We start from the raw sequence: 526,063 nt of genomic DNA, 5'->3' as shown, positions 1-526,063 counted from the left end.
CCAGGTGAAACGTGTTCTTAGAAAGTGAAAACTCGCTTCTATAGATTGGCAAATGCTCGCCTCTGCGTCACCCGTAGCTGTAGCTGGATTTTCCCACTCCCAGAGAGAGACATCTTTTTGGCACCAACGGCCGGACCTGCCGTGCCAAGACTACGGGGATTGCTTGTTTGTAGCTCACCAATAACCATGAAACAATCCCCCTTCCTTTCTGGGAGATGGCTCCAATTTCTCAGCTGTGGTTTACCGGTCTCTCTAAGGTTCAAAGCAGGTTTGGGCATCTCTGAGCTTTAGATCATGATGCCACGACCGGCTGTGCAGTTCCAGTGCTGCTTGGGCTCGTTCAAAGTGCGCTGAATAGCTAAGGTTTGTGTTGCTATGTGACTTATTTTTGACCACCGTACAAAAAAAAGGGGGAGAGACGAAAAGAGGAGATACCTTATTATATTTTAGGCACACAATTATTCAACGTGTTTGTGGCGTTGTGCGTTTTTGAAGTGTGTAAATGTTAACGATCTTCGAGGTCCTAGTATATTGTACTCGGTTCCTATAGAAAACTGCTTGGATTGTCTATTAACCCAAAACCCTTCCCACATGAGTACAAATCATTTCCAGTTGTTCAATCCTTTTACAAATAATAATCTTTATTTTAACATATCGGAGCAGCATTTACACTGTTGGTATGTTTGTTTGCCGTGTGTTGATTTCACTGTGTTTAATCCTGCGTTGAAGTCCTAGTAAATAATCATACCCTGTGCTGCATCTTGCATCTACAGTGCGCTGTTAACGCAAGCACCGTTTTTAGTCTGAGAATAATAAATTAAGTTGACAGATGTGTCTAATCTCATTGTCGAGTCATCTTTATAGCCAGTCTGTCACGATCATTTAAATGACTCTGGCGTGCAGAGAAATAGCTAATGGTGTATACAAATATATTGGTATACAATTGAATTGACATTTAATTTTCATATTTACAATGCTTAAGTGCATTTAAGATCAGGTATTTTTAAAGGCACTATCCTTTATTTACCAGACATGCTAAGGCACCAATAGTTAATGGCTATGTTAAAACGCTCAGGATTTTGAACTCTGCTACTGGTGTCAGTGCACTGAATATCGTGACACATTTGATGAATCAATGAACTCGTTGAATCTTCAGTAAGCAAAAGCCGCAGTGAACCAACAGAGATACTTTTCAGTCGGGTCATGTTTGGGATGTGAAAAGAAACTGGTGTTCCAAAACAATACACATCCAAACAAGACATATGTCAATAGCTCTGCCAGAAAATAAAAATCGCCCATCATGCCCAAAACATCACCCATATATAACACAGTATATATTGTATTAGGGCAGCGTGATTGACATATGCATTGCGTTTTTTTCTCGATGCGTATGCATCACTGCCAATGCATTAGAACAAAAAATGCATGCAAACAAGAGAGCATGCAATCTATACACATGCTGTGCAGAAATTGCAATTCTCCACAAGCCCAAGTCTTGACCAGGGGATGGCCGTGTGGCATCAGGGAGCTAAAACTGCGTCATAACGCTGAGCAGCAATTACTTAATCCAGACAGCCCTGATGCATTTAATTTGAGAAAAAATTTAGGATGCTGGCTCCGCCATCCCAGCGTATGTTAAAGCACTTGCCCCAACACTCCCAAGGGTAGATCTAGATGGAAAGGGTGAATTTCACATTTGTAGGGGTTTCTTTTATTGTTGCTTTTTGTGTGAAAGGTTCAGAAGCCAGGGCTTGTAATAATGCACAAATTCTCATGAATCTCAAAATGGAATGAAAAACTGGAACAGTCCGAGATGGCCTGGTATCTTCTTGGTTCTTTCGGTAAAGTCACGTAGAATGGAAATAATAAAATAATCAAAATAAAACATAATAAAATAATTCTCACGACGTTTCGGCCACAACGCAAGCAGCCGTCCTCAGGTGGAGAACAGGTTTGTCGAGAAGACATTCAGACTCTGTCTTCTCGACAGACCTGTTCTCCACCTGAGGACGGCTGCTTGCGTTGTGGTCGAAACGTCGTGAGAATTATTTTATTATGTTTTATTTTTATTATTTTATTATTTCCATTCTACGTGACTTTACCGAAAGAACCAAGATGATGAATCCCTGCAGTCACGAAAGCTTTAAATCGAAATTTATGGCCTGGTATTTTTCTCTTCACTCAGATAAATCCCAAGCCGCAGGAGGCCGAGCAGCTCCGCACCGAGTTGGCACCTCTTAGATGCTGGGTTTGAATGTGGGATAAGTCACCCGTGAGTTGATGGTCTCAAATCTTGACTTAAAACTTTCGTGACTGCAGGAATTCATATTCTTGGTTATTTCGGTAAAGTCACGTATTTTAAATTGATTTTATTATTTTTATGGTCTCAGCCTGAATGACAGTTTTTTGCACAAAATGTATATATTTAACTTGGTTATTTACTTAATTTGGTATATTTTGGTTTGATTTTGGTTTTTACTACGATGGAACACTCTACGAAGGGCAGAGTGCAAACATTAATCTCCTGACATGCCAACGGTGGAATTTATATATAGGTGAAAGTAATAAGACATTTTTCAAAGACCAAAATGATTATCCCAGCTCAGCATCACAGCTGAGGTCCATCACTCTGGCTTGTGTCAATTGCGTGGTGACATGCATGAGTGGTAGGGCGTTTTGCTGCTTGTTGCAGAGTTTCATGGATCAAGCTTAGTGGCCACCCTTGTTCAGGCCTACTTCACAGTGCGCTCTGCTTCAAAGTGTACGTTAAAGATCCCGTGACATCAAGAGTAGGCCATGCACCTCCGTTTAGCAAGGTTGGCAACGTACGGTGCGAAATAAGTTAAATATATAGACACATGTGTGCTTGCGTCATCTAAAATTGTATACATTACTTGAAAATTGCTAAATTCGGAAGCCTCATGGCAACTGGCAGACTAATTTCCACTATGATGGCCGGTGCTGCTGTCACCTTCTGCTGCATAGGGGCAACTGCTACTGGGGGTTCCCTACCGAAGGGCACCTCATTATGTACTGCACGGGAGGTGTGGTGTGTAAATATGAAGTGATGATGATGACAATGACGGTGGTGGTCGTTCACCACCCTGAGTATCACGTGGGACATCGTTGAGTCGCGGAGTCCCCGCTAAAGCAGGGGAAGCTCTGGTTCGGCGAGGAGCTCGGCGGCGACAGGAGAGTCGCACGGCACGAACAACGTCACGCCCGACTTGTAGGCGGCTGGTATGGTGATGTGCGTGGGTGCTGCTGTCGTCAGAAGGTCTTGGCCCTCGCCGAGGGCACTCTGTGCACACAGCATGCGCTCCACTTGTTCTGGATGGGGAGTTGCGGGAAGGAAGGAAGAAAAGGGTGGAAGGGATTTAAGACCGAAACAGGAAGACTTCTTCACAATTCTGGCAAATCGCCTGATGAAAGCTGGTTGTGATCACCAGCAAAACGTCGTACTCAAATTGTAAATGTTCTGGGTTTACTCTCCAATACACCGGTGTGCTGACGTAGTCACTAATTGGCACGTTCTGTTTATGTGACAAACCTTACTAATTGGATATGCTGGATGGTGGTGGGTTAATGACACATTTATATTTACGCAATGTAACCTAAAAAAAACATTTATTATAAATATTGGTCGCAAATGCCTATGTGTTAAACCATACGGCACCCTGTACGAAGCTATGTCCACTCGCTCATGTACGTATGGCAACGTTCACTTACAGTTACACCTACGTACACGTGCTAACGGCTGCATATGTAAACAATTATGTTTTCACAGAACATCAAGCCAGTGTCATTTAAAAACACAACTTCCACAACAGTTAAATTATCCAGGAAGTCGGCTTTTGTTGGGAGAAGGCAGATTAAGCGGATGAAAAAAGAATATTATGAAGTTCATCTTACGGTCATCTGTGGGCAGATGATGCATTATATGAAACAAGCATGGGTTATCTTAGAATATGTGTGTGTGGGTAAGCAAGTCTTACCAAGGACATCTCTCTAAAGTGAATTACTTATTCAAACTTAGACTGTAAAGCTGAATTTAAGCACACATTGAGGTTATCGTTTAGCGTTTAAATTCCACATTTTAGTTCAAGGACACAATAAGTTTTATGAGTCCATTATAATTAGTGTGCATTTAATTTTCATTAAAAAACTCTCAATCAAAGATATTTTATTTTCCTCCAATTATTGATGACATCTCTTTCCATTCATGCCCTGCCTAAGCACAGGTGGAAGCCTATTGAGACAATAATCCTATTTGCAATGCAGATGTGGAACAAACACAAAACACCGCTGAGAAACAGGAACACCTTTTTCAGTGGAAAGTTGTACAAAGATAATGTAACCTCGCTTGAATTTGCTTTTAGGATTCGATGAATAGTAAAAAAAAATGCATAGTATTGCATTTTTTGTCTGCACAAACAATATACCACCATCTGCTGCTTAATGTGATAAGGGTTTTTGTACTGTGCCACCAGGGTCACACGCACAGAACCTACAAACCACAGTGGAAGGCCACGGGGTGAGAAGAGATGTTTTGGGAATGTATCCCCAATGTTATCCTGATCCATGTCTCTCGCAGAGCAATGCAACCCCTTGTGTTAGAGAATGACCCACGGAAGTGGATATCAATTTCAGTGACCTCAGCTTACACAACAAAGGACAGCATTTTAACAAATATCCAGCCAATGACAGTAATGTTCATTGCATTACACTCAAATATTTTATATCCCAAGAACTGGAATTTAGCCCAATCAAGCGCAGAAACAAATTGAATTTGTCCAGTCATGATACACTAGAGAACCCAGTTTAATCTCAGGTGGCTACCTGGATCCTGGGGATAGACGTGGGGATAATTGTGTAAAGGTCAGCAAGTGTTGATCGGCTCCGAGACGAGTGGTGTTGCCTTGTCCGTCCCGTGACCCCCTCCTGCCAGCGGGCATATGACACTTCACGTGGCCTTAAAGTGCACATAGCCTGACACAAGGCCGTGGTGACGTTACCAACACTTAGTGGCGACGTCACCGACACTTATTGGCAAATGGCGGTTTTTGTTGTTGTTGTTGTTGTCTCACCAGCGACGTGAAGCTCGTGCCAGCGCGGGTCGTCCTCCAGGCGTGCGATGGTGCCACTGCCTCCGGCCACGCGCGCCTCCACGTCCTCGCGACGCACCAGCAGCTCCGAGGGGCTGCTTAGGCGCTGGCTCAGCACCGCTGTGCCCACTGCGTGTGCCGATACGCAGCAACAGGAGAGAACAGAGTGACGTACTGCGTCCTGTGTAGGGTTGCGAAGCCATTATTGGTAATTTGACAATCATCTTCAGACTCGATTATCTAGCATAACAAACGAACGTTAAAATCAGTCACCGTGTAGTACGCTCCAACAGATACACAGACATAAACAATGGGGTGGACTTTTGTCTTTATTGTTAGACATCATATTCATCAGCCAAAATCAATTCACTGCTGGATGAAGACCTACCCAAGCCTTCGCCATCTCTGACAGCTGTTTGATAAATAGAAGCTGATTCCATCGCTCCATCTCAGCAGCGATGTCCTCGTGAGAATATCACTATATTGGCTGCCACACTGATGTAGTCCGAACAACCACCCATCATTCCCTCTTGCCATGAGACGTTCTGCCAAAGCACACTTACCTTTATTAAAAGTAAAATGTCTAACTTGCATATGTTCACTGATCCATGTGTTCCTCTCTCAGTGTATTGCCATGCATGTAACTCTCCATGTTTCATTGTGCACTTTCCACCATGTTACATTCTCTTCGTCAATGGCCTTTTAATTACAATAGAATAATACTCATTGCCTTTAGATAATACTTGGTTTATGTGAGAGTGATGAACGATCAACACTGATGTTATGTAATGAGAGAAAAACTGAATTTAACGTTCGGGCAACGACATGGCCTCGTGGTAGTGTGTTCAACAATCGTTGCAGATGTTCCGGTTCGAATCCAGGGGCACGAATGGTCAAATCCACGATGGGCAAAGTTTGAGTGTACATACAATCGTTGTTCACTGCTGCAAAAAATTGTCAGGATCCTCCTCTAAAAAACTTATGATACTCAGCGAGTATTTTTCCTGGATAAATAAGAGTAATAATATATATATAAATGAAAGCCCGTCTGTCTGTTCCAAATACAAATCCAGACCGTTAAAGCTATCGCCACCAAACTTGGCAGGGTTACCTATTAAAACCCCGCCGAAAACCTTAGCTACATGGCGAGCCGACATTTTATATAGGGGGGCCCGGAGGCACCCACTCGCTCCCAGTGACATCACCATCCATAACCCAGCACATATTAACCTGGTCCTGCACATCTAACAGTTACATAATGACCCCCTCATAAAATGTATGTAAAATTGCCGTTGATTACACCACCAAAAAACCGTTGATGATCTCAATGAAAGGTCAACCTCCTTGAGCACACCCATCTTTCGGTGCGAGACAAACAAACGGCATCATTCACACTTCAAAAAAAAGCTTCGTTATATAATTTCGTTCCCCATTTTGGCACGTTACATTATATTTATTACAGGCCCCATGGCACAGAAAAATATTCACAGTGGCTGTAACGCCATTAACCCCTCCTTCTGAATACAGTGATTAGCCCACTCTACATTCACAAGTACCCGGGCAACGCCGGGTATTTCCTGCATGTAAATAAAAAAAATGAAATTCAAAACAAGTCAAAGTGGTTTCCTGCTCAAATGGGCATATGGTGGGAATTCTATCCCATTCATAGTCCTAAGCCGGTGGTAGGATTTCCACATTCATATGGCAGGCATGACAATGTTAAATTTTATTGACCCAAGAGTATATGAACTACCAATCTCTAATTGTGAAATGTGTATTCTATTATGTGCACCATATGGCCAAATATAATAGAATCATGAGTGTTTACACGTAAGTATCCGCATGAGTTTGGAAAAAAAGGAGCAATAAAAACGTACAAGACAATGGTAATAAGAAAAATAAAACGAAGGTTTATAATAAGGATAAAAAGAGTACCTAATGCAACAAATATATACAAAACAATTGGATCGATATAGGGTCTACTCGATAATGTATCTGTACAAAACAGTGGGCATATTTATTATTTAAGCACTCGAGCACTGGTTATAGGAAGGATTTGCCGATACTCTCACATGACTTTGTCTTGTCCGCTCGATGGCTCGGACAGGAAGAAACATTGGATGAAGTACACAGGTAATAGGAAGTGCTGATAACAGGGTCAGATAAAATGAATGTCAATATATTAGGTATATAATGAAGCATTAACTCTTCAATAAAAAAAATATTATTACACTCATACATTTATCAAGTTGTTAATTTGAGAACAGATTTTTTACAATTTGTATACAATATGCATATGATATGCAATTGCTACATTTAGGCTAATGTAGGGAAGACAACTGTGCAAATGAGACAGAAAAACAGGAATCAACATAAACGAGACGGTGAGACCAAAAAACTTGATTCTTAAATCACATCGCCACCCTGAATTGTGACCCTTACTCAAATCACTGGTGGGGTTATTCCCTACATGCCTACATGGTACTGCACGTATGTGTGGGTGGGCTGTGGTTCGATGCTCACAGATGACCTACCAAAGTCCAAGGGGTTGGCCATGTAGATGCCCTCTCTGCCGACTCCGAACACCATCTGGTGGTGCCAGGCATCGGGCACTTCCTCTCCGGGTGGCACAGCCACCTGCATGTTCATGGTGACAACGGGCACGGCGCCACGTCTCACCCAGTGCCGCAACCAGTGCGCCAGCGGCACCGCGCGTGCCGGGTACATGTGGAAAAACCTGCCGAGTACGTGGCCACGCGATGCCTCGTGCGCGCCCACCAGCAGCTGCTCGTGCGTCGCGCCTGCAAACGCCCAAGTGGCGGAGACAGAAACAAATGCGGTCATATATTTGTGATACCCAAACGATAAGAGCAACACAGAAGATACTGCTATCATTAGCATTGTTAGCATGTTCTAATCGATATCAGTGGAACACTTTATTAAAGATTTCCAACGATGCTTGAAAGTGTTATTGCATTGGCTATGTCCGTATGTCCATACTGGAGGGGGAGGCTATAATGTTTGTAAAGATGATCCAATATGAAAACATCTGTAGTACAAATACAGTGTCGCTATTAGGGACTTAAAACTATTAAGAATTTGACACTGTAGTATCACTGTCGTGTCACTACTCTGTGTCTTATGAGGGATAAAAGGGGTAATTTGGAAGTGGTATCCAATTATTCCTATTATAATAGGAATATAATAGGAATAATTGGCTGCCACTTCCAAACATTTTATCTGCAGTAAGCACAGATAATTATCTGTGCTTACTGCAGATAAAATGCTACCGGAAGTGGTTTTCTCTAACTACCAAATCTATCGTGTTATCTGCGGGTAAGAGATATAACCCAGAAGAGGTGGGAAAATGCACCCTTTTGCTCGCGATTGTCCGAGGATAGCTGCAAAGAGAAAAGGGGTAATTTCCATGGAAGGGTATGACCAAGAGGATCCATCAACAGCGCCAGTGTCCCTACATTTATTTATTGAGCTATGTCTTCCTTTAGGGTGACAATGCCAAGTCACTTCCACGTTTATATTAAGCCTGCGATTGGATTCAAGTGTGTGGATTCGCCTGAACGGACCTGCCACGCTGCGGGAAAGAAGGTACTCCGTTAATGGGGCTTCGTTGGCACGTAGCTTCGTGCCGACGGCGCTCTCAGCGATATCGGCCTCCACCGGGACTCCGAGCGCCTGCATAACGTTCACCACGGCGGTAGCACCGCACGCCGACACGCCGATCTGCTCTGTCTGCTTCTCCAGTGCCTCCATCAGTGACCAGATCATGCAGGGCTCAAGGCCCGCATCAGAGTCATCAGCAGTGGTCAATGACTCCTGGCTTGATCTGTCTGACGAGGACTCGGGAGTCACTCGGAGTCCATTGGCTTGCTCCATTGGGCAGCTTGCTTGGCTCGGCAGTGAATCTTTAACTCGGTTGGCTTTTTCTGCCACAGGCCCTGTCACCTGTGCATTTTTTTCATCCATATTTCTGACACCTAAAATAAAAAGAAACATAAGGGTGAAAACCTGGCAGAAGCTCATTCATACATACAAGTGAACATTATTAAAAATGTAAACGTTTAATCATTTACATTGCTTGCATAAGTAAACGTTTTAGCCACCATGAAGATCCTTGTTGAATGATGCTTTGATGTTTTATTTTCTTTAAAGCTTAAATTGTTTTTCAACAGAGATTGGCAGTTTTCATGCCTTACAAAGTAGACATGGGTTATGCCTTTCCACGGCTGGTTAGTTTTCTCAGCTGACGGATGTTAGCAAACAAAACAGACACGACTATAGTTGGTTGGTTGATGCACAACACCATATCTTAATGATGGCAAGGCGCACGAATGTCAGCTCTGTATATAAGAGCATCACATCACAGAATAGATTAGAAGGGAAAAGAACACAACTTCCCTACATCAGAAATCTAGGAATTGACCATATATTAGACAAAGTGTATGTTTAGAGTTAAGCCCGCTTTGGGAATCGTGACTTTCACGCAAATTACAAACTGTTACACCTCCCTGTAAGAAAGCGTCACTTACATTACTTCCATGAACAAATACTGAATCACAATGGTACATCTGCTGTGCGTGTTTGCGCTTTGTCCATTGTAATGTAAACAGCATCAGCACTGCAGGCTTCTGGGTGCGTTTGCTTTGTGCACTGTCCATGTTATACAAACACAAAGTCTAAAGCATGCCCCCCTCCCCGTGTACAAGTACTGTATTTACTTTTTAAATTGTTGCATCTAAAAGGTACACAAACACACATTGCCCACAGTATGGCGCTTCATCAAACCCAGGCTGTGAAGCTAACAACACGGCTCTGGGCTGCACTTCAGAATTCCCTTTCTCGTGTGACAGACAGAACGGTAGATTCAAAGATATTTCCAGAAGTACAGTTCTGTACTCTCAAATTAGCACGTTTCAACGCGAGTATGCTACTGCGTTTATGTATGTGAAACTTCTTTCGCGCCGTACGTAGCCAACCGTAATAATCGGAGGTGCAGGGGAGAACAAACTAAACAGAAAAAGGAGTTCTAAAGAAATTAGTTTTCAATACATCAATGTGATGATCACCGACTCGTGTAAATGTTGCAGGGCCAGGAAGTTATGCTAAATACTCTGCAGTTGAGTCTTCTGCTTATCACTAGAAACATTTAATAAACGACGTTTTTGAAGATGAGCCTCAAAATATGACCCCAGAGGTTGAAGATTGGTTTTATTCATATGGAAAGGGGTTAGCCTCCAAACACGTTATGCTTGAGGTGTTTAAAAAATATAATTCCAATCGTTGAACCAAGTAATATGCCTCCAATGTCGCTTGATGTTTAAGCACCGCGCATAAGGAAATTAAGTGGTCTCTCTTCAGGCATGTCTCATCTACTGGTCGTGACAAGTGGCATTCACCTACAAACGTAATCTTTTAAGTCGAGTAAACCTACGGGAGGGCCCCTGACTTGTTGAGTGAGATGCCCCCAGTTTCCCATGGCAGGAACAGCCACCAAAGGTAGTTAGTTGGTGGTGGGGGGACATTGCAGCCTCAGTGCGCTTGGGGTAGATGCACGCATGTGCAGGCCTCTTGTCACCACTGCATTGCACGTGTGGAAGGTCTTAAACTTGCTATGTCGCTGCGTGGAGAGGTTGCGATGCACTTCACCGCACTGTTTGGTGAAGGCGGGGAGCATAGTAGTAGAGTACAACGTTGGAGTTCTGATTCTGATGTTCGTGGCAAATTTTGGTTTCAAGATTTACAATTTAATGACTGCCACTTACGTGTGTGGATACCATTATAATGTGGTTATTTAATAAATTCAAAATAAATTTGAGATCAACGCAATCCATAAAACTATTTTACACAGGTAAAACTAAACAATGTTTTGATATCACCAGATATTGTGGAAATGTTATAGCAGCCAAATACTCTAAACGCGTGAAGTTGATTCTAAATGTGGAGGGAAAATAATTCGACATGACCACGGGGAAAGACAGAACATACAGCAAGCTTCGTGATTGTTACCAAACAACCTCCTGCACACCAGGCGAGGTAGTAAACATCTCGCCGGTTAAAGCCTCGTTAACGACAGTTTAGCAACGTACGGTGCGAAAGAAGTTCAACATACAATGTTAAGTAGTTTAAAGTCACTGCAGTCACGATTTGTCAATACAAGTGGCGTGTGCCCGTTACAAATACGTTTGATTTTGTCACGAAGGTTCAAAGCGATGTTTGGGGGCTAGCCTGGCACGCACGATAATTGTTAAAACACTAAATATTGATCTGAAGCTTTTGTGAATCCATACTCTTTGGTTCTTTCGGTAAATTCTAGATTTGAAGCTTTCGTGACCTGATGAGGGAGGCTTGTGTTGCCTCCGAAAAGTCGTGATTTAATTTAGTTGTTTCTATTTTATTTTATTGTTTTACCTACGTGACTTTACCGAAAAAACCAAAGAGTATTTTTCGGTACAGTCACGTAGGTATAAAATAAATATTTTTACCGAAAAAAACAAAGAGTATACAAATATGTATATATCTATATTCTTGGTTCTTTCGGTAAAGTCACGTAAAAGGGAAATAATAAAAATATAAAATACTAATTCTCACGTTTCGACTGCAACACAAGCAATCATCATCCGAAACGTCGTGAGAATTTTAGTTTTATATTTTTCTTTTTTATTTCTCTTCTACATGACTAATTTACCGAAAGAACCAAGAATATCAATCCCTGCAGTCACGAAAGCTTTAAATCAAAATAAATATCAATTTTGTTTACAGGGACACGGCACGTGGAGTTTCCGTCACCTCCCCAAGCACCCGACAACCGACAAATCGATCGAGGATGATGACTTACAGTTCGCGCGCATTTTAATAGTGTCACATGTTAGATGTTGGCTTTAGCGCAATTATTAGAAAGGATAATTATGTTCATTTTACTCGCTACCGACGTCAACGCCACTGTACAAACCGGGGCACAGTCCCCTTTCGGGGTTCTATTTACACTTACGTCATCGAATCGGAATCGACATTTCAAATCGATAACAAATCGAAACCACCTTTCGATTCCGCCGTTCCTCATAGAACCCCCACGTTGGTCGAGTGGGTGAGTAAGCGGTGTTGGGAATCGATTCGAAGTTCAAAGCGCGCGAGTTTTTTTGGTCGTCGTCTTCTTCTTCTGGAAGACCGTGAGAGGGGATGGGGGGGAGGGGCTCGACGTCCACCCACCCCCCACACCCCCCGCCCCATTCATTTAGATTTCCTAGCGCGGATTAGGCGCGGACCAATCGGGCACGCGCTTCCGTCCCTCGCAGGGGGGGGTAGGGGGGGGTGCTGAGCGTTGACCAATCGGAGGGCGGCGTCGCTCACAGAACGCCTCGTCTCCTCGTGTCTATGCGGACTACGATTTACAATACGGCGTGTACGCCGACTAAACTCGTTGGTGGTGCGGAGGCGGCGGAGGCATCGGCGTTTGCGGCTTTCGCTTTAAGGGTTTTTTTTAAATACATCAACAAATAAGACGCAGAAAATTAAGAAGTACAACGTTGGGTTGATAAGGCGCGCGGTGTGGGGTTTGCTGGAGGAGTTGTCATTCTGCAGGCGTATCGCTGTGAGTAGTGGTTCACGCACGGGCCCACGGCCTCATGATGATGATTCGCCGTGCGGGTTTTAACTGGATGGAGGAGGGTCAGGCAATTTAATCGCAAATGTATAGCTTGTTAAAGTGTCGTCCACCACGTACACCTGGTGCTTTAATGTCACGAGCGGTTTGCTGCTGAAGGGTGTCTGAAGATGCGTTTGATACGAGTCGCTTGTGGCAAAGCGCTCCTCAACGTGTCTCATGGAGCCCACGTTTGACCTACCTACCTACCAGTTACTGTACAATCATTGTCATTTGCATTCACTCTTCAACGTTAATGTGTCACGTGTATCGAATGAGGTCGTTACAATGTTACACTGGCGTGAATTATTAAAAGTGGTTAGTGGTTGTTGGGTCGTGATCGCAGTTCAAGGATGGGTTTTGTGTGTCTGCCTATGAGCGCATGCAGGGTTGGAAGCCACGTGTTTTGATATGTAAACATACAACAATCATAAACGTTTAATTATATCACAAACGGCACTCATTTTAATATTGCTGAGGAATATTATTGTTCGGTAACGTGGTATGTGCCCATTTGAGACTAAACTTTGATACGCGTGGTTTGAGTCTTAAGTCGTTGGTTTGTGACAGACCCATGTCACTTTTTGCTATTTGTGGCTAATTCTAAAATATGATTTGAGACAATGATGGGCCTTCGCTTTAGGGTCAGGGTTTTTTTTCTTCCTCGAGTGGAGATACTACGATGTTTTAACATAAACAAAAGTTTATACTTCTTTAGTCTGTTAACAGGTTAATGATAACAGGTTCATGAAACAAAACTAAAATTTTTTTTTTACTGCCCCTGAGGTTTCATGCAGGAAGTCTATTGACCTAAAACATCAAAACATTACAATCTTTACCCTAAGTCACAGTAAAAAAACCCCACGGTATTAAAAGTTAACCTCATTTAAGGCTTTAGTGCAATTTATAACCAAAGAACGAGCAAGGGTCACAATAATAGATGAATATTCGAAAGTGAAAACGATGATAACGTGTAATTTACAAACTGAAACGCAACTGGCCAGGACATCTAACGGGGACATCCGACACAAGCGTTGGGTAAATTTGAAAAAAAATGGAGGTCGATGGGGAAAATAAGGAAAGTGGTAGACAGCAAAGGAAGGAGATGTTGGGATGATGATATTGGAGGAGCACGCAACTTGGAGGTGACGAGACATCGTGAAGAGTGGAAAACTTTGTCCAGAAGTTTGGGTGTTCATGGCGAAGAAAGACATTGACCTCTTGCAGTCGAATGCAAGTGTGGTGATTTCTCTTATACGTTGCATGGTTGTCTCCTTTGCAAATGTAGTGTTAACTGGCAAAGTAACAAGTGCGTTCGTTTTTATTTTAACATAACAATTATACTGTTCATACTCTTAGTTCTTTCGGTAAAGTCACGTAGGTAAAAAATGAAATTAAAATTAATAAAATAAAAAATAAAAATCACGACGTTTCGGAGGCAACACAAGTCTCCGTCATCAGGTGGGACCGTCACAGCCAGAGTATGAATCCTTGCAGTCACGAAAGCTTCAAATCTAGAATTATACTGTTACTTTTGCGAGAGATATAACTGGGAATAGGATTCTCACATACGGTAGTCTTGGTGGGCTCCGTGGGTTCTCGAACCTGCTTTGAATGGGAATTGATTATTCCCATTTGCTGAGTCTGTGCTGTTTCCTGTTCCACACTGGGACGCGTCTCTGCTACGCAGCTGGAGTAGGTGTGGTGGGGGGCATCGTGCCTTGAACATGCACAATGTCAACGCGGCCCTCTTTTGTCGCTTTGACCCAGTGCGTTCTTTCATTTTGCTGTTGTAGCTTTGTTGTGTCCATCTGTGTGCGGTTTTTCATTCATTCTCAACTAAAGTTCTTGTGTTTTTTTTTAAAGAACAGCGCCTTCTCTTGCAGTCCTACGACATGAGCACATGTGTGTGCCATACTCGCGAGGGCTGATGTTTTTAGCGAGGCTTAGTTTTAGTGTGGACACTGTGGCACCGTTCCCACGATGGTAAACATTGCACACAATGCTGATGCAGCCTGGGGGCCAGGATTTGTTATGGGGGTGGGTGCGGTGCATCGGCAATTGCAGCACTGTACAATCTATTACTCAAGACTCAATAAAATCTGTAATTGGATGTCCATTGGATGCATCTTAAATGTTCAACTCAACGCAAATGATTGATGTATGTGTGTTGAACTTCTTTCTCACCGTACGTAGCCAACCGCGATAATTGGAGGTGCGTAAATGCAAGACGACAATTCCCTTACAACGGGAGCTTTGTTTGTGTAGGACATTATTTTACGTGTTTTGACTAACAGAGTAGAACACGTGTATGTATATGTGTGCACAAAATGTTCAACAGTATATGTTATATCTATATCAATTCTGTATTTCTATAGCACTATTTCGTACAAAAGATGCAATTGAAAGTGATGTACAGGTTAAATATAACATTATTAAGACTATATCTCAAGAACAATAAAAACAATTTCCATACAAAACAAAATTGCGTTACAAGAAATTGCTAGCGAAGGCATGTCAAAAAAATAACACCATTAAAGTAAATCCGTATAAAAGTATCTTAAGTAAAAGTAAGTTTATAGATTTCACTTAAAATTGCTTCATGATTGTGAAGTCATCAGATCCTCTGGCAGGCTGTTCCACAGGCGAGGACCATACACTAAAGGCTGCGTCTCCGTGAGTTTTAGTCCTGGCCCTTCGCACGACTAAAAGACCGGAAACAGGATCTGAGGGATCTTGACAAAGAAATTGCAAAAGCTGAAAATAGTGTAGCAAGGGAGGCACATGCTTGGAATTGCACTAAGAGACAGAAAAAAATAACACTGATTGTGGAATATATGTCAGTTAGAGACCTCATATTGGCATCCTATTAAGAAAAGAGGATGTGTGCTGGACACATCATGGATGGAAGTGCTGATGGCCGGTGGTTGAAACTTTATATGTAGTGGCAGTCAAAGTATGTACAAACTCGAGAAGCTGTCCACCATGGTGAAGGATTTATTAAGTCAACTCGTCTGCATGTGGAATGTTTGCATAACAGCACTATGAAAGATGGCGACTTCTTGGGGAAGCCTTCAACCAGCTGTGTGAAAGATCTTGCCTGGTTATCATGATGATTACTATGTTGGAGGACTGCTTGATAGTGGAATGCTGCACACTGACACTTTACCCACACTTGTAAACAATTCCTACCAAAGAATATAAGGTGGTTTTATTAATGATCTAAAATGCAAGCTCGGCTCAATATCTTGTACAAATATTGGTCATACATTGAGACTTCAGTGGCTAAAGATACATTTGCCAATGTGTGTTTTAGCCAAACATATTTAAATATTTTTCAGCTGAATTATGGTTGAGTGGTTTTAGCTCACAATAAAATGTAATCTTAAGCCTAAATACATGACCTTTAAGGGCTTTGTAGAATGCCTTTTCTCTTTGTGTCTTGTACTGTACTTTTATTTGCATTTTATCTTCATCTTCCATGCTTCTGACATTGGGCTTGGAGCACACGCCTCAAGAAAATATGTTAAAACAATATTACCATATAACTTTTCCCTGGAATGTATTCAATTTAAATATAGGCTTCTTGTGGACATTTGCTTGATGATGAAACAGGCAGCAACCACTCTTTCTCTCTTGCAGGTAAATATCGCTCCAGCGTGCCGAAGTGAGTGACGGAGAATTATTCTGGCTTCTTCCTGGATTGCTCCTGAACAATCCTGAGGAGTCTTGGAGTCGAACACACATTAGCCCAGTATAGCGTGTGCCTGCAACAGCATTCAACAGTGGCAGAGATACAATGGACAGAGATACCATGGAAGAAGCAGAAAAAAATCAATGGTGATCGGTTCCTCAATGGTGAAGTCAGTCAGAACAATGCTGGAACAACATGTGATGATGCATAAGACTGAAGGTGGGCTATGCTGGAAAAATGTATAAAGACTGGTCAGCCATGCCTCTTTGATTTTCAGGCTTCCTTCTGGTCACTGGCCAGGGAAGCTTGGCATACTTGCAGCTGAAATGAATTGTGTGCGGCCAAAGTGATTCTTTGCTTGGAAAAGGGAGCCAAACTTGAAGGGGGGGGAAAAAGCGCATCTCGAGGGCATCGAGCCATGAGGCTGCTTGAGGGAGGTGCCTCCCTGAGGGTGCTCCTGCTCGTGCTGCTGCTGTGTCCCGGGGGAGGGCGAGGTGCCGGGGATGGAATTTTCATCGTTCCATCCCTGCCGCCCGAGCCCTCTCGTCCCCCGTTCAACTGCAACCACACGTCCATCAAGCTGGACTTCTCGTCCAGCGTGGTCAGCAATGGTAAGTGATCGCAAGACCCCCCGGCTCGATGACATTCAGCCAGTGCTGTCACAAAGTGTACCTTTACTTCATAGATTTGACTGACCATTTTGTGGGCATACAACAACCCCCCTTCATTTCTCCACCCATTTCATCAGGTGTGGGAGTCTAACATTCTGTTTTGGTCCGCTACTTATGGAGGTTTTTTTTGTTGTGTGCTTTCAAAGGTCTTTCAATGTCATTATGAGTGAGCTCTTCTGAAATTGAAATGATAGCTCGCTCTTTCTGGTAGATTGGTGCTTGTACATTTCATGAGCACACCCTTTTAAAATCATAGTAAATGTGTACCTGCCAAACAGCTACATACTTGTTTGTCAAACATTTTCATGATAGGTTTTGACCAGTGTGTCTCACTTAACAGTGAGAGCTATGGGTTTACAACTCATGTACTGTACATATAAACAAGTAATATAGCTTAGCACACAGGGTTATGGTTGCTCTTTGTGGTATTTGTTTTAACCTTAAGACACCTACGCATCTGTTTCACAGGATGTGTTTTTGATTGTATTTAAAAGTACATTTTAAAAGGCTGGATTTTATTGTATTTGCAGTAACGGAATGACACGCTCCTACACATATTTTTTTAGTTAACTCCTGTTTCTTTGTATAATTTCCAGGGATAATTCAAACCTACCAACTTGCACTTACCACTGTGTACTCTGGGCAGGACTGTCAGTGCAAAGTGGATCATTGGTGGAAATGTTTAAGTCAATGCTCAAGCACTCCGGCATAGCCGGATGCGTGCACGCCCCGGTATTAAGGCTGCCTCTGCTATGCGTGCGATCTAAACTTAAGCACTGCCATGTGCTTAGTTTAGCGGATTTGACTTTCATATTCAACCTTTTTATATCATACCCCTTGGAGACGACCATTGCGTGCGTTTATCTAAGGCACTCCATCTGGACGAACCAAGCACAATAGCGATAATTAATTATCTAAGCCGAGACATGTGGTGAATTGGAAAATGAATGTTCCTGCAACAAATCCGGGGACATAATGCTTATCACTCTGATCACAAAACTGCAGTGTTGTAGCATACATATAATCTGCTTAATTTTTACAGCAGCAATGTTGTAATTGTTGCCTGCTTTCATAGGTCTGGTTGGTTACTCTATCAAAATGAGACCGGTGCACAGTAATGTTCGTGTGTAAGCACAATTTGCCTCGCTTAAGTTGCCTTCTCACCTGTCCAGTTTATCGGACCTCAGCAGTTCAGTTCATTGAATGGCACTGTTATGTAGTCAGGGCAGTGTTGATGTACACAATGGCATGTGTGTGTTGCACCAATTACCTTGAAGAATACTCAATGCATATATAAGATTACCACTTGCTACTTAAAGAAAATGAGTCACTTGTTCCCCCCCCCCCACCACCTCGACTGGCAAGCTAAATGTGGAGGCACACTGTGGCTTGGTTTTATTTTGCAACTTGTGAAGGGATGGCATTTAATGTGGATCAGTACTCATGATGTGCATTCCCAGTGGCTGCATCGCTCCCAACCCATGAACATCATTCAGATCGATAGAGCTAAATCCTGCTCACAGCCCTGCAGATCCTGTCAGCCTCTTGAAGTGGGATGCTTATGTGTCATTTGCATGCTCAGTGTTAAAACAGATTAAATACTTTGCGCTGCCAATTTCAAATGTTATTTTATGCGTTGTGCAACAGCTTGGTTTAACGAGTGGCTGCTGTTACATAATCTCTTTATACACACTAAAAAACGTTAATTACAGTTGAATATGACAGTATATGGTCTTATTGTACATCCTGTGCGCATACCACTCATTGTCAGTGACAGATTCTTTAAAGGCCAAGGTTAAGGCTGCGACATTTTGAAAGTCTAGAGTGGAGCATGAGGTGCCGATGGGCCCTCTCGACTCGAGGTATCCCTCGCGTGAAACGGGCGGCACAGTGATGCGCCAGATGCACTTCGCATAGATTTTGTTAGAATTAAAGCCGCCCCGCGAATGGCTGCAGTACAGAAGTGTCTCACTGGCAGCAGCTGCTGCTTGTGACCGACAGTTTGAAAGAACACTTCTGTTCCCTTCTGAATGGACACTTGTCATTTTAGTGCTTTATATGGACGTTTGAAACTTAATTTTTTTGCTGTTATTTTCAAACATGAATGCTTTCCGTTTGTTTTGTTGTATGAAATTAAGCTACCAGACAGTCTTCCTGTGTAGCTGATGTATTGCAATCAATATTTGTTTTTCATCAGACGTTTACACACACGCACAACATTATTTCTATGAATGTAATATTAAGCCAAATACTCCACATTCTGGAAATGTATTTTGGAGTTTGATGCTTATTTTATTTGGCATTTCATATGTTTTTGGATAAGTCAATAGCTTTTTATTGGAATTGTATAATACTTTGGAAGGTTTGGCTGTTCATAAAAAGATAAATCCAGCACAGTGACACATTGCTCTTTTTATGACATTTTACACTCCACTGTTTTTTGTCTCTTGCAAAAACAACTTAGCAGGGTGGTGGTAATGTTATAAAATAGATGCTGTCTTGTACCTTTCTTATCAGCAATCATAACTTCAAATTGTGAGCCAGTTTCCAATTGACTTGTTTTGGTCTCGTTCACAGCCTGGCATAAAAGCAGCTCTTGGTTGCAATATGTGGCTGAATAAAGTACTGGGTGTGATCTTGGCTTCCATACTCCACCCATGAGCCAGGCCAGGAAATAAGCCACCTCTTAATTTGTACCACATTGAGATGACCACTTGCTATTTGTGAAGAGTTCAAGTTAGCACAATAAATGCACATTTTTTGCTCACGTTTCACTTGTGGATGGATGTGATGTAGAATATATTTGTTGGCACTTTTGCCCCCTCTTGCCTCAGAGGACATTGCAGGATGATTTCATCATCAGCATATTATTCTGTACTTTTACAAATTAGTGTCACAGTTCATTCTCAGTAACAATGGACAATATACAAAGTAGACATTACTATGCAAGGGTCTGGACCACACACTGTATTTTCTTGAAAATTCTAAATCCACTGAGCTGCGAATTGCCGAGGAAATGGCAGTACACCAAGTTGGTTCGTGAAAGCATCTTTGCAGTCTTTTTATTACTATCTCTTTTATATTCCTGGATATTCTTTTGACGCTTAGGTTTCTTTTCACACACAAAACACTCATTAAAAAGGAATTGGCCACACAACCCAATGTATCGCCCTCCTAAAAAATATATAGAAACCTGGTGAGACTTCCCTGAATGGATAAATAAAGGGCATGTTTATTATTAGAACAATGATAATTGGCACCTCCGATTAGCACGGTTGGCTACGTACAGTGAGAAAGACGTTCATACAATCATCAGTGCAGAGCAGGTATTGAGAGTGCGCGCATGAAAGATGGTCGCAAACGAATCAGAGGACACAGCCCACGTGCTGCCTGTGACCCCTTTTGACCAATCGCTGTGCCCGTTGCAGAATACATCGTGACGTTCAACGGGTACTTCACAGCGCGAGCGCGACACTCCTTCGTGGCGGGCGCCTTACGGGGCGCCGGCGTGTCGTCGTGGCACGTGGTGCCGCGGCACAATGCCGCCAGTGACTTCCCGAGTGACTTCGAGGTGGTGACAATCGGCGAGCGGCGAAGGCACGGCATCGTCGCTCTCGAGCGGCACCCAAGCGTGCGCCGCGTAACGCCACAGCGCCGAGTTGTACGCTCGCTCAAGTTCGTGGACGGTGAGTCTCCTGTCAGGTGCCATGGGCTATATCGTGCTGTGTCATGTGATGCGATTGTATGTGATGTGAAGTTGCCCCTGTGTTGTCTGTTAAACGGAGATGCATCCAATCAGTCACGAGGCAGATGGCTCCAGAGGTCAGTGCCGAGCTGGCACTGTTGAGTATCCTTGAGAACCCGATTAAATCTGTTTCTCAAGTTTAGTGAGTTCGTCTGAGCCTGATGTCGCATGGATCAAAAACATGGATATTGACAAAAAATAAAACAAACTTAAAAGTGCGCAAAGAAGCATAGGGAGGTACATGCTTGTAATAATGAAATCTGGAGTTGATTGTGGTTACATCTGCAAAATACACAAATGTTAGTGTTTTGTCAATTTTAATGCATTTTATTTTTCTTTCAGTTGAATGTGTATTTAATATGAACAAAACTACAATCAAGCGTTATTTCAATTTGCTAAAAATTGTATACATTTGATATACTTTTTTAGGGTAAAAAAATCTGGCTAGCTGTCTGACTGGTGTGCGGTGTCGGGTATGATGTTAGCTGCGTTTAACCAACCGGGTTCGTGCATCGCCCTCACCCATCCCCCCATCCTGGCCATGTATCCCACGCAAATACGCAGGCAGTGCATGTGTACATGGAATATTTTTTAAATGCCCACTGTTGCCTCTTAACATATTTATCTCTTAGCAGCGATTTTATTTTTTACATGTTTGTACAGAGCTCTTTGCCACTTTGTTTTTCATATTTAAAAACTGATGCTTTCCCAGTAAGCCTCTAAAGCATGCATTTATAAGACATTAATCCACTGTTTGCACACAGACCCACCTTGGAGGCATGCTTGCATACACAGTGCTTTTTAAACGGTTCTGTCAAATGGCGGCTCTTTTGTGACCATTCTGTGAGGCACATGTTTCATAGATGATTGACGTAGTATTTGTAGTGTAAAATAACAACTGATATTACGTTATTTTCTTTTGTTTAGACAGACTCGCTTGACTTGATTCCCCCACCCGCTTTACAGAGTCACCGTGCAATGGCTCTGCGGGGTGGCCCCAGAAATGGCAATCTTCGCGCGCCCTTCGCCGCACCAGCCTCTCGCTGGGATCCAACTTCTGGCGTTCGACAGGACGCCACTCGTCTCGGCGCCTTCTGCGCGCCATCCCGCGCCAGGTTGCGCAGACCTTGCAGGCCGACTCGCTCTGGGGCATGGGCTTCACAGGTGTGCGGTCGGCTTGGGCGGAGCGGTGGCGAGATGCTTAACTACCTCGCCACAGGAGGTCGTTGGGTTCGATCCCGACCCTGACGCCTGCTGTATATTTGGAGTTTGCGTGTCTCTCTCCCCGTGGTCGTGTGGATTTTTCTCCAGCTCCTCCGGTTTTCCCCTCCACATTTAGAAACATGCGTTCAGGGTATTTGGCTGCTTTATATTTGCACATAATAAGCCACTTTTTTGAATTAATATTTGTGACAGGGTCGCTTTTGATAAAGAGCTATATAGCTCAGTGGGCCTTACCTGGTAAAATAAGAAGAGCTTTTTTAGTTTAAAAAGACTGAAACCTCAGTTTTGTTGCCAGAAAAAAGGGGAAAAACCCTATTATTTTATTTTGGTACTGGCAAAGGAGGTCTAATGATGAAGACTGTAACCGTATGGGCCTGTGTGAGCTGTAGTTGATTCAGTTAGCCATACCTCTCTTCCACTGCAACTCAACTGTGCCAGAACCATGCTGAGCCAGCCTGCTGATGCTCGGGGAAGCGACAGGTTCTTTCGCCGCAAAAGCCGAGCCGTGCGGCTGAGTTCGCATGCATTGAACGTATCATTAGCCCTACGCCTAGGCCCTGCTTGGCTCCAAATCCGATTCACATCTTGCAGGACGAACTTATTAAGGTTTGGTTAGACTCAGTTTGGCAAATTGTCAGTGACAATACCATGAGGGCCCCAAAAGGGCTTGACTTTGTTTTGCCTTTGGAAAAAGGGGCATCAGTCAAGTCATTGTTAGCCTTGTTCGCCAATTACATTGCCATAGAAACGTTGCCATCGGTCAATGTCAACCGTAATCAGTGTAGCCTCTTTCTGAATGTCAATATAGTTTTTAAATGTCTCGTATCATAATGAGGTCTGAGTCGGACCTCTGACCCAATATCAGTGACTACTACATCCTTGAGATGCTATGATTGCCTGTCAATCTGCTCTGTAAACCCTCGAGAGGCTTTGTAAATGGTAATAATATAAAAAAGCCCTATCTAATATTTCATTGGTTGCTAATTATAAGATTGATTAGTTAATATCATTTGTCTTGAGAGGTTGAAAATAAAATAAAAACTGTATTTTTTATGTAAGTGAACTATTTAAAAATAGGTCAACTGCCTCAAAGCATTGTTCTGCTGTTTTCCACAGGAAAAAAAATGTAGGTTGGAATTTCTTCGACAAGTATTATGTCACATCACTTTGCATAAAATCGTAAATTACGATGTATATAAGGAATGCATAGAAAATATAGATGCATAGATTATTAACATATATTTGTAGGTATTGTTTAATCGGCATTACAATTCAGGTTTATCTTATTAAAGTTAAATAAATTGTCGCCTTTCTCGAGAATTTGTCAAACGACTTGTGAAAACTAGATGTGCGCAATGATCACTTTTTGAACATTTGAGCCTCGGTATTTAAGCAAAACATCTTTTGCTGACCCTGGGGTTTCTAAAAATGCATCTTCAGCACTGTTACTGCGCGTAAGCGTGATTGCAATGACACGGTGTGTTCCATCGGTAGGAGTTCACTCAAGGTGTCATTACGTAAACTATGACAGAGGAATTTAACCTTTTAATGTCAGTTAAACATGTTTGCCAACCAAACTGAGTAGTGATAGGAGTAATTGCAGCTGTCTATCTTCTGATCTTTATTTAAAACATGAAGTTGCAAATGGTGTTTTTTTCATGGTAATTTATATGCTTAGGTTATGAAATATGGTGTGGAAGGAGGTGCTTAAACGATAAATATATGCTGCTGTATTTTCTCAAGTTATCCAAAATGTAGACGGCACACATCGTGTTACTTGCCGGATAATGGTATTTCAAAATAGTAAGCAATTTTATTAAAGGCATTCACCTACATTTTAACTTTTTTTGGGAATGAAACATGAAATAAAATCAGTTCTTACACTCAGTAAATTCCTTAAAATTACATTTTTACAGTTCATATGAAGTTAAAACTCTTAAAAACTGTTTCTATATCAATTGCAGGGGCAAAATAGAAATAGATCTGTAACTGAGCGCCAGATATATTTCACCAGGATGAGCCTGGCTAAATGCATCTGCCAATGTCGAATCTCCACGACTGGGCTGGGCTGTCTCCGAAGTTGTACGGTGGTGGTGGTGGTGTTGTCTGTGACAGGAGCTGGTGTGCGGGTGGCTGTGTTTGACACGGGATTGAGCGAGCGACACCCCCACTTCAAGAATGTGAAGGAGCGCACCAACTGGACTAACGAGAAAACACTCGACGACGGTGCGCGAAAGCACGTCGCCTTCCTCGTTTCTGTCACTACCTCGGTGGTGGCCAGCTTGAAGCAGACTTGCATCTATAACCACTGTTATGTATATATATTTAGGTGGAACCTCTTTTGCCACCGTACATAGCTAACCGTGCTAATCGGAGGTGTGGCGGGAAGACGACAAACTAAATGCAAAAAACTGTTCTAGATTTAAAAGTGTGTTCCAGTGGAGTTCTAATATTATGGCCAGCTGAAGCAAGCTTGCATCTATAACCTTGATGGCTCACTTAATTTGAAAATCATTAAAATAATTTATCTGAATTCTCTAAGCATTGGATAGAGGTACGATGTATTTGGAGGCATCACAAGGAAATTATACTTGAGGATTTCACCCCCTTAAACATTCTTTTGGGACTGCATTTGTGTTGGATTGTAAGTGGATACTAAAATAACATCTTGCTTGAGCTCACTACATTTTCCAAAGCTCCTGATGCCCTTGTGAGGTAGTGTCTAGTTGGCAGCCCTCCCACGCATGCTATTGGAGTTTGATTACCGTTTCCATAAACAGCAAGCGTGTTTCCCCAGGGTAACGCATCCTTCCTGAGATAATTGAAGCCGTGCAAGAGTAGTGTATCCCAACAACACGTCTTCCACATGCTCCTCAGGGGATATGCAAAATTGTGTCTGTTTTCCCCCCGTTGTGTTAAAATCACAGTTGAGCCAGCATGTGGAAAGTGCAAGATGTGTTCTTTATGCTCATTGCATCTGGGTGCCTGTATAGTGAAATGGTATTCTTAACCAAAATAATGGAACATACTTTGTTCTTCTTGGTTCTTTCGGTAAAGTCACGTAGAAGGGAAATAATACAAATTAAATAATTCTCACGACGTTTCGGCCACAACGCAAGCAGCCGTCCTCAGGTGAAGACCAGGACTGTCGGGGAGACAGCGTCTGACAGACCTGTTCTCCACCTGAGGACGGCTGCTTGCGTTGTAGCCGAAACGTCGTGAGAATTATTTTATTATGTTTTATTTTTATTATTTATTATTTCCCTTCTACGTGACTTTACCGAAAGAACCAAGAAGATACTTTGTTTTGTTTGATATATTTTAGTCTTTGCATGCCTATATTTCACCTCTTTTACTTTTTACTTAGGAAGGTGAAACAAAATTACATGAAGAGCCTTAACTGTTGACTACTATAAAAAAAAAACTGTAGGCAAAAGCTTTCGACTTAGTTTTCTTTGGTATTCATAATATAATAGGCACACTCCAGTCAGGGTAACATTTGTGGCATAGCAGATATCACTGTTTCTTAACAGATATGCTGTGGTGTTTAGTTTCTACGTTAAGGTGAAGTTTTTACTTAAAGGACAGATAATAATGATTCTTAAATGTTGAGCTTGTAGATAGTTGATTAATGGAGTTAGGCTGCCAAGCTGCATATTCCTTTGAGCACCTGAAGTCAATGATACCATTGATTATAGAATGGCACGACATTTCAGGAGGGGGGGGGGGATGTCTTTGATGTGTTCCCAGGGTCATGCCTCACCCAGGAGGATGCTTACTGTGCACATCTCTTAAATGTAATCGTTGAAGGAGTGGTTGTTTTCCCCTGCAGCCCTGAGGGGGAGAGTGAGTGACTTGAGTGGAGTGTTTCCCAGTTTGAGCCAATAAAATGCCATCACAGAGGAATCATTAACACTGTTGGCACCATTTCTCTCTTGCTGACACGAAACATTGTGCAGTGCTTTTAACTAGAGTAGCCCGTCGAGGTCCAGTCTTTGCAAAATTAACTCAATAATTTTCCAAATCACAGTCTAACTTGGTTGATCTTGATATTGAATTTGCCGCTGAGTTTCTTAAGAAATAGTTAAATGCCTTGGGTCTGAAAGACATTTAAATAAACATTGCAGATGCAGACAGATGGCTTCACCAGTACATTTGTAGGCAACATTTTTAAGTGCTATACTTTGAGCTTTTATTGTATATTTCAAAGTTATTGGCACCGTATTGAGATGGTGTTGGCTTTTGTCTAATGTGGTTCGATATCACTGTATTTTTGGCTCAGGATTTTTTTATGAGAAAAGACTGTCCATACCATTGAGTGTAGACTTTTGCATCTCTGCTAACACCCGCTTAAAAAATTACGTGAATAATCACTAGCACACATGGCACTTGTTTTACTTCTTACATGCTCAGCAGTGCAATTTCCCAATGAAGTAATTGGAACATGCATTCTTCTATGCTGACAGATATGCATGCTGAAAAAATGGGTTCTTTATTAACCTTGTCACTTTTTTCACCCTGATACACAATAGTAGATTTCAGTAAATACTTTGCTGTTGCTGTGCGATTGGTGCAGGACTGGGCCATGGCACTTTCGTGGCAGGGGTGATTGCTAGTATGCGGGAGTGCCAAGGATTCGCTCCTGATGCCGAGCTACACATCTTTCGCGTTTTTACCAACAACCAGGTAATGGATGTTGTTAATGATGGCCTTGTGATTAAAAGGTTACATGTATGTTTGGTTAAAAGTGTCGTGGTTGGGCAGAGGTTCTTGACTCAGAGATATAGAGTAGGTGGCCAGAAAAAGTTTTTTTACAGTGGGAGCTTGCACAGCTGACCTCTTTCATTGTTAAATAAATCACTCCTTTAGAAAGCATTGGCCAAATATCCCAATGTAGTAAAGTCCTAGGTCACCTCCCCCCACCTTCACTAGCCCGCACCGACGAGTGTGGAGAAGTATGGTCAATAACCCCTATGACTGACACGGCATGGGAAGCCTTTATTCAGTAGTTGATTGACGAAGAGGCTTTAATTATGTGAATCATCCTTGTTTTGATATGTATAGCTCGACAAATCGGCAACATAAAATGTTCCAATTTTGTTCTATAAATATGATGGTTCATGGTTTGATTGGTGGTACTCCGAGTATAGGGTCAGCCTAAAATAGTATATTGCTTCATTTCTCACACTAAACACTTCCACAAAAATGAACCGCAGCGTTCGTGAACCAATTCATATTCTACCCATGAAGTGTAATTTTAAAACTGGCATAGTAAGCTCACTCCTGTGTACTGACATAATTATTGTTGCTCTCTTGATAACTTAAATGAACTAAATGTTTGCACTGCAGTTTTTATGCACTATATATTTAGTACATTAGTAATAGTGTTTTAAACATGCACAAATGTAGTGTTATTGTTTTTTTTAATATTCAGTCATCCTCCAAAGATGTTTTTAATTTATGAATCAATTTTGAAACAAACCAAGCGTTATTTATGCTTCTTTGTTTGGTCAATGGCCAGCTTTACACCTTCATGGCAACGTACAGCAAGTTCTGTGTTTTTCAATTAAACATAAAATAGTGCCTTAGTCTTCCACTGCCCTTCCATCATTTGTTTGCTGTGCAGATGCTGTGATCTTCGAATTATTTTGAATGGCGTTATGATGAACAATTCAATTGGATTACTGATTTTTTTACAGAGTTAAGATGTAGCTGATTTTGTGCTGAGTATAAATATTACATTATCTCTCCACCAAATCATATCATGTTCCAATTGTTTTATACTGAGCTATATCTATCACCTGTGCAAATTTATCAGTGGCTTTTATTAAATTTTCCATCCCGAATAATGTGTCACCTTTAGTTTTAAAAATATAGGTGAAGAATGTTTGTTTTATGGTGTGATACACTGAAGCTTTGATAATGTATGTTCTACAGCTTGTTGATTATTTGTATTAGTATTATATTCGACCTGTGTGCATGTGTACAGGTATCCTACACCTCGTGGTTCCTGGACGCTTTCAACTACGCCATCCAGAAGAAGATCAATGTGCTGAACCTCAGTATCGGTGGGCCTGACTTCATGGACCACCCATTTGTAGATAAGGTGAGCAAGTCAGGAATTTGCAAAGCAGAAGATGGAGCATAGTTGCATCAGAGCACATGGGCAACACCTGCTAAGTGTAGTTGCTTTAAATCAGGAGTGGGAAATCTGTGGCCCGTGACTTAATCTCACATGACCTGCAGGCGCATGAGATCTGACACTTAAAAACGGCGCGTTAAACAGTATTCATCCTTCACTGAAAGCATCTTAGCCGCACTAATCGGGTACTGGAGTGAAATATTTTCTACCCAGCAGCACTGTTGATCGTATTAGTGCGCTGTCGCTGCAAGGGCCATTTGCAGTGCCAGAAGTAACCAAGTTGTGTTCGTTAATGTGTGGCCCACGAAAGGCATTTGAAAGTCCTATTTGGCCTTCATTAAGGAAAAGGTTTCCCCACTCCTGATTTAGGCCCTAGAGGCAATGTTGAAATGACAGTCTTTTATCATTTTGAATTATTTGTGGTAGTGCGGCTATTTACATATGGTGTTTTATGTATGTGTGTTCTTATGCTTTAAAAGCTAATCGGTTTCTTTTTTTTAAACCTGGTAGGTTTGGGAACTCACAGCTAACAAGGTCATAATGGTGTCAGCAATAGGGAATGATGGCCCTTTGTACGGGTAAGTGTGTTTTAATAAGTGAACCAGAATTGTAATATGGGGATCTTGTTTTATATTGAACCCTGGGGTGTATACATTTGGACTGCTTGTACATGAAACACAGCCTTCGACTGTGCATATTTTAAATATCCCCCCCCACATGAAGTGGGAATAAATTATGTTGTTGAACATACACATTCATTATATACCTCTTGTATAGAATTATCCTTTGCTTGGTGTGCCAGTAAGTAACGCCAGGTTATAACGTAAAGGTTATCTTTACGTTTCTTTAAACGTTTAACGGAGGCATCATCTGTGGGTCTGATTGTTCATTCTTTTAAATTGTGTACATTCATTACACTCAAGCTCTGTCAGTTTCCCTTTGCACTCATATTTTTTTTTGCATGCCTTGGTTAATTCCTAGAAATGCCATTCATACAATTTAGTCATTCCGTCCCTTTGTGAATATAAACGTGGAAATAAACACAAGTATTATTTGTGTTGTAAAGGATAAGTGTGGACTGACGTTTATGCACATATTTGCGTGTGTGCAGCACCCTCAACAATCCGGCTGACCAGATGGACGTGATCGGGGTGGGAGGCATTGACTTTGAGGACAACATTGCCCGTTTCTCCTCCAGAGGGATGACTACCTGGGTATGCGTGGGGCTGATAACTCGAGTTGAGCTAAAATGCCACAATGGTAGACTCAAAATAATAACTACACTAGATTCCTAGTTACTGACATCAGTGAGATTAGGCTTCTAACTCAAGTTAAGGTAAAATACCACCATGGTAGACTCCTACATACTGACTACACTAGACTCCTAGTTATTGAAATCAGTGAGACTAGGCTTATGATTGTCACTAAATGACCTCGTGTGCATGTACAACAGTTAATCAATCCACTGCTGGATGAACCCCCCCCCCATGCTAATATTAATGGGCAGAAATGAGTGAACCAGAACAGTTTCCAGGAAAGAAAACGTTAACGCTGTCATCAATAACACTGCCTCATCAGGTTATGAGAGCTTGGGAAAAGAGATGATGGGAGGGAATTCCAAAGTTGAGTCGGTGCCAGGGCAGAGGTACAACGAGAATTGTTTTGTTCCGCGGTGTGGTTGTTGATCACAATATGGATGAGGGCGATACAGTAGGATGTTGTGACGTCCTTTCCCATGAGCTGTCTTGGCAACAGAAAACACTCCTTGATACACTTTACCTTTTGCCGTTTGTCAGTATGACTATGGAGCATGCCGATGGCCACCTAAAAAAAATTGCTGTTAGATAAGTGCAAACCGAGTACTCTGCTGCTGATGTATGCTGTCCTTATAGCTCCTCCATCGTTACTGTTCCCCATAAACTTCACCCATTGATTTCTCCACCCATGCTGAGGGCTTGGAGAACCAGGCTGACTGTTTCGTCTCATTGGTGCTGTGTCCAATCACCACACCGCAGAACAAAGCAACTTCTTTTTCTGTTCCCTTTCCTTGCACTCCTCGACTTTGGAATTCTCTCTCATTGTCACTTTTCCCAAGTTCTTTTCAGCTTGCTCAATGCAATAAATGTATTAACGCCTGTCTATTATATGTTCAATAGTTCTGTTTGTGTGCTGGCCACGTAACATTCGGGGCTCTTGGACCTGTGTGCAGCAAACCGTGATATGAAAAGATTGTCCACATGACTGCCTGGTGGCTCTTTGAGCACAGCTACGAATTCCTTGAACTCGAGATAGAAGCCAATTGAAAATGTGTATGTGGCTGTGCAGGAGTTGCCTGGTGGCTATGGACGCATGAAGCCAGACATCGTGACATACGGCTCGGGTGTACGCGGTTCCGGCATCAACGGTGGTTGCCGCTCGCTATCGGGCACCAGCGTCGCCTCTCCTGTAGTCACTGGCGCCGTCACACTCCTCGCCAGGTGTGTGGTCTCTCCTCCGTAGGGAGCGGTAGTTATCGCGGTTAGCGTGCTGCACTACGAACACAGCCACCGGGTTCGATTCCTGCTCACGACCAACATCGGTGAGAAATACCTGAACCGTTCCTGGGCCTCCCCAAGGTCGATTCAGCCTCAAATGAGTACCTGCTGCGGTATGTAAATATCGCCACTTGGGGAGACAAAGGCGGCCGGGTGTGGTGCTCGTCACCCACCCCCTCGTGTGCCGTGTCGCCCTTCGGAGGTGCTCACTAACAGCACTTGCCCCAACAGTCTGTTAAGGCTATAGGAGGATCTTTGTTTTTGGTGTCTCCTCCCCATCTGGACAGGTGCTTATGTCTGTCCTTCCATCCACTGCTCTGCTTTGGATTACCTTTGGTTGGCTTCTCAGCCAACCAGAAAAGCTAGTGGTCTTTGCTGTTAATAACCATGTAAATATGCTTTGATTCAAATTGATTCTTACACTCAACGATATGTGCATTTAAATGTGGTATGAAAATTTTGTATTTATGATCTGTGTACATTACATGCAAATGATTTGTTATCATTACATTTAGGCTGAGGAAGCAGACAAAGCATTACACACCTCACAGAAAGATCACGCACATTGTACACAAGTAGGTAAAAATTTGAAGAATAAATTCTTAAATTGAATGGAGTAGTGGGGTAGTTAATCATCACCTAGCTATCTTATTGTTCAGGTTAGTCAGTTAGTGTGTTCCTCAGCCTTGTGGCCAGGTGGGTTGGTTGTTTGGGTTCTGTAAAGCAGATGGGTTGGGCTTTTTTTTGGGTTTGTTTACCAGATGGGCAGATTTGGATGTATTGAAGGCGGCGCCGTTCATCTTTGCTCATGTGTGCTTGCCTGTGTCTCGCCTTTGTCGGCATTGCCTGAGTGCAGCTCTGTGCAGAACCGCGACATCATAAACCCTGCGAGTATGAAACAAGCCCTGATGGCTTCCGCACGCCGGCTGCCGGGGGTCAACATGTTTGAACAGGGCCATGGCAAGCTCGACCTGCTGAGGGCATACCAGGTTCTCAACAGCTACAAGCCACAGGCCAGGTGTGTGTGTGTGCACGTGCGTGTCAATGTGTATTTTTGCATGGGGAGCGGTGGTCCAATGATTAGTGCACTTGGGGGAAGCGGTAGTGTAGCGGTTAGCGCGCTGCGCTATGAACCCGGCGATACAGGTTCGATTCCCGCTCACGGCCAACACCAGTGACGATTATCTGAACCGGTCCCGGGCCTTCCCTAGGTCGACTCAGCCTCAAATGAGTACCTGGTGCGGTGTGCAAAAACATTGCCACCGGGGAGATAAAGGCGGTCGGGCGTGGTGCTGGCCACCCACCCCCTCGTGTACCGTTCCGGCCTTCATAGGTGCTCGCTAACAGCACTTGCCTCTACAGTCTGTTAAGGCTATATGGGGGATCTTTGTTGTCAATGTGTATTTTTGCATGGGGAGCGGTGGTCCAATGATTAGTGCACTGCATAAGTGTGTGTGCCTGTGTATTATTCTAAGTGCTTAGGCGCACGCATGCACGTAACTTGCGTTACACAGACAAAAAGCGTCCTTGTTAAATGAGCAGCATTTTACAGTGAATGCTACTATGGCACTAATCTTCAATACTCTTGCTGTGTCTGTTAATCATCCTCATTGCTCGACTGCGCAGCCTGAGCCCCAACTACATCGACCTGACTGAGTGTCCGTACATGTGGCCCTACTGCTCTCAGCCCATCTACTACGGTGGTATGCCCACCATCGTCAATGTCACCATTCTCAATGGCATGGCCGTCACTGGCCGCATTGTTGACAAGGTGAGCCTGCCCCTGCATGATACGGCTTATTTATTATTTCATGGAATTTACTTTATTATCCTGTTATAAGTTACCCCATTAGGAAAATAACTGGTTGTTTATTAACAGCTTTAGCGTTTTCTTTTTTCTCCACTTGTACTTGGGGATTCGTTTAAGCTGATCTGTCCAGGTCGGCAAACCGGAAAACATTAATGCACCTGGCCCACCACATCCAGTATGTTTCACTCGGGCTGTGGATATTAGTCACATGTCTGTTCTGGTATAAAATGCTAGAATTAGAGATGGAATCATTCACCCAACCCCCAATGATTTGATAATTTTAGTGATTCGGGCTTACAATTCGATGTAAAAAATACATGTTTTTTTTTTGTCGTGGTATATGCAGCTGCCACTGGTGGTTGCAGGGGTCATGTAAACCCATTACATGAAACATTTACCAATCGAAAAAAATATTCTTACACACTCAAAATTCCACACGTGTATTGTGAGCTTCAGAATCTAGCTATTATTTTCTTCAGCAGTATAACATTTAAGCGAACCCAGTTGCTATCATGTAACTTATTTGTGATTAAACGTCACTTCAGAATTGATTAGATGGAAGTGGGCATTGGGCATAGATGTCGCTCTGAAAGGTGTGCTTTTGCGCGTATGCCACAGCCGGTGTGGCAGCCCTACCTGCCACAGAATGGGGACACCATCGAGGTGGCTTTCTCCTACTCGCAAACTCTGTGGCCATGGTCGGGCTACCTGGCCCTGTCCATATCTGTGGCCAAAAAGGCGGCCGGGTGGGAAGGGATCGCTCATGGGCACGTCTCTCTCACCATTGCCTCTCCAGCAAATTCACAGGTGGGAAGTTGCACAAGTTACGAACCTCACGGTCAAATGAAAATCATTCCAGTCCTACACATGGAGTATTACTTCGATGGTGATTATGATGGTTTTTGAAAAAAATATCTTTATTGGTGGAATGAGCCAATGGTTTGACGTACTCATATTGAATGCACCATCCCAGTGTGCATGACAAGTCAGTTCGTCTTGAGTACATCCGACATGGTGCTATTTTATGACAATTCCTCCCTTCAATGAAGGCAGTTGCGACTTACATATAATTTGTGTGCATTATGACACGAATGTTTGTTTTAATGTAATCTGGCTGGTGATGCTTTCTGTGGTATTTGCAGGCAGAGGATAGTAGCGAGCAGACGTCAAGCATCCGACTGCCTGTACGCGTCAAGGTGATTCCCACTCCTCCTCGCAGTAAGCGGATCCTCTGGGACCAGTACCACAACCTCCGTTACCCACCAGGCTACTTTCCCCGTGACAACCTGCGCATGAAGAACGACCCTCTCGACTGGTAAAACACACGCAACTTGTCATGACGACCTCCCCTGCTGCATTCGCTTTGAGAACCATATCTCACAGCAGTCACGTACTACAAAGCAAACAGCATTCGCGGAGAAATGGTGGTGAGGGAGCTTTGCCGGGTAGCTCAAAGGTCAGCATTGAGCTGGCACTGCTGAAATTCTAACTTCACATCCAGGCAGCCGCCTGTGATTGAACAATTTTCGTGACAGGATGGATAGTTTGTTTTTTGGACATGAACCTGAAATAAAAATCACACACAATCGGGAAAGAACATTTAAATAAATGGTGATGCGGTCAGTCTGGCATCTGTGCCAAGTTTTACATACATCAAGGCCATGTCAAGTTGTAAGTTTCAGTTATTTTGTTTTTGTCGGTGATAACGCTAGAGACCAGAATCGTGTTATTTGCAACAGTGACCCGGGGCATTAGTCTGCCAGTAGGGGGTAATTATTCTTACATATGATCCCAAATTAGTGATGTAAGGTTAATTTTAGAATTTGGACCCTGACCCCCGCACACTGGCCTACTCATGCGAATGACGTCAAGGCGATCTTTAACTTCCACTGTGAAGCAGATGGCGTGTAGTATTATGGTTATTACACAGTAATAATCAGGGTGACCGCTGGATTCGAACCGTGAACCTCTGCAATAAGCAGCGAATGCGCTACCGCTGAACCGTGTCACCGCCCATGAATTGGTGGCAATGCCTCTGACACAGGACAGGTCCAAATAGTTTGTGTCGACTATCAGTGTGGTCAGAATCTGTGCCAACTGTGAACCCCCACATTCTTGTGCCTCATTTGCATGATGCTCTGCTTACTGTTGAGTTGTTCTTCTCTGATCACACTGAGATACCTGCCCCAATATCTCACAATCAGTTCTACTGGTGTTTAAGACATGTATCGGTCATCTCCTTTTACGTACCATATCAGTTCTTTTACAAATTATAATTCTAAAACATTGCTTTGGAAAGGCGTCTTGCAACTGTCACGAAAAATGGAAACGTCCCCTTTAGGAACCCTCCATAGTCTTCCTACCAGAGTATAGTTTTATTGGAATAATATATACCACTAGCACTTAATTTCAATGCTGCTGTTCTAAAATATTAATTCTGCTCTGCCTTGCTTAGGAATGGAGACCACATCCACACCAACTTCCGTGACATGTACCAGCACCTGCGCAGCAATGGCTATTTCCTGGAGGTGCTAGGGGCACCAATCACCTGCTTTGATGCCAGCCAATACGGTGAGGTGTGCCTCCATATGTAGATATTATAAGTGTGTACATGTACAGCATATCAATCCATATGCTGAATTAGTTTCTCCCCTTGCTGTGCGGGTAGTTGGGGTTATTTAGCCATATTTCACCACACTGGTTAGTGCCGGCTAGTGAAGGTGGCGGGGAGCATAGATGTGAGAACTTGGAATCGCAGTACAAACCTTTTGCTTTACTGCCCTCTGCTGCCCACCACATTAACCATCATGAGGCCTTCATGGTGTGGGTAGGCCTTCATCCAGCAAGTGGATTGTAAAAAGGGCTGAACAACAACCAGCATTATGTATACGTAGCCATCCGTGCTAATCGGAAGTTTATCGCGTAGCTAATTGTGGTTATGCCATATGGCTTTCTGATGTGTTTTCGTGTTGTACCCACATATTGTTCAGCACGCAATCCGATGTTTCGCTCCACATCCTGGGTGTTTCTTCAGCAACTGCATCCATTATCACAAGAATGACTGTCCTTGGACCACACTGCTGTTACATGACGTGTTCGCGCTGGGAACATTTCCGAGCCTCTTGTCGTCGACGGGGCGTGCAGGCACGCTCGTGCTGGTGGACAGTGAGGAGGAGTACTTCCCCGAGGAGGTGTCGAAGCTGAAGCGCGACGTGGACCATGGCCTGTCCGTCATTATCGTGAGCGACTGGTACAACACGTCTGTCATGCAGAAGGTCAAGTTCTACGATGAGAACACCAGGTAAGCGACCTGCTCCAGAGACTTATATTTTGATAGGGTTTGATGAAACATGAGACATCGTGCCGAACAATACGTGGTACACCACGAAAACACATCGGAAAGCCATACCCCATCAGTTTTGCACACCAGTTATGAACCCAACGCTTCTCCTCTTTCGGCCTACAACAATTTTTCTTAATCGGAATTTCATGATTTGTCATGATTAGGCGTTTCCATTCGATTCGTGGTGTACCATTTTGGTGCACTTTAGCAGCTATATAGAGGCGGTAGGTGTTAAGTGGCATACAGCATACGAATGAAAAATAATTCATACATGCACAATTCCATGCAGAATCAGACTAAGAATATTTAGATAGGAATAATGCATAGATCATGAGCATATTAATTATTTTTAATAGATGACTTATCATTAGACCCTAAGAGATGGTGACACGTTTACAGTGGAGCAGCACACGCATGTTACAAATGTGTGTTTAGTGAGTCGAAGCCATTAGGCCCAATGCCATCTCGGTGTATTAAGTGCACCGGTATCTCCACATGATGCGTGCAGGCAGTGGTGGATGCCGGACACGGGCGGTGCAAACGTTCCGGCTCTCAATGACCTGCTCACGCCCTGGAACATGGCCTTCAGCGACCGCGTGTTTGAGGGCGACTTCACCATCGGCGACCACGAGAGTAAGTGTGGTCACGGGGAGACGGAGATTGCTCAAACCTGGGTGTACGCCCAGTGCAGGGACAGGCTGTTGCTTGTCAGCACATAGGTGCACAGGCACCAGGATAGGAAAGTAAATGGCCCCTTGTTTATTTTTGCACTTGATAGTTTCAGATGTGCTTCATCTGAAATATAGTTGGGAAAACTGTTATTTGCAGCCATTCCTTGCTTTTCAAATGAGCCACAGAAGAAGCACAATTTCATGATGCTTTGGTTTTATTCGGTGGCACCTCTGCAGTGAGAGCACAGGGTTTATTGATGCATTAATTCTAGATTTGAAGCTTTCGTGACTGCAAGGATTCACATTCTTAGGTTTTTTCGGTAAAGTCACGTAGGTAAAACATTCACGACGTTTCGGAGGCAACACAAGTCTCCGTCATCGGCCCCACCTGAGGACGGAGACTTGTGTTGCCTCCGAAACGTCGTGAATGTTTTACCTACCTGACTTTATTGATGCAATTGTAATTGGCAAAAGCAACAGCATAGCTTGCTGTGCTCATAGCAGTGTGTGCATTTGCTTGACCTGAGTGTCAACAAGAGTCAAACACAGATACTGCAAGGGTCGATTAAGAAGTGCATTGTATTGTACTTCATTAAAAATATACCTCATTACAAAAAATGTACAATGGGGCTTTGTATGTTTTCAACAAACTAATATGAATTTGTGTGTAAATTATGTTTTCTGGTTCCCGCAGTGTATTATGCTTCAGGCAGCAGCATTGCGCGTTTCCCCAAAGACGGGATTGTTATTACACAGACGCTGAAGGATCAAGGTAAGCTGCTACTGTTGATGACTATTACAGTCTGTTGCATTCATTCTTCATTTGCGGATTAAACAATTATGTAAATTAATTTATGTATATTCAGATTAATATATAGCGATGACAGATAGGCCTATCAGTTCTATTTATGTAGGCTACCAAGCGAAAGCGTCTGGTTTTACGTCACAATTTGTTCCCACTTGGTCGGTCTGTGCAGGCATGGATGTGCTGCGGCAGGAGGCTTACACGGTGGAGGGGGTGCCCATCTTGGGTTTGTACCAGGCGAGCGGGGACGGTGCTGGTCGCATTGTGCTGTATGGCGACTCCAACTGCCTCGATGACAGCCACCGACAAAAGGGTAAAGCCGGGGGCCTTGGTCGTGCCTGGTGTTGTTGCTGTCCAGTGCAAATGGAAAGAGAATTGCAAAGTTTGACGCTGTGATATCAGAACAACAACACTTGCTATTCATGTTAGTTTACTTTGTCTTTGCAGGTATGAGGGTGTGTTATTGACAGTGATGTTTTTTTCCAACATGCACTTTTGCATGCATGCACTCTGTCAAAAAAATGTATCCTAAATCGAATCGCAATCTTCAATCATGACAATTCATGAAATTATCAAACCTATTTTTTAAGTTGCCTTCAAAGTTGGTTATGCATGACGCTGATTCTACTTTTAAGTGCTTCTTTTACACTGATCGGATCTCTCTTGGGGACTCCACAGACTGCTTCTGGATGCTGGATGCGTTGCTGCAGTTCTACTTTTAAGTGCTTCTTTTACACTGATCGGATCTCTCTTGGGGACTCCACAGACTGCTTCTGGATGCTGGATGCGTTGCTGCAGTACGCGGCGTACGACGTCCTCTCGCCCGTGTTTTCGGAAGCGAATGGGCGTGGGGCCATCCAGCAGATCACTCACGAAGGCCCACTGCCCACGCGCATGGAGGGTGAGGCTTCAGTCCACGGTTTCACTGTCGCAGAATAATCCTTAAACCTGAATGCCCGTATGGAATATTTCCTTGTACTTTTTTCACACAGTGAAAGTCCTTTTAACCATATGATTATTTAGCCTTCCTATTATACACGCTTCCAAACAGATCTCTGCAAACTCCTGTTACCTAGCCGTCAAGTTTTTTTTATAATCCGATGTTAGATACGAATCAGAGGAGTCACACAAAAGTAGCAGTACATTAATTTTATGTGGGTCTTTGCAAGGTAAGGGTCATTTGGTTATTTGAGCCTAAGCACAGAGTGACCAAGAAATGACAGCAAATTCTTACTGGTGGTGTTTCTGCATGCTTTACTGCGTGAATAAAAGGAGTAATTTGTATAACCAAATGTGTCCTCACATTAAATTGGATAAGAAGACATTAAGTTTAGTGACACACAAAACTGTTAATATCGGATCATTTGGTGAAGTCAACAACAACACTGCCTTCTATATGTATACATGTTGAACTTCTTTCACACCGTACGTAGCCAACCGTACTAGGGGTGGGGCACCTATTGCCCAGAACTTCATTTCATATGCCCCATCTCCACTTGTTGTACCACTTCGAAGCAGTCTGCAAATGATATCCATCACTGCACACTAATTGGATACTAGAGGAGAAGTAGCAACACTGCGTTTCTAATTTTAGCACTGCAATCAGTCACTTGTCACTTTAGCAGTGACTTAAACTACTGACGTATTTGTTTAAGTGAGGCCCACAAAAGGTATTTGAAAGTACTATTTGGCCGATAGGGTGTAAAGGGTAACATACTTACATACTTCCTAAAGAATGGCTTATTTACTAATAGACCTCCCTGTGCAGGAAACCACCTGTACCGTTACTCCAAGGTGCTGGAAGCTCACCTGGGGGATCCCAAGCCCCGACCCCTTCCTGCCTGCCCCCACCTGTCCTGGGCCAAGCCGCAGCCGCTGAACCAGACTGCACCCAGGTAAATGCCCGTGCATAATTTGGCACTAAACATCTGATTAAACGCGTAAAGGTGCTTGCAAAATCCGTGAACATTAGCATAAGTTGTGTAATGCATAAAAGAGTAATTTGATGCAATTGTATTCCATCGGTAATGACGTGTTGTTCATCGTGTTCTATTTAAAACACGCTTTTCCAGTCTTGTAATGTTTGCACATTGTCTTCAGTTTTTTTTAGGTCCAGATAGTTAATTGACCAAAATGTTAGTTAATTTGCATATTGATGTGTTTTTTAATGCTTAGTTGTTGTATGCTCATATATTTAGCTTTGTTTTCACGTTATATACGAATACACATGTGGCATGAATTGACTGCACTTCATCGTCATGTACCAGTGGATGTGTACGCGTAATTCGGTGTCGTGTGCACGCACGTTGTATTTTCACGCCCCGTTATTATTTCAGCAATCTGTGGAAGCAGCCAAAGCTTCTGGCAATGGACCCTGAGCCAATCTCCTTCCCAAACCTGAGGCAGAACCGACCCCAGGTGCGGCCTCTTTCACCCGGAGAGAGCAGTGCCTGGGACGTCCCTCAGGGTAAGGTGTTGCTGAATCAGCATCAGGTGTGAGGTCCCTCGTTACAGAAGTGTAGAGGAGTAGAAGAGAGTAGTGGCGTCATGTGCGTTGTCCGGTGCGATGGCGTCACGGGGATAAAGGGGGGAACCCGTGAAGTAAGCGGGGTCGTAGCTGGAGAGTAGGGTCGAAGTAGGGTGGAATGGGGGGAGCCAGGGGCAAGAGGGTAGGAATAGGGGATAGACAGCGTCAGGGCTGGACGTGGCTGTGCTCCTCGGTCGGCCGTGTTGGCTGGTCCCACGGCCGGCGCAGAGGAGACGGCACGGGGCAGCCGGCTGTGTCGGGACCGAGTGGGACCTAGCCCGGGACCTCTAACCCCTGGGAAGTGGTTCACCCCCCCCCCCCCATGTGTTGTGTAGCCCTTAATAAACGGCGAAAGCCCTTAACCTTACCTGCGTCTCTGAGTGAGTCGTTGCCAACTCTTCTACAGAAGTATGGGATTTTCTAGCGATGGAACTGACAAATGCCAGTACTCTGAAGCAGACTGGTAGCGAATTGAAATCATCATATTCATTTTGAGTTGATCAGTCACCCATTAACTACATTCCACGTGAGTTACAAGTCGAAAAGAGTAAGAGAATGATTGCTAGAGAATAAGGTTCAGTGGCTTTGATTATAGTTGGTGGATTTTTGGTGCAGCAAACATTGTTTTTTAGGTAGTAAAATGTTCTATAATCTTAGGTGTCGTATAACCCTTGTGCCTAATTATTAGTTATTTTTAAAAAAATGACCATTTATGATGCAGGAAGTTTCCTCTATATGTAAACAATTTGTTGTTATGGCATAGGTATCTATGCAATTACAGGAAAATCTACTTTTAATACAAAAACAAACTTTGAAAAATATTGAGGATTATTGATATATTTTCGTGAATGTGTATGATGCTCTTCAATAGGTTATTTATTTATTTTAACTACCACAGCCTGACCCCTTCCTTTTCATCACTGGCAGGTATAATGCCGGGCCGGTATAACCAGGACGTGGGCCACACTATCCCCGTGTTCGCGTTCTTCGGCGCCACGGTGGTGCTCGCGTTCTTTGTTGTCAAAATCAGCAAGACGAAGAGTCGGCCAAAAAGGAAAAGGCCACTGCGTTTAAAACGGCTGCATCTCGCCGTCACCACCAAGCCATCTGTTTGATGACGTGGGCAGTCAAGAAAACACGGCTTTTGTTGACATTTAGCACCTCCATCCCAGTGTGCGTGTTTTACACCACTGGCAGGCAGTGCCAAAAGAAGGCCCCAGGACTTCTCCTGCACCGGCAGTTTTTTGATGCCACTGGTCACGCTTGGGATACCGAGGATGCTTTTCTGCGATCAGCTACATCACGCACAATTTAAGCGGGATGTGCAGGACTTGAGAGAGGTTTTTTTTGCGAGTTTGAGGGTTATTTTTTTAACTGCGATTTCCCAAGAAACACCAACGTGGTGAATGATGCTGCGTGATTTTGAAGAGAAAATAGCGGGACCCCCTATTTCCTTCCAAACGAGGTTTGAACTCTACAGTAATCCTCCACGAACTCTTGTGTTTACGCTCACAGACCAAACAAAAAATGTACAGTATATCAAGACGGATGCTGATTGGTAATCTTACAGGAAGATAGTTATTGGTGAACAGCTTTTAATTTGTTCACTGATATGTTGCATTTCTTCACATTCTTCACTACATTATTTTATTCTAATCTGAATTTTCAAAATTGTTATGTCTTGGGGAAGGAGGGAAAAATATGAATGCCTAAAAGTTAAGTCACGAAGAATGCGCACATACAAACACCTAAAATAATTGTCAATGTTTACTTTAAATGTTGCACCTTATGTTTATCACCTAAATTCTCTTGAAGGTAATCATTATCGTACTAATTGGCAGAGGTGGGACAAAGTCATTGTTATGCAAGTCCAAGTCGAGTCGCAAGTCATCAAATTCATGACTCGAGTCTGACTCGAGTCCAAGTCACATGACTCGAGTCCACACCTCTGCTAATTGGAATATAAACCATTTTTTTCTAGCTTATCCGGGACATTACTCAAATTACCTCTATTTATGCTGCTAGGCCTGCAAGCTAAATAAAAACATTTTGTTCAACTTTTGAGTGAGGAAACTTTGTTTTGTGTTCACAGGATTTTATAAAGTAGAATATTAAAGTTTATTTCAGTTGAAAAAGTGCCAAATAGTGCATGCATAATGAAATGTTGTGGAATAGCTCATGCTTGTTGATGTGTCAACAGAATTGCTCTGGATATTCTGGCTCAAAATCATAATAGTTGTCACATACGTTCTGTTAAGTTAATTTTACAAGCAATTTTTTTTTACATCCATTACTAGTAGGCTGGGCAAATTGAAATACATGTCTCTGCATTACATGGCACCAAATGGTGTTTAGCAGCATGTGTTAAATGTTTATCGTTTGACACGACCAGTGTGTGTGATTTTTTTTATATATATAAACGAATTTCTCTTGCAGCGTACATAATAAGCATTATCCTTTTGAAGAGTTCGTTGGAATGTGTTTTGTTGTAGTGGCTGGCATGAGTGATGTTACGTTTAAGATTCAATTTATTCAAATTGCGTGGAGCAAAAATGAACAGCAAAAATGGGTTTTCTAAATGATGTGCTTTACCTCTGCAACACTTTTTGCAGAAAAATGCTCAAACTTTTTAAATGACGTGTTTAAAATGGGAAATCTAAATGGTTTGAAATGTAATAAAAGTGGCACGTCTTATGCAAAGGTGGGACCGCTTTTGGTTGACTTTGCACAACATTATTTATTGCAGGTGTTAAGTGTTCACATCCGTTATTAGACACTTTTTTAACGTCTTTTTCTTTGTGTTGTAAATTTTTAAATACGATTTTGCTTTAATAGTTAAAAGTGAATGACCAGTGAAAATGTGGCCGGGCACTGAACTCTACTTACTCAAGGTTACAGAATGAATCTGGCTGCGTATGATGTATGTGCAGTTATGAAGATACCCATCACTGCCATTTGACTGTGCCTGCGATTTAATTCGAGCCAAATTAAACCAAAACAGCTGCCCGCACAAGGGCGTGATTCAATTGCTTTATATTGCACAACATAAAATATTTTCCTGAATTCCCCAATGACTCAAAATAACTCTTTTACAAATTCTTTTCAGACCTTAGAATTAAATTGGCTCTGAAAGTTAATTGTCTTAAGTGAAGCATCATCCCAACATGATGGATGTTTTAGCAATCATGTGTTCCACCTTGCATCAGGACGTATACCGCTATCCCTGTCAACTGAAGTGATTATTAGGTTCTATTTAAATCGTGTTGAAATTGCATTTCTTATGACTTTGTTAAAGCTGGAATTTCTACGAGAAATGGCCACCATTTTATCCAGAATATGGTGGAAAAAAAACCATCAAGATAAAAAAAGATTACTTAACAAAGTGTCATTGCCACCATGTAACATCAGGGGGAAAATATGGGGCCACTAATATGTTGAACAGACTGCTAAAAATCTGCAGAAGCAGTCAACTTTAATCAAAATGTGGCTCCGTATTGGAAAAAATACAGTGCAGTGAAACAGCTGCATAGAAATTAACTGGACTGCAATGTTCCATAGCTCTAATATAGCTTAACATGAACTTGTGCGGGGAGAGTAATTTTGCATGTTATGATGCTTGTGTAGACATAATGATGGTCCTGGACAAGTTTCATATTCATTTTATTGTGGCTTTTTTTGAAGAAGGAATTGCCACTCGTGGCCGTAAAATTTCTACACCTTTTTGTGGATGTAAATTGTCAAATTCTTTGATAGAAATATTCTGGTATAGTGTTTTTTCAACATTCCAAATTTTTGTTGGTGCTCTGGACATGTCTGTAAAATTAGTGGGAAACTAATATGGTGTAATGAAGAATGAGGAGCATGTTTTGCACTGCCCAGCATTTGTTTTACTTTTCTTTTCATCTTGTAATTTCTCCTGTTGCAAATGTACAGGTAAATAATTGTTTTCAGCATTCCTTTGAATAAACATGGTTTTGTAAAGTTTGAAATAAATCTATATGCTGCAAACAGAAATTTTAATGTGGATGTGTTGTGTTAATGTTCTACATATTACACAGACACAACTTCAACCGAGAGGATGGGTACAAACTGAGCAATTGGAAGGACGTTATTAACCAGGTAGTCTTAACTGACTGTGATGTTTCCATCCAACCTGCCTTTGTCAGCTGTTATTTCGACTGTGTCTCTCTATGCCTCTCTCTTAGATCTCTCATGCTCACATATCCGTTGCATTGCACTCTCATGCTCATATGTCTTTTGGATTGCACTCTCATACTCACAGGCCCTTTGGATTACACCCATTGGGTTGCACTCTCGTCGAGGAGGCCGATCTTATCCTTCTTTTCTTCCGTTGAATGCTAATTTCTGACATTAACATCATGCTAATTTCTCACATTAACATAGCCACTTCCGTGCCCTCTAATTTCTCACATTAACATAGCACTTCCGTGCATTCGTTTAGGAGGCCGCTCTCCTAGCTTACTTTTACATGATAATTTCTCACATTAACATCACTAGCCCCGGCCACTTCTTTATGACCCTTGGGCTACACCCATTTAAAACCTTTTAAAACAGTCTGCCTCAGCAGCAGACCATGCTTTCCCACCTGATGATGGACGCTTGTGTTGCGCCCGAAACGTGATTTATTTAATTTTATACCTACGTGACTTTACCGAAAGAAGCAAAGAGTATGGGTTCCTGCAGTCACGAAAGCTTCAAATCAAGATTCTACATATTAGTTTAGTACATTAACCCATTTTCATATTCATGAATGGTCTGCAACTCACGCACCCTTTTACATTCTTTACATTTCAAGAGGAGTTGAACTTCAAGGTCACCCCTCTGGCTGCATCTCTCCTTGTATTGTCCTCTCGAGTGAATTACTTCATTTATAACCAACACATTCTCTCAGAGCCAGAACAAGCTTCCTGGCCAAGCATTAACACATTTGTGTTGACATCTTTCTTTCGTATGACAGGACCGAAAAGCAATGGTTTGAAATGCGTGAGTTGAATCCTAAGTGTTTTCAACCAATCCAATGAGGCAACGGACGCTGTCTGGATCGCAGCGACACCGCCAGGAAGTGCATAGATGGCGCATTAGTCGGTGATGTGTTTGATGGTTTGAACTTCGCCCACAGTCGCAGCTCGGCGATTCTTTGAACTTCCAATTTTTGGAAGGTGGACGCGCGTCCTCCCATGTTGCGTTCGAGCGCGGTGCTTTCACGGTCGGGACCTCAATTAGGTCTTGTGTTTGCCACTTCCATAGTCGCCCAAGATCCCGTCCAGCGAGTGCCAATGTTTTTTTTTTATTATTTTCAGCCAACGTCGCGAGCACAAGAAGCCACGGGGAGTGGAGTTGGACTTCAGGGTGCCGCTGATGATACGAAGTGCGGTTTTGGTTTTGGTATCGACGAGGTTTGTGAGAGCTGGCACTCCACACAAAATATAGATTACATTTCTCTGGCCTCCCCTAGGTCCTCTCGTCCTTCAATGTTACAGTACCTGCTGCGGCTGCAATAAACATTGGGTGTTAAGGCCACGCTTCCTCAACAGGCATTTACATCACTCAATTGACATGTACCGGTACAGCCCCTTTTGTGAATCCATTGCTGGATAAGGGCCTCCCCGCTGCGTATGGGTCGTGGTAGTAATTTCACTATTCCCTGTACTGCACGTTAGGTAGTGCGGGTTAGTGGTGGGAAACATTCATGGCAGTAATCTGGAAAGGAAAATGCAACAATGGATTTTGCTTCGCTGCCCTCTGCTGCCCAACACGTAGGCTCACAGTCAGTTAAAAGCAAACTCGGAGGGAATACTTTACAAGGCACGCATGTTGTAGTTCTTTCGCACCGTACGTAGCCAACGCTGCTCAATCAGAGGTGCGGAGGAAGGATAACAAACAAAACACAATAGGAAATTCTAGCGAAATTCTTTAAAATCTAGATTTCAAAGTGCAAAGCTGCAGTGGCTTCCTAATATAGGACGAGAGCATTCCAGAGGGCTGCAGAAGTACATGATGCAGTGACCGTCTTTGTTCAATAGTTATCCAAAAACAATGATCATAATAATAATAATTTACACTTACAAATTGCGTTTCACCCAGAGGTCGCAAGGCGCTGCATCGAGCGAAAAAAAACGTAAGCAAATAACTCACGCAATTCTAAAGCACGCAGGCTCATGATTTAACCACATATACAAATACCCCCGCCCCCACACTCCCAAAACACCTAACTAAAATTAATCAGGTGAAAAGGCCTTTAAGAAAAATACGTCTTTAGGCGTGCTGAGCAGATCGAATATTTGATGGCCGTGAATGCCACAGCTTTGGGGCAACACGGGAAAAGACCCCCTGGTCACCCATTAAAGGAAGGCGTGACCTCGGCACACACAATAGCCCACACTCAGACAATCGAAGAACTGGCGTTGGGACATACGGGTGGAGGTCACGGATGCAAATGTAAAGTCACTTTAATAACCGGAGTACCTGTACCTGCATCAACAGTTTAGTTTCCGTCCTCTCAGCCATCGTTGGTCCATTGCTGAAGGCTTGCCCACCATCCAGCAGGCTTCTGTGACTTCACAATTCTTCTCGCACCTGCACACATTGACGGACTGGGACAAAAACAATCGGGCCAGGCATTTGTAAACACACCGGCCTCATTGGGCCATTTTGGATTTGCAGAATATGGGATTTAATGCCAACTGAGAGTGTAAATAAGTAATTGAGCGTACAAATTAGGAAGTAATTAAAATATTTCATTAATAACAAAAAAACATACTTTTTTCCCTCTGATCACATTTGCAATATCCCCATACATACATACAGACCCATCGGCCCTCTGAATGGACCGGCCCACCACTCATTTGCCCGGACTGCTGCCCGATGGCTAGTCCGGGCCTGCCTGCACATGAGCAAATCTCATAGCTCCATCTCTGCGGTGAATGTTTCTCCCATGTCGTGTTCCCTCCTTCATCTGCCACTCCATTACAACGGGCCAACATTCTGTCCTGCCCATAACCCACTTACGTTTCTCAAGACTTCACAATTATCTGTGTTTGTTTTCTGATCAACGTGTACTTCTCTCTGTGTAAATTCCCAATATCCAACTCTCCGTGATTATTTGTTTTCAAACATCATTTATCTACGTTGCAGATCCCTCGAAAACAATGAAACCCTATCCATTAGTTTTCTTTGCCCGACAATAAACATTCGTACTATAGCCATATACAGTATGTAACAAACATATTATGTGGTTCTTTCAGTAAAGTCCCGTAGGTATTAAATAAAATATGATTTATTTTTATTTAAATATGATTTATTTATAAAATATGATTTATTTTTATTTAAATTTGATTTATTTATAAAATATGATTTATTTTTATTTAAATATGATTTATTTTATTTTATACCTACGTGACTTTACCGAAAGAACCAAAGAGTATGGATTCCTGCAGTCACGAAAGCTTCACATCAAGTATGTATTTTTCGATTTAAAGCTTTCATGACTGCAGGGATTCATCTTCTTGGTTCTTTCGGTAAAGTCACGTAAAATGGAAATAATAAAAAAATAAAAATAAAACTTAATAAAATAATTCTCACGACGTTTCGGCCACAACGCAAGCAGCCGTCCTCAGGTGAAGAACAGGGCTGTCAGAAAGACAGGTCTGTCAGCGTCTTTCTGACAGACCTGTTCTTCACCTGAGGACGGCTGCTTGCGTTGTGGCCGAAACGTGAATTTTTTTTATTATGTTTTATTTTTTATTATTTCCATTCTACGTGACTTTACCGAAAGAACCAAGAAGATCTAGTATGTAACAAAACTAAAAGTTGTTTGCTGGGTGGCTGGCCACGCTGCGCGTTTCCGACTGGCTGGTGGAGGCGCGCTGGGGGTGCCGTGAAGGGGCGTGGTGGCGACTGGGACAATCATGAACATTATTGGCTGTCCACCGGTGCGCGGTATATCCCAATAAAAAACAAAATTTTCGCAAATAATTATTCATTTTATATATTTTTTCCCCCACGATTCGCAACACCGGTCGGAAAGGAAATCATGCGGGGTGCGTCAAAATCAGTTCTCGTGATGTCGAAGCGACGCTTTCACAGCCTGTTTGCCGAATATCAGCACCCAGCCTGAAGACGATTGGCTCCGTGTTTTGACTCGTGCCCGAGGCAGATTTGACTCGTGCCTTGGTCGGACGTTTAGGAATAGGTTAGGGTGAGAGAAATACGAGCACTGACCTTTTCATGAACATTTCTGCCGACATCGGAAAACCCTGTCCTTGAGTAGCATTTGGTTGTTCACGACAGATGCATATTTTGACCTAATTTCGTGTTTCCAATAAACGATCTCAAAGCTCTCCTTGCCGTACTTGTCCATCGGCGCTTCAAGATGACGACGAAGATGATGCTCCAGTCCCACCTCAGACTCGTAAGGCAACGCAAGAAATATGCTGCTGCTGTTGTTGTTGTTGTTGCTCCAGGCGCTCGCCCTCATCCTGGTCGGCCCAAAAATATCGCGAGTCCCGGACCCAAATCAACGGTCAATATTTACTTTATTTAGCAAGTCTCACGAGACTGAATAAACCTTCGAACCACGTAAAACTTGGCGACAGGGTCAATTAAAGACTTATAAACAGATTTGCCGATTCGAATTCTGATTTCAGACTGTTTTATGAAGACTGGTGTGCATACCTGTCAACCCATACAATTTACCCCCATTCTTGTACAGGGAAATTGAGTTTTCAGGTCCATACGGCGTACAGCCGTTTGAATGCTGGCAACATTTTTGTTGTCTGTTTGTGTTTCTCCCTTCTGAAGGGACTTTGTAGGATGAACTTTGAGATTTTTAAGGGCACTTGGTGACCAATAAGGTCTGAATTAGTCTGTAATAAGGTAGGCACTGATAAGGGGTTGACAGGTATGGGTGTGTTATGTTGCACCGGCGTACCGGCAATACGTCCATATGCTGGTGGGGAGGAGGGGACGTTTTGGGTGAGTGAAAACCGTCGTTCAACGACGGCTTGAGACTTGGTAGGGAATTCTTGGGTAGATAAAGAGGATGGCGAAGAAATATTGCTTGCACGTTATTTAATCGGCTGATTCATGTGGATTTGTTTGGGTTAGGCCACAATGATTGCCAACCCAATTAAGTGTACAAGTGTTTCAAGGTAAGTTGAAGAGATTTGTGAGCAACCTAATTTAGCAATTACACAATCAATCATGTGGCTCAGCAGAAGTGCATTCGCTGCTTGTTGTCGAAGTCCAATGTTCAAAATCAGAATCTGATGAGCTATGAAGCCCTTTTTAACAATGTTCAGTAGGGGTGGGTCAGCAAGTTGCATAAATCCGGATGGCTGTCCTGGGTTATACTGCAGGTCTATTAATGTAAAATACGCACCATCGGCTTCACAGTGGACATTAAAGATCCTGTGACGTTGTTCACAAGAGTGGGCAATTGTGTTCCAGCATCATCGTCCAATGTTGCTACATTTTAAACATCACCTGCAAATTACTTAATTGAAATTAAACAATAGCAGCATTGGACCCCTACTGTTAAATGAATGCAGACTGTCTGTGAAATAGTGTGCCTTCCTGATAACCTTACGTTATAACGTCAGAGGTGCGGGGGAAAGACAACAAACTAAATACAAAAACAGAATAAGGGCACTGCATCACGGGAATTCAGATGCGCTTCTGCAGCCGTCTGGAATGCTCTTCCTTTCTACATTATGAAGCCATTGGAGCGATGCACTATTAATTCTAAATTGAAAACTCGTTTCTTGGGAACTGCTTTTTGTGTTTAGTTTGTTGCCCTTCCCCCGCACCTCCGATTAGCACGAATGGCTACCTATGGTGGGGAATAAGTTTAACATACATCAGAATATTAAATTATACTGGAGGAATCCGATTAGCTAGAGAGCTATTTTCCACAGATGTCCAGCCGTAAATTATTACCAGGTGCAGTGAATTATCTTTATCATAATATTTGATACGCTCTGGTTCTTTCGGTGAAGTGACGTAGATAGTAAAAATAATAACGTAATTATTATTATGTTTTCTATTTACGTGACTTTACCGAAAAAAACAGAAAGTATGGATTCTTGCAGTCAAATCAAGATAATATTTGATGTAAATAATTGTCTATTATGAAAATGCCTGTAAAAAAAAGAGAGGGTAATTGGAAATTATTGTCTTATCCGTAAATACATCATCACACTCGGTGTGTTTTTAATCCTTCAATAACTTCCCCGGAGGGCAGCGTGGCGCATACCACACGCGGGGCATTGCATTGGGCCCTCTCTGCCCAGTGTCTCCCCTTAATAGGAGTTCTCAGGCTGCGCGTGACGTGTAAGGGTTTTGGGGGGGGGGGGCTCGGTGACGTCATTTGCATCACGTGGCCCTCCCGCCCCCACCCCGGCGACGGTTAAGTTCTCGCGCAGTCGCGCATCGCGGCGGTTCAGGGGGAAATTTGTTTTGTTTTGTTTTTATTTTTATTTACTTAAAAAAATATATAAATATTATAATAACTATTGGGGGGAGGGGAAAAAAATTGAAGTCGATAATTTATTTTTCTCTCCTCGTCGCTACGTCCACAGGCCAAGGTAAATCGTGGAGGTTGTTTTTTTGTAATCGCCAACAGTGCCGCCTACCCCGACTAGGTCCGAGCAGAAGCCTCGGTCTTGACTAGCAAGCCCGGCCGCCCTTCCTTTGACTCAGCGCAGGCATCGCACCTAGGCCAGTCACGGGAGTGCGAAAGCGGCCTTCCTCCGACTAGGCCTCGGTGTCCGAGTGCCACACTTACTTCTGTTCAACTCTTTCTCTCTTAAACATAAAACAAATTACAGGCACGACGATGTTACAGTCGTGTTGTCGTTAAGTCGTTGACGACGACAAGAACGACGTGGACGACGGCGGTACCACCGTGGGACGCGTCCGACTTGCACGGATGATGCCGGGGGTAGACTAAGCTTTGAAGCGAGCTCTCGTGCAGGTTGAGACGGCGTGGATTGTGGCCACCACGGCAGGGGAACGAGAGACGCCTTTGGGGGTGCGGGGTTTGTTTGGTGACGAGGGCCGCCTTCGTGCAGTGTGGATTATCTCATCGTCGGCCTGATGGTCGTACGGGGTTGTTGTTGGTGGTGGTGCTGTGTTGTTGATGTGTGCGAGCGTGAGAGTGGCGGTGTGTGTGTGTGTTTTTAACGTTGACTCGTTATTTTGTTCGCTGGGCTCCAAACAAAAGCCCCGAGGGGGTGACCCGAGAGGCGGTCTGTGCTGTTGCTTAGCCTGTCGTGATGCTTTTCGTGATGAGATGCTGGCGTTTGTTCATTTTTGTAGCGATATTGACGAGGCGTTTGCAAAGATGATTGTGATATTGATGTTTTTAGTGAATGTGATAGGCAGTGTTGGTGTTTTGTGTAAATGCCATAATGGTGTTGCTGTATTTGTTGTGTGGTGGGTTATTTTCAAAGATAGTGGTTGATCATGTTGTCAACGCGGGGATGATGTTGGTATTTTTTTTGTAAACGGTGATGTTGCTTAGTAGTGATGTGGATGTGTTTTAAGGTGATTATGATTCATGTTATTGTAACAGCGGTGAAGGTGATGCTTGATAATTATTGTTGATATAATGTCGAGAATGTGTCTTTGTAAGCATGACGTTAAATAAGGGTTGTGTTCATTATTGTGTTGATGTTTGTTTGTGAACGAGATAGTGGCATTGTAATAATTGCCCTTGTTTTTTTCTAATTACACTTAAAGTTATTTAATAGCGATGCGTTTGATCCACGCGTTTCAGCTCATCGGTGGATTCGTGTTCGCAGGAATGCCGCGACTGCTGAGATTAAATAGAAAATGTTGTTTACAGCACTGTACTTGGTATTGAGCGAGTGGGGGCGTCATACGCTGGACCAGTTGTGGTTTCTAAGACGAGCCATTCAAATCCTTGCTCATACACCAATGTTATTGTGCATAATAACGCTAATGTAACCTGCAGGTTAATGAACTACTGGGTGGACTTTATCATCACATTAATGGTATAAGTCCATGACCGAAAGTTGTGGACTTATTACTTAATCCGTCTCGTGCGTTAGGCTATACATGCAGCACAAAAATGCATGCGACATTTACGTTGGCATTGATGAAATTAATTGTAATATTTCCTTATGTACTGTAGAATCACAATGGTGTGTGGTGGCTGTTCTGTTCCATGGGTCAATCGTATTGATACTCGTCTGTAAGAGTAGAGGTTTATTCTGTTCGACAGAGAATGTATATTTCTGCAAGTACAGCATTGTAAAAAATATAGTGAAAATACTGTCATTTATAATCTACAGCACATGCATATGTGGGGATATAGACTGTAAATTAAATCATCTATACAAACCTAATTATTAATGGTATTGTTTGTGGTCAGTTTCAGCTCACTCATTAAAATTGCACATCACTCTGCGTGCACAAATGGCCAACACAGTAATTGTGTTTTTATTATATTCTACTGTAGTGATACAATTTGAATTAGTTACTCTGGTAAATACATAAACATTTGTGAAATCGTACTAATTGAACATAAAGTTAAAATTGTCTTTAAATGTTTGCAGGTTAATCACGTATTCGTGTAACCATATCATTGCACATTTTACACGGTAAATGCTTATAAGATAAATTAACAAAGGTGTTGATGTTTCCCCCAGTGCATTATTTTGGTGCAACTTAAACATGTACTAAAGAAATGTAAATTTGTTCCTGGATGAATTATCTTTGTTTTCTACATTAAATGTTACTTCGACTATAAATATATTATCAGGTGCAAATACTTTTCAGCACACATTAATCATGATACTGTCTAATTATATTAATCATAATTAAATTATGTTTCTGAGTATCTTCGTTGGACGAGTGAGCATACAAAAAGTAGCATCAAACCAGGAATTTACAGATGAACCAGAATTCATTTCCATTGAATGTTTTATGATAAAATGAATGTGAAAGTGAAATACAATTTGGCCCAAAAGTGAGGTCCACGATGTGTACAGTTTCAGATGTATAAAATAAGCACATTAGCTATGCATTAAGCTTCACTTTAATGTTACTGTCAGCCATTCCCAGTTTTTGTATGGGCAGTGAGTTTAGGATTTTCCATAATGCAGTCTAATAATAATGATTATAACTAACAGTTCATTGCTAAACCATTGCTGTTTGAAAGCATTCCTATGCCATGTCAATCATGGAGGTTGTTTTACCATGCCTTCAATTTGGCAGTGACTTGAGAAAGGGTGGTCCTTGGCCTTGCATTACTGTCAATGTCAATCGGTAACTGTCCATAAGAAAAACAAGGATACATTTTCATTTATTCTTGAGAAATTTGAGCAGTGTTGGAAGACGTGCCATTGGGTTTTTACTTTTTTTTTATGTTGAACATTAACTGATGCCAAAAGTTATTTTTGTTCATGTTATGCACAGGCTGAGTGAGGTAAATGGTTGCAGGTGTTGATCCCTAACCTTATCCCAAATTAATTTGACAGGATATAATGTAATAAAATAAGATTTCAATATAGTTATATCAAACTGCTATTTTCCTGCTTGGAAAAGTCACACATCTGTCTCCTACAGTTATATTCACGCTGTCTCTTGGTGTAATAAAACCCATACATGCGTTGGAAAGTTGGGGTGGAAGGTTGGATTTCACTTGCCCACAAATATATTTTTAATGACGACTCATTAGGGCTGTCCCGATAATGGTCCCCCTGTTTGCATTTCAAAACCGACTTGTGCCAAAAGCTTGTTTACAAATATCCACATTCGCAATGGCCCAGCAGCAACTGTAAGAATTGTATATATTATGCTTCCCTTTGTTTTTGGGAATTGCTTATGCGCCCAGTTATGTGCACTACAAAACTTTTTTTACTTTTTGTCTTTGTTGGCCATACATTTCAGGTGACGAGCGTTTGAATGTCAAGCAGATTATGGGGAGGAAAAGCCATTTGAGTTTTGGAATGTTGTTTATAATACATTAAGCACACAGCCAGTGCAGTGTTGTGGCTTACAACCTTTTTGGGATAGTCATGCGACATTGTGTCGTGTATTTTTCTGGAAATTACTGTGGTTTATATACTGTATATATAAATGACATGCTTTCATTGTATCCGTACAAGTTACTGTATGGGAAACCAGGGTGCAAGTATTGTGGTTAAAGTCCACAGATTTATGTACATCTTCAGTGTCCGTTGATTGCAATCATTGAGTACAAAACAAGCTAAATGTATCCGCTTAACACTGCCCTGTGCTGTCCTTAATTCTCCTCTGTTTCCCAGCAGACATGAGTCGCCAGACAGGAGCGGCGCTGCCCAACGGGGCATCGAAAACAACGCCGGCGCAGCGCGTGCCGGCACTCACGGGCACCACGGCCTCGAACAACGACTTGGCCAGTCTCTTCGAGTGCCCCGTGTGCTTCGACTACGTGCTGCCTCCCATCCTGCAGTGCCAGAGCGGCCACCTGGTGTGCAGCGCGTGCCGGCCAAAGCTGTCGTGCTGCCCCACGTGCAGGGGCCCGCTCGGCAGCATCCGCAACCTGGCAATGGAGAAGGTGGCCGCGTCGGTCCTCTTCCCGTGCAAGTACGCGTCTTCGGGCTGCGAGGTGACGCTGCCGCACACGGAGAAACCAGACCACGAGGAGCTGTGCGAGTTCCGGCCGTACTCATGCCCATGCCCCGGCGCCTCCTGCAAGTGGCAGGGCTCCTTGGAGACCGTCATGCCCCACCTCCTCCATCAGCACAAGTCCATCACCACACTGCAGGTGAAACTGGAACATAGGTGGTGCTCTGCCGCGAGAATGTAACAAATCGTCGGCTCCACCGGCAAGTTTTAATTGTTAGAAATTGGTGGTTGAGATTGCCTTTTTAGATTAATTTTTTGCTTCTAAATTTTATCGTCTCATTTGTTTTATATTTTTGTTGCAATACATTTTCACTATTAGCTCAACTTTAATTATAGACGGTGGAGCAGTGGCGCATCGGTTGGCGCTCCGCTCTGTGAACCCGGCGACCTCCGTTTGGTTCCTGGCCGTGGCTAATGTCAGTGACAAGTAATATCTGAACCCTTTGACCTCCTCTGTGCCAACCCGCATCATCGTGAAGTAGGTCAAACAATTCCCATGACTGATGAATCATAAAGGAGAGCATCTCCCATTGGATAGACAAAGGGCTGTATTTTGATTGCTGAAATGTAACATTTGCATATCAATTGTATAAAATCAGCACAATATACTAATAATGGATTCTTACATGTACAATTTAATGTATGGATGGAGGATATGAGGATTGATTGAAATATATATGAATGCATGTTTCCATATGAAGTCTAATAGTTATGGCTGTGGAGTCGTAATGATGAATGATTAATTACATCTTCACAGCTCCTCTAATTGGTCCTCATCATTTTGAAAGCATTCTGCAAATCAAGAAGCGTTGCTGTTTGAGCTTAATTGGCAAATTTGCTGGTGATGTTAAAGTGCTTACTACGCCACGTTTAGAAAGATGAGCACACCGTTAACATTAACTGAGATGGCACATTGGGTATTGCGCCAGCAAAAATAAACAAAAGCTTTTCATGTTGACCATTGCAAAATATATATGTATGTAATTTGGTTACATTTGTGCGGTAGAGAACGGAAAGACTGACTGTCATAGAATTTGCATAATTGGTGAACCTTTTGAGTATTTATTTGATTAAAGGAAAAACATTCGTGCAATATACATATCATTTGCAGATATAAAAAATGTCCCCCATGAGGTACAAAGGAATATTGCACTAATAACTTTTGAGCCAAAATTAATACCAACAAGGACTAGCACAATTTCACTAACAATAGAACACTAACACCTAACTATAATTCTCACTTGAACAATGACTAAAGCATTGATACAACTCTATCACAATATTGTCACATTAACTAACACTGATAATGCTATCTTTAAAAAAAAATTCCAATAGCACAACAAACATGAGTTCACCACTGCAAAAATACACTTCCACTCACGTAAAAAACATTACATGACACAGTGTTATATTCTGAAATGTAATAACCGTACAAATAAAGTCTTAACACTGCAACAACTATTTCCATTATTATTATTATACCACTATTACAACTACAAGGCACTTCTGCAATAATATTCTTACATCTATGGGACCTTTTTGTCAGGATCAAATGATCTGGCCAGTCGGACACGTCAGTTATTGTCAGAGAGGGTAAAGCCTTCTTTTCATAATATTCTTACAATAGCAAAACAAATGCTTTTAAAGTACAATACCAATACGTTGCTCTTAACCGTGACAAAACACGTGCAAAAAAACAATAACACTACCAGATGCCTATTAACGATAGGCCGAATACCAATACAATAATATTAAGTGATAAGCCCGTAAAAACCTGCACTAATAGTAATACAGTATCAAAACTACAGTTACCATTTGGATAACCTTGCCACGACAAACTCTGTAATAGCATGACAATAATCCTCTACCCTTGCACAAGCTATTACACTACTATTGCAATTATAGCAGGCTAATACTGTAAGGACAACCACGATACATAAATAATACAGCATTACAGATACTTGGCGTGCTGGAGTCGCGATTGGAGAAATTGATGGAGTTTTATGCTTGAGTTTATTTAATTGAACCAGGTAAGTAAGAGCTCAAGACCACTATAGGAGTCTCATTTGCAAGAGTAATCTAGGTCACGAAAATGACAAAAGAAAAATAAATATCATAAAGGTCAGCAAAAAGCAAATAGAAGTCGGAACAAAAATTCTACCATGGAAAATGTAACATACTACACAAACGCAAATGAATGTAAAATGAAAGTTAAATATTACATTTCCTGCCACGCATAGTCTGATTGGGCAGATTGTCTTTAGGCAGACCGCAGTACAATTACAAAAATTAAGTCGCAGAAAGATTTAACAGGCATAGGGTGACTATAGTACACATGTAAATACACAAGCATATATGTGACATGCAATTGCAACTAAAGTTGGCAAAGAATCGACAGTTTAGCATCAACACGTGAATTGGATGGGAGAACATCCCATGGATATCTTAGAAGCGATGCAATTCTAGGTGTGTGGGGCATGACTAGAGAATGAATGAGGTAAGATGGTGCGGTGAGGCTGTTTTAACCCACGTGTAACAGCACCAGACTTGGGGATCCAGTTTGGTTCAGATTGTAATTTTCAGCATTTCTCGTCATAACGGTGTAATTCTGGACATGAGGTTCCTCAATTTTGGGGACCAGATGCCATGAGTCTGTGATAATGATCTGGTTGCCAATTAAAATACAAAAAAATTTAACGAATCAATTTAATGGACTCATTCGCACAACTTTACTTGGTGGTACACTGAAAACTAAACAAAACGAGAATGTAACCAATATTTAATTGGTAAATTGGCAGCAGATATTCTGGTGTTGTTTCCAGCAGATTACTGGGTTTGAGAAATGCGAGTTGGCAGGTGCGTGTGTTCGCCCCCTGAGAACGATTGTTTAAGGGCGCTTCATAAATTTAAGTTCTTGTTGATGCTCGGCAGGGCGAAGATATCGTCTTCCTGGCGACAGACATCAACCTACCCGGTGCCGTCGACTGGGTGATGATGCAGTCCTGCTTCGGTTTCCACTTCATGCTGGTGCTGGAGAAGCAAGAGAAGTACGACGGGCACCAGCAGTTCTTCGCCATTGTACAACTCATCGGGACGCGCAAGCAGGCAGAGGGCTTCGCCTACCGCCTGGAGCTTAATGGGCACCGGCGCCGCCTTACCTGGGAGGCAACGCCACGCTCCATCCATGAAGGCATCGCCACAGCCATCATGAACAGCGACTGTCTGGTGTTTGACACAAGCATTGCACAGCTCTTTGCCGAGAATGGCAACCTTGGCATTAATGTCACCATCTCCATGTGCTGAGGTGCTTTTAGCTGTGCCCAGGAAGCAGTGCGACTGTGTACTGTGCGTGCATTGCACTTGCAAAGAGACTGAACATGGTTGCCACCATCGTCCTATGAACCTAAGGCAGTTTGGAGTGCGCTTGTCGCCGCCCCTCTGTGTGTGTGTGTGCGCACGCACGTGCACGTGTGACTTGTGTGGAGTCTCTTGGCCCTTCTTGTCTTGAAGTTTCCATGTTCTGTATTGTTCTCGCGGATGTCGAGCCCACGGCACGTGCCCATTTCCTTCAAGGACCTCGCTCATCCCCACACAGAGTGGTCACTTTGTTGCAATCTTGAAACCAGCACGTATTGGATTGTGTCCTCGTTCACTTGCCCTGAGAGCCGGACACGTCAAGTTTGCATCTTCATTCTTTTCTGGATCCTAAATTGGGGTGCACCCCGAGTATGTTCAACCAATGCCATCCTGAAGTACTGGGAATGTGCACACAGTATAAACAGTGCCATCTTTACACATCTGGACGACCAAACAGCAGGTGTAGCAGCCCAATGATGTGGCCAAGATGATGTGTGCAAATGAAAGGGAACTATAAAGATGTGCATTTCCATCTGCATGCGTGGAAGAGAGCTTTTGTTGGCTTACATTGGAGTTATCCAGTTCCCAATGAATGGCCACACGGTGATCCTAAAATGGCCAAGTCATTGGACATTCCCTGTCTGCGCATTATCATTTACACGTTATGTGCATGTTCACATTGTGATCATTACACCTGACGGCATGGCTGGTATGTTTAAAGTGTTCTTGACTGCTTCAAGACATTAAGTATGTAACCCCCCGCCTACACTCTGCGTTATTATTGAGTCTGTATTGTACTCATTTATAATCTGTACACCAATGTTACACTTTGAAGCAGTGGTTGGCCTCTCTCTCCCAGTGTTAAGTGAGTTTACTGAGCATTCCCAGTGTAAATCCCTGCGCAGAACTCAAAATGGAATAAATTGGACAGTTTTATAAATTCTCACAGTAAGCTGCCATTCCGATCTCTTTTGTTTTGTCTTTTTAATGTAGTGTGACAATGCTTTCACAGGTCGGTTGGTGTCTTGGGGATCCGTTTGGGAGAGGAAACAAATGAGGATGGAGATGCATCAATAAGAACTTGCTTGCCTGCTCTAAGCATGTAATAAGGCAGACCAGCAGTGTTGTTTTATTGAAAGAGTTGTGGTGGCGTATGACAGAAACTGCACTCTGTAAATATGTCTAAAGAGTGTGGGTCTTACACTACAAGTACCAGAAGCATTCATTTGGCTGTTCTATTTGGTATTTATCTTGAAGTAATAGTTTTGATAAAACTGACCTATATGAGAGAAAAAAAACAACCATTAAAGAAACACTTTTGTTAGGTTTATTGTGTTTCTTCTTTTTTTACTTTTTCCCCCACTTTGGTTTTGTGAGTAATAGAATGCATGTTCTGACCGCATTCATTACCCATTAAATGTGTAATATGTACTACATGTTTGTGTCACACAAAGTACTCTCCTTAATGGCCTTGTTCATACACTTTTTATTTTTTTATAAATAATTACAGTTAGAGTAGAGACTGTGTCCCTGTTTGAGACATACCCTTATTTAATATTTTAAAGATGTTTTGCTGAGTTGCATACATTTCTTGATTTCATTGCAAGGTAGCACAGATATTTGGCAAATGACGTAACGCACATCAAAATTAACACATTTTCTGGTTTGCAAAACTGGTCTTTTGAGTGGTGGTGCAGGGAAATTGCAGTGGGTACATGTCATTCTTGGAGCTTGACATAATTTAAACCAGAGTTGCATTTTCATTGTTGTCCATGTTCAATCTCTGTTTCCATACACAAAGCTAATTGGTGGAAAACAAATTCATGAGGAATAGGCAAGATTGCGCAGCACTCTTGCAAGCAAATACATATTTTATTTGCTGATAGCCTGCTCCTTTTGATGTTTTCATGTTTTTGCATTGAATTCTGAACACCTTTTGGCAGGAATAGTAACCATGTTATGTGAATGACAACAGCCTTTTGTGCAGTTGCAGATTGGCCAAAGATTGGCTATTGATGCTGTGTAGCAGCTGCTTTGTGGTGGCTAAAGGCACTTTTGACAGGCCACCATTGTTATGCATGCTCATAAGTCAAAACCTACACATGACTAGTGTCATCATCAACATGTTTCTGCTACTGTGTTCCCATAATGGTGCCTCAAAAGGGTCTAAATGCAAGGTTATCCTGCATTAGCTACTCACAGCAATATAGTAATGAAGTGAATTTCAGTTGACATTTGGGCTATTGCTTGCATTGTCTTTGATCTCCAAAGCACGTGGGCACAAAGCGTTCCTGTCAAAGCACTATTTTAAGCCAAGCCCTATTTACAGCTCTGAGGAGCAGCAAGATGGTCAAAATGCTGACTCGTGTTTGTCAATGTAAAGTTGCGACATGTTCACTTCACCTGGTATTGAAAATTACATCAAGATGTGTGTCCCTGAAGAGCGCATCTTTAGTTTGTTAGAGCAAAGAAAATGTGATGAAATAAACGACCAGTATGTAGTGCGGATGGGAGTTGATGTTTGAGGTGCTGTTGGTGTTGGGATTGTCCAAACAAAATGGATGACGATGTTAAACAGTCGCAAGTTAATTTTAGATATGCACATGCAGCCAACTCACATGAGCATCAGCATTGTTAGACACGATGACGTAAGGTGTGACCTATGTCATTGCGTGCCATTTATCACCGTTTCTATTTAAATTAACATTTGATACTCATTACTAATGGTGACTGTGTGGCATGGCAGTGTAAGGTTTACTAGTTGCAATTTCTATTTGCCGTGTATTGTGAGGGGCAGTGTCAGAAAACATGACGGTCATTTTCTAGTTTCCAATTTTCACGTCACAATGTATTGTTCCCAGAGGACCATTCACAGCCTATGTGCACTGATGTTGAACCATACTTGAGCACTTCCACCCTGTCCCCAAATTCAAGGTGTACCTCACCGTCATACTATACAGATGAGTTGACTTCCCCTTGGACAGTATATCAACTACACAATGAAAGAATGAAAGTGGTAGTTTATTCCAGGTTGCACTGTTTAAATTGTGCTTTTGACACATTGGGTAGTGTTGGTATTGACCATTGCCTCGCTGTAACACATTTGCCTTCCAGACCTGGCAAACATACACATGCTGGCAATCATTTGATTGAAATTCAGTTCGGTGGCGCTGTAATACCCAGAATTCATAGTTGCTTTGTCAGTTGTTACTAATCCTTTGCAACGGTGAAAGAAGTGAAAGTTGTTGAAAAGAGAATGGTTTCGATGAAGCCTGCGATACACTATGAATACTCTCAACGATATTGTTGGTCAACAGGAACTGATTACTTTTGGTTTATTGCTGATTTATTGTTAAGATACCTATCATTGTTTTCCGCTGGTCAACCATTGCATTTTGTTGAACGTAATGAATAGCTTTTCAAACAATATCACAGACTATTTTTGCAGCATGTTCAAAGGCTAGGCGGTTCATAACTGATGTACAAATTTCCGAGCATGGTATTTGTTCATGCAAACTTTAGAAGAGTATTTTAGTGTTGAGCAGAGAGAGTCTGGGCTTGGAAGTAGGCACCTTTATCGGATTGAAGCATGGTGGAACACAGTGAGAGCAGATGAGCAGTGGGAAAGGGGGAAGCCGATTCATTGACTTACCATGAGTAGCTAGCTGTAACAGTGGTTGTGGTCTTGCTTTTGGTGTTTCTCGAGGGCACGTTTAAAATAAATTACCTCTAAATTTTAATTTGGAATTGAGTCCCGTTAAAGAAATATGATTGCAATGTTAAAACGAGGATGTACGAGTTGGGTTCAAATGTTTGGGGACAACTGTAGTAGTTATTGGTTTTACAAAGACTGCAGGAAGAGTGATGTCCTCTTTGATGACAGCCGAGTGCTTTATTAACTGAGCAGTGCCCTTATTGTAAGCTTTTAACAAGCAAGCATATTTAGTGCATTAACAGTTATGATTGTAAAGCACAGTATTACAGGTAATGCTGCAGTTACCTTTTAATGGTTAAGTAGTTGAAATAACCTTTCCCATACTTCATTAAAGGCTTATTTAAATGTCATTTATTATTTCAATTTACTTAAACCTAAAGGAATTTCCGGGGGTAAATATTGCAGAATTTGGATGAATGGGCCATGTTTTTATGAAACGGCTGGTGTGCCGTCATGATGTCATTGCTCACAAAAGATCCCATTGAATGTGCCCAATCACGTTTTCGGTCTTTCACTCCCCTTGCACCCCTCTCCGTTCATCTATTAAAGCTGTCCTCGTCTCTATTACCCATTCTTTCTCTTTCCTTCCCTCGCCCTTCCCATCCCTCCCCTACCCTCTTGTGATCCCTAAGTAACCCTCTATCGCTGTCACTTATTCGTCAGCCCCTTTCACACCCCTGCCATCGAAATAATTCAATTCTGTCATCGTTTTTTAAGCTATGTTAATTTGAAATATTACATTTGACTAGGAAGCAGGTGAAGAAATGTAGATAAATGTACATTATAGCATGGCTTGGGGACAACCAGGCAATTGGTGTTAGGTCACGGAGAAAAGTGTTTATTTCAGCCTGTTGGACGGTGTTTCTACCTGCTTAAAAACAGATACATATATACGGAAGAAAAAAAAATCACAGAATTTTGATCATTTAAATGGTGTGAAAGTTAAGTAATAAAATTAATACAAAAAAATTGACAAGCATTTTAAATTGCATTGCATTTGGTTTGGCACGGTTAGGTTTTTGCTGTGAGCGATGGCTGTTCTTGGGCAGTGAATGAACACATGCACAGGCGGCGGTGTATGTGGCGAGCAGTATCCATTTCAGGAGTGAAGCCGGCTCGGTTGTATTTGCTTATTTTATAGAAAAAAAAAAGCATTGGCCACTGACAAGTTTCTGGTCCTTTATTCAGGCTGTCATCCACATTACCTTGCACTAAGGGGAAGTTCCCAGCAGCAATTCGTTTATCCAGAACATTTACCTATTTAACGGCACTTCTACAAAGAACGTCCCTAGCAGCCAAGTAAGGGACACCACAGGCCCATGACCAGTCACGGGATGCTTCGGCACTTGTGGAAATGCAAGGGACGTGGGCGCCAAACGAAGCCATCATGAACACGTAAAAAATATTGTGATTTGATGTAGTACACTTGAAAGATGTATACTTGGACGAATGCTGTCAATCACTTACCACACTCATTTTCCTTCAATTATATAAGTTGATAAGGTGGACAGGTGCTTCCGAATATCTATCAAATCTCCATGGGTATCTGCAACAAATGTGGTGTCTGTGTCAATGCCACTCAACATTTTTTTTTTTAAACCATTCTGAATGTGTTGGTTTTTTTAAGAGTTACATTACTGTGTGTTGGTTGTGCCTGTCGTTGAGGTCAGACCGTTAATAAATTCTAAACTGCATTTTTTATTGCCTAATTGTGACTTAACTGGCTTGGTCAAGCAGCTTCTTGCTACTTTGTGTCACGCATGCCTTTCCAAGCCAGATGTGCCTAAGAGGTGTTGTGTGGTTGAAATAAATCACGAACCTGTCACTGTTCCACCTTGATAACCCTATGATGAGAAACACTGGATCGCGATCAAAAAGTACATCAAAATTACATTACTTTGGTTACTTTTTGGGATGCACAGTATTGTCAGTGTTATTTTTTTCTGATGTGCATTTCATGCCTTGACGTTCATTCCTCTTATGCTGAGAGCTGCTTTGGAGGCCTGGTTCTTTCGGTAAAGTCACGTAGGTAGAAACATTAAATAACAAATAACATAGAACGACGTTTCGATCGCAACACAAGTGGTCGTCTTCAGGTGGGGAAAAAATCATCCAGCAGTGGAACTTCTTTCTGGATCAGCAGTTCTACTGCTGGATTTTTTTCCTTCCTTTTTCCGCCTGAGGACGACCGCTTGTGTTGCGATCGAAACGTCGTGATTTATTATTTTCTCTTTTATTATTCTACCTACGTGACTTTACCGAAAGAACCAAAGAGTATGGATTACTGCAGTCACGAAAGCTTCAAATCAAGCCTGGATGTAATCTTATTGTAAAATTCAAATGCTGATATGGACCAGCATCACTCATCACCACCCATAACAAGAGGTACATTTTGTTGATGATTATAAAGCCAGTAATGCCAAGGACCAGAAATCTTGAGCTTAACAGCATAAGGGGCATATGGAGGTGGCTCTCTTTGCGTTAAGCATGAGCTTGCTGCTGACCAGTATTTACTTTAAATGGTGACGTAAGTAACATTCACCCGGTATGCATTTTGTTGGGGGTGGTGGAATCTTTTTCCAAGTGGGTGGGAAGCCTTGATGTTGACGTGAAGATGACAGTACAGCATTGCACTTTGCCCTTTGCGCAGTGTGCCATGCCAATGTTGGCACACTTAAGCTGTACGAAGCTGCAGATCACTAGATAGCAGGCACGTTCACTATGAATTCCTTTCCACCCTGTATTACCAACTGCATTGCATGTATTCTACACACCTTTTAACGAAACAATGTTAGACCTCCATGTCCATATGCGTGCATTACTCTGTATACGATGCACATTAATGGTATTAACATGAACATAGTTGTTTATAAGCAGAGAACAGTCGAGGCAATGCAAGTTAGGTTTAAAATGTCATTTTGCATTACATTGCAAAGGTGGATGTGCAACTGCTCATTGGAAATCAACATAGATACAATGTTTAATAACCATTATAGCTAGGCTATTTGTCCATGGAAGAATGATCATAGTTTATATTGTCACATGAAAATTGTCTGATGAGTCAGCTCAATATGTAAAATCCATGTGGTATATTATTAAATCAAGTTGTAATTTTGCTGTTCCATTAAGCCATTTAAAAAATATATACCGTCTTACTTGAATATAATTCTAATGCCAACGTTGCAAAGTGTACTGTGAGTATGAAATGTTTTTTTTCTTTCTCGTGGCTCTGGGGGTGTGACCTGTCCTTCTCCACCTTTTTCCTCACAGCAGCGTCACGCCCCGTGCAAGCCGGGGCGTGACGAGTGAGGAATGTAAACTGCTGGTGCGCAATCATCTGACGATGCACATCTCGTGGGATATGCAAGCAAAAGTCATGTTGCCCGTAGGAGTTAGACAGAAGAGAGAACAGGTTAAGCACCACAAACATTTTCAAATATGTAATCCGAAAGTGAACATTAAATGATTAAAATGTTTTTTTATTAGGCACATTTTAAATTAAATTTCCTGCATTACACTCTTAAAGTTTATTTAAATCTATATTTTTACAATATTTATAACCAGCAGCTTGAAGAACGTGATTACTAAACAATTTTCAATTTGATTGCAATTGAAATGTGTAATCTTAAGCATTGTGAATATTCACCTTCATTGTTCCTTAATAATCACAATTGTTTAGCCATGTCAAGGGGGCGGTGATTGGCAGAAGGGAAATTACCAAGTCAGCAGTTTTATACCCCAAGCAGCTTGGAGCCCATCTGTGTCTTGGAGGCAACAGCAACTAATTTTGACCAAGCGCTTGGCAGGAAAAAGTTTTACCCATTTTAACAATTTAAACATATTCAAGCCTTCAGGTGCGGATGTTACTGTATTGGCCGAAAATGTCTCATCAGTGTGTAAATATACACAAACTTGTAAAATGTGCATAATTAAGTACGAAACTACTTAAATTAAGTGCTGTGATAGGCTCACAAATAATCTTAAAATAGACTATTCGAATCGTCATCTCAGTCATCAAGAGATGCTGTGATTTGCTGACCGTGGGTAAGTGACTTGAGTGTCGGTGAATGCAGGTGGCACTCGGGTGTCATTTACAGCTTGCTGTTAATGAGGCTGGGAGTCTGCGCGGGGAATCCCCCGCTGAAGGTGGCGTTGAGCACGTCCTCCAGCGTGCGCGCCAGCACCACGTCCAGCTGGTCACGCACGACGCGCGACACCTCCTCCAAGTCCTTCTCGTTGCGCCGCGGCAGCACCACGCGCTTGAGCCCCGCGCGGTGGGCCGCCAACACCTTCTCTTTGATGCCACCCACCTGCGATGCACGCACGCACGCACGAGCAGCACCGTTAAGTGTCACGTGGGAAAATGTGGAACAGCAATCGGCATTAATAAGAGATTACTGGTCTACTCAATAGCCGGGCATGGCTGTGGAATGTGGACATTAAACAGAGGATGAAAAATGATTGTAGCATTCGGAGATGAAAGCTTTCATAATGATTTCAAGGAGATTATACAAAGACCACGTTTAAAACCAGGACGTTTGGCCAGAATAAATGTAAATGGTCAAAACTGTGAGAAATTATAATAGACACAAGGCGGCCTATATATATGTGTAAAGAGGATGAGTGGTCATGGGCTAGCACTGCAAGGATCAAGAGGACATGGCACATCAACTCAGCAAATGACATCAAGGAATTGACCAAAAGCGACGCTAAAACAGCAAGAGACTTGGAACAGATGTCCGCCTATTGGTTTGCAAAGACCAATGGACTAGAGTAGAGCAACGCTGGAAGCAAATGTGTGGTGGCAGCGGTGACGTCACATGCAAGTGGTGGGTGGGTGTCGCACCGGCAGCACGAGGCCACGCAGGGTGATCTCCCCAGTGATGGCCGTGTCTGAGCGGGCAGTGCGGCCGCTGAGGAGCGAGGCGAGGCACACGGCTATAGCGGCGCCGGCCGACGGGCCGTCCTTGGTGACGGCACCCGCTGGGAAGTGCAGGTGAACGTCCCAGCCGTCGAGCGGGTCCGCCCCTCCGGACGCTGAGCGTACGCACGCACGCGAGAAAGACGCTCGTGTTGTGGATAACTCGGATTTTGCGTCAACCCATTCTACACAACAAAGACCAATTTCCTGGCAGCGATTTCAGCCGCACCACCTCTACATAATAATAGGCTCAGTCAACCATTCTACACAACAAAGACTAATTTCCTGGCAGCGATTTCAGCCGCATCATCTCTACATAACAAAAAGGCTCAGTCAACCATTCTACACAACAAAGACTAATTTCCTGGCAGCGATTTCAGCCGCATCATCTCTACATAACAAAAAGGCTCAGTCAACCATTCTACACAACAAAGACTAATTTCCTGGCAGCGATTTCAGCCGCATCATCTCTACATAACAAAAAGGCTCAGTCCCTTTCACACGCACCTTTACATCATCCGCACCTAGTTTACACAACAAAGGCTCATTCCTAACAGCGTGCTTCAGCCGCACCGAACCTCACAAAAATAAGAATATTCAGGGCCTACCGTGGCTCCTCCCACCCTCAACCAGTAAATATAAAGATACGGGTTTCTTGGAATTTCTCACTTGATACAGCTATCGTGCTGTGACTGTTCCACCTGAAGACGGAAGCTTGTGTTGCCTCCGAACGACGTGATTTTTATTTTATTTTTATTTAACTTTTATTAATTTTAATTTTTTACCTACGTGACTTTACCGAAAAAACCTAAGCATATGTCTAATGTGAGTTTGGTAGTTTTGTAATACTACCGAGTAGCTTTTCACTGTTGAGCTGTATCGTTCTGACGTATTTTTGGGGTTTACCGCGTGTTTAACAACTAGAAAATACATCGGAGAGCTACTTACGTATTGTTAATAAAAAAAACACTTTGACATGAACGGCCAAGTCTGTCATGGCACCCGAGTGAAGTGACTTCCAGACAGTATAATGTAAATACCGTGACTTTATGCTTGCACTACTTCAGACTGTTTGACCATGACTTAAAAAAAAAATTCCCCTTCAATAACGAAGCTTCAAACTTATTTAGGTCATACCAGGACACAACCTAGATACACAACTCCAACAGAACAGCCTTTTTTCATTTGCATCTTGAACAAAATTGCAATCTTCATCGGAAAGTTTAAATGCAAACTTAAGCACACAAAAAAATGCAATACTACAAATAAATGACCAATTTATTCTCTATTTGAACATAGGTGGGCATCAAAAGCTTTGACAGTGATATCTTGAACAAACGGATGAACACAACATGCTCCCGCACACTCATAACCAAGGGCGGCACTGTAGTGTTTTTTATTTCAGTACCGCTGACGAGGCCGTACGTGCGGGCGTTACTGCGGAGCCAGCTGATGGCCAGGTGAGCAGACTCCTTCATCACCTGTGGGTCGGTGGCGGGGAGGGGGAGGGAGTGGGGGAGAGGCGAAAGTGAACCAGGCTTGACTGAATTCACCCCAACTGCCAGCTCTGGGTAAGTAAACACAAGCTGGAAATACACCACTGCAGGAACAAAAAAATCCTTATAAGCTAAAAACGTATTCATAAAATTATTATTTATTACCTCACCCAGCTGGCCGGTCAGCGTGAGCTGCCCCTCTCCCTCTGCCCGCGTCGCCTCCACAAACATGATCTCCCCACCCACGGGGGTCCACGCAAGCCCGATGGCAACCCCGGGCTGACTCAAGCGCTCCGACACCTGCGATATCATTTTTCACAACACAATGCAATTGTTCAAAATGTGACGATTATGCTATCGGTTTTCCCATCACTTTTGTGATTGTGTTTCACAATTTTGTTCCACTTCACGATTGTGCTTTGCTGCATTTCCAGTATGAAGATTGCGCAAAAAACTTCAAGTGCAGTTCACTCACGACAAATATACTATAGGTCTTAAAATCATTCTAGTTATACAATCTGTAATGCTTATGATGGACATGCTTTCAGGTACTCAATAAATAATTGTATAGTTAAATTAACAATGAAATTATTAAAGAAACTACCACGCCATCAATTACTCTTTACATTTTTTGCAATGCCCTAATTTAATACGTAACGGCTATTTCGGACTTTCATTATTGTACTTATTTAATATATGATCAGGAAATAAAATATCAAGCACTTTTATACGAGCCACAATTATCACAATATAACTATCAGAACGTATGATAAAGTTAGTGTAGACCTCATCATATATCGTTTCGCCATATTGCCGCAACCCTAGTGACAGTGCCACTGATGATACGGGCATGGCACATCTCCCAGGGCATCTGCATTATCTGCTCACCTCCATCTCATAGGCAGCTGGCCCGAGGATGTCTTTGAGGGCTTGAGCGTCGATGACAATGGGCATTTCCGGGGGGTCACAAAGGTCAATGGGACGATGCTGCATCTTCTCCTGACTCTCTGCGGATCCAAGGTCATCCTGCAGGTCGGCTTCTATACACGGAAGACACAATGTCAAATACGGAGGCCATCGTGATGGAGAGGCTGATGTAAGTGATAATGTTCTACAAGGGCTAGTCTATGCATATCAAGATAACAATTTGAAAGCCAACAGTATAGTTTGGCCACCCAAACATTACAGCCTAGAAGTTGATCGGTTTTATTCATAGGACAGGTCAACCTTCGGTCATTAATCGCTGTACGACCTATGCTTAACACTTACACGTACAATCACCACCATCCATAATGTCCCGTGGAGTAAGATTCTCAAGCCAGTAAATAGGTAGTAATGAATAGAGAAATGAAAGGCAAGCGTGGTGGAGGAGTGTTTAGTGCACGACGACCCCAATATTCTTCATATGGCACATGTCGATAAAGAGCAACAACTATAATCTAGGATTAAAGCTTTCGTAAAGTCACGTATGTTTCACCCCATTTCCACCTGATGATTTTGCATTCGAAACGTGATTTATTTTAATTAAATTGTATTTATTTCATTTTATTTTATTTCTACATACGTGACTTTACCGAAAAAACTAGCAACAACTATACTTTTACATTGTGTTTGAGCCAGATAATTGCATCAGGAGTAGTGGAGACTTATTGCTGTGATGCCTCCTTCGTATGTTGTGGTAGGGGAAATTATTCCTTATATGTTCCATTGTCTCTTCTGGGCAACCACAGTCGCACAACGGAGAGTTTTTAACGTTCCATTTTTCACATCAAGTATCTGCATCTGCCATGAACCCAGTGACCTGAGTCCAATTCCTGGCCACAACAAACATAAATGGCAAGTGATATCTCAACTGGTCTTGAGGCCTGTCACCAACCCACACTGACCAGTTTGGTTAATAGTCCAAACACTGCCTCGGGATGCCTTCCTCCTGCAGTGGATTGACAAATGACGATCAATTAGAACGTAAAGGAATAGAAATGGGGTAAAGTGTGGGTACCACGTTCAAAACTTTCAGATGTTATTGTGTCAAGTTATTTCACCCTGTTCAAGTGCCTTAATTTGTCATTGGCTCTTAGGCATTTCCAAAGCACCCTTCTCCATGTTTAAAAACTACGTAGTCCGCGTGGAGGAATGCAGAGTGAAATAACTGCCTCAATAAGTGGCACTCAGAGGTGTAAAGGGCACGTATTTTCATTAAATACACAGCACACTTTCGCAGGCACTATGATTGACAGCTCTAACCCAAGTCTAGAAAAAAATCCTCCATGTAGACGATGCCGGTGTGTGTTGTTGAGGTTGAAAACTTACCTTTCAAAAAGCTTGTACAACACTTAGAATAGGCAAACAATGACATCACGATACACGAGCTCTTCTATGTATTCGCTTATTTTCTACTCTAGTGTATGCATTGTTTTTGGTTGTGCTTGGAATATCTTCCTGGTTCTTTCGGTAAAGTCACGTGTGTATCTGTGCGATGAGCACGGTCATGTTCGTCAAACTGATTCGAACACTCTGTAAGTGATTATAAACTCGTCAAGAGTGGGTGAAGGCTGAAAATAAATACGAGGAATAATACAAACACGTAACATACTTGTTCAGTACTATACTAAATGGCAGGTGTTTCTCAGCCTTCCTCCATCCTGTCCATTATGTTTGATTTTTATTATTTTATTATTTCCCTTCTACGTGACTTAACCGAAAGAACCAAGAAGATGAATCCCTGCAGTCACGAAAGCTTAAAATCGAAAAAATACTTGGAGTATGTTTGTGGTTCTACGTTTACATGCGCTACCGGTGTATTGCTGCATTTCATTGTACTTTTTACATCTGCTGCCACTTCAGAACTTAGACCCGTGTAAGGCACGCGACATCAAGTCACGTGATGATTCGAGTGGGCACTGTTTGTACTTGCGTGATCTTGACCTGGCTCATGCGACCCCGCGTCTCCAGACTTGGGCCTCCGGCTCTCGGCCACCTTGACGGCCACGGCACGGCACACGGCCGCCACCTTGCGCTCGAGTGAGCGCACTCCGGCCTCGCGCGTGTATCTGTGCGATGCGCACGGTCACGTTGGTCAAACCGATTCGAACACTCTGTAAGTGATGATAAACTCGTCAAAGAGTGGGTGAAGGCTCAAAATAAATACGAGGAATAATACAAACACGTAACATACTTCATTGGTACCTCATTTGCCAGTAAAAAATATGATAATTGGTTTTTTATCCTTTTATCTGGCCACAAAACTGACACTATTTTTTACGAGGAGTCATGTTTGCATAGACCACAATACCTGCAGTCATAATGCAAACAAAAAACATAACTCTGATAATGTATGCACTGTCCTTGAAGTTGAAGGTGTGGACCAATCAACTTCAAGGACAGTGCATACATTATCAGAGTTGTGTTTTTTGTTTGCATTATGACTGCAGGTATTGTGGTCTATGCAAACATGACTGCTCATAAAAAAGGTGTCAGTTTTGTTGCCAGATAAAAGTGTAAAAAACCAATTATCACGTAACATACTTATTTAGTACTCTACTAAATGGCAGATGTTTAGCTCAGCCTCCTCCATCCTGTCCAATCTCGAACTTTATTCTTCATTTCTCTCCATGGACCCTCCTTTTTCTTGGAGTTGTCAAGCAGAATTTTTCTAATTCTGCCTCTTGGTCTCTTTCTCAACATCCTGTGCAGAACTTCCTTCATCAAACTCTCATCTCTCAATGTGCCCAATCCACATCTTTTGACTTTTCTTTATTGTTCTGAGACTTCTCTCCTCCTGAATCTGCTCTACAACTTCCTCTCGAGCGGATTTAGGAAAGAAAATAATGCAGCCCAAATTTTCACTCTTGAGTTGGTGGTCCAAAGAAGACTGATATTATCCACGCACTATGGTGAGGCCACGTAACGTAATACATAACTTTCTGCGTGTATAATGTTTAAATGTTGGCAGGTAATAAAAACGAGGCTTGATGATGCTTATGATCACTAAGCATATTATTATTTTATTATATTAATTACTTAGAATCAAGTGTAATATATTTTTGCACAATATATATTCAACAGTTTCCTTTGCCTATGACCGAATCGCCCAGAATCCCACTCAATCTCGGAAGATCTTGGAAGCTAAGCAGTGTCGAGCCTGGATCATGCTTGGATGGGTAACCACCACGTACGCCAAGTTGTCATAGGCTGCTGCTGCAGGAGGAACTTTAGCTAAATCCATTGTTTTACTGTACTTTTATGTGCTCACGTTTACGCTTTCCACCTTCACCAACAACCCGCATTGACCAGCGTGGTCAAATGACCTTCATGACCCACGCGGTGTGGAGAGGGCTCTTATCCAGCAGTGGATTAACAATATGGCTGAATTCTAGATTTGAAGCTTTCGTGACTGCAAGGAATCATATTCTTAGGTTTTTTCGGTAAAGTCACGTAGGTAAAACATCAAAATTAATGAAAATAAAATAAAATAAAAACAAAAATCACGACGTTTCGGAGGCAACACAAGTCTCCGTCATCAGGTGGGACCGTCACAGCCAGATTAGCTAATCTGGCTGTGACGGTGTTTTACCTACGTGACTTTACCGAAAAAACCTAAGAATAATATGGCTGAACATGTTACCCTCATGCTCATGGCATAAATAAGACGACAGATGAGCTGAAACAAATTAGAAAACAAGACAAAAAATGTATAGATTTTTGTTTACTGATTAATGTGCCTGAATTATGACAATCTATAAAATTGCTGGGGAGGTGTGGTGGTGGCATTAATCATCACACACCTAATTCTATCCTGGCGCATGCCAATATGTTCAGGAACTAAATGGTAATGTCGAAGGCTGCTCAACACGAGCGGACTTCAGGGGAGAGTTCGTGCAGTTTTACGATTCCTCCGTTGAAGGAGCACAGACTACAGTGGTTTAAATTTCGATTTAAAGCTTTCGTGACTGCTGGGATTCATCTTCTTGGTTCTTTCGGTAAAGTCACGTAGAAGGGAAATAATAAAATAATAAAAATAAAACATAATAAAATAATTCTCACGACGTTTCGGCCACAACGCAAGCAGCCGTCCTCAGGTGAAGACCAGGTCTGTCGGGGAGACAGCTGTGTGATGATTAATGCCTCCCCGACAGACCTGGTCTTCACCTGAGGACGGCTGCTTGCGTTGTGGCCGAAACGTCGTGAGAATTATTTTATTGTTTTATTTTTATTATTTTATTATTTCCCTTCTACGTGACTTTACAGTGGTTTACTAACCAGCCCCCATAGTTTTGGTTGCATGGCCACAGTCGTGCTGTAGCTTGTCTTTAACTTTCCATTCATCAAAAGGTGCCCTTCATGAAGCCTGTTGATGTTCATAGACAGTTGATGGTACACCAATGTCATCGAGAAACATCTAATGTTTACCATTCTCATGACTGCAAACTGGGCAATCACCTGCTGACGATGAGGGCAACGGAGTCTGAAGGAATGCTCAGCTGGGCCTCTGTGAGTCCGTGCTGCTCCAGCTGTTTGGGCACCAGGTGGCGGCAAGCGATCTCCACCTTCTCCTCCTGAGTGTAGCCTGGCGCCCGTACACAGTCGCTCACATGTTTCTGGCAAGGCACAAGCCAGTCGCAAGCCATGAAGTGTGAATGCTTAATTGGCCGCGTGCATTATCAACAACTAAAGCAGCACCTTTTGGTGGTGGTCTCTTTACAATATTAGTGCCAGGCCAGAAGCGCTCTAAATACACCAACGTACATGTATGTATGTGTATGCAAAAGCTTCAAGCTACTGTCCAAGGCTATTTTGCCGACAGCCTTGATGGCGCATGTCTTTCATCTGGTTTTTGCAGTCAAGGGTTGGTGGATCATGTACGGATATGGAAAATTTCCAAACCTGCTTGGCTGCAAGTTGGTGACCAGGAATCAGTGAGGCTTTCGTAAATAAAAGGCCTTGTATTTTTTAGGAAAATGTAAAAACTTCACATTTACCGTAGTCACGATTGTAACGTAATTTTAACCATCCCAGAAGTAATTTCAGTCTAATTGTTCGGAGGCGTTCTTCACTTTGTGTAAATAAACAGCTTTCCTTTGGGACTGAGCCATGCTGCCACCAATGATGCTTCTTCTGTTGTCTTTCATGATAAAGACCTCCGATACTGAGATCAGGTCAAGGCATCAGATGTGTCATCTCTCCTGATATAATTGTGTCACGTGACTCTCGCCTCCCATAACATGGCTGCCCCCTGCTGCATGTGTTAAGTATAACAGATGGTATTTCTACACAGTTGCCTAAACAGCGACTCAAAAGGATATTTCAAGATTGTTTTGTCATTAGCTATGTTCTACGCACTTGTGGATGAAGACCTCTACACGTGATGCCACAATCCATCTCGCTCTTGCACCTGAGTTAATCTCATCACTCCATCTCTTGGGTGTGTTCCCTACCATCATTATATCACCAGTCTCCTCCATCAGCTTTGATCTCTTCTACGGATGAGTACTGCCCAAGATTACCTTCATTGAGTCCATTTCATTTATATCGTGTGATTATTCCCTGATCCACGTGTCTCTTTCTAGCTCAATTGAATTCCACGATTGCAACTTTGTGCTTCTTTGTTTCATTTAATCTGTCAATTGTACAAGTTATTTAATGATTTTGATCCCAATAGCCCTTAAATAATTATCCTACGAATACATACTCTACCGTGTTTGCTTGTTGTATCTTTCCAACAGTGATTTCGCCGACAACAAAAGGAAATTATTGTTTCATATACTAGTTTAACCCTAGCAAGCAATTCATATCACACACACAATGTAGCAGTTATTGTTTTAAGATATTCTTTGCAATATATATTTTTTTATGACAGCATTACTTTGTAAGCAGCAAAGCTGTGAAGAAAAGTATACACCACCTCACCTCCTGAAAGTCCCATTGAGAACTTGATCAAACCTAAATGTATTTTCATGAGTTACCACATATAGGGGAAGGGTTTTGGGAAAGTTCATGTTTTTTGCGAGCCTAACCTGGCACCTGGATGATCTCCATGCGGTCAAGCAGGGCTGGTGGGATGCTTGCTGTCGAATTTGCCGTGGCAATGAATAGCACCTGGCAGAGGTCGAAGGGTACGTTGAGGTAGTGGTCTGTGAAGGTGCTGTTCTGCTCAGGATCCAGAACCTGGGTGTTGATGAGGATGGGTGGGAGGCAAAATGTCGACATTTTAATAAAATACGACTTGAAATTTTCATACCGATAAACCATTAAATGGATGGCACTTGACATTCAACAAGATCAATTGACTGCAATCATAACTCTGGGTGGATGAACGACAATGATTGCCTGCCTGCATGCATATAGATTGTGCCTAAGCATGTGTGCGTTGTATGTATTTGCTGCGGTTGAAATGCTCTAAGTTCGGAGACATGATATGTGGTAGATAAACTCGTGGATGGCATACCTGCCAGTGATGGCATGAGACCATTAGTATAGAGTGGTAAAGGATATATTTAACAAGGAACTGTAAACTCCGTTTTATCCTTGCTGTGGGAATGGTGGATGTTTTGTTAAGTAGTGATTATTACACTCGTGAAATGCATAAACATTGACAATATCCCAGTGGAAGTGTGAGACATGTTGATTATGGGACACTTGAGAGGTTTGGTGTGTTCTATACAAGTTTGTATGGTGTGTTGCATATAGATTTGTGCATGTGTTTTTTCGCACGTAGGTTTTCATGCTGTGTTGTAAGATTGTGTCGTGTGTTGTGTTTCCACCAGTGGATGAAGCAGACGTAACAAGGGGAACTCTCAGCGGAAGGTTGCCAAGATGGCAGGGCGTGGAAGGGCGGTGCAGCTCCTTCGATAAACAAAACGGCTTGCGTGTTCCCTCTGCGTCCCCGCTAATGTGTACCACGAAGCGGCTGAAGGTCACCATTCCCCCTGTATTCTCCCCCCCACTGCTGCGTGTGCGTGTGTGTGCGTGCCTCGAGTAGCGCTGCGGCTGGATCTCCCTGCAGCCCCTTGCCCAGCTTGTCAACCTCGTCGAGCAGGAAAACCGGGTTGCGCACTCCCACCGCCTTCATCCCGCTGATCACGCGCCCCGGCATGCTGCCCACATACGTCCGCCTGCATGCGCCCACAGCAGACAGCACACGTGCACCCGGTGAATGGGATTTCATCTACTCGGCGTATTTTGTTGAACTATTTTTCAAATAAGGTTGGAAGCGTTTATGCATGAGCTCTGCATGTTATTCCCTCCCATCTCTAGGTGGGAGAGTACAATAACGTTTATAAAGTTGCTAACGAGATCCTAAATCATGTAAAACACATTGTGTACATTTCAAGAGCCACCACATATCCACAACCTTAAAAATCTTTGTATACAAATAAATTAATTAGGAAAAATAATCCATACACAGCACACATCATGTAACGCGTCTGTATATATGTTTGTCTTCGGAAGTATTTAGCAATATGGAAACCGACAGTCACAGCAAAAGTAATTTGCATGTTTTTCAAAGATATTTTTTTGCTCTGGATTGTGTCCACAAGTTTGGATCAAGTTGGCCAGTTTTTCAAATTGTCCCTGATAGCAACTTAGCTTTATACAACAGGTTTGTTCATATCGGATCTTCTTCATGAGAGTCATCATGCGCAACCGTTACACGAAAGGCGGACAGAGCTTTTTCAACCTTAGCTAAAAAGCGCAAAAATAAAAAATATCGGTGCAATATGGACTCGATCAAATTCCGTGCCTGTGCCCACGGATGTCGGACTGGTCGCAGATGCCCCCGAGCGAGATGCGGTGGAACTCCCGTCCGAGCGTCCGCGCGATGGAGCGCCCCACGCTCGTCTTGCCCACGCCGGGTGGCCCCACGAAGCACAGGATGGGGCCACGCAGGCCAGGCCGCAGTTGGCGCACGGCCAGGTACTCGAGCACACGCTGCTTGAGCCGCTCCAGTCCGTAGTGGTCGTTGTCGAGGAGGACCCGAGCCGCCGCCAGGTCCAGGCGGTCTGGCAGAAACGGTGGATATGGCGTCAGCGGTCGTGATCGTTTATGTACGTGCGTATGTTGAACCGCCTTCACACCGAATGTAGCCCACCGCACTAATCGGAGGTGTGGGGGTGCACTAATCGTTTATGGCCTTCCTGCGGTACTGTGGAGAAAATAAACCAGCCAGCATACTCTTTGGTTCTTTCGGTAAAGTCATGTAGATGAAAAATAATAATAAAAATAAAATTAAAATAACTAAATTAAATCACGACTTTCGGAGGCAACACAAGCTTCCGTCATCAGGTGGAACAGCCACAACAAAAATATATTTTTTATTTTTTTCATGTACGTGACTTTACTGAAAGAACCAAAGAGTATGGATCCTTGCAGTCACGAAAACTTCAAATCTAGAATAAACCAGCCAGCCTTTGAGGATTGTAATAATTGCTCTTGAGCTCCAATTGGGATACATATCTATGTATGTTGACATCTTTTCGCACCTTACGTAGCCAACCCTCCTAATCGGTTGTGCAAGGTATGTAGTGGCATATGGATATTGTAGATTACACGCATAGAATGGATTTCGTAGATTACACACGCCACATCGAGTTGTGTGCAAAAATGTATTATGATTTGTGCAAATTGAATGCTGTTATGTATACGTTACTGGAGGAATTTTAAAAAACTTAGACAGAAAAAACAAGAACATATAAATGAAACAGTAAAAATGTAACAAAATAATTGACTGTTGAACTCAATTATGACGAAGTATAACATATTATTGGTTCTTTTGGTAAAGTCACGTAGATAGAAAATAAAATAAAAATAATAAAATAATTAATTTTCTAAACATTAAAGCAAAAAACACACAACACAAGCGGTCTTCATCAGGCGGAGAGAAAAGAGGGCAAGCCTCCAAATGCAACTGCTTATGAGGGTTTCCAAAGTGAGTGGTGGACAGGGGATGAGATTTGGGGGGAGGAGAGCTTATGCAGCGTAAACAGCATGGGGGGGCAGCCAGTCAGACAATGGAGGGGAGGAAGGGGTAGAGATAGGGGTAGAGAGAGAGGGGGTAGAGATATGGGTAGAGAGAGAGGGGGTAGAGATAGGGGGAGAGAGGGGGTAGAGATAGGGGGAGAGAGTGGGGGTAGAGATAGGGGTAGAGAGAGAGGGGGTAGAGATAGGGGGAGAGAGGGGGTAGAGAGTGGGGGTAGAGAGAGAGGGGGTAGAGATAGGGGGAGAAAGTGGGGGTAGAGAGAGTGGGGGTAGAGAGAGAGGGGGTAGAGATAGGGGGAGAGAGTGGGGGTAGAGAGAGAGGGGGTAGAGATAGGGGGATAGAGTGGGGGTAGAGAGAGTGGGGGTAGAGAGAGAGGGGGTAGAGATAGGGGGAGAGAGTGGGGGTAGAGAGGGGGTAGAGATAGGGGGGGGAGAGTGGGGGTAGAGATAGGGGGAGAGAGTGGGGGTAGAGATAGGGGGAGAGAGTGGGGGTAGAGATAGGGGGAGAGAGTGGGGGTAGAGATAGGGGGAGAGAGAGAGGGGGTAGAGATAGGGGGAGAGAGAGAGGGGGTAGAGATAGGGGGAGAGAGAGAGGGGGTAGAGATAGGGGGAGAGAGTGGGGGTAGAGATAGGGGGAGAGAGTGGGGGTAGAGATAGGGGGAGAGAGAGAGGGGGTAGAGATAGGGGGAGAGAGAGAGGGGGTAGAGATAGGGGGAGAGAGAGAGGGGGTAGAGATAGGGGGAGAGAGAGAGGGGGTAGAGATAGGGGGAGAGAGAGAGAGGGGGTAGATATAGGGGGAGAGAGTGGGGGTAGAGATAGGGGTAGAGAGAGAGTGGGTAGAGAGAGTGGGGGTAGAGAGAGAGGGGGTAGAGATAGGGGGAGAGAGTGGGGGTAGAGAGAGGGGGTAGAGATAGGGGGAGAGAGTGGGGGTAGAGAGAGTGGGGGTAGAGAGAGAGGGGGTAGAGATAGGGGGAGAGAGTGGGGGTAGAGATAGGGGGAGAGAGTGGGGGTAGAGATAGGGGGAGAGAGTGGGGGTAGAGATAGGGGGAGAGAGAGAGGGGGTAGAGATAGGGGGAGAGAGAGAGGGGGTAGAGATAGGGGGAGAGAGAGAGGGGGTAGAGATAGGGGGAGAGAGTGGGGGTAGAGATAGGGGGAGAGAGAGAGGGGGTAGAGATAGGGGGAGAGAGAGAGGGGGTAGAGATAGGGGGAGAGAGAGAGGGGGTAGAGATAGGGGGAGAGAGAGAGGGGGTAGAGATAGGGGGAGAGAGAGAGGGGGTAGAGATAGGGGGAGAGAGAGAGAGGGGGTAGATATAGGGGGAGAGAGTGGGGGTAGAGATAGGGGTAGAGAGAGAGTGGGTAGAGAGAGTGGGGGTAGAGAGAGAGGGGGTAGAGATAGGGGGAGAGAGTGGGGGTAGAGAGAGGGGGTAGAGATAGGGGGAGAGAGTGGGGGTAGAGAGAGAGGGGGTAGAGATAGGGGGAGAGAGGGGGGTAGAGATAGGGGGAGAGAATGGGGGTAGAGAGAGAGGGGGTAGAGATAGGGGGAGAGAGTGGGGGTAGAGATAGGGGGAGAGAGTGGGGGTAGAGATAGGGGGAGAGAGAGGGGGTAGAGATAGGGGGAGAGAGAGAGGGGGTAGAGATAGGGGGAGAGAGAGAGGGGGTAGAGATAGGGGGAGAGAGAGAGGGGGTAGAGATAGGGGGAGAGAGGGGGGTAGAGATAGGGGGAGAGAATGGGGGTAGAGAGAGAGGGGGTAGAGATAGGGGGAGAGAGTGGGGGTAGAGATAGGGGTAGAGATAGGGGTAGAGATAGGGGTAGAGAGAGAGGGGGTAGAGATAGGGGGAGAGAGTGGGGGTAGAGATAGGGGTAGAGAGAGTGGGGGTAGAGATAGGGGGAGAGAGTGGGGGTAGAGATAGGGGTAGAGAGGGGGGGTAGAGAGAGAGGGGGTAGAGATAGGGGGAGAGAGTGGGGGTAGAGATAGGGGGAGAGAGTGGGGGTAGAGATAGGGGTAGAGAGAGAGGGGGTAGAGAGGGGGTAGAGATAGGGGGAGAGAGGGTAGAGATAGGGGGAGAGAGTGGGGGTAGAGATAGGGGGAGAGAGTGGGGGTAGAGATAGGGGGAGAGAGAGAGGGGGTAGAGATAGGGGGAGAGAGTGGGGGTAGAGAGAGAGGGGGTAGAGATAGGAGGAGAGAGTGGGGGTAGAGATAGGGGGAGAGAGTGGGGGTAGAGATAGAGGTAGAGAGAGAGAGGGGGTAGAGATAGGGGTAGAGAGAGAGGGGGTAGAGATAGGGGGAGAGAGTGGGGGTAGAGATAGGGGTAGAGAGTGGGGGTAGAGATAGGGGGAGAGAGGGGGGGGTAGAGTAGACAATGGGGGAGTTGGGAGGACTGTGCATACACAGCATGGGCGGGGAGACAGTGGGGGGGGGGGACAAAGGGGGTAGAGATAGGGGGAGAGAGGGGGGTAGAGATAGAGTTGGAGCTGAAGGCGAGGGCGCAAAGTATAACAATTCACCATAAATACCAAACGAGCTCGACTTTTACCAACTACATTGGTTTGTGAAATGCAATTACTTTAGTTGGGGTCAATGTCTATTCAATGCGAACATGGTGCCCGTAAAAGGCTGTAAGTAAAGTAGGATTAAATTTCGATTTAAAGCTTTCGTGACTGCAGGGATTCATCTTCTTGGTTCTTTCGGTAAAGTCACGTAGAAGGGAAATAATAAAATAATAAAAATAAAACATAATCAAATACAATTCTCACGACGTTTCGGGCCACAACGCAAGCAGCCGTCCTCAGGTGAACAACAGGTCTGTCGGAAAGACAGCGTCTGAATTTGCACGAATCATAATACATTTTTGCACACAATGAGCTCATTCAGACGAAGGAACCAAGAAGATAAAGTAGAATTCTGACTTGTCTTCATGGAAATTCAGATTTGTTTCTCCTTTTGCATCCGTTTACTTTTCTCGAGAATTCCTGGTTTATCAGCTGGGGGTCGGTGAGGCCGTGGTAGCACTGACCGGTCGTGCACTTGCTCCAGGGCAACTCCACCATGAGCTCCAGGTAGTTCCGAGTGAGGGCAAATTCTGGCATCGTCTGTGGCATCTTTCTTAGTCTGTGGAGATGGAACGGAGGGCTCTCTCGGTGCTATGCATCGGCAGAGGTCATGGAAACAAACAGAGGGAGCAACGATTGATGACCTTTATCTAGAAAGGGAGCGGTGGTGGCACAGTGGTTAACGCACTACGCTATGAAACTGGTAACCCGAATTCAATACTCGGTCATGGCTAATTTCAGATCCGAGTGATATTTAAATAAGTCCTGCTACCCCATTCACCCACCAGCAGTGACCAGCATGATGAAGTATGGTCAAACAAACCTCCATGGATATGGTTAAGGGAAGTCCTTTATTCAGCAGTGGATCTACATATGGCTGTAAATGATTACTCCGTGGCAAATGAGACTAGAAGGTTATTTTTCAGCTGAGATCAGAATTACTCTTTGGTTCTTACCGAAAGAACCATAGAGTGTAAAGCAACTCTTACTACTGGTATCCTGATGTTTTAAGTGTAAGTTTACTGAAGCAACAAATGTAGCGCTTACATTGTAGATATATACCAATGCTTGTCCGACAATGCTCTACGCAAGTATGAGATTTTGTCAATGTAAAAATAACATTTAGAGACTTTCAGAAAGGGGCTTGGTAGTATGTGATGTTGTCACTGTAGTGCCATTAAAAGTATGCGTGCAACGGTGCATCGATTCAATTAATACATTTGATCCTTATTCTCGCAAAATAATACAATTATACATGATGTCTGGATTCATTGCGTATTTATGCAAATTATATACAAATGTATTCCTGTGCTACATGTAAGCTAAAGTAGTGAACAAAACTATACAACTGAAACATAAGAGGAAACAAACGAGCCGGTAAAATTTGACACTAAAGAATACATTCATGAATCGAATTGCGACTATTCGTCGAATTACCAGAGGGGTAAACCATTAAGTGGCTCTTAAAAATCGTGGCAGTCACACGGTAGTGAACTCCCCAGAATGCACGAGTCAAGTTGAGTTTTTTTCCCCTTTTAACTCAACTTCAAACTTATTTTAAAAGACCCTGAACACACAAGCCAGGTGTGCGCGTGTTCTCTAGGAGAGATAAGATCTTACTCGTAGTTCTTTCGGTAAAGTCACGTAGGTAAAAAATGAAATCAAAATTAATTTTTAAAAAATCACGACGTTTCGGAGGCAACACAAGCTTCCGTCTTCAGGTGAAACTGTCACAGCAATTTTGATTTAATTTTTTACCTACGTGACTTTACCGAAAGAACTAAGAGTATGAATCCTTGCAGTCACGAAAGCTTCAAATCTAGAAGAGATAAGATCTATTTGGGTTGGATGCTGCGTCAGTGTGACCCCCACCCGGGCACCTTTTGATTTCCTTGGCGCAAACTCGGAGGGCGACGTCGGTCATGCCGCAGCTCCGCACCTTCCTCTCAAGGGACGCGATGTCGTCTTCCTCCTCATCCCCATCCTCCCCGCTCAGGTCCAGGAGGGCCTTCCTGCCACCCAGCGCTGCTGCACCCTCGCGCCGCACTAGCCTCCCCGGCAGCACCTAGCGCCAGTGCAAGAACACGAGAATGGCGATTCAACGTTTTGGATATTTTCTTTCATTTCCCCTCCCCCCTCCTCTCCCACCAGTTTTATTCCATTCGTGTTGCTGGCTTCATTTCATGAGACCAAGTGTCCATTTGGAAATTATCACAAAGAAGCTTCAAAATCACGTTGGGATAACCCATACAGCCTTACCCAAGCTTGCATTTGATCTTGATAAACCTGCAAAAATGTATATACAAGTGAAATTTGTACTTCCATGCGATATATATTGACTTGCCTAACTTTTTCCCATCTTAATCTTGTGGCCTTCCTTGTACTTTTTGTAGGTATCTCGCTCAGCCACCCCTACTGGACAACTATGAAAAACCGCTTCATATCTCATCAGATTTCTCCAATATAAATTAAGATGAGATAAGATGAGATAAGTCTTTTTTTCAGGAAGCGGTGTCGGGTAGCAGGCCATTGCCTTGCTGTCCAGGAGGGAGGAGTCACTCCTCCTCGCCTTGTTGATGAGTTTGACGCCCTCAATCTGTCGAACCAGCAGAGGGATGGTCCGGCGGAACCGCTCCTCCAGTTCCACCGCCTCCAGCACCTGATGAACGACACCACCCACGCAACTCTCAACCCAATGGTTCTCAAAATAAAAATGAGCAGGCATGAACTACGGTACGTCACGATTGCATACTGTTGGTGTGCAGTCATTGGTGACCAGGCCAAGGCAATCCAGTGATTTCAGGTGCTCATGAATGAGACAAGTACAATGAGACCTGGCCAAATCTCATCAGATCTCAGAAGCTAAGCAGGTTAGAGCCTGGAGAGTGCTTGGATGACCGACCACAATGCATAATAGGCTTCTGCAGGGCTATACTGTAGGTAGCCTAAGGCAGTACAAAAAATCCATTATTGTACTGTGCTCTAACATCTATATCCCGCTTCACTAAGCTGCACTGACCATACACGTGAAGTATAGTCAAGTAACTCCTATGGCCCACATGGTGTGGGGAGACACAACAGTGAAATATCAAATTACTGTATATGTACACATGAATCTAACACACACACTGTAGGTGTAAATCTTAACTTAAAGCTTTCATGACTGCATGAATACATATTCTATGGGTCTTTCGGTAAAGCCACGTAGATAGAAAAATAATAGAAATATCACGATCTTTCGATCGCAACACAAGCAATCGTCTTCACCTGAAGACGATTGCTTCAGGTGAAGATGATTGCTTGTGTTGCGATCGAAACGTCGTGATATTTTAATTATTTTTCTATCCACGTGGCTTTACCCAAAGACCCATAGAAAACTGTAGGGTGTGTTAAACTTGCCAATCTGAACTCAACTGCACAGCAGTGTTGCACTGACGGTGTGCAGATATTCATCAATCTGGATTCCTATTCACACACCTTACTTTCATCGTACATGCAGTGAGGAACATTCTGCGATCCCTTCTTCAGTCATTCCATCTCCCGGCATACCCATTTAGCTTTCAATTAATACAAGACCCCTCACATTTGTAATGAATAGGAAAGTGAAAACAAATCAATTGCACATTCTTCTTATATGTCAGAGCACAGGCAGGATGTGTTTAAACTAAGGAACATGCTGGCCAAAGAAACCTAGTAATGCACTGCGGGGTTGAGAGGCACCCTTTTTTCCATTCACCGCCTTAGTTTTGCAGTTCCCCCGTATTGCACATAAATGTAATGTTTTACCCGTTTGAAGTAAATTATGTTTCTCATGATATATCGTGCACCAAAGAACTGATTATTTACGATTTATGCAAATCATGCACAAGTTGTCCATTCAGCCTAATATGGCAAATAACACTGCGCAAACGAGGCAAAAGGAGAACGCTTATCGACAACACAAATGCTGGCGAGCAGAAATCATTACAAGCATTGCTAAGCAACCTACAAATGCACCTAGCCTGGCACAAGCGCCCTGATGACACCACCTCCACTTTAGTGTCGAATGGCGGCCGTGGCTGTGCGTCTCGTCACCTGCAGCTTCTCAGCGCGGGACGTGCGCACGATGGAGGCCACGATGTCGGGGAGGTCCTCAGAGGGCAGACTGTCCAGCAGACGGCGCAGCTGAGCCACCACAGGCACAGACATGTCCAGCATTCCTGCCAGCTGGTTCACGTGCAAAACGACGGCGGGCGGGGGGGGATTATGGAGTTTTAGCCAGGACAATGTCACATTCATTTGGGTGGCCATGTTACCCAGGGGCAGGACCACTTCTTATTTCCAACTAGTTCTAGGTATATTATACATTTTATGGTTAAAAGGCAGCGACTATTAAAGTATACTCCAGCCTATAAAATATATGGAGGCCATTGCAATAACTATGATCAATCAGACTTATGAAGTCCTACATTGCTTCCCACTATAAACATTAGGACTCGTCCCCGAGGTAAGGAGTTCATACATTGTGTGTCAGATAAAATCGTTTGTAATAACTTCCGAAGGGCTCTTAACTCCTTGGAATGGACTAATTTCCATGGAAACTTCAGCCTCATCTCGCTATCGTGGCTGCGATGGCAGTTGCCGTCTGTCGCAATGGATGTATGATGAATGGCATTCAATCACCACTCTCTCTTCGCCTTGTCTAAGCGTGCAATGTTGTGCACAATGGCATTCTCTCATCAAATCATTGTCATATTTCAGCACCACATCTCTGGAACAACACAATCGACTCCATCACTATATTCAAGTCACAACTCAAAAAATCATAAAATGCAGGCATACAACTGTATAGAATTGCTTCTTTTTATGTTCATGTGTGAAATGATGTGATGGCACTATGGGTGGCAGATTTGTGCCAAAGATAAATTGACTTGACTCATCTGTTGTTTTGATAAGCAGGTGGCAGTGAGGCGGTAGTCATTAAGCTGTTTGTTCCCTACATTGAATGCTGTTGCCCACTCTCCAGGTGAGAAAAAAAACCTTGCATTTTTTAAAGGAGATTTTTGGTTCTGGAGTTATCAGCAGCACGACATATTTTTTTGGATAAATGAATAGGAATGAGCAGTGGAGTACAGTGGTTGGTGAATTGAACTATGAAGCCGGCAACCTAAGATTGATTCCTAGCCGTGGCTAACATTAGTGGCGAGTGATATCCACCCCGGTACTGTTCCTTCCCCTAACGATCACCAACCTGCACTGACCAGCGTGGTAAGGTATGGTCAAACTACCCCAACGGCCTGCATGGCATGTGGTGGCCCCTCATCCAGTAGGGAATTGACACCTTGTATATTTCTCAGAACATGGCGTACTCTCTCCCTCAATTGTCTGGATTTGCGTCATAAACAGCTGTAAAAAAGAAGGGCAATGTACAAGGATCGGGTCCTCCCACAGTGCCTAACAGTTGCTACCTTGCGCGCGTGCTTGTAGAATGTCTCCGTTAGTTCCGTCAGCTCAGCGCTGCTCTCCGAAGTCTCGCGGCCATCACTGCCGGCTCCAGGCTGCCCGTTCTCGAGGTCGGGACCGGGCCCCAGACGGTCGAGCTGCTGCACGTCGGCTAGGACGTAGGGGTGCTGGCGGCGCACAGCGAGCACACGGAAGCGGCACAGGCCCGTGACGAGCAGCGTGTAGTGCGGGCGCGGCCAGTTGCTGCCCGTCACCTGCACCACTACGGCAGCAGTGCCCACCCTGCGGTGGGAGACCAGACGGATACAGTAGTAGGTTTTTACCCTTTTAACTGGTACAAAACTGGCACCTTTATACAAGGCATCATGTTTGCAATAACCGCAACACAAGCAGTCAAAATGCAAACAAAAAGAAACTCTGATAATGATATGCACTGTCCTTGAAGTTGACTGGTCCACACCCGAGACAGCTTTCCTTAGAGCCTAGTCTCCATTGGTGTTGGACCAGGTACGCCTTTTGGTGTCATCTGGTCCAACACCAATGGAGACTAGGCTCTAAGGAAAGCTGTCTCGGGTGTGGACCAATCAACTTCTCGACAGACCTGTTCTCCACCTGAAGACGGCTGCTTGCGTTGTGGCCGAAACGTCGTGAGAATTATTTTATTATGTTTTATTTATTATTATTTTATTATTTTCCTTCTACATGACTTTACCGAAAGAACCAAGAAGATGAATCCCTGCAGTCACGAAAGCTTTAAATCGAAATTCATTATCAGAGTTGTTTCTTTTTGTTTGCATTTTGACTACTTGTGTTGTGGTTATTGCAAACATGATGCCTTGTATAAAGGTGTCAGTTTTGTACCAGTTTAAAGGGTAAAAACGTACCAGATGGATACAGTTACACTTTCATATACACACACGTACGTACAGCCATCGTCAATCCACTGCCAGACAAGGGCCTCCCCCACACTTTGCAGGGTTGTATAAGTTATGTGACTATAGGACACTGGTCAGCGGGGAATGAAGGCGGCGAGCGTTATCAAAGAAGTACGGTGGAGCAACGCACTTAGCTGAACTGTCCTCTGCGGCCCACAGCGTAGCCCAGTAGCAGCCGCATGACACGTTTTATATATGTGGTCACACAGCCATGCGCTATCCCAGCTAAAACTTGCTTCTGATATCTGACGCGATCGGCCGCATTCAAGGCGATTTGGTGACGGGCAACATATACATATACACTTACATTCACAATACAGTCACACACAAACTAGTCACGCAAACAGGAACTCATGCACACATGTACACATTCAATACACATCAAGAAAATATTTCCCATACATAATTGACTCCTAGCGCAAGTGTTGTTAGAGCACATATTAAGCCAACTCCACGTTCGGCCACCTTTGTCTTCCCAGCGCTGATGTTTACTCACCCCACCAGACCATTATTTAAAGCCGAGATGACCAAGGGGAGGCCCAGGACAAGCTTCGATACCACTTTCCACTGACATCACTATGTAACACAATTTTCGTTCCTGGATAGTAAGTGTTATTTGGTAATTGCTTATGCCTAAAAAGTATAGAAAATGGCTATTATTCCCCATAAACTTTGCTTTTGTGACCAGCACAGTGATATTTTGAAATATACCTATTTTCAATGAGAAAACGGGCTATTTTGTGTCTTTTCGTTCACGTAAAGTCAGAAAAAAACTACATGAATCAAAATTAACATGTATTTATGCTAAAGTCATACAAAAAGGACTACAAATGATTTAGAAGCGAGTAGTTTTTCGAGATTTTACGGTTATACTGTAAATCACTTTCATGAATCAGCCCCCTTCCATCATGTTCTCGTGATACTGTCCTTGGTAGCGGCGTTCAAAGTCCAGTATATCCTGGTAGAAGCGCTCGCCTTGCTCCTCCGAGTACGCTCCCATGTTCTCCTTGAATTTATCAAGATGAGCATCAAGGATGTGGACTTTGAGGGACATCCTACAGCCCATTGTGCCGTAGTTCTTCACCAGAGTCTCAACCAGCTCCACGTAGTTTTCGACTCTGTGATTGCCCAGGAAGCCACGAACCACTGCGACAAAGCTGTCCCAAGCCGCTTTCTCCTTACTAGTGAGCGTCTTGGGGAATTCATTGCACTCCAGGATCTCCTTTATCTGTGGTTCGATGGAGACACCGGCTTTGACCTTTGCCTCAGACAGCTTGGGGAAGAAGTCTTGAAGGTACTTGAAGGCTGCCGACTCCTTATCTACAGCTCTGACAAATTGTTTTATAAGGCCCAATTTGATGTGCAGTGGTGGCATCAGCAACTTCTGGGGGTCCACCAGTGGCTCCCACTTGACGTTGTTCCTCCCCACAGAGAACTCGCTCCGCTGTGGCCAGTCCCGCCTGTGGTCGTGCACCTTCGTGTCCCTGCTGTCCCAAAGGTTTTAACGACGCATTTATATATTTACGCAATCTCACCCAAAAACCTCCATTATGGCATCTTAATGATCTTGTAATATTGTCGTAAGCGAATACAGCGTGAACTTTTGCTGTGCAAATTCGGATTAAAGGAAATCGTGTAATCACGCAAGTGAGTGCCAATGTAACCAAACACGAGTCAAAGGTTTACATCAGAACACGGTGGCCCACATGGACTTTGCACTTCAGACGTTGACCTCCCTCTGCATGCGCAAAGCTGTCCTGTACAATGTTCAGACCCCACTCCATGATAGGGGTTTCCCTGTCCCCCCCCCCCCCCGACAATTTCATTTTTCATTCTGCCTATTCATCATTCTGCCCATTCCAGAGCACCCGATCGAACAACTCAATATTAATGTATTTCTCTACAGCATGGGGATTTCACAGCACCTAACCCAGGGGGGTTGGCGAACCTGCGATCTCTTTAAGGACTGCTTGGTGACGTTATTTATTTACCGAATTCGAAACGATGGCTCTTCTTGTTATGTTGGTTGCGGTCTCCTGACCTAACCCCCAATCTCAACATCAGACCTGAACCCAACTAAAGCCCTGGTCCCCAATCACAACATTAACTTCAGCAGTTTTTCTTGCTGTGGTTGTCCCACCTGATGACGATTGCTTGTGTTGCGATGTAAACGTCGTGATCTATTACTTCTCTACCTACGTGACTTTACCGAAACAACCAAAGAGTATGGATTCCTGCAGTCACCAAAGCTCCAAATCAATTCACACCAATTCAAATACGTCCATCGATCCCCCTGCCAGTCATTGAATCAAGTTCCACGGCGCAGCAGACGAGTTGGAATGTTCACGAACGACTGACCACCCGATTGACCTCCGCTGCAACTCTCATGTTGTCCTCCATCCATTCATCCTCTTCTACCCAACCTCCTCTCGCCGCCCTCACCGCTCGTCCAGACCCTGCGCGTCCCCCTCTTCGTCGTCCGCGGGCTCTGCCACGTGGGGCAGGACCCCGATCACCGTGCTCCGGAGCGAGGCTCCACGCAGCAGCCGCGCCCGCACCATCCCCATGTTGCGGGCCGAGCCGACCCCGAGTCGGGCGCTGGCCCCCGGCAGTAGCACCGTGTCGGAGGAGAGCAGCAGCGGCAGCCGGTCTGGGATGCGCAGTCCTCCTCCATCCTTGTCCATGGCGGCACGTTGCTTCTAAAAAGACAATTAAGTTCAAGTTCGTTTATTGGTTCTTTCGGTAAAGTCACGTAGAAGGGAAATAATAAAATAATATAAAACAATAAAAATTCTCACGACGTTTCGACTGCAACACAAGCAATCATTATCAGGTGTGAAATCCACAGAAATAAATTTTCAAATAAAATACAAATATAAAACAATAAAAATTCTCACGTTTCGGCTGCAACACAAGCAATCATCATCGGGTGTGAAATCCACAGCAAGAAAATGTGTGAATTTTTATTGTTTTATATTTCTATTATTTTATTTTTATTTGACATTTTCTTTCTGTGGATTTCACAGCTGATGATGATTGCTTGTGTTGCAGTCGAAACGTCGTGAGAATTTTTGTTGTATATTATTTTATTATTTCCCTTCTACGTGACTTTACCGAAAAAAACAAAAATATGAATCCCTGCAGTCACGAAAGCTTTAAATCAAAATTTAAGTTCAAGTTCATTTATTAGGTATAGCCCTGTGAGTCATTCGGCTCTTGAATCGGGTGCAACCGCAACAAACAAAAAACATGAACAAAAAACATCTTAAAGTGAATATGTGACTAAGTGCAAACAGAAAATCCAAGAAAAGACCGCAAAATATTGCAGAAAAAGCACCGTACACCAACGCTGTGTGCACAAATCCCAGTGGGATGCAAGTCAAACAACAACCACAAGACAACTTAGATTAAGGCCATCAGTCTTACTCCGTACTACAACAAACAAACATGGCCAAATCAATCAACTTTTCGAAATCACCAAAATAAAACCATGAAAGCAATGAAACAACCCCCCCCCCCCCCCGGTGAAGCAGCAGTAGCGGAGACGTAGTACCAAGAGGCAGTACTCGTGTTGACGTTTCTAGGTTGTGTGGCTTTAAAAGAGAAGGCGGAACGTGGTGTGAGGTTTGGTTTTGTAACTTCGTCTTTGAGCTCACGGTCGAGATGAGGACGGAGCGGCCATGCTGGGTAGGGAAGAGGACGTCACAACCCAGTGGGTGTAGGAGGGAGTCGAGCGGACAATACGACTTTAAACAGTATACAGTAATGTTGTATCCCTCCACACAAACACACTTATATTTCAGTGGAGGGACATAGATATCGCCCGCTTAATTACTTTGTGACTTATATGGGCATCTTTAAAAAAAAAATTGTATAGCTCATCGGATACCTCCAGCATAAAAGATTCTGATATTCTCCAAGACGCTGAATGTGTCGTTGTGTACTACGTGGTGTAGCTGGCGACGTTTCGGGAGACGGCCCTTGAAGAGCAGGACACGTTGCGAGCGCGCGAGCCCTCACGCAAGATGTCCGCCATCGACGTCGCGTCCCGGTGACGACGTGCGGGGGGGGGGCGTTGTCCCGTGTCTACGCGGCTTCCCATTGGTCGGCAAAATTGTCAAATCAGATTGCGGTTGAGCTATGACGTCACGAACACCCCCCCCCCACTTCTCCCCACCTCTATACCCCCTCTACACCGCCCCCTCTACCACCCCCCTCAATCCCCCCCCCCATACGGAAGCCATCGCAGCCAAACGCGTTTCGTAAAGAGGCGGTCCACGTGCGTTTAGCCACAGTCAAGAGTTCTTAAGTAACTACAAGTATTTCGATTGCAGCCCTTTGTTTTTATAAATAAAAATACACGCCCTACATATTGTTGTGAATAGTGTACACATTTTGCGCGAATTTTAGCTGCTAGTGGTGTTTTTTTTTTAACAAGACAGTAAAAACTGTAAAAGTATGTTGTTTGTTAACCTAGTAAAACATCATCTAGATTTAGTAAGTCCGAACGTCAATGCTTACCGGGAAGTGACCACGTTTTCTCCTGCACGCGTATTGGGGAAGCGTCCATAGGTGGAGTCCTCATGGATGGGGGGGGGGGCTTCATGGAGAAATTCACCAGAACCCGTCCAGCAGCCGAGATGGGTTCAACCCACCTACGTCTCATCCATTCCGAGTGTCGGTCATCGGATTTACAAAACAAGTAGTAATACTACTCTTAAAAGTTAATAAAAATAATGGAAATACATGTATTATTTTATTTTATTTCCATTATTATTTTTTATTAACTTTTAATTATATTTTTTACCTACGTGACTTTACCGAAAAAAACCTAAGAGTATGAATCGTTGCAGTCACGAAAGCTTCAAATCTAGAATTAAAGTAGTAATTCGTTGTTCACAGGGGTTTCTCCTCGAGACGAAAGTGGCCAAATCGGAGAATTGCACACTTTGTCGCATGAAAACACGTTCCTTCGGAGTGGGCAGATAGGAACTTGGTTGGACGACAGACAGACAAATAATCCCTGGTGGGCAGTGTGGAACCTGTTGTTCCTAATTCTAGATTTGAAGCTTTCGTGACTGCAAGGATTCATACTCTTAGGTTTTTTCGGTAAAGTCACGTAGGTAACAATAAAAAAAATGATGAAAAAAATAGAAATAATAATTTATTTATATTATGATTTCTATTGTTTACTTTTATTGTTACCTGTTGTTCCTACCTGTAAAATCTCGACGTTTGAAAGCTCGCCATACCAGAACAACGATCTCGCCATCCAGCCACGAGTACCATCTTTCCCACTGCATTCCCCGAATGAGCAGAAAGTTCAACCGCGTTTACCACTGACTACTACACGACTGTTCCCCATGCCCTGAACCATAACTTTCAAACCAGCCACGAATATTCCTCGCAGTGACCCAAACCTGACCACATAAGCCTGACCCGCGATGCAGTCACGATCACTTCCACAGACATTCCTACCCTTTGATAATTGGTTTTTACCCTTCTATCTGGCAACAAAACTGACACCTTTTTTACAAGGAGTCATGTTTGCATAGACCACAATACCTGCAGCCATAATGCAAACAAAAAACATAACTCTGATAATATATGCACTGTCCTTGAAGTTGATTGGTCCGCACCCGAGACAGCTTTTCTTAAAGCTGTCACGGGTGCGGACCAACATGACTCCTTGTAAAAAAAAAGGTGTCAGTTTTGTTGCCAGATAGAAGGGTAAAAAACCAATTATATTTTTTACTGGCAAATTAGGTTCCAATGGTATTCCTACCCTTTCTTTATCTTGTAGTTAACTACAGTGCTGTAAGCTGTCCCATTTCACCCAAACCTTCCCAAAAACCTGCATCACAAGCTTTCCCATGGCTACTTAAAATTTTTGAAAGATTTCATTTTTGCTGTGCACAGCCTTGTATTATAAATGTCATCAGCTCTTTGACTTCAGAGGTCAGGAGTTCACATTAGACCACTTTGCATTTTGTGATGTTGACCTTATTGGCCCTTCACATGCAATTAGATTTCATTGTAAGCTCATGTTACCTGGGCGAAAAGGTGGCGCAGTGGTTCGTGCACCCGTGCTATGAACTCGATGAACCGAGTTCACAATTCCCCGTGAACATTCGTGGCCGGTTATCATTTCCTCTCCCCACTGAATCCCACAATCTCCCCGTACTGACCAGCCTGGAGTGACTGACGCATGACATGATATTAATATTAAAGTAAAACATTGCAATAAATGTCATGCTGACAAGGCAGAGGCATCAGCAGTGGAATAGCAATGGGAGTTAATGTATGCAGTGGCATTACAGTAAACTGTATTTTGCTACCTACAGCAAAGCTTTCCTGCACAAAACATGCTGTTTTTAATTGTATGTTTTTTTATTGAAACTTTAAGGGGAAATTTAACTCAACATAAAATGTGCGCTTGATTTTAAGTGGCACGTGGTTTGTTCTCTAATGATAATGATGCCAAAGAACACAGCCATGGAACACGTGAAAGTGATAAGACCTATATTCTTGGGTCTTTCGGTAAAGTCACGGAGATAGGTTCTACGTGACTTTACCGAAAGTCACGAAAGCTTTATGTCATGATAAGACCCAGTTAATTTCAGACGTACCTGTTGAAATGTATTGCTTATTTAGTAGATGTGTTGTGATATACTTTACTTTCATACCTCATAGGCACTAATGAACATGGCCCAATAATCCGAAAAAAAGTTTTTCGATTTTTTCTTCAGTTTGCCAATAAAAAGACCCAGTAACGTTGCAGCCCCGCAATGGATTTGTTCACTCGAAAGTTGGTGCAAGAGGCTCTCCCCTAGAGGGAGCTTCAGAGAGTTAATCTATTGAGCACAACACATTTTTTAAAGGTTTATTACCAATTCAGGAATGATTTTTGTAACTTGAAAAAAATAGAATTGGTATTCAAGGTCTTCCAAATTATATTTTTAATGGTACAATATTTGACTTTTATACTATCTGCATAAATGTGTTTACGTGAATTCATTAACATAGTTTTAAACAATGTTTAAGTCATAAACCACTTCAGTTATTCAAAGCATATTATCTGCAAACTGTTCTTGGATGTTGGGCTTCGAGACTTGCGCTGTGAATTACAAAATAAGAGCATTGTGATCGTGCAGTATTATGATGGAAACGACAAAATAATAGCGTGTTATACACGAACAATACATTTACTTTTGTATCTGATATGCTCACCCAATCTGAAGCACGGTTTAATACCTAATGTATGCCTGCATGCATGTCTGAATCTCATGCTGTATTTTTATTTTCATTCTTAGTATTTGGTAAAGGTGCACCTCTGCAACTGCCTGCTCGCGCAACTTCTGGCAGAAGGGCCTTCAACTCGAGGGAGGTCTAAAGGGTATCTTGACCTACTCCTCTGTCATTGTACCCATTGAAACTGGTGGAGCATTTAAGAAAACTTGCCCCATTGTTCAAACTGCCGCGCCGGGAGAAAGAGACGACGAACTTGTATTGCAAGTCTAGTGTGTTAACCATTAAATCACATCAGCATTGTTAGTATATACTGTGTATAAAAAAAATAAACCGTAAATAACATAAACTTGTTTACGTATTGTAGCACTCTTAAAATATAACTGTCACAAAAACACAATAAAATGCGGGTACTAAAATAACAAAGTTGCATTCGCATTGCTCAGGCGAGTCGATTAGGGTCACGCCATATTTGGCTGCAATAAATTTAACTTTATAAATTAAAAGTTTGGCTGCGATACATTTCCACATGATAAGCCGCTTCGTTGAGCTATCATTTATGGCCAGCTATATATCTCAGTGGGTCGTGATAAAAAAAAATGGTTTATATGCCACAGCACCAGGAAAGCAAAGAAGTTTTACATCTGTGATTGAAATATTCAGCAGGACCTCACATCGCCCAGGGCATAATGCACACCACTATATCTGTTAATTAGTAACTTCACATTATCTTGCCAATGTGATTATTACCTCGTTTAAGATTCTATGACCCAGGGCATGTTTTTTTAAACACATTACCTACTATAATCACCCAGAAATGTCTGTCCGTCCCGCACGTGACGTCACTCCACATGAGGCCCACCCCCTTCATTAATATTCATGCCCGCTTGGAAATTGACACTAACGCACAAGAAGGTCGCGCACTCCACATGGCGAACCCCTCCCCTCATTAATAATCATGAGTGGGTGACGTCACTCCACATGCCGCACCTTTCCACAATAACCGTTAGGGGGTGATGTCACTCTACACGCCGCACCCCTCCCCAATAACCTTGAGCGGGTGACGTCACTCCACATGGGGCACCCCCCCCCGCCCTCATTAATAATCATGAGCTGAACAATTTTTCTTTTGAATATTTCAGATATACTGCAATTTCCACCCGGTGCAAAAAAGCTAGTTACAAAGTATAGCTCATGAGATAACACTTCATGCTGCACGGTGCTGTTAATACATATAAACAAGACAATGCAAACGAGTTCTTTATCTTGTTAATATACGTACAGTACGTTCAGCCCTTTGTAAATCCACTGCTGGATTAATGTGTGCACCACGTTTGACCATATCCTTGCCTATACGTTTGGGTTGAGCGGGTTGGTGAAGAGGGGACCATTACCAAATCGGACATGGCTCCTGATTTTTTTTTTATATTGCTGCAGGGTGCTCACCGTTGTGCCACTCTTCCGCACAATAAATTGCGGTATTTTATATTGACACACTATAATTGCCACATCACGTTTAATTTCCCGTAAAAAACGAGTGAAAACTCTGTAAGTGCTCATGCCACAAATCATGTCCACGTTCACATTTTAAATTCATGGTACGGTAACCAACATCTCAGCTCCGCATCATCATCATGGTTTTTTTCAGCTTTGGCAAATGACTGCGCAGATATCTACTTTAGTTCAGCAGTAACGCAAAGGGGCCGTTGTTTCGATGAGCGGAGCAATCGGTTTCGTTCAACCTACTAAACACAGCACGGCCCAACACGATTTTTGTTCTTGGGTAGTGTTATTTCCTAATTGCTTATGCCTCAAAAGTATAAAAAAAATTACTATTATTTCCCACAAACTTTGCTTTTGTGACCAGGACTTTATGTGAAGGAATGACACAAATGCACACCACGTTTTCTTATTAAAAACAGGAAATTTTATAAATATCACTGTCCTGGTCACAAAAGCAAATTTTGTGGGGAATAATAGCCGTTTTCTGTACTTTTGAGGCATAAGCAATTAGGAAATAACACTTACTACCCAGGAACAAAAAATAATAAATGTGTTACACAGTGTTATTAATGGAGTGGATTATTAATTTTGCTGTTGTTTCCTGGTCCCAAAAGCCACGTTTGTAGGGAACAATATCCATTTTCTGTACTTTTGAGGCATAAGTAATTAAAAAAATAACACTTACTACCCAGGAAAATATTTTCGTTACACGGTAATCACCAGAGGTGTGGACTCGAGTCATGTGACTTGGACTCGAGTCAGACTCGAGTCATGAATTTGATGACTTGCGACTCGACTTGGACTTGCATAACAATGACTTTGTCCCACCTATGAGATGTGGACTCGAGTCATGTGACTTGGACTCGAGTCAGACTCGAGTCATGAATTTGATGACTTGCGACTCGACTTGGACTTGCATAACAATGACTTTGTCCCACCTCTGGTAATCACCAATGTTTACACTCGAGCAACACAACCTCGTGCACATTGCCTAGGCCAATTTGGCTGCGCAGATTTCTACTTGGGCCAGCCTCATCCAGCGCTGCGTGGGTGACGCCGCCTTGTGTTGAGATCCTCGATTGGCTGCGGGCATTCGTACGCTCACCAACGCCATCCGCACGCACGTGAACACCCCCCCCCCCAGCTGCCAAATCCGCTTCCAATCTCCGCTGCCAGCGTTCTAACGTCTTCCGAGAATAAGATGAAAGATGATTTACCAGGATGATGATGACGACGACAACGACGAAGATAATACTAATGGTGATGACGATGTCCTCTAATAATACGAGATAATACAATCCAGGCGCATTGCATTTGTCCGGCAGGCGACCGCCATCCATCCGTCGTGCCATGTTCAACATCATCATCATCATCCGTGTTGCCGTCCGTCTCTTTGCGAGGAGTGGCAGAAGAAGCGAAGCAGTGACAGCAGCAGCAGGAGGGAGAGCAGCAGGAGGAAGATCTGCGCTCCTGTATCTGTACGTGCGACATTGCTGCCGCTGCGTAGCCAGAACCATCATCTCCTCCTCCTCCTCATCCTCCTCCTCCTGCAGGAGATGATCGTTTTGCTCGCGTACGGCGCGAAAGAAGTCCAGCCGTACATGCGTACAGAACCATCACGGGCGCTGCCGGCAGAGGAAGTCGTGCTGCGTTTGCGCGTATTGTTAGGGAGGCACGGAGGGAGGGTGGTGGTGGCGAGTTAGGGATTGTTGTTGTTGGGTGGTTGTGATTGCTGTGGTTGGGTGGTTGGGATTGTTGTTGTTGGGTGGTTGGGATTGTTGTTGTTGGGTGGTTGTGATTGTTGTTGTTGGGTGGTTGTGTTGTTGTTGGGTGGTTGTGATTGTTGTTGGGTGGTTGGGATTGTTGTTGGGATTGTTGTTGGGATTGTTGTTGGGGTGGTTGGGGGGGGGGCAGAGATAGAGGGAACAGGGCCGGAGTGGGGGGCACGGGGGTCCCTGACTTGACTGTTAGTGGTGGTGTTGTTGTTGTTGGTAGGGGGTCGTCTTTGGTGCTGCTCGGAATATTGCTTGTGCCCTTGCCGGCTCTCTGTGGGTGCTCGCTTCAACATAGATTGCCCCAGCAGAGATCTGTGTTGTCGGTGTTCCTGCTACCACTGCTGCTGATGCTTTCTGTTGGTGTCTTTGTCTTCGCTGCTGCTGCTGTAGGTGATGTTGGTAAGCGTGTAATTTTGTGCCCGCATGCGGTTTGGTAGCTGTAATGTGGCTGCTGCTGCTGTTGTTGTAATAGCAGTAGTAGTGGTGGTGGGGGAGGCGACGCAACGGGAGGAAGAGGCTGGAGGGAGAGGGAGAGGGAGCAGGGAGGGAGGGGAGTGGTGGGAGAGAGAGAGGAGAGAGAGACGTGGGGGGTGGTGGTGGCGCTGCCTCGGTTGGCTGGATGAGGAGGGGTTGGGGATGCGGGAGGAGTGCTCAGCGGAGCGGGTATATAGCGAGGGGCACCACCACCACGACGACCACCACCACCACCACCGTCTTGCTCTGCTTCATTGCAACGGATGAGTTTGGCCAGACGGGTAGACGCTTGACGGAAGGACCCCTGGGCAAAGTGTGGCGGGGAGGGTTGCGCAAAAGTCAGTCGCAGCCTCTTTGTCTCGTTAAAACAAAACAAGAAAACTGCATCCCTCCGAAGAAGAAGAAGACGCATCCCACGGCTCCTGCCTGCTCCGTTGAGGGCCACGGGCATGCTGCTGCTGGAGGGCTGATTGAGGACAACCTCGCCGAACAGGTAGGGCAGACGGGGAAGACGACACTCACTCGGACACAGACGACAAGACACGGATCCCACGTGTGACAGACCACACGGGTTTTTTTTGGGGGTTGGGGTTGGTGGGGGGAGAGGGCAAGTGCTGTTCGCGAGCACTTGTGAAAGGCCGGCACATGGCGCACGAGGGCTGGTTTGAGGGGTGGTGTGTGGTCAGCAAGCATCCCGGACCGCCTTTGTCTCTCCCTGCCCCCCCGCGCTGATGTTTTGACATCGCACAGAGAGCTACTCATTTGAACCGACTTCTAGGGGCTCCGAATCGAACTCGGGGAAGGGGTCAGGGGGTTCGTAACTCAGTGCGCTAACCATTGCGCCACCGCTCCCCGTTCTCGGACACGCACGTGGACACGCATTGGCAGCAAATCCGCTGTGCCATGAGACCCCCTAACCTGGCCCTGGGCGGGTGCGTTGGGGTTTTTCTTGACAAGGAGAGGGGAAAAAATTAACCCGTAAAAACAAAGTTTTTCACTATAAATCCTTTATATGCGTGGCGGTTAGAGTCCTCTCGTCCTCTGGCTTGAGATGGCTGCCACCTATGGGTCAGATGATTGCCTGCCACCATTAAGCAATTGGTAATTAAATATAATTTATTTTTTCCTAAAAGTGTAAAGTTATGGGAAAAATTTTTTTCACGAAAATAAATTGTCACGCACAACGAGTCTGTGTGCAAAATGTCAGCTCGATTGGATCACGGGAAGTGGGTTAAAAAACGACCGAAAGATTTGCACGGTCGTAAGCGCGCAAGCAAGCAAGTGAACTTAATATAAAGGATTTAAAAAAGGCAAATTGGAGGACCGGTCAGTCGAGAAGAGCCACGGGCTGGCTGGCATAGCGGTGGCATCGTGGCTCAAGATCTCCTCCTGCGCTGAGAGATTTCAACTTTTTCCGTGGCAGCTTAAGCTTCGTGCGCTGTCGCTGCTGCGACGGAATATGCAGCGTGGTGTGGTGGACATTGTACTCTCTGGGTTGCCGGGTTATTATCAATAAACTCACAGGAGGAGGAGAGATTTTGTCGAGGCGTTGTCTGAACAGTTTGAACAGTTTATTTAGAATTGCCCCATGAGCTAAGGAAGCTCTTGAATCGGGTTTCATCAGCAACAAAAAGCTAGAAAATTAAAACGCAATGTTTGCAATAGGTCATGTAAAAATTATAAATACAAGACGTACAGCAATGATAAAAGTCAACAGATTTAAAACGTACAATATATTGCTTAATGATCAATTAAATATTTCACTAAAGTGAACATTAAGATTAGAGAAACGTACTGAAAAATAGTGCATCTAGAGCGAGGAATAAGATTCGATAAAATGTTGAGTTTTCAAAACGAGCAATACGAATCGCGTTGTGCGCATTTTTCTCGTGCGCGGTTTAGTTGCGTTATCATATTCCTCAGCGTTTCTGAATCGCGTATTGTACTTTGTATATTGTTGTACTTGTATGTGATGGATTTTTTTAACCGTGATAAGAAGTATTTTCGAATGACTGTTTGTAACAGTGCTCACACCGCACCAAGTTTAGCCACGTTCCTAAGGCTATATAATTCCCATAAACCTCATCCATTTACAAACTGTGAACACTGAAAAAGCAGTTCACGTGTCCCAGTACTGTAGCGTTTTTTTCCTTTCTTGTTTGCCTGTTTTCTACTCCCAACTCAAAATGAGATGGCTTAATGGAAAGCACATGTGTGCTCTCTGACACATGTGATCGTGTCTTGGGTTCACGTGCACTCTGGCGTTCTTAATAAAACTGCTTGTTTTGGGGGTGGGATGGCGGTGGCTTGTCTTGTGGTATGTCATCAACGAAGAGGCATCGTACAACAGCGATGTTCGGACACAGCCCTGCAATTCCTCGTTCCTATTGGGACGGTTACACTCCCAAACCAGAGGGAGATCTCGAGAAATGGACTCAAGCATCGTAATTCCACCCACCCACCACCACCACTCTTTCACGCTGGCTGGCCCTAACGTCTTGGAAGAAGAGGTGGGAGTTACTCGCACTGTTATACCACCAACAACTCCAAGCTGCCAGCCGCTCGACTGACTTGATTGAACCCATTTGGTTGTCCTGCTGGGTGGACAGAGTCTGGAGGGAGGGGGAATTCAGAATATTGCACCGTTGTTCCGACTGATGCGCGCTGTGTGGGCGACACTCTGGATTTGAAAGTCCAATGTGCCAACCATTTATACTACGGTGATGCCCCCGTCATATCGTGGCCTCTAGGTTATAACGCAGAGTCTCAAACTTTTTTTGTTAAGGAATGTCCTGCGTTGGGATGTTTGGCCACTTCCATTGTAAAGATTGTTTACACGTGGGGGCGGAAATCGTAGTACCCAGAGAGAAGCCGCCACGCGTACAAACGATATAACACACAACGGCCTGTAGAGTAGAGGGTAAAGAACCCACTTGCTGTACTGCCGTCTAATGACCACCAACGCAGCGCAGCACATTTGCGAATTTCACAAATCTGCGTGTGATCCGCCAACCTTTTTCTCCAAAGCGCAACCACCCCTGGGGTTGATGCCAGGACGTAATGATTCATGGGCGTCGCGTTATTTCTATCGGGTGCTATGTTGCCATCGTCAACTCTGGAGAGACAAAGGCGGTCGGGGTGGTTTTGACTCGTACATAGGTGTTCTCTCAAATACAGTACTTGCCCTTTACAGCTTGTGGGGGTGCAGCAGAGAGAGTTTAATTAGACAGACAGTGCAATGTACAGACTCGGACTGGTTAATTCCTTTCCGATGATGCTGTTGCGAGTCTGTTGAGCACGAACATCAAGTCCCGTTATTCGCCAGCGGGGCTCTCTGGCTGGGAGTGGCTCTCGGGGTGAATAATGGCTTTGGAATGGAACGGCGTGTGTGGTTTGTGTCCTGTTCTCTCTGCTTCTTGTATGAGACCGTGAGAGATCGTGTTTTTACAAATTGCTGGCATCAGTGGACGTATTAGACACGTGCATATCGCCATTCCTCCGCAGGGAATGATTGTTTTCAGACCATGTTACATATATTCCAGTACAACTACTTACTGTATCGGGGGAGAAAGAATAATACATCGTAATTGATCGTAAAATGTAAAGGTGCTGCTCTGTAATTGACTATGCACGCCACAGTCGGTGAAATGTCTTCCACGACAGGGAAATCTAAACTTCAAATCTAGAGGATATCCGCCCAATTCTTCCATGCTGGACAAATGTCTTGGAAGGGGTGGCAGTACCCACGCTTTAACCCACCACGAGCACCATGATGATTGACTGTACAGTCACAGAAACTAAACATTCATTTGTGCAGTGAACTGGCGTGCAAAGTGCTGTTGTGTGAGGAATGGCAGAAATCCACTATTCCGCGGTAATGTTGGGGATGGAATTGACGCTGATCATAAAAAATGACGGATAATGGATTGTGTGATGATGAGCTTCACTTATTCACATCTATTGCGGAAAATATGAAACAGTCTCAGGATGGAAAAAAAACTGTCGATAATGAGGACTACCTGGTAAAATAAAAACGAAATGAAAGTTTAGCTTATAGGATCATGGGTGGCATGAGTTCTACTGTAGTTGTATAAGAACCTATATTGGGTCCTATAATATCAATCATCGTTGTAGTTTGCTTGCTTTAGAGTCAGACATATGTGAGATTTCATTGCAGCCCTTTGGCCCACGTGCCAGCTCAGTTGTGTGGATTCTCACCACCTTATTACAAGTTCAACTATATCCCAGTTTATTTCTCCCCACTTCTTTCTCCAGTCTAACAAAGTCTGACTTTCCCGACGGAGTTCCCTGTGTTGTTGGTAGCAATGGTCAAACCAAGAAGGTGTCCTGTCTATATTGAGTGAGTCTTTGCGGCCCCTGGTCTTTTGTAAACGCCTGCTCTCATCGTGGATAATGGACCGATGGGGCTGTTGTTTTGGGCGTATTCGGTATTGTGGTTTTTGTTGTTGTTGACCATACTTAACCACACCAGTTCGTGTGGTTTGGCGAAGGGAGCACATTTTGGCTCGCCCAATCGCTGGCTGAGTAGATTGGCTGACGTGAGTGCCCCAGTGCAGTGGAGCTACTCGGCTCTTAAAATAAGCATTGGCAGATGCCTCTTATATAACACAAGGGGTTTAATGGTTGAGAAATAAAGCATGAATTGTGATTTATGTATTATATTAATTAATGCAATAGCGTACAGTATTTTAGTTTTATGTATTTGACGTCTTATATTTTCTATTGACAGCTGCGCAACGAATATACATTGCTTATTTTGCCCTAGTATTGACCAGCAATATTTAACATGTATCTTAATGCCACCATGTCTACAAAGACAAAGATTCCTCGCATAGCCTTTAACAGAGTGTTGGGGCAAGTGCTGTTAGCGGGCATCTATAAGACTGGCACGACACACAAGGGAGTGGGTGGCCAGCACCACGCCCGGCCGCCTTTGTCTCCCTAGTGGCAATGTTTACACACTGAACCAGGTATTAATTTGAGGCTGAGTCGACCTAGGAGAGGCCCAGGACTGATTCAGATAATCGTCTCTGGTGTTTGCCGTGAGTGGGAATTCAACTCGAGATGCCAGATTCGTAATGTTAACCGGCGGCATTCCCTATGCCCACACCATACACACACACACAAATATGTACACTTTAGCATGCAATATGTAGTACAGACCATTTTTAATCGGTGTATTTAATAGTGATTATGAGTTCAGTCCGGCGATTGTATAACCCACCATAGGCAATGCGACTCTTTACTCAATTACTTCATCGTGCTCAAATTACCAGCAAAAAAAACACATGCCGCCAGCCATTAGTGCTTCCTGCAATTTCAGAATCACGGTTCGGTTATAAACTAAGGTATGCGTTGCGCGAAAATAACCCAACGCGGATCCATATTTTAGTTTCCTTCAGTGGCCACGTCGCCCATTGCAAGTTGTGTAGATTTGTACGGTTAACGATCAACTTAAGTAAGGCTGCGTTGCTCGTCCGTGTTGTGGGCCAATTACACAGAGAGAAAGCCAGAAATTGCCTCCCTGTCAAGCACGTGGAATGCATTTGAAGCGATCTGTGATGACCTGGCACGGAAGTCATTAGTGCAGCTCAACCATCGCACATCTTGCACAAGCCTCAGGCTCCCTCAGCAGGAGGTAGAGGGACGGATTTCTTGTGAGAAGAAAAAAAACATGACAGAGGAAAAAAACATGACAGTTTTTTCTCTCTCTATGCGTGCTTCGTAATCAATGCGATGTCTATCCTGTAAAATATGATGATGTTAGGCATTTGTTTAGCTTGCATTAGATATCCCTTATTGGCATACTTTCTGCCTGTATTAATTTGCTCCGTAGTCCAGCGAGAATGGCAATAATGTGGGAAATTCCAACTTTTGACCTCGGGGCTTGTGAGAGAAACAGTCAATTTGGGTGTTCCCGTGAATGGCAACCCTCAGATTTTTCGCACACACTCTGTTTAAAACAAGCTGTATGGGAGGTGACTTTGTTGTCCGTTCGTTCCGAAATAAATGTGCTTGGCCTTTCCAATCGAAAAAAAAACCCATTTCTTTAGTCTGAGTAAGCAGTTGATGGTAGCTTTGTCTTGCAGTGTTATAAATAACTAGTATGTGTGCTGTGCCTTTTAACACAAACACGCAGACTTGCTATTTCACTTAACAAACTATTTGGTGATACCGTATTGGCATTGGTGAATAAACGCTAATAACAACAACAGCAACCTAAACATATTCATCACTAACACCGTGGCCTTAAAAGTAAAACATATATGTAATCGGTGACGTTTCGGGCAATAACCCTTCGCCATTGCACATACTAGAACACACACTTTGCTAGGCTTTGTTCCCGTTTCTCCACTGCCCCCCATCTTGCCTGTCAGCCACAGTCTCATTTCCTTCCGCCCCTGCGTTATATCCGTCACAGTGACATTTCCACGTCACGCGTCCTTTTTAAACACCAACAAACAGCGGGACAATGATGCTCGCGTACATATTTTGCGCCCCGTTACGAAACATTGCGGAGCGCACATTTATTTTCAGCTGTTGGGTGTTTTAGTTTAGCTGGACAATTTCCATGACGGTGCCCGTAACTGGCTGCCTTCTTGTGCAATGTCCTCAGTGTTTCGTTAACGGTGGCATAGTTCGTGAGATGTTGATTAGGTGACGCCGGCAGGCATGTCGCTGTGCCGGTCAAGTGAACCGAGTCACACACAGCAGTCGTTTGTTGAGCCTGGTTGCTTAATGACTGTCTTGTCCATGTGTCTTGCCCCATCTACTTGCGGTCACACGTGGGCCACCAGCTCTAGCCCCTGCTGTTTGACGCTGGGGTGTTTTTTTTTACGTTGTTGTTTTTTGGTTTCTGCCAGCCCCATGTTGTTGACGTCTCCCTGCTGGGGTGGAATTAAATGCATCCGTGTCGTTGCCCCTTTTTGAAGTTGTTGCTGTTTCTTGCAAAAAATTGTGTGCGAGCGAATGTTTCCGACGGTACGGATTGTGGTAAGCAACGCCCAACCCCGTAGATTGTGATTTTGTTTTAAAGGAAAGAGGGGGGGGGTGTAAGTTGAGTGAGAGGTCGTGACAAAATGTGAAGCGAACTTTTAACAGGAATGTTAGGGGCCGTCCATAAATGACGTAATGCACCTGGGGGGGGGGGGGTCAGATATTTGTGACGATGTGTGACGAGGGGGGGGGGTTGAGAAATGTGACGTCACATCAAAATGCCCAACTTTAAATAAATATAGACAACACGTTCTACTTAATTAAATAGACTTTTTAATACATGTTTTCTCCTACAACATCAGAGTGCAGCGGCACATTAAATACGCACGATGATGACAATAGTTTAAAGCGATTTGAAGCATGTTTTATTTGGTGGGGGGCAGAGCTTTGTGACGTCATATTTGAGGGGGGGGTCTGACTCTTTGTGACGCCATGTGACGATGGGGGGGGGGGGTCAAAAATCGTCCAAAATCGCGTGACGTCATTTATGGACGGCTCCTTATGAGAATGAGCAATGTTAGGATTGCCTTTCGTCTTATCGTGCATTCTGTTCTGGCTCCCCACTCCCTCTGTTGTTTACCACTAAAGTATGTTAATGCCAATTGTTTAACCTTTTCCAATTGTCTAATCTACGTCCAGCCAGCCCCGTTCAGCTATTGCCGGTAGATTGTATTCTTCAAAGAAAGCTCGCAAATTAAACAAATACATAGGTGTGGGGGAGGCGTGGTGTCCGGGGTCTCGCTAACGCGAAGCAGATTGTTGCTGGGTTGGGAACGTGCAGCTTTGAGCAGGCATCACGAACCTTCAATACGCATCTTTCTTTTGGCACGCAACCCACTCACTGCAGGCTTGTGCTTGATTTCACCTGCGAGTGCGCATATACACATTGTGAAATACACGACGTGCGTTTTGGTTACTTCATAAGTGAGTCAATATTTACCCAGTAACACCCTGTATCATGAACACGTAGACACGAATTCGTTTTGGATAGGGTTGCTCTACATTGCTGGGCGCTTTAGGGGCCGTCCATAAATGACGTCACGCGATTTTGTCCGATTTCTGACCACCCCTGCCCTCCCCTCTCACACGGCGTCACAAAAAGTCAGACCCCCCTCAAATATGACGTCACAAAGCTCTGCCCCCCCCCCCCAACCGTATTTCCATTTTTAACATAAAACATGCTTCAAATCACTTTAAACTATTGTCATTGCAGTGCGTATTTAATGTGGCGCTGCACTCTGATGTTGTAGGAGAAAACACGTATTAAAAAAGAGTCATTGGAAAGCGAAATTTAGCATAAAATTCACTTGAAAATATTCATCGTCTAGCTAAAACTGCAGATGTTCAGAATATTATATTGAAATTCTCTTACAATTATAAAATATTAAAAGTAATTATAACTATAAAAAAAATACTTTTCACTTTGTAGTAGAACGACAATCACATATTCATTCCACAGAATCAAAAGCCCTGGTAGAATCATTAAAATTAAAATGTTTAATAACAATAATTTTAAAAAAGTACAAAATGTATGCTTCGCCATTCTCCCATGGAGAAGCAAAATGCTCCTTCATGGAATAAATAAAAGGTGACCTTTGTAAATTAAAATAATCAAATAGTTAATAATGAAAATTAATCAAAATTAGTGTTATAACAATTATATTAAATTAAGTAGAACGCGTTGTTTATATTTATTTAAAGTTGCGCATTTTGATGTGATGTCACATTTCTCACCCCCCTCTCCCCCTCGTCACACATCGTCACAAATGGCTGACCCCCCTCCCCCCCTAGGTGCGTGATGTCATTTATGGACGGCCCCTTAGACGCGATACGATGTAATTGATTACAACTGCCAAAATGATGGGATGGTGGTAACAAAAAAAAAACTGCCACAATATTCATACTCTTTGGTTTTTTCAGTAAAGTTACGTAGGTAAAAAAACTAAATAAAATAAATTTCAGTGAAAACAACTAAATTAAAACAAATCACGACGTTTCGAAGGCAACACAAGCCTCCTTGCAGTCACGAAAACTTAAAATCTAGAATGCCACAATATTGTAATGATCCTCCCAACTTTATAATGTGCTGTCACATCAGTATCCGCTCACTCTCGTCGAGAGAGAACAACTCGCAGGTGTGAGGAGGAACTCCAGTTAAGCAGGAAGGCGGTCACGAGGTGAGCCGGTGCTATATCAACAATTGCCCAAGCTCTGGGCTCCTCTATATTTAGGCGTTATCAACCAATTAATGAGTATTTACAAGAAACCGGAATATTCTCAAAAAGAAAAACCCACGATGCGAGGGGGCAGCACTCTATCCCATAGAGAATGAACAGATGGAGTCCATCTTTGCTGTACTGTACCGCCTTCTTCTGGCAAGCCAGGGTATGGAACCTCGCCACGTGGGGGAAGGGAGTCTCACAACATTCGTACGATCCACAAACCCTCGCCTCCACAGTGCTGGATTGCAGGCGTGCATAGCCACCAACTGCCCAGCCAAATTATTACAATATACAGTAATTATATTTTTTATTTTACAATCATTATAAAGGGACCTTGCCATGGTGTGATAGTACACGCGACTTGCAATCCAGGGGTTGCTGATTCGGCAGTTGAAACAATGGGCAGGTTTCTTAAACTCCCTGGCCTCTGTTCACCAAGCAATATAATTGGGTACATCACAGTTCGTCACTGAGCTGGGCACGTGTGTTGGGGTAAAGTGTGGGTACTCCCACTTCTTCCAAGACGTTTTGCCAGTGTGGAAAAGTAGGCCAAAAATGCATTTTCTAGAGCTTCCTCCAATGGAAGTCCTTCCTCCAGCAGCAGTGTGTTCAAATAATGGCAAGGCCAGTGAGCGTGGGATATTGCCACTTGTGACCTCCAGGCTTGTGCTTCTATGTGGAGACGCCTGACATTGTTTAACACGCGCCACAATCCGAGTGGTTTAAAAACCGTATCGCTGTGTTGTCCGCGCACTGCTCTATGAACCCAGGGCACCGCAGTGGTGAGATGTTAACTACCTTGCGTGGTATACAGGAGGAGGTCATGGGTTCGATCCTGACCCTGACATCTGTATATTTGGAGTTTGAATGTTCTACTCGTGGTCGTGTGGATTTTTCTCCGGGTCCTCCTGGTTTTTCCTCCACATTTAGAAACATGCGTTAAGAGTTTTTGGCTGCTATAAAATTCCACGTGGTAACGCACTTCGTTGAGCTATCCATTTGTGGCCAGGTGGCTTCTGAAAAAAGAGTTATGTAGCTCAGTTGGCCTTACCTGGTAAAATAAAAATAGTCTAGTTTACCTAAGTTTGATTCCTCACCACGGCTAGCATCATTGAAGAGGGATCTCTGAAACCAGCTATGCCCTTCCTGCCTCTCCACCCCTTCATTAAACCGCAGTCACCAGTGTGAACTACGGTCAAACGAACCTGGAGTCTTGGGGGATGCCTTTGTCCAGCAGTAATTTGATGAAGGGCTGTACTTTCATCATTATTATACTCACTCAGCTAATTGCATGTGATTTGGCCTTTCCTCCGGAAATAAATGTGACTGGCAATGAAAGAAAAAACGAATGAACGATTAATTTATTTAATAATAACTGGCCATCTCACCAGTGAATAATCATATTTGTGATCTGGAAAATACTGTACCTCTGATGTGCAGATAATAAACTGCCAGGAAGTTTATCAACGTAGACCGCAGCACGGTTTTGACGGTGGATGCTCGTGAATCGGGAGCAAACACAATCATCTTTTTGTAAAGCGGTGATTGCACTTTCGAAAAGAAGGCCGCGGGCTACACTTTCTAACGTGCTAATTACCATTCCTGGATTGTATTGAGTGATTGATGCATGCATGCACATTATTCGGTCAATGTATAATCCCATCGACATAATTAGCACCACGGGAGACTATCAAGGGACGATCAAATTCAATTGTTGCAAGCACAAGCGACATACAATGCAAAGTATGTAATATTTTCACATGTCGTTGGTGTCCCTTTGAATCACGCGTGTGGCGTTAAGTGAGGTGCACCAATAAGGCGTTAGTTACCCTTTAAAATGAAAACATATATCTTTGAGCGCTAAAAACAGATGGAATGTTGTTAGGTACGTAGATATTTGCCGATTGCCCAAGAGTGTTTTTTTTGACGGCAAAAAAGACAATCTATGGAAATCTTCCAATTGGAATAAATATTCGTCGATGCATCTGTTCACGTCATGGGCCTGGCACTGGGTGCGTTCAGTTATTTGCGTGCGTTCTTGAACGTCTGAGCGAAGCTCTGCCAATCGCAATCAAATGATGCACTTGTGTGGGCGGCAGCGAATTTTTATTTTGGTTGCTGATATGCAGTGGTTTTTCAAGCCAGGTGTCCCCGTCCCCCCCTTTGCTGCATACCCACCGTACCCGCGGTGGTACAAGACATCTTAGGCCACAGGATTGCGTAATTGGCCGCAAAGCCAAATAGTTCCCCCGAAACTGGGTCTGTGGGAAACGCCCAAAACGTCTCCAAAAGCCAAACTTGATGCACTCCATCGGGATGGAAGATGCCAAAGTGCACGCGCTAAATATGCACGATCTCACTTAAGTCAAGGGCAATATCTTCTTGGTTCTTTCGGTAAAGTCACGTAGAAGGGAAATAATAAAATAATAATAAAACATAATCAAATAATTCTCACGACGTTTCGGCCACAACGCAAGCACCTGAGGACGGCTGCTTGCGTTGTGGCCGAAACGTCGTGATAATTATTTGATTATGTTTTATTTTAATTATTTTATTATATCCCTTCTACGTGACTTTACCGAAAGAACCAAGAAGATGAATCCCTGCAGTCACGAAAGCTTTAAATCAAGGGCAATACCTTGATATTGAACACAAATGTATTTCACTTATCATTACAGTATTTCGCGTGCAAGTTGCTTTGTTTTTAAATTATGATTGTACATTTTAACAAAGAACATGACATGGCTATGCCCATTTACCAATTAAATCCCTTTTCAAAAGAGGTCGCCAAGCAGTTCGCTCTCTTTTGCATCGGCAGTGTTAATTTTACCGGCAACTTTGACGGCGATTTCGTCGAAGGACGTCTCTGCCTCATGTCGGTGCTCTGCCGGCTCAGACTGGTAGGCAATTTCACGCACCGCACAGCCAGAGATGATTGTGCACAATGCCCATTTTGCTTGTTGGCTTTTTCTCGGAAGCCGCCAAAGGAGGACTTGCCGTTCCGTACCAGTGCAACACTTGAGCTGCTGCTTTCGAGAGAAGCCCTGCAGGTGTATTTCGCCGTGGATTCCGATGCCACAGCACGCAGTCTCGAAATTGCGTGATTAATGGGTGACTTAGAAGGAGTAATGATGTTTTTTTTATCATGAAGACAATATATGCCGTTATGCTAGAGCAATTTTACGCAGAATAGCTTGAATATTTTTTGTTGCCATCATTAAGCGTCAACGAGACGAAACGGGATTGCACCTGCTCGCATTATAAAACGTGACCTGTGGCACATAAACAGGTGGAATAAATACCTAGTCACTGATGGGGAGCCATTACAAATTTAGCTTCTAACAGACTCAAAATGAACATGATAATGTGATCTCGTGTGTGCTCTTCATCGTTACTGATTATGTGGGCGCGTTTAAAGTAGGGGGTTGTGTGTGTGTGGAGGGAAGCTACTCGCCCACCTTTCCCTGCTGTGTGTGTGTGGGTGTATGTATGTGGGTCGACTCAGCCTCAAATGAGTACCTGGTGCGGCGTGTAAACATCGCCACTGGGGAGACAAAGGCGGTCGGGCGTGGTGCTGCCCAACCACCCCCTTGTGTGCCGTTCCGGCCTTCATAGGTGCTCACTAACAGCACTTTCCCCAACAGTCTGCTAAGGCTATACGGGGATCTTGTCCTTGTGCATTCCTATGTGTGGTTAGCGGTGGTTAGCGTGCTTGTTACGAACCCAGTGACCCCAGTTTAATTTCCGCTCACCACCAATATCAGTGACGAATATCTGATCTCGTGCTGGGCTTCCCTTATGTCTACTAAGCCTTAAAATTTTTAGCTGGTGCTGTTCGTAAGCATGAGTACTAGGGAGACAAAGGTGGCCGGGCATGGTGCCAGCCACCCACCCCCTCTTGAACCTTGCCAGCCTTCATCGGTGCTCTCTAACAGCACTTGCCCCGAACGTCTATTGAGGCTATACGGGGCATCTTTGTCTTTGTGCCTACGTGCACATATTCACGGGCGAGGGCCTCCCATTACCCCCTAGGTCAAACCCAGTGTTGCCAGACCTCCGACAGGAGGAGGCCATCACACTGTCAAACCGGTGTCTGCCAGTTGCCAATGTAAATTGGACGTTGAGACCTTCACTTAGACAGGTACGCTGACACCAACAACATGTAGAGATGTGCCATGCAGTAACAGGGAGTACTAGAGTGCCGTGTGGTATTACATGGCTGTCGATGCCTATGCGATTGTTTGGCGTGCCTTGAATGGTGTTTAAAATGCTGGGTGAGATTATGTCATTTTTTGTAATGTTTTGTTTCGGTCATGTGTTTGTATCATTTTCTAGCCGGCAGTTATTATTATTATTGTTCATAAATGTGGTTTAAAAATGTCCTGCTTTTGCAGAATTACGTGCAAAATTGTCACTCACAGACATGATTTCTTGCAAAATGTTTCAGTTTTTTTAAACATTTTGAGGGTGAAGATTCCCATTATAACAAATAATAATGACACGTTCTTTAGATATATATATATTTTAGGTCTAACATACCGGGCTGAGTGCAGTTTATAATTTTACTGATGAACTATAAGGTAATGAAAAACAACCTTTGAAAATGATAATTATTATTGGAAGGGAGGTGAAAGTTTTAATTTTAAATCTCCCCGTGGAGCCAAATCACGTGGCCCCTGAAGGGTAACTGCTCAAATTGGGCCTGCATTCTTCCGACCATTTACAAGCTGTGTAATGGAACGCTCCACAGTTGCACATCACATTAGTTAAGCATTTTTAATATATTGTTTTGTTTTCTACTTATTTGTGTGAAATGTGGCCCAGCAGTGTGACGTATGCAACGCAAGACCACTTCTGCGCTCATGGCCAAGGATTTACATCTTATTCAGTCAAGCATCCATTTTCTAAAATGTCTGAACTGTTAAACACACGTTCATTATTGCGCGACATAAACCAAGCGTTGTCTCTTGGTGTGTGGCAACAGAGGGGTAGATATGTTTATTCAAAATGTACACGTGCAGCCCTTGCCAATCCACCACTGGTAGAGGGCCTCGCCATGAATACCAGCCATTGGGGGTTATTTGACCCGACTTCAACACACTGCTCAGTGCGAGTTTGTGAAGCCGGGGAGCATAAACGTGAGATCATTTAAGTGTAAGAGCAGCAAAACGATAGCACCTAAATGAGGAACGCATGCAGTCGGGGGGTGGGGGGGGGAAACACCCCATGCAAAATAAGTAAAAAAGAAACAGCCTGTGTGTAACACAAAAGCGAATCTACGAAATGTGTTTTACTGCAGTCTATGATTAAAACGGCTTGCTTACCTAGGTTTGCTTCACCTACATTGAAAGTAGGCCCGTGCTCAATTCCTCAGCAGCATTGCAATTGGAAAATAAATGGCCGCACAGGAATGTGTGAACGAAGGTGCATGGAGGTGAGGTGGTGGCGTGAAAAGTGTCTCTGTAAAGTCGTGGGGTGTTGATTTAACACATTTTTGCCCGGCGTGTTGTTAGTAGGTAACGTAATCCTCTTACGAGTTAACGATGTTGACCCTGACTTCACGAAAACTCAAAGTACACACGATTTAATATCGTACGTGTAGATACCGGTTCAAATATTGTAACGCTGTAGTCGTAATTCTGTTTTACAAATAAAGGTCGATCTAACATTTGGGGTGTCTTATGACCATGAGCAAACATGTTAATTTCAATGGGAAAGATGAACTCCACATTTGCACAAACTCAAATCCTGTGTATCTAGCGCATGCAGCGTGAACTTGCATACCCCCTACATTTCACAATCCCAGTTTCATTGGATCTCATGTTAAGAGTATAAGCTCGCATGTGCCAGGATAACATTCAAGGATGTAAAAGCAATGGTCAACTGGATTCCTGTAAATGCATATTAAAAACATTTTACAACATTTTTTTTTCTTAGAAAACTACCGGAAATTTGGTCTAAATCTAACGGAGAAAAAGTGGACACACGGACAACGTACAGTTTTAATCAGGCGCAGCTCACAAACTTTTGGGATTCTTTTTTCACAGTGCACAATTTCTTAAGTACCTTGAGCACAACACAGAAGGCTGCACTCCGATTTTAACAGAGAGCATTGGACCTCTCTCCTGCTTCAACATTCTACGCCTTGGCCAATTTATCACAATTTACATGCGCATGCGTGTGGGCTTTTGGCTCTGAGGGACCGGCACAGTGGAGCATAGCTTTGCAAATTGTGTGATGACGAACTGTGCTCCCATTCTCAAGAGGCACATCAACCCGCACAATTCACAACATTTACAATACTGTACAGTGCAACGTCTCAAATGCAACCTCCTGGTATATGTATATACTCTTCCGGTTTGTTTTCTTATTTCGTAGAAAGAACTCTCTTCCTGTTTTCTGCACCCACGGTTTGATTTGCAGAACCATCCTATTATATGCCCATTAGTTAATTCTATTAGTTGGTCGTATCCACGGGTAAACAGGGGCATGTCGAAAAGGTGGAATATTGTTTTGTTAACGACTGGCTGTGGAAAGCTGTGCGGATAATGGGAGTGATTTCCACAGATAATGCCTTTGAAACATCATCTGCCAAGAGTGCCCCGCACAGAATCCTGGATAAGCCTCGGTTGAGATATTTTTCTTGGAAAGGGAACCATTTGACGAAAATGTGGACATATTTTTGAAATGACAGCCAAGTGCCACCTGGCCAGGGCTTCGGCTCAATACGTCTGAGGTGCCCTTTGTGTGACACTTTGGCACTAAACTTCACGCGACTATATCGCGGTTGGAGAAGTACGGTGCGAAATAAGTTCTACATACATTCGTGATGCCACAATCTATCATATTACCCCCAGCTCCTTCACCATCCCCAGCCAACGCCATCACTCAGGGTTCCAGAACTGATGGAGACCGGGGGCTGCCATTTTAATTTAATCGGCTACGTGTGTTAAATCACGGTGTTGAGATGTTAACTACCTCACCTGGTATACAGGTGGTCGTGGGTTCGATGCCTACCGCGACTCCTGTATATTTCGAGTTTGCATGTTCTCCCCGTGGTCGTGTGGATTTTTCTCTGGGTTCTCCGGTTTTCCCTTCACATTTAGAAACATGTGTTTCGAGCATTTAGCTGCTATACATTTCCACACGATGAGTCACTTTGTTGAGCTATAATTTGTGGGAATGTCGCTTCTGAAAAGAGCTATACAGCTCAGTGGACCTTACCTGGTAAATAAAAAATAACTTTTTAATTGTTTTTAAATACTTCACCAAGCAGGGTCGTTGGGTTAGTGTAAAAATAATTAATAATTCAGAGAAAGGTCACGGAGTGTGGTAGGCTAGTGCTCCCGTCCCTTCTGATGTACAGCATTTTTTAAAAGAACGTAAAAAAAGTTCCAAATCTAAAGTGGAATATATGACCAGTTCAAAGATTATTAGGGACTTTAGTTATATCGACTATTTTCGTGACCTTAATTATACTTTTATAGTCAAGATTCGTTTTGAATATTTCAGTTTGTTTAGGAAAAGTATGTGAACTCGGAGATTCCACGTTGCTTGGCTGAGTTGAGCTACGATGGTGGTCTCGCAACCTAATCGTGGGGCGGCTTCAGAGACAAACTGTGATAACCAAACATCACGGGGCGTTTTGGTCCAATTTCAGCGCAGGTAGAATGTTTTTGGCGTCCCACGATAAGTTTGGGTATTTCGGAGAGACCTGGAGAATGCCCTCTTCCTCTTAAAGTCTTACTCAGCTGTGGCTTCCTCCTTTCTGTAGCTGAGAGAAGAGGGAGCCACAGAGATAACAGATGAGTGCGGTGGCATTAAGTCAGCCGCTTTGTCCAAACGTACGTTTATTAGGGGCCTGTTGGCACTTCGTGGTGTCAGGCTCTCGTGTACCAGTGCAATAGTTGTAATTAATGGCTCGGTAACACACACACAGGGTCTTCTTGCGGAGCGAGCCGCGCGTAATAGCTGTAATTCGGGCTGCCCTTCACAAATTGCATTACTTAAAGTTAACACGGCAGCTTTGTTAATGTTCCTCTTGGCATTTAATGTGGTGAAATAAAAAAAAAGTGAGAGAGTTATGGTTCATTTGGGTTCGTTTTATTGTTGTTAGTCTATGAGTCAAACTGACTTATTGCTCAAATGAGCATTGAGGTGGGGCTCATACCCTGTATTTTACGGCCCTGACACAGTGATGGGAATCATATTTTTAGGTTTTTTCGGTAAAGTCACGTAGGTAAAAAATTTAAATTAATAAAAGTAAAATAAAAAATAAAATAAAAATCACGACGTTTCGGAGGCAACACAAGCTTCCGTCTTCAGGTGGAACCGTCACAGCACGATAGCTGTATCAAGTAAGAGAAATTCCAAGAAAACAGTCCTTGTATATTTACTGGTTGAGGGTGGGAGGAGCCAAGGTAGGCCCTGAATATTATTATTGTGAGGTTCAGTGATGGGAAGTTCCACGTTCTGATGCTGGGTTTTGAGCCCATCCATATAATAGGACGACCACCGTTTTTTTACACCAGAGTAACGATGGGCTGAGTCAAGCCTAGTGAAGCGTTTGAACTCGAAACCTTCACTATTGTGCTGCTGGTTCGTTTAGCAGTTAAAAACAAACACTTATCTCTTCTTTTCATATGCGCAGCCCCATTGTCAAGCCATTGCTTGATGAAGGCCCCCCCCCCCCCCCGTGCCGTGTTGTCTGACCATACTTCGCTCCGGTCACTGCAGGGCTTGTGGTCACTGGGTTCAAAGCGTAGCAAACAAACAAAAGCATCGCATCTCCACTCCTTTTGTCAAGTGGCCCAAACACGCAGGTGCTAATCACTCCAAATAACGAAACAAAAACTCTTCAATAGGAAGCTCTCACCCCGCCACTCCAGTGAACCTTCATGAAACTTTTAGCTGTTCTGCTGCTCTTTCCTAAACTCGATATATAAAGATGTAGTTGGCGAAGACAGACGAGTGGGGAGTCTCGGGACACTGTAATCCTCGCCAAAGGGCATAATTTCTGTCGCGTGACCGGCCGGTCTTGGGTGTCTTGTGCTTGCGTTCTCCGTTACACAGAGAAGCCTTATTCCGTTTAGAGCCTGACATGCCACCCGGATAAGAAGAATGCCCTTCTCTTGCGTGAAACAGGAACCCGCTCAAACCTGAGAGCAATCTCATGAGTGGTACCAAGTGGTCTCCATCAAATTGAAAATCGTTAAGCGTCTCAACAGAAATGTTAAGCCATGCATTGATGTTGCGCAGGCGCCATGCCCTTGGAGTGTTAGTATACCGTGCACATGGCCTTGAAGTTCTTTGCACTGTGGCTCTTTTCATTATGACGCTCGTAAAAAAACAACTTGCATTGGTAAAAAAAAAATTTACGCCCGGTTTTTAGCTTGAACTTTTTAACAATCACTTCGTTTTGGTCGTGGTATGTTACCGCTCAGCATTCAGCTCAGTCCACCCTAATTTATTTCAGCAAAATGTGAAACCTATTGAGACACGTGAAACAATTGTTTGCTATTTTGTAAGGGTAACCTGGGTTACTTAAAGGCAGTTTGCATTGCCAGTCAAATGTGGGTATAGAGCTGTTGGCTACTTTCAAGCCGGCATGCTTTGCTGACAAGTGCTCGCTTTATCCCACAGTTGCTCTTTCACTCTTTGGGTTGTAACAGGCGTGCGGTGGTGTTGCTGTTGTCTGTGATCACTTGAGCACGCTGAATGTTTATCCAGGGATCAGGTTATGGGTTTAAATGGCTACTGTGGTAGATGTTCATAATGGTGTGCAGTGAAAACATTGAGCAGACTAAGTCATTCGGTCACTTTCACTACGCTGGCAATCTGAGAAGGATCCAAATGCATAGCTGTTGTTTTGACCTTAGAGATCTGCTGCCTGTGATTTATGCTTCTTGAATGTCATTACTTTCCTCTACGTAACGGCATTTTGCAGCGTGGAGTACTTTAAGGTTGTCCTGCTTTCTGTGTTACCCTTAATGCTGCAGTCCAAATTGTGATGAAAGTCTAACTGAAAAACATGCTTGTTTAATTTGGTTTTGTTGATTCAATTTGCTCTGTTCATCACATTCAATTATATCTTGATAGCAAGAAACTTTTTGTTTAAAGGAAAGGGATCTGTTTTTGTGGTCTCTGGAAATCTTCACTGACAGTAAAATATAAATGTTCTTAGGTTTTTTCGGTAAAGTCACGTAGGTAAAACATTAAAATTAATAAAAGTGAAATAAAATAAATACAGCTGTCGTGGCTGTGACGGTTCCACCTGAAGACGGAAGCTTGTGTTGCCTCCGAAACGTCGTGATTTTTATTTTATTTCACTTTTATTAATTTTAATGTTTTACCTACGTGACTTTACCGAAAAAACCTAAGAATATGAATCCTTGCAGTCACGAAAGCTTCAAATCTAAAATATAAATGGTCGGCCCCCGCAAATACTTGCTCATGCCACTTCCGCAGAAGGGTCTCTACAGAGGGAGCTCTAGAGAGCCACTCTAAGAGACTCCTTTGGCCTACTTGGTGCACCACCCGGAGGTGAAATGTTTTCTTCCTCGCCTGGTATGCAATAGGTCTGAGCCCTTATGCCTGTTAATTTAGAGTTTGTATGTTCTCCCTGTGGTCGCATGGATTCTCCTGATCCTCCAGCTTTATCATCCATATTCCGAAACATGTGTTTATATAATTTGGTTACTATAAATGCTGACATGATAAGCCACTTAAATGTGCTGCTTCGTGTGGCCAGGTTGCCTCTGAAAAATAGCTCATAGCTCAATGGGCTTTACCTGGTAGATACATAATTTACTATTCCACACTGGTCAGATGTCTTGGAAGAGGTGGGAGGGACCCACACTTTACCCCACCACGTGTGACCTGTCAATCTCCTATATGTGGTCAACCCATTGGGTGGTCAATGGGGTGGTAGGGGTGCGGATAACAAACAACAAAAACACCCCCATGCCCCGTTGTTGCAACTGCCCCTCCAAGAGATTGAACCGGCAACCTCTGAATTGCAAAGTCCAGTGCGTTGTTCATGAACACCACAACAGAGTCCCGTTGACAGTGAAACTTAGAAAACACAGAGAACCCATGTCTGTCATGAGCATTATTATGCCAAGGTTCAAAGTTCACGCTTGGTTTAGAGAGTGGAAATTTAGATTTGCTTTTCACAGCTCTCGTCCGGGCAGTTAAAAAATATTTTTTTAAAATATATCTCCAAACTAAGTAAACAAGCTAATTATTTTTAGATGTCATAGAGCTTTGCAAATCTCCAAAAAATGTTATGCACAGCTCTCAGATACGTAATTTCATATCTAAGTGATTCTATAATGCCGGAATGCGGAGATGTAATCTTTCGAGCGGCATTGGACCTTGAATATAAAAAAAAATAAAACCAAATACATTTGATTCCTGTATGGCAATTGAAGTCGCACTGCTCTGCTGCATATCTCAGTTATGCTAAAATGGATTTTGTTTTATTGGAACAGCTGGTGCCTGCTCTCCCAAATGCGCAAATGGGTTTTCTATCCCTACACCGTTGTGCCTATGCATGCAAGCGTGCTGCTCGAGTCGATATATTAAAAGTAGGATTCACTTCACATGTGTTCTTTTCGTGGCATTTCAGATTCATCCGAATGCGTCCAAAATGTTAGGTAATAAAGATCAAAATGGATAATGTGAAAGTACTGAATAATAATAAGAAGAATGGTCGGGATGCTGCAATGGCTAGCATGCTGAAATTGCCAGTTCGATCTCCTGCCGTGGCGGTTGACGTGGTTGGTCAGCGAGATTGAATCCTCAGCAGTGCAAATGGGCACGCGACAGTCGGTGAACTCGGCAGGTCCGTGTGCAGTGGGGTTCTCCATGGGTGCTCCTACCTCTCGCTAGACTCACCCGTGTTGACGAGTCGGACAAAACACCCTCTCTGGAGGGGCTCTCCAGTGCTTCCTTTAGCGGGGGGGGGGGCCTTCCACAAGCAGTGGTGCAAGCAAAGCAATTTGCAGGGCTGTGCCTTTGCCTTCATAAAACATTACGTAATAATCCATATTTATAATTTGCAGCCTAATTAGTAGCCTTTTGTCGTGTCACTGTAGCCAACCGTGCTAATGAAACCATTCCACGTCATGTAGGTCACGAGGACTGTTTAGCCATACTTCCCTCGGCTACTCAGTGCAGTGTTGTGCCCTATGAGGTGTGGTTTTTTTGGTACTAATTTCAGATGTTATCCGTGGCCAGGAATCGAACTCGGTCAGCAGGTCCATAGTGCAGTGCACCAAATACACGACCACCACTGCACACACCCAGTGAAAGTATAATCGTGCAGAAAATATGTTCTGATGGTAATGAGCAGTGTTTAATGCTCCATTGCAAATGAATTAGACGTGTAACAACATATCAATTTTAAATCACGGTTTTTTTTTGTGCTCAATGCACGCGTCAAATCATCCATGTAAGAATCTCTATTTAAGTCGCATGTGTCGTTGGTGATTTTAGAAAATCCTTCAACCATTGCAGAATCTATCTTGATTTGAAGCTTTCGTGACTACAGGAATCCATACTCTTTGGTTCTTTCGGTAAAGTCAGGTAGGTAGAAAAAATAATAGATCACAACAACAAGCGACCGTCTCCAGCTTCGCTTGTTGTTGCTAATGAAACGTCGTGATCTCTCATTTTTTCTATCTACGTGACTTTACCGAAAGAACCAAAGAGCACTGCAGAATATGCGTACACGATAAGCATAAAAGAAGGAATTGTGGAGTAGGGTAAATCATTAGGCACCTCATGCCTAGCTACATTAGTCATCTTCTATTGTTGGGGCCAGAGTATGCATTCACACAGAGGCTGCATTTGTACAAACACATGCGTACTCATGTTTTCCCCTTATATAAGCTGTTCTCAAAGCACAAATGTCAACGTCGAATTTTTCCCCCCTTTTCTGGATAGTTCCAATGGTATCCTGGTATCCAATTGATTGCAATGTTGGGAGTGGTGGTGAGTGATTGGCACATAACGCTATGCGCCTGGTGACTTAAGTTAAATGCCCAGTCACGGTGGCTAACATCAGTGCCGAGTCTTCTTGGTTCTTTCGGTAAAGTCACGTAGAAGGGAAATAATAAAATAATAAAAATAAAACATAATAAAATAATTCTCACGACGTTTCGGCAACAACGCAAGCAGCCGTCCTCAGGTGGAGAATTCTCACGACGTTGTGCCCGAAACGTCGTGAGAATTATTTTATTATGTTTTATTTTTATTATTTTATTATTTCCATTCTACGTGACTTCACCGAAAGAACCAAGAAGATGAATCCCTGCAGTCACGAAAGCTTTAAATCGAAATCAGTGGCGAGGTCCTGAATGAAGGCGCCCTCCTTCACCATCTTGCACTGACCAGGGTGGTGAAGTATGGTCAAGCAACCATGATGACTGACAAAGGTGTGTTGGAGGCTTTCATCCAGTCGTGAATTGACATGGCCGCAATTGTTTTTTGTACAATTTTTCTTTAAAATGCCATTTTACCATTTTTATTTAATGTAATGAAAACATATACAGTAAAATCTTGGATTGCGAGCATAATTCGTTCCGGAAACGTGTTTGTAATCCAAAGCACTCGTATATCGAAGCACTCGTATATCAGTTGTGATCACGTGACGCTCGGCAGACAAAGCGTATACACGTACTACTCGTATTGCAAGACCTCGCTCGTTCATCAAATTAATATTTATTTTAAAAAATTGCTCGTCTTGCAAAACACTCGCAGACCAAGTTACTCGCAATCCACGGTTTTACTGTACTCATTTTACAAACTGTTTCCCATGTAGATATGTCCAGCTAAGGCATTCCTGGCAATACCACATGTGCGCAGTGATCCATCACACTGTGTTACTTTGTTTATATCACATTGTGTGCTTCTTAATTTTTGTTCCATTCATAATCCTAGATTATTTTTTTTACATCTGACGTTAAATATTTGTTAGCGGGGACACGTGTGTGTGCGTGTCTAAGGCAGTAAAATTTGGCAATAATTCACCGTCTCGTGAATTAGGGCTTGTGTCCGATGGTCGTAAAACCCAGTGAGGTTTGGTGTCCAACTCTGCGAAGAGGCAGGGTGAGTAATGTTATACCTGCTCAAGAACCAGCTATTAGGCCACGTGGTAACTTTGATTTCGAAAAACTTACTTAACCCATATCAGTGCCAATCATGGCAAAGTGTGCGACCTTTTGAAGTCTCCTTGTTCGTTTATTTCTTTCTTCCTTCCCATCGGGATCCTTGGGTGCTCGGAGAAGCTGAATCAATAGGACGTGGCGATGTTATTTACCCAGAATAAAACTCTTCCAGCTGATCAGAAACACGAGTTTCCCATGGTGGCGGTGTCCTTTGTCATTTTTTTCTCCAAAGTTCAGTTTGTCATCCTGTTTGTGATGAAATAAATATAAATATGTAATGATTCATTTTGTATGGCGTCGTTCACACAAACTGCTTCTCAAAATCACCAAGGTACCACAGACAAGTTAGAAGGCTGCCAGGCGGTGAGCATAGCGCCAACAATTGCTCTGCTGTTCTCTATATAGTCAGATGTTTTCGGCCAATTAGTGAGTGTTTATTATGAATCTGGGAGGAAACCGGAGCGTACAGTGGTTGTCTCAGCAGTGATTCGTTTACCTTTCCTATCCTGTGCGCTGTATCGTCGTTTTGTATTGTTTGTTCGTTTAACGTTCTGACCCGCCCCTACTGGACATCTGCGAAAAAGAGCTTTACAAAGCTCATCGGATTCCTCCTCCAGTATGAATAGAGATTTTGATTCCTGAGCCTGGATATCACTTGGATGGGTGACCGCAGTGCGCAAAAACAGTTTATCCACTGGGCTGTGCGGCTGTGCGTTGAGCGACAGAAGAAGACGCTGTAGAACAAAAATCATTGCTGTGGCACGCGCCGGCGCACCCCGCCTTCACCAACCTGCGCTGACCAGTGTGGCAAAGCAAGCAATTCCCTCGTTATTCGTGACCAGGGATACGTTCCGGAGATGCGTGTGAACAGCAAATGTTGTGGATGATAATATTGGCCTACAAACACCTACCTTTTTGAGTGAATTGCCTTAAATAAATAAGCTATTAAATACATGAAAATGATCACAATAGCACAAAAATGAAAATTTGTTATAATCAGCATAAAGTAAATACAAAATATATTCAAGTATTAAATAATAGTTTATACGTGAACTTAAGAGGTGTATCGCATTACTTTATCTCTCATCACTTTATCTCATCACTTTCTCGCACCACATTCTCTCTCGTCACTTTACGTCATTACTTTATTTTTCTATCTCTCTCTCGATGCAATTGTGTAGCGTTCCCGATGCGATTCGTGGATAGCCATAAGCGCGGACAGCAAGTTCGGGAATAACGATGGAATACCGTACGCTCAAATGACCCCCATGACCCACACGACATGGTGAGGGCTTTATCCTGCTGCGGATTGACAAAGAGCTATCTGGTAAGCGATACGTGTACGTGATATTGTCTTGAAGAACTGGCCAGGCGTCATATGGTTTGCCCATTATATTTATTGCATTGTATGTATGTTGAACTTATTTCACACTGCACATAGCCAACCATGCTAATCGAATTCTGACGCGAGAGTTCTTGGTAAGGGTGGAGCCTTGCGGTTTTTATTCAGAGTTCATTGCGCGAGTTTTAGGACGGGGTCAGGTGCCGTGCTCTTCCACGTGGGTTGTAAAACGTGAGAGTCACGTGCTCGACCGTTTATAAAACCGAGGCCAGGAGATGAAGCGGACGAACAATCTCGGCCGACAAACTTCGGTCTTCGCTGCTTCCTTGAACAATGCCGCCGAAGGCTTAAAAGTTCGCAAGTTTGTCTCGTCCGTGCTGTGCGCTCGCTTCAAAGGAGTTAAACGGCGGATGCGTGTTTAATTTTCCTTTTATTTCGCGCTTCGGACTGAAGAGTTGCACGGAGCGAACCGACAGGTGAGACAGCTTCCCTGACGTGTCTTCAGTTTGTACGACGTCCAGTATTGGCTCCACATGCTCGGAGCTTTGGTTCATGACTCGGTTCCTGTGTGGCTGTTGGGAAACTACACGCAAGCCTCTGCTGGCGTCGTGCATTTGAACCGTCAAAATAAAAAAAACTCCGTGAGTAAGAAAAGTGGTCAGTAGGGGTAACATTGTGGCTATGATACGTGTGTGCATCAAGTTCCTGAATCAGTTCCCGGATCAGTTCCAGAATAAGTTCCCGTATCAGTTCCTCGAGAAACCCCCGGCGAGTGGAGAGAAAACGGTGGACATGGTGCCTAAAAGATTCGTGGTACAAACCCGAAAAAGACACATCGGCGAGTCGAACAGCACGACTGTGAAAATCTGACTGGGTAGGATATCGAGAAAGCATGATGGCCACAAACTAAGTTTTACTCGTGGAGATTTTTTGCAGTCGGATTGCAATGAGGCAGCACGTGCACACGTGTCGTGCCTGTTGGCCTCGGTAATAATACAAAAACATTGGCATGCGCTGGACTCTGTTGGGGAGCCGATGGCTTTCTTGGCTTAAGCCTGTTGTTTCAAAAGGTGGTGTAAATGTAGTGAAGGTGCTTGGATTGGCTTAACGTGTGATTTGTTTTACGAGTTTTTAATTGTTTTCTTTGGCACAATGAGAGGTTCCACATTGTTTATTTTGTTTAATTGTTAAGATAATGTGCGTATCCCAATGGAATTAAATAATTGTTTTTAAATACCGATATCATTCGCTCATTTTTTTTTTTCTCTTTGACCAGTACATCATAGACCCATTAAGCTACATGCAGGTCACAGCCAAGAAAGACCTCTTTTTCTTGAGCGAATGTTAATATTGTGGTATTGGTTTTATGTAGTAGTAGTCGTAGTAGTGGGAAATGTCAGCCAATCGTAAGCAGTGGAGAAGTGGCTGTCAAGAGGGTTGACGAAAGGAAGAAAAAAATTATCTGCAGCGTCACAACAGGAATCACGTTTGGCAGACGAGCAGCAGCTCTTGGCCACAGTGCGGCCGATGCTTTTCCTAAAGCAGAGGTCGCAACCGGGTACCCGATACCCGTACCCTACCCGATACCCGGGTACCCGTACCCGGCCGGGTACGGGTACCCGTTTGCGACCCTGGTGCGGCCGGGTACGGGTACGGGTAGGCCGTGAGTCACTGGTGAGTAACCGTTTGTCACTCATTTCGGGTAGGGTACGGGTACGGGTAGGGAACGGGTACCCGTACCCGGCCGGGTACGGGTACGGGTACCCATTTGTGACCCTGGTGCGGCCGGGTACGGGTAAGGAATCAAAACCCGTTTGCGACCTCTGCCCTAAAGAGCCGGCCTCTCATCCCACCGGCGCGCAGGGAAATGCTGCTGATCGCTGTTCTCCGCAGTCATCGTCGTTGGCGATGGACAGCCGAAGTGGAAAAAAAGAATGTTAATTCAGTGGTAGTGTCAGCTGAGCAATGCGACCTCTTTGAATGGTCCATACGGCTTCATGATGTCTCGTGCAAGTTCGCGCTTGATGGCGGATTGGCTTGTGAGGCTCTTGCCCAGCAGTGGCTACACAATGGCTAATGATAACGATGATTGCGAAAGAGATGCAATTGCACACTGTACAAGGAACCCCCTGTTTTAAAAACCGGGTTATAAAAAAAGATGTTTAATTATGGTGCCCTATCTCGCTGAGATAAGTACTTTGACTTCACCACAGTACGTGGTAGGTCGGTGTGGTTGCGCGTCAGAGCGTTGAACTGCTCGTCCAAGGTCTGCACTATCGACCTTCAACTTCAAGGACAGTGCATATATTATCTGAGTTATGTTTTTTGTTTGCATTATGGCTGCAGGTATTGTGGTCTATGCAAACATGATTCCTTCTTAAAAAAAGGTGTCAGTTTTGTTGCCAGATAGAAGGGTAAAAAAAAAACAATTATATTTTTTACTGGCAAATGAGGTTCCAATGGTGTAAATGCTTACCCCGAGCTCTCATACTCTGATGGTGCATTGTCTTTGAGTTGTGCGCCTTTTGGCGTCATCTGGTCCAACCCATGTGAGACTAGGCTCTAAGGAAAGCTGTCTCGGGTGTGGACCAATCAACTTCAAGGACAGTGCATATATTATCAGCGTTATGTTTTTTGTTTGCATTATGGCTGCAGGTATTGTGGTCTATGCAAACATGATTCCTTGTAAAAAAAAGGTGTCAGTTTTGTTGCCAGATAGAAGGGTAAAAACAACTATTATCACTATCGACCTTGTCAAATGCTGTGACACCAACCCCCTTAATGGCAAACACCGGGAGTGTGACGTTGACGGGAACATTGCATCTGGTCATGTGGACAACATGAGGGCCCGTGACATTCACAAGATGCGGCATTTGCTTAATTATCCGTGGTCTGGAGGTTGACTTAGTCAAGTGTGACCTTGGCTTTTGCAACTCGCTTTCTACCTGTGCCTTGACTCCTCCCCAACAGATTCAAAATGCCTCAGCCTGGATCATTTTTAACCTCCCCCCACAATTCCCACACTTCTGTTCTACTTTGCCAACCCCACTGGCTCCCTGTCCACCATCGTTGTCTGCATCAATTTCTCACCCTAGTCAATAACCTCCATGGTCTTGCCCCCATCCTATCTCGCTTCTCTCATATTTTACGACGTCCCATCCCGTCCCCTACGCTCCCAGTCTCCACCGTCTCTCTCCGTGCCTCCGTCGCCCTGCACCCAGTCTCGCTCTCGTTCATTTTCCCTTCTTGCTCCCCTTCACTGGAACAAGCTCCCACTGCACATACAACAATCATTTTCACTGACCTTCCATTCCTCCCTTAAAACAAGCCTCATCTCTTCTCCCTTGTCCACCCTGCTACTGCTACTCCCTGCCCCAGCCCTTCCCCCAGCTATGACCAGGCCTACCCCTACACCTCCTTAACCGCTCCCACCTGCCCTCCTGTCACCATAAGTACACCACCACTTTCAATAACCCCATTCTTTATTTTAACCGTGATAATCTTACGTAAATGTTATAATTGTTCGACAGCGCCTGGGATTAATGCGCTATATATATACCTACTATAATCACCCAGGAATGTCTGTCCTCAATGCTCGTGACGTCACTCCATGTCGACCAGCCCCCCTCATTAATATCCATGTGCAGGTGACATCCTCCAAATGGACACCCCCCCCCATTCATAATAATTAGCAGCTGACGTCACTCCACATGGGGGGGGGGGCGAGGCGCCTCCTCCCCCCTCCTCGGCGTCAACTTACAACCCTCACTACAAAGACAGAACCCTCACGTCACGTGATCTCCGTGACGCTGTTGAGACATCAAAGTAAAAAGGACGTCATGATGAACAAGGGATTATAACCTTTAAAATGAAATAGGTCTGTGTCACCGCGCCCTTACAAATTGCACACGAATTGATGCAATGAATATCACGTCGCGGTCTGCTCTTCGCTTGCAAGTTTCAGATTTACCGGAATACACCCGTCCTTGGACGTGCAAAAGGCTAGTACATCTATATTTAGATAAGAAGATGAGGTTGCGCGAGTAGGTGAGTGAATGGTTTGATGGTTAATATTCATGAACAGTTTCGATTTAAAGCTTTCGTGACTGCAGGGATTCATCTTCTTGGTTCTTTCGGTAAAGTCACGTAGAAGGGAAATAATAAAAATAAAGCATCATTTTTTTTATTTTATTATGTTTTATTTTAAGGGAAATAATAAAATAATAAACATGACCACAATAAAATACGTTTTTATTTATAAAAATAAAACATAATAAAATACTTTTATTATGTTTTATTTTTATTATTTTATTATTTCCCTTCTACGTGACTTTACCGAAAGAACCAAGAAGATTCATGAACAGGTTATTTAAAACAGGGGTTCCTTGTACAGTGTGCAATTGCATCTCTTTCGCAATCATCGTCGGGAGTGGGTAAGTGAATGGCTTTGATGGGGCATTGGTGGTGCAGAGGCACTGCATGCTGTTTGCTTGTCGTGATCTGTTTTTATTTTACTGCTGTGTTACTATGGACGTGTCATATTTCATCTCGGAGTAACATTGGCCTTGTTTCTTGGTCAAGCCTCGTAGTTTGACTCTTTTATTTCGAGAACCTTTGTGGAGGTGTTGCTCTTCCCTCAGCGCGGTTAAAGGTGTCCCCCATTGTTGTTAATACAAGTGAAAACTCAACGATTCTTATTCTACCAGGTAAGGCCAAACTGAGCTATGTAGCTCTTTTTCAGACACCGCCTAGCCACAAATGATATCTCAACGAAATGGCTTATCACGTGGAAATTTATAGCAGGCAAATACTCTAAACGCATGTTGCTAAATGTGGAGGAGAAAACCGGAGGACCCGGAGAAAAGTCCTCGCGACCACTAGGGAAAACATGCAAACTCCGAAATATACAGGCGTCAGTGGTTGGGATCGAACCCACAACCTCCTGTATACCAGGCAAGGGAGTTAACAACATCGCCACCATAAATGTTAGGTGACTCTTCCGTGCTTAGTAACCTGTGAGCAATGTGTTCCCTTTCTGCGGGCGGCGGCCAAATAATAGGCAAAGGTCATTTCCGTGCGGCGGGGGTTAACAGCGCCACGTGTCGAGCGCTGTTCAATTGGAAATGTGTTCATTAGCGACGCTCGGTCGCTGCCAATTGGTGACGGCTGGAACGTTCGGTCAGCAGCGCTTGCGTGTGAATTGGTTTCTGTCAAGCACACCCATTTGGCACATTTTTAAGACATGTGACAAACTCCAGCGAGTTCACACCTTATAATGTACGCCCTTAAAGGTTGCGCGATATGTTGCAAAGATATAATGAACGACTGAGTGGCAAAAAATAAATCCTTAACCCTTGAAAAACAATCACGGGCATTGATTCATAAACATTTATTTTTATTGCCGCATAGGTTTTCGCAGTTGTGCTCTACAGTTTCTGCGACGTGTCTTCGGGTTGTACCGCGTGGTGTTCATAAAAATATGCCAAGTTTTGCTCCGTGTGCTGGGAGCTTCGTCGGGAAATAAACGGAGCAGCTCATGCAGTCTCCCTCGAGCGGCGCGATGGCGAGATGTTAACTCCCTCGCCTGGTATGCGGGAGATCGTAGGTTCGATCCTGACCCTGACGCCTGTATATTTGGAGTTTGCATGTTCTCGCGTGGCTTTTTCTCCAGGTCCTCCGTTTTTTCCCTTCACATTTAGGAACAGGCGTTTTGCGTATTTAGCTGATCTAAATTTCCACACGATAAGCCACTTTGTTGAGCTCTCATCTGTGGCCAGGTCGCATCTGAAAAAGAGCAATATTGTTCAGTGGGCCTTACCTGGTAAAATAAAATAGTTCAGTTTATATACAGTTTCTAACTGCTGCTAGTGTTTTAACCTAGGCCAGAGCTTACATGCCTAAGCGACGAAGCAAATGAATAACTTTGGCAGGCCAACGTCAATCCTCAGCAGCAGCCCGCCAATTTATGCAATCCGGAGAGCTATTGTTAATTGCTCATATAGAGCAGGTTGGGCTGTCTCATCATTCGAGATAGATGCCAGGTCTTTAAAACGGGGCCCACAGCAGGCGTAGCCGATAGAAAATAATTGAACACATTCTCATGCGACCACCCTTCAATTACCCTGCTGGCGAAACCTGGATGAGGGGTATAATGGAGCGCCACTATATCACACTGCTTTATCACACTGCTTCGCCGTAAATGGAGTCTGCAACCGGCCCTGGGCAGAACGGGCTGCGGACGTAAATTGCTGCTCGTGTCGTCTCTTCACGGAGGAGGCATTACCATTTTTCTCTCCTGGCTGGGCGTCCGAGAAATTGCTGTGCGATCCCAACCAGCATGGATAGCGTGCTGCCTTCACAGATGACATTTTTCGTAAAAATGCATCGGAGAGGGTTTATGGGCAGCGCTGATGATGCATTAAGGCGTTAATTGGTGGAAGTGGCATGGAAGAGGCTGCTTCTGGTGATAAGCTGAATGAGGTCAGGGATTGATGTTTAAAGAAAAATAAATCACGTTAAATGGTTTATAATTAAGGATGGCATTGGATTGCAAATCAAGCCAGGGAGGGTGGTAAACTTATGGAGATGTCGGGCTTGGGCCAGGTTAAGCGGATTGTGTTTGTGACTCGCGTGTATGGCAACGATTATGAACATTGGCTCCTGCATCTCCCTACTCTGTACTAACGCTATTTACCAATAACATCATGAAACCTAAATAAATACGCTTGTATTTACCGAAAACCGCATTTCACTTGCGGTGATTTCTCAAAAGAGACGTTTGCAAGATTTCCGTTGGCTTCAACACATTGTGTTGTGTTCAGAGTGACCACGTGACACATTCAGTGTCGTCATCATTCATTTACAAGGGTCATTATCACATGGTGTCTTGTCAGCTGTGATGCTTATTTTATTGTTGTGTATTGTTAAACCTGTGCAATCGGCATGCAGTGAGTGGCTGGCCAAGGAACTAATTCAACAGGCATTGAATTATCTGGGTTAATTTTAGAGCAAAGATGATCGAGTATGGAATTGACCAATTAGTTTATTGGTCATTTAGTTAATCGAGAATTACAATTTTCATATTCTTAGGTTTTTTCGGTAAAGTCACGTAGGTAAAACATCAAAATTAATTAAAATAAAATAAAAGCAAAAATCACGACGTTTCGGAGGCAACACAAGTCTCCGTCATCAGGTGGGACCGTCACAGCCAGATTAGCTGCATCAAGTGGATTAGCTGCATCACTTGATGCAGCTAATCTGGCTGTGACGGTCCCACCTGATGACGGAGACTTGTGTTGCCTCCGAAACGTCGTGATTTTTGTTTTTATTTTATTTTATTTTCATTAATTTTGATGTTTTACCTACGTGACTTTACCGAAAAAACCTAAGAATATGATTCCTTGCAGTCACGAAAGCTTCAAATGTTACAAAAGCGAATATTTTCCATACTTGGGGCTCTCAAAACGTGTGTTAAGCACAGGGTTTAATGGCTATGATGACATCATTACCACCACTTAGGCGCATGTCCACGGAGGTGAAAACTAAACCTAAACCAAAACTATGTTTTACTCTACCAAGTAAGACCCACTGAGCTAGAAAGCTCTTTTCCACAAGTGACCAGGCGACAATTGATAGCTCAACAAAGTGGCTTATCATCATGTGGCTATTTATCGCATCAAAATACTCTTAAACGAACATTGATCCCAAATGTGCAGGGATAAACCGGAGGACCCGGAGAAAAATCTATGCGACCATGGAAAGAACATGCAAACACCATATATACAGCAGGTGTCAGGGTTGAGATCGAACCCACGACCTCCTGGATACCAGGCGAGGTAGTTAACATCTCGCCACCGTGGTGAGATTTCAGCATACAGGAAGCCGGATTCCTGGCATCCACTTTTAAAATGCCTTACTAATTAATCGGTAACTTGTGGCATTTATTTATAATTTATTAATAATTTTCATAGATTCTTCATTTCAGCACTAGTTCAGTCCAAACAAATATATGCTATCCCAACTAAATCCCATACTAATATCCAATAAAGACGGTCCATTTCAAATTGGTGCCAGAGGCAGAACTCATAATTTTGTATCAATGCCTGATGAAGGATGAACTATTTAACGCATTTTAGCACGTGTTCTTATGAAGTGTGTTATAGCTCTCGGTAGGATTAAATTCAGGAAATGGCATAATGACGACTAACCAGATCTGTAAGGGACTTGGCCAATAGCTTTCCAACACAACTTTCCATTTCCTTGCTTTTTAATGGCCGCATTTGACATTACAACAATGAATGCAGTCATGGAATATTCCACGGCATGTCGTCTTGACATTCAAAACATTGAACACAACATTACGGACAAGAACTTAGCAATTCATTTTTGCAGGAACTTTTAAATTACATCTTAGAAGAACATTTTTCATTGATGTTCACAGATGTGTATGCATATTTAAAGTCTTTTCATTTCCCTGTACTGTCAGTTCGATCATGCGTAAAACACCTCCAAACTATATAGCTGATTTTGACTTCATATCTATTTCGCAGCTAATATTCATCAGAGTAGAAACTCATAAATGGACATCTGTTTTCGCAAGTACTTGTAGAAAAAAATCCAATTCTATCATTACTCCGACTCAAAAAGTCTCACTCAATCTGGCAGCCAGAGTAACAGATGTAATTCAAAAAATGTGTTTTTTACAAATTTTGAAAACGGTAAATGTTCAAGACTACTCAGAATTTAAGGGCGCTTACAAGGTCACGTGAGGATGCTGCCGTGGTGTAATTGATATCACACTGGACTTGCATTCCAGAGGTCGCAGGCTCCATCTCCTAGTGCGGAAATTGAATAAATGGGCCAAGTTTCTTAAATTCTCTCATCTCTGTGCCACCTCTTCGATGATGTCTTGCCAGCGTGGAAGACCTAAATACCCTCAGAGAGCGGTGCTCTGGAGATTCCTCTGGTAGAGGAAAGACAGAGAGAGTTTATGTCAGCAGTTGTGCGAGGAATAAAGCGCAGGCCTGCGCTTCCATTTTTTAAAAACAGGGTCGCAAACAATATTCAAGTGAAATAAATACCTAACATTGACAGTATTTCAGAATTGTGCATACAAATGTAGTGTGCTAATTCAGAGACACTAGTCGGATGCACTCTCTCTAATTTATTCTGACTGTCACAGCCATAAGGGATGACTATACACCGGGTCAGGACAGCCAACATACTTCCTGACCCACAGCTCGAAGAGGATAAGATCATGACGATGGCAGCACGACGAGTTCCACGCCAGACCACGGCAGCCCCGGCTGTGAGTCGGACCTTGCCTTTTATCCTCCCCAGCATGGCCAGGCTCCGCCCTCGGCCACGCCTTCTTCTGGATTCCCCCAGAAGGCTCCGGGCTTCGCCCACGTGTCCCACTGGTAGACCGGGCTGTTACCCATAATCCCACTCTCTACCAGTCCCCAGCGCTATGCGTTCCAGTGACTCATTCTATGTCACTACACAAACACCGTACCACGCACAATGCTACGTTCCACGTTCATATCCATTGTTTTATTTCAGTCGGGCGCAATGAGCGTTCTATTTTTTATGAGCTCTAGACTTGCATGTACATTTTTTTGCCCCAGGAACTTCACCACTCCCATCCAATGGGGCAGCTTATCCAAATTGTATGAACACATGTATCTATTTTGGATCTGCTCGTGATATTTTTTTATACCAAAGCTGACCTAACCACGTTTGCCTTTTGAAATGGTTGGAGTTATTATTTCCTGATTTATATTGGCTTTTTAAATAGATTTGTTTCACGATGAGCTCATTTCTAATGATTGCTTGATGTAGCACACACACACAACAAATATTTTCGTATTCTCATTGACAATGCTTACGACTTTCCCAGTACATGTTTTACTCTCACATTGCACTCATAACCCAGCCCCCCTACATTCACTGATGAGGTGCCTGTGACTCGGAGTAGGTTTTATTTACATGGTTCTCTATTAGCACCAATAGTGTAGAATAATAAGTTAAAGGTGCAGCCCTGCAATTTCTTACTCATGCCATTGCTGTGTAGAAGGGTCTGCACGAAGAGGGAGCCAGCTCCAGAGATCCTCTCTAGAGTGCACTATGGCCTACTCTTCCACACTGCCAGACAACTTTCAATATGGACGAGTACGCACACTTTAGAACACCACATACGACCCACTGTGGTGTACCCAATTATAGTGTCCCGGTGGACTTAGCCGGGGATATTTAATAAATGTACCCAATGTGTCAACATCCACGCGGGGATATCGAACTGGGGACATCTTGATCTGCAAGTGCAGTGTGCTGATGATCACACAGCGGCGGATTCCCCACCAATGTTGAATAATACAGCATTTAATATATACATGAATGGGACTCCTTCAGTCATATTTTTGTAGTTTTGAATTTACACGAATCGGACTCCTTGAGTCAGATTTGTATAGTGTTACATCACCTTCTGAACTACAGATCATTGCGTGGATTTGACTGATTGCTGCTCCTGCGTGTATACGCGCGCTTGATGGTGAAATGTTGAATTCAATACTCTTAGGTTTTTTCGGTAAAGTCATGTAGGTAAAAATTTATAATAAAAATAATAGAAATCAATACGGTATCAATACAATAAATGTAGCTGTGATGGTCCCACCTGATGACGGAGACTTTTGTTGCCTCCAAAACGTCGTGATTTATAATTTTATTTCTATTGTTTCGATTGTTTCAATTTTTATTATTTATTTTTACCTACGTGACTTTAGCGAAAAAAACCTAAGAGTATGAATCCTTGCAGTCACGAAAGCTTCAAATCTAGAATTAAATTTGATAACTTATGGCATATTTTTCATGAGGGCATGCACCAGATGCAGCGAAATCCAGATAATGGTGTGGTATTGTAAGATCCCCTTTCTTACTCATGACTTTACTTCTTACCAGACCTAGCAGATCCCACCTGTTCTATCCACCACTCCCTTCTATGGCATGTGGCGGTTGCTATTGTCGGCCTGTAAGTTCTCACTGCTGGGTGAAGGATACCAATCCCTAATTTTGTCCCATTTTCTTCCTGTTTTGTAGTTGTACCCTTTCCAGCAGTGACCTTCGAATTCTTTGCATTCTTTCAGGTATCCACTCCGCAAGTTAATTTTGTCTATCTTTCAAGTAGCGAAGAAGTGTGTCAAAGCCACTTCTTAGCGAAGCTTACGTGACATGACAGATTACATACTTTTATTCGTGAATTCAGATGATGGCTTATTAGGTTATGTAACCCAGAGGAGAGGAATCAACTGGCATAGATTCAAGTCGAAGACAATGAAATGTATTTCCTTTACCTTTGCCCTGGTGGTCCATCGCTACAATATTTGACAGGCAAAGCATGTTTCTAATGTTTAAAGCTGCAGTAAACAAGATCGCGATATGGTTGACCAAAGGTCACTTTGCAATTCATGTGTTAACAATTGCAGTCCATTCAAAAGTTGCATTTTGTAATGCTAACATTAGGGTCTTGTTTGTCCTTTTCGATGCCATCTGATTGTATATAATTTTGTTACAAAGGTTTTAACATTCTCGGGCATGACAATATCACATGATGCACAATGTCAAATATAATATATCACGCGTAAAATAAAAAAAACCGCAGATCTTACAATGCAATACGGTATTACATTTTATTTTCATTCGAAAAGGTGGATGACAATGCGGCGAATAAACACACACACAACCTCATTTTAATGGAGTCACAGCCGATGTATAGATCATTAGATATTATTCTATTTCACAGACACCAAAAATGTTAAATAACGAATTTCCGTTTTGTTTGAAATTCTAATCGCACCCTCCTGGGAGGTGTGCCCATATTTGTCTTTTAAACGATCAAGTCTTCCATCCTAAATAGAGGACATGGCTGCCAAATTTGACATTTGAGTAGGGGATGGTGTGTTTAAGTGAATATGTAAACTACTATATTAAAAAAAAAGTTAGGTAAGGCCCACTGAGCTACATAGCTCTTTTTCAGGAGCAACCTGGCCACAAATGATAGCTAAACGAAGTGGCTTTTCACGTGGAAATGTATAGCAGCCAAACACTCTAAATGCGTCAGGATCGGGATCCAACCCACGACCTCGTGTGGTTGACATCTCGCCATGTATATGCAACGTGCTGACAAAGTGGTACTCATCAAAGGTGAAGGTGAAGCCCTGCGATTATTCACGAATGCCACTTCTGGCTGAAGTGCCTTCACTAGAGAGAGTTCAAGAGAGCCCCTCTAGAGGACATTCGGCCTACTCTTTTTCCACTAATCAGATATCTTTGGAAGATTTCGATTTAAAGTTTTCGCGACTGCAGGGGATTCATCTTCTTGGTTCTTTCGGTAAAGTCACGTAGAAGGGAAATAATAAAATAAGAAAAATAAAACATGTTTTATTGTTATTATTTTATTATTTCCCTTCTACGTGACTTATGTTTTATAATGTTTTATTGTTATTATTTTATTATTTCCCTTCTACGTGACTTTACCGAAAGAACCAAGAAGATCTTTGGAAGAGTTCAGGTTTATTTCGTTTCACCAGTGAGAACTCAAACGAACACGATGAGTCTCCTTCTCAGGAGTGACCTCGGTCACCGAAATGGCTAAAGCAATGCAAATATAAGGTGGGAATGTATCTACACTGACCTGGCGGTCATGTACCCATTTACTGCCCTTATTGTGCTGCGCTCGATCCTTGCCCTGTGTGACTCCAGTGGAGATCGTGGTCTGGCTCTCGCTTGGCATCTAGGTCAACTCATCTGGGGCGCCACGGTGGCGAGATGTTAACTACTTGGCCTGGTACACAGGAGGTCGTGGGTTCGATCCTGAGCCTGATGCCTGTGTATTTGGCGTTTGCATGTTTTCCCCGTGGTCGCGTGGATTTTTCTTCGGGTCCTACGGTTGTTCCCTCCACATTTATAACCGTGCGTTTAGAGTATTTGGCTGCTATAAATTTCCACGTGATAAGCCAGTTCGTTGAGCTATCATTTGTGGCCAGGTAGCTTCTGAAAAAAAACTAATATAGCTCAGGTGGCCTTACCTGCTAGAATAAAAATAGTCAGGATTGTTAGTATCTGAAACTGTGCACCTTGTGTGGTTTGGTAAACATTTGCACGACCAAATGTGGGGCCAGGTCAGTCATAATACGTGATGGCTGGCATGGCTTGTGCAGCCTACAGTGCTGAATGGGTAATATTTCTCTTTGACAATCATAACAATATTAACGACGACTTCTGTACCGAGTCACAACACCACAAGCCATCGTAGGGGCCCTTGTTGTAAAGTGCTGTTCAAGGTGGGGTTATTTCAGTGTAAGGATTCCAATTATATGTCGGAGAAATTACTCACTAATTTGAATAAAAAAACCTGCTTTTCAATTAAACCTAGTCTTAAGTGCAATTATTCGTTAAAAAAAGGACATGTGAATATACATCCAGGTTTTAAGTGGCATCTTTTAATCCTTGCTATACATTTTTCCATACTCTTATAATTATTGGTATAGGATGCACTTACAGAAGCAAAAAAAAAAGCTAATGCATTAAAAACGTCCCTTTCACAGAGATAAGAGTATTTATCAAAATGGTATTACGGCACTCTAAAAATGAATACATTCACCCCCAGCAGCCTAGCGTACACTTTGTACGCAAATGAAAAATGTTGACAATGTCCAGTAATCCACAACTTAAAGTGCGTGTGTGTGTGTGCACGGAGCTGCCTGTGGGGGAGTGGGAGTGCACATGGCCTGGCACAAGCGTCGTGGTGACGTCACCGCCACTTAGTGGCGAATGGCGGTTGTTGTTGTTGTGTCCTGGTTATGGCACTGCTACAAACCCCTGGCGACCTGAGTTTGATTCCTGCTCACGGCCAACATTAGCAACAAATATCCAAACTGGTCCTGGGCCTTTCCTAGGTCGATTCATCCTTAAATGAATAACCTGGTACGGTATGTAGACATCAGCTCCGGGGAGACAAAGACGGCGGGGCGTAATATTGACCACACCATCCCCTCGTGCACCGTGCCAGCCTTCATATCCACTCGCTAACAGCACTTGCACCAGCAGCTAGTGTCGGTTTAACAGGGAATCTGTCTCTGCGTATTTGAAATGAAACATGGTCAGAACAGAACGATGGTCCAGGTGACCCAGCTTATATTCAACACCATGCCACGTGAACTTATACTCGCAGGCAGAGGCTTTTAACTAGATATTGAACATAGATGGTCACTGCATCGCGCGCTTTCAGATGCACTTCTGCGGCCGTCTGGAACGCTCTTCCTTCCGATATGAGGAAGCCGCTGGAGCTATGCACTTCAAATCTAGATTGAAAACGAATTTCTTTACTTTTTGTGTTTAGTTTATTATCCTTCCCCTGCGCCTCGGATGAGCGCAGTTGCCAATGTACGGTGCGAAATAAGTTCAACATATATACATGTGACTCAGCTTCTATTTAAAGCCGTGCAATAGTCCGTATGACCGTGCGCGCGGGGTCTTTGTCCCTCTCTCTCTTTGTGTATGCAGTGTGTGTGCAGCCAGCTTGGCGGTTGCTCGCAGCAGCTGACAAGCACCCCCCCCCTCCGCGCCCGCAACCCGGGTGACCGCGTGCACGAGCAGCAGGCCGTGCGGCTGGTGCAAAAGACGATGGCCGCTTGGAAGTGCAGCCCGCGCGTGATGCTGCTCACGAGCCTGTCGCTGGTGCTCACGCTCACCACCGTCTACATAAAGCACACGCGCACTGAGCCGCCGCTCAGCACCAGGCTGCCCACCGCCCTCGTCACGCACAGGTACGGTTTTTAAAGTCGCGGTTAAACAGTCGGCCACTGCCCTGTGCCCCACGAATGAATTCGGGGGGCCGGCGATGATTGTGGAATAATGGAGGCGGTCGTGTGCATTGGTGTCGGCACGTGGCGTTGTGAACTGCGACAGGCTTTTCTTACAATGCGGATTGCGGAGCCATGTATTTTGTGGCAGAGGTTACATTCACAACGGGGTTACTATTTAAAAACAGACAACGTTAAAGCGGCTGCGATTCGAATCGTAGTTTTGCAGAAATTCGTTCGACTATCTCTGCATGCTACATTTTGCCGTGATGATACAACGTGTTTACGCGTGAACGGATTGGCAAATGGCAATTTCATAAATCGCGGCGCATTCTTTGACGTCCCGCTGCCTGGGTTTCAACATCTGGAGCATGCCTGCCGCTGTATGCATCTGGCGCGGTGCCTGCTTGTTTGAACGGGGCAGGCCCTCACCGCACGAGTGTCATGGTGTGACTTGACAAGACTTCGCCCCCACGTGACCGACACCGCGGTTATAAACTGTCATTAATAAGGCACGCGACAACAGGTTGGCGGGCGTCACAGATGTGTTGTTCAACTACGATATCGACCGGCAGGGGATCGCCAACGCACGTAAAACTCGCGCCCCAACGCAGCGTTAGGTGTGGGATCCTCCTCCGCTGACGATGGCGGCTGGTTAACCCCGCGCACGAAGTGTCCATAATGTGCTTAAGCCTTTCCCCGTTCCGATGACGTCCAGGTACGTCAACAGTTTTTCTTCAGATTCCGAAACCGGAAGAAAAAAAATAACTTTATCGTTATCGAGGCTCCCATCAAGGACATGCGGGAGGGCGTGTGCGGCACAGTTTGTCACCAGCTATCGTAGAGTGCGGTCGTGTCGCTACGGTTCTGCGCGTTAATTGTATTTATAGAGGCATTACGTCTCTATAAATACAATTAACGCCCAGCCGCTTGCGCGTTGCGAGATTCAGAGGTGAACAGGACCCCCGCTGGAACTTGCAGACGTCTCAGAAAGGGGAAAGGGTGAACTTCGTGGCTTTAATGCCCCGATCACACGTGAGGCGACGTACGAGGTGGGCGCCACTAGACACGGTGCTGTGCGGCTGAAGAGCTGTGAGCAAGCCCTGCGTGCTCGTTGCTTCAATACTCCTTGAAGGTTTTTTTTGTGAATGTTCATTTTTATGGACGTGTCGTCTTATGCTGCCACGGGAGCGTAACGCGCGATTAAACTCGGGGTCAGCTTTTGAAACTGGTCGGTAAGAAGGAATGGGCAAACTGGGGCATGTGGTTTCTGTGGTAGCTCTATTGAGTTTGTTTTTCCATTTCATGAACACGATTAAACACGCAAAATGATGCTGGATGTAATTACCAGCGAAACGTCGTACTCAAAAAAATTGTAAATGCTGTTGATTCACTCTTCAACAGACCGGTGGGCTAAAGTAGTGAACTATTTGTCTTTTGTAAACGTGACACATTTTTTTACTGTTTGGCCATGTCGGGTAGTGGAGGGTTACGACACATTTATAAATATCGCGATCTAACCCAAAAACCTTTATTATGAATAATATTGGTCGCGAAAGCCTACTCCGTGTTAAACCAAAATACATTAGGTACACTTTATTTGCGGTTTATGCTTTGGCAGCCCCCCCTGGCATGCTGTTACTTTGTCACTTCTTTTATTTTACAAAAGTATGATTCAGATAACATGCTGGCTATACCACCCGGCTGATTTATTGATCCTTCTTTTTGCCTGCTTCGCTCATTTACATTCTATCCAAGATATACATTTAGCATTGTAATTTAGGGGATGCCAATCAATCGTTCTGTGAGATATTGATCTACAAGAATCGTTTGGGCTTGCATAATAGCAATGGGAGTGGAGTTTAACACATAGGCTTTCGCGACCAATATTATTCATAATCAACGTTTTTGGGTTTAGATCGCGTTATTTATAAATGTGTCGTAACCCTCCACCACCCGACACGGCCAATCATTAAAAAAGTGTCACGTTGACAAAAGACAAATAATTCACTGCTTTAGCCCACCGGTGTGTTGAAGCGTGAAACCACAACATTTACAAGTGGAGTGGAGTGTCCGTGCAGTGGTTAGCACCCTGACCTATGACGCCTGCCACCTGAGTTCCATTCCCAGCCATGGCTAACATCTGTGGAGAGTGAAATCTGAACTGGTTCTGGGACACCCCTTCACCAAACCCACACTGACCATGGTGGCGAAGAATGTGTTGCGCCCGAAACGTCGTGATTTAATTTATTTTGTACCCACGTGACTTTACCGAAAGAACCAAAGAGTATGGATTCCTGCAGTCACGAAAACTTCAAATCTAGATTATGAACAAACAGCACGTATAATTTACGCGGCGTCGGTAGGCCTTAATGCGTTGGCGGATTAACAAAGAGCCGTACGAAAAAGCGTTGATAATTGTCTCGGCCAATTGGATAGGAGTATTTGATAGATATCGCACGCCTGGCCAACCACTGCAAGTAAGGAGCTCTAAGCATGCAGCACGTTGAAGGTCGCTTCTGAAAAAGAAATATAGAGCTCACTGGGCCTTACCTAGTGAAATAAAAAATGTGTTTAGTTTGTGGTGGCCGACACGTGGAGTGCATGCCGCCTGACAACGGGACACTGGCGGAGCGTGTTGCAACGGCTAAGAGGTGGAAGGAGCCGCCGATTCGCCAGGGAGGAGTGGTGGCGCCTCGCACCACGGGCTCCGGCACTCGGACGTCCATAAGGGCCCTTTCGCATCACCGTCTGTGCCAACTTTAAGGGGACGCGACCCACACGCTCGCACGCATGCTCTTCTTGAGACGTAAGCCTCCCGCCCCAAATGACCCTGCGGGGGACGTCTGCATCCTGCGACATCGCGCTTAGCGGTGTCGCTTTAATCCGCTGCCCTCTTGCTTCTCCGCTTTGCGAGAGATCCCGTTAAAATGGCGACAGGTGCGGCTTTGCTTTGGGTTTTTTCCCCCTTTCGCGGCGCCAGGGCCACTTTGTCGCCTGGCCATGTTTATTTGACTGTTGTGCAAAACCGGCCTCCCCGTAAATAACTCTTAATTTATTTGAGATCTTGTGCGCACGGGCGTGCCGTTAAGAGGCATTCGCGCGAGCGAATAATTCCAGTCCATCGGACCTCAATCGCGGCGACACTCGGAGTCACGGTCAGCCCCACGTGCATCCTCCGCCTAGATCTCTAATACCCAGACGCAATAAATCAGGCGACTCGGAGGCAACGGCATGCTGAGGTAGGGAGCTTGTGTTGCGGCCCCATGCTCTTGGATTTATTGCCCTACGGGTTTCAGGGTTCATGACTCTTTGGCACAATTTCTCCTTAAGCCTCTTACAATTTTTAAAGAGATTTTTTTAGTTTTCTGTGGGAAAAAAAGCGTAAAGTGCGCAGATAGACCTGGAGAGATGCATTCTGTGAATTACACTGAGAGACAGAATGATACGCAAATTACATTGAGGAATAAAAGGCAAGTCTATTCGAGAACAGGGGGCAGGTTAAATACGTAATTCAAACTGTTCGGAAAAGTGTGGGCTTTGAGGCGGGGAACGTCGCTATAAGGGACGATGGCCGATCATCGAGGCTAATGATGGAAGTGACGGCCAAGGAATGGAACTCGTCTTTGAGAACGTCTGAGGGGCTAGAGCGAAAATCCGCTTGCGTGGAGATACTGGGTGGATTGTTACTGTGACAGATCGCGGCAGCCTGGGAAAGCCTTCACCCAGCAGTGGATCGATCATGCCTGATGATGATTGTGAACTTAACGGTGGTTGGTTATGCTTAAGGCCACTAAACATTCGTCTGAAATTAATACAAGGAAGCCTGCACTGTGTGATGCGATATGGGGATGCAAGGTGAGTGCTTGAATTAGATTTTATCTAATGGATACGCATATAATTGTATATACTGGAGTGCGTGCGTGTGTTGTGTTTTGAGCAGTCATTATGCTATGGCGAGCATATGGCATTGCCTGGGTTCATATCAGGCCACCTGGATTCTGTTCCTGGCCTGTCCTAACGTTGGGTGTACAGTATAGTGCTGGCCTCTCTTGTATCATTGAAGTCATACCAGGAACCCATCAACAGCTTTTGTTTCAAAGTGTCAATATGACATTGGTGCTCGTGTGTGGGGAGCGGCGGCATAGCAGTTAGCGCGCTGCGCTACGAACTCGGCAACCCGAGTTAGATTCCTGCTCATGGTCAGCACCGGTGATGATTGTCTGAACCGGTCCTGGTGCAGTGTGTAAACATCGCCACTAGGGAGACAAAGGTGGCCAGGCGTGGTGTTTGCCACCCACCCCCTCTTGTGCCGTGCCGGCCTTCATAGGTGCTCGCTAACAGCACTTGCCCCAACAATCTGTTAAGGCTATATGGGGGATCTTTGTCTCTTTGCATATATATACAGACAGGTTCCCACATGTCGCATTATAGATTGTTTGGGTAAGTGCTGTAACCAAGTACGTATCATAGTTCACAAGCGGTGATGTTGTTAGCACCATGCCCAGTCACTTTTGTCACCCCAGTGTTTAGTTTGTTTACACATGGCAGCAGATACTCATTTATGGCTGAAATGACCTAGGCCGAAGCCCCCGACAGGTTCAGATATCACTTGCCACTGATGGTATTTATGGGCAAAAATCTAAACGCTGCGCCATCACTCCTCGTTGCAAATAGTTGTGGTTATTAGAGTGCTTAATTCACTGTGCCAAGATCCCAGCACCTGGCTTGGATTCCGAGCTATGGAAAACATTTGCGGCAAATGGCATATCCAAGCATGTCTCGGCACTCACCTAGGTCAGCTCAACCCAACGAGCCACTCGTTTTGCCGCACCAGCGTCGACAGGTGCTCGCTAGCGGCGGATTTCTATACGGCGGCAACGGAGGACCTTCCTCCTTTGTGTGCGCGCCCACGAAGTGTCGGCACGTATAAAGCGGCAATTGTTTGAAAATTCCAAATGGCATCGCCAATTAGGGGCGAGCGTGGGGGCGACATAACGAAGCCTGAAAGGGGGCTATTGTGGGTGCGGAGCAGGGCGACGCGGCGCGAGAGCTCTCCCCGCGTCGCAGCCCCCTTGTCCTCTGATTGATGGACACGAAGGGGATTGGTGGCGACTCTTGACGACGAAAGCCGTTCCCGTGCGGGCGTTCCGCCGCACATTCCCCCAGTGGCGTTCACGGGGAGGGAATTGCGTTCTCGCCACCCGCTTCTTAGTCTCTCCCACGCGGAGCGTCCACCTGGAGTCGTGTTAATTTGTGTGTGCGCGCGTCGCGGCCGCTCCTAAGCGCGCGCACGCGCAGGTGAGCTCGCTGCGGGAGAATAACAAATCAATTCCCCTCTGAGCCCGCGCGACAAGAGACGAGTGCTTTGAGTGGCCTCGCCTTCACTTCCAATGTTTCCTCTCCCACTGCCTTGTTTGTTTAAATATTTGCCTCAAATGCGAACTCGAGGTCAAGATCAAGGCGTCATCTCGGCCAAAGCCGTTGGATGCCACCGCGCCTCGCCAACGCTGTCAACCGCGTCCGCCATATCCCAGAGATGGCACAAAAGATACGCAACCTGTGAGATCTAAGCTGACAGCCTCCTTACAATTTCATCTTCGGTCTGCCCCTTGGTCTCTGGGCTAGTGGAGTCTCGGCAAGCAGCCCTCCTCCATTCTGCACACGTGCACCGACTCACCTGCTCCACGCTCTTGTGGGTTCCTACACTGCCGATCCTATCCTGCCACGAGATTTCTGGTCTCTTGTCAGACACCCGCTCTCAGCTGTCAGCCATTTACTTTTCAAGCCGCTTATTTAAACTTCAGTCTCGCAATCTCCCTACGTTACCATTAGCCAATCGTCCCACGCTAGGCCTATGGCCGGCACTTTACCCGTCCGTCTCGGTTGTCTTTCTGGTTGACTCGGCTTGCGCACACGAACGCCGCTGATTCTTTCCACATTTACTTCGCACTCAAACGATATTTCCACCGTCGGCATAATATACATTTCTTTACGCAAGCCGTGTGCCACTGGATGGAAAGGCATGGCCATGCTCCTATTGCAGGTTGAGACCATTAGCTGATCACCCTGACAGCTGCCCACCAGCACCGCACATGAGTCGTGCGATCCAGGCAGGGTGGGGGAGGCGGGGAGCAATTTATTTGCTTATTTATAGTTTGACATTTCAGGCGTAGTGCGGCCACCAACGCGCTCCATCGCTCGCCTCTGCCTTCTTTGCCAATCGCTCATCACATTGCAATAGCAGAGACCATGGCCTGGGAGTGCTTGGGAAGACTCCAAGGTGGGGGGTGGGGAGGGGGGGGACCTTTGTTATGCAGTAATTGGGTACTGTGCCAAGTGATGTTTTCACGTAAAATGAAAGATGAGAAAGAAAATGCCTATGAGTTTTGCGATGCAATCTCCCACGCTTGAGTCGGGTATCTTTTGTTTTAACTCTCCAGCCGCATTTTGCCCGATGAGGCAGCGCCATTATTGAGAATGCCTTCGCTTTGTGAGTCATTTCGTTCCTTGAATCTTTTTTTAATGCAAATGGTTTCTTTGATGGCTGCTGAATTGCTTGTGTTGCCACTCATTAAAGCTCACAATTCCTGCCCTGCCAATTTAACAAAACTTTAACAAACTATTCCGCCCGAATGAAGTGGGATTGTTGATTGACTTGTACTTCAATGCTCCCTTATGTTGGCGCTATTTCAAAGCATTCCCTTTCATTTTTTGTTGCGAGGGATGTGGAAGGGCTGGCACAGCAATTTTGTGCGAGTCCACTGTGTTTGCTGAGTCAAAGATTTAATTCCCCTGTTAAACCTCTTTGAAATCAATAAGCGCTCTCAAAATGCCATTTCTTTTGTCCGTCTGTACATACGCGTGGGGCGCTTGTGCTGGTTATTACCGTGGGCTTTTGGTCGGAAGCTACCGTTGATATATTATTGAAAATCTTTTCCAGGGGAAGGACATTGGCCATTACGGGCAATCGTTTATTTAAAAGTCTGCTCAGGTAGACGCTTGCGGTGAGGCGTTTTCATTAATGGCTTCGTCAAAATGAGTTTGTCCAAAGTTTTAAGACCCGAACTGGCCGTGGTACGAGCACGTGGCAAAGGGGGTTTTTCCGTCACGGTATTTTTGTATGTCTTTGAGGAGTTTTACGGAGGCGTAGTACGACACGAGAGAGGCTGCCAGCCATTTACCTCCGATTATGAGGGCAGCTGCCACATTCCTCTCTCTCCCTGTCCCGTGACAGAGGCTCGTGCCAGGTGCCTGGCATAAGGAAAAAAAAAGTTTTTTTTAGATAAAAAAATATATTTAATAGAGTACAAAGACTACCTGTTGCTACATTTCGTATACAGAAGAACCCTAATTTTTATCATGTTAAATTGTGCAAGAATGTGAGGGATGAATTGGTCATGGATGATGATGATGATGGAATTAAGAATGTTTATATATCCTTTCACACATTCACGTAGTGTTTTGGTAAGAAGCAGTGAGGGCAGTCTGAACGATCGCTAACCCCCTATCAGCCAGCGAGCTTGGTACAGATTGTCATCTGTCCAGCCCAGCTACATACACTTGTGTAAAGACTCGCAACGCTTTGGCTCCTCGTGGAGCCGCGTTCTTCCACGTTCATTTGTTGGCCAAGATAATAAACGTCCACGCGGTGCTTTACTTAGTTTTTGTTAACAGACGCTGTCTTCCCGACAGACCTGTTCTTCACCTGAGGACGGCTGCTTGCGTTGTGACCGAAACGTCGTGAGAATTATTTAATAATGTTTGATTTTTATTATTGTATTATTTCCCTTCTACGTGACTTTACCGTACGAACCAAGTAGAAGACTTTTCTTAGTTTGTTAACAGAAGCGCGTTCACTCAACGCAAATCTTTTAACCGAGATGGTAGAGGTCACACGGAGGGAGCACCGCCGCCTCGTGAGCGAGCGTTCGAGGCGGCGTGTCCATTCCCAGCGTTACACCAGTCATGTTGCATCGCCCAAGATTACAACATGCACACAAAACGAAGACAAAGATCCCCCGTATAACCTTAACCCGAGTTCAATTCCCGCTCACGGCCAACACCAGTGATGGTTATTTTTTTCGAACCAGTCCTGGGTCTGCTCTAGGTCGATTCGGCCGAAAATGATTACCTGGTGCGGTGTGTAAACCATCGTTGCTGGGGAGACAAAGGTGGCTGGGCGTGGTGGTGGCCACCCACCCCCTTGTGTGCCATGCCGGCCTTCATAGGTGCTCAATAACAGCACTTGCGCCAACAGTGTGTTCGGCATTTATGGGACTTTTTTGCAAGTATCAAATACGTTGAGGAGGTGTCAAGATGTCCAAGCACCAAATAGAAACCTTTCGCAAAGCATCAACTCTGCATTCACCGCGCACACTTGTGGTCAAAAAAATGTGCGAGCAAACTACACAATGGAGATCTCTGCCCATTTTTAAATCCTTTATATTAAGTTCACTTGCTTGCTTGCTTACGACCGTGCAAATATTTCGGTCGTTTTTTAACCCACTTCCCGTGATCCAATCGAGCTGACATTTTGCACACAGACTCGTTGTGCATGACAATGTATTTTCGTGAAAAATGTTTTCCAAAATTGTACACTTTTTAGGAAACAATAAATTATATTTAATTACCAATTGCTTAATGGTGGCAGCCATTCATCTGACCCATAGGTGGCAGCCATCTCAAGCCAGAGGACGAGAGGACTCTAGCCGCCACGCATATAAAGGATTTATAGCGAAAAACTTTGTTTTACGGGTTAATTTTTTTGTTGTTGTTGTCTCTGCGCCCCGTTGCCCGTTACGCGCAGGGTGAAGCTGGTGCCCGCGCGCAGCGGGGACGCGCTGCCGTCGCGACGCGGGGGTCTGGGCGCCGGCGTGAAGACGTGCGCGTGTGACAGCTGTGTCGCCGACTCGGGCCTCTCCGAGTGGTTCGACCAGCGCTTCAACCGAGACATCGTGCCGCTGTGGACGCGCGAGAACGCCGACCTTCCTGACACCGTGCACCACTGGTGGGGGGTGAGTCGCCCGTTTTCATTTCCAAGAAATCCCTCCCCACCCCACCCCTCCCCTCCCCTCCCCTCCCCCCATCCCCCCATCCCCGCCGCGTTGATGAATGTTTGATAGACTTGCGTTGGTGTAATGGGAGCAGCGGCAGCCTCCAAATGTTGCTGCCAAATGTTTTCTGACGTGAACACCCTTTTGTTGTCGTCGTCGTTGTTGTTCGGCGTAGAATGTCATCAGAAGTTGAGGTGAAGCCACGGCGTCGTTGAAATTTCTCAACTCGCACCACTGCTGGCGGCAGGGCCTGCACGATATGCAGCTCTAGAGAGCCCCCTATAAGTAGATGCTTTGGCCTACTCTTCCACACATTCCAGATATCTTGGAAGAACTTGGAGTATACCCGCAATTTACCCCACCGCACACGACCTGCCCATTTATACTGCTGTGTGTGGGCGCAGGCGCAGGAATATGAGGAGCTTGCTCGCAGTTGTAACTGCTCTGGCAGGAAGATCGAATTGGCACCCTCTGGATATTAAGTCCAGTTCTGCATACAGCGTTATAGGGATGGTTATATTTCGATTTAAAGCTTTCGTGACTGCAGGGATTCATCTTCTTGGTTCTTTCGGTAAAGTCACGTAAAAGGGAAATAATAAACCTGAGGACGGCTGCTTGCGTTGTGGCCGAAACGTCGTGAGAATTATTTTATAATGTCTTATTTTTATTATGTTATTATTTCCCTTCTACGTGACTTTACCGAAAGAACCAAGAAGAGGGATGGTTATATTTAACGGGAAAATCCTCGCCAAGTCTCGGCACTATCTTAAGGAGGGTGCCGCATTACTTGCATACGAGCATATCACACTCAAAGCTGTCCACAAATGCTGGATTAAATTCATTCCTCTGCCATACATTTGGCTACATCACTACCTGATCCACAGGTGCATGCAGTGGACATCTCATGCTCCTGTGAAGTTCTATAATTACTAAACAGGATTATGTGGAGGAGATGCAATCACAGGATTACAAATTAGGAGCAGCTACTTTTCTTTAGGGCCAGATTTAGAAATGCATGTGTCTCTGCATTGTTTCTGTGAACTTTTAAACGTTGAATAACCAACTCTTACCATCTTTAGACTCCCGCTCCCTTGTTTACTGGACACAAGAATGCGGTGCTTATTTAAAGCTTCCCAGAGCAAACATCCACGTCTCTTTTCCAAACTTGGTGGCATGGGATTTGAAAAAAGAAAACACCGTTGCAGGCTTGGGTCGCCAAAGAAAATGTAATCGAGAACTCTGTGAAGCGGCCAAGTCTGGTGCAAAACCTGCACAGTTGGTAACGTGTTAGCACTTTCATGAAGAGCCCCCTGGAATGAAGTTTTATTGTTCAGTTGTAAATTAGATTTGTTTTTTCTCTTTGCGGCATTGATTCACATCGTCTGTACAGTGCCGCGCTTGGTTAAGCTTGGCCCAGTGCAAGAGAATAAACAAATTAACGAATGCAAGGATACAAAATGTACGAGCACGAGGGTGGCGTCAGGTGATGGTGGTGCATGTTATAACACAATTACCGAGCATGGCTTGTTGGTTATCTGAACTATTACAACGTGTCTCAGAAAAAAACAAGTAAAACAAAATTTTTTAACATTTTATTTTAGCAGGTAAGGCCCACTAAGTCACATTCACTTTAAGATGTTTTCTTGTTCATGTTTTTGTTTTTTGTTTGTTGCGGTTGCACCCGATTCAAGAGCCGAATGGCTCACAGGGCTATACCTAATACATGAACTTGAACTTGAACTGAGCTATACAGTAGCTCTTTTTCAGACGCGACCTGGCCGCAGATGATAGCTCAGCGAAGTGGCTTATCATATGGACATTTACAGCAGCCAAGTCCTTTAAATGCATTTTCGTAGCATTCATGTACCTCTGAGATCCCATCAAGTGACCTCCAGTCCATGCAGCAGACAGCAGCACTCTCCCTCCCGCTATATATGAGAATCAATGTCAATGAATCGATGCATCGGTAACCCCCCCTATCGTATACATGAAGGGCATTCGTATAACCTTTCGCATGTGCATGAAAAGAGGTACGAAGATGTTTGTGTAGGCTGAGCCGGCGACTGTGAGATTCGCTTTCATTTCAATCGAAGTCTGTAAATGCCGCTCATCTCGGCAAAGAAGCTCGGCCCAATGCGCAAATTTGGCGAGGAGAGTCGCCCTGCGTTTGCTTTGGTTCATTCCCTTTCAATTTGGCTTTTCTTGGAAATGAATTTGAGCGCAAAGTGCGTGGCGGGGGGAAGTGGACTCCGCCGTTGTGCACCTCTCTTTGCGCGCGCGGCAACAACCCGGGGCCCACGGGGCAGGCCTTGTTGCATCGCGGCGTGTTCCCATCATTGTGAATAATTATATTCCAAAGGAGGCATGAACAAACGGCCGTGGCAGGCACGGCATGCTAAATATGAGATGCGGCACTGCGTGTTCTCCCCGTGGTCACGTGGTTTTTTCTCCGGGGCCTTCGATTTTTTCTTCCACAGTTAGAAACATTCGTTTCGAGTTTTTGGCTGCTATATATTTCCACACAATAGGCCACATCGTTGAGCAATCATTTGTGGCCAGGTTGCTTCTGCAAAAACAGCTACATAGCTAATTGGGCTTTATCTGGTTAAATAAATTTGTTTTTAAATACACAGTGATCCGCTTCTAAATACCCAACTAAAATACATCACGTAATCTGGAGAAACTAGAGCACGAGTTACTCTTTTAAGGGAGACGAGAGGAGAAATCCAATGCGAATGCATTAGGCGTGAAATAAAATTAATAATTGCAAGCGCAATACCGTAATAAGCATGCAAAATACCGAGTGTCATTATGCATAGTGTGGATTATAACTTTGTATGGAAATAGCCTAATGAATAAAACACTGCAACGTGTGTAAAGACAAATTACTCCTCTTAATTGCGAGACGAGATGCTTAACACAATGCATATATTGTAACTTATTTAGCTGAAACTAATTTCTTAAATATTTTTTTTATTCATGACGGGTTAATTGGTTAAATTGGTAAAAGAAAAAAAAATACATTCGTGTTGTCTTGAAATATGCTCGGTGCCTTTTTATTCCCCCTCAAGATGTGTTTTTTTTGGTGAATTTTAACAAAAGGCTGTTTTTTCCAAAGCTCGCGCAATGCGAGTTCTCAAGTGAAACCTGTGCGCTTGCTGACGACGGGTTGTGTGTAGAGCCGGGACAATTTGTCCGTCCAAGGAAATTCGTCCGCTACATTTTTGGTGGTCGATTACTCGGAAGCCCCTTTTAAAAATGGCGACCACTCCGACATTCAGCCTCCCGAAGGTGGGAAACCCCCCTACGAGCCATGTCCATCCATTATGATGCAGCTGATGATAACCTGTGATGTCACCAAGCCCCCTGCCCCGTAACCTCACCGGTTGGGATGGGTGGTTTTTATTGCCGAACCCTTTTAATTGCGATGTGATTGGTCAAAGTAATCGAAGCGGTCATTTGTGGAGTAGTTGTTCACTTAAATAATACGATGGGCGAGCTCTCGTTGTGAGCGCGTGTGGCATCGTAAAGCGGTGGGCATGCTGGCGGTGCCGTCGATTAATCGCCACGCGTGCATCGAGTTGCGTCTGCGAGCTTAATTACAGAATTATTTATGCAAATGTGATGCTCACGTTGTGTGTAAGCTGCACACGAAGCAAAGGAGCAAGTACCAAAGGAGGCAGAACAAAAATGTACGAGTCTGTAGCAAACGACACGTTGAGATGTAATTGTATTTATACGCCAGACAAATCCCAAATTGTCTTGTACAACTCGACCGAGGTTATTGTTTTAACATGCGTATTCTTCTTGCACTCCTCCATTAATATATTTTGGTTTTGCATTTATTACCCATGAGGATTCTGAGCTATTATGCTGTCAAAAGAAGACAACAGAGATTTGTTATTCAAATCGAATCGTGACCCCGAATCGTAACGAACATCGGCTCCATCATCCCTTGCTTAATTAGCAGCATTTGCTGCCTTGACATTCGGGAGAAGATACTTTGCTCCACGACGGTGAGTTGAACATTTCTACTTGCGGCTTTTCTGGCCCTGTTGTTTTTTGGAAAGTGACACAGACACACAGAAACCCCCCCACCACCCACCACCACCACCACATTTGGGCCGAGGAGCTGCAGCCCTGTTGTTCTGGAGGCGTTGGCGGTGTGAATGTTTGATTCCGAGATGCTCTGGGAGTCCTGCCTTTGTTTCTCTCCGATCGCTGGCTCCCTCGCGGCACGTGACCCCCCCCCCCCATCACCGCCCCCCCCCCTCCACCACTGCCAGCAGGGACCGCACAGTAATGAGATTTTTAGCGACTGGCTTGTGCACCCTGGCGAAAAATATTATTTCCCATAATCCAATAAATGGACCGCGGTCACCATGCCGTACGTCAGAATGGGTCATCTGCTCGACGGATAAACGCGCGTAATGTTTCGTGCGAAGCCCATTTGGAACATCCGCTCATGATGAGATGATTCTTCGCGCAGTCAGGGAACATTGCCTTTTTAAGTGTTGGGGACAGCCCGAAGCCCAAAGACGGTGTGATGTAAAACTGTCTGTCGAATGCTCATGTCCACCAGTGTTATTTAATTACTGGTTTGCATGCATGCATGCTTGCTTATTTTTATTTTATTTTTTCTTCTTTAGTAGGAGCGGGGTTTCACTTTTCTACCTGAGCCACTTACCTCTCTTTCGCCCTCGCTGTGCCTCGCTTTCGGAATTCATTAAATTCACAGAGAAGGAGCCAGCGTGCATGAAAAACCTACCTCCGAGGCGAGAGAGCCACTAACTCGCAGGCCCCGATCTTGGCAGATCGCAGGTGAACGCCATCGTTTCTGGCATTAATAAGCACATGATCTTTCTTCTGGCAATGCGGCACAGTGGCTCATTGTAGTAGCAGGTGATGATTAGCACCCAAGTCGCTGAGGCTGTATGCTCTGCCCTGACCCAGATACTGTCAGTGCCCTGTGTTCTGACAGTTAATGCGCATGATGAGCTGAGTGTTCACTTACGGTCTGGAATTTTAAATAAAATATTAAACAAGCCACAATTTAAATATTCATACAAATGAGTGCCCCTTGAGTGTTAGCCTGGCATTTTTACAGTACCCGAAATCACTGAAACAATGATTTTTCGGGAATTTGTTGATAAATATTTAATTCACATACCCAATATGCATTTACAAAGAAACAAAGCGTCTCATTAAACATTCTTTTAATTAAACCAAAAAAAACCCTCATGTTTTTTAAGGAAACCTATTTGGTTTCATGTCATGATTATACATTCCTAAAATAATTGCAGTATTTTCATTGGCCATTTTTACCCTTTTAAGTGATTGTATAGAATGTAATGAGGTGTTAGTGCAAGTTTGAGACTGAACATTTTCTAGGCGTGCACAGAGGCATTGCTAAAGATGTTTTGTTTCATGTGTATAAATCCATTCACGGTATACAAGCAATGTGCGTATGTTTCTTTAATATTAACAAAGAGAACAAAACTGTGTAAAAAAGATAGAACAAATGAGAAACAAGACGTGACGAGAGACAAGAATCCAATCTTGAATCAAACCGTGAACCCCGAATTGTGACACTTCACTTGCTAAATGGTTACATTCCAAACGTGTAGCCAATGAATCGACCTCTCGCCAGGCCGTCCCTTGCTTAGATCATTAAGTCTTCTTGGTTCTTTCGGTAAAGTCACGTAGAAGGGAAGTAATAAAATAATAAAAATAAAACATAATAAAATAATTCTCACGACGTTTCGGCCACAACACAAGCAGCCGTCATCAGGTGAAGACCAGGTCTGTCGAGGCGATAGCGTCTAAATGAAACACCACCACGCTTGGAGCGTCTATTTAAGCTGGGTTGGAAGGGGAGGGAATTGCGCCTTATTTGACCAAGTGTTGTATCCGTTTAGCTTCAATGTTGTGTCTGCCACGTGCAGACACGACATTGGCATATACAGAGTGCTTCATAAAATTGTTAACACTTCTGATAAATTGCAACAACACCACAAGAAATGTGCCTCTGGGCTCTGGAGACCACCTGGATTGGATTCCAGGCATGCTTACATTTGCAATCATGTTACAGTCTACTATCCGTTCTTTTTCCATTAAAAACGATAGTCCCATATAAGTGTTTAAAAACATTTTTAAGCATCCTGTATTATCAGAGCATATTTTTTGCAAGTTTTGCAACAGGTATGTGTGGTTAATGCAGACTTGAAGCTTTGCCAAAGGTATCTATTCGGTGTTTCAACATCTTAGCGCCTGTTTTATTGCCAGAAAGGGTGAAACTTAGCAATAACACTCGTCCATTGTGGAGCACACACCGCTCTCGGTGTGCATCATCATTCAGCTGCTGCTTGTCCTCTGTAGCGTCATGGGTCGACGTTTGATGGCGACTTCACAGGGCACCGTCGTTTAGACCGGCTCCCTCGTTCCCACGTCGATGCACATCAACTATGTATGAACCGCGAGGCAGCTAGGAGTTTCCCTGAGAGGCCGTTCGGTAGAAGAGAGGCCTTGGATGTGACAGCACGAGAGGCAGTGGAAACTCAACACATTCGTCAATAGAACTGCTTTGAAGAGGAAAACAAAAATACGGTGGTATTTGAGGCAGTTTAACACGCAGTCTTTCGCAACTAATATCATCCGTAATACAGGTTTTTTTGGGTTAGATTGTGAAAATGTATAAATGTGTCCTTAAACCCGCCACCACCCGACACGGCCAACTAGTAAGGGTTGTCACGTAAACAGAACGTGCCAATTCGCCACTAGTACAGCACACCGGTGTGTTGGAGAGCCAAGCCACAACATTTACAATCTGAGTACGACGTTTCGCCAGTAATTACAACTAGCTTCATCAGGCGACAGCCAGATTTGTGGAGAAATCCTCCTGTTTCGTTCATTATGTTTTTGTTTGTTGTGGTTGCACCCGAGTCGAGAGCCGCTTGGTTCACAGGGCTATACCTAATAAATGGAACTGAAATGAAATGAACTTAAATAGAGGGGTAGATGTGATGAAACACTTGTGATCCGTTTTTGAGCGAAGTGCTGTGGGGGGGGATTTAATGAATGCATATAAATGACGATGGGTATCCATTCTCGGTTGGGTTATTTGTATGGTTCACTCCTATTGTGCTGTATTCTCTCTTTTAGCAATAATTCACTCGCTTTATGGAGTATTTCAGACAATGAATGGCCCTTGTTAATAGCAGAGAGAGAGAGAACTCCTCATCTCACAAAAAGTGGTGTGTCGCACGTGTAGAAATTATCGAGCATTAAACAAACATTACGGTTCACAACCTTTTCAACGTGCAAAGGAATGGAGCCACCCTGATGTCATGGTCAGTACACTGGACTTGCAATCCAGAAGTCACCGGTTCGATGCCGCGTCCCGGCACGGCAGCGGACACAATTGGGGCAAGTCTCCCAAATCGGTTGCATTCATTACAAATATTCTACTTGGGGAACGGTCACTGCTTTCTGACTTTCAGAAGCAGTCAGTGATTCAACAAACAGTTGTCGCTTTACCGGTTATTGTTTGAGCAACCCTAAAGTGTACTGCTCCTCATGATCGTGTGCTCTTCTGGGAATGCCCTATTGCCATTAAAAAAAAAATGGGACACGAAATATTTTCCATTGGTTTATCAGGGGTGGAATGAGTCGCCCTCATTCCCCTACCTCCCCCCCCCACTCACTAGCGAATTGATGAATTGTCATGATTTATGACGTTTCAGGCGATGGCCCTTTTTCGTGACAAGAGAGAATGTCATCCGAAATGCCTCCCCGATTATATTTTTTGTCCTCCTTACGGCAGTGTTATTGACCGGATGTATTGAGTTTTTGTGTTATTTGTGGTTGCACACCAACTACCAATGTTGTATCCCAAAATGTTTTATCTCATAGGGAATGGACTGTCTCGGCAAGTGGCTAGGCTCCTTACAAAGTAATTGCAGTTATCGTCACTATTTCAGTTGGCACGACAGTCCGCATCCAGTACTGCTGAATTTCAAATGTGCAAATTAATTAGTAGTCCTATTTTAATTGCTCAGCCTAATGCAAATGTTGTACTTATTTTATTGCTAATTTTGTACTCTGATGGCAGTGTTTTGTTGTTGTTATTTCCCTGCAATAATGTTAATGCTGATAAAAGGCAGCAGCTCTTACGTTTCAAATCTGGTTCCCCTCCCAATTAATATGAAATAGCGTTTTATAGTTGCGGTTGCTGATGCACACATGCTTGTTATATTGAGTTTGTGTGCTTGGTGCAATTATTACAAAGTTGGTTTGTGGCGATATTGATTTGTTTCCCCCCTCCCCTCAGGAATATGATATTGACGGCGCTCCTAGATGCATAATTAGCTGATTGCACATTAAAAAAAAGAAATGTTTGGGGAAAATATAGTTTCACTCAAGCCCTTACGATAATTATATAATCAATGCAATTTCAGTCTTAGGCCAGAGATGAACATTTGCAAGCCTTTTGATTCCTTGTAAAAGGTTTCAGTTTGGTGTTTTAATATCTCAACACCTGTTTTATTGCCAGAAAAAAGGGGAAAACCTCTTCTCATCTGAAAGCCTTTTGAGCATTGTGTCACCCATCTTGCCATGATCGCCAATGTGTTTACCTTATAACTGTGTTCTTTCCATCTTACCTTTCTATTGTATGTATGTTTAACTTCTTTCCCACCGTACGTGGGCAACCGCGCTAATCGGAGGCGCTCACTCATCGAGGAAAGGTCTATCGTACTGTACCGTATCAGCAAACGTGCCATCCCTGATCCTGATGTGTATTCACAAATAAAGATGCAGTTCTGCAGTAGCTTGGTCATGCAACTGCTCACAGATGGGTATGTTGGCCTCGTCATCCACACTGGGCAGAATATCTTTCCCCACCACACATGTCCTGCGTATCATGACTAACTGTGGTGTACCCGGTTAAATTTCGATTTCAAGCTTTCGTGACTGCAGGGATTCATCTTCTTGGTTCTTTCGGTAAAGTCACGTAGAAGGGAAATAATAAAATAATATAAAATAAAACATACATCACCTGAGGACGGCTGCTTGCGTTGTGGCCGAAATGTCGTGAGACTTATTTTATTATTTTTATTATTATTTTATTACTTCCCTTCTACGTGACTTTACCGAAAGAACCAAGAAGATGTGGTGTACCCATTCACTGGATGGACAGAGGCAGCTGGAGGGGGGTGGGGGCGGGGGCAGAAAAAAAACACTGCCCATTGTTTCAAAGGCTGCACCAGGCGACCGAACCGGGAAAAACTCCTGGATTGCAAGTTGGTGCGCTCACCGTCACACCACGGCAACGTCCCCTCGCCCTGGTATGGACGACTTGAACGAATTTTCACCGACACGTGGTCGTTGGACGATTTGCACGGTCGCCATCGAATGGAGGACCTTAAAAGCAACCGTGACATGTGTGCAAAAACAATTGGCACACCGCACACTCGACGTGCATAATGAGACTTAGCCTGGCCATGCAGTTGACAATGACAATGGTTACTGCTTGTTGGCGGTTGCACTCAGCTGTGCGAGGGGAACAGTTCCAAAGAAATAATTCGCATTGTCAATGTCCTGTATACGCAAGCACGCATGACATCTCCATTCAATTGCCCCAAACGTTAAATGACAGTAACTCGTCGAAGACCAGTGTGACGTTTTTTCTTTTACTTCTGTGAGTAGGAGAGTAAAACGACAACGGTGCAACGTTTTAGCCTCGTCTTCTAGGCCACGGTGTCAATGAAGTCGATTGGCGGTCACTGCCAAATCGATCGTGGGAATTGATCTCGGTGAAATTGATCGCTTTAGCCGCTGACGGTTTTGCCACGCACGCAAGGCGAGATCGCGGGGAGATGTCGGTGCAGGGCAGAAGCGAGGAGAGGGGGAGGGTGAGGTGGGAGGATATGGTGGAGCGAAATGTGGCGGTGGATGCGATTTCGAGGAGAGGTACAGAAAGGAAGCACATGGAGAAAGAAAATCCGGGCAGCCGAGTGCAAACAACGATGGCACATTTGGCTTAGAAGAAGAAGGAGAGCTGTTTGTGGTGAGATGTTAACTCCCTCGCCTGACATGCAGGAGGTCATGGGTTTGATCCTTACCCTGACGCCTGTATATTTGGAGTTTGCACGTTCTATCTCTCCGTGGTCGCGTGGATTTTTCTCCGGGTCCTCCGATTTTTTCTCCACATTTAGAAACAGGCGTTTACAGTATTAGGCTGCCACTTTCGTTGAGCTATCATTTGTCGCCAGGTCGCTTCTGAAATAGATCTCTTTCGGCTCAGTGGGCCTTACCTGCCAAAATAAAAAAATATATATATATAGTTTTCGGTGGTATATGTATGGGCACGTGGCACGCCGATGCATCATTGGCTGTGCCGTGGTGCCGCCCTGCTGATGCATGGAGGCCGGTGAAAGGCAAAAAGGCGATGCTTAATGCATGTCGGCACAATGTTTATGGCTGGCCCTCACGGCGCCTTGGCGTCCGGTCACTTTTTTATATTCCACGGTGTGCCGCTGCTGTGTGCACATCGTTGACGAAGCGGCACGTCCTGGCATGGACGTGGAGGACACCGGGATGTGTGGACGCATGAGGCGATTTAAAAGATGAATCGCCTGCGCATACGAGAAGATAGCAGGCAGAGAAGAAAAAAATGACTGCCGAGTCAGAGAGCACAGGGGGGGGGAGGAGTGTGGGGTGGGGGTGGGCAGCCTAAAATAGACCGAGAAAGGACGCGTTGGCTGTAACTTAGCTTTTTAATGAGAGAGTGCTTCTGGTGGCGATAACATTTGAATGGTTGCAGTTCAAGAATCCCTATTTACATATCAATGAGATGAGAATATTTATAGAACTCTGTGGTGCGCTTTTGCTATTTTGTTTTGGGCCCATGAAGGTGCTGGTTGTGCGGGAATTAGCGTCCAGAAGATTATTTGCCTTTTGACGGTTTTCCTTCCATTTATCATCCCTAAAAGGATGCAGATGTGCCATGTGCTTGCGGTTACCACATTATCGGCGTTTCGTAATGCCCTCACGTTCAGGAATGTCTTGGGGAGCAGATAACTGCTGCTTTTTTAGAATCAAAAGTTACGTAACATTAGGTTCCTTTTTTTGCGAAAGTACGCGACAAAATATGAAAACTTCGCTTCATACAGCAATGCAGCACTACCACAAGCGTGCTATATGCTTTTATCGCAGGCCTCAGCCTATTTTCTCAGTGCCGTGTCTATTTACGGAGCGCCCATCCGTTGCCCGCTAACACTGTGGGCTCACGTTTGCTCACCAAACCTTCACCGCTTCGATTCCCTGTTTTTTTGTTTTGTTCTTCGGAGGGCCCAAAAATTTGCGACAGTCTTGACATCATGCCTGGCCGTGGCTATTTTCATCCGCAATCGCCCCGTTAAGGGCGGGCCGTGTCACCGCCCGTGACCTCGTCGATGTCTTTTTGTTGGGGGTTTTTTTCTCTTCTCCCATCAATTAATTGGAGGCGCCCCAATTCACCGGAGCTGCCGTGCACCGGCGTGCATTCGTAGGCGGCGAAGGCTTGGCTGTGTTGGCACCCGAGACGTAGCGATTCGCCGCCCTTGCCCAGATGCGCTGATTTGTCGAGGTTCCACTGTGACTCGTGTATAAATTTACCGCACTTGTGTTTTTTTTACCATCTCGTGTTGTGTTTGTTCTCATCGTTTTTTCTCGTCTCGTTTTTCCGCATTTTTTTTTCATTTTCTCCACGAGCGAAAATTGCTAAATTAGCATATCATTAGCATGTGATTTACGTACGCCGAAACACACACACACACACACGGTTGATGCGCGTACCTGTGGGGCCTTTAGGATCGATACGAATCTGAGTCGTCGAGCTCCTTTTGTTGTGCACCGACACTGGCCGAGAGGTTGCCTGCATATGCTGTGCTCTCATTCGCGTCATGTTGACTTCGTTGTTTGCGGCAAATGCACAAAGGCTTTTCTTAAGGTACAAACTTGAGCAGCGCCTTATTGTTGGCTTTGCTGGCAAAGTGGGATTAGCCGGATACTTTTTAAGGGTCAAGAAGGTGCTTAGCAACATGATAGATGCCTATCATTTTGCCATCTGCCAAACAAACAAACCAACAGTGTGCATGAGTTGCATAAGCTCTTCAACAACACACTTTCCTAAAATTACAACCACGTTTTAAAAAAGGCCTTTTTTTTTTTACCGCATTCTCAGCCGACTGCTGACGGCGAAAATGCCAGTCGGGTCGCGCGGCTGACGATGGTCTTAGCTCCGACTGCAGCATGATTCCTCTCCCGTCTTGCCCTGCTATATTCAGATTGCGTTGAGATTAAAGAGGGCCGCGTTCATCTTGTGGAAGGTCTGACACGCTAATGAAAGTAGCAGGGGGGGCTGTTTCTCGCCCCACTCCTCAACACCATCCTCAATCCCATCCACCTCCCCCCCCCGCCTTTCGCCATTAAGGTGATTTAAGCACCGCAGAGCTGTGCATTCCCGCTCCCTGCTCATGACTTTCCAATAATTCTCGTCTCCGGCCCCCAACGCTTTTGGCAGCTCATCTTTTATGAGTGATTAACCGAAGCCTGTTTAAGTGGCGGAATTTTCTCCGCAGCGTTAGCGGCAGAAGCAGCGGAGCTACTGGGGTGGTGGTGGTGGTGGTGGAACCACATCATTTTTAAATCTGTGAGAGACGAGAACTTTTCCAAATGAAATACTGGGAAGAAATATATTTGTGACCAGGGATTAATTTCCTTCAGTAACTAAATATTTTGGGGATTTAGCGCTGGGTTGCGTGCAGGAGAATTGATTCAAGTTCGTCTCGTCAGAATGGAATGTTATTTTAATACTTCAACACCGGCTGTACTTTACTCTACAACAGTATTTTGATCATTAACAGCAATCCAGTAAAACAGTATTGTATTTTACTCGAATTCACTCTCTTATGTCGTCTTTCTCTGCTCCGAAGGTATATTACTCTTATCACCATTGGTTTTGTGCACATTCAGTGTTACGAGGCAGTGCTTTTAAATTTCGATTTAAAGCTTTCGTGACTGCAGGGATTCATCTTCTTGGTTCTTTCGGTAAAGTCACATAGAAGGAAAATAATAAAATAATAAAAATAAAACATAATAAAATAATTCTCACAACGTTTCGGCCACAACGCATTATTATTTTCCTTCTACGTGACTTTACCGAAAGAACCAAGAAGATGAGGCAGTGCTTCTTCATGTTATATTTCAGAGGTAGACTGCATTCTTTCTTTGTATAAGTTTTTCTTTTCCTAAAATTACATTATTACAGTGCTATGTATGTATGTTAAACATCTTTTGCACCGTGTGTAGCCAATCATGCTAATAATCTGAGGCTATCGGGGGTCACGTCGAGAGTCTACTTGGACGAAGCAAAGCAGTGCCCCATGTTCGAGAATGATCCATAAAAAATTAAGCCGTAAAAACAAAGTTTTTCACTATAAATCATTTATATGCGTGGCGGCTAGAATCCTCTCGTCCTCTGGCTTGAGATGGCTGCCACATATGGGTCAGATGATTGCCTGCCACCATTAAGCAATTGGTAATTAAATATAATTAATTTTTTGCCAAAAAAGTGTAAAATTATGGGAAAAAATTTTCACGAAAATAAATTGTCACGCACAACGAGTCTGTGTGCAAAATGTCAGCTCGATTGGATCACGGGAAGTGGGTTAAAAAACGACCGAAAGATTTGCACGGTCGTAAGCGCGCAAGCAAGCAAGAAAGTGAACTTAATATAAAGGATTTAAAAAGAGATATTTTCTGACGTTGATGTTCCTTCAAATGACCATTTACCCACCAACTAGCGGGCGCTGTGCTTTCCCACTGCCATGCTACAGAGAAAGGTTTGTCGCTTTGTAGTCAAACTGACGCATTATGGTTTTTAATTCTGGGAGCTGGAATTTGAGCAAATTAAGTGAGAATCCACAGTTAAATGTAAGTGTTTGTGTGCGGTCACAGGTTATTGGGCTGAGATCGTCACCACGCTATCCACTTGGGAATACAGTTTAGACACAGGTGACTAAAAACCCGGGTTCGAACCCAGGATTGTCATCTTAACGGCCTGACCTCTGACCCCTGACCCCTGAGCCACATCTGGATCACTTATTGAACAAATAACGAACACCTTCCACTGAGCCCCCTGCGGGTTAATGTATGAGGTATGGCGCCGTTAGGCTGTTTGTTTTAAAAGAGAGCCCCCCCCCCCCCCCGTTACATTTCATGAAATGTGACTTGCACAGGGCCATTAATTTAGCGATGACAGATGTGCGCACACACATGTGGACGTAGGCATCCATATGCATCCCGTCCCACTGCACACCATTCCCAGGCAGCGGCATTGCATTAAATAACCCCCCCCCCCCCCTTCTATACCAAGCAGATGTCTTTTGTTTATAACCTGCGTCTTCAAGGATGCTTGTGACAGCCCTGAGTGAGGTAGATGGGGGAGTAGTTCATCTAACTTTGAGCGATCGATGGAAATACCGTGCCTCGGACACTAATTTTTATTCGCGTAAAAGTAACGTTATATTTTCTACGCTATAGTTATTTGCATGCTGTCGAAATGTTGTGTTTGCAGCACCGGTTGGAGCTGGTTGCAGGAGTGTCATGTTGTCGTCGCTCATTGCCTGCGTCAACTTGAGCATTCAGAAAAATTTTCATTGCACGGTTGTCTTAATTTTTTTTATTGCACACAATGAACTCATTTGATGGCAACGGTGAGAAACCGAACGTTTGGTGCCATCGTTTCGTCACCTCCCGTGTGTCCCCCCGGCCGCCTGAGACCGACTCAGGATCGAGTGCTTAGGGTTGGCCATAATGTCCAACCTGTTAATCAGTAACGTAAACAGTGATAAGGTAAAGCTGCCGCTTGACCTCCCGGCTGCAAGCAGGCGTTGCCCGTTTGTGCGGGACTTGGAACAGGATTTGAACGGTCGATCTCTCGTGAAGCTCGTCAGAAGAGCTGCCGTCCACATGTAATGGACCGGCAAAGCAAACTTTCCGTTGTGCGCAAATTTGAACGTGTTTTATGAAACATGGTGAAGTACACGCATATATATATTTGGCGTTCTTTCCATGCAGGCATTCATTTCTTTTTTATTTTTTTAAAGGGCATGAGCTGGCTACAGTCGGCTCAACACGAATACAACTGGAATAAAATGTTTTTTATTGGGAAACGTTGAATGAGTACAAAGGAATCGTTGAGAAATAATGCATGGTGCGGCACGTAGATGCCCCACGTTTTATTCATCTCTAAATATAATTATGTAATACCTACGTCAGCAGTTCTCCTGCTGTGTTTGTTTCACCTGGGCTGAGATCGTCACCACGCTATCCACTTGGGAATACAGTTTAGACACAGGTGACTAAAAACCCGGGTTCGAACCCAGGATTGTCATCTTAACGGCCTGACCTCTGACCCCTGACCCCTGAGCCACATCTGGATCACTTATTGAACAAATAACGAACACCTTCCACTGAGCCCCCTGCGGGTTAATGTATGAGGTATGGCGCCGTTAGGCTGTTTGTTTTAAAAGAGAGCCCCCCCCCCCCCCCCGTTACATTTCATGAAATGTGACTTGCACAGGGCCATTAATTTAGCGATGACAGATGTGCGCACACACATGTGGACGTAGGCATCCATATGCATCCCGTCCCACTGCACACCATTCCCAGGCAGCGGCATTGCATTAAATAACCCCCCCCCCTTCTATACCAAGCAGATGTCTTTTGTTTATAACCTGCGTCTTCAAGGATGCTTGTGACAGCCCTGAGTGAGGTAGATGGGGGAGTAGTTCATCTAACTTTGAGCGATCGATGGAAATACCGTGCCTCGGACACTAATTTTTATTCGCGTAAAAGTAACGTTATATTTTCTACGCTATAGTTATTTGCATGCTGTCGAAATGTTGTGTTTGCAGCACCGGTTGGAGCTGGTTGCAGGAGTGTCATGTTGTCGTCGCTCATTGCCTGCGTCAACTTGAGCATTCAGAAAAATTTTCATTGCACGGTTGTCTTAATTTTTTTTATTGCACACAATGAACTCATTTGATGGCAACGGTGAGAAACCGAACGTTTGGTGCCATCGTTTCGTCACCTCCCGTGTGTCCCCCCGGCCGCCTGAGACCGACTCAGGATCGAGTGCTTAGGGTTGGCCATAATGTCCAACCTGTTAATCAGTAACGTAAACAGTGATAAGGTAAAGCTGCCGCTTGACCTCCCGGCTGCAAGCAGGCGTTGCCCGTTTGTGCGGGACTTGGAACAGGATTTGAACGGTCGATCTCTCGTGAAGCTCGTCAGAAGAGCTGCCGTCCACATGTAATGGACCGGCAAAGCAAACTTTCCGTTGTGCGCAAATTTGAACGTGTTTTATGAAACATGGTGAAGTACACGCATATATATATTTGGCGTTCTTTCCATGCAGGCATTCATTTCTTTTTTATTTTTTTAAAGGGCATGAGCTGGCTACAGTCGGCTCAACACGAATACAACTGGAATAAAATGTTTTTTATTGGGAAACGTTGAATGAGTACAAAGGAATCGTTGAGAAATAATGCATGGTGCGGCACGTAGATGCCCCACGTTTTATTCATCTCTAAATATAATTATGTAATACCTACGTCAGCAGTTCTCCTGCTGTGTTTGTTTCACCTGATGACGGTTGCTTGTGTTGCGATCGAAACGTCGTGATCTATTAATTTTCTACCTACGTGACTTTACCGAAAGAACCAAAGAGTATGGATTCCTGCAGTCACGAAAGCTTCAAATCAAGATATATAATACCGTTACATGCTCGTGAACTGCATCTGTCTCGCTTATAAAAGTTTGAGCCATTTGCTAATCCACTGCTGGATTAAGCTTTAACCCCATGCCTTTTGGCATAAGCATTGATGGACCATACATCACCTCGCTGCTTGGTTCAGGTTCGTGGTGGGGACAGCCCGAGGAATGGTTCACATACAACCCTTGCGACTGATGTCAGGATTGACCGGGAATTCAATTGATGTGTGAAGGTTCATAGTTGCAGTGCTCCAACAAACAATTTCACCTCTGCTCCACCTCGGTTTCATTTCTGATGACGATTTGCAATTTAAAATTCTGAGCAATTTTAAAACCCACATTTTATTAATTAAAATGTTACATTAGGATAATTTATAATTCGATTAGAGTTTGTGAAATTTACATCCTTTTTTTTTAAAGCATTAAAAAGACATGTCGTGAAAATTGATGACAATTACAGTGAGCTAATTAAACTTGGTTGGGCTTTGGAAGCAATGACTTGTATTAGTCATCGTGACTTTCATCATGTGAGAGTGTGGGCTAAATATTTTGAATGTAATTGGGTCAATTCGTAACCTCTGTGTACACTGTTACTGCTACTGTGGCCACTGACATTCCACTTTAATGTTAAATGATTAATAATATTCGTAAGTGTTGAAAGATGTGAACAAGAATTTGATTTGTTTTTCTCACAAGAGCATCGCTGAGTCTCAAGACTCCTTTGCAGCAGGATCCTGTATGGGGATGTTTGGCAAGTTCCATGAATGAGTATTTGGCTTGTGGGAGGAACCTAGGTTGCACGAACTATCCAGAGTACCCGCACAGAAGGCCATAACAGACTTGTGAATCCATTACTCCACCACCATCTCTAAGCCACCTCACATCCCAAGCTACATTACTTGGGAATTCCTAGCCAGTGTCCCATTCAGGTACTCATAATTATCTTTATTCATATTGCACCTTTCATATCGAAATATCTCAAAAGTGCTGTACATACAAAAACAACTGTACTTAAGTATAGATAAAGCAAAGTAAATTAGAAGCCAATGATAACAATAAAAGCTACGCTTGCTATATGCAGACACGATGTGATAAATTCCAGTAATAATTACACTTGCAGGAGAGGTAAAATCCAATCGTACTACAGGAAAAGCCAATGGATAAAACTAGGTTTTGAAACTATATCTAAAAGAACAATTCTGGCTTAAATGTGCTTAGCTTCTGCAACCTGATGAGTTCAGGCCAATTGTCAGCAATATTGCCACGTTGAAGTGCATGCTCGTCTAGAATGCATTTGACCGTGAGGCAATGCTAAAGCTCTCCTTGCTCGCTCGCGGATGTCAACTTTGAAGAATGAGGACCACCCACGCCATGTGGTGATTTTCTTTTTTACCTTTGACCTTTGGTGCCATTTTTTTACGACCTTGCCTTTTTTGGTTGACCTTGCCTTTTCCTTTCGTTTCTCTCGCTTCAGTCGCTACAGTCGCAATACAAGGCGCAGGACCTGAGGACGGTGCTGAACCGTCTGTTTGAGATCATCCCGGGCCAGAACCCGTACCAGGACCACGGATGGGCGCGCTGCCGCCGCTGCGCTGTCGTGGGCAACTCGGGGAACCTGCTCGGGGCCGGCGGCGGCAAGGAGATCGACCAGCACGACTTTGTCATGAGGTACGCGGCACGCTGCGTCCGATCTGGGGGGGCTCGCTGTCGGCAAGGTTGACGGTTCAACCCTGGTCGGGGCTTGACTCGACCCAACATCCCCTGCGGGGTCAATAGAGCGAGTACCACGTTGCGCGGAAGTCAACGGTCGTTGTTCGTTCAATGGTTCGACTCGCCCCCGCCAAAGGAATGTGGAAACCCACCCACTGGCTCAGCATTGTAAACAGGAAATGAGTACCGCCTCCACGCTTGGGCGGTCGTGGCTATGCTACACGTGGCTGCCTGTAACCCAGTCCAGCCAGTGGATGAATTGCCATCTGTTTACATCTGTATGGGGAGGGAGTTTTACCCCCATTGCGTGCGTGGGTTATATCTCCGGGTGCTCTGGTTTCCTTCTACATGCATAAACAATAATTATTGAGTGGCTGCAAAAATCTTAAAATGAAAACCCAATGCAGGAACCTCCTGAAAAAGAGTCTTGTGAGCCAGTGTGGCGATACTGGACAGATTAGTTATGAATTGCTCTCATTACTATTTTTATTTCAGCAGGAAAAAAATTCTGGCTTTTTTTTACCGTGGGTGCAGGCCACTTCGGGAAGACATACTGTACTACAGTCATTAAAATAAATCATTATTCGTGCTCGGAAGACTTTTTTTTGATTTGGCGAGTTCCTTTTTAATACTCTCCAACCAAGGTTGGGCACTTACTCTTGAGATGGTTTCTTGTGTGTGAATTGTCAGTGTTGTGCAAAGTCTGTTTACATCATTACACTGGGCCACTTTACCATTGAAGGTGACCACATCGGCTCTTCGCGCACGCGCGAGTGTCAAGGTGACCTGGGCGATACAACGACACGCGATTGCCAGGAGGTTGTGGGTGATTCCACTGAAATGTAGTTGGTCATGTCTTTCCTTGCCAAGGGCCCTGTTGTAAGGCTTTCACTGAGCCCTAATTGTCTCAAATAATTGAATGCTTCACAACCCATCTAGAATCTCGTTTGAACAGAAGAGTTTTTCCGTTCGATTTTATTTCCACATTTTGTATTCATTTAAAATTGTCCTTCATTTGAAAAGTACGTAAACATCACTTGCATTTAACAAGGCCCGTTTTATGGCCATTTTCGCAAGTGCACAAAGAGCTGTAACCTTTTTTGGTCCAACCTTCTTTGAAAAGATATACACAAAACCACAACACCGTGAAACATAATCACATGCCGTGTTGTGCCCAGCTGCGTTATGTGTTTTTCATAGCACGCGCTCCAGCTACTGAGCAAAACGATTGGGCCCTACTCCCTGAGGGAAACACTGCAATTTAATGCGCTAGTTAATCTCACCGACCCTTAGCCGCTGATATTTGAACGCTATTACCGGTAGCCAACGTGTGTTCTGATATTCTGTGAATCTAGTTTTGCGTTACATCCCTTGCCAACATAATTGAGAATAGCACGCAAACTTAAAAGAAAAAAACTTTTTTTGTTTCTTGATTAAATTGTAGCTTTTTTTAATTCTTCCTTTGATCGTGGTCTTTTGACACACGTGCACACACTTACGCACAAAAACAAAAGTCGGTCCCGGTGTAAGCCTGCCAGTCTGTTTGGATGAGTGCTGTTCGCGAGCACCAGTTAAGGGCAGTATGGTGGACGAGTTGTTGTAGCTAGTATCATACCCGGTGGGTAATTGTCTTCCCAGCGCTGATGTTTTCACGCCAAACACGAGTCAACCTCGGGGGAGGCCTAAGGACAAGTTCAGATGTTTGTCATCGATCTTGGCGGTAACCGGCAATCGGACTCAAGTCACTCGGTTCATGGGGCAGTGTGCTAACTACTGTGCCACTGCTCCCACCTGCACGTGTATACACACACACTGTTGTGTGTTTATGAATATGGAGGATTACATGAAGGGAATTCGTATGAATTGAAAATTGACATCCATACTGTGGACTATGTACAGTATAATTACAATGGTCATTGCTCATAGGCTTACTGAAAGTGAAGAGCCCTTTGAACGTCATCCCTGGAGTAAACAGTTCATCTAAGCACAACTAAAAAAACATGTTTTTCCATGATTGATGAATTGCGCTTATTTGCTTTTTATTACTTGATTATTTTGTCATTGTATACGTGTTTGAGTGTGACTGCTAAAGCGTTCCTCTGAGCAGTCACGCTCAAAGATTGGTTTGCTTTTCGTAAAGGCATTGCCTTTGCTATGTTTGTTTTACGAACTCTGAATTTTTTTTGAATAATAATCAAAATAGTTAACCGTGCATTAAGTCCAGGCCTACGTTTTATGTAAGTTCATTGGATAATGGGAAGTATATTTTTTATCGTCAATTATTCCAAAGACATTTAACCTCATGGCAAAATAGTCTTCATAGGATGTGAATGAGCAAAATTAAACGTTAATACATTCGATTTTATGAATTCCGTTATGGTAATGCATTAGCCTTTTGCAAGTGACCGTGACATCTGTGGGGACTACTCCAGTGCGAGGGGGTTAATAAACACTGTGCAGTCGTGCACAGAGGGTCAAAGGGGCTGCATTAAGTAATAATCAAATAACGCAAAACCCGTCACGTTTCCATTTTTACTACTTAGCCCGGCTGCATTTTTCACACAAAGTGCCTGTCGCTATCTCTAATTGCCCCCAACACATTACCAAACACTGTGTGTTTTACTTAAGCTGCACTCGAGAAAAGCATTTCGGTGCGATGTAAATTAAGACTCATTACACTGAAGCAAACCTGAGCAGGTTAAGTAAAACAAACGCTGCAAGCAAAAAAAACGAACGCTAAAATTACAATGTTATAAAAAGAATGCTCATTTTGTCAGTTTCCGCCGTAGCAAAATTCTGAGAACAATGTCACGCTTTATTATACATTGTGCCAGTAATGGCTCTTTAATATGTCGCAACCAACTGCCTGTAACAATAGAAACATTTCTAAACAATTAATGTAAAAGCCCAGATTCACGCTTGTGGTGTGGGACGTTTCCTTCAATGGCTTCTCTCTCCATTGCATCATTTTTTTCCCGTGGAAATGGCCTTTAAGTGAAGTTTAATCGTTTGGCGTCGCACCGCGATTCCAGCGGATCATCGGCCGGGTCCGCACGATTGGGCCCAGCGGCAAGCGCGCCCTGGATGCCAGGCGTTCCCAGCCGCGTAAGTGGCGCTGGCTGGCGCAGCTGCTGACGCTCGTTTGAAATGCCAGTTTTCTCACTCGATTTACGATGGAGACTCCGAGTCGCCGTGTGCACGGGGGCATTGCGATGAAGGCGCGGCTTCGCAGGGCTCGCGTCCTTTGTTTCGTGCGGCGTTTGAAGAGCTACTGACAAAACGTTATGACTGTTGAGTTTGGGAAGACATTCGACATCCCTGTGATGTTTTCCTGCGTGCTTCGCAGCAGCGATGATCCGATCGACATGTCGGACCTGGTCCCCGCGAGGGCCGTTTCCTTCGTCGCCGTTGTTTTTTCTGGCCGGGAGGACGATCGTAGCGATGCTCGGTCGCCGATTTGATGGCGTCCGTTGTGTTTTCACACACAGCCGCGAGGAGTTTGTCATCGTCTTCCCCCATTGCTCACGTTAAAAGGACGTCACGCTGGGTGCTGTGTTGTTTTTTTAGAAAATAAATGTCCCATTGTATTAGTCTCTCTACATAAACAAATTCTTGTTTTTTTACACAACTCATGTATGTGTATATGTTGAACTTCTTTCGCACCATACGTAGCCAACCGTGCTAGCTGCACAGCCTTCTAGGAGGAGTGCACCGTGTCTTGCGACATTGGTTTGCCACAAGGAAACTGTGACCCGGTTTTGAAATGCAGTGTTTAATCAGCAGAATCTCGTTTGTATGAATCAATATCGGGGAACTGCCTGGTGTTTATAGGGAAGAACTATCTCTGGGAAAAAATGCGTCCCAAGTTCGACGCGAAATTACGTGATTATTTATGCCCAGGGGATAGTTTATTCTGCTAATATGCAATTTTCCATTGCAGTTATCTGCACAACAATGCATTTCTGGCCAACAATTGTGTAGAAGTGACTTTGGAACTGGGTAGGCAATGCCAAACTGATTTTTGAAAATAAATATCTGCTCCTGCAAGTCTGCCTTTGATCTGCAGCGTGATATTTTTTTTTATACCTAGCGGCAGGAACAAACAACGGTTTCTCCACCATAGTTCCTGTATGTGAATAAATAAGCCACCTGTCTTTTATGATCAGGTAATCATCTCCACGCCTGCCACAGTGCGCTCCTGAACAGCAGGTGATATTTGTATCCGGCTGCAACACAGTGAGCTATTGGTAAAATATTTTTCCTATCAGGTTTTTTTTTTTTAAAAGATATCCTTTGCAGCGCATGAGACGGTATTGGCCACGAGAACAGGCGGTCGAAATGTAACGGTACTCTAGAGACTGGAGTCTTTACAGTCGCAGCATGCATTGTGTCGTCAATGCCCAATTGTTTTTAAGGCTTAGTGCGCATGTTGAGCCTGAGGGCGGCCTTGGGGGACGTTAGCGCATTTACGCATAAACGGCGTGTGTTATAGCGTGCAAGTCTACCTATTCTGTGATTGCAGTTCGATTCTACAGTACTTGGAATTGCATTTCGCCACCCCTCCCCCTTCTCCATTACAAGGGATAGTATGGTGATGAAACACAGGTGGCTATGAATGTTATTTTGTACTTGAGCAGCACGAATGTGAGATATGGCACTGACGTTGTTTGAGATGTAGCACGTGTGTATATTGTAGCACTGTTTTTTTATGTCAGTGATTTGTCAATACAATGTTTAAACATCATTTCCTGAAGCTGAATTTTTTTCCTGACTCGTTAGTTTCTCCCCGATCTAAAAAGTGCTAAAACAAAAACGGGCCGATTATATTCCAGGCAACACCTTATTGATAAAGTTTTGAGACTAAATTACCGATGTCCCATTTTCCAATTAGGATTCCAGTTAAACCCCACAAATCTCACTCAACCTCAAAAAATAAGAGGACTCATCATGAATATCACGTGATCGCAGCAACTAATATGATTATTAATGCTCAAAGGTGTTGGCCCCTAAAATGAAAATGAACAACACTGTTAAAAACCAAACCCGTTTCATTCCATCTGACTCGTCCTTGACATACATTCCTTTTGCTGTGATAGAGGGAATGCTGAAGTGGAGCAGTTTTAAAAAATAAGCATGAAGAGAAGAGTTGTGATCTGCAGTGTGTGGATGACATGAAACAGTCAGTCTGGTAGACCGAGTCCTCAACATGGTTGGAGGAACCAACGAGTGAAGTTCATGGAACAGTACCATGGCATCTTCTTGGTTCTTTCAGTAAAGTCACGTAGAAGGGAAATAATAAAATATAATAAAAATAAAACATAATAAAATAATTCTCACGACGTTTCGGCCACAACGCAAGCAGCCGTCCTCAGGTGAAGAACAGGTCTGTCGGAAAGACAGCGTCTGCTAAATTCCTCTTGATATGCAAATTCCTTTGTCAAGGCGCCCCTTCCCCCCCTCCAACCCAGCTTAAATATACGCTGCCAAGCCTGGTGGTGCCTATGCGTTGGGGCCGAAACGTCGTGAGAATTATTTTATTATGTTTTATTTTTATTATATTTTATTATTTCCCTTCTACGTGACTTTACCGAAAGAACCAAAAAGATGAATCCCTGCAGTCACGAAAGCTTTAAATCGAAATTTAGTACCATGGCAGTCACGATGTAGCCATTCCACGATCTTGAACAACGATTTACAACAGAGCATTTTTCGTAATTAGAGCATGTGATCCATTTTAGAAATCTATTAATATCTAATTGGACGGCTGTGGGATCGAACCATCGACACGGCATGGATAGAATCATCGACGCAGCGTAAACCGGCTGAGCGGCGAGCGCGCTTGACCATAACCTTGTGAACTTTGCGTGTGTGTCTGCGTGCCGTGGCAGGATTAACCAAGCGCCAACCCTGGGCTTTGAGACTGATGTCGGGGCACGCACGACGCATCACTTCATGTACCCGGAGAGCGCCAAGAACCTGCCGGCCAATGTCAGCTTCGTGCTTGTGCCCTTCAAGGTGCTGGACCTCATGTGGATCGCCAGCGCCCTGTCCATCGGTGATATACGATTGTGAGTGTCACATGCACGCACCCTTTCTCGCGCCCGCCGCTCAGCGGATTCGTCCGCGTGAGTCGCCGTTAAGCCTGCAAGGAGCAGGGCTCAGAAGCGATTTTGAGATTGCCTTTGACGTGCGCGTGATAACAGGATTGACGGTGATTAAAACAATAAATAGGCGCAGACTTGTAATTCTATTTGTGAACCCACTGAGCCGTGCTATCTTGGCTTGGTATTAGTGCTGGTCTATTTGCATGGCCCTAAATCGTGCTCAGAAGCCACGCACCTTTGCTTTGCTTGAGATGTTTGTGCAAGGCTCAACTGTGTGTCATCGTTGTTGTTCGAGGGCCTTTGCTGTGCATCAAGTCGAATGGGGTGCGATTGACAAATTACTTTGTACACTCCTGTCCTTCGCCCATTGAGGTGGAAGCAAGCCTTGCAGGGCTGGTGCATGGAAATGGTGAAAGGAAAGCGTCAGCTGTTTGTCAGCACATTTTGAGTTGCATTTTAAATCTTAGCAGCTGTGTCCTGGCACAGAAGAAGTGAAATTTCCATTAATCAGATTCACATGAGTAGGACCTTGCTCTTGCATTGCATCCCTGATATTGCCCTTGTATTACGTGGTGGCCATGCCCGCCATTGTACCAATGTACATATCTGCCATGTGTTACGAGCAGGGTTTTCCAAACTCCAAGCTCTCGCGATCCACCACCGCGCCACGTCATCCCAGCGTTCACCAATTTACTCCCCATTAAATACAAATGAACTCGATCCACGCTGCACGCGCCCGATGATCGTCAGGCACGTCCCACATGACGTGCTGAGCAATTGACGCCGCACTGCGTCACGGGCAACCTGTGCACACGCACGCATGCCGAGATCTCGATCTTAATTTGAATCTGCTGTATTAACACAGAAAGACGGCGCGCAGCGGGTTGCAAGGACTGGGATTTGAGAGAGAAATTATTTTCATTTATAGGCATTGAATAATTAGCCTTTTCCGCAAGTTGATGAATCACCACAAATCAGGGTCGCGATTCAGATTAAAAAATTTTTATTTTTTACCTTTCTGGTGAATACGTAGCAACTAGTGCCTGCGTGAACATTTTTTTCATACAACACACTGGACCAAAATTCATCTATAAGTACAATTCGATGCCTGTGTCGTGAGCACAAGAATATTTTCATGAATGAATCAATGCAACGGTACACACCTTCATATTTCCTCATCATAATAATCAGCCATGGTCAATCCACTGCAGGATGATTGCTTCCCCAAGCCGCGACCACAGTTTACAATCTTGCGATGTCGCATCTACTCAGTAATCTTTAAACGATTCAACTATTACGGCATATGTTTTGACGCGCAGCAAATAGCGCGAGCGAGTCTTGCGAAATACATGCAGCCGATATTAAACGAGATCATCTCCTCTCATGCCGCCCCGTAGCGTAGCCCAGTGCGGCACGTGGAGCCGTGAGCCTGATGCGAGCTGGGAATGGCTCAATATATATTTTACAGCAGGGAGGGCATTTACTGCCAATGTAGAAATCGTATATGTCCTCTGCTGCCTTGCATGGTGCCGACCGTCTGTGGCCGGGCATCAAAACGACGTTAATCATCCCCAGCCAGCGGCCTTAGTTGGAGAAGCAGATTGATCCCTCTGCTCATCTCACAGTGAACTGGGAAAACAGTCGTGGCCGTTAATGGAAAATAAATGTTGGCTAGAGATCCCCTAATCCTTCCTTCACCTCGACTTAAAGGATTTAATTAAATGACAGTTAGCGTAGGTGAAAACGCGGGGCACACATTTTTAAAAAATGTTAATCCTTAATCCTGGTCTTTGATGGATTGTAATTCAGTAAAAAAAATAGTGCGGTCTTCTGTTGCTGTTATTTCCTCCCTCTGCCACTTTCTGTCCATGCGCATTGCTCACTTTGAAGTGGAGATTAAAAGCAGGCATTATTGGATGATAGGAGGGTTTGCTGCTCTCGCACTTGGCCTCTGTCCCGTAGAGGAATGGGTTAATGGGCAATGCCAAAGGGCCTGTTGTTCATTTGTCCCAAGAATTCCCTAAACTGCGACTGGACATCTGCATGGGAATTATCTAACCAGCATGCTGGGCAAAACATTTAAATTGTTTGTCATCAAACACAATTTACCATGGCGGGTTTTTCTTTTGAGAGGTGGCTTTTGCCATTATTATTTTGTTTTCTTAACGCCCCTCAGATTATTTTTTGTAAGCGAATTTATATATATTTTTTAATAACAAATGCAGCATGTTTGTGCAGAGCTATGGGAATAGCAGGAGGCTCAGTTCATAACCACATTGGACTTCTTGCACTGCCATACAAAAAAAACAACTCTAAAATACCGCTTTATATATATTTTTTACGTAACTGAAAGCACGCCTTTAAAGCCTTTTCATATTGCATCGTGGCTGCGGAAGACAGCGGATATTGAACGTGTTGGTCCTTAAAGAAGACCTTCGGTCCCAGCACATCGAGGTAGACACGTGCCGAGCTGCTGAGTCACAGATGTGAAGGCACATCTGTCTGTCGGAACACATATCGCGCGTGTCAGCATTACAGTCGTGATGTGGCAACATGAGAAAGTGCTCACTGGGGAAGTAACGATTGCCTCATCTAACATTTTGTCAGGGCCTTTAATCTGAAGCCTGGGTGAATGTCTGTTGTGTTATAAATGGTTGTAGGATGCGGCATTTGGCCTTGTGTTAAAGGCCTTGACTCCAGCCTTCATTGTCTCCTGTGCAGGGCTAGTTTAGTGTGATGGGGGCCCAGGGCTGTTATAGTTTTGGGAGCTGCTCTTTATATTCATTTCCTTCCTACCACTGTTTTCTCACCACCCATGCACAATGCTCAAACACCCCATTGTTATTTACCTTTAATATTTAATTTCTACGCAATCCAGGTTAAATCAAATACAGCTATATTGATTTCTGCCCAGGACTATAGCAATACACTTGGTGATGTTGTGACATTAATGACCAAATTACGTTTTAGGATTTATCATAGTGCTGCAGTATTGCAGTTTCAACCATTGTAAAGAAGTACGTGTGTATATATTTTCGAGGTCCCTCAAAATACAAGGCCCTGGACTGTGGCCCCTGAAGCCAGGCCTCCTTTAATCCTGCCCGGCTGCTCTAATGGTCCTCAGCCTCGCAACTGGAGCCTTTCCCAAAAAAATAAAAGAAAAAGTCAAGAAAACCCCACACATCAATTTAGTCTCGTAGTCGCGCTCACGTTTAATGTCTGTGCGGAGTCGTGCATGCGTGAATGTTCACGCGACACGTATTTCTTTACGCGACTCCTCATAGCGTCTGCAAGTAGAACCACCGCGGCATCCCGCGAGTTACATTCTTCACACTCTTTTCCGCTGCCTCTGCTCTGCTCTATTGAAGAAAACGTTTGCATGCCTGTGTACCAGGTTAACGATAGAAAGGAGAAAAAAATCGGGGCAGGGGGGGGAGGCGGGTGGGGGAAGGGATGAAAGAAACCGCGTAAATAAATTGCGATCTTCATGGGAATTTATAAATGTTGGCCAGGCGCAGTGGCTCTGATCCGCAGCTCTGTCCGAGTGTCAGACCATCACAGGCACAGTGTCTGTCAGTGGACAGTCATGGAGGAAGCAGCTGCCACCAAACACAGAACAGCTGCACAAAGAAAGCACGGGCTCGCCAAAGATAGTAAATGCGCAAAGACACGATTGACAGAAGCCCTTTTGCTTATTCTAGTGAACAAAAATAAGTATGTTGCCAGCATCATGGGACCTCCTTTGCCAGTACCAAAATTTACTAATAGGGTTTTTCACCTTTTTTCTGGCAACAAAACTGACACCTTTTGCAAGGAATCATGTTTACATTAACCACAATACTTGCAGTCAACTGCAAACAAAAAGCAATACTTTATGCATTGTCCTTGAAACAGATTGGTCCACACCAGAGACAGCTTTCTTTAGAGCCTAGTCTCATATGGTGTTCGACCAGATAACGCCAAAAGGCGCACAGTTCAAAGACAACTATACACTACTATACACTATACTACTATACACTACACGATACACTACACTATACACATACTCTAGCTCTTCCTGGGGAATTTCCATGTGCTCTTAGGCCAGCTGAGCGACATAGTCCCATCAGCGTGTCCTGGGCCGGCCCCTGGGTCTTCGCCAGTACCTGGAATGCAACATCTTTTAAGATTATTTTTACAAGTTTTATTTATCCAGATGTTGCCTTGCTGTGATAAAAAAAAAATCCCTGCTCCCTTAACACACCATAACTTTGTGAACAGAGAAAGTGAAGGATGTTTTTTTTCGTGTTAAAGACTGTCAGCCCCAAATCCTCTCCACCACAGGTTGACTCTTAACTTCCCGAGTGTATCGGCGAAGTTCAAGTAAAAAAAAATGCACAAAGAAAATCGTCAGGCATTTATATTTACACTGCAGTCTGCAGTGCTGGACAGTGCCATGTGTATGCACGCTTCTGCGGTGGGTGCTTGGTGGTGCTGCCAACGCTGCCACATCTGTCAGGTGGCACAATTACCCCGTTTGACATGCTGAAAGAGGACATGGAATAGAATAAATTGAGTATTGAGATAAAATAAGGACCCTGTTATTTTATGTCTTCTGACCGCTGCTCGTCAGTGCGTTTCTATCTTTGACCACAACAAATATTGCTGGAGACGATTACGATGTATTTATTAAATGTAGTGTTACTTTAATCATGACTACGTTAATAGATCATGTTGTGGTCACGTTTACTCATCATTATTGCATTGGCTAATACATCGGTATAATTTGCAATTTAGTTTATGTTAAAATAAACAGTCACGCCATACTCTTTGTTTTTGTTGAAGAGGCTGGTGTTGTATGTAGCAGAGGAGCAAACTACGTGCAACGGTGCATTGAATTTAGTATGTGTATGAATCAATGTTTTTAAAAAAGCCATTTACTGTATGTTGCAACTATGGTGTAAGTTGCTGCTGTGGTACAATGGTTGCACAATGGACTTGCAATCCAAAGGCCGATGCAGTTTAAAAATCGGGCACATTTCTTATCACCCACCCCCTCCATCCACACAGCAGTGTAAACGTGTGCACGACAGTTCATTGATTGGCAGCTCATGTGGTGGGGGGGTAAAGTGTGGTTGCTCCCGCCTCTTTCAAGATGTCTGATAAAAATGGAAGAGTAGACCTAATACCGTCCCGAAAGGGATTCTCTAGAGCACCTTAAACTAAACTTTATTTTATTTAATTTAAAGGCCCATTGAGCGATATCGTTCTTTTTCAGAAGCGACCTTGCCACACATGATGACTCAGCGAAGTGGTTTATCTAATGGAAATTTATAGAAGCAGCCAAATACTCTAAACGCATATTGATTATAAATGTGGGCAAAAGAAACGGAGGACCTGGATAAAATCCACACGGCCACGGGGAGAACATGCAAATTCCAAATATACAGCAGCAGGCGTCAGGGTTGGGACTGAACCCATGACTTCCTGTATACCAGGCGAGGTAGTTAACATCTCATAGCCACCGCGGCACCCTCTCTTGGAGGCCCTTTCACCAGCAGTGGCTTGACTAGTACATTACAACGCTGCACCTTTACCTTTCTACTGCATGATGTTTATGAAATCTATGAATCGCCGACGCAGGGGAGGTGATTCTCTGCACTGCTCGTGTGCAGTGACGGGGTTACGTGTGCACCGTGTGTAGCGTCAGTAACATGCCACTTGGAATTGGATTGGGTGTAGCGTGTCCGTGCATGTCTGCATACAGAATTCCCATCGGTGCACCGTCAGTGCGTCATGAAAAATGCAGCACTCAAAATAGCGCCGGGGATGGTCAATAAAAACCTGGACAAGTTTTGACTAATAACTTTTGAGGCCCAGTATTTCAAGGCAGACGGATGACACTTGCAAGTGGCAGGTGAATCGATGCACTCTTATTTATCGGCCGTATTTATTTATTTACCGCTGCATCAGCGCAGCCACGGATGCACATTGTTTTGAAGTCTTAGCTGCCGACGCTGCATTTTTGTTATTCTCATCATACGGGCCGCTTCAAAACATTGGCCCACGTAAACGTATTAAAGTGAGAGTCTGCCACGAGTGGTTGATGATCCTGACGCGAAGGCACGAATTCCGCCGCACTGAATTAGATTTTAAAATGAGCAACGTTCCTCCACAGGGTGATGGGACCCGGGAGTAAATCTTTATAAAGTAGGTGCCATTATTACTTGGGTCTAACCTTGAACAAATGGCTGGGATGCTCCTCCAATTTCTGCAGCCAATCGAGCGAGAGCTGGTAACTGCTCGCTCGGAGCGGCGGGCCAAGTGCTCAGCCATGCGGTGCCGCTGATGGCTCTTCTGCTTTGTGACCGTCTTTATGCATTCATCTGCATGGAAATCGCATTATGCATGCTCGCAATGTGATGTGCGCCTGAACTTAATCTACACCGAAGGGGGATAGATTTGTGTTGTTGATTTTAAGTGAAAAGTGGCAGTGATGTCTCAACAAAGGGTGATGGTGCCTATTGAGTCACCATGAGGCTGCGAGCCTCCCCTGTAAAACTTCTGGATATCTGTGAAAAAGAGCTTCGTAGCTCATCAGATTCCTCTGGTATCAATCACGTTTCTGATTCTGACCGAGAAGGAGTTGTAACTTGACGTGTGTGTTGCTGTTTGTTTTGGCAGTACGTACGCTCCGGTGAAACGGTTTCTCAGCGTAGACAAAGACAAGGTAAGACACACCGACACTTTAATTAAAATCACACTCCTTTTAAATGTATATGCTTTCTTTAGAAGCTTAATATTTCACAATAACACTGCCGTGTCTTAATGAACGACGACGTAATTGAAGGGACTGCCAAAGATTAATTTTCAACCAAATTGCTGGACCGGTCGAGGAAAAAGTACCGTACGTAATGAATGTTGTTGTAACTATACCCTTCTTAATTTTCTGTCTTGTCTTCTATGCCTAATACAGTTGGAGAATATTAAAAATAATGATTGTTTATTAAAAGAGGAAATAATTGTCGGAGATTTTAATGGTATGTGAATTATCCACGTGATATAATTTATTTTTGACAATATTTTTGTTATCATCATTGTAACCATGTTAATATAGATTTTGTTATTCTTAAAATAAATTTTGTAGAGCTAAGAAAGTAAACATAAAACAATGATGGTGTTGCTTGTGTGCATTCTTTGGCTAATTGGTGGAGATTTTCTGTAATCGACTAGTTCACCGTTCATCAGTTGGATTGCCCGCTTAAAAAAAAACGCAACAATAGTTGGGAAAACAAGTTTCACCTCTGTAATCCCACTTGTGACGCTGGACGGGAGGTGGTGGGCGGGGCGTGATGATGTCATCTGAACTCTAGGCCTCGTCACGCTCAGCGTGGCTTTTAGGGGATGGTCGTCATTTTTAAAAGGGCCCGAGATAATCAAGGACAAATAAGTAGCCAACGTTGAGTGGATTAATTGCCTAAACATCCGACACCTCGAATTTGAGGGCGGGCACAAGCCGGCGTGAGTAGGTTAAACGTTGAGTTTTATAAGGGCACCACGGGGTGACCAGCCCCTTCCAACCCCCCACACAGCCCCACTCTCTCCACCCAGCCCCTCCCCCATCCCAGCCCCTCCCCACCCTCCCCAACCTCTCCACCCAGCCCCACCCCTCCCATTTTTGGATGCACGACGGACGGACACAATAATCCCCTGTGGGCTGGTGTAAACAGGAGATTCCTACCAGTACAGATAAACAATCTTGCTAACATTCATCTCTCGGCATAAAAAAACACGTATTTATTTTATCCGATTGGACAACTTCGTCTTCTGGACTTGTGCAAATACACCAATGTGCTGATGTGTCCAAAACCGGTCTAGAAATTGCTTTTATGAATATTTGCCATTGTCTATGAGGCCAGTTGGCTAGGCAGGTGGGGTGTGGCGGCTAAAAATACACATCTTTCGACTTGGATAGAACAAATATGAGCGTGTAATTATTATAGTTCTCTGTGTTTCGGTGTTCATTGACCAAGGGTGTATGAAGAGCACGAGAAACGGCCAGATTTGCTGCTTTTCTTGTTTAGAATAAAACCACTGAGTGTGGATGGTCCTGTGGTGAGAGGGTCGTATTTTCAACAAATGAGGTTTCCGAAGCTGCTTGCCAGCAAAAAAAATGATTTCTGATAATTGTCTCCCTGGCTGCAATTTTTATTCAGGTCACAGTGATGATGTCTCATGAGTTACGTTGATTGGATGGTTACTCGAGCTGCAGTAATTTATTTTTGGTGCTTTGAGGAGCAGGAAAAGAGAAAATAAGTTAAATGAAATGGCAGAGGTTGTGTCCCATAGTCTGATAGTTCTGCTTTTCACGTTACTCAATCAATATCACCCAGCTTTTTCCACAGATTCACAGTAAAAGCAATCAAACGCTCATCTCTTCCACTGTGAGAGAAAAATTCAGGAAAATAAAAATGCAATTCGTGAATGGAATACAATCAAAATGTAATAGTGCTTTTGGTCCACGGTTATATATTCGAATGCCATTTGACAAAACATCAAGCCGAAAAATACAATCTGTATGGATGATACAAGCACGACACTTCTTTGTGGTGAGGAAATGAAGTGTCCTCATTCTTCATTTTTGTATTTGTCCAGATGCACATTTGGAAACGTAGGGAACCAACATTATTACCAAACGATGTGCCTTTGTGTTTTGCTAAGTAAGATTTATTACACTTAATTAATTGCATTTTATTATTTAATACTCTTTGTATAGCAAAACCAGTATCCTTCAGGGGTGGAATTCTGTACCTCCCTCAGCGATTTGATAATACATTTTTGGAATTTTGTATCACATTTCGATTCAAGATTTTTTTTTCAACTTGAAATGGGAGTTGGGGGTCTAAGTTGTTCCTGAGTTCAGAGCGAGTTTGTTCGTTCAGGGCAAGCCTGTAGAATGCGGAATACTGAATACAGATTGTAAATACTGTACAGTATTTACAATCTGTATTCATTATAGAATCCTTTTAGGATTAGGATTACTCGGTAGTTTGTTTTGAATTCACATTTGTCAGCTAGGCATTCATAGAATGCAGACAACTAATTATAGCGGTAATTGTGCACTACATAATTGTGCGCTTTACTTATAGATGTTCAAAGTGGTCCTTTAAATAAATAAATCGTGGAAAATAGTAATTTGCAGAAGGGGTTCCCCCCCCCCCCCCCCCAGTATAACTACCCCATCGAGATGTGTCATAAACATTCCTGCGGAGGGAGCTGGTAGGAACGTTGGGTTGCTCGGTCAATGGCCAGGGTCAACGGCGGCGTGGTGGATTCCGCAAATATGCCCGACTGTGAGGGCGGGCACAAGCCGGCGTGATTAGGTTAAACGTTGAGTTTTATAAGGGCACCACGGGGTGACCAGCACCTCCCCACCCTCCCCTCCCCACCCAGCCCCTCCCTCCCCACCCAGCCCCTCCCTGCATGACGGACGGACACAATAATCCCCTGTGGGCTGGTGGAACCAGTGGGTTGCTACCAGTATAAACATTGCCAGTGCCATTACAGGTAAGCGGTACAAATGTGGCAAGCGCGCTTAAGTGTTAAGCAAAAAAATACATTAACCTATAACAGTGCATCATTTTTATGCCAGTGGAAATGTCTATTTTCTTTACTCTGTTAACTTTGGAAGTGCCTATTACTCATGCAGTACTGTGTTTGCATGCCTGGCGGTAATTTCACAGCCCATAGTGAGAGCACAGCTTATAATGTTTTGTTCTGTTGAGACCCGCACAACAATTGCCCTTATATCCTGGCTTTGTTATGCTGTCAGTGTGATTTAAGTGAGGGCAGCCACCACAGAGGTGTGCAAATGTGTCTAGGAAACACAATGGCTTCAGGATGTGCTTGTACAGCCCTCACTCGTGATGAAAGCAGTCACAGAACAACCCCCTGAAGCCATTGTGAGCAGTGCAGATGATCACAATCCAACCTACAATGTGTGTATGTATGTTGAGCTTCTTTAACACCGTACGTAGCCAACTGCGCTAATTGGAGGTGCGGGGGAAAGACACAAAACTAAACACAAATAGCATTTTAAAAGAAATTAGTTTTTAATCTAATTGATTTAAAAGCGCATAGCTCCAGTGGCTTCCAAACGTCAAAAGGAAGAGCGTTCCATACGGCTGCAGAAGTGCATTCAAAAGTGCGCAAAATCTCCTTTTTTTAATAGAGGGCCCAAATGCATTGACCGTATTCTCCAGCTTATATGACACACATTCTCCCCTGTGTTTGAAAACAAACTTTGGGGAAGTGGGTGTGTGCTGTAATCCATAGGCATGTGTGTGTGTGACCATATTTGTGTAATTTTATGAACACTTGGCACACATTTGGTGCTTCTTTCTCCTGTTGGAGCATCTTGTACTCTGGAGAATTCCCAAGATGCCGTGCGATAAAGGCAAAAACTAGTTTATTATTTAAATGCGTTGTTCTGAAAGTGGAGATGGCATACATTTGATGCCGCATAAATACTTTCCGGTGCATATTCCATGGGCCATTGGTGTCGTGCGTAGCGCTAAATTGAACCTGTGTCAACTGCATCGTAGCACAATGTGCTAACCATATGTGCGTAGAATTACATATTCAAACAATCCAACACAAAGTCAAAGATCCCCTATAGAGCCTTTTTCACCTGTTGAGGAGAGTAGGTAGCAAGCACCTATGAAGGCCGGCTTGCCACACAAGGGGGGGAGGGAGGCAAAACCACCTCCACGTTTTTTTCCCTCCCCAGTGCCAATATTTACACAGCACACCAGGTACTCATTTAAAGCCGGGTTGACCTCGGGGAGGCCCACGACAGGTTCAGATATTTATCACTGATGTTGGCCATGCCATGTGTAACATAGAGTGTCAAACTCAGGTTTTCAGGTTCCATAGCACAGTGGACTAACCCCACTAGATTGCAGGTGCACACAACATAATTCAACACACGCACACACACCGTACTGCATGATTTATCATTATTGATCGTAAAATGGCAGTGTTGACTCATTTGTCTGCCCCTATAGCTAATGCCCCACTTATTGATGCCATCTGCGTTGGCTTCAGAGTCGATCACTGTGCCACAAAAGGGTGAAACTGTTCATTGTTTGTTATATCACACGGTCGCATGTATTGTTGCTCCGTAACTTGCCCAAAATGATAGACGAGTGCTTATATTTCGATTTAAAGCTTTCGTGACTGCAGGGATTCATCTTCTTGGTTCTTTCGGTAAAGTCACGTAGAAGGGAAATAATAAAATAATAAAAATAAAACGTTATAAAATAATAATAAAATTATAAAAATAAAACATGAAACATAATAAAATAATATTTTATAATGTTTTATTTTTATTATTTTATTATTTCCATTCTACGTGACTTTACCGAAAGAACCAAAAAAGATGAATGCTTATATGTTGGGTAAGATTACATCATGATAATGTACAACCCTTCTGTAAATCAACTGCCGGATGAGGGCCTCCCTGTCCTGTGTTGGTCATGGGGGGCGTTGTTTGACCATACTGCACGGCTCTGGTCACTGCCGGTTGGTGATAGAGGAGGCAGAGCCTAACCAGTATTCGCGTAATTCATCGCTGATGTGAGCCTTAGCCTGGGATGGAACTGACCAGCCCGCATTCGTAGTGCTATGCACCTCCCACTTAGCAGGGTTGGCTACGTAGGGTGCGTAGGAAGTTCAGCATGCATACATACAAGTCGCTAATCACTGCGCCACCGCTGCACCCCAATATTATCTTGTGTACTTTTATATTATAGAAGGAATATCGTTGGTGTTGTTGTTGTTGTTGAAAGCCTGACCTGCAAAAAGGACAGGTTATTTGTGTATTCAGCAGCAATTTATTGTGCAGTACATCTCTACATCGAGTGTAGCTTTCGAAATAGCACGGCCATATTGCTACGAGTTCTGTGTCCAGATAAGTAACGTACTCTCTCCCCCGCTTCAGTGAGTACTTTTGAATTTTGCCTCCATTACGGACATCCTGTGTGCGCCATAGAGAGACTTTGAATCTAACTGCGGCTGAGCCACAAGGGGAGTGAAAACTCCTCGTGTGAGCAATAAGTCCCCCAGGTTTTTTGGAATTGTCGGAGTGCACCTCGCAGCATTTTCAGCCTCGGAATTATTGAATTTCATGCATGCTCAAGGGCACGCAAGACACTCTGCGCAAGCGGCGCACGGCAGACAACCTCTTGAATATTTATGCGTATTCGTCTTTTTTGCTGGATTGTTTTGAATGCATCGGTGTGTCTGCAGTGTTGGCAAATAGGTAAATGAGCAGACACATATTAAACATGTCCACAGTGTATATGTGCACCAGGACTCTCGATTAATGATATTTGGTATGAATGGTTCAATTTCAGCACGTAATGTTGACATATTAGTAATGAATGTGTAGCCAAGATATATTTAATGTAAGAGTGCAAGATGAACGAATGCACAAATATAAATATGAAATTGGGAAGGAGCCGTGCATGTATGTACGTATGTTGAACTTCTTTTGCACCGTACGTAGCCAAGCGTGGGGGTGGGATAACAAACTAAACACAAACAACTGTTCTAAAGAAATCCATTTTCAACCTACAAATACCATGTGTATTAATGAAACGTTTAAATGCAACCGCAGGTTCATCACTGGGGAAAAAAAGGATAGATTTATATATTTATGATTTTTACTTGAGCGAAGAGATAGTCGGCCACAGGCAGGGGAGAAGACGAAGATGTGGACTTGAACAGGAGTGGAGAACAACTCCCCAGACTTACGTATGTTGAAATCGTTTCGCAACCGTACGTAGGCTACCGTGCTCGATGGCCGGTCAGAGGGAGTTTCCAGGCTGTGTGGACAGCAGAGGAGGGGAGTAACTTCCAACGGGCGTGTGAAGGTTAAACTGTGGGGGCCTTCGACAGAGCGCTTTGCTCGGTGGAGCAGAGGGCTTATGAATGGACCTTCTAAAGTGTACCCCCTGGCAGCCACCAACTATGAGTGCGCTCGCTTCTCTTGTGGCGGCGATGATAGAATTTCTGTCATCTCTAAAAAACTTGGCTTTCAAACGCTCGACCGTTATTCACAGACTATTTAGTTACGTGGAGCATCCTTCCCGTTCACCACCCACACGACTCCAACCGCAAAACTCTTATCATCTACCGCCCACCAATGCCACTCATTTCGTGTCTGCCTTTGCTGATATCTCAACCAGTCCTGGCCTCCACCATCCTGCCCTCCCCCCCACCCTCAACCTCTTCAACCAACCCTCAGTGACCAGCATGGTGATGTATGTCTTCATCCAGCAGTGGATTGACAAAGGGCGTTGATTATTAACATCATTATCATTACTATATTAAACGCCACTTTACTGTACCTACCGCACAAAGTTAAAACCACGTTACTACGGCGTGTGCATTCTGCGTATGCAGACCGTGACCTCGTGTGTAACCACAGAACAAAGGTCATTGACCGCTGTGTTGCGACAGCGGGACAATAAACGCACAATTGAGAGGGGGGAGTGGCACAAGCCCGCATTTGTCTTCCCGCTAATCTTATTGGCTTTCGGCACAGAGGCAGCTCCCGGCTTGTCTTCCCGTGGCCGTCTAGACGGCCCTCATTCATTTATTTAGAATCTCATCGGACGGCGAGGGAGGCTTTATTTGAGCGATAATGCCGAGGTCACCGCGCAGCGAAACTCAAGGACGGCAGATGTAACGTGTGCCTGAAAGTTGAGATGCGTTGCAGTCACGGTTGGTGGTCTCAGCGTTTACCAAACAAGGTCCCTATAAATATGCACTGTGACTTGAGCAGCGGCATTTGAATGAGCACCCAAAGGCATAATGGATCATGATATCGTCATCATCGTCGGCGTATGATTAAACCACTGCTGGATGAAGGCATCGCCAAATAGACGCCGCCTCTCGCATTTCTGCAGCACTCGTACAGGGGCTGCTTTAGTCGCTCCGTCTCCTTGGGGGACGTCCTTTCGAGTGCGTTACGTTCCTTGGCTGCCACTGAATCACTATTTCTGTCCATCGCCCATCGACCCCACCAGTGACGTGCCCCCTCCCCAAGGCCACTCAGTTTTGAATGCTCTCTTTAATCTGCCGACGATCTGTAATCCACGTGAACTTCTTTCTGTCTCTCAATGTAATTGCAAGCATGCATCTCCCGTCATATTAAAATGTAATCCTACTTGTCTTTTGAAATTCGGTAGCGGTATTAAAGGCCATACATGTGTGTTTGTATGCATGCCCCCAAGCCTTTGCGATTGGCCATCGTATTACCTGCCTAGCTTGTAGCACACCGTAGTGTAATCCTTTCCTCTCTCTGGCATCTGTGCGTTTGTCCTTTTTAAGAAAAGAGGTCCTTTCTGAGACCTTGGGAAAGCAGTGCCATGCAACCAGAATTCATTTGCCGTACCGGGGAAGGGGGAGGAGGGGGGGCTCTACTTGACAAATTGCGAGCGTGATCCGCCCTTCCTCAGCCACCCAGTCCCCTCTCTCCATTATCGCTCCGGTCCCACCCTGCAAGAAACCCAACGCTGTGCCCGCCCGATCTGTCTTCGTCAACTAATTGTTACACCCCTGTCTGTTGACTGTTCCCCAGGTTATAGAGCACCCCACCCCTCTGCCGTAGCTGCAGGCGCTTCCAAAACCATCACGATGTAAATCGGCAGCCGTGTGCGTGCGACTGTCTGCAATTACCTGAGCTGTTAAGTCACGTCACGCACATTAGAAACTGATTAATTGGTTAAACGTTCATTAAGATGTATCGTAAGTATCGTGTTGTTTTGAAGAAACGGCCTTGCGTAGAGCTCTGGTTTTTATCGGGTTCTCTGCCTCTGTACATCTACGAATTATTAGCTTTTAGTCGGAGCAGACATAATAGGCTATTTGGAACACGTTTGAAAAGCTCTTTCAGAATTACAAGTTTGGTTTTAATGAAGGGCGTAGCGGTGCGGTGTTGGGCGCGATGTCCGGAGCCTCCGCTCCATGCGCTGGAAGATTTTTCGGCAACTGAAGCTCCCAGCGTGTGCGTACCGTGCATCAAGGTGCTATAGGAAATGCTCTTTAAAAAAATAAAAATTCTTATTATGCCGAACTACACAGCACAACCCAAAAAAAACATATTGGGAGTGTTTCTACACCACAGCTGTGAAAACCTACCTCATTGAAAAACTGCCGTTCATTATTTTTGAGGATGCAATACAATCAGTAAATTCAATTGTCGTTTTGTTCTTCTGCATGCATTTTTTTATCGTTCCCAAATCCTGACTCATTTGCTCCTGCTTACTTGAAATCCATATCCTTGTTTTCATTTAGAGGTCAAGGCATCCTGTCTGTATGTGATTGCGCATATGTGCGTACGTGTGTGGAGGGGGGCGTGTTAGTGTCGTGGTTAGCGCTCTGCACTACGAAGCCAGCAACCCGGGTTCGATTCCTGCTCACAGCCAACGCCAGTGACGATTATTTAGCCGCTCCTGGGCCTCCTCTAGGTCAACTCAGCCTCAAATGAGTACCTGCTGTGGTGTGTAAATATCGTCACTAGGGAGACAAAGGCGACCGGGCGTGGTGCTGACCACACACTCGCTCGTGTGCAGTTCCGGTCTTCATAGGTGCTCGCTAACAGCATTGCCCCTACAGTCTGTTACAAGCTTTGTCTTTGTGTGGCGACCCAAATTTATTCCTGCTGACAGCTAACACCAGTGATGGATATGTGAATTGGCCCCGAGTTGCCCTTCCGTTAGTTTGACTCTGCCTGAAATGAGAACCTGGTGTGGTATGCAAACATCAGCACTGCAGAGACAAAAAAAAAGAGGCCGGGCATGGTGTTGGCCACACCACCACCCCCCCATATCACGGGAGTGAGCCAGGCGACAGGAGGGATCTCTCTGTCTTTGTTATGTGCCAGTGTGAGTGTACATGTTTAACGCATCAGTACAGTTTACATTCCTGCTCTTGTCCAATTTTGGCTGAATGCCCATTTGTCGCAGTTAGCCGCATGAACGGAATGCTCCCGTGTTGTGCCCTGACCTATAAGCCCTCCGCACCCCACTGGGGATTGCCGCTGAAATGCAATTCTGATAAGGTCCTCTGCCTTGCCGGCTGATTTTCTATGTAAACAAAGGACAATTACCTGAAATGAATGGCCATTGACAACAACAACAACAAAAATCATATTGTACTGCAAATAAACAACATTCATTGTATTATTGCAAACACGCATTACAATCGCAGTTGTAAGTCAACATTTATTTTAATATTTGTTTATAATTATGTATTGCTCATCAATTATATATTTATGTATTTGTATTAATTGCGTAAGCTTTTTGTGGTGGGGGGGGGGAGGGTACAGTGGTTAGCGTATTGTGCAATTAACCTGACCCGCATCTGAGTTCGATTCCTCGCCCTGACTACCATCAGTGGCGAGTAATATCTGAACCTGTCCTGGGCCTCCCCCTTTACCAGCCTGCACTGCTCAGCATGGCGAAGTACGGTCAAACAACCTCCATGACCAACACAGCGTGGCGCGACCTGCATCCAGCAGTCGATTGACAAGCGGCTGAATGTTTTGTTACGTAGCATGATGTAAGGCAGCACGGACCTTCGTCTGGCCTCCATAAGCTAAGCCAAACTGGCAAATTTGTAAGAGCAAACGAAATCTGTGCGTGAGCCGGGATCGATGAGGATATACCGCATCCTGTGTTTGGCATCCGCCACGGCGTTTGATGTGCGATCGGCTCCCTAGTAAGTGACCGTTCCCATCTCCAGGTGCTCATCTACAATCCCGCCTTCTTCAAATACATCCACGACAGCTGGACGGAGCACCACGGCCGCTACCCCTCCACCGGCATGGTGGCGCTTTTCTTCGCGCTGCACGTTTGCGACGAGGTACGGAAAAAAGCCTCTTGACGTGATTATTAAAGCAAAACCTCATTCCCGGTAAAATAAAAATGTAACGTTTTGAGTCACAAAGTTAGCGTGTGCTTGCTTTAAACGCGGCCGTTCCACCGCTCACGCACCCGCCCCCACCAGGTGGACGTGTACGGATTCGGTGCTGACAGCCGGGGCAACTGGCACCACTACTGGGAAAACAACCGCTACTCGGGCGAGTTCCGCAAGACGGGCGTGCACGACGCCGACCACGAGGAGAAGATCATCAAGCAGCTGACCGAGGCCGGCAAGATCAGTGTACACAGGGGCAGATGATGCCCCCCCCCTCCACCCACCCAAAACTTCCCCTCCGCGCACCACCCTCCAAGCGTCTTGCTTTCCGCCAGACTGCAGAGTACCCATGCGCATCGTCCTGCGGCGGGGAGGAATCGCGCGCCACGGGGGGAAAGGACGGCCGAGCAGCAGGGAGGTGTCTTGCCTTGGTTCGCTCGCGGCCGTCTCAAGTATCCTCCACAGACGTTTTTTTTCAATTTGCCCGTTGGAAAAAATTTCCGGCGTCGCAATTTGCGTCAACTCTCAACCGCTTCCCAAGTCCCGTGAACATGAATGCGAATGCACACACGTTTTTATTTCTTCGATCGTGTTATCACAGGATCCGCTGTGTGTCGAATTCGGTCTTGTGAAGGAAGTTTTGAAGCTTGTAAATAAGCCGGGCTCTGCGTGTTCAGAAGGCCGGCCCTGCTGGGCTCTCCCGCCTGCCGCTGTGTGAACGGATCTCCGCTTCTGTCGAAGGCTTTGTTTTGACCATGACTTCTTGTCCTGTCGGGAGATCAATATTTCCTGGATTGCCCCTTGCTCTGTCCAAGACCTGGCATTGTTAGAAGCTCATAACAGGCTATAATGTTGGATTATGGTGATACTTATTATTTAAATGTAATAATTTTAAAACATTTTCTAGTGGGGAATTTGTGGGCACCAATAATTTGTGTGCTCATGGTCTTCCATTAGCATTACATTTCACTGTAGATGTTTTATTGGTTTAGTTTTTATCAGTGTTTTCTTACCTTTTTTGCACATTTAAATTCTGTGAATGATGTTGATTTCACTTCCACTATCATTTACAACTTATTCACGACATTTCCGTCGGTGCAGCTGTTCTATAAATCACCGATCCTCACGGGCTAAGTGACCACAGGCAATAATCTTGAGCATAATCGTCGTGCGTACATCATGAATACAAATACAACTTTGGTAGTTGCGTAATCGTCTGTCGCTCACGGGGGAGCACAATGAATCAATTGGTCCACGTTTGTTTATCATAATTGCCAACGATGAATTATGTTGAGACAATGAACAACAATTAAGTATTTAAGACATTTTAAGAAACCTTTTACCCCCCCCCCACCCTGTAGACGCGGGAAACGTATGAAGTATTATTCTTTGGTTCTTTCGGTAAAGTCACATAGATAGAAAATTTAAATTAAATTAAATTAAAATTACAAATATAATATTTTATAAAAGCAGTCTTCATCCTGCAGTCACGAAAGTTTTAAGTCAAAATATGAAGGATTGTTTAGGTGAATTCAGTTTTCCATGATTTCCACCACACCCACCCGGTACATCGCCAGTAAAAGCTTCGTTCCACACGTTACGCAGTGGAAGTTATATTTCTATGGCCGAGTGTTGGGAAGGTGCCTTAATGTGCATGTAGCAGAGCCCATGCGAGCCTCAATATAGAAGGCAGAAACGGAAAGGAAAATAAATTTGCTTCAGTTGACATTTTCCAGCGTTCACTATTTCACGTGTATAAACCTTTGACTACAATAATATTTTATTGATTTACTTGTTTCCGTTGGATCATCCATGCAGTGGTCACCGACACGCTCCGTACGTAGACATGAGAACATCACTCCGCTGCCTAGCACTTGGAGAAGTTAGCTAATGCTTTAATTCGTTTCCATATGCATTCGTTTATTATACACATCTAGCCGTAGGGGCTCCCTCACCTCCTTAGAGGGGGCCAGGGATGGAACCCCCCACCCACGTGACCTCCCCGAAGCCCACGTTCCTCGGGTGTTTTAAGTTCCCTGCTCGAACGAGAAGGGACACGTCTTGTGAGCTCGGCGAAATAACTGCTTCTCGGCAGGTTTTCGTGTCGTTGACCACCGAAGAAATCCATATTTAATGTAATTCAAATATTGTTTTTTTAAAATATGTATAGGATACACATGCATCACGTACACAGACACACATGTGTGCAGGGTCACCTAACGTGACTTAGACAGTGCTTGCCTACCACTCAACGCTGAGGTTTAAATTATGAAATATTTTGAGGTAGCGATAATCCAGAAGGTATATGACTGTTTGGTCTAGATATGACATCCCTTGCAGGTGTGTTATTTTTATTCAGATTTGACTTGCTTGTAGTATGTACAGAATGGAGGACGAACTGCACACCCTGTGTAAGAGGTATGGAAATGTATTTGCAAGAGAAGTACAATTTGTATTCGTGTTCTTGAAAATGTCAAATCCATGCGACGTGGTTGAGTGTAAGCAATGTATTAGCGATGAGAGCGCAGATTTGTTGTGAGTAGAGAAAGTGGTTTGAATAATTTGTAGTGTTTATTTTTATAAAAATTGTCTTTTATTTGTTTTTAGCTATTTTTATTGCGTTTATAAAAATTTTACTCACTGTCACATAGGTCGGAGCCAACAGTGTCTCTTCGATACGTACATGAATTATTAAAATGGCAAGCGTCCCAGAGAAATTCCATGCAGGAGATGGAGCAATGAAATTTGGATCGTGTACAGGTGCGAGATGGATTTTTTTTTTCTCCAGTGGTATAGAAGAATCTTAATTGTCAATATTCCTATAGTGCAAGCACCAGCTCCCAGTAACATCGACCCCAACCAAACCTCCACTCCGCCCTAGTGGATGAGTGGGCGGGTGAGTAGGTGGTTGGGTGAGTAAGTGGGTGGGTGAGTTGGTGGCTCAGTGAGTGAGTGGTTGAGTATTTGGGTGGGTGAGTGCCCGGTGGATTGTGAACATGGCAGCAATGTGACAGATGGCGACGTCTCGGAGAGTCCTTCACCCAGCGGTAGATTTATCATGTGGATGGTGAAGAATGATGAAAATAATTGATTCGGATAATGAAGTGGTCCATGAAATTTTGTTTTCAGATATGGAGCTCAGAGCTGCACAGTTCTTTTTAAATCTGCACATTGGCAAGACTTCTGCAGTGGTTTCATAATCACTGCCTGCCATTTTATGACAACGCATGATTATTTTAAGTTTAGTTTCTCAAACAGCCAAATTAGATGTTTTATCAGTCACTTTCTTCCCCTGCTAAGTGCACCCATGTAAATGCTAAACGAAGCAGCTATTTTGGCGAATGACATGGGCAGTTTTGAGTCTTTAAAACAGGACGTGAAATTACCTTTCAGTATTTTATTGCGTATATAACTTTGACCTAAAGTTAAACACAATGCATTTCAAAATGTCTGTAAGCATACTGCTTGTGAGTAAGATCAGCTGTGCTAGCATATGAAGTCGTATGTTTGTATCAGCCATTGCCCCTTGCCTTCCCCCAACCAGTGAAATGTAACACACGAGAAATAAAATGCCCTTTCACGTGAACATTTTTTAAACAGCTTTCCAACATGACAGCTGTGCTGCAAGTGCACTGACTAATATTACCTTCAAGATGAACTCAAGGGCTCTGTTCAAGGGTATCGGGGTGCCGGTTTCATGTTGAACATCCAGTTGCTTGCAATGTTGAATCACATGCGTTGTATTAACCAATCAGACCCCTGCATGGGCTTTCGCGGTTGTGATGTATGATGTACGTCTTCGGATGTGTCTTCGGGTTGTACCGCGTGATGTTCGGTACGATGTCGAACATTTTCATCTACGTGCCGGGAGCTACTGCAGGAACTTAATGGGGCAGTTTAGGTTCTGCTTCAATTATTTAAAGATGCTGACTGCCGCTGGTGTATGATGTAGGTCGGCCGGTGTTGCTTATTTTGATTATTAATATTTATTAAATAACTTTGTCTGGCTGAGATGAAGTGCCAGCCATCAACTTTATATAATCGAGGCAACACGTGAACTACTCCGTTCAGTTCCTTAGAAAGCTTCCTGTATATGCAGTGAATCGTCGGACATTATGCCGAACAGCAGGTGGTATGAGTCGATACACACCGTAGAAATCTATATCAAAATCCTATATGCATCCATAAAAGGTTTTTTGGGTTAGATCGCGTAAATTTAAATGCGTAATTAAACCCACCACCACCATCCAACATCCAATTCGTAAGGTTTGTCACGTAAACATTACGTGCCAATTGTTACTACTTCACTACACCGGTGTGTTGGAGTGTAAACCCACAACATTTCCAATTCAAACTTTTATCATGGAATAAGATTGGTTGTAAAAGCCTACATGTGAACTCCTATATGCATTTCTGCTGTTCTAAGTATCATTATCTTGGGATGACGTCATGTGATCAATTATTATGCAAATGCGCGGCTCGTGTAGCCCTGCAGTTTGTCTTCAAGGTACAGAGGTGACAGGGAAAACCACTTTATTTCTTTTTCCCATCGCATTGAACCAGTATTCTGCTGGTGCCAGTTGTGTTGGGGAGGAATACGATGTCCAGCCTTTGTACGATGTGTGAAACGTAAAGCTCCACTCGTAGCTCTGTAGCCAACAACACGAGGGTTTCATAAGAGGGTGAAACGGTTGTGTGATGAATATTAATGTTAAGAGGGATTTTATTGTTTAAGTTCTCAAAGATGATGCTGCCTCGTTTTGCCAGATTCAATGTGACACTACAGTTTCTTTATGCATAAGAGGTTTGTTTGGGTTAGATCGTGTAAATATATAAATGTGTTGTTAAACCCGCCATGTAAGCAGAACATGCCAATTCGGTACTAGTGTAGTGTGTTTACGGAGGCACACACTGGATTTGGAGGCAACACGTTTATTTAACAGCTTCCCAACAGGGTAACTCTAAACGTAACTGGTTCAACATCTAAGTGATAACTATACGGTTAACTGTGTGAGTAGCGGATTAACTACACGAACGGGTCAGTCAGCGTACTCGCTGCCTGACCCACGATGCCGAGTGAAGACCGAAGACCTGGAGACGACGAGACCCCGGACCCCAGGATGATTCCACAGAGATTCCACAGACGAGCTCCAATCCCTGTCGGGGCTTCCCCTTTATCCCCCCTGGCCCCGCCCTTGGCCACGCCCTGCCCTTGGCCACGCCCCCTTCTGGATCATGCCAGAAGCTCTCGGCTCCCTGTCACGTGTCCCTCGAGCCCCCTATGGCAGGGGTCGCAAACGGGTTTTGATTCCTTACCCGTACCCGGCCGCACCAGGGTCGCAAACGGGTACCCGTACCCTACCCGTACCCGGCCGGGTATCGGGTAGGGTACGGGTACCCGATTGCGACCTCTGGGATGAAGCCATGTTGCAGGCGCGGGTGGGTTGAATCTAGGAACTTGAATTGTGAGAAGAGACAAGACGTTGGGAAATGAGTGACAAACGGTGACTCACCAGTGACTCACGGCCTACCCATACCCGTGCCCAGCCGCACCAGGGTTGCAAACGGGTACCCGTTCCCGTACCCGGCCGGGTATGGGTAGCCGGGTATCGGGTAGGGTACAGGTATCGGGTACCCGATTGCGACCTCTGCCCTATGGCCCGCTTGCATATCAACCCATGGTCTGGTGTAGAGGGGACTCCCGACATGCGCTTCCACTCGTGCGACAGTAGCTGGCGCTGAGCGTCATAGTGACACCCACAATGTCACTACACTAGTACAGCACACTGGCGTGTTGGAGAGCCAAGCCACAATTGTAAATGTTTAAAATGTTGTGGCCTGGCTCTCCAACACACCGGTGTGCTGTACTAGTGACGAATTTGCATGTTCTGTTTACATGGCAACCCTTACTAGTTGGCTGTGTCGGATGGTGGTGGGTTTAACGACATATATTTATACGATCTAACCCAAAAAAACCTCTTATGGACTACACTTCCTGTACTCTACCGTACTTCGAATGGCAACGGGTCACTGAAAGAGGGCACGAGATGAAATATTTGGAGTCGGACTAATATCCACTTGGCGAAATTGAATTTGCGATAGCTATGTGAACAGAAAGAAATTATACAAAATCTAATATAAGAGCCACTTGGTAATGGCATGGAAGTTTATTATGTAAGTCCAGGCCGTTAAATATTAAGATTCCTCTGAATTATATTTACACTTGGCAAATAATACAAAATTACAACCATTTGGCAATCCACTGCTAGACGAAGGACATCTCATGCCGCGTTGTCGCGCATGGGGGGTTCTTTGACCATACTTCACCATTTTGGTCTGCGCGGGTTGGCGAACGGCCCAGGAACAGTTCAGATGTCGCTCGCCGCTGGTGTTGGCCAGTGCCAGGAATCGAACTCCAGCTGCTGGGTTCACGGAGCAGGGCGCTAACCACTACACCATTGGGCCACTCGCACAGTGTGCATATGTCACAGCTAAATTAAAATCATGTAAGCGCAGTCACTAATTTTTTTTTTATTTTTTTTCCGAGACTGGTAATCCACATCTCCATGAAATGATTTAGCTTTCTGTCTTATGAGAGACTCTTCTGGTGTTAAGTAAATAAAATAATTGACCGAAATATCGACAAGAAAACTTTCCCCATATTTTAAAATGAATTTTTTTTTAAACGGACCCAGCCTGGATGACGGGTGGTTGTTCGCATGGGGTGAAGTAATTTACTTAATTCCGTATGTTCTTGTGTCATGTTATGAACATGTAATCAACATAACTGGTACCTGGCAATCTCACCTAAAATTGTGGATATTTGATGTTGGTGAGACATATTAATCATGAATAATCTTACGTCCACGTTCAAAGTTACTTTAGGAGGATATTTGGTTGATGACACGTTATGCTACCGAACCAATGCGTATTTTGCGTTGTTCATTTCGAAGTATTAGATTTCTACGTGTGCAGACAAATGTGTTTACATTGTTTCATTAGCCGCAGATCCTGTTAAATCGCAATAAGTAGTGCAGGTTTTCGCAATAGACCTCATCCTAGGCAATGCTGTGAATACACTGCGCTTTATTTTCTAGAAAGTGTTACGAGATGTAATTGCCAAACTTGATGAACTCATGAAACGAATAAACTCCGCATTTGAGATGCAAATTCTCAGACTTTGCCTCTGCGATGGAAGTATGTCCCCTACACGGTGCGCTCACGAATCTGCATTGCGCACTTTGAAATTGATAGCGGTTGACCCGAATCGCGGTCCGGGTGAGCCTCAGGTTGTTGTTGGAGAGGTTTGGTGGCTGGGTTTGAGCGCGGATGGGCGAGATGAGTGGCTCTTCCCAACCTGGTCCACTGGTGAACTGTAATGTACACCTGTTCATATTTTATTGTATTTCTTTTCAGGGTAGTTATTATTAAAAGAACAATAGGCTATTGGTGGGTACATGGGTCGTGCGTTGAGGGATGTATCACGAGTCCGCGGATCCTGAGAGGTTGCGAACCGCTGGTTGAGTGGATGTCCCGCTACGCAACCTACACGAGCCTCCCACAGGACTGTAGACGCTGCGATTTGATTGAACAATACCCTTACATTTGTCGTGTTTTATTGCCGTGTTGTTATTTGAAGAGTTTGTTATACGTCGATCGACCCTTTAAACGAGAGTTGAAAAATAATAGCGCGTTACTCAATATTGTTTCTTTACTTCTAGATTTGAAGCTTTCGTGACTGCAAGGATTCATATTCTTAGGTTTTTTCGGTAAAGTCACGTAGGTAAAACATCAAAATTATTTTATTTTATTTTTATTAATTTTGATGTTTTACCTACGTGACTTTACCGAAAAAACCTAAGAATATGTTTCTTTACTGTTGGGTGGATTCGAGGACTTTGTGCAGCGTCCGATGCTTCCCATTAGCGTCCACCTCCTGTGCAGTTTCCCCTCTCAAACTTTTTGTTCACGCTCGGTTGCTTGAAATCGTTCCACCAGATTGGCATTGTGATTGGCAGGAGGCCCCCGACTCTTGGCAACCCGGAGCGCGCTTGCAGCTGTCATCAGAACGAACTTCAATTGGACGGACGACTCGGTCTGTTTCATCAACAGTTGATTTAAAATGTTTGATTGGCATGTGCCGCTGCTGCTGTGTTGTGTGCACTTGCACTCTACTTAAAAAACAACAAATATTGTTTGCCTTTCAACTCGACGCATTCATGTTTTTTTTTTAAACTGCTGGTTTAAAAAAAAACATGATGAATGCTAATGCGATCGGAAATAGGGCAGGCGGTACGTATTGAGGATGACACACTAACAATGTAAAATCAACAACGTAAAGGTTATACTAAAGAGCCAAACATATGTACCATACTCTTATAATATAAATAATGGAAACATTTTAAGTACTCAACAGAAGGAACAGTATTAACAAACAAAAAAACATGCTGTACCTGTGAGTGTGTTTTTTCGACCTTGTAAACCACTAAAGCATACATGGATAGCGAAGGGGATGGAAGAGGTTCTGTGGCATACGTAGCAGATGCAAAACGGCAGACGCAGATTGTTCGCTTTGATTATTTTTTTTTGCGCGCGACCACATTGAGGCCGTCAGGATGTGCATGTAAGACGCCAGTGCAATTGAGGCACACGCGTGCCAGATTCATCGCGCAGGACGCCAACTGCTGCGCCTCCACTCCCACCCATCGTTTGCAGAATGCAGCCGTCTTCAAACCGCTGCCAGGGGGCACAATGCAGTGTCTTTGCAGAATGCAGCCATCTGCAGACCTCTGCCAAGGGGCACAATGTAGTGTCTTTGCAGAATGCAGCCATCTGCAGACCGTTGCGTTGTGTCAACACTGAAGCTGCTGCCCGGGCTGTGACGCTGACGCACTCAATACGTAATGAATATTGTGCAAATCTGTGGAGCGTTCATGACAAAACAAAAACACAATAGATTCGTTAATGACTCTGCCTTGAAGAGTAAATTATAAGTGACATTTTGGTCAGTGGGCCTTCTTCGTCACAAAAAAATGACAAAGAAGGGAGAGTGACTGTTGCCTGAAATGCTGGCTACGTTTGTTCATCTTTAGGTGGCAGTGTTATTGACTAATCATTGCCTTGGGTCTGCGTTATTGTGCTTTAAGACTACAGCATCATAAACAAATAATGTACGCACGGCCTAACCCAAAACCCAATTTATGAATTCTGATATCGGTCATGAAAGCCTACGTTTCGTGTTGTTTTTTTCTAGGGGGGGGGTGGGAATGTGTGACATATGGCACAGCGAATGAAAGAGGGGGAAAAAACCCCGATACGACGGACTCTCTGAATCGCGTCGTTACCAACAAATTGATCCTCATCGCTGCGCAACAATGGGACAGAAAGGGATCTAGCTTTGCATGCGGCACACGTCGTATTGATCTTGCGCACATTAACATCAGCAGAATGCCCACCGCTGCTCTCCCCCCCCCTCCATCGTCATGGAAAATCCCCACAATTGGCAATAACACCAGTACCTGTTCTGTGCCTGCAATGATACTACAGCTTGATTCGATGCCTAATGGCAGAGTTTGCCGTGGAGTGGCTGTTTGCATTTTGGCGAGAATCACGAGCCGGGCCGAGTCATCCCTGCATGGCACCTTGCCACTGGAATAAATGCGTGCTCGTATAATTATAGGTAGCGGCCTTTCTTTTGTTAGTACTCCAGGGATCAACGCAATTTTACTTGCTGTACTCGTGTTACAAGCCATGTGCCCATTTAGACACAATTGGAGGTTTTCATATTCTTTGGGTCTTTCGGTAAAGTCACGGAGATAAGGTTGTGTTGTGATCGTGACGTCGTAGTTTTTTGTTATTTTTTGTTATTTTCTTTGAACCTATCTACGTGACTTTACCGAAAGACCCAAAGACTATAAATTCCTGCAGTCACGAAAGCTTTAAGTCACGATTGCATTGGAGGTTTGTTTAACGAATGCTTTAGCTTTTGATTTCCCCTTCATTTGGCAAAAAAATAAAATAAAGTTTAATATAAATGTACATTTCGTATCACGAAGATGCTCCGGTTCATAGACAAGTACCGTATAGTCTGCCAGTAGAGAGCGACGTGGCTATATGTACCATAATGCCAATTGCCTAATTTGCGGGTGATTTCCCAAAATTGGGCAAATGTGAACCATGTTGCCACGAGGGGGTCGGTCACGTCAACTCCGAAGCAAACGGCGCGCAGCGTCAGTGTGGTTGTTACACCGGCGGTGATCGACTGGGCTGCCTGCCGCATTCGAAACCACGGACCTTTGCAAAGAGCGGCGAACACGCGACCACGTGTACCACCACGTGGCCATGTCACTGCAAAAAGACGAAAATTCGATGGAGCATTACCTAACTGCTTCACACTTTATACTTCGTGTACAATTTTTTTTTTCCCTAAGCGTGCCCCTCCCCCCCCCCCCCAAGTTTTTTTTCGCCCCCCCCTCCCATCTCCCAGATTTAATCTTGTAACATTTGTAAAATATGTGAGTTGGCAGGCAGTATTAGTGCATACACGGGCATTTTGTGTTTTGCAGTGGGATTATTCTCTGGAGTAATTTAACCTTATGCACACATGATCTCTACTGGCAAAAATTAAGTTTTCTTTCTTTGAGAAGAAAAAAAGAAGGAACTGCAAAGATATTTGATTTTGAAGATTCATGAAAGTTTTATTCACGTGAATAGAAGATGAAGTTATCGTGTGGAATCAGGTCACACGCAGTACTGTGTGATGCAAAAGACAGCCGCATCGACTTGCATAACCATGTGTATCGTCACTATGGGAACCTCATTTGCCAGTTAAGAATTATATTTTTTTACTGGCAAATGAGGTTCCAATGGTGTAAATGCTTACCCCGAGCTCTCATACTCTGATGGTGCATTGTCTTTGAGTTGTGCGCCTTTTGGCGTCATCTGGTCCAACCCATGTGAGACTAGGCTCTAAGGAAAGCTGTCTCAGGTGTGGACCAATCAACTTCCAGGACAGTGCACATTATCAGAGTTATGTCTTTTGTTTGTATTATGACTGCAGGTATTGCGGTCTATGCAAACATGACTCCTTGTAAAAAGGTGTCAGTTTTGTTGCCAGATAGAAGGGTAAAAAAACAATTATCATGTGTATCGTGTTCATTTACAAAACAACCACTATGACTCTGTACAGTATTGTGCATTTAAGTATTAACTGAGAGCAGGGATCGTGGGCCCGGAGGGTAAAAGTTATTATTTTGCACACAAGTAAAAACGTGTTTTTAAAATAATGAATTAATAAATGATTTAAGATAATTCGTGTAGCCGTCTACTTTCCTGGCGATCTTATGATGCATTTTTTTTTGTCTTTGAGGTTTTACATTTCGTTTTAATGAGTGATGTCGGTTTTTGACGAAAATTCGTACGATTCTTCTCTATTATGTACAGGTCGGCTTTAATGCTGGACAAAAAAAAACTTAGGCTTTATCTTTCAGAAGTAGTAGTCTTTGATTTCCAGTAGTTCAGAGATAGAGCATCACACGTTGCTGTGGTTGAGGAAAATACATCGACTGTGTTTAACTTTCCATTGGAAACGAAATTGAACGACATTTTGTTGACAATATATTTTCCAAATTTATGAAAAAGAAATGTCTTGAAGCATCTGACACTGAAGTTTTCTGCAAACTCACCAACATTCTGAGAGGTTTGTTGAAATTATAGTTTTAAATTCACAGTGGCAATGCTGAGTTCCTGCAGTGACACAATCCATTCAGCAGAGACATTCAGCAAAACGTGTACTGTGATTTGCAGTGCAGCTGATAAGCCTGATTATCTACGCCTGTTTGACAGATGCAATAAATAAAATGTGGCAGGTATAGAAATTGTGTCCATTCATGTCTCACTGATTTCAAATTTTGTATATGACCGTTGTGAACTAAATAAATAAAAAAATACAATACAAATGCTTTGTATTTCAAATTTAGTTATTTTGCCCCACCGGACAATCAGTCGTGTACTGGCTGGCAGGTTGTTGAAACACTTAAGCAAAATGTTAAATCGTAATGCCCTTCATTCAGTGCGTTCTCTTTAATTTATTCTGGTCAATGGTTTCTTGACAAAAGTTTGATTGCTGTGTGTTATGCACATACTCTTGTCACCATAATTTCTACATTACATTCACAAAGCCCTTTTTTAAAATAAAAAAATCATCTAAAAAGCACTAAATTGCATGGAAATTTTTTTTATAGAAGAAAAATGTGAGAATAGATTAAACGTTTTGCACATGCTATGTACCCTGATTCCTGGGTTTCACTCCTGTCAATAATCATGCGCTGTTCAATAGTGTGGCCCCATATAAATAATGACCACCAGAAAGCTGACTGGACGGTTGTGCTTTAAGTGAAGTTTGATTATAGTTTACTCAACAGCTGTCCATTCAATCTCGGAACTGCTTACTGCAGAATATTGAATTTCAATTTGACATTGCTAATCTCTGAGACATTAGTCATGTGAACATACAGAACATTTTGTTTGCTCATTTCGGGGTCAGTTTTTTTAAGCACAAAAAAAAAGCGGCACAGCATGCTTATTGAACAGTAATTTTCTGGATCATAAAACACCATTGAATATTATTTTTTATGTTTCACTCTCTTTGAAGTGTTGCCTCGTAACACGATTCGTCATAATTGAATGCGTCCATTTTTTGCGTTCGTGTATTTTTAGCGTTCACATTAAGCATACGCATGTAGTAATGCCTCTTTATGTTTGCGTTGCTATTATCATTTCGTTAGTTCGTTTCTCAATCCGCTTGCCCCTGGTGAGGGTCGTGACGGCAATATGTTTAGTCGGGCGATCTAGACCTCCCTTTCTGTGGAATTCCCAGGCGTCCCCAGGGCAGCCGAGCGATATTGTTCCACCAGCAGCGTGTCCCGTGCCGGTACCCAGGGGTCTTTGGCCAGCTATTATAATTTGCGTATTGTTATTGTAACCTTTTTCTTTGTTATTGCGCTAAATTCTATGAACGTGTGCTCATGGGGGTTATTTATTTTGTCTAGCTTTTAGAGTGATCAATTAAAGCACATCATCTAAGTTGGAAGTAAATTCATTTTATGGGGTTTTTTTCTGTATGATTGTTGAGATTCTTTGCGAGTACAGTATACGGTGATTCTAGATTTGAAGCTTTCGTGACTGCAATGATTCATATTCTTAGGTTTTTTCGGTAAAGTCACGTAGGTAAAAACATTAAAAAGTAAAATAAAAAATAAAAATCATTTACTTGATACAGCTGTCGTGGCTGTGACGGTACCACCTGAAGACGGAAGCTTGTGTTGCCTCCGAAACGTCGTGATTTTTATTTTTTATTTTTATTTTTTATTTTATTTAACTTTTTAATGTTTTTACCTACGTGACTTTACCGAAAAAACCTAAGAATAGTATACGGTGACTCATAGAGGTATGCGTTCCTGCAATAATTGTTCCTGGAAATTAATCAATGGCCTTCGGTTTGCTTATTTTGGCAGCGTTCATGGGATTAGGAATATGCAAAATAGCACCTGCAGAATGTACAATTTTCCAGGACCAGCTGCGACCAATAGAGTGGTGCTTGTTCAAGGTTTTAATTAAAAACCTCTAGCGCCGAGCAATCCCAGTCCTTGCGACTCACGCGCCACGCTGCATCCTTCCGCATTTACCAATTTACTCCCATTCAAACACAGTAAACCCTTGTTAATTAGACACACATGGGGCTCTGGCCTTGCCGAATTATCCAATATTCCTAATTAATATCAATGGTACTCCCCAGTTCCTCCTGCCCCAATAAACAAACAATTTCAAATTTGTGTCCCAAAAATATATTTTCCCAAAAAATAAATACTAACCATCAGTAACCAGCAGTGCAGGTGAAGGGCGATGTCGTAGGTTAACATGTGGTAGCTTCCACGTGGTAGGGGACAGGTTGAGGATGGGGGGGGGCTTAATACACGTAGTATGCACTTACTGTACTGTAGGTTCACTTTATTACTACATTATAACTTGAACAGCAAACTACACGAACTTACACTTTACACTTTTCACTTAACAATTAATGTTTTGCTCGAAGACTAGATTATTTTACACTTTTACACCACATTACTCGCTGTCAGACGACATCAGCTGATGTTGGTACTTCACTGCTGACAGAGGTGTCTGTGGAAGAATATGCAGAGATTGAAGGCACTGCACTGGAGGCTTCACTGCTGCTAGAACGTGGCGCGCGGCGTCGCTCCCACGTGCATTCCGAATCGGGCTATTTGGTACGGCAATTCGGCTCATGGCGAATTACGAATATACTGAAATATATGCCGAAAGCGCAGCCGTGCCGAATTATCCCCAATTACGATTGATCAAATACCGAAAGAACGAGGTTTTACTGCAAGGCCATAATTATAATATATACTGGGGGACACACATCCCCCCCCCCCCCCAATATTCAAATATGCTCAAAATGTCCCCCCCCCCAATATATTGCTATAAAATAGATTTATGTTCATATGATTGTGGTTATGGTTGTACATTATTAATCCATAAACTCTGCCATTACATACAATGAAACAAAAAAAGGTAAAAAAAGAAAAAAAACTGAGCAATGTTATACAATACACTATTAGACATTATTGTAAAAAATGAATGAAAAGTCCATCCCGTGTGTTCGTGATTTTTTAATATTTTAGGCAGGAAATTCGTTTTCAAATTTAGATTTTTTTTTCTGGGGGGGGGGGGGACTCCCAGACCCCCTGGAAGATGTGGTCCCCACCCCAATGTTGACTCCATGAGTCAACATTATTATGATAACAAGGGCCTTGTTATCATAATAATACTGCACCCAAAAGCAACGAGCTCGTCAATAAGACGACCCTTAAAGAAAAAAACATGTCGATGTTTTGGGATATGGCGCCGCTGCACAGCAGAACTTGCAACTGCACAAAGTTGGCTGTAGAAACCAAGCACAGCACAGCGTGCTCCAGATGTCTTGTGGCCCCCAATTAAAAAAAAGTTTTAGACAATTAAGTGGGGGGGGGGGGAGTGTCACATGACATCTGGACCACCCTGTACTGTACGAAGCTAACTTCTTCACAAAGTTGTCGCCAGGAAGCGCAGCATTGCACGGTAGTAATAACACACTGGGAGCAAGAATGTGAATTACTCATTTCCATGGCACGCAATTATAGTCGAACTGGCCATAGTTTCATCCGGTTTTTTGTCAACTGAAAAACCCCTGGTAACCCCCCCCCCCACACACACAAACACACACATTGCCCCCCTTCCACATCAATGCCAACAACAGCCAAGCAAGTCCCTTTGCCTCACAGCTGGTGCGATCCAACATCGTTTTCATCAGCAGCCACGGTCAATACACTGCTGGATAAAGGGCCCACTCAAGCCGTCGCCACCACCGCTTGGGATCGTGCCATGTAATTATCAACCAAAGCTTTTAAACTAAATCTTCCAGAAGCGACCTGGCCACAAGTGATAGTTCAACGAAGTGGCTTATCACGTGCAAATGTATAGCGGCAAGCCAAATACTCTAAACGCGTGTTGATTCCTAAATGTGGAGGGGAAAAAACCAAATGACCCATGGAAAAATCCACGTGACCACGGAGAGAGAGAGGGAGAGACATGCAAACCCCAAATACAGACGTCGGGATCGAACCAACGTCAAAATGTAATCATCACAATGCCCCATATTTACCCACTCAAGCGTCAATGAGCCTCAATACTTTTCTTTTCAGGAGGGTCCTGCATTGAGACGTTTGGTCAATTCCGTTGATGAGTGTCTTTGAACTTTGGAGGTAACTGGAGAAAACCCAGACACATGAGGGAGTAACACCCAAAGCTCCAGATAGATTCAAGAATTGACTGCTGCAATGCCATCGCAGCCTCAGTGCTACCGTCATGCATCGTGGGTGCAATGCAAGCATCTGCTGCTTGGAAAACACATTCTCATCTTTGCACGACCTATTCCAATCATGCAAGTGGAAACAAACCCATAAGGTGCCACAGATGCGGCTTGATTGAAAAACTAAATATTCTAACACGAAGCCAATGAAACACGGACAAAAAGCATGCCGTGTCGTCTCCCGATACCGACTGTAACTTAAAAATAAACATTCCACAGCTCTTATGAAATCTGAAAATGGAAAAGTGAAGTCATTGGCCGCACCCATTCCAGGTCCTGGACAGAACGGTGGGAAATGTAAGTGCGCGCTTAAGGGGACGGTCTTGTTAGACCTCTAGCGCACAAAACACGAGACGCACACTGTACCGTGAGTGTGCAGGCAGTGCAAGGGATAACATCTCCTCTCTCCTCCCTAGATACAAAACTGTACAAGTGCATTCATACATTTTAACCAGGCGCAGTGGTGCGTGTCTGAAATCCAGCACTCTCGAAGCGAGGGGTGGTGATTCGGAAGATGTCGGTACGGCAAGTGAATTGAATGCATCGGTGCAAGGCTTTTTCGTATTATGTCCATGCCAAACACTCATTAATGGAATTGGCAAACATTCAGTTGGCAAACATTCCTGACCCAAAAAAAAGTTATCCGACTAAGTGAGGATTTCCTGAATAAACAAAGGGCATTGTGTGGTTGCTTATCTTTTACAGGACACATTGTAAGAAGATGTTTAATGTACTGTGATGAGATTGTCCCAACTTTGTGAGATGTCACCAGAATTAGACACTGTTTACATCCCCGCATATGTAAACAATTGAGCTATCGGTATCATATCATGATGAAGACAAAGGAAGAGCCAGCACTCTGAATAACGGCATTCAGGGAGTTTTGCAAACTCTCATTTGCGATCTAACCCAGCAAACACGAGGAACCACTGCACAAGAAACTCATCTTATTAGGTGCGTGGCACATTCAATTTGGGGATTGCAGACTGGCTGCCATCTACACTCCCTTCCTGCCACTATGGCCCAATTGTGTCTGCTGCTCATACCACATTTGATTTTTAATATCGTGTAATGGGGAGAGAAGCAGACGCAAACCATTACTACCACCTCGTGTTGTCACCTCTCTTGGTTTCCCAGAACTGTCCCGGGAAATTATTGGAAGTTTTCCCAGAACATTAAAGGTCAACAGCCCCTTTTTAAATCCCTTATATTAAGTTAACTTGCTTGCGTGCTTGCGTGCTTGCTCGCTTGCTTACGACCGTGCAAATCTTTCGGTCGTTTTTTAACCCACTTCCCGTGATCCAATCGAGCTGACATTTTGCACACAGACTCGTTGTGCGTGACAATTAATTTTCGTGAAAATTTTTTCCAAAATTTTACACTGTTTAGGGAAATTAAATTAAATATTTAATTACCAATTGCTTAATGGTGGCAGACAATCATCTGACCCATAGGTGGCAGCCATCTCAAGCCAGAGGACAAGAGAACTCTAGCCGCCCGTTTCATGATGACGCAAATGTTGACTAACCACATGGCATGAAATCCCTGCCCCCACGCTGTACAATGGAGACTATTTATAGAGCAGTTAAATTGAAGCCGCCAGGTTCTTGAAAGTGGTAAAACGGGTCAAAACCGATGCCACGCATATAAAGGATTTATAGTGAAAAACTTTGTTTTTACGGGTTAATTAAAAAAAAATCCTTTACATTAAGTTCACTTGATTGCTTGCTTAGGACCGTGCAAATCTTTCGGTCGTTTTTTAACCCACTTCCCGTGATCCAATCGAGCTGACATTTTCCACACAGACTCATTGTGCGTGACAATGAATGTTCGTGAAAATTTTTTTCCAAAATTTTACACTTTTTAGGACAAAAAGATTATATTTAATTACGAATTGCTTAATGCTGACATGCAATCATCTGACCCATAGGTGGCAGCCATCTCAAGCCAGAGGACGAGAGGACTCTAGCCGCCACGCATATAAAGGATTTATAGTGAAAAACTTTGTTTTTACGGGTTATACTTGTTCGTCAGTTACATGAAGTTTCCTCCTCTTCCAGTATTGATATTTGTATTTCCACGTGTCCCATTTATTTTGCATCTCAAAGTTGGCAACCCTACCACCAAATTGTACGCATCATACATAATCTGTCATTTTTAATCTTTGGATTTTTTTTTACGTATTGGTGTAAAATTGCACATGCTGAAATGACAAAGAAAACCAATAATGCAGGCAATTTGTGTTTATTTATAGGTACGGAGTTTTGAATGTCATCAGTCTGAAATGGTAAAAATAAATTAACGTGGTTTACGCCAGCAAAAAAACCATGAACTTTACTCCCAGGATAACACTGCCCATGCTGCTCATGGTAAACATTGAGAAAGTGCAACTGATGTTTTGATGTTACCATCCAAATATTATCTGTACTGCTGCAGATTAATATTGTATATCTGAAGTAGTATTCATTAGCTATGAAATCTTTAAACATTTTTACGTGTTTGCAATTTACAAGACTTAATAGCATGCACAAAAACCTATAATTGACTTCATATCAATATCTCTTGGGAAAGTGATATATACAAATAGTAGTTTAACACGTAGGCTTTCGCGACCAATATTGTTCATAATCAACGATTTTTGGGTTTAGATCGCGTTATTTATAAATGTGTCGTAACCCTCCACCACCCGACACGGCCAATCAGTAAAAAAAAAGTGTCACGTTGACAAAAGACAAATAGTTCACTGCTTTAGCCCACCGGTGTGTTGAAGCGTGAAACCACAACATTTACAATTTGAGTACGACGTTTCGCTGGTAATTGCATCCAGCATCATCGGGCATCCAGCATCATCGGGCGAATTGCCCGATGATGCTGGATGCAATTACCAGCGAAACGTCGTACTCAAATTGTAAATGTTGTGGTTTCACGCTTCAACACACCGGTGGGCTAAAGCAGTGAACTATTTGTCTTTTGTCAACGTGACACTTTTTTTACTGATTGGCCGTGTCGGGTGGTGGAGGGTTACGACACATTTATAAATAACGCGATCTAAACCCAAAAATCGTTGATTATGATACAAATAGTACATGCATTGGATGAGCACACCAGGCATGGGACACACACGTGTCACAAGCTCAAGGACATGTTGAGGATATTGCTTTAAAAGGAAAAAAAATTAACCCGTAAAAACAAAGTTTTTCACTATAAATCCTTTATATGCGTGTTCAATGGGCCACAACCCAGCCCACATTGGTCTTTGAAACGGGCGGCTAGAGTCCTCTCGTCCTCTGGCTTGAGATGGCTGCCACCTATGGGTCAGATGATTGTCTGCCACCATTAAGCAATTGGTAATTAAATATAATTTTTTTTTTCCTAAAAAGTGGAAAAAAAAATTCACGAAAATAAATTGTCACGCACAACGAGTCTGTGTGCAAAATGTCAGCTCGATTGGATCACGGGAAGTGGGTTAAAAAAACGACCGAAAGATTTGCACGGTCGTAAGCGCGCAAGCAAGCAAGTGAACTTAATATAAAGGATTTAAAAATACGCTGGAGCCGCGTTTGTTAATTGTGCTTGTGCACCACTGCCAACGCAGTACCGAATCGCCAAATTGTTTACTTGTTGAATAAGGTAAACACATGCCAAGGCATGGCAGCAGGAAACTGATTTACAGGCCGGGCCATCAGAAAACCCGATGGTGTTAAGTTGCAGTTTTCCTAACCTGATTTAACTCTCGATTTAAAGCTTTCGTGACTGCAGGGATTCATCTTCTTGGTTCTTTCGGTAAAGTCACGTAGAAGGGAAGTAATAAAATAATAAAAATAAAACATAATAATAAAAATAAAGCATAATAAAATATTTATTATGTTTTAATAATAATAAAAATAAAGCATAATAAAATATTTATTATGTTTTATTTTTATTATTTTATTACTTCCCTTCTACGTGACTTTACCGAAAGAACCAAGAAGCTGATTTAACTCTCTGGTATATATATACTGTATGTGTGCTATGAAGAAGTGTTATTGCCCCAAAACGTCAACCATTATATACTTTTATTTTAAGACCAGTGTTTATTGAGGAATGTGGATTTTTTTTACAGACTTACTGGGCAATCGTACCCCCTGGTGGCGACGAGCGAGAGATGCACAGCTCCTCCACATTTCCATGGTGCAGTTCAATATTTACCCTTCACGAGATGCCGTTTAGGTCATCACCGCGATTGCGAGGAACTCGCAAAAGTGCCCATGGTTTACGTGTACGAGGTCACGTGGTGGCCCCATTGTTTTGTCATGGACTTGATTTCATTTAGTTAAATGTCGACATGAAGACCCCGTTACCGCACTTAGACGTGGAATGCCAGCAACATTGTGACGTCCGATCTCAAAGCTATGGAGGGTCAATGCTTGAAATATTGCCCATTCTACATTGTTCATTTTAAGGCAGCGTTATTTATATGGAAGTTTTTTAAAACATTAATTCTTCCAAGGTGAGGTCTGGTCACAACTTGTGCCATCGATATAAAGATTAAATGGTATGAACAGCTGTGTATGGCTCTCCTCTGGGCCACAGCAGAATTAAAGCCTTTGCGTGAGGCACATTCATGGCATATGCTTCGTGTTGTTTATGACGAGCATCATGAACACGCGAACCCCACTGCCAACTACATTCCACATTGGCTGAATGGGAAAACACCTGAAGGAAATAAATGGATTTTAAAAATGACAATACAAATTGGGGTTGAGACACTTATGAAGCATGTGTAAAATAAATGTTTCCAGAAAGCATAACGTGTATATCGATTTAAAAAGGCAGTGTTGCCATATAAAATAATGCACATCAGCTACGGATTGTCAAATGCGGAATCATTGTAAAGTTTGCCACAGTATTACACAGTAACTATGCATGCTGCAGGTTGAGAAGATGACTTCATCTGCAGCAGTGTAAGAATTATTTTCAGGTGCTCGGTCAACACGGGCGATGCGCGATTAGGTTAGATTGAATACAAGTGTGAAAAGTAGTAGGCATACATTTTGACTTAAAGCTTTCGTGACTGCAGGAATTCATTCTTTGTATCTTTCGGTAACGTTACGTAGATATAAAATAAGATAATAAAACTAATAAAAAACTCACGACGTTTCGATCGCAACAAAAGCGGTCGTCAGGCAGAGAAGGGGGGGTAAAGGGACCCTTTTTTCACGAGTTTATTTTAATTTTATTATCTACGTAACTTTACAGAAAGAACCAAAGAATCATAGTAGGCATGTATAATGATCCACCCCGCCTGGAAAATGAATTGCCACGATTCAAGAACCAATTATTTGCCTCAATTGTAGTTAACATTTTTTAGGTTTCGTCCTTGTAGTGCAATTTATTCTGAGCACGTGGCATTCACACAATAGGTTTATTACTCTTAATTTGGAGCTTTCGTGACTGCAGGAATTACTCTTTGGTTCTTTCGGTATGCTATTATTTCGGTATGCTATTATTATTTATTATTTTATCTTTATACGCGACTTTACCGAAAGAACCAAAGAGTAGGTTTATTACTATAAATGCAAATATTCATGAAACACTTGCACTTATTTCAACGCTTTACAATCCTTTTGATAGAAGGGTTTTTTGATGCCATGTTGGATAAAGATTGCAAGTGATTTCCAAATAAAACAGCCTTCATTCCGCATTTGATTAAGCAAAATGTAGAGTTTATAAACACGACAGATGCACTTTGCATTCAATTCGTTACGATCCAATCACTTGAGATTCAGAACTGCAAAAAATACAAATGACACTTGACATTATGATCAGCAATTCTTTATTGTTTTGGTATGTACATCACACCGATGTATCAGCACACTACACAAATAATTATAGCTTAAGTTTAATCTTTTGAAAGTAGCTGGACTGATTACTTATTGCCAACTTAAGTGCGACAGTTTACAAGCATTTATTTTTAATTGCCTCGTCACGAACAAAACCTCCCACCCGTGTGTTTAAAGTCAAATGCATCCTCACCCCCCCTACCCTTTTTCACAAGATTCTGTCAGCTTCAACAATGAAATTACTGAAATGTTGGTAATCAACTTAAAATGAGCTCTGCTAATACAATTTCATCAAAAATACTATTTCTGCATTTGCCATCCCTGTTGCCATAAGAGCAGGTAAATATTCCCACGATGCGCAGTATTTCACGACGTCGCATGTACTAGAAGGTGCTGTGGGTGCAGACAGATGGGCCCTGACGTTGCTGGGGCTTGCTTCTCCTCGGCTGCTCACTTGCTGACCTGGTGGATGGCATGCGCCAGGTAGCCCACGTTCCCAGAGCTCAGGCCAGCGATGGAGATGCGGCCGTCCTTGGTCATGTACACGGAGAACTCTTTCATCAGGCGTTCCACCTGCCCCACCACAATGACAAGTGCCGTTAGTGACATCGAATATGGCCAAAGATTAATGGTTGAACATTTGACACAGCGCTTTGTCGACTGACCTCTGAATGAAGGCCTCCCCCATGTCCGTAAATGGGGGATACTGGACCAAGCTGGTTAGTGCAGTTGATGAAATAGGGGAGGTTCAGATACCAAGATACCACTCGCCACTTCTGTTATCCGTGGCCAGGAATCGAACTCAAGTCACTGGCTCCATGCGATAATCACTACGCTAGTTTTATTTGAAGTGTATTTAGTTGGAAAATTGATCAGATGGATATATCTGGATATATCAGATGGATATAATTTACTAGCTTTTTTGCCCGTCCAAGGACGGGCGTTATATTGCAGTAAATCTGAAATATTCAATAGAAAAATTGTTCAGCTCATGATTATTAATGAGGGGAGGGGGTTGCCCCATATGGAGTGACGTCACGCACGGGACGGACAGACATTTCTGGGCGATTATAGTAGGTAAAAGGTTCTTCCATTATTTTTAACCTACTTTAATATAAAAAATATGTCCTTTATATTTAGTTATATACATCTAGAAAATGATGAATAGGGTTTAAGTCAAAATTGTTACACGATGAATTCCATCCAATTACAGTCATCATCAAGATACCACTTTAAAAGTAACGGCTTTATTCATAGCACACAACCTCAGTGCAAGTCCAATTCAATTTAAATTTTGGAAAATGGTAAAAAAACATGATGAAAAAAATACATTCAGATGCGGTCACACGAACAAATATGAAGTTGCTATATGTATAAGGAGTATTAATCAATCCCGTTTTCGGTCCATCTTCCCTCCTTGCACTACTCCGCTGGAATCAACTTCCCTTGTGCTTTAAGCAGTCCCCCTCCTTCAATTCCTCTTTAAATGCTTCCCTCGTTTCTCTACTGCCCATTCTCCTCCACTCAGTCCCTACCATTTTGTGATCCCTACGTACCCTCTATCGCGGTCACTCATTCCTTAATCCTTGTACACCCCTGTCAACTACATCATTACACTGTCATCGTTTTGTAAGCTATGTCAACACCTTGAGTGAAGGCGCTCTACAAATATAAATTAGATTAATCTAACTCTGTTTTTTTCGGTAAAGTCACGTAGGTAAAAAAATAAAATAAATGAAAACAACGAAATTAAATCACGACGTTTCGCTGTGGTTGTCCCCACCTGATGACGGATGCTTGTGTTGCGCCCAAAACGTCGTGATATAATTGAGTTGTTTTCATTTACTTTATTTTTTACCTACGTGACTTTACCGAAAAAACCAAAGAGTATGAATCCTTGCAGTCACGAAAGCTTCAAATCTAGAATTAAATTAATCTAAGCCGGGTACATTGGATATTCTTGGAGGGAGCAAACAATACATCTTAATCCCCAGTGGCAAATGTTTCATCTCATCAAATCAACAGACACCATGGAAATGCCAGCAGTGCAGAAGCACAATTCCATCGGACATTGTGAGACCCATGTCAGAATATTTATTTATCGTTGAGTAATCCAATAAACTGTGAAGCTCGCTTTCACAGATGTCAGATGGCAGTGGGGTGTGGGGGGGGGCTTGCAGGGTGCTGGAGTCTGCGACGGGGCCAAAACCGCCAGCTGACACGGACACAAGACTCGGCCGTGTGCCCACCTGCTCAGGCTTGAGGCCCGTGAAGCAGAACATGCCGATCTGGTCTGTGATGTGCTGCCAGTTGTGTGTGGAACCCTCCTTCTTCAAGTCATTGACCAGCTGACTGCGCATGCCAATGATGCGGTCAGCCATGCCCTTCAGCTCCACCAGCCTAAGCACACGCAAAGACAAAAGATGAAATTCCCATTGTTTAACTATGCAGACTTTCGGGGCAAATGCTGCGAGTGCCCATAATGACAGCAACAGCAAAAATTGTCGTTCACCAAGTGGCGGTGACATCACCACGGCGCTTGTGCCATGCTTAGGGTGCACTTTGAGCCCGTAGTGAGTACACACACACTGAAAATAGGACAGAGGTGAGATGGGTTTGTGCGATAATAGCAGATGATCGAAAAGGATAGATTAGTAGAGACAAATGGAAAAGATTACATTTGGTTGGTAAAATGTCACCAACTTCTGCCCTCAATCAGTGATTTCGTTTTGTGAATGCCTCGTGAAAGACCTTAGATTTTTACATTTCAACATAACTTGCAAGCATTAACATAAGCCGTTGTCACAAATATACCACTTTCATTTCAGGTCACTGGTTGAGGCTGAAGTTTACGTGTTCATGGTTCCGTGGACCGTACCACTCCTTGCGAAGGTCGGGGGTGTTCATGATGGTGGCGGCCAGTCGCGCTCCGGTGAGCGGGGGGTTGGAATACATGGGGCGGATGAGGATCTTCAGCTGAGACTCTACACGCTTGGCCTCTTCAGCATCCGTACACACCATGGTGAAGGCACCAATGCGCTCGCCTATCCCATGGGATATGGGGGTTGGGGGGTGCGAGGTGTGCAGTCAAGAAGAACACACGTTATCGGAGAATGGGCAAGACGATCAAGCTAATCCAGCTGCAGCATCTGCGCAAGTCATTGATATATAATGAATGCAGAGCAGGTCGGGGGCGAGCAACATGGTAATGGAAAGGTGCGTACCGTAGAGGCCCATGTTCTTGGCATAAGACTGGCAGAGCGCAATGTTGTGACCTTGCTCCAGGAAGTAGCGCACGGCCCAGGCATCACGGTTGGTGTCTCCGCTTGCAAAACCCTGGTACGCCATGTCGAAGAACGGGAAAAGGCTCCTCTTCTGCAGTTGGGGAACAGGAAGGACATTGCAGGGATAGCAATCAATACAATGTAATCGTGTAGTGAAAATTAACAAACAGCAATTCTCAAAAGCCATTGCAGATTGTGCTATAAGAAGGCAGTGTTGATGATGACAATTGAGGAATTTCAGGATTCCATGTAAATGACTGCCAACATACACCTAAATCTTCATGTGCACGAATTCCAACTGCTGTAAATATTATTGTAAAACTATGGCTTTATTTGATCATGCCGACAGGAGGCACGGACAGATTTTTCAAGCTGCGAGTGCAAATGAGAAAGGATTTTCTGTCATCATGACCATGTCGTTCATGACTGCAGACGGTGACGTCAAAGGCCCAGCGTGCGCGAAGGCATTAATGCAGTGAAAGCTGTTTACGAGTGGGAATGTCACATGCACACTTTCACAAAAGCAATTTTCACACATAAGAGACTTGCAGAATATTCACTGTCATAATAAATGTGCGTGTTAGTTGACTGAATAGATTGCAAAGAACTGCAGTTTATTTGCTCTATTAGCATCTGGCCTTTTAATGCTTAAAGCCACGTTTCATCTTCTGTGATATAAATTTAAATCCTCCCCTATACTTATAGTTTGACAATTTTTTTATCAGCGCTATCATGTACTCTGTTAACTCAATAAAAAGCACATGTAACAAGATATTTCGACCTTTAGTAATATATTATGCAGTATGAACGGAGGGATTCACATGCCCAAAACAATAAATTAATGAATATCTACGTCATAACTGGGGAGTCAAAAATAGCTTAACATTATGAACCGAAGTGCGTAATTTTCACCTGATAGTCTTGTTGACACTGCTTTACATTTATAATAAACATAAAAAAATCCCCCCATGTAGAAAAAAACAATCAACCACCAAGTGCTTCCATGCGTTAGTTTAACGGCACACAATTTGCTTTCGATATTTTCTGTTGATTGTTGAAAATAATGTGATAATTCCATCTCAGGAGCAAATTACTTTCCATTAGCACCTGAGAATGCCTCTCAACAGCTTATTAAATCCTTTATATTAAGTTCGCTTGCTTGCTTAGGACCGTGCAAAACTTTCGGTCGTTTTTTAACCCACTTCCCGTGATCAAATCGAGCTGACATTTTCCACACAGACTCGTTGTGCGTGACAATGAATTTTCGTGAATTTTTTTTTCCAAAATGTTACACTGTTTAGGGAATTTTTTTAAAATATTTATTTACCAATTGGTTAATGCTGGCACACAATCATCTGACCCATAGGTGGCAGCCATCTCAAGCCAGAGGACGAGAGGACTCTAGCCGCCCCGATGCCACGCATATAAAGGATTTATCGTGAAAAACTTTGTTTTTACGGGTTAATTTTTTTTACTTTTTTGTTATAGGTTCCATGGGATTTGAGCATTGGTGGCGAGATGTTAACTACCTCACCTGGTATGCAGGAAGTCGTGGGCTCGATCCCGATTGGCACCTGCATATTTGGAGTTTTCATGTCTCTCTCCTCTCTCATTATCATCACGGTGGCAAGATGTTAACTACCTCACCTGGTATATACAGGAGGTTGTGCGTTCGATCCCAACGCTGACGCCTGTATATTTGGGATCTGCATGTTCTCCCCACAGTCGCATGGATTTTTCTGCGCAGCCGGTTCGCTTATGAATAAGCGCTATAATGCTCAGTGCGTCTCTCCTGGCAAAATAAAGTTTAGTTTTAACGAAAGGCTGGCGGCAACTGTCCGGCTACAACGGCATGGAGACTGTGTAGGAGAAATTCCACGTGTGCGCAGAGAACGCCAGCGGCACGTTGTGATAAAAAACGAAACGTTGAAACGAGTGTGGGGCCTGGGGCGAGGGACGCAGGAACCAGTGGACTCGATTTGAGGACCCCTGCCATACCAGAAACATTGAGAACCATTGCTCCGTTGCATTCTTCACTCACCCCGGCACCTTTTTAATTGGTCTCGCTGCACCAACAGCTCATCTGATGGCGGCTCACCTTCACGACGGCAGCAATTTCCTTCCACTGCTCGGGTTTGGGATCCACGCCCGTGGGATTGTGCGCGCACGCGTGGAACAGGATGATGCTCTTCTCCGGGATTTTCTGCCGAACGAGAGAGGTAAAGGATTAACCGCGGTCTTTGACAAACAGAAAGGGAGGTCACGATGATGGCAAGCATTTCCTGGAGGCTCCGCACAAGGCGTCGTCTGCGGTATAATCGTTCCCAATTATATAGCCTCAGTAGTTTAATAAAAATAACACCAGTCTTATTTCCAATGAGGACATGGCTAAGAGGCATGCAACGATGCATTGTTTAATCGATTAAGAAAGCAAGCATCTAACCATGTGCAAACAATTATATGTTATTCATAGCTATTGTTTGTCGTTGGTTCATGTAAACCCTACTGCTATTACAGACACCGAATGCATCACAAATGCCCCTCAAACTTATCTCAATCGACTCGTGACCTTGAATCATGGAAATGTATCAAATCTCAAATCATCGCATGTATATGAATAAAGCCAAGTAATAAGCACAGCAAACACAGTACTGGAAACCCATATGCCTACAAAAGTGTTCCACACTCGATGGGCTTCATAAATGGTTTAAGTGCAAAGAAACACTGGACACTATCTCGTCACTTCTCAACTATCATTCTTGTACCTGTATGTGCTATGAACAGCAAAACCAGATACCAGAATGCCATGGGTGTGTGCACAGCAGTTAGGTCAACTATTCTTGCACCGACGCCCAGATGATTTAGTGGAATGTGACAGGGCTTATAAATAGAAACTTAGTAGAATAACATAACCAGGGTTCATGTTGGGTCATTAAATGTTTGTCATGTAACACTTAAGGATTGTCTTCATGCCATGTTTCACATTTGAAATATACTTAATAACAAAAAGCTCTTGCTACACACGATTACCTTATAAGTAGGGGTGGGGGAACCCCCAGCCCGAGGGGTTAAATACGGTCCACGATTTCACTTCATACAGCTCGTGCCAAAGGGTCTACCACTTCCAAATGTCCCGCAAACAATATTTATCCGTCACTACGGCCATCTCAGCACGCGTGTCTACTTGGGAATTACGACTCAAGATCAATGCGTTAGCCGGAGGAAATCAGTGCTGGAAAGGTGAGCCGTAATATTTTTGTTGCATTATTATTGAACAACAAACATGAAGCTGTAAAGTGTCTATGTTGCCAAAGGACGTTAAATATTCTACTTGGCCCTTAGTAATTAAAACGATTCCCTACCCGTCTTATAGGACGTGCCCCATCCATAAGTGAACGAATAAGAGAGGAACATATGTTGCAAGCAGATAAATAGTACGCGTTTCCACGCAACCAATGAGAACACACTCACCGAGATGTCATCAAGTGCCCCAGAAAAGTCAAATCCGCAGGTGCTAGGGTCGTAGTAGCGGTACGCCTTGAGCTGCAAGCCGCTGTCACGGAAGATGGGTGTGTGGTTCCCCCACGATGGCTTGGGCAGGAACATGTCGTGGCTGGCCTGGTGGAAGCGCGACTGCACCCGGACATTGGCGACGAGTCAGCTTGTGGAACATGGGCGTTAACGGAGCTAAAGAACACCATATACCAGGGTTTCTCAAACTCCTGTCTTCGCAAATTACCACACGATCCTCTTTGCCACGTGTTCCAATTTCTCCATTTAAATAGAAAATTTAGCCGAGGCCAAATGCAAAGATTTCAAAAAAAAAAAAAAAAATCTACATTCTCTACATCACGTGGGATGAGTTTATCAATCATATGGTGCGTGCAAGATGTAAATGACTTGTATGTATGAAGAACTTATTTCGCACTGTACGTAGCTAACTGTGCTAATCGGACGTTATTTGCAAGTGAATGGAGCAGCTTGCTAAATATAGGTGTACTATAGTGAGTCGCAATGACTAGACTTTAGGAAACCCTGCCTTAAACCGAGCTTACTTGGCTACGTGAACTCACCATGAATACTCCGCCCACACGCAGGCTGCCAGTCCCAGAGATGCACTGAACTGTGATGTACTGTGAAGAGATCAACAGTCAAGATACTTGCTTAGGAACAAAAACAGAGAATTGTTTTAATTCAAATGTATATGATAAGGAATGTTAGCATGCGCATCTAAAAATACATTTGCTTGGGGGCCGAATATTACGGAGCGATAAGAATAACATTAAACTAAGACAGCAGGTATTATAATATGGGCTGCATGATACATCTACTGCTTGGAGGGGGGGGTTTCTAAACCATTGTAAACTTTATCATCATCATGGGACCTCCTTTGCCAGTACCAAAATATACTAATAGGGTTTTTCCCCTTTTTTTCTGGCGTCATCTGGTCGAACACCATATGAGACTAGGCTCTAAAGAAAGCTGTCTCTGGTGTGGACCAATCAGTTTCAAAGACAATGCATACATTATCAGAGTATTGTTTTTTGTTTGCATTTGACTGCAAGTATTGTGGTTAACGTAAGCATGATCCCTTGCAAAAGGTGTCAGTTTTGTTGCCAGAAAAAAGGGGAAAAACCCTATTAGTGCATTGTAAACTTTGTTCTCACTCATTGAACAACAACAAAATTCCAGGCTTGAATCACAGCACCGGAACCGTCGCGGTTGTGTCCCATCAAGGGAAGGGTGACGCCTTACTCGGCCACTCTTGATGACCTCGCTGTCCTGCCCCAGGGCCAACTCCGCAGAGGCCTTGGTGAATTCGGCGAGGCCCCCGATGGGCAGGTACTCCTTGTCCTGCTTCTTCCCATCCAGGATGGCCTCAGCCTGTGGAGTATACAAGCATTCAAATATGTAAATTATGAGAACCCATCACAACTTGAAAAAATGCAAACTAGAAACAGAGATTTAACAACATATACACACAAAGGTGTGTATTATATGTGTACGAAAGCCCTCAGCCTTATCCAGACCACCAGCTCGAAAGAACTGAACATGTGGCCATTTGGTTGGGATGGCCATGTTTTCTCAGCTGTTGAGTTGGTGGTCTCAATGACAACATGTCCAATCATTCAGTTATTTTGAGCTCGACTGGTTAAGGCTGAGAGCTTTTGTACATGCAATCCACACCTTTGAGGATACCAGTATGACACAACTCAATACGGTTCTGAATACTTGAATCGCTTTACTGATGGCAGTTATACTTTGAAGGCTCAGCCTCTTAAGCCTCACCTTACCATATTAATAAAAAGTGTGCCGTACTTGGCCCTTCCCCCTCTCCAACCATTATATATACGGAGTGGTAGCTCTTGTAATCTCTCATTTACTTGATACAGCTGTCGTGGCTGTGACGGTTCCACCTGAAGACGGAAGCTTGTGTTGTCTCCGAAACGTCGTGATTTTTATTTTTTATTTTACTTTTATTAATTTTAATGTTTTACCTACGTGACTTTACCGAAAAAACCTAAGAATATGAATCCTTGCAGTCACGAAAGCTTCAAATCTAGAATATAGGAGTAGTATGGGAAGGTTGTACAACATTATATAGGCAGATCTTAGTTACTGTGTCAATGCCTCTGCAATATTCATTTTCATGGGCCATTCTTGGAACACACGCAGGGCTGTACTGTTCTGCGAGGGATCTCAGTTCAATCTTTATCTCATGACAATGCCAACAGCACAGTTGGGATAAAAATTGGGGATTTTTTTTTTCAATAGCACTATGTGTATATTTTTTTTTTACAGCTCATATTTAAATTTCGATTTAAAGCTTTCGTGACTGCAGGGATTCATCTTCTTGGTTCTTTCGGTAAAGTCACGTAGAATGAAAACAATAAAATAATAAAAATAAAACATAATAAAATTATGCTGCTTGCGTTGTGGCCGAAACGTCGTGAGAATTGTATTTTATTATGTTTTATTTTTATTATTTTATTGTTTCCATTCTACGTGACTTTACCGAAAGAACCAAGAAGATAATATTTAACTTCAGGGATCCAGCAGTTTATCTTACAGCCAACCACAAACACTGCCTGCAAACTATGTCAAGGACTAAGGCTCATGGTAATGACTTGAAGAAGGTTGAAGATGAGCCCATAATTGTCCGCCCCAGAGAAAGAGGCTTTTTAAGGGGTTCTTATAACCTGATGGATTTCAGGACGACTATCAAGAATATATCCCAGTGACCTAATTATACAGGAACTTGTAACAGTTAACGTTGATGTGCAACAGAGTATCATAGATGTGCTAACCAATTAAATAATGTGTTAAAACGAATAAATAATTGGAAATAAAAAAGTGCCTTACTCCTATGCTACATCGTGGATAGCAGAAGGCAAATATCTATTGTGTACTGTACTACGCAGCCAGGTCTATATACTCCTCAGCTTAATTCACACTGACCAGTGTGGCGAAGTATAGTCAAACAATCGCCTTAAGGCCTTTATCCAGCAGCGGAATAACGAAGGACTGTACATTACATAACAGCCTTAGCAAACGCTGATCTCGCTAAGCTGCTATTGACTACATGTACGGCGATTGTAAAAAGCCACATATGTTAGCCCTTTTTTCCTGCTCAAGTAAATGCAATTGGATATTTAATCTGCATGCGCTATCTTGGTCTATCAATATATATCTTGTAGTCTGCCAGGCAATAAATAATAACTACTCTTGTAGGTCATTTTAGGACAAACACCAAGGTTGTGAAAAGACAGTGACACTTGTTGCATGTAAATGTTGTGCACACACCATGTGGTATTAACGTAAACACGTTGTGAAATTAAGAGGGGGAAAAACATTTTTGAAGGCGAAGTATTTGGAATTCACCAACATCCAGACAAATTTTACAATTAATTTCTACTGGTTGCTCTACATAAGCCATATGAAAGGATGGGGAAGTCTCAAAATAATGTTATTTTGTAAATACAAAAGTAAGCTTTTGGGCAAAGACACATTGTAAGAATAACGGAATTTAATTGTTCGCACTTACAGCTGCTTTTACTTCTCTCACGATTGAACATGTGAGATTATCCCTTTCTCATGTGGCACTTAAAAACTTTAATCACACGTTTGCCCTTGCAATGCCAAGGTCACAGGCCCTAACTTCAACAACATTTAAGGCCAGTCTACATTCGGGTGATAGAGAGGATGCTCTGAAGCCCCCCAGGGAGGTATTTGGCCTACTATTCCATAACGGCCACATCGTGGAAGAGGTCAGAGTAGCCACACTTTAGCCCACCAGATGTGACCCACAGGTAAATTAAATGTGGCGTAAACATTTATACTACTGTGTGGAGAGTAACTTTCAGATCGTTTCAGCTGCCTTGCCGGCGATTGAATCGAATCGGCGAAATATGAATTGCAAGTAATGTGGCAGCATCCGCCACTCTACATTACCGGATAAAAAACCATAAGACTTGAACTTGGGAGTCTGAAGGTTCCCTAATAACAAGTCTGGCTAGTTTTTTCTGAAATCATAGAATAAACATGTGACCCGTGGCATGTTGTTCATATGAACCTTATAGCGGGACCCCGGGGTCCCATACGCCCCCGGCTCTCGCATAAACTGCGTTGCGACGTCTTTATGTCTGTTGAAGGCGAACGGATACGGCAATCTATTCCTCTCGATGACCTCTACACGATGCGCTAATCAAGGTTTTGTTCATGTCTACGGCAATTTTGGCAACGACAGGTGCTTGGTGAAGAACGAGGATTTATTTCTGGCCTGTGTCAACGGCGACCTTCTTCCAGGGGTGATCAGATTTCGGCTTGGCTGCTGGACCGGTCTCAGCGGCCGGCTCCACCATCGCGGCAATGGTGGCACGCTTTCGTTTCGTCGCGCGAGTGGGGCCTCCTTCAGGCATCGGATCGTCGTCGATCTGCGAGCCGATCTCGCTCGGGACAGCCGGATAGTACGGCAGGTGTTCGGGTGGAATTGAGAAGTTGTTGTTCGATAGCGAGGCCAGCGTCTTGGTTGCTAGGCTGCTGACAGGAGCCGTCGGCAATTGGATCGACTTGAACGTCTCCTTCTCGATTGTGTTGACGTTGGCGCCAAAAAGATCCCGTGGAATGGATCGCCGAACGATATCGACGTTCTCCGGCACGATCAGCGGGACGTAGGTGACCTCGTTGTCCGGAGTCGAGCTCAGGTGGCTCATGCCGAGCACTCCATCGACCTCAAAGCCGTAGTTTGTACGTGTATCGGGGCAGCATCGACTTTAAGTGCTTCTTCAATAGACTGTCCCAGCCTATGTAAAAAGGGCGTTGGGCATCCTGATGATCGATAAATGTTGCCTCGACACTGCTGATCAGGTTGACAGTATCGGCAATATGCGACGGCGTGTAGAGGTTCTAGGCCTTCATCGAACTGCGACACCATGCAACAACTCGATCGGCTTGGTTGTGCGAGTGCCCCGGTATGAAGTACAACAGAACGATCTTGCGGTAGAACAAGAGCGACAGCAGCGCTAAGAACATGAACACAACTTGAGACATGTTCTGGCCAATGCAGTTGTCCAGAATCATCACCAGGGTCTTGGTCTTGGGCATCGCGCCCGGGTTCTTGGCGAGCAGCCGCATGTGGTACGTGAAATGGGAGACTGCACAATGCGTCCGCGCACTCGTTGTAGAAGATCAGATTGCTGACACCGCTCACGATGTCCGCCAGCACGAAATTCTGCACCATCAGGTTTGAATTAAGTAATCGGCCGACGGTGGCATGTGACCATAGTGTGACATGGCGAAGCTACCGCCAAAGTCCACACTCTGAATCGTCGGCAGGCGGCTCGACTCGTGGGCAGAATTGACGTCGGGTTCGGCGTCGTCATAGTGGTCCGGAATGAGGTTGACGGGAACGTTCTGATCAGAAGCATGCTGCTTGACGTACTCCTTGACGAAAGTGGACACCATCCGGCGCTAGCCGACGCCCGCATCGAGATGGAAATTCTTCTCTAGTAGGCGCTCGCGTTCATCTGCTGGAAGATCCTCGCACGCGAGCTGGATGTCGAGGCAAACGCAGCAGTCACAAACGTCTTCCGTGGTGCTTGTCAAGCGCAGTCCAGGATAGAACATGTGAATGTATTGAATCCATCGCGAATAAGACACGACTCGACTCCCCTTGACAGCATCCAACTTGGCCTTGTATAGGCGATAAAGCTCGGTCCAGGTGATGTTGGGCTCAACAAAGTACTGTCGAGGCCGACGATGAGAGCAGGGAAAGCTGTCCTCAACCTCCCACGTGTTGGCATTCTCGTTGATGGCGTCAAGATCATCATCAGCAAGGACGTGATGTGGAACCTTTGCATTCGCTTGTTCAGCTCTTCTGCGCATTTGTCCTCGCTGTGCTTGGACGGCATGACAACAGAATGATCCGTGCCAGGTGGGTTGCGGTGTTTATGTGCGTGGTGGGACGGAGTCGCCAAAAATAAGTAAATTACGATTTTGATCATTTAATCTGGACCCTGGAGTCCCGCCAAAAGGTTCATATTTTAGTCTGTAAAAGGGCTGTAATTGGAAACAGAAGACAATGTCTGCCAGTTACCAGCACCATTTTAGTTGTGGATCCAAAGTGCAGAACAGATAACAAAAGTCACCCGAGAAATTCAAGGGCTCATATGCCACAGGGACAATTTTGTAATTGTTAACTACTGAAAATCAAGATGACGTTTGCTATGTATTCGTAGAAACCATTTTTCAAACACCCCCATTTGCATAATCCACTGAAGAATCGAAAACAAGACTGTGGACATACCTGCCTAAAGGCTTTACAGCTTTTAGTCTGGTGCTGAAGAGTACAAAAATAAGTAATTTGACAAATCATTGCATATGGAAATTTATACAAATCTGTGTGTGTCCCATTATGATAAACAAAGCAGAATCTATAGGACTAATGGATTCCTAGCTCTCACATGGCCATAAGGTTCACAATTTGGCAACTTATTGTATTACAACGACTTGGCACGGCAATTCCCACAGAGCTGCAAATCTGGCTTTTGTTGCATTGGAAAGTGCTACCCTCAGCCCTGATTTACACTTTGGCGAAGGGCACTAATGGCTTGGCTGAATAGGTGACGAGCCTACAAATCAAAGCAGGCGTAGTATTCTGAAAACTATGAAAGGCCACAAAACAGCAATATTGTGGCTTCTGTTGCAAATTTCAAAATAAGGCAGAACAATATTTAAGAAATACCCACCTTTCGGACCGACGGCAGGACAAATGGTTTGCCATTGTCGTCACGGTAGGCGCCGACACCCAGATTGATCTTCTTGGGGTTGGTGTCGCGCTTGAAGGCCTCCGTCACTCCCAGGATAGGGTCGGGGGGTCCCATCTCCACATTTGCCCACCATGAGCTGGGCAGCACACATTCAATCAACATTCTATCACTTGAGGTGGCCTAATGGATTCAGAAGTTAAGAGCTCTTGAGCCACACAGTTATGATTCCAGTGTTAAATCGGAGTCACTAGGCATGATTAAACTAGGTTGTCACGTGTAGCCAGTTGATGGTCTTAGCCTGGCGACTAAGGATGGCAAAAAACAAAACTATATTAAATAGTTATTTACTTTAGCCTGTATTCGCTCGGAGACTTAACACATTTATCTAATGAACACAGCACATTTCTGCAGGATATTAAAAGGAAAGTTTCAAGTGTGCATATAGGTCAATAGAAACAACTTCACAAGTATTAAGGTGACATCTTTCTGCAGCTGTTCTCAGACAGGATGATGCACTGCTAGCTGTATGATTAATTCATTCCTTAATGTAATATAATTGTAAAAAAAAGAGCAAAAAAAATGCTTAATTTGATTAAATAACTTTTTATCATGGCAGGATGGGTAGCAATGTAAATAAAATCTGTCGTGAGACAAAAAAAAAGGTGTGTCGTGGGACAAAACATTAAATCACCATTTTAAATACAACACTGGTATTTATGGTGCTGTAAAGTGTGACACATTTTTACCTGAAAAACGCCAACATTCAATTAAAAACGATCAAACACAATGCCGACATTTGAGGACGCGTTATGCATCTCTCTGCATCACTACGCCCTTGGGGCAAATACAGTACAGCATGCCGAATCCGAATAATGAGGCTGAGAGCTATTTGGGGTCCATAGTCTGTAAAATACATTTTTAAATCGATTATTCAATTCAATTCAGCTTTCTCAAAGGTGATTTCCTACCAGGAAACATCACTCACGGGCGAAATTAGAAACATGAAGCAATATATAAAATGATACACAGGGTGGGCTGATCCTTGGAGAGATAACATTTTAAAAATTGGAAAAAGTAGTTTTTTCCTACTATATCATACTATGTTCACGTTTGTGCTCTATAACCTAATTCGCATCACTATAAATAGAGAAAATAAATAAGCAGTATGTCTTTCAATTATCCACCTCTCCTCCACTATCATGGAAGCAAATGAAATGTATTACTATTGTACAAGTACCATCCCTAGCTGCAATCTTTCGCAAAGCTTATGGGAAATCCTAAACTGCATCCACACTAACAATGGCAGCCCATGTGGTGGATACTTGATGCAAAAAAAACTCTCCCGAGTGCTATTGTGGTCACCCAGAAGCCCATGGAATATATAACGACTCAATGCCCCATTCACAAATCCGAAGGAGGCATCATAACAACGACGCACAACACTACTCCCGACGCAATTATTTGACTCAAGCGCCTGAATGTAACATTGTTGCTCTACATCAGCCATCTCGATTGCCCCCACCTTAGCTTAACATGTTGTGATCATCTTTTTTGTTCGTAATTTATTTGTGCGCGTAGCATCGATATACTCCGCTACTCCTGATAAACCATCCGACTCAACCACCTGAATTGAAAAATTATTGATAATTGGTTTTTTACCCTTTTATCTGGCAACAAAACTGACACCTTTTTTACAAAGAGTCATGTTTGCATAGACCACAATACCTGCAGTCATAATGCAAACAAAAACATAACTCTGATAATGGACAGTGCATACATTATCAGAGTTATGTTTTGTTTGCATTATGACTGCAGGCATTGTGGTCTATGCAAACATGACTCCTTGTAAAAAAAAGGTGTCAGTTTTGTTTCCAGATAAAAGGGTAAAAAATACAATTATCATATTTTTTCTTCTGGCAAATGAGGTTCCAATTGTGAAAAATTATTGTTGCTCTGCATCTATAACACGAAGGCGACGTAAAGTACCACACCACGCAGGCTAAGGGCGCGTGGAGACGTTTGTATGAAAATAGCTGCAGCAAACAAACAAACAAAAAACCTCCTTCAAGGTCGCCGGAAAGTCTCCTCTGTCACGGTACTCAACACGCGGTCACACTTGCCCGCGTCACGGCCACCTCTTCCAGGTCGGTGCAAGAGCTCCCCAAGTGCCTGGCGCGTGCCGCCCAGGCTGACTGACCACTTTGCACGATTGCAGCAAATTCGATGCCTAGCTACTCTTGCCACAAAACCAAAGAAGATTGGCTAGATATTTGTTTTGACCCCCCCCCCCCTTTTAAATAACGGTTGCAGAGTACAGGCACAAAAGGTGCAACAACGCAAAGTGGCCAGATACCCAAAAAAAGACACAACCGAGTACGTTAGCTTGACTGCACGAAGGTTATAAGAACTTGGAATAAAGAGATGCGAGGGAATTCCAAAGTCACGCAGTAAGTGCAGTTGAACACAAGTGTGGAAGAGATGAAAAAAGACCAGTTAAACAGAGTCCTCAAGGGTCTAGGAATGAATGAGCGACAACTCTAGTAGCAAGAAAAGGCATCTAATCATACGTGCCGCCCTATTTTAGCTTAACATGTTGCGATGATCTCTTTTGATGCCATTTTCGTTGCCCATATAATATCATCGTGACTTATCAGTGATAGGGTGTCGTGCTGTCCAAATGGGCTGGTGGGTGTGGTTCTCATCTAGAATAATGGTCCAGAGACACTGTTGAAAATGCCATGTTACTAAGACGGAGGGGGGTGGGGGGGAAGGATTATTATTAACATGACCTTCATATTCCCCACAGAAAATGGTGCTGTTTTCATTACCAGAGTGCTCACATATGGATGACGCTGGGCAATTGAATACGCATTTTTTTTTATCCATAACTGAATTTTAAGGAACATGCACACGTTAACAATGTGCTTTCGTCAAACAATCTGCTTAAGTGGTGTAAACCTGGTGTGGGAAAATCACAATTTAATTAAAGCGCTGGTATATTTAATTATCTACAAATATTAATTGCACAATACAAATTTGCATATTTATGTACGTAATAAATACTGTAATCAAGTTATAAGTTGACTATGTGGGTGCTCTTGTACAGTTACCACATTCATATTCTTGGTTCTTTCGGTAAAGTCACATAAGGGAAATAATAAAAGAATACAATTTTTGTTTTACTATTTCATTATTTTATTATTTCCCTTCTACGTGACTTTACCGAAACAACCAAGAATATGAATGCCTGCAGTCACGAAAGCTTTAAATTGAAAGTTACCACATTGTCAATCTTCCTTATCACTGAGTTTAAAAGAAGGTTAATGACCGTTACGAAATGCAAAATATGTTGGGTTGATGGGGGCTCGTTGTCAATGCTTGGTTTTATTTTTAAACGCTTCTATCTTGTTCAAGGACACGTTTGTGTAATGCAATACTACACGTCTGTATCATTCAGCCTCGGCCTCCCCATTTTTTACTGAACATCAATGCTGAATTGGTAATCTTACCATAAACAACCAATTGTGTAATAAACAATCAATAGCACCATTGTGTACCGACTTGGATAATAGTTAAACAGGAAAAAAAACGCCCAGCCTGGTTTGAATAAACCCACATTGCACATCCGAAGATTTGCTCAGTCTATGAAATCGCATTAGCAGCACTGGCAAGGTGACCACGTTGCATTTATTGGCAGGCAAAACGAGGTCACCCCTAAGCAAGCAGAAACTGCGCTATATTTTAAACCAAATGTATATGCATTAAAATGCGTATAGTGCATGGAATAAAAGTTTACCATATGCTCTCGGTATTACAATACTGGGTCAGTTGGACATTTAGATGGCAAGTCCACACGAGCCAACTAGAGCAAATATAACTGTAGTTTTCATGTTTATTGTACGAATGTGCACGCCAGTTCACTAGTGCATTCAGAACGGTGCATGGTAATTGTACACGAATATCAATAGGGTATTCAGTTATAATGAATGCCCTACTGATGTGGTCCCTGTATGGGAGCTGCATTATCCCCGTGTTGTATTGTGGCACGTGTTATACTGTGTATTTACCGTATGGTGGGCTCAAGCAGTCCTCTAGAGCGATATAGGTCGTTTCCTGTACAGTGGTCCCTCTGTATGTACTGTAGTGTACGGCATAAGGATTATGGTAATCCCTGTACCGTACACTACAGTACATGGTGCTGTATTCCACTGTGTAACTATTTTTTAGTTTCTGTGTAGTAAGTGTTATTTCCTAATTGCTTATGCCTCAAAAGTACAGAAAATTGATATTATTCACCACAAACTTTGCTTTTGTGACCAGGACAGTGATATTTAGAAATTTACCTATTTTCCAGAACATTCCAGATATATTCAGTGCTGACTAAACTCGGAGTAACTTCTAGAACATTCTAGAACTTTCCAGTAATATAAATAGTAGTATAAATACAAAGGCCTTAAGCCCACCAGTTCAATTTAGTTCCAGCTGCCTAAGTGGATACATATCTGTATTTTTCTGAGATGGCGTCAAGAGGCTGCAAGCATCCGGCAGATGCATTTTGCTCTGTCTGCAGCCAATTAATCAAGACACGATTGAAAAAGTACTCGACAAGCATCTGCTAAGATGTGCGACGCCTACAAGGCATATTTCGGCATGCCTATCAGGGATCAAGACAAATACTGGGCATCTCAATTCACCTGCGAGCAATGCAAAAAAACTCTGGAAGGTAAGATGAACAATTTAATGTTATAAAATTAGTAAAAAAAATATTGTACAAGTTTAAAATTTCAAAATTACAATTTTCAATGTTCTTGAAAAAATCTAGTATATATGAAAAATGTTGCGAGAATCTCTTAAACATTAGTCATGGGTGAAATAATTGTATTTTTATCGGATGGTACAGAGGGGAAAAGAGAGCCATGAAGTTCGCTATCCCAAGAATTTGGCAGGAACCCACTGACCACTCAAGCAACAGCTACTTATCCATAATGGACCCTTCCAAACGTCAGACTGGCAAGAATGCACCTGCTATCACGTATCCGGACCTTCCTTCATCCATTGCCCCGGTGCCACACTGCCATGAGCTCCCTGTAACCACTCCTCCGGAAAGAGAGCGGCCGTCTTAAGAAGAGAGCAGCAAGTCAGAGGGTGAGGAAGACGTTGTAGATCCAGATGACAATTTCAGAGGTGGAGCTGAGGAGAGAAACCCATACTTCGCCAACCAAAAAGACCTCAACGACTTGATCGGAGATATTGGTCTCACCAAGTCCAATGCCGAGCTTTTGACATCTAGGCTCAAGCAGTGGAACTTGTTGAATAAAAGTGTGCAAGTCGCAGATCAGGGGAAGCGTCACCAACCTTTTAGCAGTTTCTTCACCCGTCAAGATGGGCTCTGCTTCTGCCACAATGTGGCCAGTCTGTTAGAGGCAATCGGAATCGCCTGTAACCAGAATGAGTGGCGCCTCTTCATTGACAGCTCATCCAAGAGCCTCAAAGCAGTGCTGCTCCATAATGGTAACAAGTACCCATCTCTTCCCCTGGCACACTCGGTGCACCTCAAAGAGGATTACAACAGCATCAAGACCTTGCTGGACGCCTTGAAGTATGATGAGTACCGGCTGGGAGGTCATGGGAGACTTCAAAATGGTGGCATTCCTGATGGGTCTCCAAGGCGCTTCTACCAAGTTTCCCTGCTATCTTTGCCTTTGAGACAGCAGGGACACCAAGGCGCACTACCACAGGCGGGACTGGCCACAGCGGACCGAGTTCTCTGTGGGGAGGAACCACGTCAAGTGGGAGCCACTGGTGGACCCCCGGAAGGTGCTGATACCACCACTGCACATCAAATTGGGCCTTATTAAACAGTTTGTCAGAGCTGCAGATAAAGAGTCGGGAGCCTTCAAGTACCTTCAAGACTTCTTCCCTAAGCTGTCTTAGGCAAAGGTCAAAGCCGGTGTCTTCGTCGGACCACAGATAAAGAAGATCCTGGAGTGCAATGAATTCCCCAAGAAGCTTACTAGTAAGGAGAAAGCGGCTTGGAACAGCTTTGTCGCAGTCGTTCGTGGCTTCCTGGGCAATCACAAGGTCGAAAACTATGTGGAGCTGGTTGAGACTCTGGTGAAGAATTGCGACACAATGGGCTGTATGATGTCCTTCAAAGTCCATATCCTTGATGCTCATCTTGATAAATTCAAGGAGAACATGGGAGCGTACTCAGAGGAGCAAGGCGAGCGCTTCCACCAGGATATACTGGACTTTGAACGTCGCTACCAAGGACAGTATCACGAGAACATGATGGGAGACTACATTTGGGGGCCGATTCATTAAAGTGATTTACAGTATAATCGTAAATCTCGAAAAACTACTCACTTTTAAATCTCTTGTAGTTATTTGTGTATTACTTTAGTATAAATACATGTTAATTTTAATTCATGTTGTTTTTTCAGACTTTATGTGAACGAAAAGACACAAATTCGCCCGTTTTCTCATTGAAAATAGGTACATTTCAAAATATCACTGTCCTGGTCACAAAAGTAAAGTTTGTAGGGAATAATATCCGTTTTCTATACTTTTTAGGCATAAGCAATTACGAAATAACACTTACTACTCAGGAACAAAATTTGTATTATTGAACGATATTGTGGCATTCACTTGTCTTTACAGCGTTATGGTTCCTATTCACATTATTGCATCGCGGTCCTTGTATATACATTAATACGGTGGTGTCTCCTACGTCTCATTGTGACCCTTAATGCGACGTTAACGACCCCAAGCACCAGCCCTGGGCTCTAACAAATTGCCCGATCGGCGCTGCAGCAGCGTGCCCAAGCCTGGCCCAGCAACGACCTTGAGGCCTCGGGAGGGCCCTCTCCATCCAGCAGTGGATTGACAACGGGCCCCAAGTGACATCGTTACGCGAGCAAATCACGGGGGTGGCGGTTGGACAAAAACTCGTCCACATCGCAACGATTTTCACAGCGACCGCGGCGAAGCGGGTCCCGGTCCTCACCTCGCCCTGGCTGCTGCGGCCGGGGCGACCTTGAGCAGGGGCAGTCGCCCCAGAGCCGAGGCCGTGAATCCTTTGCGCAGCGCCGCCATTTGGTTGGTCGCTTCGCGTTGCGGTTGCGTGAGACCGACAGAGACGCGGTGGTGATAGAGACTGAGGAGGGCACACGCGTGTGGACCGTGGAGGGTGGAGGGTGGCAAGAGCGCACGGACTTGCTGCACGCGGGTGGGTGGGAGGGTCCTACTTGTACCGCGAGATGACGTCGTGTGAATGCCAGACGTGCGTTGTGATTGGACAGAAATGACGTCGTGTCCACTCAGCCGTCGCGCGGGTTGTGAACGTGACGCACGGAGGTTTGTGTGGCTTGGCATCGACGCGATGACGTAAGCGGTCTACGTCATGACGTTTTGCAGCCGATCGTGAGGGTGATACCGTAAAGGCGTGGCTTAACCTCAACGTGATGACGCAAACACAGGGCGTGGCTGTAAATGCGGTTTACGTCATTACGTCACACCGACGCGGATCAGAGAGGTGCCTGTTGCCCGTGGCTTTAGCTCTGACGTCATAACTTGATCAATGTGATGACGTAACTTTCCAAAAGTCATGGCCAAGTGCATTTTACTCAAGCCACGTGCGTTTGAGCTCCTGCCAAGGTTACAAATTGTGTGCATGCAAAGTTGTCAATGGATTTCATCATCTAACATAACATTTAAAGAAAATATTATTTCATAATTATTTACAAATGTTTCAACAAATACATTTCCACGAGTACATTTATTATTGTTTCTTGCATTGGACGATGAAACACAGTAAGCCGAACACGAAAATTGATGGGAATGGGTTTTGAAAACCCTTCCGTTTCATCACGTGATTGATGATGTCGATGGACGACGGCCTCCCGACTGCCCTCTGCTGCCCGCCACTGACTGGCAGCCCGCCCATGCCTTTTCCCCACGCTAGCCTGGCCGTGAAACATCACCAATGTTATAAGTACTATCCATTCACCCAAGCACTATCCACGCTCAACCCTGACGAGCTTCAGAAATATGAGATGGGGTGCATTGCGGGTGATTTGGTGAAAGGCGGACTAACCACAGGGTCCATCCATCGCCATAGAAATAAAGCTTTCACAAATGCATGTTTAGTTTTATTTTTTCAGAACTCCTGGGATTGTATAATAATAAATCAATGAAACTCATATTTGCTGATTCCATTTCTCTTTTACAAGATGTGTGTCAGCACAATTGCCAAAAATGCATATTATACTGTTAACGTTTTAATGTCAGAGAGGCACAAAAATTTAAGAAGAAAAAATCATAAACGTTCAAAAATGTTACATGGAACATCTCACATTTACATGTGCAACCCTTTTGTCAATCCACTGCTGGGTGAGGGCCTCTGCACACTGTGGCGTGGGACGTGGGGGTTATTTGGCCATATTTCACCACTATCCTGGCCAGGTTTGTAAAGGTGGGGAGCTCAGATTTGGGAGCATAGAAGGCAGAGGTCGCAAACGGGTTTCCGTACCCAGCCGTACCCGTACCCTACCCGTACCCGGTCGGGTACGGGTAGGGTACGGGTATCGGGTACCTGATTGCGACCTCTGGGATGAAGCCATGTTGCAGGCGCGGGTGGGTTGATTCTAGGAACTTGAATTGTGAGAAGAGACAAGACGTTGGGAAATGAGTGACAAACAGTTACTCACCAGTGACTCACAGCCTACCCGTACCCGTACCCGGCCGCACCGGGTACGGGTAGCCGGGTATCAGGTAGGGTACGGGTATCGGGTACCCGGTTGCGACCTCTGATAGGACAGTTCTCCAACTAATTTTGCTACACTGCCATCTGCCCAAAAAGTAGCGTCACAGCCTGTAACAGTTGTGCATGCTCGTCGCGCTGTCATGCAAGATACACGATCAATTATGGTGATGTGACGAGATCGGATGCATTCCAGGATATGTACTTGTAGGGTTATAGCCTCCTAAATATTCTGCTATATAGGATTATAATGAAAGAAAATTCATTATTAAAATAAAGATAAATATTGAAATAAATTCCCGTGAGACGTTATGAATCTAAATGATTCATTGTCGTCCGGAGGCATTCACAAAAAGTTACAAACCAAATGTGTATAACCCTCACCTGAACATGGGGTGGCGCTAATTACCATGTTTTTGAGCCATGGGAAACATTCCACATTCCTAGAGCTAAGACAGCCACTCCACAGGAAAACCAATACAGTGTAAACATTATAAAAGGCAAAGGTGCAGCCTTGAAAATTCCTGCTAATGTCACTGCTGGTGGAAGGGCATCCACAAGACGTAGCTATGAGAACCCTGATGGAAGGTATTTTGACTTCCTCTTCTATGCTGGTCAGATGTTGTGGAAAAGTTTTGAGAACACGCGCCTTACCCTCACATACACGACCGGCCAATCGACTCTGGTGAACCCATTTATATTGCTGGGTGGACAGAGGTGTGGGGGATTTAAGAAACTTTCGTCATTGTTAGCTGCCATACCGGGTGATTGAACGTGCATCCTCTGGAATGCAAGTCCAGCGTGCCAACCATTTCCCCAAGGCAGCGTCCCAACATATACACTAATTTAATGTCCTTTACTTTTCCAGCAAAGCCCTACTGGGACTCCATACTTTCTAAGGAGTGTTCTGCATTGGGATGTTTGTATAATTCCATTCATGTTTTGCATCTGGCACTCAGGCATTGACACAGTAACTAAGATGTGCCTATATAATGTTGTACAACCTTCCCATACTACTCACTCCTATATTCTAGATTTGAAGCTTTCGTGACTGCAAGGATTCATATTCTTGGGTTTTGTCGGTAAAGTCACGTAGGTAAAAAATTAAAATTAATAAAAGTAAAATAAAATAAAAATCACGACGTTTCGGAGGCAACACAAGCTTCCGTCTTCAGGTGGAACCGTCACAGCACGATAGCTGTATCAAGTAAGAGGACTGTTTTCTTGGAATTTCTCTTACTTGATACAGCTATCGTGCTGTGACGGTTCCACCTGAAGACAGAAGCTTGTGTTGCCTCCGAAACGTCGTGATTTTTATTTTTATTTTATTTTACTTTTATTAATTTTAATTTTTTACCTACGTGACTTTACCGAAAAAACCCAAGAATATCTCTCCTATATGGCTCAGAGATGTGGTCAACGACAGCGTTACTAAGCCGGAAAAATGGATGCCTTCGATCAGCCTGTAAAGGATACTTCACTTGAGCGAGCACATCACCACAGGGTACCCCATCAGTGTCTGACAAATAGCCAGACGACTTTGGTTCTTCTGAATAAGTTGCCCGGGCGGATGTCTCAGCAGATCACACCAGAGCCCTGCGAGCGATCATCGACAGCCAAACCCACGCCACGGCTGACGTGGCCATGCACAACACCGACTGATTTTCAACTCCATGGCCTTGGCCTGCAACTCAGCATGGCGGCGAGCGCTAAGTAGGGTCACCTGGTGGCGTCTCGTGTGGACCGCCACGTCCCGAGGGGTTCATGCCTGATCACGATGATAATGATGTGCTAGGGAAATATACATGGAGAAAACCATCGCATACCAGCGAATGGCAATGCTCTGGAAAGTGAAGTTATGAACACATTTGTAATATTTACACCTCTGGGCCACCTTGCAGCCCATCAACTCTTTCTTCTCAAAGTTGTGGACGACAGGTGTGTGCTATACACCACTGTTAGCTTTCCTCAAAGTGATGCTCAATTTATCAACAACAGAGAGATCAAGAGAGATGAAGGGCTACTTTTACGTTGCAAAGGGGGATTTGTAGCTCACACAAATCACTGGAATTTGAAGTCACGGCTGTAGATTCTCATAGACTCAAAAAATGTGCTTCCTTTGTCAATACATGTTTAGGAAGAACAAGTGGCTTTTGCTATTAATATCAGATAAAAGTCAAGTAAAAGTTATTTATTAGACCAGGTGAAAACTCAAGAAAACAGGATAGAGAGTCAGATTTGCAAGAGTGGCCTAGAACACCAAATGACAAATTGAAACATTACAGCAAAGAAACAAAAATAATTAGGAATACTGTACGCTTAAAATGACTTCATTCATTAGCAACACTGTAATAACAGCGCTTAATATTAGGTCTTGCAATGAAAGTTATAAACAGGGAACAATTATAGGCATTTCTATGCTTATAACAACAAGAAAAATCATGCGCCCACTTGAATGATTTAATACTTACGAACAAGTTTATCCTCAGAAGTAAATTTTTTTTATTAATGCGTAGAACTGGCTATGAAAAATGTATCAGAAACATTCATTATCAGAATACATGTGGGTGGCATATGACGTTATCACCACGTGAAAAGGCCTATGCATTTTATCATTTTTCGTGATTATTGTCAAGTGTTGGACAACCGTTTGACCAATATGCCCTGTATTCTCTATGGCAATCCCCTAGTATCAACACAACTCAATAATAACATTTCATTTATAATGGATCATCTTAACAGGAGTGATCCCGACCTCAAGTTACAGATAGACAGACAGACGTAACTAATGCATTAATGCTTTCAACCTCAGTTGGAAAGGGTAAAACATATTATGGCAAATTTGGAGGCGAGATTCTGGCTACTTTTTTTTGTCCTCTGCTGCTTTTCGGGAAATCAATGCAATCAGATGCAGAAATTTGGGTGTCGCTGGCTTCTCTGGGAAGATGCTTGCAAAACCCCGGGCCACGGGTGCTGGCTCAGCATTTTTGTTTTGGTCTTTTGACAGCAGCTTCCTGAGACACACACAGACAGATGCACGCAATCACATTCTGTCCTGCCATTCGCGAAAGAAGAATATTCACATGATGCAGTAGAACTCCTCTCTGATTCAAAACACCTGCGAAAGCTGTAGGGTCGGTGAAAACTGCCATTATCGGCAGCACTATGCTCAGTTTCACACGTAGGCTTTCGCGACCAGTATTATTATGATGAACAGCACTATGCTCTTGATTATCCGAAATTAATAATGAATATTTTCCGTGGACAAGTGGAGTAAATTCATGGATAACACAGTTTACTATTGGGTCCACGATGTTTGACCCCACGTCACCGCAGATAAGAGGAGCTCTATTATATATTTAGCGAGGTTTAGGTTAAACATAAATTGCAATCTAAAAATAATGACTAATTGATCTTAAATGTAATTATATTTCTCATTACTGTCAACTGGGCTGCCAATCATAATTTTAGGCAAACACATACGGTATTCTGATCATTATGACCACTAAAATCATCGTCTTCAACTGTTATTCGACTGGTGCTGCATTTTAAACAAAGACACATCATCTTCTTGGTTCTTTCGGTAAAGTCACGTAGAAAATAAATAATAAAATAAATATAATAAAACATAATAAAATCATTTTATTATTTCACTTCTACATGACTTTACCGAAAGAACCAAGAAGATGAATCCCTGCAGTCACGAAAGCTTTAAATCGAAAAAGACACATCAGTTTAACCTGGCCAGCACAACTCTTAAGCGTAGAACAGACAGACGGCAGTACATCTGTGAGTGTGTAGAGGCAAGATTGGATGACCGCCCACATACTTGGCTTTCTTGCGAAGCAACTTCTCCGACTCGGGGTAGATGCGTAAGATGTCATTTAAGTCTCTCTTATCCAGGATGAAGAGGTTTGCGAATCCGTGCGCCATCACGTTAGCCGTGCGGCGGTTCCCACCTCCGACCGCCAGAAGGCTGCAAAGCCACACGCAGCGTAATTATAGCAATTCAAGAGGGAGACAGAGTGTGTGAACCCAGATATGTATCCTCAGCCCCACAGACAAGCTGATTCTACTCTGCAGTGTGTAAATAAAAATGAACCCGTAAAAACAAAGTTTTTCACTATAAATCCTTTAAATGCGTGGCATCGGTTTTATTTTATTATTCATTTCTGTTTTTCTTGAGTAAGAGTTTCATTTTTATCACATTGGTATTTTAAATTAAATATGAAAAAAATTTTTTCCTAAAAAGTGGAAAATTTCGGAATTTTTTTTTCACGAAAATAAATTGTCACGCACAACGAGTCTGTGTGCAAAATGTCAGCTCGATTGGTTCACGGGAAGTGGGTTAAAAAACGACCGAAAGATTTGCACGGTCGTAAGCGCGCAAGCAAGCAAACAAGTGAACTTAATTTAAAAGATTTATAAACACGTAGAAAATGTATGTGTTGCCCAATAATAAAGACAAAATAGTTGTGTCTGTCCGAGATCGCTCACGCGTTTTATTCATGGTCTGGTTATCTTGAATACTCATGGTGCAGTCACATTTGGTGATGCTTAAAATAATTTTCACTCGGTCATGTATAGAAATTCTACGTTTTTCTTTACGTCACATTATAGTACAGTTTTATAATTTGTATAGAGGAAACTGCAATTTGAGACTGAGATCAAAGGTAAATATTCACGAATAGGTTTCAGCATTATTACCCTGGAAACATTAGGTTTCCATTACGGTTGCGTTGGCAAGTCGTGCACATATATCCAATTCTTTAATTTTACCTTGGGCAGGTAAGCCAAATATGGTATGTCTTCAATTTAGCTTTTAACCCAAAAAAGCGTACAATGAAATGAAAAGAAAAAATCTCCAGGGGATTAATTCCTCGCTGAATATTTACTGGTTCACTGGTCGACTGGAGTAGGCACATGACAAGTAACCATCGCCATAGCTAGTGGTATACTGGATGTGGTGAGCCTGGTGTAAAAATATTTTCAGAGTCACAGACCTGGAACAACACATATCACAAATTAACGTGCCATACTGTATAGTCTTTTAGAGCATTGGCCCAAGAAAGGATTAATTACTTAGTGGAACCCTTAAGTGGCTTTAGAAAGCCTCTTACAATTTTTTTACCTGATTTCTCCAAACACGGAGCCGGCTCGTAGTGTGACGAACACGATCTTGTTATCAGGCCCTCCAACCACCTGCACCTCTCCTGCCTTGATGATGTACATCTCTCTCCCAAGCTCGCCCTGTGAACATACATTCACATTCATAGATAAAGACAAAGATCTCCCCTCCCCCCCCATGGCCTTAACAAACTGTTGGGGCAAGTTGTGTTGGCGAGCACCTGTGAAAGCCAGAATGGTGGCCAACACTACTGCCGGCCGTCTTTGTTTCCCCAGTGCAAATGTTTATAAACTGCACCATGTACTAATTTCTAAGTGCCAGGGGAGGTCCAGGACCGGTTCAGATATTCGTCACCCAACTCAGTTCACTGGGTTTATAGCACAGTGCACTAACCACTGCATTGCATTCACACACGTGCATGACACACAATCACATGCACACCCAGGCACATGTTTATAAACGTACGTATTGGGAACACAGAGTGACAAAGAGAATGGAACAAAAGCTTAAAAATATACAAAGTGGCACAGCGAGATGCATGCCTGGAATAACAATGACAGGCACAAACAAGAATGTACAGAGGACACATGCAACTCATAGACATCGCAATTACTGTCAAAAAACATTAAAGAAAATTAAGCGGGCTTCAGCAGCATGCGTCACTTGAAGCGATGATGGCCGGAGGTCAAAACTATTGATGGAGTCGCAGAGAAAGGAGAGAACGCAACTGAGATTGAGTGATAGCATCATCACGTGTGCAAGTGATCGGTGAATTGTTGCATCACAAGACTGAAATACCTATACATATTGAACTTCTTTTGCACCGTACATAGCCAACCGTACTAATCAGAGTTGCGGGCGAAGGCCTTCATCCAGCAGTGGAATGATCATGGCTGATGATGAATGATAAGTCCAAAGTTTGCTACGTGTTTGGTAAATACTGTTAGTGAGCAGCTCCACCAAAGTTAACCACGTTCAACGTATGTTCTTGTCGACGCAGCTTGACCACTGCAAACATGAGATATATCGGATACCAAGTAGATACTGATATATAAAAAAACAAATGCCGTACCTTCTTGCAGACAAAATCTCCGGGCAGGTAGACCACAGACTTGAGCCTGAGCAGCATGTCAAATATCATCTGCCGGTCACAGCCCTTGGGACAGCAGGCAATCGGTGCTTGTGAACGCGTGTGTCACACACGCACACACGCACAGGTGTGTATACACAGTGAGTGTACAAGGGATGCGCTCACAGGCCGCGGTTTCAGCGTGTGCTTCAATTCACACCACGCTTTTAACCTCACAGCAATCTACTTTCACTTGTCTTGAATATCAACAGCGCATTGTTGCTATAAATGCGGGATGCAGCACACGGTAAAACTAAATGTATATACAATTGTGTGAAAGCTTAGAATGCGACCTGCTGCGCTTATTCGCGAATCTTAACAATTGCGGTGTCTGGATGTGTACCTGGCAACGAAGGTGCTGAGCATTGCATCGAGGCGTTAGCGGGACACCTCGCATGGGGTTCAGAATGGCAACCACAGGTGAACGATTCCGTATCGGCACACCTGGGGGATTGCGTTAGCGCGTAGTGTGATGTGGCAATGCGGGAAGTCCTGTGGGGAGACGCTGACAATTGGGTGAATCACCTTGAAGAGGGCCACCTTGCTGACGATGGTGTAGTTGACGTCGATAGCGATCTCCAGCCTCATCTTGGTGGGCAGCTTTTCGAGGAGCTCGGACTCGTCTGCACACCAGTGCAACATCGGTTACGTTCCTAACAGCGTGCTTCAGCCGCACCGAACCTCACAAATAATAATATTCAGGGCCTACCTTGGCTCCTCCCACCCTCAACCGGTATATATAAAAATACGGGTTTCTTGGAATTTCTCTCACTTGATACAGCTATCGTGCTGTGACGGTTCCACCTGAAGACGGAAGCTTGTGTTGCCTCCGAAACGTCGTGATTTTTATTTTATTTTTATTTTACTTTTATTAATTTACATTTTTTATCTACGTGACTTTACCGAAAACACCTAAGAATATGAATCCTTGCAGTCACGAAAGCTTCAAATCTAGAATCGGTTACGTTGTTGTTGCTGTTGTTGTTGTTGTTGTTGTTGTGAGTAGAGCTCCTCAAATGTCTCGCCATTGTAATGAGCACTAATCACTCCTCCCCATTGGGACGTTAGGACTCATATTCTTTGGGTCTTTCGGTCAAGTCACGTAGATAGAAAAAAGAACAACAATAAAATAATAAAAATAATAAATGAGAATAAAGTGACCAAAATATTTTATTATTTTTATTATTTATTATTATATTTTATTCACTTTATTTGAATTATTTTGTATTGTTATTATTCTATTTACGTGAATTTACCGAAAGACCCAACGAATATGAATTCTCGCAGTCACAAAAGCTTTAAGCCACGTTCGGACTCGCTGAAGGCGGCACAATTTTGATGCTGAAGCCCTGGCAATTGATGCCCGTAGACCATTTCATACATTGTGTGCCCAAGATAATGTCAAGCTGTTTAGTGCATCCATGGGGGGGGGGAGGGGGGTACCATGTGAGGGGGAGGCACAATCATCCCCCCACCCCCAGCAATGATAAACGCTTCACGTAAAATGCTCACTAGTGGTGGGGGAGGGGGGGCAACTGCCGGGCACAAGACTCGGTCCAAGGGAAGCAATTGCCCCTCCTTCACCCACTCTGAGCATGTCCCTCACGTTTAATCACGTGGGCCATTGAGCGTAGATGATACACGCCCGGAGGGAGACCTTGGGTGTTCAAGCCCCAGTACGTGGGCCTGTTTCCATGCTTCCACGTTTGCCCATATACATTCAACGATCAATTTGGTTGAAATACCTTTCATGCATATATTAATTGGTAAACACGTTGGCGGGGAGAGGAGAAGAAATGGGCAGATGTACGGTGGGTGGGAATAATGGGCATAACACACGTACTCACATGTTTCTGCATAAAAGGCTTCAAGAGTGGCTTAATATAAATGCTGGTATTTAATTAGTGGAAATGCATGCCAATTAAAATTAGTTTTGCATGCCTTTTTTCTGTACGTAATGTCAAGAGCGGATTGGTCATCAGTGCAATACATTTTTCATCACGGTCATCTGGCTTCCATTGTTGCTGTCGACCTCCAAATTTACAACGACACTTCATTTCAATTGTCCTGTGCAGCTCTGGGCTCAGCTGAGGTCAGCTTGGCGTGAAATGAGTTCATGAAAAGGCAGAAGGCGACTGAGTGTGGCGATTTGCTACTCCAACCTTGTCCACTCAGGTAAGAACGTACTTGCATTGCCTTCCAAAAAGCTCTTAAGACATCGTGAATAACCTGGAGTAGAGGTCACGAGTTGTCTGTGGCGTTATTATTTTAATATTATATGTAGGTGTACAGCCCCTTTTGTCAATCCACTGCTGAATGAGGTCCTCCCCACGCCATGCGGATTGTGATGGTTATTTGACCATACTTCACCACGCTGGTCGTTGCAGGTTGTGAATACAGGGAGTATAGATGTTGGAGCACGGTACAGTAGAGCAATGGATGTTTGCCGCACTGCCTCTGCTGCAGTTTGATATATCGAGTCACAATTTCACTTGTTTCATTTAAATGCAGAAATTTCTGAAAATGAATCGAACTAATGAAGAGTGTTGGATTTTATGAACAGGTCTGAAAACATGATCTCTTGCTGGGCAAATTGTGAAAATGCTTTACATGTAAATGAGCCACAATCATCTTTAACCACCTCAGGCCACATGCATAAGTGGTCGTATTACATTCGCTTGTAGGGACCTCAGAAACCAATGTACTGCTCTTTTTGTGACAAAAAATTGTTGAGGCATCTGCGGATGTTGAGCATCGATGCCAGGTAGGCCCCTGTAATCTAGCAAAGGTTGGTGGATCACAGATGTGTTTGAAACTCCCAAACCTGTTGGGCTGCAAGGTGGCCATGAATTGCCAGTGCAGAAAGTGGGTTCATGAACTTTACTGTATGGGACGTTGAGTTTTGTTTTTGTTTTCCTCAACAGTCTAGTTCTCTTTCATATGAAAAACACTGCTTTAAATGGAATTGCTTTAAATTGAATAATACAAACAATTATGGATATAATCAATCAAACAGATACATCTATAGATAAATAAATGGTGGGGCGCGGCGACTTACCCAGCATGCCCTGGGAGGCCCAGGTGTACTCGTACCACATGCGTACGCGGTTCTGCACGGAGCGCGAGATGCGGTACGTGTCCATGTAGCTCAGCGTGTTGTCCATGCACGCGCGGTAGTAATTCTGCCCCGCTGTCGCGGCACCGATCACATCGCGCATCTGCGGCATAGGCCACGCGCCGATTGCTCACAATGCAGTGGACAGCGCGCTTGGACAGCTGCATGGCATTCACGCAAAGCCTGCTTCGGGGTAAGCGTTCTCATGGGATGAGATTAAGGAACGGTGAGCTGTGCGTGCAGAGAGCATTTTACCTGCCGTGCAACTCGTATTGTCATTAAGCAGGCTAAATAATGCCTCCCGATTTGGTCTCTTTCCACGTGAGAAAATACAAGTCATTTTTTTCTACACAAGCCATCACCCGCACGGTCTTCTGGAAATGCATCTTTGCAGAATTGGTTCAACACGAGCAAATTCTGAACTGGTTTTGACATTCAATGTGTCATCAGCAGTCAGATTTTCTTGCCCCAGTGCAGATGAACTGCCCAATGATTATAAGCGAGGATCCATTTTGTAAGAAATGGGTCCGTATTCAAGGCAAGGCTATATACGTATCATATTGTCATTATATTGAAACTTTCAAACACCACAAAGTGTACGTATACTGCATTTTCAGCTTCTCTTCGAGGCACAACTATAAATGGCGAATAAGCTTTGTTTTAATGGGTTTAGTCATGAGGGGGTTGTCGAAGGCTAGAGCACACTACACACAAGAGACGATTATGCGGTTGACTATACAAACGTAGGGGATCATATGGCGAAGAGAAGGTAAAGGCTATGCACAAACATGTGAAAGAATAAATCAATGGAATAACCACTACGTCTGTCTCGCAGTTCATTAACACAGTACACAGTTGTTACTCAAAGTCCAACGTCGCGCAGTTTCATGGCACACAACGCAAGGTAAAACAATTTGTATGCTTAGTGCTTAAGTCGGGAAAAAAATTTCTGCCTAATATATTTCAGAGCGGACTCCGATTAGCACAGATGGCTACGTACGGTGCTAAAGAAGTTCAACATACATACATATGGAAGAGAATGAAGGAAAAAAATTAACCCGTAAAAACAAAGTTTTTCACTCTAAATCCTTTATATGCGTGGCGGCTAGAGTCCTCTCGTCCTCTGGCTTGAGATGGCTGCCACCTATGGGTCAGATGATTGTCTGGCAGCATTAAGCAATTGGTAATTAAATATTTGTAAAAAAATTCCCTAAACAGTGTAAAATTGTGGAAAAAAATGTTTTCACGAAAATTAATTGTCTCGCACAACGAGTCTGTGTGGAAAATGTCAGCTCGATTGGATCACGGGAAGTGGGTTAAAAAACGACCGAAACATTTGCACGGTTGTAAGCAAGCAAGCAAGCACGCAAGCACGCAAGCAAGCAAGTGAACTTAATATAAAGGATTTAAAAAGGGGTATTGCTGCATGGCATTATATCGGCAAATTAAACGTGTACGTTTGCTGCAGAAGTCATCACATTCGAACAAAAAAAATTACGGCAGTGATGTAAGTTGTCTGAGTTTTCTTATAGTTTCGCAATAATAACAGTGAATTTTCGTGGTTCATTGTATCGCATACGTGCAGTGAGCAGAGTTAATCATGCTAAGGGTGGTGTAAGTTTGCCATGGCGATGCTGTGCAGTGTTTGGAAAAGTGATGGTGAACAAATTTAGGCAACAACAGCGCATGCGATGACTTTGCGTATTCTGTACACGATTTGAGTCGTAATGCCATGGGATTTAGCCGATACCTGTCCAATCAATATGGAGACGACAAAGACGCCCAAGAAGTAGTTAGACAGCTGAAACACGATCTCTATCAAGTTGCTGGGCTCGGGTATGCCCCCGATGGTGATGAGAGTTTTCACAGCCCAGTAATAGCAGCGGATATACCTGGACAGGGAAGCCAGTGATGCAGTCAACGCGGCCCCTTAAAGGGATAGCATCGCCCATATCCCACTGGCTGTTCCACGTTTAAAACCAGATTTCCCTTGCCATGTGTTGGCTGAGTGATTGTACGTTTTCACGCTTGTCCGCAGAGATTCCAGCGGCTGACGTGGCCAACACTGCGGGTGTATTTACGAAGAATAAACCAAAAAAACCGTGTCGTCTGTTTCACAGTGGACGTTTATAGATCTTGCGATGTTACGTGGAACAGTCGGCCAACACTCAGCATTCTTATATCTTGGCCATTTCACAGCCCCGCACCGACAACACCTGCTAAGCCCTGGTGGTCACTCTATCAAGTACTAAGGGCTGCTTAGCTTGATACATTTGACAACATTGTTGGATTCATGGTGATTCTGTCATGGTTTTAATGGGGTAGTCCCGAGTTTATACAGTGCTAGAGAGGGCTGCCCAGTCTAAGCTAAGTGGCCAACAACTGCGTTCAGAGCGAGAGCCAATGCAGACTGTATGTGGGTCTGTCCGCAAGCAGGGACATGGAGCTTAAGCCGTCCTCTGAGGACAGCTCACAATCTGATAATGTCTCGTAGCCCACTATCATGGGGGGGAGGGGGGCAGCAATGAGCAACCTTGAACTTTGAACCTTGGTATTTAAGAGTCAAGTTATGGTATCTCAAGCGGTGTTGTCTGTCAGCGGCAGCTTTCCTACTGCAGTCATGGCATCGCAAGAAGATGTAATCTTTTCACAAAATAGTATACCGGTCTGACCTACACTTACACCAATTACCCCAGCAGTTTTTCAAGGTAAAACTAATAAAATAATTCCTCAAAACAAATCCCATGCCCTGACCCCCTAAACTGTGTGAAATGTTAGTCTTCTGTAGATAACAATATTAAATGATTTCACCGGGGTTATGATTGAACACGTAGCAGTAAGTCATAATGTTTGACTGAGCGAAACAAAGGCAATGAAATACAATATATGAACTCTGTAAAGGAAGGTCCAGAATTTTCTTGTTTAAACTGCTGGATATTATCTGTCTGCAAAACCAATAGGCCATTAGGTTAAACATATTTGTACTTAACATTTGAAAACATTGAACAGGATTCTGCCTAAGTATGAATTTACAATGAAATATGTTTGGTTCATGACATGAGTTTTCCAAACTAATTCACAATGCTGGTCTAGATTCAGGTGCACCAACTTGACCTTGTCGAGATTTTATATCTATGTATTATATGCTGCAGCAAATTGTCTTTTCGTCGTGACGTAATAAAGTCACTCTACCCGGGGATTAAAAGATCAATCGTCTTGATTATGGTAACTAGGCCACCGCAGTGATGAATGAATGAACAATCAATGTTGTACCCTCCTGTTAATCGTTCTTGCCCATTACTCAGTGTGCATTAAGCTAACTTCGGCACTTTTAAGAAACAAACTAATTGTGGAGTTTATAAATTACCAATCATCATCAGCAGCAGGAGCAATTGAATATGCTCTGCTGGATTAAGTCAGGGCGCCATGGTAGTTATATGTTAACTACCTCGCCTGGTATACAGGAGATCGTGGGTTCGATTTAGACCCCGACGTCTATACATTTGGAGTTGCCATGTTCTTCCCGTGGTCACGTGGATTTTTCTCTGGGTCCTCCGGGTTTTACGTCCAGATTTAGAAACATGCGTTTAGAGTATTTGGCTGCTATACATTTACACACGAAAAGCCACTTCGTTGAGCTGTTAATTGTGGTCAGTCGCTTCTGAAAAAGAGCTACCAAGCTCAGTGGACTTGACCTGGTAAAATTAAAAATTGTTTAGTTTTATTTGTATTTTTTCGTAATTTGCTTACCTTTCCTAGACTTGCACTATCATTGTGTGTTTGTGGTGTTTTGTTGTGGTTGTAACGTTCTGACCCGCCCTTATCTGTACAAAAATAGCTTCATTGCTCATCGGATTCTTCCAGCATAAACAAATATTCTGATTCTGATAACTTCTGCACATTTATCCGATATTACCACTCCATCTCTTAGGTGGCCAACACGATGCATGGCGTGCACCTTTGGCTGGCAAATCACCCTCGGTCTCGACCGTTTGTCATCATTCCCTTTTAACGACGTGTCCTGTCCAGGTCTCGGGCTGCATTTAAAGGAGGGGCGAACGAGACATTCGTTCAGGGCCTAAAACTCCCGAAGGACCAAACTAAAATAATGTATGTCATGGATTTGGGGGAGTGTGTGCATGTGGTGAGGTGAGGGGAGGAGAGGAGGGGGGCAGCCAGTTTCTTCTCTGTGTACCGGGGAGAGAAAATACACCTAAATCCAGCCCTGCCCAAGCCTACTTACTTTTCTTAAGTTAATGTTATTTCCCGACTTTGCGTTTATTTCTGGGATCTGATCCACGTGTTTTCCATTTTCTGTCTCGCAGTGTAATTCCGAACGTGCATCTCCTTAGGCTTCCCTGCAACATTTAAACTTCTGTTCCGTTTTTTTTCACTTACCCTTGTCTGTGATCTATAGCAGGCAATATGCACTGATTGAAAACCGCATTTATTCAGTCTATTTGTATACTCGTCTGAGGTGAAAAAAGGAAGAAAATGGCAAGATCAAAGCATCATGCTTTTTAGAAAAAGCCAACAAAAATTTGTCTTTCATCAAAAAAGCACGTGAATAGGATTTGAACCAGAAAAAATTTACCCGTAAAAACAAAGATTTTCACAAAAAATCCTTTATATGCGTGGCATCGGTTTTATTTTATTATTCATTTCTGTTTTTCTTGAGTAAGAGTTTCATTTTTTATCACATTGGTATTTTAAATTAAATATGACTTTTTTTTTTCCTTAAAAGTGGAAAATTTTGGGAAAAAATTTTCACGAAAATAAATTGTCACGCACAACGAGTCTGTGTGCAAAATGTCAGCTCGATTGGATCACGGGAAGTGGGTTAAAAAACGACGGAAAGATTTGCACGGTCGTAAGCGCGCAAGCAAGCAAGTGAACTTAATATAAAGGATTTAAAAATACGTCCAAGTGTTCTTTGATTATATTAAAATATTTGAATCAGAATTAAAATAAAAAGTGTAAGAAACATTACAAATAAAAATCCACGAATAGAGCAGTGCAATGCATATAACCAATACCTCTTATGTTGTATGTATGTACCTGGGCTGTGTGTCCCAGGCTGCTCAACATGCATCTTAAGTTTTGTTTACATACAAAAAATCATTAAAATGTCTGATCCAGAGTACTCTGGCATCATCACTGCAGTAACATGTCTAGAGTGCTCCAGATTGTGACATGAATTGCATGTTCAAAGTTAACATGGCTTCAAACTCACGCAGAATAGTCTGGGACACACAGCCCAGGTAACGTGTCTACAAGATGAAAACTGTTTTGTGTCTTGCGCGACACCTTCTTTGAAGCCAAAAAGTAAAAGAAAAAACAAGAGAAGGTAACAAAAAGTGTACCTGTCCCAGGAGGGAGGACAAGATGAAGGCTCCAATAAAGTAATTGAACATCTGCAAGATCCACTCGAGTTCGTTGGTAGGGTAGGGTAGGTCCCCAATCACCATCAGCGACCTCTCCGCGTAAAAAAAGCATCGCAGGTAGCTGCGGCAGGCGGACGGACACCACAGGGTCACACACACGCACACGATCGCCCCACGCCTGCACTGCGCGCAAGCCTTTTGGCATCCACCGTCGCCTGGATTGTCACGTGTACAGAGGAGGTGCTCTCCTGTGGCACCCAAAAAAAAACTGTCAAACTGCACAGACTTGAAAGTGTGTCTCAAAAGGCAACCTCTGTGAAAAAAATCCACCAAAAAAAAAATCCGTGGATGATCAGAGGGATAATAAAAAAGATCACGTGGAGATATTCACGGTTGCGCTGCGTGGCTATCTCGTGTGTTTTTGGGTTGTGCCTCATGTTGTTCAGAACTGAATTTCAGTTGCTGAAGTAGCTCCGAGCATCGTGGATTTATACGTCGGACATCGTGTCGAACAGCACGCGGTACAAGTCGAAAATACATGGGAAAGGATAGCAAAATAACTTAAATATGTATTTATTTTGAGATTATATGTCACGATTATTCTTTGGTAGTTTACTTTTTGTGAAGTGTGTAGACCTGCGATGACTCTTTTAACAAGCAGTCAGGACTCGACCATAGGGTTGCCACATCTCTTGTTTTTTTTCCTATTTCGAGGTAGCTGTGCTGCAAAACCTCTTAACTGCAGATTTGTGTCAGTTGTCTAATAATACACCACCCGTCAATCAACTCACATGCAATTTTCTCCTCTTCTGGTAAAGTGGGACTTTCATTTTTCCCCGATAGGTCCCAGTTTTTTGTATCTCAGAGGTGGCAACCCTATTTTAGCCACTAACCTGTAGCCCTTGCCGTTGTACACCCAACGGGTGCTGCCCAGTCCCTCCATATCGGAGACGAAGTAGTAAAAGCAGGCGTTGAGGTGTAAACTGAAGAGCAGGTATCCTGTAGTCCGGATCACTCTAGAACAAACATACACACGAGCAGGCACACATGATCAAAACAATCTGATGGTAAAGGTATGTCCCTTAAATGTCTTGCCGACCCTACAGCTGTCAGAAGGAACTCCACAAGAGGGGGCTCTAGAGAGCCTACTCTAAAATGTGTTTTGGCCTACTCTTCCATACTGGGCAAACGTCTCGGAAGAGGTGAGAATTTCCACATATTCTACCTCACCGCATGCAATCTGCTGTTTGACTTGCTGTGGTGTAGCCGTTTATACCACGGAGTGGACAGAGGCAAGTGGAGTTAAGAAACCTGCCCATTGTTCAACTGCTGGGTTGGGGGATTGAACCGATAAACTCAGGATAGCACGTTCAGTGTTTTAACTCTTACATCATGGCAGCGTCCCGTTTGAAAAAAAATAATTACAAATACGTCAGTAAAGTTTAAATATCGAGTGTAAAAAAGCGAACGTGTTGCAGAATGTTTACCTGTAAATGTATGCCTTGTCCATAATGCCTTCCAATCGATCGTTGAACTCAAAGAATACATTGTACTGCGAAATAAAATATAAAACAGGCTCTTATATTGCAAATCGATTAATTAGTTCATTGCAAATGAATGGCAAGCATAGAGACCAAACCTGTACTGTATGATACAGACAATGCGTTTTTTTCCCATCGGGACATCGATTGGATTGAAGAAAGAAAAATAAATGAATGGTAAAGGAAGGTGGTGTAATAGTGCAGTGGTTAGAGCACGGCGCTACGAAGCCACGGGGGACATCAGTGACGAGGGCTATCTGAACCGATGATCGACCATTACCCCTCTCACTTCACCAACCCCGTATTTACCAGCGTGGTTATCATCATTTCGTGTCCATCGCCCCAAAAATAGAGCGGCGATGACTAATCGACAGCCGTGCACGGCTCCTCGGACGCACGACGCTTGAGCGGACGGACGAAGCACCTTCTGCTCCCCTGTCGTGCTCACTGCCCGGTCGAAATTGGCCCCAATTTGGGAGGGTTTGCTTTGCAGCAGCCGAAGCAAGTGCGGTGGAGTATTTGCCGAACAAATCGCGCGACCGACAAGGCCCTTGCTGAGGCCTTCAAGTGACATCGGTTTGCACTCGCGTTGAAAGCGGGCGAACTTCGTTAAAGCTGGACTCTCATCGCTCACCCTGACCACTCTGGGCGTAGACTTAGAAGTTGCCATTCATCCTGCCGCATGCAAGAAAGTGGGGGACTAAGTGATATGGCAGATTTGCATTCACCAGGTATGACTTTACAAGGTGCTGGGGCCAACATGTAAGTAAGCATGTGTCCCCATAGGCGTAGAGCATCCGTGAGATGGCTCAAGCCTTCCATTGCCTATTCAGTTCAATGTTCAAGGAGTAAAGGTTCTAGGTTGGTCCACTCTCTGCCTTGCAGTGCCTATATTACGCAGTTATAGTGCATTTTAAACATTGTTCCTTTATTGCTGAGAAGTTTGGCTGTAGTTACCTGCATATTACTCAATTGAGATTACACATATCTCATCGCCCACTACTGCAAAAATATGGCAGGACTCTCCCGAAAAAGGCTTGACACTCACTAAGACTTTCCTTGGGTAAACAACCATAATAAACAACCATTACAATTATACTTCAGTAAACCCGTGTGGTTAACGGCAAACATTTTACAGCATTGTCATTTTTTTTGTTGCATACATTTTCCTTGTTGACATTTCTAGTTGACCCTTGTCAGTTAACACTAATTGACATTTCTGCACTCTCAGTAAAAAACTTAAAAAAGATAATGACAGTACTATATGAAGGCAGCTGGGAGGGGAGCATTGTAGAAGTAGTTAGTACACTGTGACAGGAGCCTGGCAGATTTAGTTCATTTCCCGGCAATGCCTCAGATCAATGGTGAGTGGGATATGAACTGAACTAAAACTGAACAATTTGTTTTATTTTACCAGCTAAGGCCCACTACTGAGTTATCTCGCTTTTATTCAGTAGCGACTTGGCTACAAATGCTCGCTCAACGAAGTGGCTTATCACGTGGAAATTTATAGCAGCCAAATACTCTAAACGCACGTTGATTCTAAATGTGGAGGTAAAACCCGGAGGACCTGGAGAAAAATCCACGCGATCACAGGGAGAACATGCAAACTCCAAATATACAGGCGTTCAGGGTCGGCCTCGAACCCACGACCTCCTGTTTACCAGGCGAGGTAGTTAACATCTCACCACCGTGGCACCCCAATGAACTGGTGATGGGCTCCCTTCTTCAACCAAGCTGCACCGAGTAGCACGGTGGGATATCACCAAACAACCCCCATGGCTGACACCTTTGTCCAGCAGTGGATTGCCAAGCGGCTGGTACATGTTACATTATTCTTATCGCAGCAGAACATTGGTTATTTTGCACAGTTAAAACACATATGTATAGTCGTGTCACAAAACACGACAGAGTAACTTCAGGATATTTTTTTCTGCTGCTGATAAGTTATGCTCGACAAACATTCTTTGAGGCTGTGCGAATCATATTCTTACCATCCTATGGTGTTCTTGTCTCAGTGCTCCTTTTAAATGGACTTTGTTGATCCTATTGGTCCATTGGGCAAATAAGAGCTACTGCGACAAAGTCACTGCCAATAATAAAATATCTTTGCAAAATTCTATAAAAATTGACGGGCAGCCACCATGTATACAGGTTCACAAATAGTAAATCACATTTTCTGATTGGTTTTCTCGAGTAGGGAGTGTCGATTGCTATGTTTCCAGATTATATATTGTAATTTGAAAGTATATGTTTTACATTCGGCAAATGTAGACCATGATGCAGGCACACATAGTCCACTGTTTGAAAATAACGCCACCGTGAAGCAGACGGTGAGTGTTCACGGTTAATGCGTGTGCAGCAGCATTAACTAGGGCGGCCGTGGGACCGAACTGTGAACGTCTGCAACAAGTGGCAACCGCTCGACCGCTCGGCCATGGAAAACACTCACCTTGATTAGGCGAGGCAGACGGAACATGGCAGAAGGCCCAAACTTGAGGTACAAAATGTCCAGAGGCAGCAGAGAGAGCAGGTCTGACTGCACGGCAGACATGTTTCATGTTACACAGGCAGGACTGCACACTCGGCAGATTGTTTAAGACCACATTTTGCAAGTCATCTGGACACAATGCGATTTTCAGGCAGATGATAGAAGGGTCTGTCTGCTTTGATGTTGTGGGAATAGTGCTTGATTGCAGAACATCTGAGTAAATTATAGGCTGCCTGAGCAGGGCTCAGATACAACGATGAAGATGATTAGACCTGTTACAAAGATTGCACCTTTTTAACAAGCAAATTGTGGACTCTGACGAGAGTCGATTTTCCCTGATGCAGTCAGCCGTAATGTGTAGTGTTCAGAGCAGCTAGCCTGAGTGCTCATGCCATGTGCTGTGGGTCACTTTGACTTACGGTACCTTGAATTTTTCTGAACGGAAATAGAACTTTGATGTCTCTTTCTTGTCTGTCTGTAAAAGTAAATACATAAGTTAGTTTAACACGTAGGCTTTCGCGACCAATATTATCCATAACAATATTGGAAACATGGCAATTCGTTACTCGCACAGCACAACGACGTGTTGGAGAGTAAAAGTAAAATGGTAAATGTAGTGGGTTTACGCTCCAACACACCGGTGTGCTGTACTCGTAACGAATTGGCATGTTTTGTTTACGTGACAAACATTACTAATTAACTCTGTTGGGTGGTGGCGAGTTTACATTTACGCAATCTAACCCAAAAACCTCTTATGAATAAATACGTTATTATTATTTTAAATGACAAAGTTATTGCTGCAAAAACGATTGCCAAACAAATTTAACAAAAATGTTTTTTAATATATAAAAAAAAATAAACTTTACATCCCAATTTAATCATTGGTTGGGTTATCCACATTTGACAACCAGGATCTGAGTCGAGTCATCTCACTGCTGTTATCCCTGAGCCAACTTGTCCCACCTATCATTTCAATTCTTTGGTTTTTTTTTCTTCCACATTTCTATTTGTCGTGTGCCAGTGCACTCACGATAATGTCCCCGTGGTTGATGAACTGGAGTCGACGCTGCATGACCAGGATGTCTAACAGGTAGATGGCGTCGCACGTGTAGTCGCCGATGTACCAGAAGGACATGGTGTTAGGCGTGTGCACGGGGAAGGACAACCTGAGCGGCAGGAGCCAGCAGCTCCATTGGAATGCCAGCATCACCAGCGCCAGCCATATCAAGTATATCCTGTCTGCAGTACGAAAGTAAACTATTACATGCGGCACACACCGTACACGATGCAAATAGCGATTTTGTCAGTCCACCGGCGGGGGCTGAAAGCCTCTCCACAGCTTGAAAGTCGAGGGTGGGGTGGTTTGTTTCGATCTTACTTTGCCACAATAAGGAGACAATATGCTTCCGCTTTGTTATAATTTAGTTTGTTACCTTTAGTCTCCACGACAATGCCAATAATTCATCCGTGCTATATACTTCACGACGTTGGTCTGTGCTTGTCGGTGAAAGGCTTCAGATATCATTCGCGACTAATGTTAGCTGTGACCGGGAATCACATTCAGGAGGCCAGGTTCAAGGAGCGATACGCTTACCACTGCACCCAGAGCCGGCCCAGCCACTAAGCGACCCTTGCAATTGCAAAGGGCCCCGTGGCCAGCAGAGGGCCCCCTAGAGTCACTGCTAGCTAGTGGGTGAAACAAATCATACATCAAAGGGGCCTCCAACCAAATTTTGCTTAGGGCCCCCCAAAGGTCTAGGGCCGGTTCTGACTGCACCACCACTCTCCACCTACTGTACATATTGAAGAAGGTGGCTGAGTCATCGTAAGATTTAAAGGGATACAGTTTTAACACCCTAATAGGAGACAGTCTCGCCTTTGGGAAAGGCCAGCAGGTTAATTATTAGGAGATGTGGACAATATAAGGGGGGGGGGGGGGGGGGCTAAGCCTTTACAATTAACATAACACAATTGGGTCTGTCAATCCCGTGTCTGTCTTTGTCACATCCTATCTGCCTGGAAGCCCTTCATTTGGCATGATATAGGGCGAGCAGGGTCTATGATGGTTCATTACAAAACTGTCGTCTCTTCCCAATGGCGACCTTACTTACTCCTAAGGTGAACAGTCCCACACCTTGTCACCGTCCTCACCCAGGATGTGACAGATCACCGTCGTGCATGAGCAATGCGCCGTTACCTGCGCATGGATCAATGGTCTCTGGCAGCTTCATTTTCTTGATCTTATCCATCCAGGGCCTCCGCTTGAACCGACAGCAAAGCATTTGACATTCGTGCTGTTCAGTGGCGGCCTCCACTTCGGCTTGCGGAGCTGTTTCCTCCTTCTTCTCTTCTCCCTTCACTGGTGGAGGTGGTGGTGCTTTACCTGGAGGCTTCTTTGTAGGTGCTGCAGGGTTTGAGGGTGGAAAAGATGGATGAGACACAAACTTCATCTGAGGCTGACTTTTTTTTTTTTTACCACGGCTTAATTTTTCATGAAATAGTTTCCAGAGTACTCCAACCCCCAAACCCTGCTCCAATTGACAGCAGGCAGATTTGGGCGTGAAATAAAGTGCCAATTCCATCTATCCTTTGGGTTTTCATGTTTGAGTTCTACTTTTCACTGATCTGCGCAGGTCCCATAGGTAACAGCTCCCAAAGGTCATTGTGTCAATTACAATCACTGAAATCACCATACATAGAAATGTTTTGCAACATCAATGGAAATTTATGGTCAGATATTGAAGGATAAAATGTCAAAAAGTGCAAATCACATTTGATTTTTTTTCTGCTTGAAGGGAAACACATGTTACGTTGTAATAACTGTTTGAAAACAAATTATCACCAGAAGGAATGTTTGCTGGCTTGTTTAAAAAATGAGAATCAAAGAATCCTTCAACCATTATTAAAGAAGACACTAACAAGTCAGCTTTACGATGTTGCCCACACACCTCCGATTAGCACGGCTGGCTACGTACGGTACGAAAGAAATGTAACATATACACATACACTTTAGTATATATAAACAAAATGATTATAAATGATATCTTAATAAGAATACATACAACAATACTAATGTAAAACCTTTGTAAATACACTTCCGGATGATAGCCTCCCCACACCATGTGAGTCATGGCGGTTTCTTGGACGTTCGTTACGTTGGGCATTTTCTAGTTGGCAAAGCAGAGGCCCAAGACCAGGTTGAGATATCCCTCGCCACTGCCGTTATTCATGGTCAGGAATAAAACTCAGGTCAGCGGGTTCACAGTGCCGTGTGCAAACCACCGCAACACCAGCACCCCTCACAATGCATGCAGCATGAAAATTAAACATTTGAAATCGTTTTGTTCTTCATAAGGGCACGAGGTGCAATTGCATCTCGCGTTAGCGATGGCAGTGGCTTGGGGCAGGCCTTCATCCAGCAGTGGATTGACCATGGCTGATGATGGTGAATGGCATCTCTACGAACACGGTTCAGGGCTGGGCTCTGGCGAGGAGGCATCTGGGTCCATGATGTAGTCCTTCATGGTCTCCGTGCGGACTCGAAAACGCTCCACCAGATCTCGAATGTGCATCTCCGTCTCTAGGTTGAGTTGCAAAGTTGAGGAATCTGCCAACCTCTTATCAGCAACCTCCTTGTCATTCCTTTAGGAACAAAAAAACAAAGATCCCATGTATAGCCTTTAACAGGCTGTAAGCGCACATCTATGAAGACCGGCACAGCACCAGGTACTCATTTGAGGCTGAGTCGACCTAGGGGAGGCCCATAACCTGTTCAGATAATCGTCACTAGTGTTGGCCGTGAGCAGGAATCGAACTCGGGTCGTCGGGTTCATAGCGCAGCGCGCTATCTGCTACAACATCCACGCGCACACACACACACGTGCAGTGGTGTGCTGGCCCATTGGGGGCTGAGCGAATGTGTTTTTAAGATATGGACAAACTGTAGAAATGTAGTAAGATGACAGAATGAGAGAATATACAGATAATGAGAGAGATGCAGTTTAAGGAGACATTTCGACAAGAGACAACAAAGGAGTTAGGTGAGAAAAGAGATATGCCACAAGATAGGTATGAGAGAGATGAATTCGCTTTGTTTTTGCATGTTAGGATTTGAATTTGAATTGATATTAGATTAAACCCAATTCTCTCACGAATCCGGAGCGCCTTGAACTATTCAGGGGCCATAAGTGTTTGCTTAAGTTGCTTATGCCCAGCGCCACGCCACTCTACGCATGCACTCTCGTGTTCAACTCAGGGTTTGTTTGGCCGCTATTCTCAGGCATGATGTGGTCACCGCGTAGGGTCACGTGACTCACTTCACAACTAGTTTGGCATTGGATCATCTTAGCTGGAGAGAAAATGTGTGAAGCGAGGCTAACCTTACGAAAAATAACACTCACAACTTCTTTACATGAGTGGATTATTATATCTACTCTATTATCTACGTATATCTTTTGGAGGGCAATGCGTCTTATGGCAGTGCATACATTTTTTATGCCAGAAATGTTTCTCAGAAACTTGTGTTCGTGACAACAATTGAACAGCTATAGAAAATGGCAATATACACCATGCACAAATATGGTACTCGACAAAAATGAAAAATAAACTGCTTCAAACATGGGACAATGCTTTGCTTGACAACGAAGCACATGCATTTGAGAATAATAATAAATGTACGTATGTGAAAAGGTTGTGTTTGTGAAAATCTATAAAAAAAAATGACAGTTACATCGACGCTGCACACGATAGGGGTGGTTAACTGTTCAGGGTAGACATGTGAGGGTTGGATGTGCGAAGTGCTGCATTGTCTTGGTGCTCAACATCTCTAGGATTATGTGACCAATCTTTTTTTTGAGAGTGCAGGCAATGCCGTGGTGAGAAGCGATTGGAGGTGAGCGGAGAGTCAACTTCTTGTTGCTCAATACCTTGCATCGTCCGTCTGCTGTCGGGCATCTCCTGGCGTGGCTGCACTTGAAGGCAGTGGCTCAGGAGGGTCAGGGGCCTTCACAGCCCTGGGACTTGGGCCTTCAGTTGATGGCTTTGACTGGGCCTGAGCATCACTGGGCTGGCCTAGAATAAATGTAGAACAAAACTTCGGTTATGCTACTATGATTGCATGTTTTTTTTTTCTTTTTGCAAAAAGTATTTTATTCAACAAACGATGCAGGTACACGCAGAGGGCATGTGTGGGAATTGACACCGGTATGGACACAATAACTGCATATTTTTTTTGTGAGTGTGGTGTAGATAGCTCTCTGGTGTGGTTTGGGGTTATTTGGGATGATGTCTGACGTTTCGCTTCACATCTTGGGAGCTTTCTTCAGGAACTGAACTGAAGAAGTTCCCTGCACGTTTGTCTCTACATGCAGGCATCTTCTTCAGGAACCGAGCTTTAATAGTTCAGCTCTTGAAGAAGCTTCCATGAAGGAAAATTAAGGAAATTGCTGCACACAGGCTGCTCACAAGTGATAAGCCAGAGTAAAGCTCGTTTTGGAATACTCTATTGCAAGTTGGATCACTTTAAAGGCAGCACTTTATATTGCCAATTGTGGGATCTGGAATGTAACTTCATTTTTAACGGGGCTAAGTAGCATGTTTTGGGCACATTTCTGTGGGAATAAAATGAGCCAATAATGTTGTTTGCCTTGAATAAAAGTGTCCCGCACCGCTTTGAGCGAACGCTTCAGCATCACAAAGAAGGCTTTGAAGCTACAGAGGTCTGTGTATCCCCTTTCAAACTTATGAATAAATACGGAACACTGCAGCAATATCCCTTACTTTAAATGGAATGGGGGGGGGGGAGATTTGTCTTCAAGTGGTGTTCTGTGTGCACGGGACTTTTGAAGCAAAATAAAAACGAGAGAAGGGATAAAAACACTTACACTTTGATTCGGGCGTAGGATTTGCATTTGAGTCCGGTGACTTTTTTTCCATACGCATTAATGAGAAGCATACAACACAGCGATCAGTTGGATATATATTAAAACAAACATTGAGCTTACAATGAAAGCATTTGATGTGCAATAAACAAATAAAAACATGTTTTTAGTTTCGTTGCAAACATTTGAAGAGCAATTGACAGTGTAAAATAAAACAATTTGACAGAGTACAGTGGCATCACGCAGAAGCAATACAAAGTCCATGATTAAAAACGAATAAAACACAATCGCAGCCCTTTATCAAACCACTACTGGATGAAGGCCTCCCCATGCTGCGTCAGTAATGGGGGTTGTTGGAGCGTATTCACCACACTGCTCAGTGCGGATCGGTGACTAGGTGTTGGATCCTAAATCTTGTTCACCCACATTATCACTTTCCACTTATATTTAGCCGTGGCCATTCGCCGGACTAAGCTCTCCGGGATTCTGCTGCAGGTGTGCTAACCACCTGCACCAGTGGGTAGTGACGTGGCCGAGTACAGGGACTCGGCAATCTGCGGCGCCGGAATGGAACGCGGTTCTTTAAGGCACTGCGGCTCTTGAAACATTGAGTTTTTATTTTACCGAATTCGAAAAAAATTGTCTCTTCTTGTTTTTATTGTTGCTGACTCCCTGGCCTCGTAGAAGCACATTCACTACTTGTTCCAGTGGCCGCCTGATTATTACCACAGGTGTAATAACCACCACCATAATCATAAGCAACATATGCTTAGCAGTGGACCTTCAGGGTCCAAATGTACCAACTTAAGAATATACCAGCAACTTGCTAAATTGGGACTGTGCACAGCAATCATCACCTCCTGCTGGCAGACAAATGCCCCAGGTCACCCGAGCAAATTAGAATATCATGTTTCCTTGAGCTATTCCCAGGTTAAAGCAAAATAAACCTGAAAAATGTAAAAAACTGGCACAATCCCGTTATGACGCAGGGACATATAACGTAGTGGGAAACTGTTGAGCCACGTTATGGCGTTTCGCAAGCTGACGGTGCTATGACCAGCCAGATAAATAGACGGAGAACATGAAGGTGTTTAATTGCACTCCAGCTTGCACCAAAAACAAATCGGAACTCTACGCATCTCAATGTGACGCGTAAATATATTTAACAGCAAATGCAACCATTGCCCTCAACACCAACGCCTGGTGGCTTTTGCAATCTACCTCAATCTACATTCCCATTAATTTAAAGATTTTTTTATAAACATCTTTGTTAAAGTATAAGTATATTTAGTATACATCATCGCTCATGTTGGAAATACAGCTTAGGCACGTTCATCTGAAATTTGATAATTTATATATTATTATTATTCATACAAGTTCTATGTGTGTCTTTGCAATCGTGCCATCGAAAGCCAGATATTCAGTGTGGAACTCACGCTTTGATGCTTGCCGCTGGCCTGGCTGGGCGAGGTGTCCCCATCTGGTGTGAGGATTGGAGCAACCTTGCGAAGGCTTCTCCCGAGGCGGCGAAACATTCCGTCTACACGTCAACGCCAACAGACACGGGTCAACGAGTGGAGCATGGCGACTTAGTGACCATCAAGCTCATCCGCGAGCATTTTTTTTTTGCGGACAAAGCTGCAGATGTTCTTGTTTGCTTTATTCACAGCTCTTTGTACATCGTATCCATTGTTGTAAAATATTTCCCTTTCAGCGTTTGGAATCCATAACGGGATGTCTATAGACGTAGAAATAAGAGTACTATTCTTTTGCTCTTGAAATATAACACGGTGATGTTTTTAACAAAGGAGGCTTTATAGACATGCCTCGTGAAGCTTACTGGAGTGGTCGTTTCTTGGAACGTGAAGGTTAAGCTATCTCCGTCCACGAGGTTCCGGTAACAATTCTGGAAGGCCACAGATTGGTATTGTAGTTCGACTCCTTCTGTCTGATGTAGACTTCTGGACACAGGTCTCCTGGTTTTTGGAGATAGCTGTTTTTGTCTCTAGCTGTGATCCCTTTGCAGTGGATCAGAGCCACTTTGGAAAGAGCTCAAGCACCCGTCCTAGACTGTTCCCAAGAGACTACAAATCCTCTTTCACGGCAATCAGCCTAATTGTTCAGTAATCATTATTCCTGTCCACAAATGGAAGCACAACAGAAGCTTATTGAGACCGTGTTTACGTTCGTTCTGCTTAATCGCCAAACCCCAGCAATGGAATACATGTATATAATTTGTAAATGGAGCTTTAAAATACTATTCAAAAGTGTTCAGAAAGGTCTTGAAGTGTTGGCATTTTGAGTGTTTCGTTTATATTACCCTAGAGACATTTAGCCTCAGTTCAATGCAAACTTTGGCACTCCTGTACAACTGGCTGAAACCATGGAGTGTATAAATTACAAACAGGAATAAAGCTTATTATTATTAGGTTGTGTAATTTACACATACACATTTGACTAAACATACCTATCTTCTTGGTTCTTTCGGTAAAGTCACGTAGAAGGGAAATAATAAAATAAAAAAAATAAAACATAATAAAATAATTCTCACGACGTTTCGGCCACAACGCAAGCAGCCGTCCTCAGGTGAAGAACGGGTCTGTCATTCAGACGCTGTCTTTCCGACAGACCTGTTCTTCACCTGAGGACGGCTGCTTGCGTTGTGGCCGAAACGTCGTGAGAATTATTTTATTAAGTTTTATTTTTATTATTTTATTATTTCCCTTCTACGTGACTTTACCGAAAGAACCAAGAAGATGAATCCCTGCAGTCACGAAAGCTTTAAATCGAAAATTAAACATACCCACGTTACATTTTAATGCCTCTAAAATAAGGCGTGGAGTGGTGACTTAATGCTTAGCGCACTGCTTTCTAAACTTCCGATTAACACGGTTGACTATGTACGGTGGGGAAGAAGTTCACCAAACATAAAACAAACCCGTGCACTGATCTGAGATTCATTTCTGGGCACAGCTACCATGAGTGGTGAGTGATATGTATGCAGGTCTTGTGCCACCTGCCGCTTCACTAACGGTGAAGCGTGGCCCAACAATCTCCACAAATAGGTGTGTGGAGGCTGCAGTTTAATTGAGAGCTGTGCATAACTGTTTTAGTGAATGTCAATTTATCTGCAAACATTGTAAAATGTACCTTTTTTTGCAGCGTTACCTTTACAAAAATGTATTTATCTTCTTGGTTCTTTCGGTAAAGTCACGTAGAAGGGAAATAATAAAATAATAAAAATAAAACATAATAAAATACAATTATCACGACGTTTCGGCCACAACGCAAGCAGCCGTCTTCAGGTGAAGAACAGGTCTGTCGGAAAGACAGCGTCTGAATGAAAGAAAATGTATTTGCCTCAATGTATTGTGCGTGAACCATGATTGAAGCTAACTTCAAATATAACCGACAACCATTATGATCATATTAATAACCTTATTGTTATGAGGGGGAGAATCATCCAGAGGACGCGGCTTCCGTCCACATGTTCCTCACGCACGAATTTGTTCACCCTTGGTTGTGTTTGAAACTAAAACGAAACAATTTATTATACCAGGTAAGGCCCACTGAGCTATATAGCTGTTTTTTAAGAAGCGACCTGGCCACAAATGATTGCTCAACGAAGTGGCTTATCATGTGGACATTGATAGCAGTTAAATACTCGAAATGCATGTTTCTAAATGTGGAGGGAACACCCAGAGAACCCGGAGAAAAATTCACACGGGGAGAGAGACATGCAAACTCCAAATATACAGCAGGCGTTAGGCTCAAGCTCGAACTCACGACCCCATGTATACCAGGCGAGGTAGTTAATATCTCACCACCACGGCGTTTGCGTTGCAGGTTCAATAACACATTTTAAAAAACAATATAACCTTATTGTTGTCGAGTAAAATGTAGAGTTCAAATATTCGTGACTGAATCCAAATAATTGTAGAGTTAAGTAATCTATGTCCGGTAATTTAGTGACATAATAGAGTTTATATTTGGATTTAAAAAATATAATCGCAATGCCCTATTTAAGTGAATGTGAAGGAAAATCATTGAAGAAAAACGATTTATATTAAAATTTTAATAAAACTAATCATGCAAATTAGGAATTGTCATTGTATTTTAATTAATCCATTATGAAAATATGTCCATTTTGTCACGGTTAGTTTCAAAATTATGGGAAGCTAGTTATTGATTTTTTATTTTAAGCTGAAGCAAAATAGCAATTTAGTAATGTGCTAAATATGAAACAAGTCCACGAATCAATTTTAGCGAACACGTTAATTTCATTATAATTTCCCAGGGTGAACCGTTTTTGCTTTGATGAATTGAAATCGAAGAGAACGTTTGCCATGGAAGTAGCGAATTGTAACATGTTTGTAATATACTGTAGAAAGCTCAGATTGGTGGGACGTGTCAGCCTGTATGCCTTCACTTCCGACACGACCGCAGGTGGCTGTTTGTCATCTTTTACTTTCACACATTCTGACCCTGGTTTAGTAAAGACTGGGTCACCCTTGTGTGTGCTCTTTCATTGCACCTGTCTCCTCCAAAATGGGATTTCAACCCACGGCCTTGTGTTTTGTGGCCGCTCAAACCACTATTAATCTACCTTCTCTCCTCACGAAACACAATGATTTTCAGCGCTGGGTGATTTTCATTGTACAATGCCAGGCTGTGTGGCTTCACACCAAGGCGAATGGTGCCATTATAACAGGCAAGCCACTTTCTGGACCATAAAATGCCCCACATTTGACAAAAGTAAAAAACATTTCAAAGGACATCTGTGTTTGGACATTTCCTTACCTCATTTCACCCCTGTTAACAGGGAGGCTTCCTGAAATCCTGAAACCCACTTGGTTAATAAGTAACCCGTTCACCTGATTTTGCTTTCATATTTGATATTGAAATGGATTTCGCTTTAATTCGGCTAAATCATGAATACAAAATATCATCAGAACCTGGAATGTCTGCCTCACGTGTACGTATTGCCAAACTCAATCGAAACGAAGACTATCCGTTCATATTAAATACATCGAAAACAATGCTCCGGCGACTGCACAGCAAGTACGTCAATTTGTGGTTATCTCTTTAGACTTTGCCGAGAATTACATCCAATACCACAAGGTTGTAGTTTACATGAGTGTGGCAGCAGCCGTATGTTTTCCTGGAATGATAAAGCGATGGCCCAAATTTGGGCAGTTGAATCGGTCTCTGACCTTCAAATGTGTTTGCATTAAATTTGTACTCTTTCATTTGTTCACTAAAATTGCCAAACGCGCTGACCATGTGCATGAAATGAATATGCCGTGTGCTGGCCTTTCTGTTTATGTTCTTGCCAGCGACACATTATTCAATTCATGGAACTGTATACATTTTCCTTCGTATGAATGTATTGAATAAGTAAACAAAACATCGAGCTAAAGGGCAAAAATAATCACAATATGGTAAATACAACTTTTAAAACAAAAATCCCTTAAAATGTTATCGATGCTAATATAAACAGCTAAATGTTTAACACAGTTCCTTGTAAATGAAAATGTTATAACGCATTGTGCAAAATTATATGTAACCCAGAATCACATTTAAAAAACGACAATAAAAATATAAATGTTAACAAAGCACAAAATGAATCAGAATATGTTTTTTTTATTGAGGAATCCGATGAGCTGTAGAGCTCTTTTTCACAAATTTCTAGGAGGCTTGCGTTCTCAACACCCCTAGTCCAAATCAGCAGCAGGTGGCACTCACGCATTACTTTACAATTTCTATTTGTGGTTAAACCAAGCATCAACCTCTTACGTCCGCAGCGTACAGCACTGAAAAGTGTTCACATCCTGCCCACGTTACAATTTCATTACTGTTATTCATATTATTTATGAATTTAGTTGTGGCAGGGCCCCGTGGCTGCTTATGTAAGCCCGTCATGATGAATTATTAACAACTTAGCCGCGAGACGTCACCGTGCTTTGTGTATGTGCCGTTGTTATGGAGACGAGCCAGCCTACTGAGAAATTTAAAAAAATCACGTCTCGTCCCATACAGCAGTTTTAACTTACGTACGGCCCGCGTTCGATCGCCCAATAGTGTATAGCGCGCACGGGTTTGTGCTTGAAGTTGCGCGCTGTCCTCGGAAGCCGGGTGACATGGACATGACGATGTCGGGTGAGTGGGTTGTCGTCAAGGGCCAAGGGCGGCTGACCTCGACAGAGGAATTCAATACGCAGAACCGCACAGCAGGTGATGTGCAACCACGCAGTGCCGGTGGGGCCTGTAGCATATGTTAAAAAGGGGGCCTAAATTGTTTTAAAAAACACATAAATATTAAAACGCACATTTTTTACTTGCATAGTAAAGTAATTGTATTTTTTCATTTGCTATACAGCCAGATAATAAGACAAATCGCTAACTTTAAACACCCAGTCGTTCATAAAAGTTGAAGGCAGTATAGTACTATAGTAATAGAGCAAGTGCAGAATCACTGAACCGGAATTGATAGCTTGAAAGCATTTAGCGCGGAGCCCTTGAAAGTGCGGGGCCCATAGCATGTGTAGCTACTTTTGCTACTGGGATAATCCGGCACTGCAACCACCCCATCCATTCATTCCATTGTGCTTCAACTGCGAGTCTGCTCCACTCTCGATTTTCTAAGTTTAAATTGTCATCGCTCACAGAATGACTTTATTTTAAATCCTTTATATTAAGTTCACTTGCTTGCTTGCTTGCATGCTTACGACCGTGCAAATCTTTCGGTCGTTTTTTAACCCACTTCCCGTGATCCAATCGAGCTGAAATTTTGCACACAGACTCGTTGTGCGTGACAATTTCTTTTCGTGAAAAAACATTTCCAAAATTGTACACTTTATAGGTAATTTTTTTTTTATATTTAATTACCAATTGCTTAATGGTGGCAGGCAATCATCTGACCCATAGGTGGCAGCCATCTCAAGCCAGAGGACGAGAGGACTCTAGCCGCCCGTTTCAAAGACCAATGTGGGCTGGGTTGTGGCCCATTGAACACGCATATAAAGGATTTATAGTGAAAAACTTTGTTTTTATGGGTAAATTTTTTCTCGCTTCAACTTGTTTAGTTTTTGTTTCATCTACTACCTGTGCACATCATTGTTTTCCGTGTGTTCAGTTTGTTGTCCTTCTCCACGCACCTCCGATTATCACGGTTGGCTACGTACGGTGCGAAAGAAGTTCAACATACATATCGAGTCGCAGTGGCATGAAGGCTAAAACATTGGACTTGTAATCGAATGCAGGATTTTCTCAGACTGGAGTTAAGTTTCCACTTGCCGTGCTGGCGCTGCGTTCACTTTGAGCCTCACGGGGGCAGTGGCTACCGAGGGTCCCCTGCCCCAGAGCAGAGGTCGCAAACGGGTTTTGATTCCTTACCCGTACCCGGCCGCACCAGGGTCGCAAATGGGTACCCGTAACCGTACCCGGCCGGGTACGGGTACCCGTTCCCTACCCGTACCCTACCCGAAATGAGTGACAAGCGGTTACTCACCAGTGACTCACGGCCTACCCGTACCCGGCCGCACCAGGGTCGCAAACGGGTACCCGTACCCGGCCGGGTACGGGTAACCGGGTATCGGGTAGGGTACGGGTATTGGGTACCCGGTTGCGACCTCTGCCCCAGAGTGTCTCGAGGTGTAAGGCAATGGGAGGCATGTTAAGCTATGTATTTATGCACGTTTAACTTCTTTACAACAACAAAAAATAACATAATTGGCTGCAATCAACGACCTCATCATATGTTGACAAATGCATATTTAAGGACAGTAACATTCAAAGTTTACATCACTGCCAATCTTGTCCTGTTCATAAATCTGTCAGTCTTCTTTCAACAAACCTGTCATTGCTTTCGAGTAGAGTACAAGGGAAAAAAAACCTACCACATGTATTCGTTCTATTGCAACAGCGAACTGAGTTTCAGGCAATCGTGTAATCCGCTTATTATGTAATTTATTTAAAGCATACCAAGAAAAAAACGCGTCATGTCAACACTTTCGATTTAAAGCTTTCGTGACTGCAGGGATTCATTTTCTTGGTTGTTTCGGTAAAGTCACGTAGAATGGAAATAATAAAATAATATAAATAAAACATAATAAAATAATTCTCACGACGTTGCGGCCACAACGCAAGCAGCCGTCCTCAGGTGGAGAACAGGTCTATCGAGAAGACATTCAGACTCTGTCTTCTCGACAGACCTGTTCTTCACCTGAGGACGGCTGCTTGCGTTGTGGCCGAAACGTCGTGAGAATTATTTTATTATGTTTTATTTTTATTATTTTATTATTTCCATTCTACGTGACTTTTCCGAAAGAACCAAGAAGATGTCAACACTTATTACATTTAACTGTAACTTTCAGACAAGAGGAGGCCACCAGCCATCATCAACGACCGACAACTGCAAGCCCTGTGCAGTATCACCGCTCTCCAGCAGAGGTGAGTGGTATTCCAAGTTCTGGCTGAAGCCAGTAAACAGCTCAACACTGGGGTGTCGTGTGCAACTTGCCGAGAGCCTCATAAGCCCCATGGTTCCAAGACCAAACACAGCAGACTCTTGATTACACTGGTCAACAACAATTTTTTTTTCTGGCCTGTACTTTTGCAGCTGTTTTAGACTAATTTCAGGGTGCTGATTCAAAATCTGATCTCAGATTTGCTCTATCACATCTCATTTTATGATATCGGCATACCCCATTTTCATTGATTTTGCCTGAAATTAACTCTGTCACTTATGATTGCAAGTTGTTGCGAGTCAGTGACTGCTTTAGTGTTCAAATATGGTGCTGTATTTTTAGGATTGTGTGTTTATAATATCATTTTATGTAGATATCCACATTTATTTAATATTTTTCTTCTGCAGTTTTTATTGAAAATGCAATATTTGATATCACAAAAACTGATACCAGATTTGGAATCAGCACCCCAAAATTACCTTACAACCGTTGGAATACCTTATGCCAGAAAAATTGTGTTGACCAGTGCTATCGGCGTGCGGTTTATTTGATTAGCAGATTAATTGCAACGCCTTAGATTTTAACATTGATTAATGACTCATGGATTTTCCCTTCAGCCCAAGTTAATAATCTAAAAACAGTTGTACGTTGTTATTCTGGGAAATGTTTATTACAAGCCACGTGCTTAAACCGAACAAATGTGTGTTCCGTTTGATCCGAAATGCACGTGATCGCCCCTACAGTACAGTCGTAGCATATCCTTACAACAGTGGGCGGAGTTTGATTGATTTTGATCGGCGTCGTTCTGCTGTCATCCACTGTCATCACTGAGCACACACATCGATCGTTGGTTTTTGGCATAGTGGATTCACGTAAAATTAATATTTTTGTAATATCCGCGATCTTGCATTTTTTGCGGCCATCCCCATCATTAGCGCAGATAATCGATAGTCTACTGTATTTTACTTGCTAGTACCAGGTGACATTGCAAAACGTGAGTTCTGCCAACATCTCTAAATGGCCAATACAATTTTAATTGTGCAACAACTTATTTAATAAGTGTGTTATCACATCATGCGCTTCATTAGTCACACAGAAACTGGTCATGCTATATATTTTCCACCTCTAGTGCTACCAAGTTCTACTTTGGCCTATGGACTATCTCATCAGCATGCATTATGCAGGATTTAACTTTATAATTTACAAAGCAAAATTAATTTCAGGATGGTAATTGTTTTTTACCCTTTTATCTGGCAACAAAACTGACACCTTTTTTACAAGGAGTCATGTTTGCATTGACCTCAATACCTGCAGTCGGAATGCAAACAAAAAACACAACTCTGATAATGTATGCACTGTCCTTGAAATTGATTGGTCCACACCCGAGACAGCTTTCTTTAGAGCCTAGTCTCACATGGTGTTGGACCAGATGACGCCAATTTCAAGGACAATGCATACATTATCAGAGTTGTGTTTTTTGTTTGCATTCCGACTGCAGGTATTGTGGTCAAGGGGGGGTCTGACTTTTTGTGACGCCGTGTGACGATGGAAGGGGGGGGTCAAAAATCGTCCAAAATCGCGTGACGTCATTTATGGACGGCCCTTAAACATCATTTCACACCACCCCAGTGTAAGCTCGAGAGAGGTATCCCTCCAATTGCTTTCTCACACAACTGCCTGAAAAAGGGCCTCCACTAGAGGGAATCTCTCGGAAGACCTCCTCTTCCCACACTGTTCAGACATCTTTGGAGAGTTGGGAGTACCCACACTTGAACCCACCACACCGTGACCTACCCATCGACTAACTTCGGTGGTTCCAATTAAACTGCTGGGTGGACAAAGGCAGCGGCAGTCGACTGAAATAGTCCCGACGACCTCTATATCGCAAGTACTTGCTCCGGCAGTACATATGCTAAAATTGGAACGATACAGAGAAGATTAGCATGGCCCCTGCGAAAGGATGACACGCAAATTCGTGAAGCGTTCTGTATCGTAAGTCCAGTGCCCTAACCATTACGCACACAACAGCACCGTCCCATCTCCAGTCTAGAATCTACTAAATAGTCCCCAGGGGTGATATTTAGGACAGTTACATTGACCACACACATTTTAAACGTGAAACCAAGGAGCTTTTGCAAATAATTAGCATACTCCATTAAACGTGATCACTTCCCTACAAGGGCCATCGTGTTTATCCAGCCGTAGTTGGTTTTACCTGCTTGTGGGAAAACCTTTTTGCAGAGAATTGTATATTGCACATGTTGATTATCCTATAAATAACCCAACCGGTAATGGGTATCCATTGTAATTTGTGTGCATACATTAACCCTCACACACCCCCCTCTGGTATTCGCACCAGATTGGCATATAAGTGACGACATCACATTTATCTCTCTATTGAAGACCGAAACAGGAGGCTTTCTCCACATCTCTGGCTGTCGCCTGATGATGCGAGTTGCAATTACCGACGAAACGTCGTACTCGAAATGTAAATGTTGTTGGTTTAGTCTCTAATACACCGGTGTGCTGAACGAGTAAGGAATTTGCACGTTTTGTTTACGTGACAAACCTTACTAATTGGCTGTGTCGGGTGGTGGCGGGTTTAACGACACATTTATAATTACGGGATCTAAGCCAAAAAACACTATTATGGATAATTTTGGTCGTGAAAACCTACTAGGTGTGAAACTATTGTATTTGAGATTTACATGATAATCGGCAATTTTGAACCCTCGATGTAAGTGGTGCCTCATTTGCCCACTGAGGGCGTTTGTAATATACACATTCTGCATTTTACACATGGTTTTTGTCAGGAGAAGTGAATAATGAATGTGAGAGGAGACGGTAACATTTTACTTCTGTTGCTGCTTTAATTTTTAGACATTTCATGCTGAACTGGAATACTTGAATAATGTTGTACTTTAAATAATGTCATGGGTTTTTCATGCATTTTTGTTCAAGTTGAATAAAATTAAACTTGAATATGTATTTCGATTTAAAGCTTTCGTGACTGCGTGGATTCATATTCTTGGTTCTTTCGGTAAAGTCACGTAGAAGGGAAATAATAAAGTAATAAAATAATAAAAATAAAACATAATAAATTCTGAGAATTTGATCTTATTATTTTAATATGCATATTTCCAAGTTGTGTTTCACATAAACCTCCTCATATACTCTATATTTTACGTTTCTTTTAACACAATCTTAAAACTCGGTATGATAAAACAAGTCAATCTTTTTAAACGAGTTGTTTAACAGTTGGATAATTTTCTTTCTTTTCCAACAGTATATTTAATTTCATTAAAGATAAAAAAAAATGTGGGTCTACTCTAGACTAATGTGCCTGAATTTACATAACACAAAGTTGATATTAAATTCAAAGTAGGTCATTTCCCCTGTTCACCAGGTTTTAAAATTATCTTGTGCTTTAATTTATTTCAGGAAAAGTGCTCTAAGAAAAAGTGTCTAATTGCCATTCATGCCATTCATCACTTCTTTCTTTCTTTCCATTTGGTAACATTGCCACTGCACCTACATTCAGCAATTATCAAGGTTTTCTGGTTCTTTTAATTCTGCACCGTAAAAATTCTTGCGACAATTAACCCCCCCCGTCTCCCCCCGCAATGATTTAATGAACTGGGGTCGTGACTTGATACATTAATAAATTATTTTTGTAACATGTTATTGTCTCAAATAGTACGTTTAAGAATGAAAAGCAGCATTTTGCTTTACTTCAAGAATTACATTTCAATCAGTGCACAATACCTACGATGACACGTGCTAAAATCTCAACACATTTTGCCCGAAATGTCACCTGTTATATCATATTTTCCTTTCAAAGACAGTGTTGTTATTCATGAATTTAGTGAGATTTCTTTGCCAATGCAGTATCACCAAATAATATGCGACGACACATTTATCGAACACACGGGTACTGACAAAGCATGCAGAAACAAAAGCTGAAGAGGTGGTACACTTTGGAATGATATTGAGGGGGGAAAAGGAGGAACACATTGAATAGAGAACAAATTAAAAACTGGACACGATACAAATTGATGATTAAGAGAAGTGGGCTTGAGCGAGCAGGAAATATTGCTCGAAGGGATGATGATCAAGGCTAATGGTGGAGTGGCAGCCGAAGGAGTGGACACGCTGGAGATGGAGCAATGGACGTCAAATTCAAAACTAGACACGATACAAATTGATGATTAAGAGAAGTGGGCTTGAGCGAGCAGGAAACATTGCTCGAAGAGATGATGATCAAGGCTAATGGTGGAGTGGCAGCCGAATGAGTGGACACGCTGGAGATGGAGCAATGGAGGTCAACTTGGGTGCAGGAGTCAAAGAGAAAAATGGAATGTTGTATCAGGAGACGGAGGGGTGGCGATGGGTTGGAGAGGCCTTCATCCAGCAGTGAATGGTTCAGGATGATGGTGATGATGTATAGTTGGTTTTTTTGGTATTTTAGCATAAACATTTTACGAGCATATTATTTGCGCATACATCTGATGAATCATAAATATTGTATTCTTACACAATACAGTATATCATACACGTATATTTTAATTGATGTGTCATTACATGCCTGTTAATGAAATTATATAAAAACCTACTTTCACGGTAAGGTTTAATTCGTTTAAAAAAAAACAATGAATCCCACTACACACATTAATACCCAAGTACATTGACCGTATCTACTGCAGCAAATGCGCCATGCCTGGAGGTGCCTCTTTGCCCATGTAAACATTGCTGTTTTTAGAGCGTGCCTGCTCCATGTACTCTGCCTGCAGCTGTGTTGTTTCACGGCAGTGAATGTAAACTGTAAACCCGCAGCTGGAGCCGCAGACTGTAAGGGTCCTGCGGTGTGAATTCCACTTCTGGCAATGTCATGGAAAATGTTAGCGAAAGATAAAGGGAGCAGCCCCTGCAATTACTTGCTCGTGTCACTGTTGGCAGAAGGAAGCTCAAGAGAACACCTTATAAGAGGGTGTTTGACTTCCTCGTTCATGCTTTTTTGCACCTCCGATTACCACGGTTGGCTACGGATCTACATTCTTGATTTGAAGCTTTCGTGACTGCAGGAATCCATACTCTTTGGTTTTTTCGGTAAAGTCACGTGGGTAGAAAATAAATCACGACGTTTCGGGCGCAACACAAGCGTCCGACATCAGGTGGGAAAGCATGACGACGGACGCTTGTGTTGCGCTCGAAACGTCGTGATTTATTTTATTTTATACCTACGTGACTTTACCGAAATAACCAAAGAGTACGTCTATACATGCTGGCCAAACGTCTTGAAAGAGGTGGGATTATCAACGCTTTGGCCCCATCTTCGTGCAACACTGCCGATTGGCACATTTGTGGTGAACACGATTGTACTTGCCGGGTGGACAGAGGCGTGGGATTTCACAAAACTTGGAAATCGTTTCAACTGCCGCGTGGTGGAAGATCCGATTGAACCGGCGATCGATCGTTGGAGATTGCAAGCCGGTGTGCTGCCCATTACATCACAGCAGCGTCTCCTGTTTTAGTATATTTATAATTAACACGCACAATTATGTATTTACCATGCTGGATATCCTAGGACTACTGTTGACAAAGTAATTTTCCATGGGGATTTGCTTAACATTGATCACAATTAGTGCCCTCCTTACATGGAATGTATGATAACATTTACCAATGTCAGGTTATGGTTATACATTTAATAGTTAATGCACGTATGGCTGATATTGTTAGATGGCTACATATGTATTATAGTTGGAAGCTAAATTTGGCTTTGTTTTATATATTGATTTTAAAGAAATAGTTCCTAAACAATAGAATAAATTAATTTTGTAGGTCATAAAAAAAAAACTTAACATACAATGTATTCGATTTGGTATACCGATGAGGGTCATTTTATACATTCTTTTACTAATTATATTGTGCTTACATAAAGTGGGTGATCAAAAACGTTTGAATGCAGTGTATAATATATTTAAAATAGTGCACAGATTCTCGCATTATTGAGATTTTCACTATATTTACTGTTGTGTGATGTTTTATACAACGTTATATAATATCACGCGGTATGACTTGTGAAAGAAAAAGTGGACGAGGAAACAAAAGCACGTCAGAAACTTGACTGTAAATTGACTCATCTTCTTGATTCTTTCGGTAAAGTCACGTAGAAGGGAAATAATACAATAATAATAATAAAACATAATAAAATAATTCTCACGACGTTTCGGCCACAACGCAAGCAGCCGTCCTCAGGTCTGTAGGGGAGACAGCGTCATGTTATGTTTAATTATTTTATTATTTCCCTTCTACGTGACTTTACCGAAAGAACCAAGAAGATCAATCCCTGCAGTCACGAAAGCTTTAAATCGAAATGTAAATTGACTCCGAGGGAATGTACGAGAGTGAACAGTCATTCCCCGCTCAAATGAGCATTAAGGTGCTTTTTCTCCCGTGTACAGCCATGAGCCAGTGGTGAACATTCCACATCCCTATGGCGGGGGTGAGTCTACCCACAAGACAGACACTGTTGACTTCCCCATAAAGTGGTACTGAGTTTATAGACCCCCGGAGGGATGATGGGCTGAGTCAACCGGCAAGCACATTCGAACCCATTGCCTCCTGAGAGTGAGCCGCTCTCTCTCTTGCATGAGTGCGGTGTGGGGTGTGAATAAAAGCTCGCGCAAAGTTGATTAATTAAAGCGTACTGAGTGTGCAGGGGGTGCATCTTACAAACTAAAGTCATAAATACAGAGTTGTCAATGAGCTGAAGAGCATGCTCAGCACCAGCACACTCACCTCTGGCCCTGAGGGATGCTGATTCAAACTGTAATCACAGGACGTCCTGGAGCTGGATTTCAGAGGTGAAATAAAAGCATCTGTCCTGTCAGCTTATAGATGTTGAAAAATCCCATGACACCCTTCCCAGGATCCCGTTATCATATGCCATGTAATGATAACCGAGAAGTCCAGTGTGAAAGCTCATGTTGTATGTATGTATACGTAAGCCTACCGTACTAAGGTGCATTGCTAAAAATGTATGTGCCAGGGTGTAAACGAATATAATATTGTAAAAAGATAACCAATGAGGACAATATTTGATTTAAAGCTTTCGTGACTGCAGGGATTCATCTTCTTGGTTCTTTCGGTAAAGTCACGTAGAAGGGAAGTAATTAAATAATAAAAATAAAACATAATAAAATAACTCTGTCTACTTGACGGACCTGTTCTCCACCTGAGGACGGCTGCTTGCGTTGTGGCCGAAACGTCGTGAGAATTATTTTATTATGTTTTATTTTTATTATTTTATTACTTCCCTTCTACGTGACTTTACCGAAAGAACCAAGAAAATGAGGACAAGATTTCAACATTAACAATAGAAATGTAAATTCTAAGATTGAGATTTTATCTTGGGACTCGTAAGTTGTTGTGATTTACAATTTACATTGGAGCGACTGTGTCCAGTCCACGTCTGCAAACATATCAGAATTCACACTTCGTTTGTGACTCAAATCTTGCAGAAACCATATGAGGAATTCTCATTGGAAAATATAATGCTAATTGTCATCTGGATAAAGTACCACCTAATCCAGCTGATTATGTGTCTCAAATGGAACAGAAGATTTCAACTGCCTCACAGCAACAAGGGGCATGATGATTGAATCTTTCTAAGAAGTCTCAGAGATGGGATATTTTTCAAAGTTCAAAGTAAATTACAACATAACTTAGGGGTCCTGAGTTTGAACGATGCAATATTTGGGGCTTCAGTGCATGGAGTGTATCACATTGTATTAATTCCAAGTGTGGATTGGCACATCTGCATTATGGAAACTAGGAGGCACTAATGGTATATCACACTATTGTAAATATAATGTTTTAATAAATCTACGTAAATATGATTACCGTTTCTTATGGTGAGCAATTGAGTTGGCAACATCCAATCAAATCAGAGAGGTCACATTACTCACCAAGGTTGCATGCTCATTTCTCATCAAATAACATGTTCTAAACAAACAAGGTTTTCATTAGTTAGTTTCAACCCATTGGCGAGATGTCTGTTTTTATTAACTAGATGGGACTCCGTATATGCTGTTGCCCCACCTGGTTGTTCAGAGTGATTGGGTTGTTGGTGAAAATTTCAAGCGACATTTGCTCTTAAAGTGCCTGAGGGTAATCATGGCATTTTCAGCCAGTACCAAAAGTAGCTTACATATGTAGCTGTGTGGAGTTTGTTACTCCCTTGCACAATTGTATTACCACATTAAAAAAACATACGCAACAATATATCGGCAAACATCTCAAATAGGGGCCCTACGAATTGATATGCATTATAGGTAAACATTACGGTAAGCATTTCTACTGTAAAATATGCAGCGTAATGTTAAGAGCTAAAAGTAATACCACAAGAGCCATCATTAAGCTGTGTGTGATGGACTATGATGTGTTTAATCAATAACGAATCAATGTTAATACCTTTTCAATATGCATCCAGTCACATGTGCTGTATTTTGGTGGAGCATTTAAACCTATTTGGAGATATTACAAGTTAGTTTTAACCCTTAAAAACTGCTCAGTAAGCAAGCATTGTTTAATTTAAGAGGAAATGTTATGGATTTTTGGCAGGAACAGGTGATTGTTATTTTTTAATATACATAATTAAAGAAACTAATAACTGTGATCTTATTCTAGCATTTTCAGTTGACCAAGATCAAATTCGAGCATAGTTAAGAATAGAATGGCGTGTTCACGTTTCATAGATTTCACAAACAATTCAGTGATACTGCATTGGCAGTGGTGCACAAGCACGGGTAACGTACAACTTAACGCATTAGTGAATAATAGTGGCCTCAAAAGGAAAAACGCGTAATATGTAACGTTTCATAACAAGTGAAGAACAAATTTCGATTTAAAGCTTTCGTGACTGCAGGGATTCATCTTCTTGGTTCTTTCGGTAAAGTCACGTAGAAGGGAAATAATAAAATAATAAAAATTAAACATTATAAAATTCTCACTATTTTATTTTCTCACTATTTTATTATGTTTTATTTTTATTATTTCCCTTCTACGTGACTTTACCGAAAGAACCAAGAAGAAGTGAAGAACATTATGTGCTATGCATAAGACGTGCGATGCAATAGGACCACAGCCCTCAATGTCACCTATTACTTACTCTTTCATGTTATTGACGAAAGTGTCGAGTTACTTGTTTACAGTTTAAATCGTTTCGCGCGAATATTGTTACTTTCAGGGCTAATGGAGCGCGGTTTCTCCATTTCAACTGCACGTGACAAAAAGGAAATGTGCAAGGAAAAACAAGGCATTTAGATATATTTTTCAACACTGAACTTCACTGACTAAAACAGAATAGGCTCTCATGAGCAATTAAAGAAATAAGAGATTATACTCGTAGATTGTGACGGAATTTCGAGTTAATTATTCAGAGCGGTACAGCGGCTGATGCTCTCAGTAGATCAGTCCCTTTCAATTTGCCTGTCAGAGCTGAACCAACATACTTGTGCACATACGAGTGTCTGTGCCTTCACTTTGTTATAATCTGCAAATGGAGCGAGATAATGTGAGCCACGACTAGGGCACGCCCTGCTTGCATTGCTAACTTGGAAAACGTGATTTGCAAAGCATTTTCAAATATTTTTTTGTTCTATTGCACTAAATGCTTCGATTGTGCAATGATTCTTTTTTAAAAAGGCTATTTTTCAGATTTAATCGATTTAAAATTGCACGTATATGTCAGCTCGGTTTATTTACACGCCAAGTTTTAGCTTCCCGTCTGCCGTCCTTTGTTTTGTTTTTGGGGAACACAAAAATAAGTATAACCCGTAAAAACAAAGTTTTTCACTATAAATCCTTTATATGCGTGGCGGCTAGAGTCCTCTCGTCCTCTGGCTTGAGATGGCTGCCACCTATGGGTCAGATGATTGCATTGCACCATTAAGAAATTGGTAATTAAATATAATATTTTTGTCCTAAAAAGTGTAAAATTTTGGGAAAATTTTTTCACGAACATTAATTGTCACGCACAACGAGTCTGTGTGGAAAATGTCAGCTCGATTGGATCACGGGAAGTGGGTTAAAAAACGACCGAAAGATTTGCACGGTCGTAAGCAAGCAAGCGAACTTAATATAAAGGATTTAAAAATATCCGGGGCTGAGCTGGCGGGGCACGCGCGTAGCGAGCGGTCACGCTGGACACGCGTTGCAGATGTGCACATGAGCTCCCTGAGCTGGGAGCCACGAGGAGCACAATGAACCACTGTGTCGGATGGCTTCATTCAAGTTGAAAATTGCCTACACGGCGGGGCCATTCACGCTCTCTATAGAGAGCCATTCCCGACTCTTAGTTAATAATATCATGATCGTATATAGTCCATGTCCAATCAATTTCTGGATGAAGGTCTCCTCAAAACCTGTGTTAGTCATGGGGGGGGGGGGGAGGGGCTGTTTTGACCATACTTCACCTTGCTGGTCAGTGCAGGTAGATTGGTAAAGGAGGGAGGTCTGCCAATACCAGTTCGGATATCATTCCCCGTCGATGTTCACCATGGCTGGGAATCAAACCGAGGTTGCTGGATCCATTGTGTGGTGTGCTAGCCACTCTTGTTACACCCCCTGTTATAATGTACAATATTGCAAATGATTAGTATACTTTATAAAACCAATATCTTGACACATTCGTCAAAAACAACGTGGCATTAATAGAGCAAATATATATGTAAGAGGTGACATTTTAGGCAATGGCCCTTCTTAATAGGACATAGAGAGGTCAGAGAATATATCATTTACTTTATAAGGCACAATAGTGCATGTAAATAATAACTAAAACAATGTAACTGATGAACCAGAAGCATTATAAAAAAAATAATACAAAATATGTTTTTTTTTAATTAGGGCTACTTCTTCTTCGTATGGCTGATGTTGATGTAGAGCAACAACTATAATTTTACACTGAGGTCGTTAAGTCAGATAATGATTGCATGAGGAGTAGCAGAGTGGTATAGCTGTGATGATACCTCCTTTGTATCTTTTTAAATCGGGCATTGAGTTGTTACATGTTCCATGGTCTGTTCTGGGTGACCACAGTCGAATACTGGAAAGTTTTTAATTTCCATTTGTGCATCAAAGTGTCCGCATTTGCCATGTATTGTGTGGATGTGGCTTATCGTTGCACATACGATTTTGCGGATGAGGGAAGCCAGGGATTTTCTGTGGTGGGTAAATTGGAGCTAAAAATCCCACAGTATGGTGTGTATCTGAAATTCGGAGATGTTTCTACTGACAATTATTTTCCATAAGGTGCACTCTATAAAATGTTTAACTAGACATAATTTATTTATTACTAGATGTGGTAAAAAAAACACCAAGAATCAATGGGATTTTCGATTATTCATTTCTAAACAGTTGGATGTAGAGCAGTACTGGCGGAATAGTCTATCAGTTATCCCACTCTGAGATTAAGGGTGACGTCTATCGATTTGAGTGTACGAATTAGGCCATGAGGAAGATAAGCTTCAATTTGGATGTTGCACTTGCTGCGTATTGAACTAACTTAATTCGCCGACCGTTTCCCAAGTGCAAGCATGCTAGAGCTGCACAAAACCACGGGGATATTGAATAAGGGAAGCATAATTGATTAAATGGCTGCATTCGAAGCATAGTTTTCAGTTTCATCATGGGACAACATTCGTCTATTCCAGGTTTATATTAGTTTCCCCCCCATTTTATCTTAATTGTGCTATTGCCATCATGCCATGAGATAAAGGATCCATGCACAACTCCTAAAAAAGTAGTACATCACCCCATGTCAGAGAATAACCCGTGGAAATGGATATCACAGAACTATTTTTGAAAAAATATCTTCAAGTGCCATCTTAACCATGCTAGGAGCAGCACACCCCTGACCCCACTATACAAGAGAAGAGTGCTCATTGCATGACAGTAAACCCAAGATTTAAAGTTCTCACAGCCAGAATTTATCTAAATTAAGTGAAAAAAAATGTTATCTCATATTTTACACAGCAATTGGTGACCAGGATGAAACCAAATACTCAGTATTCAAGTACTTTTAGAGCCCAGTGCCAGCTCAGCGTTCGGGACTGTGAGCCTCTCCGCCACCTTTATGGCAGGTTTATAGCATTTTAGCACACGTAGCTCTGCCACCAGCTATGCAGAGCAGAAACAGATTTAGGTTTCTGGCAGATTTTAACATTTTGTGAAAACACGTGAAATCAACTCTGCCGATGTAACTCTGAGAAGTCAGAGTCATTCCAGAGTTTTCCTCTTTAAATAAATGCTGTTGAAATATATTGGTCCACATGGCACATAGGCTGATGCACAAAAACATTTTGTATTTTGATGTGGATAGACGGATAGTAGTCTATTTATATTACATTATACTGCAGTTAGTAATGACATATGTAGTGTTCTTCATGGAGGCACACATTTGAACTTGGAGGAAACACGTTTATTATAACACCCCAACAGGGTTATTACTCAACGCTACAACGGTTAACGAGACCCCAACAGGGCAACTACATAACAAGGTCGGTCAGTAACGTACTGCCGACCATCCCGTCTCGTATGCGACCGACGACCCAGAGCGAAGGCCGAAGAGTGAGGACCGGAGATCGTAGGACGCGCCGACTTCCCCCAGAGAGCCTTGATCGTTCCCAGGACCCCGGCTTCATGCCGCTGAGCGTGGCCTTTCCCCGCCCTCGACCACGCCCCCTTCTGGATCTCTCCAGGAGCTTCTTGGCCCTGATCACGTGTCCCCCGAGCCCCCTTTCGCACACCCTCGCTACCCTGTCCCAGTCACGTGCCCTCTTGGGTTCACACAGAGTAGCACGTCCTCACTTGCTCTTTCTCCGACCCTCACCAGAACCATGCTCCCTATGTCCCGCTTCCATGTCAACCCTATTCTGGTGGCAGAGAGAGAGACTCCCGATGTTCATTTCCACTCTCGTGACAGTAGTTGGCGCTGACGCCATTGTGACCCCTTTAATGCCACTACACATATACTAAGCCATCCCAATATACAATAAATATGAATGGGGTTCTATTCGCACAATCCCAGCCTTTTAAAATCATTGGTAGCGCCTCATCCACTCTGACACAGCCTTCATCCCTTTGCGAGTTTCTTATATCTTGTGCCTTAAAACTGCTTCACTTTCACAAACCTCTGGGGAGAAAATTAATTGTGGAAAGATATCATTGAACCTCATTCTCTTTCACGCTACTTACATACGGCGATTTGCACTGCCGAGACAATTAAACATTGTCTCCTTACCAAACAAATGAGATGTTCGTGCTAATGCTGTTTCTAAAGTATTTAAAAACTTCAAAAGCATCTGGATATTGGCAGCAAATTAAAACCCACGCCAAGGCAGTGAATACACATTGCTTTTTGTGTCTAATTTGTCGTCCTTCCACCCTTCACCTCCGATTAGCACGGTTTGCTATGTGCGGTGCAAAATAAGTTTAATGTACATACGTAATGCTCTGGCAATGGGCGAGCAGGCATGTCTTTAACCTATGTCCAGGTGACACATTCTGCTTGAACTAGTGGTTTTAATAAATAATTGAGTGTTCTCTATTGCCCAAATATTATGGCATTTCAATTAAATTCACACTCCTGAATATGTATTTCACTTTAGGGGCATCTATGTTTTCCAAAATATATAACTTTTTTTAATGGACGATCTAACTGAAATCTCAGAGACATTCTAGACCAAAGCAAGTTGATAATAAGAATCAATGAATTACAATATGGTGCCAATTTCAAATTTGGTTTGTTGCGCACTTGTTGCCCAATGTGCCTATTATTTGGGTGTTCTAATAATATAGGATGGAGAGGAACAGTGGCACAGGTACATTGCTGCTAGAAATGGGAACCATTATACGATTCCAAATCCTGGCCATGGCGAACATCAGCGGCGATTAATATCTGAACCGCTTCTGGGGCCTCTCCCCCCATTCACCAACCTACAATGATAAGCGTGGTGAAGTATGGTCAAACATTACTCACGATTGACATGGTGAAGATAGATGTTCATCCAACAGTGATTTGATTAAGGGCTGTGTACATACATACAATAATAAGATAGGTTCTCTAAGTGCGAGGAACATTGACTCAATCCTGATCATTCTCAAGAATGTCTCTATCTGAGGTGGCCGTGCGGCTAAGTAGTCAGAGTGCTGAGCTGGCACGACTTCGGTTCTGCATTTTTATCTGGCTATCTGTGATTCAACCAGGTTTTAATGTGTATTTAGGTGATGATCTTAGCCCAGTAACCAATGACTGTCATGGAAAACTTCACATACCATTTTATTCTGCACTTGATTTGGTTAATATGGTGAGCATTAACTCTCATATAGCAGAGGCTACCCTCCACTTTATGGGCCATCTCAAACGAAGAGATATTAGAAGTAGCACATTGCTATTAACTTATGTGGGCTATTCTATTACATGAAGGATTACACTGATCTGTGAGACATCCAACGAGATAGTCGTCTCATAGCAGAATTGGCAGAAAACCCCCCCCACCAAAAACAATATCTAACCATATCCAGAGCTGTTTCAAGTTTCTTCAACACCTCCACCTCTGTCCACCCAACAGTATAGTGGCTTAACGGTGGCGAGATGTTAACTACCCCGCCTGGTATACAGGAGGTCGTGGGTTCGAACCCGACCATGACGCCTGTATATTTGAAATTTGCGTTGTTCTCACCGTGATTACGTGGATTTTTCTCCGCGTCCTCCAGTTTTTCCCTCCACATTTAGAAACATTCGTTAAAAGTATTTGGCTGCTTCTATACATTTCCACGTGATAAGCCACTTCATTGGGCTATCATTTGTGGCCAGGTCGCTTATGACAAATAGCTATATAACTCAGTGTGGGTCTTACCTGGTAAAATAGAAATAGTGAAACAAATAGGAAAATGGTTACACCACAAGATAGTCGATTGGGTTCTCTCATCTATTTGAAGACGTCTAGACAGCCTGGAAGACGAGAAGGGTTCTTTATAGTTCCACCTTGTGGAGGCCTTTCCTCCAGAAGTGGCACGAGCAAGATATTCCAGGGCTGATAAAAGTTTTTTTTTTAAATCCTTTATATTAAGTTCGCTTGCTTGCTTAGGACCGTGCAAATCTTTCGGTCGTTTTTAAACCCACTTCCCGTGATCCAATCGAGCTGACATTTTGCACACAGACTCGTTGTGTGTGACAATGCATTTTCGTGAAAAATTTTTTTCCAAAATTTTACACTGTTTAGGGAAATTTTTAAAAATATTTAATTACCAATTGTTTAATGCTGCCAGACAATCATCTGACCCATAGGTAGCAGCCATCTCAAGCCAGAGGACGAGAGGACTCTCGCCGCCCCGATGCCACGCATATAAAGGATTTATAGTGAAAAACTTTGTTTTTACGGGTTAATGTTTTGTTAATTAAAGGAGGCTAGCACATGCATACCATTTGGTTGCAAGTGACATGCAGTGGAACTTCATTTTCTGTATGCAGATGCACCGGGGAGAGTGGCTCGGGAGAAGCACACGTGGAGTTCATGCCGATCTACCCGATCATCTTCCGAAAGCCGATGCCTCCAGCTCCCAGGATTCCGAGGGGCACAAAACAGCAACGACAGTAAGGGTGGTGGGACTCGCTGAGTCGATGCCTCGCAGCTTGATAAACGATCACCCCCCACTTCATCGGGTGACCGTTTAAGGGGGGTTAGCAGTTAAAAGCATTTTTTTACGCGGCATAATTCATTGATACTGATGCCGAAGCAATTTAGTGTACATAGAATAGACGCACTCGTAATATAAAATGATACATCAACAATAGTAATAATAACCATTGCAATAACGATAATAGCGTGAATTAAAACATATATAATTACGTCATAACGACCAGTACCATCATCGTGTTCACCACTATCATTAAATTATAACGGTTATAATTTGAAACAGGGAGCTTGTATCAGACAATGAGCCCCGATGAATTCCGGTGTGCATTTTTTTTTTCTTTTGACCCAGACCAATGAAAGCAATCATATGAGTACAGCAGGAGCACTGGGAGCCCGAGGGCCTGTTTCGCGTCGCATGTTCACTGACACGCACGGACAAGCAACTCTGTGGGCGTGTGTGTGTGTGTGTGATCTTTGCGTACGGCAGCAGAATCGTTGATGTAATGAAAGCAGTCAGGCTGGAACAATTGAGATTCATTAATCTTTCAGGGAGTGAGCGCCACTATTAGTACAAGTGCATAAACGGCACAAACCTGTAACCCATATATTCAGGATGACCTTAGGACGACACCAACATTTCCAGGCTTATAAATAGCGTGGTGTGTAATGATACCCTGGTATGACTATTAAAATGCTCTCCTCGCCAACAGTAAGTTCCTAACGCATTATATTGATTTAATTGCGCTTCCTGCGACTGGCAAAAAGCAATCCGATGTGTGCTAAAAACTATTGCTACACTGATCTGTACCCATCAAGGGCTTTTAAATGACGTGTGACCGCTAAAATCCATTTAAAAAAGCTTTTCGCTTGTCATGCTCTTTTATTATGACTGCGCAATGATGGAGATGTGTCATTTTAGTGCCTTGTGTGTGTGTGTGGACATACATATACGTGTATGTTTATGGACGGGGGTGGGGGGGGGCAGTGGCCCAGTAGTTAGCGCACTTCACAACGAACCTCCACACCTGGAGCCAACGTGAGAACTCTTTGGATGTGGTCACTGGTCAGCGTGAGACCGTGTGGGACACCGTCGACGAATGCATCCTGACTGGCCTCGACACTTTGCTCCTCCGTGCTGCTGATGAAGCATCCGTCACCTGGAACGCTAAAACAAGCGTACGCTAAGAATAAAAAATAATAATGGTTCATTTAAATTTCGATTTAAAGCTTTCGTGACTGCAGGGATTCATCTTCTTGGTTCTTTCGGTAAAGTCACGTCTCCCCGACAGACCTGGTCTTCACCTGAGGACGGCTGCTTGCGTTGTGGCCGAAACGTCGTGAGAATTATTTTATTATGTTTTATTTTTATTATTTTATTATTTTCCTTCTACGTTACTTTACCGAAAGAACCAAGACGATGAATCCCTGCAGTCACGAAAGCTTTAAATCGAAACATCCGTCACCTGGTTCAACGAGACAAGCATACGCTAAGAATAAAAAATAATAATGGTTCAGTTCTTGACCAAGGATAATATTGTTGATTTCTGAACCTATCCTGGGCCTCCTGTAATTCCACTCAGCTTTAAATTCGCACCTGGTGTGGTACGTGGTAAATATTAGCAATGGGGAGACGCAAGTGGCTACGTGTGATGCTTGCCAAATCAGATATCCATTATTTACAGTATTAAAATAATTAGTATTCTTTATTTTCACATCTTACTGCCATGGAAGTCCTGGCAAGATGGCAGCAGCACATGAGTTGCACTTGTAAATTACAGAAAATACAATGAGCAGACAGCGATTATTGATACACAAAACAAAAATACTGCGTGTCATTTTAGACACGAGGTCTTCACGAAGAGCACTTGCTCCTCTTCTTGGTTCTTTTGGTAAAGTCTGTCGCCTCGACAGACCTGGTTTCACCTGAGGACGGCTGCTTGCGTTGTGGCCGAAACGTCGTGAGAATTATTTTATTATGTTTTATTTTTATTATTTTATTACTTCCCTTCTACGTGACTTTACCGAAAGAACCAAGAAGATGAATCCCTGCAGTCACGAAAGCTTTAAATCGAAATTTAAGCACTTGCTCCATTTGTAATGGTTGTGTGGAGATATTTGCCTTGACATATATATAGGTATAAGCTCATTTATGAGTAATGCAGCTTATTAAAATTTAAAATGTGTGCTATCTATTGCTCTTATGAACATGCTTCTGTATTTGATTAAATCAACATGAGATAGGATAATGTACCTTGAGACAAGGGTCTCAACGATGTCTCAAAATCACTTCTATGTTCCGTGCCTGTTTTCGAAATATACGTCCATGACTGGACAACCATTCGGGTCAACCGATGGGCTACATTTACAATACTCACACGAATAATTATAAGCACATTTTAGATGTATCCCACACTTTGAAAATACGTATTAAATTACTTGCAGGTCCTAATTTCTCATCCAAACATGTGCCTTGTCGTCACAGTCATAGCGAGCAGTATGGCTGGAGGTGGTGTGATGGGTGTAGATAGTTTCTGGGAAGCTGACCAGGATTGACCCGGCTCAGATAAAGCCCCACATACACGAAAGTGAAATACAGATTTACCACATTACTAGCTTTCATTCTGTCTATAATTCTTTCAAAAGCATAACCATTTTTTATTTTAACATGATTCGAAGAGCCGAAGGAACCCCAGAAGTACATTTAAAAAAAAATCATATATTTTCAGAGCTATCGTATAAATCACAGAAGTCCACCACAGTGAAAATTGTGCATGAGAGGTTTAAGCATAATAAGTGGATGTCTGATTAGGGCTGACTCAGATTGACACAGTTATTGTCCGTTGATTCCTTTAAGGGCTATGTATGTGATATCCCTTTCCCATAGTCAGACAGAAAATCGTGCCTTGCATACATGGAATAATCGGGAGAAAATAGACATTACTGTACTACGAGAGATGTATGTAAACAATGTTGTTAGTTTATTTTGTATATCCTGTATATGTACGATTTTTTTTGAAAAAATCAAATTCTTGTCAAGGTATTTTTTTTTGCATTCTCATAACAACCAATCATTCGGGTTTTTATATATCTTTGAGTTGTTGTGAAATTTTATCTTTGGATATTTTTTCTTTTAACTTATTGACGAAGAGGAATTGTAATTGTGTTCCAGTCCTAGTTTGCAACACAGTTTGTATATATATATAAACAAAAACATCTCATCAGGGTTAAAGTAATGATCTGATGACTGTAGTTTCCTGTGGTCGTCTCTCTTAACTGCACATATTTGGCATGATATTGACAACAGCACTTCTATGTTGCTGATAAATATAAAGAGTATGACATAGCACGAGTGTTGTGAAAACACTCAAGCTGGAAGTGTTTTTTCGCCGGTTTTTTCAAATAAAAAAAAATCTCCAATGATTTATTGCACAGCTCCAGAAATTACCCAACAGCTTTAGCATCATTCAATGAGCAAAATTGTAAAAAAAATGGTATTCCATATATAAACTTAAAATGGGAGATGAAAAATAGTGTCTCTTTATTAGCTGAATTGAATGGAAGTAATTGTATTTTACTTCCTTGGCTTTCCTGTTTAAATCTCTTCTTGCTTCTCTTTTTTCATATCCTTCTCTACATTGTACCTTGTTTTTATTACACATTTTTTTTTATTTAAATGGACAGTAATAAAAAAAAAGACCGGGACACATTATACCGTCCGTGTAAGAGGTGGATATAAATAGTTAGATCCGAAATAAATGGTTCGCTTTTATAGAGAAAACACTTTAAAAAAAAAATGTGATATTTCAAAGATCTTCTTGAGCAATTACAGCATTTAAAAAAGCCCAACAATAATTAGTCCACCACCTGACTATGCGCACGATAATGTGTGGAGCACGCATAATTGGCTCATCAAGGTGCACACGGACCATTTTTTGTCTTCTTTTGTGTTTGATTAATGCAGGAAATATACTCGAAATGTTACAATGATGCCAAACCGAAGCGTGAAAAGCTGAAACAATTATTTAGCAAATTGTCTTTTTTGGGGGGAAAAAAAATTCAAATATACCAACCCGTTCATAACCAGAATAATTCAAACTAAACTACATTCATAAGACCTCCATCCAGGCACCAGATGTTGCTTATTCTACCAATTCAAGCTATATTAAGAATTAGTATGTTATTTTAACTATGTTAACTCTTTCTTCATGTTACACACGAGTATATTTACATATGAGTCTTTAAATTATATTATGAATTTACATTTATTTAATATTGGGAATCCATAGCTATGTTTATTGCTTCTGGTAACTTGGCATTGCGATTGCTGCATTTTCTCTCCAGCATCTGCTCTCATTAATGTAACGCGAAAATAGCAAAAATTTAAACCCACATTAGAAATCTGTTCTCGACGCGGCGAAACATTAAACACGAATGCACCACCTTTGTGGTGCGTAAATATTGGTGACGAAAGTTTTCCTTTCGCGAAAGTATGCGCATATTTTGTCACTGAGATTCTAAAAACAGGAGCCGCACATCGTAATTAATTGTTTAAAACAAACAATTAAGCCATGCCTAATTTTGCATTTTAAAAGGAAGAACGCTTCATTGCTTTGGTTTTTTTCATCTCCCCTGTGTATGTACAGTATTAAAAATACAAAGGGGCTATTTGTGGACAAGTGAAGCAATCATTTCCATGTTTGTGAGAATACATTTTATCATCATAAATTAATGTAGCCCTGGAATCCATTATAATCACATTGCATCTCCATTTTCAAAGGAAACACAATTACGTCATTATATTGTACACACACACATGTCATGATTGTGCCTAGCGCTGTCCTGAGCAAGAGCAGCATTCTGAACTGGAAAAGGTTAATGTATGTTTTACACGGTCAAATGGTGCAGAAAGTAGAGAATAAATGTATTTTTTATTCAGGTAAATTAGTTGACGCGGCCCCGCAATTTTTGCGTGGGGGAATGTGGCAATGTCCATGGTTGTCACATTGAGATGAGGGCAATGTCATCATCTGCATGCCGTAGCTGACAATGTGTTACCCATTCGTATTTCCTATTGCACTTGCACAATAGCCCCGATTGCCACTGCATCCAGCTACCGGCTTTGTTGTTTTTAACATTGTAACATATGTAAGGAAGTGATTGCTAAAATGTGTTTTTGTGACAATGTATTTCCCATTACGTTGGATTGTTACGTTTAATATTAATAAGCAGATAGGTGGCTCGTCGGGAGAGCAAGCAACTCCATGTCGGAAAGTTTCAGAGTTCAAATCCTGGTTGTAGGTTGGCTCACTTCATTATCCTTCCCGGATTGATTGTTAAGTGTTAAAGTTAAATGTGCCTGTGTATGTACGTGTGCATAGGTATGTGCAAGTGTTGTGGTAAGTGGACATCTAGTGGCCAGCACGTTTCACTACAAACCACGTGACCTGTAACGTCCTTACAGGTCACGTGGTGAAAAAGAGCTTCACAGCTCATCGGATTCCTCCAGGATGATTCAATATTCTGAATCTGAATTCCAAGCCATGGCTCAGATCAGTGGCGATTATCTGAACCGGCCCTTGTCTCCCCAACGTTGCCTCGACCTTAATTTAGTAACTTAGTACCCGGGGCAGTGCAGTCGACATTGGGGAGACTGCTTGTTGTGATGCTGGCCACAACACTCTGATGAGCCTGAGCAGGTACTCGCGAGCAGAACTTGCCCAGACAATTTATAATGCGAAATAAAGGATCTTTGTCTTTGCATTTAAGCGATATATGTACTTTATGTTGAGTACCATTGATGGGGAAAGATAGGTGAGGTGGTTTCCCCTTGTCTTCCTCATCACCGCGTGCGGTTTAGTGTCACACAAGACAAAGATCCCCATATAGCCTTACCAAACTGTTGAGGCAAGTGCTGTTAGCGAGCACCTATGAAGGCCGGCACTGCATAGGAAGGGGGGTGGGTGGTCAGCACCACGCCCGGCCGCTTTTGTCTCCCGAGTGGCGATGTTTACACACCGCACCGGGTACTCATTTCAGGCTGAGTCGACCTAGGGAGGCCCGGGACCGGTTCAGATAATCGTCACTGGTGTTGGTCGTGAGCGTGAATCGAACTCGTGTCTCCGGGTTCATAGCGCAGCATAGCACTAACCGCTGCACTACCGCTCCCCACGCACACACAAACACAATTCTACACACACACACAGACGGTCTCCTGGAGTGTGGTGCGTGGTATTGCGAGGTGAAGACGAATGGCTAAGGGAGGCAGGAAGGTGGGACGAGGTCAGATGGGATGGGGTGTGGTGGGGAATCGAGCCAGGGACCTGCCCTTGGGCATAACAGTCGAGGAGAGATGTATTGTATATTCACGAATGTTTTTCTGCTCAAATGAGCATGGAGGCAATGCTCATCTCCCGTTCACAGTCCTAAGTCGGTGGTGAAAAGTCCACATTCACCATGGGTTAGGGGGTGGGGTGGGCATGTCTTTTCATAGAACAACCGCTGTAGACTTCCCCACGAACGTGGAACTCATTTTATTGATCCCTAGAGATGATGGGCTGAATCAACTCCCCACCCCCCAAATCAGGATTAGAACTCGCAAACTTGAAAATAGCGAGCCACTCGCTCTCCCGCTGAGTCACCGAGCTTGTTATTAATAGTACTGTAAACACATTTCATTATGAGGAATAAGTTCTCAATAATGAAGAATAATTAATTCTGTTGCTGTTAAGTAAATATTTATCTTTTTCAAAGGTTGCGTCAGCTTTTTGAAATGACACTGCGATGCAATGCCTGGTAATGAAAGGTGCTGTCAGATAAGTTTTATATTTTGCTGTTGAAGGCTTTATTTACTCAATTTAGTGGCTCAGTCGCCCAGCAATTTTTTTTCTCCAAAACATTTCTCTCTCAGAAACCTTCTGATCCTTGGGCTTTCCTGTTTGTTTGTTAATGGGGGGGAAAAAACCCCCATCCACAAACGAGTGATGGAAAAGAAAGTGAAACTAGCCTCAGACGTGACTTTATCAGAACTGACAGAAGGTGCCTGCATTGTGATAACAACCTAAAGTGAAATGGAGGCCTAAGGTCCTCCAGTCCACGATGTCTGGAGGACATCTCCGCCACAATCCGCCTCAACGAACAGATGACAGCCTCTGGCCTCCTAACATCATTTGCTTGGCGGAGAGACAGACTAAAGTGCTGATACATCCAGCTCGTTTTCGCTGCGTGTACTACCATATGCTTCTTAATCGGCTCATGGCAGACTTAGGGGAGAGGGCGTAATGATTTAATTGCACTTTTTACTCAGCGCCTATACTGCCCGTGTTGCGGCGACGGAGACGATCATTGCATGCGTCTGTCTCACGTCTGGCCGAGCTGTATGCAGCCTTCGGAAACGACGCGGACAATTTGTCAAGGTGATACCTGATGTCTACACAAGCAGCTCGGAAAAAAAATGCAATTCTACAAAATGTTTTACCGGGCATGGCGAGAGACGTTACAGTTGACTGTTTTGACACGATGTCTGTACAGAAATGACCACGGTATTGGAGGGGCTGGAACAATGCTTTGCGCTTAGAAATTGGAAATGTTACGTACTCTTTGTGGTATTAATACGTAACATTTTACAAATTTCCCGTGAAAATTAACGTAACGCAAGGAAGCAGACGAAACATTTGAAAGTCACTCGTCGTCTAGCATGAAGAGCTTTGGTGTGTACCATGTCCTTAAAGGGCTGTTGAATTCCTACACTGAACATGCTTCAATACACCTCTGCAGGACACGCCGCCCTGTGCAAACATGGGGCCACACACGACTTAGCCAGATGTATTTCCTTTGCAGTTAACCATTGCAGAATTCTGCATAATGTAAATACAAGGCATTTCTCTAAATGGACCACAATGTGGGTACAGCATTACACGAAACATTCACTTTCATGTGGCACAAGCTTACCATTACCAACCATGTACCATTGCAAAAAATGTCAAACACCTCCACTAATAGGACATTTTTATATCACACCTTCACTGATTTGCAGAATATGTCTGCGCTTTCAGTTGGTACAGTAAAACAATTATATCGTCACAAAAATTAACTGAACTTCAAGTTTTCCCACGTTCAAACGCATTCCCCAATCTGGAACTCCGGGGTATCTAATTTTCGATGACTTGGGAAGCTTTGATCAACATGACCCTTAAAATAATATCGTGCCTGACTAAATTAAATTGTGTGAGACAGTAAATTTGGCGATGTCTCACATCTACGAATTGCGGAATATGCCATGTTTTATAGGGGTGTTTTTACTGTACATTATTTTTTAATGAGATTCATTTTTTACCGGTATAAAACACAAAAGAAATTGTACCACACCCTCAATGAACGTGAACAGCTGTTGGTTAAACGACTGTCAAAATACCGCACAGTTTTGCCACACCACTAAACATTCCAGCATGAGGGTGTATGCTACAGTGTAGATAAACAAAACAAATGAATAAATTGTCGCAATTGACTATCTGATTTAATAATTTTCCTGCGATTGCCCATTTGTTCTCATTTGTCATGCCAGGAAATTGGCCACATCATTTCCAACCTCATGCTACCCGTCAAGCTATGGCCGAGCCATCGATTTTATGATTTGATTAATTCTTTCGAGTCCTCGTACGTACGTAAACAATCCCTCAGGTCTAATGGTCTTGCCCTGTCAAAATAACACAGGTCAAGTAACAAACTGTGCAGTCTCTGCCTCCGCCCTAGGATGACGACGGCCGCGGTGGTGTATCTGAAAATGATTAAACACGGAGAACGTAAAGTGTAAGAAACCCTCCGTCATTTTAGGATCATCAAGGAGGATGGTGCCTAGGTCTAACGGTTGGGCATGCTGCGCTTGCAATACAAAGCTTGCCTGTTTGATCCACTGACGTGGCAGTTGAATTGCGATGCAACGGGCGAGATTTCTTCAATCTCCTTGTCTCTGTTCGCCCAATTCTACAGGTGGGTACACCACAGTCAGCCCATCGGTAGTTGCACGTAGTGGGATGAAGTGTGGGTACCTCTACATCTTTCGAGACATATGGTCAGTATGGAAGAGTAGACCGAGCTATCTATGGTTTCCTCTAGTGGTTTTCAGTTTCAGTTTTTCAGTTTCATTTATTTAGTATAGCCCTGTGAGCCATTCGGCTCTTGAATCGGGTGCAACCGCAACAAACAAAAAAACAAAAACATGAAGAAGAAAACATCTTAAAGTGACTATGCGCAAACAGAAAAATCCAGGAAAAAACAAATCTTCCAAAAAAAGCACCGCACACCAACGCTGTGTGCAAAAATCCCAGTGGGATGCCCTTCTGTCAGCAGTGACATGACCAAGCATTTGCAGGGCTGCGCCGTTATTACCGACTTTTTTTGTTTGATCAGAGGACATGCGGCGTGGCAAAAGCTTAATTCGTTACTTGAGGCGAGACTCATCAATTTCATGCCAAAAGCACATTTTAAATATAGAGGCTACCAGTGCAATAATGCTGCTTTACTACGGACCCAATTATGGGAAACTGTCGGAATTCTTAATGGTGGTAGATGGGGTGGTATGATTCATTTCAGGGTATTAATAGTCAGTGGGAGCCACATTGATTTAATTGTGGATGACGATTTCACTGGCTTCCCGAGAGACGTAAAAACACACAACGTTGGAAACTTATCAGAACACATGCTTTTTTCTTTGGCCAGCACCGTCCGGTTGCAACATGAACACGAGATCCAATCTGCTTCACAAGCAAACACCTTCACCTTTCTCGCCACTCCGTCCTGATTCATCTTTCTCTCCCGCCACCACTCTCTTAGATCACTTTGCCTTGGCAATGCTGGTGGAGGCGGGGCAGGAGCAGCGAAAGTTCTAGGAGGATGCGTGTGTCCGCCAAGACGGCCGCCCCAGGCAGAAAGGCGGAACAGCTCTCGTCGCACCCGGGAAGAAGACATAATCCCAGTCCTACGCAAGAGGTGAGACGAGGAGGACCTACTGCACGGCGTAGTAATCGCGAAAAGGCTGGAGGAAGTGTGCAGGTATGGCAGAGGTCGCAAACGGGGTTTGATTCCTTACCCGTACCCGGCCGCACCAGTGTCGCAAATGGGTACCCGTACCCCGGGTACGGGTAGCCGTTCCCTACCCGTACCCTACCCGAAATGAGTGACAAACGGCTACTCACCAGTGACTCACGGCCTACCCGTACCCGGCCGCACCAGGGTCGCAAACGGGTACCCGTACCCGGCCCGGGTAGCTGGGTATCGGGTAGGGTACGGGTATCGGGTACCCGGTTGCGACCTCTGAGGTATGGTGCCACCTGGAAAGTATAGCGAGAGGAGTGAGTGCTCACAATAACCATTTCTATATTCAGTAATAGACATAGGGCACTCCGGAGTTAATGTGTCACACATTGGGCTTTGCACGTTACTGTGGAGGGTCCAGTTATCGAGATTGGGGGCCGCGTGTCGCTTGTGCAGCAGCTGGGGGATCTGGCAGAGGGTAGAACGCCTTCGTGAGGTGTGGTGGCATCAGCAGCTTTGGCCATGATGGCATCTTGATCAATTACTGTCTTATACAGTGTTTCTGTGAAGTAATCCCAAGTTTCCACATGTGTCCATGCTTGATATGTCACGTGCGCAATTCGCTGCCATGTTGAAAGAGGATGTACCTAAAGCCGAGCTTCTCTGTATCAAAGTCAGTACCTGAAGTTTTACCCTAATTAGTGGCAGACCCAGTTCAACATTTCAGAATAAAACTATTATTTCCTTCCAAGCATGTACCTGTGCATGTGTATATATAGGCATACACATATACACAACATATAATACAGTACATATGTAGTGAGTCATTCAGAGACACTATTTAGGAGGCAACAACGTTTATTCGACACTTTATGCAACACCGTTACACATGGGACTAAATACACCTATTCTCACTCTTTCTAGATTTGAAGCTTTCGTGACTGCAATGATTCATATTCTTAGGTTTTTTCGGTAAAGTCACGTAGGTAAAACATACAAATTAATAAAAATAAAATAAAATAAAAAATAAAAATCACGACGTTTCGGAGGCAACACAAGCTTCTGTCTTCAGGTGGTACCGTCACAGCCACGACAGCTGTATCAAGTAAACTCCTGCAATCTCTCATTTACTTGATACAACTGTCGTGGCTGTGACGGTACCACCTGAAGACGGAAGCTTGTGTTGCCTCCGAAACGTCGTGATTTTTATTTTATTTTACTTTTTAATGTTTTTACCTACGTGACTTTACCGAAAAAAACCTAAGAATATATTCTCACTCTTGTTACGCATAGGACCACAATACACCTATTTCTCTTGCATACGGGATAACTATAATCGGGTCAGCAGCCAACGTGCCGCCTGACCCACAATGTCGAAGACGGGGACGAAGACGTAGCACTTGGGTTCCACTTCACCTGCAGACAGCCCGGATCTGTGATCGGGGCTTCCCTTTTATCTCTCTCGGCGTGGCCTAGCTCCACCCTCGGCCGCGCCTTACGTCCAGAATATTCCCGACGGTTCCAGGCTACACCACAACTGTTCCCTCTCTGGCTGCGTCCTTAACCACGCCTCTTTCGGAAACTCTCTAACAAAAAAAGCACATCATAGCCACACAACGTTGGTCATGGGGGTTGTTTGACCATTCTTCACCATGCTGGCCAGTGCGAGATGTTAACCACCTCGTGTGGTATACAGGAGGCCATGGGTTCGATCCCGACCCTCTCTCGCCTGCTGTATATTTGGAGTTTGCATGTTCTCCCCGTGGTCGCGTGAATCTTTCTCTGGGTCCTCCGGTTTTTCTCTCCACATTATAAACATACATTGAGAGTATTTGGCTGCCCTACATTTCCACTTGATAAGCCAATTTGGTTGAGCTATCATTGGTGGCCAGGTCACTTCTATAAAAAGGCCGTGTGGGCCTTACCTGGTAAAATAAAAACATATTTTTTTAGTTTAAATTGTGGAGGTGGACACCACCCATGTTTGGTTGAGATATCCTTTCACCACTGTTTGTTTGAGCCATCACTGAGGAATCGAACTTGGTTTGCCGGGTTCATAGTACGCACAATCCGCTAACCACTGCACGCCACCATTCTCCCGCGGTACAGAATGTATATCCTTAGCAAATGCTTCACTGTAGGAAACTTTTCTGCAGCGTTGATTTGAGTTTACATCGCTGGGCTTTATTTAACCTTTGCTCTGCGAGAGTGCTTTATCTGTGTGCCTCTTAGAAGTTGGCTCGCAACATCATAAAAGCACTGCACGGTAGGAAAGTGAGGGAAATGAAAGATTCCACGTCATGATTATGGAACACACATGGGCAGCGAGCAGGAAAACCCTCAGTCACAACATTTGTACTTTATTTTCACTCACACTGATTCAACATGGCAATGCATAAAGCATGTGTAATTGTGTGTGTTTTTCCCCTTATACGAGTCAGCACAATTTCTGTTAAATTTCACACACTTGACTTTACTCGGATGTGTCTCATGGCTGAAAAATCATGGCGTTTTGTAATGATGTCACCATATATCTCAGATTATCAGATGGCTCCCCCCCCCATTCTGTAAATGTAAACGAAAGTTGGGGGGTGCGTTTAGTAATTCGGTAGGTGCATGTGTGAGCTCATTCTTTTTATGTTGTATAACTGACAAGTTTCGGGTGTGTCCTATTTTCCGAAGAATGCGGTACCATGTATTGCAGGCGCAATACGGGGAAAATATTTTCCTTTGCTTACAATTGAGCCAATTTAATAAGAAAACGTTTGCTGATTATGGGTTTGTGCCTCAACTCCGGCAGTCCAATCACTAACGAAAACTGGAAACACATGAGGGGACAAACAGGTGGAGGCACTCAAGGATCAGCGCACGTGAATTCGAGACATCGCGCTCACTGCTATGGCGAGAACGTGCCGAGGAATACCCCGAGAAAAATTGACAACAGGTTTTGCCAAACTGATGATGGAATAACCGAGTTATACTCTAGCCCCTAAACGAGGCCCACCATGATTGGAAATAAGCAATACTGTATGCGCATAGCATATATTCCCGTAATGGTAGTGTGATTTTTGTGGGCAGTGCAGACAAATACATTGATGCACTGTACTTCTATACTCCTGTGTGTATACTTGAAGCTTTCACCCACCAATCCGTCTGACCAGCTTGGTGAAGGAGTAGCTCGATACAATTCTACTCCACTGTCTGGAGTCGTACTCGACTGCAGGTGCAATCGCCACGTTGTACGGTTTTTTGGTGCCTCTGGACGTGCGGGCATAAGTTAACTATTTGGCCAAAAATAACAACCACACATGGTCAGACACAACAGGATAGAAAGCAGCCATAAATAAGCAGAGCAACAGCAACTTAGCGGCGATATTTTATTTTTCTAGGTGCCGGCTGTACATTTAAATCGCTTTGAAAATTCTTGCAAAATAAGCAAAAGCTATAGTTGACACGATAATATAGGGTGCCACATTCAGGACTGGCATGCCATGTATTCACGTTGCGGGGAAAAAAATAAATAAATAAACAACTGTAAGTACTAACGTAAATTATTCTCACTTTAAGTTGTTCATATATATCAATGAAAAAAGGAGATGAAAGTGTTCACAGCAGGAGAGGAAAGATTTTTTGAGAACAGTGAGTATTCAGTACCAGTTTTTACACTCCTGGCGAGGCGAACAGTTTGTATTCAATCAGGAGTGCGAACACGATGTACATCAATTATCATTTCATGCGCTTTTGATTTGCGATGCGGAAACATTTCTGGAGCTGTTCAAAATCATCGTCTGTAATATAAAAAAAGATAAACGCATATTTGACATCATTTTTAACAAAAAAAAACGTGTATAGCTCACTGTTTGTAATCTATTGGCGTACATGATGTTCCTAAAACTAACAGTCGTGGTTTAAATAATTTGGCACTAAATGTTCCTGTCATTACTGCCAATGTTCCCAGAGACGAAGAAAAGTTGTAATTTATTTTGAGGTTCATGCCCATACATCTGAACCAGCATGCGGAACTCATTGTCCCTCTCCTATCCCAAATGGAGTAACATTAATGAAGATGGTAATACAACTGACAACATTAATTTACACCTCTTTGTCAACCCACTGGTGGTTGAAGGCCTCCCGATGGCATGTCAGTCATGGGAGTTGTTTGACCATACTTCACCGAAGCGGTCAGCGTGGGTTGGTGGAGTTGGTGGGGGTGGGTGGGTGGGTGGGGGGAAGGACAGGCCTATTTTAGATCTCACTTGCCACTGATGGTATCCATTGCCAGGAATTAAATTAATGTAGCGTGGTTTATGGTGCACTGCGTGAACCATAACCACTGCACCATTGCTTCCACACCGAAGATGGCAACACCGCAAGTTGATTTTAAAACATTGTGAATGGATAAAGTTTTTTTTGCAGTCAAAAGTCATATTGTTTGCAATCTGTTTTTTTACCATCCAAAGGTCTCAATGCTCCGCTGTCCCTTATCTTTTACGACTGCCATCAAATTTGAGCTCTCATGAGGGACATATTTTGACTCGCCAAAAAAATGCAACCATCAGAATCTGTCTGTGGCTCAATCAGGCTCCTCAGTAAATGATAAGATTTCAAACAATTTGGCATTATAAAGCGTTTTAAATCTCACCACATATCACATCAATTTACAAATGGGGGCTACATACACATTCACATTATTTGATGGGATGCATTTTTATTTCACTACACTTTTTTGAGAAACTGGACAGTATACGACTACCAGGTAGAGAAGAAACACTGACACCGTTATGGTAATGATATAAATACATATGAATCATAGAGAGACCAAATGGTCAAATGAGAACACGATACAACTGGGCACATGGCATACACGAATCAGTTTTGCCTGATAAGCGAACGTGTGGGTTGTGGGTTAATAGCATAATGCAAGACGCGATGTCTATTGAGCATAGTCTATCGCCTGTTACACATTATGAGAAGAGGAAAGTGCTGAGGGCAGCCTTGATTCCACCCTCTTTGCATGATCCTACTTGATTAAATCTAACTCAAAGAAAAACACACCAACACAACTTCGGAATGTCTTCAATTCCCCTTGCCACTCAAGCACTTAAGTTGTTATTAATTTACACCTCTTTTGGATTACGCTTTATAACATGCCTTTCAGAATGGCATTATGCTACTTAATTGGAGGTTTTTTTTAGTGTGCCTGTTCTCAATCATATTAGCTCGAAGATGCATGTTGAGACGCCTTTTAATTAAATAGTGTCCACATTATGAAAATGTAATTAGCACTAAGCAAGTACTAATGCTTACGGTGTGTGCGTATGAGGCTTGACATTCGGTAGCAAGCATAAAGTTACTGGGGATTTAGCAAAGGTCTAAAAGTTGACTTTAACGACCTTACAGGCAGTGGGAATTTAGTGAGTATTTTTTTCTCTCACAAGTTATTAGTTTAGTTGATAACCACTTGTGCAATTGTAGTAAATGTTTAGCCTGTGGATGTCACTTAGTCCTACTCGTTGTGTAGTTGACTAAAGCAGTAAAATACGTAGTCCACTCAAAGTTAAATTTCGATTTAAAGCTTTCGTAGAAGGGAAGTAATAAAATAACGCAAGCAGCCGTCCTCAGGTGAAGAACAGGTCTGTCGGGGAGACGCTGTCTTGTGGCCGAAACGTCGTGAGAATTATTTTATTATGTTTTCTTTTTATTATTTTATTACTTCCCTTCTACGTGACTTTACCGAAAGAACCAAGCAGTCTACTCAAAGTTCTTAAATGTTGGTTTGAGGGGCACAACATTTATCCCCCGATAACAGGTCAGCTAATTAACGAACTCGGTAAATAATGCACATTTGGGTAGCCAATCTCAATGTTAAGTCTTGCTCAGTGCACCGAGCCTCTAATTCTGTTTCTGAATGATCTCAGTCTGCTTCTTCATTCACACTCGTTCATTTCGTCTCATCATAGTCAGCAGTGCTTTGGACTTTGCTGGGTCGATGTGGTCATCATGCTTGATGATTTTCATACACTCGTAGTCACTGAAAATAAATATACTTGATTGCCAAATGTTTTTGTTGCTAACATAATTGACACAGCACCTCCGATAAGCACGTACGGTGCGAAATAAGTTCAACATGCTAAGTTCAGCAACATATTACAGTATTTTCAGACGTAGGCTATTGTGTGTGGGTGTGCGTGTCGGCGCTCGTACATCTGATTGAAATTCACGAAGCTTCACGCGAGCGACGGCTCCTTACCCATCCTCGTTCCAAACAGATGAACAGAGACGAGCGCGTAGATGAAATCCATATGGATGAAAAGTGCAAAAGAAAAACCTCCCACACAGGCCCAAAGAAGGAGCTGCAGGGACAGGAAAGCAGCCTTCGTTACGTTCCACCGACAAACCGGCAGCGACGTCGCTGTGGTCCAGCTGATCAATAAATCATCGCTGGCTCTTGACCGAGAGAGCCCTTGCGTTTACATGAAACCAAATACTGGGGCTGTGGGCGGCGGGTTTCTCTCACATGTAGTGAGAGTCAGGTGGGACTACATGAGGTCACGGGTCACCTGGATCTCCTCTGCCCGCTTCCTTCTTCCACCCAAACAAACTCGGCCAGTTGTTGTTGTTGCTGTTGTTGATGCTGTAAGGCACCCTTGTGCGTGTGCAAGAGGGGGGGGGGGGGTGCACGGGAGTCTGGGCCAAAGGGCAGCACCGAGAGAGGGGCCCAAGGTACAAGTGGTTGGGGCACTACCCTTCGAAAAGGGTAACCGGGTCAACAGTGTTGTGGAAAACTGGTGCAAGAGTGAATCATTCGAAAAAATAGCTGATTAAACCTGCGAAAGATTGTAAGAGATCTTGTTTTGCTGAATCGTCCCTGCATTCTCTGACCGCCTATCTTAGTTTTAATTGTTTTTCGCCAGTAGAATGTGCCGAAACTAATAATGAAATAATATGTATTCATGAAAGCGTGGCGGGAGTTGGATTCCAACAGTTTTTAAAAAAAATATTTTTTCTGAAAAGTAAAACTATACTCGTCAATTGAAACTCCCGGTTAACTTTCAGAAAAATTCTATGCAGTGAAAAGTAACACGTAAATAAATAAGTTACTACCATGTCTGCACTCTTCAATTGTTGTATTCCAGGACAACCGATTGCAAATAGCAGGCAAATTACGTACACCGACTGAATGTGTTCGGTTTAAGTGAGCTTAAAGAGGAACACACTTGACGTCAGTGTTCTTTCCGCTTTAGGATTCAAACGCGCATTGCCAAATAATCGCTTGTATTTTGTACGCTTTTGAAAAAAACGGCTTCTTCTAATTGCGAAAAAAACACACTACTTGGGATAAAAATAATAATGATCCCACCAAGTGATTGAATAAGAGGTCACAATTCTGGGACACGATTCAATTCAAGAGTTGATTATTTTCGTCTCATTTGCACCACTGTATCTTCTTTGCATGATTTCGCATGTTTCTCTCTCGTTTGCACGGTTTTGTTCAGTCTCATTACCGTAAATGGAACATAAACCTATAATTTTAATTAATAGTAGAGATCGTAACAGATTTTCACACGCAATTTCATACTTGTGTTGTGAATATATTCTAGTTTGAATCGATAAATTTATCCATAATGCCTATAGAATACACTATTACAGTCACCCGTGCATAAATACATACAGAATATTTTACTTTACAATTAATGTTCAAAAAGGACATTATTTTCCGTTATATTTGTGACACGGGTTTTTATGTGTGATGGGACGTATCACTACATTTCATTCAAGTGAAGAAATGTACATTTATAATAGTTATAATTGATTGGTATGTTTTAATGGGCAAGACTATTCACACATACATGGATAAAGGCTTTTAAAAATAATACAAGAATTATGAACAATAAGTTTGTCAATCTCTTGCTGGACGAAGGCCTTACTAAGTCACATCAATGAATATACTTTGCAACTGGTCAATGTGGGGTTGGAGGGGTGGGGTTGGAGGGGTGGGGTTGGAGGGGTGGGGCTGGAGGGGTGGGGTTGGAGGGGTGGGGCTGGAGGGGTGGGGCTGGAGGGGTGGGGTTGGAGGGGTGGGGTTGGAGGGGTGGGGCTGGAGGGGTGGGGCTGGAGGGGTGGGGTTGGAGGGGTGGGGTTGGAGGGGTGGGGTTGGAGGGGTGGGGTTGGAGGGGTGGGGTTGGAGGGGTGGGGTTGGAGGGGTGGGGTTGGAGGGGTGGGGCTGGAGGGGTGGGGTTGGAGGGGTGGGGTTTGAGGGGTGGGGTTGGAGGGGTGGGGTTGGAGGGGTGGGGCTGGAGGGGTGGGGTTAGAGGGGTGGGGTTTGAGGGGTGGGGTTGGAGGGGTGGGGTTGGAGGGGTGGGTTTGGAGGGGTGGGGTTGGAGGGGTGGGGTTGGAGGGGTGGGGCTGGAGGGGTGGGGCTGGAGGGGTGGGGTTGGAGGGGTGGGGTTGGAGGGGTGGGGTTGGAGGGGTGGGTTTGGAGGGGTGGGGTTGGAGGGGTGGGGTTGGAGGGGTGGGGCTGGAGGGGTGGGGTTGGAGGGGTGGGGCTGGAGGGGTGGGGTTGGAGGGGTGGGGCTGGAGGGGTGGGGTTGGAGGGGTGGGGTTGGAGGGGTGGGGTTGGAGGGGTGGGGTTGGAGGGGTGGGGCTGGAGGGGTGGGGCTGGAGGGGTGGGGTTGGAGGGGTGGGGTTGGAGGGGTGGGGTTGGAGGGGTGGGGTTGGAGGGGTGGGGCTGGAGGGGTGGGGTTGGAGGGGTGGGGTTGGAGGGGTGGGGTTGGAGGGGTGGGGCTGGAGGGGTGGGGTTGGAGGGGTGGGGTTGGAGGGGTGGGGTTGGAGGGGTGGGGCTTGAGGGGTGGGGCTGGAGGGGTGGGGCTGGAGGGGTGGGGTTGGAGGGGTGGGGTTGGAGGCGTGGGGTTGGAGGGGTGGGGTTGGAGGGGTGGGGTTGGAGGGGTGGGGTTGGAGGCGTGGGGTTGGAGGGGTGGGGTTGGAGGGGTGGGGTTGGAGGGGTGGGGCTGGAGGGGTGGGGTTGGAGGGGTGGGGTTGGAGGGGTGGGGCTGGAGGGGTGGGGTTGGAGGGGTGGGGTTGGAGGGGTGGGGTTGGAGGGGTGGGGTTGGAGGGGTGGGGTTGGAGGGGTGGGGCTGGAGGGGTGGGGCTGGAGGGGTGGGGCTGGAGGGGTGGGGCTGGAGGGGTGGGGTTGGAGGGGTGGGGTTGGAGGGGTGGGGTTGGAGGGGTGGGGTTGGAGGGGTGGGGTTGGGGGGGTGGGGCAGAACTGGTTCAAATATAACTCGTCACTGATGTTAGCAATGGCTGGAAATCGAATTTAAATCACTGAATTTATAGCGCACTGCTAAAACAATCACTGCATCACTATTCCACCATTTTATGATAAATCATTACAAGTAAATAACTAATTATACAAATGTGTATGACTTTACATTACATTAACGGTCTGTCAACTTCGGTTTTGTGCCAATTTTGACTGTAGCAACTCTGGATCAATACAAGGACATCCAACCCTGGAAAATTACTTATATATATAGTCAGGATGTGCTCCCCAATTTTTGTATTAATCCAATAAATCTAAAGATCGATTTTTTTTTCGCCAATCAGGTGACATAAATTTTTGTTGGCACATATTTTAAAATTATCATCAAAAATGAAACACTTAAAATCCGAAAATTAGAAATGTGCACCTCATCCCTTGAATATAGATATTAACTTATGTTTCTCTGTGACAATAAAAAACATTCCATTAGGCAGTCATTAATCTGAGCAATGGAATATGTGAGCGCAGAATATACATTTTCATATTCTTAAAAAGTTAATATTAAATAGTACAAAAAAACACGTTTTTTGTAAAAGGGGCATTGTATATTAAAACGTCTTTAATAATTATTATTCACATTCATTGAACTGCCCAGGTTAGTGAGATACTGCAACATAGTTCTCTTGAAATAAATCCTACATTGGTATAAGCAAAAGAGGTTAACCTTTAGATTCATTAGAATAATTTCCATTGTTTGATCGAGTAAAGGGGTCATGATAAATTGCTTCCATTATTTTTAGGCTATAATCTACTCTTGGGCATGATGTTGAGTCGGCCATTTTGTTTTAATGGCCTGCCATTAAGAGGCTTAATGGTGGGTCGTTTTGTCTTGAAGAAATGTGCTGGCTGCATTCATGGCACATCAATACTATACAATTATTTTTCATATGCGTCAACAAAAAAGGCTTTCAGGTCAGACAAATGGGATAACAAATAAAAAATGTTGAAAGAAGTCTAAAATCTGATCTGATGTATTCTCTGGTCTTATATTAAGCAAGTTATTTGGTGATACTGTACTGTTGTCAGTGGTGCACAAACACAAATAACAACACAAAACCTCAACAAACTCGTCAATAACACTGCCTTTAAAATAAAACAATAGAGAATAGGTAATGTTTTGGGCAATAGCCTTTCTTTACAACACAAAGGCCACTCCACCTCTCTGACATTCATTTTAAAGCAGCCTTATTGATAAATATGTTGATTTTTTTTTAATCTTATAATGGTTGTTCTCTGCTGTGCACCAAGTCTACACTTAGCTTATTTAGAAGTACAAGAGTTTATTGGAACACCTATTGATGTTTAAACATTGAATACAGTAAAATGTGATTCATTTGAAATTATCTGCAACTCATTATCAATCAACTTCTGCATGAAGACCTGCCACACTGTGACAGTTAAGGGGGTGGGGGGGGTCAGTAACCATTCTTTACCATGTTGGTCGGTGTGGGTTGGTGAATAGGGGTGGGATACCAAGGACGGGTTCTGATACCACTTGATGCTGGTGATGTTAGCTATGGTCAGGGATCAAACTCAAGCTGCCAAATGTCCTTAGCCCTGTGCCACTGTTCTACTACAAGATTACAATGGATTATACAATTGATGAAAGTTTCCTGAGAGATGTCATCTTATTGCTGGGATATCAAATTATTTAAGTAATTTTACACTTTGCCGATTATCAGATCGATTACTCCAAAAATCAGAGTATGTAAAATTGTTTTTTTTTACGTGTGACGCTGGACGGGAGGTGATGGGTGGGTTTTGGGACATCGTTAAGCACTCGGCCGCCTCACACTGGCCATGGCTTGTAGGGACCCCGTCATTTTTAAAGGAGGCCGAGTAATTGACCGCAAGAAAGTAGAGTGGTCGAACGACTAATCGACTCAGCTCAAGTCATACTCCAGTTGAGAACACCCACTGGTGAGGCTAATGCTGTCATATTCCACAAGCAGACATGTGCCACTTACCTGCAGTCATTGGTTAAGATCAGTGGCCACATGCCAGTTGGGCACCATGTGCCGTGTTTTCATGTATTGTGTATTCTATCGCTATCACAATAAAATCAACAGTTATGGGTGCAAGCCTTAACAATGTCAAACAATACCATCCACAGAGATAGCTTGCCTTTGTTCAGTGCGAGCAATACCTTTTTATTTTTCTATCCTTCAAAGCCAGACGTTACAAAACCTCCACCGTGATGTGCGAGTTGGGGAAAAAAACGCTTTTTTACACATACCCCATCATCAATTATTTTTATTTTTACATTCTGGAAACTGTGAGTGAAGGAATAATTGGTGATTATTTTTCTGGAGCCTAATCTTGGGTGATGTAACATCTCTAAATAAGTGACGCCATGACTTCTTTTTTTAACAATGCAGGGGATAGTGGTGTGGGATGGCTCACCCCCAGGAAGGCATTATCATCGCAAATAAAATTATTTAGCAAATAACTCATGAATCACGAGCGCCAACACCAACACAGTAAGACTGCATTGGCAGATATTTTAGCTAATACTCATCAATACTCTGATAAATTTCGATTGAAAGCTTTCGTGACTGCAGGGATTCATATTCTTGGTTCTTTCGGTAAAGTCACGTAGAAGGGAAATAATAAAATAATAAAAATGAAACATAATAAAAAATATTGTTAGTAGCTCAGCTTATTGGAGATCATATTGAGTATATTGATGATATTGATGTAGTTTATATTTTAGTTTTTATCGGTTCACTATATGATAGTCATTATACTGTATAGTGTATTGCATACCCAGTTACTTAATGTTAATAGCTCAGCTTATTGGAGAATATATTGAGTACATTGATTATCTTCTTGGTTCTTTCTGTAAAGTCACGTAGAAGGGAAGTAATAAAATAATAAAAATAAAACATAATAAAATAATTCTCACGACGTTTCGGCCACAACGCAAGCAGCCGTCCTCAGGTGAAACCAGGTCTGTCGAGGCGACAGCGTCTGTAGTTTATATTTAGTTATTTCACATCGGTTTATTGTATGATAGTGAGTGTTGCAGTCTTTAGCGTCAATATACTAAATGCCTCTGTTGATATGTAAACTCTGATTTTAACATAGCCACTTCCGTGACCAGTTACGTGCTAATTCATCACATTAACATCATGCTAATCTCCCAGTTGCATGCTAATTTTTGACTTGAACATCCTGCTAATTCTCTCACATTAACACAGCTTGTTCAATGCTAAATTCTTCTGTTGATATGTACACTCCTTTGTCAAGGCGTTTTTCTCCTACCACCCAGCTTAAAATACGCTGCCAAGCTTAGCAGTGTTCATTGCAGCGCTGTATTTCAGACAGCTCTCTCTTCACCTGAGGACGGCTGCTTGTGTTGTGGCCGAAACGTCGTGAGAATTTTATTTTATTATGTTTTATTAATATTATTTTATTATTTCCCTTCTACGTGACTTTACCGAAAGAACCAAGAGGAAGAATACTCTGATACTTGGTTGGTTGAATATTGAAAATAATATTTAACTTATAATTGCAGTGAACAATATGAATGTATAACTCTTTGTCACTCTAATTCTGGATGAAAGCATCTCCACGTGGGGGTTGTGGAAGGGGGGGGGGCAGGACTGATTCAGATGTTGTTCTGCACTCTCGTTGGCTGTGGCTGGGAATTGAACTCAGATTGCTGGTTTCAAAGCACAGTCAACTCACCCTTGTTATGTCATCCCACTGCAATACAAACAAATTAAATACTTTTTATATCCTGACATAGTTTATGTTATTTATGTACCGTGTGTATCTCTGAATAATTTTAATTATTCTATAACGGACTTCACAACTTGTGAGAATAATTTGTAATGGTGTGTAATGTGTTTCTTGTTTTGTTTAAACTTAGAATACTTACAGGTACAAACACTTTGAGATTTGCCATCTACCACCAAAGAGGCTTAACATGAAATTGATGACAGTCATTACATTTAATTGTATCTATTTAAATGTTTAATAGGTTTTGGAGAAGACAGTACAACAGATAATCAAATACACATTTAAACTATCTAGTGCATAAATTTCGATTTAAAGCTTTCGTGACTGCAGGGATTCATCTTCTTGGTTCTTTCGGTAAAGTCACGTAGAATGGAAATAATAAAATAATAAAAATAAAGCATAATAAAATAATTCTCACGACGTTTCGGCCACAACGCAAGCAGCCGTCCTCAGGTGGAGAACAGGTCTGTCGAGGCGACAGCGTCTGAATGATCTGAATGGTCTCTGTCTTCTTGACAGACCTGTTCTCCACCTGAGGACGGCTGCTTGCGTTGTGGCCGAAACGTCGTGAGAATTATTTTATTATGTTTTGTTTTTTATTAGTTTATTATTTCCATTCTACGTGACTTTACCGAAAGAACCAAGAAGATGTATCTAGTGCATGTTATTAAGTGGCTCTCTCGAGATGATGAAAACTACACGATTTTTTTTCGATTTAAAGCTTTCGTAACTGCAGGGATTCATCTTCTTGGTTCTTTCGGTAAAGTCACGTGACTTTACCGAAAGAACCAAGAAGAGAAAAAAACTCCACGAGTTTAGTGCATGCCAAGAACAGTGAATGTCTTGGACTGGAATGTCTTGGACTGGCAACTTAATAAATATATTCTTTGGTTCTTTCGGTAAAGTCACGTATAAAGATAAAATAATAAATTAAATAATAGCATACGACGTTTCCTGCAGTCACGAAAGCTCCAAAATTAAGATTAATAAATATACTCACTGCCTCCATCTTTCCCCCACCTCCACCACCTCTGTCCACCCAGCAGGATATGTGGTGCAGCACAGTGCACTAATCAGCAGGTCATGCCGTGGTGAGGTAACTTGTGGGTACGTCCACCTCTTCCAATGAGACATCTGGCCAGTTTTGAGGAGTAGGCCAAAGCACCATCCAGAGAGGCTCATTCGGGCTCTCCAGCGCTCCCTCGATCAGTGGGTCCTTTTGCCAGCAGTGGCGTGAGCAAGGCATCAAAGGGCTGCACCTTTTGCATTTTACTGATTAAAATGTTACGAATCATAATCGCGTTCACTGTTGGTTAGATTTTTTTTCTTCGGTGCAATTGTGAACAATAGCCATATCAAACATTAGTGCATCTCGTCGGCATAATCATTGGTTCACTGCAGCTCAAAGACTTGATCATAGCCATGAATAAGTGATTTTGTCAACACACGTATCACCGGTCAGGGTTTTGGCAGGGTGTACAAAGCCTACGTGGTGTAACAGACTTGAGCAGTGTTAATAAATCGTCATGCATAAGGTGGGAAATTAAGCCTTCTTTGGGGCACCTTTCTTTTTTTTGCACTGATGGAAAAACAAAGAATAACAACCTCAACTTCACTAACATGCAAATAAATCACTTCAAGTCACAGTGGAGGCACGTTCAGAGCAGCTGGTTCACAACGAATAGCCTGAGAATTAGCTGAATCTATCCCCACGTGAAATAACCACATGGTAATGCGTCATTGCCAGATTAGTCAATTTGTTAAATGTTTATTGAGACCATCTTGGGAAATGGAAGGTAGTGGGGGATCCCTCGTGGGTGGTGCGCCCGTGATACAAGTTTGGTTGACAGTATTCAACGTGTTTATTAACAGTAGATGCCAATTGCCCTTTTGATGCATGAGCCCTGATAGGCTGGTCAAATCTCATCCTTTCAAACCGATTCTAAAGGCAGCCTGCAAGGATGATTTATCTTTCACCGTGCTTTCTCTTTTCTCCACTTTATACAGCATCCCTCCTTTTATTCCTTCTCCGAGGATGCAAACAACTGTTTAAGATCACATTTAAGGAAATTACACAATTTTGTGGACATGATAAAACACATTACGTTTAAAACAAGTCTCTCCATGGGCCTATTACCTCCTGGAGTTGCATTCGAAACAACGAGCAAATATATTAAATCCCCTGCCTCCTCCCCCCCCAACTCTTCCCACCCAGTGATATAATTTGGTACACCGCAGTTAATTGGCATAACTCACGTGGTGGGGTAAAGTGTGCCCTACTCCCATCTCTTCAAAGACATCCTGGACAACGTTGCAGAGTCGGCCATATCCTCTCCAGAGAGGCTTTTCGGAGCTGGCAGTAGTGTGAGGAAGTTAGTGCAGTGCTGCACAGTTACGTTTTACCTATTATCTGTAACTGCTATTATTATCCATGCTCATGAATTGATCAGTGAAAACTCCTGTAATCTGTCTCTCGCGATCCTTCAAATGTTCTGCAAGATTTATCGTATTATCTGTGTTTATTAGTGGATAACTACATCGCTGGGAGGAATTCTTTTCAGGTAAATGTGATCTTCCAATTGTGCCTGTCACATCAGTGCTGATGAATTTCACTAAGGATTAAGTTACTGCCGATGGTTTACAGTACTCTGTATAGAAATGTAAAACTCAAGATAGTTTCCTTATTCAACTGTGAATAGGCAAATTTTCGCCTCAGAGTATGTCATTAGTTTTGCGTGTGGAGCAACGTGACTGGCATTATTAGCGTATTAAGAGACGCGTCCCCTGGACACCGTCAGACAAAGCAATAGGGTGAATTTAAATGAGAACATTACAAAGGCCTCGTGTGTCCACTGGAAACAAGGTAAAGGTGCAGCCCAACAATTGCCATCTTGTAAGTGGTGGCAATACCCACATGTTTCCCCGCCGCATGAATTGTGTTTCTCGGTGGACAGAGGCAAGGGGGTTTAATACACTTGTCCATGGCTTCAACTGCTGCACTGGGAGGGTGCAACGTAGAGGAGTGTGGGCTCTTATTGTGTATTCTTTGCAATTGTTGGCCTGTTGTTGGTGAGCACGGGCGAGTGGTGATTGAAGTGTAACAATCTATATTCGCGAGTGTCCATCTGTTGGTACATTTCCCAAAGGGTATTTTATTTAGCTTCACTGGTACCTCAGTGTGCCTCTACGCTTCTCTGGCACATAACAGTAAATCGTCAAAAGCTTTACAATCCACTGAAAATATGTAATTGCAAACATCTCCCATTTTTGTGCTTGTGTTGCTTCGCCTCATAAATGATCAATTTAATGCCAAGTTAACTGGCAGAGAAATTGCATTTTAAAGTGAGAGTCATAAAGAAATTAATTTGTTTGTAATTTCAGTGCCTTTTATTAGTTTTCAAATTGGATGATGTGGAAAAACATGCTTTCCCAATAAAATAATATATTTTACATATGGTACTCCCGTCATGTATTTTCTATGTGTAAATAAATGTCAAATAAAATATCAAAAAATATATTGATGGCTGCAAAAATAATATCGCAAACATTATAATCGATAAATATTTTTGTATCTAAAATAATGTTCCACATTTCTCCCCTGAATTGGATTGCGCTGGTATCTGAGCAAAGGGTATTTCTGCAATAGTTACACAGTTTTGTAATTTTGTTTCTCGATCTAATGAAACTGTTTGGGTTTGCTGTACAAGCATTCTAAAATAGTTGCTCAGCTTCCATGCCTCTTGCTGTCTGGACAAAGCAACCCACAAAATATACAGATATAAATGTTCTCACAAGGTATCGTTCATTTAATTTCAAAGTCACGGCTGAAAAATTATTAGTGCATTAAACAATATGACAAAAAAATACATCAAATCAACATTATGGTTGGCCACAAATGCAGCAGAGCTTACCCGCGACATTTTAGAGCAACTACGAACATTCATTTACTTAATGGTCGCGTTGGCTGGGAGTAACAGTCTCGACTCTCGTCTTAATTGGTTAGGACATATCAGGCTGATGAAAATAAAGGCCGGCTGAGTCAGCATTGCGGCAGCAATTTCATTTGTCAGGGCCGCTGGCAAGGCATGCGTAGCACGCGTTTGTAAGTTCGAACCCAAACGCCCACTTTTATTAATTCGCAACCATAATTCCTACGTATCGTATTATCTTAAATTGTTTTTTTTTGTATCTACGTGGCTTCTTGCCATTGTCACACCCACCCTACCACCCCTGAACAAGGAGCAGGTTTAAGAATGTCTTGAGAAAACAAGTGCTCTTGCTCCAATAATAAAATTTACATTAAAACTATCCGGTTGCAACTGTTGAGCCCAATAATATAGGTAGAAGGGGAAAAGAGATAACACGGGGCTTCAATAAAAAAAAACGTCTTTATTTGCGTGAAATCATTGGCGAAGGTGACCTGAACCCCGATTCTGTCATGGCTATGAAATTTTCATGAGGGTCTGCATAGATTGGACAGGCGACCAGACGGACCAGACAGACAAATGGAGGGAGAGAAAGGAATTCTATGGAAAAATAGAAATATAAACACGACGATAATATTAAATTTCGATTTAAAGCGTTCGTGACTGCAGGGATTCATCTTCTTGGTTCTTTCGGTAAAGTCACGTAGAAGGGAAATAATAAAATAATAAAAATAAAACATAATAAAATAATTCTCACGACGATTCGGCCACATCGCAGGCAGCCGTCCTCAGGTGAAGAACAGGTCTGTCGGGAAGACAGCGTCTGATGGTGGTGTTTCATTCAGACGCTGTCTTCCCGACAGACCTGTTCTTCACCTGAGGACGGCTGCTTGCGTTGTGGCCGAAACGTCGTGAGAATTATTTTATTATGTTTTATTTTTATTATTTTATTATTTCCCTTCTACGTGACTTTACCGAAAGAACCAAGAAGACGACGATAATATAAAAATATACTGAAGCGAGAGATAGAGTAAAAAGAATAATATTAAAAAGCTAACGACAAGAAACAATCATTCAGCACCAGTACAATAAATATTATGAGAAGGGATACATGGGGGTTATATAGACATTCCAATGAAACAAAGAGAATGAGACGTTAGATGCACATCATATATTTTATAAGATTTGTTTGTCCTCTGTTATTGTTTTGTATAAAGATTGAAGAGCCTTTGTGAATGTAGTCTCATAGAGAAGTGTATGCAATAGCAGTTTGCAAAGTTCTTATATTTCCATAAAACTTGGTCACGGTATTTACTTTTTGCCTGCTAAGATTACTGATACTGTATGTCCTTTTGTTTTTAAATGTATACATCTATACATCGTGCGTGTGTGTATATCTGCACATTAATATTAAACACATTCCTGCGGAGGGAGCTGGTAGGAACGTTGGGTTGCTCGGTCAATGGCCAGGGTCAACGGCGGCGTGGTGTATTCCGCAAATATGCCCGACTGTGAGGGCGGGCACAAGCCGGCGTGAGTAGGTTAAACGTTGATTTTTTATAAGGGCACCACGGGGTGACCAGTCCCTCCCCACCCAGCCCCACCCCTCCCACCCCCACCCAGCCCCACCCTCCCGACCCAGCCCCTCCCCACCCTCCCCACCCAGCCCCACCCAGCCCATCCCCACCCTCCCCTCCCCACCCAGCCCCTCCCTCCCTCCCCACCCAGCCCTTCCCTGCACGACGGATACAATAATCCCCTGTGGGCTGGTGTAACCAGGAGGTTCCTACCATTATAAAGGATAACATCTGATATGTCAGAACACATTACAAAGGGAGACTTAGCATACACGTAAGAGGAACGTGATACCTATGCATGTGCAATGTGAACATAGAGAATGTGGGTATCATCGCGAATGCGGTAGGGTGGTGCAGTGGATACTATTTGTTCTTCATGGCAAGGAGGCCCTGGGTTCAATTCCCAACTTAGGTGCCTTTCCATCATCCGCATACTTTATTCCGTGTTCTCCGGTTCTCTCCCTTAGCTAAAAACATACAATGAATGTCACTGGTATTGGGCCAAACATCCAAATGTCGAAAAATTACCTGCAAATTGCTCAATTTTGATTGCACATATCAACCTAGCCCCCCTGTGGTGAAAACTTGGCACGACCCTCCTGAAAAAAAGTTGAGACTCAGTGGAACAATAATAACATTACAACAAGTGTAATATTACAACAAGTGTCATATCATTGTTGCACTTGTTATTTTGGGGGTCCCAAGTCCAGTCACCTCAGTCACACAAAAAGCAAAGATTTCTTCACATAGCAGGGAGTGGAGCATCAGCATTCATGTGTAGGTTGGTGGGTGAGCCAGTGGATGAGACCCCCCCCTCTCCCCATCATCTCTATATAATAGTGCAGGTTGGAAAACCGTGAGTTTGAAACAACACACCAACAACATGGGACCTTCTTGCCAGTATCAAAGTATGAAAAAACAAGAATAGGTTTCATACTCTTAGGTTTTTTTCGGTAAAGTCACGTAGGTAAAAAAATAATAGAAATAAAATAATAATAAATGAAAATAAATCAATTATTTTAATCTTTCTCTTTCATTTATTATTATTTTATTTCTATTATTTTTTTACCTACGTGACTTTACCGAAAAAACCTAACAGTATGAATGCTTGCAGTCACGAAAGCTTCAAATCTAGAAAGAATAGGTTTCCCTCTTTCTGCTCATCCCGAGCTATAAATGCCCTGATAGTGCATTGTCTTCGTGCTGCTCACCTCTTGGCGTTCTCTGATCTGACACTGGTGAGATTAGGCCCTACAAAAGGCTGTCTCTGGTGTAGCCCATTCAGTTGCAACGACATGGAAATATTATCAGGGCATGTTTTTTTTTTTCGCATGTTCACCACAAGTCCTCTGTGTGGTTAATGCCAGAGGTGGGACAAAGTCATTGTTATGCAAGTCCAAGTCGAGTCGCAAGTCATCAAATTCATGACTCGAGTCTGACTCGAGTCCAAGTCACATGACTCGAGTCCACATCTCATAGGTGGGACAAAGTCATTGTTATGCAAGTCCAAGTCGAGTCGCAAGTCATCAAATTCATGACTCGAGTCTGACTCGAGTCCAAGTCACATGACTCGAGTCCACATCTCATAGGTGGGACAAAGTCATTGTTATGCAAGTCCAAGTCGAGTCGCAAGTCATCAAATTCATGACTCGAGTCTGACTCGAGTCCAAGTCACATGACTCGAGTCCACACCTCTGGATTAGGCCCTACAAAAGGCTGTCTCTGGTGTAGCCCATTCAGTTGCAAAGACATGGAAATATTATCAGGGCATGTTTTTTTTTTTCGCATGTTCACCACAAGTCCTCTGTGTGGTTAATGCAGTCATGATTCCTTGCAAAAGGTTTCTATTTGGTGTTTGAACATCTTAACACAACTGTTTTATTGCCAGGAAGGGTAAAACCTTTTCTTATTTTTAACACACCAACATATGGTAAACGCACGCAGCCTTTGTGCGTATTCAAAGCCAGCATCCTTAACCTGAAGAGGTGCACAGTGGTCGTCTGTTGCCGCGTCACTGTTTCTGTCAGTTGGATCATTTTTTCTCAAATGCATTTTGATAGTTGCCCTACAGCAAGAGGAGCACAATGCACTTCAGGAAACGCTGATGAGTTTTGTATAGGCGCAAAGCCTGTGTGCTTGTTACGCATATTTGTGTATGTTTGAAACTTAAGCTGAGATGTGTCTAAATACAATGGGGGGGGGGGGAAACTGAATAGCAGGGATATGCTTAGTTATAGAACATATTCAACATAAGTCTCTGGCCAGTCAGAAATATTTAATACAAATAGACTCTTAACGTGTATCTCAATGCACACGTGAATATGATATACAAAATCCTTTGTGGTCAGGTAAGAACCTTTGGCAATATCGTGGAGAGGAGTAGAATGAGGTGAGAGACAAGAAATAGGCAAGGGTCAATTGCTTGGAGGATCTTATAGATAGCGAGTGTGATCTTAACATTTTTCCGGGACTCTGTTGGGAGCCAGTGGAGGAATTGGGTTATTGGAGTGATGTGGTCTCATTTATGGATGTGGGTGATAAATCTGGAAATGCCATTACAGAGTCAGCGTGTGGTCTGACACAGTCACCATGCCTACACAGCACATGGATTGTGCAAACACGATACATGTGGCTTCTAATTCTTGACCCTTTAAGTGTTTATTTTGCCTCTCTCTGTCCCTTATACCTTCTAGGCATATAATGATTCCTCTAATTCACCGATTAAAACTGGTCCTTGTGCTTGACGCATGCGGAAAGTTAATTAGTTTTGTTTTAAGAAAATTAAATGCAAATTTTATAAGCACGTGTTAACCGTTGAATGCACGAGACAAGCTACACCAAACAGAAAACATTACAGACAATTAAAATGATCACAGATGGGAAGTGAACCAATTATTTACTCGAACTGTGACCCACGCATCATGACAACGAATGGAATCGAGTGGGGAGTGGGATCAATTGATTCATGTCTCGAATCTGTTGGCGTGACTGCCTGCTTGCCAATCTACCTATCTGCTCACCTATCTATCTGACTATCTGTGAACCTAGCACTATATAATACACCCCTTTAAGGAAACACGTTGATGTAAATTGGTCAGAACATTATATCGAAAAAAAACATGCAAATCCACTGCTGGATAATGGGCAGCTATGGATGTTTGTTTGACCATATTGGTCAGTGTGGGTTGGTGGAGTGGTGGGGGGGGACCAGGATCAGGTTTGTATATCGCCCATCAATGGTGTTAGGCGCAGCCAGGAATAAAACTAAGGTTTCCAAGTTCGCAGCACAATGAGCTAACTGCTGCATCACTGCTTCACTCCTCTGTGTGTGAGATAACAACAACTAATAAAACAGGCTGTTACATTTGAGCATTAAGTCACATTTAAAACGTCTTGTCACAGAGCGCAGCTGAGACGCCGCTGCATAATGGCAAAATGGGATAATGGAATAATAACGTAATGGGATGGGCGCGACGTGTCACGTGGTTTTAATGAGAACACTTAATATTGTGCGTGTTGCTGATCACTTTTCGTTTTCGCAGCATTTGTTTTAAGGCTGACCGAGGCTGGGCTGTGTAAATATTGTTCGCAAACACATATTCAGGGATTCATCTTCTTGGTTCTTTCGGTAAAGTCACTTAGAAGGGAAATAATAAAATAATAAAAATAAAACATAATAAAATAATTCTCACGACTTTTCGGCCACAAAGCAAGCAGCTGTCCTCAGGTGAAGAACAGGTCTGTCGGGAAGAAAGCATTTCACAAGTAGTACTAATCACATATCTGCATTTCCCATAAATATGCTAAATTCCTCTTGATATGCAAATTCTTTTGTCAAGGCGCTCTTCCCCCTCCAACCCAACTTAAATATACGCTCCAAGTCTGGGGTGTTTAATTTAGACGCTGTCTTCCCGACAGACCTGTTCTTCACCTGAGGATGGCTGCTTGCGTTGTGGCCGAAACGTCGTGAGAATTATTTTATTATGTTTTATTTTTATTATTTTATTATTTGCCTTCTACGTGACTTTACCGAAAGAACCAAGAAGATGAATCCCTGCAGTCACGAACGCTTTAAATCGAAACATATTCAGGGAGTTAAGTTGTAAGCCAATGAAATTGGTTTTAAATATTCTCGTGGAATATTCTGTCACGTGAATTGATACGGGGACACTATTAGCCGGCCCTATTGTTGGCGCCACTCTGAAAATCATTCCTTGTATCTGTAAATTTTTCCGAATTTTGTGGATAATAGAATACATTTTCTGCAAATTCTTGGTCACTACGCTTGCCTGTGAACAAATGACAAATTAATTATCGACATGCATGATTTATAATGGATATATACTGGCTTCAGATAATACGAATCATGGGCAAAAATGGCAATGGGTTAAGATTTAGTAGTAGGTTTTTACCCTTTTAAACTGGTACAAAACTGACACCTTTATTCAAGGCATCGTGTTTGCAATAACCACAACACAAGTAGTCAAAAAAGCAAACAAAAAGAAGCAACTCTGATAATGATAATAATATGCACTGTCCTTGAAGTTGATTGGTCCACACCCGAGACGGCTTTCTTTAGAGCCTAGTCCCCATTGGTGTTGGACCAGATGACACCAGAAGGCATACAACTCAAACACAGTGCAATATCAGAGTATTGAGAGCTCGGGGTAAGCATTTACACTATGAGATCTCTTTTACCAGTGGCAAAATATAGTAGTAGGTTTTTACCCTTTTAAAAAGGTGTCAGTTTTGTACCAGTTTAAAAGGGTAAAAACCTACTAGTATATTTTGCCACTGGTAAAAGAGATCTCATAGTGTAAATGGTTTAAGATGTATTATGTGTATGTATGCTGAACTGCTTTTGCACAGTACGTAGCCAACCGTGCTAATCAGAGGTGCGGGGTAAGGACAGCAAACTAAACACAAAAAGCAGTTCTAAAGAATTCATATTCTTAGGTTTTGTCGGTAAAGTCACGTAGGTAAAACATTAAAATTAATAAAAGTAAAATAAAATAAAAATCACGACGTTTCGGAGGCAACACAAGCTTCCGTCTTCAGGTGGAACCGTCACAGCCACGACAGCTGTATCAAGTAAATGAGAGATTGCAGGAGCTACCACTACGTTTATATCATGGTTGGAGAGGGGGGAAGGGCCAAGTACAGCACACTTTTTATTCATATGGTAAGGTGAGGCTTAAGAGGGTGAGCCTTTGTTATGGAGAGGTACGGTTTGTGACTCAACCTGTGAAAAGGAGAAAACAACTAAACATGGTAAACCTGTAATAGTTGTCTGTCAAATAAGATTGGCCAAATAAGTGTAGTTAAATCTTTTTTGCATGGTTAATCACATCTTTCCAATGATTACTCAGTTTGTAACCATCATCACGGTTGAAATTATGTCTGTGTTTGTATATTTGTATGGCTTCGTGTACAATCAGTTCTAAAGAAATTAGTTTTCAATCTAAATTTAAAATTGCATTGCTCCAGTGGCTTCCTAATATTGAAAGGAAGAGCATTGCAGATGGCCGCAGAAGCGCATTTGAAAGCACGCGATGCAGTTTAACTTACTGTATAACTTAAAAATATCGTCATGAGGGGAATACATTGCTACATAGTGCTAATGTTACAGCATGCTTACATATACGTTTGATTTGCATTTAGAATTTTTTCTATATGCCATGTTTTTTTGCATTGCTTCAAAGGCTGCCACTACAACGGCCAACAAAACCATTGTTAGAAAAAGGAATACACATCAAAGGGTAAAATAAATTGAGATTTTGTGGTCATGAACAACCATTGTATATCACGGTAAGTTCACCCACCTCGTTTTAAACGCTGACCCAAATTGCTCGGAACACAAATAAACCCTGTAGTGAGGAGAATTAGTTAGTAATAGGGTCACATCAGTCACAGAACTGGAAATAAACCTGGCCTTTCAAAAAACAAAGAAGCAAAAAATCGAAATCATATTTGTGGAAACGCTGTAGCAGGCGCACGTCTGTCTGAATGGGTCTCAGAGGTGTACGTGGCCTCCAGTTGGACACACAGGATTAGCCATAACAACCACCAAAAAACACACGTCCTCAGCATATGACAAATGTAACGAATGTGTTATTTACCCAATACATTAAAAATTTGACCATGTTCATTGATTCAATGCGATCAAAAATATTTCATTTTTTTTCTGAGGAAGAAGGCCTCACAATGTTTCTTGTTCCACAGTAAAAAAAAAGGCCATAGAGCAACTGATGAAACCATCGTGCGAGCATCGTCTATAATTTAGCTGAAAAGTACAGAAACGTGTTCAAATTTTCATTCGAGTCTTGGATCAATCAAATCACCAACTGTGCAAGCGGTGGAGGTAATGTGTGATGCTCTCAGCGTAAGTTATTTGCTTGCACAAACATTACCTCGTCGTGTTTTGTCGCAGCTATTGACAAAATGAACCAAAGTCAAACCGTGTGTAATATAACGTGTAAAACTTTTGGCCCAGTTAAAAGACAAAGACAGTAACCATATACCAGTGTGGTCGTTCCTGCACGAATTAAATTGGCGTATATATGCCCACATGCTGTATTCATTTCAAATACAACGTGCACAGCTTACTATTTGTTTTATACTGGTAGGAACCACCTGGTTCCACCAGCCCACAGGGGATTATTGTGTCCGTCCGTCTGTCGTGCATCCAAAAATGGGAGGGGTGGGGCTGGGTGGAGAGGGGAGGGTGGGGAGGGGTTGGGTGGGGAGGGTGGGAAGGGGCTGGGTGGGGAGGGGAGGGTGGGGAGGGGCTGGGTGGGGAGGATGGGGCTGGGTGGGGGGTGGGAGGGGTGGGGCTGGGTGGGGAGGGGCTGGTCACCCCGTGGTGCCCTTATAAAACTCAACGTTTAACCTACTCACGCCGGCTTGTGCCCGCCCTCACAGTCAGCCATATTTGCGGAATACACCACGCCGCCGTTGACCCTGGCCATTGACGGAGCAACCCGACGTTCCTACCAGCTCCCTCCGCAGGAATGTGTTTGGGAGGAGCGGTGGTGAAGCGGCTACCGAATTGCAATTTTAATTTATAAATTCATGGACGTGGCTAGCTATCATTGGTGAGTGATGCCTGAATGAGTTGTGACTTCCTCCCCAGAGCGGTGAAGTATGGTCAAACGAAACCCCGATTGACCGACAGGATGAGAGTGTGCGCCCTCATTCAGCAGCGGTTTGACAATGAGCTGCAACTTTTTTGTTCTTTCTTTGTAGTCCTCATTAAAACACTTCACGAGTGCACACATTCTCGCTAATGCACGCGTGAATCATTTCACACGCATCCGCATCAGGTCAAAATGATTAACGCTAAATGACTGGCAAACCGCTAAACATTTCATTCAGCGTATTGAGTGTGCTGAACGCGTGTATTCTGGGAAACTCGCACCAATTAATTTTCTGAGCACTGTGCCACTGGAATGGTACTCTGAAAATACATTTGAAACACATTTAACCTGACAATGACATAGTCACGTCGGTGAGTGCTTTGGCCAATTGGCTTTTATCAGCATTGTTGAATGATAAATGGTTAATGCTTTGTCAATGGAAAACGTGTTTCTCAACATTGATCATTGTGCTTGGTCATTTGTTCAACGGATCATTTTTTTAAACAACAAAACCCACCACACAGTACCTCCCAATATCAATGTGTATTCTAATAAAGTGATGTAATAAAATAAATGACAGCCCTTTGTGAATCCACTTTTGTATAATAATGTCATTAGGATAAAGGACCATACTTCACCATGCTGGTCAATGTAAGTTGGGAGATGCCCAGGACTGATTCAAATATCACTTGCCACTGATGGTAGCCATGACCACGAATTGAACTCGGGTCACATTTATCACATTTATCATTGTACTGTATTTGAGACCTAAACAGGAGGATTTCTCCGCTACTCTGGGGGGTTGCTCTCCAACACACTGATGTGCTGAACTAGTAACGAATTGGAATGTTTCGTTTACATGACAAACCTTACGAATTGGCTGTGTCGGGTGGTGGCGGGTTTAACAACACATTTATATTTACGTGATCTAACCCAAAAAACTTCTATTATGGATTATTGTTTGTCATTACAATGCTCGAAGTCGTGGGAGGAGATGCCCTTATCTGAGGTCAGCTTCATGCAGTCTGCGACACTCACATTTAGCGCCTCCTCTGTACACAACGAGTAGCCAGGGACACATACCGCTCCCATAGCCAGTCAATGTGTGTATTTTGCAAAGGACAACTTATCTATTTTCAAATCGGCTCACAGTGTATGTTTTAACAGACTCAAAAAATACGTAATTTTAAAGTACTGTCGTTATAAATGTACAACAGAGATGTTTGTCATACCACTTGGCCGGGTGGAGCAGTGACAGAGCGAGTGGCTCGTAATCAGAAGGTTGTGAGTTCAAATCCTGGTTGGGGGGTGACTCAGCCATTATCACTCTGGGGTCGATAAAATCAGTACATTGTGGCAAAGTCAACTGTGGTTATCATATGGGTAGCCAAAGCCCTGAACATAAACTAAACGATAAACTATTTTTTTTTATTTCACCAGGTAAGGCCCACTGATCTGTATAGCTATTTTTCAGAAGCGACCTGGCCACAAATGATAGCTCAACGAAGTGGCTTTCTATGTGGAAATTTATATCAGCCAAACACTCTAAACGCATATTTCTAAATGTGGAGGGGACCCATAGAAAAATCCAAACGACCACGTGCAACCTCCAAATATGCAGGCGTCAGGGTTGTTATCGAACCCACGACCTCCTGTATACCAGGCGAGGGAGTTAACATTTCGCCACAGAGGTGCCCGAGGAATATGGAACAACTGACGTCAGAGCTGTAAACCTAAATGCTCATTTGAGCAACAAATTAATTTGACTATGAAAATGTGTGGATGAGCAGGGAGAGGTTCCCAACGATGATCTCGTCTGGTAACATTGATGGGACATGGGACAAGACCACAACTATGGCCGAGGAGAAAGTGGATAGACAAAATCAGAGATGACTTGTGCAGAGATGAAGCTTAACAGTGAGACAGACAGACAGACAGGTAGGCAGACTCGCCGAAGACACATGGGGTGGAAGGTGGCCCTGGACTAGCTGCTAGCGTGGGCCGATCCTTCAGCGTGTCACCTTAACCGCTTCCACAGAACCTGTGGCAGATGCGCATACTTGATGTACAAATGTGGTGTCACCCAAAACAGACCATGGCACTCAATGGCTGATTCACAAATATGACAGAGGCATCATCATCACAGCGATGCAATCCGCTACTCGTGACATCATTATTTGGCTAAACAACCTCAATGTAAATGTATAATTGTTGTTGTTGTTTTACATTAACATCAGCCATACGAAGAAGAAGTGTCGCTTTAGGTATTCATATAAACAACCCGATACGTGTAAAGAGGATGTGTTTTGTTCTTCATTTAATTTAATTTGTGTCTATATTTGTTGAATCAACAAAAGACACTCATAGTTTTCATTTACCTTCAATCTAAATTAACAATGTGCTTAGGGCTCTCCTTTTCTCGTGTAATAATATTGTGGGTTTTACCTAAAAAGACTGGAAATTAAAATATTTTACACCAATTAATAATTAATGTCTGTTGCATATAAATCCTCTTTTGTCAGCCTTAACACATTCAGCATATTCTAAAATTGTGTTTTAATCGCTGCTAATGATTATACACAAATGCTGTACCATTACAGAGAAGCAGAACAATATATAAAAGCTAATTAAACATCTATACGCTCATTAAACGTCATAAATTTTAAGAAATTTCAGTTAGCAAAAAAAACTCATTAAAAGTGGAAACAGCTCTTCATTACCAGCAGGGCATGCTAATGAACTTTTCTACCCTTATCAACCAAAACATATTAAACGCTTGGAAGTGTATTTAATACAACATAACACCAGCAGTGCACTGTTAATCCAGGTTTGAATTTAACGATATTTACAAAAATATCGGATTTGTATTGGATGATTGGACCAAGTTGTAAAGAAATTAGGTTACGTTTCGATTAGCTGATCAGCCAAACTGGGACTGTAAGTCATTCGATGTATGAACGTCATGCGTAAACACTTGTTTGTTTTTGATCTGCCAATTTTCTCAACTGTATTGGTTGTGTTTTATAGTTTGTACTTTGTTATATTGTAAAGTTCATTGGCATAATGGGTTGTCAAGAGCACTTATATAAGTTAGATTTTGTTATTGTAAGAAAAATAATCCTTTATTTATCCAAAATAAATGTTAACAGAGTTGCCATACTTTTTCAGATTATATCTACTTGTGTATATTTTAACAACGGCTTATTGAGTGAGTTATGCTCAAACGCAATGTTCTGATTGAAAGAATGACAGCAAGAAAATTGTAAAAAAAAACGAATCTTGCTTCATTTATTATAACTGTCACCACCGCAGACTGTCTTTTGAGAATATCACAGTTGTAAATTGGCACTATTAATACAAATTTGACACGACAAATTTGCAATTACGTAATGATGTTAAAACAGGGTTAAGTGGAGCAATCGTATGGCTCTACGGGGCTGCTGAGAAAATATCCTATTCCCTGACTACGAAGCTGTATTTATTACGTGTCTCATGCACTCGCTGAAACTCCAGGTGTTGGGACCTTTATACCCTTCCATTGTATGGGCCCCTTCCGAGCTATTGGCAAAAACAGTGCACTACGGCTATGGTAACTGATCAAATGTGCAATGCTTACGAACAAAAATTGCATTAAGTGTATTTAACATTAAATGCCGTGTGCCTGCGCGCAGCTTATTGCGGTTTCTTTTGGCGTTTGTGCGAGGTGCCCTATTTCGAGCGTATCATTTCATTAGTGGAGTGACATCAAATCTCATTCTCCCTGGGAGGTACGGGATTTCATTCTCCCTGGGAGGTACGGGATTTCATTCTCCCTGGGAGGTACGGGATTTCATTCTCCCTGGGAGGTACGGGATTTCATTCTCCCTGGGAGGTACGGGTCATCCTTTCAGGCTCCGATGTGGCGTCATAGCACCCAACCCCACGGCAAGGCGCGAACTTACGTCAATTGTGCTGCCCTTTTAAAAAAAACAACATATAAATATATAAACCGTCTGGGAAATGGGAAAATCGAACTTTGTCATGAAACAGCTCACAAAATTATGGAGCCAGCAAAAGCTATGTGCGTGTGTGTATATTGCACTTCTTTCACACCATACGTAGCTAGCCGTGCTAATCGCAGGTGCGGAGGGGAAGGACAACAAACTAAATACAAAAGGCAGTTCTAAAGAAATGAGTTTTTTTTAACCAAAATATAAAAGTGCATAGCTCCAGTGGCTTCCTAATATCGGAAGGAAGCGCGTTCCAACTTTACAAGGTAAAGGTGCAACCTGCAAATACTTGCTTACACCACTGCTGGTGGAAGAGCTTCCACTTAAGGGCATTTGACCAACATTTCCATGATGACCAGACTTCTAGTTCTAGGAAGAGGCTTTACCCCAAAACACACTTTACCCCAAAATACAAAACCTGCCGTTTGACGAACTAGCACTTAATGTCGCATCAAATCTCGATGAAGGAATATTAAAAGCTGCCCAGTATTTAATTTGATGCCAAATAGTTGCATTGATGAGTTCAAAGACATCATACAAATGAATGAATGACAATTGATTGTGTAAATGCTTTCAACGTCAAGCAACCTTCTCTTACCCTCTGGATGACGACGTTACTCTATTCCAAAGTAAAGTGTTTTTGCTGTGTATGTGTATATGTATTTAATTTCGTGCGTCAGTATGCAATGTCATGGCATATACATATATTGCAAGTAATTACAAGAAAAACCATGGAAAATTAATAACTCAACCCACAAAATCTTTCTCTGCCCATCAGCCTTCAGTCAGCGAGACTAAGCCATCACGCGTGGCTTCGGAATAAACGGAGCCTGGCACAAGCACCACAATGGCATCACCGCTGCTCAAAGGGCATCAATGACCATTTTTGTGAATATTAGTCTGTCTTTTCGGTGACCCAGGTCATCCTTGCAATTGAGACTCGTTTCTCGAGCTCTTGAAACCCTTCTTGTACGTGTGCATTCGCTACGCAGCCCATTTGAACGGATTGAGGCGGACCGCCAGGCAGTGTCCCGGTTCCTGCACTCCATCCCTGAGCTCTCCTCCAAGCTGAGCGCTGATGAGCTGAGGACCTTGAACTGCGGCATCACTCTGGAGAGCTGGCCAGCTGGTGCCACAGGTAATACAAAGATCCCCCGTATAGCCTTAACAGACTGTAGGGGCAAGTGCTGTTAGCGAGCACCTATGAAGGCCGGAACGGTACACGAGGGGGTGGGTGGCCAGCACCACGCCCGGCCGCCGGTAAGAGCCACAGTGTCACGTGCACCAGCCACACACTCGTGAATGCAAGTTGCAGTCATGGGTAAAAAGCCATCGTATCGGTCTGCTTGTCATGCCTCTTCTCATCATGTTTATTGTCTCGTCCTCGCAGCAGCGGCTTGAGGCTAACCATCGGACAAAAATGGTCACAGCATCGCGCGCTTTCAGATGTGGCTGTCTGGAATGCGCTTTCTTCTGATATTAGGAAGCCACTGGAGCTATGCACTTGTAAATCTAGATTTAAAACTAATTTCTTTAGAACTGCTTTTTGTATGTAGTTTATTGTCTTTTCTTTGCACTTACAATTAGTGCGGCTGGCTTTGTATGGTGCGAAGGAAGTTTACTATACATACACATACATACAGAGAATTATTTCAGTACCACAGTTATTTATCATACAGGCAAGGATTATTTTTGCCTCAGCTCTCAGCTCTGTAACCAAGAATCCTGTTAAATAGTAATGATAATTTAAAGCCCTGTGGTAATTCACTGCTGGATGAAGGCCTCCCCATGCTCCATCAGTCTTTCACATTTTATTGACCATACTTCACTGTGCTGGTCAGTATGGGCTGGTGAAGGTGGGGTGGGGGCTGGTTAATATTGACAGTATTGCCCACCACCGATATTTTCTGTTGCTGGGAATTGAACTCGGGTCAATGGTAACACAGACCACGGCACATTCACACCTGCACCAACTCTCCTCTCAGCTGTTGCACACACGATGAGCCACTTCGTTGAGCTGTCATTTGCGGCCAGGTCACTTCTGAAAGAGAAGCTACCAGCTCAGTGGGCTTCACCTGGTAAGATAAAATATTTTAGTTTTATTTGTATATTTGTGTTAGTGATTTGCTTACCTTTCTTATATTGTGCACTCCTATCATGTTCTTGTATTTTTAAATCCTTTATATTTAGTTCACTTGCTTGCGTGCTTACGATCGTGCAAATCTTTCGGTCGTTTTTTAACCCACTTCCCGTGATCCAATCGAGCTGACATTTTGCACACAGACTCGTTGTGCGTGACAATTTATTTTAGTGAAAAAAAATGCAAAATTTTTACACTTTTTAGGAAAATTTTTTTTATATTTAATTACCAATTGCTTAATGGTGGCAGGCAATCATCTGACCCATAGGTGGCAGCCATCTCAAGCCAGAGGACGAGAGGACTCTAGCCACCACGCATATAAAGGATTTATAGTGAAAAACTTTGTTTTTACGGGTTAATTTTTGATGGTTGTTGTGACGTTCTGACACGACCCTACTGGACATTTTATTAAAAAGAGCTTTATAGGACATCGGATTTCTCCAGTATGAATAAATATTCTGATATAATCTCTTAGGTTTTTTTGGTAAAGTCACGTGACTTTTCCGAAAAAACCTAAGAGTATGAATCCTTGCAGTCACGAAAGCTTCAAATCTAGAATTCTGATATATATACACACACACATATATATAACATACTGTCTGTGTATGTACACCAGCGTCGCATTGAAATATATATATACTGTATATGAGAATTGTATTTCATATAAACACAGTGTGCATGAGGATCACGGTGCAGAAGGAGGCTTTGCTCTATTTTCCCCTCCTGCTTTAGGCAAAATTTAACAAAATTATAGTAAAGAGTTACAAGCTCTTGAAAGGTCGAAATGCTGATTCAAATCTTGTTAAGAGTAATAATTCGCAGCCTTTTGCCTCTAGGGGGATAAATTATTATTTGAATGCTGGAAATAACTTTTTTTTTAAGCGGTGAATTGGTGGTGGTGGGGGGGGGTTAACGCTCGGTAATTGCGACGGTGAAGTCTGGACGCTGTTTCAGAGGCCAGCAGTGGTTTTAATTCAGAGCCTCTAATAGTCACTTTAACCTTTAACTCGCGTATTCATAAATGTTACCAACATCAGCTTGTTTGCTGTTGTGAGTTACTCACAAGTATTTTTTTATATCAAGAAAAACAGGCTATAATGTGTAATTGATGGCTGGCAGGCTTGGGCAGGGGTAACACTTGTGGCTCACAGAAAGTAACACCTGGATTCGATTCACAACTTGGGCGCCTTGCTTGTGTGGAGTTTTTTTATGTTTGTCTCCAAATTTCTCCCATGGCTTAAACACCACGTGCGATGTACAGAACGTGGTATTCGCCAAACAACCCAATGCTGAAAATGTACGTGCGGATCTTCCTGTAATATATTCTTGAGGCTCAGCGAGGCTTTCCCGGGTAAACAAGCAAAGTAAAACTAATTCATACATATTCTGCTATGTTTTACAGTTGTGTCACTGACACATATCTCAATTTGTTTAAGAAATGTTGGACATTAACTGTCTTTTTCATAGAGCTGCTCTTCCTGGAAAGGTGTTTTTGCTTCCATGTCTCTTCAATTTATGATATTCTGGGCCCAGTCCTGCTTGTGCCATATTTTTCCCCAGCTCGGTTTGTACAGCCTGGTGGCTACAAGAATCGCAAGCACAGAAACGTAATGGAATGTATAAACGCACCGTGGCAATGGATTAACACACCTTGGCACGCTTAAGGGTCGCATTGTGCATGTGATGTATGTGCCAGACTGCAGGCTATAAATAATGCCCCCGGTGGCTGGCCACCCACTCGGCACCGTGACCTCTTGCAAGGCGCTAAAAAAACCCGCGGACAGATAACCGACTTGGCGTGGCTGATAATTACGGAATTTCCATTTTGTAGCTTGTACAGTATAAATGTGGTGAAGGTGTAATTTTAAAAGAAAGACAAAAAAAAGCCAATTTTATTAAAATATTTTGCAAGGAATTATAACGGCGTTGGCTCACTTTACAAATCTCCCTTAAGCGATTTAATTTTCTCTTCATGAAATTGTTACAAATGACGTGTCGCGAAATATGGAGATTGTATGCAATATATTTCTCCATCCTGAAATGCATCCTTTCAGCAGAGCTTTTGCTTGCCAGCGTAGTGATAATAACACTGAAAAATGGTCTGCAATGCAGCCAGAAAAATATATAATAATGGCAAGGACTTGTGTGCACACTTATAGCTTAACTCTACTACATGTAATATATCATTCTGCTCATATTATTGGCTTTTAGTATTTGTATGTTATGCCAGCATTATAATAATTATTGTTACCAACAGAAAGACATTAATAAAGGGAACAACCACAGTGACATTTGTTATACAAATATAGCTGCCCTTGTTTTTCGGAGTGCACGTGCAAAAGCTTAATCAGTTAATTACCGGTGGATATGTTACATCATTTTTGTGCATTGGGGGTGGTGATTGTGTACATAACGAAACAACTCTATCTAAAATTACATGTTTTTTTATTGGTTACCAATCACCAATCGACACTGACCAATGAGTGGAGTCTGAACTGGATCCTCTTTCATCGGCACGCAATGACCACGGTGGTGAAGTCTGGTCAAGCAAACCCGATGACCGACACTGTGTGGGAAGGTTCACTCCATATTCTTTGGGTCTTTTGGTAAAGCCACGTAGATGAAAAAAATATTTGAAAAAAAATCACGACGTTTCGATCGCAACACAAGCAATCGTCATCAGGTGAAAAAATATGGCGGGAGAGCTGCTGAGGCAGGATGTTATAAAGGTTTGAGATAGGTGTAGCCCAAGGGTCATGTGGGCGTCCAGAAGCCATAGCCTGGCTCGCCAGGGGAAGGAAGGTGCTACAGCAGGTGTGGACTCGTTTTCACCTGGCACCATCTGCCTGGTATAGAGTGTTGCCTCATCGCAAGTGTGGGGTTTTCTCCGGGTGCTCATCGCACACGTACAAACACTCATTGATTGTCTAAAAATGTCTCAATCTAAGCGTCTTCGCGGTGTATGTATGTAATGTACGTACATACGTTGCAATTTCGCACCGTACGAAGCCAAGCACGCTAATCGGAGGTGCGGCTTTGCGAAGCGTTGTGAGATGCAGTTTCATTAACGGTGCCGATTCATGAAAACTAAATAAAAAAGAAAATGGCTGTAGAACGTGCGATGTGAAGTTTCAGCCATACCCAGTGGGAAATGATTGCTCCTCGCACAAATTAATGGGCACAGGAAGCGAGTTTCCTCTTACCACATGCAACGCATTGGAGCAATCTTAAATATAATGATCTGTATTGGATCCTTGACTTTAAAACTCCCTCTCGAGTTTAATGCAAACTAAAGCTTGACCAACGGCCTTCAAACACCAGTGTTCATCGGTGAGCTTTCGTCACATAAGGCAAAAGTGCAACCCTGCAACTTCTCACGCCCTTGCCAGCACACGGGCCTCCAATAGAGAGAGAGAGCTCTTTATAGCCCCTCTAGAGCAGTGGTTCTTAACCTGGGGTACGAGATGCCCTTTCTGGGGGTAGCGAGACATGGGCAGATTTTTTTTTTACGTAAATCATCGAAACGAAAATTAAGCACGGGCACGTAAGTACAACTACTTTGTTTCATCAAACCGCATGTATGTATTAACATTATACATTTTTTTTTTCTTTTTACAACCAAAGAGGTGCAAGGCTGCAGCAAAGGCTAACAACCACTGCTTTAGAGGATAGTTAAGCCGTGCCTTTGTCTCCTTCCCACTGGTGTACCCATTATGCTGCTGGGCGCGGCAACGTGGAATGAACTTGGCCCATCGTGTCGACTGCCGCACCGGGAGATCGAATTGGCGACCTCTGAATTGCAGGTCCAGCGTTCCACCATTGCAGCTTCACGATCTCATAACAGGAGCCACTTGTATAAAATGCGTCCGCTTGTACATTTCTGGTTCTTATTACGAACACCCATTGGATATCATTCAATGAAAAAACCCAGGGGATATTCACAAACAACTCCCCTAATACACAGATATTGTGTACGCCCCCCCTCCTCCTCCTCTGCCCCTCTCCCCCCCCTCAAATGACATTGCCGTTAGCTTATTGTCGTGCTGCTGTCATTTGTCTTCGTAAATGCGCAGCTCTGTAAAGATGGGCAGAGAGACCTTGCAAATCAATGGGGGCACCTGACAAAAGAAAAAGTGTCCCCTGATAGCAGGGGAGAATCGTGCGTGCCATGTAAACCACGAGAAGGACATTTTGTGCACAAAAAGAAAGACGAAACATTTGGCTGCCATTTTAAAAAAAGAAGCCATTTAGGCTCGGACATTGACAGGAAGTTGAATCGATGTGTTCGGCATAGGCGTCAATTGGGGGGTGGTGGGGTAATCGAGGCCCTCTGGCTATTCCAGTGTACTGGCCAAATTTTACCAATAAATTCTACCCCAGTATAGAGCAGTGCTCAATGTAGTGTGTTTCGCACAGCGTAATATACACTACTCTGCCGTTATTAATTTATTTTCCGTTCTCCCTTAAACACGTTCCTTCGGAGTGGGCAGGTAGGAACTTGGTTGGACAGCGCATTCGTGCACGACAGACAAATATGCACGACAGACAGACAAATAATCCCTGGTGGGCAGTGTGGAACCTGTTGTTCCTACTTGTATTAATCGTCGTCATCATCATGGGCCATTGTTGTACTGTATTTGCTTTTTATATCATCATAATCAGTGGCAGCATGATCAGTAGCAGCAACATCATAATCATCAGCAGCATCAGTAGCAATAACAGCATCACCATCATCATATGAATAGCGATATTATCATCATCAACAGCAGCAGCAGCAATAGCAACTGCTGCAATAGCATCAGTAGAAGAAACACAATCAGCAGCAACTGCAAAAATGTTGGTGATCATTAAGAGTAATGACTCATGCGTCTACTTTCCATATCAACAGCAACAGTATGATGGCAACTCACATCACCATCATCAGTAGCATCAACAGCAGTTTCACTAGCAAACAATCATCATCACCACTATCTATGCGCAAAACTTAATTACAGCTGGAGCTGTCCAGGGCTGAGTTTTCGAAAATATTTCTGAGAAGTTGCGTAGGGGGGGGGGGAGTCATTGCAGTCTCTTCTTACCACACAGTGGAACTTTTTCCAGTCCTGCACAGCTGTTATCTGATGATCCTGCACAAAATGAACGTGTTTGCATGGGAAAATAAACCAATTAGTCCTAAAATCCCATGGCCTCACTCTGGTTCCTTTGGTAATGAGTATACTACACTGGTCAACACACTTTTTCTGGCATAAGGTATTCCAACGGTTTTAATGTAATTTTGGGGTGCTGATTCCAAATCTGGCATCAGTTTTTGTCCATCACATCAGGTTTTTGAGATATCAAATATTGCATTTTCAATAAAAACTGCAGAAGAAAAATATTAAATAAATGTGGATATCTACATAAAATGATATTATAAACACACTATCCTAAAAATACAGCACCATATTTTAACACTAAAACAGTCACTGACTCGCAACAACTTGCAATCATAAGTGACAATTATTTTCGGGTAAAATCAATGAAAATGGGGTATGCCGATAGCATAAAAATGAGATGTGATAGAGCAAATCTCAGATCAGATTTGGAATCAGCACCCTGAAATTAGTCTAAAACAGCTGCAAAAGTCCAGGCCAGAATTTTATTTTGTTGACCAGTGCTATCATTCTGTGGATCTGACACACGCTCATTAGAGGTACCAAGACAGGATCTGCTTTCAGTGTGCCTTGACCCCATCACACCTCTATACCCAACTCTCCACCTTCATAATCCCAGCTGCAAGCTAGTCAATATATAAATTACATAATTAAGGCAGTTAATTTTCAATTCTGACCTTGCCTAACAAAGATCATTCCACTCATGTGGATCCCATGGCCAAGACCAGGTTGTGAAATAGCAGAGGTGTCAGTCAAGCTCATTAATTTGGCATTTTGCGGTATGCAGCCTTTATCCAGTCAACATTGATTGTCCAATGGAAGGGCTCGCCCCCACTATAGAAATGTGGAATTTCACCCACAGCATCAAGGCTATAAACAGATGAGCCATGCAAACCTGCACTAAATTTAGTGGGAAACCGCCAATATTTCATAACAGCTGGTGTGAGAAAGCCATTACGTCGTTTATTGTGAAAATTCGGTCACAGTTCCTATGATCAATGTTTCATTGCTTTTATGGCTTTATTTTGGTGATTTTCGAAAGTTTTTTGGTTTGGACATGTTTTTTGTTGTCGTACAGAGTTAGACCGATGGCCTTAATCTAAGTTGTCTTGTGGTTGTTGTTGTTTGACTTGCATCCCACTGGGATTTTTTCACACAGTGTTGGTGTACGGTGCTTTTTCTTCAATATTTTGCTCTCTTTTCTTGGATTTTCTGTTTGCACATAGTCACTTTAAGATGTTTTCTTGTTCATGTTTTTGTTTTCTGTTTGTTGCGGTTGCACCCGATTCAAGAGCCGAATGGCTCACAGGGCTATACCTAATAAATAAACTTGAACTTGAACATCCCTTTCATTGAGAAGTTTCCAAATATCCAGGGCTTAATACACTTTGGGTCTAACGGTAAAGTCACGTAGATAGAAAAATAATTAAATTAAATAATACTAAATCGCGAAGTTTCGATCGCAACACAAGCAATCGTCTTCAGGTGAAAAAATCGAGCAGGCAGACTGCTGAGGCAGGAAGGCATGTAACGAGAAAGCTACTGCAGCCAAAGGCTATAAAGGTTTGATATGGGTACAACCCAAGGGTAAGTGGGCGGGGCTAGAGATGGAATTTGCGAGTAAATGTAAGATCGCAGAGCTAGCTATACCTCGGCTATTGTGTTGCTAGAGATGAGCATGTCAATGTGTTAATGTAACCCCACGGCTACGGTGCTGAAGAAGCCATTGTATTGATCGGGATTTTATTTTATTCTTTTTCTATCTTCGTGATTTTACCGAATGACCCAAAGAGTATGAATTCCTGCAGTCACGAAAGCTTTAAGTTAAGATTTATCCAGGGCTTACAATATGGGTCGGTCGCAGGTCGATGACTGGAAAAAAAAACACATTTTTGAAGCTGGCACAACACAGTGACCCGGAATATATTAAAGTGAGAAATTAAGTCCTGCTGAAAATTGTGGTTTAGCTTCCAAACGCTGCACCCAAATGCATTTTTGCGAACATTTTCAAGACACAAACATTGCCAATTCATGAGTCTCGACTTTTATTAAAGGCCGATACTTACCCTTCTGAAAAATCATCATGCTCTTGCAGTGCCCTTTACGTGAGCAATGGCAAAAATTATAAACTTTTCTCTGTTTCAAAGCCTTAGCTTGAACCGATACAAATTTGTTTTATGAAGTCGCACAAATTATATTTGTGGGGGGGGGGGAGGGGTTGCACTTTTTTTGAAAGCAAAATAAACAGCAGCCGCTGTTTATATGGTAATACGATGTTCTACTTTTAAAAAAAGACAAACATTTGTGCTTGTGCACTGTAAGCGTACAGCAAAGCTCACAGAAAATGAAAAACCATTGCAGAGTAGTTATGGACCTGGGGATAAATAAACTGTGTCTGTTGTTATACCTCGAAGAGCCACGCACTTGTAAGAGCTAGTGGATGACTTCAAGATGGGAACAGCGTTAACTCAGCAGGGTGGTTTACAACATCTCCTTCATTATTTAGAACTATACGAGAATACAATAGCAATGATGCCTTACAGCCCTGTTTGTCAATCCAGATTATTTTCAATTTACAGCCCTCTGTCAGAAATAAACGCTGCCCTTTGCGGTATAAAAAAAAAAACAGAAAAGCCTTCAAATTGTTGTAATAATTGTGGACATCGTCAACGAAGCAGGACCATCTGTCTGGTCAAAATTAGTAGGCCCGTTTCACTAAATATTTACGCATACTTGAAATGCTTAAATCGCAGATTTGACGTCTCAGTCGTTCTTCTGTGTAAAAAAAAGGACACGAAACTAATGTGAATTAATAATAGTTTAGACTTGAGGAATCCGATGAGCTATAAATCTCTTGTTCACAGATTTCCAGTAATATGGACCCAACAGCCTTTTCGCAGCGCTTTGAACTGGGTAAAGTGAGGTCGTCTCCCGGCTTTGGCCAGCATCAGTGATGTCTGAACCAGCCCTGAACCCCGTTCACCAACTCGCACTGACCAACGCGGTAAAGTATGGTCAAATGACCCTCATGACCGGCATTAACAAAGGGCTCTAGTTCTGTAAATTATCCTCCTATCGAGTGAACGTAAATTGTTCACAAAGATCGCAGAGATTCAGCAATGTGTAATGATTGTTTATTTTTGGGCTCTATAAACAAAGCATGCTTTCTGCAAATGGGAATGAACCAACCCAATCTCGAACAAAACATTATGTTAAATACAATTAAATGCAAATATGTAGCTCTGTTATCTTACACAGCGCTTATCTTTAAGGAATTCATGTAAACAGATTGTGTGCTTTTTGTGTGAGCAGCAAGCCGTAATCTTCCCTGATATGATCATGTCAGACTCTTGAGTATTCACTTCACATTAGGGCCTTGCATAAATCATCGGCACAAGCCGCCGCATGGATGAATGTTGAACTTCATTCGCACTGGACGTAGTCAACCATGCACATCGGAGGTGCGAAACCAAGGCAAATTGTCAGGTGGCGATTTCAATTAATGGAATGCAAAAATATATCCATCTGTACTGCATTGCTTTTTTGCGGCGAACAGGATTCCATGTTTGACAGGGAGTGCTCTTGCCAATAACGTATTATAATCCAATAGCATTTGATTTACAATCCTGTCTACTCATCAGACCTGGAAGGTCAACCATCGGTACAGAATTAGCTTGCTTAAACGAATCCTGTTTGATAATATTTACCTGCAAAGCCAAAAGACTGATAGACTAAATAATATGGTTACTTTATATAAAGACGCAAAATGGAGCTCTGCTTGTATTTTTAAATCCTTTATATTAAGTTCACTTGCTTGCGCGCTTACTACCGTGAAAATCTTTCGGTCGTTTTTTAACCCACTTCCCGTGATCCAATCGAGCTGACATTTTGCACACAGACTCGTTGTGCGTGACAATTTATTTTCGTGAAATTTTTTTCCCAAAATTTTCCACTTTTTAGGAAAAAATAAATTATATTTAATTACCAATTGCTTAATGGTGGCAGGCAATCATCTGACCCATAGGTGGCAGCCATCTCAAGCCAGAGGACGAGAGGACTCTAGCCGCCACGCATATAAAGGATTTATAGTGAAAAACTTTGTTTTTACGGGTTAATTTTTTATCCACCTGTTTGTATCAGTTCTGGGTTCAGAGGTCGGAGGTCAACCTATCCCAGCACTTCCTCCTGTAATGTTCCTCATTCAGGGATTACTCTTTGATATTATTCCCCCACCACGTCCGTCTTCGTCTTCCTCTTGTCCTTCTGCTTAGATTTCTGCTGAGAGCAGGTATTGCAGTTGGCCTCCCTGTACACAAACGTGCTGAACGTACGTATGTGTGATTGTTGAACTTCTTTCGCACCGTACGTAGCCAATTACGCAAATCGGAGGTGCGGGGCAAGGACAACAAACGAAATAATAAAAAAAAACTGTTCTAAGGAAATGAGTTGTCAATTTAGATGTAATATCGGACGGAAGATCATTCCAGACGGCCACAGAAGCGCATCTAAAAAAGCGCGATGCAGTGACCGTCTTTGTTAGATGACTAGCCAAAAGCTGCTGCGAGGGTGACCGGAGTTCACGTGATGGTTTGTGCTCCTTGACGAGATTAGCGAGCTATTGTGGTTCATTTATGGCAAGCACTTTGTATGTAATGAGTGCGAAAACACGCGGTACGACCAGAAAACACATCGGAAAACAAGAGAGAAAATACTTTTTGAATATTCTTATAAAGCCATCTTGTGAAACAAATGGTCTGTGAAAAGTCTAACTGTAATCAGATCATCTCTGCTGTTAATTTGTTTTGTTTATAACAGTTACAAAAAATGTTCTTGTGTATTTATCAAAAAGAATGCTACAGATAAAGGGCATGGTCTGGTTTTCTTGCTCTTAGGGAGTACACATTCTTAATTTTCTGCAGTAAAACTAAACAACAAAGATGTACATTGGCTAAAACATTGCACATCCCTGTTAGATTGCACTTTGAGGTCATATTTTAGACAATGGGGTAGGAAGAGGGATATAGTGTTGGCCCAGTGATTTGTACACTGCGCGATGAACCCAGCGACCTGAGTTTATTACTCGTCCGTGGCTAACATCAGTGATAAGTGCTATCCGAACTGGTCCTCTTTCTCAAGCGTTTAAACAAATCCAACGAGGTGGCTCAGCGGTACAGCAAGTGGTTCGCACTCAATCAGAGGGTCTTAGCGAGGCCTCATCCAACTATAGATTTACAAAGGACTAATAACGACTGTTACGTTATTGCAATTGGTTTACCTTGAATGCTAATGCTTGTGGGTGGTGTTTACAACTATTGGGCATTAATCAAAATAACATTAACTTTAAATTTCGATTTAAAGCTTTCGTGACTGCAGGGATTCATCTTCTTGGTTCTTTCGGTAAAGTCACGTAGAAGGGAAGTAATAAAATAATAAAAATTAAACATAATAAAATAATTCTCACGACGTTTCGGCCACAACGCAAGCAGCCATCCTCAGGTGAAGACCAGGTCTGTCATTCAGACTCTGTCTCCCCGACAGACCTGGTCTTCACCTGAGGACGGCTGCTTGCGTTGTGGCCGAAACGTCGTGAGAATTATTTTTTATTATGTTTTATTTTTATTCTTTTATTACTTCCCTTCTACGTGACTTTACCGAAAGAACCAAGAACATTAACTTTGCTTGAATGACCTGAACTGTAATATATAATTAATTCATGCATGCTCAAGAGTTTTATGCCACAGGCATCGGTGAGAAAAGTACAGCTGTAGTTAATGTGCAGCAATGTGATTAGGACTCCGTATATTCGGTCAACCACATGCTTGCCTCATCCTCTCCATGCCATGGAGTGGCACAGGTCAGATATTGTGATGTGCGGTGAAGTGGAACCCATTAAATAGTGTGGTCTCAGGACCTCGGAAATGAACGGTAATTCAGTGCCCTGAGCTTCACGCGACTCATTTGCAAGCAAATCGCACGTGGCGCCAATGGCAATTGAGCAGTGACAGGGCCGCACCATGTGGTCATTGCGCACAATCTGGTACAACCGCCGCTGTGGGGACATTGAGGTCCTCTGTGGACATGGGACACAGTAACCTTTGGAGCGCTAAATCTTACAGCATCAAGAGCAATTTCCTTTACCAGATTAAATGTCGTAACATTACAATATTCATAACGTTGCCCTTGGAAGAGACTTTGTCCAGTCCTGCAAAGGCGTTCGCGGTTGTGCTGTATTTCTCTCCGATGTGTTCTCACGCGCTGTTTGGCATGACGTCTGACCTTTTGCCCCGCGTGCTGGGGAGCTTTTTGCATTCTCCTACAGGATTAAAACCGGGTTCTTCCTATGTTCATTCAATACCCGAAGACGATTTGAGCACGTGGAGTAAAACGTCGGACACGGTGCCCAACGACCGTCGGCGCAATGCAGCAAACACATCGGAGAGACTTTGTCCCCATTGGCGGTCTCTACTGTCGGCAACAACCTTAAGAAGTGTAAATGTTGTGGTCTCACGCTTCAACACACCGGTGGGCTAAAGCAGTGAACTATTTGTTTTTTGTCAACGTGACACTTTTTTTGCTGATTGGCCGTGTCGGGTGGTGGAGGGTTACGACACATTATAAATAACGCGATCTAAACCCAAAAACGTTGATTATGAACACCCTTACCATAAGCATATTTGTCTACATTTATTTTTGTTGTTAATTTGTTTGATTTTCGCACCTCTGATAAGCACGGTCGGCGACGTATGGTGCTAAAGAAGTTCAACATAGATACATAATAGTTCCAATTATTTTTACCCTGAAAAGACTGACTGAGTCTCAAGACTATTTTTCAGCAGGGTCCTGCTTCGGCATGTTTGGCATATGGGATTCAACCAGAGTATCTGGAGATAACTCACACATAATATAAAATGGTGACAGCACTGCCAGCTCCAAGTCACCTTGCAGCTCCATGTTGCCAATGCCTGGCGAACCCTGGTGGTCAACCCATCCAAGTATTAAACAGGCTCAAGCCTGCCTAGCTTCAGAGATACGATGAGATCGAGCAGATATGGGTGACTTAGTGATTGGCAAATACACGTCTTATATGTCACAGACAAACCATACGTTTTAGATACTCGGCAAATAAAAAAATAATTGAAAGGCTTGTGTGATGTTAAGGAAGTTTTGTAAACTATAAAATAAAAAAATCTCACGTGATTCCAATTTATCTTTCATAGTGCACGGAAACAACACGCGTTTTTCAAAGCCTGAATCTGCCAATGCCCCCTTACTGACTTTTCAAACTACTAATTAGCTCGTAGCCAAGTGCCATTTATCATCGTTTTACTGTATCCTAAAGATTTACAGGGATTTTATTCGCGTGATAAACACATTGTGGAAACACACGCGACAGCAGCACGTCTGCATAAATGAACGTAGCTTTGGAGCAAATGCAACCCGAATATTCTCTGCAATTCGTAATGACGTTACAGCCCTGGCCTCTCTCGGTGTCCTGACACTCGTGCACGAAAATAAGCCAAGCGATGTGTAAACTAAATGAACATATTCGATTTTGCCGAATGCATTTCGTCCCGTCGTTCTTTAATTCTGAAAAAAATATTTAATTGCGCCGTGCTCTGTACGTTGCCTTTTCACATTAATGTGTGCTTGGTGTTAAGATTTAACATGTCAGAAGTAGAGTCATTATATTGTCCACCTTTGGTGCAAAGACCAGTCAAAGAAATGTTGAGGGCAGTTAATGACTGCAGCCATAAAGTAATCCGTCACACACCACAGAGCTTCGAGTGCATTGCAAATTAACCTACAAACTGGCCATTACAGTTGATGCTTGAACGAAGCTGATTGCTGCTCAATGAAATCTTCCGTTCTGCCCATGATGGTGGTTGCTTAGGGCTTGCAGGTTGCCACACAGTTGAGGATACGTTTCATAAACCACAACGGTACAAGTATCAGTGCAGATTTACAAAGACAAAGGAATAACTACACACTCTTTGGTTCTTTCGGTAAAGTCACGTAGGTATAAAAGAAAATAAATCACGACGTTTCGGGCGCAACACAAGCGTCCGTCATCATGCTTTCCCACCTGATGACGGACGCTTGTGTTGCGCCCGAAACGTCGTGATTTATTTTATTTTATACCTACGTGACTTTACCGAAAGAACCAAAGAGTATGGATTCCTGCAGTCACGAAAGCTTCAAATCAAGATTAATAACTGCACATTATATATATTTTTAAATCTAAAATAACACTGGTCAACACACTTTTTCCGGCATAAGGTATTCCAACAGTTTTAAGGTAATTTTGGGGTGCTGATTCCAAATCTGGCATCAGTTTTGTCGATCACATCAGGTTTTTGAGATATCAAATATAGAATTTTCAATAAAAACTGCAGAAGAAAAATATTAAATAAATGTGGATATCTACATAAAATGAAATTATAAACATACTATCCTAAAAATACAGCACCATATTTTATCACTAAAGCAGACACTGACTCGCAACAACTTGCAATCATAAGTGACAGAGTTAATTTCGAGTAAAATCAATGAAAATGGGGTATGCCGATAGCATAAAAATGATGTGATAGAGCAAATCTGAGATCAGATTTGGAATCAGCACCCTAAAATTAGCCTAAAGCAGCTGCAAAAGTCCAGGCCAGAAAAAAATGTTTTTTTTTTTTGACTAGTGTAATCTACACGCATAACCCATTTTGTCAACTCTACTGCCGGACAGAGGGCCTCTCTCTCCACTCATGCCTTGCAGCCCGTGATGAGTATTTGACCATACCGCACCACGCAGGTCCGTGCCGGTAGGTGAAGGTGGAACGAGTGTCGGACAACAATGGGGTTTTTTCTTTTCTTCTGATGAATCCCTGCAGTCACGAAAGCTTTAAATCGAAATTTAATGGGGGTTTTCTGCACTGCCCTCTGCATTCCCACAATGCTTACTTACCACTCCTGTTTTTCTGGATGCTGTTCACCCATCCAAGCCCTGCACAGGCTCTCCCGCCTGCTTAGCTTTCGAGATCTGACTAGATCGTGCTGCATTCTCGATGATTTGGTAGCCAAACAAAGTTTAGTGATAATGTAGATTTAAACTCGTCAATAGCATGCACAGACCATAACACTTCAAAGTACCATTCTATGCTTCCACCATCACTGGCAATGGAGCTGGATATTATTTAAGATAGGTATGAATTCGGTGACATGAATTGGTTAATAACAGTTTATAGCCCTTTGTCAATCCACTGATGGGTGAATGTATCTTTGTACCTTATCAGCAATGGGGGATGTGTTACTATAATTCAACTTCATGATCAGTGTGGGTTTGTAAAGGGGGGTCCAGGCCTCATTTAGATATCACTTGCAGCTAGTGTTGGCCGTGGTCGGAATATGAACTCGACTTGCTGGGTTCATTACACTGCGTGCTAACCATTGCACCACCACTCTCCCAGCTTAGCTTGGATTTTTATATGCGATATCTATTATTCTTGTAATTTTTACCCACATTTTTTACGGGGTGGTTGAACAAAACGAGGGATAGCACTGGACTGTACATCACGTTGTTTGCGTTGACCCGTTGACTGGTTTCCAGGGCTGGCCTGGTTGAAAGCGGGCAGCTTCAAGTGAAGACACCAGGTTGTTTTCCACTGCAGAAGCTGAGCCGTGCCGTTGACGGCACTTGCAATGCAGGTGCGACGTCAGCATCACGTGATCAAGAGTACTAATTGATGCAACGTACGATGAGAATTATTCATCCTGCCCCTAGTCCTGCTTGACCCTGAGCCAGATTCAGATATTTGGTTTTATTTTGACTGAACTCAGCAAAAAGCAAAGAGAAAATCATCCTTACAGAATGAGAATATTTATTTATACCGGAGGAATCCCGTGAGCTATTAAGCTCTTTTTCACAAATGTCCATTAGGGGTGGGTCAGAACGTCACAATTACAGACAATACAAAAACATGATATGAGTGCAAAGCATAGGAAAGGTGAACAAATAACTTAAAAACATATATACGACTAAAACTAAACTATTTTTTTTTTATCTTACCAGGTAAAGCCCACTGAGCTATTAGCTAGTTTTACAGAAGTAACCTGGCCGCAAATGACAGCTAAACGAAGTTGCTTATCATGTGTAAATTTATAGCAGCAAAATAATCTCAGCGTCGAGGGCCCCCACGCTGGCATGGCTCGGATGTGTCTGTGGAAAAGGGGTATCGGTGTGGGCAGGCCTGTCCGCTGACATCGAGTCAGCCAATTCAGCCTGCCCGGTTCCGGTTCATCAAATCGAGCCAGCACAACTTCCCAATGGCTGTGGACGCACGGCATAGCGAGGGGTTATGGTTATGCGCATTGCCTTTGTCTTGGAGTATTCCAAGCACGAATACGGAATTTGAGAGAACCATCTTCATCAGTGGTAATAGTCGGCACAAGTTGTACCCCTTTTGTGCATCAAATTTGTCAACACGATGCCGAGCCATGATAATTAAGTTGTACTGCAGCTCTTTGTTCAATGCTGCAACCTTCCCCCAGCTTCTCTTGCGCAAGTAATGCCTGTTTTGTTTTTGGTGAAACAGCTACCGAGGATGATTTTTAGCCTTTGTGTTCTACAATTTTATGCCCCACTGCTCTGATTGCGAACCAGTCGATTTAATGTTAGGCTGGTATCTTCATCCTTGGCTCTACTATGCAGCCAGAGAAAAAAACATATGCCCTATCTTGTGGAAGGGGTGTTAAGCTTGCTATCTATCCTATCTGCTCACGTAGCATTGGCAGTCCATGTGCAAGAGTATACCATTGCGTACCAGTGTATTTTAAGGAAATTACATAATTGATTTCCTTGACCTAGTTTCGTGATTTTATTGGGACAGCACAACGTTGAGCGGTGGGCTATCTCTTAAGAAATGCAGTAATTGTATCACTCCAATGATTCTGTCAAAAAATCCTCCCATAAGAGATAAACATCCTGCACCATTGCATTCGGCACCCGCCCAGTGAATGTATTAATGCGCCATTGAAAACTCCCGTGGAAGAATTTGCAAACAAAGACACTGTTGAAAGTAATACAATTTGTAATACAACGAAAATATAAAGGCTTATTTTTGAAAGAAAAAATTATAATATATCATGTTTTTTTTGTGACTGTCATATCGGATGCCCCGACCATCAACACTGATTTATATAAACCACCAGTTTGCAACTTTGACGAGGAGGGTAGTCTATGTGTGTCTATAGTCATCCTCATAACTTGTGGTGTATGCCCATGATAGATGCTTTTTAAATACTTTATATTAAGTTCGCTTGCTTAGGACCATGCAAATCTTTTGGTCGTTTTTTAACCCACTTCCCGTGATCCAATCGAGCTGACATTTTCCATACAGACTCGTTGTGCGTGACAATTAATGTTCGTGAAAATGTTTTCCAAAATTTTACACTTTTTAGGACAAAATATTATATTTAGTTACGAATTGCTTAATGGTGCAATGCAATCATCTGACCCATAGGTGGCAGCCATCTCAAGCCAGAGGACGAGAGGACTCTAGCCGCCACGCATATAAAGTATTTATAGTGAAAAACTTTGTTTTTACGGGTTATACTTGTTATTTGTCACGATCGTCAGCGTCTCTCATGGAGAGCTTCGTCCAACTGCTTCAATTGCCCCACCGACTGATCTCTTTCCTTACTCCTCGCCTCTGCCCTTAAGTTTTCTCTCGGAGAACCATCTTTGAGAGTAGTTATTAAATCACATGCCAAGATGTATTTTTCAATTACAGTAATTGCGAAGCGTAAAATCTTCCTCGTGCTTTCAGAATATTTAAACTAATGTGGGTTTTTTTGTTGTTGCTGCAAATGCAGATGTAGCATTTATTAGAGCAAGCCATCTCGAGTTGAAGAGAGTCAACTAGTGTATTAAAGTTGAAACTTATATATGCGGAGTATCCACTTCCACACTATGGTGGCCTAAAGCTTATTCATCTTCTTGGTTCTTTCGGTAAAGTAACGTAGAAGGGAAATAATAAAATAATAAAAATTAAACATAATAAAATAATTCTCACGACGTTTCGGCCACGACGTAAAAACGAAAGCTTATTATTAATATGATTGTGTTATGATAGGTTTTGTTCATCATTCACAGATTTGATTATTGTCAGCATTAGCCAGGCCAATGCTGAGAGTGGTGGGCATTGGTGATTTCACTGTGCTGATGAGTCCAAAGGAGAAGAAAACCAGTCCACTGTTGCTGTGAGTCGGTCACATTTGTTCAAATTAACGTTGATGGTGACTTAAGACAAGGAGAGGACATAAGGGCCACAATGTACTGCAGAAAGTGCTGATGTTTTTTTTTATTGCGTAATCCACAGAGGCTATGTGCTTTTAACACTGTTTTCGTGTTGTTGGAAACAAACTATACTTCTGTGAATACATGACAAAGCCCTATGTTTAATGTGAGCATTGTTATACAACAGGCACTGTTATCGATATGCCGTGCCAGTGCCCAGTACATATGGCAGGAGGTGATGGAATTCAAACCCACTGAATCCATGTAAATTAGCTTGAAGTAAAATGTGTTAATTACTCGGCAAAACCATCTGCCTGTTTGGCAATGAATTAGTAGGTTGACATTGATTCTACACCTTTAAATAAGGTCATTGTAATATTCAGCAAAATAATATTTGAACTGAGAAAGTAAAAAAGTAAACATGACATCAGAGTAGTTCACTTTTTTGTTAATTAACGAAGGATTATAAACAATTCATAGTGGATGTAAAATCTGAAGCTTAGAAAATTGAATTTCTTTACGAAGAATAAAGTTAATTTGCAAGTATCTAATTAATTTAATGTTGCATTGCAAGCGGCAACAACATTCATTAATATGAATTTGCACGAATGTCTAAATATTAATGCCCCAGAGTGGTTTTAAAGACACTGTAATTTACACTCCTTAACCAATCTACTGCCAGATGAAGGCCTCTCTATGCAACCAATATTATCCATAATATAGTTAAAAAAAAAGATTTTTGTGAAGTCAACTCTGGCTGTCGCTTGATGAGACTGGTGGTAATTACCGGCGAAATGCCGTAATCGAATTGTAAATGTTGTGGGTTTACTCTCCAACACTGTGCTGAGTTAGTAACGAAATGGCATATTTTGTTTACGTGACAAATTGGCTGTGTCGGGTGGTGGCGGGTTTAACGACACATTATATTTACCCTCTCCATGCTGTTGCAGGCTTTGTGGTTGTTTGACCTTACTTCACCATGGTGGTCAATACAAATTGGTGAAAAGGGGTGGTTACCAGGACTGGTTCAGAGGTTGCGCACCTCTGATGTTGGCCACAGTCAGCGATGGAACCAAGGTCACCGGAGTTTATAATGCAGGGTTGCCAGCCACTGCGTTTCCACAGCCCTCGAGTCAAATTAATACTATATTGGATGTAGCTGTGTATGCAGAATACAAAACGAATATCCCATTGATTTTTTTTGTGGAAAAAAGCATTTCCCTGCCCCACGGCCATTTTAGTCTTAGCTGTTGTTTGACTAAAACTTAACCACACAGGTTAATTCAATTTGGTAATAGGTGGGTGCTCGAGACGGGTTTTTATTTAACTCACCACTGACCTTCTTCTTGGTTCTTTCGGTAAAGTCACGTAGAAGGGAAGTAATAAAATAATAAAACGTCGTGATAATTATTTTATTGTTTTATTTTTATTATTTTATTACTTCCCTTCTACGTGACTTTACCGAAAGAACCAAGAAGATGAATCCCTGCAGTCACGAAAGCTTAAAATCGAAATTTCACCACTGACCGTTAAGCCTTGGGCTGGGAACTGAACTCGAGTCACTGAGCTTATAGCGCAGGGTGATAACCACGGCGCCACTGTGGCGCTAACTCTCACTCTCGACACTCGAACTGGAATATAAATGAATTGCGACATTTTACACGCCTCCCAAAGGCAGCGTTTGCATGCTTCATGGGTTTTATGCTTTCACTTTCTTCCTGCTAGGGAGATACAATTATGGTTGCTCCAACATTATATATCTTTAGCTTTTATGCATATATATACAACTGGGACTTGAAACATTTTAATAATGTAATTAGTGTCCACTTGGTTTACAGTTAATGTAATTAATTCCTCATATTGTTATTTTATTTAATATATTTTGTAATTTATTTTTGTGACTTACTTACTTTTACTATACTTTGCACTCCTAACCGTTTTTGTATTGTTTGTTGTTGTAACGTTCTGACCCACCCTTACTAAACATCCGTGAAAAAAAACTTCAAGGGTCATTGGATTCATACAGTGTCAATACAGATTCTGATCGTACAATTAGTGCCAACGGATCTCATTTCAAAATAAGGTTCAGCATAAAATTGATGCTACATTTGTATTTCTGTTCTGATGATTTTTCCACCTAAAATATATGTATCAAATGTTTTACTTCTCGCTCAAATGAGTCTGGAGGAAGGAGAGGCTTCTCTTATCTTGGTTCGTCTTTCTTCTTGGTTCTTTCGGTAAAGTCACGTAGAATTGAAATAATGAAATAATAAAAATACAACATAATAAAATAATTCTCACGACGTTTCGGCCACAACGCAAGCAGCCGTCCTCAGGTGGAGAACAGGTCTGTCGAGAAGACAGAGTCTCATTCAGACTTCATTCAGACTCTGTCTTCTCGACAGACCTGTTCTCCACCTGAGGACGGCTGCTTGCGTTGTGGCCGAAACGTCGTGAGAATTATTTTATTGTTTTATTTTTATTATTTTATTATTTCCATTCTACGTGACTTTACCGAAAGAACCAAGAAGATGAATCCCTGCAGTCACGAAAGCTTTAAATCGAAATTTGGTTGGTCTATCTATCGAACGAACCGCTTTATTTTCCCACAAAGTGGCATTTATTTTATCGACCCCAGAGTGATGAAAGGTAAAGTCCACCCCTATCAAGGATTTTAGCCCAAAACAACCTCCTGCTTGCAAGCCATACGCTCTACCACTGTGCGAACCGGGCGGCATCATATACGCAATTCATATAAACATGCGTGTGACAGAGACCGTTTCAGATGATTTGTCTTTCATTTCCGTCAACAGAGAGAGAGGCTCCGTGAAAGTTTATCTTGAGTCGCAAACTGTCAAGATATTTTGGCCTTTTGCTGCCAAATGCATTCGATATCATGTTGGATGACATTTTCGCAAGGAACCTTCAGAGTTTTATTTTTCAATAGCACATGAAATAAAGTTTTTTCATTGACTCTTTCCTTTGATGGTACAATAAGAAATGTTTGTATATTATGTAAGCGTGTTATCATTATTTCCCCCACCTTAAAAAGAAGACACAACATGTTCATTTGAGCCGTGAAATGGCTTTTTATCAAATTTATGCTCGGGAAATATTCGCAGCAGTGATCGTTTTATGTCGTACGAATGGACATTTGTTATATAAAGTCTCTTGCGCTACATCAGCAAGCCTACTCAATTGCAGTGGCGAAGCAATATAAAGCGAGACGTTTCACTTTCCCGCGATAACAGGTAGTTGATGTGCAACTCTGAATCATCAGTCTGATGTCCAATTCCCGCAATCTATTTTCTCGTGAGTATTTCTGCGACGCGCATTGATTTATAAATACATTTCAATTGATACACCTTTATTGAACCTGATTGTGCTCACAGAAAGTTGTTGGAGGGGTTTAGTTTTTTTTATACATTTTCTGTGCAGAGTTGTTGACAGTTTAAATCGTGTCATCACTTTTGGATGATTGTCCTTAAACTGTAAATATCTTTTGAGGTGGGCAGGTGGGAATTCGAAGGCATTCGTGGAAACATAGCGAGGGTGGAAAATTGGCCAGCTGCTCCCATAGTAAGCGTTGATGTACAGGGATTGAAGTGCGTTGGCTTTATTGCAAACCCTTAATATTTGCTGGGACGTATTACTGCCCGACGGCGCGAATATTAAGGGTTTACTGTATTACAAAGACTGTTTGAGATGTTATTAATTAGACTAGTTGTACACTAATTTATGACTATTACATATAGTCTGAAAGAGTATATCAATTGAGAGCTTCGTACACTTGTTTCAAACTTGGAAGTTGAGACTTTTTTTTACCTTGGGATATACAAAATCTAAATATTTTTTTAATCTACCATATAATGTGTGCACGGGTGTCAAAAGCTGCAATACAGAATCCATTTTAATAAGGAGCTGCTAGAGCACAGTAGTTAGTATACTGGACCATGAAGCCAGCTTCCTGAGTTCATCTCCCAGCCATGGCTAAATTTGATGGCAAGTGACATTTGAATCAGTGGTGGGACCCCCTTCACCAACCCACACTGTGACGAGCGTTCTGAAACACATTCCTGCGGAGGGAGCTGGTAGGAACGTTGGGTTGCTCGGTTAATGGCCAGGGTCAACGGCGGCGTGGTGTATTCCGCAAATATGCCCGACTGTGAGGGCGGGCACAAGCCGGCGTGAGTAGGTTAAACGTTGACTTTTATAAGGGCACCACGGGGTGACCAGCCCCTCCCCACCCAGCCCCACTCCTCCCACCCCCCACCCAGCCCCACCCTCCCCACCCAGCCCCTCCTCACCCTCCCCTCCCCACCCAGCACCACCCTCCCCACCCAGCCCCTCCCCACCCTCCCCTCCCCACCCAGCCCCTCCCTCCCTCCCCACCCAGCCCCTCCCTGCACGACGGACGGACACAATAATCCCCTGTGGGCTGGTGTAACCAGGAGGTTCCTACCAGTATTATGGTTAAACAACTCACACGACCGGCACAGCGTGGGGAGGCATTCATCCAGCAGTGGTTTTACAACAGACTGATGAAAAAATATTTAACATAACTCTGATATGGCTTTCCGTAGATATGTTTACAAAGAATGCTAATTGCATTTGCATGCAATAACATAACACACTAATTATGATCAATGCGTACTTCCTTGATTGAAGGTTTTGTTAAACATCAAAATGAAGATTAAATGAAAAGGACTGGGCATGCTATTGCACATTAGCCGGAGTTTAGAATTTAAATTAGATGTTCACTTTACGCAAACTATGATTTAAATCAGCAATCTGGTATTCACCTCAGCTGACATATGATGTGGCATTCTGAAAGTTGGCATAATCTTCCAGAAGTTTATTTAAAGAGTGAAATATTTATGTGTTCATGATCGTGGGTGGGTGGGTGAGGACAGGCCAAGTTACTGTTGATTATAACTCTTGCCCTCTGTGGCTCAGGAGTTGTTATTTTGTGCGTAATCATGTAAGCACTCTAAATGCACTACATGATTTACATGATAATAGTTTTTTTCAAAGGAGGTCCCATGATGATTTACATGCTGTATTTATTTGAAACATCTTCATGTTTGGGAACAAGTCCATGCGTATAAAATATTTGATCGCTTATTGTGTCTGAATGTTTATTGCAACATCTTCGATAACACTGTAACAATATACAATAGGGAAAACCTAATGTCATATTTTGGTACTGGCAAAGGAGGTCCCATGATGTAGATGCTTGCCCCGAGCTCTCAATGCCCTGATAGTGGCATTGTCTTTGAGCTGTACGCCTTTTGGCGTCCTCTGGTCTAACACCGTTTGAGACGAGGCTCAAAAGAAAGGTGTCTCTGGTGTGGACCAATCAGTTTAAAGGACAATGCATATATTATCAGAGCATGTTTTTTTTGTTTACATTCTGACCACAAGCATTGTGGTTTCAGTTTGGAGTTTTAAGATCTTAACGCCTGTTTTGTTGCCAGAAAAAAGGGGAAAACCTATTATCAACAATATACGTTTTGTGTTCATGTTTAAACCTGTCATAACATTTCCACCAAAAATTATTTCCACCACCCCCCCACCAATGTAATTTATCCTATGTACGGTACAAATACAATCTAGCAGAGGCCACGGTTATTTGAGCTTCCAGTAAGAATGAAGCGTTGAACGAAGGACGGGAGGCGGTATTTGCAAGCACACATATGCCCATCCATAACTCATTTATGGCCACATCGTAAATTTTAATAAGGACCTTATTTCCTCCCAACAGATTCACAGACACCTCAAATGAAGCGTCGACGTCGGCTTAAATAATGCCTGCGAGTGAGCCATTCATCTCGAGTGCCACACGCACTCGCCTAATGGACCAGCTGCTCCCGCCTGTCGTATTTGCACGCGTTGTTTGTGTGTCCGTGTGCTGGAGGCAGTGACCGGAGCCCACGGAGACTACGTGATCCTCAAGGGGGCAGTCGTGCCCAATGCCCTGTCCATCGAGAGGCCGTTCGTGGCAGCGCGGCACTCCTCACAAAGCTCCACCCAACCGCCGTGCAGGCCCCTTGCTCGGGTGAGTGAGCTGGGTGGAGGTGACGCCAGAGGGTAGGCGAGATGCATTGTTTCTTGCGCCAGCTTCGTCACAACCTTCGCTGGAATATTCCCATGTGACCTGGCTCCATCCGTAGGCAAGAACACCTTCTGTATTTGACCGGCGCTACGCTCTGCGCAGTGCTACGGGTCTCTGTCGTGGGTTAATCGAACCTTGCTGAACTAGAAGCAGAATTGGCAGGAAAAAAATGGGATATTTTTGGACTCGGCGAGGTGAGGGTGAAAAAAGAAGGACAATTCTAAAATGTGAAATAGGGACAACCTTCTATACCGTTACTGGATATAGCCTTCCGTATGCTCTGTCAGTACGGGGGATTGTTTGATTATATATCATTATGCTCGTCAGTACAGTTTAGTGAAGGAGGGCCCAGATTAGGTTCAGATATTTTTTGCCATTGATGTTATTCTTGGCCAGGAATCGAACTCAGCTCGCCGGGTTCATTGCGCTAACCACTGCGCCACCGCAGATTCACGTCTATTTCAGAATTTTACCGTGACATACTTGAATCTAGCAATCCCAATTCATTTATTTACTGTGCAGTTATGTTTACATTATCCAGTAGAAACAATTTTTTTCTCAAACATAGTTTTTGCTTTGAATAAAAACTGGTTCTTTGCTACGATAAACTTCGGATGTGTGTTGTTTCCTTCTTTAAGAATGAGCACTTCAAATTAATAATAATACTGGTAGGAACCCACTGGTTCCACCAGCCCACAGGGGATTATTGTGTCCGTCCGTCCGTCGTGCAGGGAGGGGCTGGGTCGGGAGGGAGGGGCTGGGTGGGGAGGGGAGGGTGGGGAGGGGCTGGGTGGGGAGGGGCTGGGTGGGGAGGGGAGGGTGGAGAGGAGCTGGGTGGGGAGGGGCTGGGTGGGGAGGGTGGGACTGGGTGGGGAGGGGAGGGTGGAGAGGAGCTGGGTGGGGAGGGGCTGGGTGGGGAGGGTGGGACTGGGTGGGGAGGGGAGGGTGGAGAGGAGCTGGGTGGGGAGGGGCTGGGTGGGGAGGGTGGGGCTGGGTGGGGGGGGCTGGGTGGGGAGGGGCTGGTCACCCCGTGGTGCCTTTATAAAACTCAATGTTTAACCTACTCACGCCGGCTTGTGCCCGCCCTCACAGTCGGCCATATTTTGCGGAATACACCACGCCACCGTTGACCCTGGCCATTGACCGAGCAACCAAACGTGCCTACCAGCTCCCTCCGCAAGGAAGGTGTTCATGAGAATATTGTTGCTTGTTGAGAGGAGACGGTGGTGTCTTGTGAGTGTTTTCCTTGAGGTTGAAGCAATCCGCATTGTGAACAGCCACACCCTTTCCTTCAGACCGAACATGGGAACACCCCACGCAGCCGTGTGAATATGACTTTTAATATCTTTTGGGATTCCCATGGAAGCTGTCAGGACAATACAACTGTTTTGACAAGGCACATATCGTCATAGTGCATTGGCAAGGAAATTCAGGCTTTTATTAAATGTTAAACAAATGTGTTGCAACTGTATAAATATATGAGTCATTTATACAATCCTGAACTTTTTGCATTTTGTCAATTACATCCTGGCCATCATCTTTTTTCTCGAATTATAATCTTGCTGAATTAAATAAATGAATTACCACTTATCTCTTCCGCCTTCTACACTGATGTTCTTTTCTGATCGTGTAGCATTTTGGAGTCTGAGCTCAACAATTGTGCGATTTAAAAAAACGATCACATAATTGAATACAATTAAAAAGCAGAGTAAATAAAATATATACGAAGGCGCACCACTGTGGTGCTATTTATTTAGATACTAATTTTATATGAATTTGTTTTAAACATGCTTGTTTATTGTTATTTTTCAGACTTTGAATATCCTGAGCAGTCTGAAGGTTAACATCAAAGCTAGCACTCGTGATTTTATCTTCACAGAGAATAAATACATGCACTGTACAGAGTAGATAGCTTTCAGACATCTAATCAGCACAATTCTCGCTTTACCACCAATCAAAAGCAATACTACATTATTAACACATTGAAATTGTATGCTGTGTGAGCCCAGCTGTGGGCACTGGGAACATAACTCTTAGTTGCCAGTCCACTGATGACAACGTGACTGCATGCTGTGCTCACGTGCTACGAGAAGGGTACTGGTTGTACGTGGCACAAACCCCTTAGCCATTTTCCACACTCTCAATCATGGCCGTTGTGTCTACATGTGTGAAGATCAAATGCAACTAATGAAGGCCTCAGTAGTGAACCCCCCCACCCCTCCCAGCCAATCTCTCTGGCAGGCCAGAAGGTGGATAATCTACATAGATCGTCTTCATTGATCTGTTGCCTTATTTGTGCAATGTATTTTAATGTTTGCCAGCTTGCCTATACAAATTTGTCTAGAATATGCGATCGTGTCAGATCTCGGAAGCTAACCAGGCTTAATATGTGGACTGCAGATTGTCTGGGTAGCCTGGTGGACAGGAGATGGCAGTAGAGCGATGGATTATTGCATCTATCTGAAAATGAAAGAAATTAGTTTGTGATTGTGATTCCGCTGCGTTGGCAGCGGGGGTACAAGCACAATTAACAAAACAAATCAACGCATTTGTCAATAGCATTGCACGTGAATGTCTATGGAAGGGCCATTCTGCACACTCTTGTCAAATGAGTGAACTTCCTCCAGGTACGCTGGTTTCCTCTCTAAAGCCAAACACTCATTACTGGAATTGGCCAAACATCCCAGTACAGGATGCTCCTTGTGTGTCCTGTCACATTTCGATGCATCCTGTTACAAAATTGAAATTTGAAAAAATCAGGATGTGTTCCATAAATCATCTCCAAAGTTGTATAAAGGCACATCTAAAGACGAGTACACATTTCTATAAAACCATTTTAAATTAAAAGTTATATTATTGTAAACATGCCTTCGAATAATAAAGGGTTTTTTTGGCTTAAATTGTGTAAATATGTGTCGTTAAACCCGCCACCACCCGACACAGACAATTAGTAAAGTTTGTATCCTAAACAAGCATGCCAATTAGTTACTACTTCAGCACACCGGTGTGTTGGAGAGTAAACCCACAGCATTGACAATTCGAGTACAACATTTATCTGGTGATTGCAACAACCAGCCTCATCAGGCGTTTAGCCAGAATTGCGTTCTCAATGCGTGATCACAGATCACGAGGTCGATTAATCGAGTTGCAGATTTCGTGCGTGAACACGGCCGGGATTGAACGATGTGGGGCGGAGGGAGTGTCACGGAAGGGACGAGGCGAGCACGGCCACAGGAATCATTTAAGAAAAGGCACGAGAAAGGGGACAAAAAAACCCCGAAAGATACAGATTGGTGGGACAGAGGAGGAGAAAAAGAGAGGGGATATAAAGAGGTGTGGGACGAGGTTCCTAGGGCTCTGTGGAGAAAAGGTTGAAGTCAAGAAGAGCGTTTGTGCCCTGTTATTGTCCGCGCCATGGCTGGCCTGCCCTGTACGCGTTGCTGTGGATGCTGGACGGACCAATAATGTTCCGTTGCCAGGACGACTCTTGTACCTGTGTTTACCACGTAGGCTTTGGCGACCAATTTGACCCTTAATAATAGAGGTTTTTGGGTTATATCGCGGAAATATAAATGCGTCGTTAAACCCGCCACCATCCGGCACGGCCAATATTAGTAAGCTCTGTCACGTAAACAGAACATGCCAATTCATTACTAGTTTAGCGCACAGGTGTGTTGGAGAGCAAACCCACAACATTTACCATTCGAGTACGAAGTTTCACTGGTAAATCTTGTACGTGTGTTTAACTTCTTTAGCGCTGCACGTAGCCAACCGTGCTAATCGGAGGTGCGGGAGAGGACAACAAACTAAACACACAACGCAGTTCTAAAGAAATGAGTTTTCAAGACTACATCTAAACGTGCACAGCTCCGCTGGCTTCCTTACGTCAGAAGGACTCCCTTTTAAAGGTGTGATGTTTGCAGCGAGGACTGCCAGCCAGGAGGTCTCAGGGCCCGGTGCGCCCTTTTATGGGTGGGAGTTTTATTCCAGTTGGGAGGAGGAATGGGCCGAAGGCAGAGGTCGCAACCGGGTACCCGATACCCGTACCCTACCCGATACCCGGCTACCCGTACCCGGCCGGGTACGGGTACCCGTTTGTGACCCTGGTGTGGCCGGGTACGGGTACGGGTAGGCCGTGAGTCACTGGTGAGTAACTGTTTGTCACTCATTTCCCAACGTCTTGTCTCTTCTCACAATTCAAGTTCTTAGAATCAACCCACCCGCGCCTGCAACATGGCTTCATCCCAGAGGTCGCAATCGGGTACCCGATACCCGTACCGTATCCGGCCGGGTACGGGTAGGGTACGGCCGGGTACGGGTACCCGTTTGCGACCCTGGTGCGGCCGGGTACGGGTACAGGTAAGGAATCAAAACCCGTTTGCGACCTCTGGCCGAAGGCGCGCCGCTCTGACAGACCATCATCACTGCGGAGCTCTTCGCGGTTTAGCCATTTAAACCCTCCGACCTGGTTATTTTTTTTCGGGTTGCGCGTCGTTTTCGGCGTGGTGTCTCTTTCAGGAACGGAAAGTTTTTTATCCAAAAAAATTCCCGAAGAAGCTCCCATCGCGTGGAGTGAAGCGTACCACGCGCGACGCTCCGCGTGCTGCGAGCTTTCAGTTAGGAACTCATTGGTCACGGTCGTTCCTGAAGAAGCTCCCATCGCGTGCACGGGAATTGCCGGGCATCGTGCTGAACCACCACGCGGTACAACTCGCACAACACGCCCGAGAGCTAATTACAACATAGATCCAGGGCACGGGGTTTCCACCATCGCTAAGTGGCATTAAATCAACCCCACCAATGGGACGGTGCCGAACACAAAGGCTCTGATCCATTTGACACACGCGCACGTTTACACACGCGTGTACGTGTGCTTGTCGATATCTCCTCCCCTGATGGAGCTGCTTTGCGACTGTGGATCTATTTCACAATGTTCTGGATATTATCGCGCATTCTGCAGCCGCAAGCAGAAAGCCGCTGCTGTGCCTTCGCTGTGGCTTTCTCAACCCAATTCTGCAACTTGCAACTTACATAAGAAAGGCAGCATGACACAACTATGCTTGAATTATATATATATACACAGACACGTGTCCATAGCAGTTAGCGTGCTACACTACGAACCCAGCAAACCCGAGATCGATTCCCGCTCACTACCAACACCAGTGACGATCATATGAACTGGTCCTGGGTCTCCCCTAAGTCGACTCAGCCACAAATTAGTACTTGTTGAGGTGCATAAAGATCGCTGTTAGAGAGACAAGGCAGCTGGGTATGGTGCTTTCTAATAGAATTTACCCAAAACGTATGTGAAGGGGATCTTTGTATAAATTATAAGGTGGTGGTGTCGTGGTCAGTGCACTGCGCTGCGAACCCAGTTACCTGTGTTCCGTTCCCACTCACAGCCAACATCAGTGGCGACTCTCTTTGAACTCATCTTGGGCATTCGCTCGGTTGGGCTCAACCTTGACAGCGAGCGAGTGACAGGTGTGGTGTGTTAACATCAGCACTGGGAAGAAAGAGACGGTCGGCATGTTACTGGCTACACCACCTTCTCGTGTGCCGTGCCGGCCCTAATGAGTGCACACCAACGGAACTTTTTCCAACGGTGTATTGATACAGCGGGCAACTTTGTACTCGAACATAAGCTTAAGAAGAGATCTCAACCATCGTCTTGGTGACACCGTTATTTGTTGTTGTTTCTGTCATTCTTAAAAAAAAATCCCAACCTAAAACTTTCGTGACTGTAGGAATTAATCTTATTTGGTTCTTTCGGCGAAGTCACGTAGATAGAAAAAATAAAAGTAAATAAAATAAAATAATACTACGACGTTTCGATCACAAACGATCGTTATGCTCCTGATGACGATCGCTTGTGTTGTGATCGAAACGATCTATCTACGTGACTTTATCGAAATAACTTCTACTACCACATCAATGACCGTCGAGTTACTTTTTGGCATTATTTTCAAATCAGAATTTACGTGGCGGAATGCGATGTAGACACCGAGGTGTAGGCCTCCATGCTTCCCCCCACAAACCCCTTGAGTGGCTACACACCCTTCGCGTGGAATGACAGGATTCCACTGGCAAAGAATATTGTGGCTCGTGAATTGCGCTAACATTCTGCAAATGTGTGGCTCGGCCCACCGCGCTGCTTCAATCTCGCGCACTTTTAGCTATTCTGAACGACTAACCCCAAGCTCAGCGGAATGCGCTGCAGGTGCAATCAAGCAAAGACTCCGCAAAAAAAAACGAACAAAAAACACCACTTAAATCGAAGCCCCTCTACGCGTCTTGTTAGCGAAGCAGGGGCACAATTGATTTTGATGAAGGCCACTGGTAAAAGAGATCTCATAGTGTGAAGGCAATAGAGTCCACGTCAAAAGCCGAATGTGGGTTACGATGACATTCGGACAAATAAATGAGCGCATACGCTTGCTTGGCATGGCCACACTCGGCGTTTGTGCCAAAGTATCAGTTTGCTCCCTTTCATGCCAAGCCGCGCCGCTATGGGATGGGTGGAGCACGCAGGTGTGAGGACCTCCCTGTAAGCTGTCCCCTAAACACCATCTTACTCGCCGCCAATACCCCGGGCAAGGGGAAGCAAGCAAGCAAGCAAGGTGGTCGCGCGATCACTCTTGTCGCGTCTGCTGCGAATGCTCCTTCATGCGATGTGCCATCTCAAGTTGTCTCCCGGTTGAATACCTTCAAAAAAAATATATGATGGCGAGTGCACAGGAATCAATAAAATAGCAGATTTGTTTTTCTTTATGTTAGAGTTCTCCGCACCCCCCCCCCCTCACTTTTGTTTGTTTTGTCAAGGCACACGGGCTCTTCGATATTGGCCTGGAAAATGTCGCTCCCCCAGCCAATACGCGAGCTCCAATATTTACAGAAAACAAACCGTGACATGCCACTGTCTTTCATAAAGCCATCCAGTTGTGTTTTTTTTCCCTCTGAAATAAGTAAATCTATTACATCTGCCGCTCTCATTTAAAAGATAACATTTTCTCATTTGTTAATCTGTAAATTGCTTTATATTCATGAAAAAATAAACCTGTCAAGTTCTCCGATTCACCAAGGGACAATCACGTGCCTTCCCCAACTCACCCTCGTGCGGCAACCTTGCGCCTCAACAAGTGCCTTTTCAATCCTGACGCGTCCCTTATGTCCTTACAATGCCTTTCCACCTTGTCAGATTCTCTCATAGACGTATAACCTCAGTGGTGCTTTCATCCTCCGACATGGTACCATATGTCCTGACAGATGTTTTTATTGCCCGATGCGACAGCGTAATTTTCAAATCAGAGCCTACAACCCTTTCACCTTCTGCCAGCCCCCACCCCGTCCCCCGCACAACCCAGGCATGCTGCCGGAGTGCAATGGTTATCGCACCGACACCGCAATCCCGAGATCATGCGGGCGATTCGATCTCTTGGCACAGCCGTTGCACCGGTGGGTCTTCAACTCCACCACTTCTTCTAGATTTGAAGCTTTCGTGACTGCAAGGATTCATATTCTTAGGTTTTTTCGGTAAAGTCACGTAGGTAAAAATGTTTAATTAATAAAAGTAAAATAAAACAAAATAAAAATAAAAAATCACGACGTTTCGGAAGCAACACAAGCCTCCGTCTTCAGGTGGAACCGTCACAGCCACGACAGCTGTATCAAGTAAATGAGAGATCACAAGAAATACCACCCCGTATATACGTGACTTTACAGAAAAAACCTAAGAATATGAATATCCACCACTTCTGTCCACCCAGCAGTTTGCGCGTGTACACCACAGTTCATCTACACTATGGGAACTTCATTTGCCAGTAAAAATATGATAATTGGTTCTTTACCCTTCTATCTGGCAACAAAACTGACACCTTTTTTACAAGGAGTCATGTTTGCATAGACCGCAATACCTGCAGTCATAATACAAACAAAAAAAAAGGTGTCAGTTTTGTTGCCAGATAGAAGGGTAAAGAACCAATTATCATATTTTTACTGGCAAATGAGGTTCCCATAGTGTAGATGCTTGCCCCGAGCTCTCATACTCTGATGGTGCATTGTCTTTGAGTTGTGCGCCTTTTGGCGTCATCTGGTCCAACCCATATGAGACTAGGCTCGAAGGAAAGCTGTCTCGGGTGTGGATCAATCAACTTTAAGGACAGTGCACATTATCAGAGTTATGTTCTTTTGTTTGTATTATGACTGCAGGTATTGCGGTCTATGCAAACATGACTCCTTGTAAAAAGGTGTCAGTTTTGTTGCCAGATAGAAGGGTAAAGAACCAATTATCACCACAGTTCATCTTTCGGCAGGTCCAGTGCGTCGGTGTAAAGTGTGGGTTGTCCCACCTTTTCCAGGATGTCCGGCCAGCGTGGAAGAGTAGACCAAATACTCTCACGAGGAGCTCCCTTGAGCTTCCTGTAGTGAAATTAACATGTGGACAAATGCGGCTATTTTATATTCATTGCCGACTGCAAAAGGCCACCAATGTGGCGGAGGCCCTAACAAGGAATTGCAGGGCTGCACTTTTACCTTCATCCCCTCCCTGTGCGGCATTGCCAGATAAACCTGGCCTTGATGCAAGCACTCACATGTGCCCGTGTAGGGTCACACTGCCTCCATGCCTACTGCGGTTGCACGGGCCCCAGGAAAGACTGTGTTTGGGAGAGGATCAGCAACGGTTTCCGCTGATTTTATTTCCCGGCCTCGAGGCAGGCTGCCGCATGGGGCTGTACGCTCGGCTTCATCATTCCCCCCTCCCTCCCTCGCCCGCCCGCCCGCCCGCCCCCTCCCATGGCACATGCACTAACATCCTTCCTTCCTGCCTTCCTAACTCACTGATTGTGTCATATCGGTCGTTTTACAACCGCAACGCAACAGCGGTTATTACTTTTGTTTCTTTGACGTTATTTTACGATCTGGCCGTTCCTTCCGCGACACATTATTAGACGTTAAATGAGTATGGAGGGGTTGGCCGGTTTAGCCCCAGATTGTCACATGGCTGAGATGGGGCATCGTTGAGATCCTGGGTGGGAATCCCGGCAAGCTGCCTGTGATTAAAAGCTGGCTTTTCAAATGTAGTCAGTTGATGGTCTCAGCCCCATAGCCAATGACTGCAAAGACAAAGATCCCCCGTATAGCATTAGCAACTTTGTTGGGGCAAGTGCTGTTAGCGAGCACCTATGAAGGCCGGCACGGCACACGAGGGGGTGGGTGGCCAGCACCACGCCTGGTTGCCTTTGTCTCCCCAGTGGCGATGTTTACACACCAAACCAGGTGCTCATTTGAGGCTGAGTAGACCTAGGGGAGGTCCAGGACCGGTTCAGACAATCGTCACTGGTGTTGGCCGTGAGCGGGAATCGAACTCGGGTCACCAGGCTCGTAGCGCAGCACGCTAACCGCTACTCTACCGCTCCCCACACAAACACAAATAAATCTGGTTAAACACTCAAGACTAGGCGTCCAAGTGCACTCTTCTTTCCGATATTAGGAAACCACTGGAGCTACGCACTTTTCAATAATTTAGATTGAAAACTAATTTCTTGAAAACTGCTTTTTCGTGTTCAGTTTGTTGTCCTTCCCCCGCTCCGATTAGCACGGTGCGAAAACAGTTCAACGTACATACATACACGTAGGCATATGATGGTGCCGTGGTGTAGGGGTTCGCGTAACTGCAATTGTAAGAAAAAAAACTCAACGCATTCATCAATCGCCAGCTCGATTCAATCTCCCTGAGTGGGAGTTGAAACAAAAGTGCAAGTTTCTTAAATCAGTGTGGCTTTGTTCACCCATCAGTATAGCTGGGAATGGCACAGTTAATTGATCACCAGGCTGTGTGTGTGTGGTGGGTATGCAGTGTGGGTACATCCACCTAGACCAAACCAGTGTGGGACGAGGCCAAACACCTTCTACCGTTGCTCTATTGAGATATCTAGCGGAAGCCCTTTCAGTGCAAGTGGTATGAGCAAGGAATTGCAGGGCTGCACCAATACTTTTCAACATTCTACACATATTATCTTCTTCTTGGTTCTGTCGGTAAAGTCACGTAGAATGGAAATAATAAAATAATAAAAGTAAAACATAATTAAATCATTCTCACGACGTTTCGGCCACAACGCAAGCAGCCGTCCTCAGGTGGAGAACAGGTCTGTCGAGAATAATTTTATTATGTTTTATTTTTATTATTTTATTATTTCCATTCTAAGTGACTTTACCGAAAGAACCAAGAAGATGAATCCCTGCAGTCACGAAAGCTTTAAATCGAAATATATTCTCTTGTTATACACGGACTGAGAAGTGAGATGCTACAAAAGTCCAAATAGTATCACAAATGCACACCGCACATATTAACACTGTTCATAGATTCCATACGAGGTTTTTTCCCTCTTCCCTTCAGCAAAAAGGGGTCATGGCTCAAAACAGGTCTGGGAAACAATCTACAACCCAGGAGATGATGTGCAGGAGACACCCTTCTCTGCTGCAGTGCAATCTTATCACCTTTTCTGTCCGCCTGTTATAGAGTGCATCATTGTGCAAAGCAATGTCTTAACCTTTACATTACTTTTTTTTTCTTTCTCTCAAGCAGGACATCCTCCAGAGTCTCCTGTTCAGCAGAGATCATGGATTGAAGTTGTGAAATTCTTGCAATGTTTCTTATTTTGACAAAATCCCAAAATTGACTGCCACAACACATCAAGTGTTATTCAGCTCTGACGTATTGGGCGGTCAAAATTTTACCATTTCCAAAGTGGGGAGGATGATGAGATATTTCTGGATTGTACGTCAAAGTGAAAATGTATTATACGATGTAATGGTTGCTCGGCACGACTCTCCCCCAACGATTGGATGTTGTGAGCGCAATAGCTGCGCATCTTGAAGAGGAGGGTGTTAAAAGATGTAACAGTTGCATCCAGATTGGTGCGAGACATGTAGGAGCTTTGTACTAATATGTTGTTTTCTCATTTCTCCCTATTATTCTTGTGGGGTACATACACATGGATCACCCTGTGGAATAGAATATGCAATATATAGAATGGTGGACATTTAAGGTAATATACAAAACCTCCCTCTGGCGACCCACTGTTTGTGCTCGCTTTGTCACCGAGTATATACATTTAAAAATATATCGTTTGTGTGTCCAGCTGGAGGATTATTGTGGGCTGCTTGCCAACAGTGCATCCGTCTTCTTTCGCTGTGATCAACAACTGCCGAGCTTTCAAACGAAGAAAACCCCGTTACTTTATGCCACATTTATGTGTCAAAAAAAAGACGGCACGAAGCTGTGGGAAACTCTCGTTTCGTTTTCCCAGACACAAGCCGCACGTACGTGCGTCAAGGAGTGTCGTCTCAGCAGCGGTCTGGTTCATTTTGCTACCAGGCAAATCGTGGGAAAACATTTTTCACCTTTGAAATATTCGATGTTACATCATCATATGCAACGTGGTGTGGCCGTGCTATAACGGCAACGATCATCCCTATAGCCTGTAACAGACTGTAGGGGCAAGCGCTGTTAGCGAGCAGCGCCTATGAAGGTCGGCACGGCACACGAGGGGGTGGGTGGCCAGCACCACGCCCGACCGCATTTGACTCCCCAGTGGCGATGTTTACACACCGCACCAGGTACTCATTTGAGGCTGAGTCGACCTAGGGAGAGGCTCAGTAACCAAATCAGATAATCGTCACTCGTGTTGGTCGTGAGTGGGAATCATGCTGTGCCACAGTATCTCACACCTAAGAACGTGTGATGTGTCTTCAACCTTCACACATTTTCTTAGGTTTTTTATCGGTAAAGTCACGTAGGTAAAACATTTAAATTAATAAAAGTAAAATAAAATAAAAATCACGACGTTTCGGAGGCAACACAAGCTTCCGTCTTCAGGTGGAACCGTCACAGCCACGACAGCTGTATCAAGTAAATGAGAGATTACAAGAGCTACCACTCCGTATATATAATGGTTGGAGAGGGGGGAAGGGCCAAGTACGGCACACTTTTTATTAATATGGTAAGGTGAGGCTTAAGAGGCTGAGTCTTTGTTATGGAGAGGTACGGTTTGTGACTAAGCCTGGCCTACATAACAATAGTGTGAAAAAATAAACAACTAAACATGGTCAAACAAGCCTGGCTGTCTATCAATAACCTGTAATAGTTGTTTTTTGCTTGCTGTAACGTTTTGTATGCCTGTAATGCAAGTCTCAATGTGTGGCAGCTGATCCATGTCTCCATGTTTCTCTCTCTCTGTGTGTGTGTATATGTGTCTGCTCGTCTTTGTTTTGTCTCGTTTACAGGACTATCCAAGAATATAGTTGGATAATAATTATTTGTGTTAACATCACTGAGTTGAAAAAGGTTGACATCAAATGGCTGCAAATAATGTTGTTTTCAGAAAGGAAATAGAGGCAGTAAAATACTCTGAAGCAGATGGTCGTGAGCTAAAGAATTCCATTTCACAATGTGCTCAAGGTAGCCATGAATGTACCCGTCAACCTCCCTGGGGTAGCTGTATTGCTTAGGAGCCTAATACCATATCAGATCACTGTTTATTTTCTGCATCGCAAGAGTCCACCGTTGAATGTTGTATGCGCCAAATAATGTTGGCTTATTGCACGAGTGACGGGATTGTGAAACACGTAAAAAAAAATTGTAGTGAAATTATACTTTTATATAAAACATTTGAAATTATCAAAGGTTAATTTAATAATGTTCTAACTGTTTTGTTACCTTGGCCAGGTATTGTGTGCGCATTAATGCTTACAAAAGCTAACAAAGTGATCTCTTTTTTCGATTTAAAGCTTTTTTTATTTTACTACTTCCCTTCTACGTGACTTTACCGAAAGAACCAAGAAGAAAAAAAAAAGTGATCTCTGTGTGGGTGGAATGTTGGTATGTCTAACTGCTGCACCATCTTTTACGTTTCATACAAACAAAAAACGAAGAAGTTGAAATAACATAGAATGCAAGCTATTACTTTTCCCCCACATAAACCATATCAGGAACTAAATGAGGCCAACACGTTAGAAACCATTTATTTAGTAACATTTTTCACGTTATAATTACAGCAAAAATAAAAATTCACTTTTTATTGGATTTTTCTAAGTATTTTGCTTTCTTAAAAATTAATATATCTTCTTTGCAGAGGCAAATCTAAGGCTATTGTCCTGGGAAATATCACATGAACAGATGCCACTGGCAGATTTCGTGTGGTGCTTGCGATCCCCACAATAGCGTCCACACACACGTGACCTTCACTGACTCTCCAAACTTTGTGTTTGCTGCATGCTGCGGCATGGCCAGGTGTTTTCACGAGAATATCTCTCTGGTGTGAATTCGGCTGATATCCCGTGTTGCTCGGCACGATGTTGGTCAATTGGCTCCAGGAATTGCTGGCAACAGCTTCTTCAGGTACAGAAGGCCTTCAAGAAGCCCTGAAGAAGTTTCAAGCCATGTGGAGCAGAAAACGTCATAAACCGGGCGGAATATCACGCTGCACGACCCGAAAACACATCGGAGAGCAGCACAACCGCGAAGACACAGGCAGCAGGTTGCTTGATGATAATGTTTATTCGAGCCTGGCTGATGCAGCTTTGTAAATGTTTTTTTGTTGGCTCGGGGATTTCTTGCGCGGGTGCCAGCCGGACGTTTGGCGAGCTTTTTCGCTCGCCCGCTCGTTTGTTCTCTTATGCAGATGGGTCAGGGCGAGTATTTTGGCTCGCTGGAGTGCAGCTCGCCCGAGTGGAGGGATGCTGGCCTGTCCGACTGCCGCGTGTGGAGCGTCACCACCGAGTCGCCGTGTGAGCTGATGCGGGTGTCTGTCAGCGAATTCGTCAGCGTGCGGGAGGTGCAACTCTCGCACGTACACACGGGCGCGTGCGTTTTGGATGTATGAAGCATATGAATGGATGCTACTGTAGTGTTGTAAAGGACGGACTTCTAAACTTCTTTGTGGCACACACAGTTTATTGTCTTAATACACAATCCCTATCACACGAAGGGGTATACGGTCACCTCACCCGTTACCCTGAGGAGGTACAGCCTGCGGACCTTGCAGGCTATCTAATCTCCCTGCTATCCCAGAGTCCTCTGGCTGGACCTAGGGGATCTCTCCCCGACCACTGGTTACTCTGAGCCCTAGCCCTGACAAGGGCTGGAGGGCTTGGTCCAGGGTCCTAGATGTCTTCGGCCGACTTGGGTCTTCGTGTAGCAGAACTGGCCAAGAGCTCTCAGCGCTCTGGCTTTTATACCTGTTCGTGGCCGGGTTGTCCAATCCCCGGCCACCTTGTGGAACACTCCGATTGGTCCTTCCCAATCTGGCGTTTGGATCCTACCTCACCCCATTTGACCCTGACCGTTTGATTGAGCGGGAAAACCTTGTTAACGATCCGCTCTCTCACAGCTTGCGAACAGCGAGTAGTTATCACCACTACACTACCATGGTGTAATATCTGGAGGTCGCCGGTGTTATCCCCCCACTGTACGAGTTAAAACAATGGTGAATTTTAACCCCGCTCCTACATTGCCTCTTGTCTGTCCAGCATAGTAAATTGATCCGCTGCAATTCGTCAATCGACAGGTCACACGCGGTGGGGTAAAGTGTGGGTACTCGAACGTCATCCCAAGATCTTTGGCCAGCGAAAAAGATTCGGCCAAATGCTGTGTCAGTCATGGAGATTATTTTTAAACCATACTTCACCGGTGCTGGTCAGTGCGGGTTCGTGAAGTGGTGAGGGGGTTAGGGCAGGACTGGTTCTGATGACTCGGTATTGGCTTTAGCCGTGGCTTGGAATGGAACACAGGTCAGCTGGTTCATAGCGCAGCTCACTAACAACTGCGCCACCGCTCCCACCCCCATGCAATGGATATGCATAAAAACACGCGTCGCATACCAGACACGATGCACAATTTCCAAATGTAACTCAAAATAATTTCTAATAATAAAAAATGGGTCAAAGCTGAGGCGAATCCAAACCATTACGCTTAAAATTCAATTTGCACGTTTTCAAAATTTTATTAATTTAACGGTCACAGAAGCACAGCTCATTCAAATTATTTTCCATCACGTGTCATAAGTGATTTACAACTTTGTCTCGCTATCCCTTTAAAACACGAGACATCTAATCAAGAAAAACTGTCATCTCTGCAATGACGATTTTTGCACGCCACCTAATTATCGTGTAATAGATCACACAGCACGGGCAATCAACATTCAGATTCGGGATCCTCTCTCGAATTTAAGAAATGTGTCATCTACCCGTACATAATTTATATATTTAGTACGTGCAAAAAAATGTACACACGTTCATACGTTGACTTTTATCTCTCCGACGTGTTTGTGGGTTAATGCTGGGTGCTGTTTGGCAAGTTGTCCGATATCTGACTTCACATCCTCGGACCTATTTCAGAAATTTAACGGTGTTCCTGAAGAAGTTCCATATTATCCACGGGGGCACGGGCGGATTGTGAATCTCGCTATCATCTACCAGGCTTCTCTCTCGAATACCGATGTTCTACTAAAAACTAAAATTACTGTATATTTATTTTACCAAGTAAGGCTCAAGAGGTTCCATTGGATTGGTGTAATCTTTGGCAAAAATGTATCTATTTAAACAATTAAAACTGTTATCAAATTAAAACGTATTTATTATCCCTCTCAGAAAACAAAACTATTTCGTTTATATATATCAATACTGTATTAATACTTTATCAATACTATCAATACTGCCAACACCAACAATGGTGCTTATTGCCAAGCTGATATGCAACGGCTGTGTCATCAAGATGTAAATCTGGCCTTGGTAGAATATACATCTATTACAAATGTTTTTTTTATAACTTAAATAACACACAGCAGAGTTCTGATAACTTACACCATGCACAAATGAATGGCCACTCTTTGTGCCAATCAATTTAAGTAAAAATAACGAAATTAATGTATGTGGAGTCTCAATTTGGAAGATAAATCTATCCTTGTACAGCTTATTTGATTGCCATTTTTAGTTACTTCTACTGGCTTAGTGGAATAAAAAAACTCTTTGATCACTGTTGGGAAGCAATAATGCCACCTGGAAGTTGCTAAGTCCTTTGAGTCTTACACCGAATTCAATAATGATGATTGACAACACACGGGAAATGTAGGACACTGCTCACCATCATGAAATGAAGGGTACTTTGTTTTTTTTAGAAACGAAGAAACCAATAAATATTTTTAACATTTTTTTAATTCATGGCCACTTGACTGCTGTTATGCAATCTGGTGTGAGTTTAGTGGTCTAATTTTCCAATGCATTATAACCTCTTTAAGTAACCACAATGGTAATCCAATGAAATGGAAAGTTAACACCTACCTTTTTAACATCAGATTTATATTAAGGGCTTCTTCTGTATTCAATGTACATGGGAATTAATAAGAATTCAAAGTTAAGTTATGTGCAATTTCTCCCTGACTGCAAACTGTTGTGATTCTAACCGTTCAGGAACTATAATCTTCTTGGTTCTTTCGGTAAAGTCACGTAGAAGGGAAATAATAAAATAATAGAAATAAAACATAATAAAATCATTTTCACGACGTTTCGGCCACAACGCAAGCAGCCGTCCTCAGGTGAAGAACAGGTCTGTCGGAAAGACAGCGTCTGAATGAAACACCACCAGGCTTGGAGCGTATATTTAAGCTTGGTTGGAGGGGGAAGAGCGCCTTGACAAAATAATTTACATGATAATGGCGAACAAGTGGAACTATAATGTCATGATATACAGGGTGCTCAAATATTTTTTTACACTTCCGAGAATTTTGCAACAATACCAGAATAAATGTGCGTCCGGGCTCTGGAGACCATCTGGAGAAGATTCCAGGCAATGTGTTGACAATGATTGCGAACAAGTGGAGACTCTTTGACTTTTTGAAGCTATTAATACACATTTGTTATCATGTTACAGTGTATTATCCGCTCTTTTTACATTAAGAACGATCGCCCGATATAAGTGTTAAAACATTTTCGAAGCACCCTGTATTATGACCCGAGAATTAAAGGTTACATTTCACGAGAAACCGAGAGAAGAGAGCTTCTGTTTCTCGAGAGAATCGTAAACATGGTTAGTTAGAGCCACTCACCCAGTCGCTCAAAGTGAACAATGAGATGAATTTAGTTATTATGGGACACGATCTACATTTACAAATGGCGAGAGATTAACCTTGATACAGACACCTCTGATGCCCTGTCTGTCCATCACAGAAAACACATTTAGCAGGAACGGTATCTATAGAATGGCTTGTGAGAGAGATGGTAATTGTGCTTTGGAGTGCGATGCAGTGGAACAAACACTTGAAGGTCAACCTGTCTTTATGTATGCATGCCAATATCTCTCAGTTCCACATCAGACATGGGCACAATGAATTGCAACAGAATTGAAGCTGACACCCACATTTTTTTCGTGATTTTACATTCCTATACTTTGCATTCCTATCGCGTTTTTTTCATTGTGTGTTGTTGTAACTTTATGACCAGCTCCAACTGGACATCTGCGAAAAGATGCTTCATAGCTCATTGGATTCCTCCAGTAGAAATAAAGATTCTGATTAACTATAAAAAGCAATTTGAAACTCTCACCTGTTATTTGCACGGCACTACCTGTTCATTATAAATTTTAATGGTCCTCGGTGAATGGAATGGTGGAATTAAATCTGACTATTGCATGTGGGCAGCGCATTGCGACGCAGGATCGCATGGCCAAGAGAAGCTTGATCCAGGCCTGCCCTGGATATGAGGACTGGCCTACGCTTCCCATCGCTCACTTGGCTGAACTTCTCCAATGGAAGACCTTCCCGTCCCAACACAGTGCGTACATCTTCATCCTGAATACATCCCATGGGAGTGGTGCAGTAGTTCGCGCAACACACTTCAGACCTGGCGCCCTACATTTGTTTAATTCCAGGCCATCGTTACAAGCAGTGATGAGTGTCATCCGAATCTGTGTTGTACCTCCTCACCCCCACCCCCGCCCCCACCTCCCCCCCCCAAACACCACCCAACACTTACTTCAACAATCTGCACTGACCAGCATGGTGAAATATGGGCATGCGAATCCCATGGCCAACATGGCGTCGTAAAAAAAAATGATTTGGCATCTCATGACGTAAAGCATCTCTAGACACTGTACAGTAACAACTATTTGCATCCTGGGGAAGGAGGCATTCATCCAAGAGTAGATCGACAAAGGCTCTAAGTTATATTCATATTATACCAACGGACAACGGAACTCAATGCACACTCATATGGTTAAATACATTTAATCTTCTTGGTTCTATCGGTAAAGTCACGTAGAAGGGAAGCAACAAAATAACAAAAACAAAACGTAACAAAATAATATAATTCTCACGACGTTTCGGCCACAACGCAAGCAGCCGTCCCCAGGTCACCTGCTTGCGTTGTGGCCGAAACGTCGTGAGAATTATATTATTTTGTTACGTTTTGTTTTTGTTATTTTGTTGCTTCCCTTCTACGTGACTTTACCGAAAGAACCAAGAAGATGAATCCCTGTAGTCACGAAAGCTTTAAATCGAAAAAAAAAAAATACATTTCATCAATTAAATTCAAATGCCAGCTCCTCCAAATGCAGTGTCTGGGTGCTGCACTGTGGTGCCGTTGCTGGGAGTAAAAAAGGGTTAAACTTTATGTGCTCGTCCTCCTTAGGGGTGATGAGTAGTTGTGGCTCCAATTTAATAGCATCTCATTTGCATCTCACTGCCAGAGATCGCTAATTGGTGTGTCGGCTATTATAAGCTTCGATGGTGCAAACCAATTTCATCCGCCTTATTATAAAACAGCAAAGTAATTACAGTCAGTTATAACATGGCCATTGTATTTGATGGAGTTGCATATTGATTCACGAGGCAGTAAGCTGCAGCTAAATAACTTTAAGAAATGAGGTGCACTAGAATTTGATATTGTAGAGCCCATTTAAAGTAGCAAATGTCATGTCATTTTGTACACGGGGGTGCTTTGGTTTGAATTCAGCAGCCTTGGGCAACAATATTTAGTAAAGTGCTAATTATTTTACTATATTAAGCTTATTACAGTATGCTAATTTTGTAACAGCCTCCACCCGTCACGTACGCGCTGCGGTTTTCATCCTCCCACACAGTGCGAAAAGATGAGTGAGTCACGTGACGTGGCACACACCTACGTACACCATTCATAATTATCGCGCTCAAAAGTATTTCACAATGCGAACGGAAGTGACTCACGTGACCTTCGACCCACATATTTCCAGCGACGTTTAATTCCATGCTGTACAAAAGTATCATCCATAACACGATTTTTTTTAGGTTAGATCGCGTAAATATTAATGTGTCGTTAAACCCGCCACCACCCAACACAGCCAATTAGTAAGGTTTGTCACGTAAACAGAACACGCCAATTCGTTACTAGTACAGCACACCGGTGTGTTGTAGAGTACATCCACAACATTTACAACCTGAGTACGGCGTTTCGCCAGTAAATACAACGAGCATCATCAGGCGACAGCCAGATTTGTGGAGAAATCCTCCTGTTTCGTTCCTTAAATAGATAAAAAAAAATATCCTGCATTATGGATCATACATTTCATATTTTTCGAGTATAAGTAAATCATCACCAGCAGCCATTGCCTATCCATTGCTGGATGAAGGCCTCTCCACAACATTGCATTCTACCATCAACCGCACTCCTGCATGTGAATGGACCCAAACAAAAAATACCGAAGTAAACAACTTTGCAATAAAACCTTCTATACATTCCTTTGTTCCAGTACATTGTGGTCTGGCACATTGTAAGCCTGCCCGTCAGGTGGGGTTTGTGTGACTGTGGATAAGCCCCAGTGATCTAATGATTAACAAAACAACTCCCAGTCGGCTTGAAAGTCCGCACGTCATATGCTCCATGACTTCCCTAGCTCCCCTCCTCTTTGTAGCTGACTCGCTGCCTTCTATGTCCCAAATCGAACGGCTCTCAACTTTGAAAGCCGACCGTGAGCCTACATAAGTATCATGGAGTACACGTTGTATGTTTTTGATGGAGTGCTTTCAGGCGTGCACCTCCACTGCGATGACGCGAGTGAAAGCTTCTGTTTTTGGAGAATGGTCTCCTGAAGGGGCAATAGAATTGTGCCCCTTCTCACGCTGCAATCCCTGATCCAGCGCCACTGAGACCGGGGGATCACTGATCCTGAAATCAAATCTAAAGCGTTGTTTCATGCGCAGCATAGTGGCTTTGCGTAGCATATCGCCAAACCTTCACGACGATGCATTTGTATAATGTACTCTGCTATCATTGTGTTCACCGAATGCAAATGTGCATTTTTTTTTTACATTTGTTGCTTTTGTTGTCTTGTGAATGTCGAGTACTGTAAATAAATTTGCATTTAGGCTTATAATCACGTAGAATATTTTTTTTTATGTATGTAAATACGGAAACGTAGAAAAAATATCTACTTAGGGGGCGTGCATAAATTACGTCACGTGATTTTGGACGATTTTTGACCCCCCCCCTTCGTCACACGGCATCACAAAAAGTCAGACCCCCGTCAAATATGACGTCACAAAGCTTTGCCCCCCCCCCCCCCAAATATAAAACATGCCTAAAATCGCTTTAAACTATTGTCATTGTAGTGCGTATTTAATGTGGCGCTGCACTCTGATGTTGTAGGAGAAAACATTTATAAAAAAAGTATATTTAATTAAGTAGAACGTGTTGTCTATATTTATTTAAAGTTGCGCATTTTGATGTGACGTCACATTTCTCACCCACCCCCCTCCTCGTCACACATCGTCACAAATGTCTGACTCCCCCCCCCCCCCTAGGTGCGTGACGTCATTTATGGACGGCCCCTTATAACATATTGCTCAGATATACTGCAAAATAACCTCATCCATTATAACGTTCCACCATGCTCTAGCGACGCCAATCTAAACTTCAGTGCCAGGCCCTCACTCACTATTTGCTTGCACCCCTGCCCGGTGTCTGCCCGTCTGTGTGCTCAGTGATAGTGAGACAGGGGGAGGTCTTTTTCGGTAAAGTCACGTAGGTAAAACATTAAAATTAATAAAAGTAAAATAAAATAAAAATCACAACGTTTTCAACCGTGATGATGGTTACAAACTGAGTAATCATTGGAAAGATGTGATTAACCATGCAAAAAAGATTTAACTACACTTATTTGGACTATCTTATTTGACAGACAACTATTACAGGTTATTGATAGACAGCCAGGCTTGTTTTACCATGTTTAGTTGTTTCTTTTTTCACACTATTGTTATTTAGGCCAGGCTTAGTCACAAACCGTACCTCTCCATTACAAAGGCTTAGCCTCTTAAGCCTCACCTTACCATATTAATAAAAAGTGTGCTGTACTTGGCCCTTCTCCCCTCCAACCATTATATATACGGAGTGGTAGCTCTTGTAATCTCTCATTTACTTGATACAGCTGTCGTGGCTGTGACGGGTCTACCTGAAGACGGAAGCTTGTGTTGCCTCCGAAACGTCGTGATTTTTATTTTATTTTACTTTTATTAATTTTAATGTTTTACCTACGTGACATTACCGAAAAAACCTAAGAATAGGGGGAGGTCTGTCCCTTCGCAGCGTACATCCACTCGGGCTGCTGTGTCTCACTGCAGCAAGGTATGGCCCCACCGCGTCTGTTCACGCCGTTGTGCTGTATAGCTCTCTCTCTCTCGCTGATGCGTGTTCACGTGGTTCGGCGTGACGTCTGACGTTTCACAGCACGTGCCTGGAGCTTATTCGGGGATAAATGTTCAATTCCAAACACGCAGTGCTGAAAACACATGAAGAAGATAATTGTACCGTTCCTTGCTTAAGCCTTGTTCGCATGACCACTCGGCTCTGGCCCAGGAAGAGGCCAAGAATGGCTCTGCGATTGACGAATGAGTCACTTCGCTCAAGAAGTATTAGTGGTATTCTTAGGTTTTTTTCGGTAAAGTCACGTAGGTAAAAAATTAAAATTAATACATTTTATTTTAATTTTACTTTTATTAATTTAAATTTTTTTACCTACGTGACTTTACCGAAAAAACCTAAGAATATGAATCCTTGCAGTCACGAAAGCTTTAAATCTAGAAGTATTGGTGGTTCGTGGGCTCAGCCTCTGTTGATCAATCCGTTTAGCCCCATTCATTTCCATTACTGGTCGTTGGGGGTTGAAAATAGAGCGACAACAGCCCGCCCACTTTTATTTTGCCACACCCACTCAGTCACTAGCCCCGCCCACACTCTATCTGGCATTGGCTCCACCTACTTCTCATAGGCACCGCCCACTACTCTGGTGGCCCGCACCCACTGCCTGCATCTTGAATGGAGCATGAGGTCAAAACATGATTTCCTTCCAACATTAGGAAACCACTTGAGTTTTGCACTTTTACATCTATATTGAAAACTCAATTATTTAGAACGCTTTTGTGATTAGTTTGTTGTCCTTCCCCCCACATCTACAATTAGCGTGGTTCGCTACGTACCCTGCAAAAGAAGTTAAAGAACCAAGAAGATGAATCCCTGCAGTCACGAAAGCTTTAAATCGAAATTTTTGTTAAACATACATTCGTACTTAAGGTGCGACAGAAGTTCAACATACATACAGCATTTAAAACTGGGACAAAACTCACATTTTCAGAAATGCTCTTGAAACTCGGGGACAGCCTTTCTGAAAACAGGACAGTCTCAGGCTTTAACAGAGGAATGCGTTTGGCTGCACAGGTTTTTTTGCAACATTATGTTTTTTTATTGTTTTGCGGTGTACATTTTTAACGCGAACACGGCTGGGAAGCTGACCTACAGTGAGGGAAAAAAGTATTTGATCCCCTGCTGATTTTGTACATTTGCCCACTGACAAAGAAATGATCAGTCTATAATTTTAATGGTAGGTTTATTTGAACAGTGAGAGACAGAATAAAAAAACTCAATTCTGATTGAGAGGGGGTCAAATACTTATTTCCCTCATTAAAATGCAAATCAATTTATAACATTTTTGATATGCGTTTTTCTGGATTTTGTTGTTATTCTGTCTCTCACTGTTCAAATAAACCTACCATTAAAATTATAAACTGATCATTTCTTTGTCAGTGGGAAAACGTACAAAATCAGCAGGGGATCAAATACTTTTTCCTTCACTGTAAGTGAGAGTCTTGGCACATGCCGCTCGTTTCGTCGTTAACTCCGTGACTTCATGACTTGTTCTGGGATGGGTACAGGAAAAAAATGCAGTTATACACGTGTGTATTTATATAAAACTCCAGCAGTGCAGTGTTTGGAATGGATCGGGATGGTTTCATCCAGGACGGGTTGCTGTGTGGTTGTGTGCTGTAGGGCCTGACTCTTCTAGAGTAAAAGTGCTATCACGAGCGATTATCGCAACGTGGAGATTGATGCCCTTATGGAAACAAGGCATCAATCACCATGGCCGTTACCGCACACAGCATCTGGCCAATGGGCTCTGTATGCCTAAGGTGTCTGTTTTAATTTGGACAATTCCATGAGCGGCGAGTAAGCTGACAAAAGCGTTTGCGTCATCATCAGTGAACTCGGGTTTGAAATCTGGTCATGATTCCAACATGAGCCTCCCGTATGTTGACTCCCTCTAAAATAAATGCCTGGCGCAGTGTATAAACATTAAAAGTTAAACAATTCAGTCTCACCCCCAGAAATTCCCTGATTTGTCACGATTCAGGGTCACAATTTGATTCAAAAATATATATTTTTAGAAAAGATTGCATTGAATATAGCAGCCACTACCCAATGGCCTAGCCAAGATTTTCAGGTAGATGGGGGGCAACCCCTCCAGCAATGAAAAATGATAGGAGTTGTTCGTAAGTAAGGAATTGTCCCTTTATTTTTATTCGACGAGTGTGCGGCGATGGTGCAGCCATCGATCGAGGGTTGAAGGTTGAATTCGAACCGTGTGTGATGGCGCTCGCTGAAGGTGAATGCCTTCAGGCAAGTTGTGTGGACTGTATACGCAACTGCGTACAATTCTGTGAGTCACTTATAACTGCTTTGCCGTTACTTATTGCCAATTATGGACTCAGACGATTGTCCTATCATCTCATAGAGTCCCTGGCACGTAATAATATGCTACACAGTGGCAGTGGGGGTCGCAAAATGCCGATTTATTACTAATAAACCCCAATGATCCGATTTAAATTAGGGATTTCGATCGGACCATTGGGGTGGGCATGTGCCCCCCCCCCCCCCACTGGCTCCGCCAGTGCCACTACCAGCTGCAGGGGTCATGTGACACAATTACATAAATCATATATGAATTTGGAAGAAAAAAAGTACCAATGTTGATGTATCATGCGTCATGATACAAAGAGTCATCCAGGAGGATGCGAGCTATCTAGGGGCCCCACTGACAAGCCATCCCAATAAGCTTAGGACAAGGTGATCTAAAGAAAGTTGAGAACAGCAGTAGGCCTTCGTGCTAGACAGGGCGACAACAGATGCCATCTTCGCGGCTCGAATGTCCGTGAGAAAATATTCTCAATCGAGAAAAAAGATCTTAACCCGGTCGTTGTGGACCTGGAAGAGAAGTATAATAGAATACCAAGTGCAAATGAACCTGGTAGTGTGTGTGAGAATAAGGAGTTCCCATAAAACCCACGTGATACGAGACAAAGGCACGTGTGACAGAGAAAGAGTCACTGTGAAGAGCTCTTGTTCGTCGACTTTCACATCTCCCCATTGACGTGCAACGAGTCGAAATTCAGTTGCAGTTGCTTTGTCTGAGAGTTGGTGAATTTCCGATGCATTGCCTTAATGAATATCACTTGTGGAAGCATGATAGACTTAGTATTGGAGGACGTAGTGCATCAGGGCTCCCCACTAAGCTCCTTCCTCTTTGTAGCTGTCCTAGACACCCTGACAAGGAGAATACAGGAAGCATTTTGGTGCACGTTGTTTGCCGATGGCATTGAGCGATGTGCAAAAAGCAGGGAAGAAGCGCTGCAAGTCTTGGAAACATTGACTATAATATGGCTGGAAAAAAATATATCTGAACCTGGTCTACAAGAAATGAGGTTTAGACAGGAAGACCAAGATGAAATGAACCGATTAAGAAGAAGGCCAGAGTGATATCCATCTCTGACAAGCTGACACAAAAAGTCGACTCAGATGGCAACGACTTAAAAATCATTTCAATTCGTAACACGCTGCATAGTATTAATTCTCTTGAAGAAGAGAGAACGGGAAGGCGGCCACGTGGTGAGCTGGCCTAAACAATTGCCCAAGTTCTATGGCCCTCTGTTTGTTAAGGTGTGGTTGACACGTGGGAGGAAACTGAAGCACCTGATTATCACCTACGATGAGCACGGTTGGCTCTGTACGGTGCGAAAGAAGTGCAACATACATGTACATACAGGACCCATAGAAATATCATGCGTGCAAGGGGGAATTTCTCGATCCCGTGCAGATGGAACAGGGGGGTGGAGTCCATATTTTTGCCGTGCTACATTCTTCTACCAATCCAGGGTAAAGCGCCTAAATGCCCACGCGAACGGAGTTTCACCACGTGTGTGCGTTGATCCACCAACCCTTGTTGCCGCCACAATGCTGGATCACAGGCCGCGTGCATAGGAAACGGGATAAACATGTGTAAGGGATGCCGAGAGGCAATCCCTCTGAGGAAATGCATAAACAGGTAAATATACAGCGGATTGAGAAACGAAAGAACGATAAATATCCACTCGCCGGGTCTGACGGAGGGCATGCAATCGGTTTTGGAGGGTGGAGAACATTAAAATCATATTGGTGGTCAGGGGAAACTAAATTGAAATGAGGGTTTCGGCTGGGAGACCGTGAGGGAGACATGAATGGGATTGGCGAAGAGTCGTGGGAAGTTTCGGAGAGGATGGGGGGAGAGAATAAAAGGGGCGGATAGAAGGGGGTTCATGGCACCCGAACGGAGAGATTCCCAGATGTGTGATGTGCTGTGTGGAAGACGTAATGAAGACAGAGTTCAAGACTCACCTGGGGCTGGAACTCCTTTGCACATTGGAAGCACCGAGGTGGAGACTGAGAGCGTGGCCCAGAGAGAGATTGGTTCTAAGGGGTGAACCAGAATATGAAGGACTGGCGTGGCTGCGGCGATGATGGGCCAGGACAGAAATGAGTGGAGAAAGAGGAGTTGGAAGGAAGGCCCCACGGGAGTGCGGGAAAGAAAACCCAAGAAAATGTCATTAAATGGAAGACAAAGGTGGCTGGGCATGTTTTAGAACACACCAATGCCCTCGTGTTTCTGTGCTGGCATTATTAGTATGTGCTCGCTAATGGGGGTTACCCTTCAGTCTTCAAGGCTAAACTATAGATTTCTGTCTGTGTTTGAGTATTCAATTTGTATCTGGGCATTTTAATCTTATAGGGATTTGGAATGCATGTCTGGATGAAAGCCAAATGCTGCGCAATATTCATATTTATTGACCTAGGGCAACCTTGGAAATCACCACACATATAACACTAAATATTGTATTTAATGTATAATAACTGTATGTATAACTGAATAGCAGATGTGGATAAGGTGTAATTTGGAGGTCACGCATTGTGAGGGAAGAGAGTGATTTATTTGTCTGGGACCACAGCCCACAATCACGGGGATCTTTAACATCAGCAGGCTTGTGGTCCATAATAGGTCTCGGGATACACTTCAATGTTACCATGAAGCACAATAAACGCATTCAAGTGTGGGTATAGAGAAACACGAGCTTCTGTTCAGAAATGTTGTCAAAATCCAAACACCTTCAGACAGATTTTACACTTCTGCTGAAATTACTTATAATAAAAGTCATGTAGCAGTGTTTGGATTAATTGAACATTTTCTTCCTCTCTTATGTTTACTGTTTTATTTATAACTGTTTGTATGTTTACGTTTGTTAAAAGTGTTTGATTTACATATACCACTATTAATTAATTATATATGACTAAGATTTCATCATGCATCATGAGCCTTACAAATCTATGTTCATTGATGAACCTCCTTATGTCACGTTGGTCATAGGAGTGATTTTATCGTACTCCACCGTGACGGTCAGTGTAGGTTCTAGATTTGAAGCTTTCGTGACTGCAAGGATTCATACATACTCTTAGGTTTTTTGGGTAAAGTCACGTAGGTTAAAGAAATAACAAAATAAAATAATAATAATAATAATAATAAATGGAAATAAATCAATTAAATCACGACGTTTCGGAGGCAACACAAGTCTCCGTCTTCAGGTGGGACCGTCACAGCTAAATTTACTGTATGGTCAGTGTAGGTTCGTGAAGAGGTTGGCATTCAGGGCTGGTTCACATAGCTGGGAATCGAACTCTGGCGGGCCAGGTTCATAGTGTAGTGCGCTATCCACTGCGCCACTGAACCCCCCCCCCGACCCCTTAATTTTTACACGCCAAAAAATGTGGACCTAGAATGGATACTGTTAACATTATAAGGGTACAATTATTTTCCTTGTATACTCTCACTTCTTGTCTCGACCAATCAGGAGACACCCAAGACCAACGTTTTCCTCGTTTCCCACAGTGTTTAAAGTGCTGATGGTCAGCTACACATTTCTAGATGTTGAACTGTAAAGGTCGTGAAAAGCAACGTGTTTCACTGCAGTGCACTAGCCATAGCCACTCGGACTACCCGCATCTAAAGCACAAACAATTCAGACCACGTGCGAAATATGATCTAGGGTCGGATTATAGTTCGTCAGGACTTGACAGATAAAACAGATTTTTCAAGGTCCTGGTTAATGTCCAGCATTCTTAATTCATATGCCACTCAAGGCTGCAGCTTGCCACACTCTCAATGCCCCGCAAACAGCGCAGAGTTAATATAAGCCGAGTCCATAAAGTTATCAACATAAGCCGAGGCCATGGATGTAATGAATGCGAGGAAGCAGTGAGAGGAATGAGGTCGTGTAAGAGGTCTCACAACTAATGTAATTGTGTCACTTTTGTAATAAACTTCCTTACAGAGCCTTTTAAATGTACAAGCCCGGTATGACCAGAACATCTAGCTGGAAGGTCACACTCATCCTTTAGGACTAGATGCAGCTCTCAGTAGTCACATAAACATATTGGCAGCAATATGCACTCGCATTTGATGCAGGTGATCCTGTCGCAGTGGAATGCTTAGCATCCTGGAATTGAAACAGCGAATGCTGCATTATCAAAAATGGGGTCAGCATGGTTATTCAATCGGCGGGATGTGTGTGGTCAGCGTTAAAGAGTAAGCGAGATACCCTCTAGTGAAGCCCCTTCACTAGCAGAGGCTTGAGCAAAACATTGCAAGGCTGCACCTTTACCCTTTAATTGCAAAATGCCAAATTTATTTCCACAGCCCCAAGCTTTCTATGTCACCCAGTCACGGCGCCGTGGTTAGCACACCGCACCGTGAACCCACTGAACTCGAGTTTGATTCCTGGCCACGGCTAACGTGAGCGAGGCGAGACAACATCTGAACTGGCCCTGGGCCCATTTAACAAACTCTCACTGACAAGTGTGGTCAAGTATGGTTAAAAAGCCCAATCACTCACCTGCTGTTGGAGAGACCTTCATCTTGTAGATCATTTACAAACAGCTGTGAATTATTATGAATTATTATTATTATTATTATTTTGTGCTGTATGTTTTCTGTATGAATAATGTATTATGTTGCTATACGATAACATATGCTCGAGTTTCAACTACCACTGTGCCTGGCCAGTACATATGCTTAGCTGTTTCTTTTTGTAATGGTCGTTGTCTCACACTACAATGAAACTGTGACTAAGAGCGTTGCGCATCGCTAACTTTAATTGGCAGCGAGTTTAATAAAGCCTCGGTCAGACTGTCTCCATTATGCATGAAGGCATGGTGACAAGATTGATCGATTCAAAACCTCGTTTCATCACGTGCATTGAAAAGTTGGACGCGGCAGTGAGTAACTTTCCATTTGGTGAAAAACCTGACTCTTGTCAGCTGAGTTCACTCAATGTGGCTGTCAGTTTTCTGCTGCTTGTCTGACATTGACACAGTTTTGGATACTGACCAAAGCTTCCCTGGCCCGTTGGCAACCTACTTGCTGTCAAGAAGCACCACGGAAACAAGTCTCTCCGTGCGTGGTTATAGTTTGGTATTTTTAAGTGTATGTGGGGGATTCTGCCGTGGTATAATGGTTACCACGCTGGACTTGCAACCCAGACGGGTCACCGGTTCAATCTGCCAACGTGCCGGCTGAAGCAACGGGCAGGTTTCGTAAATGCCCCTGCACCTCCGTCCATCCAGTAGTAACATTTTTTCACAACGATGAATCGATTAGCAGATCGCTTGTGGCCAGATACGCATGGATATTCCCACCTCTTCGTAGAACATATGGACAGCGTTTAAGAGTTGGCCAAAATATTCCCCAGTGGGCTGGCCTTCCACCAGCAGAGGTGTGTGCATGCAACCGAAGGGCCTCATCTTTACCTGTGTAGTTGAAGGCACGCGCTGTGATCCTGAGTGATGGACTTAGGCGCAGTGAAGCTGCCGCCGTGTGACAAGAAGAGGACGGTTTCTTCTTCTTGGTTCTTTCGGTAAAGTCACGTAGAATGGAAATAATAAAATAATAATAATAAAACATAATAAAATAATTCTCACGACGTTTCAGCCACAACGCAAGCAGCCGTCCTCAGGTGGAGAACAGAAGACAGGCTTCTCGACAGACCTGTTCTCCACCTGAGGACGGCTGCTTGCGTTGTGGCCGAAACGTCGTGAGAATTATTTTATTATGTTTTATTTTTATTATTTTATTATTTCCATTCTACGTGACTTTACCGAGAGAACCAAGAAGATGCATCCCTGCAGTCACGAAAGCTTTAAAGAGAAAGGTTTCTATTTTAGGCCTCCTCCAAAGCGCATGTTCGCACATTTCTCACGCTGCCCTTCTCAAGGTTCTGTGCAAAGTCTGCAGCACTGTGGGTTGGTGGGGGTTGTTACTGATGTTGACTCGAAGCATTTGCAAATGCTTCTGGCAAACAAAACAAAAATCTATTGTTTATAGATTGTCCTTCAGGGACGCTCAAAACAGTTACCTTGCAAAGCTTTGGAGACTCCGTGCCAAAACCTAGAGGAACAAATGACCTCAGCAATGAAGCCAAGCGCTGTAGTCCACACTTCCGGTTATGTAAGGATGTCTCGGGAATTTGCTGGCTTATAAATCATATTCCGGTTCGCAGCATTACTGGCTCCTGCGCATAATGCTTGCAGGTGTACTCACTCCCCCCACTCCTGCCTCTCACCCTTGCATTGCTGTTGGATTTTCTTCTGTGTAGATTGTTGAGAATTGTGACGTCAGGTTCTGCCACATCATTATTTCCCGAGGATTGTGCAAGTGTTTAGTTTCCCACTATTTTATTTCACCAAAACTTTACTCAGCATCGCTCTATCCGCAGACTTCCTGTTCGACAATTACAATTAGCATTCCATAGCATATATTCATGGTGGTGTAGAAGCGGCTGGGGTGACTCAAGGGCCAGTATGCTGAGCCAAGCACTGCCGAGACCTCGGTTTATAATCCAGACAGCAACCTGTGACTGAACTGAGTTATTAAGGGCAGCGAGTTGATCATCTCAGCTTGTTCCCCAATGACTGCACAAATCTAGACGGCCACCCAGGATGGGTTGGGATGTTTCTTCCACACCTCTTGGGATATGTTGATGAATTTGCACTTGTGCCATTTGCAGTGAGCCATAAGACTCCTATACATGATCTCGTATGACTTAAGCAATTTGCAGTGACCCACATTTTTTAAAAACTTTTTCTTCATTTTCTGAATTTAATTTGAATGGAAGTAAGCAGTATTATTCTTGTACTCATGTTTGACTAAAGCACAGCTATTACAATTAAATGCACCGAATTGAATATCACGATACAATCCCTTAGCAGAATGTGTGGGAAAGTGCGACTGCTATTTTCTGAAGGATAAAGAGGCCATTAGAATGCTTTTTCTAAAGTCCTGTGAAAATGTTTTTTTTTAATTCCGCAGCCATTCGCTGACAAATGCATTGCGCGGCTCTGTGAAATTTCTCAATGGATTCTTACTTTGAAGGCACATATTAATACTCTAAGCTTTTTCGGTAAAGTCACGTAGGTAAAAAATGAAATAAAAATTAATAAAAGTAGTAATAGGAATAAAATAATAAGAAAAAAAGAAATAAATAACAGAGAAGTAGATAAATAAGTAAATAGCTAAATAAAAAATAAAATAAAAAATAAATAATAACTAAATATATGTTGATTTTAATTTCATTTTTTACCTACGTGACTTTACCGAAAAAACTAAGAGTATGAATCCTTGCAGTCACGAAAGCTTCAAATCTAGAAGCCACATATTAAGTCTGAAGGCTCTCCTTCAGGATGGTGCTTCATTGGGATGTTTTAACAACAACAACAACACCTTTTGCGTTGTATATTTTATCTATGAGAGGAAACTGGAGAATCCGGAGGAAACAGCTGGCGAGCATGTAAACTCGACACAGAAAGGCTCCCGAGTCGAGAATCAAATCCAGTTTATACTCTTAGTTCTTTCGGTAAAGTCACGTAGGTAAAAAATGAAATTAAAATTAATAAAAATAAAACTATAAAAATCACGACGTTTCGGAGGCAACACAAGTCTCCGTCATCAGGTGGGACCGTCACAGCCAGATTTGCTGCATCAAGTGAGGGAGGGATTAAAACCCAGTTTACTTGTTGCCGTGGGGCTCAAATGTTTACCAGCGCACCGCCTTGCTGCCCACACGAGGCCAATGCCACGAAATTGAGTAAATTAGAAAAAAAAGAGACCATATATATAAAACAAATGCATGGTTATGCAGAAATATCGTTTGTAAAAGTTCTATGCGAAGTTGGTGGATCATGCAGAGATCACGTTTGTGAGGCACCTACCAGGGGGCTAAAGAGAAGGAGCCTGTATAAGACAATACATCAAGTGGGTGGCTGAGCCATAGTACTTTGAAATATTTTTCGATTTAAAGCTTTCGTGACTGCAGGGATTCATCTTCTTGGTTCTTTCGGTAAAGTCACGTAGAAGGGAAATAATAAAATAATAAAAATAAAACATAATAAAATACAATTCTCACGACGTTTCGGCCACAACGCAAGCAGCCATCCTCAGGTGAAGAACAGGTCTGTCGGAAAGACAGCGTCTGAATGAAACACCACCAGGCTTGGCAGCGTATATTTAAGCTGGGTTGGAGGGGGAAGAACGCCTTGACAAAGAAATTTGAGGTTAGTGTAAATGCGATTGGTATTACCTTAGAGTCGCGGCATCTCTTCAGAAATAGTCTAACATCCTAGGCAAGATATTAAAGAAAGGGTCCTGAGACTAAGTGAGGCTTCTCTGGGTAAAGCAAACATTGTTAACACAAATCTTGTTATGCATTGCCTTCATATGGAGTCGTGCAATTTTAATGGCCATTTGGGCTCTAGCGGAAGCTGTAACTCAATGGCTAATACTGGAAAATAGCATCGTATTTGTGGCTTGCATCCAAATAAACGAGTGAACATATTTGGCAGTTTTAATCCACTCTTATTCAACGTATGAGCTTTTTGTTGTTGTTGTTTGCTAAACATTAAACGTGGAAACCGGTCGCGAGGGTAAGTGCTGGCAATCCACAACCAGTGACAGGCCAAGAAACAAGTGACAGTGATTGTGTTTCCTCTTGTGGCGTTTGAGACGTCTGTTCCTGGGAAACTCTTGTTTAAAGGGGGAGGGGGGGGGGCATACAGACAAGGGGAGCATAACGCAACCGGTGTTAAACAGACTTTTAACAAAAATGTTAAATGCAAAATAGCACGATGAAGTAAATGATGTTAACAAGGATGAAACCAGTGTGGAGTTTGCATTATTGTCCTTCTGTTGCCCACGTAAAAAAAAGAAAACACAATCTAGGTTCCTTTGAGCTGCTGCCTATGAAACTAAACGATTAAACTATTAAATTTCGATTTAAAGCTTTCGTGACTGCAGGGATTCATCTTCTTGTTTCTTTCGGTAAAGTCACGTAGAAGGGAAATAATCAAATAATAAAAATAAAACATAATAAAATCATTCTCACGACGTTTCGGCCACAACGCAAGCAGCCGTCTTCAGGTGAAGAACAGGTCGGTCGGAAAGACAGCGTCTGAATTTTTATTATTTTATTATTTCCCTTCTACGTGACTTTACCGAAAGAACCAAGAAGATTAAACTATTGTTTTAATGTTACCAGTTAAGGCCCACTGAGCTGTATATAGCTCTTTGTGAGAAGCGACTTGGCCACAAATGATAGCTCAACGAAGTGGCTTATCAAGTGGAAATTTAAAGCAGCCAAATAACTCGAAACGTGTGATGTTTGATTCTAAATGTGGAGGGAAAAAAATGGAGGACCCAGAGAAAAATGCACGTGACCACGCGGAGAGAGACACGCAGACTCCAAATAAACAGCAGGCATCAGGGTCGGAATCGAACCCACGACCTCCTGCATACCAGGCGAGGTAGTTAACATCTCTCCATTGTGGAAAGTAACGATAAGAGCTGCGTTAATCGCTTGTGCATTCTGCTATAGCTCTCACCCCTAGTGTGCATAAAAAAGTCTGCAATGCTCGTCGCTTAATTCTACTAATTTTCGATCTTGCACCAAGTATTTTTTTGGCTTGACCTTAATAACTTTTAAGGGGGGCTGAGCCTTTAGTAGGAGGGGGGGGCTTAACCCCTACAAGCCATATTGACGCTATTGTGGTGTCCCTTGGTGATGCACAGCATATAGCCATCAAGAGATGTCTCGTCCCACTGCAAAGGACGCGTTGTATGGCAGTGTTGACCCCTTCAAGTACACATTTCTCTGGATCAGTCCACTCACTACCGCAGTATAGTTTATTATAAAAGTGTGTGTTTGTCAATGTTATGACCAATGACTTTACTCTGAAATAAGGTCATTCAATTATCAACTATGCAGGGGTTCTTTAAACATCTCCTTGTTTGTGAAACCCAAAAGTCTGTATATTCATAAAAATGAAATATTTTACACGACCAAATGTAAATTGCATTTGTGGAGAGATAATAGAACGATGGACGATGATGATGAAGGAGTTTATTTTGGCGGTAGGAGAGAGATTGCGATAGCTTGGCAGCCTTGGCCCAAACAAAGACAAAGATCCCCCGTATAGCCTTTAACATACTGTTGGGGCAAGTGCTGTTATTGAGCACCTATGAAGGCCGGAACGGCACACAAGGGGGTGGGCGGTCAGCACCACGCCCGGCCGCCTTTGTCTTCCCAGTGGAGATGTTTACACACCACACCAGGTACTCATTTGAGGCTGAGTCAACCTAGGGGAGGCCCAGGACGGGTTCAGATAATTGTCACTGGTGTTGGCCATCGTAGCGCAGCGTGCTAACCACTACACTACCGCTACCCAGCCTTGGCCCTCCCTCATGCTCACATGCACACACATTGTTAAAAAATAAAACAGCGAAAAAAAGGCTTTCATTCAATAGATTGAATAACGAATGAGGGGGCCTGTTGCAATGGATGATATAGATCTTTTCTTCCTGAGACTGCCACTCAACAAAGGCAGGAAATTGATTTAATTATTTTAATGGAATATACTGTATAAATATTGTATTATAACTAGATTAGTGTTCTCACAATTCTTTGTCCCGTAACCCCAAACTAAATGCATACACGTCTTATTGTGATTTTAAGTGTTTTATAATGTGTTTACGTATCTGTTTATTACGACTTTACCCTACTTCCAGCCCTCTAGTTTTAGTACAGCATGCTTTGTTTCATTTGAAAATAATATATTTTTCAGACATGCTACAGTCACGGGTCTTTTTATTAAAAATAGGACAAACATAAATCCCATAGTGCTCTATAATATCGCAGTAATAATATGTGACTCCCAAAGGTTATGCTTAAAAATAGTGTGTGGGAAGAATTTCCACATTCTTGTTTGATGAATTTGCCTTGTCCTCGGTCTACTCTTGTGAGTTTTGATTGTCTTTCCTTTCATTGGCCTGCTTATCATTTTGAAAAGGACCACATGTCATCTTGCGAAGGCAGTTGTCATTGCAACACCGAGATACCTTACATGAATATGAAGGCTGAACTTAACCCCGCCCATCCATAATACCTACCATCCATAAACCACTACCATCCATCATCCTACAAACCGATGGACGACATATACTGTAGCTGGATTCACGCACGAGTACCTTGTTTAAAAAATAACATCCCACTGTACACCTTGGTTTTGTAATATATTAAATTCGGGGACAATCTGGATACATTTACATTTCTGACAGATTCTAAATGCATCATGATATATTAGTTAAATTATTTTATTTATATTCTTGGTTCTTTCGGTAAAGTCACGTAGAAGGTAAATAATAAAATAAAGAACCACGAATATGAATCCCCGCAGTCACGAAAGCTTGAAATCGAATTTATTTAATTTAATTATTTTATTGAATAATATAATTTAAAGAAGAACTCACATTCCACTGGTGTCTCTATTTACATGCATTTTCTCAATATTTGCATGCATATTCACTCTCGGACATCTTTAAGTTATGTTTTGAAATTGCTGACGGCAGTGGTTCTCAACCTGTGGTCTGTGGACTACTGATGATCCGCAAGGCCATGGAAAGTGTTCCATGTAATTATTGCAGATACAATTTTATTTTCGGAAACAACATATATTCTACTGCATGGTGGTCAGCGAAAATGTTACGATGGTTGACTGGTCCGCAGGTCTAGAAAGGTTGGGAACTACTGATCTAAAGGATTAGAAAAATCCCTGACATACTTAAATAAAATGGCACACACCTCATGAAATTAAGATTTAAGTGCCGTTTATTTGCATTATCCTTAAATATTACATTGAAGCGTAGGGGGAGGAGCTGTGTGACAGTGGTTAATGCGCTACAAAACAACCTAGCACGCGTTGTCATTGGCCACACTCATCCCCGTCTCGACTCACTCGCCTGTCTCCGTGCCGGCAACTGGCTACCCATCGCCATTAGGGTCATATACAAGATCGCCTGCCTCTGCCACCATGCCTTCATATCCGCCTGCCCGCCGTACCTCTCTTCACTATTGACAACTTGCAGCTCAGCACACGGCAGATGCCTGCGCAGCGCGACTCACGACCTCCTCTTGATACCAAGATCCAGGATGGTCGTCGTGTCTATACGCCGCTTCTCGGTGGCAGCCCCAACAGTCTGGAACACCATCCCTCTGCACATTCGCAGCATCACCTCAATCGCCTCCTTCAAGAGAGACTTAAAAACTCACCTCTACAACCACGTGCTTTCGAGCGACTCTGAGCTTGGCTCCGCGCCTCTGAGTTGCGGCCGTTACGTCCGCAAATTTGTTATAAATAGCATTATTATTATTCTGAATCTGCCGACCAAAATTAGATTCCTGGCCATGGCAAACATAAGTGGTAAGTTATATCTGAATCAATTCTAGGCCCTCCTTCACCAACCTGCAGTGACCAGGATTGTGAGGTACTGTCAAACAACACCGATGACTGACACAACGTGGGGAGGCCTTCATCTTGCAGTGGATTGTACTTTACTGTTTTGTAGTAGTGGAGTAGTATTGTCTGTCAACGGAGATGGATTTTTTTATGCAAATAATGTACCAAATGTTATGTAACTTCTAATTCTTAACAAAGAAAAATCAGGAACCATGCAGTGTTTGTTCAAAGTGATCTTTACTCTTTATAACAGATGACCCTTGAGAATGACCAAAACATCTGGTACAGGCAGCATCATAGTGGGAGGGATTTGTCAATCAATGTGCAGATAATTCACTAACTTATTTATTTTGGGAATTTAGTTTGAGACTTAAAAAAAAGTAACAACCTAAATGGACATTAAGGCAGCCCTTGGGCGGGATATTGAATTATAATGCCTATTTTCATCCCAGATTTCCGTGTGCTTGGCACCATCGCTGAATTGGATTGTATGCTTTGTCTGTCCTGAGTGAGGCACTCCTGACAGCCGTGCTTACACCGTAGGGCCACATTGGACCTTTGTGCAACTATCAGACACCCTTAAGCAGCAGTTTAGCCAAATCTAAATCAACCGAGACAGTACACGCCACAGTGAGATGTGGCTACTATCTTTATGGCATGTAACACTGTTGTTGTTCTTGTTTACAACGGACCCACATATCCTGTTATCTTTACGACTGGATTTTGCGTAAAGCTTTCGGGGAAACAAATGGAACACCCTCTCGAGTGAAGATTTGTTCCTCGCTTTCCAAGTAACGCATGTTGTTATGCATGCTGTACGACGTTTCGCGCACCACTTATGTTGTACTTGACCGGGATTGAAAGCAGTGTGCTAACCACTGCAGCATTTCTCCCTCCAATGAAAATGTAAAGAACATGAATAAACTAATGGGTATGAACTGACATCCAATTTTAAACATATTTGCACTGCCAAGATTATACTATTGTAAACACGAGATTATTTAGGAGGCACATGCATTTAAGTGATGTATAGAGGTAAGAGTGTAATCTTCCCATCAATTAAATGTTCATCACACTCAGCCAATGGTCAATGCACTCCTGGATGAAGGCCTTCCTCAACCACCCACCATCTCTTGCAATCTTGTAATATAATTATTAGCTGCACACAAGCGGATTTCAGTGCTCCATCTCCTGAGTTAACGTGCTCTCTGATGCGTCCCATTCTTAGTTGCCACTCCATCCTTTTCATATTGTTAACCATCGACTGGCATCCCCTCGGGCTACAAATCCTATCCAAGAATTTACTTTTCTTCACAGTTTGAATAAAATGTTATTGAACAGAACATTTCAAGAGCCACACACGCTGTTAAATAATTTTAGTGTGACACTCTTAGATACATTTTCTGAGGGATGTGCAATTAAATAAAGGCATTATGGACCTGTTTGCATAACTGCGTGTTGAGTTTCGCTCACGTTATCTCAGTGCATCCCAGGTTACCGGTCGACATTTTTACCAGACTCAGCAGGTGAAAACGCAAGGGACTGGGATAGTCTCATTTGCAAGAGTGGCGTGGGCGCTGGTGACACGGTGCAATCATGCTCCACTGTCAAGGTGCTCAGCCAATCAAATGTAATGATTCCTCATCATGGACACCTTTTTTTTGTAAATAAAATCAAACAAGCTGTAATGGAAAATGAGATAAAAACCCGTATTGCCATATTGTCTATTACTGAGTGTTTGATTGATTTTCGAGATCCCGCGTGATGAATATAATTTGCATTTTCCTCAATGTTTTGCCTTTGAGTGAAAGTCTCTAGAATTGGTGAGATTCCAAAAACAAAAAACGTCTATTCTTTAAACAAATGCAATTGTTTTAGCATTATTGTTTATATACAGAACATTAAAATGTAAGATTCTTAAACTATTATAATTCTCCGAAGTTGTTGTTTGGCACGATGTCTCACGTTTGGTGCTCGGTGCTGAGAACTAATTGAGGAACTGGGAGCTCTGTCAGGAATGGAAGCTCCAAGCACGAGGAGTGAAACATAAGACGTCATGATGAACGGCATCTTTTGTAACCATAAAACACACCCAAGAGTCATACTACTTTAAGAAGTTGTATTTATTTATTTGGTGTATCTAAAATTATGTTTAAACATCTGCATTTATATCGTGACTTAAAGCTTTCGTGACTGCAGGAATTCATACTCTTTGAGTCTTTCGGTAAAGTCACGAAGATAGAAAAATAATAGAGAAAAAAAATCACGACGTTTCGATTGCAACACAAGCAATCGTCCTCAGGTGAAAAAAAAAACCCATTAGGACGCTTGCTTGTGTTACGATCGAAACGTCGTGATTTATTTTTATTATTTTTCTATCTACGTGACTTTACCGAAAGACCCAAAGAGTATCTGCATTTATCTTTAAACAAAACAAATTTGTATTCTAAAAACTACCGTTATTCGCATTACAGCATGGCATAGACGTATATATATACTCTATATTTTATTACCGGATTTTTTGAACATATGATCCAACTGGTGTCAGCAATTCATTGGTCCGGCGTAGTATTCCTCCCTTCCTTCGAGTCTCGTGCACGATCTATGCGCGCAAGCCTTGCATGCAATGGCATCACGCACACAGGGAGCTTGATTGAACATGTGGCTTGTGGGAACAAACTTTCCAATATGATTAATTTACCACTTTAATAATTATGTGTTGCGAGCAATTAAAATACTAATCATTGTAAAATGTCTTCCTAACCAGAATTTACATGTATCAGCTGCAGATAGGGTTTAAAAAGAAAGTTTTTTTTTCCTACTTCCACAAATCGTCATTGTCAATCACCCACGCTACTATTTTAGAGGTTGGTTGTTTCCTAACACAGTCACTGCGACTGATTGAATAAAATCTATAATATTAGTCAATTGTTACCACTTTACGCGATTATTCATGGTTTTCCTCCACCAAAGCTGAAGTGAGGCGAGTAATTAGTCATTATTTTGTATATTTTGCCCCTCAAGCTATCATTGGCATCATTTGATAAGTTACAACTGTCTTGTCAAGGATGTTCAATTATCTCAATAACTCACCTGAAATAAAAAAAAACATGCTGGTCATTAGATCAAGGTGTCACTTTTCCCGATGTACGCCACTCAGATAAAACAAAAAAACACCTCCCAGGTGAATGTTACAGGTAAAGGAAATAAAGTGCAGCCCTCCTATTTCTTGGTGACATCACAGCTGGCGGGAGGAGCCAACTCTCCCGTACTTGTTGTCACACGTCTTCTTGGATAGAGTTGGACATATCCCAAACTTTACCCCCCTCCAAACGCAACCTGCCGATTTAACGTCCTGTGGCGAACTCATTTTGAACTGCCGGGGTGCACAGAGACGGGTCAGCGAGGGAGGGAGGGAGGGGGCAGATTTTAGAAACTTGCACCGCTGTTTCAACCTGCGACCCCGGGAGAATAAACCAACCCTATAAACCCTGGATTAAAAGTCCGGTGCGCTGACCATCCCACAAACCGGCAGCAGCATCCCTCTGAAGCATTAACTGTATATCCACTGCAAAATAATGTATGACAATCAAAGTAGTAACGCAGCAACCATTGCGATTGTTCTGTAGTAGTGTATATCGCTGTGAACTCTTCAGTGGTTGCATTGTGTTAGCTTGTATATTTTCAAATATCGCAATATATCGCCTCTGATGAGCACTGGTGGTTAAGTACGAAAGCTCAAGACCAATGACTAGTTTAACTCATAAAATGTATCTTACTAAATATTTTGCCTCGTAGGAGATTGCATCGAACCGGCGACCTCTGAATGTGTTATCCATATGCAGATTTCAAACAGCCCAGAGGACATACGATTATAAAATACACGAGTAAGAATTTTCGTTGATGCACATTAGTAACTACATGACAACGAATGCCATTCCGTTGCGTTGTGTTTTCCCATCACGAGATGGTGGGCGTAACTGTAACTAATGATCATCGTTAAGTTTCAATCTCACAATCTGTAAATAAATGTAACGCATTTTTCACATTCAGTGTATACCACGTATTAGTCAATTACACAACTAATTCACGAGCATATTGTTGACAAGTTGTTGCGCTGAATTAGTGTCGGTTCGCTGTTTTGCAAGTGTTGCCCTTAACGTTACGCATTACCAACAGCGATCGTCATGATGTACGAGCGTGGTGACTGCGAGATAGGGAAAACGCCTGACTAAACAAAAAAGAAATGGATGCCCTACACGAGCCCTTTTATTTAAATAAGTGAGACGTTTTTTTACAAAAAGCGCATGCAACGAGTCGCAAGGAGACCCCTTTGTGTGAATGGTATTCTTGGCAACAATCTGGCGTGTGACTGCCAATAGCAGTCCTTGGCTTATGCAACAGATGACTCGAATACTCGTGAATCCAGCTGTGCGACTCGTGTGTTTCGGGCAGCAATGAGCTCATACCAGACAGATTTTAGCGGAAAGTTGTCATGGACAAAAGAAGTTTACAGGAAAGAGAATGTTCTTTAAAAATCAAAGACATGCCACCCATGTTAATAAGAGTAGTTGTTATTGGATACAAGCGGGAACTGTTGAGGGTCTAATAGCTTAGTTATGCGTTCAGATGCTAAATCGACCACAGGCCTCCTGGCTCATAAGCAGAGAGAAGTTGGCTTATGGAAGTGTGGTTTTAATAATAATTGTATATTCTCCGGTCTGTTCAAAAGTTACAAAATGACTCAAAATGTACGCTTCACAACTGCATAGTATACACAATAATTCACGTGGCATCGTTAAACACAAATCAATACGGCTTGCATTTATAAAGTGTCCAAACTAATCTGCATCTCAAGATGCTGTTTGAAAGGAGATATATTTATTGAATGTAATCGATGGGAAGAGAAAGTTTATCCTTGTTACAGGTGAAGGGGGAACGTTAATCAGATAAAGGTACCAGGGGAGAGGACTTTACAAATCAATACTACAGGTAAATATCTAGAAATGTAGGTGCAGGAGAAGCCAATCACACTAATCGAAGGTTTCGGGGAAGGACAACAAACTAAACATGAAAAGCAGTTCTAAAAAAAATGCAATCTAAATTGAAAGTACAAAGCTCCAGTGGCTTCCTAATGTCGGAAGGGAGAGCGTTCCAGACGGCCGTCGAAGCGGATCTGAAAGCGTTGCGATGCGGTGACCGTCTCTGTACAATGGTTAGCCAAACGCCGCTGCAAGGGTGACTGTAGTTTGCGTGATGGTTTATGCTCCTTCTTTGACGAAATCAGCCTAATTGACCAAAACGCCACTTAGTTTATACTCCGGTAAAAATGATCTATTCATCCATGAGCGTTTTACGAAGAGACCTCTTTGAGATGTTTCACCAATCGCTAAGTTATATTTGCAGATTGGATCAAATCGGAGTGTCCCAGAGAAAAACCCACAAACATGACACTGCACAGACACTTAGCTGGTGCAACACCATTCATTGAGTGTGCACAACGCAGCTGTGTTCAATGGGAGCGTCGTCCCGCGTTCTGTCCCGTTGTAAAGTCTTCGTTCGATGGCTAGCCAAAAGCCACTGCTGCGAGGATGACCGGAGTTTGGGTTTTGGGTGTGATGCTTCTGGACGAGATCAACGAGGTATTGCGGCTCATTTGTGGCAAGCACTTTTGCGTGTAATAAGTGCGAACAAATGTGGACAGCCAGACGGAGGGAGTTCCAAACGGTGGGGTGCAGCAGTAGAGCACGTTGAGGTGGGAGATGTGGATGGGGCAAAGGGACAAGTTCATGGAGGATCTCGAAGACAACGAGGGCATTCCTGGATGTATGTCGAATTTCTTTCGCACCGTACGTAGCCACCCATACTAATTGGAGGTGCGACCGTGCTAATCTGTGGTGGTGGGTACCAGCCGAATGGCTCACATGGCTATACCAAATAAATGAAAACTGAAACTCAAAAACTTAAATGAAACTGAAACTGGAAACTAAATATAAATTAACCTGACATCATGCTTAGCAATTTAGCCTTAAAAAAAGTGTTAGTTTATTTGAAAACCCATAATTGCCTCAGACAATATAAAGGGAGTGCTGTACATATTAAAAACAACTACATTTTCAACACTTTATTTTATCCTTTCCTATAGGAAGACGTAACTTTGTCATCTCGATTTACGCTTCCAGGATACATCTCTTTATCTGCACATTAGTTCTGAATTGTAGCTACAGGCACGGATCAAGGTGCAGCTTTGCAATTTCTTTCTCACGTCACTGCTGTTGGAAAGGCCTCCGTTAGACAGAGAGCCAGTCCACATGCGGATTTAGGCCCGCTGTTCCGTACTGATCAGCCGTCTTGGAGAGGTGGGACTACTCACGGTGTATCCCGCTACATACATCGACTGACTGTGGTGCACACATTTACATTGCTGTGTGGACAGGTGGAGCGATTTGAACAAGTTGGCCATTGCTTTAACTGTTGCGCTGGGAGTTTAAACCGACGACCTTTGCATTTCAAGTCCAACGTACTAAACATTGCACAGTGGCACAGTCCCCCCAAATCTGAGTATGAATTGTGAATGTTGGGTGCTCCAGGAACTTCAACCCACCGACAAACCGTATAGACAAGTATGAATGCATTTGATCATTTAGAAGTTTTTACTGGAGGAACGATGGATGCATCAGTACAATAATTTGATTGATACTAATTCATAAGCTCACCATACATGTGTCGAATATTGTGTTTAAGAACAGATGATTTTCAATTTGCATGTATGCTATATATCCAATATATGGAGGGGGTATTTGTCTTTGTGTTCAGGGGGCTCACGTTCCAACATGATTTTCCATGCTTTGTTGCCTTCTAGAATGATCTTCCGATATTCTGCAAGATACCCCCCCCCACTACCACCCTCTCCACCCCGCAGCGTGCGAGCTGTTCTCACAGTTGGCCTCCCCTTTATCTACTGACGCTGGGTGCACATTTTCTGCCACTTTCTGCACTTTCCCGGCTGTTTATGTTGGCGCGGCCCGGACCCCAGATGATTCCTGCAGGAGACAACGGGGCCAGGGCCAAACCCTTCGCCCCGAGTCGTGGGAACAAAGGCGGTCGTTCTTCATTCACAAACAGAGCTCCTCGTGTGCAAACAGAGCATGCTGTGACCCTTTCAAGCCCATCCAATACCAAGAAAGGGGACTTGTTAGGGTTTCCTAAATATTTATAATCTGAGCAAAATGACGGAGGTTTATGTTACTTTTATGTTAAGGCTGATATTTCAGCGCGGGTGAATTGTGTTTATAACCATCATGGTAAAAAAAAGAAATGTGAAGACGAAAAAATATTTATGCATTTGTTTTATTTGACGTAAATTTACAGTGAACATCTGTATCTGGTTATATATTTTTGTATGACTTCCAAGTTTAACCTTTAAAAAAATAAGTTACACTGCATCTTTTCCAATTTTTTTACAACTTATTTTGAGTCACGTGTAATTGTTTAAAATGAAGAAATCACAGGGATGACTCCCATGTATAACATGAAGTTGTCTCTTGACAGAATTTGCATAGGCAAGAAACACACGCAGTGTATTTGCTTGTGCATAACTAATAGCCATATTAAATGCATATACACTGACACCTTAATTTTAAATATAGCCACCGATACAGATATATCGTACGCAATTAGTCCACAAAATTGAAAGGTTTACAAAGAGAGAATCTCAAAATAACGATAGCAGTCAGTCCGTTTATTTTTGGGTAAGGCCGACTGAGCTTAGAAGCAATTTTGGAATTGAAACGTGTTTAAAGATATTCAATACATTTTTTGTTTTTGATATTTGCTAAAAAAAAAAATTATAGCCTTTGCCAATTTACAGCTGTCAAATCGTGAAGGTTGTTTAACTATACTTCACCATGCCGATCAGTGCAGCTCAGGAAGAGTGGGCAGACGGGGGAGAAGAAATGGCTCAGATATGACTCACCACTGATGGGAGCCGTGGCCATAACACTGGTCAACAAAAAAAAATTCTGGCCTGGACTTTTGCAGCTGTTTTAGACTAATTTCGGGGTGCTGATTTCAAATCTGATCTCAGATTTGATCTATCACGTCTCATTTTTATGCTATCGGCATACCCCATTTTCATTGATTTTACCCAAAATCAACTCTGTCACTTATGATTGCAAGTTGTTGCGAGTCAGTGACTACTTTAATGTTCAAATATGGTGCTGTATTTTTAGGATAGTGTGCTTATAATATTATTTTATGTAAATATCCACATTTATTTAATATTTTTCTTCTGCAGTTTTTTATTGAAAATGCAATATTTGATATCTCAAAAACCTGAAGTGATAGACAAAAACTGATGCCAGATTTTGAATCAGCACCCCAAAATTACCTTAAAACCGTTGGAATACCTTATGCAAGAAAAAGTGTGTTGACCAGTGTAATCGAACCAAAGTAGCCGGGTCTATAGTGCAGCGCTTAAAAGATTGTAGCACCAATCATTTGATATTTGCTTTTACATATATATCTAAAAAAAGATTAGCATTCAATTATATTATTTTCTTGAAACTTTTTTTGTACAAGGTCTCTTACATTTCCAAATGCATGGTTACGCAAGAGAAGAGGTTATCAGCCCCCATACACCCGGCCCTCTGATTCAATTGGGCTGATTACCAGGACCTATATCGGGCAGCCTCGCCATCAGCAGTATTCAATACCCTACGCCCGTGTACACTTTATCTTCATAAAAAGCAATTACACAAAACGTCTGGTTGCTCTCCTCGTTTAGCATTGACACATCTTTAAATACAGTAATTGAGATTCAGTGCAACATTCGTATATTGTATTATGCCTCCGATTGTGTTTGCACACAAAACACCAGACAAAGATCCCCCGTAAAGACTTTTTTTTTTAAGATGTTGGGCCACGTGCTGTTAGCGAGCACTTTTGAAGGCCAGCACGACGCGAGAGGGGGTGGTATCACGTGACCAAATTATCCACAATGACTGCATTACCAAATTGTTCCACGGTTAACTATAAAAAAATATATTTTTGTTTTTGCTGCTCGCACAGAGGAAAAAGTGTGGGATTGGAAGAAGGCCAATCAGCAAATACATTTAATTTCTTCTTCCCTCTCAGCAGAAAAACAACAACCGATACTTCATTGTATATTTCTCTGGAAACTACATATAAAGATACCCCAATTAGCCTTACAAGCTGTTAGGGCAAGTGCTTTTGGCACCATACGTGAGGTTTGTTGCCTTTGGTCCACCCCCCCCCCCCCCAGTAGCTATGTTGAACCACGCCAGACCAAGGAGAGCACGGTGCTTGTTTTATGCCGAGTCATTCAACAGGAGACCCAGAGCAGATGCAGGTAGTAATAGCAAATACAAATAAAAACAGAAAAAAAAATCGACTAGGGTATCCAGAAAAGTTATGCAACATACTAAACCTTGTACGATATTATCTTGCATTAACGAGCTACATTGAGACACCAACACCGCAGTGATTTGATCAAAGGTCACAATTATATTGTAATTCCACGAATGTTTACCTTCTCATTGCTATTGTTTTTCATTTGAAAAGCTGTGTTCACTCTATTCATATGAATGTAACATTGCCAAGATTGAATACTTGTATTTTGAGAAACTAAGTGCATTGTTTCGTGCCCACAATGGGAGGCTACCACAAACTAATTTTATATTCACATTAAAACAATAATAACTTTTATGCTCGTAAATTCACTTCTCAGAATTTTTAAAATGTGCGTTGTATTTTTAAACAGATTGCCCCATGCGTGATATTGTCGCGTGTATTATATATCGGTGGCTAATCCGTGTGTGTGTTTGCCTGGATAACTCAGTCTTGGCCGCTCAACTCATTTAAAGAAACGAGCGATTCGATAGCTGATGTTGGGCATCTCATATGAACGAGGTCAATATTCAGAGGAGAAAAAAAAAATCCCTCTTGCCTTCATAATTCAGCGAATACAAAAAAAAAATCACTGAATCAGCTTGTCGGTCTTGCACTGCTCATCTTACGTACACTTGAAAAGAAGCAGGAGTGTGATGTGAGCCCTGGTTATAACAAAAAAAAAATTAACCCGTAAAAACAAAGTTTTTCACTATAAATCGTTTATATGCGTGGCATCGGTTATATTTTATTATTCATTTCTGTTTTTCTTGAGTAAGCGTCTTCATTTTTATCACATTGGTATTTTAAATTAAATATGATTTTTTTTCCTAAAAAGTGGAAAATTTTGGACATTTTTTTTCACGAAAATAAATTGTCACGCACAACGAGTCTGTGTGCAAAATGTCAGCTCGATTGGATCACGGGAAGTGGGTTAAAAAACGACCGAAAGATGTGCACGGTCGTAAGCGCGCAAGCAAGCAAGTGAACTTAATATAAAGGATTTAAAAATCACAGCAGACAGGCATAGCGCCGGCAACTGTTGAATCTCTATGGGGCTCCATCACGAAGTTGCCGTATACTAAGCGAGATGGCGACGTGTCTGGCGGTCAGGCGACGCGACAGAGGCAGGTGGTGATGGGACGTCTCTCCCAGCGGCGGTCGTTTGGCGAGCTGAGCCTGCTGCTGTGCCACGTGTCTCCCAGCACGCTGGTGACTCGCACGCTCGTTCGGCTCGCTGTGCTCGAGCCAGGGGCCATGCACTGTAAGGAGCGCCGTGCGCGTTGACGTCCCTCCACGACAGCCGTTTCGTGCCACGAGACGGCCCCAGGTGGTGTCCTGGAGCAAAGTTTGTGTAACGTTTTTTTTTACCCACTGAATCTTAAGATGTATTATTGTTCAGGTGTTTGGTGTTTTTCATTTGCTGTACCACTCTGTATGGAAATGTGAACTTCCCGTGGTGAAGAGATGGACTCCGCAGAGAGTGTGAGGGGTAAAAATATGGATTGAAAGCACGTGAGCAACAATGTATAGACGCAACTGGAAGCTCCTGAGTGTCTCCGTGAAGTGTTCCACTTTGCATGCAGATGTCACCAATGCCTGCCTACAGGGCATTATTTCCATTGCGGGGGGGTATTTATAATTCTCTTGCAATCTCGGATGCCACTACAAGCGGCGAGGCCACCAAGATGTGCCCTCACTATTATACGTTCTCGCGTAGCTGTTCGTATGCATCACCCGTCAAACTGATCCCCCTTGGGAGAGACAAAGTGCACATGAGGCTTTTGAAGCGAAGAGGAGTTGTGTCTAAGCTGGGCGACGAAATCTTTATTCATTTTCTCTTTAAGAAAATAAGAATTTGACTTTGGTGGAAAGAAAATGAACCACCCGTCGAAAGCAATACAGCGAAAGCATGTTGTAATTTTAGCAGTGTGAAATCAGATGGGCAGGAAGATCATTTTTGGTCATCGTAATATATAGTCCACTTCACATTGCTGCTTTGTAATTGCTTAGTAATTACATAGTTATTACTCAGAGACCTCAATGCCCACTCTGACGTTGAATGGTGGAAGGGGCATAGCAATCACATCGAAGCTGCCAATTTTACATCAGACCCAGCCTGGATAACAGCCTTCCAAAATGACTTAATGACTAGAAGTGACACAAAAAATTAAGAGGAATTTATGAAAGATTATATGACTGGGGGAGGTGGCAGATAAGTGTGCTGGACATGATCAGAACACTGCCACAAAATATGCATGAAGCCATCAATTGTAACATTCTCTCAAGAGTGCTAATGCTTTCTGCATCAAGGTGGACACTTTTTTTGACATTTATGTGACTTACATTTTGAAGAAGAGCTACCAGTTCCCATCTCGTGTTGTATTGTTCGCATACTTGATTTCTTACCTGGCATTTTCAAAGCTTTTGCACTCATGTACGTTCAATTTTAAGCAAATCCAACGCAATCACATTTCGAATTGTTTTAATAATATATGGTGGATTTTGCCAGGTCCCTGACCCCGTTTTCAGAACGCATTAACAAAGAAATGTGATAAATAATTGGACTTATAGTATAATATCGATTTATGGTGATCAGTACGTACATAATGATACATCGATTAAAATGTTATTCTTTCGCTCACAATACTTGCATCAAATTATGCGTGTGGGAACTAACTAATTACAATGTATGTCAACTGCATGCAAATAATTTGCTCATCTTGCGTTTAGGATAATGGTGGAGACAAAACTGAACACTTGAGACCAATGAAATTATAAACAATACAAATAAGCCAATAACAACTAGACTTAAAGAATAGTTCCTGTTACATTGTGACAATTTATCAAATAGCCAGGGGGGTGAATTGTTACGTGCCTAGTGCTTCGCACAGAGAGATCCGTCTTCTCTTATGTAAATCATCGTAGCCTGGAGAGATCAGACGCAGCCAATTCTACTGCAAGTGTTATTAATGATTTACAATGTTCTGTTTTGTACAAAATGTAATTTCTAAATTACATCGCGTTCTTTTTTTTGATCAGCAAAGTAAATATATATTCTTTAACGAAACGCGACGCAAGTCTGTTTGTTAAATATAGCATGCACAAAAAAACCATTGCGCCTAATAATATTAATACCTACATGCTAGGAGATAACCAAAGTGAATGCTCAAGACGGACGGTGGAAGGCAGAGGAAGCAGATTATGAATTCTGGTTTCAGAATGCAACGAAAGATGAATGAAAGGAGCCGGCGGGGCTGTTAAAAATGGGGGATTTAATATTTCGCACACTTGACAGTCGAGTCCATATAGATTGGTCTGCAGGTAATTCATCCATCTAAACATATAATAGCTCCGAGCTTTATCTATGATTCCTTGCACAGCAATTGGCAGTCGTGCCCGGTGTCTCCAAGCAGAGAGAGGTAGGGGAGTGGGGGCGAGAATGCCAGTAAACAAGCGTGTACTTCGTTAAAAAGAAACACGGCATTAGCGTGCTCCAAATATAACGCACAGCAATATTGACTGCTGCAATAGGTGGCTAGGATTGTGCACGTAATTACGTACAGAAAATAAAATAAATGCAATGAAGCAGCTTACGCTTGAATCCATTGCTCATGGGTACATCAGGATCCTTGATCGCAAAAAAAATAGCCAAGCAGCAAAACATAGAGGCGTTTATTATTTTCCCAATTTTCTACTGGGAATTAAAGGAAGGAAAATACGTAACTGTGTGTGTACGTATGCGTTTTAGTCAGAGCTGCAGTCAAGTTTTGCCATCAGGTTTGCCTGATGTGTTGAATGCATTTGTTTTGCAGGCCTGGATCCCATCACCAAAGCTCTAATACTGCAGACAGCCAAGCCCACATTCGGAGATCTGACCCAGGTAGGGGGTTCAAATTCCTCACTGACTTTGAAATGAATTGTGATGTGCGCAGGAAACCACTCCAGATGACATCATGTGGGAGAGGGGTGGTGATCTGTCCTGTGGTGAGCGGTGGCGCAGCGGTTAGCGCACTACGCTACGAACCCGGCGATCCACGTTCGATGACCGCTCACGGCCAACGCCAGTGATGAGTATCTTAACGGTGTCCTGGGCCATCCCTAGGTCGACTCAGCCTCAAATGAGTATCTGGTGCAGTGTGTAAACATCGCCACGCGGGAGACAAAGGCGGCCGGGTGTGGTATTGGCCACCCACAGTGCCGTCCTTCATAGCTGCTACTCGCTAACAGCACTTGCTCCAACAGTCTGTAAGGCCACACGGGGGATATTTGTCTGTCCTTCACCACACACTGGCTCTAATCACCTGTCCCGACCACACCAGATCTGCAATGTCCAGCTCACACTCCCCCACACGTTCTGATAACTTCTGCAGACTTTGATGCATGGGTTAGAGATAGGAGTGCCCATTGTCGGACGGCTCCCTATCCTTTCCCTGGATGTACATTTCAGGGTGATCTCGCAAGCGGTTCGTACAATTTGTTCACAAATGCTCGAGAACACAGCGTGGCCGAGACAAAGGCAACTTGGCTCACTTCACTCACAGCCGGGCGCCATCACAGACTTGCGTTGCGCCCCGCTGTCCGAACAAAGCACCAATGCACAAACAATCGATCACTTCTGCAAAACATTTAAAATTGTTAGACCTACAGAACATTTCATTTGTATTTGCCTTTATACCTTCATAATGCTGAATTTAGTTGCTTAATAGACCAGAAGACTTCAAAACCACTAGTGCTACGGAGCATAATTTATACCAGAGCATCCTGTAGCTTACAGCCTGGCCATCCCCTGAGTGTCTTGAGTTCCGAATGAGCATCACTGCTTCGAAGGTAATGCTCTTAAACTTGATGTAAATTAAGTCACATGTGTCGTCAGGTGGTACAGAGAGGTCTGATCAACTATTTTTTAACATTTTCTTGGTTCTTTCGGTGAAGTCACGTAGAATGGAAATAATAAAATAAAAATAAAACATAATAAGAAAATAAAATAAAATTATATAATAATATAATATAAAAATAGTATTTAATAAAGTAATAAAATAATAAAATAATATTATATAACATCCAAAGTTTGCCAGTGCAAACATCAATTCTCAGGCCCGCTCAATGCGAGTTTCATGGCCAGTATTCATTGAAGAGGAAGCTGTTCTCTGGCTCGTTATGGGTCTTCTGGACATCATAGACCCACTGGTAATATATTAGTTGAAACTGATCAGAGACTTCTTTGTCAACATTCTAAATGCATACTCTTTGGTTCTTTCGGCAAAGTCACGTAGATAGAAAATTTATAGATCACGACGTTTCGATCGCAACACAAGCTACCGTCTTCAGGTGAGAGAGAGAATGCTTTCTTGCGTAGCGACTAAAACGCCGTGATCTATTAATATTCTATCTACGTGATAGTACCGAAAGAACCGAAGAGTGTGGATTCCTGCAGTCACGAAAGCTTCAAATCAACATTCTAAATGCAGTTTAATCGGTAAGCCCGAGCAATGACTGCATAAACCAAGCAAATCATCTGATACTTGATTTCATCTGCCTCAAGGATGTTTTTTGTTAACCTTTCTTCATGCTGACAGAACTCACTTGAACCACCAAAGTATGGGGTGAAGCCGTCTTGCACTTCGACTCAAATGAGTGAATTTCACAAACTTTCTGGCAGGGCTATTACGCACGGCTGTGCTGGATAGCTCTCCGCTGTTTGCGGGCGGTACCCCGCGCTGTTCAGCACGCTCATAATGTCCCGTCGTTCCTCTTCATGTGCTCTGCGCAAGTGGCAAAGCTAATGAACAACATTGGCTGACCTCCATCAAACGCCAGCAACGGCTGGCAAATGATGTAAATAAGTATCATTTTCCCGAAGAAGCTCCCAGACCGCGGAGGCAAATGTGAGACATTATGCCACACAGCGTGCAGTACGACCGAAACAATGCATCGCAGGGCTATTCAGGCAGGACCCATTTTAAAATCCTTTATATTAAGTTCGCTTGCTTGCTTAGGACCGTGCAAATCTTTCGGTCGTTTTTTAACCCACTTCCCGTGATCCAATCGAGCTGACATTTTCCACACAGACTCGTCGTGCGTGACAATTAATGTTCGTGAAAAATTTTTCCTAAATTTTACACTTTTTAGGACAAAAATATTATATTTAACTACCAATTGCTTAATGGTGCAATGCAATCATCTGACCCATAGGTGGCAGCCATCTCAAGCCAGAGGACGAGAGGACTCTAGCCGCCACGCATATAAAGGATTTATAGTGAAAAACTTTGTTTTTACGGGTTATGCTTATTTGTTCCTTTGTTACCTTCCTGGTTGAGCGATGCTTGCAGTGTAGTCAAACATCCACAGGTGTACAAGCCCCCCGAAACTGGGGAAGAGCACTGACCATTCCGGGATTTGTTCGTATAGCTCTTAAACGGACAGACCCCCAAACAGCACTGGTAAAATGTAAAGGTGCAGCTCTGCAATTGCTTCCACGCGCCACTGCTGGTGGAAGGGCCTCCACTCGAGGGAGCTTCAGAGAACTCCGTCCCGAGAGGTACTGCTGGACTATTATCTTCGACGCTGACCAGAGATCTCCTAAGGGGTGGGAGTAAAGGGCACTTTCCTCCACCACACATGATCTGTCAGTTCACTGACGGTGGTGTGCCTGCACTGATTTATACTGCCGGATGGGGGCAGGGGGATTGAAGAAACTTGCATCTATTCATATTCTTGGTTCTGTCGGTAAAGTCACGTAGAAGGGAAATAATAAAATGATGAAAATAAAACAATAAAATTCTCACGACGTTTCGATTGCAACACAAGAAATCATCATCAGGTGTGAAAACCACAGCAATCATTTTTTGTGGTTTTCACACCTGATGACGATTGCTTGTGTTGCAATCGAAGCGTCGTGAGAATTCTATTGTTTTATTTTCATTATTTTATTATTTCCCTTCTACGTGACTTTACCGAAAGAACCAACAATATGAATCCCTGCAGTCACGAAAGCGTGAAATCGAAATGAAACTTGCACCATTGTTTCAATTGGCGTCACCAGACGACTTCGCCGGCGACCTCTGTGTTGCAAGTCCGGCCTGCTGATCCATTACAGCACAGCAGCTTCCCGTGACAGCTCTGGTCCACCTTGCAATCTCACAACACGGCTGATGATCGTGGACCTGAAGGGGATGATTGAAGGGGGGGTAACGTGGAGGGTTGTAAATTGCCGGACGACTTGCGAAGGCGAGTTCCAAGTCGGTGCCATCATTCGGGGTTACGGTGTGTGAAGAGGTCTCGCCAGGACTTCTAGGGGGCAGTGATGGCAACACGGGGGGGGGGGGGGCAGGGAGGTGCAACCTTTTGAGGGGGCACTTTGAAATTAATTCTGCTATTAATACATTAGACATGTCACCTGCAAATGAACAGCTGACCCCCCAATGGCCTCTTGATTCATCTCATATTCACTGTCATATAAATTATCTGTTCATCCATTACAAATGGCGGTTGGACCATTCACTAGCGTGGCAATGCACAAATACATGCACATTGGTATTCACAGCCCCTCAACAACGTGCATGTTGTAATTGTTTTTTTACTCTTCTATCTGGCAACAAAACTGACACCTTTTTTACAAGGAGTCATGTTTGCATAGACCACAATACCTGCAGCCATAATGCAAACAAAAAACATAACTCTGATAATATATGCACTGTCCTTGAAGTTGATTGGTCCACACCCGAGACAGCTTTCCTTAGAGCCTAGTCTCACATGGGTTGGACCAGATGACGCCAACCCATGTGAGACTAGGACCAGATGACGCCGAGCCATGGCCTTCATCCAGAATTGGATTGATCATGATGATGATCATGACATTGCTAGTATATTCAAGAACTACACATGACGAACAAGGTTAATCAGGCTAGCCATTCACACTCTAGGCCACAAAGGTGATAGTGTGTATGCATGCTTGTTTAATGGACACAATGGGGTCAACCTGTAGTACGGGTGGACTAGTGTCTACGAGAAGGATCGAGAATAGGGGCGTGGTCACGGAGCGGGGGGGGGCGTGGTCACGGAGGGTTGATAGAGCACACGCGCAGGAGATTCTGGGCTCTGCAGCGGGGACCAGGGCTGATGGAGTGGGGGCATCTGGCTCCCTGAAAATAAACATTTCCCCTGACAAGTGCGTCGGGCAATCGCTCATTACACGTGTTTTTTTTTTTACAGCTGATATTATTTTTATGGAGTAAATACAAATAAACATGTGGTGTTAATTGGGTCACTAATTATTATTTCCCATCATTGCCTTTAAAGTTGTCACTAAATTGTATGGCATATTACTATTCAATACAAAACATTAACTAGGTCAGGGTATGTCAATATACTTTTTTGTTATGAAATAAATAAATAATACACACAGATTAAGCTTTGAAGCATTGGTACATAGATCTATATTTGGGATGCGGGCCTACAGAGGAAATTGTGCTCAATACTGTACAAAATCCAATTTCCACTTTGTGAACTGTAAAACGTTAACAAAACACAGACATTCCACACGATAGTTACGGTAAATACTATATTCGTCAAAAAGTCAATCTCCAAGCAGAAGCTAAAGTCCTCAAATGTATGCACAGCAAGCGAGATAACTGTAGTGACTTTGAATTAATTGGCTATTCAGCAATCAACATATTTACATTGCTGCAATTTCAATAGGCAAAACCGCTGACATGACAACTGACTATAGGGTTTAGTTATAATGTTGAGCATAATACAACATATGAGGGACCTTTTGTTGTGTGAACCTTGTTGTTTGTCTGGTTAAAATTTTATTTTAAGATGCAATCATTCAACGCATTTAAGATTACAGATGGAGCGAATCATCCTTCTGTGCATGACCAACGTAGTACATGGCCATGTCTCCATGGTGGCCAAGCATGGGTCAATCGCGCCCCAGCATTTAATGCTGGCTTGCGAGATGTTAACTACGGTGGCGAGATGTTAACTACCTTGCCTAGTATACATGCGGCTGTGGGTTTAATCCCGACCCTGACGTCTGTATATGTGGAGTTTGCATGTCTCTCTCCCCCGTGGTCACGTGGATTCTTCTCTGGGCCCTCCGGTTCTTCGCTCCACATTCAGAAATATAAGTTCGGAGTAAGTTTCGATTTAAAGCTTTCGTGACTGCAGGGATTCATCTTCTTGGTTCTTTCGGTAAAGTCACGTAGAAGGGAAATAATTAAATAATAAAAATAAAACATAATAAAATGCAATTCTCACGACGTTTCGGCCACAACAGACCTGTTCTTCACCTGAGGACGGCTGCTTGCGTTGTGGCCGAAACGTCGTGAGAATTGTATTTTATTATGTTTCATTTTTATTATTTTACTATTTCCCTTCTACGTGACTTTACCGAAAGAACCAAGAAGAAGTTCGGAGTATTTGGCTGCTCTACATTTCTACATGATAATCCACTTTGTTGGTGGCCATCTCGCTTCTGAAAAAAATTGCTATATAGCTCAGTGGGCCTAACCTGGTAAACAAACAAAAAACTGCCACTGAGGATAGGTCAGTGAGTTTTGGAAGCTGTAATTGGCCATGAGTAATGAATAGCTTGACTAAAACATTTTCGTTACCGGGAGATTCGTCCTCCCTTGTTTGGTTTGTACCAAAAATTGCAATGCCCTGATAAAAAATTTCATCTTTTTCTGCTCCTTTTTTAATTAATGTAATGGAATGACAATATTACAGCAACAATGCAATCCGTCTGCACAGAATGTACCGTTCGCATGTTCTTTTAAAGCCAGAGGTTGGGCACAGTAATCCGTCTACATTATCCTCAATTGCATCTTTACTTGTTCATCATTTTTTTTGCGACCATTGAATTGTATGTCCACTGAGATAAATGGACAAGTTAGTATTTTGTTTGTGGCCTTTGATTCGGAGCTATAATAAAATGCCTGTGATATACACAACGGTCATGAAGCCCACAATATATAGTGCGAGATACAAAACTAGTTTGCAAAGCCATGATGTGCTCCTATAAATGTCCACCTTTCTGTACTACGTTAATTATAACTCAGAAATAATTTACATGGTAAACATTTAGTTATTTTCTTTACATTGTTTAATATATAAGTACACTTTTTGCACGCAATCGTCAAATCATCGCCATGCCTACAAAACCTACAGCAGAGGACCCACAACCTAATTGACTTTACAGGAAACAAAGTCAGGGATGGCTCATAAATTATAATATTTTAGCCAAGTTAGTAATGTTTGGTGGGAATCGTTTTTTCAATATGGTTAATGCTGACATTCAGACTCTGCCTTCTCGACAGACCTGTTCTCCACCTGAAGACGGCTGCTTGCGTTGTGGCCGAAATTGCGTGAGAATTATTTTATTATGTTTTATTTTTATTATTTTATTATATTCCTTCTACGTGACTTTACCGAAAGAACCAAGAAGATAATGCTGACATGTTAAGAACGTTCTTCTTGTTTTAAGTTGCAACCGTGTTCATCACTTTGCTTTCCTAAGACGTTTGACTCGGATGATGAGGCATGTCTGTACATTCTGGAGATTTTAGAAACCTGTCCAACAACGTGAAGTCCAATTTTTATTGGTTTTGTAAGGCAATGACCATTGTCTGTGCCAAGCTCAAGACAAACTGTGACTTTAGGTGGTATACACAGGGGCAGGTGGTGCAGCAGAATAATAATCAAATAAAAAAATGACTTCACTTGACCACCACATACTTAAATTTGTGAAACATAACCTACCAACCATAATACAGGTGTTTTGGGTTAGATCGCGTAAATATATAAATGTGTTATTAAACCCGCCACCACCCGACACAGCCAATTAATATGGTTTGCCACGTAAACAGAACATGCCAATTCGTTGCTAGTACTGAAATATGGCTGTCGCCTGATGAAACTAGTTTAAATTCCTGACGAAATGTCGTACTCAGATTGTAAATGTTCTGGCTTGGCTCTCCAACACACCCGTTCTAACCCCCAAAAAACTGTATTATGGATGATATTGGTCGTGAAAGCCTACGTGTTAAACTGAATAACTTACCAAGTTAGTTTTCTCGTGAAAACTTACTCAATCCAACACCTAACCTTGCATGTGTGGTTTGTTCCACACATTGGCTACTCTGGGCAACAACAAAAAACTGCCGTCTAGAACAATAACATGGAGATGTCAACAAATATTTTCTTTTCAAACAAATCGCGAGCATGCATCACATTTGAGGTGTTCTGCTTCACTGCATACTCTCTTCCCTTGTTCTGTAGACCAAACGTTAAATGTCCATGGCGCTAACCTGACGTGCAATTAGCACTAACAGGCATCTGCCAGCTTCGCCGCTGCTGTGAAGTGGTTGTAATATATGCAGTGCAGTCACGTAGGTAAAAAACACAATTAAAAGTTAATAAAAGTAATAATGGAAATAAAATAAAATAATGAATCACGACGTTTCGGAGGCAGCACAAGTCTCCGTCATCAGGTGGGACCGTCACAGCTAAAATTACTGCATCACGTGACGGTCCCACCTGATGACGGAGACTTGTGCTGCCTCCGAAACGTCGTTATTTATTATTTTATTTCCATTATTACTTTTATTAACTTTTAATTTTATTTTTTTACCTACGTGACTTTACCGAAAAACCTAAGAGTATGAATCCTTGCAGTCACGAAAGCTTCAAATCTAGAAATATGCAGTGCACCTTTATTAACCTTCTTCATGCCTCACTGTCCCAGACAAATGTCATGTCCATGATAGTCTGGGTTCAGTATGGGAATACTGACAAACTTGTGCACCATCCAGGGCGAGTGGGTCCTAGTTTGAGTCTAGTGAGCCACGGTTGCGAGATGTTAACTAACTCGCCTGGTATACAGGAGGGCGTGGGTTCGATACTGACCCTGACATCTGCTGCATATTTGGAGTTTGCATGTTTTCCCCATGGTCGAGTGCGTTTTTCTCCGGGTCCTCCGGCTTTTCCCTCCACATTTAGAATCGACATTGCGTTTCAAGTTATTTTTGGCTGCTATCAATTTCCACTTAATAAGTCACTTCGTTGAGCGATCATTTGTGGCCAAGTCGCTTCTGAAAAGAGCTATATAGCTCAGTGGGCCTTAACTGGTAAAGTAAAAAGAGTTAATAGTTTTATATGTTGCATAAATAGGTACTCTGTGTTGTCTCCTTCCATCCACTGAACCTCACAATATCACCACTTAAAAACAGCACCTCCACGCCTCATTTCACATCTTATATTTCAATTCCCTTCATTTTCTCATCAACACTTGCGCTTAGGCATGGCACTTGACTCCTCCGTCACTCTCTTACTCTCCTTCAGTCTCCACTGAGCCATCCCGTTCACCGTCTGCAATGCGCTACGTGTCATTGTGAAAGCCGATGCGAGTTTTCTCAATGAATGGTTTCTATTTACACAGCGACAATTGTGTTACATTGTTGATGCTGATGAGTTGTATAGGTATTTTATGAACATGGTAATTAGCATCCAATTAAACATTTGCTTACGTAAAATACGGCAGCCGTTAGCAGGGTTGTCATATCGGGTGATTTTGCGTGAAAGTGGTGATACATTTCTTTTTAAAGAAATTTAAAAACTGCTTTGAAGCACATTATGATCCGTTTTTTGAGCAGTGTTGCGCTCATCTGTCCTGAGGCTTAAAACACATTTTTCACAAATAAATCTTGACAATTTGGCTTATTAGAGAGTGCCGCGGATGAGTGAATTTTTATTTTAGCCTCTATGAATATTAGCATTTGGAGACTCCACTGATTGTGTATAGCACTGCGATTACTTATTCAAGCCGATACTGGTGAAAAGGTGCCATCCACAAGCGAGAGCTCTCGAGGGACTATCTAGAGGGCATTTGGCCTTGGAAGAGGTAGGAGTACCAACACTTTACCCTACCACACGTGACTTGCCGATCGATTTGATTGCGGTGGTGTACCCATTTATACTGCTGAGTGGACAGAGGCGATTTGGCAGGGGAAGGATGGTGGTGGAGGGGGGGCTTAGGGGTGGGTGGTGGTGGTAATTTAAGAAATGTGCCCATTGTTCCAACTGCTGAGCCAAGAGATTAAATCTGTGACCTCTGGATCGCAAGTCTGGTGTGATAACTGTCAAACCATGGCAGCATCCCCTGGTGGCGCACTGACTTGTGATACATTATTTACTGAACCAACTCTCATGACATAACACTCAAAGATAAACTTTACCGTAATTGTTTTCATAATTATTGTTGTTATTACCTCGGTCACATGATTCTCACATTCATTTAACTTTTTTTATTTTTTACAACGGAACCATACATTTCCTTTATACTTTAAACGTCTCTATTCACCCACCTTCTATACCCCCACAGGAAGCTGTTAATGATGAGTTTGCGAGACAGGAGCTCCGGCAGGAGTGGCGAAGGTTCAAGGTAATTACTGTTTTGCTTGAGTTTTCACCCGATTCCTCCCTCTCCTTATAAACACTGACCCAATTAGCCTCCAATCGTAGGTGTGCTACAATTGCAATCATGGCAAAAAGTCAAAGATCCGTGAACAATGAGCCATATAAACAAGTCACTCTGCATTGGTGATGCAGTGAAATGCCGTTCGGGTGTTGATGCTTCACCACAGCAGCAATGAAGTTGGGTTGCTACAACCAAGGTACAAGAAAAATTGTCTCACGCCATGGAGAAGAAGTATATCTCTCAAAACCGGAACGAAGACCTGCGGCGCAAACGTATTGTCCGGAGTGGTGAATCATTACGCAATTGACGAAAGCCAGGGACTTTTAATGTACCCGGGGAAGACTAACAGAGCTCACGATTCAAAACGGGGACATTCGGGAAGAACCAGGACAGTTGGCAACCCGACTAGGCACCCACAAATGTCCTCCACTCATTTATGGGTTCTTAAGTCACTGTAATCTAATGCACCCATGCTGTATAAGGTGACATTTGGAGAAAAAAAAACGGTGACAATTTGACAAAGACGGTGAAGGTTGCAAACTTGCCCCATTGCTTCAACTGCGTTACCGGGAGATTGCAACGGAGACCTCCGGATTTGCAAAGTTGAAAAATGTGCCACCCATTACACCATAGCGGCATCCATCAGGAAGTTATAGCTGGCCAAAATATGTAATAATTGTATGCGCGGGTGCCAAGTGGGTTTAGAGAGACAATGTTTCATTGCAACGGCTTGACAACGGCGAGATGTAGCGTGTCAGCGTGACCAAAGAGGCCAGGTCCTTCTCTGTGCCAAGAACTCTTTACTCACATTGCAGTTCGCAAAAAAAACATAATTTACAACACTCGCCAAGCCCACCTCCCACACCACTTTAAAGTGGTTGCTTGAAAACGCGTTGTTCTCCCGTGTGGTAAACGGTACAATTCTTGATTTAAAAGGTCATGGTTTTTGTAGCCAATGCAATGAGCCATAAGTGTTTTTTTGGTGGAGGAAATTTGGTAGTTTAATGCAAAAAATATATCACAATTGTGTAATAGGCAACTATGTATATTACTATATTACATACTATGTGGTTGTGTGGGGGCGGCCCCCAAAAGACTGCTCAAGTAAATCCTTACGATCCACTCGCACAGCGTGCGGTGGGCCTTCATCCAGCAGTGGATTTAAGCACCAAAAGAACTCCAGTACTAATGTAATGGACAGAGCACGGCTCTGCCTCAGGGCAGCAGTGGAGAGAGCGCGGCTCTCCCCCAGGGCAGCAGTGGACGGAGCGCAGCTCTCCCTCAGGGCAGCCGTGGACAGAGCAAGGCTCTCACTCAGGGCAGCAGTGGAGAGAGCGCGGCTCTCCCTCAGGGCAGCAGTGGACGGAGCGTGGCTCTACCTCAGGGCAGCCGTGGAGAGAGCACGGCTCTCCCTCAGGGCAGTGGTGAAGAGAGCGCGGCTCTCCCTCAGGGCAGCAGTGGACGGAGCGCGGCTCTACCTCAGGGCAGCCGTGGACAGAGCACGGCTCTCACTCAGGGCAGCAGTGGAGAGAGCACGGCTCTGCCCAGAGCAGCAGTGGAGAGAGCGCGGCTCTCCCCCAGGCCAGCAGTGGAGAGAGCACGGCTCTCCCCCAGGGCAGCATCGGGGGCGTACATGTTTGGGAGGGGCTCACCTCTGGTTGGCTGCTTGCTCGCGGTCACGTGATGCACTTAAACCAATCTGTGCCGCGTTAATCACAGGCACAGAATGAAATAAATAATGACAGATCTGGGCTATTATATATTAGGATATGATATAGGTGATGGGCCTCGAGCACGGCTAACTCAATTTGTCCTGTGGAATGATGCTGGTCTTGAAAAAAGCTTATCCTTTAGACACTTGACATTCACAGCTTTGTTATTTGATATTGTGGCTGCATTCTTTTCGTTTGTTTAACAGGACACTGGGTTTTTTAAAATGCTATTTTAATATTTCCTTTAATTTGAATAAACCTATGTTTTTTTACCATATCAATGAAAATTCATAATAGGCTATCACACGGAAAACTGTGTAACTCAGTAGTGTTTCCACATTTCCAAATACAAGTTGGACCAATTATAATCTGTGGAAAATGAAAATATATATAAAATTAGTCATTACTGGCACAAACAATTGGGAAGATTGTTTTTTATGCAAAATAACAGCATTTGCATGCAAGGCAGCTCTATTGACGACACAATCATATTTTTATTATTTGATAAAACGATGGCCTGTCAGCTTCCCGTAACTGACACAACATGTTAATGGAATTTCCATTTTTTCAGCACAAGATGTTGGTTATTAATGTAATGCGGGCGAAAGCGACCTTCCGGATGTGACGTCACGAGGAGGCGGAGCCAGGTGACGTGGGTGAAAGGTAGGGGGTCCTTAAGCGGGTAAACCGGAAGGAGAAGTCAGTCGGGGTGTGAATGGAAAGGTGTGGGGCCACGCGGGCGTACGAGCCGAGGGGGCACCGTCAGAAGCGGGAGCCAACCCTGGGAACAGTAGGGAGCTACTGGGAGGTGTAAAGCTGCAGATAGAGATAGGCAGTAAGGCTGTGTGTGAGGGGCAGCGGGGTGGCTGCCAAGAGTCGCAGGAGCGACGAGAAGGCGAGACAGCACGAGGCTGTCAGAGCTGCAGCAGGAACAGCCAAGGGAGCTGTGTGAGAGTACAGCAGCGGAGCTGCTGTGGGGCTGCAAGAGCGACAAGAACAGCAGCGGGGCTGCTGATGTGGACTAGAGTGACATCGGAACCAGCACAGAGAGAATAAGAGAGACAGCCGTGTGGGAACGCAGTACGGACCGAATAAAGGACACTGAGCCAGAGATCGTGGTCAAGTCTTTTATTACACTGGGGTCAGAAGTGAAACGGCATGTCTAAGCAAGTAAGGAAGAAAATTCCCCCGGCGCCAGCATCGGCTTCTTCGTCCGACGACGACGAATTCCCTCCGACCACGGATTCTGCTGGGGTGGTGGAGGAGAGCCCTGCTGAGGCGAGCACGGGGACGGGCGTGGAAGATGTCGGCGCGATGGCGGGTCCGTCAACAACATCGGACGCTGACCAAAGATGGCAACAGGTGGCAGAACAACTGGAGACACTCAAGGACGTCCTGGCGCATCTATGTCACCTCGTTACGCCAAGGACGACGATGGAACGAGACGGTGCTCCACGGGCCGCCACGTTGCCTGCCCTGCCGCCGCCATTGGCCACGCGGCAAGAAGACGCCATCTTGCGCGCTCCGCGGCGCCAAACCGCCATCTTGGCCACGCCGCGGGCCGACGCCATTTTGAATTTGCCTCCAGAACAACCATCATTGGAAGACGGCGTAAAGAGGAGTCGGAGTCGCCACCTTACTACAGTTAAGGAATTCTCTATCGGGGGCGATTGGAGCGCTTTCGCCTGCCGATTTTTGGCGGCGGTTCGTTCAGCAAGATGGACCGATGCGGAGGCCTTGGAAGTGTTGCCAACTCTACTGGACGACGAATCTGTTCGATTTTTCCGTTCCATAACGGCCGATAAGAAGAAGACTTTATGTGGAGTTTTTGAGGAAATGGCCGACGCCTATGAGCCACCTGACGACGCGCATCGGCGATTCGCTCAACGACAACGAGCACCCGAAGAATCGCCCGTGGCGTTCAGGGGTGCGGTGTTGGAGCTGGCCATGGCAGCATATCCTGACACGCCACAGGATCTGCTCGAGCCTCTCATATTGGGAAAAATGCTGGAGCTGTCTCGGGATCTGGGGATCCCCATGCCTGTGTGTGGGCATGAGAAGCTCACGTCCCGGGCGGCAGCAAAGTGTCTGGATGCGCAGTTTAATCTCCGTCGCTGGAAGCAAGTGGCGGCATGGACGGGTGGGCCCGTCAAGGAAGGAGGCGCGATGGGGTGGGACCCCACAAGGGCGATCTATGTGCCGGATGAGCGGGGTCCACAGGAGCTGACGGCTGCCTCCTCTCCATGGTCGGGACGCGGAAGGCCGGGGCCGCGCGCTACGCCATCGGGACGGGGCCGCCGGGATGCAAGACCTGCGCTTCGGCGCAACGAGGCCGATTGCTTCCGCTGCGGCCGTAGGGGCCATTACGCCAAAGATTGCTGGGCCCGCTTCCCGGGTCCGCCGCAGCAGGAGCCCACAACACCGGACAAGCCGACCAAGGAACCTCCGAAACAGGCATGTCGGCACGCACCAGACCCTCGGCAAGGCTTTACACCTCACCCACCACCTTTGTTGCGCGATCCTATTGTTTTTGTTAAAGAAAGGCCATCGACGGGGCCTTGTCATTCAGTTACGCAGTGGCGCAAATTGGCACGGAGAGTTGTCGCGGCCGCTACGGGTTCGTCCACTGTACCGGGGTCCATACAAGGTGTGGACGTGCGCATTTTGGTCGACTCGGGAGCGTCTGCGACTATTATATCGGATGTCATTTTCCATCTGTTGGGCATTCCGCCGGGGGCTGTGCGTCCGGTTTATGGGTCTTGCGTCGCTGCGAACGGGGGTAGTATGGGTATCGTGGGCCAGGTGGATGCTAAGATATCTATAGGGGATGTGTCGGCTTCGGGCGTTGTGTTAATATCGAGATCTTTGGCGGTTCCTTGCTTACTAGGCACGGATTTTTTGGCTAAGATGCCCATTTTGATTAAAATCAATGAGAATTGTATTGAATTGCCGGGGGGCCGTCGAATCTCGTTTCTGCCGTCGCCCTGGGGGCGACCTGCTTCGGCCGTACAGGTGCAGGCGCTGTCCGTCGCATCTGTGGACATCCCACCTGGTTCACAGATGCTTATACCCTTGCGGTATCGGAAGCCAATGCCCGATCGGCTAGGAGCATTAGGGGTCTTGTTGTCACCATCCGCCACGATAACAACGGGATTGGCGTTAGTTGGGGCACAGACCATCGTCCGGCCGGATCAATTACCGGTTTTACAGGTGCTTAATGCGGGGGTGGAAAACATCCGTGTTCCGGCCGGTACGGTTGTGGCACATGCCACTACGGCGTTTGCGACGCACGATTGTCCGCATCGCCGGGGAGTGGTCGCTGGTGTTTCCGAGCCAAGGGGTTCGGATAATCGTTGGATCGCTACCTTATGTGACGAAAATTCTTCCCTGTCCGTGGGGCAACGTGATGCGCTGCGTAAATTGTTGCTGACGTATTCGGATGTGTTCAGCTCCGACGATTTGGATTTGGGACGCACATCGTTGCTTTCCCATCACATTGAGACGGGCGACGCTGCCCCTATTAGGTTAAATTCGCATCGGATGAGTCCAGCGGAGCGAGAACACGTTCGGGGGGCGGTGGAAGACATGTTGGCTGCGGACATTATATCGCCATCTAACAGCCCATGGGGCGCTCCTGTGGTCTTGGTTAAGAAAAAGGATGGCAACTTGCGATTTTGTGTCGATTTCCGGAAATTGAATAAGATATCGGTGGCAGATGCGTACCCCCTGCCGCGTATGGACGACTCCCTTGACGCATTGTCGGGGGCTAAGTTCTTTTCCACACTGGACCTCTCTTCGGGATTTTGGCAGCTTCCCCTTGACGAGTCCTCACGGGAGAAAACCGCATTCCGTACGCCGCAGGGGTTATTTCAATTCAACTGCCTCCCGATGGGATTGAATGCGGCCCCTGCTACATTTCAAAGATTGATGGAGCTCGTTTTGACGGGGTTGCAGTGGGAGACGTGTCTTATATATTTGGACGATATTATTGTGTTCAGCCGCACATTTGAGGAACATTTAACGCGGCTGGAGACAGTGTTCACGAGGATGCGCTCTGCCAATTTGAAATTCAAACCAAAGAAATGCCACCTACTGCAACGGTCCGTCCGTTATTTGGGGCACATTGTGAGTGCAGAGGGGGTGTCCACGGATCCGGAAAAGACGGCGTGTGTCCGGGATTGGCCGACTCCGGCCTCTGTGGGGGATGTTCGGCGGTTTTTGGGATTTGCCTCGTATTACCGAAGATTTGTGCCGGGGTTTGCGACGATTGCGAGGCCCTTGCATCTCCTTACGGGTAAAGGACGGAAATTTGTTTGGGGAGAGCCGGAAGAGGCGGCCTTTCGGAGTCTGCGTGATCTATTGGCTACGGCCCCGACATTGGATTATCCCGATTTTGATCGCCCTTTCATTCTTGATACGGACGCGAGTGACACAGGTATTGGGGCGGTATTATCACAGTCTAAAGGGGGCGTAGAGCGCGTCGTGGCGTATGGTAGCCGAGTCTTGTCGCCTGCGGAAACACGCTACTGTGTCACTCGTAGAGAACTTTTGGCGGTTGTTTTTTTCCTACGGCAATTTCGACCGTACCTTTACGGTCGTTCTTTTATTGTGCGTACGGATCATGCGGCCTTGCAATATGCACTTAAAATGGACCAGCCATCGGGACAGTGGGCACGTTGGTTGGACACGCTGCAGGAATTTTCCTTCCAAATTCAACATCGGAAGGGAGTGCGCCATGCGAACGCTGACGCACTTTCCAGATTACCAGGGCGCGCCCCTTGTAAATGTGCGTCGGGGACGCATAGGTGTTCGCCGATTCTGAACCCCCCTCAGCCGCTTACGTTGGCCGTCGGGAAGTCGGATACTCCGATGGAACCGGGACCGACTGATGGGGTTTTGAATCTGCCGCGGTCTGTCTGGATTCGGGAACAGATGATCGACGAGTCGTTGTTGTCCATGCGGAAGCGGTCTATGAGGGACAATGGGAGTCCGAGTTCGGCTGTGGGGCCGCGAACCGCTCTCCGAGATGGTCTGCTTATGTGGCAAGAAAGGTTCCAGGAAAGCTGGCGTGTGGTGGTACCAACGTCCTTGCGATTTGAGTTGATTAGAACTCTCCATTGTGACACACTATTGCATTTAGGGGTGCAGAAGACCTTGTTGACGTTACAACGTCATTATTTTTGGCACGGCATGGCGACAGATGTCGTAGGGCACGTGCGCGCGTGCCCTGAATGCGCCCGGCGTAAGCCGCCTAAACATCCTTACGTACCGCCTCTCCAGTCGATTCAGGTGTCTCGAGTCAATGAATTGGTGGCACTGGACATATTGGGACCCTTCCCACCATCGGCGAGGGGAAATAAATATTTGCTGGTAGGGGTTGAGTATCTCTCCCGTTGGCCGATGGCCTGGCCGTTGCCCGATCAGTCGGCCGCGGCCATCACCGACGCCTTTTTGTTTGGGTACATTATGGACAAAGGGGCGCCGGAGAGACTCCTCACGGACCAGGGCCGAAATTTCTCTTCTAAATTATTGGCTGAAGTGTGCGCAGGCCTTGGGACTAAGAAGATACGGACATCTCCATACCATCCGCAGACGGATGGTATGGTTGAGCGGCTGAACAGGACATTGTCTGCCATGCTTTGCCATACTGTGAGTGAACAGCAATCGGATTGGGATCTGCACATCCCCGGAGTGCTTTCGGCGTACAGGATGACGCCCCATGCGGCTACAGGGTACTCGCCGTTTTACCTTATGTATGGTCGGGAAAACGTGCCTCCGGTGGATGTGCAATTGGGTACTGGGGTGAAGGGACCTCGTAAACCACTCCCTGAATACATTCAGGACACGGTTCGCCGGGTTACGGAGGCGCGGGAAAACGCCCGCGTGGCTACGGCCAAAGCCCAGGCCCGGAACGAGCGGTATGCTCGGCGGTCTGAGGGGGAGTGCCCCTGGAAGGTGGGAGACCTGGCCTGGCTCCATTGCCCGCAGGTGCGGCCGGGGACCTCTCCTAAATTGCACAAACCTTGGCATGGTCCTGTGCGCCTCATTGAGGTTCCCAATCCACAGTCGGCGCGCGTTCAGTTTGGTTCTCGCCGTTGGTTTGTTCATACGTCGTGGTTGAAACCATATGTTGCTCCCCTACGTGATGCGTCATCTCCCAATGTTGCCTTGCCGGGGTCTGTTGCTGCTGACTCTGACTCTTCCCCGCCTGCGTCCATTGATCTTGCTAGAGCGCCTGTCGTACCTGTTCCAGACAGGCCGACCGTGACACCGCGGGGGAGGAGTGGGCCTGTTCGGAGGGCGCCTGCCAGGGCTGCGGTACCTTCAAGCCCGGCGACCCTTCCGACCCCGCTGCAGGCGCATTCGCGGAATACGACCAAGACTGATTCGTCAGGGACACGAGATGTCGGTGGACTTCCAATCGCAGCAGGGGAATTACCCCCTGTCATTTCTCGTGTTCCATCGCGTCCCCGTTCTACAAGTGGGCCGCCGACCGTCCGGGACGGGCCGGCGACCCGCACTCGTTCCAAATCGCTTACGTTTCGTTGATTGTATGTTGTTATTGTTCTTGTTCTTGCCGTCGTATTTATCGCATGCTTTCGTACGTTCGTCGATGTTACTTGTGTGTTGTTCTTGTTGTTATATTGCATGCTTAGTGTCCTTTAAGGGGGAAGGTCGGTTCACCGCATTACGCTTTGGTGTTGTTCAGCCGAGGTCGGCTGGGTTTTTTCTATGGGGGAGGGTGGTGTAATGCGGGCGAAAGCGACCTTCCGGATGTGACGTCACGAGGAGGCGGAGCCAGGTGACGTGGGTGAAAGGTAGGGGGTCCTTAAGCGGGTAAACCGGAAGGAGAAGTCAGTCGGGGTGTGAATGGAAAGGTGTGGGGCCACGCGGGCGTACGAGCCGAGGGGGCACCGTCAGAAGCGGGAGCCAACCCTGGGAACAGTAGGGAGCTACTGGGAGGTGTAAAGCTGCAGATAGAGATAGGCAGTAAGGCTGTGTGTGAGGGGCAGCGGGGTGGCTGCCAAGAGTCGCAGGAGCGACGAGAAGGCGAGACAGCACGAGGCTGTCAGAGCTGCAGCAGGAACAGCCAAGGGAGCTGTGTGAGAGTACAGCAGCGGAGCTGCTGTGGGGCTGCAAGAGCGACAAGAACAGCAGCGGGGCTGCTGATGTGGACTAGAGTGACATCGGAACCAGCACAGAGAGAATAAGAGAGACAGCCGTGTGGGAACGCAGTACGGACCGAATAAAGGACACTGAGCCAGAGATCGTGGTCAAGTCTTTTATTACATTAATACAGATGCCTAAAACTACGACGTCACCTCCGACAAATGTGCACAAACCCCGTGCACATGAATCTACGGCTCGCCTTTTCTGTTCGTCACACATACGTTCTTGTTGTTATTTTCGCAGTGTAAAATTTTGCAGGACATCGTCATCACTCGTGGTATTCGCCCTGGCTATGGCAAGTGGAGCCAGACTTGGCCACGACCCGGTGGAGCTAGCGAGCCACCCGAAGGCACACAGTGGCAACCTCTCAGCGATTTGAGGCAGGGAGTAAAAAAAAAACGGCAAAGCTTTCACCTCGCCATAATCTATAACCTCCATGGTCTCTTGTTCCCTCGCCTCATGCTGTCTCCCCCCCCCCACCACCGCACCCAGTTACCGCACAACCCTAACGGGAAATTGACCTGCTGATGACTAAGGTTACAGGGAAATGACACGACTTATTTTTGCACGTCATTTGCTGACTGGGAAAGGAGTCCCTGGAGTCTGATGGCACAATGCAACTTGAGGGGCACCACGGTGACAAAATGTCAACTCCCTCGCCTGGTATGCAGGAGGTCGTCAGTTCGATACCAGTCATAATGCCTGTATATTTTGAGTTTTCATGCCTCTCTCCTCCCCATGGTCGTGTGGATTTTTCTCCGGGTCCTTTCGGGGTTTCCCTCCAAATTTAGAAACACGCGCTTAGAATATTCGGCTGCCATAAATTTTTACATGATAAGCCACTTCGTTGAGCTATCATTTGTGGCCAGGTCGATTCTGAGAAAGAGCTATACAGCTGAGTGGGTCTTACCTGGTAAAATATAGTTGATCGTAGTTTAGTTTATAGTTTACAATGACGATTGTTTCTGACGTGGGTTCCCCAGTGAACCCTGCTCCTTCTACGATTTGTGATGATAGCTGATGATGATGAAAATGAAAAAAATTAAATACATAAACTAAGTCATATTTCTATACAAGAAAAAGATAAAGATTCCCAGTATAGCATTTACAGACTCTAAAGGCAAGTGCTGTTGGCGAGCACCTATGAAGGCCGACATGGTACATGAGGGGGTGGGTGGCCAGCACCACGCGCGACCGCCTTTGTTCCCCAGTGGCGATTTTTATACACCACACCAGGTACTAATTTGAGGCTGAGTCGACCTAGGGGATGCCCAGGACCGGTTCGTCACTGGTATTAGCCGTGAGCGGGAATTGAACTTGGGTGGCCAGGTTCGTAATGCAACGTGCTCACCGCTGCACCACCACTCCCCTTGTTTTTCTATTCGATACCTTACAAAAATCATTTTTTTAAACTCATGTTGGTAAACATAGGATTTGGAAGGATTTGTGCGCATGTTTGAATTGAACCCTGCTGATTTACTTTTGTTTATACATTTTGTACTGAATGGGTAAAGCGTGTAAATACTGTATAGCCTTTTGGTGTACACGCACAAAAAAGATAGGCCTGTCACGGAAATAATTTGCCTGTCTGTTAGCCCATTCATTTACTCGACTGTTTTATTGCGTCCCTCTGATTATAAGACATGTAAATGCTGCTGAGTGTGTAAACTACACTACGGTAATAATTTATTAACGTCAGTTTGCTCATAAAAAAATTGCCAATGAAGGTTTTTATCTTTTCTTTTAATTATCTTTCCAATGATGTTACAATTGTGCTATTGTTGCAGACAGAACTGTGTAATTCTAGATTTGAAGCTTTCGTGACTGCAATGATTCATACTCTTAGTTTTTTAGGTAAAGTCACGTAGGTAAAAAAACCCGAATTTTTTTTTTTAATTTTAATTTAATTTTTTTACCTATGTGACTTTACCGAAAAAACTAAGAACTGTGTAAACCTGTGCTGGAGAATGGCCTCACAATTTCGCAAAAATACTTTCTTAGGTCACTTTAATAGGGTTATTCATCCACACTAGGGGCAACCCTTTTAACGCCATGTAATTAACGTGCGTCACATGACGTTCAAACTATCAGAGCTGGAATAAGCCAAATTAAGTGGAAAACGAAGTTAAATATCACAGATATTTTATGTGCAGTCACTGGGACCCACATCTCGCTTCACCTGGTGGCTGCCTGGATTTGAACCCGGGATTTTTTTTGCGATACAGATCAGCACTCTGGTCATTCATATTGTGGATTCACTTCTGTAAATATTTTTTTTTATTTCGTCACGCAAAAAAATCCACATTTTCAAAGCTGGCATGAGATATTTCACGTCCCCAAGCAGAGCAGCTGGAGCGAAGGGAGTTCCTGTGAAGTATTTGTATATGTTGTGCAACAAATATATTCCCAAATGCACATGATCACAATGGGTACATTGCATTGTTTGAACCTGCACATATAATTACATTGATGAAATTCTCGGAACAAACAGTAACAAAATAATGCTTATTTCACTTGTATTTACTCTAACACACTCACATTTATGAACAGGTAAATTCCTATAAAAACAATTAAGTAGAAATATGCTACTATTGTGTTACTATTCTGTGTGAAATCTATAAGAAATGTTTGAAAAGCAAATTTCTGACAGTCATAATATTTTTAAAGGTACAACAGATAGTGCAATTAGTCCACAGAATACACAAATCAAGCTTATATTGGGCAGATATGACTGGAACTTCTACCCGATTGCCACCCAGCTGAAACATTTCTTGGCACAGGTTGCAGCGTTCATTAAACTTTGTATTTTAGCATGTAAGGCCCACTGAGCTATATAGCTCTTTTTCAGAAGCGAATACATACACATGTAGCCAGGCTTCTCAAAAAAAACACGCACACACACACACTCGCATTGGATTGCAAAATTCACACGGACACCAAGTACACATTTACGGTGTACTCTTTAAATGCTTTGAAGCCGAAATCTGAAGCTAAATTTAAATCATAAGCGAAGCCAAGCGATAGATTTCCATGGGAGGAGTGACAGAGAAGCTGTTTAACATAACTGCCACGTAAATTAAGATTTACTGAGTCAGGAATGCGTCGTGATGGAAACCCTAATTTCATTCCAACGTGGGGCAGTTGGAGAAAATATAATTAACGTGTGGCATTTGTAAATTTCATTTTGGACAGGTCCCAGGAAATGTACAACCAAAGGCAAAATGGATCATTTAAATAAGCACTCTGGGTATATGTTAATTTTCACTTGAGAAACAATGATAAATTAGTCCAGTGCAACCAGATATTTACAAGCATCCTTATAAAATACGTATGATTCTTAGATTTATCTTGTGCATGGATAATTGTGTGTCAGAACTGAGAATGGTAATGTATGGGCATATTGAAAGGGAGGCAATGATGTCACTTATTATTGCCATCTTTGAGTCCCTTTAATTGAACATCTTGACAAGACAAAAGATAGCATCACTGCACGAGCAATGAGGAGATACCTTTTTTAAATATATGAACATAATTTATGACACCACCACTGACATTCACGTCAGTGAAATACAGACGTATCTTTATATGTCGATTCCGCTTCATAGAGACCCATGCTCTCCTCAAGTTATCCAAGTCCATGTACTGATGCGAAAGAGAAAACTGACCGTGAATATTATCTTATATCCTACCACATATTTGCAGATCTTGCTGTTCATTTTCGTCAGTTTCTTACCAAATAACACGAACATTAACGTATTGGCAATCAACTGAAGACCACCATTCAACAGCTGTCATCACCATATTTTCATATTCATGTGCGGTTTGTGCTTATCGATGATGAATCCAGTGATATCAATAAACTGCCCATGATGGTCCATCAATAATCCTACGTCAACACTGCCATTCGGCCATCACATTGACAGTCACCATAGTTTAGTTTTTCCACACTGATGTATGACACGATATGCTGTACCCTTGTCACATCTTTTACAATTCAGATGCGGTCTCGTGTTTTCACTCTTAAAGTTCAAACAAGAGCGGCTTGACGGCAAAAAACAATGGCTGCATCTGAGCTACCGAATGCTTTTTGGGAGCACACATTCAAGTGGATATCAAAGATCCACTTGCACAGTATCCACATCGATGGTAGGGACCCTTCCAGTCCTCAGCGACATGTTGTTGTTGTTGTTTGACTTGCATCCCACTGGGATATTTGCACAGGGTTGGTGTACGGTGATTTTTCTGCAATATTTTGCTGTCTTTTCTTGGATTTTCTGTTTGCACATAGTCACTTTAAGATGTTTTCTTGTTCATGTTTTTGTTTTTTGTTTGTTGCGGTTGCACCCGATTCAAGAGCCGAACAGCTCACAGGGCTATACCTAATAAATGAACTTTGAACTTTGAACCAAAACACGTGCCTCTTGTGCCATCGCTGGCTCATCCACGACTTGCCGATTCCTTCGGCAGCCGTGCTTTTCGTTATTTTTCCTCAGTTATCAGCCTTATTGTTTCATAATTACCATGCCTAGGGTTTCCACCACAACGAAGGACAAGAAACAGCTGGCTCATCCACGTTTCATGTCCGCTTCATTGTCAACGATGTAATGTCACAGTTATTGGAACCCTTCCACTCCAGTGTCTTTACTGCCCATGCACAGCTGTCTACTGATGTGGTCAACGTGTAGCGATTCCAAGTTGTGACTGGAATTTCTCCAACGCAGCTGGTGGCTCGTGTTCATCAGCAAAAGTTTCTTGCCATTAGTTCATTCTCTCCATCCCACTTCTTAAAACAAATCATCGGCTTTCTTTTTCAGCTGTCACAGTTGACACACACACACACACGCTCGCTCAAAATGTATTCAACACTAAAGTGTCTACAGTGAGTCATTTCATCACAGAGATGTCCGATTTGGAATATTTTCAAGATGATTGGCAGCATTCTCCAACTTCAGGTCTAGACTCAGCGACTCATCATTATTTTTTTATTCGCTTCATTACTTATTTGCACAAAACCACCGTGGGGTTTTTGATGCTGAGGATATGATACTGACATCGGCGCACCCGTTGCTCTTGTTTGAATCTTAGTCACAAGCAGTCTACCATCTGTCCATATAAGGAGGTGATCCACAGCACATTCTACTGGGACCACATGCGTGGCCCTCAGATCATCAGTGAGGTTTTTTTTTCTTCACCGTGCAAGGATCATGCTTCGCTTGGGCTGCGGGAGGCGGAGCGAACCTGGGTTTGCATGTCCAGGGGCATTGCATGGAGCCGGCTGTGTGACCAGACATCACTGAAACAGTCATCGGTATTGGCTCGGGTTGCCACCTATCCTGGTTTTTTTCCCCTCCACAGGACGTTCCTTCTATTGAGGTCGCCATTCCTGAGGGATGTTTGAAAAAAAAAGTCCCGTTTTGTTATGTCACTTGCATAATAATGGACCACTAAAGACAATGCATTCATATATAGTTCTGCCCTCCCATGGTACTTGGAAATATTCTTCTTCCCATGATATATCCGATTTTTTTTTTGCACCTCAGAGGCGGGACACTCCCGCAATGACACTTCAGGTGGCGTCTTGTTGTAAAAAAAAATGCATCCCGGGCGACACAGACGAGCGGATTGAGCACGGCGACATTTGCGCTAAAAATGTTTCGGCCACGTGAGGTACACCGCCAGCAGTCGTAAGACATCGGCTACAATTTCCTTCGACGCATCTGCAGACGAACATCCTGTGTTCGTCGTCATCCCAGCTGGCCACGTGAACGCAGCCCAGGGTGGAAGTGATGAGGCATTCTGTTTCTTGTTAACCGTGCTCTTTTTTCATGACTATTGCAAACTAGCGGATGTGTCTGCGGCTCAAACAGTACCAACAGGCATCAATGTAGCAATGTGCACAATTAAGAGATACACATTTGAGAGGGCCTGTGTGTGATTTTTTTTGTTGTTTTGGAAAAGTGCTGCACCGGGGCCTCGCCTAAGACCAAAGTGTTCCTTTTTTATCACCTCATATTGTTGTTTGCTGTATATTCTTTAACATTGTTGCTTTAATAAAGAAAATTATGTTAAATACTAGTCTATAGCTACGGATTTTTTTTTATTGTGGCGTTCGATGTTTAGTTTACGAATATGAGCCAGTACATATTTTTCTGTGTGGTCAGTTGCGTCCGATACAGTTGATTGAATAATTGATGCTTTTAAAATGATAATTAATGCCATTTACATTAACTGAATTGGACACATGTGAAACTGACCCTCTGAGAAACACAAGTCGGCACATTTATATCGTAGGCATATCTGGATCAAAACATTAAATAAGCACATTCTACTGTCACAGCTGTGGGTTACACAAGAACTTTGTGGGATGGTAAAATCACTGGGCCAGTTTAATATTTTAATTTTGTGTGGGAGACCTAATGTATACTGTGTGCCTATCTAGATTGTAAGTATTTGTGTATTTTATATACATTACAAAGAATACCGTTTAAATACTCATGAAACTCAATCATAATAATAATAATTTACAGCCATCTGTCAATCATCACTTGGATAAAGGCCTCTCAACTCCATACCAGTACCGGATGTATGTACACTATGTATGTTGAACTTCTTTCGCACCATACGTAGCCAACCGTGATCATCGGAGGCTGAATGAGGGGGGCCCAGCTCCAGTTCAGATATCACTCACCACCAATAATAGCCATGGCCGTGAATCGAGCTCAGGTTACTGCATCCAAAGTGCAGGGTGCGAACGACTGTGGCAATACTCCACCACGATTATACAATGAATCTCTCATTGAAACGATGATTATCACAGTGATGAATAAAGTATGTTGTTCTCAAAACACTTACCCCCATCACGTTCGACAAAGTTTTTGTTTTTTAAATGTCAGTGTCAGACGTACATATGAAGGGGCCTGCGAATGATCCGACACGTGCACTTGCACACGTACACAGACCCCGGGACGCAACATGTGACCTCATTGTTCATTGCACAGGAAGCCGTTCATATCCAGGGATACGCGCTGGATGCATTCGTCGCAGTACGGATGCACTTTACAATGTGGAAGGCGATTTGTGAGAAAGGTTACGGAATCAGGTTGTGGTACACTTGGTACGCATCGCGGTGACATCATCATCTGCCGGGCTGTACTGTTGGTAGCGTACGCGACGTGTCGAGTTTGCAGTTAGAGGCAGCTGCTCCATTACCAAAACTATTATGTACCCGGGCCAGAGGGAAGTCGCCCACTCAAATGCCCCCTTACACCCAATCCAGCATCAATCCTCAATATCCCCAGAGCTCTTGGTTGATTGTGCGCATCGTTTGGTTCCAAAATAAATTAAAACGTTCACCCCCCCCCCAAGCGCTTTGACCTGATGTGAGTGCACGGGTTTTCATATGCCTGCATATGACTATTTGTTTTCTTAATAACCTTGCCAAAACAAATAGCACCACTAGATGACAGCAGCGCTCTGCATGGGTCACTCTCCGAAGTTATACTTGAATTATCTAATAATTAAATCAATCAGTGCCTTGCTATGGCTGTGTATCGGCGTTTGACAATACACTTTGCACCTTTGCAGGTGACTACGCACGCAATTAGGTGTGACGCAGAGCCTAAAGGACCATGTTGTATCTTGATTTAAAGCTTTCGTGACTGCAGGAATCCATACTCTTTGGTTCATTCGGTAAAGTCACGTAGGTAGAAAAAGAAAGTAAAACAAAAAGTTATATATTACGACGTTGCTGAACCAGCGAGCGATTCGCTGGTTCAGCAGTTCCAAGGCTGGATTATTTTTCCCCGCCGCCTGAGGTCGACCGCTTGTGTTGCGATCGAAACGTCGTGATATATTATTTTTATTTCTAGATTTGAAGCTTTCGTGACTGCAAGGATTCATATTCTTAGGTTTTTTCGGTAAAGTCACGTAGGTAAAAAATTAAAATTAATAAAAGTAAAATAAAAATAAAATAAAAATCAAAAATTATTTTATTTTTTATTTTACTTTTATTAATTTTAATTGTTTTACCTACGTGACTTTACCGATAAAACCTAAGAATATATTATTTTTAGTTTTATTTGATTTTTCTACCTACGTGACTTTACCGAAAGAACCAAAGAGTATGGACCATGTTGTACTCCGTTCCTAACATTTTAAAAAGCATGTTAATATCCTCTTAAATGATTGGTCATGAAAGTGCTTAAAGAAGCGAGCGCAGTTAAACTTGAACATTTACATAACGTCGCGAGGTTGATAAATGCGAACACGGTGCAATAATCAAACGAGAGCCTGAAATTGATGACCCAATGCCTGTGGCTAGGGTTGGGCAATCGCCATAAATTCTGTACATCTCTCACATAATTCTGCACGTAATTTGCACTGCAATGTCACACTTATTGACGTTTTAGCATCACATAAGCGCCCGCACTACCCACAATTTTCTTGCGAATGCTTCCTCATGCACTATATATTTGCACGTTTCGTTAAATATTACTCCCCCCCCCCCCCCTTTCTAAAGCACAGGCAATATCACCACATTCTAATTTACAATGTTTTGGCGAGTGCATCCACCGAGGCTTTGCGAGGGTAAGCAAAGTCCCGTCGCAGCTTCAACATCCTTCAAAAGTCCTTGCCACGAGTACTGGCACGTCTACAAGACGTGCATATGTATGTTTGTATAAGTGTACCTATCATCATTTCTCTCGTGCTGCGTGTTATATACATATATATTTTTTTCGCTAACAATTGCCTTATTAATTATTTTGAATGTGGGTGGGTGGCTGTTTGGCCGTGACACGTGGCTATGCGAGGAGAGGCGTGCACCTCGCGCAGTGCATGTCGATGATTGTGAAGACGTGTGAACCCAATGCTGGGGTGGGGGTTGTGGGGCAGGGGGGGGGGGTTAGTGGGGGGGGGTAAGTGGGGGAGGTGGTTAATGGGGGGGGGGGGGTGAAGTTAGTGAGGGGGAGTAATTGGGGGGTTAGTGGGGGGGCTAAGTGGGGGGGGGGGTAGTAGGGGGTAAGTGGGGGGGGGTTAGTGGGGAAGGGGGTTAGTGGAAGGAGGTGAGGGAGGTTAGTGGGGGGGGGGAGTAAGTGGGGGAGAGTAAGTGGGGGGGGGGTGTAGTGGGAGGGGGGTTAGTGGGGGATAGTAGTGGAAGGGTGTTGTGAGGGAGGTTAGTGGGGGGGGGGTAAGTGAGGGGGGGGGGTAAGTGGGGGGGTTAGTAGGGGGTTAAGTTAGGGGGGTGTTGTAGGGGAGGGGGGTTAGGGGGGACAGTAGAAGTGCTGTCAATTAGAAAAACAATTCTGCCCACACCATCAGCGAATAAACATTAAATATCGGACACCAAGTGTGTACCACAAAGGTGGTATGCACAGGATTTATTTATAGGGCCTTGATTTTTAATCTGCGAGTTTGTTTATTCATGTTCAGTGCGGAGAACTCAAACTATGCAAGGATAACACGGCCCCACGTGATTTACTCTTGGAGGGTTACCCCCCCCGCCTCAGGCGATCGCAAAGTATCACAGAACACGACTTTGTTAAAGGGAAAGCCAAACAACGTTCTTCCCAATAAAATAAACACGGTATGCAGAAAAAGAGACAATTGCGCCGAGCAAGCGGAGAGGTACATTAGCGTGAGAGCCAATGCTGAGCGAGAGCCTGGGTGTGGTGGGCCCACGCTTGAGTTGGTGGATCAACAACGACGAAGATCCCCCGTGTAGCCTCTAACAGACTGTTGGGGCAAGTGCTGTTTGCGAGCAACCTATGAAGGCCGGCACAGCACACGAGGGGGTGGGTGGTCAACACCACGCCCGGTCGCCTTTGTCTTCCAAGTGGCGATGTTTACATAAAGCACCGGGTACTCATTGGAGGCTGAGTCGACCTAGGGGAGGCCCAGGATCGGTTCAGATAATCGTCACTTGGTGTTGGCCGTGAGCGGGATGTAGCAGTAGGGCAAGTGCGTTGAATCCGTCTGCGTAGAAAAAGTGAGGGCTTATTCCCTTATGAGCCTGTGTCTTCTCCAGGCATTCCGGTTTCTTTCCACGTGCCAAACATCTCGATGCAGGACCCTCCTGAAAAAGAGTCTTGAGACTCAATGAGGTTTGCCTGCAGAAAACAAAGGGCATGACTCGCGCAAACATGGGGGAGGCCCTTATACAGCAGTGGATTGACCAGAGGGCTGTACATGTATTCGTATTACAATAGTCAGACGTTTAAAGGCCATTCGAAAGACAACACCAATGTGGAAAATTGGACGCGAACGTAAAAATAAACGTGGAGATGTGCGAGATGTAAAGTTTGAGAGCTGTGATAAAGATTTTTTTAGCAACTTCAACAAACAATACTTCAGCAGAGCAGAGTAACATCAAAACTCAGCGATTTGTTAAATGGAAACCATGAGCAATGTTCTGCAAAAATGCCACCATGCATTCGTCTGGGTTCACAAATATAGAAGAAAATAAATCAAAGCCCCCATTAACTATAGTTGTATAGATTTCCAGGGTAAGTGCTATATAGAGTCACCTAGTCAGGCTTGCACTACACTCGAGGGAGTGATTGAACCAACACATTGTCAAAACAGTGTTGTCTACCTAATGCAAATTTTCGTACACAGTACCATATACTAATCTAAGGCTGAGTTGACCTAGTGGAGGCCCAGGTTTGGTCAAATGCCAATTGAAACGAGTATTTCAATAAATATGTGCTTTCACCACACCACAACCTAATACACAGCACACACATGGACGATTTAAAAGATCATCATTACGTAAAAATAAAAGAGACTTCAGCTTTTCTCAATCTACCAACGGGAGACGACATTACGACGGCACATCGGTTAAGGAGGGGGAGGGGTTTGACCATACTTCACCATGCTGGTCAGTTGGGGAAAGAGGTAAAGGGCAGGCGAGGCTCCAGTATCACTTGCCGCCGATGTTAGCTCTGGCCGTGGTATAGTGGTTAGCAACACGCTAACCACTATACCACTGCAATGCCTTAGTTATACTTCGATAAAATTCAAATACACACAAATCAACAACAGAAGTGCAGCAATGCATGCATGCATGAGGACACAACAAGACATGGCATGTACATGTCGGGCAAATCACTGGTGTAATTCATTGTAATGTCTCATATTACTACACACTACAATCAAAATCACACACGCACAATTCAATGACAGACGTGTAGCAACGCACATATGCGTAAAGACAAGGGCACGTGCATGTAGAACACACCACAAACCATGGTTCATTGCAAGGTCTCATTTGAGAATTTATGCCGATTTGCAAAAAAAAAGCAATGAACATAAATGCTTGGCTGTTCAAATAAACAATTACCAATCCCTTTTCCTCGTCTGCAAATGTGTACGGGACACACCAAAGTTTTCGCACGCACGGGAGAGCTCTGGGCTTCCTTCCGCTGTGGCATCACGCTGACCCTGCTCTGGCCGATTAATGGCATCCTTCCTGCCTCCCTGTGCGGGTTCCTGAAGCCTCCACTTTTTGCCATTTCCCCTTTTCCCTCCGTTGCCTCCCCCTCCCTCTTCCTTCCCGGGCTGCTCACACTGCACCGCAGAAGCAACGGAGGTCGGTCTACGTATGTTGTTACCCGTGATGGTCCACAGCAACCCACAATGCACGTGTCAATGTGGCTTTTTGAGTTGAGCAGGAGCCCCTCGTTTATAGCGGGAGTGCTTTTGTCAGCAACATCGGTGCCAACCAAAAGCATGTGTTTTACAAGTCTGACTCTGCTTGATGAGATGGGGAAGGTGGAAACTGGTCCACAGGTTTTTTTTTTACTACGGCCAATAACATTGGTCTGAACAGCCAATACGCCGATGGACTAAAACGTGATACTGGTAGTTGTGTAGACACAGAACCGAGGCCTGCTTATGTATGGAATTGCTCACAATGCTCCATAACAATGCATAATGAGTTTGTATTTTGCAAGTTTGTGTTGGTGGCTTCCAGGACCCAATTTGTAAGAGGGGGAGGGAGTCGCAATAATAATTTCAATTATTTACCGAGGAAAGCCTCGCCGAGTCTCAATACCCTCTTACAGGTGAATCTTCCATCGGTATGTTTAGCCAATACCACTAATGAGGGATTTGCTTGACGTGGGAAGAAACCAGAACCCAGTGAATACCCCCCAAGCATAGAAGACAAAGATTAAAGACAAAGATCCCCCATATAGTATAAACAGATTGTTGGGGCAAGTGCTGTTAGCGAGCACCTATGAAGGCCGTCACGGCATACGAGGGGGTAAGTGTTTACATACTGCACCAGGTACTCATTTGAGGCTGAGTCGACCAAGGAAAAGCCCAGGACCAGGACTGGTTCAGATAATCGTCACTGGTGTTGGCTGTGAGCGGGAATCGAACCCGGGTCGCAAGTTTCACAGTGCAGTGCGCTAACCGCTACACTACCGCTCACCACATATAAGAGGCACACACACACGTGTGTGTGTGTGTAAGACGCCCATTAATTTCCTGGCATCTCCTTGCCACCTCGCAGTCTCACGCCTCCAACAGCTGGTCGGCACTCGAGGTTTACCCATCCGAGCAGTAACCAGGCTGAACTCACTTTTGGCTTCCGAGAGAGATCCATGAGGCTGGGTGCATTCGGGGTGATTTGGTCACAGGCAACGGTGTGGCCGAGGGAGTGAGACGATGGGTCGAGGGGGGGCCGGCATGGGAGTGGTGTGGAGGAAATAGTGTGACAGGCCCCGGGCAGGGTTGGCAGGTTTTAAATTAAGAGGCTTAGGAATTGAGGTGAGAATTCCGCAAGATCAGCAAGTCGCAGTCTTGCACGAGCGAGTGCTCCTCGCAAAACGTCCGTCAGGGGAGTATGACACCAGAAACTGAATGGATCATTGCCCTGCCCTACCCCCGACTCCCTGCCATGCTTTTTTCCCCTAACCGACCCCCCCCCCACCACTCTTCATCTTCCCACTGTTGGTCGAGGGTGCTCCCCGGCTGTAAACAATGAGTCTTGCAATTACGAATTGGATATATTCTCTCCAGTCAAGGCATTTGCCTTTAATTGCAATTGACGTGTGCTTTAGAACCTTTTTTTTTCAAATGACTGCAAAGGGCAATGAGTCGGGGTGAGCAGGAGCAATTCATTGCGGTATATTTGCCCATCACCTCTGTCCGTCTCTCCGTGTGTCTGCCTTCCGGTACCAATGAAACCTTGCAAAAACACACCAATCAATCTTAACTCAATCTCCAGGGATGCCTTGGGTTGCTGCTTTTCGGGTCGGAAGGTTGGAGGTGAATGTCACAGATATCCCACGAGCTGCCACACGGAGAGGCGTGACACGAGCTAGATGGTAAACATTGATCTTATTGCCTCTTTAGCTTTCTTATTTGCAGCTATAACATTAAATCGGTCTCTTTTATATCGATGATGGACAGGTAAGTGTTGCTTGGCAGGTGCACTAACTTTCCTATTAAACGGTGCAACAGATATTCATGAGAATTGAATTATGAGTACTGTAATGTGCAAATGTTTGCAGTTGCTTTTTCACGACAAAACGAAGCAGCACGGAATCTTTCACGCTGACAAGTTTACGTGCAACACAAACATCGAATATTCAATCTACGGTATTCTACAAACCTTACATTTATTGCCATGCATTTGAAATATGTAACTTTCAAATCTAATACTACAACTCATCAAGATGGAACATTCCCTTTTTTTCCCTCCAGCTGAATAAAGTGAAATTTAATTGTTTTTAAAATGCTCTGTTTCCTTCAGACTTCTTTGCTCGCTTGAAAATGCAAAAGGTCCCATGGCAATATCGTAAGGTAAAATAGAGAATAATGTAGCTGGCTCTGAGAAAACATTTCACAAGCGTCACCACGTTTAGAGATGCATTTGAAGAATTCACGGTGATGTGTGTGAACGGGTAATTAACATTTCCAGGTTTTCACGTTGAAGACACACGCTATGTGGAAAGGTATGCTCTTTTTAGTACAACTCAGATAGCATAACATGTAAAATGTAACGTTCCTATTTACTGCAAAGTGTATTTATTACGTCATGTTTAAAGTGAATAGGGTAAAGGTGCACCCCTGCAATGTTTTGCTCACGGCACTGCAAGAGGAAGGGCCTCGATTAGAAGGAGTTTAGAGAGACACTCGAGCAGGTATTTAGCCTACTCTTCCATGCTGCCCAGACGTTTTGGAAGAGGTGAGAGTACCCACGCTTTACCCCACCACACGAGACACGCAGATCGACTAACTTGTGCCGTAAATATACTGCTGGATGAACGGTGGTGGTGGCATTTCGATTTAAAGGTTCCGTGACTGCAGGGATTCATATTCTTGGTTCTTTCGGTAAAGTCACGTAGAACTTTTTTTCTTGCTGTGTTTTTCACACATGATGATGATTGCTTGTGTTGCAGTCGAAACGTCGTGAGAATTGTATTGTTTTATATTTTTATTATTTTATTGTTTCCCTTCTACGTGACTTTACCGAAAAAACCAAGAATGTAGTGGTGGTAGCATTTAAGAGGCATTGCTCCATTGTTTGAACTGTTCGGCTGGTACATCAAACTGGTGACCTGTTTATTGCGTGTGCTTACCGTTACATCACTGTAGTATCCCTTAACGGTATGCATAAAATAAACATATCATTGTTCACTGAACAATTCAGGGGGGGGGGGGGAATATAATAGAGGCACAGGAATGCATTAAATCTATAACTTCACTTAAGAGTCCAGGCCCACCTCTTTCTCGTGGTTTTCAAGCAACATCGGGTTTGGCTCCGCACGTCAGAATCACAGTCATTTACTTTAAACATGTAGTAGGCTTTCGCGACCAATATAATTCTTCATAAAGGTGTTTTGGGGGGTTAGATCGCATAAATATAAAAGTGTTGTTAACTCGCCACCACCTGACACAGCCAATAAGTAAGGGTTGTCACGTAAACAAAACGTGTCAATTAGTTACTACGTCAAGATAACCTTGGTTGCAGGAAGCGAGTAGACTGAGATAGGAGCGGAGAGGTAAGTAGTGACGAGTCCATGGAAAATCTTGAAGATGACCCGAGATTCGATTAAGGAACCCCCATTTTAGGGATTGGAGTGCGGTCTCATTTACAGGTGTGGCTGAGAAGCTTGGAAATCACATTTCGGATCATCTGAAGTTTGGAGACGAGGGGATTTTTATTTGGGGGGGGGCGGTATGCCGCAGAGTTGCAGAGATCGAGGTTGGGGCCTCAATGAAAGCAGACGCCGCCGGATATGTGGTGCAGATGCGAGGTCCTGCTCAATGACAACTTCAAGTGTTCACAACTCTTTGCCATTGAAGTGTCAAGAATTCAGGAGGTGCACACTCGAAGCGCACTACGTGCGCCTTCACTGAGAGTGGAGGAGGTCGAGGATGGAACGTTTTGGGACACAAATTTCAACGGGATTTTTTTCAGAGGAAGAGAGGACTTGTGAAACACATTGAAGGGGTCGTTTGAGAGGTGAAAGTTGAACCAAAATAGAAGTGGATAGGATGCCTACATTAGGCATGGAGTGGTCTATAATATCAAAAGCAGTGGTCTCGGAGAATGATGAGAAAGCGTGATCTACAGCCACAACGTCTTGCACGACAGAACATGTTGCAGATTTAACTCTTCAATCTGAAAACTGTGCTTTCCAGGTATTGAGAAACTAACTCCGTCCGCTATTATAAAAGCCCAATCGCACTTTCTGCCACGAGGTCTGAAATTTCTGCTGATGTAGGGATGGACAAATCCCAACAAAACTCGCCACTCATTAATCACACAAAAAGCAGCAGCAGCATAGACCAGCAGGGCATTTGGTGTGTTGCCACATTGTCAGCATAACACTTTAGATAGCTTGAATATAACAATTCTCATCAAGAGCCAGTCTCACCGGATGAATCAATGAATGCAAATACACACTGTTACGAATCTCTTAAACCCCGCGGTAATTCATTGTCTCCCCGACAGACCTGTTCTCCACCTGAGGACGGCTGCTTGCGTTGTGGCCGAAACGTCGTGATAATTATTTTATTATGTTTTATTTTTATTATTTTATTACTTCTCTTCTACGTGACTTTACCGAAAGAACCAAGAAGATGAATCCCTGCAGTCACGAAAGCTTTACATCGAAATCATTGGCGAATTATTAGGTTTTTCATCTGTGCTCTGGTGGCGTGACATGCGCTCGTAACAGAAACCGAATGCTTCCGTGAGGCAGTCGCTGTCACCACACATGTGCATGTTGACCTAAGACCGTCGCATTAATAAAAAAAAACCTTGATTCTCCTTAGTATATTTTGGGTTAAATCGTGCGGGTATAAATGTCAATTGCTTTAGCTATAAGCCTTCACCACCCCACAGGGCCGGTCAAATCAAGTCGTTACGTAGGAAAATGTGCGAATGATTGGGTTTTTTCAATAAAGTGGAATGTTGGGTGGTGGAGGGCTATAGTAAAACAAATGTACATAATACCCACATGATTTAGCCCAAAATAAACTCACATGAATCATAATATTTGTCGTGAAAGCCTATGTATACATTTAATAGTTTTTTTATCTCTCCATATAATTGAATATTTACCTACAGCCTAAGTTGTTCGCAATATGTAACCACTAGCTTTAATGGGTACTTATTTTTCGAGGTTGTGCTGTATGCCTCTCTGGTGTGTTTTCGAGTCGTACCACGTGGTGTTTGTAATAATATTACACACTTTTCTCCTTGTGCATGGAGCTTTAAGTTCCAATTCAGTTCCGGAAGAAGATCCAAGCCCACGGAGCGAAATATTGGAATTTCGTTCTGAACAAAACGTGCTAAACCCCCAAAAAACATGATAATTGGTTCTTTACCCTTCTATCTGGCAACAAAACTGACACCTTTTTACAAGGAGTCATGTTTGCATAGACCGCAATACCTGCAGTCATAATACAAACAAAAGAACATAACTCTGATAATGTGCACTGTCCTTAAAGTTGATTGATCACCAGGACAGTGCACATTATCAGAGTTATGTTCTTTTGTTTGTATTATGACTGCAGGTATTGCGGTCTATGCAAACATGACTCCTTGTAAAAAGGTGTCAGTTTTGTTGCCAGATAGAAGGGTAAAGAACCAATTATCATATTTTTACTGGCAAATGAGGTTCCCATACCCCAAAAAACACATCAGAGTGTTTGTATGTGTTCAATATATCATGGAGATACTCCACCCCCACCAGGCTCCACACCGACCTCTGAAACGACTCCTAATCCCTTTGCATCCTGCCACACAAGCGTCTCTTTTAACTGCAACTCAGAAACGTTATGGCCCAGAGTGCCCCACTGGGGCTCATCAGATCGGATCAGCCGTGTCTTGGCTACGAATAAAGACACTGGTCAGATTCAGCTCCACCGAGGCCATTTCCTAGACACAGTTGAGCAAACCGCACTTTGAAACCCAGAGGAAATGAATTAACTGATTAATCATAGATCTGTTGAATTGCCTCTGCCCAAGCGTTTAACTCAGAATGCACTTACTCTCGATCTGTTCTCTCGCCAAGGTAATTACGCCAAATACAGTGCTTAGTAACCACCCCGCGTTAATGCTTTTCCACTGTAAGAAAACGAAACAATTACGATAGAAACAAAAAGGGTATAATTTTCCAATACATCTCTACAGCCTCCTGAACTTCAACGCCACGACGATTACAAATAAACACATTATAAGTAGATTCATCGTAGAGTCTATCCTTTGATTTATGTAGAGCATATATAGAGCACACACACTCCACAATATCCCGAATTTTACGGCACGTTTTACATCTCAGAATTTGTTTGACCGTCAAGTTTTTTAAAACTGGCTGCAGTGGCAGAGATCTGATCACTGTTGCCGTTAAGCCATCACAACAAAATACGAAGCCCCGCTCTAAACAAGCTTTAACAAAACAGATAAACCTGTATTGTCAAAAGGTATTGCATAACACGAGCATGAGGTATGATTTAATATGGCACGGTATATACATGAAGATTAACAGATATGTACAATGTACAAACATGTTTAGGAAAACAAACAGTTGTTATTCCCTGCAAACAAAGCCGTATTTAGCTGCCCTGTGGAAAAGTATCCAACATAAACCAAGCAAGAGAGCCGTGTAAAATATGCTCAGTGCAGCTGCACCCCAAATTATTCATCCGAAAATGTCCACCGCTGAAACGTTCTTGTGATGCCTGCAAGAAGCATACCATCGAATATGCGAGCGTAGCTACTGTGCACACTCACCGGAGTATAGCAACAGCATGTTGTTTGTTGAATGGACTTGTCTTATCCCTCAGAGGGCGCTTGATCTGACCCAAAAGCCCTCCAAAATAACCACCCTTTTGCGTGGCATTCGCTGAACCTTCACATTCACCAGACACGAGTCTGCAGGCAACAATAGGCTCCTGCTGATTTTCCAAGTAGGTCATGGAAGTAAAAGAAAATTACATTTCATAAAACATTGAAATGTCTTTAATCCCAAATAGGCGAAGCCTGGCGCTCTGAGTGTTTTCAAATTCCTTGTGATGGGACTTAATTAGATTTATTAAATAAGAACTACAGCAAGGGTTTTTTTATTTTAGGAGAGATGCAGAAGAGTGAGTAAAGTGTCGTGTTTTCTTGCGAACGGGTTGACAGGCTTCAGGAGAAGAAGAAAAAATTCCCCTGCCCTATCCCTATTCATATCCATCCCTGCAACCCATTTCCATTCATACATTCACAACTAAAATGTCACGAATTTGCATATGGTGTCAGAACTTGACAAAGTAATGTATCAGATTTTTTTTTCCACCCACGAAAATGAATATGGATGACCCTTAAAATAACAGAAGGAAAAAATTAAACGGCATAGCTTTTGGAAATCTCAGTGCAAGATGTGAAGCATTATCCCAACGTCTTATTTTAGATATTCAGAAATAAAGATTAAGTGTGCCATACCTGCTGATATTAATTCGAGAAAAACATTAACTCTCCATATGGATTTTACTTAATATGAATGTATGAGTCTTAACAAAGTGCAAAATATATATAAATACATGCTTTGCTGAAAATCATAACAATAATTCAGAAGCCAATAAGTTCAATGTGCTTTTCACTCGTGATTAAACTTTTGTTGGATTATTGTATGTTTATCACAATGTCACAGCCAATTTCTCACCTGTCCAGCTTAAAATGGTTGTTTTTATACAGGCAGCCAAATCCCATGCCCCACGTTCACTTCAGACAGAATGTGAGGTTCTGTGGTCCCTCAATAAATATATTCTTGTGACGGAAGCATGACCTTGAAGGAATATGCAGAGCACTGCATTGATTGCGCTGCTGCTGTTGCTACCACAACTCCATGCTACCAGGGGGCAAGGCAAATCGTATCAGGGGCATAAAATGAATATAATTTTTTTTAGTTGAATCGCGCCATAAAACACTCCGGTGCTAAAACGAGCTGATGATGTGGCCCTCAACTCCTACGCGTACAATTGGTATGGCCATGAATGTTTCAGTCAATCACATTTCACTCAATCGGCATGTCGCGTTCGTTGTAAATAGCCACGAGCCAAATTACAAAGAAACCACAGTGCATCGGAGAATAGTCGGAATAGAGGATGGCATCTTTATTGGATAAATACAATCGGTACATTTTGCTCTATGGCCTGAATAAAGATATGGGTTCTCTCAAACGGAAATTCCGGCTCAACTGGATTCATATATATATACAAAAAAAACAGTTAGCCGAGGTCAACATGATTAATGAAAGTGGCCTGTAAAACTATTAATCATTATTATAATTATATTGGGCATGTCTGACCTTGAAAGCTGCAAAACCCAGTTAGCCTGGCGGATTGCAGGAGGGAAATACATTTTTTATTTGACGTTTCACATACATTGTGATGTAGCCAAGTTCGTTTCGACCGCCTCGAAATAATAATGCCCTATATGTAGCCACGAAGGCTTCATTGAGTCTTAATGATTTTTTCAGGAGGGTCCTGCATTCGGATGTTTGGCCAATTCCATTCAGAGAATCCTGGAGAAACCCATGCATGCCAGGGTATAACACTAAACGCTCCATAGAGATGGATTCAACCCACTTGCTGTGCTGCCATCCCATGGTAACCTCGCAGTCCTGTGGGAAGGGGAGTTTCACAAATTTGAGTGATCCACCAACCTTCGCCTCCAAAGCGCTCAGTTAGAGGCTGAAATTCATAATCAACGTTTTTGAGTTTCCATCGCGTTATTTATAAATGTGTCGTAACCCTCCACCACCCGACACGGCCAATCAGTAAAAAAGTATCACGTTGACAAAAGACAAAGAGTTCACTGCTTTAGCCCACTGGTGTGTTGAAGCGTGAAACCACAACATTTACAATTTTTGAGTACGACGTTTCGCTGTTAAACAGAGGCTGAAAGGCCGGCATCTCCGAGCCTGTTGGATAAGGTAGACATTGTCATTATTTACCATGAATTTCTTTGAATTTTGTTCATCACCCCGTCTGTAAAATATCATTTCTGATTTCAAACTGAGTATTTTCTCACTACATGTCTAACATGACAGCTCATGAAATAAAGACAGTCAAAAAGCCAGAGTATAATTATTGTGGTTCCTGACATAGCTCGTATCATAATAAAAACCAACATACGTGTCCAAATCCTGAAAATAAAAGCCAGAGTAAAAAAAAAAGTTAAATTAGCTATACCTTGAGTTCTTTTTTACTTTCTGCATGTAGCTTGAACTTCTTTCGCATTATATGTAGCCAACCGTACTAATCACCAAAAGCTGTTTCAAAGAAATTAGTTTTAGATCTAAATTTAAAAGTGCATAGCTCCAGTGGCTTCCTAATATCGGAAGGAAGAGCGTTCCAGACAGCCACAGAAGCACATCCGAAAACGCGTGATGTGGTGACTGTCTTTGTTAACATGGAAGTAATATTTTGTTGAAAAATAAATTGCAAGACCAGTCAAAATTCCAGCTTTTATTAAGATAGTTTAAATTGTCAGGTGCCATCATTTTAATTCTGCCATTTATTTACCATCTCAGATTTGTTTTCCTTAAAAGTCACTTATACCACTGAAATGCAATTTTCCCAAATTTATGCGATCGCATCACATTTGTTTGCAAAGATTGTTATTGTAGCATAAATTATATTTTTGTGAATTAATCATAAATTAACTACACGAAGCATCTTGTCTCACTTGAATAAACGAGACTTTAATTACTTTGGGTTGAGCGTCTTTCAATGTCACATTTACATAAAGCTGCAAACAGTAGGTTTGAAAAGAGGCGGGATGTTGTTGAAGAAAAAATATTATCCATCTGCTGCAGGATGGTGATACTGCCATGGTATAATGGTGAGCACAGTGGACTTGGAATCCAGCGGCTTCTGGTTTGATCTCCTGGCGTGGCAGTTGCAACAATGGACAACTTCCCCCTCCCCCGCCCCACTTCTGTGTACCTTGCGGTATAAATAGGTACACTCCGGATAGTCTATCAGAAGGTGGGATGTGTGGAGTACTTCCACTTATTTCAATACTATATATTCCAACTCCATTTAGTCAGAGTAAACAGGGGTACGGTTATTCCAGTGACAAATATCCGGGGGATTCACTCGTTTATTCGGGGGGAGGGGGCACGGATAACCGCGGATAATTGGAAGAATTTGCCAAGTAACTCCCTCCGGTTATCCGTGGTCCTGACCGCGTATAATTGGAAGAGCTCCGCCCACCTGTGACACGTGATGACCACGTGACCAAACGGGGGCATGCCCACCAGTCAAGTTGAGGCCCATGAACAAGGCTAGCAATCATCAAGCACTTGCTCCCTCAGGCACCAAGTCCGAAGGAGGCTCCCCTACAATGATAGCAAGCAAGCTCCCTTCGCATACCCATCCCTCGGAAGCAATTGCCCACCTGACGCAGCACTTCTATTGTGCCGCATGATTGTTGAACTTCTTTCGCAACGTACGTGGCCAACTGGTGATGGGAAAGGAGCTTGCTTGCCATCATGTCAGTGGAGTACCCCGAAGGACTGGTGGCTGAGAGTGAGAGCGGCACGGCATGCAATGCAACACGAGTGCCGCTGCTGCGATGGATGGGGTATGAAAAGGGATCTTGCTTGCCATCATGTGCGGAGAGACTCCAAAGGACAAGCAGCTCCACAACAATGCAGTGCATTGGCATTTGCACCCATATTTGACTTGGTGGCAGGAGGCGGTCCTGGGGTCTGATTACCAACTTTACCCCGGATAACCCCAGATTTTTGAATAATTTGCCGAATAGCTCCATGTATCCGTGGTCTCCACCCCAGACAATTCGAAGTATTTGCCAGAGAGATATCGGCATTTACCGACCCTTTAAAACACATTCACGTATAATGGGGTCACGGATGAACCGAGTTTGACTGTACATTTGACCAGCATGGAAGTATAGGAAAAAAATAATCTCTCGAACAGCTCTCTGAATTTCGATTTAAAGCTTTCGTGACTGCAGGGATTCATCTTCTTGGTTCTTTCGGTAAAGTCACGTAGAAGGGAAGTAATAAAATAATAAAAATAAAACATAATACAATAATTCTCACGACGTTTCGGCCACAACGGAAGCAGCCGTCCTCAGGTGAAGACCAGGTCTGTCGGGGAGACAGCTGTTTCCCCGACAGACCTGGTCTTCACCTGAGGACGGCTGCTGTCTCCCCGACAGACCTGGTCTTCACCTGAGGACGGCTGCTTGCGTTGTGGCCGAAACGTCTTGAGAATTATTTTATTATGTTTTATTTTTATTATTTTATTAGCTCCCTGAAAGTCCGTCTACTGGAGAACGTTCTTCCAGCAATGGTGTGTAAGCAGTTGCAGGTCCTGCGCCTCTACCTCCACTGCAGGAAGTGAACCCTTTACAGTTAGCACACAACGCTTTTGAGTGTTGCCAGAATAAATCCCACAAACAGACGTTGTGCTTTTACATGCCCGTGGTACATCATCAGCACCACTGAGATGAGGCGCAGAGCAGGCTGTGGTGTGTGCATGAGTTGAAGTACTACAGCAGTAGAAGATACGTGCACAAGAGTGGCGTGTCGTAGAAGAGTGTTCCGACACGCTGTGCCTTCAATACCAATTTTAAAGGATGACTTGGTCTGCCTCGCCAAATTTAACCTGGAGGGTTCACGTTCGGGACACAGAACGGGAACAAACACCACAGGGGGCATTGTTGATTGCCACCGGCAACGCCGCATGCGATGAGGCTCACTCGCCTGTCGAACAACAGAGCAGATTTTGTGTGCCCAAGCTGACGTTAATTGAGATTGAACAGGTCTGCACGATGCCCGATGTTGCGTCCATTGGTAACTTGACACTCGGTATTGACGGTCCAGCATGCGCAGGCTGGCCGCGTTTGACGACGATAACAGCGCTACCCTGGGCTCTGGTTCTTGGTGGCTTGTGTCGTGCACCTTTGGCGAAGGGATGGCGCTTCATATGAACAATGTGGGTACAGCCATTTAAAAGCGGCAATTATTTTTCAGGTACAAATCTGAGCAAGATTTTGTTAGTGGTGATGATGATGTTGATGGTGGTAATTTTTTTTATTTTTCCATCGGCATTTATGAAATCATATGCGGTGACAAGATAGATAGATAGAAAGAACGACGGATTATGGTCAACAATAATAACGGGAGTGGCAACCCAAAAAAATTGACTCCGTCTGAGAGGACCCAAACGGAGAAGATGGAGCAATAATAGCAGTTCACGTGCAGATGTTTGGTGGATTATTACATCGCAGAATCATAGGAGGTGGCCACGGCTTGAGGAGGCCTTCATCCAACAGTGAATTTACCATGGCTGATGATGATGATGATGGTGAACCAGTGACATGTAACATGAGCTCCTTGCTCCATGCAGTCATGCACTGTTCTGTAATACAGCGAAACGCCATGCTTCATTTATTCCGTTCTGTATTTAATTAAATTTAATCACACATGCTCTATTCACATTTTATATACAATAATAGAATGTGTACGGGGGTGTAAGTAAAGACGTAATACGAGATAATATTCCACATTAAATTCCAAAGCTCCTTACTCTATGCAGTCATGCAATATGCTGTAATGCAGCAGTGGCATTTCGTTAATATGTAAAGAGTATTACATAGAGGTTGTACAAATGTTGTCATGGCATTTCTTTTAATACCGGACTGGTGTTTTCACGTATCACATCTGCTATCACTTTCCATTTCCCTTCGTTGTGACATACAATAATGGTTCTTTGAAGCTGTTTTTTTTGTTTTAACGCTTTCCAAAGTAAGGTTTAAAGCGTTAATGCATGAACTCTGTGAGTCCATCCGCCTGTCCGTCTGTCCACCTGTCTGTAACGGGGGGTTGGTGGTGGTGAGGGGAGAGGTCGGGGTGGAGGTAGGGGTACAATAACTCTAGTAAAGAATATCCATCATGAACCAAACTTTCTTATCATGTTGTGTTGCCATTCGACACTTTCTGGATTGAAATCTGAACAAATTGACCAAAGGTTTGCCTAAAACTTGGAGACACAAACTAATGCGAAAAAAGACCCAACCCGGCGTTGCAGCCTTGCCGGCTGAGCTGCACTCTCCCGAGGGGAGTTGCTATCTGAGCCTTGATGTCTCTGTGCGGCCTCTGGATGCACCGCTTCCTGCTCCAAGGACATACATTATGTAACGCTTTCCAATATGCATATGTGTATGTCTGACTTTTTTTTAGTTTGTAACTTCCTCCTTCATTCGACCTAAAATATCACGCTATTAAATCAACTATTACTGTTTTATTTTACAAGGTAATGTCCACTGAGCTACATAGCTCTTTTTCAGAAGCGAAAACTCCAAATATACAGGCGTCAGGGTCGGGATTGAACCCAAGACCTCCTGCATACTCAGCGACGTTGTTAATATATCGTCACCGTGGCGTTCTAATGATCTCCCTTGCGTCTGTGATCACACTCCATTGAGCACACGTGCATTCATTCCCTGGTCCTGTCCCTCGATCTCCTATTGGTCACTTGGGTGGCAGGGTGGTGGCACAGTGGCAACACTCGTGCATCTCAGCAAGAAGGGCCTGGGTTCGATTTCCCACTAGGGCACCTTTCTGAATAGAGTTCAATCCCCCCCTGTTCTGCATGGGTGTCTTCCGAATTCGACGGTTTCCTCCCATAGCTAAAATAAAACACGCATGGTAACGGGAATTGGCCAAAGATCCCAATGCTAAAAATATATATTAACTGCAAATCACTCAAGTGGGATTACATAAAGTAACATTGCCCCCCTCTTGCGAAAAATTGGCAGGACCCTTCTGATAAAGTATTGAGCTTTCCTTCGTAAACCAGTGCAATAGTAATAAATACTTGTGCTTCGTTCTTTCCATCCGTACTCTTTCATGGATTGAAACGTTTCATTCCCTTTCTCCTTTATATTGCCTTTATTCTAACCTTCATACCAGCAATGACATTTTCATATTATTTTTGGTTGCTCTTTGGTTAAAACCACGTAAAAAAAAATCTTACAAAAGTGATCACTCCAAGTGGTTTGAAAAAAAATCAGCGGGTATTTATCCGTGCTAAATTGGTATTTTTTTGTTTAACGGTGACATGCCGAGTGAGTAAAGATAGCACGACGTTTCATCAGCTCTTTTCCAACACGCCATATAAGCAAATTACCTGAAAACAATAGGGGATGATATTTGTGCTACTTTTAGGATGGGAACACTACAGTGGCATCGTACACATTCGTGTCACGTGTTTGAACATTTATTTATTTGTCTACTTCAATGCACCCCTTCCCCTACAACGCCTATGTGAAACTACTTTTTTTCCAACTCTTGGACATGCTCTTCCAAATGTAAACTTAATAAGTGTAAACTTCCGTTTGGTCACATACAATGAAATGGCCTTACCATCGCCCCTGCAAGAGAAGCTCAACGTTTAGCCAGGAAAATGTCTACACACATAAAGCACTGCTCCTCTCTTTCCTGTGATTGTACATTGGCACTGGATTTATATATTAAAAAAAAATTGGCATGTAATGAGCCTTTGTATGGCCAGTGATAATTATGAGCGAAAGCATTCTGAATGAATGGGGAGAGAAAACCATAAACTGTCTTTTAATTAAAATATCCCATAACAAACATGGGAATTTAATTTGTTTGCATTATGTATTTATTTCCAAACATATTAAATGGAATCATAACCAAAGTTCCCTTAAAAAGCAATCAATACCAATTTCATGAAACATTAATTGCATCAAAGTAAAGGTGCAGCCTTGCAATGCCTTGCTCATGACACTACTGGCAGAAGGGCCTCCACTGGAGGGAGATCTGGAGAGGCCCTCTGAGGGTGTTTGGTCTTCGCTTCCATGTTGGTCAAATGTCCTCGAAGAGTTGTTGAACCTGGTGAGAAAGCAAGTGACCAGGATAGCCTCATTTGCAAGATTGACCGTCATCATCAAAATGATACAAATAAAAAAAAACACAGAAATTATTATAAAATCGCTGAAAATGCTGCGCTTGGCAGCCGACAGACCCTCAACGTTGAGTTAAAAGACTCGCAGTGCCGGCCCAATGGCTCGTAAGTCAAAGGGTGGCACTATGCCAGGTTTATCGAGCTTCATTGAGGAATGCGGGCCGCGAGGCTGGATCATTAGCTTCCCCGTACAGGTCCCGGTGTTGGCGGAGAGCTCAACACAACGAGAACGCCGATCCAACGCACACAAAGCTGGTCGATGTCCAACTTCATTCAACCGTTGCACACCGTCACAGGGACGTAGCTACGACCCGGCCCACCGCCTTGGCTGCCGGTGGTGAGCAATATCGCTGGCATTCGCATCTGCCATCAGGAGGCAATAGCCAAGATGTTGGAGAAGGTCTGTGCAAATACAAGTCTCCCTTGTACAATTGTACACGTTCGACCCGTTTGTAAAATACCTTTAACTATTTTGTATTTTACCAGGGAAGGCCCACTGAACCATATAGACCTGGCCACAAATAATAGCTGAATGAAGTGTAAATGTATAACAGCCAAATACTCAAAACACGTGATTTAAAATGTGGAGAGAAAATCGGAAGACACAGAGGAAAATCCACGCGACCACGGGGAGAACATGAAAACTACAAATATACAGGCATTAGGGTTGGGATCTTGTATACGAGGTGAGATAGTTAACATCTCGCCACCGTGGCACCGGAGAACTGGGCAAGATAAACTCTGTTTTCAGTCACGGCGAACGCAATGCAGGCAGGAGGCTGGTGATCGGAGCGTGACAGTGCCGAGTGTAACATCGCACCAAGCATTGCTGCTCCCACCCATGGAAGATGCTTTGATGAAGCCACTTTCCATTCCATTTCTTTATTCAATAAATTGTTCGTGTCAACTTGTCTTCCTCCACCCCCCCCCCCCCCCACAGACACATTCTGTTGTCTTTCCCCCCGCACGACAGATTAGCACAGTTGGCTATGTACGGTGCAAAAGAAGTTCGTCATACATACATCAATGCCACACTGGCGCTCGGTGGTATCAAGGCGGTGTGAGAAATGGTCCACCCAAGACACGAAGAGCCACTTCTTTATCATCACCGACCCCACCGTTCATCTTCCTGGTTACGAGCTGCAATGCCGGTCATGGGCCCCGCTCAACAGCCTCTGTGGCAGCCAGGGTCCGTGTGCAACGAACCGCACACAGGGGCACAACGTGGTCTGTAGTCGGCGAGAAACTACGTCGCACATTGCTGACGAGTGCCCCCTGACTGGATGACTGGACTAAACGGTGGTCACAAGGCCCTCCAACCTCGACGCTGCAGATGAGAGCCGATGTCGGCTGGCTCGGCAAGCTGAGCGGATGATAATAAAATAAGACTAGGAACAAAATGAGAAGACAAATCGCATGAGGATGAAAAATATTTGAAAGGTAAATCAAAGTTAAATATTAAATTCCCTGCAGTGAAAATTGGCTCAGGTAAATTACGTCCAGATTGACCACATCACATATTTAAATGAACTCAGCTACAGAAACATGAAAGCTTAACTAGATATAGGTTGACGGTTGTACTAACACGTAAACAGACAAGGATACGTGTCAAATGCAATTGCAAATGAAGTTATCATAGAGATGCTGAATTAAAATAGATGACAATACTCACACTGTAACCCCCCCCACCCCCACGCACAGCATGCTTGATCAACTAACTGTGGCGTAGCCAATTATACTACTGGGGTGTACAGAGGCATGGGGATGTGAGACATTTGCTCATAGTTTCAGCCTGCTATTCCGGATACATTTAACTGTGGCGACCTCTTGATTGCGAGCCTGGTGTTCTAACCATCACACAATGGCGACCATCCCAGCGGAATCAAAGCTGCAAGCCAATAAAGGGACCTACTTGCAAAAATGAAAGCATCACCTATTAGAGCGACAGAAAGTTTGTCAGATTTCTGGTCAAACTCGGGCCCTACGTAAGGACGGCTCTTCAATCAATGTCGGGGATTTATTCGCAAATCCATTTGACCTTGAACAATCTTTGTGTTACTTGATCAGCAAATAAGACATTTAAAGCGAGCAAACAAGTTCCTCTTCAGAGGAAATGAACAAATAAGCTAAAACAGACGAGTGATGGAAATAACACGGCACATTTCTGTATAAAATAGGAACAAGATGTTGGCTATTTTGGCCAACATTGATTGTTTATGTTTGTTTTTAACCACTCAGAGGTGGTTTCTACTGATTTCCCTAGATTGCAGTATCTAAAGCAAACAGCAATTGAAAAGTTTCGCTAACCATCACCAGCCATTACGGTGTCGAACAAACATCGTCTGAGGAATTATCTCCCAAAAATGTGTATTACCACATGCGGTTTAACATAAAAATACATCCACAGGGACTCATGAGCGGCTGGCAAGCCTGGCAGTGGCCTTTGGCCAAACTGCCACTTGCTAAAGCTGTGTGTAAAGCGAGCAGACACCATGGTAATTACAACTGAGCATCAGTAAACTTTTCGAAGTACATATATATGTGTATGCATGCCAACAATCATGTCATATACTACGGTATTCCCACGTTATTCACTATCTTGTTTTCCTCGATTTTGGCTATCCACGAATCGCATCTGGAGCTCTACACGACTGCATCGAGAAAGAGAAAAAGTGATGAGATAAAGCGATGAGAGAGAATGTGATGAGTTAATTGATTTTTTCATTGGCATATTTACGTATTTATTTAAGGCAATTAATAAAGAATATGATTACCCGCAAAATTTGCAATTTACGACCATCTCTGGAACGTATCCCTCGCGTATAACGAGGGAATGCTGTAGGTAGCAACAATATACTTTCATGATTATTTTATCACCGTCACCAATTGATTTTTTAGATCAAGTATTAGCTGGGTTATCAGGCAAAATTTCCATGCAGCCACGACATTACGAAACCAATGTATACAGTCACGCACCGGCAATTACAATATCTCAGCGGGCATCACCAAAAAACACGAGAGAAATGGAATAGGTATGCTGCTGCAGTGCAATGGTTAGCACACTCGACTGCAAATCCATAGGTCACCAGTTCAATCTGTCAGCACGGCAGTTGCCACATTGGGGAAGTTACAAACTCCCCCCCACCCCACCCCCCGTTGTCTCTCTGTCCACCAGCCAGTATACGTGTGGAGATCACAGTAAGTTGAATTGCGGATCTGGTGTGGTGGGGTAATGTGTGGGTGGTTCCACCTCTTCGAAGACATCCGACCAGCATGAAAGAGGAGGTCAAATCACCCTCTAGATCTGCCCTCTAGAGCTTTGCCATAGTGGATGCCCTTCTGCCAGCAGTGGCGCGAACAAAACATTGCAGCGCTGCACCTTTAGTTTTTGCGTGTAAAACTGTAAGAGCGCTTTAATAACCCAATGCCTGCAGCTATAAAGCAAACAAGTCAGTGAACAATTTAACGGATAAATGTACACAGAAGCAGACACATTGACTGACAGAAAAACCGTTGGGCAAACAGGCACAGCCTGGAATATGCATGGTCAGACAGGAGGGTGGCAGGATAAATATTTAAATACAATTTGATTTAAAACTGGAATGGCTTTGGAGGGCATCAGTTGCCCCATTTGAGCAAACAACCTAATGAACCCAAAGCGGTATCTTGAGCCAACACAGCCAGACAGGATTTCACATCAGGGACTCGACCGCACACGAAAATAATCACCTGCTCATCTTTCATCACGGATATAATACGAAGGGTGATTTCCTGTAAGCTCTAAATCCACGAGGATGACAAATGGCAGTGGACACTTTTTTTGCTGTTGCTGGGATCGGATTCAAGATCTTCGCACATAAAAACTGTATCCATACTGCACTGCAGGCAGTCAAACTCAAGACAAAAAAGCGTGGCTTTCATTATGGTGAAGTCACACAGCCAGTGGTGCATTCAAGACAAAGCCACGTGGATTGTATAAACCAAAGCACGGCACTGAAGAATGGAATTGTATAGAAATGATGTATGCAAGTTGAATTTTTTCACACCGTATGTAGCCAACAGTACTTATTGGAGGTGCTGAGTAAGGACAACAAACTAAACACAACAATCCGTTCTAAAGATATGACTTTTTCAATTTAGATATAAAAGTGCATGGCTCTAGTGGCTTCCTAACATCTGAATTATCATAAACTCTTAAAAACGATACATTTACGAAATCCAACAAAGTATTTATAGCTAAAACGTTTAAGATTGTAATTGGATTACCACGTTGATATGATGCCTACCAAGAAATAATGTGCAATAAGAGTAATTCTAGGAACGGCCTTAACAAGAGTAAGCTGTTGTGTGGTGGTGCCATGGCCAATATATGACATCTATATGATATGTCTACTGGGCATGTGAAAAAATTAACCCGTAAAAACAAAGTTTTTCACTATAAATCCTTTATATACGTGGCATCGGTTTTATTTTATTATTCATTTCTGTTTTTCTTGAGTAGAGTTTCATTTTTATCACAATGGTATTTTAAATTAAATATAATTGTTTTTTTTTCCTAAAAAGTGGAAAATTTTGGAAATTTTTGTTCACGAAAATAAATTGTCACGCACAACGAGTCTGTGTGCAAAATGTCAGCTCGATTGGATCACGGGAAGTGGGTTAAAAACGCCCAAAGATTTGCACGGTCGTAAGCGTGCAAGCAAGCAAGCAAGTGAACTTAATATAAAGGATTTAAAAAAAGCCTAATAGCTCATACAATTTTTCCAGGATAAATAAAGATTACGATTCACGTGTATACTTCATGTTTATGAAGGATAAAATTCATCAATACATTTGTATTGTCGTGAACTGCGACTGTCAGACATCACACTTGCACCCGCACAAGAGACCGCATCTAACTTACATTCTGATATTCTTAGGTTTTTTCGGTAAAGTCACGTAGGTAAAAACATTAAAATTAATAAAAGTAACATAAAATAAAAATCACGACGTTTCGGAGGCAACACAAGCTTCCGTCTTCAGGTGGAACCGTCACAGCCACGACAGCTGTATCAAGTAAATGAGAGATTGCAGGAGCTACCACTCCGTTTATATAATGGTTGGAGAGGGGGGAAGGGCCAAGTACCGCACACTTTTTATTCATATGGTAAGCCACGACAGCCTCACCTTACCATATTAATAAAAAGTGTGCGGTACTTGGCCCTTCCCCCCTCTCCAACCATTATATAAACGGAGTGGTAGCTCCTGCAATCTCTCATTAACATGATACAGCTGTCGTGGCTGTGACGGTTCCACCTGAAGACGGAAGCTTGTGTTGCCTCCAAAACGTCGTGATTTTTATTTTATTTTACTTTTATTAATTTTAATGTTTTTACCTACGTGACTTTACCGAAAAAACCTAAGAATATGAATCCTTGCAGTCACGAAAGCTTCAAATCTAGAATTACATTCTGATCTCGCCATGATTCGTTTCTGCGTGCTTTCACCTTAGTTAAAAAAAAGAATATCTGCGTTGAGGGATTTCTATAGTATGAGGTTTAGCCACACCACTCAAAAGTAATAACTGATGAAGAGATGACAGACGTATCCAGACGCCGCAAAATGAATAGCCTTAGGGGTGTGCACAATAAGCCAGGGACGTTTCTGCTAATTAAACTGAGGAAGTAGAGATTTTCAACAAGATGATGATGTTGGCCTCAAAACGTCCTTTCAAACGGCTACACGATGGGCTAAAATGAAGTCTCGTTATTCCTCTAATGCTTTTTAGAACGCGTTATATAATGTTAGATAATAAACGATGTACTTGCAAACACAAGGAAGCAATAAATCACTGTGTAACAATTTTTTTTATTTTTGTTCCTGGGTAGTAAGTGTTATTTCTAAATTGATTATGCCTCAAAAGTACAAACAAATTGCTATTATTCCCCACAAACTTTGCTTTTGTGACCAGGACAGTAATATTTAGAAATGTACAGTACCTATTTTCAATGAGAAAACGTGGTGTGCATTTGTGTCATTTCTTTACATAAAGTCCTGGTCACAAAAGCAAAGCTTGTGGAGAATAATAGCCATTTTCTATACTTTTGAGGCATGAGCAATGAAAAAATAACACTTAGTACCCAGGAATAAAAATCGTGTTACATAGTGTAATGAGTAGAGTGTTTGGCCTAAATAACACACTACGAGTTTTCATGAAAAAAAGTTTTGTTTAATTACTCTTACCTGTCTGTATCCACCATATGTAAACACAGTCTTTGTACATTTGACCAAACCCTTGAGACCCCGAAAATTGGAAATGTATTGATAATTATCAGAGAAAATACTTTTTTTTCTTTTAAAATGTTGGGCCCGATTTAAACAGCTTGAAATCTCAGGACCACTCCCACCCCGTGGGAAGCTTCCAGACCTGCATTTGATGCGGAGCAGTCACGAACTTCTACGTATAAAACATTCTTTATCATGAAGGAAAATTTAAGCATTGTCTGCTAAACATTAAGATTAAGGATTTGCTATTAAGCTTTTGGTACTATTAGTTGGATACAATCAATATTACGAATTATATATACAAAAAAACGTGCATGAAGAAAAAAGGCAATGACTGTAAGAAGGCAATTGCTAATGAAGTTGTTTCATGTAAAGGGAGGGCAGTGGTAACATTGGCGAGCATCCTCGCTGTGAAGCTGGCGACCTGAGTTTGATTCTCGGCCATGGCTAAAATCAGTGGTGAGTGATGTCCAAAACGATCTTGGGCACTCCTTCACCAACCCCGCACTGACCAACGTGGTAAAAAAAATATGCATGGCCGGAACGGCGTGAGGAGACCTTCACGCAGCACGAGATTGATAATGGGTTGTAACTATAATTATTAATTGCTATCGGAAGGTCAATTCATATTCAACAGTTTTAAATAAAATCGCTTTTAGAGTTTTATGCCAAAATGTAGTATTTTTTGAGTGAAAAAAAATCTTGCTTATATTTTTGTGAACTTTATTTGTAACAAATAATGAGTCATAAACAGGAACAGATTCAGGCAAATTCCTTGGTGCGTCAAGGGATAGGTTGCAAGCTCCCCATGTCCCTACACAGCGCTTCACCGGCTATTTCATGATTTTAAAACGGGGCCAGCATCGTGCATCGAGCTATTGCAAATAGGTAAAATAGATAAGCGGCATCAGGGTCGATAAGCCAACAGAGTAACATTTTCGGACCGATTTATTGATTGTTTTGGGAATTTTTCGTAATTGCAAAATAAGTTCAACATACATGTCCATGTCATACATTTTAAATGATTCCTCATTCATTGAAACCAATGGACCGGTTTTCAAAGAGTTATCTATACATACGTAGACTATATGTACAGTTTGATCAATTTTATGTAGATGTTCAAATATATATATATAAATAATGAATTAACCAAACAACTTGTGTTTACAAGGTCCGTAACATCAGATCAACATTGCTACTTGTTTTGTTAATAGATGCCAGACAGGCATTTGGGCAGGCATGACCATGTGTTCGCGTTATTTGTCGTATCGAGAATGGCTTCGTGCAGTGGCATAAATCACAGAGTGGATTATTCTGCCTGCCGAAACAGAGTTATGCTGTCCGCTGTGGCTGTTAACTATTCGCACTGCCTATGTTAGCTTCTTACAAAATGAAAAAAGCAACAACAAAAAGTCTAAAATATGCCCGCTGAGATATGACAGTGACCTATGGACAAGAACACCCTGAATCACGATGCACTTTATTTATGCTAAACTGTAGGGGGGCAAGCAGTGCGATTAATATTAGGGATATTGGTAGCCAAATAACAGTATACACAATCCAGTTGCGTGGTAAACAAAAAAGCCACGTGTTTATTTTCTATTCATTTACAGCCACAATTAAAGGTCTTTTATCATCCAAACTTCAAAAGATTTTTATCGGATTTTAAAATGGCACTTAATTGTTTGTGTTCATTAAATGTAAAACAAAAATGTTGAGCGAGTCAAGATTGCTGATGATTGTGGTGAATTAAAGGCACTCAGGGTTTGATAACGTGCGCCCACCCGACTCCAGTCTGCTCTGGGATACTGTATTTGTTTCTCATTGAAGATTTTTGTTTTTATTACAGGTACTATTCATCTTCATCCTTCACAGATATTATACGTAATAATAACAATATAACATTGCCCTTAAGTTTGTCCAGGAATTCCTCGCACAGGAGCGTCCTGCATTGGGATGTTTGGCCAAGTTCTATTAAATAAAATGCAACATGCATACGAGTACCTGGAACACATTCCTGCGGAGGGAGCTGGAAGGAACGTTGGGTTGTTCGGTCAATGGCCAGGGTCAACGGCGGCGTGGTGTATTCCGCTATTATGCCCGACTGTGAGGGCGGGCACAAGCCGGCGTGAGTAGGTTAAACGTTGAGTTTTATAAGGGCACCACGGGGTGACCAGCCCCTCCCCACCCAGCCCCACCCCTCCCACCCCCCACCCAGCCCCTCCCCACCCTCCCCACCCAGCCCCTCCCCACCCTCCCCTCCCCACCCAGCCCCTCCCCACCCTCTCCTCCCCACCCAGCCCCTCCCCACCCTCCCCTCCCTGCCCACCCAGCCCCTCCCCACCCTCCCCTCCCTCCCCACCCAGCCCCTCCCTCCCCGGACGGACACAATAATCCCCTGTGGGCTGGGTGTAACCAGGAGGTTCCTACCAGTAGAAACCCCACACATGCAGGAGGGGGGGGTAACACTAAAAGCGCCACACAGAAGGATTCAACCCACTTTGTGCACTGCCATCACCTGCTGTATTACCACCTTGCATGCCAGCAGGTTTGCGAGTTTCACAAATGTGTGCCATCCACCAAGCCTCGCCTCCAAAGTGCCGGGTTACAGGTGAGCGCCGCCGTCTCTGGGGCTATTTATCCCAAAGGCAGACTGGAGTGCAGAAAAATAAATACTCTCAAGCCAAACTCATCAAAACTCCTGCAGGGTTCGCTGCTAAACGCGACACACAGCAAGGTCATGCAGAATTTCACACTTTACATTCACAGCACACGGCAGAAAACTTTGCAATATATGATGTGCATCCCTAGCATGAAACCAATTAATGCATTCACAGCACCGACTATGACTGATTTGAAGAATTGTATCATGCGTCGCGATTCAAATAGAGATTTATTTTTTGACGTGGCACAGAATGGTAGCACCTCAAGTATCTGCAGGGATCAAGTCATCGTCAATCCACTGCTGAATGAATGGCCTATCCAAGCCGTCAACACCTCTCAAAATCACGTGATCCAATCAAGCAATACTGTTACTGCCATGGATATTTATTGTTTAATAGGTTAAATTAATATTCCCCGAACTACTAGTTGACATAAAGTGTGGGTACTCCTACAAATTCCGAGACATTTGACCAATTTGAAGAAGCAGACCAAAGACTATCTTGAGTTTGCTTTAGTGGAGGTCCTTCCCTCCACAGCAGTGGCATTAACAAGCAATTGCATGGTCATACTTTTATCTTTTTCACCTCCTGAATTCAGCCACGAAGGGCATGCAATGCTAAATGACATTTAGCTTGCGCTAACAGTGATTTAAATATATGCAACAATATAAGATAGAAATTGATATCAAAATTAAAATGATAACAATATTACGTGTCAACTGTTATCATCACCGAAGTACGTGTGAAAAGGTAAATTCATTTCTTGCCACACGTTAATTTACGTGTGACAAATGTCTATCATTCCCTGGGATGACAAGGGGGTGTAGTAGGTATCATCTTCATAATGCGAGATGCTTCTTGATTAGAAGCCACTATTTAAGGCTGCCATGATGGTGAAGGGCATTCCATCATTTAATAGTGTTCTCATAATATATTACTGCACAGAGATGCACTGAACCAGCATCCATCATAGTGTAAAGAATCACAAGCCGGCACGGTATGATGACTTTGGGCCCTCAGGACGCAGATACCAGTCAAAACCTTTGCGGGAGGACACAATGTTTGTGGTAAATTCTTGGAACTCTTTCAATCGTTTTTCACAACATTCATTGTGTTGTTATCTGCAGATTAAAAGATCTAATGCAGAAACCAATGCCGTCAACTTTGTGCCCAATATTGAGTCAGCGCAATCAATATCAAATCTATACGGAGTATTACCAAGCACTTAAATGCATTGGTTCAAACCCATTTTGGAGAGTATTTTAAGCTCAATTCTTTACAATTACAATTTGGAGTAACCATCATCATCGACAGCCATGGTCAATTCACTGCTCGATTAAGGATTTGCAGGATCGTGTGTCGCCATTATACGTCTGTATTCATAATCAACGTTATTTATAAATGTGTCGTAACCCTCCACCACCCGACACGGCCAATCAGTAAAAAAGTGTCACGTTGACAAAAGACAAATAGTTCACTGCTTTAGCCCACCGGTGTGTTGAAGCGTGAAACCACAACATTTACAATTGATTATGAATAATATTGGTCGCGAAAGCCTACGTGTTATACGTCTGTATGTTGAACTTCTGTTGCAACGTACATCTCCAACTGTGCTAATCGGAGGTGCAGGGGAAGGACAAAGTAAACACAAAAATCAGTTCTAAAGAGGACGTTGAGGAGGAGGAGGTGATGGGGACGATGGGCGCTCCGAGCCGCTTTGCACACTATCCTACGATACAATCCACCTGCACACGAGCTGATTACATTGCTCCATTACTTCGGAGGATGTCCGCTTGGACGTATTCCATCTGCAATGATTCCTTCCAGCGATGTGTCCTGCCCGAGTCCATTTATTTGGATTCATAAAGCGTCTAAGTGCGACTGTATTTCAAGATGTTTGGTGATGGTGCATATATATCCTTTATGTTTAAATGGTAAATATGGACTGCAATGACTTTGCCGCTGCAGTTACTTCACCGTGGCAGTGCCATGAATCTGTTTTTCATGACACTTTACTGCATTCAGACACAGCACAATGCCTCTGTTATACCATTCAGGACACTCACTATTCACTATTGCGTAATTCTACTTGAATAAACCTCTCCAGACAATATCTTGCAATGGTCTAATATAGTCAACATGGAACCCAATTTTAAAAACACACACTCACTTTTATTTCAAGTGCATGACATATTTTAGACAAACGCCTCTGTATTTCCACCGTGTATATTTATGATCCATTATCCGGAGCCGACATTGAGCTTAGCGTTATTTTTTTTAGCTCTCTTATTCTTGAATGCAGACACACATCAAATTATCTCCCGTTCAAATTTAAAATGCCAATCTGTGCCCCCCAAGAGAAGTGCAGCGGCGAAGCGGCAGACACCGCAGCCAATGTTAACAGTCAACACTCGACACGGGGATATGCTGCCGTGGTGTGACGGTTCGCTCGCTGGACTTGCGATCTCAGGCCGTGGTGTGACGGTTCGCTCGCTGGACTTGCGATCTCAGGCCGTGGTGTGACGGTTCGCTCGCTGGACTTGCGATCTCAGAAGGCACCGGTTCGGTTACCCAGCGTGGCGGTTGCAATGCAACAATAGGCAAGATTCGTCAATCCACCCTTGCTCTGTCCATCCGTCAGTGTCAATGTGTGCAGCACGGCAACGCGATCGGCAGGTCGCAGAGGTGGGGTAAAACACGTTCGGGCGGCGTGGAAGAGAAAGCCAAAACACAGGGCTGGAGTGCTCTCTGAAGATTCCTTGAGTCGAAGCCTTTCCGCCTCATCAGTGGCAAAAGGAAAACATTACAGGGCTGCACCTTTATCTTTTACTGTACGGTATATATATATTTATCAGAATATACAGAACTGTATTTTTTTTTTTTACAAAACAGAACATCAACAAAGCAATCAATAAGCTGTATAATGTGCATTTTAATATGTAGTAGTATTGTTAGTGCAATTGTTTACTCAATAAATCCCAACTGGGTCTTCGCAATGGCATGTTTGGCCAATACGGTACCAATGAATTGCATTGTATGTCTTTTTTTTGTTAGCTATGGGACGAAGCGGAGAACCTGGGGGAAACCGATGCAGGAGAGGGGGGGGAGGGACGTACGCACGCCACGCAGAAGGCGCCCGCGTCGGGAATCGAGCTCAGGCTCTTCTTGCTGCAAGACACGAGCATGAACCACTGACGCCCCACTGCCGCCCCACGTGCTTTTGCCGCCCCTATACTCGCGGCCGTGAAGTGATCAGGCAAAAAAACCGAGCTGCAAGAGAAATAGGTAATGTTCTTTCTGAGCAAATATGAAAAATTGAAACAATTTTAAGATCCACAGTTGTCGTCTCGTTCTCTGAATTGAGGTCTTAGCCGAGACAATTTTCTCCGGCTCACAGGAGCATCCACCCTGCTTTGAATAAGCCCTGATGTCATTTCTCATGGGCTTGATTTGATAAAGCGCAGAGGGCCTTACAATTGGCAACACATTTCAAGTTATCTACAGCATCCTGGCTGCCTTCCTGTCTACGTGTAAGCACGTGCGTTAATGGAAGCAGCTACACAAGCGTGCGACTTAAAATATCCCATGCTGCGCAGGTTGTTTGTGGTTGTGCCATACGGCTTCTCTGATGTATTTCCGGGCCGTACCGTGTGTTGTTCAGCACTGTGTCTGACGTTTTTAGCTACACGTGCTTTGGGAGCTTATTCAGGAATTGTAAACTCCTCGCAAGATCCCCAGCATGTGGAGCGAAACGTCAGACATTACGCCAAACAACACGAGGTACAGTCCGTTCTCCTATAAACGCGTGTTTTCATAACGCGGATTATATATAACGCAATTCATGTGTTAGGGAACACAGTTTTTTCGTCATAACGTGAATAGGAATTGGATATAACGCGATTTAGTGAACCGAACTACGTCGCGCGAACAGGAATAAGCGGTCGTATGGCTGCCTCGGCGTAGCATCGCACACGGCGGGATGCTGCTGGATGCTTCTAGATGCTTCTAGATGCTACCCACGCGCCTCAGTCTTTGTTCGGCCTGCGCACGCATCTCACATGCTATCGCGGACTGTGCTTTACCCTATATTATAACGCGGTGTTTTTCAGGAATGCAACAACTACGCCGTTACTGGAGAACAGACTGCACAACCAAAAAACAGCATCGTAGATCTCTATACATTGGTGTGTATGTACGCCACTCTGGATATGTCACAATTATGCAACAGTGCATCTGTTTGCACAGTTTTAAATATCTTTGTATTGGAGATTACAGAAACAGTTCTCTAATTTACATAAGGAAAGGTGTATCTGAACTAACAATGCAGAAAGGGTTAGGTGCAATTAATTATTCCCATAAGGTCTTAAATTAACAGCTACAAAAATGCACGGAGATTAGTTTCATATGAGTGCAATCTAATGGCGTAATTTCCGATATTTCCCTTTAACATAAAGCAATGCAGACATATGTGTAATGTGATTTGAGTTTTATAATTGGCATGGATGTCTTTAAGATTTCAAAGCTACCATGAAGAATTAAGCTATTGAATTAAATATTTAATTTATATTAATTGCACCGATTACCGCTTTGCTCCGTGTGTATTGTCATCAACCGTTCATTATGTACGATCTAGTTTTACTTGTTTAATTCCACAACACCCACCTTGTATGTTTCTTTATTGAATTCCTACACAAAATATAAATCACGTGGCCTGCCTTCATCTCATTACAAGGGGACCTTCCTTGCCTTAGCAAATATATTTTAACACAGAAAGATCCCTGTTGGACTTACACTAGAATACACTGGAATACTTTACACAAAGGATCATTAACTTGCAGACATTTGGATAGTTTAAACTGGGTCCTTAGAAATACGACCCCAAGGTCAACTCATCTACAATGCCTACATTCAAATGTACCTTAGCTTGCTTACAAATGTTAAGTTTATGAAAGAGAAATAGAGATACAGAGAGGAATTGATATATAGATGTACAGATGCAGACACAGTGATTGCGACAAAGTGAGACAAGAGATAGTGACCCAGAGGTACATACTACAGTATATATAATAAACGGCCCTTTGCCAATCCACTGCTTGATGAAAGCCTCCACACACTATGTCTATCATGGGGGTTGTTCGACCATACTTCACTATGCTGGTCAGTGCAGGTTGATGAATGGGAAGTGCTCATCACCAGTTTGGATATCACTCGCCACAGAAGTTAACCACAGCTGGGAATCGATCTCAGGTCCGCCGGGTGCAGTGGCGTGTAAGTGAACGAATCACTGTGCCACTGCTCCCCTCACCAACATTAGATTTTTACATTTTTTTTAAACACTTCTGAGAATTTGCAACAACACCACAAGAAATGTGCCTCCGGGCTCTGGAGACCACCTGGAGAAGATTCCAGGCAATGTGTTGACAATGATGGCGAACAAATGGAGACTGTTTGAAATTTTAAAGCTATTAACACACATTTGTTATCATGTCACAGTGTATCATCCGTTCTATTTCCATTAAAAACGATAGTCGCATGTAAGTGTTAACATATTTTTGAAGCAACCCTGTACATATCATTGTGCGGGACACCACGTGCACAATGACGCGCAGCCCTTAGCAATGCTCGCTGCGCGCTTCAAAGAGCATCGTGTGTCGGTAGATGCGTTGCCCTCTGTGCAGCGTCAACATGATGGCTGGCTCCTAAAGGGCTTCACAGGAACATTTCGCATCAGCGAGGGTGTGGACTTGCTCGACGATTTTAGTGTTTGCCCTTAGAGACACGTGCTTATGAATAAGCAACGCTGTGTTTATCGGGGGAGTTTAGACGGAGGGGGGGCCTCGGCCTTTCATTTGAGAGGGGAGCAGGCTCTTGAAACACCGCCTGGTAACTTCGAGGCATTATCACGCGTTATCAGCAGCCGTGGGCATTGACCGATGGGCTGCTTAATCACCTGATTGCATGTAGACGCATTGGACAAGCTCCCACGTGTGATGCTCTTAAGACAATATTCGTGGAAATATGGATTGCGTCCTTGCTGCTGCTGTGGTGTAATGGTTAGCACGACCGACTTGTAATCCCAGAGGTCAAAGGGTTGATCTCCCAGCGTGGCAGTTGAAAAATCAATGAGCGATTTTCTTAAATCTGTCCGCCTCTGACCACCCAGTCGTATATATGGGTACGCCGCAGTCGACTGGCAAGTTCCGTGTGGCGGGGTAAAGTGTGGGTACCCCAACCTCTTCCAAGATTTCTGCCCAGCATGGCAGAGTAGGCAAAATGCCCTCTAGACGGGCTCTCTAAACTCCCTCGAGTGGAGATCCTTCTGCCAGAAAGCGGTGACGTCAGCAAGTAATGACACTATTGTTTGGAGAGAAAGAAAACTTAAAATGAGCTGCCAAGAAGGGCAATTGCCCAAGACGTCACCTATTTTTTTTTTATGCGGTGTTATTGACGAATGTACTGAGGTTTTTGTTCATTGTGCTTGTGCACCACTGCCAACACAGCATCACCAAATAATGTGCTGTATTTAGATGCCCTATTTTCATACTTGTCAGTCCACGTACATGGAAATACCATTATTTTTGTTAAAATTTTTGGAGTCTCTATTACTGTGATATCTTACGTAACACTATATTTGTTACATTTACTATTCGCCAGCAATTCTCCACGACAGCAGCTGCAAAATGCGAGTTACGGTGTGTGTTTTTTTTCTGAATATTGCGCATGATCTCTGTCCGTGGCATTTCATACAAATGAGGCGCCATGGTCAAGACAGCGCGACAGTGAATGATGGAGCAGTCACGTTCAATTAGGCGTTCAGGGGTCCTTTTCATTCCCGAGCCCATGAAAACTTTATTAAGAACGGAAGCTGCCTATGCGTCCGCAGCAAATAATGGAGCATGCACGGTCAGAAAGAGGCTCTTTGCAGGTTTAACCGAGCGTTTTAAGAATTACTTTCTTTGAAAAAAAACCCACCGGACAGGCAGGCTCCTTCGTTGATTAATTGCGCTTTGTTTAAATTTAATTAAACCTCCATCAAGCCAACTGCAAAGCTGACTGATGTTATTTAGCGAAGCCGCGTTTCGCTGCCACGTTTCCACCGGGCAAGAATCGGTGTGATGTCACCGAGGTAGATTAGAGGTCATAACTACACCTGCATTTGCAATGCATTTGTGCGATTTTTTGTTGTTGTTTTGCCCTGTTCGTTGACCGTCCCCATTATAAATCCTGCATGAGCTTTTCACCACCATCCCATCACGATTTCGTTGCCCGCTTGTTTGCACTTCAAGCCAGAGGCACCCCCCCCCTCCCATCCCCATGGTCCCCACAATGGAGCTCAGCCCACGGTCAACCTCGAACAGCAATGCCAGTGGACATCTGCAGATCGTTTAAACAAAGATGCATGCAGCCAAAAACAAACATTAAAAAACTACTTTTACTCAAAGCGATTAACATCGGGATAATGCTGGACAGTATATTTTCCAATCTAAACTGAAATCCTACATTACCCTTCGAGATCTCTATTTTAACAAGTGCGTAAACTAAATAAATAAAGACGTGGTAGAACGTGAACATATTAACTATCATCCTCGCAGCTCACACAGACCATTATTTATACATTAAATTAATAATAATATGCAAACACGGTATTTACAAATTGAACACGTCTGTTGCTTTGTGAACGTGAACTGTACGTAATAAAGAGTGAGAATTTGTGCCTGGATAACCACGGTTGTAATTAAACGGATTTTAACAATATATAATAATCACGCGATTTCTTTAATTAAAACTAAATGACGAGTGACAAAATAAATAACATTGCACCTGCAGCTATTATACGTGGACATGGCATGGTGCAGAGTAAGGTTATCGCGGGGCATTTTTCCAGACAACGGCGGATGTGCCAAAGCAGTGCAGCTGCGGGGCAACTGGATCTTTTTCTGTCAAGGTCATTTATTTCATTTTATTTAGGCACAGCGCATGTTTTTAAGCATGTAAATGATGCCTCAATTAATTGTGTAAAATCAACGATTACCCTCACAATACACGGTTTTTTCATTGTGCGTGTGAGAAGCATGGGAATGGGTTACGTTTATCTTTTGCGTCATGATTTATGTATATGTTTATGTCATGTGTTATGGTATATGCTTTATGCCAGGCGTTATGTATATGCTTTATGCCATGCGTTATGTAAATGTTTTATGTAATGGGTTAATGTGGCCCCAGCAGCCACTCAATGCATCACGCAGACCACGATGCACAAGGAAAGAATAAATGTATTTTTTATCGAATGCTCACCCCCATCCAATCAGGAAAGGAGCGAATCTTTACATGCCCGCTTGTAAATGGTATTTACACACATGCATAGAGCCTGTCACGAAAAAAATACATCAACATTTCAATTGTTTTGGCAATAATACACGTATAAAGAACACGTGGACTGGGTGTAAATTGTGGACATGTCTAAAACATACCAACCTCACTTATCCCACTTAATTCATGAAGCACATTTCAATTTCCCCTTTTCGTGTCTTCTTGTTTCCAACCAATTTCTTGTCTCTAAACAGATCGTTCACTCATATGCCCAGCTTTGTTTATTACACATTTAACTGGTGCAACTGAATCCTTTGGAGCTGCATACAGCGCGATTTCAAAAGACCAGTGCAATTTCTATAACCTGGCGCAGGTCATAGGAAAATGCATAAGGGCACGTGCAGTAGGTTAAAGGACTGTGTGATTTGTGCTATTTCAAGGTGCATGGTAAACTAAATATTACGGAGACAAGATCGATGGGTTTTGTTTACGACGTATCAAGGGCTCATTGAGACACTGCTTTAAATGAGAACAACAAAATACAAAACAAATTTAAATGTGTAAACGATACAATGCAGAAAACACCATTTGAAAAATATCACAACTCAATTTACAATGAATATTAACGAATATCGTTTGAATAATATTTAACTACAAAGTACTATTAAGCACCATAATATGCATTAAATAAATGCCAAACTGAAAGTTTAATTGTTGAAGAACAAATGCAATGATAATTGCCAAACATTATAGCGACTTAAGCAGTGAAGTGAAATCTAAATTATAAGAAACTAGCCTTTTGTCCGTCCAAGGACGGGTGTATTGCAGTAAATCTGAAACTTGCAAGCGAAAAGCAGACCGCGACGTGATATTCATTGCATCAATTCGTGTGCAAGTTGTAAGGCTGCGGTGACACAGACCTATTTAATTTGAAGGTTATAATCCCTTGTTCACCATGACGTCCGTTTTACTTCGATGTCTCAACAGCGTTACGGAGATCACGTGACGTGAGGGTTCTGCCTTTGTCGTGAGGGTTGTAAGTTGACGCCGAGGAGGGGGGAGGAGGCGCCTCTTCCCCCCATGTGGAGTGACGTAAGCTGCTAATTATTATTAATGGCGGGGGGGGGGGGGTGTCCATTTGGAGGACGTCACCTGTTCATGATTATTAATGAGGGGGGCTGTTCGATGTGGAGTGACGTCACCTGTTCATGATTATTAATGAGGGGGGTTTCTCCATACGGAGTGACGTCACCCGCTCATGATTATTAATGAGGCGGGTCCATGTGGAGGACGTTAACTGTTCATGATTATTAATGAGGGGGGCTGGTCGACGTGGAGTTACGTCATGTGCGTTACACACTGACATTCTTGGGTAAATATAGTAGTAAATGGACACAATGTAGCAAAGACACAAAGTCATTCCACATGTGAGGTACGTCGTAAATTGCAAGAAGATGATTGCAGGGACACCCTGTGTATTTATAACATCTTCATCATGAAGACCAGACACTACCAATCGCACGTATCTGATTCGCACGGAGAACGTACACGCTGTGGGGGTCGCTAGCCCCCGAGATCCCTCCCTCGATAATACTAACGGCCGGACTAACATCATCAATCGCCCCCCCGCTGCTAAGCGAACCGCCGCTAGGCTCCTCACCCAGGGTGTGGGAGCCGTCACCCGAGGATTCCCCTCCACCGCGGGTCCGCGTAGCAGGCATGGATAACCACGCACGCGCACACCCACACACAGCTCTGCACGGCACTCACCCAACCCTGACCACTCACGTTAGGATCGCGCACCTGTGTTACACACGTCGTGAACGTGCGCGCACACACGCATACAGCTCCACACGCGATACCCACTCCTGCGCCGCTCTGCGCCGCGCTGGCCGCCCACGTTACGATCGCGCACCTTGGGCACGCCGATTACGCACGCCGAGAGCTTACGCAAGTAACGAGCGCACGCAAGCGGGGCACACGCCGACACGACGACTCGTCCCCTCCCCCACTCGCGCGTGCACGTCAACACAAATATCGTACAAGGACGATTCTCCCCTCACACGGCTGCGTAGTCACGCCAACACACCAAAAGTGCTCTCCCCGGGCGTTAACGCACACACCTCCGTACCCGCACAATCGTACAGAGACCACGGCCTTTATGCGTACAACGACCACACACTCGCGAATGCAGTGCACGCTAATACCACGTTCCAAAAACACCCAACAACACGGTTTTGTTACTACGCTCGAGATTTTATTAGCCCTTGCTAACCAACCGAGCCACCCGTGTGTGTGTGCGGGACAGCAAGGCGCTTCTAACCCACACTCTGGTGCCGTGTAGCCCTATTCTATGCTGCGCTCTCTGCTAAACCGCTTTCCTACTCGTCCTTACCCCGAACTAACCCTCTCCTACGGATCCTACCCTCCGCTCTGAGGTGTTGTAAGGCGCGCAACACGATACCGTCTGAAGTCCTTGGTGACCTTGCGGCGCTCAGATCGTCCTGCAGACAATCTAGCGGCTCGCCCGATGACTCCTTCGTCGCTGACCCCGTGTCCAAACTCCAGAAGAAGAGAGTTCCCTACTGCCCCTGCGTTTTCTTTTAAACTATTCACATCAAAGGCTAGGCGCCCCCGTCCCGACCGCCTTGGTCTCTCGACCAATCCTGAGCCTAGGATTTCCCGCTATTTTGCGATCCCGCCGGCCTTTGAACTTTCGACCAATCAGTCGTCCCGGGTCCTGATCCCAGCTATCTGCCTTGCTGACCCGTGTTTGTGTTTGTATGCGTTTATAACTGCGGGGCTCTCTGAGCTCGCCATGGTCGTGCGATCTCAAATCCGCCCACGGCGCCGCAGTGTTACTTGGCCTGGGAAGGGTCCTGTCCAATTCCCTGGCCCTGAGAAACCGTGGGGTAACCCCCCTAGGGGGCCCTCGGGTGAAAACTCAGGGTAGGTGACCCGACCACGAGGCCCTACGTGGGTGCGGGTGCGTGTTTATGTGGGGGGGGTGATGGGGGGCAGTGCGGCGGTGGAAGCCGGGCGGCTCCCTGGCTCGGCCGAGCGGCCCCGTCGCTGTGGCACCACATAGCCCCCCGGGGTGCCAGTCCCCGTCCCGGGTTGACTGGAGCACCTCGCCTGGGTTGCCCCCACGAGGTATCGCCGCGGGGTCCGCGGGATTCGCCCGGCCCTTGTGGCTGGCCTCGGGGGTGGCGGCTCCGTCTCCTGGGGCTCCGGCGGTGGTCTCCTCCTCCATTCCAACGGCTCCCCTCGGTCTCTGGCACCTGCGGGCTGGGGAACAAACTCAGAGGCGGTGGGGTTTAAGGGTCGCCGTCCTCGTCGCCCCCGGCCCCGCCCGGGGCCCCTCGGAGCCCGGGGCTCCGTGGGGCCCATATACTGCGCGAGGCCCCCGGGCACGGGGGGTGGGGGGACCCCGGGGTTTCGGGGTACTTGGACGGCGGGGCTCCCCCCCTCGGGGGCTGCTCGCCACGGCTTCAGTCGGCGGATGTTGACCACCATCTCCCGGCCCCTCTCTCCTCCCTGAATCAGCACCGTCCATGGTGAGATCTGCCGTCTCACAATCCAGGGTCCTCGCCAGAAGGTGGTCAGCTTCCCCACCTGTCCGGCACCGACGCGGGGAGTGTACAGCCACACCTCGGAGCCCGCAGTGTAGAAGGGGGGCTCCATACGGGGTCGGGCGCCCTGCTCTTGCCGCTGGTGCGCGGCCTCTCCGTGCGGGTAGGCTCGGCCCCTGGCCCCTCGCAGGGTCTCCAGCAAGTGCTCCACGGGGTGGCTCCCTTCCTCCCGTTGCGGCGGAGGGACACCGAACAGCAGATCTGCGGGCAGGCGAGACTCGCGACCAAACATCATTAGGAACGGGGTCTGTCCTGTAGATGTGTGAACGGCGGTGGTGTAGGCGAACAGGGCATAGGGGAGGTGTTCGTCCCAGTCCTGTTGATTCGCGGCCGCCATGCGTTTAAGCTTCCCGGCCAGAGTCTGGTTCATCCTCTCTACCATCCCGTTCGCCTGGGGGTGATATGCCGTGGTTCGGTCCTTCTGGATCCCGAACTCTCGGCACAGCGCCTGGAATAGTTCGGCCTCGAATTCACTACCCTGGTCGGTAATGACTCGTTCGGGGATCCCGCACTTAAGTACGTAGTTTTCCACGAAGGCCCGGGCCACTACGAGGGCTGTTTTATCCGGGATAGCCACCGCCACGGGGTAGCGGGTGAAGTACTCCACCGCTACAAGAATATATCGGTTGCCCCGGTGGGATCGTGGAAAGGGCCCCTGCAGGTCGATTCCGACCAACTGATTCGTCCGACTGACTCGGAACGGCCTCAGGGGTACCTGGTACCTCGCCGGCTTTTGCCCACACTGCTGACAGGCCCGGCAGCCCTGCACCCAGGCGGCCACATCTTGCGCTAATTTAGGCCAGAGATACTGGCGACGCAGAGTCTCCCGGGTGCGCCGTTCCCCATCATGGCCCCCGAGCGGGTGGTCGTGTACCAGTCGTAGTAGTTGGGGTCGCACATGGGCGGGAACGCAGATGCACCCCGGCTGCCCAGCGTCGGCCAGTTCCCTCACCACCCCGTTTTCTACACACAACCGGGCATACAAACCGCTCCAGGGCCCTGGTAGTGCATCCTTCCTCTCTCGCAGTGCCGCCTCCACCGCCGCCAGATCCGGATCCCGCTGCTGGGTTTGTCGCAGCTGCTCGTCGTCCAAGCCCGGGAAGGCGCAGCCGACATCCTCTTGGATCCGCCCGGTTGGGGTGGGATGATCCGTCTGTCCCCGGGCTCCTTCTGCAGGGGTTCCTGCGGCGCACACTGCACTCTCTCTCGGGGGGGGGAGTTTAGTTTCCGCGCGCTCCTTGGGTTCTGCTGCCTGGCGGCAGCGTCCCCCCGTGAAGCACGGGCAGGCGTCTCCCTCCCTCGTCTCAGCGCGCACCGCGGGCCGTCTTGACAAGGCGTCCGCGTTCGCGTGTGTTCGCCCCGCTCGGTACTCGATCTGCAGGTTGTACTCCTGCAGCTGCGCCAGCCATCGAGCCATCTGCCCCCGCGGTTCCTTGAATGTAAGGAGGAACTGCAGTGCATAATGATCGGTGCGCACACGACATTTCCTGCCGTACAAGTACGGTCGGAACTGTTTACACGCGAAAATTACAGCATACAGTTCCTGACGGGTTACACAATAGTTCAGTTCGGCCCCGCTCAGGGTCCGACTGGCGTATGCGATGACCCGCTCCGTCCCACCCTGCACTTGCGACAGCACCGCGCCCAGCCCACTGCTGCAGGCGTCAGTGTCCAAAATAAAATCGGTGGTGAAATCTGGGAAAGCCAAGGTGGGGGTGTGGGTGAGGTGGTCTTTGAGTGTGGTGAAAGCCGTCTGGCAGGCCTCCGACCACTGATAGGGGTTCTTAGGGGAGGTGAGTTGGGTGAGGGGGCGTGCAATCTCACTGAATCCCTTTACAAATCGACGGTAATAAGTGGCGAGTCCCAAGAATGACCTGATCTCCGTCAGGTTCCTCGGCCGCGGCCAATCCACTACGGCACGCACCTTCTCGGGATCGGTGCTCACCCCTGCCTCGCTGACTCGGTGTCCGAGGTACCCCACCTCGCGTTGCGCAATGTAACACTTACGTGGCTTGAGCTTGAGATGGGCTGCTCGCAGTCGCTGGAATACTTCCCGCAGCCTGGACCAGTGTTCGGACAGCGACCTACTGAACACTATTACGTCGTCCAGGTAAATCAGGCACTGTTCCCACTGCAAGCCCCGCATCACCAACTCCATCAACCGCTGGAACGTCGCGGGCGCGTTAGTGAGTCCGAACGGCAACACTCGAAACTCAAACAGGCCCATCGGGGTGGTGAATGCTGTTTTTGGCCGATCCTCCTCCGTCATCTCCACCTGCCAGTAACCGGACGCCAGATCGAGGGTGGAAAAATACCGCGCTCCTGCGAGACTGTCGAAGGTGTCGTCGATGCGTGGGATGGGAAAAGCGTCGCCGAGGGTGACTGCGTTCAATTTTCGGTAATCAACGCAGAACCGAGTCGATCCGTCCTTTTTCGTTACCAGTACCACCGGGGCAGACCAAGGGCTCGCGGAGGGCTGGATTATGTTATCGCGTAGCATATCCGTGACTGCCTCTTTGATCTGGGTCCGTTCAGGCGCGCCCACTCGGTATGCAGGGAGTTTGATGGGTCGGGCTGCACCTGTGTCAATTTGGTGCTTGACCAGGTCGGTCCGGCCCACGTCCGAATCGTGCTCACTGAACACGTCGGCGTACTCCCGCAATAACCCGCGCAGCTGATCGGCCTCCCCCTTAGGTAAGGCTGCCCAAGGCACATGTAACGCATCCTGCAGGGGAACAATCTCGGCTCGGGGGGTCGGGCCGACCCGCCAGGCCAGATCCTGGCTGTCCTCGGGGCGGCCAGGGTCCTCCGCCCAGAGTGCGAACACCGAGTCGTTCGAGTGGCGAGCGTGCAGGGGGTGTACGGTGGCTACCGGGGTGCGTCGTCGTATCATTGCCGGGGTACTGTGTGGGTTAAACACACGTATAAACAGCCGGCCCCCATCTGCGTTTACCAGTGTGGCTGACCCTACCACCCCGTATCGCGATGCCAACTCCGGGTGAGGAGTCAGCATTACCTCGCCCGATGGTCGGTGGGTTGGGTCGGTGGAGAGGGTTGCCACTGGCACCAGCATCTCGGCGAGAGGCCCGATGGTGACGGCCGACACCAGCGTAGCGGCCACGGGTGTGAAGCGTGGGCGATTCGGCTCCTGTCCTAGGAACGGAATCCGCTCCCCGCTGCCCTCCACCGTAGCGCATCGTTGCCGGGGCTGTACGTTAAGTCCCAACTTTTCCAGGAGGTCCGTTCCTGCAATGCACTCGTGGCACAACACACTCGAAACGTAGAATTCCTGTGTGCACACCTGGTTTCCTAGACGGACCTCGAGGGAGACCTTCCCCAGCAACCCCATCCCGGCTCCGCTTGCCGTGTGCAGCGCGCGATCCGGGGCCTGCAGGCAGCCCACGTCCACCCCGAGCATGCTGCAGTGCGCGGCGCTCATGAGAGAGGCCACGGCGCCCGTGTCCAACAGGATCCGGGTGCGCTGCCCGTTCACCTGGCCTTCCACCAGCGACGTGGCTCCCGTTATCCCTGCCACCAGCTCCCGCAGCCAATCGCCCGAGGTCCCTGCGCCCTTGGGTGTTGTCGTTGTAACCTGTTTATGGATCACTCGCTCGCCATTATTATTACAGCTGGTTTGGGTCGGGTCTACGTCGATTTCATCCCCCGGTGGTCCCCTCTCTAGGGGGGGCTTAGTGTTTGACCTATGCATCGGCCTCGCACGGGCGAGCTGAGGGCAGTCCCTCATGAGATGCCCTCGACGGTCGCACACATAACACGTCCTGGGAGGAGTGGCGGCTCTGTGGCGAACTTTCTGCCCACTCCCTCCTCCCCCCGTGCGCTGTTGCTCATACTCTGCTTCTAGTCGGGCTATCCTTCCAGTTAGCCCTCCTACCGTGGAGTCTAGGTCCCCCATTTCGGATCGGATGGTCTCAACGGAGGATTGCAGTTGGGTCATATTTTTATTCGTTTCCTCGCGTACCTGGGTTACTTGGCCGGAGACATCCTTTATACCCATTTGTATACCGGCAACCCATCCCGGGGTTGTCTCGCGGGACACTGGAGGCTCTCTTTCCCGGCCCCTTACCGTCCTCGCGAGCTCCTGTTCCTCCTCCTCGTCTTCCGAGAGCAGGCTCGCAATGGCGCGCTCTCGTCCCAGCCCCCGGAGCTGCGCGCGTTCGCTGTGAATTCTTTCACACTTACGTGCGCGCTCGACAAGGGTGTTAAAGGGAAGACGTGGGCAGCTCATGTCTGGCTGCCACCACGCCGTGCGAGACAGGTACCGCTGGATTTTCTCGGCGGCCAGTTCCTCAATAACATCAGTTGCGTACCCCGGGCGTGCGATCTTTGTTAACTCGCGCACATCCTCGGCGTAATCACGGAGATCTTCGCCAGGTTGGCGACGGCGCGCCTCTAAGGCCGATTTTGCTTCCTCCTCGTCACGTGTGCCAAAACGCTGATCGAGTCGGCGCATCAGCTCCTCTAGCTGTGTCTGTGCGCTCGCGGGTAACGCTTCTACGAAATCGGCTGCCCGCCCATCAAGATTCATATTAAGTTGACGTACTGCCTGCGCGTCCGTCCATCCATTAATTTCCTTGGCCCCTAAGAGATTGCGGGCGAATGCCTTCCACGAAGGGGCCCCCCGGCCAGTAAATATCAGTCTTATTTTAGCGTGAGGTAACGCGGGGGTCCATCCCACTTCTGACACCAATTTGTGGGGGTCGCTAGCCCCCGAGATCCCTCCCTCGATAATACTAACGGCCGGACTAACATCATCAATCGCCCCCCCGCTGCTAAGCGAACCGCCGCTAGGCTCCTCACCCAGGGTGTGGGAGCCGTCACCCGAGGATTCCCCTCCACCGCGGGTCCGCGTAGCAGGCATGGATAACCACGCACGCGCACACCCACACACAGCTCTGCACGGCACTCACCCAACCCTGACCACTCACGTTAGGATCGCGCACCTGTGTTACACACGTCGTGAACGTGCGCGCACACACGCATACAGCTCCACACGCGATACCCACTCCTGCGCCGCTCTGCGCCGCGCTGGCCGCCCACGTTACGATCGCGCACCTTGGGCACGCCGATTACGCACGCCGAGAGCTTACGCAAGTAACGAGCGCACGCAAGCGGGGCACACGCCGACACGACGACTCGTCCCCTCCCCCACTCGCGCGTGCACGTCAACACAAATATCGTACAAGGACGATTCTCCCCTCACACGGCTGCGTAGTCACGCCAACACACCAAAAGTGCTCTCCCCGGGCGTTAACGCACACACCTCCGTACCCGCACAATCGTACAGAGACCACGGCCTTTATGCGTACAACGACCACACACTCGCGAATGCAGTGCACGCTAATACCACGTTCCAAAAACACCCAACAACACGGTTTTGTTACTACGCTCGAGATTTTATTAGCCCTTGCTAACCAACCGAGCCACCCGTGTGTGTGTGCGGGACAGCAAGGCGCTTCTAACCCACACTCTGGTGCCGTGTAGCCCTATTCTATGCTGCGCTCTCTGCTAAACCGCTTTCCTACTCGTCCTTACCCCGAACTAACCCTCTCCTACGGATCCTACCCTCCGCTCTGAGGTGTTGTAAGGCGCGCAACACGATACCGTCTGAAGTCCTTGGTGACCTTGCGGCGCTCAGATCGTCCTGCAGACAATCTAGCGGCTCGCCCGATGACTCCTTCGTCGCTGACCCCGTGTCCAAACTCCAGAAGAAGAGAGTTCCCTACTGCCCCTGCGTTTTCTTTTAAACTATTCACATCAAAGGCTAGGCGCCCCCGTCCCGACCGCCTTGGTCTCTCGACCAATCCTGAGCCTAGGATTTCCCGCTCTTTTGCGATCCCGCCGGCCTTTGAACTTTCGACCAATCAGTCGTCCCGGGTCCTGATCCCAGCTATCTGCCTTGCTGACCCGTGTTTGTGTTTGTATGCGTTTATAACTGCGGGGCTCTCTGAGCTCGCCATGGTCGTGCGATCTCAAATCCGCCCACGGCGCCGCAGTGTTACTTGGCCTGGGAAGGGTCCTGTCCAATTCCCTGGCCCTGAGAAACCGTGGGGTAACCCCCCTAGGGGGCCCTCGGGTGAAAACTCAGGGTAGGTGACCCGACCACGAGGCCCTACGTGGGTGCGGGTGCGTGTTTATGTGGGGGGGGTGATGGGGGGCAGTGCGGCGGTGGAAGCCGGGCGGCTCCCTGGCTCGGCAGAGCGGCCCCGTCGCTGTGGCACCACAACGCAACTGTACAAATACGCTTACCAAACTCCCAAACCCATTACGTGCATAAACGAGGCAGTGCAATTATTTGTCAACCTGTGAAGCGATGTATTTAGAGCCAAGCGCGATGCCACCTTTGGCTTTTTCCCTGTCTCTTCCATGCAAATGTTGCAAGGCGCTTTGGTGTTCAGCAAACAGCAGTGCCTGGATTTTTATCTTTGCCTCCAAATTTACATTCCAATTAGCAAGCGGTGCCAGCTCCACATCTCAAACACATTCTTTAATTGCGCTAGATGTTAGCCTGGCTTTCTATGAACAAAACTTAAAAATAAATTATGATGGGGATACTCAGGTGAATTGTTGACCTGCAAGAACACGGCATATGCAAAATCCTCCTTTTCCGATAGTCGCATACCGTCTTCACTGTCCAAAAGGACCATCGAAATATGCGGGCACTTGAAAAGCAGAATAGATTAGAAGGAGGGTTGAAATTTAAGCGTTAATGCGATAAATCGTTGACGGGTCACATGACCCAACGACCAAGGATACAGGAGGGAAACATTCTTTGCTCGCCTCAACCGTAACCTCGTACCCCGACAGCACATAAATACGGTATGGCATTCCCAAAACCGCATAAACGAGCAGAACTGCTAATGGCACAATAAACCTTAGTGTAGAACCTTAAAGTAATCCAGGCAGACAACCAGAAAAAGTCACACGCACCATACAAATGGTCATGAACCTCCCCACTTTCATAGGGATAGGGAGGTGCTAAATAATGCATGTGGGCATTATTTAGTACAACGGGAGCAGCCTGTGCTTTCATAGAAATAGTGACGTACATTCTTGGCGAAAATGCGATTATTTATTTACTGGGTGCAGTTACTTTATGCGCGAGCTTAATTCATGTACGCTTGCATTTGTTGGAATTCATGGGAAAAAATGAAAATGCAGGAAAGTTGTGGAAGAATTGGCCTGGAATTGAGTGTCAGCCTGGGGCTTTGGGAGATTCGAGTGTCCATTTGAATGTCACCACCACTCCTTTGTGCGCTGTGCCTACCTTGATAGCTGCTCAAAAATAGCGCTCGCCATGACATTCCGGAAAACTAAACGTGACATGTTGTCTTCACGCAAATGTTCATTGTGTAGCGATTGACAAATGCATTTGTGTTTCTTATGAATACAACGGGAGCATGGGATCCATCATTTGTTCCAGCTGGGCACTTCAAAAGCCCCAGGACTGCCCTCGGGCATCTGTAGCTCGATATCATTGCCAGCACCACACAGAGTGACAATGCATCTCATCACCCAAGCACTCCACTACCCCCCCCACCACCACCACCACTCTCATCTGTAACTCCCATCCTACAACCTTCCTTTGCACTTCCTCCCAACTCGTTACTTTGCCCTCTGGCGTAGTGCCAGCCGCCCGGATTTACTGAGGCCAGCGGACCGTGGCTTCACATAATTTGCGTGCCCTGCATCAAAAAAATGGTGCAAATGCAAAATGAATGCAGTTTTAATTGAGAGGGTGCCAGTGCTGTGTGTTCAATTTCACAGGAGCATGCCTTATTGACGGAACTATGGTTGAGTCCCGTAGAGCTGGGCTTTTGTTGAAAAGGAGTTCAAACGAATGAAACGCCATCCCGTGTTGAACACAAACTCCTTTAGGACCACACATTGCGAGACATTCGCAATGTGAGCGGTGATATCCAACGCTACAATCTGTGGTACACATTGCCCTTAAATGTCACTTTAATGGATGAAAGGATTTTGCAAAACAGCACGTTGCTTTAAGTTATTTTACAAATGCATATGCATTACATCTCCAGTCCACTACGTACATGAATAAGTACGAACGTGGCACGCGCAAAACATTGGGTGCCACTACAAAAAACTACTTTATAGAGTTGAATAAGTGTTTTTTTTCGCCCAAATATTATATTCGCATAGGGAAATTACATATTTCAATAAAGTCACGTAGGTAATTTTTTTTTATAATAAAATGAAAATATCTAGCTTCATTTATTATTATTTACATTTATTTTTATTTATTTACTACGTGACTTTACCGAAAAAACCTAAGAGTATGAATTCGTGCAGTCACGAAAGCTAGAATTAATACATTTCAGGCCATGCCTCTGTTTGACAAGAGTGTATGCGTTGCCATTGTGATACCATCACTAACTTGAAGGCCCTGGGGTGGTGAATGGTTTGTCCAAAAAAATGCTTCTTAGAGAGAGAGAGAGTGACAATTACTGAGTCATTTCAAACTGTTTATGACCATCGTACTCCAAGCCTCTTTCTGCCCCTGTTATTTCTTACCCACCCATACTGGAGCTTCAAAGCTCATCGGATTCCTCCAGTCTAAATAAAGATTTTGATTCTGTTGCACTGCTCGTCTCCTTTCCCCAGTTCTTACAACCTTTGCTCAATTCGAAAAAAAAACATTCACGTTGATCTCTTACACCATAAAGAGTGCAGTGTGTTACTTGCCACCTGACACGTTGGGATTTAGGGCCTGTGCTCAGCAACCTACTACAGTGCTATTCCCATAACCGATTCGATCATGTGAGTGCCCTGCCAGGATAACTCACCCATCAGCGTCCTCCAACACGTGCAGTTTTTGGACTGCTGCAGTAGCTCGGGTTAGTGTTGCTCGCCAACTATGATTTGGAGAAAAAAAAAGTATCCACTCTCTATTTGTAATGTTGTGTATTGGCAAGAAATTAGTTCGCTGCTCTTTCCGAAATGGTTAGAACGATAGATTTAGATTGACACACGATGAGCAATCTTTGTGAGTGATATGAAATGTGTGCCCCGAGTATGGATAGAAAGGCTGACTGCAGTGATTTGAAAGGTAGTTTTGTGATATAATCTTCCAGAACTATTCTCCGACACAGGGTGATGCACAACTAACTACAAAGTAGTCAGAATGGACATGTCTTCATCTGATGACAATAGCACCATTAGATTTTTATATAATGTGGAGGAAATCAATTGTGACAAAAAAACCCACCAAGTTGATAAACCTTCATTACAAAGAACGCTCACTGCTAGTCTATGTATTTGCATTCTCAAAAATGCCCTTGATAAAATGCATAACAATAATGAACACTTTAAAACGCACCGCACGATATTCACTCACTCTCAAAGAGAGAGAGAGAGAGACAGACTCATGAGGCGCGAGGCAGAACCACAGACGAGCATGCACGGCACAACTGGGGGAAGCGATGGCAGAGCAGTTGGGTTGATGCACTTGAAGCTCAGCGGCCCGAGGTCGATTCCTGGCAGTGGCGAGCGATATCTGAACTGATGTTGGGTTCCCCTTCAGCAACCCGCACCGAGAATCGTGGTGAAATATGGTCGAATAACCGCCGCGTCTCACAGAGTGCGAGGAAAGCCGTCACCCACCAATGCATTGACAAAAAAGGTGAATACATTTGCATTAGCTGATCAAATATTTACATTGTGGCAGTAGAGGCTAAACATTGGCCAAAAGGGAATACCAGAGTACCTGGCTCCATTAGTAAGCTTCCTTAGAGGGATTCAGTTAAAATATACATTCACACACGATATATTAGGACAATCTGACCGGATGCCTTAAAAGCCTAACGCTAAAGAATAACGATACCATTATTTCCATTTTTGACAACAATGCTGTGTATTGCTTGACGCGTGTTGCAGGATGTACACGGCGCACTTCCCGCAAATTTTCCATGGCATTTTCCACGTGACGTGATTGTTCTGGCATATAGTGCCCAGAGGTCGGTGTGCATTTGGCCATCATCTGCCTTGTCAAATGGCTCAGAAATGCCAACTGCTTTTTTCCCTCTGCTTACCCAGCTCACAATGTCAGATGAGTAACCTTTAACAAATCTAGAGCCAGCTAGCCAGAGATTTACCTTGATGTTCAGTTTCACGATGAGCAATGCCATCGCATATCAAAGCTTTCTTTGTTTAGTCGGTGATACAAAATGCTGTTAGGCCATATTACATTTTTTGATAATACAGCGATACAAAAGCCAATGTATTAACACCTCATTGAGTGTTATAGTGGAGAATATGGTGCAGCTAAACATGCAGCCCAACAATTATTTCTTGTTCATGTACTTATTTCTGTACTAAATTTTGATTTAAAGCTTTCGTGACTGCAGGGATTCATATTCTTTACCGAAAGAACCAAGAATATATTTCCGTACTGTTATGTTTTTATTTCAAAGTAGTGGCCATCATGATCATCGTCACCCACGGTTTATCCACTGATGAATGAATCCTCCTATGTCGGCACCACTCCCCCACGGTTCCTAAATCGCTCCATCTCCGTGGTGGTCATTCTTCTTGGGCACGATCCCTTCCCTGGCTGTGACTCCATCACCAGTCTGGTCCATCGGCCATCAACCCTTGTGATTCGGCCTGGCCATACCCACTTATTTTCCCTAACAGTCAATACGTCTCGAATTCATTCCCAATGCATTCCTCTCTGTGTTGCAATGTCATTCCCAGCATGCATCTCAACATACCTTTCATCTGAGTAACATCTCTTCGTTACATTTTTTTTGTCTGTGTCCATGTTTCTAATCCCTATGTTGTAGCAGATTATATAGACTGATTGAAAATGTTCCTGTTTAGGCACAATGTAATGTTGCTTTACATTATTGAATTAAAATTTCCCAAAGCAGTCCATCCTGCTTTTCCTCGCCACCGTATGCCATCTTTTTTTGTTCCAGTCCACCTTCAATAGGTATCGCTGAATAAACACGTTCTCATTTTTACCCAGTTGTGTCTCTCCAGCAATTATCATATTTTATTCAGTGAGCTGCGTTTCGTCCATGACTTTTGTCTTGATTATATTTATCTTTAGCATAACTTTACAGTCTTCTTTATTAAGGTTCGATAATGATTTCTTGCGATTCATTTCCATAGATACATGTGATGACAATGTGATCCTCAAATCTGAGATGGTTATCATTACCTGCATTTGTGTCTACCCCGTAATTTCGGCAATCCAATTTTCAAAAAAATGCATTCCAATGTTTGCTCTAAAAAACCTTGTCAAGACTACGGTGGTTTGTGTTTTGTTACTTTCTTCATGCACTCTCAGTGGAGAGATGGTCAATCTTAATACCTATGGCTTTAATACATCATGCATATTTTATGAAGGTTTTGATTTGCGAGATATTTGATTAATGCATCAGTTTCCACCGAATCAAATACTTTTTCGGACTCATGATGGTGTTTGAACTTAATTAACTTTTTTGAGAATATGGCTGATAGTATGTATGTAATCAAAGAAAGAAAAAATGAACTCGCTCACATGTTTCGTTGCCCTATAAATGAACTATTAGTTGAACTATCATTTTTAGTGAAAATGTAATATAGATGTGATAAGATGATAATGGGTTTGCATTTGTTCAAATCAGTTTTGTTTCCCTTCTTGAACATACGGATTATTTAGGTATGTTTCCACAATTGAGGTATTTTTTTCCTGTGTGAACATTTATCAAATAGCTCCGCGAATTTGATTTTAACAGCTGGTCCCCCATTTTTGATTATGTGTTCCAATTTCCAAATACTACGAAACCTTTCCCATTTCATAGTGTGAAATCTGGAATATCTTCACACGTGATTTTTTTACTGTAGACATCAGAAAAAAATGTCTCTGCTAGTGGCGAGATGTTAACTACCTCGCCTGCTTTAAAGGAGGTTGTGGGTTCGATCTCGACTCTGACGTCTGCTGTAAATTTGGAGTTTGCACGGTCTCCCTGTGGTCACGTGGATTTTTAACCGTGTCCTCTGGATTTTTCCTCCACATTTAGAAATATGCGTTGAGAGCATTTGGCAACTATAGATATCCACATGATAAGCCACTTCATTGGGCTATCATTTGTGGTCAGGTTGCTTATGAAAAGGAAATGTATAGCTCAGTGGGTCTTTTACACTATGAGATCTCTTTTACCAGTGGCAAAATATGATGGTAGGTTTTTACCCTTTTAACTGGTACAAAACTGACACCTTTATTCAAGGCATCATGTTTGCAATGACCACAACACAAGTAGTCAATAAAGCAAACAAAAAGAAGCAACTCTGATAAGGATAATAATATGCACTGTCCTTGAAGTTGATTGGCCCACACCCGAGACGGCTTTCTTTAGAGCCTAGTCCCCATTGGTGTAGTTGTACGCCTTCTGGTGTCATCTGGCCCTACACCAATGGGGACTAGACTCTAAAGAAAGCCGTCTCGGGTGTGGGCCAATGAACTTCAAGGACAGTGCATATTATTATCCTTATCAGAGTTGCTTCTTTTTGTTTGCTTTATTGACTACTTGTGTTGTGGTCATTGCAAACATGATGCCTTGAATAAAGGTGTCAGTTTTGTACCAGTTAAAAGGGTAAAAACCTACCATCAGTGGGTCTTACCTGGTAAAATAGAAATAGCCTAGTTAGTTTGTAATCTGATAGGAATACATCTTGCTATTATTTGTAACTTACCAATCATCAGTATGCGAAAAGGTTTTCCCCTTTTGTCTGGCAACAAAACAGATGTTAAGATGTTAAAACACCAAATTGAAACCTTTTACAAGGAATAATGTTTGCATTAACCACAATACTTTTGGTCAGAATGCAAACAAAACGGTGTTAGACAAGAGGATGCCTTTTGGCATCTTAGCACCTGTTTTGTCGCCTTTTGGCGTCCTCTGGTCTAACACCGTTTGGAGACTAGGCTCAAAAGAAAGCTGTCTCTGGTGTGGACCAATCAATTTCAAAGACAATGCATAAATTATCAGAGTATGTTTTTTGTTTGCATTCTGACCATAAGTATTGTTGTTAATGCAGGCATGATTCCTTGTAAAAGGTTTCAGTTTGGTGTTTTAACATCTTAACACCTGTTTTGTTGCCAGAAAAAAGGGGAAAACCTATTCTCATATTTTGGTACTGGCAAAGGAGGTCCCATGATATTACCAATCATCAACTTCCTTTTTACTGCTTTCAGGCTATCATTGGCTGTTGTAACATCTTAAATAATTTCTGTGTTTGTTCTCGAATGTTTGGAACTCATTTGAGTCTCTACTGTGTATTTTGTCTTTTGTTAGCTATATTTATTACTTGCACGGGTTGATAATGCCAGGATGCTAAGCATCAAGTTGGTTGGAAACATTTCGCAGATTATAAAAGTAATCTCTAACAGAAATGTAAGTTCGCAAGTTATCGCTGATCGGTTCTAAATGTTCACCCCCCACATTGAGATTGCACCAATAAATAGGGCTTTTCTAATGTTTAAAATGAAAATGCAAAATATGTTTTGTCCAACTGTTCCCAGATTGTCTAACAGGAACCAGTAGGATATAGAGTTAACAAGCTCAAGTTCACAACCTTATATAAAAACAAGGAAGTGCATAAGCATTATTTTTGCGAGATTTATAGGAAGCAAACTGAAACAGATGGCCAGATGTCACTGGCCACAATGATTGGAAAGTACTTTCTGCATTAAGAACCACTGCGGTGGTTAGAATGCAGTGCCACAGCTTCAGGGGTCTAGAGTTCAACATTAAGTTCTTCAAGCTGTAATTTGAAATGGCATTAATTGGCTCCTAATTGGGCATCTTGCCATAATGGGTGAGAGTGTTACAGGGCACCTCACACTGAGATGTCTAATTACTGAGCCGCAATGAATTGGGAGCTTTCATTGGCAATGACAAAACAATCATACGGATACAGCTATGAAATCATGTTGAAGGCTCGCTTTTAAAACAAGCGTTTGGAAGTTGTTGCCAATAACAGGCATTGTTATCAATTTTCACAAAATAGATTAGGTTAGTTTTTTTACAATCTATTTGAAGCATATTTTGTGGTTTCAGCAACTACTTCAAATTAACCAACCGGGTGGCTACTCAGTGGTGGAGAGAGCGGCTCAAAATCAGACATATCCTAGTTGGGTTGACTCAGCCCATCATCCTTCCAGAGCCAATAAAATGATCACCACTTTGTGTATATACTCACTTCCGCCATGGCAATGTGGAATGTACACGACCACTTCAGGCTGTAAATGGGAGATGAGTACGGCCCAATGTTCATTTGGGAAGGAAATCAATGTGACTTTGACTTGTATGTCACCAATACGACTACACTTTATTTCCATAAAGTCTCAAAGTTGAAGAACATCACATCTTTTAATAATCTTATTTTTTTTAATGTAAAAAAAATCCGATCAAAATAATGCCACACTTGACCAAGCCAGAACAAAACACCTTTTGACCAACTTTTTTTGTGGAAGTTAATAGATATTTTTTGGATCTTTAGGTAAAGCCACGTAGATAGAAAAAAAATATAAAAAATATCAAGACGTTTCGATCGCAACACAAGCACTCGTCATCAGGTGAAAAAATAGCGAGAGAGCTGCGGAGGCAGGATGTTATAAAAGTTTGAGATGGGTGTAGCCCAAGGGTCATAAGCGAAGTGGGCGGGGCTGGTGAAGAAATTTGCATGTCAATGTAAGATCGGAGAGCTGAGCTACCTCCACGACGACGAAGCTGCAGAGGTGGCCATTGCATTGTGAGAGAAGCAGCATGAAAATGTAAGATCGTAGAGCCACCGCCATATCAAGTAAAACGAGCAACGGTGGCTGTGTTAATGAGACATTTAACCTGTTAATGTAACACCAGAGTCGAAAATAACGACTAAACATCACAGCCAGTTATGACTTAACCTGGTTAATAACGTCCTTCCAATGATTGCTCATTTTGTACCCATCTTCTCGGTTGAAATTGTGTCTGTGTTTATCTATCTGGATGGCTTCATGAACGAATATTTGCTGATAGGCAATGGTTATGCAAAGTACCTTCGTCTTGGAAAAATCTATTTCGAGTGTGCCCACAGCATTAAAACAATGATCAGCCACGGCTGAGATATTGGTCCTACCGTGTTTCAGATCTGCCTTATGTTCACAAACACGGTCCGAGACTTGTTGCTTAGTTTTCCCAATGTAACTACTGCCTCAGGCACAGCTTAGTTTGTAGACGCCGGGGTATTGCATGTCAGAGATGACATCCTTCAGAAATGGGATCAGATCACGAATTTTATGTACTGTGTTGAATCGAACCTGAATCTTGTGTTTGGTCATGATTTTGAAAATCTTTTTGGTGACCCCTGCTATGTATGGCAAGGTGATGGTTTTGATTGGTTCCTCAGATGTCTTTTTTCCCAACGGTTGGGGCGATAGCTTTACGGATTGTGTAGTCTGAATATCCATTCATCTTGAGGGCTTGGTGTACATGCTCCAGTTCACTGGCTAGGTGGTGATGGTCGGAAATACATAGAACTCTATGGTGTAGAGTTTTGATGAGGAAATTATTCTGGGATGGATGGTGGTGGGAGTCACGTTTTAGGTAGGTATCCATATGGATGGCTTTCCTGTAGACAGTGTCCCAATTGAGCCATCTGGTCTCTTTTCGATTAAAACATCCAAGAATGGTAACTGGCCATCCTTTTCCATCTCCATGGTGAATTTGATGGCTGGGTGTATGGCATTGATGTGGTTGAAAGATTGGTCCAGAGCTGGTAGGAAATGTGGCCAGATGACGAAAGGTGTCATCTACATACCTTTTCCAAAAGGAAGGACGTACGGTGGGTGTCTTGAATTTTTCCATGAATACAACTGGAGATAAGAGATAACCCATTGGGGTACCTTCAACTTGTTTGTAGAATGTTCCATTCCAGGTGAAGTAAGTATTGGTGAGGCAGTGTCTAACCAGGGCCGGTACATCAGAATTCAGTCCTTGTTGGACCAAATCTTCAATGATTGCAATGGTGTCAGGAACAGGAACTTTGGTAAACAAAGATGCTACATCGAAATTCACAAGCAAATCACATGGAGAGAGTGAGATGTCCTTAATTAACGATACCAAGTGAGCTGAGTTGAGTACAGCTGAGGTGATCTTACCAGTGAATGGTTGTAAAGTCTCAGACAGAAATCGGGCCAGTTTGTAGGTGGGTGAGTCAATGGTGGAGACGATAGGCCGAAGTGGTGTACCTTCTTTATGGATTTTTGTTAACAGAGTTTACAATTTATACATACTGCATACTGCAGTAATATATTATAACATGAAATGTTTGAAAAAGTAGTAACATACTTTCATATATATTTATTTAACATGACATTAGTTGAGCAATGCTGTTTCTTTGTCAGACGAAGTTGTAAGTCTTTGTGTTGTGTCACAAACATGGGAAAAGTTAATAGGTAAAAATTGTGCAGAATCTGCGGATTTTTTTCCCCGTGTATGTGTGTGAATTTTCACCAGACCAGCCCACAGCGTGGAATTATACGCTGCTGGGAGATTGTTATTATTATCATTGTTATTTCTTGTGTGTCATGGAGATTTGTTTTGTTGTCGGGCACTATCGCTTACAGTGCGGAGTTGGAGGAAGCAGGACTGAGCGATAATGGGGGCGCATGAGTTGTGGAGACATTGTAGGGATGGGGAGGAAATGTTGTACAGAAGACAGGAGCTGGGTTGGGGGGGGGGTGCTAAGGACCAGGGGTGTGGCCACTGTGGGTGTTGGGGGTGTGCGGACACCCCCAGCATTTTTACATATGGCTAAGAGACATCCACAGACATTTGAGCACATATTGTATTTTTAAGTCTTCTCTTTGTGAGGATGTCCTCGACTCTCCCCTCCCCCACCTTAAAAAAATAACAGCTAATGTCATGCCAAAGGAAACACACGTAGAATGACAATTTGTACAAAGTATACGCAAATGTTTTATTTAGTTGAATGGCAGGAACGAGGCAGAATCTACAAAAAGATACCGGTCGAACAAACAAGATGGAAGAGAACAACAAACTACACATCAGTCAGATGGAAAATATGGGATGGTACAAATGAGGTGCACAGTACATACGGGACAGACAATAAAGATTAGTGGACAAGTGAGACAACACAGTAATTGATTCTTAAATCGCAACCATGGAACGTGCCAATTAATCAAATATCCAGGGCGTGATACGATTTATTAATCTAAATATAATAACCCCATGTGTCCTGATTTTTGGGCCACTGTGTCTTGTGCGGTTTTACGGTGTTAAGGGGGACAGTGGAGTGAGAATGGAAAAAAGGGGTGGAGTAGGAAAGGGATTGGGGGTGGTCGATGGAAGGTTGCAGGGATGGGAGTTGGACCGGGTGGGAAGTCCGCTATGGCGGGGTGAAGGACACGCGTGGGGACACGCGACTTCCTAGGCTACGTGAGAAAGTCCAGGCTAAGGGGAAAGGCCTTATAAACAAAACAAAATCACACGACTTTTTTTTCTCTGTAAATGACCCGTACTTACCATAAACATAGTATTTGGTAGTGCTGCCTGGGCTATGATGCACAACCACAATTAACAAATAAATTGACGTGCAACTTAAAATGTTTTTATAATCTGCAACGTTTCAGGCAATGGCCTTTCTTCATAGCACATAAACGGAGAGTCCAAAGAGTTAATAATAATAGTTTAAAGTTATAAAGAGCCCTTAAACAATCGTTCTCAGGGCGCTATGCATAGCAAGGCGGAAAATAATTAACAACCAAGTAAAGAAGAGGGAGGCGAGAAAGACGGTTAAAAATGACTAAAGAGAGAAAACCATTTCAAACAGATTCGTTTTTAGTCGAGATTTGTAATGTCTCGAAAGTCCTGACCTCGACAGGCAAGGAGTTCCAGAGTTTAGTTAGAATGTGTAAGGGTTGTTGATTGGACTTAGCACCACGAGGCCTGATGAGAATTACATTATAAAAAAGCTTTCTCATGACCAGATTTCAAATAAGCATACGAGTCGTTACCTAAGAGTAGCTATGGAGTACCAGACAACTCCTTCAATCATCAAAAGTATGACTGAGTAAACTCATTTATACCGAAAGTAAAAATGTTAATTGCTGCTGGCACAAGCCGCATTTAACTTGAGCGTCACATTCATTCTAGATTTGAAGCTTTCGTGACTGCAAGGATTCATACCCTTAGGTTTTTCCGGTAAATTCACGTAGGTAAAAAATAAATAAAAAAATAAACAATAAGTAGGTAAAAAAATGAAACACAAATTTTTTATTATCATTTTATTTTTATTAATTTTAATTTCATTTTTTTACCTACGTGACTTTACCGAAAAAACTAAGAGTATGAACGTCACATTCATATTTCGGTTTACTGCATATTATTTCACCGTTGCACTGTATAGCTCTCCGATATGTTTATGCGGTTATAACAATACACAGTACAACTCGAAAAACACATCGGACATAACATTTAGGTTGTACTCAGAAATCAGTCTGAGGCAGAGCAGCGATGTAAACAAGCAGCAAACTTCTAGTGTGACGATCGGGTTCACGTTCTTCCTCCAAATTTAAATGTTTCATCTTTTTTTTTTATGAGAGAGCACTAAAACCAGGCAATGACAGCAGGGTTCTCAGTTTGAAAATGCATTAAAGACTGTAATTGCTGCACGGGTTTAGTACGATCGTCGTCGAGGCCCGTAATATTACAGGGCAGTGTTTTATCACGTTTATTGCTTAATCCAATGCTTTATAAATCCACTACATAATATTTAGGGCGACCAGAATCGGCTAAGAGATAGCACACTTGCCTCCTAGCCTGAGGTTGTTTCAGTTATTTTTTTTTTTACTAAACCACGGTCTTTCGAATCAACTCAGAGCTGTGGTGGCCGTGTCACGGAAGGCAAGTTGAGCCAGACAGCCCATTCCAGGCATTCAAACGTCTTTTGACACCCTTCAAAAGGATGGCAACAATGATGTGCGACGCCTATGGGCAAATCAGTCAACCACGACAGGTAATATTTTCCCGAAGCTTAAGACTTTATCCGAAGCAGAACCAGCTTTAAAATGCACCTATACACGTATATAACATATGTACGCATGATTGCTCTAACTCATACCAGTTGTGGGATAATAGATTTAGAATCACGTGTAGCGCAGGTAACATGTGTTTATTTCCATGATGATCTTGTATACTGCAGTGGCATTGAAGATGCCAACTTTAATATTTGAACAATGACGGAAAATAAAGTTTAAATCAGTGAGTGGTACGCTTCACTTGACCCTCCCTCTGCATCAACCATCGAAGCCCCCAGTAAACCTTGGGAGGAGGTCGTTCATTCCCCTCCGCTGTCCTCGTCTGCGCTATTGGCTACCTGCTGAAAGTGCAAGCTCAAGACCTGCCTTCCTTCCTTCCTCCGACTGTGACTGACTGCCTCCCTCTATAAAATAAATATCCCTCATGTATTTGTACAGCATCTTGAGATGCGGTCGCATTTAGGCACCATATAAATTCAAATTGTATTGTAAATCTCGGCTTGAGGAGAAGCACATTGAGGCATCTACTCCAAAGGCTTATTATGTTCACAAAATAAATCCGCATCAGAATCCAGCCATGCCCGCAGCCCCCGCGGTTCCAGAATGAAGAAGTGCACAGGTGTTCCCTCTATTACCTGTGGCACAGCCGAAGGGTGACCCTGAAAATCATTGCCTCCGGTGCGCTGCACACTATTGCTTCAGCTAAGCTGATGAATATAGGGGAAGAGAGTAAATTATTCAATGAATTATTTGCCACCCCTTCCCTATTTGCTTTTCAAGCCATTTACTACCCCGGTATTGTTTGTCGTTGAGCCGTTTCGTTAATGGATAGGCACCTGAGATTCCTTAAAAATATTTTCACACGAAAATTAGATACGGTCCGGTATGCCATACACACAGTGCAATGCATATATGGGTGAAGAACATTGACGCAGTGGTCAATGCACTGCGTGCTATGAACCCAATTCCCCAAGTTCAATACCCGTCCATGGGTAACATCAGGAGTGAGTCATATCTGAATGTTGCACACTCAAAATGAAGGACGTGGGCAGGTGCTCCAAATCGAGGGCAAACACATTTATTGTGGCAAATCTGTCAAATGCAACAGCACGTTTGTCACACGCAGCAATCCTCAACCGAGTCGCCATTAACCACGTGACTGGTGTACCAGTCCGGTTAATCAATAACCCCGCCAGCCCCCCACAGGCCCAACTCAGTTATCGCATGCTGGTGTACACACGTGCATTTATGTACTAACACAGCACATAAGGACGTTCACAAAAGCACACTTTACTCCCTTGCCGCACGAGGAAATAATGAAAAGAGTGGTCCATTCCGAATGTGCCACATGAATCGGTCCTGGATTGCCACTCCCTCTTCACTAATCCACACTCGGACGGTGCGGTAAAGTGCGGTCAAACAACCACCATGACCGACAAGCCACGGGAAGGCCTTCATCTAGCAATTCATTGACAAAGAACAGTAAATTATTTATTTTTTTACACGATAAACTGATGCAACAAACAAAGACCCATGATTGGGCACATATGTTGTATGTATGTTGAACTTCTTTCGCACCGTACGTAGCCAACAGTGCTAGTCGGAGGTGTGGGGGATGGACAGCAAACTAAACGCCAAAAGCAGTTCTAAAGAAATTCGTTTTCAATATAGATTTAAAAATGCATCGCTCCAGTGGCTTCCTAATGTCGGACTGGAAGAGCGTTCCAGACGGCCGCCGAATTGCATATGACAGTGCGCAATTCGGTGATCGTTTTTGTTCAATGGTCAGCCAAAAGCCGCTGCAATGATGACTGTAGTTTGCGTGATGGTTTATGCTCCTTCTTTGACGAAATCAGCCGAATTGAGCAAAACGCCACTTAGTTTATACTCCGGTAATAATTATCTATTCATCCATGAGAGTTTTACGAAGAGTCCTTCTTGAGATGTTTCACCAATCGCTAAGTTATATTCGCAGATTGGATGAAATCGGAGGGTCCCAGAGAAAAAACCACAAACATGACACTGCACAGGCAGTTAGCTGGTGCAACACCATTGAGCATTGGCGCAACTCAGCTGTGTTCAATGGGAGCGTCGTCCCGCGTTCTTTCCCGTTGTAAATTCGCGATTTTACAACGCAGCCCTGAGTCGGCCACGCTGGCCTCCAACTCACCTTGCCGAGGCAGCAGCTCGAGGCTGTCTCGCTCGCCCGGCCTGACCCAAAACTGCAGACGTGGAGGAACGTTATTAAAAATGGCGGGCGAGGTGGCAGGTTCACTTAAAGAGGGCAAATGCGGCATGTCAGGACACTGAGGCCAGCATTGCCGAGATTCTTGGTTCAAGCTCCAGGGTGGGTGAGTGAAATAAATAAGCATTGCCTCCTTGACATGGGAAAAAGGCCTCATGTCCCAGTGCTGCGCAGGGCGAATTCCATTTTGAATGAGCAGCCGTAGGGCAACCCGATGTTGGGTGAGGGCACGGTTGCTCTGCGGAGGTAAAACAGTGGCACGTTTGTCCAACCGATGGTAGGATGGAAGGGATGACCGCCAGGCAAGGCGTCCCCACCCAAGCAACCACATTCCCCAATGTTCTTGCTGCACGCGTACACAGTGATGTTCCAAGCAGCGTGCGGTGCTGCTGTTGTAGCAGATATAAATTAGAGACTAACATGCAGATGTAATTTGACATGCCAGAATACTGTGCGAAGATTCATTATTATGGGAACTTATTTTAATAAACATTCATTTGCCATACAAATGTATATGCTTAGCTTACATAATGTATCACAAAACTCAGTATAAGCAAATAACTCATAATGCACATGACCTCATCAGATCATCAAAGCTGGTACATGTACTTGTATAAGAGATTGTTTTGGAATAATAATAGGTGTTGTAGGTGGCCAGGAGATGGCACTCGAGCGATGGACTTCTTTTTTTTATCTGTGTGGAGCTTTTAATGCTACCCCCATCGTATACATGCGTTTTGTCTGCAAACTGTTTTGCATAAATGTTTAATTAAATCATGCTTTCCTCTTGCACACATGGGTTTTCTCCAACATTTCTGGTTTCCGCCCACGTGTCAAACACTCATTAATGGAATTGGTCACAACATCCTCAGTGCAAGACTCTCCTGAAAAGTAGTTTAACTTTTTTTTTTGAGTAACATTACATGAACTCAGTAAAATAACCGTTGTTTTACATGACTGCCTATGAATGAGATAGCCGTGAGCATTCTATACACAAAGTCTCACGACCTGAGCCAATGGTCTGTTGCGGAAGCAAATGGATTTGGGAAACCATCGCTTATCGCAGAGGTCTATTATTGACCATAGGTTTTGGACTTCTTGTCAGGCCACAAGTAACCTTGGGTCTCTTGGGGATAGCCATCCGCTGACACGATGCCACAGCCACCACGAGCGGCAGAGAGATTTAGCCGTGCTTGAGTGCTGGCGATCGATCATTAAAAGCTGGCTGCTCGAATCGAAAAAGGCCGGACACTGAAAATTAACAATTAGAAATAATAACGAAAGCCAGAGTGGTGGTCACTTCACCACAGTCTGCCTTTTAAGATGCTTAGGTTAGAGGATTAGCTAAACAATGGGGATGTTACAAGTAAAATATACAGCCCCGCAATGTCTTGTTTGTGCCACTGCTGGCGAAAGGGCCACCACGAGAGTGAAATTGACATAATCCAACTACTGTATACTCTTTGGTTATTCTTTGGTTCTTTCGGTTAAGTCACGTCTAAAAATAAAATAATGAATTAAAATAATAGCGACGTTTCGATTGCAACACAAGCAATCATCATCAGGCATACAAGAAATAGCAATAAAAATCTAACTAGAAAACTATAGACAGACATACAAGCAGACAGACATCACAAGGACACACAGAGAGAGGACACATATCGGCACAGAGAGAGGGGTCGTTTCTGTGACGGTCCCTTAAATATAGAGAGGGGGGCGGGGACGGAGAGAGGGAGGGGGCAGAGAAAATTAGCATATCAATTGTTGCTGCTGCGCAAGTAAGATGACGACGTGGCACGGCACACAAGCTTGAAAATTGGGAGAAAGGCACACTAAAATTAAATAACCTCGCAAAATATCGAAATGTGATGTAATGCAACACAGAGGGTCGGTCAACACACAATTAACGCATAGCCTGGTTGATTACGTATTTCAAAGATTGCTAAGTTAGAATTTAAGTGTGAAAATTCCAAAAGAGAGGACACAGGCAGAGAGAACAAATAGCCAGAGAGAGAAAAAAGATAAGCTTAAAACTTCCCCGTAGAAGTGGTTCAATCTTAATTTTGGAGCTTTCGTGGTTCTTTCGGTAAAGTCACGTCGTTATAAATAAAATAAAACAAATCACGACGTTTCGATCGCCACAAGCGGTCGTCATCATGTTTTGCGATCGAAACGTCGTGATTTGTTTTATTTAATGTTATTTCTAACTACGTGACTTTACCGAAAGAACCAAAGAGTATGGATTCCTGCAGTCACGAAAGCTTCAAATCAAGATTATAATCTATCTCGAGCAGTGGTTCTTAACCTGGGGTGCACGCACCCCCTGGGGGTGCGAGATGCCCTTTCTGGGGGTAGCGAGACAATGCCAGATTTTTGTTAGAAGGTAAATCATCGAAACACACATCACGGACACGTAAGTACGTTGTTTAATCAAACCTCTGTATTTATTAACATTAAACATTTGTTTTTTACGATTGAGAACCAAAGGGGTGCAAGGCTGCAGTAAAGGTGAAGAATCACTGATCTTGGGCGACCCATAATATAGGCAGACCTCTTTGAAGAGATGGGATCACCTCCTCTTTACCGCACTAGGAATGGTTGTGGTGTATATCATCGCCCATTGTCGGAATACATTCCGTGTGCATGAATGTATACAGTGCATAGGATGGTCGATTTGCTGAAAAGGAAGGAACGCTCATCCTTTCGGATATATAATAGTACTGTAATCAAAGATCAAAATGTTTGATTGAGTGACTATTTATGGCTCACTGATGAGTGTTAAGAGTGCATTCTGGTTCAAATCTGTTGTGTTGAACAATTCCAAATGAAAAATGTTGACCTTGAAGGCTTGCGAGCCCAAAGGTCGGCCATTCGTTCGTTTCAGCTCATACAATTTCCACTGCGCAGTACATTACGCTTGTCGAATCAGCAATTTGCATGACGTGTATTATGCAATGTGAGATTATGTACGGATATGTAAGGAAGATCGAGTAAGAGAAAAATGTATCTAAATCAACAGACACAATGTGAAGTGAGGGGGAGGAGGGGGGAGGGAGGAGGAAAAGGGCTGACAAAGCATCCCTATTTATTCTGGAAGCGATTTCTGGCGTAACCCTAGGGCAGGTGAGGAGGTGTCATCTCGTGCTGCGAAAGCTGCCAAATAATCACGAGCAGATTCGCGCGCGCCGTCTCAGCCCCACCACACGCTCTGCGCGCTCAGCCAAGTGGGGCATTTCACATCGCTCCTCTCGCACGACGATTTTTTTTTCGCTCGTGCAGGGAACGCGCACGTGGCAATGCCGAATCTTACTCTCTTAGGTTTTTCGGTAAAAGTCACGTAGATAAAAAAATAATAGAAATAATACTAGAAATAAAATAATAAATCACGACGTTTCGGAGGCAACACAAGTCTCCGTCATCAGGTGGGACAGAGACTTGTGTTGCTTCCGAAACGTCGTAATAGAAATAAAATAATAAATCACGACATTTCGGAGGCAACACAAGTCTCCGTCATCAGGTGGGACAGAGACTTGTGTTGCCTCCGAAACGTCGTGATTTATTATTTTATTTCTATTATTATTTCTTACTTTTTACCTACGTGACTTTACCGAAAAACCTAAGAGTATTAAGTATTGCAGTCACGAAAGCTTCAAATCTAGAATTAATGCCGAATCTGCTCCGGCCCTGCAAACATCGTCCAGCGCAACCATTGCAATCCCTTTGCTCGCGTCACTGTTTGCCGAAGGGCCTCAGCTAAAGGGTGCTCTGCAGAGCTCCTCCTCGGCTTCGAGATCAGTTGTCCTACACCTTTACTGCAGCCTTGCATCCCGTTGGTTCTGAATCGATTTTTTTTTGTATATAATGGTAATAAATACGTAGCTTGTTATGAAACAAAGTAGGTGTAATCTTGATTTGAAGCTTTCGTGACTGCAGGAATCCATACTCTTTGGTTCTTTCGGTAAAGTCACGTAGGTATAAAATAAAAAAAATCACGACGTTTCGGGCGCAACACAAGCGTCTGTCATCATGTGGGAAAGCTTTCCAAAGAGTATAAAGTAGGTGTATGTACGTGCTCATGCTTAATTTGTGTTTCGATGATTTACCTTTTAAAAAAATCTGGCCACGTCTCGCACTCCCTGAAAGGGCATCTCGCACCCCCAGGGCGTGTGTGCACCTCAAATCAAAAACCAATGTTCTAGATTGAAAACTCATTTCTTTCGGACTGATTTTTTTGTGTTTAGTGTATTGCCCTTCTCCCGCACCTTTGATTAGCACAGTTGGCACACATACGGTGCGAAAGAAGTTCAACATACGTCTTACTTTGGCCTTCTCTTCCAATGTGGCCAAGACGTCTTGGAAGAGGTGGGGGTATCTCTACAACGTTGCCCCACCACACGTGACCCGCCGATCGACTAACTGGTGGGGTGAATTGAGGCGGCGTGATTTAGGAAATGTGCCTAATTGTTTCAACTGCCTCATTGGAATATTGAACCAGCAACCTCTAGATTGCAAGTCCAATGTTCTAACCATTGTGACAGTTTGACAGGGATGTAATCCACAAGAGGGTTTTTTTTGGGTTATATGGCGTAAATATATAAATGTGTCGTTAAACCCGCCACCACCCGACACAGCCAATTATTAAGGTTTGTCACAAAAACAAAACATGCCAATTCGTTACTGGTTCAGCACACCGGTTTGTTGGAAAGTAAACCCACAACATTTACAATTGCAATCCAGAGGTCGTTGGTTCAATCACCCCGGAACGGGAGTTGAAAACAGCGGGGCATTTTTTTCATCCCGGCCATCCCTGTCCACTCGGTAATCTAAATGGGTATGCACCACAGTAATTCGTTTGGCAAGCTGTGTGTAGTGGGGTGAAATGTGGGTACTGTCAATCTCTGGCCAGACATCTGGTCAGCGTAGGAAAAGAAAGGGCCAAAACATCAATCTCGATGGACTCTCGAAAGAAAGCTCCCTTCCAGTGAAGGTTCTTCTGCCAGCAGCAGTGTGAGCAAGAAATTGCAGCACTGCACCTCTACCGTTTTTTTTCCCATTAAAATACCAAGTTACCCCAATTGTCCGGGTCATCCGCTGGCAGTTAACCGAGCTATAAATCCACTATACAATTGCCCATGTCATGTTTAAGATCCTCCAAGGTCTCGCTCCCTCCATTTCTCTCTCTGGCCTCGTCTCCTCCTATTTTCCTCCCCGTTCACAACATTCCAGTAACCCCCACTCCCATCGCGTTTTCATCCACACATAAACCTCCACTCTGTGGGAGGTTCCCCGCCCGCCTGCGCCCTCAAAACCCCTCGCTGTCCATAACTCCCTCCCTCTGACTCTCTGCTTGAAATGTTTCCTCCCCCAGATTGAATCCAAACTGAATTAAAACCAGTTAATTACCTTCGGCGGGGGGGCAGTGATTCAGAGTGTTTAGCACACTGCATGTCAAGAACAGCCACGGTTAACAGTGGCGAGTGATATCTGTGTCCTGTTTACCCCCGAAGGCATTCATCCAGCAATAGATTGACATAGGTTTGAAAATACCATACCCTTCTTACTCGCTGTATTTGCATCCTTCCTTATCGTGTATATTTTAACTCGGCCAAAATTGATCATCGTCATCGTGAGCTATGATCATCCACTGATGGGTGAAGCCCTTTCTCAAGCCATCACTCTCTCGCATGGTTCTGTGATGTAACAATGCACCTTGCACGAGCTGACTCCATCACTTCGTCTCCTAGGTGGCAGTCCTCATGGACATATTGCGTACAGTGCTAGGCTCGCTTATCGCTGTATTGGCAGCGGCTCTGGAGATGCACATGCTTGAATATATTTTGCAATTGCAAAATGGTGTTGTGCACTGTGTAATATCCGCACAGTAATGTCCTGCGTTATACAGGGTGACTCATGTACAGATACCCCAACGATGTCTAATAACCCTGGCCTCTTGTAGTGCGTGATTTGTTACACGAGACACTTGTGAGTTGGACTGTGCCAACGTAGGATCAGAATCTTGATGTTATAGTGGAGGAATCCGATGAGCTGCAAAGTTCTTTTTCACAGACATCCAGTATGGGGCGGGTCAGAACGCTGCAAATTATGTGTGTGGTCCCTGCATTCATCTGACATAGCCCAAGTGTTTGTTTTTGTAGGGTAATATGAAAGACCTTAACTATGAGATAGCAAATCACACTGGCTGCGTTGGACAAAATGTCTGACGAGAGTGTCAAACGTTAAAATGAGTGCAATGATATTGACGACAGATGTGTAGGGGCTTTGAAATAAAATGTTGTTGTTCGCTCTGTAATGTCTACCTACCGTTTATAATGAGGCACCTATAAAACAGATGGGCCCGAACTCCGCATGCTCTAACGCCACAGTGTCTCAACAATAGTGTACGTTTTTAAAGAAATAAATAAATAAATGACGGAAATTATGTGCTATCGAGGTAATGAGAGTCGGACGGGACATCGCAATTAAGTGTTTGTTTTTCAAGAGGTAAATACACACGAGGTCATCGAGAATCTGCATGCTCGGATTAATCACGCAGATGCAGCTGATGAACTAAGGTTTGTGCTCTGATACATTTTTTTAAATCAATGTGACCCACAAGCCTCCTTTCACGAGCCCCGCGAACACGATGTGCTCATGGTTGTTTTTTATGTCAACTTCAAAGAGCGTAGACACTCCTGGTGCTAACGTATATAGCAATCACTTTGCCAATAGTCTTAGATCAGTTATTAGTGGAACGTTCTGTTCCCTCAAGCTCAGCCATGTGAAATTAATTCAAAGAGGATGTTTTTGTGCGCGTGCTGACACCCGATGCCGTATACATCGTGGACAATAAAATAAATGTGAATTCGTCTCAAAACAACAAAGTATAACTATGAATCGATAAAATCGAAAAATAAATAGTAAAAATAATGTGCTTCTCAACACACACGTTTGTTCACCAAATTCCTGATTCATTCCGCCAGCGAGTGCATTGATTGTATATAATTTTCAAGGTGCACATTTCATTTTAAGTTTTTCCATAAAAATTTTTGATTTTAAAACTGGGATGGCACACCACTTTTGACAAACGACAAGACAGATAGATATGTATATTCAACAATCATCCGGCAAATTTATATTAGAAAAAAACAGACCGACACGTGACGCAGAGGCTGCTTTACCAAGAATAAACCCATCAAACTCAAACTTGAAATCTGCCCTCGCACAACGTGATTATTTGAACAAATGAGGCCATGGCTGCATCTCGCTTCGGAAGAAATGTTTTTCAGCTGCATACGCAATGGTTCTTTGTCTCTACCCCCCCCCCCCCCAGTTCTCTAAAGCATCACTTTGGGCATGTGTGTGAGCTGGCATGCAGAGTGGCTGCACGCCTTGGCACGAGCGCGTGTCTTGCGTGCGCTGCGTGCGCTGTCATTCTTTTGCCATGGGCAAAGGCGGGGGGGGGGCGGCGATAACGGACTGCCTTCCATTATTTATGAGACGGTGCCGAATAGTGTTGGGGATAGATACAGGGCCCGCTCCAGACGGTCACCTAATCCATCATGACACCACTCTTGCCACGCTTCCAACCACGCTGCTAAAAACGGCCCACGCGTGCCCGCAAGGGCCCATCGACCCGTGCCCTCGCAAGCCGCTCACCGACACACCTCGCCAAAATACAGAACTCTCCCAACAAATACGGGACCCCCCCACCACCACCACCATCCATGCATCCAATAATAATTGGCCTTTTGAGTGCTACCGCAATTAAGGGACGTTTTGAGCCACAAATGCGACCAAAGCTATTTTTGAAGTTGGTTTGGAGAGGCAGGATCAGATGAAGGAGGTGTAAGGTCGGAAGGTGACGGATGAGTTATTTTTTAAAAGCTTTTTGTCCCTTCCAGCAATGAAAAAATAACTAATTTGTAACCGTCATCGGTAATTTTGAAATTAAAGCTGGCAAAATAAAACCGCAGGTGTTGTCATGTTCCAACACACTGTGAAAAGAATCCACAATCATTTATGCGTGTAAAGATATTAATTGTGACGTGTAATAATTGATGACATTGCTTGACGCAGACTCTTAGATGGGTGCAATCGCATCTGCAACTTACTACATTCAGTGTGGGCAAACATTAATACATGTAAAGCACACCTTTTTTGGTTTTCATCAAAATCCACAGAGCTTTTTGTATATCACCGCTTATTCAACTCACGTTTGGTAGTGTACCAATTCACACACACTAGTAAGAGGTACTCTCTCTCTCTCTTTTATTCCGGCCTTCACAGCCTTTAGGGGATAACCACCCACCGTGTCAGGACAGCCAACATACTGCCAGACGCACAGCTTGAAGAGGGTGAAGATCACAACGACGACACGACGAGTTCCACTCCAGCTCGCAGCAGCCCCGACTGTCAGTAGGAGCTCACCTGATATCCTGAACAGCGTGGCCAGTCTACGCCCTCGGCTCCTGCCCACAGGTGCAAAAGGTATAACGGGCTGTTACCCCTAATTCTATGGTTTACCAATCTCCCAGCGGCACGCGCTCCATTGACTCATTCCACGTCACTACACCTGAATCAAGCACATTACTTAATCGTTGGTATTGCTGCAAGGCATGGGCAAAAAAGGGTGAGAGAGATTTTTTTTTACTTTAGATACGTCTGTAATAAATGCTTTAAAGTCAGGGGTTATAAAGCAATAATTTACAGCCTTTTGTCAATCCACTGCTGTCTGAATGCCTCCCCATGCCGTGTCAGCAATGGGGTTATTTGCCTATACGTCAACATGTTGACCAGAGCAGGGTTCAGGGGCAGATTTGGATAAGGGCTCAGGACAGGTTCAGATATTAGTCACCGCTGATGTTAGTCGTGACCACGAATCAAACTCAGGTTACTGGGTTTGCACGTAGAACACTCCGCAAGCCACTGCTTCACTGCTGCCCCTGCCAGAGGTAATTTAACAATGGTCAGAATCTACTTAAATGCCCCATTCCTTTTGTCTTTAGAGACCTCGATGTTGCTCGAGCTTGCACTTACCCCAAACTCCATTGTGCACACACGATCTGTTCGCGTTCCTACAAAATTATGCACACACTTAATTTGAGCTGAACAAAAAAAAATCTGGAATCATTGGGACATTTCAAGCATGTTCAAGTCAGAAGGTGCTCTACATTTATAAAGCAGCCCAATAATTGTTTTGACTCATTTAAGTAAATTCAATTGGTTCATCTAGGTATTTCAATTGAGAATGGGAATCATTGGGAGGGAAGAATTTTCTTTTTGAAATGAATTTCCACACAGGTGATGCGGCAAAGACCAATACTGTGATATGTTTTATTTATCACAACATTTTTCACATGTTATGGGTTTCTTCAGTGTCAAGTCCATACAATATCATGGGTAGTAAATGGATTTTATTGAAAGAATGTATTTTTTACGCTATTACATTAATCATATAAGAGTTTATTTTATAAATGTCAACCGTGTAATTTCATAGTACCTGTACCATGCACGACCCTTGATGTAAATGTACACAAAATGTGTGTTATGTACCCCTTTAATATATAATGGTTTTCATTATTTGTAATACTCACTGAGAATCAAATCATTAATTCGGTCGTCATTAAAATAATATTTTAATTATAAACGTACATATATAACACTTTCAATTGACATTCCTTTATCAATCCATTGCTTGTCTTTCCTGGAAATGTGCTTGACCATATTTCACTACCCTGGTTAGGTGGGACTAGAGAGGATTGCTGGGCTCCAAATGAGTTCAGATTTCACTCACCACTGATGAGTAGGTCAAATAATAATAATTTGTATTTGTACGGCGCATTTCATCCGTAAAGCCCCCAGGTGTCGTGATCTCAATACCCTCTAGAGGGGCTCTTAATAGCCCTCTAGCAGTGGCATGAGCAAGCATTTCCAGGGGTTACATCTTCATATTGTATCCACACACTCAATCAGCGTTTGTTATAAAAGCACAAGTAAAAAAAAAGAATGGTGTGGATTGGCGGCAACGGTGATTAACGCACAGCTCTAAGAAATATAGGGTAGGGTTGTGAAGCCAGTAATTGTTATCGGTTACCGGTTCAAAAAGTCACGAACCATTCACCATTTCCTGTGGAATGTTCGGAATGAATGCAATGATTGGCACGCGCTAACGAACCAACCGCATGGCGCGTGCAACTGTAAGAGGGCAGCTGTCTCGCGGCATCGATGCTGGCGGCAGCCTAATAAAGTCCCCTCGGTGCTACGGTCGTCTCAGAGATACATAGGTAAAAAGGTGAAAAGTGCAGCCCTCCAATTGCTTGCTCACAGCAATGGTGGTGGAAACGCTTTAATTAGAAGACGCTTAAGCTGGCGATCTGGTCGACTCTTCCACACGGACCAGACGTGCCGGCAGGGGTGGGCATACTCAACGCTTCATCCCACCACACGCAACCTGCCAAATCAATTGCCAATGGAGTACCCATAATGCTGCTTGGTGCAACTGCTGGGAGAGTGAATTGAACTGACGATCTCTGAATGCAAGTACAGTGTGCAACCATTACACCACTGTGGCAGCTGCATTCAGTTATCAGGTAAAATGGTAATCATGTTGTGGTTATTGCTCTGAACATTTCTATTTGTGCAGTGAATCGGTAACCGGTTTTACCGAGTATTTTTCTTTCGGTACCAGTAAAGTAGCAAAAACGTCACCAACCCTTAGAACATGACGACTCGAGTTAGAATCGTAGCAGTGGTTACCAATCCTGGGTGCTCCTTTACTAACCCGGACTGACCAGTGAGGTGAAGTATGGCCAATGAACCCCCATGACTGATACAATGCTGGATGGCCCTCATCATGCAAAGCAGCGAATTTGGAAAGGGCTGCACGTTATAACATTAAAGTAATAATATCTATTTATTTATCAATGGCAATCTATATTTATACAAGTAACTACATTCAACATTAATTTGTAAAAAAATATGGAATTTATTTCACTTGTTATGATTATTTATTTAATGTACACTATTTTAGCTGCAATGTAATGTGGCATTCCATTCAATGTTGCGCTCCGTTCAGCATCAGTTTGTTTACTAAATAAAATTTGAGATGAAAAAAAAGACACGGTTTGGCACATTATCATCAATTAACTTAAATGTTATATGAAGTATTTGGTACCTAATTAATGTACTTGGAATACATAAAATAAAAAGACCGAAGTGACTAACAGTTCATTGAACCATAATATCATTTTAATTATTCTTTTGAATGGCACACAATGCAATTATTTTTCGTTTGACATCAACCTTACTCTTGGCTCTATTTAATTATGGCAGCAAAATTGCCTCAAAAATCAATTAGATGGGCAGGAAAAGGTGTGGGGCTCTTCCATCTTCAAATGGGACTATCACGTCGACATTAATATGCTAGAGTGCACCCACCATGTATGACCTAGAAGAGAGAGAGCGCAAGATATTTTAAAGGCAAATGGTTCGTGAATGATCTGCACATATAATGACATCGCTGACATGACCCACAATGTCCTGCATATATAATAAGTAATTTATCCTAACATATGTTATTTACTCTGTTGTGCCATTTTCATGGAAATGTGAACTGTCGTTCATGAAGGCATCTAATATTTTTGTGACCCCATGCTTCTACTGGCATCATACTTCATCTGAGATTATTTTTTTTCTGTTTGTTTTCTGGGATAAATGGACTCCGCCTATAATAACACAAAACGTTGCTGGAAAATTCCGGAGAATAAATTAGAAATCACTTTGTTGTGTTTATTCAGCATATGAAACTGCATTGCCTGTCATTTTCACCCACAAACGGAAGTCTTCGGATGGTATAAGCCCAGCTGGCCCATTTAAACTCCATCCTCATATTAGCAAAACATGCGAATTACCACTCGCTGTTTAATGAGGCTGCCTCGTTCCTATTTATGTACAATATAATGATCCAGGTGTCGCCGGTTCGATCTCCTTGCGCCGCGTTTGAATTGATGGGCAATACTCTCAAATGCCCCTGCCTCTGTCCATCCCGGACAAATGGATGCACCACAGTGAGTCGATGGGAAGTGTGGGCACAGCCGGCTCCTACAAGACATCTGTCCAGCACGGAGCTCACTCTCGTGAAGGCCCTTCTGCCAGCAGTGGCATGAGAAAGTAATTGTCGGGCTGTAGCTTTACCGTTTATAACGATGCTCTATCAGCTTTTGGGGTTCAAAGCATACGTTCAACAGAGTAGCGTTAACAATCAGGAGATGTAGTGATGAGCAATGACATAGATGTATGGGTGATCTCATCAACAATGAAAAACAGAGTTTAGTAAATGCAGTAGCTTGCCTTACTTAAACGAGGCTTCAAAATTGCCAACGCAACAAAAACCAAGAAACGTGCACCGTTATGCTATCACAAAAACCCACACTGTCACTCCTTGTAAATAAGCTAACCACGTACTCGTGTGAAATATCTTCATATGCATTATCAATCAATTAACAGAATAGCTAATAAACACATACATAAAACACGTTCACTGCATTTAATGAGCAATACATAAACACGGGTGATTTTTTTATAACACCGGATACAAAAGGGAGCATTAACCAGCACACCCTTGTCTCGTTTTACAGATCAACGCAACTTCCAAATGACACGAGGCACGTTTAGGGGACCGGTGGGTGACGTGTTTAATGGGTTCCCCGCAGACACAGTGGCCAGCTTGTAATTCAGCTAGCCAGGCTATCACTGCCACGTGTCCCTCGCTCGTCACTCACACTGCGCGCCCCATTCTTTACCGATGAAGCTGCAAGTCCCGTTCGCTTCGCTGGTGGGAGCTGTATAAATCAAATAAAAACATTTCTAATGATGTTTAAACAAAAAAAGCGTGAACCCTTTTATGGAGGCAAAAATGTAGAATTCTACATTTTCACACGACAGTGTGCAATTAGCAGTTGTCAAGCTGTCACAGATATACATGGTGTTTGCCTCTTGTTTGAAGGTGAGCAAGGCAACAACAAAAATGCTTCGGATACTTTTTGTAGCTTGTGAAAATATTCATGCAATTGACTGTTTGGTTGTAGTTGAGGGATCATCGTGTACGTATGTAGAACTTCTTTCGCGCCGCACGTTGCCAACCGTGCGAATCAGTCGCTACAATCAATCCACTGCTGGACGAAGTCCTCCCAGAACCATCGCCATCTCTCACTGCCCTGCGATGAAGCAAAACTGAGGCATGATAACAATAGCGATAACTAAATATAATAATAGGGTTTATATTCATATTCTTTGGGTCTTTAGGAAAAGCCACGTAGATAGAAGAATAAAAATAATAAAAAATATCACGATATTTCGATCGCAACACAAGCAATCGTCATCAGGTGAAAAAAATAGCGGGAGAGCTACTGAGGCAGGAAAAAAATATAGCGGGAGAGCTGCGGGGGCAGGATGTTATAAAGGTTTGAGATGGGTGTAGCCCAAGGGTCATAAGCGAAGTGGGCGGGGCTAGAGACGAAATTTGCATGTCAATGTAAGATCGGAGAGCTGAGCTACCTCCACGACGACGAAGCTGTGGAGGTGGCCATTGTAGTGTGAGAGATTAGCATGTCAATGTAGGAAAAAAACGAAAACCACCGCCATATCGAGGAAAACGAGCAACGGTGGCTGTTAGTGAGACATTTAGCCTGTAAATGTAAAAACATTTAAACTGGTAGATTAGCATGTCAATGTAAGACAAAATGAGAGCCACCACCACTTTGAGGAAAACGAGCAACGGTGGTTGTGTTAGTGAGGCATTTAGCCTGTTAATGTAAAGACACATAACCTGGTAATGTCACTCAGAGAGTCAAAAATAACTGCTAGCATCAGCAGGTAGGATGGAAACATCACAGCCAGTTATGACTTAAACTGGTTAATAACGTCCTTCCAATGATTGCTCAGTTTGTACCCATCTTCTCGGTTGAAATTGAGTCTGTGTTTATATATCTGGATGGCTTCATGAACGAATCTTTGCTGATAGCCAGTGGGTTTGCAGAGTACCTTCGTCTTGGAAAAATCGATTTCGTGTGAGCCCACAGCATCAAAACAATGATCAGCCACGGCTGAGGTATTGGTCCTACCGTGTTTCAGATCTGCCTTATGTTCACAAACACGGTCCGAGATATGTCGCTTAGTTTCCCAATGTAACTACTACTGCAGACAGTTTAGTTTATAGACACTGGGGTATTGCATGTCAAGGATCACATCCTTCACAGATGGGATCAGATCACAAATTGTATGTACTGTGTTGAATGGAACCTGAATCTTGTGTTTGCTCATTATTTTGGAAATCTTTTTAGTAACCGCTGCTATGTATGGCAAGGTGATGGCTTTGATTGGGTCCTCAGATGGTTCTTTCCTAATGGTTGGGGTGATAGCTTTACGGATTGTGTAGTCTGAATATCCATTCATCTTGAGGGCTTGGTGTATGTGCTTCAGCTCACTGGCTAGGTGGTGATGGTCGGAAATACAACAAGCTCTATGGTGTAGAGTTTTGATGAGGGAATTCTTCTGGGATGGATGGTGGTGGGAGTAAGGTTTTAGGTAGGCATCTGTATGGGTGGCTTTCCTGTAGACAGAGTTTCCCATTGAGCCACCTGGTCTCTTTTCGATGAAAACATCCAAGAATGGTAACTTGCCATCCTTTTCAACTTCCATGGTGAATTCGATGCCCGGGTCTATGTAATTGATGTGGTTAAAGAATTTGCCCAGAGCTGATAGGCCATGTGGCCAGATGACGAACGTGTCATCTACGTGTCTCTTCCATAAGGAAGGATGTAAGGTGGATGTCTGGATGGCATCAGTCTAAAAAAATTCCATGAAAACATTGGCTACAACTGGAGATAAGGGAGAACCCATTGGGGTACCTTCACTTGTTTGTATAATGTTCCATTCCAGGTGAAGTATTGGTGAGGCAGTGTCTAACCAGGGCCGGTACATCAGCATTCAGTCCTTGTTGGACCAAGTCTTCAATGATTCCAATGGTGTCAGGCACCATGAACTTTGGTAAACAAAGATACTACATCGAAACTCACAAGCAAATCACCTGGAGATAGTGAGATATCCTTAATTAAAGATACCAAGTGAGCTGAGTTAAGTACAGCTGAGGTGGTCTTACCAGTGAATGGTTGTAAAGTCTCAAACAGAAATCGGGCCAATTTGTAGGTGGGTGAGTCAATGGTGGACACGATAGGACAGAGTGGTGTACCTTCTTTATGGATTTTTGGTAAGCCATAAAATCTGGGTGTCTAGCAGCAGAGGGTTTTAAGGAAAGCTGCTTGGTTGGTTCGATTAAAGATGTCCAACCAGTGATGATCTTGTTGGTTTTCGTAACCAGGCGGTTGGTAGGATCTCTTGATTTTGGTATAGCTGCCATCATTAAATAGGTCCTGAATTTCGTTAGTGTATGTGCTTTTGTCCATGATGATAGTGGCATTGCCCTTGTCGGCTGAGAGGATGACTATGTCATCTCTCTTTTTTAGTTGGGAAAGCTCAAAGCGCTCATCCTTGCTGATGTTGCTAGTAGGTGTCTTAGCGTTTTTGAGGATTGCAGCAATTTCCGATGTTGCCATATCTGCAGGAATGTGTCCCAAACCCTTAAAGGCTACGTCAACCTGGGCAATGATATCATCAACTGGGATGTGTTTCGGGGTGACTGCGAAATTCAACCCTTTAGCTAGAACCGATTTTAGGCTGTCGGAAATTGGGCTGTTACTCTGATTGATAACAATCCTGTCACCGTTTTGGTTTTTAACGTGTGGATGTGGCTTCTTCTTGGAAAGGAGGTTGAACTTAGAAATCAGGTTATCTTTGAATTTAGCTGACATTGAGGCGGCTGAAGAGGCTGTCATGTTATCTACATGGTCCCAATCAGATGTAGACATTTTTTCTGTCAATGTTAAGTGTGATTGCAAGAGAGTCTTGTCTAAATTGTCTAGTTCAAATCGGAGCAATCTTATTCTCTCTGAGATCAGGGCTCGGCTGGCCCTGAACAAGATCCGTTTAGCATTAGGAGAAGTGACAGCAGCAGATGTGAGTGTGAAGGTGATCGGTATTACCTTGGTGTCGCGGCATCTCTTCAGAAAAGTGAGCGAATCGATCTGGCAATAAAACAGGTGTTAGGATGTTAAAGCACGAAACAGAAACTTTTCGCAAGGAATCATGTCTGTCTTAACCACATACACTTGTGGTGAACATGCAAATACAAAATATGCTCTGGTAGTATATGCATTGTCTTTCAAACTGATTGGGCCACACTAGAGACAGCTTTCTTTATAGCCTAGTCTCAAACAGTGCCAAACTAGACTGTCTCTGGTGTTTTAACATCTTAACACAACTGTTTTATTGCCAGAAAGGGTAAAACCTATTCTTATATTTTGATACTGGCAAGGGAGGTTCCGTGATGAAATGATAACCACATTTGTAAATCCTTATTTCAGCATAATCGTAAAATGTATATACCATGACGTAAATAAATCTTAACCTGGTTTGTAAATGTGTTCACAACATGTCTTTATTTCCGTCCTGTTCACGTAGAAGCTTCCAGGTGGCTGCTTGCAACTTGTATCGTGTGCGAGTTTGTGTGCCCTGCATCATTTTAGTCACTTCAAATAATATCAAAGTGAAACTAACACTGAATTCATATTCACCGTATTGACATGCCAACGTTCCAGTGACGACTCCTGCACATTTTGTGCGCGTGGATTTCGGGGCATGTGATTGTCGAGGTAATCCTATCATTCATAGCAAAGTATTTGTAGAGACATGTTTCCGTTGCGTTTTAGACAGATGCGTCGGTCTTGTTGCAGAGATCTTTTTCAATCTGCACTCTTGACTGTCTTCATGAGACCCAGGAGGTCGAAACTGGCCCAGCGTTTACTTGCTTCAACAATTGCTGCTTCGATAATATTGGTCTGAAAATCTAAGAAGCTGATGGACTCAAATATATATCGCTACGTAGAATATGTGAAACCGCCGATCGGGCTTTTGCTTATATTTGCTTGTACCCATAATGCTCCATCCACAACAAACACAATGGGTTTGCTGCAGTGTGTGGATTAGGAATTCACGTCAAGAAAAATGCCGTGAGCCCCACGGCTCGGGTTTTAAGTAAATAAGTTTTCTCCATCGTAATTTCTCGGCATGCCTGTATACCGGAAATTGCGGGGGCTAAGGTTAACAACATTGCTGATTGTTTGTTTTTAATGAACTTCATCTGTTTTAATTTATTGAACGCATAAAACTTTAATCAATGAAAATGCACATTACTTTTTTTACGGTTAATAAACTCAAACCATTAAAATACAAAGTGACTTTGGGGATGCGTTCAATATTTTAAAGTGTGCATTATGATTTCAATACGTAGGTGTTATAATCTCTGCTATGCAAAATCATTTAGTCAAACACAGTGAGAGTAATTGACTGGGAGGGCACCCCATTGCTTCCTACTTCACTGATCATTATTATTATTATTCTGGGTTGGTGAAGGGAGTGAGATTTAACGAGGCCACACTGAAAATTGTGAAGCCTCAAACCTGATCACAAATGCCATCCCCATACATTACCTAAAAGCCAGCCCTGTTTTAATACGGTGTGTAAGCTACACATCCTCATTCTTACACTCTTTTAAAATTAATGGTACAAATTAATGTTTCTTAAGCACGAGCTTAATTTTAAATAAAATAGGTATTATTATTCATACCATGTACATTGTTGTTATTGATAGTATTATCAATTCCAATGTGTGAATCATAATGAAGGTTCATAAAATAACCATCCTCAAGCCTCTATCCAGTTAATGCAATAATGTGTAGTCTGAGTGCATAAAAATGAATATGATATAGCAATGTTAATAACTAAAACATTATATTAACCCTTTGTTCCACTATTTCTGGATGAAGATCACTCCACAGAATGTCAGCCATAGGAATTGTCTGTCGATACTTCAACACTCTGGCCACTTTGGTGTGTCACTCACTGCTGATCTGAGCGACAGTTGGAAATCAAACTTAGGTCACCGGGTTAATACTCAGAGTGAGCAAACCAACATGATACCGCTCCCCCCATGGCAATGTTACTTGCCAGCCATGATAATAGCCAATTTCAATTTTATTTAAAACATTATCGGTTGAAATTGAACAATTTACATTTTTGCCTAAACTTAACAGCAGTTAATAAATATTAAATGCAAGAATTAGATGTTGTTCTTTTAAGAAGTACACTATGTCCAAATAATCCCTTTAGTGTAGTACATTATTTTGTATAATTCAATCAAATATATTTTAAAGACGAGAAAACATATTTTACCATCTGGATGTCTTTGCTTTAGGCTATTGTAGCGTGAAGCAGGAAAATAATAAATTATCAAGCAGAGATGAAGTGATTTTAAATTAATGTTTAGTGCCAGATTTTCTCCATCAAAGCAGTGCCAGATAATAGAGGTAGTTTTTTTTTCAAAGTCGGGCCAGAAATACACCTGGGGACGAGGCTTTAAAGCAGGATGGTAAACGAGATGCTTTGCCAAGTCTCCAATTTACAACTTAAGTCCACTCAAGAGGGTGGGGGGATAAATACATTTGGTGTCTCCTAAAAACTAGCCCGGAGATGAGATCTAGTAAAAGTGCGAGCGAGTGATCATCTTCTGCTCACTCTTTTTCGCTACTCCTCTGGAAACCAAATATACCTGACATCGAACTTAGCAGAGAGATATTCTTGGGTTTTTTCGGTAAAGTCACGTAGGTCAAAAATTAAAATGAATAAAAGTAAAATAAAAATAAAATAAAAATAACGACGTTTCGGAGGCAACACAAGTTTCCGTCTTCAGGTGGAACCGTCATAGCAAGCGTGCAAGCAAGCGTGCTGTGACGGTTTCACCTGAAGACGGAAGCTTGTGTTGCCTCCGAAACGTCGTTATTTTTATTTTACTTTTATTCTACTTTTATTAATTTTTATTTTTATTTTTTAACTACGTGACTTTACCGAAAAAATCCAAGAATATGAATCCTTGCAGTCACGAAAGCTTCAACATCTAGAATTAGCCGAGAGATGTTGACGAGCAGGAACAAAAAAAACACTCCCCACCCTGACCTGCTTATACATACAATGCTGATAAGGAAATACACTTTTCTTTGTTTTATTTTATCGCGAAGCTGCATTGGAACACGCCTCATATTTTAAAACCCCGACGTGTCAGTGTGTGTGCATCTAAGACAGATGGTAAATCATCAAAAACGTTTGATGCTAGATGAATGCAGCTGGTTGCAGTGTGGGGTTTATGAGTTTTATCCATGTCAGCGAAGGAAGACAGGCACAGAAATCACACCAGTATCCACCATTTACTCTCTGCACAAAGTTGAAGGTCAAGCTAGTCTATCAACTGAACAGATAAAGCAATGGTGTGCTGTGTAACCCCATTGACCGTTGCATGCCACGGCCTGCTAGTGCTGCGCATCAATGCTTTCAGAGAATGCCCTCAGGTGACAGATAATTATTCAGTAAGTTTCCATAAAAAAGTGAACTTTTGTAAGTGTCATTTGAAGATAAAATAGGTCAGCATTTAGGAGGACACCGTGATCACTTTTACTTTGAGCACAAGTTCTTGTGATTCTAAAGTAATGGACTGCAAACACACACACACACGTATAAATAAAGTAAATAATTCAAAACTCTTTGGCAATTCACGACTGGATAATGGACTCCCTATGCCTTGTCGGTCACTGGGGGTTGTAAGACCATTCTTGAACATGCTGGCCAGTGCAGGTTCAGTGAAGGTGGCCGTTGGGGACGTGGAACCCAGGGCAGGCTCAGATATCAATCGCCACTGATACGAATGTCTGTTGAACTTCTTTCGCAACCGATGTAGCCAACCGTACTCATCGGAGGTGCGAGTGAGTCACAGCAGGGAATCACTGGCCAGGGGCATCGTGGGTTCATAGCGCAATGCGCAAACGTCTACGCCGCCACTCCATTCATATATATATACATAGTACAAATGTAAACAAAGCAACTTAAACTACTGCGATGAAGGTAAAAACGAAAACATTGGGCAGAGTAGTGGCACAACGATTTGCAAATTGTTATGATCCCAGAGACGTGAGTTTAACCCCATGCCGCAGTTAACATTTCTGGCGATTGATTTTCAAACTTCTCTTGTGCCCCCCCCTCCATTCAGAAACCCACACTGACCAGCACGATAAAGTATGGTCACACCCTCATAACCAAACACATGTGGGCAGGTATTCATCCAGCAATACACCGGTAACAGGGCTGTACGTTTATATTACATGATACATTGGGCGGAGGTGGGAACCAACTCAGATAACCAATGAGAAATGCAGTCTGTTATACAGTATCTTTGTCAGACACATAAAACACATATATATGTTTTGCATTGTATTATTTTTTATATTTACCACTTAAATCATTGCTGAATATAAAACTCTGCCTCCACTTTTATGATCATCATCTTTTTTCCCAGCTGAATGTTCTTTCTACACGGTGCAGCATCTTGAAATTCAATTGCATTGCGCACTTTATGAACCCTTATTGTAATAAAACAACCCAATATATCCTGGAAAAATGTCGCAGCTTTACGCATGTGTAGCGTCAACGATTAGGAGACAGAGTTTCTAGGAGGCACTTTCTTTATTAACAACTTTCACGGTCTCGTCCGCACACTCTCCACAGTAGCTCAGCCTCGCCTGTACACGGCACTAACCGTCTAACACTGACGGTGCTGACTGAGATAACCAACTACTATCCTATGTAGCGCAATATCTAACGGAGACGTTTAGCGACGACGGCGATGAGATGATAGCAACGACGAGACGAGTCCACTCCCAGAACCGACAGCCTCGAGCCCCCCCTCTCGGCTCCTTTTATGCTCCCAGCTCGGCCTGGCTCCGCCCTGACCGCGCCTCCCTTCTCGAACCCGCCAGCAGGCTCCAGGGGCCTCCAGATGGGGTCCTCCGTGACCCTTGCCCCAGTTCCTCCGCTCTGCCCATACCCCGTGCACACCCTCACCGGCGTGTGCGCTGTCTGTCCACCACAGTTGCGGCTGCTGTACACCAGCTGGTGCTATTACACTACACGTGTATAGATAACACCACATCACCCAAATACCAGAGGTGGGACAAAGTCATTGTTATGCAAGTCCAAGTCGAGTCGCAAGTCATCAAATTCATGACTCGAGTCTGACTCGAGTCCAAGTCACATGACTCGAGTCCACATCTCAGAGGTGGGACAAAGTCATTGTTATGCAAGTCCAAGTCGAGTCGCAAGTCATCAAATTCATGACTCGAGTCTGACTCGAGTCCAAGTCACATGACTCGAGTCCACACCTCTGCCAAATACTCTGAACCCTTCAATGGCCCCCAATGCAATAATGGATCAACTACACCAGTGGTTCTTAACCTGGGGTGCAGGCACCCCCTCTGGGTGCGAGATGCCCTTTCAGGGAGTGCGAGACAAGGGCAGATTTTTTTTTTAAGGTAAATCATCGAAAACACAAATTCAGCATGGGCACGTAAGTACACCTACTTTGTTTAATCAAACCCTATGTATTTATTAAGATTATACATTTGTTTGTTACGATTGAGAAGCAAAGGGGTGCAAGACTGCAATAAAGGTTAAAAGCCACTGAACTACACGATCACCCTCACTGGCTTCAGGATCTCACATTGAGTCATCCCTGCTTGTCTTCCTCTCCACTCTCATCTTACTTTATTTCCCTTCAGGTGTTCCTCTCTATTGTATTACTATTATCATTTCACCAGGTGATGCCCACTGAGCCATACAACTCTTTTTCAGAAGTGACCTGGTCACATATGAAAGCTTAATGAAGTGGCTCATCATCACGTGGAAATTAATAGCGGCCAAATGCTCTAAATGCGTGTTTCTAAACGTGGAGGAAAAAAACCAAAGGACCCGGAGAAAAATCAACGCGACCACGGGGAGAACTTGCAGACTTCAAATTATACAGGCGTCAGGCTCGGGATCGAACCCACGACCTTAGGTATAGCAAACATCTCACTGCAGTGGCGCTCAGTAACCGAGGACTGCTTTAAAAGCCCTGCATAACAACCGTTACCTGTAGGAAGTAACTCCTACTCCGTTGCTTGTTACTGATGTTCAACATGGCATGGAGCCAAACTCAGGTCGCCCCCGCCCACTGGCCATCTGCACTGTCCACTCACTGCCACTGCTAGACATTCCTCTTCTCCTCCCCTATGCCTGTATCTGTGTCTTTATCAAAAAATATATATAGTATGCCTCCTTTCCCCGTGATGCACGTCTCGCTATGTCCGTACAGCTTCTCGAGATGCAGTTTGCTTTTAAACACCTTATAAATCCCTAATTGCAATGATATTGTGTCATAACAGCTCAAGAAGTGTTCATCAATGAAAAATGATTTGAACATGACGGCATAATAACATGTAAAATGTGTGTGCCTAAAATGCCACGAAATAATTTGTGGGCCACGTCTATCTGCATGGTCTCGGAATGCTTGCTGTGTGCTGAATAGATCTGCACAGTTATCGAGTAATCGATCATCCTGCCGGCAGTAATTTCGGTGCAATTAGCCAACCACAGTGCGTATGATTGTGCTCGCATGATACGTGCTGGGAAGATGATTTCATCTGAACTCTGGATTCCAGAACCAGCCTTCGGGGCAAGTCAGTTGCGGCTGGCGTGACTTTGACACCAGCCACGTATAAATCTCGCCATTGTTCAAGGCGAGCGTGACATCATGTCGTGGAACAAGTTCCCATTTCAACACTCCACTGTCCACCCAACATAACAACCCATTGTGAGAGTTGCATCACACAACTGTCTCATTATATCACCAAGGGTGAAGTTTTAAGAAGTAACATCATTATTTACGTCCGCCCAAAATTCCCACATGTTTAGGCGAGACATGGCACATGCTAAGTTTTGCACCCACAGCTTGAGCAACAGAGATTGCCCATCAGTACCTGCGACGTAAGTGCACATTTTGGGCCATGTAATGATTTTTTTTTATTAAACTTAACAATGGGGAGCTTTCTCACCGATCATTTACAAGAACTCACGTGGGTGCCAAATTCAGCAAGGAGAACAACTTATCTTTAAATTGGCAATTATTTAACTGCCGGTGGAAATGCAATGATATTGCAAGCTTACCACGTAGGCTTTTGCAACAAATATCATCCATAATATTTATTTTTTGGGTTAGATGGCGATCTAACCCAGAAAACCTCTATTATGGATATTGTAAGCTGTGAAATATTTAGAGAATTATCCTCAGGAATATAGCGATTACTGCAACTACATGACTTTAAATATATGGCCTTTAAAAAGTGTCTCGCAACAGTTAATTATGAAAATATCGTGACACTCTCATCAAGCATAAAACTCACAATCTGTCGCTTTAAGCAACAGTTGAATTACGAATGGTTTCGAAAATGAGCAGCAGGTTCACTTATTTTGGAAGAAAAAAAATGCACCAGTAAACAGCGCTAATGTGCGTACATCAGGTCAGCCTCGTAACATACGAAATAGACATGTGAAAACATTTGTTGTACACATAGTTGTGCCGGATGTTTGGCGAACTTGTGCAATCTCGAGGTAATGTGGCCTTGCTTATGAGAATTCGTTTTGTTTTTTAAAGCATGGCCACACTATTGGAACCTCATTTGCCAGTAAAAAATATGATAATTGGTTTTTTACCCTTCTATCTGGCAACAAAACTGACACCTTTTTTACAAGGAGTCATGTTTACATAGACCACAATACCTGCAGTCATAATGCAAACCAAAAACATAACTCTGATAATGTGCACCGTCCTTGATCAGAGTTATGTTTTTTGTTTGCATTATGACTGCAGGTATTGTGGTCTATGTTAACATGACTCCTTGTAAAAAAGGTGTCAGTTTTGTTGCCAGATAGAAGGGTAAAAAAACAATTATCATGGCCACACTGATAAATGTTCCGAGCACATTATCAACCGCAGCAGTGTCCATCCGTGGAGGCGCTAAGCCTCCTGTGCTATTCCGTTTCCTTTACAGATATCCAAAACACACCAACCGTGTTGAAGAGAGTACTTGGCATGTGCTGGTATCGTGACCAAAAGTATTCTGCAATTTGTTCTATTACCCTCCCAAATTGAGGTCATTCTTCACCCCCGGTCAAACTATCGCGGAGATATACCGCAGGGCTGCTCGAATACGATACTTTGCAGAACGCAATATGTGAGCGGGAAACCATATATTGAAATGAAATAACAAAATAAATAAAAAAAATAATACCCGTAAACCTGGTAATCAAATGAAACTTACATCTTTATCAGTGTATAGCACAAAGGATCCGTTTAAAAATGCAATCCGTAAGGTCGCGTGCAAAATACCACTCAGATATATGCTATTCACATTAAATGATATAACTTTTGTCATTATTGAGAGTACGTTAAGGAATGCTTTTGGTTTAATGATTCATGCACAGTTATTGTACTACGATAATAGAAAACGCATATGATTATATAAAAATTGGCTGGAGCAGTGGCACAGCCGTTAGTGAACTCAACTATTAACCCTTCAACCGGAGTTCCATTCCTGGCCGCAGTTAACATCAGTAGCCGAGGAACGTGTGAACCGACCCCGAGTCCCACTGGACAGTATGGTGAAGAGTTGTCAAAACAACACCCATTACTGACAGCCTGAGGAATGCGTTCCTCCAGCAGTGGATCGACGTGGTGAGGTATCGTCACACAATCCCCAAGTTGGACATCTTCATCTTGCAGTGAATTTGCAAAGGGTAGTAATTTTTTTTCTTATTATCTTGATTGAACAATTAGCATAATTAAAACAAGCAGCATTTCCAGGTCTCTCTTTTTGTTATTTTCTATTGACGCTGTGAGTTTATTCACCATATTTACGAACAAGACCCGTGCATTCTTTTCTTGCAGAATCCCTCAAACAGTTAAAAGGAATACTCAACATTCTTTCACATTGCTAATTTACAAAATGGCTCTTTCCCCTGCATGGGGTAAGTTGTATTGGCTGTCTGGAACATTTTATTGCCACACTCCTACCCTACCCATATAGTGGAAGGTCTAATTATTATTATTATTCAATAGCAGGACGGTAGGAGAACGGATTTTTTTTCTCTCCTGAATACAGTATCCCAAGGAAAGTGGTAAAGAGTAAGGAAAGGTTGCTACGATTAACATTCCTTACACTAAATTCCCCTGGCCTCGAAAATAATGTATCAATGAAAATGCCAATCAGGATGCTTGTATGACGATAAACTGCATGAGGATGCATTACCAATAATATCATCCAATGATACTGAGTAATACAAAAAAACAACTCCAACCCATTCTTAATACATCACCGGATGAAGGCCTCCCCAATCCATGTTGATGATGAGGGTTTTTGACCATAGCCCACCATGGTGGTAAGTGTGGGTTGAATTTCGATTTAAAGCTTTCGTGACTGCAGGGATTCATCTTCTTGGTTCTTTCGGTAAAGTCACGTAGAAGAGAAATAATAAAGTAAACATAATAAAATAAAAATAAATAAATAAAAATCCCTACATAAATACAAATTTTTATTCTTTTTTTTATGTTTTATTTTCATTTTTTTTATTATTTCTCTTCTACGTGACTTTACCGAAAGAACCAAGACGTGTGGCTTGGGCGAGTGGGGAAGGAGGTCCAGGCCTGGTTAATATATCACTCATTATTGACGTTTGCCATGGCCCGGAATCGAAATCAGGTCACAGGGTTCATAGCAGAGGTGTGGACTCGAGTCATGTGACTTGGACTCGAGTCAGACTCGAGTCATGAATTTGATGACTTGCGACTCGACTTGGACTTGCATAACAATGACTTTGTCCCACCTATGAGATGTGGACTCGAGTCATGTGACTTGGACTCGAGTCAGACTCGAGTCATGAATTTGATGACTTGCGACTCGACTTGGACTTGCATAACAATGACTTTGTCCCACCTCTGGTTCATAGCGTGCCATCCACCGAATCACGGCTCCACCGTATTACCAGTTAGACTTTCAAACATTAATGTTACGCGAAACAACCTTGGCTTTATAGATTACAAAGTTATTTTCGTTAACTTTTGCAACGTGGAATATGTGTTTTTTTTTATATTTTTAGTAATGGAGAGTAGAGATCAGCTTAAATGTGTTTGTAGATTAGTGTGGCACGACTGCGAGGCAGTATCAATAACACAATTCTGTCAAATTTCGATTTAAAGCTTTCGTGACTGCAGGGATTCATCTTCTTGGTTCTTTCGGTAAAGTCACGTAGAATGGAAATAATAAAATGTCTGTCTTCTCGACAGACCTGTTCTTCACCTGAGGACGGCTGCTTGCGTTGTGGCCGAAACGTCGTGAGAATTATTTTATTATGGTTTTTTTTATTATTTTATTATATCCCTTCTATGTGACTTTACCGAAAGAACCAAGAAGACAAATCTGTCACTTTTAACCACAATAACACCGTGGCGTCGACATGCCGATTTACGTTACGTCCCTCATTTCTGGAAACATACACATGTGTTTGCAGTGTGTGCAATGCTTGCGATTTTGTTTGACTGTCGTACAGTGCAGTATGGTGCATCGCAACACTGTCGCCATAAATAACTCACAATTTATTACTCAGTAAAACGTTATGCATTTCCGACAGCACTGGCTCAATGTGTCTTAGAAATCGAAGTTTTGCTTAAAAGATAGCATCCTTTCTGAGACGTCGATACATGCCAAGCGAAGAGACGGATGCAATGAGATCGGCCGATGAAATCAGGGAGAGGAAAAAAATGCGTACAATTGTGTCAGTTGGCAAAACCCACAGTCATGTTGAACACAGATGCCGCCCGTCTCTACGAACAGTAATAGTCATGCTATGACCGAAAACATCCCAGCCAATATCGTCCTTTATCAGAGCATAGGTTACTCTGGTCTACAATTTTTTTAGACGTCGTCTGCTTCAGAGATGAAATGTGCCGTTCATTATGGATTTTGATGTGCTGAATTCAAATATGACAATTAAAACAACTTATTGGCTACTGTTCCCAATATATTTAAGTTTTTACATTTTACGTCTATTTATATTGTGTAGATAGTAAAGTTTTACTCAGAAATTGTAAACCTAGGTGTTTTCATGTGTTTATGGTTGCTTTACATGATAACATGTGACCTGCCCTGTTCATGTAATACTTTAAAAATCAGCAAAAGGGTAATATTTTTTTTATTATTATTAAACAATAGGCAAAAAACTATTATATATATAAGTACATAATTAGTCCTTATTCAGTGTCTACTCTGCGCTTCTTGGCTTGTCTCTTGTATTCATTAAATGGAGCGTCTCTTGTCCACTGTCCAGCAATAGTCTGCAAGCGTTGATGGGCTCCATTTGCCCTGATAGCGTTTCTCCATTGTTGCAATGTCCTGGTGAAATTACTCCGCAGTTCTGTGGGAAAAAATCTAGATGAGAGTGCAAAAAATGTATCTTTAGTGACATGTTGCAACCAAGGCTTCTGTATGCCTTGAGGAGGTTTTCCACCAACTCCCTGTAGTTGTCTGCCTTGTTGTTTCCGAGAAAATTTGTTGCAATTAACTTGAAGGCGTTCCATGCCATCTGTTCCTTGCGAATCTGAGGACCAGCTTCACTTAACCTTGGAAAATTTCCACGGAGGTACTTGAAAGCTGCTTGTATTTTGTCCATGGCTTTGACAAAGTTCTTCATCAGACCCAGCTTGATGTGTAAGGGTGGTAACAAAATCTTCCTTGATTCAACAAGTGGTGGATGTCAAACACTTTTCCTCCCAGGCTCCAATGACTGTCGGAGTGGCCAATCTATCTTTATGTAGTGGGAATCTCTCGCACGACTATCCCATTCGCAGGCAAAACAGACGTATTTTGTGTATCCAGTCTACAGACCAAGCAAGAGAGGAACAACCTTCCAATCGCCACAATGCTACCACTGATATTCGTTATAGTTTATGCACCTCAAAAGTTGTTTAAAGTTGTCATAGGTTTCCTTCATATGGACTGCATGACCAACTGGAATTGATGGCAAAACATTTCCATTATGCAGCAAAACAGCTTTAAGACTCATCTTCGATTAATCAATGAACAGTCTCCACTCATAAGGATCATGAACGATGTTGAGGGCTGCCATCACACGATCGTTGTTGTTGCAGGCTACAAGATCACCTTCCATGAAGAAGAATGGGACAAGATCCTTTTGACGGTCACAGAACATGGAAACCCTAACATCACCTGCCAGGAGATTCTACTGCTGCAGTCTGGAGCCCAACAGCTCTGCCTTACTCTTGGGTAGTTCCAAATCCCTGACAAGGTCTGTCAGTTCACCTTGTGTTATGAGGTGTGGTTCAGAGGAGGATGAGAGAAATTCTGGGTCATGTGACCTTGATGGTTCAGGATCAGTAGTTTCATCCTCTTCCTTGTCTGACTCAAGTGAGAATTATTCTGGTGCATCAGGAACCAGCAGTCCTTCTCTGTGGGGTACTGGGCATATAGCTGATGGAATGTTTGGATAATGCACAGTCCACTTTTCCAATTGAAGGCGCCATGCAGAAGTAACAATTGCTGATATGATCTGTTGGCTCTCTCCAAATCATTGGCACTGCGAAAGGCATATAATTCCTTTTCCTGTTCAACCACTAGGGAAGATTTGTTGCACAAGTGTTGCAGAATGTGTATGGGGCCCACATCTTGTCCTGATCTTCAATTTTGTAGCCAAAATAAAGGTGATAGTCTTTTTTAACCATAGTGGTTATACTGCGCTTTTGTGATGCCAATGTCACTTTAACACAAACATAGCAGAAGTTATCTGCTTTGTTCACACAAGTACAAGGCATATCTGCTCACTTTGGCTAAACAGAAATGTGTCCCTTTGCAAAATCAAACACTGACAAATAAGAGAGCACGACACTGTATGATTTCTAGAGCTGATGTAGGGCAATTTGTTCAGCAGAGAGATGTAATCCTGAGTTATCATTCATGACTTCTAGGAATAACATGATGCAATTAATATGATGTATGATGCAATACCAGGTTCAGATTGCATCATTCATTGTTTTGCTGAAAAAGCAAGTACTGTCCAAACCCAGTCATAGATTTATTCACAGATCCAGTCAAAGATGTATTTTAGTAATTTCTGGTTTAAATTGAGATCCCTTCCCATTATAACTCACTTCTCCTCCGCCATTTCCAAGTCAAGGGTCATATATACTGACCCAGTAGCATATCTTGGAAACTAGAGCCAATCAACAATTGTAAGCATCATTTTCATTCTCGGTGACCCAGAATTAGTAAAGTTAGACTACATTTATTTCGGAAGCATGTTGGCTGTAGACCAGAGTAATTTAACATATTGTGTCAATTTGGTGCACTGCACCGTCACCGAAAACTGTGCTTCCCTTTTGAATCGGCAAGCGAGTTCATGCAAGCGGTGTACAGTGTGTCTCAGCTCTGCGCCGCTTGTGGGGTATTTGACGTATAAAACGAAAACGGTTGTAAAATATGAAGAGATTCTGTACGGCACTGTGATTCCGAGCAACAGCAGCACTGGAAAAATAAAGCAAATGTGGCATGCTGAGGCCCACACTCATTTATGTTGCATTGGCCTCGAATTAACGCAATATGGTGTATCCAAATTTAGGTAATCTTTTAAATTTACATTCGACGCCAATAGGTTGATCCATTGTTTGTTTTTGGGTTAGGCCGCAGTAGTTTGATGCCAAAATTATTGTTACGATAAGTTTGGATATTAACTTCAACTGTGCCCCTTGACTACATGGGAGCATCTTCTTGATTCTTTCGGTAAAGTCACGTAGAATGGAAATAATAAAATAATAAAAATAAAATATTATAAAATAATTCTCACGACGTTTCGGCCACAACGCAAGCAGCCGTCCTCAGGTGAAGAACAGGTCTGTCAGGAAGACAGCGTCTGAATGAAACACCCCAGGCTTGGAGCGTATATTTAAGCTGGGTTGGAGGTAGAAGAGCGCCTTGACAAAAGAATTTGCATATCAAGAGGAATTTAGCATATTTATGGGAAATGAAGATATGGGATTAGTACTACTTGTGAAATGCTGTCTTCCCGACAGACCTGTTCTTCACCTGAGGACGGCTGCTTGCGTTGTGGCCGAAACGTCGTGAGAATTATTTTATTACATGTATTTTTATTATTTTATTATTTACCTTCTACGTGACTTTACCGAAAGAGCCAAGAAGATGAATCCCTACAGTCGCGAAAGCTTTAAATCGAAATTTACATGGGAGCACACAATGTTTCTGACATAATTGAATTGTTTACCATTTCACACAGCGATGTGTGTAACCATCTGATACAATACTCATTACCAGCCACGATCAGTCCCCTGCTGAGTGAATGCCACTCCCAAATCGTCACCATATCTCATGGTCCTGCAGTGTAACAGTCCATATAGCACCGCACCGGAGGTGATTTCGTCACTCCATCTCCATGGTGGCCGTGCCTCGGGCCACACATTGTTTTATGATTTTTACATTACAAATGTAAATTCTATGCACAATATACAAACACACATCACCTGTACACAATCAATCCATTACCAGGACTGCACGTTGTAAAACGTATACATAACACAACAAGACACGTATTTACTTTCGTTTGTTTTGTATTGTTGAAACTGAGAACTACCGTAATTTACCTTTACGCAGCCATCTGTTGTCTAAAAACAAGAGCTTCATGTGTTCGTTATAAATTTACGTTCAAATATATACTTACATTCCAATTAGAAATTACGTTTACTGGTACAAACACTGCTTTAATACATTAATGGAACGTTTGCTTTTAGCATGCCGATATATCCCCAAAAAATGTATTCACAATGATATGTCGATCTAGATTTGAAGTTTTTGTGACTGCAGGGATCCATACTCCTTGGTTCTTTCGGTAAAGTCACGTAGGTAGAAAATAAAATAAATCACGACGTTTCGATTGCAACACCAGATGGGAAACCCACAGCAAGAAAATTTATATTTTTTATTTTATACCTACGTGACTTTACTGAAAGAACCAAGGAGTAATGATATGTCGGTTTAAAAAAGAACAAGTCCAAAAATCTATTGAATAATATATAGTGTTGACTTCACTGCATGTAATTATCATGAATATTGTTTGAGGATGTTTTCTAATTCTCACCCAGATGGGACATCTATTTCCGACTTGTGCCTGTAATAAGCATGCCTCGCAAGTGCTTCGGTGAGCCAAAAAGGTGCAATGTGGCGATTAGTACATCGCAGGAAAGGCAGGGAAGTTCTAGATTTGAAGCTTTCGTGACTGCAAGGATTCATATTCTTAGGTATTTCGGTAAAGTCACGTAGGTAAAAAATGTAAATTAATAAAAGTAAAATAAAAAAAATAAAAAATCACGACGTTTCGGAAGCAACACAAGCCTCCGTCTTCAGGTGGAACCGTCACAGCCACGACAGCTGTATCAAGTAAATGAGAGATCACAAGAAATACCACCCCGTATATATAATGGTTGAGGGGGGTAGGGCCAGGAACGGCACACTTTTTATTAATATGGTAAGGTGAGGCTTAAGACTAAGACTTTACCGAAAAAACCTGAGACAGGGAAGGTTGTCACACCGGCCTTAATAGGTTCCATGGTGGCAAAATGTTAACAACCTCGCTTAAGGTGTGTGCAGGTGATCGTAGGTTCGATCCTGACCCTGACGCCTGTATATATGGAGTTTGCATGGTCTCACCGTGGTTGCGTGGGTTTTTTTCCGGGTCCTCTGTTTTTTTCCTACACATTTAGAAACACGCGTTTAGTGTATTTGGCTGCTATACATTTTCACGTGATAAGCCATTTTGTTGAGCTATAATTTGTGCCAGGGCACTTCTGAAAAATAGCTATGCAGCTCAGTGGGCCTTACCTGGTAAAATGAAAAGTTTAGTTCTAGTTTAGTTTAATAGGAATAATTCCACCTCTACTAGGCACACAAATGCGATCGTATTGAGTATATACAGTACTTATAAAGAAGAAACGATCCTACTGAGATACAATGGTTCGCTCACGAGACTTGTCGATGTCGCCAGTTCGATTTCCCGGCGCGGCAATGGAAACAATTGGCAAGTATTTATTTAATCGATCGCTTCTGTCCACCCAGGAGTACAAGTGGATATTCCGCAAATATTCGTTCGGCAGGTCATGTGAGGTGGGGTAAAGTGTGGGTACTCCCACTTATTCCAAGCATGGAAGAGGAGGACCAACAATTCCCCCCCTCTAAGCGCTCTCTAGAGCTCCCTATACTGGAGGTCATTCTGCCAGGCATGGCATTAACAAGAAAGCGCAGGGCTGCACTTTCACCTGTGCTTTTCTCTACACTAACTTTTGCAGTGTACCGGTGGTACCTTTAATTGTACCCGGGTCTCCAGAGCTAAACGAGACTTTATTCTCACTGGGCTCTCAACTGGTTATGAATCAACGAATATATTTGCGTATTATATAACAGGAAGCACATCAAATTACAGTTATAAATGGGTATGAGCCTCCAAGATGTGTGAATCGCCATTGCCTTTCAAACGTAAGATAATAAAAGTTTAAAGTTGTATGTGGGTGACAATAAATTGTAAGTTGCCACAACAGACATCACCTTTTATCAACACGGAGCCATTGCCATTTTATATTTGATGACTTTACTTTGGCCTGAACGTCAGCCCCCACATTGTTCATTTTATTTTAGCACTTGATGACACACATTGCTCTGTCGCACGGCTCAAGCTTCTCTCGGCACCTAGTGCTAGGGCCCAGGCGACACATCTCCAATTTAAATTCACAGCAATGTTACACGCTGGCCATTCATCACTCGTACAAAATTTCAAATGCCATCCTGCTGATCATGGGAACCACTAGGGAGCCAGCTCAAACACCTGGCATGTTTAAAATAAATAACGATTTTTTTTTTACAGCCCTATCGTTATTTTAAGCAAGTGCACTACAGCTTTGTATTTACAAAAAAAAATCAGTAAAAAATCAGCTAATTTGGTTTTATTTAAATTGCAACCAACCAGGTCATGACATTGATTCAAGAAGCAATGCATAAATCGTGTTGCTAGCTTATTATTTGCTTGGCTGAATTCTAAGCTACTTTAATAGGATACGCATGCTTAAAAAGGATTTGTGAATGTGTACGACAATATATGCTGTCAGGAATGAACCACTGTGTTCAATACAATCCTTTACATTGGGTTTTTATAGCTTTGTGCAACATGCTGACATTTCATTTCATAGTGTGTAACACCAGCAAGCAGCGTGATTTTTTGGGAATTAAATTTGAAAAATATGGGTTCAGTCTGCATTCAGTTACATGTATCGAAATTTGCCTTGTCGCAGAATTACGGACATTGTTTTCTTTTACTACAGCTACACACAAGGATAGAGGCAAGACAAGGTAAGTCTCTGGCATGTGTGAAAGTAACCATCACCGCAAATAAATGTGTATCACATTGTCAGAGGTACGTAAACGTACAGCCCTGGCATTGCTTGCTCACTCCACTCCTGACAAAAGGGTCTTGATTAGATGTAACTCTAGAGATACCCTCTTGAGAATATTTGTCCTACTTTTCTACGCTCGCCTTAAAAAGAGGTCAAGAAAAGACAATGTAATGTTTTGTTTACATATCTGGAACCTTTTTGGCACGAAGCTGCCACTCAAAGTGCCAACACATTTAATACTCAATGTAAAATGTTAAAACATTATTAACACTTTATCCCATCAGGCACAACCTGCTTATCAACGAACTGTGGTCAACCGAATATTTACTGATGGATGGACAGAAGTGGGAGGGGGGGGGTTTAAAAAATATGACAATTGTTTCAACTGCCACACTGGGAGATCGGATTGAAATGGTGAGCTCGGGATTTCGGTGCCCTGACCATTATACTTTTGCGCAGCATCCCGAATGTAAAGATGTGCAATTATATGGGTGTAAAACAGCACATGATATTTTAAATCGCGTGTTTACACATGGTGCGTGCATGTAATTGTGCTCTATCTACAGGATAAACGTCACACTGCACCAAAACATTCCATGAATGACGACGACGAAATGCATTGCTCACCTTTGAAAGTGGAACATGAAATAACCAATAAGCTTCATGTGCTTAAAAACACATTCATTTCCATAAATATTGCAATTTCATGCCTCATTCTGTACACACGAATGCTAAAAATGTACTATTCATTGCTGTACTGTGCTGTTAATTCAATTAACTTTATATTTAATTGTGTCAATATACCACGCAAAATACAGCTATTCTGTCAATATATAAATAATTTAAGAAGATACGATGAACAATGTGACATTTTCAGTATAGTATTTAAATTATACCCCACCAGTGGTCATTACTACTGTTTAGATTTAAAGCTTTCGTGACTGCAGGGATTCATCTTCTTGGTTCTTTCGGTAAAGTCACGTAGAAGGGAAATGATAAAATAATACGTGACTTTACCGAAAGAACCAAGAAGATTATTACTGTTGTGCAGGTTTTCGCGGTTGTGCTACATATCTCTGTGAGGTGTTTTAAGTTCGTACCACGTGTTGCTCTGCATGATATCTGACGAGTCGCTTCATTGAATTGAACACAATTCAGTTCGGAATGCACACAGTACAACCGAAAACACATGGTAGATCTAATTATTTATATTTCATACATTATTACAATAAAATCTACGACGACTGACACGTTCGACCCAGCTCGGAAGATTACTACAATATACATTTCCGTGATTCTGTTTATTACCTAGCCGTAGGAATGAATATCCTCGTGATCAGTGGTCTTAGAAGAGCCAGCTTTCATGGGATCAATGGTTCAATCCCCACATTCACCCAGTACCGTCGTGTTTGCGGTGCATGCCACAGTGTGCCATGTGCTGTAACGCGGATGCGGGAGGCCTATTGACATCATCTGTAATAGTTCGGTTAGTACGTGCCATATCACCACCAAGATGGAAAAAATCTCAAAATTCAAAGGAATAATAATAATGGCTCTTTCATTTTATGGTGGACCAGGATTCCTTTCAAATCATTATATTTTTTTCTTCTGAATGGGTCTGCGCCTGGTTGAATGAAAGAAATTGATTGGTTGGTTGAACAGGTAGAGGCAGATGTAAACTGAACTATTTAAAGATTTTTTTTTTTTACCAGGTAAGGCCAACTGAGCTGTATAGCTCTTTTTCAGAAGTGACCTGGCCACAAATGATAGCTCAACGAAAGTTGCTTATTGTGTGAAAATTTACAGCAGCCAATTTACTCTAAACGCACATTGATTCTAAATGTGGAGAAAAAAAATCAGAGGAGCCGGATAAAAATGCACGCAACCACGGGGAGAACATGCAAACTTCGAATACACAGCAGGCGTCAGGGTTGGGATCCAACCCACCACCTCCTTCATACCAGGCAGGGTAGTGAACATCTCGCCTATGTACTTTTGAACTAGAGGAAAGAGAAATATACTTAGGTTTCTCAACAGGCACCATAATAAACCATAGGTTGCCTCAATGGAAGCTCTTGTCTAACCGTACAGTATCGCAAACATGAGTGAAACGGCCCTATGCTAGCCGCACAAATTTTTTTTACACACACTCATACACCAGTGCCACTAGAGCTGAGACAGATGAATCACTTCTTGACTTAAGGCAATAATGCAGGAGCGAACATGAATGCAAATAACTCGACAAGGAAAAAAATTACAGATTTGAAAATAAAATAAGATCTTGGAATTATGAGAGACCACACAGCGTGGTTAGCGAGCGTTTTCTGTCAGTGTGCGTGCACTAGGCAACATTTAACACTTGGCAATAATTAACATTACATTTGTCAGTTTCATTCACTGCCGTGATTGCAGCGTGGGCGAAAATAAAGTCAGCTTCTGTGAGACGAAAAAAGATGGGGGGATATCCATCGTTTCTATAATAGAATTTGGTTGATTTCATTTTAATGCATCGCCTTCCTACTTGTTCGTGTGCCGATTGATAATGTTTGATGGCATTTAATTACGTCCAAAACTTCACTGAGTATCAAGGCTCTTTTTCGGAGGAGTCCTGCTAGGTTTTGCAATAAGGGGTGATGTTGCGATGCATTTTGTTAATTGGTTAATTTTGAGAGAAATTTTGTTTTATTATTTGGAGCGTAACACTGGCACACAAGACAACGCAGGATCTTTATAACGTCCACTGTGAAACATACAGCACGTATTTTTATTCTTAATACATCTGCAGCATTAGCCAGGGTAGCCACGGGGGGTAGCCACGGGGGGCTGGCACCACGAACATCTGCAACAAGCAGAAGAAACGTCCGACTGCTCGGCTATGTCATCACCCACGGCAGTTTTGCGCTTCCAAATATCTTCCTAACAATAGCTGGACAACATTCAAGATGTGGGAGTTGAGGTTGAGACTGGGCACCAGGAAGACAATTGAGTGGTCTTCTATTTACGGTGAATTACGGAGAAAAAAAACTGTTTTCAAGATTTTATTTTCCAGTTTAAAAACAGGTAGATTGAAAATCTCACTTCTGACAAAAGCGGTCAAACCTTCCAGGTGTAAATTGAAGACAAATGCCAAGGGAGCAGATATAAAGGATGGTAATGGATGTAAATAAGGTTCGGTGTGTTTAGGATAAACAATTTTGGTTAAAAATGGGAATTTCCAATGTGTGAGAAGACTGGACGCTGCTGCATGTATAACATGTCGGGTGACGTTGCATTTTAAAGAGACCAGAATACTATGTTCTTGGTTCTTTCGGTAAAGTCACGTAGAAGGGAAGTAATAAAATAATAAAAATAAAACATAATAAAACAATTCTCACGACGTTTCGGCCACAACGCAAGCAGCCATCCTCAGGCGAAGAATGAAACACCCCAAACAGAATACTATGCTTTCAAGGTATGAAGAAGTTATTGATATAATGGCTCTCACATGTGCAGTGAGAGATTAGTGCACATCTCAATGAGACAGCGTTCATCATAGGTGTAAACGATTGGCTACAGCAAGAACCACACGTTGTCGAGAGAGGACAGCTGGTATGTTGTAAGAGGAGCTCATGAATCAAATCAAATTACAAAAATGCAATACATTGTTTGCAAACGCACCTCCTTCAAATCAGTAGTGTTTATTGTGGTAGGTGTTAACTGTAAAATTGAAATATGTATAATATACATAAACACTGTATTCACAAGTGAGAAGTACCATTGGAAGTAGTTTCTTGATCCACTCACAACGGTGTGGCATTCCACTCCTGTATACATCCTTAAGCCAGGGGTAGTCATTACAGTCCTATTACAGGGACACGTCTCTCCATGGGACAGCCACTCATCCGAGTTGAACCTTGACCAACAACCTTCAAATTTCCAACCTGTGCACTCTACTACTACATCATCGGGCTGGATATCTTATGAAAAGTCCAGCCATAATCTATCCACTGCTAGATGAAGTCCACCTCAAGCCGTCACCATCTCTCATGGCCTTACAATGGAAATCAACCCAGCTCCTGCACATGCGCTGATCTTATCGCTCCATCTCTTGCGGGGGTTCCCTCCTGTGGGTGCCACCCCATCACTAGTTTCAACCAGCAGCCGTTCATTCTAGAGAAATGTTCTTCCCAAGCCCACGTATATTTCTGCACGGTAAATAAGACCTCGATGACTTGGGTATGTATCTCCACTTGTATTCGCAGCGGCGTTTGGCTAGCCGTCGAACAAAGACGTCACTGCATCGCACTCTTTCAGATGCGCTTCTGCGGCCGTCCTCCCACTGGAGCTATGCACTTTCAAATCTAAATTTAAAGCTATTTTTTTTAGTACTGCATTTTGTGTTGAGTTTATTGTCCTTCTCTCTCACCTCTGATTAGCAGTTTGGCTTCGTATGATGCAAAAGAAGTTCAACATACATTTGTAATGTACTTCCTCTATGCTTCTTCCTCCCTCTGTGTGCCATTCAAAGTACGTACCTCCCAATTATTCTTTGTACACTTTATTTTGTTTGTCAAATGATACTTGATTAAAAAAAGCGTTCTGCGTTTAGGCGACTCCTTCTGGAAATGTTTTCAATCGTGCGAATGTTAATTTCACTCCAATTTAACAACAGGAGATGACTGGGTAAATGTACACATCCCACCCAATGCAAACCCTTAAAGTCACTCCCATCTCTTCAACCCTCACCTTCCATTTCTTCTGCCGTTCCTCCAATGGCCATGGTTTACATTTCATGGAGGGCACTGCCACCGCAGTGGTCAAGAATAATGATGGAGTGGCAGCCAAAGAGTGACAAAATCAACTGACGTGCAGGTGTTATAGTTGGATTATTACGTGTGTACTTCTTTCGCACCGTACGGAGCCAACTATGATAAATTGGAAGCGCGTTACACGCCAGGACTGTGAGATGTGCCAGCAGCTTGGGGATGAGGCATTCATCCATCGATGATAATCATAACGACTACCACCACACACCCATGCGTCCTCCGCCTGCTCGCCTGATGTAAACACGCAATGAACACCGTGAGGCACCACACCTCAACCCGGGGCCTTGCATTGAGGAAATACGTCAAAACGATGGCAAATTGATTCATAATTCTGTACAGCGTTGATCTATAATACTGGCACTGACCTCTGTTCACATGGAAGAAGATTAAGTTATCTTGAGGGAAAGGCCGTGATTCATGAACTTGGTGATTTCCCGGCCAGGGCAGTGGCACCAGTGGCACTAAAATGGTGCTAATGGCGGTTGGAGGTGCTGCTCAGCATTTATATATCGCGCCGGAAGTGTCACCATGGCAACGTTCCAAACATTCTACTTGGGGGTGTGTGGGGAACTGAGCCCTAATTCCACCACTGGTTTCTTCCTTTGGCAGGACTCACCAACTGGCTAAAAAGAGCTGATGAATCGTGGCCAACTTGTTCCGAAAAGGGAATGTAAAATAATGGAAAAATGAGCCAAAGTGGAACGCAAACTGATGCAAATGCCATCAGAATAACTATTACTTCGATACTGAGATGTTATTCAATTGTTTCCCGCATGAAAGCAACGCCAATGTGATTCATTAATATTAACAGTATTATTCACTGATAAGAAAGTTGTGTTTGAGCTGCTGGTGCTGCAACATAACACTCAGTAACACGAATATGAACATACAAACACAGATTGGCATCATTTATATTTATAAAAAAAGACATATATTATTTACATACTAATTTGTTTCATTATTTATGTTTCCAGATTACATTTCTCGATACCATATTTTTGCTGACCAAAACTACATGCATCGAGAAAAGTTAGACACGTTAATATTCTTGTTATTTATGTCTCCCTGACAAGGTCACATGTTCAACTAGACACCAAAAAAGACTAAACATTTTGGCAAACTTTTTTATTTTAAACATTGATTACATAAAAACAATTTTGTAATTGAACACCGATAGGCATCACATCAATACCCCGAGGAAACATTGCAGTCGATTTGAGCACATCAACATTACGGGGGTTATTTTCAAACTGCAATATATCCCTCTATTAACTTCGAGCTCAAATAAATTGTGGACAGCTTATATTGGCGGATGGCATTAACGGTGCAGATTGCTTGACAATGTAAAGATAAGTAATTGGGAAGGGCTTCATATGCTTGGGACGAGGAATCTCCTTCCATTAACCCGGCTGCGAGCCATTAAGCAAACTAACAGCCGAACACTGTTGCTCTTCCCTAGGCACACGCCATGCAAGCTGTATTTTAACCGCCTCATCAACTTGCAGCATTCATCTGCGCCAGATAACTCTCACTATCAAAATTCCAAAGAACCTGTCTGTGGTCTCTGACGTCCACCAAAGTGCATTGTGGCAAATCTTGGCTCTGCACGATGTGTTATTAAATATGTAGTGGGTTTTTTTTAAAATTCCAATTTAAATTTGCTTAACTGAAGAGGACAATTTGTTCAACTTCTCTGAAGACCTCGTTCAAGTAAGTACGCCTGCCGCAGTTGACAAGAAAAATGATCGACGTAATGTACAGTATGTTTAATAGATAAAGGTGCAGCCCTGCAACTCGTTGCTGAAACTACTGCTGGTAGAAAGGCCTCGACTAAAGGGGAGCTCTCGATAAACCCACCTAGACCTAGGCTTCTATGCTTCTTTTTTCGTCTGGCTGATGTCGACGTAGAGCGACAACTACAATTTCACATCCAGGTGCTCAAGTCAGACAACCGCGTCAGGAGCGCCCCATGGGAATCCTGGTTTCCACCCATGTGGCTCGGGTTCAATTCCCGGTATGGGAAGTAATGTGTTTTGGAGTGGAAGATGGTGGGCCTTCACGCAGCCCACTCTGTTGAGTGAGAAATCATGACGAATTCCATCAACGTGGCGACCGAACATCGATCATCGATCTCCCGGTCTCCAGAGCAACAACAACAACAACAACACGTGACCTGCTGACCGACTGGAGGATTCAATAAGCATGCCCATTATGTGCAGTGATACAAACGTGAATTCATCCCCGTGGCAAGTCTATGCATCATGGGACCTCCTTTGTCAGTACCAAAATATGAGAATGAGTTTTTCCCCCTTTTATCTGGCACCAAAGCAGGTGTTAAGTTGTTAAAACACCAAACTGAAACCTTTCACAAGGAATTATGTCTGTATTAAGCACAATACTTGTAGTCAAAATGCAAAAAAAGCATACTCTGATAATATATGCATTGTCTTTGAAATTGATTGTTCCACACCAGAGACAGCTTTCTTTTGAGCCTCGTCTCAAACACCGTTTTGTTGTAAGATAAAAGGGGAAAAACTCATTCTCAATTCTATGCATATTCACAATTCAATTTCATCTTGGTCTTGTTCGTACTGTCCGTTTCATGTTTTCCTTGTTTTCTCTTGATAGTTATCTTAGACTAAAACAATCACATTAACGTATAATTAACACTTAATTAATTCATTCTTTGGTACACGATTTAACACGTGTATTTTGAAATATATTTTTTTATCAACGACTCATTCATTTTCTATGAAAACAATAAAAAAAAACGTTTTGTCAATCTTCTGCTGGATAAAGGCCTCCCCATGTTTTGGCATCAATGGCGTGGTTCAGGCGCACTTCATGCTGGGCAGCGTACATTGGTGAATTCTGGGCATTTCAGGGGGCAAGTGGGTGGACCAGTTCTCTGGGTTCAAAAAACTGTTCGCGAACCACTGCTCCTCCAATGCGTCATTAAAATAACAATTAAATATGGTGAAGTTGTGTTTTTCTTGCCGGAGAGGGCTATTTCACAAAGTTTTTCACATCGCGTGGCCAATTGCTTCAGAACAACTTGGGAACGTTGCGTTATCGAAGTGGAACAAAATCTAAATCAGGAAATAAAATTTTAAAAAATTGCATTATTTTTCCATTAAAATGGCCACATCAGTCATTTTCATTACCCCTTGACACACACTGGTTACAGAAATCCCTGAAAATACAGCCCTTTCTATTAATTTCGGAGAACAGTATTAACATTATAAACGAGCCGATGCTCTCAGTTTATTGTGCAAAAATGTGACCCATTCATTGCTTGTGGCGGTGAAGTTGCAACACTAATGGGTCGCCACCACGTCTCAGGCTCTCCGTAAATGCCAGTAATTTATGAGCTACTGCTTTTCAGTGCTACACCCCCCCCCTACATCTCCATCAAAATAACAACGTGTCGTTACAAGCAGGTTTTGTCGCCAGCAGGACATTTGATCAGAACGAGCCAGGAATTTGCCACCACGGCACTTGGTAAGAGGCACGCCGAGCTACAATTCGTCGTCTCGGGTAATCAACTGTCACAGAAAGAAGAACAGGATGCACGCACACCTTTTTTTTTACGTTTCATATTTTTCTCCCCCCCCCCTCCCCCCAATTGTTTTCAGCCCCACATTTTGCTATCGGCATCATGTCATGGGAAAGATGTATCAATTCTGCTCTCTCGCAGAGCAGAGCAGTACAGCCCTTTGTGTTTCAAACGGCCCACGGAAGCTGATATCACAAGATCCTTTCGAGTGACCTCTGGTCCGCACAGAATAGTTCAGCCCTTTGTGTTTCGAGTGACCTCTGGTCCGCACAGAATAGTTCAGCCCTTTGTGTTTCAAACGGCCCACGGAAGCTGATATCACAAGATCCTTTCGAGTGACCTCTGGTCCGCACAGAATAGTTCTACCCGTCCTGCAAACGAGAGCAATGCTTATAGCATGACAGTCAAAACCGATATTTTCAATTATCAGAGCTGGAATTGAGACACAAGTCAAGGTGCTTCAAAAAATGTTCTTAACACTGATATGGGACTGTCGTTTTTAATGGAAAAAGAACGAATAATACACTGTAACATGAGAACAAATGTATAAGCTCCTAGCTTGATAATGTTCTCATTCTTCGCCTGAGGACGGCTGCTTGCGTTGTGGCCGAAACGTCGTGAGAATTGTTTTATTATGTTTTATTTTTATTATTTTATTACTTCCCTTCTACGTGACTTTACCGAAAG

At 43.5% G+C, this 526,063-nt stretch overlaps 8 protein-coding genes, 1 long non-coding RNA gene and 1 other non-coding gene across 17 annotated transcripts; 6 read left to right on the top strand and 4 right to left on the bottom strand.

Moving 5' to 3' along the window:
* Window positions 1-2,044: 2,044 nt before the first annotated feature.
* LOC144936732 (uncharacterized) lies at window positions 2,045-12,086 on the bottom strand. Its single transcript, XM_078863859.1, has 5 exons — window positions 11,959-12,086; window positions 8,690-9,100; window positions 7,640-7,906; window positions 5,088-5,234; window positions 2,045-3,330 (listed from the first exon to the last, which is right to left on the bottom strand). The coding sequence occupies exons 1-5, from the start codon at window positions 11,969-11,971 to the stop codon at window positions 3,146-3,148; spliced, it is 1,023 nt and encodes a 340-aa protein (XP_078719985.1). The 5' UTR covers window positions 11,972-12,086; the 3' UTR covers window positions 2,045-3,145.
* Window positions 12,087-12,531: 445 nt separating this feature from the next.
* On the top strand, window positions 12,532-43,931 carry MBTPS1 (membrane bound transcription factor peptidase, site 1). The gene is made up of 23 exons (XM_078864041.1): window positions 12,532-12,711; window positions 16,405-17,067; window positions 20,556-20,813; window positions 21,839-22,036; window positions 24,212-24,322; window positions 26,673-26,782; window positions 28,086-28,202; window positions 28,749-28,816; window positions 29,350-29,452; window positions 30,564-30,715; window positions 31,629-31,790; window positions 32,399-32,543; window positions 33,201-33,389; window positions 33,725-33,897; window positions 35,038-35,153; window positions 35,727-35,883; window positions 36,434-36,558; window positions 37,291-37,368; window positions 37,574-37,714; window positions 38,168-38,302; window positions 39,170-39,296; window positions 39,738-39,868; window positions 40,856-43,931. Exons 2-23 carry the CDS (start codon window positions 16,875-16,877, stop codon window positions 41,041-41,043), a joined length of 3,177 nt encoding a protein of 1,058 aa, XP_078720167.1. The 5' UTR covers window positions 12,532-12,711; window positions 16,405-16,874; the 3' UTR covers window positions 41,044-43,931.
* Window positions 43,932-50,329: 6,398 nt separating this feature from the next.
* SIAH1 (siah E3 ubiquitin protein ligase 1) lies at window positions 50,330-63,479 on the top strand. Of its 2 annotated transcripts, none has more exons than XM_078864048.1 (3): window positions 50,330-50,532; window positions 54,244-54,722; window positions 57,515-63,479. In XM_078864048.1, the coding sequence occupies exons 2-3, from the start codon at window positions 54,246-54,248 to the stop codon at window positions 57,884-57,886; spliced, it is 849 nt and encodes a 282-aa protein (XP_078720174.1). In that variant the 5' UTR covers window positions 50,330-50,532; window positions 54,244-54,245; the 3' UTR covers window positions 57,887-63,479. The 2 variants fall into 2 exon arrangements, with proteins under 2 accessions (XP_078720174.1, XP_078720175.1); XM_078864049.1 differs by having other exon boundaries at window positions 54,241-54,722.
* Window positions 63,480-65,141: 1,662 nt separating this feature from the next.
* LONP2 (lon peptidase 2, peroxisomal) lies at window positions 65,142-90,606 on the bottom strand. 4 transcript variants are annotated; one of them, XM_078864044.1, is made up of 17 exons: window positions 90,529-90,606; window positions 89,418-89,674; window positions 86,046-86,322; window positions 84,673-84,804; window positions 83,132-83,257; window positions 82,479-82,663; window positions 81,063-81,157; window positions 76,813-77,071; window positions 76,042-76,183; window positions 75,086-75,236; window positions 73,512-73,638; window positions 70,983-71,122; window positions 68,961-69,112; window positions 68,238-68,372; window positions 67,985-68,057; window positions 66,502-66,692; window positions 65,142-65,965 (listed from the first exon to the last, which is right to left on the bottom strand). In XM_078864044.1, the coding sequence occupies exons 2-17, from the start codon at window positions 89,657-89,659 to the stop codon at window positions 65,747-65,749; spliced, it is 2,646 nt and encodes an 881-aa protein (XP_078720170.1). In that variant the 5' UTR covers window positions 89,660-89,674; window positions 90,529-90,606; the 3' UTR covers window positions 65,142-65,746. The 4 variants fall into 4 exon arrangements, with proteins under 4 accessions (XP_078720170.1, XP_078720173.1, XP_078720171.1 ...); XM_078864047.1 differs by having other exon boundaries at window positions 83,168-83,257; XM_078864045.1 differs by lacking the exon at window positions 90,529-90,606 and adding an exon at window positions 90,402-90,418.
* Window positions 90,607-96,881: 6,275 nt separating this feature from the next.
* ST3GAL2 (ST3 beta-galactoside alpha-2,3-sialyltransferase 2) lies at window positions 96,882-195,416 on the top strand. Of its 3 annotated transcripts, none has more exons than XM_078864039.1 (8): window positions 96,882-97,204; window positions 137,287-137,549; window positions 146,395-146,602; window positions 164,934-165,127; window positions 171,058-171,237; window positions 177,937-177,982; window positions 188,065-188,184; window positions 188,329-195,416. In XM_078864039.1, exons 2-8 carry the CDS (start codon window positions 137,407-137,409, stop codon window positions 188,500-188,502), a joined length of 1,065 nt encoding a protein of 354 aa, XP_078720165.1. In that variant the 5' UTR covers window positions 96,882-97,204; window positions 137,287-137,406; the 3' UTR covers window positions 188,503-195,416. The 3 variants fall into 3 exon arrangements, with proteins under 3 accessions (XP_078720165.1, XP_078720164.1, XP_078720166.1); XM_078864038.1 differs by lacking the exon at window positions 96,882-97,204 and adding an exon at window positions 98,076-98,468; XM_078864040.1 differs by lacking the exon at window positions 96,882-97,204 and adding an exon at window positions 100,466-100,485.
* Window positions 195,417-209,964: 14,548 nt separating this feature from the next.
* Window positions 209,965-230,798, bottom strand: GOT2 (glutamic-oxaloacetic transaminase 2). Its single transcript, XM_078864037.1, has 10 exons — window positions 230,547-230,798; window positions 223,520-223,676; window positions 218,028-218,156; window positions 217,346-217,405; window positions 216,744-216,905; window positions 215,371-215,475; window positions 213,213-213,363; window positions 212,867-213,032; window positions 212,238-212,388; window positions 209,965-210,561 (listed from the first exon to the last, which is right to left on the bottom strand). The coding sequence occupies exons 1-10, from the start codon at window positions 230,633-230,635 to the stop codon at window positions 210,439-210,441; spliced, it is 1,293 nt and encodes a 430-aa protein (XP_078720163.1). The 5' UTR covers window positions 230,636-230,798; the 3' UTR covers window positions 209,965-210,438.
* Window positions 230,799-235,142: 4,344 nt separating this feature from the next.
* Window positions 235,143-258,503, bottom strand: CNGB3 (cyclic nucleotide gated channel subunit beta 3). The gene is made up of 17 exons (XM_078864232.1): window positions 258,405-258,503; window positions 257,483-257,522; window positions 256,015-256,159; window positions 254,556-254,731; window positions 253,287-253,493; window positions 252,120-252,328; window positions 251,514-251,564; window positions 251,051-251,137; window positions 248,545-248,609; window positions 247,951-248,073; window positions 243,424-243,565; window positions 241,617-241,776; window positions 239,084-239,181; window positions 238,502-238,585; window positions 237,433-237,551; window positions 236,131-236,277; window positions 235,143-235,315 (listed from the first exon to the last, which is right to left on the bottom strand). The coding sequence occupies exons 1-17, from the start codon at window positions 258,501-258,503 to the stop codon at window positions 235,162-235,164; spliced, it is 2,106 nt and encodes a 701-aa protein (XP_078720358.1). The 3' UTR covers window positions 235,143-235,161.
* Window positions 258,504-263,032: 4,529 nt separating this feature from the next.
* LOC144936731 (uncharacterized) lies at window positions 263,033-281,070 on the top strand. 2 transcript variants are annotated; one of them, XR_013637456.1, is made up of 3 exons: window positions 263,033-263,127; window positions 265,344-265,419; window positions 280,969-281,070. It is a non-coding gene; the product is annotated as an uncharacterized LOC144936731 (long non-coding RNA). The 2 variants fall into 2 exon arrangements; XR_013637457.1 differs by having other exon boundaries at window positions 263,033-263,202.
* Window positions 267,325-267,431, top strand: LOC144936979 (U6 spliceosomal RNA). Its single transcript, XR_013637533.1, has one exon. It is a non-coding gene; the product is annotated as a U6 spliceosomal RNA (small nuclear RNA).
* A 9,952-nt stretch (window positions 281,071-291,022) lies between the features above and the next one.
* CNBD1 (cyclic nucleotide binding domain containing 1) lies at window positions 291,023-453,407 on the top strand. Its single transcript, XM_078864231.1, has 9 exons — window positions 291,023-291,118; window positions 291,578-291,654; window positions 321,850-321,995; window positions 346,298-346,491; window positions 360,231-360,383; window positions 364,242-364,374; window positions 396,267-396,334; window positions 405,839-405,898; window positions 453,267-453,407. Exons 1-9 carry the CDS (start codon window positions 291,023-291,025, stop codon window positions 453,405-453,407), a joined length of 1,068 nt encoding a protein of 355 aa, XP_078720357.1.
* Window positions 453,408-526,063: the final 72,656 nt, after the last annotated feature.

This window comes from Lampetra fluviatilis, chromosome 17 (genome assembly GCF_964198595.1).
Source record: "Lampetra fluviatilis chromosome 17, kcLamFluv1.1, whole genome shotgun sequence".
NCBI classification, from domain to species: Eukaryota; Metazoa; Chordata; class Hyperoartia; order Petromyzontiformes; family Petromyzontidae; genus Lampetra; species Lampetra fluviatilis.
The sequence above is the reverse complement of the archived record's forward strand: the minus strand, read 5'-3'. Positions and strand labels throughout refer to the sequence as shown.

What these genes read in the sequence shown, in the direction of transcription:
- ST3GAL2 (XM_078864038.1), top strand. Translation starts at nt 98,121, where the DNA reads ATGAGGAGGGGTTGGGGATGCGGGAGGAGTGCTCAGCGGAGCGGGTAT. An exon ending in CAGCACGACTTTGTCATGAG is followed by an intron (nt 165,128 to 171,057) that starts GTACGCGGCACG and finishes GTGCCGTGGCAG; the next exon opens with GATTAACCAAGCGCCAACCC. An exon ending in TCAGCGTAGACAAAGACAAG is followed by an intron (nt 177,983 to 188,064) that starts GTAAGACACACC and finishes TCCCATCTCCAG; the next exon opens with GTGCTCATCTACAATCCCGC.
- SIAH1 (XM_078864048.1), top strand. Translation starts at nt 54,246, where the DNA reads ATGAGTCGCCAGACAGGAGCGGCGCTGCCCAACGGGGCATCGAAAACA. An exon ending in AGTCCATCACCACACTGCAG is followed by an intron (nt 54,723 to 57,514) that starts GTGAAACTGGAA and finishes GATGCTCGGCAG; the next exon opens with GGCGAAGATATCGTCTTCCT.
- GOT2 (XM_078864037.1), bottom strand. Translation starts at nt 230,635, where the DNA reads ATGGCGGCGCTGCGCAAAGGATTCACGGCCTCGGCTCTGGGGCGACTG. An exon ending in TCCTGCCGTCGGTCCGAAAG is followed by an intron (nt 218,157 to 223,519) that starts GTGGGTATTTCT and finishes TATACTCCACAG; the next exon opens with GCTGAGGCCATCCTGGATGG. An exon ending in GGGCACTTGATGACATCTCG is followed by an intron (nt 215,476 to 216,743) that starts GTGAGTGTGTTC and finishes CTCGTTCGGCAG; the next exon opens with AAAATCCCGGAGAAGAGCAT.
- MBTPS1 (XM_078864041.1), top strand. Translation starts at nt 16,875, where the DNA reads ATGAGGCTGCTTGAGGGAGGTGCCTCCCTGAGGGTGCTCCTGCTCGTG. An exon ending in CTTTGATGCCAGCCAATACG is followed by an intron (nt 35,154 to 35,726) that starts GTGAGGTGTGCC and finishes CGGGGCGTGCAG; the next exon opens with GCACGCTCGTGCTGGTGGAC. An exon ending in TGCCTGGGACGTCCCTCAGG is followed by an intron (nt 39,869 to 40,855) that starts GTAAGGTGTTGC and finishes CATCACTGGCAG; the next exon opens with GTATAATGCCGGGCCGGTAT.
- LOC144936732 (XM_078863859.1), bottom strand. An exon ending in TCTTTCCCGCAGCGTGGCAG is followed by an intron (nt 7,907 to 8,689) that starts GTCCGTTCAGGC and finishes GGGCGTTTGCAG; the next exon opens with GCGCGACGCACGAGCAGCTG. An exon ending in GCACGAGCTTCACGTCGCTG is followed by an intron (nt 3,331 to 5,087) that starts GTGAGACAACAA and finishes CTCCCCATCCAG; the next exon opens with AACAAGTGGAGCGCATGCTG.
- CNGB3 (XM_078864232.1), bottom strand. Translation starts at nt 258,503, where the DNA reads ATGTTTCGCCGCCTCGGGAGAAGCCTTCGCAAGGTTGCTCCAATCCTC. An exon ending in GGCCACGTCACTACCCACTG is followed by an intron (nt 256,160 to 257,482) that starts GTGCAGGTGGTT and finishes CATTTATTCTAG; the next exon opens with GCCAGCCCAGTGATGCTCAG. An exon ending in GGCCTCCCAGGGCATGCTGG is followed by an intron (nt 239,182 to 241,616) that starts GTAAGTCGCCGC and finishes ACTGGTGTGCAG; the next exon opens with ACGAGTCCGAGCTCCTCGAA.
- CNBD1 (XM_078864231.1), top strand. Translation starts at nt 291,023, where the DNA reads ATGCGTGTGTCCGCCAAGACGGCCGCCCCAGGCAGAAAGGCGGAACAG. An exon ending in ATCCCAGTCCTACGCAAGAG is followed by an intron (nt 291,119 to 291,577) that starts GTGAGACGAGGA and finishes GTTACTGTGGAG; the next exon opens with GGTCCAGTTATCGAGATTGG. An exon ending in CGTGCAGGCCCCTTGCTCGG is followed by an intron (nt 346,492 to 360,230) that starts GTGAGTGAGCTG and finishes TCTCTTATGCAG; the next exon opens with ATGGGTCAGGGCGAGTATTT.
- LONP2 (XM_078864044.1), bottom strand. Translation starts at nt 89,659, where the DNA reads ATGGACAAGGATGGAGGAGGACTGCGCATCCCAGACCGGCTGCCGCTG. An exon ending in GCCAGGTCAAGATCACGCAA is followed by an intron (nt 69,113 to 70,982) that starts GTACAAACAGTG and finishes TTCCGTGTATAG; the next exon opens with AAGCCGACCTGCAGGATGAC. An exon ending in TGACCGGCCAGCTGGGTGAG is followed by an intron (nt 68,058 to 68,237) that starts GTAATAAATAAT and finishes ACCGACCCACAG; the next exon opens with GTGATGAAGGAGTCTGCTCA.